Source organism: Pezoporus flaviventris, unplaced genomic scaffold (assembly GCF_033815535.1).
Source record: "Pezoporus flaviventris isolate CSIRO_AGI_PZ_B2104156 unplaced genomic scaffold, CSIRO_AGI_Pfla_v1 ptg000154l, whole genome shotgun sequence".
NCBI classification, from domain to species: Eukaryota; Metazoa; Chordata; class Aves; order Psittaciformes; family Psittacidae; genus Pezoporus; species Pezoporus flaviventris.
Genome location: NW_026892702.1, coordinates 600,197 through 1,156,057, shown reverse-complemented (window position 1 = coordinate 1,156,057; position 555,861 = coordinate 600,197). Strand labels below are relative to the sequence as shown.

Genomic DNA, 555,861 nt, shown 5'->3' with positions numbered 1-555,861 from the left:
CATGGCAACCTGCACTTCAGCGGTGCCAGGGAGAAAATTTGTGTTGCGGGGGGTGATAATTCTGCTTCAGCTCACGTTGGCAGCGCCAGCACCCCAGAAATGGCTGGTGTGAAAATACCTCTGGGATGCTTCCCCTGCAGCGCTCGGCCCGCTGTCCTCATGTGCTTGCTGGTGGCACCAGTCCCACAGTGTCAAAGCCACATTCTGTGCTAGCTAAGGCCCTTGGGTCCCTTTGTTTGGATCTGGGGGGCAGCGGGTTCTGGCTGCCTCTCCCCTCTGGCCCTGGAATGGGAGAGACATGGTACGGGAGTGGACCTCAACCCCATTCAGCCATGGAGCAGGACTGTCCTCCAGAGGTTGGCCACTAGCTGTCGTGCCTCCATTCCCTTTGGGAAGGCTAATGGTAACCCAAGAGCAGATAGATAAAGAGAAACCAAAGAAATCTCCTCAGCAGACAAATCTTAGGGTCATATCCAGGAGTTACCTGGTGAATGCAGTGGAGGAAAATGGCTGGTTGCCCTGTGAGCTACTGTCTGCAGGAGCAGTGGCTCTGTGTGGAGGGACAATGTGAAGCCAAGGAACCAGCCTGAGCATCTGCTTAACATCTCTGCCCAAGAGTTGCGTTGGCCAAGGGGGGTTTCTCCAGCACTTTGAGTGAACACAGACCCCAGCAGCATTTATACCACAAGCAGCTCTGGCTCCCCAGCCAGGCCAGGTTGTTCAGAGATGCTGCACAACTGGGACTATTTGCTCTGGAGGACAAATCCTGAAGACCCTGTTCTACGCCAGTCCGGTGTCATTATGTCTGGTGACACTGTGTCAAGTGTGATTCTGGCTCCCAGGGCAAGAGAGGCACTCATCCTGGGAATGGGCAGTGAGGGTGGGAAGGACGGAGTATACTCCATTACAAGTGGAAACTCAGCCCCAGGCAAGCTCTGCCCCCCTGCACCCTAAACCCCTTCCGGGGTGGGAGCCAGACCCCAGACCTGTGTGTCCCTCCAAAACTCGTCAGCAGGATCCCATGGATCAGTCAGTGTGTTCCAGGAGTCTCTGCCTCAGCGCCGGGGTTAGGAGGTGGTGAGGGGGGTAGTGGTGGTGGGAAGGTCGGAGGGGAGAGGTGGTGGGAGTTGAGAGGGGTAAAATGGGGTAGAGGGTATGGTGGTTGATGGTGCTGGGGGCTGGTGGTGTGTGTGTGGTGATGGTGGCGGCGGAGGTGGGGGGTGGTGATGGGGGGGCTGTGGGGAGGGTACGGTTGGTGATAGCGTGGGGGGGGCGATGGTGTGGGGAAGGTGGTGGTGACGGGGGGTGGTGGCGATGTGGGGGTGTTGGGGGTTGGTGGGGAGCGGTAGTGGTGGAGGGGGGGTTGATGGTGATGGGGGGTGATGTGGGGTGGGGGGGGGGTGTGATGGGGGGGTGAGGGGAGCGGGGGAGGTCCCAGGTTCCTCCAGGCTCCGCCGGAGCCGGGGCGGGCGCTGCGGCAGAGGGGCCGGGGGCGGGCGGGGCGGGGCGGGCGCAGAGCGCGGGCGGTTCAGCACCACGGAGAGCGCCCGGCGGAGCCGCGCCGAGCCGGGCCGGGCCGGGCCGGGCCGGGCCCCGCGGCCGCGCTGAGCCGGGCGGGGGGCACCTGAGCCGGGGGGCGCTGGCGAGAGGGGCCCGGTAGGTCCGGGCCGGCCGTGGATGAGCACCATGCGGCTGCTGCTGCTCGCTCTGCTCTTCTCGTCCTCCTTCGCCCGCGCAGGCTGCGACCCCAAGATCGTCAACATCGGCGCGGTGCTGAGCACCAAGAAGCACGAGCAGATCTTCCGCGAGGCGGTGAACCAGGCCAACAAGCGGCACGGCACATGGAAGCTCCAGCTCAACGCCACCTCGGTCACGCACAAGCCCAACGCCATCCAGATGGCCCTTTCCGTCTGCGAGGACCTCATCTCCAGCCAGGTACCCCGGGACGGCGACACCCCCCTCCACCACCGCCGCCGCCGCCGGGCACCCCCGCCCCATCCCCGGAGCAGAAGCGACCCCTGTTCCCCCCCCCGCCCCGGGTTCCTCCCCTTGGCTCCGAGCGGGCAGAGCCGCGGTAAGCGGGGTCCTGCCCCGGGGTGCCGCTGCCCGCATTGCAGCCTTTATGTAAGCGCGGCAGGGCTGCACCTCCCGCAAAGGCACCCGCACACACCCCGGGGGGCACAGGGGCACTTACATACACGCCACGGGCACACATAGGCTCAAACATGCCTCCTCGGGGCACACATGGACACTTACACACACCCCGGGGTACACACGGGCTCTCGCAGCCAGAGCACGCATGCAGAAAGCAACAACATGCATGCATACATGCACAGCAGACATGCATGATGCACACAGGGCTGTATGTGCCTGTGTATGTGCTCATGCACACATGAGCATCCGCAGACTGCGGGCATGGGGACCTCCACACGTGCACACACATACATGTCACTGTCAGAATGGCCGTGGGCTGCTCTGCATGTACATGCACATGCCATGTGCACACATGCATTGTGCGTCTACACTCATCCCAGTGTGCAAACACCCTGGTGCACACAGACTATGGCACATGCAGACATGCATCCGTGCGCACACATGAGCACACACTTCACCAGGTACACACACACAGGCACACAAACACACCCCACTGTGTGCACACACATGTACATGCACACACATGTACCTGCACACCCCCCCCGGGACACATACTCAAATGACTGTGCATCATGGCTGCACACCGCCATCACACACAGCAGCACACAAAGCATGAATTTGGCACACCAGTACACCCAGTGCCACACACATGAGACACAGGCACACAGACACAGCATGCACACACACGCAGGGAGCTGTGGGCACACACATGATGCATGCTGTGCCTGCATGCCTGCGCACACAAGCACAGCACTCTCCTCCCTCCTGCCTGCATGGGCCATGCTCAGCACCCACAAAGGAGCAATCCGAACCTGCAGTGGTGCTGTGTGCTCTGTGTGCTCTGTGTCCTCTGGGCGCCCTATGGCCTGTCCCCTCTATCCTCCCTGTGTAAGCCCAGCCAACCAACCCCATTCCCCCCACCCGGGGCCATCAGGTGGGCAAACAGGCAGGTACAATCCCCACACACGCATCAAACACACCCATGCACATGCAAAAGGTGTGCATGGATCCATTGCATCGGTACAAACGCAGATTGCATGAACACCCGTGCCACCGAGACACACGCACACCAACATGCACATACGAATACATATATGCACCCAGGCACACACAGCCAGGGAGGGGAACAGAGCCGGAGGGGCATGTTCACAGCTCAGCTTCCCAATATGGGGATGGAGGATGGCTGGAGGTGTCCCTGGGGATGGTGGCAGAGTCAGGCAGGATGCGCAGGGCAGGCTGTAAGAGATACCCACTGCCCAGTGGGGAGCCGGGGGGGAGGCAGCAGGCTCAATCCAGTCCCTTGCTGAGCTGAGGCCCCATTGAAGCCATCAGGCTGATGGGTGCCTGTGTCCATGCCCCCACTAAGCCGTGGCCCCCTGGAAAACCCCATGGAGCCCAGGCTGGTGCAGGATTACAAGCGCTGGCACATCCCTGCATGAGCAGTGGATGCGGGAGGCAGCTAATGCAGGGCACAGAGGGGTCTGTGGGTGCTGGGGGTCAGGGTACTGGGGGTGGCCACTCTGTCCCAAACCCAAGGGCTTCTTCCAGCCACCCTCATCCTCACCCACTGGTGCTCTGCCCAAGCAGGAGCTGTGAGGCAGAGGAGGGGCTGGAGCCTGCACATGCAAAATGGCTCCTGTCACCCACTGCTGCGCCCTGAGCTTGCTCCCACCCAACACCAGGCAGAGTCTTCCCCTTCCCACTCTGTCATCAAGTCCCCTGCCCCTGTCCTTCCAAGCCATCCCTCCAGCCAGGGCACAGAGCACATCCTGCGGCTCAGGCAGACGCTTGGAGGAGGAAGGAATGTTATTTCCTCCCAGACATCAAAGTCCTTGCACTGATTCACCCTAGCTGGAGACCTGTCACCAGCTGGGGACATTCCTTGTGCTGTGAAAGGGCATCAGTGTAACAAAGGAGCCCCTGGGGGTTACCCAGCTCTTTCCTCTCCATTTGACACAAAATAGGATCCTGCTAGGGACCAAAAACCCAGCCCTGTAACAACAGCGAGATCTTGCCCAGATCCTCCTCTCCCATTTGGGTATAACCCAGATCCCATCATGCAGTGTGCTGAGGGCAGATCCCGGCTCCTGCCCCCTCCCCGGCTTCCTCCTGTCTCCTTGTGCCAAGGGCCAGATGGCTGCTCTGCTCCACGGCTCCGCCGGCTCCTGCTCCCAGTCCCAGCTGACCACTTTGTTTGTAATAGTCCTCAGAGGGGAATTACAACCGAGTATTAAATGTGTGGTTAAAGAAATCGCATTACACAGTGTGACTGTAAGGGAAATGCTTCCCTTTAATCTGTAATCCAGGGAAGTTATTAGTTTAGCGAGCGGAGTGGCATTTCCATTAAGATAGAGCCCTGAGCAGACCCATCACCTCCACAGGCCATGGCACTGCACCCCTTGCTCCCCAGATCCTTCCTGACTTCACTGTTCCCGATCATTTGGATTCCATTATCGTGTTAACATGGGGCTGTTTAATGCTGCAGAAAAGGGAAAAATAAGAATAAAAATCACACTTGATGGCCAATGTGCTCCTGTGAAATAATGTTTGTGTCGTGTATCCTGTCCTGCAGGTCTATGCAATATTAGTTAGTCACCCTCCTGCTCCCAACGATCACCTAACACCAACACCCGTATCATACACAGCTGGCTTCTACAGGATCCCTGTCATTGGTCTGACAACACGCATGTCTATATATTCTGATAAGGTAACTGATGCATGTTTCTAGTCTAGTACCTCATACGTGTGGTGTAAACCAAGAGTGCCCATCAAGAGGGTCAATGATGTCTACGCTATGCCTATCTCTATGTCTGTCCATCCCTCCTCTCCAGTTAAACCTCCAGTTCCCTCCCTTCCTCTCGCATTCCCTGATCCACCATTTTTTCACAGCTGGCAGTGCTGACCTACATAGTGCTGGATGATTCCTGCAGCAATGCTCTGCCAGGGTTCGCTGCTCGCCAGCCACGGCAGACGCATGAACCAGCTCCTGCTCTGCAGGGACAGCTGGGGGTCCTGGGTGCTCCCCAGTGCAAGGGGGGATTGCAGAAGGGTCCTGGTGGAGCCTATGCACCAGGCAGGAGCCCTGTGGGGCTTGAAGGCTGTTTGGTTGCGTTTATTTCTCTGGGTTTATGTGACAGTGGTAAGGGAGATTATAGAATTGACTCACAAGTTATCCCGAGGCTTTACATGACATTCAGTCTGGCCAGCACTCAAGAAAGATGTTCACATTCCAGCATCTCAAACCTGTGGAAACATGGAGGCTGTCTGGATGGATGAGGTCCTGCCATGAGCAGGGGCTGGGGCAATGAGGTGCTGCACTGGCCAGACCTTCCACGCCAGGCACTCAGCTCAGAACCCATCCTGCAAACACACTCTGTGATCAGTAGAAGCAGAAGGAGGAGCTGAGCAGAGCCAGGCTGTCCACGTGCCACTGCAGCCTCGGTGGAGGTGCTGCCCCAGGTGCACGAGCTCAGTGGGTGAGATCAGGCTTGTTCTGAAGCATGAATCGGCCTTTGCTTGGAAAATGTGACTGTTCACAAATGCAAATGTTCAGTGCAAAAATAGTCCCTCCGCCTACATGCTGAATGAAGTCAAATTTGAGGAGGGAGGGACAGAGGCTCCCAGAGATGCACCAGCTTGGCTGGAGCAGCAGCAGGTCTTGGCATCTCCCATGCTATAAAACCATGGCAGCAGCAAAAGCAATGGTGGCTGGCAGGGCTGGGGACCTGCATACCCTGGCAGCATCCCACCAGGCACTGGTGGAAGGAAAGGGATGGAAATGGAGCTGGCAGACAAAGGGAGAGGGCAGGCAGCGGGTGAGAAATGGCAGGAGGAGTTTGGTTCATGCTGCTATGGGGAAGGGATAGGTCTGATAGCAATGTCACTGAGAGGGACCTTGTCACAGCACATGTGATGGCAGGGAGAGAGGACCCTGCACAGTTCAGTGTCAGCTCTGCAGGGCCGTGCTTATGAAGTAAACAGCAGCCTTTCCCACAGCATGACCTTGTGCTGGATTTGTGTGTTCCCCTGAGGGCTGGGAGCTCCCCTGCCAGACTCACCTTCAGCTCTTCTTTTCCTATTTAAAACATGTTTTCCACAAAACTGGCTCATAAACCCTCCTGGCTCACTTCAGAGCTGGAGGAGTGACCCACTGCGGCAGTGGTGACCCACAGCAGTGCCAGGGAGATGCTCCTCACTGAGTATTTGGGGATGTTGTGCTGTGGGGTGCACTCACCAGGCAGGTCCCACCCTTCTGAGCTCTCCTGCCTGGCTGGCCTCGTGCTAAACCCCTTTACCACCAAGGCAGACAGGGGCTTGAGGACTTTGCCCCATCTCCTGCCTCCTCTCCCTCTCTGCAGAGACCTCAAAGGGACTAGATGGGTAGAGGAGGAAGGATGCTGAAGAGTAGGCTGTTGGGAGCTGGAGGGGACAGTGAAGGCGGGAGTAGAGCAGAGGGCAGCAGAGCAAAGGGGCTGAAGTCATGGGTCAGGCTCTGCACACCCCATGCAGGACAGGCTGGTGCAGTGCAGGGACCTTCAGTTGGCTCCCTTTTCAGCTCCCACTGATCAGCTTTTTTTTTAATTCAGGAAATGATATCTTTCAGCTTAGTTTCTATGGAAACGTCTGTACGATCACGTTGTGTGTTTGCCCCGGATTGGTTTTAAACACATCAGCCAATTTTAGCTAAATTTCACAGAGGGTTGAAGTCTCAGAGTTAATTATGGTCCCCTCAATGCTATGCTGCCAGGGAGAGGAAGAGCCTGGGCCTCAGCACACACAGGTTTGCCCAGTACCTTCTGATGCTCTCAGAGCATCTCCAGTCAAGCACAGTGGTCCATGAGCTGTAGCCAGTCTTTCAACAAAGATATCTGAGAGAAGCAAGTTTTATTGTACCCAGTATTCAAAGAACTATTTGTCCTAGAAATGGTATTGCAGATATCAGACTGGCCACTCTGGCTTGGCAGCCTCTGTTTGGCCTCATTATGTACCTGCATCTTACGAAATCGTTACCTGTTTCCTCACATCGTTCAGCACAGTCCTGCCTGTATAGTGAGGGAGTCTGAAATCCTGGTCACCTCTGAGTGAGGAGAGCAGGGAATTGCAGGACAGGAGAGGGGGAGTCTCATGGTAAAGGCAGCAGTGGTTCCCTCACTGTGGTTCCACCACTATGGAGAGCCCTTCATGGACTGAGCATTGCAAAAATAACAATCATAAAATCCCAGCCTGGTTTGTGTTGGAAGGGACCTTAAAGCTCCTCCAGCTCCAACCCCTGCCACGGGCAGGGACACCTTCCACTAGAGCAGCTTGCTCCAAGCCCCTGTGTCCAACCTGCCCTTGAACACTGCCAGGGATGGGGCAGCCACAGCTTCTCTGGGCAAATGCTCTGCCCTTGAATGGACAGGCTGGACTATTGCTTTAGTGCTTCTGTTCCCCATGTGTCATTGGGGGTATTTATATCTCATTTGCATCTCAGCCAAAAAAAATGAGGTGACGTGGACATCTTGACAATATGAGAAATACGAAATGATACTGAAAGCCTTAGAGAAAAGCTGGTGGGGAAATGCACAGCTCAAGAGGAGGTCTGGTGCTGTTCATCACCACCATGTGGTACCACACCTACGTGATGGGAATGAAGGGACATGCTGATGCCCCGTGGTGCTGAGCCCCCATCAGAGAGGCAGAGGCAGCCCAAGGGTGACTCCTAACAGGCCTTCTCTGCTGCTGAAAGAGATGGAATATAGAGTTCAGTTATTCCACACTTGGAAAGCCATTTCAATGTCCAGCACCCAGTCCTGGGAGTTGAAATGAGGTTTGTATCTTTCTCTCTCCAGTCTGGTCCTGGGGGTGGCTTTTCCCTCTGGTTCCTTGTTTCCATATAACCACTCCATGCCTTCAAGAGGTTACTGCTCACTGAGAGGGACATTTTTCTTTATTACTGGTCTCACTGGCCACCAATACTCAGTGGGAACAGTGTTAGTCAGCATGGGAAGCTCCACCAAACTGGGGAGAAGAGTGATTCTCTTCCACCAAGTTCAGGGTCAGGACTTCACTGGCACCTGGGGAAGTGCCTGGAGAGGCTGGTTATCATAACACAGAGATGTTTGCCTTGGGAATGGGTTTACAGCCATCAGCAGGGGTGGCTTGCAGGCATCAGAGCAGATGAGGGGCTGTGTGTGCTGAAGCCTCTGCTGGGTCCCACTCATCCCAGTGGAGGAGAGCTCTTCACAGGCTCTCAGGGTTCCAGCCAGGAGGAGGACAGACCAGCTCCACCACTCTACAGGGCTGTTGCTGTGATGTGGAGCCATTCCCCACAGGCTGGCTGCTCCTCTACTCCATGCCCTGCAGGGAAAGGTGCACACAGAGCATCACGCCTGAGCCCCTCATACATCTGCCCCCACTGAAATCCTTCCCAGCACAGTCTGAGCTATTGCAGAGTTACCTCAGCTCCCTCCCACGTCCATAGCTATCATGCAGTGGGCTGGCTGCTTTCTGATGGGGCTCAGCCACACGTGTGCTGGCAGATGGGCTGAACAGAGCAGGGGATGGTGCAGCCCAGGCTCCTTCCATGGAGACACTGGCCAAGGCTGCTTCTTCATACCCAGATGATGACTTTTGCTGAATTATCTGGAGTTTTATATATTGGTATCTCTGTCAATCTCCTTGAAGCTGCCCAGACAGCAGTTTTGGAGTGCATTACTAGAACCAAGGCCCTCAGTGCCACGGGTTAGTGATGGACTTGGCAGTGCTGGAGTAAAGGTTGGACTTGATGATCTTAAAGGTCTTTTCCAACCTGGTTGATTTTGTGATTCTAAGGGGGACTGACCAGATGATTTCCATAGGTAATAAGCCAAAAGCACATTTTTTTTTCTCAAACCTGTAAGAAAAATTACCAGCCATGGACCATGAGCTGTAATAAGCCCTAAGGAGACAGAGGTAAAGAAGATAGCAATCCTTTCACTCATGGTCCTTATGTGGGCACACATACACTGCCTGGTGTCCCCACAGCCTGCACACTCCCTCTACATACACACAAACTCCATCAATAGGCACCCACATGTGCACCCTGCCCCAGGTATGGCACGGCCATGTGCAGCCATTCAAGCACCCAAGCACATTCCCTGCATGGGCAAGTGCTCACGCATGCTTTCTGCATATAAGTGCTCATGTTTATGCACACATAGAGTCCTTGCTGTCACATGTGCATACGTACACATACGCATAATCTGTTCAAACTTAGCTCCTCTTAATAGCTACTCATATCAACCAAGTCAGCACCACTAATAACACACAGCTCACGAGTCCTGACCCAGCACATGTACACAGTCTCACAACTACACTCACCCCAGCGCATTTAGGCTCCAGCCCCATGGGTTTCTGCTGAGTTGATTCCACTTCGAAGCCTGGATTTGATCCCAGGATGTATTTACTTACTGTTTGCTGAAGTAGAGTTCAGTGAGGAAGCACAGGGCTGAGCACTCAGGTTTGGGTGGATATAGGAAAATACTGTGGAAAGCTGCTCACGTCCCAGCCCTCCTGGCAGGCAGCAGCCACAAAGAGGAAAGCAAAGGATGTGAATCTGCAAAACATCTTACCAGGGAGCTGTTGATTTGAAGGGAGGAGCATTCTGAATGTGTGCCTGATGTGAGAGGAGCAGGCTACCATCCATGGCAGCTCAGAGGTAGAGCACTTGTAGCAGTACCAGCAGGGGTGGTGCTGATGGGTGGTGTTTGTTAAAAATTAGGTCTTTAAAAGCAGTTATTTGCCTAAAAATGATCTAACTATGATGCATAAATCATTGCATCCTCATGCTCTGCAGTACAGCCGCTGTGTCCATGCACTGCAGGGCCAGGAAAGCTCTGGGCTAGGTTTCAGAGGCTTTCACTGTGTATGCTGCGAGAGGGGAAATCAGATCCCACAAAATCTGGGTCCCAGCTGCCCCTGCGCATCACAAGTTGGACTTTCTAACCTTTGGGGGACTCTGCTTTCATATTTCTGGCAGTCTTTGGGCCCTGCAGAGAAGTTCAGCAGCCCCATGTGTTTCAAAAGGAGGGTTCAGGAAGCGAGTGCTCACCATGACGTCCACGCTTGGTGCTTGGTATTAGTTATTCTTCATTATCCTGTTTAAAAACCACAAGCCTGTAACCCAGGAACTGGGACACCATCATAGCAAGTCCATGACCCTTTTGACTCTGCCTCAGAAAGGAAATTTTCCTGAACTGTTAAATCAAGTGGCTCTCCAACAACTTTGTAATACAATTCATTCACCTGAATCCAGTGGGATGTAGTTACAACACTTAAGAAAGCCATGACCAGATTAAACAGCATTTTTTGCAAGCTAATTGGGAAACTAAAAAATAATCCGATGCGAGATTGAAATGCCAAAGATGTTTTCATTTCAAAAAGAGATTGAAATAATTTTCAGTTAGAATTTTGATTTTTTGCCTTTATTTTTCAGGGGTGGTTTTTTTTTTAATTATTATTAGCCACTCTGTTCTTTTTTAATACCTTTTCTCTCTTCTGATCTTGTGTGCCCCTGGCCTGGGCTGTGGAGCTGGGCTGGAAACATGCTGACATCTCTGCTGGATCCAAAGAGAGCTTGAGCCCTGTGCTGGTGTGGAGACCATGGCTGTCCTTCCACTGTTTGTCCCCGTGGGGCTTCCTCCCAATCTTGATTAGTGCTGGGCTTGTGGGGTGAGCTGCATTCTTCCTGCTCTTTGCGTAACTGGGAATGTTTGTATCAGTGATATGAAACTGCAGCTCTGAGACGCCTGTTACGGCTCTCCTGATTGTTTCCTCCTTCCATCAAACATCCACAGTTCCTCCAGTCTCTTCAGTGATCAGTGCCCTGGTATTTCTGCTGCTGGCCCCATCAATTCTTTGTTTTGGGCCCAGGCAGAGACCGTGATAGGGGTTTGTGTTATTTTCTATACATTGCGTGGTTTGGTTTGACTTTATCACTGTGTTTAGAGTGAGGAAAAGGCGTTGTTTGGCCTTCGTCTTCCTCCTACATGTGTCCATGGTAAACATACTGCTTTTTCTCTTCCAGCATGAATTACTTTAACCTATTGAGGACATTTCTGACCCATGCTGGGTCCAGTTTCTGGATGAGCAGGTCTGGAGAAGCCCTGTTTGGTCTAGAAAACCATCTCAGCCTTATAAAAAGAACTATTTTGGTGCTTTCCTTTTTGTCCTTTGCTGTTCAGATTCCTGTGTCCTTCCAGCATGTAGCAGGTCTGTCAAGCAGGGCACATGCCGAGCACAAGCGCATTCATTTTCTAATATTTGACTCTAGGGCCTTTTGGAAACACTGCATTTTTTGAAACCTCTCTGTCAGCTACAGCTTTTGGTCCAATTGCTCCCCTAAGAGTGCTGTACTCAATTAGGCTGGCATTGCTATTGCTCTGTCATCCAACCATAAAGATGTCTTTACCCAAATCAGATAGGTTAGTCAGGGCATGAGTCCAGAGCTGTCTCCTCCTGTGTGCCACTGCAGTACAGGCTGACCTAGAAACAGCCAAACAGCCCAATACAAAACTGCTTTTCTGAGCTTCTCTCAGAGAACTGGATGAGCTTTGAGGTCTCTTCCAACACAAACCATTCTATGATTCTATGATTCTGTGAATTCATGCTCTTTCTGATGTCCATTGCTCAGTAACATTTTCAAACAGTCTAAGAGGAAAGGCTATATTTGCACTGAATGTTGCTGACAGTTTGGTGCTGGACAGGCTTTTCTTCATTTACAGACCACAGAGCAAAAACCCCTCTTTCGCCATGCACTGGATTAACCAGAGAGGTGCAAACTCATAACCAGGTTTTGCTTTTCAGCCAGGAGAAAGGAGTGCAGGTCCCAGAGGGTACCTCAAGGTGGGCAGCCCAGAAGTCTACCCAAAATTCCTGCTCAGCCTCTTTGGCCTTGCGATCCCAGCCCTGCCCCTGCAAACCCGTCCATTCCCTGAGACACAACCCAACCAGTCTGTTGAGCTCTTGTTCTTCCTTGCAGAGCATCCACCTCTCCTTTTTGCGCACGGTCCCACCATACTCTCACCAGGCCAACGTCTGGTTTGAGATGATGAGAGTCTTCAACTGGAACCACGTCATTCTGATAGTCAGTGACGACCACGAAGGTCGTGCTGCACAGAAGAAGCTGGAGACGCTCTTGGAGGAGAGAGAGTCCAAGGTCAGTTCCTGAACATTGTCTTGTAGCTTTGTTTAAGCAACAACAACAAAACTAGAAGTCTCGGGCTGTTGTATGTATGTAGATTTCTGTATGTAAAACACCTTTTCTTTCCATTGTAACATGGCTAACATGCTTAAAGCATCAACAGTGTCTGACTAGTACCTGACAGAACTTTGTACTTTATTCATTTCACTTGCTTTGCCATGGTCAAAATCTCCTACATGTAAATCGACTACAAAATGAAGGGAAGGATAACCTGGAGCTCTGCAAATGCCTCGCCCAAGATTCCCACCTAAGGAGAGGACCAGTCGCTCAGCTTAGGGAAGCACCTGCCCCATTAAAGCCACCCAGGGGCCAGGCAGGCCCAGCAGTACCAAACCAACCCCGAAAAGCAGCTTCTGAATTGGCAAACCGGAGCTCACCTTAGTGGCTTAGGAGGGACCAGGGCGCACGGAGGTGTAATGCACCCTCTCTATAAAGCTGTCGGCTCTGCGGGCTGAGGCCCCTGTTCCCATCTCCATTGAAGCTCATGCCAACCGCTGCTTTCCCGACACCCCATGCTGGTACAAGAGGGCTGTGGCTGGCGGGAGCAGCTTTATCGAGGAGGTGCACTGCACCTGCACTCAGGGCCATGCAGGGCACAGGGAGGGAGGCAGGGGAGGTCCCCGAGCCTGGTAGAAATTCAGGAGGACAACCATAGACCTGCTGCCATTGAGTAGAAGGATCAAGCAAGCATTCAAGACAAGCAGGGAAGGAGAACACAAGGAGCAGTTCATCTGTGGTGCTTCAAAGGCAGGCACCTGCCCAGAAGACAAAGGTGAAGTCCCAGCACAGGGTGAGGTCCCCTTCCTATGGGCAGAGTCTGAGCCCATCTCCAAGCCTCCGGCAGCAGGGAGTCTTGCACCATCTCCACCATTACACTATTCCTGGCTGTTCCCTCCGTGGATTACAGGCAGGGACCATAACCTGCTCTTCTCCAGCCCCACCAGGAGATACTGGACATGTGATGTGGCTGTATATGCTTCTTGTGTTTGGAGTTGGCAGTGGAACTGACAGACCAGAGAGAGCAGCATGCCACTGCCCTTCATCACCTCTCATCAAGCACTGGAGGAACAATGGATTCAGGAGTGCTGGCACAAGTCACACTGACCAACAGGCTTTTGGTTTTGGTGGTCGTTCAAAAGAAGCTTCATCCTTGCAGCACCCTGGGCCATCGTGAGACACTGGTGTGCCACCAGCTGCAGTGGGATCCTCCTGCTTCCAAAGGCAGCTTCCCACTGAGTGGCAGAGGGACACTATTTCTCACCAAAGCCCAGTGTTCCTCACCCAGACAGAGCTGTGAAAAGGTTGTTCCCATTGACAGTCATCCCTGTCCTTGCAGATTTTGATTTCCATGTTCTGTTTTCCTGCAGCTCCTGTGCATCCCTTTCAGCATCCCTGCTCCCTCTCATGCCTCCACTCCCTGCTTGCTCCACACAGCACTCTCAGGCACAGGGTGCCTTTCTTCTTCTGCCTGCCCATCCTACAGGAAACCATTTGAGATCTAGGGCTTGAAAGATGGGGGATGAAGGGTCTGTCCTCTGACCTGCCCCACATTTGCCTTGCTTCTGTAACATGTCTGGGTGTCTCCTGGCAGCCACTGGGCTACTGCAATTGCCCTGGCCATCCTCCAGCCTGGGGCATGTGCTATGTGGTGGCAGGTCACCTTGTCTTCCCTTCATGTAGTGCCACCACATCTTGTTTCTTTTTCCTTTGAGGAGCTTGCTCTGGTCAAACTCACTGGTCTGACTGGTCTTGAAGGTGTTTGATACCTGTTGGGGCTTTCCTGCCTTCCTCAGTCTCTTCTGCTGTCTAATTGCTCCTCTGGTCGTTGCTGTGCTGACTTTCTTCATGCCATGAAGTGGTGCCCTGGACCCCTCCCCAGCCTCCACAGGGGCAGCCGGGGCCTCAGGGCAGGAGCAGTCAGGAGACCTGCTCTCCATCTCTTCAAGGCTCTGATCACAGTCCCTGAGCACCTGGGGGATCTGCCATGGGTCAGGGGCTCACCTGCAGTAACTCTCCATCTGGAGCCACTGCTTCATCCCAATACAAGTCTGCTCATGCATCTGGGCAGGCCACCACGCACCAAGCTCAGGCTCAGGAGAGAGTTCCAGATGCTGTGACAATGAGAGTGTTTCCAAGTCAGAGGTGGCAGGTCCCTGGTGTGCTGGCTCTTCTCTGGGACACTGATGCTCATGAAAGCAGTCAGTTTTTGAGTGAGTGCTGGAGAACGTGGTGTAAAGTGAATTTTTAACTTGTGGGTCCCTGTGTGAAACATGGGCTGAGGAACTGGGAAGGGCTGCAGGAAAGAGAGGAGGCATTACTGGTGTAGTTCTGGCAAGAAGGCTAGTGACAGGCAGAGGTGATCAGGTGCCATCAGCTCCAGCCTTGCAGCACCCAAGACTTTGCTTCACTTTGCTGACCAGCTTGGGTCGAGGTGCAGGCACATCAAGGTGATTCATAGCTGGAGGCTGCAAGATGGATTGACCAAGTTTCTGGGTAAATCGATGGCCCCTGAGGAAAAGTAACCAGTATCTCATCGCTGCAGAATATTCACTGTGCCCTGCTGCAGCTCCACTCTCCTTGGAGGCAGTTGTTACTCCAGGGCTCACTGTGATCTGAGCAGACTCTCAGAAGCCACTGCAGAAATCCTCACTGGATGTCATCAGAATTGAAGGCAGACCTGGGCTCCAAGCAGATTTTGCCTCCTCAGATGCTCTTCCTTGCAAGGACCCAACTCGGAGCAATAAAAACCCTGTCAAGCTGTGTCAAGGAGAAGAAAGGAAAGATCACACGGCTGCACAGAAAGGAGAGCTGGCAAAATGTCCTGCCAAAGACTGGTCCGAGTGCTCAGGAAGAGGCAAGCAATTTAGTTTGGAAAGCAATTTGCAGACATAAAACCTGGCTGCCTAAGGAGCAACCTGGGAACATGAACCCTTGCATTATGGGGGTGCAAAGGGTCAGGTTCCTGGAAGCGATCAGTTCTCATTGCCATAAGATGCTGTGAAATGGAAATCAGAATAGAGCCATGTCCTGTACATCATACACAGATCAGGGCTGCCCAGCTGGGGTGAGATGAGGCCAAGAAGAGGTCAGACTATGTCCCACCAAAACCTGCCAAGCACTATCCTTCAGGCACAATCAGGTTGGTGTTATTGTCATGGTCACAGGAAGATCCACAGAGCACTTGCATGCTGCTGCAGGGTCAGTGCTCCTGAGGGCAGAGGCTGTTGACCCTCAGCATGCTGCCTGGAGGAGAGGAAACCTCCAGAAGTAGGTTTCGTGCTCCTGGCTCCTTTGGGGCCAAGGAGCAGAAGTGGCTCAGGCAGGAGACAAGGGGAAGAGCAGGGTCCCTGCTCCAGTCCATTTTCTGCAGGGGCAGTGCACACTGAGCCACCCACCCCTAGTCCAGGTATGATGCTCCAGCCAGCAGCACGGAGACCACCAAGTAGTGACCCCCACTATGCAGGGCCAGGTTATGGGCACTGTGGTCTCCAGTAGCTGCCGCAGAACCACGAGGTGCCCTTGACCAGCCATTGCACCAGGTAAAAGCTGCAATGTCATCCCATGATCACCATTGCTTCATATCGCCACGCTTTGAGCCAACATGGGACGTAGACAGCTTTGTCTTTCTCTTTTGGATGGCAACAGAGCTCCAAAAAGCTGCTCCCTCCTTGCAGGGGGTGAGAAGTTCAGCTGAGACACTTCACTTGCTGTGAACTCTCTTAGGGTGATTGTAATGATAAGACCGATGGTAGTGATGCTAATACTCTTAATTGTAACAGTTTGCCTTTATCCAGCACTTTCCGTACACAACATTTTGTCCTTTACTTCCACAGTAATTCCATGGAACCCCCCCACCACTTAGGCCCTTAGAGATGCGTAGATTGTTTCTGAGCTTAAGATAAAAATGTCTTGCTGAAGAATTCCCCAGTCCCACAAGGGAAATGCAACCGCATCGCAACCGCTGTGACACTCAGGCTTGCTCTAACCGGTACGGCTTTGCACCGTGACGCTCCCGTGAGAGCTGAGGCACTCTCTCCTGATAGTGGTTTTTGCGAGCTCCAGCGTTATAGAGACCCTTTAGCAAACAGTGGAGGAGGAGGTGGATGTTGGATTGCTTTACTACACGTCATTTTCAACTGTTTATAATATTCTTCTGTGTCTACATATTTTCTCTGTGCACATTATTCATCAGAGTAAAAAAAGGAACTATGAAAACCTCGACCAACTTTCCTATGACAACAAGCGAGGACCCAAGGTATATATGCATGGAAATGCACGCCGCCCACCAACCTAACTAGCAAATGACAAATAGCCACAGCCACCAGAAAAATAAAATAAAAGAAAAATAAAAGAGAAAGAGAAAAAAAAAAAGAAAAGAAAAGAAAGCAAAATAAAAATAAAAAAGATCCGTGACTATGTTTCTTGGTAGCACGTTTTTATGTTGAGATAGCTTGGTTTGGACTTGAGAATGGAAACGTAGCCAGCTGACCCTGGAAGGATTTATTTTTGAAACATGCATGTGAACCAGTAATTAACTTGCAAGTTTTTCTTTTGAATTTTTTTTTTTGGAAAGTTGAATCAACCCCCTTTCCTCCCCAAAGGAAACGGTTCCTTCGTGTAAGTTGCTCACTTCTACTCCCAAAGGTTAACCCTGTGCAATATGGTTTTTTTTTTGTGTCATTTCCCATGTTTTTGAAAAACAACACTCGTTTGAGTTTTCAATTGCATTTCAAAGCCTTTTTCTCTTTCCTGTACAATGCACGCCTCTTTTTGGGTCTTGATTGACTTCAGTTTGCATGCACAGTGCAAAAAAAAATGAAACCAAAACCAAAAAGTCAAAACCTTAAAAGAGAAAGAAAGGAAGGAAAGAAAGAAAAGAAAGAAAAGAAAAGGAAAAAAAAAATAGCTATAACCAACCTTATAGATCAGACTTTTGTGCAGTTTAATGAATTCTCTTGACCCTTTTCTAGATAGCATGGCTCTCACAAGCAGTCCTGGGGCTCCCGCACTAACCAGCTTTGCTCACACCAATCACAGGCTGAGAAAGTGCTTCAGTTTGACCCAGGAACCAAAAATGTGACATCGCTGCTGCTGGAGGCAAAGGAGCTGGAGGCTCGAGTCATCATCCTCTCTGCCAGGTAAGGCAGAGCCACCCCTACCCCTCCCTGCTCTGATGTCCTCACTCTCCCCTTTGCAACGCTGCCCGGCGCTGCAGGCAGTGCAGATGTGACTTGTCATCCTCGAGGAGAGAGTGAAAGAAACCCTACAGAAAGCCCTGTGTCGCAGGTGGGTGCTGGATGCTGCTGGCCAGGGAGGTTGCAATCATGAGCATGGTGGAGATGTCTGGGCTGTTCTGCAAAGTGCTGGCAGTCATAAAGGCAGCAGTAGTTACTGGTCATCCTGATGCACCTTTGAAGGGGAGTCTTATTGACCCTGTGCCTGTAGGTGGTGAACAATAAGGAATGGGCCAGACTTGCAGATGCCCAGCAGTGCTGGGTGCTGTGGGATTAGATGAAGTGGAGAGAAAGATTCCCATTGCATCAAGGAATCAGCCATTGCCCAAGAGAAGCGGTTATCAAAGGAGGCTGCCTGGAGGGGATGTGTTTTCCCTGGCACTGCCACCCCATTAGGGTGAATACAGGAGCAAAGGGGCCATCCAGCACCTGAAGCCACATTGCCATTCCCTTCTCGTTGCAGTGAGGATGATGCGGCCATGGTGTACAGATCAGCAGCCATGCTCAATATGACGGGCTCCGGCTACGTGTGGCTGGTGGGGGAACGGGAGATATCAGGCAATGCCCTGCGTTACGCCCCTGACGGTAGGCACCGGCCAGAGGAGCCTGTCCCACTGCCAGCCGGGCCAGGACGAGTGGCACAGCCCTCCCGGGGACCCCTTGGGCTGGGGAACGCGATGCCATGGTGGTCCCAAGTGAGGGGAGGGTCCCACACATTGCTGTCTGCTCCCCTTGCCCACAGCAGTCCAGCATCCTTGGCCACGCTGCCATGCTCGAAACCCAGCTCACTGACCATCCCCTGGGGGAAAGGCTTGGGCACAATGGGGATGGAGCACAGCCTGTCCATGTAGCTGTCCCAGTCCCCCTCCGGCAGGCATCCCAGCACTGCTACAGGTACTTCCCCTGCCTAAAGCTCAGGAAACTGCCCAGCTACATCCAAGGGGTCCTCACCCCATAACCATGTGCTTGCTAGTCTCTAAGCCCTGTGCATGAGAGTAACGCTGGAGCTGCCAGTGCACCCCTGGGTACTGACCTGCCTCCTCCCCTCTACTTGCGTCAGGAGTGATCGGTTTGCAGCTCATCAATGGGAAGAACGAGTCAGCCCACATCAGTGATGCTGTCGCAGTGGTGGCCCAGGCTGTGCATGACTTGTTTGAGAAGGAGAACATCACAGACCCACCGCGGGGCTGCGTAGGCAACACCAACATCTGGAAGACGGGACCCCTTTTCAAGAGGTATTTGAGAAGGGGTCCTGCTGAAGGGAGCAGAGGACCTGCTGGGGGAGAGCTGGAAAAGGTGGGAGCATGTGGAAAAGATGCAGGAGGGCAACATGGAAGCCTTGTTCAGCGTATACGTCACTAAAGCTTTGGGGCGTGTGGCACAGGACTGCTTGGACTCTACTGCATGATTTGATAAGGCTACATCTCTCCTTGGAAAACCAGGACATGGGCTGAAGCATTGGCCCCACTTTGTTCACGCATCATCCTGGTGCCTGGCACCAGTTTGATCCATGGCAAACCCATCCTCTCCTGGGCAACGCTAGGGAGCTGGGATCAGTGTGGGCAAAGACAGCTCTAGAAGGAAGAGATCTGGGGGCCAGCATCTCCTCCAGGCTGGATCTCAATCCTGTAGGCAGAAGAGGGGAGAATGGGGGTTGCTGCAACATCAGGGTAGGGGGATATTGCTGAGACTGGAGCTCAGTGCTGCAGACACGTTTCTTGCTGATCATTCCAGGGCTGAGGCACAGGTCAGCGTGCTGCAAAGCAAAATATGGGTGCAAGAGATCTTCATGCATGGGACAGGCTGCTCTCTGCTGTGGCAAACAGTGATGCTGTGGTTTTGGGTGATGGGTTCTCAGCAGATCAGAGCATGCGTGTGCTGGATCCTGCTGCCGTGGGCAGTGTGATCAGCAGAGGCTGCATGTGCTTCCCAGAGCCCAGTCCTTGTTCTGTGTGGGGTTTCATGCTGCATCACTGCAGGTGCTGGAGTCACAACAACCTCTTCTTCAGGCTGGGTCTGGGTAAAGCAGCAGTTGCTTTTGCAGCATGGCTCCTATGTGAAGGACTGCAACCAGGGTGTTGCTGTTGGCAGTGGGCCCTCATGCCAGGGGTTGCTGACAGCAGACATCATCGTGGTGTCTGTGGGATGCCCTTTCTGTAAGTCTGGGTTCTGTTGAGCATGGGACCTGCAAAGCCTGAAGATTATTTGAGCAGCTTTTTTGGCATTCGTTGCAGCAACACAATCTTTGGCATGAGTTGTTCAAACCTGTTCTCTGTGGTGCACTGCAAGTGGCTTGGGTAATTCTGTGTGTTCACTATTGTCTTTCCAGGGTTTAGGGACTGGTTCTCCCCTTGGTGGGCTGTGTGCATACCTGGGGCACTACCCAGGCTGAGATGGACTGGTGCCAGACAGAAGTAACAGGAGGGGTGTCATGGGCACAGCTCCCAAGGGACTCCCAGGGGAAGGTGTCCGTGGGTACTGTGGGACAGATCATTCCTTAATGGAATGGGACTGATCTGGTGGAAAACAAGGGGCAGTGACAACAGGTATGTTAGAGCAACATTCAGGAAACTGACTTCATCCACCAGGAGGGAATGGCCACGGGTCTATGAACAGACCATAGGTAGCCCTGACTGGACTCCTATAGAGTAGTGGGCATATGGCAGGCAACTGAAAGACAGCATTTACCTTTCTGATGCCTTCTTAGGTGCCCACACCGGAATTTCTAGCTTGCCCCCACTGTGATTCTCTCCATAGGGTGTTGATGTCCTCCAAGTACTCGGAGGGTGTCACTGGCCGGGTGGAGTTCAATGAGGATGGGGACAGAAAGTTTGCCAACTACAGCATCATGAACCTGCAGAATCGGAAACTGGTCCAAGTTGGGATTTACAATGGCAGCCATGTACGTACAGGCCTGGGCAGGTTGGGTAGGAGGGGTGTGCGCGCTGGGCATCTACCTATGGCCTCACATCTATCTCCTTCCTCTGGGACTGATCACAGGTCTTGACCAATGACAGGAAGATTATCTGGCCAGGGGGAGAAACAGAGAAACCTCAAGGCTATCAGATGTCAACCAAGTTGAAGGTAACAGCAAGGGGCAGTAGGTGTGGAAGGTCTCCTCAGCTCTCTGCATGCAGGACTGTGAGTTTATCTGCCTCCCAGTTCCACTGCCTCTGAAGCTATCAGTGGCATTTGCAAACCCAGGGCATCTACTGTACTGGAGAGGATGTAGCAGAACTCATACAGTGGAGACCTCATAGCAGCCTTCCAGTATCTGAAGGGGGCCTACCAGGATGCCAGAGAGTGACTCTTCATCACGAGCTGTTGCCATAGGACAAGGGATGATGGGTTTAAACTTAAACAGGGGAAGTTCAGGTTAGATATAAGGATGAAATTCTTTACTGTGAGGGTGGTGAGGCACAGGCACAGGGTGCCTGTGCTGAATGCCCCGTCCCTGCTGTTGTTCAAGGCCAGGCTGGACAGAGCCTTGAGCGACATGGTCTAATATGAGGTGTTTCTGCCCATGGCAGGGGGTTGGAACTGGATGATCTTCAGTTCCTTTCCAACCCAAACCATTATATGATTCTATGATTCTAACTTGTAGAAGGTACTGGAGGGCGTCCAGATCTACAGCACAGCTGCCAGCTGGACACAAACGAGATAGGGTGGATTTCAATTGGAAAGAGACAGCTGGGAAGAGGATATGAGAGAGAACAGCAGTGAAGGGATGGAAGGATCAGGTGTTCACCATTCCTCATGTCTTGGGAGCCTGAGAGCACCTGACACAGGTTTGCAGGAAATACAAGAATGGGCTCCTTTGGCTAAGGCACAGTTCAGTTCTGGAGCCACTGCTACTCGACAGTGCAGAGGCACAAGGAAACAGGTTCCAAAGATGATTAAACAAACCAGTGGAGAGTGGGAGGGCTGGTGGCTGCAGGGTTGGGTCAGGAAATCCCTGAAGAGCTGATGGCCAGAAGCTGAAGGTCACACAGGGAGGAAGGAGGTCTCTCCACTCTGGCTTTGCTCCTCATGCCTTTCCCTTCAGTGTAGCTTCTTCAGTGACTGGACCCTGGGCAGGCTGGTCTTACCAGTATGACCATTTATTTGTCCTGCTGTCCAGCATGGGAAATCACACATTCCCACTGGCAAGGAGCCCTTATTCCTGCAAAGGTGGAGCAGATATGTTGGGATGCTGCTTTACTGAAAAGGTCCAGGGCAGGACTGGAATATCTGCATCAGCTTGAGGCAGTGTGACAGTGTCTAGAGCACCATTCAGGGCACTAATCCTGGCTATATGGTGGCTTTCATCTGTCCCCATTAAGGAGAGGGGTGTGAAAGGCCTTGAGGCCGAGGTGAAAGTGCCACACGAGTTGGATGCTGATATGGCTGTTACTGATCCTGGTTGCAGCAAAAGCAAATGTTTCCCATGCCAAAGCCAGGTCCTGCTGCTGGGCCACATGGTTTCATATGCTGAGATGGCAGCTGAGGAGGGCACCATCGCATTTTTGGCCATGCTTGCATAGAGAGGGCAGCTCAGCTCCCCACCCACGGAAGCATTGCTCTGGAGGAGAACAGAGACAAGCAGGTGTTGTGCTTCACCTTGCAGATCGTGACGATCCACCAAGAGCCCTTTGTGTATGTGAAGCCCACACAAGCAGATGGGACATGCAGGGAGGAATTCACCATCAATGGAGATCCTGTGAAAAAGGTTTTTTGCACTGGACCCAATGAGACCATCCCAGGTAACTCAGTCTGGTGTGAGCACAGTGGCTTTCCCAGCCCACCCAGATGATGAAGGCTCCTCTCCCAAAACAGGGTCCCAGGGAGGGTGTTCAATCACACAAGAGGCCCAGAGGATGATGAGGAGAAAGGTGACAACGCATTCAGCCCCCAAACACCCTGTCAGCTCGGTCCCACAGTAGTGCTGCACAGTGACTGGGCACTGGGACCAGGTTTTTGACCCCAACAGATGACTTTCCCATCCTCTCTCTCCTGGGTGGACTCCAGGGCTGGTTTTGGGTATTACATCCCATGTTTCCGTTCATGCTCCAATTCTCTTTGGCTTGACCTCAAGCAGAAGAGAGAACCCAGAGGCACATTAGCACTTAATGCATGGGCACTACCACCACCAGTTTCAAACCATTTTGTTATGGCAAGTCTGTTTCAGGGTTAGGAGCAAGCACCTGGTGGGAGTGGGAGCTTCTTAGCAATGCCAGACTTGCCCAAGTCCACGTGCACTGCTGTGCCCCATCACTCCCCTGAGTACAGCTTCTCCCCAGCCCTGAGCTGTTTCTTGCGCTGGGTTGAACCAAATGTGTTCATGCCAGCACAGCCTCCATGCACCAAGCCCCTCTGACCCCTGCAGTGGGTCAGTGGCACCAGCTCTCAGACCACCTCACTGGGACACAGCAAAGGAATGAGAACCCGTTGCCCTAGCTTGACAGCACCCATAGGCGATGGAGGGAGTGGGAGATGGTGATCAAGGCAAATGGCCCTACCCGCACAATGTGATTACATCTTGTAAGAAACCAGAGCCATAAAGGTGGCTGCTCTTGATGGGACAGCCATGGGTCCCTGGCAAAGGGACCTGCCTCCACTCATCACCCCCATTCTCTCCTGCCTACAGGCCGCCCCACAGTGGCACTGTGCTGCTACGGGTTCTGCATCGACTTGCTCATCCGGCTGGCAGGGGTGATGAACTTCACCTACGAGGTTCACCTGGTGGCTGATGGTAAATTTGGTACCCAAGAGCGGGTGAGTTTGCACAGCCTGTGAGATATCTTTGCCTGTATTGTGTGTATTGGAACACCCCCAGTCCCTTCTCCAGAGGAAGGGTGGGAGGGGAGTGCAGTGCCATGAGTTTTGGGGTCCTGGCTATGGGGGGCAGGTGCCAGGGCATTGGGATGATCCTGTGTTGGCTCCCTGGCAGGTTAACAACAGCAACAAGAAGGAGTGGAACGGGATGATGGGTGAGCTGCTGAGTGGACAAGCAGACATGATTGTGGCTCCCCTCACCATCAACAACGAGCGAGCGCAGTACATTGAGTTCTCCAAGCCCTTCAAGTACCAGGGCCTCACCATTCTTGTGAAGAAGGTATGGGCTGGGATGAGACATTTTGTAGAACAGGGGAGGTGCCCCTTGCTCCTCAGCTTGCGGACATGTGCATGCCGCACCATGTCCTTGCTCACCCACTGCAGCCCCCTGCCCACCCCAGGGCATGGCTTCTAATCCCACCCTTTGCTGTGGGATTCCAGCCTCAGCTTTCCCATGTGGCAGAGCAAGAGGAGCTCAGAGCAGGGCAGGGCCCTCTGGAGTGCAGTCGGGTGGGCTGGATGCAGGCACGATGGGTGCCAGCGCTGCTCACCTCTCTCCTCTGTGCTAGGAAATCCCCCGCAGCACCTTGGACTCGTTCATGCAGCCTTTCCAGAGCACGCTGTGGCTGCTGGTGGGGCTCTCCGTGCACGTGGTGGCAGTGATGTTGTACCTCTTAGACCGATTCAGGTGAGCGTGCTTTGGGTCTCCCAAGGGCTGGAGGGGACAAGAGGGGATGCTCCTGGGAACCGTCCCTGGTCCCTGCAGTGTCTTGCTCAGGCACAGCCCTGCAGCCCTTCGAGAGGCTTTCAGAGGAGCTCAACACTGGGCTGAGGCTCCTTGCTTCTCTGGCTGCTTCTAAGTTGAGAGATATGTGGGGTACCTGCCACTTGGATAAGTGGAAACATGCCTGTCAGACCAGGTGCCATGCTGGTGTCCAGCCAAGGGCAATGTCAGCTCCTGGCCTCTGAGTTTGTCCCCTTCCTTGGCCCCGAGACAGCTCCTCTGAAGGGCAGGGAGCCTGTCCCCACCTCAGCCCTGTGCCTGGAAGCTTCTGTGGTCCATGTCACAGTGGGAGAGGCTTGAGCTGGTCAGGATCAGATGATCTTTCTGGCCTGGAGAGCAGTGTGATGGGACAAGCACCAGCATGAGCCGGGCAGAGCTGCATGCAGAGGGCACATGCAAGGCTGTTTAGGGCATAAGCACATTCTGTAGAGATGAGTGGTGTAAGGCAGCATCAGGACATTTATGGCACAGTGGATTGCCCTGGGGAACAGAATAAGGGATATGAGAAGTGGTTCTTGTTTTCCAGCCCATTTGGCCGGTTCAAAGTGAACAGCGAGGAGGAGGAGGAAGATGCCCTGACCCTGTCCTCGGCCATGTGGTTCTCCTGGGGAGTCCTGCTGAACTCTGGCATTGGAGAAGGTGCATCTCCGCATGCAGTGGGACTGCTCTGTCCTGCGGCCCCATCCCTGAGCTGAGGGAACAAGTTCCCTTCCACTGACTCCCTTTGTGGTAGGGCTGATGCCCTGAAGGGACCTCATCCCCTGAGCCTTCCCTGGAGCAGGCTGGCAGGAGATTTGGTGATGGGGGTTGTCATGCCTGTGGCACTTGTGCAGACTATCACTGATGGGAAATGGGTCTTTCTTGGGCTGCTTCTCCTACCCAGGATTACGCATACATCAGGGTGAGGCACATCATGCTCTGGAAGGAGCTGGGTTCCTTGGTTTGGGCAGCGCAGAAGCTCCTTGCAGAGCTGTCAGCAGCGAGAGGGTGCACATCTGTAGCTGCCATTGATTTCATGTGGGGCGGACGTAGCTTTGGTGGCCAAGTCAAGCCCTTGTTGTGCCAATCTCATCTCCTCTCTCCCTCCAGGTGCTCCCCGGAGTTTCTCTGCCCGTATTCTTGGCATGGTGTGGGCTGGCTTTGCTATGATCATTGTGGCTTCATACACTGCCAACCTGGCAGCCTTCCTGGTGTTAGACAGGCCTGAGGAGAGAATTACGGGCATTAACGATCCCCGGGTAATGACCCCTCTTTTGCTTTCTGAACCCAGGACACCCCCGCTGCCCACCTCTGAGCAGAGATGCCTCCAGTGGGTACCTCGTGACTCATATACTGTGGTCTGCAGTCCACAGAGACCTCCTTTAATGTGGCTGTGGGTCTGTGCCAGGGGATTGAGCCCTGGGAGTCTCTGCCTGGGGCTGATGTTGGTGGGTCTGAGACCCTGTGCTGGGTGGAAATGAACAGACATGGGGAGGCATCAGCAGGAAAATAATTGTCCAGGAACAGCACATACCCAACTGAGCTGCCTGCCAGTTCCTGGAGAGCCTGCACTAACCAACGAGGAAACGATTCATTATAGATGAGTTATAGCTAATGAAACTGTCCCAGCGGTGCAGTCAATACTCTCAGCAGATACCAGAATGCCTCAAACCCATTTCCTGCTCTGGCAAGGGTACAGCCGCAACTTACCAGCGCAGGCACACAGGAATATGCCCCACAGCAGTGCTGACCCACAGCATCCCACACCCTATTGTGCACTGCCAGCCCTATGGCATCCATAGGCCTCCTGCATCCTCAGTGCCACAAGGTCCCTGTGCCATGGCATCCCTTGCCCCACCACTGTGGTCCCAGAGCATTCACTGCCCCATGGCATCCACTGCCCAATGGCATCCACTGCTCCATGGCATCTTCAGCTCCACTGAGATCAAGATCTTCTCTGGGAAACAGGTCCCCAAAGGAGATAGGAAATTAGGAAGCATGGTTTTGGGGTGGGGCAGTTTGGTTGATGAAGGACAGAAGAAACAGGAGCCCTTTCTCTGCCTTTCAGCTGCGCAACCCCTCTGATAAGTTCATCTACGCCACGGTGAAGCAGAGCTCGGTGGACATCTACTTCCGACGGCAGGTGGAGCTGAGCACCATGTACCGGCACATGGAGAAGCACAACTACGAGAGCGCTGCCGAGGCCATCCAGGCAGTGAGGGACAAGTGAGTGGGGCCAGCATTTTGCCTGGCCATGCTGGCAAGAGCTCCAGGGAGCTGCGGTTCTGTGGGATGAGGAGGGCTGATGCAAACCTGGAGGAAGCTGTAGCCAAAGCATGGCTTGACAGGACCGGAACAGTTGGTGCTGGGTGGGATCTTCCTAGTTCTAGTGCGTACCATGTCTCTGGATGGAGAGCACAAGGTCTCTGTGAGGAAAGGCACAGTCAGAGACCTGTCCTTGCCCATGGCCTACCTTTCTGGCCTCTCTGCTTGCTTCTGTGCAAGGCTGGGTGACTTTGGGTCCCATGTGAACCCCTCACACTCCTCCTCCAAAATGTTGCCAACCCTTTTGCCTCCCAGCACAGATGCTGCTGCAGGAGGGTGATGCTAATCCGAGTTTAAGTTAGGGTTGGGAGCACCCTCACTGCTCCCACAGTGGCTGCAGGCACAACCTTACCTGCCTGTCCTCTCTCTGCCCAGCAAGCTCCACGCCTTCATCTGGGACTCGGCGGTGCTGGAGTTTGAGGCCTCCCAGAAGTGTGACCTGGTGACAACGGGGGAGCTTTTCTTCCGCTCCGGCTTCGGGATCGGGATGCGCAAGGACAGCCCATGGAAGCAGAACGTCTCCCTGGCCATCCTCAAGTCTGTACCCAGCTCTTGGCATGGGGCTTGCCCCGCATGCTGCATGTGTTAGCATGCAAGTAGCCTTGTGTCAGGCACTGGCACTCCTCCCCAAACCCTCTGCAGGGACACGGGCTCTGGTGGCTGCCCTGTCCCTCCTGGTGAAGGGAATGTGCCTGAGCAACCAGGGTGGGCACCCACACCCCAGCTCTGCTCGCAGGGCTGAGGAAGGGAGCGGAGCAGAACAGAGCAGGGCAGGCAGCAGGAGCTATGCTAGACCACAGGCAAAGCTGGCAAAGAGCATCCCTGAGGCCACCCAGCACCAGGTTCTTGTGAGCAGTGGCAGGGTACTGCCACTTCTCCACTGGTCTCTGCGAGCTCAGCCTGGCACTGCACTGCCCTGGCTTGATGTTCCAGGGGTTTTCTTCCAATTCTGACAATTCCTCTTAGGCAGAGATACATCAGGGCCCCTGCTGAGTCCACCTAAGGCTTTATACCAGCATTAGCTTGCAGTGTGGGGTACCGCAAGTCGATCTGATATTACAGATAAAATGGGATTTTGTTGTATTAGTTCAGAAATGCCACACTCACTGCAGCCAGAGGAATGTGGTGATGGAGTAACGGGCAGCTGGGAAGCAGCAAGTGGAGGGAGATTAGTTTTAAGGAGAGACAAGGGTCAGGAGCCACCATGGTCCTGCCTGAGGTGTGGAGATGAAAGGCCTCAGAGAGAGGATAGGGAGAAAGAAGACACAAGCAGGAGCCGGGGTAACATAAGCACCCATGGGACTCTGTCTGTAGGGTGGTCTTACTATGGGGATGGGTAGCAGCGAGACAGAAGGGACTTAGGACAACAATGTGAGCAGCTTGGAGGGGCAGCAGGAGGCCTTGGTGTCCTGCTGGGAGAGGATGGGGAAGCCCAAGGGGTGCATGCAGTCAAGAGGGCAGGGGGATGTGCCAGGGACAAGAGGGAGGAAGGCACAGGGAGACCTGTGGTGGGATGTGCGCTCTGTGCCCACCTCCATCCAGCACCTGTCCAAGCAGGAATGGGCACTGCAGGGATGTGGTTTGCTTCCCCCCAGGTGACACCAAGTTGCTAGGGAGTCCCAGCCCTCACCATGCACAGGAGGGAGCTGCCAGGCAGAAGTTTTGCCCTGATCTAGGGGTGCCGGTGATGACCAGTCAGGACTGGGGTGCTGTCTGAGCTCCCAAGTGGCTCTGGGAAGGGGGGAACATGCAGGAGGGCACTGGGAGACATAGCTCATGTCACCTCCCTGCAGCCTCTCTCCAGGCACTGCTTACAGCAGTCAGCTCCATCCCTCTCCTTGCGAACCGAGCTTGCATGAGGCTCTTTTTGACAGCAGCCAGCCAGTTCTCCATCTCTCAAACAAGGGGCAGTGGCACCAGGCAGCTCTGGGTGCTCCCGTGCTTGTGGAGAGTGGCTGCATGCAGGGCAAAATGCAAACACATAAAGTGCAGGCAGCCACTGAAGATAGGCCACACGTTGTCTCTGTGCAAAAGTTCTACCTGCACACGTGTGTGCACACACATGCAGTCAGCCGTGCATGCACACACACCATCAGTTCGTGTGTTCGTAGGCTGCAGACAAGAGCAGATGGAGCTCTTGAAAGCTCTAGGATGGAGCATGTGCTCCAGCTGCCTGTGGCTGGTCCCAATGACTCCTGCCTGTCTCTTTGTGCTTCCAGGTCCCACGAGAACGGCTTCATGGAGGATTTGGACAAGACTTGGGTGAGGTATCAGGAGTGTGACTCCCGTAGCAATGCCCCAGCAACACTCACCTTTGAAAATATGGCAGGTTTGTTCTGCAAACCTCTTTCTTCTTCTTCGCTGGGTAGCCTGCTTTCGCTCAAGACATTCTCCTCTCCGGGGCTCTCCTCTCAGGCCAAAGCTCTGCTTCTTCTGGGTTTGTGCTTTCCTAGAGCTGGGAGGCTGCTGTTGGGCTCCAATCCCACCTTACCTGAAGCAGCTCTGCAAAGCTTTCCCCACCTTCCCTGGGGCGGCTTTCTCATCGGTGGGGCTGTCCTGCTTTGACCATTGCCCACCTCCCTCCGCTCTGGCCAAACTGCGCTGTCACAGTGAGATCAGAGCTGTCACCAAGGCAGAGAGAGGGGAGCAGCACCTCGGGGGAGGCGAGAGCAGGCAAGGAGGCAGCGAGGATCCTGCTGCAGGAGGGAGGTGGTGGTGAGGGGAAGCCCCCAGCCCCATGGAGTGTGTCCTGGCTGGGCCCGGGCAGTGGGCAGGGGGCAGGAGGAGGATAATGAATACAGAAGGGTTTTTTCTGGGTCCCCTTTTGCAGAGACTGAGAATTACTCCAGACTTGCTCTCCCTTTGCTCTAAAAATGGTCCTTTACCCAGCCAACCTAGTGATGGCCCTTCACCCAGCCAACATGGTAATGGCCCTTCACCCAGCCAATGTAGTGATGTGAGATGAGAGGTGTCTGATGAAACCCCATCCTCACCAGCACCACGGGCCAGGGCAGAAGCACTGAGAGAGGGAGCACTTTGCTGCATCTCCTAAGACACACCTCTAAAATTGTGACCCCTGTGGGCTGCAACTGGCCCAGGGCAGCACAGAGGGTGCAAAGCTCCCCAAAGAAATCAGTATGAGCACCAGAGGTGGGTTTCTGGTCCAAACAACCCTATAGCCCCAGAGGATGGTGTCTGCCCTCAGAATCTCTGCAGCACAGCCCATGCCCTGTGCCTGACCAAGAGGCACTTGCATGGACATCCAGCACCCCATCACCCTTCTGCCCATCACCCTGGTCGCCAGCCTACACAGCACCAGCCCTGCTCTGCTGGGTTCCCCACCCCAGCCCCTCCAGGACTGCAGAGGGATGGCAGGGGGCCAGGGAGGGGACACTGGGTTGGAGAATGCTCCTGTTGCTGAGCGTGGTGCAGAGGAAATGAAGCGGCGTGTTGCAATTGCCATTGCCCCCTGTAACTTTACTGCTTATTTCAGGTGTGTTTATGCTGGTGGCTGGAGGTATTGTTGCCGGGATATTTTTAATATTCATAGAAATAGCTTACAAAAGGCATAAGGACGCACGGAGGAAGCAGATGCAGCTGGCGTTTGCGGCCGTTAATGTGTGGAGGAAAAACCTGCAGGTAGGACAAACCGTTTTTAGAGCAAATCTCCAACAGGTGCGTTTTCCATTCCTTCACCAAACCAGTGAATGCAGAGCTGTGGATTAGCATGGGGCCCTCCCTCCCTTACCCCAACTCCAGCTGGGCCTTACTGGGCACTCAGTAAGCTCTAGGGTGGGGCCCCTGCCTTGTCCCTGAGAGATGTCCTTGGATGATGCCAAGCTACAACCAGGACAGAGACCTGACCCGAATGCCCCAATGGTGCTTGGGATGGGGACTTTGTGCTGCTGGGGACCACGTGCCAGATCCATGACAAGTCTTGGCCAAGCAATCAGTGATGGCGTGGCTGCCCTTGCAGCTCTGCCCTGCTGCCTGGCTTCGGCCATGCTCACCAGCACACAGGAGGGTTAATCCACTGTCTCTAAGCATCCCTGCCCAGTGCTCGGGTGGAGAAATGCTCCAGGGATTGTTTCCATCACCTCTCCCCCACCCAGCCCGCTCCCCAGGGATGTGGCAGCCCTTGTCATACCTGGGACCAGCTCCTAAAAGAGGTGGTGCGTGCTCTTGTCATTTGGAGACAAAGACGTCTCCCCACACGGGAGCCAGCGATGCCGGTGCCTGTCAGCACCAAGGCTCCCCACAGCCCCTTTCATGGGGCCATTGTTCTCCCTGGCTTCTCCTATCCCCAGAATACCTCCATGCGCGGGAGGGACAGTGATTCCTGGCAGTGACACTGAGCCATGGGCATGGCCATGGGCCACCAGCCTCACGCTTCCCTTGGTTTCGGGGCTGAGCCCCATGGTGCCCCCAAACCCCAGTTTAGGGCATCTGGAGGCTCTCTCTGGATCACCTGAGCTGCTCTTCTTCCTTGGGGCAGTAAACTGGCATTCAAAGAGCAAGAGATCCTTTGGGTGACTAAAGGAGACTGCTGTGCACAGCAAAGCCAGTGAATGAAAGAGAGAGAAGGGGGGTCAGGGACCCCAAAACAAGCCCGGAGCGGTGTCCCTGTGGGAGCAGCGCTGGCTGGGGCATGCGGGTGGGCTTCCCGGGTGGAGGAGACCTGCTGAGAGCAGCGAGGGGAAGCATGAGGCCGGGCTGCTGTATCCTGAGAGCTCGCTGGGTTCAGTTCACTGATGAGAGTCTCGGAAAAAGCCGTTTCTCTATATTTTTTTTTCCTTTTTTTTTTATTGTTTCTTTTTTTCCTTTGCTTCCAAAAAGCAGCAGCAGCAGCACCGAGGGGGTTAAGGCTGCTGGGACAGAGCACACTAGTCGCACTGCCATTTTTCACTTGCCAACCTTCTAGAAAATACTGCACTGGGTCCTTGGGCAGAGTCTGTGGGACTGTGAGCAAAGCATGCTGCCCTGTGGGGGTAAACAGCCTCATGGTAAAGAGCCGTTTGACATTGTAAGACTTTTCCACAGGAGGAAACGTCAGAGCACTAGTATCTGGTACATTGCTAGAAGGTAGGCAAGTGGAAAGATTTATTTGTTAAAAACAAACAAACAAAAATAATGGTTTTTTTTGGGATCACAGTTTTGCCATGGCTATTTCCTGAGATGCCATGGAAGAAAAAAAGGCATTTCATTCCATTCATCTTGCTTTCCTTTTCCGTTTGTGCATGTCCGCAAAAGAGAGAACTGAGAAGGAGGAGCAAATGTATCCCCGAGCATGCTCTACGCACCAGCGGGATACATTTTGGTTACCCCCGTGCGGTAGCAGAGCCAGACCTGGTCACTCCGTCCCCCGTCGGAAAGGTCACACTCATTGGCACGAAAGCAATTGGGGAGGAAGCGTCCTCAGCGCCCGCGGCCGAGCGCGGCCGGTCCCCGCGGTTCGCTGCCCCCGCGCCATGGCGGCTGGTGCTCCCAGCCTGCGCCCACCAGGTCCGACTTGCTAACACCAACGCCTACAGTTTTCAGTTCTGTTTCTCTTTGAGTTCATCCCGACCCCGACGACATCATAGCGCTAACGCTTTGCCTCCTCCCTTTCTTTTCCTTTAACCTTTCGGTTCCTTTTAGTTTTGTTGTTTTCTTCCAGTTTTTTTTGGTGGTTTCTTATTTTTTCTTCTTTTTTTTTTAAATTTTTTTCTTTTTCAACTTGTTTTACTTTGAACAAAACCAAAACCAAACCAACCAAACACCAACAACCACGTTCGGCTTTGCACAAATGCCTCATTCAAATTTTTTGAATACCTTTTTTTTTTACAGAATATCCATACAATGACTTCTCTTTCAATGCAGTCCTCTCTCTATCTTTGTGGCACTACGATTCAGCCTCACAAAAGGCCATGAGCAGTTATGACATATATGTTTTTGTAGCGGTAGGTGCAGCATCTCACCTCTCGGTCTAGCCAGGTGGAAGCGAGGGGCAGGGTGCCAGGCAGAGCATTCCCAGGAAGCAAGGTCAGGCAACCAGGAGAGCAGAGATACTCCCCAGAGGAGTTCCCAGTACTCCATACGCGAGGCCAGCCCTGTTAGCTGTAGCATTGTGGTGGCCGTGCTGTAGGCATGGGTCACGGAGGCCCTTGGAGGACTGGGCGTGACAGGACACCTCCAGTAGCTTTCCCAGCTAAATGAAGGACATGACACGGGGCAGTATTCAAATAGATTTAGCGTTTCCAACAACACACTAGAGATCTAATCACTTATACATATTCATTTTAGGATAGAAAAAGTGGTAGAGCAGAACCTGACCCTAAAAAGAAAGCCACTTTTAGGTCCATCACCTCCACCCTGGCCTCCAGCTTCAAGAGACGTAGGTCCTCCAAGGATACGGTAAGAGGAAGAAGAACAATTCTGCCCTCTCTCTTTCTCTCTCTTTCTCTCTTCTGCCATCCCATCGACTGCCACACACCCATCCCGAAGCTGCCAGTGTACATGCATAGCTCATGTTCGTCACCAGTCAGTCAGTGAGTCAGTGAGTCAGTCATCCCGTGTACCTGAAAGGATGCTGGGATCCTGGAGGGCAGGCAGGAGGTGGCTTGGAGTCCTGTGATGAGTTGGGAGATGCAACCGAGTTTTTGTTTTGTTTTCTTGTTTTCTTTTTGCCTGGATGATTTCTGATGTTCCTCTCTGTGCTTCGCTCACCTGAACCGGTGCTGACCTCTTGAAACCGATGACATTTTCTTTTCAATTTTTTTTTTCTTTTTCCCTTTCTCCTATTCCTGAGTGTTCCTGTACCTGTTTGTCATTGTATGCCTAAAAACAATCACTCCGATTTAATTTGGGCACCGTGTCACCTCACCAAGACCCATGCGTGTCACATTCTCTACATGTGATTTTTGTTTGTGACGATTAGCTTTCGGGATGTAGTCCTCGGCACAGGAGCGACAGCTGCCTCTGGTTATGGTCAGCAGTAACGCAGCTCTAGAAAAGAGACACAAAGGCTTGAAAGAGGAGGTTGTTAAAGACCCAATCTTGGTTCAAACTTGTGCTTTTCCGCCTCAGAGTAAAACTGCTCTCATGTAACCAGAGAAAATTTCCAAACTGCTGCCTCTAAAGCCAGCTGTTTCCATATGTGCAAACGTGTCCGCTCGTGCTGGAGCTTCGGGCACTTCAGCGTCAGGTTGGGCTGTTGGTCTGTCGGACTGAGCCGGTGTCCCTCTGCATGTTGCCGTCTGTTGTATGACACTGCACTGTGGCTACTCTGTTGTCTCGTGTGGCAGCGGCCACTGCGTCTTGCTGCCCGACCTCCCGGCGCGACGGGCTTGACGGAACCTCCTCCCCGGGGCGACCGGCGGGTTTCTGCCCGGGGTTGCTCAGAGCAGGGTCCCCGCCAGGCTGCGGGGGCAGGGGGGACGGTGGCAGCGTGGGGATGTGGACCCCGCAGCGGGATGGCCCGTCCCTGGCCGCAGGCTCGCGGCGCCTCGGGGAGCAGCATGCGGTATCGCAGCGGGTCTCGGGGCCACGGCGCTGTGCACGGAACGGAGGTGGCTGCCTTTGACACCAAGGCAGGCTGCAGCCCAAGGAGCTTGTGGAGCACCCATGGGACACAGCCCTGGGACAGCTGAGCCCTCGGCTGGGCTCGGCTGCCACCGCCTCACACAAAGTGCTCCTTTCACTGTCACCTCAAAGCCTGGCAGGCATGCGGGGGGGGGGGGGGGGTCCCACACTCTCCCCACTCACCCCACAGGGAAGAACTAGATGATCTTAAGGTCTTTTCCAAGCCTAACCGTTCAGTGATACCAACGGGCATCCCTGTCATCTTCTGTGCTGCCTTCATGCTCCCTAGGTGGCACCTGTCCCAGTGATGCCCCCATGGCTGGTGTTCCCCATCTCCACTGCTGCAGCCCAAGCAGCTCTGCAGGAAGGTTACAGGTTGTGTCTTGGTGTCCGGAGACCCAGCCGGGGGAGAGGAGACAGAGATGGGCGGGTGGTGCAGGGGGGACAGGGTGGAAAGAGTGTGGAAGATGGACAGAAAAAAGGGGAGAAACAATTCCAGAAAAGTTTGCTGGGGGAACCTCGGCATGTCCTGAGTAGACCCATCATGTTTTGTTGTGTCTGAACAACTCCAAGGTTAGGAAACCATCTCCTGGAAGAGCAGGAGCATCAGGGTGCAGTAGGCACCTGAGGGGACTGGTACCCGTGTTGGAGAGGGGGAGAGCCCAGGAGCAATGGGGCAGCCGGTGTGAGGCACCCCTGGTACCTGTCATGCTCCCTCTTTGGGAAGCATCCTGGGCCTGATTCTACTCCCTGGTGTATCACACACTTTACACCACATCACTCCACAGTGTTCTCTGCCCTAGGGTGGGAGCACCCCAGTGCCCTGGGCTGACCAGCACCAGAGGTCCCATGGAGATGTGGAACCATACACTCCCTTTCCCTCACCCAGTGGGGACTAGCACAGTGTGGGGCTCCCCACGTTTTTGGTCCTGGCCATGCTCTTCTTGGCATGTTGCTCACAGGAGGCTTTTGGAGCGAGTTGGCCCCACTCATCCCAGAAGATGGCCCCTGCTTTGGGGGCAGCTCCTGCTGCCAAGGAGCCTGCCGCAATCTTCTGCCTGCCAGGAGGTGACATGGCCAGGGTCCCAGGACATAATCCCCAGGAAACCAGGCTAGTTGGGTCAAGAACAGCCTAGCAGAGCCAAGATCCAAACCAACGTGGCCGAGATGGAAACTAGCAGGTCCAAGATCTGGCTATTGAAGGAGGTCTATGGTGGAGCGAGCTTTGTGGTGATGTTGGGCAGACCAAGAGCTGGTTGCTCTGCAGGTTGAGCAGCCAGCGGGAGGGTGCTGCCACCAGCTCATGTCATGGCCTGCCATTTGGTGCCCTCCGCTTCCATACAGCAGCCCTGGCTCAGAGATCCCAGTGCCCTCCTGCTGTGGAAGGCCCCATGAGTACATAGCATGCTGGGACACGTTGCCTGGGGTCCTTGTAAAGATGAGAAAGCAGCGAGGCGCTCTGATTCATGATGCTCTGCAGAGCCACGGGCCCACACCAGGTCTCAGATGGGCTTGAGAGCCGATGGGGCTGGAAGGCCAGGCTGACCCCAGCCCCATGGGCTCTCCTGGCTAGCGAGCGAAAGACGCAAACCTGGTGGCCTTGCTTCTTTCCTTTTCGTTGTCGGGAGTTTTAAAAATGGATTCTGCTCTGCAGCCCTGCAGAATGGTCCCTCAGGAGTGCCAGAGAGACAGGCTGGCACCATGGAGCCAAGACAGCCCTGGGAAGCTACCACCCCACTCTGAACGTCCTAGCGCCCACCATCACCCGAGCTGCACAGCCTCTCCGCGGCACATCATCCCCACCGCCCCAGGAGGAGATGCATGTGTTCCCCATAGGCAGCTCCTGCAACTCGAATAGCACTCGCAGAGCTGACGTACTGCCATCCATCGCAGCCACCCACGATACTGCAACCCCACAGAAGCCATGTGAGACGCATAAACCACACAGACACCTTCCGAGCCGGCACATTTCGTACAGACACGTTACCGAGGTGCACAGGTCCCATTAGCCCCACCACTGCAGCCATCACCAGCGCCCGCAGAGCCACATGCCAGCCTGCGGGTGTCCCCCCCCAGGGCACAGCATGACACACGTCCCACGCCACCGCCAAGCGAGGGCCCGGTGCTGCCATGGGGATGGTGCCAGAGCTGGTCGAGAACCGAGGGGGTTCATGGAAACAAAGGTCACCTTTTCAGTGAAGGATCAGCCATCCCAAAGCCAAACGCTTCTTGGCTGAAAACCAACCTAGTTTTGGGCCTAAAAGAACCAAAAGTAGGTCAAAGACAACTAATTTATTCTTTTTTTTTTTTAGAAGAAAGTTGATGTTTTCTACAGCAAGATTGCATTTAGCTGGAATTCTAATTTTTAATTGAAAAAAAAAAGCAAACAACTCCAAACTCCAAAATTCTTCCAGAAAATCTTCCACCAGCCAGGGACTACCATATAAGCCCAGATTAGGTTGAAGTCATTTTTAAAGACATATTAAGTTCTTGTCTATATTTTCTTCCTGGTTGTCATTTAAAGTTTTTGGTGCCTTCACTTCACTTCCATACCTTAACATGTTTGAGTCTCTTCTACGGTTAATATTGATTAATTTCTTCGCTTTATAATGTTTGGTTTGGGGATAATTGCACCATCCCTGTAACATAATTTACCCTAAATTACTAATATGTGCTTCTAGCATTAGTTCTACTTTAACATGGTTTTGATATGGCAGTTTTCTTGCTTTTTTTTCATTTTCTTTTCCTTTCTATTTTTATTTTTAGTTTTTATTATTAAAAATTGCATGCATGAACTCTACACAAGAAAAAAAAAAGTAAATGAGAATGTTACCCTGTGATAACTCTGTGATTGGAGGAGATATGCTTTCAAATCAAAAGCCATGCTCTTGTATATTAATTTTTCTGGCCAGATTCCCCACTTGGCTTGGTTATTTTAGCGTTTCCCACCCCCAGAGCTGTGCAGAGAGGCCAGAACGCCCCAACCTGCCCTGCTACACCTCCGAGCACTGCAGTCACACGTACAGCGCACCGAGGCACACGCACACCCGCATGCACACACCGCTCCCCCCTGCTTGCATCAGGCAGGGTACTGAACAAAGGAGCTTTCTTCAGCCTGTTCCTTTTTGTACCTCGAGTTCCTCCTTCTTCTCCGGCAGTGAGTCACCAGCCTCTCCCCTTTCCCAGTCGCCTCTCCTCCCTGCGGGAATCGAGCCCCGTCCTGCGAGCACATGCCTCCGGCCATTTTGCCATGGAAAAAGAGATTGCATTTAGCTGGAATCCTTGTTTTTCACAAGGTGGGGGCAGCCACGCCCATTTTTGGGGTGAAAGGGTCGTTTTTTGGTGGCTGACAAATAACCCCAAAAAGCTCCCTCAGGGCAGCAGAGCGATTTCAGGTTCTCCTCGGCCGTTCTCCGTGCCAACTGGTGACGGCCAAGGTGTTGCCCCTTAGCAAGGCAAAGCCACAGCAAGGAACATCTCAGAAGCTCTGTTTTAATATTAGCTAGTGCCGTCAACGATAGAATGATCCTGTGAGATGCTCCCTGGTTGTCCCCAGCACATGAACTGGAGAGATAGGAGCGTGCTGGCTCACACTCCTGCCCCAGCATCTCCCCACCAAGGTGTTCTGGTGAAGCACAAAACCGGGCAGAGCAGGGCAGCCCCAAGGACCCCACGCAACACCTATGGGGACCCAGAGCTCCCGTGGCAGGAGTCAAGGTGCAGAGCCACACAGGGTAGCCACAGAGCCAGAGCCACCAGCAGCACCGTAGGGGCCACAGCCACCGCTGACCATCGCAAGATGGGTGAAAACCCATCACCGAGGAGCCCACGGGGCCCAGCAGAACGGCAGCTCTCCTGAGTAGTGTGGTAGCAGATGTCACTGGAGAGGGTCTACACTGCAGCACTGGAGACCCACTGAGACCCTTTTCCTGTCCTGACACCCACTGAGGTCCCCAGACAGCAGCATAAGGTGCTCAGTGCCATCCGCTCTCACAGCAGGGCTGGACAGGGCTTCTTCCAGTTCAGGGTTTGGAGAGTGGAGCAGGGAGAGGAAGGGAGTATGGAAGGAGGAAGGGAGAAAGTAACTACCCAGTTGTAAAGCCCTGCCTGGAGAAGAAGGACTTCTCTTTCTCTTGCCCATTGAAGGGTGTTGCTGCTCTCATTCTTTGCTTGCTGGTGGGACTGCAGCTGGGGACATTTCTCCCAGGGGGTATTTGCCAACCCCCCCACCCACAAAGAGCGCAGAACCCCAGATCCAAGCCACATCCCCAACACAGGCTCTATTGTCACATTAGCAATCAACACCACAGTTTGTCAAGAGTCACCCACACCACACATCTCACCTGTGTGAAAGGACAGTCAAAGCAGAGGCACTCGAGCAAGGAGGTGAAACGGCCTGGCCTCAAAGCACAGCTTGATCTGGCACCAGAATGATGCCGAACCCCAGCCAGACCCTCCAAACACAGGTTCAGCCATGGGCTGGGCTGGTGAGTCACAGGCTTTGTCTTGAAGCTCTCCCAGCGCAGCGAGGGGCTCGCTCAGCAGAGACGCGCTGCCACTGTGGGAGCTGCGCCGCGCTCCTGGGCGTCCTCCCTGCCCGGCCATGGGGTGCTTGGAGAGTGTCTGCAACGACCTCTGCACAAGCTTGGATTGCACTGGGAAGGGGACCTCAGCAGGCAGTGGGGTTTGGGCCGTTTCATCGCCCCCAGGAGATATCCCGTAGGGACACATGGGATGTAAGTAGAGGTTGCGGCAAGTGCCAGAACTGCCTAACACTTCTTTCTCCTTGTCTGTGTCTTTGTGTGTTGCAGCAATATCACCCCACCGACATCACCGGCCAGCTCAACCTCTCCGACCCCTCAGTCAGCACTGTGGTGTGACCTTCTCCCCGAGGGCCATCAGTCCTTGCCCCAACACAGTAGGAAGGCACAGCCAGGACTGCCTTTCAAAAGGGACGCTGATGGGTTCTTCTGGGTGAGATGGGAGGAAAGCATCCTTCATCCATACACAGTGACTTCATTGTATATCTCCCACCCTTCCTAGGCCTGCTGCCATGCTCGTGCCCCAGAACGCACGGCAGAACCAGGACATGGTTTGGACTTCACTTTTCAGAGATAATCGCTTCCAACCAGTGTTGTTGATAATCAGTATTGCCACTGACCAGTTATGAGCAAGGGGAAAGGCGCCTGGTGCCTGCTCTGCCATGGTAGTAGGGAAGAGTTGGTGCCAACTACAAACATGTGCTCCACTTTGCAGGCTTCATGAAGGCTGCCCAGCACACACACATGGGCCCTCAGACGTGTGCTCCATGTCTCCAACCACCCTGGAGGGCTCCAGACCGACATGCTCGTGATCCAGACCAGGGGAGCAGCAGGTTGGGCGTGTGTTCCTGCTGTGCTGAGTGACCCCCCGCTGCAGCAGGGGCTGGAAGATGCATGCTGTGCTCCTCACCGGGGATGAACCCCCTGCTCCTCCCTTCCATCGGCCCATGGCTATGACTTGGCTCCTGTATGTGGTCTGTTTGCAAGCAAGAGTGATCCCAGCCCTGCAGCCCAAGCTCGTGTGCTAAACACAGTACTCTGGAGCTTGTAACATGCTGTCAGCCAAGGTTCTGGCTCCCCAGCCTTCCTGCACAGAAGACATCCCCAGGACCTGGCCATGGCCTTCATGTAGCTCTCACACTGTGGCTCTCCCTGCCATGAACATCTCCTCAGGGATCAGCCCTGGATGGTTGCAGTGACCTTCAGCCAAGCTCCACACTGCCTCAGCACCAGCAATGCAAGGAGAGATGTTGCTGGCCGGTCGTGGCTCGCAGTGTCGGTCACCACAGCAGTCACTGGCAGCTTCCCTGCCACACTTGCCTGCAGCTCAAGCTTGCCAGCAGCCCTGAAGCCCCAGCTCGTGTGGCTGCATCTGCCTGAACCTGGAGATGTGGAAGCCAGATCCCAGTTCAGAGGAGAACCAAACAAGACCAGCTGACGCTGTTCCCCCCCACACCTTCCTCCCCTCAAGCATTGTGCCCATGTGCCAGCATCCCTGAGCACCCTCTCTGTGGGCTCTGTGAGTGGGTCCGGACATACCAGCGTAGCAGAAGCATCTGGCACCAGCCAGGCTGGTGATGAGCAGCTACAGCATGTGCATGGGCAGCACCGCATCCTGCCTCCTGCAAAGGAGGAAAACCCACCTGCAGCACGGTACCAAGCCCCAGTGGCATGAACTGCCTTCTCCTGGTGCCAGCCGAGCCGACGGGGCTCCCCCGAGGGCAGGCAGGATTTTCAGATGGCAGCTGAGGTCTGTGAGCATCGTCCCACTCACTGCAGTGGCTCCATCAAGTTCATCTCGCTCCAGCTGAGCCATTGGACCCATTCTACTTTCTACGTTAATGTAACATTAATACCAAGTTTTTGCAAGAGCTCAGTAAAGTCTAGACCGGATCATGATGCTGTTTATTCCAGTGCCATGTCCCTCTTTCCGTGTCTGTCTTGTGGCAAAGCTGGCAGGGGGCCCTGTGCTGAATCAGAGCCTCACCCAGTGCTGCCGCAGGGTTTGAAAACAGCAAAAGGTGGATGGATGGGGAGGGATGAAGCCAGCAGGGAGAAAGGCCAGGGGCTGCAGAGAAGCCAGGAGGGAAGGGACATCACCATTCCCAGATGCCAGGCTGATGAACAGCCTGTTGCAGGGAGGGACAGGCCTTGTGGGGGACGAGGACACTGAAGCCCCCTGGCTCTTACCCACCTCCATCAAGGGGAAAACAGTGGCAATCCCCTGCCACTGTTGTGATCCCCAGCTCCTCCCCATGTGCTGAGACCACCAGCCCAACCATGAAGGACAATAAGCCCTAGCTCCAAATCAGAAGCCAAGACCTCCTGAGGAAGGATGAGTGCTGTCACTAGAGAGGATCTGAGGGAGCTGGGATTGCTCCTGGGAAAGGCTCTGTGCAAGGGGCTGGTCCTGGCAGAGGTCCTGCAGCCATCCCAGAGGAGATGCTGCTTTCACCAGCTCCCCAGAGCCCTCACAGGCTGAGCCAAGCGGGACTCAAGAAGTGTGGCAGCACGTTGGGATGGTTTCTCTCTTGCAAATAGAAATGGGAGCTAGCCACAGATGAGGTGACATTTGGTTTATTCATTACATGATTTATTTAACCCCTGGCAAGAGCTCACCAAAGCATTCATTGACCCCCACCACATCCCTGGCAGCTCTTGCATGGGCAAGAGATGGAGCAAACAGGGGAAGCCGGTGGCCACAGTCATCTCATTGTGGCTCTTACTGCCTCGCAATGGGTAAGGACTCATGCCAGAAAGGGCTGTTGCTCCTCCCTGAGAGATGCTTTTGTCACCCCAGCTTGTGAGTTCCTGTGGAGCCCTCACTAAGCATTTCCATGCAATGCCATGGAGAAGAGTTTCCACCGGGAAAGACAAGAGGCAGCAGGGCAGGGAGACACAGGGGCAACCCCAGTCCCTTTTGTGGGTGGTGGGATGTGAGGCAGCAGCAAACTCTGTGAACCCACATTTTTGTCCCCACTCCCATCACTGAGATGACCTGGACCCTGGCCTTGGATGAGCTTTAGTCCATGGGAAAAGCTATTGGGGAGGAACCACTGCGCAGCTTCATCCATCTTTTTGCAACCCCTTTGCCAAACCACATCAGTGGGAGCTCAAGTGTTTGTCCAACCTTCACCCCAAACCTCAGCCTCACCCTGGATCTTGGTGGCTGGCTGAGCCTTCTCAAGGAAAGACTCCCTCAAAGGAAGCATTTTGCAACCTGCCCTGTCCCTGGACAGCACATGGGGGGGGGCCTGGGGGCTTTCTGACAGTCCCATGGAGGCTCTGGAGAGCCCCGAAACACACAGATCTTCAAGTGCACCAAAAGGCACACAGAGAGCTCTGGGGCACACCAAGAGGTAAACCAGTGCCTGTCAGGGCACAGGAAGCCAATTGGAGAGCATTCGAATGCACAAAAAGTCAAGCCAAGTGGTCTTGGCAAGCAAAGGCACACCGAGGCTGATGGCACTGAGGGGCATATGGGGAGTGTTGGGGGCACCAGAAGGCCCAATGAGGGTTTTGAGGCAAACCAAAAGGCACACAGAGGCTCCTGACCTGCAAGGAAAGGTAAATGGAAACGCCACCCAGAGGGGTATGGTGTGTCCTGAGATGCACACAGGGGTTCCTGGCATGTACCAAAAGGCACAGGGAGGCATATGGTGCATCCTGAAATGCACACTGAGGTCCCTGGGCAGTGGAAGGGCAAGGACAGGGTGAGCTGGAGAAGGATCCCCTGTACCCACCCCTGGTCTGAGGGTGGCCTTCCAAAATACTGCGAGCATCCTCACTCAGAGCTGGAGGCTGCTCCCCCAGCAGTGGGGCAGAGGGAGCTCAGCATTATTGGGGGGGACCCCTCAGATGCAGGATTTCCTGGAGACGTGGGGCTCCTTGCGCAGGTTGTGGTAAACCACCACGACGGAGCCTGTGAAGGTGCAGAAGAAGATACTGGCCATGAAAGAGAACGGTCCAATGATCATGAAGGTGATGTAGTGCTGGGCAGACAGTGAGATCTCCTGACATTGCCTGAAGGACTCGTTCCCAAAGGCCATGATCGGATACTTGTTCAGCTGCTCCGGGACTCTGCAGAGGAGCAAGCTCTTCTCTGGAAGAGAAAATCAGTGTCGATGGGCACACTGGGCCACTGGGCCAAGGCAGGTGTCATGGAGAGAGGGGATGGCAGGTTTTTATGGGACCAGGGCAGGAGGACAGGGGTTAGGTTGATAAGGATTGCCCAGGGTGGGATACGAAGGAGAGCAGTGAAGGTTCAAGGCTTATCTATGTCCTATGCAGTGGGGAGTGGGATGAGATGGGGAGGTGGGAACAGTGCTGGAAGGGGGCCTGGAAAATAGTTTTGGAGCAGGTGGTAGATGGGGCAGGGAGGGTGCAGGCCTGGTTTCAAGAGGATACATGTGGGGAGCAGTGAGCACCCAGCGTGGAGGGGCCACAGAAGATCCCAGCCAGCACAGCTGACAGGCACGCATCCAAGCTGGAAGCAAGCAAGAACAGTGGCAGCAGAAAGAGAGATCTTGCTGGCAGAGGTGACTGATCAACGTTCATTGAGGAAGAAATGCAGGATCAGCCCCAAGTTCATGAAAGCACTGGGGAAGGGGCTGAAGGCACTGAGTCCTAGCTGCATCAGCAGTGGTGCCCATTGCAAGCACACCTTGCCCTCAGTGTGATGGGGCTGGTGCCATTGCTGGGGACAGCGCCGGGTTCATGTCACTGGGACATTGTCCAGCCCTCTTCTCCAGGCACAAGGACAGGCACAAGGTGGGCACCAGGTACCAGACCCAGGGGTGCAGACACCCAAGCAGACACAGGAGCTGCCATGGCCTGAGGGTGGGATCTGGGGAACCTCCCCATACCCCCATGGACACTCACCACTGCAAGCCCACAGCCACTGGCACCAGGGTGCTGGGTGCAGCCTCAGCCCTGATGGGGTGACCAGAGAGCATGGAGCGGGTGGGGGGCTTAGGGTCATGGTCCTCGAGCACTCACCTCGCACTTTGTCCCTGTTGTGGCTGAGCCAGCGCCAGAGGGGCAGGATACTGCAGCTGCAGCCCCAGGGGTTGTCCTGCAGGAAGAGGGCTTGGAGCTGGGGCAGCGCTTGCAGCACCCCAGGCTCCAGCTGCCTCAGCCTGTTTCCACCCAGGTTCAGCTTGGTGAGGCTGGTGAGGGGCAAGAAGGTTTCGGGGCTCAGCATGGTCAAGTAGTTGTCACTTAGATCCAGCTCCTGCAGTGCTCCGAGCCCCACCAGCGCCTGGCTGTGGATGAGCCCCAGATGGTTGTGGGGCAGGCTGAGCACCCGCAGCCCCGGCAGCGGCGGGAAGGAGCGCGGCCCCAGCACGGTGATGAAGTTGTAGCCGAGCCACAGGGTGCTGGTGTTGGTGGCCAGGCTCGGGGGCACCTCGCGGAGCCCGTGCTCGCTGCAGTCCACGTTCCCCACGGAGCAGCGGCAGGCGGCGGGGCAGCACGGCGAGGGCAGCGGGCGCAGCAGCAGCAGGCAGGCCAGCACCGCTCCGCGGCCCCACCAGCACCCCATGGCTGAGCACCGAGCGACGGGAGCTCCAGAACCGGGGCTCCCCCACGGCCAGGATCCTTGGTGCCCGTCCAGCCACTCAGCGCTCCCAGAGGTGCGGGCTGGAGGTGCCGGGCAGTGCTGGGAGCAGGTGGATGAGCAGCCCCGGAGCCGCTGCGCTCCCGGGAGCGGTGGATGAGCAGCTCCGGAGCCGCTGCACTCCCGGGAGCGGTGGATGAGCAGCTCCGGAGCCGCTGCACTCCCGGGAGCGGTGGATGAGCAGCTCCGGAGCCGCTGCGCTCCCAGCCCCGGTTTTGCCTCGGGGTGGAGCTGAACTTTTCTCAGCAAATATTTCCGCTGTGATGCTGCCCTGGCAAGGTGCTGGGCCGAGCCCTCGTTCCTCCCTCTGCCAGGCACCGCTCCAGCCAGGTAAGCATCCAGCTCACCATGGCCCGGGATTAACTGCTTGTGTGTGCTGCAGGCTGGAAAGAAGCAAACAAAACCAAACCCATCTCTTGGCCTTCATTCTCCCCATGGGTGTGCTGCCTCATCATAGGATCGGAGAATTGTTTGGGTTAGAAGGGAACTTACAGTTCATCCGGTTTCAACTCCCTGCCACAGGCAGGGACACCTTCCACACCCCACCATCAGCAATGTCCCAGGTTACTCCAAGCCCCTGTGTCCAACCTGGCCTTGAACACTGCCAGGGATGGGGCAGCCACAGCTTCTCTGGGCACCCTGTGCCAGCGCCTCAGCACCCTCACAGGGAAGAACTTCATTAGCCATGTACAGACGGGTGTATGGACCCAGGACCCCCATAACTAGCTAGGGTGGGATAAAGCTTAAGTTGTACCATCATCAGATGTAACCCCATCTTGTGTGCTGGCTCACCATGGCCAGAGGTCCTCAGTGGGGAGTGCTGCTGGCAGCCATGGGCCACCCCACTGAGCCCAGCCCTTGACCAGTCTCTGTTTGCCCTTGGCAGGAGAGCACAAGCCATGCCAGAAAGAGGAGGGTTGGTATGGGGGTCCCACGGGCAACCCTCCTCCTCCCCAGCAGGACCACACGTCTGGGTGCACACTGGGAACACCCAGGAGCCCCCATGTTAGAAGCTGTGAGAAAGGTGAACCCACTGGGCTGCAGCCACCCAAAACTTGTTTACCCTGGCCCTGGCATGGCAGCACCAGCTCGAGAGGGCTCAAAGTCTGCCCCCACCCTGTTTATACCCGCTCCGGTTTCAAGCTGCTGAAGCCCCACAGCAGAAGGGAGAGGAGAGGAGAGGAGAGGAGAGGAGAGGAGAGGAGAGGAGAGGAGAGGAGAGGAGAGGAGAGGAGAGGAGAGGAGAGGAGAGGAGAGGAGAGGAGAGGAGAGGAGAGGAGAGGAGAGGAGAGGAGAGGAGAGGAGAGGAGAGGAGAGGAGAGGAGTCACCTCTTGGTGTCCCTGGCAGAACCTGGTGGACACCCGGGACACAACCAGGAGCACCTCATCCCACTGGCAGCCCAAAGAGGGGACACCATCCTCTACACACACCATGGCAGTTCCTGTCCTGTTTAACACCCTCGTGCTGGGTCATCATGGCCAAAGGGCTGGGAGGGCAGCAAGGCAGTGCACAGGGTGTTCCCAAATCTGGGCCAGAAGCAGCAGGCAGGAGGTTTATTAATAGCATCCAGAGGAGCTTTGGGTTGTTTATCTATCCTGCAGCAAACTCGGTTTTACTGCATTAATCCCCATCTGGAAGTAATTCAGAGGAATCCTACAGCCCAGCCCAGCCCTGGAGCAGGGCACAGACCTGCAGCCACGCGGACCTGCAACACCAGCTCGTCCTATAGCTGTGGGCTATATGGGGACAGGAATTTTTAGGGATCCCTGTCCCCAAATGCTCTTCCTCCCCAGGGGATGCACTGCCTGTGGCCACCTAGGATCAGGAGGGAAGGGCAAAATTCATTGTGGGGGGAAAAAAAAAAACAACAAACACTATTAAATAAAGAGTATTCACGCTCAGAGGCCCCAGGAGCTGCAAACCCACCCCAGCCCCTCACTGTCACCCTGCTGCACACTCCATGGCACATGGCAAGATGTCCCCAGTGTCCTCCATGCAGGGACACCAGCAAGTGCAGGGCTGGTGCTGTTTGTGCAATGCAGGCATTGGCTGCAGCAGCTGCAGGCTGGTGACACTTTGGGGTCCTGCCCCCGGCAGTGACGCTGTCCCTTCACACTTGATGCCAGTGCTCATCAGTGCCCCATCCTCTGGACCCAGCACCTGCAGGGAGAGCCCAGCTCCCTGTCCCCAGCCAGGGCTGCACCCACTGGTGCCCTGCTCCCCACCGGGGTTTAGGGTTCCACAGGGAATGGCGCAGCCTGGCCCCCAGGCGGCTCCAGGGGAGGCTGCTCCAAGCACCCACTCTGCAGGGACAGCCCAGGTGCCCTGCGCTGACTGATGGAGGAGGCTCAACACCAGCCCTGCTCTGGTCAAGGGGTGTAAATCAGGGTGCCAAGACTGTTCCCACAGTGAAGTGATGCAGGGGAATCACTTGATGAAGGGAACCCTTCCCACACTGCTCCCAACCTCCACCATTGAGTATCTGGGGAGAAATGGAGATAGAGGGCAAGATGCTAAGACTCTGTGTTAGCTCTCCTCCTGTCCTTAAAGGCTTTCGTTTATTGCATGTTTCCATGTGATCAAAGACCCGAGGCAGGTTCGAACCACATCACACATCTGCTGTCCCACCGGACACCTCGGGCTGGGACATCCCTGGTGTTCCTGCACCCATGGCTGGAGCTGCCCAGGTTGGGCTCTGCTGGGAACAGCTCAGCTCGGACTCCTTATGGCAGGTGACACCAAGTGGTAGAACTGTGCATGGGTGCTGGACACGGGGTGAGGGCTGTGCTGGGTATGGGTGCTGTGCATGGGGTGGGTGTTGTGCACTTGTGGGTGCTGCGCATGAGTGGGTGCTGCACACGTGTGGGTGCTGTGCAGGGGATGCTGCACAGGGTATGGGTGCTGGACTCCTCTGGCTGCAGCCCTAGCACCCAGTGCAGGGGACAGTCAAACACCAGGACAGCCCAGGGGACACAGGATCGCTGCGACTGCAGGGAGCACAGCCTGGGGTCCCCTGCTGAGCCCCAAGGGGCACCCATGGTACCTGGTGCTGGACAAGCTGAGAAAGTTGGGGCTGTTCAGCCTGGGGAAGAGAAGCTGCGTGGAGATCTCATAGCAGCCTTCCAGTATCTGAAGGGGCCTATAGGGATGCTGGGGAGGGACTCTTCATTAGGGACTGTAGCGACAGGACAAGGGGTAACGGGTTAAAACTTAAACAGGGAAAGTTTAGATTGGATATAAGGAAGAAGTTCTTTACTATAAGGTTGGTGAGGCACTGGAATGGGTTGCCCAGGGAAGTTGTGAATGCTCCATCCCTGGTGGTGTTCAAGGCCAGGCTGGACAGAGCCTTGGCTGACATGGTTTAGTGTGAGGTGTCCCTGCCCATGGCAGGGGAGTTGGAATTTGATGATCTTAAGGTCCTTTCCAACCCTAACTATTCTGTGATTCTGTGATTCTGTATTGGAAGAGCTCATAAACCACATGGAAAATAGATGCAGGAAATGGGCTCTGTGGAAGGACCACAAGAGCTGCCCAGGTAGTGCCAAGCCCTGCCCAAGAACTGGTTTGGTATCACCCTGGTGGACCCCAGTTCTCCACATCTGGCCTCTCTTAAACACACACCCAGATGTCTGGGGTCTTGTCCTTGCACCCACTGTTTGGGGTCAGGCAGAGAAAGTCTTGCTGGCAGCAAAGGCATGGCCTGGAGAAACGGCAAAGGGGCTGGAGCAGAGGGTTTGCTTGGCTGTGAGGCAGAGAGGTGGGAGAGGGGCAGGGGGGAAATCCAAACCTGGCTTGTGCCACAGAGCACAAGAACAAGCAGGAGCTCCTGCGGGCTCTGCTCTGCATTACTGGGGCAGAGTAGGTGGTGGACACATAAATCTGAAGAGCTGGAGCAACGTGTTGTGGTCTCCTGACAACACTGTCATCCTCGATTTCAACTGTCCAGCTACCCCAATGCTCAAATTACTCATGCAAGTGGCCAACAGAGCAAACACAGGATAGCGATCAGCTGGGCAGGTCGCTGCTCCGCATCCCAACCCCAACATTGCAGGGCTTGCCCCAGGATTACCAGAAAATATGACCAAGACATGCAGGCCAGCAGGGCCAATGGAGTGTGGTTTAATGGGTGTGAAGCTTTGAGGGTGTTGAACATGGCCCCAGAGTATCACTGTGTCACCTCCCATGTCCCCAGGGATGCTTGGTGGAGATGTCCCTGTTGAAGAGCTACATGCATAGAGAAGCCATGGATGAGCAAGGCCCTGGCCAGGGACCAGGGGCCGTCTGTGATGGCTGGGTCAGGCTTCTGAGTTGCCAGAGGAGCAGGTGAGCAGGACGAGAGGGTGAAGGCATCCTCATCATCCACCCTGCTGCACCCCAAATCCCAGCAGGACGGACACTGGCAGGATGGGCAGTGAGCCCTAAGCAAGCTGAAGCCCTTCCCAGGCTGCTCCTGTCCACACATGGCCAAGAGGGTCCCCAGCAATGGTCCCAGACTGCACTCAGCAGCTCCCTGCTCATGCTCAGCTCTCGAAGGCGGCCGTCACCCCACAGCATGAGCACGGCCGGCAGCAGCCCCGCCGGGGAAACAGCGCCGGAGGCACCGCGTCTTGGCACAGCCCCGCTGGCTGCTGCGTCACCACCTTCTCCTTGCACGAGCCCTTGGTGGCCGGGTCGGGATGGGACCTGCCGGGCACCTGGGGATGCTCCTTGTCGGCCTTGACGGCGAGGAAGGTGGCGAGGTCGAGGTCGAGCATGGCAACGCCGCCACGTGGTGTGGGCGTGTTTTGGCGGCACTGCGGGCAGGGGATCCAGCGCTGCTCGTTGGCCACAGCGTCCAGGCGCTTCAGGCAGGCCTGGCAGAAGGTATGGCCGCAGTAGAGCCGGCGCGGCAGCCGCACGCCCAGGTCATAGGAGGAGTAGCAGATGATGCACTCGACACGCTGGCTGCCCCGGCTTGGGGTGCGCGAGGGGACCCTGACACACGGCCCCGCGTCCTCTGCCCATGGGCTGCCACTGGCATCAGACATGCTGGGGACGGGAGGGTGAGAGGAGCTGTCAGCCTCACGGCCAAGGAGGAGTCCCATGGGATGTGCAGCCGATATGGGAGAGATGGGGACCGACCCCATGTGTTGGGCTATCAGGGGCATCAGGCTCCTTCCCCCCCATCCCTGCCTGCTGCCTGCATGGCCCATGGCTAGCTCTACTTGGAAGAGCAGGACCCAGTTCTAGGCTCCTCTACAAGAAAGATAACCAGCTATGGGGAAAGGTCACAAGGATGCTCAAGGGTCTGGAGCATTTCTCCGAGATTGCTCGGCCTGGTTAGTCTGGAGAAGAGCAGCCTGAGGGCAGATCCCATCCATGCAGATCAGTATCTCAAATGTGGGTGCCAGCAGGATGGTGCCAGACTCTTTCCAGTGGTGCCCAGTGACAGGACGAGGAGCAATGGCCATAAACTAACACGCAAGTGTCACCTCAACATGAGGAAGAAGTTCTTTCTGCTGAGGGCATCAGAGCCCTGGCACAGGCTGCCCAAGGGGGATTGTGGAGTCTCCCTCTCTGGAGACATCCCAAACCCACCATGGACATGTTCCTGTGTGACCTGCTCTGGGTGGCCCTGCCCCAGCAGTGGATTGGACTGGATGATCTCCAGAGGTCCCTTCCAACCCCAACAATTCTGGAATTCTGTGTCCTTGCCACTGCATGTAGGGATGTAGGGATCCCCTACATGTAGTTCCCTGCATCCATGGGGGATGCATTACCCTTGTGCCATGCTGCATCCCTGGCTGAGAGCTCTGCCAGCTCTGCCATTCCACAGGGAATAAGGGCTGGACAGACCTCAACAGCCTGCTTAGGTGAATGTGGGGCAGGAGTGGGTTTGACCGTGGACAAGAGAGCAGCATCCGGAGGACCAGGCAGTGCCACAGCCCTGTTCCTTACCAGCCCCAGGCCATGCCAGGTGACCATGGTATCACTGTCAACATTATGGGATGGGCATGCCAGAGGATCTGAGGGGTCCAGGCTCATCTCAGGTGGGGTCTGGTAACCACCACCATGTTTGAAAACCTCTCCCAGAGGCTACCAAGACCCCACTCCCTCTCTACTGAGTGACCTCAAGCATTTTGGTGTCCATGGGTGCACCCCTCCACCCAATTCCCCCATTCTTACCTGTCCTGAGATGCTCCCCCAGGGCCTCAGGGGAGGTGGCAGAAGAGCTGCGTTGTTCTGGGGGGCTGTGGCAGTCCCATGGAGAGCACTGGGAGCCCAAGACACCAGCAGCAACCAGTCAGGTCCGGGCGGCTGCTGGTGGCTGTGGCAGTGGGAAGGGGCTCACCTTTCAGGGACAGGCATGCTATCGGATCTGGGAGATTGGGTTACAAGCATCCGGATAGCACAGCCTCGGAAATCCAAGTCCCAGGAAGGGTCATTAACCACCCGTCTCTGCTTCATAAGCAGAAGGAACGGTCCCCATGAGGCCAAGAAGCTCTGGGCTGCACCATGAGAGGAGAGGGCTTGGACATCTCTGTACCTGGGCAGCAGCATTGCAGTCTCCCACATCCTCGGCTACCCACCATGAACAAGAACATCTGGGCAGATGCTGGCCAGCAGAGACACCCCATCCCCTGCTCATCCATCCCCAGGTGATACGGGCTGTGGTGGGGCGGGAGGCACAGAGAGACCCCAGGGTGCAGGGGCTGGGGCTGGCACAGGGACAAGGCTCCAGCGTGGTCCAGGCAGGTAGCACCCACGTGTGGGGTGATGCTCCTCATCCAGTGCCTGGGGGTGATGCATCCGTGACCTGCCCTTGGTCCGGCAGCAGCGCTGCAGACTCACCACTGAACAGGGGATGGTTTCAAACGTGGAATGTGGCAGGGGAACAGATCCTGGAGGAGAAAAGCACATCCTGGAGCCAGGGCAGGACTGCCAGATACCCGGCAGCATTTCTGCATGGGAGCAGGAGAGGGCAGCAGCTCCCGCTGCAGGCAACAGTGCAGGCAGGGACACAGGCAGTGCTCTCCTGCATTGCCTGCTTACCAAACATCACCCCAGCTCTCGGGTCATGCTTCCAGCACTCCTCAGCAGCAAGAACTGGGGGGGTTGGAAACTGAGACCCTCATGGAGTCACTGGACTCTGCAGAAAAACTTCACCCCTTGGGGCTGGTGTTTGGGAGCAAAAGCAGAGCCGGAACACAGCAGCACAGTGGGCACAGTGGCCATGTCCTGAGACAGGATCCTGATCCATCCCGTCACAGGTTTCCCCAGGCAGTGCACATGGGGTACATGGTCCCCTGTGTCCCCAGGCGTGGCGAGAGTACCCGATGGCAGGGCTTTGCCTTCCCCTTACCACATTGGCAGCAGGCAAGGGATGTGGCTGTGTCAGGAACCCCAGCCATGGCCTAACTCAGTGGCCAAGGTGAGGCAAAGGCCATGTGTCCTGGTCAGGTCAGGACCCAGCTTTGCTCTGGCATTTCTGGGTACTACCAGGATGGCAGCACTCTGGGTGCCAGCGCTGGAGCCTGTATGAGCAGCATGCTCCTTCCAGGGCCATGTGCTCAATGATGTGCAAGGCAACTGGGTGCCTGGAGATGTCCAGGCATGTCCCAAAGCTGGCAAGAGTCACTCTCCCACCCAAAGCACGCTCATTGCTCATCTGCCACAGGGCGAGCTATGGAGGAGGTGTCAGCCCCTTTGGGCAGTGGGAGCCTATATGGGTGAATGAGCTTGGCTCCCTGCACAATGGAGCCAACAGAGCCCCTGGCACTGCCTTGGAGGCCTCTCCTTGCAGAAATGAGCACACACTCACACAGGCTCCCTGCCTGTCCTCCTACCCCCCTGCAGCCCCTGCCCAGCCCCTGCCCACCTCGTGTCCCCCTCCCATATGCACCAGAGCTGTGTCCTATTGAGCCGCCCTCTTCTGCCTGTTGCATGCAAGCCACGGTGTGGGGCTGTGCACCCCGGCTCACCCGCCCTGCACCCTTGGTGGCATGGGCTGTGCAGCACGAAGGGTGACACCGGGGGCTCGCTGCCTGGAACCAGCCCTCAGCGCCCGCTGCGCTCCTGAACGCGGGTACGGGGGAGGCGTCTCTGCAAGCGGCAGTGACACACAGGGGTGGGAAACGTGTTTTCCTGCTCCCAGGACTCATCCCGAGAGCTGCAGGGACCTTGGGCACAGCGGGACAGGGAGCGGCACCCGCAGGGCAGGGCAAAGGTCTGCTCGAGATGAGCCAGCGCCACGCATCAGCTCCCGTGCTCCACACACGGGAGGTGGCAAGGCTCTATCACAGCCCTGCGCACCCCTGAGCGCCCAGCAGAGATGCAACACACCCCGGAGCACCCATGGGACCCTGCCCATGTCACCCAGAGCCCCGCCAAGGTCTGCAGCAGCAGCATCCTGTGCCCTCCCCTGCTCACACCCCCCCCCCCCACCCCCCAGCCTTCCTGCTTCTCTGGTTTAATCATTGCCCAGTGTCTGCCCAGCCTCTCCCACCTTGTTTGCCATCGCCCCGGGGCTAGGCAGAGCGAAGGGCAGCAGTGACACAGCACCACAGGCAGATGCTGTACCCTGCCAGCTCCGTGCCCGCACCCCTTGTCCCCCCGGGGCTCTGCTGAAGGCACCGCACCCCCTTCGGGGACACTTCTTCCCAAACCGTGTTATCCCGGGGTTTATCAGACGCCGGGGCACGGAGCAGCCTCTGCGGGTGCTGGTTTGAACCAAGCCAAGGTGGTGACACCAAACCCTGCCCAGCCGCGCCGCGGGTGGGCTCCATGGCACGGCAGGGCCGGCGTCGGGGCCACCAAAGCAAACACGGGGTGGATCTTCCTGTCCCTGCGCCAGCGCTGCTCCAGGCAGGGCGAACAAGAGCGCTCCTTGTGCAGGGCAAGGCGTGGGCAAACTGTCAGGGCTCAGCCAGCGGCACCCGCGCCCAGAGGCTCATAGGGGTGGGGGGATTTCAAGGGTGCTGGGGTCCCAGGGAGTCACAGCCAGCCCGGGCAATACCACAACTCCTCCCTTCCCCAGCCAGGAACCTACCCCTTCCCCAGCCCTCCCCAAACCCAGACTCCTTCTTTCCAGAAGACAGGACAGCATCCAGCTTGGCAAGGGCAGGCTGAGCTCCAGCCAGCGTCCCTGGGCAGGCAGGCACTGGCTGTACTGGAAACGCCAGGGAGAGGGGAGCGTTGGGCTCTGGCTGATTGCTGAAGAGATTGTGCCACTGCTGCTGCCCCACGTCAGCACTGCAACAGTTAAACCTGGTTTTGAAGGGAAAGGAGAGGGCTGCGTGCCTCCTGCACTGCCCTGACACAACCCCGGGATAAGCAAGACGGAGCATGGGAATCCCGGAAAACCCAGGGCATAGGAGGGAAGAGGCACAAGCCTTGGCAGGGGAGAAGATGGCTGTGATTTTATTTGCAGCACCCTGAAGTCATCACTCTTTCCAAGCCCTTGCAGACCAGGCAGCTCCTGCAGCAGCTTCCAAGCCAACACAAGGGCCAGCTTGTTCCAGGTCGGTGGCACCAGCCCCAGCCCAAAACCCAGCCTGGAGCCCCACCAGCAGCAATGCAAGAGCCCAGGAGGATCCTCACCCACCATCCTCCATGCCCAGGGAGTCACAGAAGGCTAATGATAGGGGTCTGCATCCCAAATAGGGTGTCCCAGTGCTCTCCCCACTGGACCAGCCCCAACGCAGTGTGGAGCTCAGGCCGGGATGTGCACAGGTCAAGGGGCTGTGTGCAGCACCCCACATGCAAGAGGAACCAAAAGGGGCCAGGGGTCTCCTGGCACTGGGATGTTAACACCCACAGCCATGCTGTGCCATGGGGCACTGCCCAGCACCCTGCCACACTTTGTCTGTCCTTCCCATCTCCTTCCCTCTGTCCCATGGCCAGTGTGGCAGGGGGGGAGAAGTACACAGAGGAGCTAGGCACAGGGGCTGCCCCATCCCCACAGTGCTGTGGGTGGGGGGACCCCTCAGTTCTGGGGATGTGGGTCCCAGTCCTGGCTGGAGACATGTCCCTGGCTTCCCTCCAGGAGGATGACCATGACAGTGCCCTCCTTTGCCACAAGCACAGGGCTGCCATTACCCAAAACCACCCTCTGGCAAGCCAACAGTGCCTGCACTGTCCCCAGAGCCAGAGATTCTCCAGCAAGGGCAGAGGGGCAGGGTCAGTGCATGGGCTCACAGGCTCAAAGTGCTGCACCAACCCCATTGCAGGCTCTTCTTGGTGGCATCTGAATGGGCACACACCATCCTTAAGGATCCTGGGCTTCAGTGGGGCAGGGGGGACCTGCCCTTCTACCCCACGCCCCACACTGGGCTCTCTGCACCTGGCAAGTGCCCATCACTGGTGTATCTGGCTGCAGAGCTCGTGGTGGAAAACAACAGCAGAGTCCAGCCAGTGCCCACTCCCGGGTGCCGGCTCTGCTGGGTGCCGTGTCCCCATCCCATGGTCAGCACGTCCCACGAGGGCCCTTAAGAGATGACACAGCAGCACTTTCTACAGCGGGAGCAGCGCTTGCAGCACCCGCATCCCCCACTGGCCTCCAGCTCCTGGCTTTTGGGTGACTTGTCCAGGGTGACAGTGTAGAAAGAGTTGGACAATTCCCTGTTGGGCATCCTCAGGCTGGCATAGGGGTTGTAGGGACGGGACCAGGACTTCTCTGTGGAAATGGCTGGGCTGTTCCAGCTGCCAGCGGGATCCTCCTTCTCCTCCTTGTAGGTGGGCACAGCTGCAGGGTTGGCGATGACAATGGGCTCATCCTTCAGGTAGCGAGTGATAAAGCTTTGCTGGAACTGTTCCCGTGGGATGTTGACGCTGGCATAGGGGTTCTCCAGGCTGACGCCACGATCCATGTCCCTGCTTACTGTCAGCACATGGGGCCTGGCTGGCATTGCCCAACTCCTGGTGAGACAGAGACCCCCAATAACCCAGTGTGCAGGGGGGTGTCAGAGCTGGGATTGTTCTCAGTCGAGGGGAAGGGACCTCCAGCAGACTCCACAGTTTGGGAGCAGGGTGCAGAGCTGTGGTCCCCGCTCGCTGCCAGCCCAGGGGACTCCACAGGCAACCCCGATGCTTGCGGCCCTGATGGCAGAGTCAGGAGGGGAGGCAAGGGAAGGGTGACACAAGGGCAGGGAGACATGGGGTGGGCAGGTTGCTGGGGGGCAGAGCTGAGGCTGGGTGGAAGACCGGGTGCAGACAGGACAGCGGAGTGGGAGCCTCTGGAGGGGTCAGGCTCAGAGGTGGGGGCAGCACTGGGGAGAGGAGTGGGGAGAACGGGAGCGCAGGGGGAAGAGAGGCAGAGGCGGGGGAAGGAGGAGACTTGACCGCGGTATGGAGAGGGGCAAGCGCCGGGGCAGGGACTGGGGTAGGAGCGGGAGCGAAGGGGACCCGGGCTGGGGCAGGGGCCGGTCCGGAGGAACGGGGCAGGCACCGCGCTGGGCACTCACCGACCGCGGCTCCGGCCGCTCCGGGGCCGCTTCTGCCGCCGGCAGCGCTTCCTCCTGCACGGACCGCCCCGCCCGGCACCGCCCCGCCCGGCACCGACCGCCCGGCACGGCCCCGGCGGCCAGCACCCGCCTCCATACCCGGCACCTACCTCCGGACCCAGCACACACCGACCCCGGCACGCACCGACCCTGGCACGCACCTATCGATCCGGCACGCACCGACCCTGGCACGCACCTATCGATCCGGCACGCACCGACCCCGGCACACTCCGCCAGACCCCTGTCTGCACTGGACACTGGCACCAGGAGGGGGCACAAGGAACTGATCACCGATATCAGGCGTGGGGCACTGGACAGAAGCAGGGGGCACTGGACAGGGGGCACTGGGCAATGGGAACTGGTCAAAGGCACTGGACACGAGGCAAGACAATCAGTACTGAGCACCGTGCCCAAGCACCAGCACTGTTGCTTTGGGGCCCAGATCCTGGCACAGTCCCACTGTCAGGAAGTCAGTGTCCCTGTCCCCACCACCAGCTGCCAGGGCAGGGAACTCCCAGACTTGGTGCCCGTTTATCCATGATGTGGGAGAAAAGGGTCGAAGCTCCCTGAGGCTGACACAGGGCTGCTGAGCTCTGAGGAGGAAAGGGGGATGTTGGTGTAACCTTCAGCACACATCATCAGCCTTTGGAGGCAACCCTGGCCGTGTTCGAGGCCAGGTTGGACACAGGGGCTTGGAGCAAGCTGCTCTAGTGGAAGGTGTCCCTGCCCGTGGCAGGGGTTGGAGCTGGAGGAGCTTTAAAGTATCTTCCGATACAAAGAAGTCTGGGATTCTGTTATTCTATGACACCTTGTCTTTAGGCAACAGGCAGGTGTCCACCTTGGCCTGGTAGGGACATTGTAGGTCCCTACAGAGAATGTAGTTGCTCCTGTTCCTGTTCCTTGCCAGGGAACCTGGGTTAATCCAGTCCCCATTCTGAGGCCCTTGCTGAGGCACTGCTTCCAGGGATGTCACTGCTGTGCCCATGGCCAGGGGAAAGAAGCTGCTAGGGACACTGTTGGCCCAAGGACAAGTTGGCCATCAGGAAACTGAGGCTGGAAAGGAAAAGATGCCCAGATCTGGCCAAGGAGAGCAGCAGAGGAGGCTGGAAAGGCTTTCCCAAGACAAGACTGCAACCAGCCCTGCAGAGCTGGCACCGGAGCTGGCGAGGAATGGCATTATCCAAAAGGTGCCTGGAGATGGGAGCTGCTTCAGTGGGATGCCAGGGAAGGACATCACCTGGGATGGAGACACCTCAGATTAAAGCTGACACCCTGCTAGAGGAGGTTGTACTGGGTCCACAGCCCCAGGCAGCAGCACGTGGATATCCCTACCCCAGAAAGCTCAGCAATGCCAATGGGTGAGCTTCATTCAGAGCCCCTTTGGGGGAGGAATGATTCTGAGGACACAGGGTGCTATTGCAGGGTCTGGGGGTGCCCCAAAGGGCCGGATATGCAGCCTCACCGTGAGCAGAGCTGCATGAGGCTGTGCCTGGATACCTGCAACAACAAACCAAATGAGCAAGTCCTGAGGTGCTGGGAGGAAGAGGAATCACTGCTAGAGAGTGACACAAGGACATCCCTGTGCAGGCAGGGACAGGCTGTGAATGGGCAGGGCTGGCATTGCAGCTGGGAGGATGCTGGGAGGATGAACAAGGGGAGGGTGCTGCACATAGGTCAGGGCAATCCCAAACACAAATGTAGGCTGGGCAGGGACTGGAGCAGCCCTCCAGTCTGGAGAAGAAGGGCTCCACTGGAGAAGGACTTGGTGGTGCTGGGTGAGGAGAAGCCCATCCTCAGTGTGTGCTTGAGCCCACAACCCCCCCATGTGCTGGGCTGCACCCCCAAAGTGTGAGCAGCAGCTCAGGGAGGGCATTCTGCCCCTTTGCTGTGCTCTGGGGAGACCCCCCCCTGCAGTCCTGATCCTGCTCTGGGGCAGCAGCACAAGAGGGACGTGGAGCTGTTGGAGAGAGGCCAGAGGAGGCCATGGAGATGCTGCGAGGGCTGGAGCAGCTCTGCTCTGGAGCCAGGCTGAGAGAGCTGGGCTGGGGCAGCCTGGAGAAGAGAAGGCTCCTGAAGGGGAGACCTGAGAGCAGCTCCAGTGCCTGAAGGGGCTGCAGGAAAGCTGGAGAGGGGCTTGGGACAAGGGATGTAGGGACAGGCCAAGGGGAATGGCTTTAACCTGAGATGAGCTCTTAGGCAGAAGCTCTTCCCTGGGAGGGTGCTGAGGCGCTGGCACAGGGTGCCCAGAGAAGCTGTGGCTGCCCCATCCCTGGCAGTGTTCAAGGCCAGGTTGGACACAGGGGCTTGGAGCAAGCTGCTCCAGTGGAAGGTGTCCCTGCCCGTGGCAGGGGGTTGGAACTGGAAAAGCTTTAAGCTCCCTTCCAACCCAAACCATTCCAGGATTCTATGAACTACAGCAATCGCATGAATGCCTCAACTCCTTGGTACTTCACAAAGCCTTTTTTAAGGCTTTATATTGTTAGAAAAATAACAAACCAGAAAGCCACGGGCATGTCCCGCCACTGGGCACCCTTCCCCCAGACAGCACACGTGTGCACCAGGGGCGGTGTGGAGTTCCCCAGCCCCAGGAGTCTCCCAGTCACCAGGACACAAAAACCTCATGGAGACATCGTTGTTTGTTGAATATTCCCCCTTGGCTCCGGGGAGCTGCAGTGCCGCGCAGCAGGCACACGAGGGTGTTGATGCTCTTCCCAGCCCAGCAGCAACGCTGCAGAGCCGGGTTTCCTGGAGGGAAAGGTCTTACCGTCAGCGGGGGAGCCGCTCGGTGAGAGCCCTCTTCTGCTGGGACTGAAAACTTGTGTGACAAGGAGAGCTCGTAGGTGGTCGGTGTGCGAGCAGGGAACGGGATGAGTTGGGCCAGTGCAGTAATTGGAAGCCAAATCCCAAATTCAGGCTGCATGAAAGAAAGCCAGATGGGTGGAATGATTTCAACTGGGACACCACAAGGGTCCCTCCGTGAGCCCCTCTGCTGTGTGAAGTCTTCTCAGAGGCATTTGCCTTAATTCCTGGCTGCCTCCTGACTAAAAAGCAGAGGAAGGGGGATGACTGGGCGGCCCAGGGAGAGGAAGGCATTACTGGGGTGAGCACTGGCAAGTGGAACCCTATGGGGTTGGTGCCACCAGGCCCAAGGACTCAGTTGGGCGCCCAGTGAGCAGGCATGAGGGTGACACGGAGGGGACTGATGGTTCATCGCTGAGGGGTGATGTAGGGAGCACAGAGCAGGGATGGGGGATCTGGGGGCTCATGGCAGCTGTAGGAGCTCATGCTCTGAGCCCATCAGCAGCACATCCTCATTTCCAGTGCCCCAGCATGGTACAAAAGTCAGCTCATGCTCCCAGGGCTAGGCTGGCGGCTTGTGCTCAGCATGCCATCCCCAGCATCCTGTACAGCACACGGGCACAGCCCAGTGTGGGCAATGAGACCTGGCCAGCCTCACAGCCATGTCCCATTGCAAAGGTCCTATTTGCAGCCCTGCACTGCTGGTCTCTGGTAGTCTGCCTGTGGCATGCAATGGGGTGCCCCAAAGTATGGTGGCAGCTTTCAAAGCCAAAATGGAGCCTTGGCGTGACCAGCACAAGCTGCTTGATGAGAGGGATTGCCTGCAGTGCCAGGATGTGTCCCATCTTTTGGGTAAGCACATGGGCTGCAGACACCAGGGGGGCCCTGGGCCATGCACCCATCCTGCAGCAGGCCCAATCCTGCCCTCGACACCAGCACCTGTGGTTCAGGTCTGTACCAAGAGGCAGCACAGGCCTATCTATAACCCCCTCGAGGCTCTGGTGCTCACCCTGTACCTGCCTGCCTGGCTCAGCCGTGTGCTGCGGCAGGGTGAGGATGCTGCAGAGATGGATCTATAATGCCTGGTGTGTTTGGGCTCCTCCAAGCCTACACTGCATGTCACCCCTACATAAAATCATAGAATTCCAGACTCATTTGGGTTGAAGGGACCTCAAAGCTCCTCCAGCTCCAACCCCTGCCACGGGCAGGGACACCTTCCACTAGAGCAGCTTGCTCCAAGCCCCTGCGTCCAACCTGGCCTTGAACACTGCCAGGGATGGGGCAGCCACAGCTTCTCTGGGCACCCTGTGCCAGCGCCTCAGCACCCTCACAGGGAAGAGCTTCTGCCTAAGATCCAACCTAAATCTCTCTTGTTAGTTTAAATCCATCACCCCTTGTCCTATCGCTATATTCCCTGATAAAGAGCCCCTCTCCAGCATCCTTGTAGCCCCCCTTCAGACACTGGGAGCTGCTCTGATGTCTCCACGCAGCTTCTCCAGGCTGAACAACCCCAACGTTCTCAGCCTGTCTCCATACAGGAGGTGCTCCAGGCCCTGATCATCCTCGTGGCCTCCTCTGGACTTGCTCCAACAGCTCCATGTCCTTCTTACGCTGAGGACACACGGAGGATGCTCAAGTTGTGGCTGCAGAGCCCAACGCCCTGGCAGGGGATGCCGCATTCCTCAAGGATAACGGGTCCGGTACCCAACCCGGTGTCCGGGCTGGCACTGCTGATCCGCATGGCAGGAGCTGCTGGCTCCTGGCTCCTGGCCCGCTGCCTGCGCCCCTGCAGGCCAGCGCCGGCCGCAGGAACCAGCGCTGGAGCCTGTTTCCTTATCGCGCTCCGGCACTCACCCTCCGCGCGGCTCTCCCGCGGCTCCCGGGCCCGGGTCACGCCGGGGCTTGGCAGCGGCGCGGGGGAAGCGCATTGTGGCTGCCCACTGCGGCCCTGCGGGAGGAGAAAGCAAGGATTTCCTGGCCTGGAGCGGGTCCTTCCCGTCCCCTCCCAGCAGCGGAGCGGGGCGGCGCTGAGAGTGGGCTGCTCCCGACGGGCTCTGCGCTGGGAGCCGGTGGCTGCCCTGGTACAGAGCCGCTGTGAACGTGCAGGCAAGGAGAGAGCCGGGGCTCTCTGACTGACACCGTCCCCCTCCGACAAAATTCCCCCCTCCCCAGCTCTGTCCTACCCACAAGCAGAATCCCTGCGAGGGTAGAGCGCAGAGCTCCGTCCCCATGTCCTTTTGTCCCTTCCACACCCCCAGTGCTTGTGCCTCTCACCTGTAACGTGCCACAGGGATGGGGATGGTGCAGGGTGGCCTCGTGCCATTGCGCTTTAGGAAGAACAATTCACCCGTTGCCAACCTGAGCCCAGCAGCCATAGCACATCAGTGCTGTGGGATTTGTGTCCAGTGAGCCATAAGCTGCAGCTCCCTGCTCAGAGCCAGGCAGCAGCAAACAGCCCAGGATGTCTCCGAAGGCTAAACACATGCAGAAACCTGGAAAATCATAGGATCACAGACTGGTTTGGGTTGGAAGGGACCTTCAAAGCTCATCGAGTCCAACCGCTTGAGGTGAGGAGAGACATCTTCAACTAGATCAGGTTGCTCAGAACCACATTCAAAATGGGCTATAAGAGCCCCAGTGCATGGGCACAGCCACGGCCACAGTTTTCTCTCTGCAAATGCCACGTCTCCTTCCTGTAAATGAAGCTGGTCTGAGGTGAAGGCAGCTGCTGGCACTCACCTCTCAGTGGCCTCCTGCAGGCACCGCTTTTGCTTTCGCTGCAAATCGTCACCCTGGTTGATGCTGCAGTTTCTGCTGTGTTGCAGCGACATGGGGACCTGCACGGTGACTACACCTGCAGATGGGGTTTTGGGGACAAAGGGCCAATTTCCTGCTATTTTTCCATGACCCAAAGTTTCCAGCCCTGGGATGCCCCCAGCACTCTCCAGGCATGTCACCCCTCTCCAGGCATGGACCATCCCCAGCATTTGCCATCCTCCCCATGGACGGACCGGGGTTGGCACCATCCTGCCCCAGTGAAGGCTTTGCCATGGCCATGCAGGGATGCTCCCCTGCTGACCCTGCCCAGCGCCCCGCTCCCAGCTAAGCCCTTGGCTCCAGCTCTCTCCCAGCAGAGGCCTGGTTTCTGTCCTGCCGTCTGCTTGTCCTTTCACTGCAAACAGTCCCCGTTTGTTTGGCTCTTGCTGCCGGCTGGAGCTGGGGCCGCGTGCCTGGCCTGCGGGTGCACAACGGCTCCTTGTTCACCGCCCCTCTCCTGCTCACCCCTTGCCTGCTTTAGCAATTATCCCAATTAGCCGTGGCCTCTCCTTGCTCCCCGGCTGCTCTGCGCACCCGCATCCCTCCTGCTCTGTGCTGGTGGGCACCGCCAGGCCAGTGGGACGTGGGCCCAGGGGTGATGGGTGACGGCTTCCCAGGTTATGCAAAACTGAGGTGTTTGGGCTCCACGCTGGATCCCAGGGCTCTCCTCAAACCTCCCTGAGGCTAGAGCAGGATGAGGAGGCTGTGCCTGAACTGCTGGTCAGCTCCAGAGGTGCCAGCCCTGTGCCACTGGCATCTGCCACTGCTCCTTCAGATCACCCTGGTGGGTGCTGCCCGTGCTGCCCCAGCCACAAAGGGTGCCCTCCCTCCTACTCCCTCCCTGGGAGCATGGGTGCCCCCAGCCGGCTTCCTGCAAGCCATGGCCCACGTGCGACCACAGCCATCACCCTCCCACAGCCCCCAGCTCGTGTGGTTGAAGTTTCCATCCACTGACGTGGGCTGGAGCTGATGTGCAGCCCTGCGGAGGGGCTTCAGCAGCGCTCCCCAGCAGGGACGTGTTGTGGGGACACCTTCCCCAGTGCCCTCCTGAGCCCCTGGGGAGCTGCTGGGTCCTGGAGCATTCCCGACAGCAGAGCCCAGCAGGAGGAATGAAGTCATTTGTTCCTGCACCCTGGCAGTGGCTTCTGCATCCCCCCAGACCTGAAATCCAGGGCAGGTAGAGCCCCATATCCTCTCCCTATACCATGGCCCTGAGCCGTGGCCAGCCTCAGCATGGTCACTACAGCATAGTGTCAGCATGGGCAGACAGCTCCTGCCTGCTCTCTGCCATCAGCCCCGCACCGCAGCACGGAGGGGACACAGCACCCCAGCAGGGTCACACCAGGCAGGGCACTGGGGCTGCCACTCCCGGGGTGGCCCCAAGCACCCATCTCTTGCTGACAGCAGCCCCAGGCTCCCGGGGTTTGATCTTTCCCACTGGAGCAGCCTGTCTGCTCCAATCTGTGTCTGTGGTGCTGCCAAGGGATGCGAGCACCAGGCTCACGCAGCCTGGCACGCAGCAGCCCCGGGCAGGCAGCCCCTGTGCTGGTGAGGAGCTTCTGCTGGCCCCAGCACGCGGGTGTGGGTCAGGGTCCTGCATAAAGCTAGGGCCTGGGTGAGCTCTGGAAAGTGGGGGCTCCCCAGAGACCCCTTCTCCTTTGCTGAGGGGACAGCTTACATTGAGCTTGCTCCCAAAACCGCACCTTCTTCCCCATCCATAGGTCCACAGCGGCTCCAGAGCACCGTGGAGGACTGCAAAGGTGCTCTGCACCCTACACAGCTTCCTGTCACTCCCAAACCCGCATGTGGCCCCAGCAGACAGGGACGGGGCTCACAGAAGTACAAATCTCTCTGGTTACCCCTGTCCTGCCCTTGTGACAAAGCACAGTCCCCAGTGGCATCCCAACAGCATTCCCAGCAGTCTGGGCATGCCGCATACCCTTCCAGGCTGGAATGCCTGTTTCCATTCCATGGAAAGACGTCACCCCATGCTACACCATGGATGGAGCTAGCTCCAGTGTGACCACTTGCCTCCCCACAGCCTGCATGGGAGCACTGGGATGCAGCACCCCCTTGATCCCTTTTGGTGCTCCTCCAGCCACTGGGCAGGGTCTTCTCTATGGAGGAAAAGGATGGTCCACGAGTTCCTTGTGTAGCATCCCAGGACAGCTCCTACTGCTAAATATATTGGCCAGGCCCTTGACTGACCAGGAGTCAGGGAGAGGAAAGGGGAAATGAAAGCCCCAAGGCCAGATGGCGCTGTCAGCCCCAGGAAACCTCCCCAGCAGCATGTGCAGCACCCTGAGAGATGCAGCCCCCTCCCATGGACCCTCTGCCCAGGGCTCTGCAGGGCTCCCAGCTTCCACCCAAAGTGATGCCAGGCAGTTCAGCAGCTCCTGTGCTTCCCTGTGCCTCCCCCCTGCAGCCGCCCATCCCCATGGCCACAGGCTGCTGCTCTTCCCCCAGCTGAAGCTCTCCCCACCACATGCACAGAGCAGGAGATGTCTCAGGTCCTCGTGCTCAAACCACACCAAAGGAGCCCCAGCAAGTGCGGAAGCTGCTGAGCTGCAGGAAACTGATGCTGAGCAGGAGCAGGAGCTCCACTGGGGGCAGCTCCCAGCCATCACCCACACAGCTCCCTGAAGGGTTACAGACATGAAGGGAAACCAAAACCCTGGGGTCAGCACTCAAATGCATAGAATCATGGAGTGGTTTCAGTTGGAAGTGATCTCAAAACTCCTCCATCTCCAACCCCTGCCACGGGCAGGGACACCTTCCACTAGAGCAGCTTGCTCCAAGCCCCTGTGTCCAACCTGGCCTTGAACACTGCCAGGGATGGGGCAGCCACAGCTTCTCTGGGCACCCTGTGCCAGCGCCTCAGCACCCTCACAGGGAAGAGCTTCTGCCTAAGAGCTCAGCTCAGTCTCCCCTCGGGCAGGTTAAAGCCATTCCCCTTGGCCTGTCCCTACAGGCCCTTGTCCCAAGCCCCTCTCCAGCTTTCCTGCAGCCCCTTCAGGCACTGGAGCTGCTCTCAGGTCTCCCCTTCAGGAGCCTTCTCTTCTCCAGGCTGCCCCAGCCCAGCTCTCTCAGCCTGGCTCCAGAGCAGAGCTGCTCCAGCCCTCGCAGCATCTCCATGGCCTCCTCTGGCCTCGCTCCAACAGCTCCACGTCCCTCTTGTGCTGTTGCCCCAGAGCAGGATCAGGACTGCAGGGGGGTCTCACAACTCTTCTGGTTAACTTCAAATAACAGACCTAGGTACACCGCCACAGTGCTCTAGATAGGAGCATTGGTTGCCCAAGCTGAGCGGAAGGGTTGGCAGGAGACCCATGGAGACTTGCAGACTGCTCGGAGCAGGGATGGGAGAGCACACTGTGCCCCTAGGTCCTGCTGGGAGCCGTGGGACAGCCGCTGTGGGACAGCAGGATCCCACCACCCGTGATGAGGCCGTGCTCAGCGGCCTGAAAAAGCTGAAATTCTGCTGCAAAACCAAACCTGTGCTTCCGAGCTGCTGCCCTAGCCAAGTCAGCACCCGGGGCAGAGCAGCAGCTTGGGCACCTCTGCCCCCTGTCCTGTGCTGGCCGGTGTCTCAAAGGGCCATGCAGCCAATGCGCCTCCTCCTCCTCCCTGACCCAGTTTGTGCCTTGCTGCTGCATCCAGGCCAGAGCAGCGCCAGGTTCCAAGCGCCGGCAGTGCCCGGCTCTGACAGGGAACCAGCAAAGAACACGCTAAATGTCATCACGATTACGTCTGCCCCAGCCCAGCCAGCACCAGAGCTGCTCCTCCAGCCCTGCGCCCACCCAGCCTGGAGGAGAAGGGCTGTGAAGAGAGGCCATGTGCCAGCTCCGGTGCATGCTCTGGTTTCTACTGAGCCTCACATCCCTCGGGCTCTGTCAGACCCAGCATCAGCTGGGTGGGAAGGGGGAAGGTTTCTGCAGAGCTGCCATTTCGATATCTGGGCCACCCTGTCCCGTTTTGCTTGGGCACAAGGTGTTCTCTAAAGGACATGGGTGTTCCTTGCACCTTCGCACCCCCGAAATGTGGCTCTGGATCTTTGTGGTCGCCCTCTGCCTGAGGCAGCAGCCACCAGGGAGCTCCAGCTCTCCCCATCAACCCCTGGTAGTATGGCAGGACCAGGAGGGAGTTTCTAGTGGGACTGGTGTTGTGGGGTCAGCAGCAAGACGTGAAGCCCTCCTTGCCTTGGGAGTCCCTGGGGCTGTGCATACATGGGGCAGGGGGAGAGGCAGCTCCTAGGTGAAGAAAGGGTCTCTGAGCAGAGTGGGGGACCCCACCTGCTCTGCAGGGACTGTAGCTGGTCCCACTCCCATAGGGCAGTCCAGCCCCCAGCTCAAAGCATGGCCAGTCTATTGCTCTGGACCTCATGCAGGGCACCTCTAAGGCTGGAGATCCCACAACCTCTCTGAGCCCCCATCCAGTCTTTGGCCTTCAAAGTGAAAATGCATTTCCCTATGTAACTATAGAGAAAAATAGCTGGAATTTCCCATGTCCCAGCTTGTGGCTATTGATCCTCATCCTTTCTCTCCTCCCATAACTATGGAGACCAATACATTTTCCATGAATGTTCTCTTCTGACAGCTGAGCAACCTGAGGTCTGCAGGCAGGGAGATGGTGGGGAGGGGAATGAAGGTCACCACATTCCAGGAGAGGAGATGCTCTCTCTGTCCCTGCTGCCTTGATCTCCCCCAGCCTATGTACATCCCTCCTCCTCCTCCTTGTCCTCCTGCCCTCGGGGCAGCACCAGTAAGGTGGGCACCCACTTCACACCAAGGGCTCCCTGCAGTGGCCATAGTATTAATCACTAAACTGAGTGAATAAGAATATACTCCTTGGGATGTGTTTAGGCTCTTGGAACATCCATAACCTTCAAGCTGGGCAGACCACTGTGCATTAGGACTGTCATGCCATGGAGCATAACTCCCATAGTCTCAAGGTTTGTATGTGACAGCACATGGAAGAGCCACAGGCTTTAGACACTTTTGAAGATCTTCTGAGCATCATTTTTCTCATGGAGGAGTCTCTGTAGAGGGCTTTGAGCCTAGAAACGACCACATCCAAACCATCAGTGTACTGGGACTTGACTGCAGGAGCATCAATGGTCAGGTCCTGACCACCACCAACCCACACACTTCTGATTCAAACAGCAACCAGAGGAACCAGCTCTGCAGCAGCTGGTTGCATCCTTAAGCAACCAGCTGGCAACTGATTCTGCTGGTTTCTTGGCAGACTGTTAAAGAGCATCCTTCCTGCAAAGTGGTGTTTGCATTGCCTGGGTGAGCTGCACATCGCTGGAGCTGCAGGCAGCTCCTGCAATGGGTTTGGTGGAACTGCTTGGAGATAAGAGGTGTGAGAACTGCCCTGCTTTTCTCTCTTGCTGGTGTCTGCACTGGGCTCTTGTGCGGGGTGATGCCACCTCAGCCAGGCCTGGAGGGTCTTAGCTTTGGGAGGGTGGCACTTGGGATCCCTCCTCCTGGTGCTTCAGGGAGGAGGGACAATCTCCAGGGGATGGAGCATGGAACAATGGAGCACTGAGGATGAAGAGGCTTGATGTGGAGCATGGGTGCCACATCCCCATCTCTGCAGGGCTGGGTCACCCTGGGGTGTCACAGGAGCCAGGGCTTGGCTGCTATGGTCCTGCTGTTGAAGCTGCTCTGTGAAAAGCTGAAGATGAGCTCATATTTTTGGTGGGTGAGTTCTCTGTGTGGAGTGATTCACCAGCACAAAACATGAGCGTGGCAAGAACCAGGCTGGATTGTGGAAAGAGCTGGTGATGTGTGCAGGACCCGGTCAAACGAATTATGCAATGGGAGCAGCAAGCAGTACTAAGGAGCGTTGTGAGTCACTGCAAAAGCACCCAGGTACTGCTGCCAGAAGCACGGACAGCAGAGTGCGATGCCAGTTGTGTTGAAGCACCAAGAGAGGAAGGAAACATCCTGTGAGAATGGGTCCTGCTCCACAGGCGTTATAAATCCAGAAGGGCAGTAAAGGCCTGAGTGTGCTCAATGACTGAACTGATGATGGCTGATGCAGATGATGAGGGAGAAATGTAGGGTCAAGTTATCTCCTGGCATCACCAATCATCTAAGCGGAGTTGCAGCAGAGACTGGCCATAGGTGTTACAGAATCACAGAATCACAGAGTGGTTTGGGTTGGAAGGGACCTTAAAGCTCCTCCAGCTCCAACCCCTGCCACGGGCAGGGACCCCTTCCACTAGAGCAGCTTGCTCCAAGCCCCTGTGTCCAACCTGGCCTTGAACACTGCCAGGGATGGGGCAGCCACAGCTTCTCTGGGCACCCTGTGCCAGCGCCTCAGCACCCTCACAGGGAAGAGCTTCTGCCTAAGAGCTCATCTCAGTCTCCCCTCGGGCAGGTTAAAGCCATTCCCCTTGGCCTGTCCCTACATCCCTTGTCCCAAGCCCCTCTCCAGCTTTCCTGCAGCCCCTTCAGGCACTGGAGCTGCTCTCAGGTCTCCCCTTCAGGAGCCTTCTCTTCTCCAGGCTGCCCCAGCCCAGCTCTCTCAGCCTGGCTCCAGAGCAGAGCTGCTCCAGCCCTCGCAGCATCTCCATGGCCTCCTCTGGGCTCACTCCAACAGCTCCATGTCCCCTCTTGTGCTGCTGCCCCAGAGCTGGATCAGGGCTTCAGGGGAGCTTCATCCATGCTAAAAAATCTCACCAGATGCCTGGCCTAAAAGAGATGACCAAACCCAGAAGGAACCATCCTTGGGCTGGACTGAACCTGGAATGTTGCTGCCCCCCAGGGACCTTGCAGCTTCACCCACCAGCTGCCTCCGCCTGGAAATCCACCCTCCCTGTTGACAAGATTAGCAGTTGTATTTTTAATCTTCCAGTTCCTCTTACTGGATTAGGGATTTGGAAACGACTTTGCCTCTAGTCCCTCTAAGTGTAATTCTTTGATCTGCTCACCTGCCAAAAGCAGTGTGAGGCTGCTGCTGTCTGGCACCCTAACAGTGTCAACCAGGGATTCCCTTAATCCTGCCCATCCTCCCTGGGTCAGGTTTTGCTTACTTCCCTGCTAATGCTCCTGAGTGCGGATAGGAAAAACCAATACATTATACTTGAACTCACAGAGCAAAGGAAATTGCAGGAAGTGAGTGAGCAAAGGCCATTTTGTGTTATTAATTCAGAGGCATCCCCGTGCTGACCCAGCTGCCCGGTGTCTTTGTGCTGCTGTGCCCTGAGTTAGTCAACAGCTCAATTTAAAAGTAATCATAAATTATATCAGGCACCTTTTCTGCTGAACAAGAGTGTCTGTGCCCAGACACTGGGGATCTTCATGGTGCCCCAATGGCTCTGTTCAGCTCTACTTCGTGTGCTCAATGGTGACATAGGGCATTCCCCATCCCAGCACAGCAGCATTTCTCAGCTTCTCCTCCACCTACCCAGGTACGTGTGCAGCATCTGCAGCCCAAGCCAAGGCCTGGAACTCCTTTTTTCCTAGAGGTTTTATTAGGCTTTATGGGGTCCTTGAAGTCAAGTGCCAATGGTTAAGTCTTGTGCAAGGGAACCTTGGCCCCAAGTTTTCATCCCAGTGTGTGAGTGCTCAAGAAGATTTGAGGAGCGAGTGCAGAGGAGGCCATGGAGATGCTGTGAGGGCTGGAGCAGCTCTGCTCTGGAGCCAGGCTGAGAGAGCTGGGCTGGGGCAGCCTGGACAAGAGAAGGCTCCTGAAGGGGAGACCTTAGAGCAGCTCCAGTGCCTGAAGGGGCTGCAGGAAAGCTGGAGAGGGGCTTGGGACAAGGGCCTGTAGGGACAGGCCAAGGGGAATGGCTTTAACCTGCCAGAGGGGAGACTGAGCTGAGCTCTTAGGCAGAAGCTCTTCCCTGTGAGGGCGCTGAGGCGCTGGCACAGGGTGCCCAGAGAAGCTGTGGCTGCCCCATCCCTGGCAGTGTTCAAGGCCAGGTTGGACACAGGGGCTTGGAGCAAGCTGCTCTAGTGGAAGGTGTCCCTGCCTGTGGCAGGGGGTTGGAACTGGAAAAGCTTTAAGGTCCCTTCCAACCCAAACCATTCCATGATTCTATGACTTTATGAAGTACAGACCACAAGTCACCCTCCTAGGGTACGATGTGGGGTGTCCTAGCCTTTATGCTTATGTCTGCCAGTGACAACACCCAGGAAGCCCACAGCAATATAGGATGCTCTCCTGTCTACTCTCCAGGAACCTGAGAGCACTGCTGGGACCCAGCGGTGTTGTGACCCCACACACACACCATGCTGAGACCACCACATCCCCAGGGACCTGTAAGACCCTGTGCCCAGCTCCGCCTCCCTGGAGCTCAGCAGGGATTGGGATGCTTGGTCAGGTTTTGACCTCAGTATAGGGGGAGCCCCTCTGCTCCGCTTCCACAGGAGTGGCTGTGGGTCAGGCTCAGGCCCAGACATGGGTTTAGGGGTCCCTTGGGGTATGGGGGATTCGGCATCAAGAAAAAGTGGTGCGGGGGGGGGGGGGAAGAGAGGGGCATCCCTCGTGTTGCAGCCTTTCCCCAGCCCCAAAAGCTTTGGGGGGTGCTGGTGGGGGCCCCTTTCCCCCATGCCCCCTGGTGCTGACCCCCAGCCGCTGCCACCGGAGCAGCGTCGCCCATCGCCCCCCGCTCCCAGCCCGCACCGCGGAGCCATTTCCAGCGGCGGCTGCTGAGTCACTGCGGGCCCCGCGGACCCCGCGCGGGGCCCGGCCGGGGGTGCGGGGGGGAGCGGCGGGGAGCGGAGCGGGGCGGGGGTGCGGGGCGGGGTGCGGGGCGGCGGGCCCGGCGCTGCTGAGCGAGGGAAATGTGAGCCGGCTGCACCACTGCGGCGGCACTGCGGGAGCCGGCGGCAGCGGAGCGGGAGCGCGCAGGCAGCGCCCGCGCCCGCGAGCCCCGGGGACAGCGGGGACGGAGCCCGCCCGCCCGGCGGCACCTGCCGGAGGGGAAAGCGGGGTCCGCAAGCTGCAGCCCCCCCCCCCCCCTCCCCGTGCCCGGACGGCAGCGGTGTTGCATCAGCCCCGAGCGGAGCGGCGGCTCCGCGGCCGGAGGAGGCGGCGGGAGCCGGGGAAGGGAGAGCGGAGCCCGGGCCGGGCGGGAGGTGCCTCCCCGGCGCTACCTGCCGCCTCCCCCGCCGCTCCCGCAGCGCGTCCGCGCGGAGCATCCGGAGCCGGCGGGAGCCCGGCGCCGCCAGCGCTGCCTTTGTGCCCCGTACCGGACTCCCCCGGGCTGCCGGGGAAGCTGCTGGAGGAGGCTGCCGGGCCGTGGGAAGCAGCGGCGGTGGAGACCCGTGGGCATCCTCGGGGAGCAGCGCCTGCATCCCTCTGCCTTTCAGATAACCTTTAGCTGCCTGGGCCTCTGAACCTCTGCCGGGGACGGAGCGCGGGTCTGGAGGCTCAACGGAGGGCACGGCGGCCCCGGGACCCCCCGTCCGAAGCACGGCGGGGCAATGCAGGTAACGACTGGCAGCCACCGGTGCTTTTGGCCGAGGCTGCCCCGGGGGGCATCACCCTGCGGGCGCGCAGGCGCGGGCGTGAGGCCGTGTGCGGGAGTGCGGGACTGCACATGTGTGCACATGTGTGTGCACCGCTGGGCCGAGCGTGGGGCTGCGGGGTGCTGCGTCGTTTGGGCTGCTGGGAAGGGCCGCGTCCCCGCAGGGGTGATGGGGATGCGGGGTACGCTGTGGGGCTGCACCGGGGCTGTGCACGAAGGGGTGTGACGGTGCGAGTGTGGAAGCGCAGCGGTTGTGCGCAGGGATCACCGTGCCCATCGTCGGTGCGCTGCGGGTGAGTGTCTGCGTGAGACCTGCGGGCAGAGAGCGGGGCGCGGGGGGGAGGGTTTTGAGCTGCTCGTGGGGCGCGGGATGTGGGGTGCAAGGTGTGGGGGACGCAGGTCGCGAGGCCTCCCTCCACAGGGATGCTTGCGGGACGCGAGCGCTGCCAGGGCATGGCCCCCTGGGACACCCGCGCTGGGGTCGGGCAGGGATCCAGCCCCCCATGGTGCTCAGACATCCAGGGTTGACTCCCCCATGGCCTCTTGCCATCCCCAAGGGCTGCTGCTGCAAACAGATGGCCCCCTCGGGCCCCCTCCGTCAGGCCTGGCAGGGCTCTGCGGGAGCAGGCATCCCTCTAACAGGATTTGTGGCGTGATGGAGGAGAGCGAGCGCCTTCGCCCTTCTCGGAGGAGAGACAGGCTGTCGCCAGGGCTGCTGAGGCAGAAAATGGCCACGGGCTGGCTGCCTGCCCCCATTTCCTGCCCCCAAACGTGGCCTGTCCTCTCCAGCAGCCCCGGGACAAGGGCAGGGACCTGGGACGAGGGAGAGGAAGCTGGAGGGAGGGATAATAGCAGGGACAGATCAGGAGCAAGCGATGGAGGTAAAAATAGATCCACTGAGCAGAGGAGGGGCTAAACGTGAGAGAAAACCCTGAGCAGAGGCAGGTCTGGGGGGGAGCCTCCCCCGGAGGGGCCCTGCGTGCCAGTGGGGTGCAGGGTGGCAATCCTCCCAGCCCCAGGGCAGAGGGGGGACCCGGGACCCTGCACTCGGGGCCTCTGAGGAGATGCCTGGGGGGAAATTCCTGCCTGCTCCCACTTCCGCCAGCCCAAACATGCGGGCGGATGGACAGGACCTGCAGGGAGCAATTGCCAAATTGCCGGGATGCAGGCGGGCACGCATCCCGAGGGAGCACTGGCAGCCGGCAGATCCCTGAAGAGCCTTGGATCCAACCCCCTCTCCCTTTCATTTCCAGCAAGCAGGAAGCTGAGCTGGGCCCAGAGGTGCCAGGGGCGGACGGGACGAGGCAGCAGCGCAGGTGAGCTGCCCCCCAGCGTGGGATGCTCCCAGAGCCCCTGCCCCACGGGACCTGCAGCTGAGGGCAAGCAGGAGAGCCGGGAAGTCAGAGCAAAGGAATTTGCAAACACATTCTTCAGCACCAGGAGGATCCCACAGCACGTAAACAGGAATTAAAGGCCCAGTAGGGGCGGGGGCGAGGTGGGGGCTGCCTCCAGTTCCTGCAGGACCCCCCCCGATTCACCTGCCCTGAGCAGCGCCTGGTGCCACAGACCCAAACTTAGTGTTCCCAACTGCAGCTGATCCAGCGTGGGAAGCGTCAGTGGAGGCAAAGCGGGGGCTGCTGTGACGGCCAATGTCACATTAACATCCCGGCGAGGCGCTGTGGGGAGCTGATGCTTTGATCGCCTGCCCAAGAGCATCCTCCAGGGCAGGCAGGATGCTGCTGTGAGCCCTGCCTGCCCCTGCCCGCCCCGGCCTCACACCCTCAGGGCTGGCCGGAGAAGAGGGGTGCAGGGCCCGCCGGCACTGCCCCTCATCCCCAGGATGTTCTCCCGCACCAGTGGCTGCTCCCTGTGCTCCTGCTCTGCAGCCAGACCGAGATTGAAAGCTCCTCAGGCTGCCGGCATGTTTTAGCCTCATGCAGGCATCCCTCAGAGACCCCAGAGCAGTGGACAGTAATGTGAAAACGATACTCATGTCGTGTCTGAAAGGGCAACAGGTCATCATTAAGATGGAGGCAATGAAAATCATCCACCCAGAGAAGTTTTCGGAGCTGCAGGCCTCGCAGCCGCGCTACGCGCCCGCCCCGCGCCGGGAGCCGCCCCTCGTGGCCAAGCGCGCGTGGCCCTCCGAGTCCGAGATCATCGTCAACCAGGCGTGCGGGGACATCCCCGCCTTGGATGCCACCCCCGGCCCCCTGCCGCTGCCCCGGACTCCCCCCCTGCCGCGGCGAGAGCGCGGGTACCAGAGCCAGCGGAAGGGCAGCTCCGAGGTCTGCTACCACCGGCAGCCGCCGTCGGACGAGGTGATCGTCAACCAGTACGTGCTGCACCCCTCGACGCCCTGCGAGCCCCTCGAGTGCCCCACCTGCGGCCACATGTACAACTTCACCAACAAGCGGCCCCGCATCCTGTCCTGCCTGCACTCGGTGTGCGAGGAGTGCCTGCAGATCCTCTACGAGTCCTGCCCCAAGTACAAGTTCATCTCTTGCCCCACCTGCAAGCGGGAGACCGTCCTCTTCACCGACTACGGGCTGGCGGCGCTGGCCGTCAACACCAGTATCCTCAACAGACTGCCGGCCGAGGCTCTGGCCGCCAACCCCGTCCAGTGGAGCAGCGACACCGACCGCAGCTGCTACCAGACCTTCCGCCAGTACTGCGGGGCTGCCTGTACCTGCCACATCCGAAACCCGCTGTCTTCCTGCACCATCATGTGAGCCCCGCGCCCCTGCCCGCACCACCGGGTGGGAGAGGACAGCACAGTGCCGCGGCCGGGCCCCAGCCCCTTCTTTACTGATGGCACAGCCCAGCGGATGCTCTGATGCTCACCATAGCTGAGGATGTGGGACCGGCATCCTTGCCAGCATTGGTGGGGGGCAATGGGGATGCTGGGACCTGCCAGCAGCCCCCCACACCCCAGTGGTGCCCGGGGAGAGGGACACTGGGATGGGGAGCACATCTACCAGTGCATCCAGGGGCTCCATTTCCCCTGGTCCTGTGACAAGTGTCCCCGCTGTGCATCGAGCATCTCACTGTGCTCCTTCCCCAGCCACCTTCTCCCTCTTCTCTCCCTGTGGCTCCTGAGAGTGGACGCTGGGTCCCAGCCAGAGCAACACCCTCCCCATTGCCCCATACAAGGAGGTGCACGGTGCCACGCTGGGTCACCTGCGCAGCACAGGAGGTGAGGACAGGTCCCCGCTGTGTTGTGTCCCCCCCCACCCTATAAGTTATTTGCCAAAGCTTTCATCTCAGCGGCCAAGCCGCCGCGCACCCGAGTTGTTGTAGCCACGCCAAGCGCCGCACCGGCCCCTCGGTTGCCAGCAGACACGCGGCCCGTTTCCTCCACAGGCCCTTGAGGAAAGCTCCACTTTATCCTCGTTTTGGAGGATTCTTGTTTTTTTCCCCATCCGTCCCCGGCTGCCCCATCCCAGGCCACTGCACACTCACAAAGGCATTGAGCCGTGGCTGTTCTCTGCTCCTCTGCACTGATGCCCCATGGGATGGCCCAGGGGGGTGGCTCAGGGTCTTGTTCCCCAGGTTGCTGGCTCCAGCGAGGGGATTTGGCTGGGCGGGGGGGGGCAGAGATCTGGCTCCTGCCCATGGTCCCTTCCCTGGAGCAGCACCTCTGCTCTGTCCCCTGTGCAGAGGGGCTGGCAGGGCGGCAGGCCCCTGGGCACAGTCTTGCTTCCTCCAGGCACCTGGAGGCGCAGGTTTGCTGCCAACAAAGCAAAAAAGAATTAAAGAAAAAGCCATAATTCACGGGTGCTCCTGCGGGGCCGAGCACCGCGACCCGGCACCAGGGGCACCGGGGCTGGGCGAGCCAGAGGGGCCCTGCAGAGCCCCCACAGCATCAGCTCCCAGCACTGGCCAAAGCCCAGCATCCGCCCAGGGAGCGGGGCTGAACTCACCCCCCCTGCCCACCCCAAGGGACAGGGCAATGCTGCCGGTGCAGCCCCAGGTACCACTCGCTGCCGGTGCAGAACAGGGCCGATCCCAATTCCGTGTTGCTCTGCCAATGCCTCCCGCTGCTGGTTGTGATGATGATCATGTTTTATACCCGGCCTTGATCTAACCCCATCAGTCTCCCCAATAAAGATTATATTGCAACGAATGGTGAGCAGCGTCTCGAGGCACGTGGCTGTGGGCAGGAGAAGGGCTGCACAACGCTTGGTCTATGTGGTGAGCTGGGGGAGAGATCATAGAACCACAGAGCAGTTTGTGTTGGAAGGGACCTTAAAGCTCCTCCAGCTCCAACCCCTGCCACGGGCAGGGACACCTTCCACTAGAGCAGCTTGCTCCAAGCCCCTGTGTCCAACCTGGCCTTGAACACTGCCAGGGATGGGGCAGCCACAGCTTCTCTGGGCACCCTGTGCCAGCGCCTCAGCACCCTCCCAGGGAAGAGCTTCTGCCTAAGAGCTCATCTCAGTCTCCCTTCGGGCAGGTTCAAGCCATTCCCCTTGTCTGTTCCTACGGGCCCAGAGGATATCGTGTGGAGATACCCAGAGCAAGTGCTTTCTGCTGGACTGACGCTTTCTTCTCCCACTTGGCTCTCGGCTCTGGTGCGATTGTGTCCCCTTCTTGCCCAGTCCCTGGTCCCCTTGCATGTGGCTGGGCACCATGGGGTACCTTGCCCACTCTGTCAAGCAGACCCCAACCACACCAAGGGCTCTTAAATGCCCATTGATGTCCCGTTCCCCCACAAGTGATGAGGGGGGGATGATTTGCCATTCTGTCACCCACTGGTGAAGCGAGCCTGGTAGGGACACAAGCAGCGCTGTCACTCCAGCCCCAGCGGCACACAGGGACCACCCCGGAGCCTGGCATGCACTCGGCATCACTGGCACATGCATCAGGGGGAGCACCCACTGCCTGCACTGAATGGCCCCCAGTGGCTCCCACTGGGAGAGGAAGACACAGAAACAGCCAGGAGGATGCTCTGGGTGCACCATGGGGTGTGAGCTGTGCGCGCAGGCTGGCATGTGCACACGTGTGTACATGCGTGTGCACTGCGGAGGGGGGGTGTGTGTGCACACTGAGGTTTCAGTGCAGGCACAGCCCCACCACCCGGTGCTCACCCCGAATTCCTTTCCTCTGGAGCAGCTGCTGTCCATGCCCTCTGCTATGGGCCACTGTGGAGCAGCACTGGTGCTTCCTGGCTCATGGCTGAGCCCCAAGGGGCAGCCCCATCCCTGGGGTGCTGGTGGCTGAGGACCCTTTGTCCTCGAGTGCTGGTTCCCCCCCAGGGGGGATTTTATGTCTGGAAAACAAACCCACATCCCAGTCCAAGGGTGCTGAATTGCAGCATCAATAATGCAGCCAGTGCCATCCCTGGTCCTGAGCACACTGTGGCCATGACCTGGCTCCTCATGTCTGCACCCACATCCTCCATGGATGTGGGGGGCACGCACAGAGCATGGGGCTCCTGATGTTCACAGCTTCCCCATAGTGAGCCCCATGACGCGGCTGCTGGGGCAGCCCCAGTCCAGGATGTGAATTGCCATCACCCTGAAGGCTCATCCTGACTCCAGGATGAGCACCTCCATCTGTGGGGACCTAAAGACACTGCAGCAATGGGTCAGCCATTCCCTGCCCTCAAAGCAGGAATTTACTCACCCTTTTTATTACATAAGATGAAGGGTACAGTGTGTCCTTCCCCCCCCCCCCCCCCCCCCCCCCCCCCCGGTACCTCTTGGGCACAGAGTAAATTTAAAAGTGCTAATTTGATTTTGAGTTGCAATTAAGGAAAAAAATGGGGCCTTTCAGGAGTCAGTGCTGAGTGACAGCCCATTTCTCCAGCCCTATTAACCTCAAATGAGCACCTGCTGGCAGAGGGGCCTGGGTGTGCTGGGGGAGACAGGGACGGGACACGGTGCCAGCACTCACATCGTGGCTGCAGGTGAACTGAAAGTCTGTCAAAGTCACTCCGGCATCACAAGCCCTGAAACACTCCCATGGCCGCTGCAGGAGCAGGTTTGGCCACATGTGAGCTCCCAGATGTTCCCAGATGAGCTGGTTGCAAAATCTGATCACAGACGCGCAGAACCCCAGCCTGGTTTGTGTTGGAAGGGACCTTAAAGCTCATCCAGTTCCAACCCCTGCCACGAGCAGGGACACCTCCCCCTAGAGCAGCTTGCTCCAAGCCCCTGTGTCCAACCTGTCCTTGGACGCTGCCAGGCTGGGATGAAGCTCTGGGCTCTCCCAGTATCCAGGCAGGTCCATGATGGGAGAGGGGATCTGGGGGGTGAAATGGCTCCTGGAAATGAGTCTTCCCAAACACCCTCATTTTAGACGTGGGAAGTGCCAGGAAGGGGCAGGTCTCTGCTGGTTTGGGGTCTGCTTTTGGCACATGTGCAGGGATGATGTTTCCCAGCCGCTCTTCCCCAGACCAGCTCCCAAGGCCGGTCCCCAGGCTTCCAGCCCCACCAGTCCCCATTCTGCCCCTCCAGCCCGCGGGAGGCTGCACAACAGCACCTGCTGGTGCAGAGAGTGGGGATGCTTGGCCCCATCACCAGGCTGTGCTGAGCTGTGGTCGAGCACCAGGTCTGTGCCCTCCTTGGGGACAGGCAGCCTCGAAACCTCAGCCAGGGCAGTCACGCACTCGGAACAGCCGTTTGAGCAGAGAGGAAGCTGCTGCAACGGCCTCTGCCAGCTCCAGCCTTTCACAATGAGGTGCAATCCCACGGTGAGAAGATGATGGAGCACGGCACGGAGCCCGAGAGGCTGCAGGTCCCAAGGGCAACGCCGGCCCCACGGCTGGGGAGGGACTGCAGAGTGCACCAGCAACCGCTGGGCTCACTCCCAGCTCCATGTTCCAGGCTGGATGCTGGTACAGAAATTGCTCCCAGTGCCCCACCACTTCCATGTCATCCCTCTGCACTCCCTCTCATGGGTGCAGGATAAGGACAGCGCTGGTGTGGCCCCAGCATGGGGGTCGAGGGGGAGATGCTGCTGTTTGGGGTACGAATGCCTCTGACCAGAGCTGGATGGAAGCCTGACACCACATACCCTGACCCCCAACTCTTGCCTACCCAAGTGGCTGAAACCGGGCACACTCAGTGCATGCCAGGGGCTGGCTCTACTGCTGCCAGCTGGGCAGAGCTGGTCACCCGGGCTGCAGGCACAGGACACAGGGCTCCAGCACAGCCCCAAAGAGCCCTGAATAGGCAGGTCCCTGTGGGGATGGGGACCGATGTCACCGGTCTGGGGACACCACATCACCCTCCTATGCCAGCACCTGGGAGATGTGATGAAGCATTTGGGATGCAATGTCACATCAGGGGCTTGTGTGGGGTGTCAGGGGAGGGCTGCGAGGGCCACTGGGGCAGATGGGATGGTTTTGGGGGGCTGTGCTGGAGTCTGTGTTGGTGGGGAGAGGGCTCCACACTGAAATGGAGCAACTGAGGTGCAGCAAAGGAGAGCTGGGGGGACTGGTGAGGAGGTGGATGAGGGCTGCACAGAGGTGCATGTGGTGAGGCTGGGGTGCAGGAACTGCAGGAGGGTGATGGGGGCTGCAGCAGGGTGTGCACAGCGTGCATATGGCTGCTGGGGGAGGTTGTGGTGCTCAGTGGGGGTATAAGGGGACTGTGAGGGACCAGAAGGTGCATGTGTGGGGCTCTGGGGATGCTGTGCCAGGGGACGTGCCCTGCAGTCAGAGACCTGCTGCAGTCTTCTGTGGCTCTGGGCATCTGCTGTGGGCTGCAGCTCTCGGTGCTGGTGCTGCTCTTAGTGCTGGTGCTGCTCATGGTGCCAGTGCCACTCATAATGCTGATGCTTCTCGCTGCTATCTCTGCACATTAAATATACCCAAGTCCTTGCTAGCAGACACAACCCAGCCTGTTGTGCACGCAGGAAGCTGTGGCAGCACCCCTGGGCTCTGCATCACCAATGGGGTTGGTCCCACACTACAGCCTCCCAGGGACCCCATCCCCAGGGTATTTGGGTGTCCTTCTCCAGCTTCCAGCCCCAAGAGGAGCCGGCAGCCACGGCGCAAAGGGCTCATCATGCTCCATCGTGTCCCTGTGGGCACAGCTCTGGCCTGGTTTGCCCAAACGCCCACAATACCCCCATGCAATGTAGAGCAGGACACAGGCCAGGCCTCCTGTGTGGTGGCAGACCCCCCCCCCTCGCCCCGGATGCCTGAGCCCCCCCAGCCCCGTCGAGCTGAAAATGCCCCTGGCCAGGGCGGAGCTGGGGCTTCTCCTGATGGAGCTGCTCCACTTGGTATAAATAAATGCTCCTCAGTGCCACGGGGGTGGGGGGGACCCTGCCTGCAGCCACCTCCCAGCATGGCCTGTTTTGGGGTGCCCTGCTCCTACCTGCGGCACCTCGGCTCCTGCTGCAGCAGCACATGGCAGAGCTGATGCTACGAGTGCCCCGGCAAAGCCCACGGCCCACACCTCTGCCCCCATGGGCACAAGGGCTCCCGCAGGGCTGTGCGGGCAGGGGAGCAGTTGCTGGCTCCCCACCTTTGCTGGAGGAAGGGGAAGGGAAAGGGGAAGCAGAAGGGGGACAGGGGGTACCCCATGGTCCCCCCCAGCCGCAGCCCTGGGGAGGTGCCCGCAGCATGTTTCCGGGGGAGAAGGGCAAAGCCAGGACATGCAGCTGGTTGCACAACCCTGGCACAGCCAGGCAGGAGGGCAGGGCACAGAGGAGCCAGGCACAGGGAAGGGGGACAGCACAGGGGGGCGATTTGGCACAGGATCTGTGTGGGGCTTTGCAGGGCACCAAGGCGGGGGGCTGGTGGTGATAAATGAGCAGCACAGGCCAGGCTGCGAAGATGAGCATCAGCAGTGCAGGGACTGACCCCTCCATGGCATCTTGGGGCTCTGACATCTCCCTGCTACCCACCACCAGCCCAAAGGTGGCAGAAAGCCAGGAGCCGCCCCTGTTCCCATCCCCCCAGGGTATAACTGCCCCCAACAAGTATCTGCCAGGCCTGTGCTCCGCAGTGTGTAGTGGAACAAGGGTGCAGAGGAGATGCACCATGGCCTGCGCATCACCTGGCTGGGACACTGCCCCAGCTGCAAGCAAGCAGCAGAGCCCACGTCCTGCTCACCTCTGTGATACTCCTGCCTCCCAGCAGCCATAGTGCCCACTGGAGCTGGCTGCCAGCACCGAGCTGTGTTTGCTCTCTTATCGCCAGGAAGAGCAAAGCATGAGCACGGGCTGGCACCACTCAGCAGGCTGGGAGGTGCAGGGGTGGGGGCAGCACCTTCTCACAGGGTGGCTGGAGACCACGGGCTGTCCCCATCCCCTCCTTGTGTCACCATGGGGCCCCAAAGGGACATGCTCAACATGGACCAAGCACTGAACTCAGCTGGGCACAGCCATGACACAAATGCCACTTGTATTTCCAGTCCATGCTGGGGAAGCCCAGTCCATCTGTCCCAACACAGGCAGTGCAGCCCCTGGCACAGCCCCCATGGGGGACAGCCCTGCTCTGCCCGCAGAGCCCCTCTGGTTCCCAGCCCATGCCAAGTATGTGCCCTCCTGCTCCATCCGCCCCTTCACTGCTGCAGTGTTGTGTCACCTGGTGCGTGGTGGGACGCAGGCAATGGCCAGCTCCAGGATCACCTCCCTTGGCTGCCCACTCCACCTCCTCTGCTGCCTCAACCGCCCTGGGCTCACTGGCAGCGCAGGGTATCCCGGGCATCCAGGTTCACAGGCGTGCTCCCACCCTGGCATCCTCACCCCAGGGGCGAAGCGGGAGCAGTGCTCCTCTTCTCCCCTTGCATGGCCCATGGAGGCTTATTTGTCGAGGATGAGGAAGAGCAGCACCATCAGGAGGACGGGGAGGAAGATGAGGAGCAGGCTGAGCATCTCTGCCACCAGCAGCAACCCCAGCAGCAGGAGGTAGCAGCAGCGGCAGCGGCGCTCGAGCCGCGCCAGCGCACGGATGAGGCAGGCTGGGTAGCGGATGCAGGGCAGGCACCCAAACATGCGGCTGGTGTGGAAGCGCACGTGGAAGCGATGCTCCAGGGCGCCGGCGAGGCCCGGGCGCCGCGGTGGCAGGGCAGGGGGCCGAGGGCTGACCAGGGTCCCCGGGGAGCCGGGCTGGGCGTGCAGCAGGAGCAGCTCCTCCTGCAGCTTGCAGATCTCCCACTCCAGCATGGGCGTCTTCTGGCGGCAGATGGGGCAGCGCACGCGGCCGAACTCGGCGCTGGCAGCTGTGTCCATGATGGCGCGCAGGCAGGCGCGGCACAGCCCGTGGTTGCAGTTGAGCAGCGCCGGTTTGTGCCGCTGCTCGTCGTAGGGCTCTGTGCAGATGGGGCACTCATCCTCACCACCCGCCGGCAAGTGGCACGGCTCCACTGCCACCGCCTCATCGCTCAGTGTCTGCTTTTCCTCAATGGAGAGGCTCAGGATGGAGCTGGAGGCACCTTCCAGACTGGGGGAACCCCTCCACGATGCTGGGCTCTCCCCATGCGGCAGGATGGGGCTGGCAGCAGCAGGAGGGTCATGCCCCGCAGGCAGGGTGGCAGCGTGGGCAGGCGGCTCAACGTGCCTGGGCAGGAGAGGCTCCATTGCATCCTGCACCGGCGGCGGGTTCCAGAGTCCCCAGGCAGCGGTGGGAGCCTCTCCGCAGAGCTGGGGTAGGTCCTGGGGACCCCCCAAGCCCTCAGTCTCACTTTGCTGCCCAGCACAGCATTCCCCTGCTGCCTGCACCGGCTGTGGGCCAGGCTCTGCTCCCTCGCCTGCTGCTGGCTCCATGGGGGCAGCCATAAGGCAGGCACCCCCTTACCGACACCCGCTGGGTCCCCTATGGGCTGGGTGCAGGCTGTGGGTGCTGCTCCAGGGCAGGACGCGGCCTTCAGCACCGGTGCCAAGAGGGCTCAAGGGTAGCAGCATCTGCACCGAGTCCCGCCGTTCCTCCGGCACGATTTGGGGCTCCCTCCCAGACCGACAGGTCAGGACCCCCCAGAGCAGCGTGTGCCCCCATCACCCTCACCGACAGGCCACCCCGAGAGCTGAGGTGATCGTGAGCATCCAAAAGTCACTTCCTCCTCCTCCTCTTCCTCTTCCTGCCCAGCGCCGATGCAGAACTGACCCGCCACAGTCTGGAGGAGAAGGCAACGAGCTGGTGCTGCCGCGGTGCCAGCTCAGGGCGCAGGAGCTGCCCTGGGCCAGGCAGGGCTGGGGCTGGCTCCTGGCTCTGACCAGTCTGGTTTGTCAGCTTCTGGAAGCGGCTCAAATGCAGGCAGCCCGGGGCAGGCGGCCATGCCCTCGCCAATCAGCTCCCGCCGCAGCCGGGGAGGAGCTGGGCCCACGGCCGCCTCTCCTCCTCACCCAGCACAAATGGAGTCACCTCTGTGGCCACTGCCCCCCATACCACTGCCCGTGGGCACTGCCCCAGCCAGCCCCCCAGCTCCCATCCCGGCCAGCCCCCAGCTCCCATCCCGGCCAGCCCCCAGCTCCCATCCCAGCCAGGCCCCAGCTCCCATCCCGGCCAGCCCCCAGCTCCCATCCCGGCCAGCCCCCCAGCTCCCATCCCAGCCAGGCCCCAGCTCCCATCCCAGCCAGCCCCCAGCTCCCATCCCGGCCAGCCCCCCAGCTCCCATCCCGGCCAGCCCCCAGCTCCCATCCCAGCCAGCCCCCCAGCTCCCATCCCAGCCAGCCCCCAGCTCCCATCCCGGCCAGCCCCCAGCTCCCATCCCGGCCAGCCCCCAGCTCCCATCCCGGCCAGCCCCCAGCTCCCATCCCAGCCAGCCCCCCAGCTCCCATGCCAGCCAGCCCCCCAGCTCCCATCCCGGCCAGCCCCCCAGCTCCCATCCCGGCCAGCCCCCAGCTCCCATCCCGGCCAGCCCCCCAGCTCCCATCCCAGCCAGCCCCCAGCTCCCATCCCGGCCAGCCCCCCAGCTCCCATCCCAGCCAGCCCCCAGCTCCCATCCCGGCCAGCCCCCAGCTCCCATCCCGGCCAGCCCCCAGCTCCCATCCCAGCCAGCCCCCAGCTCCCATCCCAGCCAGCACCCCAGCTCCCATCCCAGCCAGCCCCCAGCTCCCATCCCGGCCAGCCCCCAGCTCCCATCCCAGCCAGCCCCCAGCTCCCATCCCAGCCAGCACCCCAGCATGGGCCCTGTGCTTCCCCAGTCCAGCTCCCCAGCTCCAATCCCAGTCACTCAGCTCGTCCCTGCCCTGGGCCACCTTGCCTTGCTGAGCCCCATTGAGCAGCTTGCAGGGCTTGGAAGGAAGGATGTAGCTTGGACAGCATCCCATGCTAGTGGACAGTGTCACCAGCATAATGACTGCCATGCAGCATCTCTGTGCTGGCCCTGGGCCATGGGGACACACAGCCCAGCCCAAGCCTGCAAGCGCAGCAGCTCCTCACAGCCGAGCTCTCCTTGGTGAGGAGACCCAAAAATCACCCTGCTTCCGCTCCCCGCAGTGCTCATTGCTCAGCTCCCGCAATGCCCCCGGGCACCGCTCGCCATCACCCCAGATCCAGTGTGTGGGATGGTGGCTGGGTCACAGGCGTGGTGTGGCATCACTGTCCCTTCCTGTCCCAGCCTCATCCAGGACTGTCCCGAGCTGATTCATGCCCTAGGCCCTAATTGCTATTTACACAGTGGCACCAAGTTCACTGAACTGGGGTAGAAAGGTGGTGGCACTGGCCCCACTGGGGCAGTAGCACAGTCATCATGGAGCACAGCCCAAGGTTGCCAGGGAACAGGCTGGAAGCAGCTCCAGGATGAGCCAGAGGATGGGCTCAGCAGAGCAGGTGCCCAGGGAATGGGATAACTCAATGGGAACTGGCATTTGGGAAGCTCAGACCTTGGCATCGAGCAAGCTCAGGAAGATGAACAGAGGGATGGAAGCTTCCTCCTGCACCCATCCCCGCTGGCGGGGATGCAGACAGGGGGAACAGGTCTGTCAAGGCAGCCTCCTGCAGCAAGTGCTGCTGCCGCTGACTAATGCCAGGGTGGAGAGGCTCCATGCAACAGCTCACTTCCTCCAGGTCCCACCACCACCACCAGCCAACACCAACACTGAGCTGTAGCGATGCCGGCAGGTGCTGCTCACCTGCTCAACATGGGGACCCTGGGAGCTGGAGCATGTGGATGGGATGGCAGCTTAGTCCCATAAGGAGCCAGCCAGCAGCATTCCACCAGATCCCTCGCCTCCACTCCTGCATGGGGAGCCAGGCTTCATCCCACCAAACTCACACCCAGCAGTCGGGCTCCCCTTGCTCACAGTGGCCCTGCTGCCATTAGGGGGGCCTGGCTGGATAAATCCACTCCCTCTGCTACACCCCTGTCCTGGTTGCCATAATCTCATCTCAAGGATGATGCTGGAGGTGGATCCTTTTGCTGGCTCCTTTATTCAGGCACAGTTCATGGGAAGGGGGAGGCCGGGAGCCAGGCTTATGACCATGTTTCAGACTGGAAGCGCTGGGACCGTTCCAGGGCTGCTAAATACTCCTCTGCTTCAGAGGGTGACAGGCCACCTTCCAGCTGCAGCACCGACTGCAGGGCTTCTGCCACCGCCGCTGGCATCTGCTTGGCATTCCTGGAGGAGAGAGGAGGTGGTGCAATGGAGGGCAAGAAGGAAAGCTAGGGCATATCAGCAGCCCCAGTGCCCTGGCAAAGCAAGGCAGCATCATCTCCTCCAGCTGAACCCACCACCCCAGCACACAGCAACAGGGGGGAACCTGCCTCACCCTGCAAGACAGGCTGCCTGGCACTGAATAAATGACAGGCTTTGAGAAGCAGCTCCTGCATTCCCTAGTGAGCAGCACCATCATCCACACAGGACTTCTCAGTGGTGGCATTTGCAAGCACAGACATGGCAAAGGAGCCTTAGCTGGGGCCCCATGTTGCTCCATTTCCTATCACGCTCATTAGAGGGACATGAGGAATATGCACGAGGTGTAATTTATCAGTGGGAGAACAGGAAACTGTCCTTTCATCTCGGGAAACAGTGTGGAACGTGTCTGATCCTGAGCTGGCGAGACAACTGCTGTGAAGGAGCAGCCGCGTCCATCATCTGCCACCTCCTTGCAAGACATCTGCAGTGATTGTTCTGATATTTGCAACCAAAGCCAATTCAAACCTCCAAATAAAGAGAAATGGTGAAGAAAATGTGAGCTCCTGTGTAGAAGATACCCAAACAGGATCCAGCCCTTCCAAGCACAATTAGTTCTCATGGGAAATCAGATATTCAGAATTTTTCCTGGAGAGAGTTTCATTTGATGAACTGACTGTGCGAGAAAAAAACAGCTAATAAAACATCTCCCAGGCTGCTCCAATTGGCACAAGCAGCTGGTAACGTCCTTGCTGTGCCCCAGGAACAAGGCAGGGCTCTGACTTGCGTTTGAAGCTGATTAACATCCCAAAATACACAGAAAGGAGGTCTTCTTTTTTTGGAAGTCGCATTGTTTCTGAGTCAGGCACCAATATGCAAGTCCAAGATCATGGAGCCGGGCTTGGGATGCAAAACATGTCAAATAGCTGGTTTTTGCAGGAAAAAAAATAAGGGAGATTTGCAACCTTTTTCCCCCTGGGCACAATCATAGACAAGATCCAGCCCTGGCTCCCCAGAGTCTGCCCCAGGCAGCAAAACCACTGTGCTGCATGGGCCAGGGCCAGGGCCAGTGCTCAGGGACACGCAGCCCAGGACCCACTTTCCCATCTTCTCCTGGTGAGGCTGAAACTCAATACTATTTTTAGGTGAACAAGAGGCCATTTTGAGGCCAGGGCACCTGCACCTTCCTGCTTGGCATCCCACTGGAAAATCAGAGTCTGGGGGGTGACGGAAGGGCACTGTGATCCCAGGTATCCATCAGTGTGGTGTGGGCTGGTCAGGACGGGTGGGGAAGTGCCCACTGGGAACAGCACAGTTGGCATTTGTACAAGGAGGGTGAGGCTCTCAGGTCATAGAATCCCAGACTGGTTTGGGTTGGCAGGGGCCTTGAAGCTCACCCAGTTCCAACCCCTGCCACGGGCAGGGACCCCTTCCACTAGAGCAGCTTGTTCCAAGCCCCTGTGTCCAACCTGCCCTTGAACACTGCCAGGGATGGGGCAGCCACAGCTTCTCTGGGCACCCTGTGCCAGTCTCACCCGCCTGCTTGGGGCTGAGGCTACCCCATGCTGTGGACAAAGATGGGTCTCAGAGCAACCCTGATGTCCAAAACACCACCCTCATGGCCACTACCAATCTCTGCAATGGGGAGATCTGTGCAAGCCCTGCTCTTTCCAAGACACTTATCCTTTTTTGGCTGTCCCCAGGGTGTCTCCATCAGCGCCAGAAAGTAGCAAAGAACGCAGGAAGAAAAAACCAGCTGCCCTATAGTCTCAGCATTTGGGCTGTGGAAGGAGACACAACCCCAAGTCCCAAGTGCAGCTTGATGGAGGAAACGGAACCCAAACCCCAGCTCCATGGGAAGGAATGGCTGGTTTGGGGTAAGGGCCCCAGGAAGCCCTGTGGAGCAGCGAGGCACAGCAGAGCAGGGGCAGCGGCCTGGCCTTAGCTTCCTGGGCAGTAACCAAGAACCTCCCTCTCCCAGGAATGCACTGAGGCCAGTCCCACCCCACGAGGCACCAGGGAAGTTCCTGCTCTTGTGGAGGACAGGCAGGGAAGAGCCTCCTGCAATTGCTGCTCATGTCGACAGCAAGGCCCAGGGTTGCTCAGCGCTTCCCAGGTCATGGGGTGCACGACAAACACCATCCCCAGCCTCTCACCTGCTCAAGGAGCCCAAAGCATTTCACAACCCTCACCCCGGGCAGCAGGGAGCAGCGTCCTCCCTGCAGCCACACAGGCAGCAACAAGGGCAGGCAGGTTAAGGGCTTTGCCCAGGAAAAGAGCCAACGAGCAAGGAACGGAGCTGTAGATGCTCTGCCTCCAAAGGCCACACATTTTGGCCAACAGTCCAAGGTTTCCAACCAGCCCAAGCCTGGTGAATGATTGTGCTGTCAGAGGAGGCAGGCTGCACTGCAACATGACACAAGGCCAGCTGCAGCAGCTTTACCGTGGCTGTGGCTCTGCCCCTCCTCATCAGAGCACGGGGTAAGTGAGAAACGGCTCCCTAACCCCAGGGCTTGTGGAGCAGGACACGCAGAGAGGAAGAGGCTGGTCCCTCTGCAGCAGGCACTGCAGCCCTACAGACCTGCCGAGAATGACTCTGGGGAGGTGGGAAGCAGCCACATGAACCCCTGCTCCCTTGATCCCTGCAGAGCCCTCGCACTCACCCAGCCAGGTAGACATGAGCATTCCTGCTGCTCAGCAGCTCCCACACCAGCCTGCGGTTCTCCAGGATGCGGTGCTGGACATAAACCTTCTCCTCCTGCAGGGAAACACAGTGCTGAGCCCACCAGCCCTGCCAGCAGCCTCAGCTCCAGCTCCAGCCCCATCACGCCTGCCTGACCCTGGGGACTGTTCCAAGGGGCTGTTTGCAGGAGCTTGGGGCAGCACAGACTGGGAGGAGCAGTTGGATGAACTGTCACACAGGGAAGGGGATCCCCACTCCTAATCTCAGCGCACTGGGATGGGGTGCTGGGAGATGGGTGCAGCAGCAGGAGCTTCAGTGGGGAACGTGCCCCGAGTAGCACCCCCAAATCCTCCGGCTGCTCCTGCCTGCTCCAGCTCTGGTGAAGAGCCCAGGGCCATGAACTGGGGAGTCCCCACCAGGACTCCTTTCCTGCCCTCACCTCTCCTATCTACGCACCCCCTTACCAAGGCTGCTGCAGGGCAGAGACCCTTCCCCACACCCTTGGCTGCTGCTCCTGGAGACTGGAACCAGCTTGAAAGGACAGAAAGCTTGGAGGGGTGGCCTTGGTCCCACTCCCTGCCCTGCGCTGTGCTTAAGGACTGGGCTTGGGGACTTCTGGCACAGCCCAGCCCAGCTGAGGAGAGTTCCCACAGGGTTAATCCACAAGACTTCATGCATCCAAGCAACTGCCTACAGCCCTGGCTCCCGCCCAAGAGAACACCATTGCCAACGTGCCTGAGTTCACTGCTGGCTCCTCCATGACAAAGGTGACACTGTGATGGAGGCCAGGCCCTCAGCCGCGTGTCCCATCACACGGGGCTCTGCACAGCCCTGGTGCAGCCACCACCCCACCTCCTCCTCCCAGCCCATCCAGGCCCAAAGGCAATGAGGCTCCTGCTGCCCCCGAGGCTGCCTGTGTGCTGCACAGGAGGTGTGCGTGGGAACAGCCCGGCTGGCACAGGAGCCGGTCACTGCAGCGTCAGCAGGTCCCACACAGCTCTGCTGCACTCAGGTCACCCCCGGGCACAGCCCCGCTCGGCACTGGTGCTGCAGGGGGTAAAGAGCCCATCCCAAAGACCAGCCCTGCCAGCAGCCAGCTCCAGCACCAGCACCATCAGGCAGAAGGGCTGATGGAGGCTCTGCCAGTGAGGCTGGGCTCCCAGGGGGTCACTTCAGGAGCTGCAGCTCCCAGATACCAGAGCACCCACTGACAAACCCAGGTCTCACTAAACCCCGGGGCATCCTGCTGGGAATGAGCCACATTAGACTGGGATCAGTCCGCACGTGGGGAGATGTGATGTGACAGGACGTCACTGCAGAGGGGACTTTATGGAGAGGAGGGGAATCCTGCTCAGCCATGGAGCATCCCAGCTCCTGCCAGCCTTACTGAAAGCAAAGGTTTTGACAAGTTCATGGCTGTGGTATCACAATCTCAGACTGGTTTGGGTTGGAAGGGACCTTGAAGTTCATTCATCTCCAACCCCTGCCATTGGCAGGGACACCTTCCACCAAGCCCCTGTGTCCAACCTGCCCTTGAACACTGCCAGGGATGGGGCAGCCACAGCTTCTCTGGGCACCCTGTGCCAGCGCCTCAGCACCCTCACAGGGAAGAGCTTCTGCCTAAGATCCAACCTAAATCTCCCTTGTTAGTTTAAATCCATCACCCTTTGTCCTATTGCTATATTCCCTGATGAAGACTCCCTCTCCAGCATCCTTGTAGCCCCCTTCAGACACTGGAAGCTGCTCTGATGTCTCCACGCAGCTTCTCTTCTCCAGGCTGAACAACCCCAATGTTCTCAGCCTGTCTCCATACAGGAGGTGCTCCAGGCCCTGATCATCCTCGTGGCCTCCTCTGGACTTGCTCCAACAGCTCCATGTCCTTCTGTTGAGGACACCAGAACTGCACACAGTGCTGGAAGTGAGGTCTCATGAGAGCAGAGCAGAGGGGCAGGATCATCTCCCTGAGCTGCTGCTCACTCTCTGGGGGTGCAGCCCAGCACAGGGGGGGTTCTCGGCTCAAGCGCACACTGAAGCTGGGTCATAGGGAGCTTCTCCTCACCCAGCACCCCAAGTTCTTCTCCTCAGGCTGCTCTGAATCACTTCTCTGCCCAACCTGTATCTGTGCCTGGGACTGCCCCAACCATTGTACCTGTGGCTCTACGTATCACCCACCTCCCTGTGCGGCACTACAAGCGCTCAGTGGCAGAAGACTCATGACAAACGGAGCAGGCAGAGGAGGCTGGGAGGCACACTCCAATGTGAGTCCTGTCCCTCCAGAGGCTGTGAGGGCAGGAGGAGCTCTGGGGCTGCTCTCCAGGGAGCAGCAGGTCCCTGCTTCACGGTGTGAGCCACCAGACAGAAGGCATGCTGGTCACCCAACAAACCTCTGCAGTGCTGCTCCGGGTCATCAAAGACTTGGAGAGCCTTCAAAGAAGCATTCAACTCGTGCCCTGCAAGTGACTGGATAAAAGGTGCTGGCTTCATGTCAATGCATGCACACAGCCAGAAGAAAAGGACTGGTGCAGCTGAGCTACCTGGAAATACCCATTCTCACTGCCCCTTTTTATCAGATGTCTGTTTCAAAGGCAGGCTGAACTGTCAGTGCCATCAAGGGCACTGAGGCAGGGCAAGGCAGTGAAAATACCAGACACTGCCTGGGAAATATGGGAGCAAAGTGAGGGGCTGAGCTGCGGGAGTGCTTGTACCTCCAGGAGCTGTCTCCTCATGGCTGGGGCTCGGGGAGAGCTGGCACAAAGGCCACTGATCAGAGGGACACGGTGGGGAGGGTGGCACTCAACCAAGAAAGGCGCCTGGTGACACGTGAGAGGCTGGGAGCCCTTCCTCCCTCACGTGGTCCAGCCAAACAAAGCTGCTCACCCTTATCTGCTCCGGTGCTTGCTGGCCCTGTCCCAGCCAGCTTTCCATGTCCCAGCTGGGCAGTGGCACTGCAGTGCTGGGGAGATCCCAGCCAGCACCGAGGTGACCACTGTGCCACGCCACCAGGCTCTCCTCAGGCCATGCCAACAGGTACAGGGGCAGAAACACTGGCAGAGTCCCATCAGTGCTGCCTGACGTGCTTCTTTATCCACCCTCATCCTCTAGGAACTAACCTGGTCCCTGGAGAAGGCCGTGAAGAGTGTCAGGAAGCCCTTTGCCACCAGCTCTTCCCACTCTGCCTGGCAGTAGAAGTCCTTGGATTTCTGGCGGCAGCCAAAGAACAAGCAGTTCCCTGCAGGGAGCAAACCAGAGGGGCTGTGCTGGGGACTGAGCACCCTGAGTGCTGGGCACTGCTCCTGTGGCTCTCGTCTCTCTGCTGAGCTTAGCTCACAGCCCTGGTCTGGAAGAGCCAGGAGCCACATCAGAATGAAGCCAAGTGACCTGCGGCAACCAAAGGCCCCCAGGTGCTGGTAAAGCAGGAAATGGGGAGCAGGTAGGGTGAGCTCTCCAGGGCTGCATGTTCCCCTCCAGCAGCCTCCTGCCGAGACCCACAGCTCAGCTGGGGGAATGAGGATGGGACAAGGGCAGAAGCACAACCCCATGTGCAGCAGATGAGCTCAGTAACCTGTCCCTACTCACAGAGAGCCAAGAAAGAGCCTCTGCAGAGCCCTATCCCAACCCAAGGACAGCAGCACAGTCTGTGGGTACCCACACAGGCTGCACGCAGCAGGCTTTGGTCCTCACCTGCCCCAGAGCCCAGCCTGCTCCTAAACACAGCAAAGCCTGGGCCTGTCCAAGCCCTCAGGAGCACCCAGAGCCAGGGCTACCCCTCACCTCTCCATCCCTGCGCCACCCGCTCCTGTATCGCTGCTCGGAAAGGTGCCACCCCTGTTCCAGGGCCGATCATGATGACGGGAGTGTCAGGGTCAGATGGGAACTTCAGGCCCCCCTTCTTCACCCAAAGAGGCACCCGGACATCACCTGCAAAGCAAACAGACCAAGTGGCATCACCCCTTCCCCACCACCCTCCAAAGATCCTGGTGGCTCCTGGCTTAGCACCACCCCAGCACCAAGCACGCCGGTGCCATGGAGACATGAGGTGTGTGTGAAAAGCACTTCAGATGCCTCAGCCCTGTCTCTGCAAGCACCTGAATGAACCCCAAAGCAAAGCTAGAGCCCCACAGTACATGTGCTGTGGGACAGCCTTCTCCTCACACAGGGATGACAGCAGTGGAGGTGAGCAGAGATCTCAGCCTGGCTGTCGAGTCAGGAATGGCCAAACCTGCCTCTGCTGGGAGCCAGAGAGGTGAAGATCCTCATCTAGCTTCTCTGAGAAGACTCAGTCTTGCCCTGGAGTCACACAAAGTAGTTCTCTACCATCCTGCAGCAGGGAGACCCCATGAGCTTGTTATGTTTGCCTGGGGACCAGGCTGGAGGGGTTTTGTGGTTGAAGCAGATGAGCAGCATACACAGGCTTTGCAGGCCAGGATGGATGTGCTCAAAGGAAGGACCATCCATCTCAGCGCTGGTGCTGTGGGGCTGGAGGTGTCCAGCAGTCAGAGCACTACTAGCTCCAGGACACCAGAAGCAGCCCACTGTGGGACAGCAGGGCACTGAGAGCAGGACGGTAGAACAGCTGGGACACAACCAGGAGTTCATGGTGCTCAGGGCAAGCTGGAAGAGCATGCAAGGCTCTGAAGAGGACGGGAGCAGCGAGGAAGGGCTGTCAGTGTGAGTTCAGCCCATCCTGCCAAGCCAGCATGCTCCAGCTGCCCATAGCGGTGGTGCTCCACCACATGGCCACCACCACACAGCTCCACCACGGTCCCATGGGAGCAGCACTGGGTGCTACGCAAGCACATAAAGGTTCTCATAGAGTCCAAGCAATTACCTTGCTCTGGGTTGAGAGAAGCCAGCCAGGTAGAGCAGAGGCCACGGCGGGGTTTGCTGAGCCACGTCTTGTACCGCACCACTGCCATGAGGATCTGGATCCGGTCAGGATGAGCCTGTGCCCAGACAGGAGTCAGGAGAAACAAGAACCCACCCAGTACAGGTCTGCAGGAAGAGTCCTGTGCCTCCATCAAGGACAAAGCCTGTGCCCAGCTCCTGCCAGCGCACCTGCTACCCTTGTCCCAGCCTGAAACAGCCACTTGGACAAAGAATGGAGCACAGCCTGGCCCAAAACCCTCTGGGGATCTTCCCAGGGAAGCAGCGCTGTGGGAATGCACAGGACCCAGGACAGCTCTGCACAGCTGGCAACAGCAAGAGGCACTGTCCAACCCAAGAGGCACCCATGGAGGACAAATGCCAGCTGTCATGGGCTGACATGTGCAAGCCACCCAGGGCAGGTCCCACTGCCACCTCCCGGCTGCAGCAGGAAGCAGCAGTCCCCTTCCATGACCACACCACCTAGGATGCTCCCAGCCTAAGCGCCACCACATCCACTGCTCCCTGTGACAAGGACACCAGACCTCTGCTGTGCACTGGGACAGGCTCAGCACTTGTGGGGCCCTGAGGTTTACATCCAGCATGTCAGGGTGCCGCACGCTTACAGCAGAGCAGGGGTTTGGGTGGGCTGCAGGTGCTCAGAAGGCCTGGGAGTACAGCCTGAACATCCACAGTGTGCACAGCACCAGTGGTGAGCCCTGGCCCTGTCAGACCCTCGGCTCAGAACCTGACTGAGGCCAACAGGGGCTGAGATCTTACCAGCATGGAGGAGGCGATGGAGAAGGCGCGAGGTCTGATGTGCGGGATGAGGTCCAGCAGGTATTCGGGGGGAATGGCACATGTGGTGTGAGGGAAATCCCACATGACCTGCAAACCAAGGCTGGTGAAACCCGGGACACCCCAGAGGCAGTCTGCCTGCTTCTCAGGGGGATAGAGGCTGTCCCACGCTGCCCCTGACTGAAGCCATCATCTCGGCTAACCCTGAGCACCAACCCTGTCCCACCACCCTCCTCTCACCCCCAGGCTGCAGCACAGGGTCCACCACAGAGCCCAGGCAGCTTTGGAGCAGGTCTTAATCCACCAGTGAAGTAGATTAAATTCCCCAGCCAAGAAATAATGGCTGATCCTCTGCCTGGTGCTTTCTCCATGGCACAGCCCTCACAGAGTGGCTCTGCCATGCGTCTTGCGCAGCCTCACCTCCAGCGTGGTCCTGCGGGGCCGGTTGCAGTAGCTGTACAGCTCCTCCTGGCCCTGGGCAGAGCTGAACTCCTGCAGCTTCTCCCTCTCCAGCTCGTTGGTAGAGAAGCAGGACAGGAGCTGGAAGAAGGAGCGCCGTGGCACGCAGGAGATGTCCAGGTAGTGTGTGACCAGGTGCCGGATGGAACAGGGCTGTGGCAGCAGGGCAGGGAGGGCTGTCCCTGCAGGGAAGGCAGCAGGAGTCGCTCAGCAGGGCGCTGAACGCAGAGCACTGCCTGCCTGCTGCCCCTGCAGCTCTGCAGCTCCACAGGTACCCACACAAGGGCAGCTCTGCTGCCTGCAGGCACCCAGTTGCTGCATGAGCATGCCAGAGGAGCCAACTTTAGTTACTGCCACCACTGCTTCCCCCGTGGGCTCCCACTCCCTCCTGCTCTTCCCAGCTTGCTTTTCAAGCCCACAGGTTTGCAAAAGAGAAAGCCACTGGTAAGCTGTCCTTTATACAAGTGTTTTAGGATGATGCCTTATCCATATGGGTCCCACCTTGCCTGTACACAGTGCAGTGGAAATAACCAGCAGTGTGGTATGTGTCAGGCCTGTCCTTGCCTCCTGCTTCTCTCCCAAGTGTGTGAGGAGCGGCCTGAATTTAGAATCATAGGATCCCAGCCTGGTTGGGTTGGAAGGGACCTCAAAGCTCCTCCAGCTCCAACCCCTGCCACAGGCAGGGACACCTTCCACTAGAGCAGCTTGCTCCAAGCCCCTGTGTCCAACCTGGCCTTGAACACTGCCAGGGATGGGGCAGCCACAGCTTCTCTGGGCACCCTGTGCCAGCGCCTCACCAATTTCTCTTGGGTTTGCCTGCCAGGCCAAAAACCCAGCAGTGAGCACTTGGTCACTGGGCAGAATGGGGAGACCTGCGTGCCCCAGGCAAGGAAGCACAGGCTTCCTGGTTCAGGGTGGGGAGGCTGCAGGATCCTCCACAGGGTCTTCCACAGCAGGACACTGCTGGAGTCCTTCCAGGAGTGACACTAACATGAGATCCCTAATGTGGGATCCAGAGGCGCTCAGAGCTGGGAGGGAAGGAGAACACCTAAACCGTGAGACAGGCACAAGTCCTGTGTCCATCAGCCACTCTCAGCTCCCTGTAACCAGGGCTAAAGCAAAGGGAAAGTAGAGCTCCAGGCTGGGGCAGGGCTCAGAGCTGCCTGGTCCCCAGGAAGGAGAGGAGCAGTGGGCAGCACCTACCAGGCTCTGTGGGCTTGAGCACAAAGTGTCTGTCCGGATCCAGGCGCAGGAGCTGGCAGAACTGCTCCACATCTTCAGGGCAGTTCTGGGGCTGCACCATCACCACGTCCCCAGCACTGTACCTAAGGGTGCAGCGGAATCAGCTGAGTGCAGCCATGGGGCAGGCCACGGACACAGCACCATCATCCAGCACCCACACCGGGGCAGAGGCCACAGCTCAGCCAAACCCTCAGCATCACCAATGTTGTGCTCTCTAACCAGACAAGGCAAAGAGCTGGTCCCTGGGCAGGACACTGCCATACACCCCTGACTGCCATGTAGGGGGACAGTGCAGCCAGGACCACAGCCACAGTGCTGCAGCTTCAGATCTTAGGGAAAAGGGGAGTGGACGAGGAAAGCAACGGGGCACCCCATCCCACCCAGCAAAGCTGGGGAGTCAGGAAAATGCTTACGTGATCCCTGAGCCCGTGACGTCAAACTCAATGAGCCGGACATCCTGGAAGTGGGATTGTGCCGTGAGCCGCTGGTTGGACACCACCGGAGCAGCGAAGGGACAGAACTCGGAGGGAGCAGCTCTGGGTGCTGTGGGCTGGAGCAGGACCCCACTGGGCTGTGGGGAGTCCTCAGCCACGTAGTGTAGGGTGTACTTTGGGGGCAGGCTGTGGAGAGGAAAGCAATGCAGTGTGGTTACCTCCATGCCACAGCGCCTCTGCTGCTGTAGTGCTAGAGGCTGGAGGTAGGGAGAGGCCTGAACTCTGCCCACCATACCCACCACCCATCATCCCTGTCTCCTGGAGCTGGCTTGGGGCAAGGGAACACAATGCAGACTGCCAGGAGAAGGAGACCCCAAAGGCTTCAGAGCAGGCAGAGAGGGAGGTGGGGCATACACACTCAGCAGGGCGGCCTAGGCAGAGGCATATCAGGACAGCCAAATGGACAGAACCCTGCTGGGACAGCACACCCAGGGGACAGGGGGACACCCCATCCAGTGAGAGATGGGCCACCCATGACCAAAGTCCAAGGGATACTTGGGACCCCAAAAGCTGCCTGGGGAGGCTTCCTGGTCAGAGCTTATCTCCACCCAAGGAAAGAGCCAAGGAAGCAGAGCATCTCACCCCAGGCAGCTTCAGCAGCCCCTGCCTTCCCCTGTACTCACCGTACATCGGGGCTGATGATCTCAAGGCCAGGAGGGAGAGGATACAACACGAGGATCTTGTCCCATAAGGCCACAAGCCATGGATCAATCACTGCATCTGGCCTGCAGGTGGGAAAGTCAGGCTGCAGCAGTGCAGCAGCATCCCTTCAGGCTCAAGTGCTGCTACACCTGCACCCAGACACCACTGAGCCACCCCTGGGCAACCACCTCTGCTCTGCTTCCAGCACACAGTCACTCCATGCCGTTCCCTCCCAGCTTCAGGTCTGGAAACATCTCAGCCACTCTGAGCAATCACTCACTTTCTGCGGACCAACCACTGATGCCTGAAGAGAACCACCAACCCCCTGCACACAGGTGGTGGCAGTCACCAACTCCTGGGGCACACCCAGCCTCTGCCCCATGCAAGGAGAGCAGCAGCACAGCTCAGGCTGCTGCAATGCAGCAAGTACAGCTGTGTAAACACCCCCCCCACACACACACACACACACCCCACCCCCTCCCCCGACCTGAACAGGACTGGGGCAGAGCCAGGAAATGTTTGCACATGCTGGGGGACATGGACACCCTGGGGAAGGAAGTGACCCAGGTCCTGGCACAGGAGAGCAGAGAGCAGCATGTTCACAGAGAGCAGCAGGAGGCTGCTGCCATGTCTGGGGCACAGAAGCAGACCCATGGTGGGAGCAGCATGATGCTGTCCCCAGGGATGGGGTGAAGCATACACAGTTCTGCCAATGAGAAACCAAGGTGCACCCCAGGACTCCCTCCCCTGCACCCCTACACTGGGCTCTTACCCCAAGTCATGCTGGTCATCTCCCAAGGCCACTGGCAGCAGAGGGCTGCCACCAAGCTGCAGCACCCGCTTGTGGAGCTTCTTTGCAATGAAGTTAAACCTGAGGAGAGAATAAGCCCAGCTGCAGAGATCCAGCAAGCAGGACCTGACCCCAGCCCTGCCCAGCTTGGGCCTCCATCCTGGGGCAGATCAGGGAGCCATAGAATCTCAGACTGGTTTGACTTGAAGGGACCTTAAAGCTCATCCAGTCTCAACCACCTGCCACGGGCAGGGACACCTTCCACTAGAGCAGCTTGCTCCAAGCCCCTGTGTCCAACCTGGCCTTGAACACTGCCAGGGATGGGGCAGCCACAGCTTCTCTGGGCACCCTGTGCCAGCGCCTCAGCACCCTCACAGGGAAGAGCTTCTGCCTAAGAGCTCAGCTCAGTCTCCCCTCTGGCAGGCTAAAGCTGGATGCTGGCTGCCACTTGCCGGGCCACTCAGGCGGTTCCCAGCTCCCAGGAGGGACTCAGGGAGGTGCAGCTTCCCTTCAGGACAGCTGTGTCCCAGACAAACACCTCCTTCCCTCTCGCCCCTCACTGCCCATGGAGCTCTGGCACACTCCCATCTGTCCCACTACAGCTCTTTTGGGCACATGGGAACAATCTCTTGGGAGAGAACCGGGACCAATGGCAATGGGTCTGGCTGCCACCTAAAACTCTTGTGTTTCATATCTCCCCTTGGCTTGTTCCACCCAAATTCCTGTGACACAGGCTGTCCTGCAGTGCAGACACAGAACAGAATCGCTGTACTGAATGACTGAAAAATGATGCGTGCCACACTGCAGCAAAGCATTGCTTGAAGAGCTCAGGAGGAAAGAAACAGGCAGGAGCCCAATTCCTGGGAATCGGGAGGCTCATGGGCTCATTTTGAAGGGAATTTCAGTCTGTGTGAGCTGCTGCTCTAGAACCAGGCTCCGTCTCCCCCCTCACCCCCTTCGCTCTGCAGTGACCTTGGTCCCGCTGCAGCCAGAGCTGAGGAGCGGACCCGGAGCCTCGGCGCCGCTTACTTGGGGTAAGAGGAGTCGCCGAGGCCCAGCACGGCGTAGTCCAGCCGGCAGAGGGCACCAGAGGGCAGGTTCTTCCGGAACAGGAACCGCCAGAACAGCTGCAGGGACACGGGGCGGTCACGGGGCTGCCGGGAGCCTCCCCCTGCCTCCTGCCGCAGAGCAGCGCGGGGAGCGGGGCTTCCTGCACAGGTGAGCCCCGAGAGCAGGCACCGCGCTGTGAGCTCTGCACAGCTGCAGCTCCTGCCCTGGTGCAGCCCCTCCAGCTGCTGAAACCTCCCCAGCTCCCTGCCCGCGTCCCATCAGTGACACCAGATGTGGCGGTGCTGCTCCAAAGCTCCCCCCGCCAACAGTAACCACTGCTCAAGCTGCCTCCAGAGATAAAGCCAATCACTGGGGCAGGAATGTAAAAGCAACATGGAGAGGAGCACCTCCTACCTTCATGTTGTCAGGGGGGTCACCCTGGCCAGTGGTTGCACACACAAATACCACCAAGAGCTCATTGATGAGGTTGGCCTGTGGGCACAACATGGAAAGGCACATTCAGGTCAGCAGCCTACAAATACATGTCACAGAATCAAAGAATAGTTAGGGTTGGAAAGGACCTTGAGATCATCCAGTTCCAACCCCCCATGCCATGGGCAGGGACACCTCACACTAAACCATGGCACCCAAGGCTCTGTCCAACCTGGCCTTGAACACCGCCAGGGATGGAGCATTCACAACTTCCCTGGGCAACCCATTCCAGTGCCTCACCACCCTCACAAGGAAAGAATTTCCTCCTTATATCCAATCTAAACTTCCCCTGTTTTTTAACCCGTTACCCCTTGTCCTGTCACTACAGTCCCTAATGAAGAGTCCCTCCCCAGCATCCCTATAGGCCCCCTTCAGATACTGGACGCTGCTCTGAGGTCTCCCTGCAGCCTTCTCTTCTCCAGCCCAAGCTGCTCACATCACACTGACTTCACGGACAGACCAGGCTCGGAATAAAACCCCCAGCCCGCCATGGCACCACCTCCTCTACAGGCACCGCAGCAGCAGCAGCTCCTCAGTGCTGCTCGCCTTGCAGGGTACAGCTGCGTGCAGTCCAACACAGACACGGGGCAGCGCTCCGTTCCCCCACCCTTTCAAGCCGAGTTAAACACCACAAAGCCAGGGTCTGCGAGGATGCCCGAGTGCCACAAAATGGGGTTTCTAGGAGACGGGAGCACACCCTTGCATCACCACTCACCACATCATAGCTGTCCAGAGCCTCCACCGTGCACTGGAGGTGCCGCCGCTTGGCTTCTCTGCCGATCCTCTCGGCTGTGTCTTGAGCCGTCCCGGTCTGGCTGCCAAAGAGAACAAGGAGCTTCCGTGCTGCCATCTGCAAGGGTGTTACAAAGGAGGGGGCTGACACCCACATTCAGGCTTCTCTGGGACGGAGACGGGGGCCGGGGGGCTCGGGGCCGGGGCAAAGCCCCGGCCCCGAGCCCCCGGCCCCCGCCTCCGTCCCAGGCCTCCAGCGCCGCCATACTCACCACACGCCATCCCCGCGCCGCCGCTCCTGCTTACGCTATCACCCCGCGACAGTGCGGGCGTCACCAGGCAGCGCCGCAGCCGGGGCCCGGCGGCTCCGGTGCCGGTGCCGGTGCCGCGGTGTGAGGCGGGACCATGCTGTTCTCGCTGCGGGAGCTGGTGCAGTGGTTGGGCTTTGCCACCTTCGAGATCTTCCTGCACGGGCTGGCGGTGCTGGCTTTCTCCGTGCTGCTCGTGCTGAAGGTGGACGGCGCGGCCGCGGCGCTCTCCTGGTGGGTGGTGTTCGTGCCGTTCTTCGCCGCTGATGGGCTCAGCACCTACTTCACCACCATCGTGACGGTGCGGCTGTTCCAGGACGGCGAGAAGCGCCTGGCCGTGCTGCGGCTCTTCTGGATCCTCACCATCCTCAGCCTCAAGTTCGTCTTCGAGATGCTGCTGTGCCAGAAGCTGGTGGAGCACACGCGGGAGCTCTGGTACGGGCTCATCATGTCGCCCGTCTTCATCCTGCTCCAACTGCTCATGATCCGAGCCTGCCGGGTGAACTGACGCCGCGGGCACAGGTCTGCCTCCCCGCGGTTCGCGGAGTGTGTCTGTGCACAGGGCAGCAGGGTACACAGGGCTGGCGCTGTGTGCTGGCGCTGTGGGCTGCCACTGAGCTCGCTGCAGGGCCGTACAGTGCCGTGGTTCTTCCAGAGACCCTTCCGTGCCACATCCTCGTTTCAGTTCACTCAGCTCCAGGTGTTGCTGCGCATCCTGCCCTGCACTGTTTGGCAGTCGTTTTATTTTAAAATAAAAACGCATGGAAGGATTAGTTCTATTTTTTTTTTTTCCTTAGAAGGCATTTGTATTTAAAATTCCTGCCTGGAGAAGGGGGATTATCTGGGGGTTGGTTGCTGTGGGTGTCCTCGGACACCCCTGCAGCTGCCTCACCTACACTGCCTGAGGCCACACTGACTTCAGCTTTTGGTTGACAAGAAGCTCCACATGATCCAGCTTCAGTGTGCACTTGAGCCCAGAACCCCCCCTGTGCTGGGCTGCGCCCTCAGAGCATGAGCAGCAGCTCAGAGAGAGGACCCTGCCCCTCTGCTGTGCTCTGGGGAGACCCCCCTGCAGTCCTGATCCAGCTCTGGGGCAGCAGCACAAGAGGGACGTGGAGCTGTTGGAGAGAGTCCAGAGGAGGCCATGGAGATGCTGCGAGGGCTGGAGCAGCTCTGCTCTGGAGCCAGGCTGAGAGAGCTGGGCTGGGGCAGCCTGGAGAAGAGAAGGCTCCTGAAGGGGAGACCTGAGAGCAGCTCCAGTGCCTGAAGGGGCTGCAGGAAACCTGGAGAGGGGCTTGGGACAAGGGATGTAGGGACAGGCCAAGGGGAATGGCTTTAACCTGCCAGAGGGGAGACTGAGATGAGCTCTTAGGCAGAAGCTCTTCCCTGGGAGGGTGCTGAGGTGCTGGCACAGGGTGCCCAGAGAAGCTGTGGCTGCCCCATCCCTGGCAGTGCTCAAGGCCAGGTTGGACACAGGGGCTTGGAGCAAGCTGCTCTAGTGGAAGGTGTCCCTGCCTGTGGCAGGGGTTGGAGCTGGAGGAGCTTTAAGGTCCCTTCCAACACAAACCAGGCTGGGATTCCATGATTCACCAGCACAGCTGATTTGTTTCTGTCTTTTGCTTCCCTGAGCTGTTTCATGCCTTCAGTGCTCTGCAGGGTGTTACATGGCCATGCTCTGAGCCAGAGAGAACTGATGTGTGTATTTTCAAACAAAAAAGTGGGGTTTTTTTCTTTATTTCAGATCCATTCCCTGAGTACTGAGATGGGATGCTGGGGTCGAGGCAGAGGATCAGGAGGGTGCATGCCTGATGTTGATCGTGAAGGGGGGGGGTGTCACTGTGAACCCCAGTGTTGGTGTGAAACACTGTCCCCAGGCCCTGGGAAGTGTCAGTGAGTCAGTGTTCCTCAGGGAGGTGTGGCTCAGTGGGTTCAATACCAACAGCAGGTCAGACCTCTGCGTCACTTGGGCTCAGCTCCCACCACGAGGGTGCTGAGGGTGTGAGATATCAGGGGTTGCTCTGGAGCCAGGCCCAGGGACTGGTCGCCTTCTGACGCAGTTTTACCTTTGGACTCTGTTGATGATGTCTCTGACAAAGCACCTCATGGGAGCCAGGACTTCCCTTCCAGGCTCTGCTGCTCCCTGGCCCATCCCTGTCTCTGCCCCATCCACTCAGCTCCTCTTGATACCACCCTTACTGCTTCGTGCGGAGAGGATCTGGAGCTGCAGAACTGCCCTACAAGCAGCTCTCCAGTTCAGAGCTGTTTAGCAGAGGCCTGAGGAGCACCAGGAACATGTCTGTGGGTCTGATCTCCACGTGAGGTGCTCTGAGGACAATGAACAAGCGGCTGCTTCTTTCCTCTCTAGAAAGTGAATGGGAACTGTGAGGAAGTTTCCTGCTGGTGACAATGATTGTCCCTTTGCACTGCTGCTGGCTCGTCCTGGCTGTCACAGGACAGCAGCAGGACAACCAGCTGCCTGCTCCAGCAGGACCCATGAGCTGACATCCATTTGGGCCACTCTGAGCTTAGCCCCTGGTGATAGAATCACAGGATGATTTGAGTTGGAAGGGACCTTCAAAGCTCATCCAGTTCCAACCCCCTGCAATGAGCAGGGACATCTTCTGCTAGAGCAGGTTGCCCAGAACCACATCCAGCCTGGCCTGGGATGTCTCCAGGAATGGGGCATCCACCACCTCTCTGGGCGACCTGTGCCAGTGTTTCACCACCCTCATTGTAAAGAATTTCTTCCTCACATCCAGCCTGAATCTCCCTTTTAGTTTAAATCCATCACCCCTTGTCCTGTCACAACAGGCCCTGCAGAAAAGTCTCTCCCCATCTTTTATAGGCACATGTTAAGATGTGCACTGTGACCTGCTTCCCACCAGCCTCTGTTCAGGTGGCACCTGGCTCAATCCCTGGCTCCTTGTCCCCAGTGACTCTCAATGCCCATCCTAGGCTGGCGCCGAGGTCCTGTGCTGTAAGTATGGGCCGGGAGCACCCATTCTGCTCCACCGTGGCAGACCCTGAGGTGGTGCCAGGCCTTGAGCACTGGCACCTGCCTCACAGGACCTCCTCTGCTCCTGTTTCAGCTTGTGATGTGGTTTTCCCAGGCTCAGTGTCACCAAGGTGCAGCTGTAATGTTCTGGATGTTCCTCTGGTCTGTCCACTTGGAACCAGCCATCTGCTGACATGGGCCAAGCTACAGCAAAGCAAGGACGCATCACCTGGGAGGAGCACAGCTTCTGCTCCTTGTCCACTTCCACCTCACTCCAGTGTGAGCCCAGCCCCGCTCTCGGTGTCCTGGTGCTGTGGTTGTGCCCACAACGTGCCTGGTAGCTCCCAGTGCACAGGCCATGGATGCTGCAGTCACTGTTGTGGGTCTGGGAAGGGAGGTCTCGGGTAAGGGGCAGTGGGGCTGAGGGCAAGGCTGGGGTGGTGCGGGGGGGGCAACCAGCACCTGCTGATGGGTGTGAAGAACCAGAACCACGGCGGGTGGTTGGTGATGGTGGAGAGGAGAGGAGCAGGAAAAGCAGCAAAGCCTCTGAGTCAGGAGGGGACACTCATGGAGTTGCCCTGGGGACTGCTCCGTGCCTTTGGACTCTCCCACAGCTCCCAAACCACCAGAGAGGGGCAAACCCAGGAAAACACAGATCAAACAGATGAGCACATGCTTCAGCCTCGCTTGGCACGGAGCGGGGCCCAGGACCAGCAGCCCCAACCTCGCAAGCAGAGTGTCACCAGGTGTGGGGTGTGACAAAGGGACAGGGCCACGTCCACCCGCTTGCAAGTGGCTTTTCCAGCATTCTGGAGCTGTCCTGGGGAAGAGCCAGTGGCCAGCGGGTCCCAGCTCTGCTCCTCTGAGGTCAGGTGAGCTCCCAGGGGGTTGGGGACGCAGGGGGACACGTTGCTGAACTGTGGCACTTGGGGGGCTGCCGTGGGGGGCTGCCTGGCCAGGGTGGTGGGGGTTTCTTGGCAGTCGGCACCAGCCATATCCTACCCTGGGACTTGCTCCTCATGCAAAGGAGTCACCTGCTGGGCCCAGGGCATCCAGGTCCTGCAGCAAAACATCTGTGTCCCCAGCCCCTGCAGCCGGTGACCGGGGAGATGTGGCCACACAAAACTCCTGCTGGGAGCATCCTCAGTGAAATCCTGTGGGCACAGCTTGAGGGGATCAACCCTGACCCTGTCCTCTGCCTGGTGCGGGCCACGTGCTCCCCAGTGTTCCCTGGCATGGGGAGGGAGGCTGCTCAAGCCTTGGGCCAACAGACTCTGTTACACAGTGGAATACACCTGGGCCAACAGACTCTGGATTAGGCTCTGGCAAAGGTAAACATCTCACCTCTGGGTCTGTTTTTGTTGCTGCCTTTCCCACACCCAACTGCAGCTCTGTGTGAGGGGAGAGCCCTGGCTCGCTCCCAGCCCAGAGGCTGCCCTGCAGACACGCTGGGGAGAGGCACGGAAGGAAGCCAGGGTGGTGGAATGTCTGCCAGAGGGTTGTGGAGTCGAGAGCAAGGCACCAAGGTCAGAAAGGATCGGTGGGGTTTATCATTTGTGGAAGATGAAGGGAGAACACGTAGGTGTCAGGACTGGGAATTAAATGACATCCTGGGTAGTGGCTGACCTCAGTGACCCCAGAATTTGATCAGCATTAGCTTTGTTGGCTTTTACAGCATCCTTGGGGTGGAGCAGAGATGCGGTGACCACCAGGACTTCATCAGCAGTTGAAAGCACAGGTGCAGTTTGAGTCACCACCCTTGGAAAAATGTGAAGTGTGGAGCAAGTGCTGAAAGCCCAGAGGAAAGCAGCCAGGGTGGTGGGGGAACAAAGAGGAAAGGCCGAAGGAAGGGAGGCTGCAGCAAAGGTGAATTCCCCAGAACAGCTTCTCAGAAGCTTTGCTGAGACTTTAGAGTTAGATGTTAAGAGTGGCACAGCATCCAACAGCCTTCACCTCATGGGGCCTCCACCATGGCCTTCCATCCCAGCACATCCACATGGAGCCCATCGCCACAGTGCTGGGCAGCACATCCCGCTCCCAGCAGGGAGCTGGTGCCTGTTCCCGGTGCCTGCCCCTGCAGGGCTCAGCCAGCTCCACTGTCAGTACTGAAATACTGATACTTCCATTGATATCATTAATCCCAGGATCTCATGAGGATTGCAGCATTGTGCTGAGCCCCACTGAGTGCTGTGGGAGATGGAACCAGCGCCAGCACCTGCTCTGTGGTAGCTGTGCACAGGGAAGGGAACGCACCGGGGCGTCCATGGCCAGAACAGGGGCTGGCTCCAGGCACATGTCCCTGACCCAGATCACCCAGAGCTGAGATGTGGCACCAAGTCCCAGGCAGGGGCAATTAGGGCATGTTTAATAATGGTGCATGCTAAGAAAGGCAGGAGGGAGGAGGAAGGGGCTGGTGTGCTATTTGCCAGCTGGGACAGCAGGTGTGGGGATCCCAAAGGCACCTTTAAATGGCCCCAGTTCCACCAGTCTTGCTGGAATGGAAGGGCAGGATAAAGCTGGTCCCTGCTGGGACCAGTCACAGCAAGACCCGGAGTGGGTCTGGAAGGGGAACAGAGGCCAGGAGTGAGGGATGGAGCTCACCCAGAGACAAGGGACCTGCATAGAGCACGCCCACCCCTCCCACTGCCAGAGCTGGGGTGACCTCGTGGTGCAGAAATTGAATGGTGGGGAAATGAGAGACTCTCTTTTGGTGCTGAGTCAGGGTGTTCCCTCCTCAGGAGGCACAGGGAAGATGGTAGCAATGGAGGTGATCTCATTTCACAAACACCAGCATCTCAGTGACTGGCAGTAATGGCTTGGGCTCAAACCCTGCTGAGTGTCCACACCAGCCTGGCAACTTCCTTCTTGGTCTCAGAGAGTCACTTCAAGGGCCACAGACAAAAGCAGATCAAACAGGTGTGTGTGTGTGTACTCTACCACTTCTCCACAGTGGATTTGTCCACCTGCAGTGAGAAGAATGAGGCTCTGGTACAGGGTGCCCAGAGAAGCTGTGGCTGCCCCATCCTTGGCAGTGTTCAAGGCCAGGTTGGACACAGGGGCTTGGAGCAAGCTGCTCTAGTGGAAGGTGTCCCTGCCTGTGGCAGGGGTTGGAGCTGGAGGAGCTTTAAGGTCCCTTCCAACCCAAACCAGGCTGTGATGCAGGTCCTTTTCAGTTATGAGCAAATAGCACAGGTAGCTCTCACCAGAGCATGTCCTTGAAGGCAAACAGGGCTGGGGCTCCTGAGCACTGAGGACCTGGGAGAGCCACGTCAGAGTGGGTGCTCCTGTGCGCCAGGCACCCAATGGCCCTTCCAGGTCCTGCCATACCCCGTACCTTGTTCACCCCGTCACCCTGAGCTCCAGCCTGTGTTTTACCAGACAGACACCTGTTTGGGTGGGACTAGCTGAAGAACAGTGATGGCCATGCTGTATGTGACCCAGGGCCAGGCTGTTGTCACCTCGCTAGGGCCCAGCCGGGGCAGGGGCTGCACTTGGGGCAGGCACCGGCAAGGGGGGAAACAGCCTCATCCCTGCTGGAATGCCAGGGGGAAGGAGAAGGAGCCGGTGCTCAGCCCCTTCAGCAGGAGGATGGAAATCTAAGGCAATTATCTAATGAGCTCATCAAGGGGTCTCTGTGGAACCCCCCGGGGGAGCAGGCACAGGAGGAGCTGTGTGTGATGCAGCGTGCTAGGGATGCAGCGTGCTAGGGATGCAGCTTTGGGAAGAGGTTCTCAGAGAGCCCTTCCCCTGCTCTCATTGGGCTCATGGGCTCTGCCCCCCCCCAGCATGCCCTGCCTCCTCCCAGCACTGTCCTTCTAAAGCTTTTCCAGGGAGGATTTTGTCCACAAATTAAGCCATTACCTGTGACTTGGCTCAGGAATATCTGATGTAAATGAAGAAGCCCTAAATGTCATTGGATTTTCTTGCTGAACCATTTACCTCTCCGAGCAAAGCTCCTGGCTCCCACCGCTGTGTTTGCCTTTGTCCACAGCCCATTGGGGCCCATAGGACAGCACAGAAATAAGGGCCCTAGAAAATGGGGTGCTGGGAATGGGGGTTCCTGGTCCCCCTTGGCCAGGGCAGCTCGGGGCCTGCAGCCTCCGCTGGGTTTCAGGCAGGAGGAGGAGAGCTACAGCAGGCGGAGGAGCTCCTGGAGCCCAGCCCCAGCGGTGCCAAGTGCCCTGTGCCTGGGCACCCCCCATCCCGCAGCTCTGCCCGAGCCCTGCCAGGCTTTGGGCACCCAGGCAGGCTGTTTGCTCAAGGACAGTGCTGGTGATGCTGGTTCTCCTGCTTCTGCCTCCCCAGAGGAAGGTGGGCGCTCAGGACCCCAGGAGGTGGCAGAAGGGCAGCATGAGACATGTCTGCTGGCCACACTCATGGCTGTGAAGTCTATGGCTGCTGGGCACATCTCATGTGAACAGGAACTGGTGCAGCACAGGCACTGCCTTCACAGCGAGCGAACACCCCGGCTGTGGACGCCCGTGTTCTGCTCAGGGCTGTCTACAGGCACCATCCCCAGCTTGGTACCGACCTCCAGCCCTCAGGGGCTGTGCCCATCTCAGCAGCAGGGCTGAGTCTGGACCTGCCATCCTGTTGAGGAGTGCTCAAGGCCAGGTTGGACACAGGGGCTTGGAGCAAGCTGCTCTAGTGGAAGGTGTCCCTGGCCGTGGCAGGGGTTGGAGCTGGATGAGCTTTAAGGACTCTTCCAACCCAAACCATCCCATCATTCCATTATTCTATGAAGATGCGTGGCTGAGGGCTCTCGGCAGCTCCAGAGCACTGGGGCTGCTCCACAGCATCCTTGGAGTGAACACAGCTCCTCGAGGGACCACATCACTGAGGCAGGGCCACAGACTGTGGGTGGGACCATGCGTGCCTCGGTGGCACCCGTCCCCACCTGCCTGAGCGCATTGTGCTACCCGCAACACTCATGAGGGGCCCATTGCCCTCAGGAGCTGTAGTGGTGGACCAGAACCATTGCAAAGCTTGTGTTGGGTGCCTGGCCCCAGGGGCACCCCAGCCCCTCCTGGGACAAGCCCCAGGCTGGATTCAGACCATTCCATCCTCCCCTTCTTTTGGCAGCCCAGGAGAGCCTGCCCCGCACCGTGGCATGGTGTCAGCTGAGTCCCAGCCAGCTCTGTCCTTCCCTGCCCTTGTGCTCACACGGACCAGGGCTGCTCCTGGCAGGGCTTGCCCCATGCTGGTGGCAGCAGGGTTGCCAAAGGGCTGAGCTTGGCTAAGAGACCCGGACCCCAAGGGACAGGGACAGAAGCAGCAGGTCAGGCAGCCCCGCAGGCCGGGTGCTTGTGGATGGAGTCCTAGCTCCCTCCTGGGAAATCATTACCTGTCCTGCCCAGAGGCAGTTAAGATGTTATCACATAACCTCTGAACTATTTGCTAGGGAAGGATCAGGACAAGTAAACCAGAGAGTTGCTCAGCCTGGGTTTGGAGGCAGGAGCCAGAGGGTTTGGTTGGCTCAGGGTGCACACAGTCACCACGCAGTGCCATGTGTCGTGGGGGGGACTGGGGCTGATGAGTGCCTGTCCTGCATGGGGATGAGTCCCCCTGGCTCAGGACATCTCTGGACCAGCCACTGTGCAGCCAGAGACCTGGGAAGGTAGTGGACTCTCATTCAGCCCCTTCCCTTGAAGCCACGTGAGTCCAAAGGTGAAGTGTTGTGTGGAGGTGGGGATACAGGAGCAGGGGCATCTCTGGGCTCCAGGCATGCACCCCGCCAGCAGGGCACAACACAAGCACCCAGCTTGGTACAGGCTGCAGACTGACGGGACATGGGGCAGCACCCAGGGAGCGCTGCCCCCCGAATTCACAGCGTGGTGCTTCCTGTGCACACAGGGGGCCTCAGAATCCACCATCCCTCCGGGCGCAGGGAAAGGTGCTCCAGGAAGGTCACATGCAGTGGGGGTCACACGTTTCCCATTTGGCTGAGCTGAGATCAGGCAGCTGGGAACTGAATCCTTCCATCGAGATCACCCTTGTGATAGCCCTGCAGGCTCTCATCAGGGAGCTGAACCAGCAGCTTCCCTGGGGCCCCCAGAGAGCAGGTCCCGTGTCCAGCAGCCCTGCCCAGCCCGGCTGAGGTCCTGGGGCTGGGGCTGGGCCGTGATTCCCAACCTGCACCATGAGCCCCCAGCGCATGCCCGGAGCGACGGGAGGCTGTGGGCAGAGCTGGGGGCTGCAGGGACCTGAGCCCTCCCCATCCCTCGGCTCTCCTCAGTGTCCCCGTGTCTGCAGGGATCCCCAGCCAGGAGCAGCCTGGGGCTGAGTCGCACATGGGGAAGGTGAGCAAGGTCCCAGCTGGGCCATGACAGTGTCTTGGCAATGCCCTGGCAAAGCTCAGCGAGAGCTGCTGAGACCCCCGGCAGGGGCATCCTCCTCCTCTGATGGGATTTTCCTTCTAATTGCTTCCTACTTTGTAATAAAACTTAGCAAGGCACCTACCACTGTGTGTGTATTTTCAGGGCACTGGATACCGGAAATATCACTGTTACCTCCCATAGACCTCGTAGAGACCATAATGGAAATAATTACGACTGTGGATAGGAAGAGAACAGAAAGGGGTGCGTGTAAAGGCACAAAGAAGCAGCGAGACAAGGGTTAACAGGAGAGGTGTGTGCTAACTGCTGCAGGGCTCCTGTGTGTGATTTCATTTAAATAAGGAGGAGGAACTAATTGGCAGAAGATGTGTCAAGATGCCAAACCGAGCTGTAAATACACCTGTGAGACAAATGAGAACTCATAGTCAGGAGTCTTGACTGAGGCTGATGAGGTCTGGGACAAAGTAACAGGGAAGAGACTTTCCAGCAGTGTCCGCTTCCCAAGGACACCAAGGCAAGACCAGGGTGGGTTTGCTGCCGGCAGTAGAGGAGCCCAGAGCCACAGCAAGGACTCAAAGCCAGCTCAGAGGGATCCCAGTGTCTGGGGGCTCCTGGAGCAGGGTCTGGCAGTGCTGCAGGTGAGCTGACCCTAGGTGCACCTTTCAGGTAAAATCACCTCTCCTGCTACAGCACCTTGTGCTGAGAGGGTTGGGGTTTCCTGTGGTCCCCTCTGTCTGGGGCACTGCTTCATTCCCTCCTCCTGGCCCTCATCCTTCCAGGTAGCGGTGAGCTGAGCAGGAGCGGGTGCAGGACCTGGGGGACCGTGGCATCCCATCACGGCTGCGCCAGGCTGCTGGGCAGCCAACCCCTCATCTTCCATCCCCCCTGGTTCATCCTAGTTTTGCTTCTCCCAGGGAAAGGTCTGATCATCCACCGGGATCTCCGAGTTGCACAGCTCGATATAGGCTCAGCCTGGGGGCAGCTTTCTGAGCTGCTCTCCTTGCAGCTCCCGCTGACAGCTGGTGTTCTCAGCTGGCCATGTCCAACCACCTCTCTCCTGTGTTTGGGTTTGCAGGAGCCCTCACCACAATGTTCACGAGCAAGAAACACTTCACCAGTGCCATTGTTGGGGCACTGGTCGCGCTCTCCCTTATTGCCCTTGTTCTCAGCCTGGTGAGCATTGAAGATGTCACCCTGCCACCCACTGCCAAGGTGAGCCCAAAAGGTCCCTGAACATCACTGCAGAGACCAGTCCCCTTGGGCAGGTGCTCAGAGACCTTACCTACATTGTCTTTGGTTTGGAGGTGAAGGGTTGGTAGTAGCTGGGTGGGTGTTTTCTTCCCATCTCAAGATGCAAAGTAAATACAGCCTGGACACCTCCAAGTCAGAGGGGGAAGCCTGCTCTGAAACTGGCCACCATGCTATGTGCTGGACATGTTTTGAGGGGATTACCTTGAGACAGATGTGTAGGGCAAAGCCCTGTCCTGCTCCCTCTGCCCTCCCATGGCACAACACCTCCTGATGACACTTGTACCTGCCAGCTCCCACCAGCCTGCCCTGACCCACAGTACAAGCATCCCCTGCAGCTTAGCATCCCTCCCTGGCTGCTGGAAGAGGCTTGGCACAGTTTTAGGGTGAGGTGGAGGGCTTTATGTGGGAGAGGTGTGCAGTTGGGTGCTCCTGGGCTGGGGCTGCTGTGGTGCTGCCTGTCCCTGCCCAGGCTGGGTGCAGCCGTATGGGCAGCAGAGAGCACTGGGGACGGGGGGGTTGCTGGCCCCAAGGTGGGGCTGGTGTAGGCACAAAGGGCTTGTAACCAAGAAAGAAAATAAATAAGGCATGAGGAAACAGCTCAGAAAAGTCAGTGTGAGCTCACGGTGCTGCACAGGCCTCGGGAGAGGGGAATTTCTCCATTGCTGTGAGAAATGCCCATGCCAAGGCCAGGTGCTGTCACAGCTCAGCCCTGCCACGCTGCAGATAGCTGAGCCTCAGAGAGTTGAGTTTGGGGCATCTTCTGGCCTCACCACCCTGGCAGGGTCATGGTGAGGCTGGGGACAGGCTGCTGCTCCTCCCACCAATGTGATGTCTGCGTTTTCCCTTCCAGTATGGGATGGTGTTTGATGCAGGCTCATCCCACACCTCTCTGTTTGTCTACGAGTGGGATTCAGACAAGGAGAACGACACCGGTGTGGTCAGCCAGACCTTGTCCTGTGATGTCCATGGTCAGTATCCCCCTGCCATGGGCTCTGTGCTGCCCTGCGTGTTGGTGTGGTGGGTGGGATGACCTGGCCCTTCCTCTTGCTGACTGGCCCATGCTGGGCAGCTCTGTCCATCGAGCTGGCACTGCTGGCACAGGGGGGAGCCCTGGCTGCAGGCAGAGTGGTCCCTGACTCCCCACTGGCTTCACATGTGGTCAGAGAGCCCTCAGGACCATGCAGTGCCACTTGATGGAACTGATGGACCTTGGTGTTCTGGGTTTCCATTCCCGCACCTTGGACTGCCCAAGCTGCTGTCCTGGCTGGGGAAGGTCTCGCCTCTACAGCTGGAGACACTGCTGAAAGCATGGGAGAGGTGGGGAAGCCACAGGAGGGAAATGGGTCAGTCAGGTCCTGGGGGACCAGGGCACCCTGCAGAAGCAACCCTTTGTTGCTGACAGATCTCAGTGCCCTGTGCCCTCTTTCTCCCGCATCCCTGTCCCCAGCCGTTTCCATCAGCCTGTCCCAGCCTGACTCTCTTCCAGGACAAGGCATATCAAGCTATGCCAATGATCCCCCGAAAGCTGGTGATTCCATAAGGGAGTGTCTGGATAAAGCCCTGAAGGTTGTTCCTGCTGCAAAACAGAGGGAAGTCCCAGCTTATCTTGGAGCAACAGCAGGAATGAGGCTACTGAGGTATCGCTGGTGGAGCTGGGCTGGGTCAGCCTGGAGAAGAGAAAGATCCTGAAGGGGAGACCTGAGAGCAGCTCCAGTGCCTGAAGGGGCTGCAGGAAAGCTGGAGAGGGGCTTGGGACAAGGGATGTAGGGACAGGCCAAGGGGAATGGCTTTAACCTGCCAGAGGGGAGACTGAGATGAGCTCTTAGGCAGAAGCTCTTCCCCGTGAGGGTGCTGAGGCGCTGGCACAGGGTGCCCAGAGAAGCTGTGGCTGCCCCATCCCTGGCAGTGTTCAAGGCCAGGTTGGACACAGGGGCTTGGAGCAAGCTGCTCTAGTGGAAGGTGTCCCTGCCCGTGGCAGGGGTTGGAACTGGGTGAGGTTTAAGGTCCCTTCCAGCCCAAACTATTCTATGGTTCTATGATCTGCCCAGATGGATGGTGCTGGTGGGGAAGTTGGGCAGATGTAGGAGGCAGTAAGATGCTGCAGTACCTCCCATTACCTTTCACCAGCCCATATTAGCTTTCCTCAAATGTCAGCCTTCATTTCACGGTGCTTGGTTTCATGGTTGCAGATATGCTACATTATTTGTGTCCTGGCAATGAGAGCCCTTCCCTGGGAAGGAGCCAGTCATAGCCTGAAGGTTCCTCGCTTCAGAGAGTGAGCACATGCCAGCAGCCCCACACATCTCCCCCACTCAGAGGTCTGAAGCCAGGCCCAGCTCAGCAACCAGCCCTTTGGAGTAGTCAGTGGGGGGATGTTCAAACCTGGGCTTTGCAGCACAAGCTCTTCCCTCCTCCAGCACTATGAAGGTGCTTAGGTAGGGGAAGGTGGCTTCACAGACTAGACCAAGCCGCGCTGGAGGGAAGAGATTGATGTTGCTCCTGGATTAGTGATGCCTCACGTAGACAGCTGGGATGCTCGAGCAGCTTTGACAAGTCAATGTGGCAGGAAACATTTCATATAAGCTGCCCGTTGCAGAAAACTGGAGTATGTGGAACTGGGGAAAAAGACTGGTTCCTGGTGCTTCCTTTGTAGTACTGGTGCAGGTGGGTACGTGTCCTGACCTCTGGGCCCTTTCTAGGGAGCAGAACAGCTCAGCAGCAGAGCAAGTCCTGGCTGAAGTCACTAAAACCATGCAAGAGTACCCAGTGGCTTTCAAAGGGGCTCGAATCCTTACAGGAGAGGAGGAGGGGGCTTATGGCTGGATCACCACCAACTACCTGCTGGGCTCCTTCACTAAGGTGGGAGAAGGCTCAAACCCCACCGCACCTTTGCTGATTTTTGGGTTTTCTGATTTTTAAGCTCGCTTTGCACAAAGGTCAGCGGCTGCTGGGAATGATCACGGGGAAGCAGCCAGTCTGTGGAGGGAGGAATCAGGAATGGGGCTGTCTGCTAAGAGCTAAGGGCACATCTCCACACGGTGTGGACACAGGGTCTCCTGGGACAGTGATGTCGGCACTGCAGCCTGGTTGGGACCGTTGGCTCCTGCTGGGCTCTGTCCCACTGCCCTGGGAAGGGCTCTCTCCATGTGGCACTGCGAGACCTGATCCAAAGCTCTCTCATGCCACTCTCTGCCCATCACTGCTGCAGCCGGGAGCTCCTGTGCAGGCTGCTGGAGGGATTCTCCAAGCCAGGTCCCCACCAGCACTTTGAAATGGGGATGGAGCCATATGAGCCCACAGCTCAGGGGCACATCTTGACCCTCAGAGAGCTGAAAGTCTGCTTTTCCTGGCTCTGACAAATGGCTGGGCAGGGGAGGCCTCCCTTAGGGAAAGAATTGAGTTGAATACCCATTGAATTTAGTAACAAAACCCTATTGGCTTCAATGGGATGAGAATTGTGCTCAGGGCAAGTAAGACCAGCGGTGTGCTTCTCTTCCTCTCCTGTCTCCCTTTGGCAGTACTCACCCAAAGCACACACGTGGGTTCATCCAGAGGCAGCCAACATTTTTGGGGCACTGGATCTTGGAGGAGCATCCACCCAAATCAGCTTTATACCCGAAGGTTCAGTGGTGAACTGGAAGGAAGGCTCCAAGTTCACACTGTACGGGTATGACTACAGCATCTACACACACAGCTACCTCTGCTATGGCCAGAACGAGATGCTGAAGCGACTGGCGAAGGAACTGATTGCGGTGAGAGGGGAACTGGGGGGGAATTGGACTCTGGTCTCATGATGCCAGCAACAGGCTTGTTAATAAAGAACAGGCAAAGCTCTTCCAGAGACGCATCAGCAGGGAGTGAGAGTAGGTACAGACTCCTGTGGGAGCACAGGGAGGCAGACATGGAGGGGAGCATGGGAAGTGTCAGAAGGGGCAGCTCAGGAGAGACCTTCTGGCTGTACACAGCTGCCTCACACAGGGCGTACAAAAGGCAGGAGCAGGCTCTTCTCAGAGGAGAAAACTAAAAGGGCAAGAGGCAGTGGGCACAAGCTGGAACATTTGGGTTTCCAGCCTATGTCCTATGAAGCCAGGCTGAGAGAGCTGGGCTGGCTCAGCCTGGAGAAGAGAAGGCTCCTGAAGGGGAGACCTGAGAGCAGCTCCAGTGCCTAAAGGGGCTGCAGGAAAGCTGGAGAGGGGCTTGGGACAAGGGCCTGTAGGGACAGGCCAAGGGGAATGGCTTTAACCTGCCAGAGGGGAGACTGAGATGAGCTCTTAGGCAGAAGCTCTTCCCCGTGAGGGTGCTGAGGCGCTGGCACAGGGTGCCCAGAGAAGCTGTGGCTGCCCCATCCCTGGCAGTGTTCAAGGCCAGGTTGGACACAGGGGCTTGGAGCAAGCTGCTCTAGTGGAAGGTGTCCCTGCCCATGGCAGGGGTTGGAACTGGGTGAGTTTTAAGGTCCCTTCTAACACAAACCAGGCTGGGATCCTGTGATTCTATGACTCAAATACAGGGGAAATGTTTTTCCCAGTGGGAATGGTGCTGGTGGAGCACTGGGGGGCTCCTGTGCCTGAGCTGCAGTCAGCAGGGGTTGGAGGAGGCTGCAGCCTGCGGTTTTGCCGTTCCCAGGAGTCATCCCCCAGTGCCCGAGTCCATCACCCCTGCTACCCAACAGACTACAATGAAACCGTGTCGCTGTCTTCCTTCCGCACCAGCCCCTGCACGAACCAGAGCGACCCACGCCTGGGCCCTGGCGACAGGAACGTCACCCTGGAGGGCAGGGGCGATGCCAGCGGGTGCCTGGCTGCCGTCAAGAAGCTCTTCAACTTCTCCGCGTGTGGCCAGAGCCAGGACTGCAGCTTCGATGGCATCTACCAGCCGCCGGTCAGAGGGCAGTTCATTGTAAGGCGAATCCTGTCCTCCCACCTCCATGGCAGAGCATGTGCTGTGGTGTCCCTGCGTGCCCCGTGGCATTGCCACCTCCCCACGGCAGAATGGGGGCAAACATCCCCCAAGTTATCCCTGCCCCAGGGCACACCAGGGATTGCTGCTGCCTCATTTTCCAGCCAGGTCTCCGAATGGGACCATGTTAACGAAACCGGTGAGAAGCCACATCCCAGGTTTTCAGTAATAAAGCCCAGCTTAGCCAGCAGCCTTCAGGCAAGGCACTGGATGTGCTGCTGTAGCCAGCAGGCCCCTACACCCTGGCCCATCACCTCTGCTGAGACATGGACAGTGATGCCCTGGGGCTATACCAGGGTAGGACAAACTGCAGCTGCCTGGTGTTGGTCTCCACTGTAGCTCAATGATGTTTCTGCCTCTTGCCTTTCAGGCCTTCTCTGCCTTCTACTATAACTTCAAGTTCCTCAACCTGACCAAGGGGCAGACGCTGGCCGCTGTCAGGGAGACCATTGAACGTTTCTGCACGAGAAGCTGGGAAGACGTATGTTCCTCATGGTGGGAGGCAGTGTGGAAGCTTCACAAGCAAAGGGGCCCTGGGGTGGGGGAAGAGGAGCAGGGATCCTTCCATGGCAAAGGACCCTGGTTGCCGAGCTGTGCCTGACACAGCGCAGCCATCCCTGAGCAATGTGTGAGAGCCAGGGCTGTCCTGCACTCACCTTGGGGACCTTCCTCGTTCATCATTATATGAGCAAGGAACTTTAGTTGGGAAAGGGGCAGCCAAGGCAGGTGAAGTCAGCAGAATCTCCCCTCCAGCACAGGAGCTGGGGATGGAGGTGGGTCCACAGCACTGGAGGATGGTGAGGGGAGACCCAGTTGCTGGCACCACTCTGGAGGCAATTCAAATGAGGATGGATAAGGCTAAGAGCTGTGCTAAGATCACCATGGGGCAGAGAGGAGGAGCCCCTTCACAAGGAGGCTGAGATGGGAGAACGTGGGGCAGGAGGAGCGCTGGAATGTCTCTGTTCCCGTGTAGGGTATAAATCTTCAAAGGAGCTGCCCTATGTGGAACAGGTCCCAAATACCTGCCTGGTCCAGAGTCTTTTTCCAGATGCTGGTGACTGCAGTGCCATTGTCCCTCCCACAGCCCTCGTCAGGGCATTGTCCCTGCACAAAAACTGCCTGCGAGTAACCTTCCCCCTCCAAACATCTCCCCACCCCAGCTCTCCGCCAGCTACCCTGAAGAGAAACCTCAGCGCCTGCCTAAGTACTGCACCAATGCCAACTACATCCTCACCCTCCTCCTCGATGCCTACAAGTTCAATGAGACCAGCTGGAGCAACATCATCTTCCAGATGAAGGTAGGCAGCAAATGCAGCCTGTGGGCAGGAGCAGAGGAGGAAAAGAGCCAGCTTCCCATGCCGGGTGATGCGAGAGCTACGCTCCAGGAAGCCACTCTCTGGGCTGCGGCCGGTGCTGCTGCTGTGGCTTTCCTGCAGGGTAACTCGTGTCCCCTCTCCCTGGGCAGGCGGGGAGCGCCGACGTGGGCTGGACGCTGGGGTACATGCTCAACCTCACCAACATGATCCCGGCCGAGGCCCCGGTGTGGGTGAAGGGGCACGTTCCTTCCTTGTGGGCTGCAGCCATCACCTTCATCATCCTCACCCTTGTCCTGGGACTCACTGCCCTGCTCCTGCTCCTGTGGGTGTAGGAGCCTGGGCACGTTTCCGAGCCCGGTAGGTGTGCATCCACTGATGGTGGAAAGCCATCAGTGCTGGGTCCTCCTTCCTTCTGCCCCCGGAGCTGGCAGCCTGGGGCTGGTTCAGTGATGCTGAGCATTCGACAGCACCGAAGAACTGGGGTAGTGTCCTATGGGACTGGCCACCCCATGCAGATAGGCACTATGCGAGGTTTCCATTGGAGCTCTGCCTACACACCACAGGAACCCCGGCTGTGCCCATCTGCCTCCTTATGTCGCTATGCCTGTTACAGGTGTGGCCTCCATCCCACCAGCTGGCCCGTGGGGCCATGGAGAACCAGCCTGGCCACGGACGAGCTCCCCAAGTGCCAGACTGATAATGCACTGCTGCAAGCACTTGTGACTGGGTGCTTGGTGCAATGCTGGGTCTGGTTATGGTCACCAACAGCCCAGCAGGTGCCTGTGAGGGGCATGAAATGCTCTGCAGTACCACATCTGGCTCTCCTGAGGGTGAATCGCGTGGACTTACCTGATGGTATTGGAGACAGAAGCAAAATTGAGCATCCAAAGTCAGAAACATGGTCTATGCCTCCCCAAGGGTCTGTCTTGTCCCATCACATCTTCCCTTTCTTCTGGGATAAAGGGATCTATGTTTCTGAATGTCTGCCTGGAGAAAAACACTGTCCCACCATCTGGGTAGTGGGACATTCATGTGTCCCATCACCTGCAAACACTGTCCCACCATCAGGCTGGACACCATGGGGTCAGGCTCCTAGTCCTGCCCTGACCCTGCCCACGGGGCTGAGCTGGATCCTGCCCACAACTGCCCCCCTGCCTTTGCCTTGGGGTCTGCTTGTTTTTTGTCTGCCTGCAGGTGATTCAGTGGTTCTGTGCCTCTCAGCAGTGAGGAGCTGACTGTTGGTGCCTCAGGCATCCAAATAAATCGTGTGAAAGGCAGTGATGGGGAAATGCTGTTGCTTTGCTCCTGCACAGTCATGACTTTGTGGTTTCCATCTCGCAGGTCAGGGTTGGTGATGACAACAGGGACTCAGGGGACAGTCACCGTTGCTCAGTTCTGCCGCAGATGCCCCTGAAGCCCCTGCAGTATCTGCCAGATGCTGAAGAGAAGCCAGCAGGGCACCAGGACAGGCATTTTCCTGCTGAGAGCCGGGGTGTCTCACCTCACCCAGCCCCTGGCTGCCGGTGGGACTCCCCAGAACTGTAAGGGAGCCCTAACCCATCGTGGCAGCATTCCCAAATCACCTGTGTGCTTGGTCCCTGCTGGTGCCAGGGGTTGGAACCAGATGATCTTGAAGCCCTTTCCAACCCAAACCATTCTGTGACTCTATGAAAGGGAGGGTGAGATGTCTGTGGGGCACAGACATGGGCTGCAGCTGGACTGGAGAGGAACCTCGTGCAGGAAAGCAGGGGGCTGCTGCCATCCCCCACCTCCCAGGGCTTCCCAGTCATGGGGAGAACCCAAGACCCATCTCCCCTGCATAGCCCCAGTGCTGCTGCCCCTCTGCCTGATGCTGGCAATGCAATGGCCAATGCAGCCCCTTGGCCTGGGATGGCCAGGTCATGTCTGCCCCACATGGGGTATCTGCTGCAGGCTGTAACCAGCCCCATGATGATTCCATTGCTGACAGTCACCCCTTCTCCCTGACCTGCCACCTCCAGCCACCCCACATCGCTGCAGTCCCCATGCCGCCAGCGCTGAGCCCCTGCCCCACGTGGCCATGCCCTCCCTCCTAGAGCATCTCCAGCCAGCAGCAAGGGGAAGGGAAAACCAGACAGCGCAGATACAGGGCAGAGATTTTAAAGCCTGTGCCAGTTCCAGCTCACCAGGCCAGGACGCAGGTACCCACGTTACCAGTTCGCAGCTCCTGGGCACCGGGGGGGTTCCCTGCTCTGCAGCTCCTCACACAAGTGCAGCAGCAGGACCAAGTGTTTGGGCTGCCCCTGGGCCGGCACTGCTAGAGACTGACATAACCGGAGGAGCTTTTCTGGCAGCACGTGAGTGCGAGCAGGCAGAAGGTGAGGACGAGCATGGTGGCCAACAGAACCGTGGCTGCTATCCAATTGCTTCTCTGGAGCCCTACGACCCTCTGGGGAATCTCCGAGGGAATCATGTTGGTGAGGTTGAGCATGTAGCCCAGAGTCCAGCCCACGTCTACACCAGTGACCTGTGCAGACAGACAAGGAAGAGGGATGGGAAAGGCTGCAAAGACAGAGTAGCCAAGGCAAAGGTAGGTGAGAAGGCCACCCCTGGGCATGGGCAACGGGCTGTGCTGCCCTGTCACCCGCTGCTCCTGTGCTGCAGCGCAGGGTGGGCATGAGCCCTTTCATGGCGTGGGCTGGGAGCTGGGAGCTGCCGGGCACATCCCTACCTGCCGGGCGAAGTGGATGTTCAGCCACGTCGTGTGGTTGAATCCGAAGCCCTGCAGGAGCAGGGTGAGCGCGTAGGTGCTCGCTGCACAAGCATCACGGAGCTGGATCCTGCTCATGCTGGGGAACTCCTGCTGCACCTGCAGGGGTGGAGCAGTGCTTGGAGCACCCACACTGCCAGGAAAGCCCCACAGTGCAGCCCGGAGCAAAGACCCGGCACGGCTGGGCCTGGGGAGCCGCGAGGCTGCTCTCCTGTCCCTCCTGGCCAGGGATCCTTGTGCTCCTCCCTGCTCTCTCCAGAGGATGCGCTCTGGATGAGCCCCAAGCTGCGCAGTGTCCAGGCACAGCAAGGGCAGGGGCTGCCATCCCCTGGGCAGGGTCTCACCTTCTCCCAGGTGCTGGTGCAGAACTGCCCGATGGTGGCATTGACCAAGCTCAGGGGCTGCCCTCCCGTCAGGTTCAGGAAGTGAAGGCTGTGGTAAAGCCCTGAGAAGGCCTGTGGGTGGTTAAAACCCAGGGTGTCAAGTTAGCAAAGCACCCAGGGCTCTGCCACAGCACCAGCCCTGGGCAGGCATCCCTGAGGCCACCCTCAGCCTGTCAAACCCACTGGGACTGCTCCCCACACCGAAAGAGATGGGTGCTGTGACAGCAGGGATGTGGGTCTGCCTGGTGAGGACCCTGCACATCTCCATGCATCAGGCACATCCAGCATCCCATTGCTCCTACAGCAGTTTTCCCGGGTCATGGCCAGCTTCTGGTGTCCCAAAACCCCACAACTCCCCCCAGAAACAGGGACGGAGGCTCCTTACAAAGAACTGTCCCCGCACGGGCGGCTGATAGACCCCGTTGAACCCACACGTGCTGTTGGCCCCACAGCTGAGGTTGAAGAGCTGCTGCACGGCGGCGCTGCACGCTGCTGGCTCCCCTGTCCCCATCACCCTGAGGAGCTGCGCGGCGCTGGGGCTGCTCGGAGCACGCACACAGGGGCTGTCGTAAAGCTCTGCCGTGGTGATGTTCTCCTGGTACCCCCTGGGGTAGCAGGGGTGTGAGAGCTGAGCAGCTGACGGGCTGGCCTGGAGAGAGCAGCAGCGTTAGCATCACCCTGGCCCTGAGGATGGAGATGGAAAGGAGAGAAGCAGCCCACAGAGAGCGCCTGTTCCCACAGCAGGACACCAGCATGCTGGCCCCACCACCCATGGGGTGCAGGTACAGAACTGGGGACAAACATGGCACAACCACACTGGTCAGGGGGCAGCTGCATGCTCAAGGCCTTGGGGGCGTGCACTCTGTGCTGAGCATGGACCCATTTTGTCCCCTCTCTCCTTTGTAGGATCAGCAGACCTCTGCTTGGGTGTTCACCTCCATCTCAGTACAGTCCTGTTCTTGGATGTTGGGACCCCCCCAGGGACTGCCTCCTGCCATGGTGACACTGTTGTATCCATCATCCTCACTGGGCTTGCACCAGCCCAGCAGCCATGACACCCAGTGGGTGCTGCCCACCAAGCTCCATAGATCAGGGTTCAGGCTGCAGGAGAGGAGCACAAGGCTGGGGTCAGTTACCTGGTGTAAGGAAGCCATCAGCATCTTCAGGGCTTGCTTTTGCCCGTAGCAGAGGTAGCTGTGGGTGTAGATGGAGTAGTTGGCCCCGTACAGCCTGAGGAGGGCTCCTGTGCTGCTGTCTTCTATGGGGGTCCCAGGAAGGAACGTGATCTGGGTTGAAGCCCCACCGAGGTCCAAAGCTCCAACCACATCCTCTGCAGGCGGGTGGGTCCATGTGCCTGTGAGGGAGCACTGCCCCGCACCGGGAGTCACGCACCGGGACCCGGCACGGGGGTACCAGCTTCCTGCACAGCCTGCAGAGGGGACAGCCCCCGAGCCCGCTGCCTGCCCGCACCTTGACGAGCGTCTCCAGCAGGAAGTTGACGCTGATCCAGCCGAAGGAGCCCTCCTCGTTCCCCGTCAGGACCTGAGCTCCGCGGAACTCCACCGGGTACTCGCCAATGGTCTTGGCCACCTCGGCAAAGACCTGCTGGGCCTTGGTGCTGTTCTGCTCCCTGCCCGGGGAAGGAGATGGACACCGCGAGTGGAGGAGGCGATGGCCGCGCAGCTCCAGCGCGGGGCTGACAGCGAGCGCCTGCGGCTGCTGCCAAGGAGCAGAGACGGGGCAAAGCCAGCAGATCCCTCCTGTGCTGCGCTGGGAGTGCCCCTAAAAATGCTGCCTGTGGGCTCGGCCTGAGAACACAGGAAGGGTCATGGCAAGTCTGGCAAAGGAGGTGCTGGCAGAGGAGGCCATGGAGATGCTGCGAGGGCTGGAGCAGCTCTGCTCTGGAGCCAGGCTGAGAGAGCTGGGCTGGGTCTGCCTCGAGAAGAGAAGGCTCCTGAAGGTGAGACCTTAGAGCAGCTCCAGTGCCTAAAGGGGCTGCAGGAAAGCTGGAGAGGGGCTTGGGACAAGGGCCTGGAGGGACAAGGGCTGTGGGGTTTCCCCATGGGCACAGTGAGCGGCTCTCTTGGACACCCCATAGGCCACAGATGTGGATGCTCTGCCCATCCCCGTGGGCTCCGGGACAGCTCCCCTGCTGCCCGCAGCCCCTTGTGCCCCCAGCCCCATCCTAGCCCCTGCCCAGGCTCCGGTGCAGGAGACGTGGTGGGAAGGGTGGAGGTGCCGGCTCCGCGCTGTGCTGTACCTCAGCAGCCGCATGCCCGCTGTGGCCCCCAGGTAGGTGGGGGTCTCCCGCTGCTGCTCTGCCGGGATGATCTCCATGGCCTTGTCCAGGCAGGGCTTCAGGCTGGCTCCGGCCCCGGCGGGGTCGTCTGCGTAGCTGGAGATGCCGGGTCCTGCAGGAGAGCCCCGTGTGATGGAGCCAGGTCAGTGACACACAGGAGGGATGGAACAGCAGGTACATGCACACCCCTTCACCAGGCCCAGGCTGCTCCCTGGAGCAACTTGGCAGATGTTCTGGTCACAGCCCCAAACTCTGTTGTGTTTGATGCCATAGAGATAGGAAAATGAACACCGCCGACCCAGGGGGGCGTTAGGAACCACGTATGGAAAAACAGCAGAACTGCAGTCACGTTTAGGGACTTCTGCAGAGCTTTTAGGAGGTCCCATGGGTATATATAGGGATAAGACAAGGGTGATTTAAGCTAACAGAGGGGAGACTGAGATGAGCTCTTAGGCAGAAGCTCTTCCCTGTGAGGGTGCTGAGGCGCTGGCACAGGGTGCCCAGAGAAGCTGTGGCTGCCCCATCCCTGGCAGTGTTCAAGGGCAGGTTGGACACAGGGGCTTGGAGCAAGCTGCTCTAGCGGAAGGGGTCCCTGCCCGTGGCAGGGGTTGGAACTGGGTGAGTTTTAAGGTCTCTTCCAACCCAAACCACTCTGTGATTCCAGCTTACGGAAGAAGCTGTGAAGAGTTGTGTGGGAAGAAGATCCAAGGAAGCAGTTATACGAGAGAGGAGCAACCTCTGCCCATCCGGCATCCCAGGCTGTGAGTTGATGCAACCATGTGCAAGGCAGAACTTGGCTCCAGGAACCCACCTTTGCATCCCGCAGTTACTGTGGCACCCTGAGGTGCAGACCGTCCCCTCAACACTTTTCTTTGGTGCTCCCACCAGGCCACCTCCCTTTTTCCCAGCACAGGCTGAAAGACTGAGCTCACCCGTGATGCTGTGAGTCTGGGACAGTGATCCAGGAGCGTGGGACAGAGGGACAGCACATCCCGGCACTCACCGGCTGCAGTGCAGGCCTCCACCTGGGACACGATGCCGGTGCCGTTCTCCTTGTCCGCAGGCCACCGGTAGATGTAGAGAGCCGTGTGCGTGGAGCCGGCGTCAAACACCAGCCCGTACTGGGGGCAGAGGGGGACACGGGTCACAGCACGCTCGGGCTGAACCGAGTCCCTCGGGGGGTTCTGAGGCTGCTGCTCTTTGCTCTCTATGTGCGCACATGAGCAGCACAGGTCTGCGTGCCCAACCTCCCTCCAGCTCCGAGCGCCCTGATTTTGCCAAAGGAGCTGCAGCTCAGGAAGGAAAGACGTGCAGGTCAGCAGGGTGATCTGCAGGGCAGGAAGGCAGCCAGGCACCCGTCCCAGAGCTGCTCCCACCCCTGTGGGAACAGAAACTCTCACAAGCCCTGACTGCTTTTAACAATCAGGCAGCAGAAAGCGACAGGAGAGATGAAACCCCACCAGGTGACCAGGGTGGCTGAGAAGAGGAAAGGAAGTGTTTGGGGTGCGGATGGAGCAGCTCTTCTCCCATCCTTAGCAAGGAGCCGGGACCATGCCTGAGGGGGTGATTGATGTACCTCCATCAGGTGAAGCCCTGGTAGGGGTGGCTGGGGGAAGATTTGCAGGCGGGGCGGAGGGCAGAGCTGGTGGAGGGGCGAGAGGTGGGAAGGAGCCGGAGGTTCCACCGGGCACCTACTTTGCTCCTGGCAGGAAGGGCAGCGTCCTTCGCCGGGGTCAGGAGCAGGAGGAAGGCGGCCACCGCCAGCGCCCCCAGCGCAGCCACCGAGCCGCAGCCCAGCGCCCTGAGCGCGGGGCTCTGCATCCCGCAGCCGGGACGGCCTCTGCCAGGGCAGCCCCAGCCCCTCCCTGCTCCCCTGGTGCCAGCGGCGCCCCGGGACACGGCGGGAGCGGGACCGCGACCCTGCCCCGGGGTCCTCAGCGGAGCAACGCCGGGGGCAGCGGCTGAGCGCGGGAGGAGCTGCCCGGGCCCAAGGGGGAACGGCCGGGTCCCGGCGCTGCCTGCACTGCCTGCGCTGCCTGCCCCTGCCTTCCCCTGCCTTCCCCTGCCTTCCCCTGCCTGCGCTGCCTGTACCCGGCCCGGGGCAATGCAAAGCGAAAGTGCGGCCTGAACCGACGCCGCGTGTCCGGGTTCCCTCCCGGGACGGCCCGCGGCAAGGGCGGGGCAACCCCGCGGCCTGCCCGCACCGCTTCCTGCACCCTGCCTCTACCTCTGCCCGCACCCCTGCCTGTTCCGCTGCCTGTGCCCTGCCTGCACCACCCCAGGGTGATGGGACGCTGACAACGGGGACTCATCCCTGGTCATGGGGATGGGTCTCTGGCTGTGGGGCACCCTGGCCATGGGGATGGTTCCTCACCTGCCGGGTCACTGTCTTGGGCCGCTGTCCCTGCCTGCACTGGGGCAGCACTAGGTGACAGCAGGGTGTGGGTGACCAACTGGGTCCATGCTCCATGGGGCTGTGTGCTTCTGCAGCAGGTCTGGGGCAGGGATGGCTGAGGGTCTCTCTGACCTAAGCCGCTGCCTTCACCCCAGGGCCAGGCCACCCACAGGCTCCCCGAGGGGCAGGGATGCAGGCTCAGCTCAGCCTGAGCTTCCCAGGGAGCTGCCCCACAGCATGGCCGGCACCCCATGGGTGGACGTGTCCAGCAGGCAAGTGGTTAACACCGGACGCAATTCCCATTCCACCCTGGCTCTCCAGCCCTGCTGCCTCCTGGACAAGGCTCTCCTGGGCAGGTTGCTGGTCCCAAGCCAAGGGGAGGGCCGTAGCGGGGACCGGGGCAGCCTTTGTCCCAGGAGCGGGCTCCACACTCCAAGTACACGGTGACACGGGAGGGCGGCGGAGCCGGGAGCAGCCAGGGTGAGCCTGGGCAGGGAAGGGGCTTGGGGGGCCCTAGATGGAGCTTGGCTCGGAGGGGGTGGTGGGTCAGCACTGGAGCCCGTGCTGGAGACAGACATGCTCAGTGGGCTGCAGGTGCAGGAAGCAGCAGGCTGGGGGGCACGGGGGTTACATGGACAGGGCATGGAGGGCACTGCTGTGCCCCAGCACTGGTGGGAGAGATAGGAGGCAGGGACCGCTCTGCCTGGCATGGATGCTCACAGCGCTCACCCACACCCTCGTTCTTACACTCTAAAGAGCCCCTTTGACTTACACATCCCACATGCACAGGGTGGGAGCTCAGCCCCGTTGTCCCGAGCACCGGCAGCGCCTCCGAGCCTGCCCTCCTGCGCCAGGGGCGCTGCAGGTGGGGGATGTCCCGCGGTGCTTTCGGAGCACTTGTGGTGCCAGCTCACACGGACAAGGGCAGGCACAGCCCAGGCTGGGCACAGCTGGGAACCTTCCCCACGGGCACTGCTCCCTGTGGGCTGTGCAGCCCCTTCTGCAGCTCTGGAGGCATCACCATCACCTCCCGTCCCTGCAGCATGTGGATTCAGCACCGGCCAGCCCCGAGGTGCCACAGAAAGCCTGGGCAGATGGATCAGCTTCTCACATGCTTCTTGCCTTGTTTTCCACCACTTGGGCTCCCTCCCCATGGCCTGCTGCCCTCCCCGGCTCTGTACTGCCTTTGGATGCTGGCTCCTGCCCAGTCCAGATGGAGTTTAGTCCCTATCAGAGCAGGTGGAGCCCATTTCCCACCTGCTCCCATGTGCAGGATGTGCAATTTATCTCCATTTCACATCATTCCGTTGCACAGTGCCTGGGACAGGGTTTTCCAGGATGTGGGCTGGGCTGGGCTTTATTGTGTTACCCGGAGCAGGGAAATCCCATCCCCATGACACAGCTGTATCTAGGCAAACTCTAGGCTGATAGGACTGGAGACATGGCAATATAGGGATTCATCAGCTGCTTCCATATGTTCTCTTCTGGCCATAGCCACCACACAGGGCAGGGCTCCCTGATAAGGGTTTCCTGTCGTCCTGTGTCCCCATGACGTGGGCCAGAAGAACAGATCCATCATTACACATCTCATGTCATGCAGGGTATCGGTCACCCTTGTTCGTCACTGGAGATGCTGACACTGAACCAGGAATCAGCGTCTCCTCTGACCTTGCCAAAGGTCACCTCTGGTTCCAGCCACTGACCTGCCAAAAGGGCAAGGGAATTTCTCTGTGGTTCTATGAACTCACAGGAGAATTGTGCAGCCAAGGGACAGCCCCCAGGTGCCACCCCAGAGCTCCGGGTGGTTCAACCGCCTCTCTAGGCTGTGTCCAGGCTCTCGGGACATCCACTGCTCAGCCCAAGGCTGTGGAGGAAGCCAGCCCATGGTGGCATGGGGCAGGGTGCTGAGGAAAGCACATCTGGACCAGCTGGGGTGCTGCTGTGTGCTGAGGCCATTGCAGAGAACCAGATCCTTTGGCTTTGCTTCTCTGCTGCAATTTCTTCCCAATGCCTTAGGCTGACCCTGCTGGGAGCTGAGCTCCAGCCAGACAAGCAGGAGGTGCAGAACCCCCTCCCATCTCTAGGGCTCCTCTGCACCCACTGGCTGGGCTGCCCGTGTGATGCTGTCACTGTTGGTATCCCAGCTTGGCTGCAGGGCTGTGTGTGACCCAGTCCGCAGGAGCCTCCCGCCTCTGCCCTTCTGCCTGCCCTTGGTGCTGCAGGAGAGGCTTGGGGGTCACCTGCAGGCAAGGGCATGTCCCTGTGTGTATGCTTACCTGCTGTGGCATCACCCGGAGCAGAGGTGAGGAAGACGGGGCTCTAGATGCTGTTCCCCTGCCTGGAGCAGAGAGGACCGGGAGCAGGGACAGTCTGGGCCTGTTGGGCAACAGATGTTGCCTGCTGGTCCCAGATCTTGTGGGACGGGTTCTGTGAGGATGCAGGGGATGACGAAGGGATGTGGCTCTGCATCCAGGAGGGGATGGCCACAGTGGGAAGCTGCCAGGGCAGGGTCCTGCTCCTAATGCTTCCCCCAGCCTTGCAGTTGGAGCAGGGCAGAGGGATGGGGACTGTGTGCAGAGAGGAGCCCAAAGGGCTGCAGCTGAGGCAGTAAAGCCAGGCTGCAAATTCCACAGGGAGGGAGTGCTCAGCAGAGCAGGGTGTCCCTGCCTGAGACTGCCAAAAGAGCAGCCATGCCCTAGAGAATGGCTTCAGGCCTTGCTAGGGAACGGGAAAGTCCCATATCCATATGTGGGATTTGCATTTCCCATAACCATATATGAGATTTGTATTTTAAAACTGGCTTTGCAAGTGCAGAGGTGGGAGCATGTTGTTGGGGCTGTTCTTGCAGGTTGGAGGAGGAATGGACCACAAAGCCAAGGTCCTTGCAGGTCTCCTGGCAGCCACTTGTGTCTTCAGCTTCATTGCCCTCATTCTGAGCATCGTGAATGTGAAGGATGTGATTCTGCCTCCCAGCACCAAGGTAGGGTCCTTGGGAGGAGCTGCCTGCTCTCACGTGGGTGCTGGCTGCCCCCTGGTAGAGGATTTTCCCTGGGTTTCAGGCAGGCTTGAGCCCAGAAAGCTCCGAGGGCTGGAGCAGCTCTGCTCTGGAGCCAGGCTGACAGAGCTGGGCTGGGGCAGCCTGGAGAAGAGAAGGCTCCTGAAGGGGAGACCTGAGAGCAGCTCCAGTGCCTCAAGGGGCTGCAGGAAACCTGGAAAGGGGCTTGGGACAAGGGCCTGGAGGGACAGGCCAAGGGGAATGGCTTTAACCTGCCAGAGGGGAGACTGAGATGAGCTCTTAGGCAGAAGCTCTTCCCTGTGAGGGTGCTGAGGCGCTGGCACAGGGTGCCCAGAGAAGCTGTGGCTGCCCCATCCCTGGCAGTGTTCAAGGCCAGGTTGGACACAGGGGCTTGGAGCAAGCTGCTCTAGTGGAAGGTGTCCCTGCCCGTGGCAGGGGTTGGGGTTGGATGAGCTTTGAGGTCCCTTCCAGCACAAACCAGGCTGGGAGTCTATGGGGACAAGCTCCTGCACAGGCTGCCCTGTGTCTGGCAGAGTTCTGTCACTGCCTGACCCTAGAGCACATTCAGCCTCTTCACTGGAGCTCAAAGGGCTTGTGGTGGATCCTTGTCCTCAGCACAGTGAGTGCAGTACCACAGGGCTCTCCCTCTTCTGGTGCCACTCTTGACCATCTGAGGTTCCCCTGCTCCAGGAGCTCTGCTGGCGGCACCCCCTGACAGTCCCTGTCCCCTCTGCCCCCAGTACGGGCTGGTGTTTGACGCCGGCTCCACGCACACGGCTCTCTACATCTACCGGTGGCCTGCGGACAAGGAGAACGGCACCGGCATCGTGTCCCAGGTGGAGGCCTGCACTGCAGCCGGTGAGTGCCGGGATGTGCTGTCCCTCTCCCTGCCCCTGCTCCGCGCAGGGACCCTTCAGCAGGGCGCCTGCCCTGCAGCACCAGGCGGGGTTGGCTGGTTCGTGCTGGGTGAGGTGAATGGTGAATACCCCAAGGGCAGTTATTCATCTACTGGGTATTTAGAAATACCCAAAGGCCCATCTATTCCTCTTGCAAAGGTGCTCTCAGACTGGTATTTCTGGAGGGAAGGACCAGGCTCCCGAGGGAGGTAGGGTCAGCTAAATGGTACATGGAGCTGTGCTGGCACTGGCAAAAGCCACCAGGCAAGGGCAGAGGTGCCAGGGCAGGGGCTGGGAGGGCTCCGAGCTCACCTTAACCTCACACCCAGGCAGGTCAGTTACTGGTTAACTGAGGGGGTCCGTCAGAGAGCAAAGTGTAATGGAGATGGGCTAATAGCACTAATGGTGTGCAGAGCTGGGGGAAGGTAAATAGTGGTATTGACACCCCAGAGCCTGTCCCTGCTCTCCACAGGACCACGCTGGGTGTTCAGATCTGCTGCCAGCTTCCAAAAATAGGAACTCAAACAAGCTGTGAGAGGGTACCTCTGCATGTGCATACACTCCACACACAGCAGGACAAGGGAGAGCCTGCCCCTTCCCAAAGAAATAGGGAAGTGCTGTGTTTGCTGAACGAGTCCTGCAGGAATGCCAGGCTGTGTCAGGCAGTTCCACCTACCTGCATTAAACAAGAGCTCGGCATCACAAGGCACACTGCTGCCCTTCCACTGTGTGCGGAGCAGGAGCTGCCTGTGGCTGTGGCACACGTGCTGCCTCCAGGCAGGTCGGCTCTGAGCACTGCCCAGCCAGGACACCCATGCAAGGGCATGAAGAGACTGGGACTGCAGGGACAAACCCCTGGGGGCTTCATGCATTGACAGTCCTGCACTATCCCATCCCTCCTGTGTGTCACTGACCTGGCTCCATCACACGGGGCTCTCCTGCAGGACCCGGCATCTCCAGCTACGCAGACGACCCCGCCGGGGCCGGAGCCAGCCTGAAGCCCTGCCTGGACAAGGCCATGGAGATCATCCCGGCAGAGCAGCAGCGGGAGACCCCCACCTACCTGGGGGCCACAGCGGGCATGCGGCTGCTGAGGTACAGCACAGCGCGGAGCCGGCACCTCCACCCTTCCCACCACGTCTCCTGCACCGGAGCCTGGGCAGGGGCTGGGATGGGGCTGGGGGCACAAGGGGCTGCGGGCAGCAGGGGAGCTGTCCCGGAGCCCATGGGGATGGGCAGAGCATCCACATCTGTGGCCTATGGGGTGTCCAAGAGAGACGCTCACTGTGGCCATGGGGAAACCCCACAGCCCTTGTCCCTCCAGGCCCTTGTCCCAAGCCCCTCTCCAGCTTTCCTGCAGCCCCTTCAGGCACTGGAGCTGCTCTAAGGTCTCACCTTCAGGAGCCTTCTCTTCTCCAGGCTGACCCAGCCCAGCTCTCTCAGCCTGGCTCCAGAGCAGAGCTGCTCCAGCCCTCGCAGCATCTCCATGGCCTCCTCTGCCAGCACCTCCTTTGCCAGACTTGCCATGACCCTTCCTGTGTTCTCAGGCCGAGCCCACAGGCAGCATTTTTAGGGGCACTCCCAGCGCAGCACAGGAGGGATCTGCTGGCTTTGCCCCGTCTCTGCTCCTTGGCAGCAGCCGCAGGCGCTCGCTGTCAGCCCCGTGCTGGAGCTGTGCGGCCATCGCCTCCTCCACTCGCGGTGTCCATCTCCTTCCCCGGGCAGGGAGCAGAACAGCACCAAGGCCCAGCAGGTCTTTGCCGAGGTGGCCAAGACCATTGGCGAGTACCCGGTGGAGTTCCGCGGAGCTCAGGTCCTGACGGGGAACGAGGAGGGCTCCTTCGGCTGGATCAGCGTCAACTTCCTGCTGGAGACGCTCGTCAAGGTGCGGGCAGGCAGCGGGCTCGGGGTGAGCAGTGACATCCCTGTGTGCGCCCCAGCCAGGTTTCTGTATTCCCAGACACGAGGAATACGTAGGTGCAGGGTGCTTGTCACAGGTACATGTAGCCTGTGCTTGTGAGCTGCATGTGATTAACGCAATCAAGGGTCTCTGTGTCCCTTTGCCTGGCCCTGTGCTCTCTACCTACACATGGATCAGGTTTGGTATCGCAGGGATACAGTAGCTCCAGACCCCAGATCAAAGCGTTACTCTTTACCTCCTCAAAGTCTCTGTATTCCAGCTGATGTGCAGCAACCAAGGGAACAGACCTCAGCCACTGCTACACAGACATCTCTGTGGGTTGAGGAGGGTGTAGGCAGGAAGGGCTTAAACAGGGAGACAGGACATGGAAGGTCCCTCAGGGACTTCTGAGCCCACAAAGCATGGAGGAAAGGGACAGGGACCGTGACTGCAGCTCAGACTAACACTTGCTGTCTTGTCGGGCCAGTATTCCTTTGCAGAGAAATGGGAACATCCGCAGGATGCTGAGGTTCTCGGAGCTCTGGACCTTGGAGGTGCCTCAACACAAATAACCTTCCAGCCTGGAGTCACCATTGAGGACAAGAACACCTCTGTCTTCTTCAGGCTGTATGGCACCAACTATTCGCTCTACACCCACAGCTACCTCTGCTATGGGCAGACACAGGCCTTGAAGAGGCTGCTGGCAGCTCTCCACCAGGTACCGCAGGCTGGAGCTGGTGGCCAGGAGCTGCTCAAGCACTTCCCTTTGCCATCAACGTCTTCCAGAAATTTTGGGCATTCCAGTTGAAAAAGTGTTAAGGAATTGGGAATTCAAAAACCTTGGAGAAGCTTAGATTTTCTCTGCTGAACCAAAACGCTCTCTCATTTGGATGGGAAGTGGTGGTGGTTCCCTGCCAGGTTCCTTCTCCCCAGATGTTGACATGTAATAGCACCTTCCATCATTTCCCAAGCCCAGCTGGACCCTCAAGCTCTTTCCTGTCCCTGTTCACTCGCCCTTCCTTAGTTTCTGCCCCCAGAGAAGATTCCCAGCATACACAGCTCCACCACTGGCCCGTGTCCTCCTGCCTCACCTCAGACAGAGCACACAGCCCAGTGCAGCGGGAGGCAGAGATGCTCAAGGAGCACGCAGGTGGGATGTACCTTTGGTCCTTCCTGTGCTAGGACCAGTGTGGGGACAGAGTGAATATCAGAGCAGCTGATATTCATCCCAATCCCATGGGATGCACAGGCTGGTAGGGGCATCACCACCCAGAACAGCTCAGTGGGGCCGACAAAATCATGCAAAGGATGGCTCCTATTTCTCAAATCATCCTAGGGTCTAGATTCTGCTCCAAAAAAGCAGGATCCAGTCCCTGTCTAAGTACAGCATGGGCTGTGGGTCAGACCTCACTGGCACCCCACACCAAGCCCCACTAATGGCTCGCACTCTCTCCAGGCCAGCCCGTCCGCTGCTCAGCTCTCACACCCCTGCTACCCCAGGGGGTACCAGGAGAACATCACCACGGCAGAGCTCTACGACAGCCCCTGTGTGCGTGCCCCGAGCAGCCCCAGCGCCGCGCAGCTCCTCAGGGTGATGGGGACAGGGGAGCCAGCAGCGTGCAGCACCGCCGTGCAGCAGCTCTTCAACCTCAGCTGTGGGGCCAACAGCACGTGTGGGTTCAACGGGGTCTATCAGCCGCCCGTGCGGGGACAGTTCTTTGTAAGGAGCCTCCGTCCCTGGGGCTGTGGTCGGGGAATAGGGCTGGGTGGGATTCTCCTCTGCCACTGGCTGTGGGGAGAGAGGCAACTCCAGGGCTGATCCCATCTGCAACCTCTTCTGTGCTGGGAGGTGGCTTCTGCTTTGTGCGATGCCCCAGCCCCCCCCAAGGGAAAATCCTGTCCCAGGGAGTGAATCTGAGCTGGCTCAGAGTGTGAGCAGCAGCACCAGGGCTTCTCAACCCGCTCCAAGGTTTCTGGTAGAATCAAGGGGGTGCTGGATGCAGAATCCTGGGAATTATGTGGGACTCTGTCCCCAAGCAAGAGGGGACCCTGGGTCTTTTTGGGGGGTGAGGAAGGAGGTGTAGTTCTTACCACCTCCCTGTATCCCCCAGGCCTTTGCTGGATTCTACTACACCTTCCATTTCCTGAACCTGACCAGCCAGCAGTCTCTAAAGGACGTCAACTCCACAGTCCAGGCCTTCTGCAAGAAGGACTGGGCAGAGGTGAGAGCCCTGAGGGGCAGAAAGGAGCCCTGTGCTTGTCATGTCCCAACTCTCATCCCAAGAAGGCAATGTCCTCCTGTCCCGTGGGCTAGGCAGGGCTCCCGAGCATCTCATTCCCTGTTGCACTGTGTCCTCTGATGGCCCCACAGCTGGTGGAGACCTTCCCGCAGCAGAAGGGGTATCTACACAAGTACTGCTCCACGGCCATTTACATCTTGACACTGCTGCTTGATGGCTACAAGTTCAGTGAGCACACGTGGAGCAGCATCCACTTCAGGCAGCAGGTAAGGACCCTGTGGGCTCTGCATCCTTGACCTGGCCCCAGCACATGTCCAGGAGCAGCATCCCTGGAGTCCCCTGCACCAGAAATGTTTCCCCTTCGCATCCTGCTGCCCAGTGACCCCAGCCCAGCTTCACTCTTCCTTCCCTGTCCCAAACCTCTGACACCAGCTTGTTCTCTCCCACTCTGGTGTGAACATAACAAGCTGATTTTAAGTGCATTGGAGAAGTGCACAGGAGGATCTGGCTACATTGGTGTCTGATGTGAGGCAGGATTGACTTGAGCATCAGAGAGCTGATGGGGGCCCCAGGACCCATTTGAACCAGAACAGGACCAAATTTGAAGGATAATGGGGGAGGAGGAAAGCTCAGATCCAAAATCATGGTCACAGCGGCAGATCTGGACCAGAGCACCCATTATCAGAATCCCAGACTAGTCTGGGTTGGAAGGGATCTTTAAGCTCATCCAGTTCCAACCCTGCCATGGGCAGGGACACCTTCCACTAGAGCAGCTTGCTCCAAGCCCGTGTCCAACCTGGCCTTGTTCATCCACATTCATCTGCCCTTCAGCCTTTGGGAAGGGGGGAAAGGAAAGCTCTCTGTGTATTTGGGGCTGCTAAGATCAGGTTCACCACAGCCAGGTCCCTGTGTGAAATCACAGCTGGGGCAGCTCATGGGAGAGCTCCTTGGACCAAAGCTGGGAGAAGTACTTTTGAATGACCTCTGCTCCCTCACCTCAGGCAGCAAACACGGACATCGGGTGGACGCTGGGCTTCATGCTGAACCTCACCAACATGATCCCCACGGAGGCTCTGGGACACATCAAGGGCCAGCAGCCCAGTCTGTGGGCAGGTGCTGTCTCCTGCATCATGCTGGCCATCGTGGCAGGCCTGGTGGCCGGCTTCCTCCAGTGTTTCTGCAAAAGCAAGTAGCTCCCAGCCTCCTGACCAGAGACATCCTGCCTACCAACCTGGGAGGGATGTGCTGCAAAAGAAGGTGGGAGAAGAATGAGGGCATTAGACCCATCTCCATTGCTCAGGAGGTCTAATTGGGCCATCTCTATGAAGATGCTGAAGATGACAAAGGTGTCTTGAGCTCTCTGAGTACCTCCAAGAGGAAGACCAATCTGGCTGATAAAAGCTGACAGACTTGGCAGCTGGATGAAGCCAGATCAACCCAAACTAGAAATAAAACCCATTTTGTTTTTCACATAGGAAAGTCCCCGACCAGCCTCGCATGGCTTCCTGCTGGGCTGCAATCCCAACAGCCACAGGAGGCAACTGGTGATGGAGAGCAGTGGTGGCCACCTAAGCTCTGAGGAGAGACCTTACCTGTATCTTGCCCTGTGAAAGACTGCTGTAGTATGTGACAGTATCTACCCAAAGACACTGTCAGGTGTCTTTAAAACTATTTACTGCCATAGCAGCAGAAAAATGCAAGTGGAGGTTGACTGAAGAGCTGCCAACTGTGGCTCAGGGTTTATTGGATATTCCAGTTACACAGCTCAGCTCTCTCAGACACCAAATCCCTAACGGGTTCCAGCTCCAGGCGATTAAGTGGTTCATCCAGCTCAGAAGAGCCCAGCACAGCTCGGGGCAGGAATCGGATGGTCACGTCATTCCTCCCAGCTCCAGCTCAGCACCCCCCTGCCCAGCCCCTCCAAAGGGCTGCTCTGAGCAGGGGTGCTCCCCAGCCACCTCTCCTCTGCACTGTAAGATCTCTTCTGCCCATGCAGCATGAAGGAACGTCCAGGCAGGATTTAAGGGCTGGAGGAAAGTATCAAAAGCATCTGGACTGAGGAATGGTCAGAGCCCTTTGGCTCTGGCAGATCTGCAGGGTATTTGCTGTGGAAGATGATACATGGTGGTCCTAACCCAAGCTGTTATCCCATTCACCCCACTGGAAACAGGTTAGAAAAGCCATTTGAAAGAGCAGCATTTCTGTGTGGTGGAGATAAGGACATGTGAGCCAAGGGCCTGGGGACCAGGGCTCTGCCTCCTGCTCACAGTCTTTGGCTTCACTAGGGTGAGGCTCAGCCCTCCAGCCTGAACTTGAGCAACATGGAGAGGGGGTAAAGACCTCCATCCACAGGAACCTCTTCCCACCTGGAAGGTCTGAGCCAGCGGCGCTTGGACATTTTCCATAACCAAACATCAGATCCCTCTCCCTTCTCTCTGCCCTGCACAGGCACATCTTTGGCAGTGTAAGCACAGAAGTAAAAATGCCAGGTCTGGGAACAGGCTGTAGAAGATGCTGTTGGACTGCTAGAGCTGACCTCATGGGATCTGTGAGTGAGGGACATCTCCTGTCCAGGTTCAGCAGAACTCCTGGCTGTGGCTGAATAAACTGGGACTGGGGCCTCCCACCCCTGGGAGACAGTGCAGTCGGGCAGTAAAAGGCTCCTATTTGCTATAGGAAGGCAGCACCACAACTGGTCTGGGTTGCAAAGCATTTGGGGAAGATGCCAGTCTTGCCATTGCAGTGTCCTTCCAGCCAGTCCTCATTCACTGGGAAAACATAAAGGAGCAGCATAAGCCCTGAGGCAGCACTGGAGAGGCATCTACTCCCCAGGCACCTGCAGCAGACTCAAAGCCTGCTCCAGCACAAGCCTGCAGACAGGACTGCAGAGCTACCTTCAGAGAGAACATCCAGCACATCTCCCTTGCTGAAGTCCAGGTCCCCTGGTCCCTGTGCAGGGTAGGAGTGCTGAGCCAGCATCCGGTAGAGGATGGGTCTGCCCGAGTGGGACTCTGAGTCCTACAGGAGAGTCAGCATGAAGGTTGCAAGGCAAAGCAGAGATGTGAGCCCAGCACAGCAGAGGAGGTGGTCACAGCCCACGTACCTGGCAACACAGCACCAGCCTGCCATCCGTCAGCTGCTGCCACATCCTCCCTAGATCCTCCTCTCCCGAAACTGCTCCCAGTTCCTTGCCATCCAAATTCTTGTAGCTGCAAGAGTTCATTAACATGGCTCAAATCTCACTTAAAGCCTAGCTCTGAGGCCAGCCTAGTCCTCTACCATCTTCAGTCTTTGAAGTCCCCCTTGTAAGCCAGCTTTAACCTTTGCACATGGATGTGGGGCCTACCTACATGTTCAGTGGGCAGAAAGGGAGACACCCTCAGCTCCTCACACATTTACTTGAGGGGAAGATCCTAAACTCTCCTGACTACACTGTGTGTCCCCAGGGGTATCACATCAGGGAACTGTCACCTCAGGACCAATGCACACTTACACCTGACTCCCAAATTGCTCTGCATTGATCCTAGTGTATCTCAAAGGCTGAGCTGAGCAATGGAGAAAATCCAATGTACAGCACCTGCATCTGCACAGAGTTCATGTTTCCCTGTTTCCTGACCATGGCAGTGCCCTGGGAAAGATCCTTCAGGCTTCCAAAGTCCATGAGCATATGATTTTCTCCTAACCACAAGCCACGGTAAGGTTGGCCCTGAAAGGAAGGCTGTGTGCTCAGCCTTCGCTGAATCTCTGCTGGTGTTTTGATCACAACACCCCAATTAAATGTTCCCAGGAGACTAGACAGAGTTGAATGCCTGTGTCTTAGAGTTACAGAATGGTTTGGGTTGGAAGGGACCTTAAAACTCATCCAGTTCCAACCCCTGCCACGGGCAGGGACACCTTCCACTAGAGCAGCTTGCTCCAAGCCCCTGTGTCCAACCTGCCCTTGAGCACTGCCAGGATGGGGCAGCCACAGCTTCTCTGGGAACCCTGTGCCAGTGCTTCAGCACCCTCACAGGGAAGAACTTCTGCCTTATACTCAACCTAAATCTCCCACTTCAGTTTAAACCCATTCCCCTTGGTCTGTCCCTACAGGCCCTTGTCCAAAGTCCCTCTCCAGCATCCCTGTAGCCCCCTCTGAGACACTGGAAGCTGCTCTGAGGTCTCCACACAGTTTCCCTTCTCCAGGGTGAACAGCCCCAGTGTTCTCAGCCTATCTTCATACGGCCCTTATACCCTTAGGGGGGTGGCTGCTGCACCCTGTCACCCACCTGAGCCTCCCTCGCTGCGCCTGCTGCCCCAGGCACTCCCGCAGCAGTGCCCGCAGGTCCTGCAGCGCCGGAGCTGTGCCTGCCCTCAGCATCATTGTGCACTCGCAGCACACCCGCAGCACCATGGGCCTGGCATTGCCGGGGGGAGCGTCCCCACAGGTCACTGGGATCTGCTGAGAGAGGTGGCATCGTGCACAGGGGGGTTACTCAGACTATGTCACCTCTCCTATCAACAGAGGCGACATCGACACAACCCCTCATCTCAGTGCTACCATGTAATGGTAGTGTAGCATCAGAGGGGCAGCTATGGATCCAAAGCTTGGGATCAACTGTTCCTCCCATGACCCAGGAAGCCTGTTTCTGGGTCTCATCACACAGGTACCTCCCAACCTCAAGTCCAGCTGAGCAGGGCTCCAATTCCTCTAGCCAGCTGGAGAGGTGCAGCCAGTTCCCATGTTGTGCTGCCTCCTGTCTGAAGCTGAACAAAAAACTGCTCCAAAAGCCCTGCAAAGAGGGTGGCAGAGACAAAGCCAGCAGACCTCATCTGCAGCTGGCACTGCCAGAGGTGCTGTCCCCAAGTGGATACAGGAGCAATTCCAGCACCATCATACACTGTGGTTGGTAATGACATGGAAGTGCATTAGAGAACAACATCCCAGAACACAAATAAATGAATTGTGGTACCCAGACTCTCAGGAGCAGAAAATTCTGCACAGGAGAAGGGAGAGAGGGCCAGCAGGTAGTTCAAAGACAACTCTCTTCCAAAATAGGCTGTGAAGTGTGTGCCTGAGGATGTTGCTGTGTCTGAGGCTCTTGGCTCCTTGGGGGGTGCCACAATGGCACTGCCCTGCTAAGCCTCAACCTTGGGCAGTCTGACAAAGTTGTATGGTCACAAACTTGGAAGTGGTGGAGGAATGAACCCATGGGAGCCTCTCTTTGGAACGGGAAAATGGGCAGAGGAAGAGGGTTTTTTTCAGGTGATTTTGGGCCAGCTCAGGAATTTTGGAGGATTTGGTCAGGAATCTGGCATTTTTCACAGCCTTGACCTCTTGAGGCTGTGCCAGCTTGTGGAACACCTTACCTTGGAGTCCATTTGAGCACCAGCACCATTTACAGGGGCATTTTCTCCCCCAGCAGATTCTGAAGAACAAAACAAGAGCAGAGGAACAGCACCCACAGTCAGCAGACTCCGCACCTCTTCTGCAACCCCCAGCACACAGGCAGACAGGGCTGCAGTGGGCAACCAGCCTCTCCATGCCCCCCAAAGCAGGGGTGGGCACAGCTCCAAGTCACACCCACTGAGGTCCCTGGCCTGGGGACTACCTGGCTTCTGCTTCATGTGGAGTCGGCTGGGAGGCACCTGGGCAGGAGGGAGAGGAATCCCATCGTTGATCTTCTGCAACAGAAAATCAGAAGAGTGAGCAGAAGGCACTGGAGACTGGTCGAGGCTGTTGTCCATGACAGAGGCTGCAGCCAGTTATAAATGTATGGGTGTAATCCCAGAGAGAGCTCCAGGGAGACCAGTTTATTAACTGGCTGGATGAGGTGGAGCACTCAGAATGGTCTCTGCAGCTCCTGTGGGTAGCAGGGGTGATGAGAGGCTTAGTGGGGCACTTCCTTGGCCTCTTGCTCCTTGCTGGGTTGGTGCTGGAGCAGAGGGAGGCTGCTCACACTGTGCTGAGGGTTCTCCTCACCATCTGCCAGCTCACCTGGGAACTTGGGCTGGTTCACAGTGAGACAGCCATGGAGCAAATGCCCAAGCATGGGCTATGACCAAAGATTCATCTGGGAGTGAAACTGTGAATCACAGCAACATCACAACAACTGTGAGCTTCCAAAAATCCCTAACGGGTCTGAGTTGCACCTTTCTGCACTGGTTTCAGATGGAAAATTATTTGGATCATGTGTGGACATGTCTGTGGTGGAGATGAGATGAAAACTTTCCCAAGTCAAAGGTGAAGGTTAGGGCTTAGTGCATGGCCCTAAGGCAAAAAGCAGTATCTCTAAGATGTTACTGCTCCACTGAAAGAGATTAACCTGCTCTCTGCTGCTGAACCAGAATGTGTGAGCCCTCCTCACCTGCTTCTGTGCTACACTGACTGGCTGCACAGACCATGGGAGCAGGCTGGATAAACAGAAGCCTTAAGCCCTCAAACTCATCCAGTGGCACAAGAAGTTACAGTGGTCAGGAGAGCCATGGCAGCTGCTCATCTTTGTGTGCCCCATCAGCCCATGGTGGATAAGAGCTAACGACACCTAGATCAGCTGGTGGTACAAGCCACTGTGGCTTTTAACTCTTCTGCTGTTCCTGTTCAAGAGCACTTGGTCTTCAAGTCAAGGTGTCTCAGTACTTCATACTCTGTGTCTCTTACACAGTTGTCCTGTCCTGTGATAATCTTACACAGAAGTGTCCCAGATGTACCTCTTGGTCCCTCCCTCGCCCCTGCTTGCAAGGCTGTCAGCTCACCCATTTATCCATCTTTGAGGCAGGCTCCAGGAGAGAGCTGGGAATGCGCAGCTTCTGCAGGACACAAAGCAGAGCAGGGTGAGACAGGAGCTGCTGCTGTGGCAGGCTCAGCTCCAGCCCACCCAGACCCACTTTCTCTAAGTCCCACTCTGCACTGCTTCTGCCCTTGCAAACCACCCCTGCCTGCAGCAACTCAAATGCGCCCACGGGGGGGCAGAGTCTCATACAGTAATCCATAGGGTTCGTGTTCTGATATTGCTGACAAAATCCCATGGTTCTTTTGCATGTTTTTCTGCTGAAAGCAGTGCTGCTGCTGGAGTGGCTGGGATGTAACAGCCCAAACACCCTGCCCCTGAAATGGATGCTTGGGCAGAGAGTAGCAAGGATACTGAGGGATACCAGTGCAGCAGCATCTCTGTGTCTTCTGCCACTCACTGCTCTAGAGCTCCCAATTTCAACTGATCATTGTAATTATGCTTTTTGTTTCCCCAGTGTCTATTATTTTACTTTTTTTTTTTTACTTTGAATTTCACTCGACACTTCACTGAGCTTCAACCAGCACATTCAAACAGGTCTGTAACTGTTCACTGCCAGCTCCAGCTGCTTTAGGCTATGCCAGTCATTTGACTGTAGTGGAACATGGTCACCTTAAGGAGCACTACATCCCCATCTCTATTACTACATCCCTTAGGGATATGCTAAATGCTTAGGTCACAGGAGATTCTCTGTGGGGACGTCCTTTCTCTAAAAAGAAAGAAATAAAATCCTGTTCATTTATGCCTATTCTTTATTTTCATATTTTAACCTGTCATCAGCCCTCAGGCACTGCCTCTTGCCCAAGCAGCTCCCTGGGGTTTTAGTGAAGAGTCTTGTGAAGAATCTTCTGACTTTTTTTGCAAATATAGGCAGATAATACTGGTTCAAGCTAATCCACTGGTTCTTCCGAAGCATTTCAGTAGACATGTGAGAAATGGCTTCTGTCAGCAAAAGATTTTCCGTGATGTCATATTTGTCTGTTCCTGTTCAATCTTTGCACTATCGTTCCCTGGTCTACAGAAAGATGTCAGGTTTGCTCAATTCCTTAGGTCTTCTCTAGAGCCCTTTATAAAACCTGTCTGCACAGCTGAAATCCTTCCAGAGCCTTCCCAAAGTTAATGTAACAGAGGCACTACACACCAGATAAGGACCAGCTGCTTTCCTCAGCCCTGGAAGAACTCTCAGGTGACAAATACTGCTCTAAATGGTGGTCCCTGGTGAGGTCTGTTATCCTACAGAATCCCACAGTAGGATTTTGTATGGTGGAAAGCACAACTGCCCCCAGAAATGCCCATGTGGAGCTATAGAGGTGAATGGCAGAAGATAGTGGGAGCCCAGTGTCAGAGAAATCTACAGTTAGCAGCTGGTCTGTGGAAGTGAGCTCCTGAACTCATTCTCTGCAGAGCTACAGGGTGCCCTTGGAATGTGCTCAGAGGGTTGCAGCAAGCTCCTGTCCAGGCCTCTGTGGTCTCTGCTGGTGGGGATGGGCTGGAAAGCCCACCCACTGTCCTTACCTGTCCATCATGTATGGCTGTAGCCCAGCCATCCCCTCCTCTTGTCAGCACAAAGACCAAGCTGCTGGCTCTCACTGCCAGCTTCTCTGAGTCCTTTGGGTAGTAATGGGACAATACCCGGTAGTAGCCTGACTCACTTTCTCTGGAAAGAGAGAATGAGAGCACCTTTACTAACCCTGGAGGTCTGGTGCTGAATGCTTTGGTCCAGAACACTGCACTGATCCAAATTGTCCCATGCCAAATATTTCACTTGTTGGGAAATGATGATTTCCATTGCTACTCTTTGTTCCAACTGGGAACAAAAGCAGCCTGGAAAACACAGATTTCCCAAATGCAGCTGCTCCATTTTCATTGCACTGATAAATGCTCTCCAGATCAAAGCAATTATTAAACTCAGCATGAAGTGCTGCTGGTACAACATCACCACAACAAATAGTTTCATGCTATTGCAACCAAGGCTGATTTTGGCTCAGCAGGGCTGGAAGGGAATATCTGGAAGCCTTGTTCTGGGCACTAGGATGTGGCAGCTGAGCATCCTCTGCCACAGACCTGGGCAGGTCCTACAATCTCTCTCTGCTTCCATTCCCTGGCCATGGCATGATCCAGGCCTGTTTCACAAGACTATTGAGTCAACTCCTGCAAACTACCCTGAGATTCCTGCATGAGGGATGCCAACTGCACTGCAGTGTCTTTGGCACCCACAAAAGCCTTTGCATGTTTGTCATTCTCTACACCCTCGTTGAGAAGTGGGTGTAGATCCCACAGGCTCTTCAAAGATATCGGAGAACAAAATGTGACCTTCTGAACAGAAATAGTGAGAGAAGAGTTAGACCAAGATGGAACCAAACACTTACAGCAGAGCATCAGCACCAGGTTCATAAAAGCCCTGTTTCTGTGGGAGAAACAACAGCATATATTTATAACAATACCTTACACAGGAACAGTACCACCTTCTTTTCTGTCCCTCTGAATACCACACTGAGGTGTTTTGTCTTTGATTTTAACCACTGCTGCTCTACACCTTACCAGGATATTCCTTTTATTTCTCCCCCTTCCTCTTTATCCCATAAGGAGATGAATAACAAAATATCTTTCCTTCCCTTGGTTCTAAGGAGCTTGTATTACAGTGCAAGGCAGCCATGCTTATGCTGACAAACCCAGTGATGTACTGGGCAAGCACGTGTTGAGTACAGCAGTCTCCATTGCTGTTTTGACATGGCAAAGAGACAAAAATGCATCTTCAAAGGGTTGGAGACTCACATCACTGAGTCCCTTCCAGCCAATGCTGAAGCCCACCTGGCTTTGAATGGCTCCATGGAGCCAGTCTGATACTGCACCGTTTCTTTCCTTCACCAGCATGTTCTTACCCTGACGGTGTTAGGATCTGAGGCCCTACCTGGAGCTCCATTCCTCTTTTCACAGCTTTGTCCTGCTCACCTGAGGCCTGAGAGGCTCGAAGCCAATGTACTCATCATTGGGAATGATGGATGAGATCACCTGTTGGAGGACAAAGCAATAACTGAATCCAGGTTGGATGACTCAAACTTCGTGCCAGGCTATCTACTCGGACTGATTTCCTTCTGACATCCTATGGTCAGGCATAAAGTAGAGCCATGCACATAGTGGAAAAAGCAGACCTGGATTCCCAGAACAGCTTTAACCATTCTTGTCCCTGGTTTTTCAGCCTTTCCAAAGCTTCTTTAAAAGTATGTGAGTGAATTACTTTCCCTTCCCTTTATTCCCATTGGAGCTCTCTGGCCTGTGGCGCTTCTGCTGCCTGCACTGGTCCCAGAAGGGATCAGAGAAATTCTTTGCTGACTTGCATTAAGGGATGTGACAAAGCATTCGTCTCCCAGGTGCCTGCCTGTCCCACTGGCAATGCAGCAGTGCATAGGAGCATGCTGGAAGAACATGTTCCTCTTGAAAATCTTGTCAGCACAAAGATGGTCACAGGGCTCCCTAAGGACCTGCTTAGCTTTTTCAGAGTTTCAGGTGACCAAGACTGGGAAGGGGTTTTAGCACAAAGGGCAGTTTTGACAGAAGAGGTGGCAATTTTACAGATTCCAGCCTCTGTGTCCCAGATGCCTTGACCCTGACAGTCCTGCTCTGGGTTCTCCATCAGCACAGTGAGCAGTGGAGCAAACAACAGTAATGCTCTCTGGAGAGGTCAGAAAGTGAGATCTTAAGCTGCTTGTTAATCTTAGTGATCACATGCCTGTTACCTTGGGTTTACCCAGGAAGTCTTTTGAATCCAGCTGTTCAACTTCCTTCTTTCGTGGTCTGAAAAATTCCCCCAGAGGAACCTGCATGGGCTCTAAAAATAGCCGGTTCTAGGGCAGGGAAAGCAGAGAATGGAAAAGCCACCAGTGAATGTTAAATGAAACATAACAGCAGTGAAAAGCAAGTAGAGCTTCCTTATGTGGGTAAGATCAGCTCCAGGAAGACATTGGGGCAAAAATTACATCTGTGAACTTGAGAAAGGTCACTCAGGTTTAATGAGCATGTGTAAACTCAGCAGCCATTACCCAGTGGTGAGTCAAAGATGGACTCTGTTGGCATGGGACAGGTGGGAAGGGAGCGCAGTGGAGTCAGGTTTCTTAAAGAAATCTTCTAAGAAGTTTTTCTATTTGATTTCAGATGTTGTTATTTTCTCCCCTGTTCAAAGACTGAGTAGCAAGCTAACAGCAAATATAAATGATATACTAATGTAAAGCACAAACATGATGCTAGAAGACATGATCAGATCTTAGAAAGGATACAAGTAACATAAGGAAGTATGGAGAAAGTAAAATAATGAACTCTCCAGGAAGTGTGTATCAGACACTTGCAAGTTGCTCCTGGTCACCTAAGAGCTGACTAGGGACTAGAAAGCAAAACCCCCAACCTGAGAGGCTATACCATAATTCTTCACTATGGTGTTGCTGTGCTATGAAGCACCTGGGGCTGATAGAGTACTTGATTAGCTGAAGCACTAGTTTGGCTGAGCATCACAACCAAATTTTGACTATGTTACCAGGTGACCAAGCAGACAAGAAAACCCAAAATACAATTAGCACATTCTTACCTCCTGTGTCTTAACTTCAACCCAATGCACATACCCAGGAGCTCACAGAGGGGCTCTTACCTGCACCTGCTGAAAGGCCAGGTCCAGGATTGCTGTTCTTCCTTCAGGTCTCCACACAACAGCCTTGTCCAGGGTGACTCTGGCCTCCTGCCACCGCTGCAGCTGGCACTGGGCTGCTGCAGTGCTGTACAGGACCTGGAAAGGGCAAGGAGAGAACAGAACTGAGGGCTGAGATCCAGCACCACCCATCACAACCAGCAGAACTCAGCCAAGCAAGAGGGTCCAGGCACTGGAACATCACAGATACAGCAGCAGCCATCTACTGCCTACTGGTTGCACAGCTGAACAAAACCTCCATATTTAGAGTGGAAAGACAGAAAAGCTGTACCTCTGCACCTCCAGGCTACCTGCTGGAGCTGCCAGCTCCATTCAAGCCAAGGAGAAGCATGGGGAACACCAGATGAAGACTCTGGTACCACAAGAGCTTTAATCTTTATGCAGCTGAAAGGCCAGGAAGAGTCTTGTGTTTCTTCCCACATGCAACTAGGTAATACTTTACTGTGCAGAGTAATTCTGACTCCCTTTCACTGCAAAATAACTTGACTGAAACTATTTCACATTGTGGTGGGCTGTGAATGTGCAGATTGTCAGCTGTAGCTTGTTACCCTTTAGCAGCATGTAAGTATGTTGAGTGGTGAAGTGGCAAAGTGTGGGAGTAGCACAGACTGGGTGTTGGGAAGCCTTGATCCATATGCTAATTAAGAGTGGGAGATCTCTTCTTGTCACTGCCCAACAGTCAGTGTATGGAAAAGCTGCTGGCCCACAAGGCAGAAGTGTGGCCTTGCTGATCTGCTGTCAGATAGCTTGTTATATTACATGACAGGATTATCAGCCTGTCAATTGCTGTGTGGTTCCTGGGTGCAAGCAGTGCTTGGGACAGAGATGCAACTAATAGGATGCTTTACCATTGCTCCTTTATTATGACAGTAGCAAATGGCAGTTTGGGGGTGGTGGGGAAAGGTAATTCTGAACATCTACAGAACTGCAGGGATGCTGCCTCTTGGAGAGGCAAGGCAGCAGCTCTCAGCTCAGAAGTGGTACAGCCTTGCAAGAGGCAAATAGTTTAGGATTTTCCAACCACACAGCACATTTCCCTATGAGGATCAGCTGCAGCACCTGAGAGGCCAAGCATGGGGAAAGCTGATGGTGCAGTTCTGCAGGAGGATTGGCTGTGTGCTTTGGAAATGAGCTGCAGGTAGATGTAAGAGTGAGATTCAGTTGACTCAGAATGCAGATCCCAAGTCTGGAGTGTCAGCCCAGTGAGAGCACATATGCTGGCAATGCCCACTGCATGTGGAGTGAGGGACTGCATGCTCATAGCAGGAAAGGCACCAGCCTCCTCGGGATGGCCTGGGGCACTCCTGCAGCCCTGAACCTTCCAAAGGGACTAAGTTTCTAAGTGTGTGTGAGCTCAGAGGAGGCAGTGCTGTGGTGCTGAAACTGTTAAAGCTGGTGAGGTTTGGGTAATAGCACAGATGCCAAGGATGGCTTCTTCGTGCCAGGTGTAAGGTGCGCGAAAGTTGACTTGACTGGAGGGGTTTCTGGGCACGCTTGACTTGAGTTATGCAATAACTCCTCAACCCGGCGGAAGTAAAGACTTAAATACTTTCCTGCATCTGCCTTTTGGTCTCTGTGTGCAGACTGAGGGGAGAAAACAAAGTGAACCCTCAGAGTACAGTTTCTAGAAGTCTTTTACAGTCCAAATATTACAAATATTCACAGTCAATTCAGACTTACATGGGTTCTAAACAGGCAAGTTGACTCCATGTCACAGTGTAAGAGCTGCAGAACGAAGTTACAGAAGCAAAACCCAGCGTACAGCCCAGTTTGTGAGTTTAGACACAGAGGAAAAGTGAAGACCAGTTGCTACAGCTGGAAAAACAGGCTTTCATGCACAAGTTTCTTACAGTACTCCTTATGGACCAATTCGGTTCCCATCTGTCTACACTTCAGCCTATTTCAGCTTTCAAAGCTGAGGAGTTCACAAAACTTACGTAGATATTTACATGCACGTATGTCTAAATATTATATGCATACATAGATAAGCCAAAAAACCCAACCCAATACACAAACTTGTATGCATCTGCTCTGAAGAGCTTTACTTTTCAATTGTACAATTTACTGAACTCTTCAGAGGTGAGATTGGTTTATGAGTTTTATGATTAAGTTCTGTTTTTACTGTTCTAATGCACTGTCCTGAAAAGCTCCTGGGTTACTAATGCCTACTAATCCCCACCAGCACAGCGGAAGGGCTGCTCTGACAGGCTGACTCTTACCTCCCATGCATAGAGGATGTGCCTCAGCCCCAGCTGCTTGTAATCAATGAAAGGATTTTTTCTTAGGTGGCTGAAAGCCATATGATAATCACAGAGAGCTTCTTCATACCTGCAGTGTGGAGATGACAGAAGAACATGAGACTAGAAAAACTGAATACTGTTTAAGAAGTTTGCCTGTGCAATCCTCATGAGGTTCAACAAGACCAAGTACCAGGTCCTGTCTCTGGGTTGAGGCAATCTCAAACACAAACACAGGCTGGGGAGAAAGGGGATGGAGCAGCCTGAGGGGAAAGACTTGGGGGTGTTGGGTGAGGAGAAGCTCCCCATGACCTGGCTTCAGTGTGTGCTTGATCCCAAAACCTCCCTGTGCTGGGCTGCACGCACAGAGCGTGAGCACCAGCTCAGGGAGGGGATCCTGCCCCTTTGCTGTGCTCTGGGGAGACCCCCCCCCCGCAGTCCTGATCCAGCTCTGGGGCAGCAGCACAAGAGGGACGTGGAGCTGTTGGAGTGAGGCCAGAGGAGGCCACGGAGGTGCTGCGAGGGCTGGAGCAGCTCTGCTCTGGAGCCAGGCTGAGAGAGCTGGGCTGGGGCAGCCTGGAGAAGAGAAGGCTCCTGAAGGGGAGACCTTAGAGCAGCTCCAGTGCCTGAAGGGGCTGCAGGAAAGCTGGAGAGGGGCTTGGGACAAGGGAAGTAGGGACAGGCCAAGGGGAATGGCTTTAACCTGCCAGAGGGGAGACTGAGATGATCTCTTAGGCAGAAACTCTTCCCTGGGAGGGTGCTGAGGTGCTAGCACAGGGTGCCCGGAGGAGCAGAGTGGAGCAGCTTGGACCACCCCTGACCACAGCTCTGTTGCAGAGGTACAGAGCTTGTAGCTGCTTGAGAGGCAGCTGTGGGTGCAGAACTGCTCAGTTTAACTCCCTCCCAGAAATAAAGGTAGTCATTTTGTCAAAATTAAGGTCTGGAAAATACGGGGAAAATAACAGGAAAGAGAATAACTGAACATGAAGGTAAGAGGGATCTGCAAAATCCTCCACCCACCTGTCTGAGCAGGATGTCACTGTGATTTAACTGTGCAAACAATGAGTAATCAATCCCATGACATTAGTGGAGCAATCCCAACATTAAATCAAGGAGCCTGAGATTAGGCCCACAAAATCTGCTCTTAGCAGAGCGTGGGAGTTGGGCACTTTGGTGCAACTAGGTGTGTAGGGAGGTCAGACTCAGGGGTCCCATGTGGACATACACCAAGCAGCATAATTACGTATTTTCATTCCCAAAGAAATCTGAAGGACAATGCGAATCCTGGCAGGCCCCCCGCAGCTCCCCCAACCCTCCCCCAGGAGCAGCTTCTTTCTCTCAGTGTATGGAACAGTAATGTCATGTATTAGCCACCCTTGGGGCTGGGAGTTGTGCAGCTCCTGTCTTCTCAGCTTTATCAGAGACAAGACTTGCTGACTTCTGACACGGTTTACAAGGTCAAACTGGACCTTAAGAACTCTTTAAGATTGCTGGAAGAAGTGAATTTTAGAATCACAGAATAAAGTCTGACTAAAAGGAGAAAACTGAAGACTGAAGCAGACACGGGCCTCACCTTCCCAGCTGCAGATGGACAAACCCTCTCTGAAAATAGCCAACAGCTAGAGAGCTGTCCTTGGCAATGGTGTCATTGAACGCCTAAGGAGAAAAACAGACACATCATAGAATCTCAGACTGGTTTGAGTGGGAAGGGACCTTAAAACTCATCCAGTTCCAACCCCCTGCCACAGGCAGGGACACCTTCCACTTGTCCTTGTCCAAAGCCCCTCTCCAGGTTTCCTGCAGCCCCTTTAGGCACTGGAGCTGCTCTCAGGTCTCCCCTTCAGGAGCCTTCTCTTCTCCAGGCTGACCCAGCCCAGCTCTCTCAGCCTGGCTCCAGAGCAGAGCTGCTCCAGCTCTCGAAGCATCTCCGTGGCCTCCTCTGTACTCACTCCAACAGCTCCACGTCCCTCTTGTGTTGTTGCCCCAGAGGATCACAAGGATCCGTTTGGCTCTCTCCTGCTGATGTCTGGGTATGTGCATCCAGGCAGCCACATCCAAGCTGTTCTTGTTCTGGGTGTAGCAGCCATCCCTGTGCTTGTGACCAACTCCCCAGAACTGACAAGCTCAGGGCTGTGATCTGGACAGGAGGCAGCTCCAAGTTCAGGTCTTGGCTCTCTATAAGCTGAGCTTCAGGTTTTTATTCTTCCTTGTTAAAATGGACTGGACTTAAATGAGCTACGCTTGCAATCCAGCATCTTTAATGGGAAAACTGTGTTGTGGGGAGCAGACTTTGCCCTGACAGTGGGAGCAGCAGGACTAGCCAGGCTTTGGAAGGCTGTTTCAAGCAGGCTACGGTGATAAGTATGTGAAAAGACGCAAAGGAGAAAACTGAAGGGCTTCACACAATGCACCTCTAAGTCCATATTTCTGGTCCAGTTTCACAGCTAAGTACAGGCAAGTATTAGCAAAGTTGGCAGCAGCTCATGGCTGATGGTTCTAAGTAACACTGCACTGGGAAAACAGTCTTAATGCCTTTGAGAGAGCTAGGAGGTGTGCTCCTTCACTTACCATTTCAAGGAGATGGTATGGAGGAAATAAATCAAGCCTGAAACTCCAGACTTTCCTGAAACTGCCTAGAAAGGGATAGCATTGCAGGGATGAAAATACATTGCAGGAGGTCAGGGAGGGACTGCACATTATGGTGCTGGCTTCTCCTGTAACTCAAAACACATTTAACAGTCTGCTTTACTGTGTTATAAAAGACCTTGTCCTTGCCCATGGAAGGGGGATTAGAACTTGATGATCTTTAGGTCCTTTCCAACCCTAACTATTCTATGATTCTAAAACAACAATCAACCGTTGTCCTACATGTAAGTACAGCTTAGATTCTTCCCAGTCAGTGCCCATTCATCGCTAAAGAGTCTCTCTGAGCACCACTGTGGTGCACTCGCTGCTGTCCCTTGCAGCTAGAACCCTGCCCAGGCCCTATGGCTCTGCCCCAGGACTTCCAGCACAGCCTGAGCTCTTCTATATGCATTAAGAAATGGCTTATGTGCCTCCCTTCATCAGGCAGCTGAGACACAGACAGACAGATGTGCAAACGTGCCAGGGGCTGTAAGAAAAAGGCTTCCCCTCAGGGCCCTTGCCCACCCCAGCACAGGCTCCTGCTCTCCCTTGCCAAGGGCAGCAGTTCTCCAGCAGAGTGGTTTCTTTTTGGCAGCCTCGACTGCTTGTGCAGGACTGTCTGAGGACACAGGTGGCTGCAGGGCCCTCACTCTTTGTCCATCACCTCCCACTTTCCTGCTATTAGTGGGATGTGCAGGTCACCAGCATCAGAAGGACGTGGAGCTGTTGGAGCAAGTGCAGAGGAGGCCATGGAGCTACTGCGAGGGCTGGAGCAGCTCTGCTCTGGAGCCAGGCTGAGAGAGCTGGGCTGGGGCAGCCTGGAGAAGAGAAGGCTCCTGAAGGGGAGACCTGAGAGCAGCTCCAGTGCCTAAAGGGGCTGCAGGAAAGCTGGAGAGGGGCTTGGGACAAGGGCCTGTAGGGACAGGCCAAGGGGAATGGCTTTAACCTGCCCGAGGGGAGACTGAGATGAGCTCTTAGGCAGAAGCTCTTCCCTGGGAGGGTGCTGAGGCGCTGGCACAGGGTGCCCAGAGAAGCTGTGGCTGCCCCATCCCTGGCAGTGTTCAAGGCCAGGTTGGACACAGGGGCTTGGAGCAAGCTGCTCTAGTGGAAGGTGTCCCTGCCCATGGCAGGGGCTGGAGCTGGGTGAGCTTTGAGGTCCCTTCCAACCCAAAGCAGGCTGTGACGGGTTTTAGCTCCTGTCTCAACAGCAGTCTCTCAGTGATGCACTCCGGCAGCAGCGCCCCCATCCCGGCCCCTCAGGCCCCGGCTCCCGCCGCTCACCCTGAGTGCCGCCTCGGGCCGCCCCGCCAGCAGGTGCACGCAGCCCATGTTGAAACAGATCCTGGCCGGCGGTCCCGGGATACCGGCGAAGATGTCGAGGGCCGTGTCCCAGTCCCCGCCGTCGGCCGCCAGCACTCCCTGGTGCCAGCGCCTCACCAGCTCCCGGTAGGCCATGGCCGGCGGCAGCTCCCGCGTCCGTGGCTCGGCTTCACCTGCAGGGCGGGGAAGGGCGGGGCAGGAAGCTCTCCTGTCCCGGTCCGCCCTCCCCTTCCCCGTCCAGCCCCGCGGGGAGCACCGGGGCGCGGACCCCGAAGTGTCCGGGGGCAGAGGGGATGCCGGCGGCTACAGCTGGGGGGAAAACCGCGGGGGTTCTTGTCACGGCCCTATTAGTGTGCGCATTGTACACAGTAATTACGGTAGCGCGGCCGCTCTCGGGTATTTAAGGTAATGCCGCCCGCCCGCCCGCCACGCTGCAACGGGCGACACCGCCCCCTACCGGCGCGTCCACGAGTGCCCCCAGAAAAGAAGCCCGATGGGGGCGTGGGGCTACACATGAAAGGTTCCGTAGCTGGTTCCCTTTGCCGCACGCAGCGGGGAGGCGGGAGCGACAGGGAAGGTTCTGAGCGGCGCACTCGGGTGTTCTCCTCGCCGCTTCCGGGCCGGAGCCAGGTGAGTGGCAGGAGGCGGCGGCTGCGCGCGGCCGTTCCGCGGGTACGCGCCCCGCAGCCGGGACGGAGCCACGGAGCGGCTCGGGGGCTCCGCGCGGGGCGGGAGCGGGGGCTCCGGGCGCCTCGGGGGGGGGGGTGGCGGTGGCTATGGCGGTGGCGGTGGGGCAGGGCTTGGGGGTCTGCGTGGGCCTCGGCCGGGGCTGCCTGAAGTAAAGCGCGGGCCGGGGCTGCCTGAAGTAAAGCGCGGGCCGGGGACACCGGCTGCTCCCCCCCGCTCCCTGGGACAGGGGAGGCGCGGAGGGGAGCGTAGCCATAAACCCATGTGAGGGGAGCTCCCAGTCAGGAGCCGCGGCAGCCTGGCAGCCCTGGAGAGCTACCGCGCTGACTACGGGGGTAATAGGAGCGAATAATTACAAGCTATCAACGGAAGCCAAAGGCATTTGTGGCGGTCGCCTTACTGGCAGCTCAGAAGTGTGATTTCAGATTGCCTTGTCCTAAACTGGTTTTGCTCTTGTCACCGACTTTAAATGTTTCGGAAGATGGGGGAGAAAGCCAGAGGGATTGGAAGTACCTCGAGCATTGTCCACACCTATGGAAGGGTTAAAAGTGTTTTAAGAAAGTTTGTTACGTGATGTCAGTAGGCGGAACAAAAAAATAACGAGTATGTAGAGCTTTGTACATAATTCTGTGCTATAAATATGGTGAATGTGGAGATTAAAGGTGATACAACATAGGCTTGAAGGAAGAGGTGTTCACCCTGTCTCGGTGTTCCTGAAAGCGGATTTCATGATGTGATGAACTCAACTGATGGTGTCGCTGGTATCACACACTTGAAGCTCTCTGAGGAATCTGACTAATGTGATCTGCCCTAATGGAACAGAGGTGGTGGCTTGGGGCAGAAGCACAGAACTGAACAATGGCCTTAGGAACAAGCCCTGTGCCTTGATTGTTAATTGGAAGACATAAACAAGTTGGTTGTTTCTGTGCAGCTCTTCCATGTACCAGTTCTTTGTTCCAACACTAATACTGACTTCACTTATCCAAAAGAAGGTTTGTAACCTTCACAGTTAAGGTTTACTGATACTGACAAGATGTGACTGCTGTAGCCTGCTCTGACCTTCCCGGGCAGATGGAGAAGGATCTTAATGTAATGAAAAAGGCTGTGTGAGGTTTAGAAACCAGGACAGGTTCCTACCTCAGACACAGAGGTGGTAGAGAGCGACACGCAGGGCTCAGTTACACAGTGATGCAATTTGAACTTTGCTGTTGTGGGAGAAACTGATTCCATTATTGGGTATTTTTGCTTTTTGGAAAGAGAATCATGGTGGGGTGATGATGTGTGTGCACGTGGTGGGGTTACAGTGGGCTGCTGGCACAGAGTCTGCAGTTCCAGGAGTTCTCAAATAAGAGATGGAAATACTGAAGAGTTCAGAGAAGGCCATAGAAATGTTCTGGTCCTGGAAAACAAGCCATGAAATGGACTTACTGAACTCAGTGTATTCAGGCCCATCCAAGACGAGAGGGTTCAGGAGTGACTCAGCCACTCTGGAAGTCCATGCCTATGGAAGAGTGATCCTGTAACTGAAAGTCAAAGCTACACAAATTCTTTTAAATATGACATAATTTCCTGGCACTGGGGGGGGGGGGGGGGGGGGGGGTAATTCCAGGAATGGTTCATGGGAGAGGGGAAAGGCTTGTTGTGATTTGGAGCTCTTCAGCTGGAATGATAACGAATTTGAAGATGGGCTTAAACCTGAGACGTTGGGCAGTTTGCTGGTATGAGGTGCCTGTGTGGTTTGGGGGAGATGGTGAGATTATCAGTGAGTCACCTTCTGGGCTCTACTTCTTGGCTGCAGAAATAGCAGGAGTTTTTTAATGTTGCTTCAAGGGCTGTAGTTATATGTTAAGATAAGATGAAATCTTTATGCTTTTGGATGACCTTCTGCTTCAAGGGGATTTCCACATGCTGTTCTTCCAGAGCACAGTTAGGTTAAGGGAGTGTTTGTTGAAATCATCACTTTGGCCACAGAGAGCAGACACCAAGTTGTGCTGTGCTAGTTCAGGGAATCTCCTCCCTCATCTACTGTGTCGTCCCCAGCTGTCTCCAGAGTGATCCAGATTTGATGTAGGAAGGGATTTGTTAAGGCGTACAAGTTTTTCACCCTCAGCAAAGGCAAGGTTTCCATGCTAGGACTTTCTGCCTACACTGTTTTTATCTCTTCACATTCCTGTAAAGGACCTTGGGGATCTGTTTGTCTCAATGAATTGTTTCAACAGGACGAGAGTGCTTTCAAGGTGTTAGGTTTTATAAAAGGGTGTGGGATGATGGGGTCTGCTCCAGGCTTTGTTGACTCCCTCTGAAATGATGACTTTTAAGAAATCAATTAATAAATCTCCCTGTTCCTCTGTGAATGTGAAACTGTCTTACGGAGCTCTGTGTGTTCTGGTATGTGCCAGGGGCTTGGTGCATCCCTGGTTTTATATGGAGAACAGGAACCTGCCCATGGCTGTGTGTCAGCTTTTTGGCTCAAGCATCCTTATTAGCCATGCCTTCTGTTTCCATGTTTTTCCTCACTGTAAGTGCAAACAATAGGGCAGGAATAATCAAATTTCAGCATGTGGAATAGAACCAGGAAAATGCACGTTCTGGGATGTGAGCAATCCATCAGAAAACCTCTGCTGCAGGTTTTTAAGGCAGTAATGCTGTTAATAGTGACACTCACCTGCACGAAGTTTTGGTGATCCTCACCATCTGGCAGTTGCAGCAAACTTCTCAGCTCTCTGTGTTGGGGGAGTTGAATATGCTGCTTGCATAAAACCACATCAGACAAATGTGTGGTGCATGAAGCACATGCAGAATCCCAGACTAGTTTATGTTGGAAGGGACCTTAAAGCTCCTCCAGCTCCAACCCCTGCCATGGGCAGGGGCACCTTCCACTAGAGCAGCTTGCTCCAAGCCCCTGTGTCCAACCTGGCCTTGAACACTGCCTGGGATGGGGCAGCCACAGCTTCTCTGGGCACCCTGTGCCAGCGCCTCAGCACCCTCACAGGGAAGAGCTTCTGCCTAAGAGCTCATCTCAGTCTCCCCTCTGGCAGGTTAAAGCCATTCCCCTTGGCCTGGCCCTACAGGCCCTTGTCCAAAGTCCCTCTGCAGGTTTCCTGTAGCCCCTTTAAGCATGGGAGCTGCTCTAAGGTCTCCCCTTCAGGAGCCTTCTCTTCTCCAAGTAAACAAATAGTTGGCCAGAGATGTTTCATTGGCATTAGGAGTGTTCTCCTGAACCAGGTTTTAATATTTTGATTTAAAAGTGAATTATTGAGTTTGTGTCCTTCTAAATAAAAGTTCTTTTTTTCATAGCACTCTGCAGATGCTCAGTGCCACAACAGCTCCTCCAGCAGCTCCTTTGTAATCCCGTGCATTGAGGAAAAGGGTGGCCATGGGGGAACTTTGTAGTGTGAAAGGAGCAGAATGTCAGTGACAGGAAGAGGAGTTAGGCTGTGCTGAACATCATGCTATTTCACATGTTCATCTTTGAGTTAATGTGTAATATACTAATGCAGTGTAGGGAGAGCTATGGGAGACATCAGTGGGAAAGGCTGAAAATTCTTGTGGGAAAAATGAAAGGGGGGGGGATGAGGGAGGGCTGGAGCAAAACTCCAGTTAGATTTTGATCAAAAGAGAAGTCTGGGAAGCTGTTTTCCCAGAGGATAGAAGTCTTGTTTCTTCTGTGGATCCATGTGGAGGTTTGGTGTTGCAGCGGGACCAAATGGCAGTAACTTGGGCCTGGATGGTGAGAGCCTCGTCCAGACCTTTGAGGTCAGGAGTGGGATGTCCTTTCCCAGCTGTGCCAGCCACCTGCTGGATGATTTGGGGCAAATGATGTTATATGGTCTGCAGCTAAAAATCAAGCAAGCAAACCCTGTATGTAATGAGCAGCTTAGTTTGTCTCAGCTTTGCCACTCGCTCAGGATGATGCTCTGGACATAGTTCTTGGTGTTGGCCCTATGTTGGGATAGACCTGTTTGAGGGTTGAGGCAACTGTTATTGCCAAAGACATTTCCATAGAAGAAAACCCAAAATCATGTGTTACTAATTCTCATAGAATAACCCTCTGTGCTATCTTTTGCCGTGTTAAGTCTAAATGTGTGGCTTCCATCATTTTGGGCAATTTTTTTTCTGATTGAGATAATGCTGTTTTTCCTTAATTTATGGCAAGTTGTACCCATACAGTGCAATTTATTCTTTGCCGTTGTTCATCTTGCCTTCAAAAAGCAGAATACTTTACAAAGTATTGGAAAGTATACAAAGTATAGCTGTGCATGTAAATTGTGTGGTTCAGTTACTACTTTCACAGGGTTTTTTTCTCTTACATCTCTGTTCTGTGCTGAAACTTTCTGCTGTGTGGTTCAAAAGGCACTTTATGGTCGTTTTTGATTGTCGCACAATTTCATTGAGCCTTGCGTGGGTTACATGTGCATGGAATAAAAGTCTGTTTCACTGCCCATCCACTGCTGATCTTTGTAATGTCCAGCTCTGCCTGAAGGAGTTATTCCTTATTCCTCAAGGAATAAGCTGTTATGTCAGGAGAGGAGTTGGCTGGAGCGCAGCAGTGCTGTGAGAGGGGGTTGAGAGAGCACAGGGAGCACTGCTTAGAAATACTATTCCATGTGGGTTTTCTTAGTTTATACAATACTATAAATGTATGGAAAATATTCCTGGGGGACTACAGTCTCCCACTGTTACAAAATTGAATGGAAATGGCTTTTTGAGAAGGGGAGTGCAGTTTTGCTTTACAGGATAAATAGCTGCTGTTTCGGTCTGTGCAAAGCAGGTTCTTCCGGGCCATGTGGTTAAAAGCGTTATTGTTCGGGCTTTGTTTTGGAAGCAGTGGTTGCCACTGGGTCATTCGGGATGGACAGGAGTGGAGGTTTCCTGCTGATGGTGTGTTTGTTACAGTGGATAACCTGCCTGGATGAGGATGATGGTTCTTTGAATGTTTTGTAACATCACTATGGGGTTCTTGTAGGTCTTTTGTGACTCTCGGCCACATGATCTTAACGTTACATTAGAGATGTTCTGCACGATGTAAAAATGCTGGCACGTGTGTAAGGCTCTGTTCAAGAAAACATTTGATACTTTCCAGTCTCTGTCTTCCCAAGACAGTGCTGGAGTTTGGATCATGGAGCTTCGGTGGGGTGTTGGCAAGTGCAAAGAGCTCCGTGTGTTCACAGCCCCGTTTGCTTCCTTGCAGCTCTGCAGTGGCAGCGGAACTCCCTGGCAGCACTCGGCAGGTCACACCTTCACCGTGCTCCTCCAGGGGTGAGTTTGCTGGTCCCTGGACCCAAGTCTGCTCAAAGGCATTTGTCAGACCCCCCCCGTTCTGGGGTGGGGGCAGTGCAGCTCCAGGAATTCCTGCCCCTTTCTAGTCACTGGCTTGCCTGAGCTTAGAGAGGTATCATTTCCCATTTTGATTATTTTGACAATTTCTTTCACCCTATCATAGAATCCCAGGCTGGTTTGGGTTGGAAGGGACCTTAAAGGTTGTCTGCTTCCAACCCCCTGCCACGGGCACAGACACCTTCCACTAGATGGGTGTTTGGGGGACAACTGGGCAGGGCGCCTTGGTGAGGAGGTGGTGGGAGGTGGTGGGCAGCAGTTCCACAGGCTGCTGGGGCTGTTCCGATCCCACTCGGTGCCCTCCTGGCATATTTACAGGTAGATATTTCCATGGAAAAGTCCTACTTTGACAGTTTGACATTGAGATTAGTAAAATTAATTTCTGTTTTGAAGATTGGGCTCAGCTTTTCTGTGTGAAATTTGCTTCTGGAAGTAATACAAATACCTTTTGTTTGCAGTACGCTTTATTAGTTGGTGGAGGTATGTGAAAGGGAACTTGACAATAAACCAAATACCAGTCATAGAAATTTAAGCAAATGCAGTTTCATCACTGTAGTTTGTGTGACTACTCTGATGAAGACATCCTTTCAAATAACCAGTATTTTATGGTGAGGCAGTGTGTTAGGGAGCAGATTTATGAGGATTCCATTTTGATTTGCAAGCTTCATTCATGATATTTGTTTCTGTTAAGTTTGATTTAACTACATCCTCTGTTGAGAAGTCACCCTGCAATTCCTTACAAGATAAACTGAGTTCCACACAGTCTGTCTCAAAACACTGTGCTGGGTTAGCTGCCTCGGGTTCTCATCTGATTCAGTATCCTTTCTTCTTGGAATGGGAGCGCTGTGGATTTCCCCATTTTTAGTACTGCTGCCTGCTGAGGTATTTACCAATGAGGGCTTGTAGGGAAATGTAAAAGTTCCGTGCAGCAGCAGTCACCAGATCGTGTCTATCATCTGGTTTGCCCTTTAGTTCAGATGGAAACAAAGCTTAGTGTTTAATGAGAAGTTTCTGGAAAGCCCCACGTTGGGTTTTTCTGGGTTCCCTGCCTGTGTTGTGAAATCCAGCTCAGCCTCGTTAGAGGGCACTCTGGAATCACACATGGGAGCTGCTGTCAGCAGCATTCCCACGTACTCTGCAGGGGAAAGTCCTGATGCCAAGGTAACTTCCAGAGTAGAAAGTGTGGAGTGAAAACCCCAGAGCAGAGAGTGTGAAGCCTGAGATAGATTAACCTATATAGAATCACAGACTGCTTTGTCGGAATGGACCTTAAAGCTCATCCAGTTCCAGCCCCCTGCCATGGGCTTTCCTGTTGCCCACTTCGGTATCTTGTGATGCAAGGCAAGATAGTTTGTTGCAGGCTGATTTAGTGCATGGGCCTTTACCCCATGAGCTGCCTTGATGCTGAATGTATATCCATTTTGGAACTTTTTTTTGTATTACCATCATCTTGAAAGTGAACCCTTTAGAAACAATCATTTGTTTCAGAAGCTCTTGGGGTTTAATACCAGCCTTTACATCGGTCCCTTCTGTGCCTCTGATGAATAGCTTATTATTTCTTTCACTTCTGTTCTGTAGTAAAGAGCATAATGATTTTACTGTAGTGATAGGACAAGGGGTAACGGGTTAAAACATAAACAGGGGAAGTTTAGATTGGATATAAGGAAGAAGTTCTTCACTGTAAGGGTAGTGAGGCACTGGAATGGGTTGCCCAGGGAAGTTGTGAATGCTCCGTCCCTGCAGTGTTCAAGGCCACACTGGACAGACCCTTGGGTGCCATGGCTTAGTGTGAGGTGTCCCTGCCCATGGAGGGGGGGGTGGAACTGGGTGAGCTTAAGGTCCTTTCCAACCCTAACTATTCTGTGATTCTATGATTTTTACCTTGGGAGAATTAATATTTGTAAATGTGCTTTGAAATCTGAAGTGGTTTAGAATGTTTAAGAAATATGATTAGAATACTGAAGAAAGCAGGAGTCAGGGAAGTCAAACCTAAGACCATGATTATTGCTCCCTTTGGTGAAGCTTTGGTGCTGCTTCTGTTCTGGCAAGATTATAGAGCCAGATCATTTACATGACTTTTGACTTTTCTTGATTCTTTTAGGCTTCACCAAGGAGAAGCCTTCTTTATATGCAGGAGTCAGATTGTCTGTAAACATAAACACAATCTAAACATTGTCCAAAACATGCCATGTTTTGCTTTAAAACAAAGCATACCAGACCAGTGGCACTTGAAACGCTTTTCTGAGTAATTAGCACTGAATCACACCCACACTGGGCAGGCTTGGCAAAACCATAGTTCAGGTTTCCTGTGCTGGAACCATGCCTACATAGCATAAACCTCAGCTTTAATGTGTTGCTTTACTTAGCCTCTAAATTCCCACTTCTGCATTGGCATTACTGCTAGTAGCTGGGTTATAAAATCATAGAATGGGTTGAAAGGGACCTTAAAGCTCATCCAGTTCCAACCCCTGCCACAGGCAGGGACACTTTCCACTAGAGCAGCTTGCTCCAAGCCCCTGTGTCCAACCTGGCCTTGAACACTGCCAGGGATGGGGCAGCCACAGCTTCTCTGGGCACCCTGTGCCAGCGCCTCAGCACCCTCCCAGGGAAGAGCTTCTGCCTAAGAGCTCAGCTCAGTCTCCCCTTGGGCAGGTTAAAGCCATTCCCCTTGGCCTGTCCCTACAGGCCCTTGTCCCAAGCCCCTTTCCAGGTTTCCTGCAGCCCCTTCAGGCACTGGAGCTGCTCTCAGGTCTCCCCTTCAGGAGCCTTCTCTTCTCCAGGCTGCCCCAGCCCAGCTCTCTCAGCCTGGCTCCAGAGCAGAGCTGCTCCAGCCCTCGCAGCATCTCCATGGCCTCCTCTGGCCTCTCTCCAACAGCTCCACGTCCCTCTTGTGCTGCTGCCCCAGAGCTGGATCAGGGCTGCAGGGGGGGTCTCCCCAGAGCACAGCAGAGGGGCAGGATCCCCTCCCTGAGCTGCTGCTCACGCCCTGGGGGTGCAGCCCAGCACATGGTTTCGTGTAGCCACTGTTTGGTGGTGCTCATGTGCATTTCCCCTTTGAGAGAAGCCGGTTTGTATGGGGATGTGATTTGAATGAGGTCGCACAACAGGACCTTAAGAGCTGTGAGCATAAACCAGTTGTATGCCTGCCTGGCCATCTCCTTACTGGGACATGTTCCTTCCAGCTGGGACTGTCTTTCTGGCCAGGGCTTTGGCTTTACTCAGAGGTGACAGCTTTGTTGCTTGTGGCTTGAAGGCAGCAGACATTGAGAACCGGAGATTTTCAAAGCCAGCTGGCCGTACTTTGCTTGGTATCTTAAAGAACGACGTAGTGCTTCCATGAACTCTAATGGCCGTGAGCCTCACCTCTCTGCAAATAAAGCAGAATAATAAGAAAAAGTACTTGTCAGGCTATCTTTTTCCTCTCCTACTTTTTAATCTCCTCTAGCACCTTCCCTTTCGGTCCCTCTGCTATGGCTCCTTGTTAGCTTTTTGGCTAGCGTGGTTGCCTGGAGTGAGGAAGTAAAGTGGAGATGTTCCTTCTCCAGTGTTCTTTGGTGTCTGTCTTATTTGGAGGGCACATGAAGAGGCAGCAGAAGCTGAGCGAAGACCCAGTGCCGTGTGGGTGGCTGCAGGGCTGTGGAGGGACTCCTGTGGGCTGCAAGGCAGTGGATTGGCCCAAGGTGAATGGTTCTTTTAATAAGGTGTTGGTAGGTTTTGCACACCTGCCTTTGGGTAAGATGCAGGCAGAGTAACCTGTATATGTCTCATCTCCCCCCACCTCTTGTGGAAGGGTCCAACAGCAGCTTTCTGGGGTATCTGTGGGGCTGGGGGTTGTATTTTAATGATGTTGAAGAGCTCAGCTCTTGCGATTTCTGTAAATGGTATTAGGAATGACATGCTGAATGACAGAGGCTTCAGCCAAAGTCCTCTACCCCTCTGTTACACTCCAGACCATACGTTGATGCCCTCACATGCATTTTACAGCACATTTTGGGTGTTTTTACGCACAGTTTGGGTGTTCTAAAAAGTGACAGTAATGAAGGAGCCAGTGACACTCACAGAACGTGCTGAAGAGCAGCTCCAGCGTGCTTGTATGAAACATTGCTTCTAGTGATGAGAAGCATCTCCTACTAGTATCTTCTCACAGAACATTACTGTGGAACCGAAAGTGTATTTTTTATGATGATTGTATTTTGGTCTTTGTCATCCTTTGAAGACAAGCTGGAGCTGCATGATGGCATGTTTGTGGGGGCTAGCCAGGGCCATCTTCATAGCACAGTGTATTAAAGGTAATGAGTAGATGCTGGTGTCATTTTTGCATTAGCTCTGGAATCGGTTCCAGGTACCATCTGATTTCTATTTAAAAATGGCAGTTGCAGTTCTTGGACCCATCTATAGTTACCATCAGTGCTGTACTTCATGTTCTGCCAAGGCCTCCTTATTTTTCACTGTGCATCAGCAGGGGCTTCTCTTCTTGGGATGTGGAGATCAAACGCATGTTTCTGGGCAGTGCTGTGAGGATGAGGTGTGACTGGAGTTCCCTGAGCATCTCTAGACTGACACAATGATGTGGCAGGTTATTGCGTGGGTCTCAGAAGACATTGTGTGACAAATTCCTGTCTGATAGAGGTAGGTAGTGATAACTGGAGAGTGTTTCCTGCTTAAACAAGATGCTGTGAGGGCTGGAGCAGCTCTGCTCTGGAGCCAGGCTGAGAGAGCTGGGCTGGGGCAGCCTGGAGAAGAGAAGGCTCCTGAAGGGGAGACCTTAGAGCAGCTCCAGTGCCTAAAGGGGCTGCAGGAAAGCTGGAGAGGGGCTTGGGACAAGGGCCTGTAGGGACAGGCCAAGGGGAATGGCTTTAACCTGCCCGAGGGGAGACTGAGATGAGCTCTTAGGCAGAAGCTCTTCCCTGGGAGGGTGCTGAGGCGCTGGCACAGGGTGCCCAGAGAAGCTGTGGCTGCCCCATCCCTGGCAGTGTTCAAGGCCAGGTTGGACACAGGGGCTTGGAGCAAGCTGCTCTAGTGGAAGGTGTCCCTGCCTGTGGCAGGGGGTTGGAGCTGGATGAGCTTTAAGGTCCCTTCCAACGCAAACCAGGCTGGGATTCTGTGAAAAAGCAACAACTAAAATAGCAGAGGAGAAGTAGCAAATGTTTATAAAAACACAGGAGAAAATCCTTGTGGGGAAAGCACACATTTAGGCCAGTCTTCTCCCTGTTTCCAGCAGGAGCAGCTCAGTGCAGAGCCCTGTGGTACTGCCTTGCTGAAGGTTTAAGCACCAAAAAGTAAATATTTTTCAGTAAAGCAAATGCAAAGCTTTGGGGATGTTCTTAAAACACAAAAGAAAACCAAAAAGAACAAAACTGAAGAAACACTTTTGTGTACAATGTCCAGGCCAGTTTTTAAATGCTCCTGTTCCATGCCTAAATAAGTGATTGTTTTAGCAAAAGCGAAATCCTTCCTATTGATTTATTGCACCAATTTAGATATAAGCCCTCTGTGCAGGATTGTCAATTTAATAGAACAGCCTTCCTTCTCCTTTCAGATTTAATCCGCATGTTGTTGTATCAACAGAGCCTTTGTCTCTGCTCAGTTATGAGTTATCCTTTCTTAACTTAAAAAAGAAGTGCAAACACATGGTTTTTACCAGCCCTGTGACAAAGCAGGACAGGATGACACAGGGAGAGGTGAGCTTCAAAGAGGGACTCTGATTTGTAGGTAACTTCAAAGTGGTGCTGCAAAGGGAAGAGTGAAAAGTGAGTGGCCCTGTCCCTGCTCCTGCTGCAGTGGCTGTGGGAGCCCGGCAGTGGCAGGAGGAGGCAGCCTTATCTTTAGCCAGGATTTCCTATTTTGCTTCCCCAGCTTGTGCAGCGATGCTAAACATGTTCCTTTCCGTTAACTCTCATTTCCTTCCTTTTTTTTTCCAAGGGAGACTTATCCAGAGGTGTATGTAATTCACATTTCCTTCCTTCCTGCCTCCCTCCCCTGCAGAGAAGGATTTCTTTCTTGGACCCCTCCTGTTTTCCAAATGGAGTGGAATTACTCTCAGGAAGCTCATGAATTTGGTATTATTTCTATACTTGGTTTTGTGAGAAAACATTTATTTGGGTGTCAATGCTTGAGGGTTCAGAAGTGCATGTTAGACCTGCTCAATAAAGCAGTTCTCTGCATTCTTTGATTTTTAACTTTTACTTGGACCTTATCACGCAACTGACTCCTGTAGCACCGTCAGTTAGTTCTAAAGGTTCAGTTCCTGCACTTGATGGGCTGGATGCAGCCAAAGACAGAACAGTCACAGTATCTGTGTCTTTGTTAGCCTGGTTTCCAGCTTGTGTCAGACTCCTGCAGTCATCGCTGCCAGAGGGGAGACTGAGATGAGCTCTTAGGCAGAAGCTCTTCCCTGTGAGGGTGCTGAGGCGCTGGCACAGGGTGCCCAGAGAAGCTGTGGCTGCCCCATCCCTGGCAGTGCTCAAGGCCAGGTTGGACACAGGGGCTTGGAGCAAGCTGCTCTAGTGAAAGGTGTCCCTGCCCGTGGCAGGGGTTGGAGCTGGGTGAGCTTTAAGGTCCCTTCCAACCCAAACCTGTCTGGGATTCTATGATCCTATGTCCACAGTCTCCCTCAATTCTCTTTCAGATGTCAGCACAGCAGGTCCCACCTCAAGTGGTGTGATTTTAAAAGCAGCTAGTAATAATGTGTCTTCAAGCAGAGGGAATTAGTCTATGATTTAAAAAATGTGGCATGATGCTATTCTACTTCTCAAAGTTATAGAAAAGAGTAAGAAAAGATCCACCTTGAGGCTTCAGTAGTCAGTGATGGGAAAAAGAAGGCTGTATCCTCGCTGCCTGAAGCAGGCAGCAGCCTTGCAGAGACTAGCTCAGGGGAAGGAGTGCTGTTGCTGTATCGGGCAGATCCCTCAGTCCACCAGTCACACACACACGGTCCTCATCAGCGTGTGTGCAGACAGTGGGCACTGGCAGCATCGTTTTGTAGGATTAAAGTGGTCTGGCTTTGTTGAGGGCCAGGTGAGCCAGGCAGTGGTTACCAGCTAAAAGCAGCGGCTCTTCATGTTTAAGGCACTTTAGATACTATCACATTCTCTGGATGTTAACTCTGCATGTTCTTTGCACAAGAAAAAATCCATCCCTTTGAAGGTGGCTGTGGAATGCAGACCTATGGGAGTCAGGGGTTCTGTTTGTTTTCCTGCAGACTGGCCTTTTGTCTGGGGAGGGCTGAGCATACCTTTCCAACAAGATAAAACATAGATCTTGGGAGGGTTATGCTTTCCCAGCTCTCTCAGACAGTCTCCTGTCCTCATGTCTGCATTCTACCAAGTCAGTTCTCCAAATGGACTTGTTTGGACTCAGTTCTCCAAGCCTTGGTACTAGTGGGTATTTAGATGAGGTTTGTTCCCTTTTCACTTGATCACTGTTCTTAATGGCAGCCAGCCATTCTCCCTGCTCCTCACAACAGCTTAGGACTTGAACCTTTCCAGAGTGGTGGTAAAGGAAAGGGGTATTCACTCACCTAGCAAGAGCAATTTCTTCATCTGTGGATTTTGCAGGGCATAATACTTGGTTGTGCTTTCATCTAAAATATTCTTGAGCAACCTCATCCGACTTTGAAGTTGGCCATCCTTTGAGCAGCCCAAGGACTGGAAAACCTCCAGAGGTCCCTCCCAAACTGACTTACTCTGTGATTCTGTTTTCTGGTAGAGTTCTGGCAAAGATGCTTCGTTTATATCTCCCTTCATGCTCAACAGCTTTCATCATGTTCCCATCATAAGCAGTTCTTTAAGCTGAAGTGATGTGTAAACATCAGGAACAGTTTCTACACTGTAACATGAGTTTCCTTGTTCATAGTTGAGACTGGTTTTTTATGCTGCTGTATTCAGACGATACAAAAAATCAGTTTTATTTCTTACTATTTATTATGAGATAATAACTTCTTTTCTTTTTTGTCCTTAGGGACATTTTACCGTGGATACAAAGGATAATTTTCTAAAAATTAATGGGTCTCGTTCTTGGGTCAGCTTTGTGCCTTTGTGCTCTTTGCTGGAAGCTGCAGGAGGAGGAAAGAGTAAGAGAGAAAAGGCTTGTTTGGGATGTATGATCCTATATCCTCACTGCCTTTTGAGTGAACATTGCATTTTTGAGCTAAACGCTGAAGGACACTGGTTTAAGGATATTGGTACCTATTATCCAAATGCTTCAGCTCATATTCCATGTGGTACAGTATTGTGCTTAACATTTAAGCAGTTGCTTCAGTTTCTTTGAATAGTAAGAGACTTAGTAACGTGTCTCACTAACTCAGACACTGTGCTTGACAAGGGAATGCTGACAGCTTGTTGGCTTGCCTGGATTTATGATTTTCTTTTGAGGGCAGAACAGGCTGGTGGGGCAATTAGATGGAGTTACATCTACCAAATGCGTAATTCATCTCATATGTACTCCAAACTGAAGCTGCCTAATCCTGCAGCTCATGCTTGCTGTATGTTCAGACCTTAGCCTCTCTGTTTAGATTGCCAACGTGGTGCCAATTAGTGGGACTGTGATGTGGACACTAAGGAACATAACTCACTTCACATGGGTTACCAAACAGCTAGCAGATGTTAGCTAATGGTTCTTGGCTACTACCAGCCTGACTTGGATTTCAACCCAGAGGTGAAAGAATTTCTCTCTCTCCCATTACCATTTCCCTTGGGCCATATTGTCCTGAGTATCGAGAGTCCCTTCCTCTTACTCTGGAAGATGATGTGGACATTTCTCCTCCCCCTTAAACCTGTTCTCACGGTGTCTTGTGTGTTTCTTTATCTCGCAGTATTTGCTGTTCTCCTGGTAGGCTTTGTTGTAAATGGAAATGTAAACACTCAAACTGACACCTGAGATTCTTACCGGGAGAAGTCCGTGCAGAGCGTGTGCTGTGCTTCATGAACTGTACCTGCAGCTACACCGAGACACGAGGGAAAGTCTCTGCTAGGATTACTGATACTACTTTGAATAACAAAGGCCATAAGAAGTGGTGGGTCTGGCTTGCCTGGGGTCCTGCTAGTCTTTGTTCTCCTTACTGGATGTTGCACTCTCAAACCCTGTAAAAAGTGTAACTGCAAGGTAGTTTTTCTTCTAGGGATGAGTCAATGGTGAACAACTCACCGGTAGGACCTGCGGCTTCTCTGCTGTGATTTAGAGCAGGAGGCAGTAGTTGTTACTGGAGACAATTTAAAATATGGTATGAAATACAGTGTGATAACTGGAAAACGTTAATCAATTCCACTTTATTTTCTGTGCTCTTTCAGTTGATAGGTGTGATATGGGGCTCTTTGTGTAACCTTGGCAGCTTCAGGAACAGAGGTAGGATAAGGGAGGGCCCAGCTGAATGAACAATAGCATTTAAGTATTTACTGCTGCCTAAATCCCATTTCATAACTCCCTGTATTGTCATCTGACACGTTGAACCCATGTGTGCAATATGAGGGCTGGTGCTCTTTGTTCTCCCTCCTGTAACTTTGTCTTTCCTTCTGTGGGGATTGAGCCTTTGACCTAAAACTGTGACACCATGTCCAGCATTCCATTTTTCAGCAATTTCTTTACCTTGCTCATGTTAGACTTTGGTGAAAGGCAGTTTTATCAGCATGGCCGGTGTTTGAAAAACAAAATCATACTTGATGAGAAGTTCTCAGTTATAGCTTATTTTCTTACCAACGTGCTATTTTGAGGTGTCAAATGTGATCAGCATCAACGTGACAACCAACAGGAAGAGTTGGGTGAGGGTTAAATAACTGCCAGAGTTATTTCTCAGTGAGCAATGAAAATAAATGACATGCAAGGTCCTGTCATTTGTTGCCTTTCTTCGAGGTTCTGAAGCAAGTGTTGAATTCAGTGATGCATTTGATGCTGAACTTCCAAAAAGAGCAGCTATTTTTACTTTGTTGAGATGGGCAGAGCTGTTTCTGTCCTGGGGATTCATTTGTCTTGATGTTTATGTATTTAGTAAGGACAGTGCAACTGAAGTAATGCAAACAGTTATTCTGTACTTTATGATGAATAATAACTAAATAGTAATAACCTTTCTTGAAGAGTAATTAATAATTTTCACAGTTTCTGTAAAATGAACAGGGAAAACTCATAATAAGCTGAGAAATAAGCTGAACTGTCACTTCATGAGTGGCAGGTTATCAAGTGTCAGGTTTTAGACGATAGGAAACAAAATTCAACAGAAGTTGGCAACTACATTTTCTCTTCTCTTTCTCAAAGTTGTTCAGTGCAGCAGATGTAGCCTTTCACCAGAGATTTCACTGTCTCTTCCTCTCTGGGCTTCCATGTAGCTCTGTAGGATAAACTGATCTTTGGGTTTTTTTTGCCTTTTAAGAGACTTAAGAAGTGCCAGTGATCAGGTCTGTTCTCATGTGTATTTTAGTATATAGGTCCAATGCCACCCCAATTATAATAAACATGGAAAAATCTCAAAGTACATTGTCGTGTTCAGATAAGATTCTCAAATATATACAAGTTAACCCCAAAATCATGACACCAGAAGATTTCCCTCCTTCCCCTGGGGTTGGTGGCTTCATTGGTAGAGGTTTTGTTTCTTGTCTGTAGCAACAAGTAGAAACTACGCTTGCTGGTTCTTTTTCCCTGTCATACATGTGCCTTTTTGTTGGCAAATAATAACAAAAGAACTTGAGAAGTCCAGAAGAAGCTAAAGTGCTTGATGCAAGAATTCATTGGATCATTGTTCAAGCAGCACTTCCCAGCTCTTCTTGAACATAGCTGGGCTGTTTTACCACTAAAACTTACCCACCATGTGCCCTTGGTCATTTGAAAGTCACATCGTGTAACAGGTTCCCCCTTTGGCTAGCACTGACATAACAGGAAGAAAGAAGGAAATCGGGCTGAATGTGGATGAATTTCTAGACAGACACTGAAATCTTGAGAAATAAGGTGGGTGATGACGTGGGGAGTTTGGGTTTTATGTGAGGCTGTTGAGGGCTATAAAGAAAGTTGATGGAAGGAAAAGATCAATTGGAACACCCTTCTACTGAGTTACAGGTTCCTTAAAAATCCCTGAGTGGTTCAGACCCCCAGGGGAATAGTGCTGTCCCTTAAAGCTAGATGTCAAATCAGGAAAATAACTGCATTATTAACAGAATCCTTAAAATTAGAGAATCTCAACTTGTAGATATGAAAAGTATAGACTAATACAGAGTGTGTAGCTTTAAAGTAGGAAACCAAATGGGAGAAAGCTGGCACCGCAGTCCTCTTAAGCACCAGCAGTGCCACCTTTGGGAAACATCTGGTTAGGGATTCAGGGGGAGGAAGATACTTTTGACTTTCTCCTGGAAAATGTGCAGAACTTTGTACAAAGTTTTACTGCCAACGGTCCTCTGTGAGTGTGAACACAAAGCACTGACAGCAGTCCAAGGCAAAACCTGCACTGAAGCTAGCCTTGGTTTCCAAAGGGAAGGTACCTCAGAATGGGGAAGCGTGTTGAAACTGACAGGAGCAGCGAGAGGGTGAAATGTTTGTAGGTAGTGTGAAGATTATTTAAAGGCACTACGCTGCAGAGCAAGTGCCCCAGTCCCATCAAAAGCCAGTTGAGTAGAAAGTTATGATGTGAAACAGCAGGGAAGAAGGGCTGTAGAGTCAGAGGCATCCTTCCAAAAGCTGAAGTCATGAACAAGTGAGAAAGACAGAAAAGAACAAACACTTTGAAATGCCAAAAACTTAGAGGAACAGCTTTCAGAAGGTATAAAAAGTAACAGATCTTTTCCAGATATGTTGGGAACAAGGAGCTTGTCTAAACGTTTGCAAAAAGCCTTGAAGACAGGAGTGTGAAAGAATCACTTGCAGAAGGTGGAGCAGAAAGAAACAAATGAGTTTCAGAGGCATCTACGTTCCTCGTGGTTTTGTTACCAGGTCCCATCTCAAACCCAGCTGTTAATGGAAGGATTTAAGAACACAGTGTCAGTAACTGGCTGCAGGGAACAGGATGTTAGAGCCCAGGAGGGATTCAAGGGAGAAACTGTTGAATTGCTAACATTTGTGTGTGACCTTTCAATGGAAACCTCCTCAGCCCTATTGGAGAATAGATGGGGCCGATATGATGCCAACTTGCAGACGAGTTCCAGGGAGCTTGGGGGCCAGCAGACAGAAATCTGGCTTTGTATTGTGCAGCCTTGTCAAAAGAGTAATATAGATTAGAATTCTTTGGCACATGATTTTATATGAATGTGGAGGAGTCAGCATGGCTTTTGTAAAAGGAAGTTGCACTTGACAAATCTTTAAGGTCTTGAAAGGCTCAGCACACAGCTGGGTGAGGGTGTTCCAGTGTGGATGGTATCCTAGGGTTGCCAGAAAGCAACTGTCGTGGTCCTCTGCTGCAGCTTCTTAAAGCAACTGGTGATTAAGGGAGTGGAGCATCTCCCTTATGAGGAAAGACTGAGGGAGCTGGGTCTCTATAGTTTGGAGGAGACTGAGGGGTGACCTTATTGGTGTATATAAATATATAAAGGGGGAGTGTCACGAGGATGGAGCCAGGCTCTACTCCGTGGCAAACAGTGATAGGACAAGGGGTAATGGGTACAAACTGGAACACAAGAGGTTCCACTTAAACTTGAGAAGAAACTTCTCGGTGAGGGTGACGGAGCACTGGAACAGGCTGCCCAGGGAGGTTGTGGAGTCTCCTTCCCTGGAGACATTCAAAACCCGCCTGGACACATTCCTGTGTAACATTATCTAGGTGTTCCTGCTCCGGCAGGGGGATTGGACTAGATGATCTTTCGAGGTCCCTTCCAATCTCTAGCATACTGTGATACTGTGATTTTTCTGGGGATAAAGAATGGTATTTAGTAAACCAGAGACTGGTTAAAAAGTGGGACGGAGAGGATTCTCCCCCTCTGCTGTGCTCTGGGGAGACCCCCCCTGCAGCCCTCATCCAGCTCTGGGGCAGCAGCACAAGAGGGACATGGAGCTGTTGGAGTGAGGCCAGAGGAGGCCATGGAGATGCTGCAAGGGCTGGAGCAGCTCTGCCCTGGAGCCAGGCTGAGAGAGCTGGGCTGGGGCAGCCTGGAGAAGAGAAGGCTCCTGAAGGGGAGACCTGAGAGCAGCTCCAGTGCCTGAAGGGGCTGCAGGAAAGCTGGAGAGGGGCTTGGGACAAGGGATGTAGGGCCAGGCCAAGGGGAATGGCTTTAACCTGCCCGAGGGGAGACTGAGATGAGCTCTTAGGCAGAAGCTCTTCCCTGTGAGGGTGCTGAGGCGCTGGCACAGGGTGCCCAGAGAAGCTGTGGCTGCCCCATCCCTGGCAGTGTTCAAGGCCAGGCTGGACACAGGGGCTTGGAGCAAGCTGCTCTAGTGGAAGGTGTCCCTGCCCGTGGCAGGGGTTGGAGCTGGATGAGCTTTAAGGTCCTTTCCAACCAAAACCATTCTATGGCTCTATGATTCTATGGAAATGTATAGCAGTAATCATTGTTATAGTGGATGGTTGCTACCATTAGAACAACACAGGAGTCTTATAGAGACCTGAGCAGCTTAACACTCATACAGATGATCCCAGGAAGACAATGGACAGAGAAGTAACAAAGCCCGAGTGATTTAGAAGTACTTTGCCAAAGTCTACCCTTAAACTGCTGAAGTACCCTATGGTACTGTGTGATTGGAGAATAAACAAGCAGGTTAAACTTGGTGTCAGTAACTGTAGAGTAACTTGTGAGGAAGCTCTGGCTAAATGCCTCCCCCAGTAACTGGTTGTGGAACAGCTTGGAAATTAAGAATGTCTGGGCCCGAAGACAAGATGCCTGAGTTGGACAGGTGATAAGCAATTGTTCCCTGTTTCTCTTTCATTCCGTACATGAGGTAGGTACATCAGATGGGAAGTAGGAAAGTTCAGACTAGCCTCAAAGCAGTACTTCTTTGCCTGATGAATACAGTGTGGCTGCTGTTGCAGCAAGACTCTGGTGCTGAGAGTTTGTATGGAAGTGATTGGATATATTCTTGGGAGAAAGATCTACAAAGTCTCTTTCATACCAATACAGAAGCTCTGGCATATGGAAATCTTAAGCTACAAGTTGTTGTAGGCTCGGGCAATGTGTTTGGGAATATTGCTGCCCAGTTCTCTTCCTTAGGTGCTGGTCACTGCCCACAGTCCAATACACAACAGTGGCTGGGTGAGAATGTGATCTTACTTGGTACGCCTCATCTTTGGTGCCATCCTCTCTTTCTTTGTTTTGCTATTTCTGTACTTCTGTACTGCCTGTTCCAGCTACTCCTGCTAGAAAATAAATGGAGTATGTTTTTTTATGAAAACACCCTTTTTTTTTTTTTTTTGTATGTCTTTCTGTGTGTAGTACATTGAGTAGTCATGTGTGTGACTTAAGTTCATTCTGTTTGTCTACAGGCTTCTTGGACAGAAAATGGAGCTGCTGCTTAAGCATTTCCATATGTGTTCAGCCATATTGTTCAGCTGTATTCTTCACCTAATGTAACTTGTAAAAATAAGCATCTTTAAAGTGTTGTTTTTATGTGTTGGTAAAGAGTTGATGTAGCTAGAAATGTTCCAGACCAGCGTTTATCCCTGCTGGGGATTGGAAGGAGGCTGCGTCAGGGCCTGCTAGTCTTTAAGCAACCTACAGCTTCATCTCTATGAACTTGATGGCCAATTAATTGATCCCTCCAGGAGACTTAGCTGAATACAGTGCTCCTGCCATCTGAACCCAGCAGAGTACTTGAATGTCAGCAAGTTTTCCATCTATAAGAGTTTGTTAAAGTGGAGAGAACAATCTGAGCCCTGCCAAGTACATGCGGGGCTTCGGCAGCCCTGCTGGCCTCAGACCCAACATGTTGTCACTTTTGGTTTTATTTAGGGCAGATTTGCAAAGCTGGTGTGTTGATAGAGACATAAGGGAGTGTGTGATATATCCCATCTGGGTGAACTCAATTTTCTATATGCTGTCTTGCACAGATGGTGTGCTTTTGGTATGCTTTCATTACTTCACACTTGAAGCTGAAGCAGCCCAAGTTGGAGGAGATGAGCTGTATTAATCTAGTCACTTGTAAACTTGAGATGACTTGTTGGTGAAGGGGTAGGTGGCAGGAAAGAGTAGTCACTTCTGTCTCTTGAATCAGCCCATATCATTTCCCACAGAGCAGGTAAAACTCTGTTTCCCCTTTTGATTCCACCTGTGGAGTTGAATCATTTATCCCTATAGGAAGAAATGAATGGGAGTCTAACATGGAGAATGTTGTCTTCTTGTCTTCTGAGAAGATAGTTATATGGGAATAAAACTTGTGGCAGTTGCTCCAATTTTGTCTGCTTTCCACTAACCAGCTTTTCTGTCACCAGTGGATGTGAATGAAATAGAACCCAGTACTGAGATGCCGTATATAGCCTATATGTGCAAGAAGAAATTAGGGAGAAGAAATCAGAAGAAATGGAGTGTGACTCTTTACAAGGGCCTGCAGGGACAGGCCAAGGGGAATGGCTTTAACCTGCCTGAGGGGAGACTGAGATGAGCTCTTAGGCAGAAGCTCTTCCCTGTGAGGGTGCTGAGGCGCTGGCACAGGGTGCCCAGAGAAGCTGTGGCTGCCCCATCCCTGGCAGTGTTCAAGGCCAGGTTGGACACAGGGGCTTGGAGCAAGCTGCTCTAGTGGAAGGTGTCCCTGCCCGTGGCAGGGGTTGGAGCTGGATGAGCTTTAAGGTCCCTTCCAACACAAACCACTCCATGATTCTATGAAATTAGTTCCATAATCCTGCACGGTGTGGGCAGAAACTTGTGATTCTAGGAGCTTGTTGATCACTCCTGGCTAAAACTGGTCACCATCTCCTTAATGTGGCTGTGAGAAGTTCAGAAAGCAGGATTGAGGCAAGGCCTTGTAATGCTGAGGCTTTGGGATGCTCTACAAGTATACCATGGGTTTTGGCGATGCATGGTCATCCTGTGGCTGTGTGTCAAGAACATATGTGGGAGTTCAGGTTGAATTCACAGAGGTGGAACCTGAAGACAATCATCAAAATGAGAGCTTGGGTGAGAATTCAGGTTGGTTTTGGAGCTTATCATTTTTAGCACTTCATTTGATGGAAGCTGCACAAAGTGCTTGATAGAAACACATATGCCATCAGTGAGGGCATCTGTGTGGCTTGGAGGAGTCTCCTCAAAGGAACTGTTACTAAAAGCACACTTTATTAGTAATGGGGTGAGAACACTGGCCAATGAGGCAAAGCTGTAGTGCCAGGTTCTGCAGATTTGCTGGTGCTGCTTGCGTGCAGAAGAGAGGAGGTGGGTAACGTGTGATGTGCCATCCCTTGGCTGAGGTTGACCTTCAGCTGGAAACTGAGACTCTGTTAGTCAGGAACCCAAGAGAGCAGGGCTGCAGAAGGAGCAAGGATTTAGCTTCACTGCCCAGCCCCGTGTCCTGCCTTTGTGCAAACGGTAGGAGTGCAGCTGTATGTGTGATAGCTGCTGGGGACGGGAGCCACCTTCCAGCGTTGTTCCATGGTCAGTAGCTGATCAGGTGTTTTGGCCTGAGCTGCAGAGCTTAGGTGAAGGAAATCTCCTCTTGTGTAGTATCCTGTGACAGTGATAGCTGTGGCTTCAAAAGAGATTCCAGGGGGGTTTCTTGTGGTTTTGTGATTTTATTTTTTCCCCCTTCTTATGTAACTTCTGTTTGCTCAAAGATGTGAATCGTCTTCTAGAAGTACTACCACAGGAATCCTTTTATCTTGTCTGCAGTGTTTAAGTCATAAACATCTCTTAGATACACCCCAAGAAAATAGCAGAAATTGAAAACTACTCTGGGAAGAAATCATTGCTTTTGGTGAGCTTAACAAGTCTTGGTCTTTACCAGATACAGGGATTTGAAGGCTGGAAATGATGATTAGAATGATAGTTTCTGCGTGTGTAACATGCTCTACGACTGTTTGCATTTCAACGTCTTTTAAAAGGAATCTAGTCTTTGTGTTCTTCCTTTACTGTTTATAGGACTACTTTTGAAAGTCAGGATCTTGCAGAACCCCAGCATCCCTGTGGAAGTGTTTCCTGGGATCTCTGCCCAGCCGTGTGTCTATTGCAGATTTCTGGTATCATTTTAGAGTCCTTATTGAACTACTTTCTTTGGAGTTTTCCCCCAGACCTCTTTGATTTGGCAGGAACAGTTTGCTGTTCATCCCTGTCCTCCCATATGCTGACAGCCGCTCCCAGCTTGATGTGTTTTGTAAAGTTAATAGTCAACTCTTGGTTTCCAAGCTTGACTCCAGTAGTAGCTGTGAGTGATGGGCAATGTCAGCAATCCCCGCTGACTCTGCTTCCATGCCAGCTTGTGGCATTGTTACTGTCTGCCCCTCTTTCTTCCCTGTTCCAGTGCTTGTCCATAGCCTTATTTGCAGTTTTCCATTACTGTCATTGGAAGGAAAGCTCTTGAGGTTGCAGGATTCCTTACAGAGCATTGGCAAATGAGGGGTTTCCTGGGGCTCTCGGCTTGGCCTGATTTGTGGAGGTTTTAATGCGAGAGGCAAAACCACATCCGGGTATGAAAAACATCCTCATGGCAAAACTGGAGGAAATGCTGCTGAAGGAATTTTCTCATGTAATTCAGTCTGCAATTTCCATCAAGGAAACAGCCACCTAGATAAAGTTGTGTAAAATTACAGGCAGTTTCAAATCAGAGGCGTGTTACAGTGCTATGGTTGGGGTTTATAATGATTTATGGCTTTCTAGAATTGAAAATAACTTGGAATCAAGTAGTTGTGTGCCTGGATTACATTCACAGTTTTCATTATTAGCCTTCTGCTGTTTGCTTTGTGTGTGTGGTGTGTTGTTTGGGTACTTTATGTCTCTTTGGGGTCCTATTTTAAATTACACCCTTCTCTGGGTGATGCAGGCCGGGAGAACCGCAGTGCTTATGGGCTACTCTGATGTAGTTCTGAAACCTGTTTCTCTTTCCGTTGTCTGGAGTGAGAGCAGACACTGGTTTTGGCTCTGTGTTTTTGGTGAGGTGAGGAACTCAGCCTGACCAGGGGCTGGCTGCAGAAATGTGCTGCAGCTCTGTACCCTGCAGAGCCAGTCCCACTGGGATGTGTAATCAGCAGAGAGGCTTCTAGAGCATGAGTCAGATGATCCTAAAATGAATAATATCCTAGAAGTGTGTGTCTTGACAGCAGAAATAGCTGTAGGAGAGACAACTGTCAAACGAGGTGACACACAACCTGCAGCTAGATTTATGGAAATAGGAGAGGACTAAAGGAGGAAGGAAGGTAACATTCCCTGCCAGAATAGGAGCCTGGCTAAACCCAAATAAATCTATTCAGATGTTGCTCTTGAAAGCAATTTCACATTGAATACCCTGGAGCAAAACTCTTGAGAGTGCTTTAGCCTTTTCCTGTTTGTTTTTGTATTGGTTTCCATTTCCTACATCATGTTACAGCACTTGTCAATGAGCTGCTGGGGTTTATGGACAAGCCAAACTCTGCCGTATGTCTGAAGAGATTTGGCAGAACCCCTCAGCAGAACGGTGTGCAAAGCAAAATATGCTCATTTTCCTTCTGCCATCTCCCATCTGTGCTCACACGAAACCCCAGAGGGACTGGGATGTAATCCTGTGCAGCAGGAGCTCGGCAGGATCCCTGGTGGCTTTACTGCCCTGAAGAAGGGGTGGAAGACTGTGGAGTGCAACAGGAGCCTGGAAATGTGGTGACTGCAGTCTGTTTCAGCTGATTGTGCATTAGCTTTCAGCCAAAATGTAGTGAAACTCTTCAATAATTACATAAAGCGGGTCTGTTTAAGTGAGCTCAGTGTGATTTTTGAGCTGAAGGACACATCCTTCCGTGGTCACCAGTGAATGTGTCTTTGTGCCTTTCGTGAACAGAGCGTACCCACCTGGTAAGCGTGATGGATGAAATTCTCTGGGTTAAAGAAGCTGAGATCTGAAGGATGTTTTCTGAAGGGTTTTGAGCTCATCCTTGCTGTATAGGTGTACACTGGTGTACTTGGGTGCTCATAAAGCTTAATTTATACTTACTGGTCCTCTTATTGCCAGAAACAAGCTGGCAGGTATCTGAGTGCCACTGAACCTGTAAAGGGAAACTATGTAATTCCTGTGGAAGATGGATGATCTTCTACTTCCTATTAGCCCATCCTGATTGTTCACTTTACCAGGAAATGTCTGTGTCATTCATAAAATGAAGTCTTAGATTCATGGAATCCCAGCCTGGTTTGGATTGGAAGGGACCTCAAAACTCATCCAGTTCCAACCCCTGCCACGGGCAGGGACCCCTTCCACTGGAGCAGCTTGCTCCAAGCCCCTGTGTCCAACCTGGCCTTGAACACTGCCAGGGATGGGGCAGCCACAGCTTCTCTGGGCACCCTGTGCCAGCGCCTCAGCACCCTCCCAGGGAAGAGCTTCTGCCTAAGAGCTCATCTCAGTCTCCCCTCTGGCAGGTTAAAGCCATTCCCCTTGGCCTGTCCCTGCAGGCCCTTGTCAAAAATATGGGGAATTCATAAATATTTTAAAATGTAAAGGAATACAAAGAATAAAAAAGTGAGAGTACTTTGGAGTTCCTCTTTCCTTGATCTCTGAATGATCAGACAACTGCTGCATGTCTTCCTAAGCCTTCCCCCATGTGTTCTGCTATAACAGTGCAGAGCAACACCAAACCTCAATCATTCCCTTCCTTAATTTAACTATTGTGGTATAGAGTAAATGCAGGATAGAAATAAGGTGGCTTCTTCAGAAGTGCTTTGCTGGGCCTTTAAGAAGCCTGTTAGGAACAGCAGGGCATGGCAATTGTATAAGGGTTTGTGTGACTTTCCTTTGCTGCTCAGTGACAGTTACATGGGCGATGCTTAGAAGCTGCTGGGTCTGTTTAATACAGTCCAGTTTTCCCAGTCTGCTAAAATGGAGACCAGAATCCTCCTTTCTTCACTCTGTGTTGCAGACAAAGTACGTCCTTGGCATGAGGCCTGTCTGTAATCTCTTCTTCGCACAGCCTTGGGAATGTTCCTGCTGGCGCTCAGCACCCCTGGGCACAGGACGCGGATGTAACGCAGCTTTGCCGCCCTTATTGGAAGCCAACCTGCTCATTGCCTGGGCTGCCCCACAGCGGTCCCTGGAGAGCCCTCCACCAAGTGGCTGTGGGAGGTTAAAAGGATATGGTTCCTGAAGGCCTTTCCAGGCACATGCTCTCATTGTTCTTGTAATTGGAAAGGATTTAAATGACAATCCATGCTGGTAGCACACTCACAGCTCTCCTATTCATTTGATATTTATTACCTCCTTTGGAAACAGCAGCATTGCGTTTAGAGGAATGTACAGTGTTGTGTTTCTCCATACTTGAGACCGAGGACTCCTTTTCCATCGTTTCGGGTGCTCGTTAAAAACAGCAATAAAAAGGTACAGAGGGGCTCAGCAGATTTATTGAACTGAAGCCTTGCTCTTTTCTGCCTTTGAGCAGATGACCAGGAGAAGCTGTGGTAGGTGGCACAAGAAATGACTGTGGCTCTACTGCCTTACTGATAAAGGAATTGGTCCCATGTCTCAGTAACTACTGCTGAAATGAATGTAAAGGAGAGCGATGTCTGAACTCTCTTACAGCCTCCACCAGAACTCAGCTTTCATCTCTCAAGTTCTTTGGAGAAGCTGGTAAATGGAGGGAGCCTCATGACTGGGGTACTGGGAATGCATGTGCTTACTAGGGTTTTTGAGAGTGATGCATGTTCAAGTTCTGCTTCATCACAGATGGGGATTCAGTTGTAATACTTGTGTCCTGTGATATTTCTGGCAGCGTAAGAACAAAGCAAATTGCAGTAGTTTGTCAGCTGATGTAACAGGCAAAAGAAAATGCAGGAAACTTCCCTAAAGCCTTATATTCATAGAATCTCATCTTTCAGCATTCCTGAAATATCTGTTGATCACAACTTTGTTCCTCTGACAAATGGATCACGTTTAGAGACCTGCACATTACCCACATTCAATTCTGTACTTGGTTCTTTGTTCTCCGCTGCTTTCCAGCCATTGTGACAGTTCAGTGGGATGGTGTTGGGGTTTGGTACTGAGGATCCCATCTGCTGCAGACTTTGTGTAGTTGATCATTAGTGAAATAAAGGACAGGAGTAGGGAGGGATTGTGAATCTCTTCTAATACTGGAGCTGTGGAGCTTCAAAACAACAGTGGAAAGGTTTAGATATAACAGAAGGAGGATGCTTTTCCTTGCAAGGTAGGTGAGTTATGGAAAGCTTAGGTGCAGGGTGGTACCTGCTATGGGTGCTGAAGCCCTGGTGAATTCAAGAACAAATGAGTGGGGAAAAAACCCAAGATGTTTACAGTCACAACCTCTGCCTCAGGTCCCCTGTTCAGCAGAGTTCCAGAACCTGGAAATGTGTCAGGGAAGTATCATGTCACACCAGCTCCATTTCTGATAATATTCCCTGCCATCTGCTGATGTCCACCTCTGGAGGTGGGTCATTGGCTCAGTGCTCCTTCAGTCCAGTTGTGCTCCAGCTGTGCTGGAAAGCAGCAAAGGCACTAACCAAAGTGTCAAATATTCAGTATTTGTTGCAGGTTTATGTGAACCCTTGGCCTAAAGAAGAGGGCCTCGTTATACACAGTACCAGTGTAAAGCTCTCCTGGAGTGCTGACAGCAACTTGGGGTAAACATGAGGTTTATATATTTAATTTATAGGTATTTATAAATGGCTTTAACCTGCCCGAGGGGAGACTGAGATGAGCTCTTAGGCAGAAGCTCTTCCCTGTGAGGGTGCTGAGGCGCTGGCACAGGGTGCCCAGAGAAGCTGTGGCTGCCCCATCCCTGGCAGTGTTCAAGGCCAGGTTGGACACAGGGGCTTGGAGCAAGCTGCTCTAGTGGAAGGTGTCCCTGCCATGGCAGGGGTTGGAGCTGGAGGAGCTTTAAGGTCCCTTCAACTCAAACCAGTCTGGGATCCTGTCTTGAGTCCTGTTTTAACACGATAGCTATGCGCTGCTGCTGTGTCCTCATGGCCACCTCAGTTGGGTCCATAACTTTCTGTGGTGCTCCACTGAGGTGCCAATAAATTCACTATATAAAGGTGCCCCATGGGGGGAGCAATTCATTCTTATAGGAGGGAAAGGATGTTTTAATTGGGTAGTGTGTGTTTACACTGAGCTAGTCCCTGATTAAGCAGTTTATCCATTTGGTAAGCTCCTGTTTATTTGGATGTTGTGGCCAACCCCTATTAGTCAACTGGTGAAAGCGAAGCTCTGGCTTTTGGGTTTTCCCACAGCTGCATCTGAAACAGCTGCTCTGATTTGGAAGTGCAGTTGGTAGGTACACAGAGACCTGATCCCATTCTCATAGGTGCCAGAATTGTTTCTCTGCTTGTTTCAGTTGTGGGAGCCCTCCACACTGAGGCCCTTCTCGTGTGCCGCTGTGAACTGGAGTGAACTGGAAAGGATGAGGCAGATACAGAGAAGCAGTTTGGCCAACCAGCCATATTCACTGTTCCCATTGCTGCCATCTGTGCTTGGGAAAGAGTCTCTTCTCTCCATCTGTGTCTTCAAATATTCTGTTCCTCTGCCTTTTCTTTCTTTTAATCAAGTTCAGACCTCTTGTTTTCCCCAAAAGCTTTATTCTGTGTCTCAGTTTTCTCCTCCGCAGTATCCCTGGTGAATTCTGCCTTACAAAATCTGTGGACATAAATTGACCCATCATTAATACAAAAATAAAATAACAATGAAGAGACACTCCCAGATCCTTTCCAGTCTTTGGTGTGGTCTGTCTTAAGACCGTACCCATGCTAGTGAGGGACTTGGGGCTTGTATAGGGCAGTACTTAATGGTAACACCACAGATCCAGTGGTGAGGTCATGGTCTTCTCTTCACAGAAATCGGATCTGGAAATTGTCTTGCTAACACGTTTAATCCATTTCCTTGCCATTGTCTGATTCTTTCCTGCAGTACATTTGTTGGTGGTATGCCCAGTCTCTCATAAAATAACCACGCAAAAGCGCTTCCACTCTTTCCCTGAGGAAAATTCCCTATATTGATTCTCACTCATCAAGAATTCTCTTTGTTTGCAGATACTCAGCCTACCTTTTGCTATTGCTTAATCTGGTCACTGCCATGCCTGCCTGTTGGTGTAGCACTTGGTATTGCATGAAAACCCCTTTAATCCCAAAGCTTGCACCTTTCAGATCGGGCCTCCCACTGCCTTGACTGTGCTGGAACATTCCCTCCACCTTTGTCTCCTAATACTGTGGTCAAGCGTTCCCCAGTCCCAGTAGTGTTGATTCAAGTACATTGTGCAGCAGTTACTTTCCTGGTAAGACACCAAGATCTGTGTGAGCAGCAGGTCAGGGGAGGTGATCCTGCCCCTCTGCTCTGGTGAGAACCCATCTGGAGTACTGTGTCCAGCTCTGGAGTCCTCAGGGTAGGAAAGACATGGAGCTGTTGGAGAGGATCCATAGGAGAGCCACAGAAATGATCAGATGGATGGAGCACCTCTGCTGTGAGGAACAGCTGAGAGAGGTGGGGTTGTTCAGCCTGGAGAAAAGATTCCAGAGAGACCTTTCAGTACTTAGAAAGGGCCTATAAGAAAAATGGGGAGAGCAGGGCCTGTTGTGACAGGATGAGGGGTGATGGATTTAAACTAAAGAGGAGATTCAGGCTGGATGTGAGGAAGAAATTCTTTACAATGAGGGTGGTGAAACACTGGCACAGGTTGCCCAGAGAGGTGATGGATGCCCCATCCCTGGAGACGTTCCAGGCCAGGCTGGATGCAGTTCTGAGCAAGGTGATCTAGTGGAAGATGTCCCTGCTCAGTGCAGGGGGTTGGACTAGAGGAGCTTTGAAGGTCCCTTCAACCCAAACTGTTCTGAGATTCGATGATTTCAGAAGGTGCATTATCACATTGGACTGTTTATTGCAACAGAGAGCTGAGATTTGCTTCTTGAACGTTATGTGTGTGCAGAGCAGAGCACACACTTCCCCAAAGCCCGTGTTCATCCCATGCTCTGGATGCCGTTGCACACCGGGGTGCTCTTGGTTATCCATTTATTTAAGGCTATTATTCTGTAGTACATTTAGTTTCCTTTTTTTCTCAGACTTCCTATATTTTTCATTCATAAGCCTGAGGTTACACAGGGTTTCTCTGTTCCTGTGGACTTCTGCCAGCACATTGGAATAAGGATAATCTGCACAAGTTTTTAACATATTTACCAGTTGTTTGAGGTGTGGAAGAAACATGGAGCCAAGTAAGAGCATGTTTCTAAAGGACTCTACATAAATAGGAATTGTGATGTTTTGGAGAGTGATACTGTGCTTTTTACCTGAATTTTGCAGTTCTATTGAAAATCAGTTCCTTAAAAAACACTTATTTTTCATTAACCTTAGTACTTTAAGAAAAATAATCATAAATGTATTGAAACTATTCACAAACACAGAGAATTCAGCTGTTATTACTAGTTCTGGTTTTCTCAGCATCCAATCTCTAACATAAAATCTCTTGTTAATACAAGTAAAACTTGTGAAAGTAAATGTCATGTCACAAACTCAGTATTAAAGTGTTCTAGGTTAAAAAATACGTATTAGTTTTAAAGCTCACCTCTGTGTTGCACTGACATCTAAAAGTAGATTGTGGGGGGAATCTGGAGGAGGTGAATGTGTACCTTATGTGTGTGTCTTCATTAGAGGGTTTCAGTCCACAGGTGTGGGCAGAAGCAACCCCCAAATGCTTCCAAAGACAGAACATCCCACCTTTGTTTTTAGCATATGTGTTAAAGTAATCCTGCTTTCAGCAAGAGGAATGGAGCTGTCTGAGCCTTGAAACACGGGGCCATGTTTAGCTGCCTTCACAACACTTCTTCCACTTTGCTGACAAGGTTAAATAGTGAAACATTTTTTCCCTTTCAGTTTATTTTTACTGGTCTATTTTGTTTCTGTTTTATAAGTTAATATTTCTTAAGAAGTTCCAGTGGTTGGCTGAGATTATCTGCATGAGCTATGTGGCAGACGTGAGCTGAATCCAACACAAAAGGGACGTGGAGCTGTTGGAGCGAGTGCAGAGGAGGCCATGGAGATGCTGCGAGGGCTGGAGCAGCTCTGCTCTGGAGCCAGGCTGAGAGAGCTGGGCTGGGGCAGCCTGGAGAAGAGAAGGCTCCTGAAGGGGAGACCTGAGAGCAGCTCCAGTGCCTGAAGGGGCTGCAGGAAAGCTGGAGAGGGGCTTGGGACAAGGGCCTGTAGGGACAGGCCAAGGGGAATGGCTTTAACCTGCCAGAGGGGAGACTGAGATGAGCTCTTAGGCAGAAGCTCTTCCCTGTGAGGGTGCTGAGGCGCTGGCACAGGGTGCTCAGAGAAGCTGTGGCTGCCCCATCCCTGGCAGTGTTCAAGGCCAGGTTGGACACAGGGGCTTGGAGCAAGCTGCTCTAGTGGAAGGTGTCCCTGCCCGTGGCAGGGGTTGGAGCTGGAGGAGCTTTGAGGTCCTTTCTAACACAAACCAGGCTGGGATTCCATGATGCTTCTATGAAATTAAATTCACTACTCTGTGAAGCTAAAATTTTGCCCATGTAAAAGGTCTTGAAAGAAATCGTAAGCAAGAGGATTCAGTCCCTGCCTTCACGGGAGCAGTGTGTGATGGGGGATGCTCATCACTGGGAACTCTTGTTCAGCAGGGAGGAAAAGGCCGGCACTTATCACAAGTTAATGAAGTTAACCCCCTTCTCCCTCCTGGTAGTCACCTTGCCTGAGCTGGTATAGAGGAAGGGTGTGATGCCTTGTTCCATCTAGGTCTGTACTCATACGTATGTTTGCTCAGTGAAAATACGTATTTTTGGAAGGCAGTAAAAGCCTGTCATGTAAGTGACTTTGAAACTCCCAATTTGAAAGGAGTGATGCAACAGTCCTTAACATGTCTGTGCCAGACTTCCAAGAGCTCCCAGCAGCCAGCAAGGACCATTGTTCTCAATGGGAGGTGCTGACACCAAATGCTTTGGAAGATCTGGCTCTAGCATGTGTGTCCTGCTGCACGCCCTCAACACAACAGTGAAGGAAGGTTCCCATTTTGCAGGTGGGAAATGGACTTGAGGTTCTTTCCCCAAGTCAGTGAACTGAGGGTTTCAGTTACAGAAACAACTGTGGGTTTCAATGGCACAGTCATTAAAATATTGCTTAAAAACAATGAACCCTGATGACTGTGGTTCTGATTGCAGGCAGATTAACTATACTGCTGATACCATAAGAACTTAATTTGCACCATTTGCTTTGAGTGCAGCTGAGTGTGTAAATACAGCAGTTTGTAGTAAACTAACGTATTGCTTTTCTTCAGCATGACCTGTGGCAGGAGCTGGACCTGCCCCTTACTCACAAGCACTGGGATTGTCTGTCTCAGATACTGGTGGAACAAGGAACTTTTCCCTCCTTCAAGGCCACAGGAGTCTCCCACTAGTCTACACACAGAAGGAACTAAATCTTGTGAAGGGTAGGTTAGGAGGATGCCTGCCTTTGCTTCTGCTTGGCTATGAGAGAATGGAGGAATTAAAAGGATGGATGCTCTCCAGTCAAAATGCGCCTGAAAATGATTGAAGAAATTCTTTAGAATGAGGGTGGTAAAACACTGGCACAACTTGTTCAGAGAGGTGGTGGAGACATTCCAGGCCAGGCTGGACCTGGTTCTGGGCAACCTGATCTAGTGAAAGATGTCCCTTCTTATTGCAGGGGGTTCGACTACAAGGCCTTTGAAGGTCCCTTCCAACCCACACTGTTGTGTGATTCTATAGTTGTCATTTTGTTGCTGTGGGTTGGTTCAGGTAGCCGTGGCATCACCACAGCTGCAGGTGACATGCAAACCAGACAAAGGTTTTTTACCTTTGCCTCTTCTTTTAGCAGTCATTCCAGCTATTGTAGATTCCTACTGGCAGAACTGTGCTGAAACTTGGTAAATGCCATCAATACCTTTTAAAAACCTCTTCCTTAATGCCAAGATAATGTTATTTACTGCACAGTTTCCAGTCTTACGCATGTAGGACACATTTCATTTACTATATACTTACTCTGTGAAACAAGTGACAGTTGAAGCTGTTTACAGCAGCGTGATTCCGAGCCAGGGCTGGAATTCATAGAATTCATAGAATAGTAGAATCCCAGCCTGGTTTGGGTTGAAGGGACCTCAAAGCTCCTCCAGCTCCAACCCCTGCCACGGCCAGGGACACCTTCCACTGGAGCAGCTTGCTCCAAGCCCCTGTGTCCAACCTGGCCTTGAACACTGCCAGGGATGGGGCAGCCACAGCTTCTCTGGGCACCCTGTGCCAGCGCCTCAGCACCCTCACGGGGAAGAGCTTGAAAGGATTTTTAAGAACTTTTGTTCCAAGATTTACATGAGAATTGTGAGTTGTTAAGGACAAAGAGGACGATGCAGAGTTAACAGATGAAGTTGTGCTAAGCAGAGTTCAGTGACATTGCACAGTTTCTGTCATACTCCGAAGCATGGTTTTGTAAATGTTTTTTCTGGAGGTATCAGTTTTTACTCCCTGGGCACAGTGATGATCCAGCGTCGGTCTTTTGGAAAGGCATCAGAAGTGAGATTCCTCCCGAGTCTGAAAGTAGTTTTTAATAATGATCCTGGAGCAAAGTCCTGAAAGAGAAAAAAAAAGGCGGCCAGTTGCAGTATTCCTGGAGGCTGGAAAAAGGAGTTTTTAGTAACAGCCTGTGAGCGAGATCCAGAAAAGGCTGTTCTTGGCTGACACATTCATGTTAACCAAAGGGCTTTCAAAGAATGCTCTGGGAAGTCATTTCAGGATACGTAAAAGTCATAGCCTGGAAGGGGTCTGCATGCGTGTGGGTTTTAGCAGGGGCAGAAATCCTGCTTTCTCCGAGCTGCTGCTGCGGAGGAGAACATTGTGTTCTCTTTAGAAGGGGGCACTTAGCGTGCTGCGGTGCCAGGTGAGCCTGCTCTGCGGCTGCACATCCATGTGCTGCTGCTGTTGGGCTTGCTTTTCATGTTTTGAATTAAACTGAGGTCTACCCCTTACATCAGTGTTTGTGCAGTCGTGTTGTTACAGTCAGTGTACATCGGCAGCACAAAAAGCACACTGGACCTGAAGCGCAGCGTCACACCTTCTTGCAGCCTCCTTTCCTTTGGAGTAAGTGTGTTTGGTCTAAAACCTCCTCCATGTCTCCAACAGGGGAGGGATTATTGACAAGTCACTTCTCAGCTCTGCTATTTGAAACATGCACGGTGAGATCTGGCAGGAGGCGGGTGACAAACTCCTTCCTCAGCCCCTGCCACACGCGTGGCAATAGCTGCTGTGACATGAGTGTTCTGCTCCCTTCTTGTTCTTCTCCCCCTGTTCAGGTCAAGTTGGATGTAAATTAGGGAAGGGAATGTGTGTGCAAACCCATGCTCTGTACTTGCTGACGAGGGCGGCAATCTGGAAACTCAAACTGCATCAAGATGATTCCTTGGAAATTCTTCTCTACTTAGGTTTTTAAACAATCTTTAAAGCTTTCAAATACAGAGTCTGTCTTTAATTTAGGAAAACAAGTCTGGCCTTTGGCTTTAATGCTTTTTTTTAGGTTGCCAGTTTAACTTTTCAGTTGATAATTGACTATTTCCTCCTTCTAATTACCATGAAAATCCCCTCTATATTTGGATTATCTCAGCACCTTCACTTCATACTTTAATTTCTTCATTTAGCCTATGCATCTATTAATCCCAAGAACCCATATGGTGTGCTGAGGAGGAGGAAGAGGAGGAGTGCAACACAACATCCTGTTGACTAGTGGTATGGTAACCTTATTTTATCGTGAAATGGACACCAAAAACTGGACAGAGATGCATTTATTTACCTTTGGGTGTTCATATGAGTGGGATTGAATTCTGACTTATAAACAAACAGATCTCTAACAACCCAAGGAATAGCAGCCTCCCAGTACCTGAAGGGGGCCAACAAGGATGCTGGAGAGGGGCTCTTCATTAGGAACTGTAGGGACAGGACAAGGGGGAATGGGTTCAAACTTAAAAAAGGGGAGACTGAGATGAGCTCTTAGGCAGAAGCTCTTCCCTGTGAGGGTGCTGAGGCGCTGGCACAGGGTGCCCAGAGAAGCTGTGGCTGCCCCATCCCTGGCAGTGTTCAAGGCCAGGATGGACACAGGGGCTTGGAGCAAGCTGCTCTAGTGGAAGGGGTCCCTGCCTGTGGCAGAGGTTGGAGCTGGATGAGCTTTAAGGTCCCTTCAACACAAACCAGGCTGGGATTGTGTGATTCTATTTTGCTGATAGGACAGGCCTATTTTCCACAGGTGGTTGTTGTCCCCCCCTAGTTATAACATGGTAGTAACTTGTTATTCTTGGCCAAAAGAAGTACTGTTACTCATTACTGTGATTTTTCTTTCCATTTATTACTGTGATTTTTCTATCCATTTATAATGATGAAAAACAATAGCTGGTTTTGTGCTGGTTTCCAGACTGATCAAAGCAGTAACATCTTTTCGCTGCCAAAACATTTGTATTTGGAATTGAGAACAAATCTAAATGTTTCTTTAAGCTTTTAGGATTTTTTTCATTTGAAGTAATGGAGGAGTAGGTGTGATGCTGCCTGGTGCTGCAGGGAGCTGAGGCGAGTTGTCCGATCATAGAAGCATCCAATAAGTTGGGGTTGGAAGGGACCTTAGAGAGTGTCAGTATGTGAAGTACAGCACATAAATAATCTTTTAAGGGATTGGAGAAATGACCTAAAAAGAGAAAGAGTTCAGTTCTGGTACAAGCAAGGCTCTGCAGTGATTTCAGGCTGGGAGATGAGTGAGAAGCCCATAGTTGTATAGGCTTATGGAATGGTTTGGGTTGGAAGCGACTGTCCAGACCATCCAGTTGCATTTCAGGAAAGCTGTGGCTGCTGCTTTGAGAGCAAGAGCTGAACAATTTGGAGATCCAGAAAATGAGCTATGAGACAAGACAAGGAAGAAGAATGAATCGGTCTGCACAAGGGAGGGTGCAATAGCACGTGATAGCTGTGCAAAAGCTAAAAGAGGAGTAAGCTGTTGTTCCTGTCCACTTTAAACCAGTACAGTGAAAGACTGGAACCAAGTCCCTTGGTGAGCTGTCAAGTGTCACTGTTGGAAAGGTTTTCAGACTGGATTTAGACAAGATTCTGTTGAGAATGGAGGAGTTGATTCTGCCTTAAGGCAAAAAGGAAAGACTAGAGGAGCTCTCAAGGGTCCTTCCAGCTCTGCTCTCATTCCCTCGTATAGCTTAATGTTGTCTTGCCGTTCACTCCTGTCATCACTAGTGCACCAGAGCAGCATCGCCAGGCAAACTGAGTGACATTTTGTATATTCAGTAAATGCTCATTGCCAAGAGTTATCCAACCTTTTCCAGCGTGAAAAAAGTAAAGAAGCTAGAGCAAACAAACATATCTGTATTCCATTTGAAATTGGGTCAAACTTGCATTCATCAGAATCTGCAAGTGTAGAGGATGTGGAAAGGAGGGTATTGTCCACCCAACCATCTGGAGGAGAATGTAAAAGGTCCCTGGAGATGTTGCATTGTGCAATCACTATCATGACTTACCTTCAAGAGCTCCAGATAGAAAACATGTGGAGGGTGAAAGGCAACATGTAAACAGTAAGCATGAAGGAAATACTAGCTGGCCTGGGTGCAGCACGATGCTCTGCTGTGAGATCCGAACAGTGCGATTGCGTTCTCCCAACAGGAAGCTGGAGGAGTGTTTCTCCAGTGCCTGTCTTTCCAAACCCTGGAAGCTGAGCATTATCAGCTAATTGTTGGCCTGGGCTGATAACCAGGCGACCTTTGTCCTCCAGCTGCAGTGTTGCCATTCCTAGGACAGTCGCTAAGAACCACAAAGGATGTGTGGTTTGTGTTCCCTCCACAGTCCTACTTCATGAGCAACCAGCGTGAGCTCCTGCCCACTCTCCTGTTTGCTCCCATAGGAGCACATCTGAATCATTGGTTTGGTCTCTCTTGAAGCCTGAAAGAGACAACCAATACTTCAGCACCAAGAAAGGGAGTCTGTCCACCATTTGAGCCTCATCGAAGCCAGATGTGTCATTAGGAAGTCAACAAAGACAGCAATAATAGATGCCCAAGTGATGAAGTTGGCCCTGCCATGTGAGAAATAGGAGCTTCTGACTGATTTTTCAAAGGTCAGGAAGATAATAGCTTTCTGTTGCGTAGGAACTCAGAAGGGTGAGACTAGAATTGTTAGTCTTTGGCTGTCTTGCCCCGAAAGCAGCTTCTGACAGCAGCATTCTTCATCCAGTACAAGTCTGTTCATTGCTGCTCAGAGTGAGTTTTGTGGGTTGCTGTGCAGTGGTGATGAAAGCTGTACTGACAGCTCAGGAGTGCAGTGGTTCTAAAATGTATGTTGTATCAACACTGCTTCACATTGATGCCTTTGTGCCGTGTTCAGCATGAATCTGGTGGTCCTGCTCCATCCCTGTCAGCCTTTTTCCTCTCCTGTCCTATGTCTTGAATTCAGGGCCATAGACTCATGGAGTCATAGAATGGTTTGGGTTGGAAGGGACCTTAAAGCTCACCCAGCTCCAACCCCTGCCACGGGCAGGGATCCCTTCCACTAGAGCAGCTTGCTCCAAGCCCCTGTGTCCAACCTGGCCTTGAACACTGCCAGGGATGGGGCAGCCACAGCTTCTCTGGGCACCCTGTGCCAGCGCCTCAGCACCCTCACAGGGAAGAGCTTCTGCGTAATACCGAACCTAAGTAACGATAAATCTCCCAAGAGTAGGTTACTCCCGCACCCTGGCTCAGTGTGATAGCATGGCCAGGGTTTGGAATAGATGGTCTTAAGCTTCTTTCCAACCCAAACCAGTCTCTGGTTCTGTGATTCAGCCTGCCATGGGGGAAGTCGGTGCAGTTTTCTCCAACATCTCCTATCTTTAAACCCGCAGTTTCCCTCTTTGTCTTGCCTGGCTTGAGTTTCACCACCTTCCCTTCACTGCCCAGCTCACCTGCCTGCAGATCTGTTGGCCTTTGCGTTATCAGAGTTGGACAGAATGGGGATGAGCTGCCAGGTGTGATGTGTGTGTGGATACCACTGCATCCTGCCCATCCGGTAACCCCACATGGTTCATATGAGGAGTCATCAGTGAGGACCATAAAAAGGTAACATGATAGAGGCAGGAGGGGACCTTTGGAGACTGCCCTTGCCTTGTCTTCTCAAGGCTGGACCAACTTCAGTCACACCAGGGTTCTCAGGGCTTTGTTCCCCCTTGGGTCTGTGAGTGTTGGAGGCAGCACAGGCTCTCCAGGCACCTGCTCCAATGTTTGGCTACTCCTGTGGATTCTATTTCCCTTAATATCTAATGAGGATTTCCCTGCATGGAACTTGAATGTGTTGCTCTTCATCTTTGACCCGGCTCTGCCTGGAGCATACTCTGGGAAGAGAAGCAGGGGAGATTTCCAAGCATAAAAAACAGAGAAAAGCAGCCTTGTCCATTCCATGTTCTCACTTCACTTGGATCCTCCAAGTGCTGGTGCCAGGGTTTGTAGCGGTGCCAGCAAAGTTTGGTTTGCATCCACCAGCAGCAGGAGAACATTTATGAGGAAAACCATTCTAATTTCCTTATTTTGTTCCGGTCTGTAGCTCACCAACAAAGCTGAAGGAATTGCAGGGAGCTGGAGGCTGATTACAGGCGAGTGATGATGAGCGGACTGGACCCCTGAAACTTTATTGTTCTCTGCTGACTGGGTTGGTTTGTTACATACAGCAAACCTTGTGGTAAAAGCCAAGGGCTGGAGTTAGGGAATGAAACCACCTGACACCTCTGGGTTTGATCTGTATTGGAGTGGGGAAGAGAATGTGTGTGCTTCAGCCTCCTGTTTTTGATACCTGCCCCTCAGGTGGGGTTTCCCTGTTGCAAGACATTCTGTGGTGACGCTGCTTCCTCTGGAGTGCCTCAGTGTTGGATGCACAGCGCAGGAGCAGATGAGGCCTCACGTTCAGACAGGCTGGGTTTTACACCAGAGCAGCAGCACAGGGAGGAGCTGCCTGTGTTGTGCATGAGTGTGTCTCACGGAGTCCAGGATGCTTCTGAGAGTAACTGCCCTCGTCCTCCCAGCATTGCATCTGACACTGATGCGCACAGGGCAAATCCTGACAGTATCATTGATGGCACAGCTGCATTACAGGTTTAACACTGGTGCTTCTCGTATGGGTGGGGACAGGATGAAGCGGCCCTGAGGAGAAGGACTTGGGGGTGCTGGGTGAGGAGCAGCTCCCCATGACTCAGCTTCAGTGAGCGCTTGAGCCCAGACCCCCCCTGTGCTGGGCTGCACCCCCAGAGCGTGAGCAGCAGCTCAGGGAGGGGATCCTGCCCCTCTGCTGTACTCTGGGGAGACCCCCCCTTGCAGCCCTGATCCAGCTCTGGGGCAGCAGCACAAGAGGAATATGGAGCTGTTGGAGCGAGTGCAGAGGAGGCCACGGAGATGCTGCGAGGGCTGGAGCAGCTCTGCCCTGGAGCCAGGCTGAGAGAGCTGGGCTGGGGCAGCCTGGAGAAGAGAAGGCTCCTGAAGGGGAGACCTGAGAGCAGCTCCAGTGCCTGAAGGGGCTGCAGGAAAGCTGGAGAGGGGCTTGGGACAAGGGATGTAGGGACAGGCCAAGGGGAATGGCTTTAACCTGCCCGAGGGGAGACTGAGATGAGCTCTTAGGCAGAAGCTCTTCCCTGTGAGGGTGCTGAGGCGCTGGCACAGGGTGCCCAGAGAAGCTGTGGCTGCCCCATCCCTGGCAGTGTTCAAGGCCAGGTTGGACACAGGGGCTTGGAGCAAGCTGCTCTAGTGGAAGGTGTCCCTGCCCGTGGCAGGGGTTGGAGCTGGAGGAGCTTTAAGGTCCCTTCAATCCAATTCTGTGAAATGGGAATTCCTTCCTTACAGCTGGATGAAAATCTCTGCTAAGTTCTCCCTGAAGCCACGTGGTCAAGTCCCTTTCTCAGAAATGGGAAATTACATTAGTCCTGTTAGTAGAGGAGTTACCTTTGATTTCATGTGGTGGGTCTGACAGAGGAGAGGTGTAGAAAACCCTCAGTGCCGTGTGTTAGCAGTTGTCTGCATCTGTAGCCACGCAGTGCACGCTGCCAGGCGGTCATCAGGTAGTTGCTGTTGTTTCTGGCTCACACAGCTCCCAGCTTGGCTGCGTGTGCACAGGGAGCAGAGGGAGCCCTTTGGAGGGAGTGGGGACTCCTGCAGCAGAAGCAACTGATTAGTACCAGCTTGCAAGAGCTCGCAAAGGCGTTTGGAGTGGTGGAGGAGTAAGGACTAAACCAAGAGACAGGAATGAATTGCAGATGTGCAATGTAGATTTTAAACTGGGAATCCTAAAACCACTTGCCTAAGCTGAACCACATTAAGGGCTTGAGAAACACCAGGTCCATGGGAATCCTGTGCTGCTTGGCATTAGGTCCACAAGCCTCTGTTTTTCGGGCTAGACACCACATTTTCAGCTAGAGACTGTTTGGGTTCCAAGCAGATTGTTTTAATTTAGTTTTAAGCTAAATAAAAAACCTGGCACCAGGAGGATATTTGGCTTTTGTTCCCTCACCAGCTGCTTTTGTTCTCGGAAACTCATTTTAGCTCATGGTGTGTTTCTTCAATTTGTAGCTTATGAATTGCAGGAGCAGATGATCTGCTGCTGAGCGCACCCTCTGCATGGAGCTGCGCATCGAGCCCTGTGTGAGCGCAGGCACTTTGTCATTCATTCCTCGAAAGAAGGTGGTTTGGGTGAAGGTTGCTGGGCAGGATCTTGGGAGAGAGAAGTCAGATGCTGTCAGGAAATCTCTCCCAAGAAGGCTTAAATGAGCTCCTTCCATATCCTGAAGGTCTGGCTCGGCTGGCACGGTGGGCAGTGCCTGAGCACATTGCCACGTGCAGAGCAAAGGCTGTGAAAGGTCTGTCCATGGAGCTCATCCCGCTTCCTGCACCCTGTCACCCTGCCTTCTTGCAGCAGTTTAAATGGTGCCCCAAGTGCAGGGAGTGCTGCTGGGAGCTGCAGGTAGTGTCATCCTTCAGGGAGTCTGCTGTGCTGCTGCAGGAATAGGGGAGACTGAGCTGAGCTCTTAGGCAGAAGCTCTTCCCTGTGAGGGTGCTGAGGCGCTGGCACAGGGTGCCCAGAGAAGCTGTGGCTGCCCCATCCCTGGCAGTGTTCAAGGCCAGGTTGGACACAGGGGCTTGGAGCAAGCTGCTCTAGTGGAAGGTGTCCCTGGCCGTGGCAGGGGTTGGAGCTGCATCAGCCTTAAGGTCCCTTCCAACCCAAACCAGTCTGGGATTCTTTCTGCCCTGGGAGGTTGGCCCAGCCCCGCTAACCCAGCTCTGGCTGCAGAGCTGCTGTCCTCGCTGCCTGCAGTGCTCACACCCTGGGCGGTCTCCGGCCACCCCCAACCTTCCTCCTCCTCCGGTCCTCGGAGTTCTGGCATTTCCTTTGATCTCCTGCTGCTCAGCCTTGGCAGAGTGAGTGCATCGCTGGGGTGGGGGCCAAGCCCTCCCCCCCCCCCTCCGCTCCAAACCCAACGCTCTGCTTGCGGATCTGCTGAGATGCTTCTTATCTGAGCCATTGTTTTACCTTTCCTGCTTGTTCCCTTAACAACCACTTTTGATCCGGCTCCATAGCGACGGAGCGGCCGCGCTCCCACCTCGGAGGCATGCCCCATCCGTAGGGAAAACAATGCCCTTATCTCCGGTTAGTGCTAACGGCGGCGGTGTTATTGTTCATCCGTCTGGTGTGAGCGTGAGGCAGGGAAAGACCGTGTTGGGGTCTCTAACGCCCAGCTTGTCAGCCCGGGGCCCTTCCAATTCCTTTTGCTTCACAGTCTCTTCTCTTTGATCTCAGCCCCGTGTATTTTCTCTGCAGCTTTGATTTGTTGAAGTGTGTTATCATGTGCCTAATGATCAGCACAGTGCGAGTGCTCATGTGCGCAAGCTTGTTCACAGATGGGTTTCAGTCTCGGGACTGGTGTGTGGATGAGGAGCCAGAGGTTGTGGCTTGACTCTAGCAGGGATCAAGCTGGGGTTTCATTCTGAACATTCCTTTTTAAAGCTGTTACTTCTGCACAACTAATTTATGACCCGGTAGGAGAAAACCATGATTTAGATTTCAGATGCAAGTAGCCTGAGATGGGGAAGTGCTGGAGTTAGGGATGCCTGCAAAACACTAACCTACCACAACGTGGGTGTCAATTACAACAGTCTTTAATTACATGACCACATACCAGCTTTTTTTTATTCCAAAGAATAAAGTTTGGAGATGGATGTGCTGTGCAGTGTGTAGTTGTGGGAGCTCCTGTCTGTCAGCTCTGCCTCGCTTGTTGCTCTAGGGTGTAGTGAGCAGGGTGTTGCAGGAGAAAGGGAAGATAATGCGTTCCTACAGACCCTTGACTTCTGATCTCCTCCATAGAGGTCTCACACAGAGGCAGCTGTGTTGAAGCTGAGCACACGCAGAGCAGTTGTGCAGAGTTTCAGTTCAATTGTCTCTGGAAGGGAAAGGTGATGGGATTGATGGAACGGGGAAGAGGAAAGGGTAATGTTGGGGGAGTGGGAAGGATGAAGGAGAGCTGTGATGTGGGAATCCTCTGTTGGGAACAGAGTCAGGAAAGGAATTTATAACCTGTGGAACATGATCAGTGGATAGAGGAGGAGATTTAAATGGCACAGAATCACTCCTGCTGCTGTATTACCAACAACGGGCTCATCTGCTAGTCTCTCTTTTCCCACCATCCTGGGTGGGATAGCTTAATAGAAGACACTTGATGACAAACTTAGAGCACAACAGCTATAACAGTACTGCTTGTGGGGTCACGCTGAGGGCTTTAGAAAGGGAAAAAATAACCCCCAAGTTCCTGAGACCTCATAGTGGTGGAAACATGTTGTTTCCATGTTTCAGTACCCCACCTGAAAAGCAGAGATAGCATTACCTGGTACACTTGCTTCCTCATGTGGTGGCTTCTGCTCTCAGTGCTGTTGTGTGGTTTAGTGCATCACCCTCTTTTGGAGGTGGCGATGCTGGGGTGGATGTGTTTGTAGAATTGTAGATGTTGTTCGTCTGATCTCATTCCTCACAGAAAACTCCAGATGAATATACCGGCTGTATTTCCTGAGAAATTATCCTACTTTATATAGACACACATATATATATTATCCTAATGGTGGTCCCAACGCCATCCCTATTCCTTTACCTTCAAGGTGGAGCACTGGAAGCTAGCTCACTGCTGGTGGGAAGAGCCCTAAGCTGGGCAATAGCTAAGCCATAGATTTGTTCAGTCTGGAGCTTCCTCTTTTGTGTAGGCTGGGAGGTGGAAGAGCTCCGGAGCAGCTCTTTTTAGCTAAAGGGGGGGCTCTAAATCAGGATGGTTTAGTCCCATGTTCCTGAGCTCTCCCAGGAGAACCCAGAGCTGGTTCCTGAGGTAGGAAGATGCTGAATGTTGGTGCTGGTTGTCCCACTCATGGGTTGAGTTTTTTTGAATGCTTCTGTCTCACCTCCGATACCACTTCTGGAATTACAGTTAGCATCACGCTGTAATTACCGTGCCACATATAAGTTGGTATTTCTCACACTGTAGTTTATGTCATGTTTCTCCATTGCTTTAAATGAAATACTTTTATAACAGCAAGAAAGCCAGACCCCACAGGTGAAAGCTTTGGAGAGAATTACATGGTTTGAGGATCTTTGCCCATGCGTTTAGTTGGGATGCTTCTAAATTTCCATCATCTGGTGCTGGCTCCATGGTGCGCTGGATTCCTGGGGCACTGTAGCTGCTTTACATGATGTAAAAACCTCTATAAATGCAACAGCAAAGAACATGAAGGTTTTTCAGGGATAATGTAGTTTTAAGACAGGAACTCCAACAGAATGGTTGGTTTAAACCTCTTAAAACTGTTGCAAAAACCCGTGATTTCCCCATTTGTATGAAGTTTTTGAACTGTGTTGGATTTGGGGATGTGTAATTGTCTAGCAGCGTAAGAATATGTATAATTCCCAAATACTTTAGCATATTACCTCTTCAGCAAGTCTGTTATACTCCATCCTCCTTTGTCCCACAAAATCCCTTTGCTCCATAGAGAATCCCACAACACCAAACGGGGGGAGACTTGTTTTTTATGAAGAGCAGCTTGTTGTAACCTTTTAAGTTCACATTCTCCTCTGTCCAGAACATGTTCTTGCTGAGGCTTGGCCAGTTGGGAAAAACTGATGAGCAATTTACTTTTAATTTTTGTCTTCTGAAGCCTGATTACTGTTTTAATTATCCATTGTTATTGTTTGTGACCTTCCACTGGAATTGTTCAGCCTGAGTTTAGAAAGATTCCTGCTTTTATGTGAAGAGGGTGTGACTGGGAGGAAATGTTTGTTCAGTTGGGTGGAACAACTTATCTTGCTTGGGCTTTCTTTGTGGGACATTCATCTTCAGCTGAATGCTGCAGGAGCACTTATTGGGTTGTTTATCGCCTCCAAAGAGGGAAGGGTATTTCAGAACCACAGAACCACAGACTGATTTGGGTTGGAAGGGACCTTCAAAGCTCCTCTAATCCAACACACACCCCCACCCCCCCCCCCCCATTGAGCAGGGACATCTTCAACCAGATCAGGTTGCCCAGAACCACATCCAGCCTGGCCTGGAATGTCTTCAGGGATGGGGCATCCACCACCTCTCTGGGCAACCTGTGCCAGTGTTCCACCACCCTCATTGTAAAGAATTTCTTCCTCATGTCCAGCCTGAATCTCCCTTTTTTAGTTTAAAACCATCACCCCTTGTCCTGCTGCAGATTTTAGATTGGGAGGATTGAGTTGTCTGTTCCCTTAAACGTCCAGGTGATCTGGGGTACGGGGTGAAATGCTGGAAGGACACAGAGATGCCATTAGTATGCAGCTTCTAGCACATATTAAAGAAAGAGTTCGGAGGGAAGGGACTGGGCAACCTTAAGCTTCAGAGACAATTTGGGTTGTGCAGTGTAGCCATGAGGCAGTAACTGCATGGCCTCTAATGACTAAAGTATTAAAATGGTCCCTGTAAGTCGCAGTCAGTGTGTTTCTGGTTTGTATCTTGAGGAGTTAAATTCCTGTGCGGTGGAGTCAGGGGTTTGATGTAATGTTGGGAAGCAAACGCTGCCAATTTGGGTCCCTGACTTTAGCAATCGGCGGCCCCTGCGTTATCCATAACAAACGCACAGCTCCAGTGCTTTATGTTTAGAGAACTGATTTCCTAATTGAAATGCTATTTAAAAGCTCGGGGTTAGTGTTTCAGTTCTCAGTGACCCTGTTGTATTGAGGGCTTGAGTTTCAGATCAGAGACTTTCTACATGTAACCCAGTACGTGTTCAGAGTCCTGCACTATCTGAACTATACTGGATGTGAAAGGCAGCAATGAAAACCACCCTTGGCTGCCTATGGATGATGTGAGGTCTGCTGGAGATTAGGAAATGTGGAATATATGGCTGAGGAACAATTATTCTGTTTAACCATCATGCTGAAGACCTGTGTGTTATTAATAATATTACTTTTAAAATGGTCGCTTAGTCTAATGCTAGTGTTTAGTGGATACACTTTTAAAAGTAGCTAATAGAGGAGGTTGGATTTCCAGCTTTTTTGGTAGGGAAAATAAAGATTTCAGGGCAATTACTCAGTGTACAGATGATGTTCATTGCTTGTGTTGTAGTGACCTGTAAAAAAATACTTGAACAAAACAACTTGGATAGCAGCAGTGAAACTGTAAACTGCAGGAAACCAGTGTATGTGTCTAGACCATGCCTATTGGAGAGCAGGTTTATGTTCCAGCTTCTTGAAAGCATCACCTCTTGTTTTAATCAGTAGCTTGTTGAAAATAAACTGCACCTCCTGGGGGGACAGCAAGTGAATAATGTCCCACTTTGCATTTGCATCTCATTAATTTTGCAGTTATGAGGTATAAATCAAAAATCTAAGCAAAACCAGCAGCTCCCCCAGCCCAGCGCTGGTTGCATTCCGTTAATGCATGTCTGGCTCCTTATACTTTATGTCAGGCTGTGACTGGAATCCAGCGGGGTACCAGGAGGCTCTTCGGCTTGGTCTGGTTAGTGCAGACAGCATTAGAAAAACTGAACCCTTAACGTGTGTGTGAAGGTGATTTCTGAGTCACGTGGATGGGAAGAGTTGGGAATTCTGCTCCCGGTGTGTTCTCGGGGGCTGCACACATAGAGCTCCAATGAGCAGGTTTCACTTGGCCTGAGGAAGATGCATTTTTAGGGACTTTCTGCCATGATTGTGCAAAACATGTGTCTGGGTTTTTAAACAAAGTAATAATAAAAAAAAGCTTAATTGAAACTTTTTGCCTTGGATGTGTGTTGCAAGGCAGCGATTTCCATTTCAGTGAAATATGGCCATTGTGAAACACAGAGGTCTCAACATGGGCATGAAAACGAAGGACACTTAAACTGGATGTCTTTCACGCACGGTTTTTGCAAGCTGATGTTAAACCAGGTAGTCACAAAAGCGATGGTTCGTGGCTTTAGCAGCTGATAAATCCCACAGAGGTCAAGACAGGGAGGTGGACTTAATTCTGCATAGTAACTTCACTGGTCTTGGGGGGGGGGGGGGGAAATCTCCTGCTGTAATGGAAAGATGGGGTTTATTTCTGAAGCTGACTGTGGCACTGTGATCTCCAGTCATAAACAAGCTTCTCTTCATACTGTCCCACCATTGCAGCTCTCAGTGTGCGTTTGTTCTTGGATGAATGGACTTTGCTGTTGCAGAGGTGCACATCCCAGAGGAGAGCAGTAGACTGCAGTCTGGGGTCCATCGGCACAATCTCAGTTTGAGTACAGTAATAAAAATTAGGTGACACAGACAAATCGTTACTGTTATGATCATAGATTCAGAGGAAGCCTTGCTCAATGTCATTATTAGCCAGTGTATAATGCTGTGCTGGCTGAGGAGTGGGAACAGTGCAACAGTCAGGATGCCATGGGAGCCAGGGCCGTAAATCCTGTTCAGTTGCACACTGCTTCCATTGGGAACCTGAGAGGCTCTGTGCTGCCTTCCTGGGAGTGAGGAAATGGTGGCTTCAGGGCATGGAAAGAGTCTGGCCAGGCTGTTGCAGTGCCAGATGTGAGGTGACCCCATGCCAGAGCACAGTCATAGAATCCCAGCCTGGTTTGTGTTGGAAGGGACCTTAAAGCTCATCCAGTTCCAACCCCTGCCACGGGCAGGGACACCTTCCACTAGAGCAGCTTGCTCCAAGCCCCTGTGTCCAACCTGGCCTGCTCTGGGTTCAGGGAACTCTGGGACTGGGTGCAGGAGTTCTTGTGCCCACAAACCGGCTTGGGTGCCAGGAAGCCCTTACATGGGTGGGCACAGCTGTGAGGTCCAGAATGGGTCTGACTCTGCAGAGCTGCCCTCCTGCATCTGCTTCCGTCACCTTGCATGGGCAAGACCCCTTCCAAAATTCCAAATCCAGGCTTGGGCTGCACTCTCAGACAGGTAAAACATAACCCACATGGAGAAAAATAAGTTGAGGAGGAAGCTGATGGTATCATGATGGGATAAGGAGCTCTGCGGTCCCCAGCATAAGAACGACATGGAGCTGCTGGAGCGAGGCCAGAGGAGGCCATGGAGATGCTGCGAGGGTTGGAGCAGCTCTGCTCTGGAGCCAGGCTGAGAGAGCTGGGCTGGGGCAGCCTGGAGAAGAGAAGGCTCCTGAAGGGGAGACCTGAGAGCAGCTCCAGTGCCTGAAGGGGCTGCAGGAAAGCTGGAGAGGGGCTTGGGACAAGGGCCTGTAGGGACAGGCCAAGGGGAATGGCTTTAACCTGCCAGAGGGGAGACTGAGATGAGCTCTTAGGCAGAAGCTCTTCCCTGTGAGGGTGCTGAGGCGCTGGCACAGGGTGCCCAGAGAAGCTGTGGCTGCCCCATCCCTGGCAGTGTTCAAGGCCAGGTTGGACACAGGGGCTTGGAGCAAGCTGCTCTAGTGGAAGGTGTCCCTGCCCGTGGCAAGGGTGGAACTGGAGGAGCTTTGAGGTCCCTTCAACACAAACCATTCTATGGTTCTATGAAGCAGGTGAAAGCATTCTGTTTTGAGTGATGCCTTAACTCTGGTCTACTTGTCTGTAAGTACTTGTCTTGTGTTTAGTGAGAAAAGGCCAGTTTGTTGGTGTCTGTTTGTTTAGATGAACCTCAGCCCCACGAGGCTGCTCTTACCTGAGGAACCCTTTCATACTATGGCTTTCAGGACAGAGCTGGACTCGTTTGCTTGTTGTGGTTGTGTCTGCCTGAGCACATGGCTTTGATTGTAAATATATTCATAATGTATACAGCAGTGCAAGGAGAGGAAAATGTCTCTGATTGAACCTAATTCTGTGGCAACTCAATTCCTCCTTTAGCATTACAGCAAGCAGACACCTGCTTCATGTATCTGGTACCCGGTGAGTGTCACTTTTAAAAGTGGCACTTTGTGTCATACAGCAAATGAACTCGCTGGGCCCAAACAGCTTTAATAGCTGCGATTGGAGGGTGCAAGCAAGTCTGTTCAAACTCTGCTCTCATTCAACACGAACTTTGATTTCCTGCCAGCCTGCAGATGTAGGTCAGGAAGAGCAGGTACGTGTTCCCGCAGCGCCGTTCGCTGTGCTGTGACTTGCAGCGCTGTTCTGCTTCTTGGGGTTTTATTCTTTTGAAAAAGATTTCATTGATTTCCAAATCTTTCACTTTGGGCAGGCACAACCAGAGCCGTGCGCTGCTTCCACAAGTGCTTCGTTCTTCCCACAAGCTGTTTGTGCAAGCTGGAATGCTGTTACTTGCAGAGCAAGAGAAAGCCAGCGCAAGGCTGACACTTTGGGATGTGTGACATCCCAGTGCAGAGGCTTTCCTCTGCAGTGCCCTGCAGGGCTGCATGGCCGCAGGAACTTGCCTCCTCCAGGAACAGATGGAAAGCTGCTGTTTCCATGGATATTGTTTAAAACTTGGCTGCAGTGGGAGGTGGGGAGGGAACACCAGGGGAGGGGAGAAACAAAAAAGGAAGCCAGCAAGAAAAGCCTTAAGGCCGATATTGCTGGAGGGTTTGTCACAGAGCTGGAAAACTTTGCAGGTTTGCTGGGATAACATCATTTTGGCTTTGATGTATCCCATTTGGGATGTCTTCTTTAACGCTTGCTGAGTTTAACTTGGGTTGAGGTGAGGAACTTGTTCAGGTTTGAGCGTTGCTCTGTAAAGTCTGTCTTGGTGGCAGGCTAAAACTAGAGAAGACTTGACTGTGTTTTTTACTTGCTGTGCTCTAGTGAGGTGCAAGAAGAAAGAGACTTCGTATTGTACCTGCTGTGCAGTACCTCCTCAGTGCTGGGCTGTGGAGTGGAGCTGCTCAGAAGATAAGAGTTGTCCTACTCATGCTAAGCCTTTTGTCCTCCGCCATTCTCTGGTACTGTCAGGTCCTGCCTGGTTAGCAAAGATTTTGGTGATCTGGCATTTCTGCCAGCACAGTCGGTGATGGTTTAGTCTGCAGGGGACCTTGAGCTTACTTTTGATGGGCACTGAAGGATTTTCAGAGTAGGGTATTATTCAGCCTTCCTTTCCCACTGCCCCATCCTCCTCCTTGACCTTTCATACAGAAATACCCCATTTCCTCCACAGTCAAACCAGCAGCTATGTGTGAATCTCCCCATAGCAAAGGAAACCGTGGTCATCACTGGCTAAGGTCAGTGAAGTGAAGCCACTGCCTCTGAAGCACCCAGGAGGAGAGGAGCTGCCTGTCCCTGCCTGCAGCCCTAGGCACAGGAAGTGAGGGCTCCCCCAGCCCTTACCTCCTGGGAACCACAGCTCTGCAAGATCTGCCTATTTCAGAGGTGGTTCAGTTTGAACAGGCTGAGAGAGCTGGGCTGGGGCAGCCTGGAGAAGAGAAGGCTCCTGAAGGGGAGACCTGAGAGCAGCTCCAGTGCCTAAAGGGGCTGCAGGAAAGCTGGAGAGGGGCTTGGGACAAGGGCCTGTAGGGACAGGCCAAGGGGAATGGCTTGAACCTGCCCAAGGGGAGACTGAGATGAGCTCTTAGGCAGAAGCTCTTCCCTTTGAGGGTGCTGAGGTGCTGGCCCAGGGTGCCCAGAGAAGCTGTGGCTGCCCCATCCCTGGCAGTGTTCAAGGCCAGGTTGCACACAGGGGCTTGGAGCAAGCTGCTCTAGTGGAAGGTGTCCCTGCCCGTGGCAGGGGTTGGAGCTGCGTAAGTTTTTAGGTCCCTTCCTGTACAAACCAGGCTGGGATTCAATGGTTTTGGCCTCAGGCTGCTGCATTTGAATTTGCACATGCTGGGTGGTCTGGATAGAAGATAAATCTAGATTGCTGCTGGTGGCATGAGGAGGAAAACGGGAACTGCCAGGAAGGAGAGCTGTGACAGGTAATGGCGTTTGTCATGACTGTCTCTGGGGCAGTGGGGCCGTGCAGGTCTGTGTGGTGAAGTGTGCTGAGGGGGATTCCCCCCCCATCAGGCATACAGAAAGGGCACATGAGGGAAAACCTTCAGGTTCTGAACCTACAGAAAGCCTGTCCTTGTTTCACAGGAGAGCACAGTTGTCCTCTACTTCCTGCTAAGTGTGGCATGTCCGCACCCTGCGTTACCCTGAAGTGAGCTGGTCCCTTGGGGCTGGAGGTCACCTCTGAAGTGTGACTGTGTGAGTTTTCAGTGGCTGATTCCCAGCTTTTGCTGCGTTCACTGTGCAGATGTAAGAGCAAACCTGATGCCATCTGACCAAAGCTTTATCTTCTGCACGCCCTTTCTTTGGTGCTGAAGTCAAAAGAGGGCATGGAAACGCTTTCATTGTAGCATCTTCGGCCGTTTGTAGGTCAGGAGAGTTTTAATTGTCAATTCTCTCCAGGAATTGCTTCTTTTTCCCTCTTAATTGTTTGCTCAGCCCCTCAGAGGCCTGGGGAGCCCTTAATGGCTCGGTATCAGGTTGATTGTTGGTGTATCTGAGGCATTATTGTTTTAAGCTTGGCTTCGGATGCTGCGTGCAGGGAAGAATGACAGCTGAGCGGAGGCTTCCCGGTGAGCAGGCAGCGCATCCCCCAGCTGGTTGGGAGAATGGAGGGAGAGCAAAAGGAGAAAGGCAGATTATCCCATTATGTTTACAGGGCATCGGTCACCCAGACAATGCGTGTCCTCTTTGACAAGAGGATTGTTTAATTAGTTAAGGGTTTGATAAAGAGATGACTGGACACGCAGTGCTCTGAAGGCATCTGCTTTTTAGTACAGCGGGCATGTCTGCCATGCCAGTGCCGTGCTTCTCGCTTTCCTGGGGAGCACTGGAGGTCTCCAGAGCTCTGGTCCAAGTCTCAGGGCTGGTTATTTGGAGTTTCTGTTATCTGAGAAATCAAATTACAGTTTAGCTGCCTGTGAAGTAGTTCTGATCACTCAGAAGGAGTAAGGCAAGGTATGCTGTGCTCGAAAAGGTGTATTTTTGCTGTGTGTGTTCTGGTATCATCACTCCTCTTACCTTTATAGCTTTTTCCCTTGCTCCTGTTTGTCTTAGTTTTAATCTTTGACAAGCGTTGCCAGATTCAGTTCCCTTCCACAGAGGCTGAACTAAACCAGAATGAGAATCTGTGTGAAGAGGTTATTAGTGATGCAAAGGTAAGTGGGTGTGAAACAGGACAATTCACAATGCTTGTTGGCTGTAAGTCCAGTATTACACTGGCTTCATCTTGCTTTGGAATTTGACCTTAAAATCCATTTTGAAATACAGAAATAATGACTAGAGAGGGCATTTAAGTAATATTTTGAACTGTTGGTGTTAGCATCAATTCTGATCTATACATCTGCTCAAAAGCAAGGAGTATAGGGAGATAAAATCAATATTCAGTTCAGTGTTGGGTCTCAGTCATGCAATAATACACCTTTAGCATCCTGCTGGTTTTAAATTGGCATCTGCCTTTGTAAACTAATACTGATAAATAATTACACATGGTACATTCTGTGCAAGAAGAAATAATGTTGGAGCAGATGCAGCTTATTTTCATGGAATCTACCTGAGCTTGGTCTGTTGCTGTATTGTACTAAACCAACACTTACTCTTTTAGTGTCTAGTGTAGCTTCTAAGATGTGAGCCTCCTGGTATGTTTTTTTCATGGAGGCTTTTCATTGTAGTGTTTTGTGACCACAGAACAAACACTTCCAATCTGTCAGGGTGTGTCATTAGACATTGATCACAGCCAGAGATGGTCTGTAGCAAGCATCTGAAATCCCCAGGGGGACTGTGCATCAGGATTAACTGTCCAGCGTTGGGGACAAACTGCCACTGTGTCTTCCAGTTATCGATCTTGCTTTTGCAAGCTTCCTTTTTGTTTGCTGAGTGTGACAAAGTGGGAAGGCTGTGCCGTGTGTCAGCGTCCTTCCTCATCCGGGCAGGGCAGACAATGCAGCCAGCATCCCAGGAGGTGGGGGAATGGTGCTAAAGCTGCACGTGCTGGTTTAAGCCTAGCTCAGGAATAACTCCCTCTCAGGTACTGGTGTTTACTGGCTCAGTGCTCCTTTCTTAAAATGGCTGGGCTGTGGGTTTGCCCAGCCCTCAAGAAAATGAGCTGGTACTGCCTTTCTTAGGATGAGTATAAATGTACAGTTGGAATCACAGGATGGTTTGGGTTGGAAGTGACCTTGAAGATCATGCAGTTCCAGCCCCACAGCCCGGTGCTTCAGGGATCTTACCTGGACACAGGCACTGTGCCTCTTGGGGCCTTCTGCTGCTTATTCTCCTTTTCCCACCAGCGCGGGGCTTGATGCCATGTGCCACAGGGGACTCACAGAAGGACAGTGAAGCCTTTACAACTGACCCCCACTGCCTGTGGGTCTCATGGAAGTTTATGGAGCCCCATGTTAGGGCCCCACTTGCTGAATTTCTGCTCTAGCTTCCTAGGGGAATGCACCATGTTCTGAAAGATGCTCTTCCTCCCAGTAAATGGCAAGCAGCCTTCAGTCACGTTGATGAGCAGCTTTCCTCCTCCTGCTGTGCCCGTGTGGTGTCCCTGGTTCAGGTCACTGTTGGCTCAGGCTGTTTCTGTCTTCCTGTTTTCCACAAACTTGGGCTGAAGGAGGTGGCAAAAATACCTTGAAAGAAATTCAGGTCGAGTATCTCATCATCAGCACAGGATGCCGCTTCGTGCTTTCATAGCAGCAAAGATCAAGTTTCTCATCAGTAGGAGCTGTGCCAGCTCCACCACCCTCAGCTCTGACAAAGGGCATTGTTTGAGCATTTGAAGTGATTAATACTTTTCAGGAGGTTGCAATTTTCCATTTTCAGCATGTCTGCTCTGATTTCCTTTGTGTGTCCTGGAAGGCTTTAGTTGAAGCTGAGCGGCATGCTTGTGCAGCCAGGCTTACCTGTGTGGAACGCTGGACTTCTTCCTAAAGTGCAGTGTCCATCCAGCCCTATTAGAGAACATTAGTGGCCTCCTTAGCCACCAAATAAGGTTTTCCTTAACCACCATTAGGCTGTGAGAAATTTACTCTCCAAAGTAACAACTTTCCTGCATCCTATTTCCATCCTTACCCTGGTAGGAGTCCTTGAAGAGGGGCTGCCACAGCCACAGGTAGACCCAGCTGTAAGAAACCAGACTGTGCTTCCTCAGGGGATGCAGTCAGTTCATCACTGAATCCACAGGTACCTCAAACAAGACGAGGAACACATGAGATGGCCACAGGCAGCAGTGTTGGCACCCTTCTTGTTAAGCAAGACCCTTTCTTAAGCCTGTGTTCTGTGATCTCTCCCTGTGGGAGAGCTGTGTTTAGGGCTTTCTGCCTTGCTGTGTGCTGCACTTATTACATGGAAACTAGACACAAGAGACACTGCTCTGCTGCCCAGGTTCAGAGTTGTGAGCAGTGAGAATTCATGTGCATTTCTAGCTCCCTGTAGCACTTTGACAGCAGCACTGAAAGCTGGAGCGAGCTGTGTTAGTGCCTGGCTTGTCTGGTTTGGATTCCAGTGTTTCTGTGGCACTGACGGCAGCAGCAGAGCTCTCTGTGTCTGTCCTCCTTTACCTGCTGTAAAACCTGACCTCGAAGTCCAGACATTGGTATCTTCAGGGAGGCTGAGAAGTCTGCTGCTGAGAAAGGGAGTGAGGGGACTTTTTTTCGGAGCTAATGAACCTTTCTTGAGATCATGCAGGAAAAACAGAGCCAGGATAAATAGTTAAATCATGTCAGTGCCTGGCCCCCCAGGGTGGAGGGGCACTGAGGCAGGGACTGGAGGAAGGGGTGATATTTAAGACCATTCTTACCAACTTTTAAGACAGTTTTAAAAACTTCTAAGAAACTGTGTGGCCAATGGAACAGATGGGATGCAAACAGTGGGGAGGCAGCAGAGAGCCCTTCTTCTGTGGCTGTCACCCAGAGCACCCGACAGTTCTGTTCTTATGTGTCTGCTGGACAATGCACAGTGCTGTTCTGTGCAGCATGCAGCTTCTTTGGGGTTTAAGAAGGAACCTAAGGAGCTGATCTGGAGAGGGGCTTTGGACAAGGGCCTATAGGGGCAGGACAAGGGGGAATGGCTTGAACCTGCCCGAGGGGAGACTGAGATGAGCTCTTAGGCAGAAGCTCTTCCCTGTGAGGGTGCTGAGGCGCTGGCACAGGGTGCCCAGAGAAGCTGTGGCTGCCCCATCCCTGGCAGTGTTCAAGGCCAGGTTGGACACAGGGGCTTGGAGCAAGCTGCTCTAGCGGAAGGTGTCCCTGCCTGTGGCAGGGGTTGGAGCTGGATGAGCTTTAAGGTCCCTTCAACACAAACCAGGCTGGGATTGTATGCAGAGAGTGCAGGCATCTGCACACTCATGGAGTGGAGAACAGCGCAGGGGGAGATCTCTCTCCAGTGGTTACTTTGATCAAGTGTGGACCTGCATGTACGTAATGCTTTTGGAGAGGTACTTCATGGCATTGTGGCAATGCAGTGCAGATGCTCACTATCTTGATGTAGCTAACTTGTGAACAAGTGAATTAGACTGGATCATCCCAGAGCAGACATGGTGTTTCATGTTAAAATGAAAAGGAAAGAATCCCAATCTTTCCAGTGGTTGCCCACAGCTTTGTTGTTTCACTTTGAATTCACTGCCAGTTGTTCAGATGCCAGATCATTTGGCAGACATAAATCAGATATTCCTGCCCATGCCTAAAGGAGGATAATATGTTGGTTCTAACATTTGTATTATTTTATGGGTCGATTCATCATTACTTAAAGTCTTTCAGAAGGTGGTTAAAACTATGCATAAACTGTAGTAGTTTCTGTAAAATTAGACCAGGATTATTGCAACTATAACTGCAACTAATAAATCATACTGAGAAAAACACATGCCTTTCAGGTTAATAATTCTGCCTATGGATGTGTAACAGACCAAAAACTGGCTCTTGCAGCATTCCCCCAACTTCTTCTGAAGATAATGGCAGAGACTTCTGTGGCTATTGACATCTCCTCATCTGAGGAGGTAGTTTCACAGTGACTGTGCATGTCGCTGCTCAAAACACTCTGAAAATCAATAAATCAATCTGAGCCTTTGAATGCAAGTACTCTGTTCCATTGACAGAGTCTGACCCATGTGCTGGGTGGTGATGCAGGAGGAGGCTGGAAGGTGAAGCCCTTGCTTGTTTATCATAATCACAACCAAAGGGCAGTGGGAAGGTTGCTGAAGACACATCTTCCAGTCACATGGAAAATCCTGGCTCTCCAGCCGGGAGGTTCAGGACTGGTTTCTCTGTGCCAGCCTTCCAGAGTGCTGTGAGGAGAACAGAACCCCAGCTTCAGACCTCTCCTTGGTTTTTACAATATTGCCTCCCGCAAACTTGACTTCAAACTGATGTCCCATGTGAAAGCTATTTATGCCACCAAAGATGACCTTGTCAATCCCATTAATGGCTTAATCACTGCATTCAAAGCCTGCTTTCTGAGGAAGATCTTCTGTAAGCTTATTCAGAAGGTAAATGGTGAGGAAGAACTCTCCCCAAAGGAGTTTTGGAAGCAATTTATTATCAGGCATGGTGTAGATAACACTGATGTGGGTTGGGAAGAGATCAAAATTCATTGCACAGTGTGTGCTGAACAGTGTGAACTCGACTTCTTTCTGACTTTGTGGGATCTGACATTATCCAGCAGAAAGGTGTTTCTCGTGCTGTGGGTACAAGTGTGAGGAAGCGTATAAGAAAAATGTGGTGGAGTTACTGGCTTCATGCTCTAAAAGCTTGATTTTGACAGGCAGCTTTAATTGACCTTGATGTCATCTGGTGATGATAGTGAAAGAAACAGAGAGAAAACTTACATTGAAGGGCTGCTATGGAGCTGTCAGTCCCTTAGGTGCAAATGGGTGAGATTGTTCAGGATAAAGATCTTCTCATAAAGTAGGCAGAGCAAGATCCAGTGCCTTGTAATGTTTGATCTTATATTAGGAAGAGATCTATTTGTCAAAATCTCTGCCCAGTAATTGGTCACCCCTTAGTTTATATTTCAAGCAGTAGTCAGGCTCTTTAGCCAGAGCAAAGCCAGTGACTCCTCCAGCTTTTAAGTCATTACCAGACGTTGGTAGTTGGTCTCTGCTTGCAGCAGCACCTGCCTCTCCATCCTCCATGTCATCCAGCATTCCTGTTTCCTCACTGCCTTCTGTTGCATGATTTGACGAACAGGATATTCTCTGAAGGAGGTAGGGCTCATGGGCAATGGTGGGTGTCAGTCTCTTCTTCCATTTAACAAGTGATAGGACAAGAGGAAATGGCCTAGTGTTGCTCTAGGGAAGGTTGAGATTGGATATTAGGAAAAAACGTCTTCACCAAAAGGGTGGTCAGGCATTGGAACAGGCTGCCCAGGGAAGTGCACTGTCCCTGGAAGGATTTAAAAGACTTATAGATGGCTTAGTAATGGCCTTGGGAGTGTTGTCTTAACAGTTGGACTCATGATCTTAAAGGTCTTTTGCCACCTAAATGATTCTATGTGGGTAAAAGACAAAAGAAATGAGAAACAAAACTTACTAAAACAAGTTACTTCTTGTTGACGACGTGTATCAGATTTCAGGTGAGGAGAAACTGTGCAGGAAATCTAGGTCAAACCTGATAAGATAACCTGGAAATTTAAATGCCAATAGCTTGTGGAACTTCTGAACTCTGAAATTGTGTATGAGCTGTAATACGCACCTTTGGGAGCAGCGCTGGAGCTCACCTCTAAAGGTGAGTGTTGCCTGAAACCTGTGCAAGCTGCAGGGCTGCTGGCTCTGCTCCGTGTGTGTGCAGTAACTCTGGCCCACGATGAAAGATGAGGAGCTGCAGACAGTTGGGATCTGACAGATTTGCTAACAACAGAGATAACAGAGGAAATGTTGCTTTGAGAAGAAATCCTTGGATTATTGGGCTTTGATTCTAGTAGCATTTATACTTGGAGTGAAAGTAATCAAGGAGGAATCAACACAGCTGAGTTTCAGCTCCTTCGAGTGACTAGGAGTGGAGATTAGCAAGGGAGACAGATCAAGATGGAGAATATGTACTGGATTGCTAAAATTACTCATCTATCCTGTAAAAGCTTTTTGTTCAGTGCTGTGTCTGTAGCCAGAGCTATTCAGGCAGAGCCTCAGGAGAAGGAAAGCTTCAATACTTTAAAGAGGAAAAAAAAGGGTGGTTTTGTCAAAGACAAACGTCCCTCCATCCCTCTTCCTGTAAATGCCATGATGATCTAGTCGAAGATGTCCCTGCTCATTGTAGTGGGATTGGACTTGGATGAGCTTTGAAGGTCCCTTCCAACCCAAATGAGTGTATGATTCTGTGATTCTTAAAGCTGTGTCTGTTTTGTCTGTGAGTTTGCTTGGTCAGGAAATGGTGTTTTTACTGCACTTCTACCAGCACAACTGTACTTCCAAAGCTTTGTAGTGCAGATGTGGCTGAAGAGAGTCTTGGTGATCCCTGAGGAGCAACCCCCAAAGTGAAGATTTGGGCAGGAGGTGAGAGTTCAGATCGTGTTTCTACATGTGTTGCTGATCTGTGTGTAAGTGCTCTGACTCATGTCTGCTGGCCAAACAGCTGCAGTAATTTAGGAGATGCCTGTCCCCCCCTGTTTATTAGTGCTGCAGGAGGAATCTGATCTATGTGTCCTTGTATCTCTAGCTCAGAACCCAGCAGTTTGGCAGATACTTCACATGAACATGCCAGAATAGAGAGCCAAAGCATCGGGCATGCTGAGCTCCAGCCAGCTGTGGAACAAGGTGGGGCAAACAGCTGGTGAGGGCCACGTCTTCAGCTGCCACAGCTGCGTTTGCCTGCTGGAAGGATCTGACTCTGGAGGATGCTCAATGCACTTAAAGCAAAAACAATGAATGGGTTTATGCAAGATAATAAAGCTTCCTCAGCAGGCCAGAAGGATGTTCAAACACCCTCTGTCACAGAGCACTGGACAGACGTTGTTAGCGCCGAGTTCACTGCTTAACCCTGGTGCCTAAACTTGATATGAAAAAGCTGGGAAGTAGTCAAAGTGCCTGAGAAGTCAAAATGAAACAGGCCAGGCTCTGTTTTGGGAAGTCATGAAGTCACATATTGAATCCCCAGTGATGGTGTGCTCACAGTGGTAACACAGGGCTGTCCTAGGGCTGGAAACGAGAAAGCAAAGGAGCTTCTTTTTACATTTGAGGGAGAGCTCAAGAGGTCCTGAACTGTCAGCATTTGCATTAACTATGCTGTATCTCCTAGTGAGAAGGATTTACTATTGTGTTACTATTACAATCATCTTCATTATTTAGATCCCTGGATTTTTCATATTTTTTTTTTTAACATTAGAGTGGTTTTCAGTAGTGGCCACAATTTGGAGCTGCATTTGTGAAACTGCTTTTCTGTTTGCTGAGAGCTTTTTTTTTGCACTTTGGTTCTGGTTGAAATTCTGCACCGCATATTTCCAAATCTTCCTTAGTTTGTTTATTTTTTTCCTTTAAGGTGCTGTTCTGGAGGTGGGATGATCCTTTGGGATTCTCCCTAGTGACATGGAGATCCTTTGGTAGACAAAGTACAGCCTGCATGTGTTTGAACCAGCATTTAGAAAGTAGCAGTGTACGTCTGTACAGTCTGTAAGCTGTCTCTGGGCTTACTCAGCGCATGCTGACTGTCGAGCAGGACTTGTTCCTCTGGCCTGTCCTTCACACAAGCACAGTGAAAACGAGAAGCAGAAGAATGCAGACAATAACAGGGCTGGAAATCAATCTCTAAAGTTAACACATCTCAGAAGATGAGGCTTCTGGTTTGCTGCTGCCTGTACACAGAATAATCTCTGTTCTTGTGTTCATTATTCCACAGGACTCTTCCAGTGCAGCGCAGCAGGGTCAGGATGTGTCCTGAAGTGGTTCAGTTAAGCAAACCTCTTTGTGTCTGGCATCTGCAGTGGTCGGAGTGTCACTGCTTGCAGGCAGACATCTCCGTGTAGCTTTAGGTGAGACACTGTGGGTCGGCCATGCCGCAGGATTGGTGCTGGGTACATGACAAAGGTGTGTGTGATCACATCTTCTCTTCGTCGGTGCCCAGTGCACTGGTGGCACAAACCCCTGTGCCAGGCACCGCAGCTGCTCCTTCTCTGCCCAGGGATCCTCCTGCCCAGCTTGGGGATGTGGCAGGGCCATGGTGCTGCCGATACCGTGTGACGTGGGGTGTGGAGACTGCTGAGGGAATCACAGAACCCCGGGCTGGGTTGGGTTGGAAGGGACCTTAAAGCCCCTCGAGCTCCAACCCCTGCCACGGGCAGGGACACCTTCCACTAGAGCAGCTTGCTCCAAGCCCCTGTGTCCAACCTGGCCTTGAACACTGCCAGGGATGGGGCAGCCACAGCTTCTCTGGGCACCCTGTGCCAGCGCCTCAGCACCCTCACAGGGAAGAATCCTGCATCAGAAGCGTGGGGCTGGAAGGGTTCAGATGGTTCCCTTGCAGGGACAATACCCTCAGATATCCCTGGCCGGGGACAGGAACATTCTGCTTTGGGTTATGCTCCAAGTTAGTGTTGGAATTGCGGTCACCCCCCGCTTCTGGAAAGAAGGGAGAGGACAGATGCTGCGTGCGAGGTGCTGAGGCATGTTCGGGCTGGGAAAGGCTGGTAAATAACGAGGGTTTAGGTAACGAGCAGGCTGGCTTCCCTCAGGCGGTGCGCGCCGCGAGCCCAGAGGCAAAGGGCCGCTGTGGGTACTGCAATTTCACAGAGGTACCTCATGGGAGCAGGAATGCGCAGTGCTGATGTGTCCTTCAGGGCAAGGGGAGCTCGGAAGGCCCGGAACCGCTCCGGGCTCACGCCGGGCCTGCAGGGCCGGGCCGGGCCGGCCGCGGTCGTCAGCAGAGGGTGCCAGAGACCGGGAGCCGCGCGCAGCGAGTGTGGAGCCAGCGGCGCCCGTGGGGCCGGGGAGCAGGGAGGGACCCAGCGCCTGCAGGGAGAGGGACTTGGGGCTGCGGGAGCGAGTGCAGAGGAGGCCATGGAGATGCTGCGAGGGCTGGAGCAGCTCTGCTCTGGAGCCAGGCTGAGAGAGCTGGGCTGGGGCAGCCTGGAGAAGAGAAGGCTCCTGAAGGGGAGACCTGAGAGCAGCTCCAGTGCCTGAAGGGGCTGCAGGAAAGCTGGAGAGGGGCTTGGGACAAGGGATGTAGGGACAGGCCAAGGGGAATGGCTTTAACCTGCCAGAGGGGAGACTGAGATGAGCTCTTAGGCAGAAGCTCTTCCCTGTGCTGAGGCGCTGGCACAGGGTGCCCAGAGAAGCTGTGGCTGCCCCATCCCTGGCAGTGTTCAAGGCCAGGTTGGACACAGGAGCAAGCTGCTCTAGTGGAAGGTGTCCCTGCCCGTGGCAGGGGTTGGAACTGGAGGAGCTTTAAGGTCCCTTCCAACACAAACCATTCTATTAACCCACAAAGCGTTGACCTGAGTTTCAGCAGTGACTTTGGTTGTACAGGTTATTTCCAGGTTGAGTTTTCAGAAGAGAATGAAGGTGACTGATGTGTGAGAAGAGCAAAATGAGCAGGAACAGCTTGGTTTGCAGAGTGTTACGCCTCTTGTTGCTGGACTTCACACACGCTTGAAGAAGGTGGGGGAATGAGAAACGGCAGCAATCAACAGCCAAGGTCCCACGCTCGGTTATGCGGCAGGGGATCGTATCTGTGCATGCTGTCAGCCTGCACGAGCTTCTGGGTGTGGGAGTGGAGATTTGCAGGTGATGAGGGATGTGGTTCTGGGAGCCTTCACAAGACGCTCAGAGCCAGCGGTGTGATGACAGAGGCAGCGGCTGCCAGGATTTATTTTCTCTTGGTGCAATGAGCCTCTTCTTAGATGCTCTGTTGCAATTAGCTTCCAGGAACCCTGATAGCCGAGTGCCTCCCCAGCAGCTCTGGAGGTTGGAGGGGTACTTACGAATTATGTAAAGTATTTCTTTTGTGCTAGTTATCCATGACTTCAGACCTACAAGAAAAAAGGGCAAATATATTTAGATGCCCCGGTAGGCAAGTGCCCCGTGTTGTGTGCTGTTTGTCACAGGCAAGTGCCCTGTGTTGTGTGCTGTTTGTCACAGGCAAGTGCCCTGTGTTGTGTGCTGTTTGGCAGAGGCAAGTGCCCTGTGTTGTGTGCTGTTTGGCACAGGCAAGTGCCCTGTGTTGTGGGCTGTTTGACTCCTGCATGCCTTGAGAGTCGCGGTGTCCCTCCAGCAGGGCAGAAACCACTGAGGCATCACATTTAAAGGTCTTCGTGGGCTTTCCAATACTGAAGTTCCAGCTGTGAATGATGTTTCCTTTTCCCCTCCTTTGGAAAGGAGGACCCATCTCAGCTAAGGGAGGTCTGTTAGATTTTCCATGCTCATCCTCTGGAAGACCCTCCTCGCTCTACCGCTGTGAATGGAATGGGGTAGTGTGTCACTGCATTAAGTTCAGTCAGATGCTGCTGGTAAACTGTTTACCCTGGCTGGAAGGGAAGCGCTGACCCAGCCTTTGAAGCTGCTGTGTTTAGAATGGAGGGTCAGCCCTACTGTCAGGAGTAAAACACACAGAAATTAGCTGCTGGCCTGTGATTTGCACAGTCAGCTCTGTGTAGTGAGAGGCTGGGCGTGAACTTCTTGGTTTCAGATAGTGCTGCACATGGTTGGTACCTGCACGCAGCAGTTGTTTTACTCTTGGTATCCTGTTAATGACAACATTGTGCGGGGCCTTCTGCATGTGTGCAGGAAGACACGTTCTCTGGTGTACAGGGCTTTCTTTGTGGGCGCAGGTTTTATTTATGCCCTGGTGCCACAACAATTTGCTTATTGATGTTAGAACTTGGACAGGAACTTCCAATAAAAACACATTCTTGTCAAGCTGGCAGGTTTCACTGTGCTGAGGGGAAGAGCCTTGAGAGTCCAGCAGACTTTGATAGGCATCTGTTGATATTCTGTTAGCTGCTTTCAAGTTTTAGTGTCAGAACTAGTTAGGTGGAGGGAGCAGAGCATGCTAGAGCTGTGTAGCTCTGCTGATTTCTGCTGTCTGTGTTCTGGGTTAAGCCTTCACCAGCTACAATGAATCTTGTTATGATAAAAATGGAATCCCAGCCTGGTTTGTGTTGGAAGGGGCCTTAAAAGCTCCTCCAGCTCCAACCCCCTGCCACAGGCAGGGACACCTTCCACTAGAGCAGCTTGCTCTAAGCCCCTGTGTCCAACCTGGCCTTGAACACTGCCAGGGATGGGGCAGCCACAGCTTCTCTGGGCACCCTGTGCCAGCACCTCAGCACCCTCACAGAGAAGAGCTTCTGCCTAAGAGCTCATCTCAATCTCCCCTCTTCCACCTTAAATAATTTAATAGTATGAAATTATTAAATTACTCCTCAGAATGATAAAACCCAATAATGGAATTAAAATTCCGTTAAACTGAAGCAGAGAAAGTGGGATCTCCCTCTTAGAATGAGCACAACTAACATGTATCCATGCAGAAGGTGGGTTTTATCTGCAGTCCCTTGTCCTGGCCTGTTCCCGGTAGCACATTCAAGCGTTGGCAGGTTCTGGGCTGCTCTGTCCTGTCGGGAGCTCCTCAGCCACCCAGCCCTGCCGTGTGGCGGTGCTGGGCAGGTCAGGGGTGACCTGGGGCTCTTTGCACTGTTGCTGGCACTGTTGCTGGCACTGCTGCTGGCACTGCTTTTTTCCTGTGTCCTTATCACAGAGAAGTGAGGTTTCTATTTCTAGATAGCTGAAGATTTATGCGATAAAGGAAAGACTGAGAAAATAGGTGGAACTGCCATTTGCATTTCAGCCTGTGGTACAAAGAGGCCTCTTCATCACTTTTCCCAACTTTGAAATAACATAGGCTACTGAGATTGCTTGTAAATAGTCCTGGTATGTAGGTAACATGTGACCTGCTGAAGTCTGAGATGCTGTGATTCCAGCATGGAGCAGAGATTTTGGGTGGTGTAACTTAGCTGGTGTGCTATGAAGAATGAAGTGTTGGGTTTGTGGCTGATGGGAGCCTAAAAGCCAAATCTGTCCCCAGGGCTGCTGAGCTGGGTTTAAGTGTGGAATCCCAAGCCTGTAAAAGGCAATGAAAAGACACCCCTGGTTTTCAGACCATGTTTTGTTAGCACTTCTAGGACTACAGCTCCTTCACCCCTACTCCTGATTCATTTTTTTCACTGCAGAGGGATCCATTAATGCTGGATATCTCTTGCTGCATGTGCCTGTGTGTTCTGTAACAGTAAAGCAAGAAAAGGCAGGTTGGAAAAAACATGAGCTAGCTCAAAGACCGCAGTAGGGAAAAGCCTACACAGAAACATTGCTTCCTGCAAGTTGTCATCTTGTTTCTAAAGCCTGAAGTTGCTCTCACTTCACGCTTTCAGCCAAGCGGAAGAGAAACCTGCTCTTTTGTTTTGGTGATGTTATCTGAGGAGAGAGGAGAGGTTTTTTAACACAGTCTCTTCACCCAGATGCTGGGCTTTAAGGAAAGCACCAGCTATGGCAGGGCTTGAGATAACAGCACAGGAGCTGACCCCACACGGGGTTAACAACCTGTCAGGAGAGAGTTTTACTGCTTTTCTCAGCATGGTTCCACAGCTCTTCAGGAGCCTCTTGTTCGCTCCAGCCCCATCACTTGATGGCCCTGCTTGAGCTGAAATTGCTCAAAAGGAAACTGATGGCCTCCAGTTCCCTGTCTGGTGGTGGCCGTGGGCTCAGCTGTTCCTGAGGAAGCGGGACTGTGAACTGTCTCATGTGAAGAAGTCTCCCCTCTTCACCTGAATGGTACTTCACCTTTGGGCAGGCCTGAACTGCAGGCAGGGGAGGTGTCAGACACTTACCAGTCACTCGTCCTTTTTGCTTCAGACCATGGGCATTCAGGATGACTGCATGTAATCACTGACCCACACACTGGTTTGGGTCGGAAGGGACCTTAAAGCTCCTCCAGCTCCAACCCCTGCCACGGGCAGGAAAACCTTCCACTAGAGCAGCTTGCTCCAAGCCCCTGTGTCCAACCTGGCCTTGAACACTGCCAGGGATGGGGCAGCCACAGCTTCTCTGGGCACCCTGTGCCAGCGCCTCAGCACCCTCACAGGGAAGAGCTTCTGCCTAAGAGCTCATCTCAGCCTCCCCTTGGGCAGGTTAAAGCCATTCCCCTTGGCCTGTCCCTACAGCAGAACACTCCTGTATGGCCCTAGCCCCATATCAAGAGCTCAGCAGTGCCCACACCTGCCCTGGAATAAAATAGAAGTTGATGGAAGAGCAGTTGGGCAGCTCCTTGCAGAAGCCTTTTTCTTTAGCTGTTCTGTGCAGGGTTTCTGTATAGGGAGTGCTTTGAACAGCAAAAAGCAGCTCTAACAGCAGTTACCTTCTCATGTGCCATTATCCAGCACTGTGAGCTGATCACAACATCCTGCAGGACTGGGAGATGGGGAGTTATATTCTCCCTCTGAACACACTTGATTTAGACCTCAGTGGGGCTGACCTAACGGGAACAAAACACAAGCTTGATCCTGACTACAGAAATAGCAGGCAAGGAATAAGAGAATAGCTTTTTTTAGGGAAGAACAATTGGATTACATGTAGTATTAATTCCTGAATTAGTCTTGTCTGATGTAAAAAAGCAAGGCTCCAGGGGCCTTTGGTAATGTCAAGGTTGGAAGAACCCTTGAGGAGAAATTCTGACTTCTTTTTGCTGTTCAAAAGAATGGAAGTAGTGCCTTGAAGTGTCTTCTGGCAAGAAACTTTCTCTTTACTGAGTTGTTAGATGTAGCTGGTGCCAGTGATGTGAAAAACTACAAACTGGTGCAGAACAAAACTGAGGTGGGTGTTCTGCAGACAGCAGTTATTCTGGTGGGGTGGAGATTGAGGAGCAGTCTGGGGATGACAGGATGGTTTATCTGAAAAACTCAGGCATTACTCATGGGTAGTAAAGTTTGGCTCTCTTCAAGTGTGTACATACCAAATGTCAGGATGTGAAGGTACAGTCTGCAGGCGTTAAGCTGAAAGAGACTGAGCTGAGCTCTTAGGCAGAAGCTCTTCCCTGTGAGGGTGCTGAGGCGCTGGCACAGGGTGCCCAGAGAAGCTGTGGCTGCCCCATCCCTGGCAGTGTTCAAGGCCAGGTTGGACACAGGGGCTTGGAGCAAGCTGCTCTAGTGGAAGGTGTCCCTGCCCGTGGCAGGGCTTGGAGCTGGATGAGCTTTAAGGTCCCTTCCAACACAAACCAGGCTGGGATTCTGGAATTCTATGAAACATATTACAGACTAGCAGAGCAGTTGAGGTTGGAGGGGACCTCTGGAGATCACCCACTTCAATCCCATGCTCAGAGCAGGTTGCTCAGGACTGTGTCCAGTCAGGATGGAGGCTATACAGCCTCCCTGGGCAGTTCCCGTGTTTGGGCACTTGTACAGTAAAAAAGACCCCAACAAAACAGAGCCCCCAGAGTAAACAAGAAACCGTTTTTTCCCTTGATGTTTAAATCTGATTTTCTCCATTTCATGCCCATTGCCTCTTGTCCTGTCCCTGGGCACCACTGAGGAGTGTCTGGCTCTTTCAGACTCTCGTATCTGTGTAGATACATTGAGATAAATGCAAAATCTGTAGGCAATTAAATAACACAGAGATAATGAGGAGATAATAGATTCAAAATACCAGCTTCAAAGCAGTGACATTTGTTCTTGTTTGATACTGGTGCTTTGCCTGACATTTCCTGATGTGTTTCTCAATATACTGTGGGACAGCAAAGCCAATATGTTCAGCTGTGGAGTAAAGCAGTGATAGTGGGTAGGATTCAGCTGGTTGGACATAGATGCCTTCATCTGAAGTGGCCACTGAGAGTCTCTGGACAGCCACCAGAGAGAAACGGGTTACTTCATAGATGTCTTCTTCAGGTGTCCATCTTCAGCTGAGCTCCCTGGAGATGCCTCTGTATCTCCATTGATCAGAAGGGGAGCCCAGATGATCAGATGAGATGCAGGCATCTTCATATGATAGATGGATCCTGCACAGAGTGCCCGTGGAAGGAGTTTGCATCTCCAGAACAGCACTGATACTTCCTGAGTTTGCTGTGGGAGGTGTTTCTGGCATGATTGGGGTTCAATCCTGGAGTTTAATGTACAAACAGAGGAGATGGCCATGGGGAACAGAAGCTTACGGCTGTTCATGCGGGTGCATTGTGGGATGGCTGCTCTCAGACAAGGCTCCTCTGGAGAGAATTCTGCTTTCTGTGAGGCTGGTGTGTCTGGCAGAGCCTGCGGGGCCCTGCCTGTGTCTGTGGGATGGAGCTGGCCCTCGGCTGTCCCACGGTCTCCTCATGCACCAGGGGCTGAGCACGTCTTCCTTGAACTACCTGATGTACCTTGTTAAAAGCTTCTTTAGATAACACAAGAGTGAGCCCTGGGTGTTGTGATGGAGAGTTCGGTTCCCTGCCTCTTCCGGAGTCAGTCCTGCTGGGGTTCCTATACAGTGGTATTTAAAGGAGTCTCATCAGAGTTCTGGGAATGTGCCCAGGCCATGTTTGTGGCCGTTACTGTGGTGGGATCTCGTGGGACGCAACCTAGAAAGCCACTGCTTGTGAGGAGGGAAATTCTTCTCCTTTGCCCAGCTGCTGAGCAGGGCCAAATTCTGCAGAGTCCTGGACCTTGAACTTGCCATTTCCTTTGCCTTTCCTTTTTTTTTTGTTATTGGCTAAAGACCTCAAAGCAAGAGAAGTGCCTTTGCTGGTACAACGTGGTGTAGTCAGTTCTGACCCACTAGATCATGTCCTACAGCTGCTTGCATTTAGCAGCTTGGTGAGATGCTAACAAAGGTGACCTTCATAGTGCCTGGTAAGAGTATAACCCTTTTAAATCCCCCCTGAGTGACATACACCTAGTGCTGACTGTGGGATTCACGTTCTCAAAGTTACCTATCATCTGTTGAAGAGCAGGAGGCTACTATTCTGTCCTGGTTCTGTGTCATGTCCTGCTCGATGGTGCCCTACTTACACTGCTGCCAAGAACAAAACCCAATATACTGATGAATACCTCCGGCCTGTTGTACAGTGACTTAAATCACTTGTTGTTATTGCTGCTCCATTTGTATTTTTCTAAGCATTTGTGTTCCACCAGCACACTCAGTGAGTACTCTCGAGGGGGAATTTCCTTCCTGATAAACAATTCTGCAATGTGATTCAGCAGGAAGGATGTGGTGGTTGAGGCACTGAACTGGGATTTGGGAGACATGGGTTCTGTTCCCAACTCTACCACAGTCAAGATGTGATGAGTGGAAGGACAAGCAAACAAAGAGGAGGAGCTGTTTACGGCAAAAACATACTTCCCCGTGGACTGTTTGTCCACTTTGGAGGTTAGATGGGGCTGGGGTTTTGTTTGGTTAATCAAGTAAATAGGGTTAGATACTCCTGTTTGTGCAGTTGAAATCTGAAAGCTCATCTCAACCTCCTCCAGGAATGCAAATGTTGCTTTAACTACATGTTGGTTTAACTTACGTGAGATTGCAGATGCCACTTCTCAGTATTTCTTCATTGACAACTCACCAATTCACCACTCAGTTTTCTGATCTTCAGGTGATGTACTCTGACTTCTACACTAAGCTCCATACGCACAGACTGTACTCTTGCTTAGATTCAGTGGCAACAGACCACACACAAGGTATTTCCTTTGTCACACAGGGTGAAGTTCTACAGTTTGAGAGTAACACTGCATTGGTTTTTCTTTTCAGAAGCAAGAGCTTGAGCTCCCATCTCTGAGCTGTAGACATCCTGATTTGGCGTTGCCTTTGGGAGGATGAATCAGGACAGTGACTCAAGTGATGAGACCACTGGTGAGTTTTCTGCTTGTCCAAGTGTTTGCTTATCTTCTCCTGTTGGTTCGCCATGATTTATTTTCCATTGATTTTACTTGATGCTACTGGAGGAGAATGCTGAATCAGAAGTAGAGCAAAACATGGGAATTCAATGCCAAATGGCATGCCATGAAGTTTACTGGATCTCTGAGGTTTCCTGGTCCACATCAGCATTCTTAAAATTGTATTCCAGGTTGAAAATGTTTACAGCAGTTGTTTTTATAACTTCTCACCAGTTCAGAAGAGCACAAAGAATCCCAGACTGGTTTGGGTTTCAGGGACCTTAAAGTTCATCCAGCTCCAACCCCCTGCCACGGGCAGGGACACCTTCCACTAGAGCAGCTTGCTCCAAGCCCCTGTGTCCAACCTGGCCTTGAGCACTGCCAGGGATGGGGCAGCCACAGCTTCTCTGGGCACCCTGTGCCAGCACCTCAGCACCCTCACAGGGAAGAGCTTCTTCATGATTTTATTACTGTGTGTTACACAGCTCATTCACCTTTTATCCATAGTTTAGTTTTCACATTATTTGCTTTCGTAGCTGCTTTATCCATGAAATGAGACCTGTGGGAGGTGCACACACACTATCTCCGTGTATTCCCTATGAAGTCTCAGTGTCAGGGTCCTTGACGGAGAGGTTGAATGGACAGGAATTTGTTACTTATTCTGGCTCAGTCCTGCCATAGGTCTCCTCTCCTTTTCCATCCCCATCTTTGGTTACTGGAATCCAGCATCATTCAGTGCTTCTGGCAGTGTCTGCAGGGGAGCAGGGCCTGGGGGACGCAGCCTCCTGGGCTCCTGCTCAGCTTGTGCTTTTTTGGATGTGTAAAGGGGCATTTTCAGTTCTGACGTGAGGGCTATTTTTTGACAGTTTCCATTGTTCCCACTCTTTGTTCATGGGTGAGGTCTTTTTGTCTGATGCCTTTTTCAGAAGCAGAGGCTGCTGTGAGCTGCCTGCTCACAGGTTTGGGGATTCTTCTTTTGTTGTCAAGAGGCTTGAGAATTTCTTCCTTTTTCAGACTCGCTTGGGCAAACTCATCCAGGCAGTATCTGCCTGTGGGGATTGCTGGGATATTCCCTTTCTGGGATTGCTAGGATATTCCCTTGCTGGGATAGCAAGGGAAATGATTGTCATAGCCACCACCCTTGTGCCATGCTTTGCTGTCACGGTCCCTGTGGCTGTAGGCAGAGCAAGTTGATGAGCTTATGGATCTGGACACCACGCAACACTGCAGAACTTGTCAATGTCCCTGGGTTTAAATCTGGGAGTTCAGGAATGTGGAAACTGTAGGAAGATTCCTGTGGTAGCATGGATATCTATTCTGGAATAATCTGTCTGTGCTGTATTGCTGTATTGCAGGTGATGAATACACTCAGGATATCACACAGATTCATGAACAAAAGGACCTAGAGGCATTCGATGAAAGCGTCTCTAACACAAACCATCCTGGGTGCTCCTGAGGAATGTGTGGATCACATGGTCAGAATGTTCACAGACTGCTCATTGCAGTCTTATCTTTTGGAAGGGTAATAAGTGTTATGGTTTGAGTTTAGATCCACTCTCTAACAGGCACAGGCATGAAGCTGTCCAGAGGGACACGTTTCCAATGTCCTATTCACATAGATTTTGCACCTTCTATTGAATGCTTAGTGCTGGTTCCTCTTGGAGTCAAGATACTGGGTTAGGCAGGTGAGATCCACTGATACATATCTAGGCTGACGATAGGGATCTTCACATTCAGACCTCCATTTGTCCAGCTTCCAGCATCAGCCTTCTGTAGCCGCCTATTAAGTTCTACATTGTGGGTTCATGTCATTATCTAAGCCTTGCTGCGACTGTGGCTATACTTAGAGAGGAAGGATGTTATAATCTGTGAAAGATTAAAATATTTTGACTGTAACCCAGCTGGAAGGGCAGCACTTTTCTCAGGGCAAGGCACAGCCAAGGCTTTCCCATTTCTGTCCTCCTCTTGTATACAGGAAGGAAGTGCTGGCAAAGGCCCCCTGAGCTTCCTGTCGACTTTGGAGTTTCCAGACACAACCTTCTCCACCATCCATCACCCAGCCCAGCCAAACAATCCCAGTAGCACCAGGGATAAAACACACATCTCCCATAAACACTGTGAGCAAAGCACCAGTGTCTGGGCAGCAGTTTGAGCTGGGATCTGTGTGGGACAGCAGGCTGGGGATTCCTTCCCTTCCCTGTAGAACCAAGTGTCTCAGTAATGAGAATTCCCCTTTACAAAGGAATATAAAAGTGAAAAAGAAGGAAAAGGCCTGATGTTTAGTAAAGCAGCTGCTACACTGACAGGTTGTGGAGGCTGAAACTGAGGACCTGATGGGTGATGTTTTGTGGTTCAGAGCACCCCGGGGTGATGTGCCTGGCCAAAGGGGAAGGAAGGAACTGTTGTCTGCTGTGATGGAGACAGAGGTTTCTGTCAAGTCTTCAGGGTAGGGCGGTGGTGAAGCAAACACTATCTGTGCTGCCTTAAAGGAGGAAATAAATAAGGTGGAGGCCTCAGCTATACATGAATCACCTTTGCTGAATATGATTCTGTGGCTCTCTCCAAGAAGAGGCTCCAAACCGAACCGTGACCTTTTTCTTGCATCATGTTTACATGCTGCATTACAGTATTTAGGTAATGTTTTCAGACCTGTTGGCTCTGTGACCTCTTTTTGACCATTCCTCAAAACAGCTATTTGGTTTCAGTATGGTTTTAGTATTCTTGCCAGCTTTGAGCTCTGCGTTTCACATGGTTCTGAAAGCAAAAGCCTGCAAAGATTGGCTGTTTACATGATGAGTAATTATGGAATCCTAGAATCCCAGAATCCCAGACTGGTTTGGGTTGGAAGGACCTTAAAGCTCATCCAGTTCCACCCCCCCTGCCCTGGGCAGGGACACCTTCCACTAGAGCAGCTTGCTCCAAGCGCCGTCCAACCTGTTACTGAAATACCTCTCAAGATCACTGTGTAATCCTATTGTACAACTGGATATGACAGTGTATCAAGAGTCTTACGTGACACAGAAACAACTTTTCAATATCTGAGGCTCAGCGGTCCTAATGCATCCAGCCTTATGTGTAAGGCTGAGCACAGAGATTAGTCTTGCTGGGTGTGAGCATCCACACAGACAGAGCTCTCTCTGCGTTACCATGTTCTCAGCATTCTCCAGCAGGTGTTTTGGAAGCCATCCTATTGTTCTTTGGCCTGAGCTACGCCAAAGCTGCCTCCTAGTAGGCTGTGTTCAACAGTAAGAGGGCTAGTTTGTACTTGGGCATGGAAGGAGGGGAATGGAAAGACTGTCAACCACCAAGGCAATTGTTCCTGTCCTGGGCTCAAAGTAATGCTGCTCTTGTTCAACTGTATTTGTTTTGAGCCCCCATCTCAGCTAAGCACAGCAGCTTGTACATCCGTGTGGAGTTCAAACACCTCCAAGACTGACCTGTTTGGGTCATTTGGGGTAAAATTCAAGTGGGAGTTCAGCTTAATGGTAAGTGGAAAATGTAGACTGACATTTCAGCAGTTGCTAAATCGAGTCAGACAGGAATGGTGTGGGGTTGCATATTCCTAAATTCACTGACACTGCAGGATTCCATCAGCCTTTCCTCTGACTTCTCTCTGCAGAAGGCTGCTGTCAGTAATTCCTGCAGCATGCCCAGTGGACTCGGAGTCAAACCAGTATTTACTTAAGGCCTACGTTTTGGCAAAGTCGGGATGAAACTGGAATAGGAGCATAAGCTCTAGGATTAAAGAACGAGATGTTGTTTTAATGATAAGGTTTTTAGGGAAGAGCTGTGCAAGTAATTGGTGAAGACTTTCCAGAATCAAATTGTGTACTGCTGAGATGTGGCCACTCAGGCCCCATGTGCATAGTGCCCGATGTGGTGGTTGTGTTTGTAACACATCCTTCAGTGCAGTGTATACTTTATATGCTTATGCTTTTATCATGTACAAACCAGTGTGTAACTCTTAACAACCTTGAGAACCAAAAGAATCCCCAGCTTTGTGCTGGCTACCTGCGGGAGCACCTTGCCTGCCCAGCCAGATGTGCCTGTCTGTGGTTATTTCATTCCTCCCCCTCTGGTTCACATTTTTATTGTCCTTTGTCTGAGCTTGTAAGAGGCATGGGGTGGGGAGTAAGCTCCTTAAATGCCTTTACAATACTCTGTGGGACAGAAGTGAGTCCTCATTTGAAGTCTTTATGGAATGCAGTATTACAGAGTCTTCGTTTAAAATCTGAAACATTTCTGAAATGCTAACAGTTATATTTGAATCTACCAGAAATGCACATGAATAACAGCAACTGAAACAGAAAAGAAGGTAAAAGTTCCTGGGGATGGAAAGGATCATGAGGAGCAGTAATAGCTGCTTGTTTACGAAAACAGTGGCAAACCTAAAACTAACCCATCAGGGTGATGCCTTAGAGCTGGGAAAACCCAGGTTTCCCACTGGTCAGGGCTGAATGTAGATGCAGCCCATTGAAGCTGTCAACTTTAAAAGAAGAAAAGCAAAACTGAGCAACCTACTTTCAGGCTGTGCTGTACAGCCGGGGTTCCCAGGCAGCTTGTGGCATGTGGCAGTCTCAGTTCTCTGTTTTGTGAAGGCGTGAATCTTCTGCAGTGTGAAGCTGCTTCACTGCACATGGGAAGGTGCTCCCACTGACAGCCTGCAGCATCACTTCATTGCCCTCTAGAAGATTAATTTATTGTTTCTTTGCTTGTCCTGGCCATCCTGTTTGGAGGGAGAAGACATCACCCAGGCAGCGGGTGCAATTCTGCTTATTTCCTACATGCACTGATCTCTTATTTATCATAGGATCATAAAACTCCAGACTGGTTTGTGTTGGAAGGGACCTTGAAGCTCATTCAATTCCAACCCCCTGCCATGGGCAGGGACACCTTCACAGCCTGTGCCTGGGAGGACTGGTAGTTCTCAAAGAAGTGGAAGCAGGCTGGGACTCGTGAGCCCCTTCTGATGTGTTTGGGGCTGTCTTGGCCCATGGCTCAAGGGAAGTCAAGTCCTCAGGTTTGCCAAAGCCTCTGAGAAGTCAAAGAAATAGGTTGTAATAGCCAAATGCTGTTTGCCCAGGGATAGGGCACAGAAACACGTGCCTTATCAGAAACACGGTGTGACTGAAGAGTTCTGTTTAGGTTGGACATGTGGTCATAGCACATAAACTGATAGCAGAGGAGTTTTCCATGGTTTGCCTGCAGGTCTCTACATTCCTCTTTGCAAAAAGGATGGAGTATGAGAGCTGTTTCCTCCCACTCTGGTGCTTTCATATAAACCTAGTGAAGACAAGGGTCACGTTAAATCCAAGAGCCCCAAACAACCTTCATCAGCTCTAGCAAACTTGGAGGAAAAACGTCCTGGGAAACCAAACAGGCGCTAGTTTTGAGAAAGCCTGGAGGTGAAACTGTGTCCTACAGCCCAGGACCACGGTGCTGCCTCTTGGTGCAGCATCTTGAGATGAAACTCACCCTCTGTCATCGCTTTACCCCGGAGCTGAACATACTGGTTTTGCTGTCCCGCAGTATGTCAAGAAACACATCAAAAAGTGTCAGGCAAAGCAGAGGGTTCTCCTGTGCATCCTTCTTTCCCTGGCTCCACAGACCTTGCTCCCGAGGCACGTGCCCTCTTCTCCAGCTAGACAAGAACCCGCAGGGTACTGTGTGCTCTGCAGGAGCAGAGGGGTTGCCTGCAGCACGTAGCCACGCATCTTCTCACCCAAGGTGTCTGCCCCTAAACAAAAGGGTTTGGGAGTAAACCCAACCTCCATTTGTGTGTGGGGAGGGAGGAACGGCACTGCCACTGCAGGGATTCGTTTGTGTTTCAGTGGGAACTGTGAGGCAATAGCAAGGTCCTGCTCAGGGTCTGGAGCAGGGATTGCTGTATGTGATTGTGCCTTCTTTTAAATTAAACTATTTTGCAAGCACTTCCTTCCTGCATTTCTCAGAAGGAGGGAGGGGGGTGTGCAAAGAATGTTTAACTGCCTTTGACGGAGGAGGAAAACTGAAGAAAACAAGAGATGCAATCCTAACTACTGACCTTTTACTTGAGCTTGGTTATGTTTTTCAGCAGCAGAGCCTCCAGGGAGTAACAGCATCCTCCTTGCTATTGTGCTGCCTGCCCAAAAAGGGGGCTAAAGTTCAGCTTTTATGATGTTCTCACTCTGGGCTTGTGGGAAAAAGGCCACATTCCCTTTCTTAGGTCATACGAGTGCAAGAGATGACAGAGTCCTCCAGTCTAACCCCAGGGCATTAGGCCAGTTCAGAATGAGCCTGGGATAGACAGCTTGGTAAATCTGCAGCAGCTTTTGCTCCTTATGGAGGTTCCCAGCAGGTGGGAGGGTAATTTAGAGTGTTAAATTACAAGGCAGTGAATTATTTCATGTTGGTGTGTTATTGCTCCATAAGAGCACATGGGTTGCCATTAACTCGTAATGGAGTCTTGCACTTTATTGTCAAGTGCTCCTTTTCCACTTTGGTCAACAGTTACTGGAAGTGAGTGTTAACCACTAAGACAACAGCAAGAGGCAAATAAGCACAAACCAAACCTCCAGACTCCTCCCCAACAAATCAGAGGTTTTAGGGAACCCTCCAGTTTTGAGGACTGAGATTATTGCAGTGGATGTCAGATTGTGCTCTGTGCCCATCAGCTTGCTTGTTCCCTGTACCGAGGGACTAGAAGCCACCGGTGCCTTTGCTCACTGGTTCAGCTCAGGCTCCCATCTTTGGTGCCATGCTCAGCACCACAGCCGCAGGCTGATGGTCACCAGTTCCCTTATTAGCATCCCATGTCTCTATCCACTGAGGTTTCCTTTAGCCTTGTTGTTGAAGCGTTGTTCGGTAGATACTGAGCTGGTATTTTAATGGTGTGCTCCAGGCTCTGGAGAGATGGTTGTGCTTCCTGAAATGTGGAGCAGTCTGGGAGCAGAGGAGGAGGTTCTGCCTGGAAAGGTGCCTATCTGAAGGGTAGATGGTGTTTTAAAGTTATATGCACTGGTTTAAAGTTACTGTAAGTTATATTGTTTAAAAAATGAATCTGGGTGATGATGGTGTCCATCTGTGCATTTTCATCCTGTCTGCAGTGCTTGCAACTCCTGCTCAGGTGCTGCAACATCTTACCCGGGCCATATTGTGCTGCAGCAACATGGAGATCCTGTCGTGTGGCTGATGCATGAGCTTTACCTTAATTTGGAGCCTTGACTTTCGTGTGCTGGGTCATATAAAACTCAACAGTGTACCTGCCTACCCTGCAGTTCATTGACAATATCTGTATCTCTATCCATTGTGTAATTAATAACGTGTATCTCGATGTTATAATGAGAGGTGTGTGCTGTACCAGAACAGAGCAGATCAAGTGCTGACTGATCTGTCAGCTTAATTGCAGATGGAAGGGGAAGATCCGGCTCCCTGACCTTCTCCCTCTTGCCCTCATAACCAGTTCTGTGTACATGAGGCATCCGCTTTGCTCCAGTGCTGGTACTGGTATCTTGGACCCTTCACTGAGCTGGTTCAGTTCACTGGCCCAGCAACAGCTGATCTGTGTTTTGGCCAGGTTAGATTGCTGCCAACAGCTGGGGTAGGACAGGCTTGTGAGAGGTCTGCTGGGGACCAGAGCCCGTGTGAGCTGAGGCAGGGCAGGGGTGCTCTGCGTTGCAGCAGGGGTGAGCTGTGGTGTGCAGGTGTTGGCTGTTGCCCCCTTGCTAATGTGTTCACCTTCATAGGTACCACACACCTCTGACGTGGTGGAACATGCAACTGCAGTGAAGTGAAGCCAGCCTGTCACTATGGTTACTTTTGTAAAACCCCAGCCTGGTTTGTGTTGGAAGGGACCTTAAAGCTCATCCAGCTCCAACCCCTGCCACGGGCAGGGACACCTTCCACTAGAGCAGCTTGCTCCAAGCCCCTGTGTCCAACCTGGCCTTGAACACTGCCAGGGATGGGGCAGCCACAGCTTCTCTGGGCACCCTGTGCCAGCACCTCAGCACCCTCACAGGGAAGAGCTTCTGCCTAAGAGCTCATCTCAGTCTCCCCTCGGGCAGGTTAAAGCCATTCCCCTTGGCCTGGCCCTTTGTCCAAAGCTCCTCTCCAGGTTTCTTGTAGGCAAGAAATTTTTTGCCTTTTCACACCGAGCTTTTGCAGTGGATGTTTTCAAATTGTGCTTTTTCAGTGCCTGACCTTCAGGTTTGGTAACTACAAGTATCTGGTTACCTGTGGTGTGCAGGCAGGTGCCTGGGTTGGGAAGGAGAGAAATTAGGTCCCTGGAGTTGGTGAGCTCTGGCATTTCTGGTTAGCACAGTGAGTGGCAGAGTACAAATGAATGCTGGAAAACAGGCATGAAGCTGAGGGAGCTTTGGCAGGAGGTTTGCTGCAGACAAGAGTTGGACCCGTGATGTGGAGCTGGTGGGCAGTGGCATTCAGGGAGCCCAGGAGTGGGTCTGGTCAAGGCAGGATCATGGTTCTTTCAGCCACTTCGAGAATTGTTTAATATTAATCTGTCTTTCTGGCTTGCAAGTGTTCATTTTCACATACACAAGAAGATGCCTGTGGCAGCCTGACGTGCGGTGGTCTAGGCAGAGGTGCTGGGTGTTCAGCTTAGTGCTGGGTGGGGTTGTTCAGTCTGGGGAAGAGAAGGCTCAGGGGGGACCTGATGGCTCCCTACAAGTGCCTGACAGGAGGATGGAGCCAGGAGGGGCTGGGCTCTGCTCCCAAGGAACAAGGGATGGGACAAGAGGAAACAGCCTCAAGCTGCCCCAGGGCAGGTTTAGATGGAGCTGAGGAACAATTCCTGCCCCAGAGGGTGCTGAGGCATTGGAACAGGCTGCCCAGGGCAGGGCTGCAGTCACCGTCCCTGCGAGTGTTCACACCCCGTGGAGACGAGGCCTCAGTGCCATGGGGCAGTGGTGGCCTTGGCAGTGCTGGGGAGCAGTCACATTGGATCATCTTAAAGGCCTTTTCCAACCTGGTTGATTCTGTGATTCTGTTCTGTGTTGGCTCTTGCCCAGCTGCCCGCTCTCCACCACCAGCTCAGGAGTGAGTGACATTGGTGGCTGTGGAAGAGCCACCGTCCCTCTTGACTTGCAGGGAGGGAGCAAGGGAGGCCTTTGACAGAACTGTAGGCTTTGGCTTTCCAGATCATTCATTTAACCTGCTTTAATTTTGCCTAAACAAAGGAGGTGTCTCTTTTCATTTCCTTCTGGATGCTCTTTGTCCACAGCTACACAGGTGCTGGGGGGGAGAAAGGTCTTTCCTAAATTGTAGGTTTTATCTTGGGGCAAAAGAAATCCAGATTTATGGTCAGCTCTCCCTCCCCAGGGCTCTGCCTCTTGAAAATCTTCTGGAAAGCTGTTTTCAGCTTCTACTTCAAGAAGCCCGTAGAAAGCTCTCAGTACTTCAGCATAACAAAAGTTCACACAGTTCAGAGCTTTCATGATTACAGAGAAACTTTGCTTGGGATTTTCAGAATGTCCTAGACACAATTGAAGGAATTTCTCTGAGAGGAGACTGCAGGCTGGGGACTCTCCAGCAGATGTAGTCACTCAAGGAAAACTTTATTTGGCTTGGCTGGGTCCTGCTGTCATTCCATGCTCTTTCATCCTGCCACCAGCCTTTGTCTCTCAGCCTGTTGAATGACCTCTCTGTCTGTCTTTGTCCTTCCTTCTTTCTACCTGCCCTGCATTCCCTTGCAGGCCAAATGAGGCAGCGTTAACCTGGCTACTGCCAAGACAAGCAGCGAGTTGGGATGAAGGAGGGGGCCTTTGGCTGTCATGAGACTTCAGTCACTCACTTCCTAGAATTAAAGGCTGCGAGTGGATCTGTCAGCCAGCCAAGGCAGAGACAATGATTGGGGTTCCATTTTGTTCCTTTGATACTGACTGGAATGTGTGCACCAAATGGGAAGACAAGATTTGCATCAAAGTTCTGCTGGAATACTTTGGGTAAACCCCTTTGCTTCCCAGTGCCTGGGTGTGGAAGAAGTGCAGCATCTTCCTGTGAGGCACAGCCTGAGGTGTAGCTCTTTGAGGAAATCAACCTCTGCTCGATGTAGAGAAGGGAAAATACAGACTTGGAGGCTGTTGTCTTTGTGCTGTTGGCAGCTCTTTGTGACAGCACTTTGTCCAGCACTGCTGCTCTGGGGCATGGCTTGGTAGCATTATTGACTTGCAACAAAGTGCTGAAGTGGTCACAGTAAGGGCTGTGAAAGGATTCCATTTGGGAGATCAGTATGTCCTTGGCTGCATGAAAGTCTGATAGAAAGATTTCGAAGGTCTTTCTTTCAAATGCCTTTGGTGGAGAAGGGCAACCACTTGGAAAGGCTTTTACAGAACTGCAGCTCACAGACTCCTGCAGAGCACTGGATTGTTTAGGTAGCTTTGTGTCAAACTTGGTGATGTGTTTGCATTGCCAAGGAAGCCAGAACAGACTTCCTGATGGGTTTGCTTTGGTGCTCCCAGAGCTCCAAAGGCAGCGCCTTCACTTCTGAACCTGCTCTGAACTAATGGCTCATGAAGTCTGTGGTAGCTTCTGGACAGGTTATGCTCTAGATGGCAGAAATAATTGTTGAAGGTAAATATTGCATTCAGTCAATTCAGGATGGAGCTGTTGTGACAGTGCGTTGGCACTTGGATCTTTCAGTCCCTAGCAACTGCATGGTGCTCCACTTCCCTCTACTTCCCACTGCTCACTTGTTTAAACTGCTACTGAGTCCTCATATTTAGTATCCTTCACTTCAATATCTTATTGTACTCATTTTCTATTGAAGACTTTTTACATCCTCTATTACATCATTATTCTAACCAAGTGCTCCCATAGGTCTGCGGTGGCCAACGTACTCCAAACCAAAGTAGTGTTGATACCAGGTCATCAGTGTCAGGCCGTGTGTCCAGCAGTGTACAGTGTACAGTTGTGAATGACTGGAGCATTGTGGTGTGTGGTGTGGTTCTTCATGGGATACGATGACATGCAAAAGGCCTTAATGAATATTCTATTTTAAATTGCATGCACATTTTAAATAGGCAAAGTGATGAACAAAGAAAGGCATGAAAGATAGTTCAACTTCTGTGTTCCAGAGATAACAGCTAATTCTTAGACACCCCAAGGCAAAATATTTAGCAGTATTGATCCTCCTGTGGGGCTGGAGACTGAGGAGACTTTTAAGTCCTGAAGCAATGTTGTGCTTTTTGGACATGAGCTGGTTTTCATCTTTAAACTGCAGTGTGCTGCTGTGTTGATTAGTGGAGAGCTGTGATTGCAGCACCATCCTCTGCTCAATGGTTTGGGCATGTTGTCACTGGTGAAGTTGTGATGAGGTTCCCCCCCAGGCCCTGATGCTAAGCTGATTACTCAGGTGGAGTGAAAAGCCTAAGAAGTGCCTGTGAAATGGTGCTTATTGCCACAAACCACTTTATAATCTAGCCTGGCTTCCTTGGTCCATTGCAGCACCCCAATTCTCTGTAGCCCACCCCATCAGCCATCCCTGAGCTGACCAGGGGCTGGGGAGGCAGCAGGATATTGCACGCTAAGCTGTTTCTCTCCATTTTGATTCAGCGGTGTAACTCAGTATCTCACACTAAAAAGACTTTCCATTGGTATTCATGGCTCATATAACAGCTCCTCAACAGTTTCCTTCGGGAAAAGGAAAGGATCTTTCCATGCATAATTTAATCACATTCAGCACTGCAGCACTTGGGTTTCTTTTTCCACAGAAAATCTATAACATCTTGTTAGTTAAACCTTCGACTTTCAGAAATGCCCTGAGCTTGCTTATCTTGCTCATTCAGATAAACACCTCTCAGCATCCTGTTTTTCTTATGTCATATGAACAGGAAGAGAGCGATTGTTTGAGATGTGCGTCAGTCATCATTGTAACCAAGCAGCCCCGTTACCCTCCCCATTGCCATAGAAACCATCAAATCTGTTCAGCCACGAGGGGGGAGCTGACAGGTAGCCTTTCTTTTCTACGTGCCCTCCCAAGAGCTCATGTGTAGGACCTCTCAAAGATGAGTTTTTATTTTCACTGAGAGGGTGCACCTCTAAATTCTGCAAGTGAATAGGCATTACTCATTGATCTGCGGTAGTAGTGAGATCTTTTATTCAGCCTTGTATCTCGTACTGGAAACCCTGAAAAATTCCAAAGCAAACTCCAGTCCATGGACGCACCGTATGCAGTACCAGGCAGGGTTTTGCCTGTGTGTAACATCTGTAACATGCCCTAGAGCAGACTGGGGTGAGCCAGCTGGCTTATGGAAATACATTTGGCTATTCTGCAGTCACTTGAAGGTGACCTGCAGCGCTGTGTGCATGGAGGGAGCTGATTCAGTGTTTGGGGCACATTTGGGATTAATTGGAACTGTTCCTGACACTTCAGGGTGGGATTTTCCACAGCAGCACTGGGAGCAGAGATACGAATGAAGAACATGTTATTTGAAGATCCTTGCTTTCTCTGGCAACACTGAGTATTGGTGCTGGAGACAGAGCTTTAGCATAACGCTGAGGTGTAATTAGCTGTAGGAAGAAGAAGGAATTTTACCACTATTTTCTTCAACATAAGCAAAGTAGCAGTTGCACTCTGCCTGTGGAGAGCTTCATTCAGCCTGGGCAAATGGCTCACCTCCACCTTGGTTACTTGGGTCTTTTAATTACATTATATATAACATGCAAATCAGTTTGGTTCAATATACTGCCCATCAAGAGCATGGATCCAAGGTGCTCCTCTCTGCCCTTTCAGTTGCTTGCAGCCTGTCCTACCATGCAGGCAGAGGAGGAGGAGGAGGGAGGAGAAGAGAAGGAGGAGTGTGTGAATGTGGCAATAGTGTCAAGTCTTCCCTCAGCCTGAGGGACAGAAGGGAAGCTGGCCTGGCAGCGGGGATCATTGGGTACCTGTGCCTTGGAGGAATGGCCAAGGGAAGAGGAGTGGGGGGAAGCAGCAGACTGCATGTGGTGACTTCCAGGGCACGGTGCTGTGTGATGCAGGGAACTGTCATTCAGCATTTGTGAGCCAAGGTGAAGTACTACTGGTGGTAGGTTAGTGTGTGCTCCTTTCATCCCCCTCTGATGCTCAGACTGAAGATATGGAAGTAAACAGAATGGAGGTAATTCCTGCAATCTACATGTACAGAAATGGACAGGGATGAAACCTGCAGAGGCAGGAAAGCTGGAGAGGGACTTTGAACAAGGGCCTGTAGGGACAGGCCAAGGAGAATGGCTTTAACCTGCCAGAGGGGAGACTGAGATGAGCTCTTAGGCAGAAGCTCTTCCCTGTGAGGGTGCTGAGGCGCTGGCACAGGGTGCCCAGAGAAGCTGTGGCTGCCCCATCCCTGGCAGTGTTCAAGGCCAGGTTGGACACAGGGGCTTGGAGCAAGCTGCTCTAGTGGAAGGTGTCCCTGCCCATGGCAGGGGTTGGAACTGGGTGAGCTTTAACGTCGCTTCCAACCCAAACCAGTCTGGGGTTCTAGGATTGTATGATCTTGGTGCTTACTAACCTTTGATATTGAGGTCACAACATGTCTTAACAGATGAGGAAACCAGTATCAGTGTTGCCAATTACTTGCAAAAGGTTTAAGACTGTTCCATTTTTAGGCTTTTATTGATTTGTATTTCAATGGCTGCCTACAAAGCAACTTCTTAATGTTATGTTTAGAATTGCTACTCATGCAAAACTAGGTGCACTTCTCCTTGACAAGCTAGGGTGTATGGGAAGTGTCCTAAAATGACTTCTGCTTGGTTGGGATGGTGGGTGACCCAAAACCATGTTCAGACTGACGCTGTGAGATGCTTGGCCACTGTGGGATGGGACCATGGGGATGGGATGTTTCTGCTCCCTGGGAGCAGGGTCATCTCAGGCTGTGTGAGGATGTTCCCAAAGCCACGGAACTTCGTGGTTAGGTCTCATTGTTATTTCTTTAGTTGTTCCTGGGTCTGAAAGGCTTTTCCTGCTCATGTTGCTGCACCCTGTGGTGCTGCTCAGGTGTCTGCATGCACCAGCTGGGAGAGGGGAGTGTGAGTGTCCAGTGGTGGGGAGAGGAAGGCCCTTGGTCCCAGTACCAGGGCAGGGGCCACTGAGCTGGCCCAGTCTGATGGCAGTTGTGTGCTCAGCAGCTCTCCTTTCCCTTCATTGACTGAAAGCACTAAGAAAATAAGAGGCAAATGGGATTGGCTGCCCTGCTCAGACAAACCAGCCTTTGCTTTTAATGAGAGCGCTTTTTGTTTGATCTGTGTTTTTTGGGGGGGGAAATGATGAATTTTAGCCATTATGAAAACAAAAGCCATGGTTATTTGTCCGGATTGTTTTATAAGAAGCATATGTGTGCTTTATTATTCTTTTGCTTCAAGTGTGGGGATTGTTTTCAGTTGGGAGGTTGCCTTAGAAGAATGTGAACTTGTGACTCACTGAGAAATGGAGCATGTATTAGCAAAATTGTGAGGTTTCCTATTATGTTTTCATAACTGGAATGTCTCAGAATGAAGGGATCTCTTTTGCCCTCAGTTAAAGAATGGCTTTTACTGCCATTGAGACAGACCGGATTCTTTTCTAGAAATACTTGTATTGCTTTCAGTACACTTTTACTCTACCCACCATTGTCCATTTCCCTTTCTCCTCTCCAGCATGGCAGTTCCTCTCTCCCAGTGTTCTGCCTGTGCAGCTCATTCTCAGCCATGTCCCTATTTGGTTTCTACATCTTGACTTTTCAGTAACAATGCAGTCAGCAATAGAGACCAAGGTATGGCTTAACATGGTGAGCTCAGGAAGGGGTGGCCTCAGCTAATGGTATCTGAGGAATTCCAGCTTTTCTCTACAACAATCAAATGAGAAACATGAAATCAACATTGAATGCAGAGCTGAATGCTTTGTGATAAGCTTTTGCAAGGATATTAGAGAAAATACAATTAGTAGAGCTAACCCTGTGACATGGTACTGCATGCTGTCACATTAATGCAGCAGATGAAACCCAGAGACTACAATTCAGGAACTGCTGGCCCATACCTTGCTGTCCTGTATTCAAGCTACATAATTGAATTAGATGTTTCTATTAAATCAGGTCTGCCTGAAAAATGGCAAAGAACCACCAGAAGATGAGCTTCTAGATACTTGTTGGAGAGAGTCCAGAGGAGGCCATGGAGATGCTGCGAGGGCTGGAGCAGCTCTGCTCTGGAGCCAGGCTGAGAGAGCTGGGCTGGGGCAGCCTGGACAAGAGAAGGCTCCTGAAGGGGAGACCTGAGAGCAGCTCCAGTGCCTAAAGGGGCTGCAGGAAAGCTGGAGAGGGGCTTGGGACAAGGGCCTGTAGGGACAGGCCAAGGGGAATGGCTTTAACCTGCCCGAGGGGAGACTGAGATGAGCTCTTAGGCAGAAGCTCTTCCCTGTGAGGGTGCTGAGGCGCTGGCACAGGGTGCCCAGAGAAGCTGTGGCTGCCCCATCCCTGGCAGTGTTCAAGGCCAGGTTGGACACAGGGGCTTGGAGCAAGCTGCTCTAGTGGAAGGTGTCCCTGCCCGTGGCAGGGGTTGGGACTGGGTGAGTTTTAAGGTCCCTTCCAACCCAAATCAGTCTGGGATTCCATGATACTGATCTCCCCCCTAAAGTGAAGCAAAATATTTCCTGCTGATTGGAACAACTGTCTCATTTGAACTCCAGTGAAGCTTTCCTGCTGCTTTTGATACAGGGGGAGAACTGGGATAGGGAGAATTGTTTTGTATTGACCTGAATTTTCCATCTGGCCTATGAACCAAAACATAAACTGGTTCCACAGTTCCAAGTGCTCTCTGGACTACCTCATGGCTGTGCATTAGGGGATGTGAGCACATTCATTCCAGTAACAATTCCAGTCATGGGTACATCATCTCCTGTGCAGAGGCTGAAGGAGAAACCCAGGGCGCAAAGGTCTCCTCTCCGCTGGCAAGCAGGAGTAGATGACTTTCATGTAAGAGCATCACAGGGCTGGGAGAAATGTACCACAGCAGTGAGAGCTGGTCAGCAACTGGAGATACAAGGAACCATTCCTGCTAAATGAGGGTTCTGGCTGCTGACAATGAGCTGATGTTCATAATCAAGTGAGGAGCTCGCTGTGTTTGGGGCCCTTTTTTTTCCCTCATGGCCGATGCAGAATCCTCCACTGACCGTGTTAGAGCAAAAGGTGAATCTCAATGCGTGACTGCAGAACTGGAGGATAAGTGAGAGATGCTTCTCCTTTGGGGAACTGAGATCCACAGACCGCCCCAAAGGCTCATCTTTAATGTTAAATTACAGGGGAGGTGTGTGGTGTGTGGAGTTTCTAAGCCTGTGGTAACTGCTTGTGGTTACTTCCCTTTGGAAGCCTTCTGAAGCCTTCTGTGTGGTGGGGTTCAAAGCTCAGTCGATGAGAAAGCTGTAGCTAAAGCTGGAAGCCGAGCTGAAGGCTGGAGGGAGCCACACATACCTTCTAGAGCAGGACCCTCTCCATCTTGCTGCTTCACTTCCTTATTTGAATTCAGCTAAACCCACAGAGTTATACATTTTCAAAGCATATTTGTCTTCTGTGGGAGAGGCAGTTAAGGACCTGGGAGCTGGGATGGTGAGTTTTGGAGCTCTGGAAATGGCGCTAAAGCTTCTGAAATGGTTTTGTGACATCTGAGCCTCCTGTATGTTTTGCAGTGGAGGATTCAGTGGTGGGATGTAATTAACATTTAAATGGATCAGGCTCTTACAGAGCATTCCTCTGGCTGGCTGCAGACACTGCTACCTGGGACTTCCCCTGCCAGCAGAGAGCGCGGGAGCTCTTTGTTCTTAGTGGGTGTCTCATTGCTGCAGTTGGTGGGGATGGGGATGAATCACTGATGGTTTAATCCTTAGTCACAAGAGTTCTTGGAAACGAGCTGTTATCATTCCTGGAAATATCTGTTGTTCCTAAGGCACAGACTCTGCCATGGGAAAACGTTAGTGAGCCTTTGAACCCCCTGGTGCAGGTGCATCTGAAATCACAGAATCACAGACTCACAGACTGGTTTGGGTTGGAAGGGAGCTCAAAGCTCATCCAGTTCCAAGCCCCTCTCCAAGTTTCTTATAGGCCCCTTTAGGTATTGGAAGACTGTTGTAAGGTCTCCCCAAACACTCTCATGAGTGAACATCCTCCCTGTCCCAATGTGGTGCTGGTTTACATTTAAAAGTAGTGTTCAGGATGGAGAAGGATGCATCGGGAACTAATCCTGCCCGTGGTATTACTGGAATGTGAGCGATATCCCTGAAAATCATCAGTCTCCCTTAAGACACCCGTAGGCAGTTTAACTGATGATGAGAATGTATCCAAGAGCCATAGAGTGCCTTGGTTCACGTGACCTCGCAGAGCTGGTCAGAAGATGGTGTGGACAGTCATTAGGTGATGGGTGCTCAGGGCGCACAGGTCCACGCTCACTTCCCAGCCTGAGGAACATGTGCTGGGCACTAATGTGGGGAGAAACTCTAGGGGCATGGGATGGACTCAGACCTCACTGAAGCAGCACGTGCTGTGGGGCATGGGGGTGTGGGGGGGATGCAGGACAAGCCCAGCAGTTCCCAGAGTTTCTTGCCTTGGTACAGACCTCCTCAGCATGCTTCCTCAGGAGCTGGGAGCTGTGCCCTCTTGGCTGCTTGCTAAGTTGTTTGGGTTTAGGATTCTTTGTGGGGAAAACTACATTTTCATTTTCCTCTTCTTTCCACTCCCAGTTATAACTATTTGGTGCAGTGCCATGTCCATTAGGCACAATCCTTTGTGGCTTTTATATGCAGAGCGAATTGGATGAGGGCGAGGAAGAGCTGACCCTGGCTTTGCAGAGGAGGGTGGCTGAGCCCTGCTCCATTGTCGGTGCAGATACAAAGCAGCAGAGGTTGCGTTTCCTTGCAGGTAAAGTAGGAAACATGATCCTTGGCACTGTTTGCAAAAATACAGGCAAATTACAGCAATGCCATTAAATGTCATTTAGAGCACGTGTTCTCAATAAGAGCTGGAGAATGGATCGGTACAAGGGGGATGGAGCAGCAATAGCCACAAACCCACTTCTCAGGGTAGCCTATCTATCGAGTTCTGACCTGCTGAAATAAAGCTGCATCCCACCCCTGTACTGCAGCTGATGATGCATAATAACCCTTTGTTCTTCCCTCCCTCTGCAACTGAGGAAGAAAGTTAACATTGGCCTTGCTGCCAGGTGATGTTTTACCTGCATAAAGCTGAGATGGCCACACAGTTACTTCAGAAGATACAGTAATAAGCAAGAAGTTGCCCAAAGTTCCCAGTTCACAGAATCCCAGAGTGATTTGAGTTGAGGTTTAAGCATCTCTTGAAGGTGAGTCTTCAGAGCACTACAGAGATGTGGCAGGACCAAACCCTTTTTGGGCATAAGCCTAACTGATTTTAAAAGAAGTATTCAATCTATATCATATCTGTTTTCATTGGGGACCATTAATTCTCATCTGCATGACATCTTTACCCACTCCATGGCTCTGCAGTGTGTTCAGTGTCTCTCCCCATACCATGGGATAAATCCAAGTAGGAACAAATGACAGAAAAGGCCTCTACAAAGCCAAGGGAGAGTGGCAGGGCCATGCCCCGCTGGCCATACCCACATAGTCACATACACAGGCTTCTCCTTAAGGCTTTCTACTTAGTTTAAAATAATGCAGCACTTTTGTTTCTTTATTGTCTCTACTTCCTCTGTGTTTAATTGCAGCCCAGGATTTTACAATGTGTATTGCACAATACCTGCATGGTCTGAAATGGGGTTTGTGTCTTTTAAATGTCATTTCGCATTGTAAGGAGAAATTCCATATGGAATCATTTTCTTTAGCTTAAAAGTCCTCAAGATTAGGAGGTTTATTTCTGTTACATGTGCTCCTTACGAGGCGCAGCACAGAAACGTGGAAGGTGGAAAAATCACTGAGTTTCTCTAGAGGAATTTTGTATCTTTTTAATTAAACCAGCTTTGTTCATAGAGGTTCAAAATGTGTCACTAGAAAATGCAGCCATTTGCTTTCTGCATTCACTTGGGGTGAACTTGGCACCTTGCTGAAAAAACCTTAGACAAGGTAGGTTTTGGTAAGAGACTTGAACTGATTCTTGCCCAACTCAGTATTGGTTGTCATTGACATTACACAGCGTTGGGTGAACCCATCCTGCTGCCAAAACAGGAGTTGGCTGAATGACTGCTCCCCCCTCAGTGTGTCCATTGCATATATAAGAATATGTTTTAGTTTTTTAGATACAGCTGGGCTACCTGCACTCATGGTGGCACTGACACATCCAGAGCCTTTCTTTGCCTTTCAGAAAACCACCTCAAAGGCTTGCTGGGGCTCCCAGGAGTTTTCACACAGGGCAGGTTTCAGGGGTTTACTAGGAGAGAATGTGCACAAAACAGCTGGTAAGAGTAAAGATTCACTGATTGTTTCCTGGGTGAGTTAGATTTGTTATGTATTCCATTAAAAATTAATTACAATCTTATTAATTTGCAAGGCAGAGGTATAAGCTTCTGCCAAAGGGAGACCTGACATTTAGCATTTTGTTCTTAACCTTTTCCATCCATGAATTTCATCCGTAATGAACTGGTTGGTGGATGTGATCCTGCATTTTGGTCCCGTTAGACCCCCTCCTTTTGAGGGGTTCCTGGGTTTTCTGCATTCTGCATCTTTTCATCAGTGACTGTCATTTTTGCAGCGTCATGGGGCATTCACTGGTGTTTGACACAGAGTGACAAAGTGGTGAGAGATGTTCCTCATTGGTAAATAACTCCTCTGGGTTGGATGCCTCACTTTCCCCTTGCAAGACACACAGGGAGTCTCAGTTAGAAAGTGGGTTTCTCTTGCTAGGGGGGCTCAGCAGAACCAGTGAATAATGCAACAGGAGTTTGCAAGAAGGCAGCAGCAAATGCGCTGCTGTAGCTCAGCAGCCCGCGGGCACCGCTTTTGTTGTGATCACAGCAGGTTTCCAGTGATGTGTGCACAAAGGAGGAGCAGAGAATGAACAGAAAGTAGTTGATGGCTTTCCTCAAAGGCACTTTGCTAACTCAAAAATATAAGCCTTGTGGTTTATATGGTTTTGAAATGTAACCGCAGATATTGAGAACTGGAAAACACTTGATGTACCATCTCCTCCAGTTTTGGTGCCTGATGCAGGGTGGGGAAATGGGTCTTCAGAATGAAAAATGTCCAAAGGAAATAAGTTCATGTTAAAATTTTTAAACCAGGAGCATATTGTTTGGAGAAACTGTCAGATGAAGAATCGTTGGATCCCAGACTGGTTTGTGTTGAAGGGACCTCAGAGCTCATCCAGCTCCAACTCCTGCCACGGGCAGGGACACCTTCCACTAGAGCAGCTTGCTCCAAGCCCCTGTGTCCAACCTGGCCTTGAACACTGCCAGGGATGGGGCAGCCACAGTTTCTCTGGGCACCCTGTGCCAGCGCCTCAGCACCCTCACAGGGAAGAGCTTCTGCCTAAGAGCTCATCTCAGTCTCCTCTCGGCAGATTAAAGCCATTCCCCTTGCCTAGTCCCTACAGGCCCTTGTCCAATGCCCTTATCTAAGTCTTTCCCCAAGAAGTCTGCATCATTTGTGTCTTGATGGAGTGGGTGCAGATGGGCGTTTCTGAGAGCTCCTCCAAAGTGCTATAGCCTTGTTTTTGTCAAGCTTTGTGAGGTGTTTTGAGCTGTGAAGGATCAGCGTCAGACTAAGCACTTTCTCTTCCACTTGACCCAGGGACTGAATGGGATTAGCTGCCTGAGCCTAGGCTTGGCCTCTCCAGCATGGTAGACCTGGCCACCCTTGGCTGCTGTCAGATGGGAGCAGTCAGAGCTGGTGCTTTCCTACTTGCTCTGCTGCTTTTTATGCAGTTTTACATGGCCCCATCCTAGTTCTGTTTGCTTTGCTCACTGAATGGCCCTTACTCACAGCTGGGCACCTCCTCAGTGTGCAGGAGTCTCTAGAAGTGGAGATTTTGGGTGTTCCTGGGGTGACACATGAAGGTGTTTTTCTGGCCTCCATGACCTAGCCTTGCATTTACAGCCACTGTTCTGTCGTTGATTTAATACGTGTAACTTAGCAATCGCCACTTCTTGCTCCTACAGTGTCAGGAGGTTGCTCCAGAATGTTCCTGTTCTTGTCCTCTGAGTTGAGCCCAGATGCTTTGTGTTTTCTTGTCATGTATTTCTTCCTCTTTCCCTTTTGTGTTGGCTGATCATCTGCTCTCCATATTTGTTCTGGAAGGCTTATGAAACTCCATGGTTTCATGGTCCAGTCCTTTTTCTTTGTATACCCTGGCATTACTTTTGTGCTGCTTCTCTGGTTCCTTCTCAGGTGTTGGATGAGCAGGAATTTGGTATTCCTGCTGGAACGTAGCAGCGCTGTTACTGCTTCATTATCTATGCCAAGACACTCGTTTTTCACTCTTTAAGGGTCCAGGAGAGCCATGATGAGGTCCTGGAGGAGAAAGATGGTTTGTTCATTTCTTTCAGGAGCCAAAATGATGTGCACCTTCACACTGATGTCTGCTGTCCTAGTTGGAGGGTAGCTAGATACAATAGCCCAAGATCCAACGTGAACTGCGGTGTCTTTCCACTCTGGTGGGACAGGGCTGAAGCATAATGTTGCTTTGTTGTCTCATATATGTTTGGCTCTAGGAGTGACTGATTCTTATTTTAGCCTCTGACTGCCCTTCACCTTTAGGTACCTACAAGGCTTTACCAGGTAAGGAGGTAACAGGGTGCCCAGAGAAGCTGTGGCTGCCCCATCCCTGGCAGTGTTCAAGGCCAGGTTGGACACAGGGGCTTGGAGGAAGCTGCTCTAGTGGAAGGTGCCCCTGCCCGTGGCAGGGGTTGGAGCTGGAGGAGCTTTAAGGTCCTTTCCAACCCAAACCAGTCTGGGATTCTATGATTCTATGATACAGCACTGTTCTGACACCAGAGTACTGCAGTTAGGATTTCAGTGATTTCTCTCCTGTTCAGTCCCAGTTCTGGAGCACTGAGTGGGAGTTGCCTCTTTCTTATGCATGGAGAACACAGAGAGCATCTGGTCTCTGAACAGAGAGCAAAACCTTTGACAGATCATGCCAGAAGATGGGTGGTTGCCGTCCCCACGGTCGACCTTCTCTTGCTGCAGGGCTCTGCAGCACCCTGAGATGTGGTGTGGACATAACTACCCAGTGAGTGTGTTCCCTTCCAGGGCTGGGGAGGGCGAAGGTGGTTTTCTCCTGACCCATGCTTGCCCTGTGGCATGCTGGCAACATGCTGAGTCCTTTCAGATTGGCTTGAGAGATGGTTGCCATGCATCTATGTATTGAAAAACCTGAGATCACATTTCTGTGACAGGGAGGTGAGGTAGGAAAAAGTCACATAAGAAAAGGGCATGGTTTTTTGCTTGAGGTTTAGAAAGCTTTTTAACAAGTTGAATTATTGGCTGGATCTGGAGCAAACCACTGCTTTCCTAACTGCTCTCATTTCCTGTATCATTCCAGCTTGGTCACTGCATTAATTACAGCTCAGATTTACAGTGTATTTGGTTACACACTGGGCTGCAGGCTACTTTTTTTCCTGTGTGTGTATAAATTTCTTTGGGAGCCAGGCCAAGAGGAGGGGGGATGCGTGTGTGTGTGTATATATATATACATATATGTGCATGTGCACACACACATGGGCTGAATTTAATGTTTAGTCACTAACTTTGTGGAGAGATCTGGATTTTCTGCTGTTTTGTTGTAAAAAGAGACTTTTCCAAGGAGCTGCAGTAGCGAGAACAGGCAGTGTTTGGAGAGTTCAGGATTTCAGAACAACCAGAGAAGAGAGAAAATAGTATCTTCTGAATTGTAAATGTGGCACTTTTAATTTGGCTGCTGTCTCCCAGAGGTTCTGGGTAAGGGGAGCACTGTTGTACTCTTGGCTCGACCAGCAATCAGCTTGCTACTGAAACTAGTTCATAAACTCAGTGCTTCAGAGCGGGGTTGGATGAGGTGGAGCTTTTCTCAGTTGAAGTAGCTTTTTGTGACCTGAAATATGAAGTGAGAGGGGAGACTAAGCAAGAAATCTACCACTTGGAAATGAGCTATTTAGGAACCATAGAATGCAGAAGGTGATTGAAAGGGTGTTTCCATTTCAGTTGAATGTTTTTCTTTGGCTTTATAAAAATATAAGAGGAGGTGCTCACTGAATGCACGGGGGGTGTTTCTGGAGAACTCATTCATACTTCTGAATTCATTCTTCACATTTAAACTGTTGATGCAGTAGAAGATTTTTCATTCAGAACACTCTGAGTCATGGTTTCGTAAGTAAATGATTGGGAAATAAATAGAAACAGATATCAAAAGTCTTACTGCTTTTAAAATGAAATATCCCAAAATATTTGGTTCAGAAATAGTGGTATGACGAATAATACTGGTATGAATTAGAACTAGATCATAGAATCATTGAATCCAAGACTGGTGGGTTGAAGGGACCTTAAGGCTTATCCACTTCCAGCCCCCTGCCACGGGCAGGGACACCTTCCACTAGAGCAGCTTCCTCCAAGCCCCTGTGTCCAACCTGGCCTTGAACACTGCCAGGGATGGGGCAGCCACAGCTTCTCTGGGCACCCTGTGCCAGCGCCTCAGCACCCTCACAGGGAAGAGCTTCTGCCTAAGAGCTCATCTCAGTCTCCCCTCGGGCAGGTTAAAGCCATTCCCCTTGGCCTGTCCCTACAGGCAAGAGAAAACTTCCAAATCACATCCTTTTGAAATAATTGATCGCTGTTTTTCAGCCTTGCCACTAATCCCAGCAGCATTTCATGTTTCCCCTTCCTCAGACCGCATCTGACCCAGGCTGCTCCCAGCCCCCTGGCTGGCCCGGCTGCGCTCACACACACGCTGCCAAGCACCTAGAGCCCGAGCTTCCCAAATTCACCCACTTGCATCTTCCATCCACAGCTTGTGATGAGGTTAAACACTTCAGAGCCATTTCATTACAAATTAGTGTGTTGATAATCCTTTCCAACCTGTGCAAGGTGCTTCCTCTTCAAGGACCGTTTTGGTTTGATATTAACAGAGGAAGGAATGTGTTGGATGCAGCACAGTTGTTGTACATGCACCAGTACAGCTTTTCAGTATTGGAGCCCATGCGGGTGTTTAGTTAAAGTTGATGTCTGTTATTTTGTGAGGGTTTCAGAGCGAGGATTTTAGCACTTTAATCCTGAGTGACAGTTGGAAGGGTGGTGGTTTCAAACACAGTGGCATGGAGTAGCTGATTTCTCCTGGGTGAAACAATGCCCCAGTGTGTCTGGGCTGCCTGTACAGAGCCAATAAATCTGTTTTGTTTTGTTTTTCTCCCCCCTTTCTCCCTCCCTCCCTCCCTCCCTCCCTCCCTCCCTCCCTCCCTCCTCCAGGCCGGGACCCACTGCTATTGCTGAAAGCCCTTCAACTCCTCTGGACAAAGAAAGAGATGGAGAAGGTAAGGCTGAGCTGGCCCTTCACGCTGCAGTTAATAACTGCATGCAGAGCATGTCCAGACGCAGAACGCTTAGGTCAGACCTGCAATTCTTCATGATCGCTTTCAGTTCCAGCACACAGGGGAAGAGCCTTTGCATTTGCAGCAACAAGTGAAAAGAAAAGGTAGCTCTGTGTGATGTGAAGCAGCTCAGGGGCTCATAGAAAAGAGCTGAAGTTTACGGAGCTGCCTTACAGAGCAGGGGAGAAAAAAAATCAAAGTTGCTTTTGTTTTCTTTTAAACACTTTTTTTGACCATTAAATGGAGGATCTTTGGGGGAGGGGAGGAATATTTCTAGTTGCTGAAAAAATTAGGGTTGAAGTCCATAGAAAAGTGCTCTTTGCCAAGTAGAATGAAATCAAAGCCTTCAGTCAAAGTATTTTTATTGTTTTCTCTGATTCGGTTTGGGTTTGCCATTTACAGTGGTGAATGCAATTTGCACTCCCTAAAATCAGTGCTGTCTTTTGATAGAGCACCCTGTGAGCTCTACTGGCAATTTCTCATAGGGAGTAAAATTTACTTAATCTGAATTGGGAGCTTGAAAACTAACAAAAGCAGTGGATCTGTCAGCTCAGTGGTGAGTTTCCCATGTTTAATCCTGCATTGTTCAGGCAGGTTCTGAGCAGAGATGGTTTCCTAGAAGACCGCAGACCTGCAGCTCACCACAGAGCTGTGTGAAATGTGTCTTGTGTGGCTGAGTACCTCAGAGTATGTGCTCCATCCTAGGTGTCTGGAGCGTTTAGTCATTCTCCTTGTCTGCCACACTTAGACTTTACATTACTGATAGCCTGGCTCCCAGCTGGAATGATTGAACAACTGGAAACACAGTGCGAGAGGTGCCTTTCTGAATGGTCCATCACAGACATAGGCTTGAGCTCAGCAACTCTGAAGCCTTGAGCTTTCTGTCAAGTTATATTAGAGTTGGAGGAAAAAAATATTGTTAGGCCTTGGGGGCAGTTTATGCCACAGAACAGCAGTGGGAAAGAGGAATCATCACAATCTCTGCACTGCAATCCCCAGGATGTGTGTGGATTGTGAAGGAAAATACTCTGAAAAAGACAGAGCCTCCCACTGAGGTGTCCTTGGGCAGGAGCACCACAGCTTCCCTGTGGAAAAGCTTGAGGAACCCCATGAGTAACACTCACATGTTTGGTTTGTTTTGGGAATGGTTATCATAGAATCATAGAATAGTTAGGGTTGGAAAGGACCTTATGATCATCCAGTTCCAACCCCCCTGCCATGGGCAGGGACACCTCACACTAAACCATGGCACCCAAGGCTTCGTCCAACCTGGTCTTGAGCACTGCCAGGGGTGGAGCATTCACAACCTCCCTGGGCAACCCATTCCAGTGCCTCACCACCCTAACAGGAAAGAATTTCCTCCTTATATCCAATCTAAACTTCCCCTGTTTAAGTTTTAACCCGTTACCCCTTGTCCTGTCACTACAGTCCCTAATGAAGAGTCCCTCCCCAGCATCCCTATAGGCCCCTTCAGATACTGGAAAGTCGCTGTGAGGTCTCCATGCAGCCTTCTCTTCTCCAGGCTGAACAGCCCCAACTTTCTCAGCCTGTCTTCATACAGGAGGTGCTCCAGTCCCCTGATCATCCTCGTGGCCTCCTCTGGCCTTGTTCCAACAGTTCCATGTCCTTTTTGTGTTGAGGACGCCAGAGCTGCACACAATGCTCCAGGTGAGGTCTCACAAGAGCAGAGCAGAGGGGCAGGATCACCTCCTTCGCCCTGCTGGTCACGCTCCTTTTGATGCAGCCCAGGATATGGTTGCTTTCTGGGCTGTGAGCGCACACTGAAGCCAGCTCATGTTCATTTTCTCATCGACCAACACCCCCAAGTCCTTCCCCGCAGGGCTGCTCTGAATCTCTTCTCTGCCCAACCTGTAGCTGTGCCTGGGATTGCTCCCACCCAGGTGTAGGACCTTGCACTTGGCATGGTCAAACTCCATGAGGTTGGCATCAGCCCACCTCACAAGCGTGTCGAGGTCCCTCTGGATGGCATTCCTTCCCTCCAGGGTATCAACCGAACCACACAGCTCGGTGTCATCGGCAAACTTGCTGAGGGCGCGCTCAATCCCACTGTCCATGTCAGCGACAGTGGGACATGTGGGTTTGCAGAGCACAGGGGCTGCAGCTCCCCAGTGTCTGGCCCCCTCGGCCTTCCCTTTAGGGCACGGCCAGGAGCGTGTATCTGAGCCTGGAGGATGTGTTTCTGAGCCACAGGCAAAGTCTTTTTATACAAGAGGGGGGCTGTGGTGGAGCCAGGCGGTGGCACAGCAACAGCTGCCCACAGCGTGGGGACCACAGCACGAACGTCCCCACTGTTACTGACACTGAGATGGGCTCGTCCATGCTCAGGTCATCACCGCCCTTCAGACAAGCCCTACACCTGCAGCAAGCATAAACCTTGTTGAGAGGCAGCTGGTGCCCTGCCCTTTGAGCTGCTGCTTACCTCATGGAATCATGGAATGGTTTGGGTTGGAAGGGACCTTAACGCTCATCCAGTGCCAACCCTCTGCCACAGGCAGGGACACCTTCCACTAGAGCAGCTTGCTCCAAGCCCATCCAGCCTGGCCTTGAACACTTCCAACTGTCTGGTTCAAATAGAGGGAAGTTGCCTTAAGCACACCTCAGTCTGCTGCACTGCCACTGAAAGGGCAGGGAGCTTCTCTGCCTTGGCTGGATGCGAATGGAAGTCAGTGCTGTCTATCCACTAGTGTCAGTCAGCCAGCCCACTGGCCTCAGATCGGTGACCACGAGCAGAAGGAGCACATCTGACCTCAGTTCTGGAACATGGCTATGAGAAGTGGTCATTTCTTCCATAGGAAGGACAGGTTTGGAATAACCAAGAAGCATCAACAGACTGCCCTGTTCTGTGTCCCTAGAAATAAGGGACCAGAACTGAATGAAGAACTATGTAGTTTGGGCATCAGCAAATTTTCCTATTCCCATGATCTGTCAGGCTGTAAAAATCCCCCAAGGAGCGTTCCCTGCCATGGGAATCAATTGAAATGGAAATGGCAATTACATGTTTGAGAGGAATCCTTCTCTGGCAGACGCAGGCAGGCAGCACAGCACTCTTTCCTCACTCATTTAAGTGTCTCATTCCTCTTTTACTTTGCTTCCATCCCCCCACCCCCCGCCCCAAACTGTCCAGACCATAGCTGAAGCCTTCAGATTGCTTGGAAGTGTTGAAGAAGGCTTTTCCCTGCTTGACAAAGTCTAGCTGGTATGAAGTCAAGGCTCGGTGTAGATAACAGCAGTCAGTGCTCCTGGCAGTTGTGTAAGTGCTGGCTCGCTCGTGCTCTCGCAGGAGCTGGTGTCTGCTAGAGCCCATCCTGCCAAAGCCTGGACTCGAGCCCAAGGAGGAGCTGAGCAGTGTGGTGAAAGCTCTTGTTCAGTCTAAATGTGCTGAAGTGGGGCTTGAGGTGAGGGGGGAGAGAAGGGAAGCTATTTAGAAACAGTGCTATTTAGTTGGTGAGTTGCTCTGTTTTCCCTTGGCTGTTGTGTTGGATATTTGTGGTTGAATAAGAGCTTGCCTTTCCCTTCTGCTGAATCTTGCAGTGAAGTTGGAGCCCTGTGTTTAACATCACAAATTCTTGCCACAGGGAAAAATACTTACAGGGAGAAATGTGTTATCTGAAGTCCCATCTCTGTTAGTCATCAGCTTTTTCATACTGCTTTTGATAATCTAGTGAGAAAGAAACAGTGTCTGTTGTAAATGATGGGGTTTGTGGTTTTTCCAGACATGAAGGACACTATGGAAAAGAGCTGCCTTCCAGTAAATAATGTCCATGAATAAAATAGAACAAATTCATTGGCAAATTTTCTGTAGGTTTTCTTTTGTTTTCCATGTTCTCTAAAAGTTGTTTCCATTGGAAGCTGCGACTGGGGCCGTGCACAGTAAATTACAAGTGCTGGCGGGAACGAGCATCTTTGGGATTTCGCTTTTTAGCCAGAAAAGAAAGAGAGCAGCTGCTCGTAGTGATTTCTTGTTTTCTGTCTCTGCTTTTGCCTCGCTCCACGCCAGTACATGTACCATGCAGTGAAAGGTGCTGTGTGGGGACTGGAGGATGCCACTTCTTCACCCTGCCAACCCCCCGAGCTCCCTGGAAACTACTTCTAATGTAAACATTATCAAGATATTGCTCAGTACTGCTAATTTATCACTTCTACCAGATGGGTAGTAAGTAGCCTATTAACATTCACAAAGCGAGTGGCCAATTCCTTCACATTTCTAAACACATCACCCCGGGATTCCTAAGATTTATGGCCTGGAGTTTTCCCATGTTCCGAGCCGCTGTGTACGGCCTTTAGACTCCTGGAGGAGGACAGTGCCTGGCATGCAGGGGCATGGGGCAGGCAGCAGAAAGTACCCTGCTCAGGTAGGTTTGGAGGGCAAGAGCAGGATTTGCAGGATGGCAGAGTTCAAACTCTGCTGTTTCAGAGAATCATTTCTTTCTTTTTAGTCTTGTGTGTAAAATCCAACTATTTCAATACTCACCAGTATTCCTGTTCTGGTGAGGAGTGTTACTGCATCGTGGCTGAAGTGGGTGTAAGGTCAAATATGAAAGTTTGTGGTACAAAAGTGAGACGGAGGGGTTTGTGTGCTTTATTACTTGTAGGTCTGTTAGAAGATGAGCAGGTTTTGAGCTGGGTTATCTACCTTCAGTACTGCCATTTTCCCAGTAACACCCCTTTCTCCAGCTCCCTTCTTTTCTCCCCCTCCCCCAAATTCCAAGCCCCTTTGTCTGCCCCATGGAACAACTTCTCTGTCTTTATGGGATAATTAGTGTGGACAATTGCTGCTTTTCCCATTGGGTTTGAGGTGCAGTGAGCCATGAAGGAATCTGTAATGACATGAAAAGTCACTGGAGGCGCGGATGGTGGCTGAATAGCAACAGTTACCTCTCTGAATAGATTAAATTAAAAAAAATAAAGCTTTGTGTTGGGCTGGGGGAAGGGAGGATTCACTAATCTCTTTGTACATGACAATGCGGGTTTGTATCTCAGCAGCTCAAGGAAGAAGCCAGGCGGGGCTTCGCAGGACTGCAGGACCCATTGGCAGGACTCCTGGACATGCTGGAGGGCAGCCGTGATTGGAAGGGGAAGGGGCATTCCCTCGGGTATTGCATCACCACGGAGCTGCAACTTTGGATAAAAGAGCATCCTGCTGCTCAACAGGTTAGAAAAAGAGAGAGCAAGAGAGCCAGGAGAAAGGGGAGGACAATTGATTTTCGTATCCCTCAAGTGTCCCCTGTTTCACTTTATTCCATAGTCTGATGTCTACAGTCCATACATCCACGTGTCCATACATCCATCTCGTACATCCTGGTGTCTCATACAGCCACGGTGTGAGGAGGTGTGAAATTCATACTGAGATGTTATCTGTTGTATGCTGGCCTGAAAACAAAATAGTATTAGAAGCTGTTTCCCCTTCCAAGCTGGGATTTCCATCTTTTCAGATCAAACCACTTTGATCAAGCCTTGGTCTCTCAGCCTTTGCAGGGCTGGAGGCTTTCCCACTGGAACTCATCCCTGCTGTCAGGATAAAACCAACTGCAGTAACCCACTCTGTATGTTCTTCCAGTTCTGCAAATAGAAGCCAGTTACTGTCGGATTGCTTAACTCCTGCCATATGCTGGGGATCTTTTATCATGTGGAATGCAGAAAATGGAGCAGTAATGGCTTTTCAGCAGCTGAATGATTAGCTTTGTAACATTGTGTCATCAGATTGTACCTCCCAATGTTTACGATTGCTTATGCCTTCATGTATTGTGTCCTACTGAGATTTTCCCTTTTTTGCGTGCTTCTGGCTCTGAACTGCAAAGATACTTCTATATTTGTGTTGTTTCAGTTCCCATTTTTCCAAATGGCTCCTTTTAGATGCTGACTCTGCCCTTGAAAGTATCTGCCGAGTGAAGTGCCGCTGGCACTGCGATTCCTGTGTCCTAAGAGAATGGTCATGTGGGCACACAAGGATTAATACTTGTATCCGTGCATCTTTTGATGATGCTTTGCTTTTCCTGCCCTTCTTGCTCCCAGGAGCAAGCCTGGCAATGAAAATTGAATTCCTGTGCCTGATAGGTGAGATCTCCCTTGAGGGGAGGTGTTGGATTCAAACATTTTCTGCTGGGAACAAGAGGGGAGGGTTTCTGCAGAGCCGTGTTAGTAAAGGAGGCATTTTTCCAGGTTCATATTTTACTTTTGCACAAGGCCATGTGCCTTGTCCAGAATTATCCTGCACACATTTCATGTTTTTAAATTGGATGCTGTGAAAAAAATGTGGATCATATTGTTCTGATTTCTGCTTGCAGACTCCATGGGGAAATTGGAGAATCCCTTCCCAAGGAATTGGCTTATTCCCCTGTTTAAACAATCTGCATTTTCAACTGCCGTTGAATTGTAGCCATCTCTACTAAACCTGTCTTTGATTTGCTTTTATTATTATCATCTTTTTCAGTCTGGCATCGAGCTGAAGAAGCTGCAGGCCCGTGTGCTGGGAATACTAGCCCAGTGCCCAGCTAATCTTCTTGACCCTTTGATTAGCATTTACCAGCTCCATACAGCAGACCGGAACTGTTTGCTTGGACATGTCAGTCATCTTTATCACAAGGGCGATTACAAAGAGGTGGGTCATGTCTTTCAAACACATTTACCTTCCCAGCTCCCCAGTTCTCTGTTAATGTCTGTGTCCTTCTTTTTTGGATGCATTTCAATGTGAATTCCGTTCCATGGCAGCAGCTGCACGCTGTGAATGGTGCAGCTCAGCCTGGTCTTCCATGGACAGGAGCAGGCTGTGTTCAACCTCAGTTTTACTAACGGCTGAGTACAGAATACCAGTGAATCCTTCCCCCAGCCCGTTTTTGACCTTTGAAAGTAATAGGTGAATAGGGTTTCATTTGGAGAATTCAAGGGGATGGTAGTGTTCTCTTGTTTTCCTTTTCCTTGGCATGAAGAAAAAAGGGAATTTAGTAGTTGGTGGCAGACCTGCTGTGCTACCTGCAGCCTGCCTGCAGCAAGGAGGGGTTGGGAAATCTCTGTTCCCACAGGATTACCCTAACCAGAGTGGTCCCAGTTTGAGGAGTTTTGAAGCCTCTCTACCATTGACGCTTATATTCACAACATGTTAGTACTCATGGATTTGAATTTGGGTGGCTGACACTAGCAGGAGTTCACCCAACCATGAATTTGATATGTTTTACCCTGTGGTTTAGAGTACTTGTAGAGTACTTGCATCACCTCTGGCATCACTGGGATATCTTGGAAGCCTTGCAGGTGTTTCCATGAGTAAGCTACAATGCTGTTAATGCCTGGGTTTTTCTTAAGGCAAAAGGCATATGTTTGTTCTTCTCAGAGGAAGATGGTTCATTGTTGTGGTGCAGAGCAGCTTGATCTTGCTTAGCAAAAGAAGCAATTCAATAGCATTTCAAAATGTCCCTCAGTGAAGCTGAATTCCTAAGGGAAGCTGTGGAATTTCTTTCTTGTTAATTTCTTTGAATAATGAAACAAGGATGTCTCGTATGTGATTAGAAGTTTACAGGTAGCTGCTTGAAACTTAATCTTTTACTCAATGAGGTTTTGAATGTGCTTGAAAATCCTGACAGAAACACATTGACTGTACTTGTGTGATCTTTAAGTTCATGGCTCAAAGATACGTGTTGTTTTCATTAGAAATGCAGTTCTTTCTAGATCTGGTTTTGGGCAGCTCTGAATTATTTGTATGTGTAGAATTGTTTTTCTCTTCTTTCTTCCACAGAAAAGCTCATTTACTGCTCATTCCCAGTGTGAAGAACAGGAAACCTCAACTGTTGCCTACCCTCAGCCATAACTTTCTTCTGCTTTTGTTTTGTTGCCAGAAGGATGAATAGAATTATCTTCAAGAATAACAGGAAATCTTTTACTGCGCTTGGGGACTGATCTTACCTAATTTCACAGCAACTACCCCAAAAACCCTGGAAGTAAGGCTTGGAGCACTTGCAGTGGGCTGTGGCGTGTCTGTTCGGGCCGCTGTTTCCCATCTTTTAGATGGGGCAGTAAGGCAGATTCACATGTAGGAATTTTGGCTCTTCTGTCTCTCACCTGAAAGGACAGAAATCCTTATAAGTCCTTGCTGTCAGTATTTAATTCCTTGCTCTAATTACAATAAGACACTAGTCATCTATGCCAGAGCACGTTATTCCCTTCACTGCTTTGATGTATTTCCTACTGTGGTGTGCAAACCACAGAGTTCCCAGCTCTGCCCCGTAGGTTAAGGCTCCTTTCCCTCACGGAGGTTTTTCAGGAAGAGCTCTTCAGAAAATGAGATCTCAGAGATCCCTGGGAGTGTTCATGGTGGTCAGTTGTTCCTGAAGCACATCTGTGCCCTGTTCTGGTAGAGCTGGTCAAAGGCTGAGCTGGTTTATGAGTCAGGGCTGCCCCATCCCTAGCAGGGTTCAAGGTCAGGTTGGACACAGGGGCTTGGAGCAAGCTGCTCTAGTGGAAGGTGTCCCTGCCCGGGGCAGGGGTTGGAGCTGGAGGAGCTTTAAGGTCTCTTCTAACACAAACCAGTCTGGAATTCTGGGATTCTGCTCGCAGTGGCCGGGGGTTTGCTGTGAGCTGCTGGAGTGCCACAGGACGGGGCAGGGCACTGCTCTTTGGTGGAAGATGGTGCAGGTGGAGGTAGCTTCTTTCTGACTTCGCAGTGTAACTAAAACAGTAGCTGTGGTGAGGAGGCACCTGATGGGAGCACTGGCCAGCGGATGGCACTGGTGCTCCCATGCTGCGGGAAACCAAGTTGGTGCAGTAACAGTTAAAGAAAAAAGCAGGGATGTGTAAGTGGGATTTTGAGGTGTCTGGCCCATGAAGGCGTTTGGGGGTTTTATCCATTTCTTTGTGAATGCTGTTTGCAGCTGTAGGAGCATCATGGCAGCTCCTGGCCTTGAGGGGCTCCCGGCTCTGCTCTTAATGGCCCACGTGGCATGAAGACACCAAAGGGTTTTCCGTTCCCGCTCGGGTGGTTCCAGGTGAACTGTGGCACTTTGCCCCCTGCCCTGCAGCCCCTAGGCCAGGCCGTGGGTGCACCCTGCCCTCCACCCCGGCTGTCCCGGCCAGCCCGCTCTGTGGGGCAGGCGATGGCTGCTGGTGGGGCCGGGACAATGCGGGGATTCAGCAGACCGGGGGTAATGCAGCGCGAGCGAGTCTGAGAGAGGCCCTGAATAGGCCAGGCTGTGCTTGAGAAGAATGAGGGGTAGGCAGAAGGCAAGCTAGTGTTTCATGGTCATCTTATGTTACACTTCAGCCTTTCAAAGAGTGTCTGGGGCTGGTTGAATGAACCTCTCTTGCGCTGCGAATGCGGGAGCCTAAAGACAAAGGGAACTCTTGTCACTGGCAGGCCCCTTTCGGGAATAAAAGCCATTGTCACATGAACAGGGGCAGTCTGGCAGGCTGTGCATGCTTCAGTGCCCCATGATATCGCTGCGTCTCAGCAGAAATCACATTCAGGGCCCTGTCAGCTTTGATTAGCGGGGTCTCATGACTTAATGTGCTGCGATATTTCATGTCTAAGGGTGGCGGCTGTCTTTCTGTGGGATGAATGCCCTCTATTGTCCATGGAGTTATTTTATTTACATTTTTTTAAACAGCTTATAAAGGTAAAAAGATAGCTGTGCTTAAAGAGCAACATCAAATTCCTGTGCTGCTGGAGCAGGAGCGAGCGCCGCTCGGGTCAGAGACAGCGAGGCTTGTTTCACAGTCAGCATCAAAGTTCTCATCTTGTTTAACAGCTTTATAGTAAGTTCAGAACAGGTGGCAGCGGAGCTGGGTTTAGGAAGGAAACAATAAATAATCTTTTTAGCCTCTGACAACCAGGAATATTCCTGGGCCTGGGACCTCCCACCCCAACCTCTCTGTGTCGTGACGAGCAGCATTTTCCTCCGCTTCACCAGTTTGGTTCTTAAACAAGAATCTTGGGCTGAGCTTTCAGTGGGATGGGGAGTATTTAATTTTTACTGTAGTTTTTGCTTGTTGTCCATCCAGGTTGCCTGGATTTCAAAAGCAGAGGTTCCTTTTCCCACTAATGCTTCATCCCTTCATTTCTACAAACAATGCAGGTTGATTCTCTGTGTTAAATTCAGTTAGTGTCTGCTCTTTCAACTAAGATAATGTGGATTACCTATTAAAATTTAGTTGTTAAAATTCATCATAAAGTAAGTTATGTACCCAGAGAAGAAGCTCTGTAGACGCAGAATACAAAGGGTTTATCAGCAATAAATACAGAAGTAATTTGATAATTCAGTAAAAAGGATGCTTGACCAAAGAGTTAAAGGAACATAAAGATGCAAGGAGTAGAAATGCATAATCCAATCACCAGCGTGACCTTGGGTTTTCAGTGTGGTGATGTTTTAAACGCCGATTTAGAGATGTTGTTGTTTGTGGTGCTGCTTCATACATGGTGCTTGAGTGCACATGGGGCATTTCTGCAAGGCTGCCGATACAAATCAGTGTTCAGGTTCACTGAGCACATGAATACACATTCAGATTTTGGCTTTCCTCATTCTGACTTTTTTGAGCTGTTCTCAGGCCAGGGAAAATAGGTCTGATGTTCCTTCTTTCCCCATTCACCACCTTATTTACAGAGGCTTGTTCAACTCTTACTGTATTTGTGTGTGCATTTGAATTTCCTTGTTTCTTTCATATTAAACATAATAATGGGTAAGAAACCCAAAGAAAACATTACAGGGGATGTTTCTTATGTAAAGATGATGAGGCCAGTCTCAGTCCTTTCTTTCCTATTAACTATCTGCTGCTAAAGGACAGCTTTAGGGGCACGTTGCCTGCTCCAGAACAGAGGTAGCCAACCTGTGGCTATGGACCACTCTGTTGCCTGCTCCCAGACACTGTGTCTGCTGGAGCCAACTTGGCTATGGGCATCTGTTTGGTGAAGTGGTTGGGGAGGAGCTTGGAGAATCATAGTTCTGCTCTCGGGCCAGCATTTCTGGGCTCTTGTCAAGCAGGGGGCTCTTGGAGAAGAGGCGTGAGTGTGCAGAAAATGTAAAGCCATACAGAGGCTGGATCTGGAGGATCTGGTGAAGGCAGGTGGCCTGTGGGCAGAGGAAACTTGGGCAGTGCTCTAGAGGATGCACTGACCAGTTAAAGCGGATTTAAAACTACTTTGAATGACCTGAGGAAGGCAAATCATGGAAGTGTTTGTTTCAGTTCACTTTCCCTTCACCTGTGCACACGCAGCTTCCAACCTGGGCTTTTACTTCTCTCCCTCTCCCTGAAATTCCTTAGATAGGAGTAACCTGTGACTGCTTCATTTTGATCGTCTCCTTAAAAAAATACGTTCTCTTGAAAGTGGACCTGGGAAATGTCATAGTTCTCATTTCTGAAGCTCTTCCTGAAGACAGCTGTGTATATCCTATGCTCTTTAAGCAGGAAGTAATTAAACATCTAACCTGATGTCATACACTGTGCAGTGATGCATTCTGAGAGTCTGAGCAAAGCTGATTAGCCACAAGGTTGAAGTGAGTGATTCCAAAACACAGAACAGATGTTCCCGATGATTAATCCATGCGTGCCTTTTACTCAGTTATTTCTACCATTATTCTGTATCTGGGCTTTGATCACTGTGATTTTCTTCGAGCTGACGTTGAATCCACCTCTGCAAAATCTTGTTCTCTTGTTTGGTCTCTTCTATGGGTTTCAGAAATTCCTTCACCATTGGTTCAGAAATACTACACTAAATCAGGCACAGGCATATTTACCTTTGTGTTGTCCCAACTTGCTTGCAGCAGAGCTAAGTAATGCAGGAGTCATCAGAAACCATTTGTGTCTGTCCTGCATCATCACTCCAAGCAGTACTACCAGCAAAAGGTTATTCCTCCCATGCTAACCCCACCGTGGGAAAATTGCCTAAATTGTCAGTGTAGACACCACCCAAGTGCACATGCCCTTGCAGATAAGATCTTGTGTGGCTTCCTGCCCTTCGTTCTGTATATGGAAAGAATAGTCATTTTTAGATGAGACAGAGCCAGCTGCATTCAAAACAAGCAGAGAGGCTCAGGTATTGGTGCAGGGTGCCCTGGGCTGGTGTGTTCACTGCAGAGCACTCCCCGTTTCCCATACTCTCTGTTTCGCAAGCAGATGACTGGAAGAGTGGTCGGGTGCTCATGGCTTGGCCTGAACCTGTCAAGTTTGGGTAATTTCCTGCATCCTATGGTCAGTGCACCCACACGCACTTTAGATATGATTTATTGTATTATTGCCCAGCTTTGAATTCTTCCCCATCCTCATCCAAACTTCCTGTGCGTTATCATAGGTGTTTATCTTTGGAAAACAAAATTATAACAAAATCACAGGATCCCAGCCTGGTTTGTGTTGGAAGGGACCTTAAAGCTCCTCCAGCTCCAACCTCTGTCACGGGCAGGGACTCCTTCCACTAGAGCAGCTTGCTCCAAGCCCCTGCGTCCAACCTGGCCTTGAACACTGCCAGGGATGGGGCAGCCACAGCTTCTCTGGGCACCCTGTGCCAGCGCCTCAGCACCCTCCCAGGGAAGAGCTTCTGCCTAAGAGCTCATCTAAAATTAAATGTCCAAATACCTTTTTCACTTTTACCATAATTAAATCAAAGAATGACCCAGAGCTCCTCCAGGGTGAGAAGACTCAGGAACTTTGATGGGATGTGAATCAGGCAATGGGTCATCACCTTTTGTCCTGTATAAGCAGTGGCTTTATCACGTACCTGTCCCATATATGCTTGCAGGATGCAAGGCAAGAGAGGGACCAGCCTTTCCCATATTTCTGTTATGATCTGTGGCAGGAGGGTTAGGCACTTTCCTGTGTAGCAATAGTGCTAATGCTTGCTGTTATTAGATTACAGGCTGGAAACTATGTATGAAATGTATTTTTGTGAAAAGGCTACTTGCACCACCATTCAAGACTGTAACATGTTCTCTTTGTAGCTGAGGGAGAGTGATAAGCCCCAATAAGCTGACAATATCTTAGTGTTCACCGAAGTTTTTCCATGCTCCTGCTCCATAACAGGGGTTTTTGCTCTGACTGATCAGCTGGTAGAGTCAGGGAGGTTTCTCCTGTGTAGGATTTTTGTGGCCTGGCTTAATCCAACCTGAGTCTGAGGACCTGTAGTTGAATGAATGTGATTAGGTAGGGACAGGCCAAGGGGAATGGCTTGAACCTGCCCGAGGGGAGACTGAGATGAGCTCTTAGGCAGAAGCTCTTCCCTGTGAGGGTGCTGAGGCGCTGGCACAGGGTGCCCAGAGAAGCTGTGGCTGCCCCATCCCTGGCAGTGTTCAAGGCCAGGTTGGACACAGGGGCTTGGAGCAAGCTGCTCTAGTGGAAGGTGTCCCTGCCCGTGGCAGGGGTTGGAGCTGGAGGAGCTTTAAGGTCCCTTCCAACCCAAACCAGGCTGGGGTTCTGTGTGATTCTGTGATTCCATGATGCTGCTTTCCAGCACAGCTTGGAGAGCACAGCACTGCATATGGGGAAATGCAGGTTTCTTGGCTGGGGAGGGGGATTCTCAGCGATCAGTTCCAGCACGCTGTCTGCCTAAGTCAAGTGTTTGTTTTCTAACTCCAAAATGAGTCTGCGAATGAGGTGTTGCTTTTCTGGAGATCTTATCATCTCTAAACAGACTGTTAAAAATAGGGTCGTTTTACACAAAACTTGTTTGTGGAGTGAAACAATTCAAAACATGATAATAACAAAACAAAGTCTTAAAATAGCTCTAAGTCCAGACCACAGGCACAGCTGCCAAGCACTTTCATCTTTATTACAGTTACTCATATCTCTTCTCTTATTATTCCTATTGTAAACCCGCTGATTTTATCACAGTTGTCCTCCGCCACCAGCCCATGTAACTGCACCCTGTGATCCAGCCTGGGTGCTCTGTCCTGGGACCCAGGTCATGCATGACCTTCCATGGTTAGCTTTGTGCATGGACGAGTCTGCTGCCCCACTGCAGACGGTGTTCCCATTTCCACACACTTTCTCTGCTGCTTCGTCACCTGCTTTAGCTGGGTGGTGTTAAAATGATGCTGAACCAGCTTGCATGATGTGCTTGAAGTTCTCCTGCCGCACAGCAGTAGTGGTTTGAGCTGTGTCTGCCACAGCTGGGGCTGAAGGTGATGTCTCTCCACCCTTTGGCTAAATGAGTATTTGTTTCTCTACACCCTTTGGTTCAGGGTAGAAAATGCATCCAGTAAAGGAGGAAGACCTGACCTCAGACAGCGCGTGTTCATCTGATGAAGTCACCTCTACAGTTAATAGCGATGGAGATCAACCTGTGTCATTTAGATAACAGTTCTGCAATTAGGTTAATCTGAATGTGCATGTGAACCTTAAGAAGCTATTAGGGAAACCATTGTATGCTTGCATCTAAAAGTAACACGTTACTTGGTTAATACAAGGTATTATCTAGTTAATACTTGGTTTATACAAGGTACCAGTGAGATCCAGTGGTGAAATAAGGTTTTGAGAGTTGCAAGTCTTATCTCAGTTGCAAACTGAGATAGCTGGGAGAAAAAGAAAACCAGCTGCCAAAGCGAGGGAGACCCAAACCCCTTCTTCAGGGCCAAAACAGAAGTAGCAGCCTTCAACTTGTCTACGTGTTGAGAATAATTACACAGCTGGAACTTTGTGGTGTTAATCTGGTATTCTGAGAGAAAAGTAATCTGAGACTTGTGGAGCAGAGTGGCATATTGGTCTCTAATCAAGTGGAATCATAAAATGGTTTGGGTTTCAGGGACCTTAAAGTTCATCCAGCTCCAACCCCTGCCACGGGCAGGGACACCTTCCACTAGAGCAGCTTGCTCCAAGCCCCTGTGTCCAACCTGGCCTTGAACACTGCCAGGGATGGGGCAGCCACAGCTTCTCTGGGCACCCTGTGCCAGGCCTCAGCACCCTCCCAGGGAAAAGCTTCTGCCTCATATCTAATGTGAATGATCCTTTTTCAGTTATAAACTTTGGAGTAGGAGAGGGAGATTTGGTTGAAGATTTAGCCAGGCTGAGGAATGATAATGTGATAATGTGCCTTTCTCGTCAGTCTCTGGTTTGCAGCACACAGTCACTGCATTAACATTAGCTTCTGCTTTTGTCACTTAAAGCTCATCCGCTGATTCCTCTTTTGGAATGTCGGTGATGCAGTGTTCGTTTTGTGTTAAAAACGCCCCCAACCCCCACAGACCAACCCAAAACAAGCAGGGACAAAAGCATATCTCTGTTCTTTCTGAACAGTAAGATTGAAAACCCATCTGCTGCTCTGTGTGTGTCTGCTTTGGTACAGTCAGTCTTTGAGGCAGCAGATGAAGTGCCCACAGGAATTCCCCAGAAGGTGGTGGAAGCCAGGGCTTCCTCTGTGAGCAGGGCTCCATGAGCTGTGGGGATTGGGCTGTGGTGCAGAATGTGGTATTCCAGCAGCCAGTTAACTTGAGGGGTCATCTCAGTGCTAGGAGAGATGGCTGGGGATGTGTCTCAAGGGGTGCTGTGACTCCCACTTAGCTTGCTTTTCTGGTTGATTAGCTCTATGAGGTTTTCACCCAGGTGAAGTGTAATGCTGAGGTGTGTGTTTGCCGGGGGGAATGCGCATTTTTTACTGTATTAGGTTTGTTTACTCATTCTGTAACCAGCACAGATCCAAAATGCACTTATTTTGACAAATCCTTCGTTTCCACGATCTTTCTCTCCAAGCAGAATCAATCTCTCAGAAAGGAGAGCAGAGAAGGCTGATGAGGATGAGAGCTTTTCCTCTAAGCCCTCATGTGAATAAACCTGGGTTTGTGCCCTCAGCTGATGATGGGCTCTGCATGGGCTAGAGATGTGTTTTCAAACACTGTTTACAACCATTTGGGAAAATACAGCCTTACTGTGCAAAGTGATTAGAAGGACTCTTCATGTCAAACATTCTTCATAGCTCAGCTCACTCACATTTACATCAGTACTAACACGTAATGTGCTAGAAGGCTCCTTGCTCTTACTACTCTATTGACAGGAACAATACACTCTATTAAAGAACACTGTTGTAAGCTTATTCTGTACCTCAGGTCCTGGTATTCTCATACACTCCAGAAAGGAGACGCTATTAACTGCTTACAATCTTACTTAGTTTACCTGCCTCCCCAGCAGTGCACAGTTAGATCTTCATGCATTTTTGTAATCACCGGCCTGGGACAGGAGAGACAGTGGCTGAACCAGTTCTTCTTGCTGTCAGAGTTCCTGCAGTTCACTGCAGCAGTTTCCTCATCTGCAGAAGATCCTGGTTGGGGGTTCCTTTGTGACCGTGGCAGGTCTTGGCTTATCAGAGATTTGTAGATACCACAAAAGGGAAAATGCCATTCTTCCCATCTTTCTGACTGATGAACCCTGGCACTTCCAAGGGGGTGGAGTCAAAGACCTCTTGATTTCAGGGTCTTTTAAATCTTGAATTGCTTGCACAAAATGCAACTATTTCATGGCATTCAGAAGGCAGAGCAAGGTGGATAATGTTCATTAAGAAAGTGGTGCTGGGTCAGCTGTGGTTTCAAATGATAGTGATGGAAAATACCCTCTAAGCTGATTCTGTCCCAGCTTTCTCACTCTTTCTTGCCAGACAACTTAATCTTTAATTCTTGCTCCAGGGTATGCTGCTGCTCGGAATATGCAGCTCTGCCAGGAGTGTTCTTGTTTCTAAGAGGTATGCATGTAGCTAAATGTTTATATGATTTATACTTGAAAATCTAACCGGAATCATTCACACGTTAAACATTTGTATAATAGTGTATACTTAACTTTGGATGGACTAATGCCCATTTATCCACTGTGGTGGTGTTCTCCTAAACATACAACTTTTTCCTTGTATTTTCTAGGCAGCCATACTGAGTATTAAGCTAAAATTGCAGCCAGATCAAGATGTGGAGAAGGTGAGTCATACCCTCTGCAAGCTTCTCTGTCATCAGATCCACCTTTTGTTAAGCAGAAGATCCATCATGACCCTCCAAGTTGTGCTGCCTCTCACTTGAGGCTTTACTTTGTTCCCAAGAAGCAACTGCTGCAGTGCCGATGGACCCTTTTCATCTAGGGAGAAGTGACACAGTGTGTTTTCGTAGTTCCCATTGCACCCTACCAGAGTGCTTCTCATGCTGCAGCCACTGTTCTAAAATATTCATAGAATCCCAGACTGATTTGGGTTGAAGGGACCTTAAAGCTCACCCAGCCCCAACCCCCTGCCATGGGCAGGGACACCTTCCACTAGAGCAGCTTGCTCCAAGCCCCATCCAACCTGGCCTTGAGCACTGCCAGGGATGGTTATCACTGATGGAATTTAGTGCTTTTGCTGTCTGGAAGCTTTCCTAATGTTTCTGTTGAAAATGTCCCATCACTCTCTCAGGCAGTGCTGGTTGTTGAGCAGGGGGGGTGTGACCTGCTCACCATGTCTGAGCAGCAGGGAACAGGGCAGCCCCCAGCCAGGTTTCAGTCTGTAGTGTCATGGACCTCTTCTTCATGGCCTTCTGTATGCTGCAGCTCTCACTCTGTGGAACATGGTGATCAAAGGCAGGGCACAGGCTTTAAATGTGATTTCTTTTCTTAGATGTGCACGCCGCTACTGCTCCAAGATAAAGCTAACTTGGTGGAAGATTATGTGGAAGAATATCCTGAGCTCCAGAGCAAGCTCTTGCACATCCTGGACACGTGGTGTGAACCCCATTTTAACATCAAAGACATCACAAGGTAGAAACATTTGTTGATTTTCTAAACATCTGGGGCCAAGTTGCTGTCAGAGGAGAGTATCTTCTATCTAAGATAATTCCTCAGCACAGTGGAGTGCAATATATTTACTCTTCAGCTGAGAAAGAGTAAATTCTGGTGCCTGTGCCACAGAGCCCGTGAGACAGAGGTGTCATTCCTAGTGACAGATGCTCAGCTCCTGCCAGGAGAGATGAGTGCAAGATGAAACCTGGGCAGTAGTTCTTAGCAATACAGCAATATCAAAGCTTTCTCCAGCAGGCTGTAGCAATCACACTCTCGTGCTTTGCTGCAGACAAGGGCAAGTTTCAGTATCGGTTGTACAGGTTTTGCAGGAAGATAATACTGTGATGAAGTGGCAGAAAAACAAGAGCTGCAAGTGGTTAACCTCCCTGCGCTCATGAAAGTTGTGTGTGTCTTAGTTTATAAACTGCCTCTCACTAGAATAGCTCCTGTCAGTCACAGACCCAACAGCAGAGTCAAGCTCACAGTGCAGATGCAATAGCTGCAGTCTTGCTTCTGAAAAAAGACAAGAGGGAGTTGGGAGTTGCTTGCTTTCTCTTTCTTTAAAATAAGCCTCTGGACCTGCTTCAGTCACTGGCTGGGCAATGTGTGTGGTTGTATTGTTGGCTTTTGGCTGTAATTTAGGAAAAGTTGGGGACTGTTCATACCAGCGCATAGCAAACCCAAATGCCTCTGCTGCTAAATCTCTGCTATTTGGGAAGCAAAAAAGTTCAGGAGATTCCAGAGATGTTTCTTTCAGATTTCATTTATTTGCTTACAGACAGTACCAAGGCCTGTGCAGGTACAAGCCGGAGAAATTTAACCGCAAAGTGCTAAGCAAGCTGGTCTTCAGGCTCCTAGAGCGGTTTAACGTTGATCCAGGTATGCGATATTGCAACACATTGTGGACTTATCTCACCAGCAGAGAACAGATGAGGTCAATTTGTCTTCTTCCATGTTCAGCAAGAAATCTCTGCTGCAATTCATCACGGGGAGTTTCAGGGTTTAATTAATGATATTGAAAAACAAAGCTGGTAAGTTATGGGAATTATCACTTTGGACTGTCAAAGAATGAAGTGCTTGTGACTAATAGACTGCTTCTGCCATGATGGGAAATAAATCTTGACCTCAGAAAGGCTCTACGTAAACACATGATGGTCAGCTTTGAGTTATGACTCCATTCCACTCACATAAGAGGCAAGTCATCATTCGTCTGGGGATCTGTTTTCTTGAGTTATGGGTCTGTCAGCTGGGAAGAGATAACCCTTGGGAAGCAGGAGCCTCACAGCCCTTTGTATTCTTTGCATAAACTAGGGTTGGTGGAAGGGAATTTGAAGGCTCTTCCAGCCTTCTGAGAGTGGTAACACATTTTACATCAGTGACTAGATCTGCTTCACTAGTAGTTACATAATGAAATCTACTTTGGTTTGCTTTGGTTGGTTGTTAACAGGGACTGTTGATCTTTTCCCTCTCTTTGGGACCTTCCTTCCGACACCTTTAGGTGCACTGTTAGGTTTTACCCTGCAAAGCTTTCCATCAGCACCTCAAGATCTGCAATTTTCTTTTCTTGGACTGAAAGGAGTTTTCTAACCACAAATTGTGGGCTTATTACACCTGGCAGCAGCACTCTGTTGCATCTTAATCTTCACATCTTCAGACTGGCATTCAAAACTTAGTAAGATAATTCTTACAAACCCCCATTGGAGGCTAAGTAAATATAATTAAATTAGCACATTGGTGTAAAAGCTGAGACATATGAGGGTGATTTATTTAAAATCTAAAACCTTCCCAGGAGTTCACTTGTCTTCAGAAGTTTTCCTGCTCTACAAGGTTGGTCGTTCAGTAGGCTCTATTGTCTGCTATGATCTGTAAAGAGAATTGAGTTGTTCCCCTTTCCTTGTGACAGGTGCACCAAGGGTATGGTATGAGCTGTAGAGGTGAAATGATGGAACTGTTCACGTGCAAAATCCTGAGAAACTAGGAGAGAAAAGTTCTAGGAGAGGAGCATGTAGGTGCTCATCCCAGGTGTTCTCTGTGGATGCAGTGTCCTCAGCCTGGTGATGGTGTTGCAGACGGTGCTGCTAATAATAGCCAAATCTTGTTGGTCCTCCACAACACATTCACTGGTGGTAATGACAGCACATTCCTTGACGTAGATGCAGATCCCATTCCTTCCTACACATCAGAGAGTGACTTATCCCGTGCAAACTGCAGTGTCTACAGCGCAGGATAAGTCACTTGCTAGATAGGGCTGTCCGCCTCTGCTGATGTGAGAGGGGATGCGGGCTTCTGTTTAGACAAGATGCCAGATTTAGGGCAGCTAAAACCAGTGCTGACTGACTCTCATACTTCATAGATGAAAGTAGGTGTTTATTTTTTACATAATATCAGATGTAATTCAGAGCAGAGCTTCTCATTTCACCAAACTGTGGCTATTTTATTCTCCTTTGAAGTGTTTTGGAAAGGGATGCATGCCTACAGAGGAATTTCTGCTGTAGTGCTGATCCTGCTTGAACTGAACTGGGAAATGGTGACAGCTGGAATAACATGGCTTTCCTTTCTTCCAGCCGCTGTGCTTTCCCTTCTTCTGGGTGTTCTTTCTCCATTCTTTAGTGGAAGTAAATCTGACTGCAAGGAAAGAGCCTACAGAAAGGAAGCAGGTTAGGTGAACCATACAGATGAAGCCCCCATTTCTCTGGTTCTCAGTAGCTCCACCAAAAGCTGGCAGAGAGGTAAAACTGACCCTTTGTTACCTAACCTGATTGTGGGCTTGTTTGATGCTTCAGTCTTCTGCTGCTTTCTATCTCCTCTTCACCCATGACTCCACTTGCTGATAGAGGCTGAGAGCAGCAGCACAAGAGGGAAGTGGCTTTCAGTGAGAAAGGCAGGAGGAGGATAGGGTTTCTTGATATGAGAAGGCAAACTTGTAGGTGACTCAGTTCTTGCAGTTCCGAATCTACTTTCATATTTCACTGCCCGAGCTCACTCTTACTGCTCACAGTAGGTTTCACTGTCTTCTAAGCAAAATATAGGTGGTGATCACCCATTAAGATTTGAAACACCCCTTGGAACTGCCAGTTTTACGTTTTGGAGCCCCCTGGGAGTTGGTCCAATATAAACAGGATCTGGAACCCCAGGGGCAATAAAAAAAAAGGATCACCTTAGATCAGTTCCACCTCTTCGTTTTTGGAACCATATTCCAGCATTCCTATTAACACACCTGGTAAGGGGAAGATTTTCTGCCAGTTCCCAAAGGTGCCCCAGTAGATTGTGTGTGAATTCCATTTAACTGGCTTTAGTGGGGAAGGAAGAAGTTGGGCAGAAATGGCATGTGGTTGAGGAAACTGGGTTTTATAGAGTCTTTTCTCACCCGTGGGACAGCATGCTCTGCTGTAATGAGCCTGTAGCTTCTGCAGGCTAATTACTTACTACTCTTTGGAGACCCTGTGAGCCTGACTTAGATTTACAAATTCAAGTGTCAGTCAGAACAGTTCTCAGAGGTGATGGGACAGACCCTGCAAGGGGTTGAGGCTGTTTTCTGCTGCTTTGCACAGCTGGCGTAGCACAGAGGGTTCAGTGGCAGTTCCCACTGAAAATTCGTTGGGTATGAGGTAGAAGTGATGCCACTCTGAAAAGTACAACTGTCCTCAGAAACTGGGCCTTAGTGCCTGTGTGGCAGTAACGCAGATAGTAGCAGTGTTAACAGAAGAGAGATGGTAGCTGAATGCACAGGGAGCAGCTGTCCTGTAGCAGTGTAGTAAATCATCTGAGCACCTCCAGGTTTGAATGTGATGCTGATGTTTTTACCATACTCTTTAAACCGGGTTCTTTTTAGCATAAATTAAGAGAAGTGTTTCTCTTCATCTGACCACCAGGTTATCCTTTTCATTTAATCTTTCGTTTCCATCTGGTGTGAACCTTCGTCACTAAGCCCCAGTTCTGGTCGGCCAGATGAAGTGTTCCCAGTGCCTCAGCGCTGGGGCAGCAGAGGGCAGACGAGGGCTGCTCAGCAGCCTGTGCATCTCTCCTCAGGTGCGGCACCGCTGTCCTCAGGTCCTGGAGAGCTGCGGACACAACCCAGGGCAGTCACCAGGAAGAGCTCCAGCAGGACTGTTGGAGTCCACACTGGGCACTTTCAAAAGATGCTCTGTTAGAGAGCCAGGAATGACTGTTAGAGCTCCACGGGGATGATTTTGGAAGGGGGAAGTTTCAAATATTTTTGCCCTTTTCCTCGCAGCAGAAGGTTATTCCTTCCCTTTACATTTGTTTTACAAGGGTTGTTTCCCTCTACTTCCATGGTGATTTTCCTTCAGAGTGTTTTAGCTCTCCTGTTACATACTGGCACAGCTCCACACAGCACTGTGACTGAAAAGAACCTCTAGGCTTGGACATCAGGAGATAGGAGCCAGCCATTCATGAGGGTGCAGTGGCCGCAGAGTCAAGCTGAAGGGAGAGGGGATTGAACATCCCAGGATCCTTTCCAGGGCTATTACCTTCTCAGATACATTTTTGTCTACTGAAGATGATCTGTGTTAGACCAAGACAAGCAGGCCAGCAGCTCCAATCTTTGAGTTGGAAAAGCTGGCCCTGTCCTTGTAGTTCTGAGCATGAATTCATCATACCCAGGCACGTGCGTGTCTAAAGACCACACCAGAGCATTTTCTCCTTTAGGCATAGATCAAACCCTTGTGCTGTGCTCTCTGCTCTTCCTCCAGTCACTTGGGCAGGTAGCTCAGGGGCTGGGGGGTACTCTGGGGCCTCTGCTGTTTCATCTGCCTTTCTGAGGACTGCTGACCCTGATCTGTAGTGGCACAGAGCATTTGATGAGAGGCACCAGTGCATCTTTGAAGTGGTTTTCTTGAGTCCTGCCCTACCCTCCACTAATTCACACGTGGGGCCTAAGCTCATAATACACGAGAGACTAATGCCCAGCTTGCTTCTCAGGGGATTCCCTGCAGTCCTTAATCCTTAGCAATACCAGGGTAAAAGCCTCTTGTGTTTCAGGTACCCCGGTTTTGTTAAGAAAAGGCTCCTTTACTTTGTCCCCAGACAAGGTGTGCTTTGTCTGGCATATTCTGTTCTGCCAGGGTGAAGGAGTCTCATTGTGAATGGAAGTCAAGCTCTCAGGGCAGTATAAAGAGAGGATTGGGTCCACATCCCAGCTCAGGAGGCATCGTGTATCACCTGGGAGTGGTAGCCACACACCACACCTAAAAACGCATTGCGCCATGTCCCCAGTAGGCACATCTCACCCATGTTACGAGTGTGAGATAAGTATGTATTGTGGGTTTCATACCCTGTGTGACAGATGGATTTCAGTTTGACTTCCTCTGTGTTGCTGATGGCCATTGACTCTGTGCTAACGGCCGAGAGCAGGCTGGGATTTTTGCTTCTGAGTCAGTCCCAGATGTGAAGTGTGGTTCAGATGAAGCACTGTTGTGGTGCAGCTGTCAGGTTAAGAGTTAACATATGCCCAAAGAGGTGCTGTTATAGTGTTATACCTTTTGTATTCCACTAGTGCTCCACAACCCAGTCATGGTCCCAAAACCCCATTGTGCAAACACTGAGTAGAAGCATGGTCCCTGTTCCGGAGAGCTTAGAATGTTGTCTTTTGCACCAACATTGGTTTTGTCGCAGGAGACCTGAGTTCAGACTCCTGTTCACTCAGCTAAATGAGTTGCTCTGTCCCGAAGCAGATTTCTGGATTGGATTTCTGCAGATGTAAGGTGTAGATAGATGGTCAGAGAAAAGGTCTGGCAAAGGCTCAGCAGCCCCATCTGTGTCACCCTCCTGCCCCAAAGCCAAAGGAGCTCCTTCTGCTACTGCTGATATGCAGGGAGGATAGAATCATAGAATAGTTAGGGTGGAAAGGACCTTGAGATCATCCAGTTCCACCCCCGTGTCATGGGCAGGGACACCTCACACTAAACCATGGCACCCAAGACTCTGTCCAACCTGGCCTTGCGCACTGCCAGGGGTGGAGCATTCACAACTTCCTTAGGCAACCCATTCCAGTGCCTCACCACCCTTATAGTAAAAACTTCCTCCTTATATCCAGTATAAACTTCCCCTGTTTAAATTTAAACCCATTCCTTCTTGTCTTGTTGCTACAGTCCCTAATGAACATGGAACCTATTGATAAAGACCTCTAAGGTGGAAGGTTTGCCATCTCTTGTGCCACCTATGCCAGTTCTCCTCTAGCGTTGCCATTTCACTTCTGTTGTGTTTTCTTTGTTTGGGTTTTTTTCCTCCAAGAGGCTGGATGAAATCTTTTGCCTTTATGACTTTGACAGATGCACCTCATGTTTTACTTTGGCTGTACCAATTTTGTGTTTGTCCTGTTCTTTTGTATGCGTGTGTTCCACTTTCCATGTTCTTTTAACTTCTTTCTTGGGACTGAGATCAGTAGAAGTTTCTGATTTAGGAGTTAGGTCCGTTGCTTCACTTCCAGTGCTTCCATTGCCAGCCCTTCTTAACTCCTTTCCCCTTAGAAAGTATTTTCACATGAAATCTTACCTGCCAGTTCCTTGAGTTTATTGAAGTCCATCTTGTTGGTTTTATTTTGCTGTTCTGCCTTAGCTCTTTGAACTCCTCATTTCGTTGTCTCTAGCCAAGTGACCTTTTCATCCTCACACTTTTGATTAGTCCCTCTGTGCTTTTTGTAATCAAATATAGAAAACTGAATTAAAACTCAGTTATTTTGCTCCATCAGAATAGAAAATGCTGCTTGTGGCTCCAAAACTATTCCAGTCCATCCATGTTGCTCTGTCCTGCTTCCCTCACAGATACCTGTGCATTAAAACTCCTCAGTTCTGCCAAGTCCTGAGCTTTGGTTATTTCCTCTAAGCTCAATGGATCTCCTGGGTGACCCAGAGCAGCCATGCTCTGCTCCTTTCTGAAGTGCTTTGAAATCTCAAAGTCAGGAGGTGATATCATTAACTCTTACGTTGATCTCACCTTCTTCAAAGAGTGTTGCTTTCCATGAGCTGCCGATCGTTCCTTTGGGTCTTGGGATAACATCTAGAGGAAAGATCGCTATTTACTGGGGTAATGTCCAGTGAGATAATTACAATAATTTCCTCACATCTTTGGAGGGTGAGGATAAGTTGTCACACTGTGGAAGATAAGCTTATAAGTAACAGCTTCAAACATTTCTATTTGAGGTGGAAATGGTCAAGTTATGGCGTGATGCTGCTGTAACCAGTGGGACATCAGTTCCTGTCCCTCTAGATTCAGGGGCTGGCATTCTCTCAGGTTTTATTCTTTGGGCATGGCCATATGTGTGGGGCAGGGGGAGTGCAAAGCTCTGAGGTCCTTTGACTTGGTAACATCGGTTTCTCCTGGTGTATGTTGATTCAAGGGAGGCTTTTCCTTTCACTTTACTGGTTTCTGTTGCCATTTCCAATTCCTGGTCCTGCTCCTTCTGACTACCAGTGAGATGGGTTTAGCCACTGAAACCCCAGCTAAGGGTTTGGTTAAACCTTTCCTTGTACATGCATACCAGCATCCAGCAAGAACTGACAGATATGTATGCTAATCCTGGTTAATGTATTTTATCTTCTGCGTTATCTCTCTTTGTGCTGGATTTCAAAACAAGGAGCTATGTGAAGACCTTGTTTTTTGCAGTTATAATGAGGCCTAGCTAATGAAGATGACAGTAATAAAAATACTAACAACAACTGTTGCTTGCTAGCTCAGCAAAACAATAGTGACCTCCCTCCATGTATGGAGATGGAGTCTCTCTCATGGATATGTATTTTATCAGATAAACTTTAGCCACAAGTTTACATCCTGAGGAACATGCTCAAGAATGCTTCAATGAGTTAACAGCACAGGTTCCAATTAAATCAGAAGAACACAGCCTCTAGAGACTGGAGGTGGTGCCTTTATGAGGATACCACCTAATTAAAGGTGTGAAGTCATTGGGAAGTGTATTGAACCAGCAAGTGCATCTTATCATTGCAAGGTGGTAGAACCAGAGATATCAGAACCAAGGATTAGCATTGCTAATCATGGGTGAGAGTGTAAATAACAGTTTCTTTAGCTAAGCTGACAGTGTGTGTGTCTGTCCATCATTGTTCCAAGCGTGATGGCATCCTGCCTTCTACATACTGAGTTTGAAACTGGGGAAGGAAAAATGGCATGTCTAGACAGTTAAACTTCAAGGAATTTCAGCTGTGTTGTGTACTTAAATGTCTTTCTCCTTCTTCCAGCTCTCTGCCCTAATGTCGTAAATCAGCGGCACTTGAGAACTCTGAAATACCTCTTTTACAAGAGATTCGTTGAGGTACGTTTCCCCATTGTGTGCCGTGGCTGTGAATGAGGCTTTTTGTTTCTTTTGCATTTCTAATAACATAATTGATCTGATTGGAATGTATTGATAGTATACGAGCAAGTTTTCATTGTGATGATTATTGTACAGAAATGCAATGGATCTGCCATTGGGCCTGTTTATTCTGAGTGAATAGTTTGCGTGTCCATTCATATTCTAATGACTGGGTGTCAGGACTGCTCAGACTTGGGTGCTAGTTTGCCTCGGCATCCTCAGCAGTGTTCTGAGACCCATCTAGGTAGGTCAGGATATCTCTCCAGAGACGTATTTTCTCTCAGCTGTCTCAAATAAGCAGGAGCGTACTGGCTAGAGAGGTTTTGGGGGGTTGTGTGTTGGGTTTTTTAACACTAGGGTTTAGGCAGTTCACATTGCTGGGTTCTTCGTAGGCACTTTGCTTTGGTACTTGTGGCTTGGCTGTGATAGGTATGGCCCAAACTTGCCACAGAAGCTCTTTTGTGCTGACAGCCATGTTACTGCTGAGCAAAATGGTGGTGCTTTCCACTCCTGTTGTCCAGCCTCCAAATTCTCTTTCCAGATGTGCTGGTACTTGTCCTGGCACTGGGGGCTTGTAGAAATAAGAAGATGCCTTTAGTTCCTTCTGAGGAGCAGGTTTCCAGGAGGCAGCTCGGAGGCTGACTCTCTGCAGAATTACTTCACTATGGTTTCTCCTCCCCTCTCAGGAGTGTACTGAGCCAAGTCACTGCCCTTTGGATGCTCTTGGGCACACTGTGCTGGGGAGCACATTTCTCTTCTTGTTAGCAAGGCAGTTTTGATGCTTCTCTTGAGAATCTGGCATTCATCCTTATCCTGTGCCTGGAAGCAGGTTGTACCAGCTGAGAGTAAGGTTTTGTTCTGCCTCTTCTGGAAAAAAAACAGCTTGCACATGTTGTATCCAGGTGTAGCAATAGGACTGCGAAGGACAAGGACCACAAGAGAGCAAATATCATAGCAAAATGTTTCCATTTCTTGAATTTTGCATTATCAAGCTGTATTGGCCAAACATGAGGTGGTGCTTCACCTGCAGGTGTAGATACAAGAAGCTTTTTTAACAGTTTTAACAGAGCCCAACAGGTTGTTCAGATGTTCCTACAGAACAACTGATCTGATCTTCAGAGAGCCAGTTTTCAGGAAATGAGAAACCTCCTCCAAAAGTGCCTGTTCTTGTGCCCAAAGAGGATTCATTTGATGTCCAGAGGAAGGCAGACCCATGTGTTTTTTCTGATACCCACCCCCCAGTTCTTTGAAGGTGAAGATGGGTTTGAGTGGTGGTGACCTGATGACACCATTCTGACACAGCCAGTTCTGCTTCCAAGACCTCCTGATCCATCAGTGAAGGCTCTGATCTGCCTTTGCTGCCTGTCAGATCCCTGACAGAAGAGCTGGGGAGGATTGAGCCTTCCAGCATCCTGCATCTCAAAGCCTTAATGTTGGATTACATCATTCTAGAGAGCTTGGTCATCTGCAGTAAAAGAGCAAAGAGCATTTATCCAGGTGTATTTGTTTAGCAGAGTGGACTGGATTCTTGATCTGGTGTTCTGCTCTCTTTGGCCTTCCACTTCCTTTGTTTTGGAGTATTTGCTTGATTTCAAGTATCCAAGCTGGCTGGTTGCTTCCATTAAGGTACATTTGGCAGCTGTTTCTGGATACGGTCCCTTCTTCTGAGAGCTCTTTGGTGTTCTCTGTTTACCATTCTCAGCTGGTTAAATGCCTCCTTTATATCACTAGTATTTAAATTACATGCTTGTATATCTCAAAGATGTTTACTTTGAGGCCTTTACTCCCTGTTTGCTCTTGTACCTTTCCATGAAGTGGCACTACTGATCCTTGTTACCACTGCCAGAAGTGGGGGGGAGGCTCAGGTCTGGCTGGCCAGTCAGTCTCATGCAGCCCATGTTCTTGGCAGAGTGGAGAGAAGGTCCCATCCTGGTTTCTCCTGAAGGTTGGCTCTGAGCTGCACTGGAATGGGGATTTTAGCTTATGGGGTTCCTTTCTCAGACCTCATGATTCCAGTGGATTTTTCATGACTGGGCTGTTGAGAAAAGTATTCTGAAGGCTCAGCCTTGCAGGTGATCCCTGAGATCACTGCCATTACTGGAGCCTGTGGGGACAGCTCTGCTGGGGCAGCTGTTGAGTTGAGCAGTCCATGGACATACTGCAAATCCAAGGTAAAGGCAGCAGCAGTGATCCACATGTTCCCCCAGACCGTGGCCTGTTTCAGCTTCGCTCAGTGCTGTCTCTGTCATTCCAAGGGCACCATGTGAGCCTTGAGGCACTCAGAAACACCGCTGTGCTTTGCAGGGGGTTGTTAAGGTGGTCGGTGTCCTGGAAATGAGCCCAGCTCCAGGTGATAATGAGATTTCAGGCTACTGCAGAGGGAAGTCCTGCCACTGCCTGTGTCCTTGGGTTGCGGATGAGGGGGTTTGTCCATGTGCTGTAGTGTAGCAATTGTCTGGATTACTTCATCTAAGCTGGTTTTGTGCCATGCCCCGGCTGGTGACATCTGAGAAGCAGAGATTTCCCGTGTGCTCCAGAACACATTCCTCAAGCACAGTTGATGGCAGTGTGGAAGATGTGTGTGAAATTTCAGCTTGCTTTATGCAGCATTCTTCTTTTGTTTCGAAGACAGCTCTGAAATAATTTTGTCTTTTCAGAAAACCATGACTCAGGAGAACTGGACAGACCACGTCCAGGTGAGTAGGGATTTCCCGCTCCATGTCCTCAAGGTTGTTTTCTTGGAGGTGTGATTTTAAGATGCTCAGAATATCCAGCTCTGGTTATTGTAGTCCTGCTGTTACAATTTTACTATTGCATACAGCAGACTCGTACATGCAGGGGAGGGCAAGGAAGAACACTGATGTTTTAATTCCTGATACTCTAATTTTGCTGGAGCGTTTAGATAAGATTATCAAGTACATTCCTTTACTTGCCTGCACTTATTTGTAAGTGAACACTGGTAGTTACGTTACTTACAAGGAAAGGGGAAAAGAGAGTTCACTTCAGGCTGTTAACAAGGAGTGTGAGTAAATTAGGACAAATCTTAGATTCCCTTTGCATGCCCCACTCTGATCACTTGTGGCAGCTTTATTGGGTGACTGTAGGATGCTGTGACTTCTACCTCTTGTGCTGTAGGACACAAGTAATTTTACTAACACAGGAAGAAGGGTAGCAGTGTATTATTTTTTCTTGGTGTATAAACAGGAGAGTTCAGACAGCCATGGTTTGGCCTGATACTGCAAAATATTTCAGTGATAATGAAATGTGAAGAAATTACAGGGTAACAGGGCATTAGTGATGATTTATGTGTTCATGATATCCCTATGGAATTGCAACCTCATGGGGAGTGTTTGCTCCTTTTCTGTAACTTCTCTCACTTGGAATTCTGCAGCCAGTAAGGATTTCTCACCATTGACTGGAATCTGCCTTTGAAAAACCATTGAAATGGTCAGTGTAGACCTTAGAGTGGTAGCAAGCCAGGCTGATGACTGACAATCTCATGCACTTGAGATCTTGGCATTGTCTGTGCACACCAAATGACTGAATTGTAAACACAAAATCACTGTACAATCAGAGACCAGTTTGTGTTAAAGGGACCTTAAAGCCCCTCCAGCTCCAAGCCCTGCCACTGGCAGGGACCCCTTCCACTAGAGCAGCTTGCTCCAAGCCCCTGTGTCCAACCTGGCCTTGAACACTGCCAGGGATGGGGCAGCCACAGCTTCTCTGGGCACCCTGTGCCAGTGCCTCAGCACCCTCCCAGGGAAGAGCTTCTGCCTAAGAGCTCATCTCAGTCTCCCCTCTGGCAGCTTAAAGCCATTCCCCTTGGCCTGTCCCTGCAGGCCCTTGTCCCAAGCCCCTCTCCAGCTTTCCTGCAGCCCTTTCAGGCACTGGAGCTGCTCTCAGGTCTCCCCTTCAGGAGCCTTCTCTTCTCCAGGCTGACCCAGCCCAGCTCTCTCAGCCTGTCCTCATGAGATATTTCTTCTCTCTTTTATGGGTCAGAAGCAAAAAGAACAGTTCAAAAGGTGTGAGGATGTGTTTTTTAAGACAGAGACCATTGATCCAATGCCCAGCAGCATGGCATGTTAAACCTGCTGTGTGTTTTCAGTGGTGAATATGCCACTGTGATGATAAACTACACTGTGTGTAGTTTATCATACCCATGTGAGAGGTCAGGCTTTGTGCGAAAAGTCTCGCCTCTTGATCTAGGTGATCTTGTCCACTGAAAGAACTTTCCAGGTTTCCTTTTCCTTTTTACCCTCACAAGTTTAAAGGTTATTATAGGATCTGGTCCCTTGCAGGATCAAGACTTGAGATGAGATTAGCCATAAAACTGTAGCCAGTATCTTCCTCACAACTTCTGGATGTACTTCAGTGTCTGCAGTGAAGGGTTTGATGGTGGATGATAGGAGCACCCTCCCAGTTTCAGGTACATGGCTGCAGATCATGTCAGTCACTTGTGGAGACAGGAGGCTTAGGAATAGATGCTCTCTGAAAAACGCTTGTTTGGTGCTTGCTGTGAGAGCCCCCTAGAGAGCCACAAAGAGCTCAGCTCCATGCTGGTCTCTGACAGAAGCTTCTCTTTGCTTTCCCGAACTATTCCAAACTTTGTATTTTCTGTGTACTGCCAACTAATCTATTTTTTACAACTATGTAATTATCACACGAGGGGTGCTGAAACTTGCCTCTTATCAGTCCTGCCTCTCAGTGCTATCAGAAATTACTGTCTTTGGCATCACTTCAAAGTGATTGGAATCTCTACCTGTGCATCTGGAGGAAACTGAAGTAATCTCATGTGCAGGTTGGCTTCTGCTGCACCAAACAAAGGACAAGATACAAAGCAGGAGCCTCTGAGCAAGTTCTGGTTTTCAGGACAAAAACTAAGTTTGCCCAGGACTTTATTGTGCTTGAAAGCTGTGGGTTTACGCGAGGGAAAGGTTTAACTTCCCACGCAGAGCTTCATCAATGACCTGACATGTTTTGACAAAACAAATCCATTAGACTCCTTATGGAGCTGGAGGGAGTTGTGTGTCCATTTGAATGTTTAGTTCAGGCTCACAGACAGTTTGTGTCTGCTGAGTTCTGCCTGGAGATGCAGTATTAAAGACGTTGTGCGGGGTAGGAGGCAGAAGATGGGATGCAGGAAACCAAAACTCCCCAAAGACTCCACAATGGCAGACTCCCAGTCAGAATTTGTGGATAGTTTTTTCAGTTTCGATCCCAGAATCCCAGCCTGGTTTGTGTTGGGAGGGACCCCAAAGCTCCTCCAGCTCCAACCCCTGCTGGGCAGGGACACCTTCCACTAGAGCAGCTTGCTCCAAGCCCCTGTGTCCAACCTGGCCTTGAACACTGCCAGGGATGGGGCAGCCACAGCTTCTCTGGGCACCCTGTGCCAGTGCCTCAGCACCCTCACAGGGAAGAGCTTCTGCCTCATATCTAAAATGTCCAAAGGGGTTGAAAACCTTCATGGGTTTAAAGCCCATTTTTCTTCATTTGTGCTGCAGCTGTCACAAAAGACTTCAGTGATATAGATGCCACAGCCCTGGTGAACGTGGTGTCCCGCCATGTTCAGTGGTGCTGGCCATGGCACGTTCCATGTGGCTGCCAATAGACATTCCTGGGTTGGGATTTCTTTTTGCTCACCCTGAGCAGTACAAGTACAGAATTTTCCCCTTCCTGCCTGTGGGAGGAATCAAAGGTGTGATCCTGAGTGCTCCTACAAGAGGCAAAGCTCAATAGTTAATTGTGGGGCCAACAGAACCTGTTTCCAGCCCTGTAGCAAACTGGTTTTGCCCCTTTGCCACTGCCTGTGCTGCTGCTGCGCTGTCCGGGCTGTGGCTGCAGAGGAGGCAGGAGGGGAAGCAAAGGCACCTGAATGTCTTCATACCCTGGGGAAACTGCCCTCATCACAAGTGCCTGTTGGCAGCCTGCTGAGCCTGGGGGAGAGCTCCCCTTTGTATCCTCTGCTCCAAGCAGAGATGCCTGGAGGGGAGAGGGAAGGGAAGGGCGCTCCTCTTGCCCAGTGCCAGCTGCACTGCTGTTCATTAGCTTGCCTAACTGCTCCCAAGCTGCCTGGAAACCCGCAGGACAGTGCCTGTCTTCACAAGCAGAGGGGAAGGTGTGGAGGGTATTGATGGTAGATAGGCAGGAAAAAAAGAGGCAAAGCATGAGCCAATTGTCTGCTGTGCTGTGTGCCCTTCTGCTTCCATCTTGGCATGCTTCATGTTGTTCCTAGCTTCAATCAGGTGCATAGAGATGAGTGAACTGGGTAGAGCACGCACAGAGCAGGAGATACATGGCTCTGGTCAGATGCATTCAGGAAGGGTTGTCCTGCCAGCGACTGCAGAGAGCACTTGGCCAGCAGCAGGAGGGGCTCATTGAATGCTGATGTTTCCCTGGAATGTTCCCTGATTCTGCGGGACAGAATCACTTTGAGACTGAGAAGCATGGAAGGCATTTTTCAATCATCTGCCAAGTGCTCAGAAAGTGATCACACAGAACAGTAACGTCTTGGATGAGCACAGTAGGAAAGCAACTCTGACTGCAAATGTCACCTCTGCCAGTGCTTTAGGTATTGGATAGTATCTGAGATACTTGCATGAGGTTGGCAATGTGACGTGGGACCTTCCAAGGAGCACTTCCTTCTCGGGTGGCAGCTGCTCCTTTCCAACACCAACAGTTCTATGATTCCGTGGTGCCTGAGGACAGCTCAGCACCATACACGTGTGTTTTGGTGATTCCGGTTTAACAGAGGGCTTGGGAATAGGAGGGCTTGGTATACTTTGCTGTACTGCGTTTAATGTGCAGTGTTCTCACTGGTGTTTTGGAGGTGATCTTGCAGTTGTGCCCTTTTAGGCTCAGCTTGGTTGATTAAGGTTATTGGTTGATGAAGGCCAGGTTGGACAAAGGGGCTTGGAGCAAGCTGCTCTAGTGGAAGGTGTCCCTGCCCATGGCAGGGGTTGGAGCTGGAGGAGCTTTAAGGTCTCTTCAACCCAAACCATTCCATGGTTGCGTGGTTAGTGCCAGAGGTCTGGTCCATTCCCCGTGGGCACTGTGCCCGTCCATGCGAGGAGAGCAGTGCCTGCGAAGCTCTGAGGTCCTGATGCCACACACAGGAGACAGTCTCAGCTTGGTGAAGAAAGGTTGGAGTAGTTGTATAGGGGGAATAACAGAATATTATGGGTATTTCTGAACAGTTACAGCCCAGAAGGCAAACACTTGTTCAATGATTTTAACATCCAGGGTATTTTTGCAGGGAATAGTTTGACTGAAGCAGAGCTAGCCAGAACAGTTTAAAATGTTACCTCAGGGCACTTTGGTCCATGTCTTTATTTGGACTTCCTGCTGTGGAATTCCTTTTCCTGTGGAGCTGAACAGGGTAATGGTGCACAGCTTCCCTTGGGGCAATCACTAGAATCAGTGTTGGGAGGGTTAAAACCAATGAGTTGATTTAGGACTGTCAGTGTCCTAATCAGCTGCTTTGCAACATGCCTGAGACAGCGAGGTGGTGAAGTGGTGCTTCCACTTTTACTGACCTTGAGCCAAAAGGCCTTCTGTTGCTAAATCAAACCTTCTGTGCTGGTGTTTGCACGGGAAAACCCTTTATTCCTCAAATGCGGAAATCTTAACTCGTCCCACAATTGCTGAGAAAAAGGGCTGTTGCTTGAAAAGATGGTAGCTGGGTTTGGGCCTCCTCGTGAGCAGCCCTCTGCCAGGTGATGGTTGGAAACACCCTGCCTGCGCACAGAGAGAAGGGTCCTGGGGTACAACACCTGGAGAAGTGGCTCTTGCTCTTCTTCAGGCCCCTGTTTTGGAGCTCTCTGCTCTGGTCTTGCATGAGAAGGCAGGAGCTGAGCCCTGGAGCCAGCTGTTCAGCACGCTCAGCGCTGGGAGAGGCAGCAGCAGTTAATCTCTTCTCCTCCTCCAGCCGTGACAGTGAGATAACGGACTTATTTTAAGATTCTGACCATGAAAATCAAGCACTGTGCCAGCTCCTGCGCTGGGTGACGCGGGGGGAGATGCTGGTAGCACATAGCAAGTGTACAACTCCAGCTCCACTCACATTCTAGGGTTGTTATGCTACTTCACAGATAATATTCAGCTAATAGTCAGAAATCTGCCCAAACAGAAGGCATAAAAGCAAAATGCCCTCCTTTATGTGTAACACATTGGAAAAGCTTTGACAATTCCTGGTCCTTAATAGGTTTAAATTATCTTACACTGCAGCAAGGAGTTGTTGTCATCGTATTTATTTAACCAATGAGTTTCTGGCTGCCAAAATTCCCAAGATCCTGTTTGTACAGGACCAGTTTGACCTCAGTGAAAATGGAACCACCTCTGGAATCAAATGCAATAGTTGTTGTGCTCAAGGAGGTAATTTTTAAGAGGAATTCAGAGGGCAGAATGCAATTATTGTTTATGGTGTTTGTGGCCAGAACACCTGGCCAGTTAATCCTGCTCTGGGGAGTCTGTAATAAGGACAAGAGGTTAAATAGGCCACTTTGCAGCTATCCACATGGAGCGTCCTTCCCAGGGACTCCCCACTTTAGGCAAACCTTTAAATTGCCTCAGGATTGTTTTGAGTACAGCCACATCCCTGTAGCGCGAGGAACTTGGTGTCTGTAGGGAATGAAGCAATGTGTGCAATGCAAATGGGAATGATATTCAGGAGGTGATTAATAAATGACATGTCTTTGGGGAGAAGTCTGCATGTCAATTATCTCTCTCTCTGTGTTTGAGTGAACTGTTTAGTCAGGGATATAATGGATTTCATCACTCAGACGTCAAATCTCAACTGGCTGTTTTCCTGGAAGGTAGAAACCAAACCTAGTTTAACCAGGCGTTGTGCGAGTCCCTTGCTAGTATTTATGGTCTCCTTTTTAGCAGGAAATTACAACCAGCGGGTGATTGATTTTGTTCCTTCTGGCCCTTAAAGTCTCAGGAAGGAATCATCAGCTGAAATAAATGTTCATGTTTCTACTGGTGTTGCTGCAACAGGGTGCCTGAGCTGAGGAGCAGTCCCACTGGAGCCAGGTAGCTCTGAGTACGGGTGTGTGGATAAACGTGCCAGAGCTGCTCCCAGCCTCTCTTTGCCTACAGTTTGCCTGTGAAGGTATCTGCAAAAGAATTGCATTTGTCTCTCCACAGCTTTAAGCAGCTTCCGAACAGCTGCTGTTTAAAAAAGAGAAGTTTTTATTTGGTATTTTTTTCCCCCTTTTGCAAAATAGATGGAATTTAGACCTGGACCAGTGACAGGTTCCAGATCTGGTGTCTGTCTTGTGAAGCCAGGATTGCAGGAGTTGCTTTCTATTAGTTGAGAACTGGCAGCTTTTCTTTCCCCAGTGTCCACTCATTGCTCCCATTGCTCCTTTCATTCCTCTTCCTGCATTTTGTCCTGTGTTCAGGGACTGACCAGCAGCCCAGTGCTGGTGGGAGTGTTTTGGCAATGCTGCTGCTTTTGCCCTGTGCCTTTTTCTTTAGATTTACTGTTCTTGTTGGAGGTCTCTGAGAAGAACATACAGACACAATGTGATGTAAAAGTATATTGTACCTAAGGGAATATTAAACCATGGAAAACAGGACAATAAAAGTAGCAGCAAAGTATAGATTTCCTTCTATATTGCAGTTCAGTTTGTAAATGGTGTCAAATATTTACTGATAGCTGAAATAAGAGCAGAGTTGCAAAGCAAAAGGCCTCACTGATAGGGCTGATGCAGAAAACAGGCACATCTGTGACTGGCTCAGGAAAAGCATAACGTAATTCTTCAGTTACGTTCTGCCTCCTGGATAGAGCAGTAAAACATGCATCTGTACTAATGAAGTTAGCACTGTTGGGCTAAAAGAAATGGGAACTTCTCATTTAACAAACCCCCAGCTGTTGGGGGAAAAATACATGGGAAAAGGCAATCATGCAGTGTGCTCCATGCCTGACTATCTAAAGAAGAGTCTATCAAGGATGAGCTATACAGTTAAATGTAAATGTGCCTCCTGCTTGGCTTAGAGAGGATTATTTTCTGTAAGACCTGGTGTGCCTGATGTTAATTATGGTAGTTGTAGTTGTAACAAATCCAGCCATGTCTAGATACATGAGTTGTGGTTGAGCACAAATATACTAGTGAATTCTGGTAGAATTTACAGTGGGTACAAAGAAGCCAAGAAGAATTGCTGCTGGTTTCCATCCTGCCTACCACATTGTCAAAAACATCTTAAAAAGTCAGCCAGAAAATTGTCCTGAACTGATGGAAGATGGGTTTGCTCAAGAACTTTGGAAAATCAGCTCCCCCTAAGTCGGGATCTACGGGGCCAAGTTCTGGGGATTCAGCAGAAGCTTACAGGAGTTGCGTGTTTGCATTCTGCTTCACTGAGGCAGTGAAAGCACAGGACTTCAGTTTTAAAAGCTATGGCCAAATAGCCTTTATGTGCCTATATTAAGTTCTGGAGAGTGAAGAGAGGAAACTGTAAGAGAACACACTGGGGAGGAAAAAAGCTCCTTTAAATGGTGTTGGTGTGTTAGAGATGCTTTCTGACCCTAACCCTGTGCAGCCAGGCAGGGCTAGGTTAGTGCTAAGCAGTGTAATTACATTTCTGTCACTAGCAGGCATTCATTCGACAGCACAACTTCATCAGAAAGAGATTTGGTATGGTATAAAAAAGAGGCTAATTGGCTTATGGCTGCAGGTTAAGAGGTCAGTATTAGATTAAAGAGTTAAGAGCATCAGCAAGCTGTTAGACTCCACTGATGTGCCCTGGTGGTGTGTTTAATTTGGCCAAATGGGAGAAGCATCTTAGGAGTAGGAGGCAATGTGTGAAGAAACGTCATCCAGAACCTTATAGGAACGTGGAGTATGTACAAGGTCCTTAAGAGCTACATCAGGAGTCTAGTATAGTCACCTCATAGCAGCCTTCCAGTATCTGAAGGGGGCCTATAGGGATGCTGGGGAGGCACTCTTCGTTAGGGACTGTAGTGATAGGACAAGGGGTAACGGGTTAAAACATAAACAGGGGAAGTTTAGATTGGATCTAAGGAGGAAATTCTTTCCTGTTAGGGTGGTGAGGCACTGGAATGGGTTGCCCAGGGAGGTTGTGAATGCTCCATCCCTGGCAGTGTTCAAGGCCAGGTTGGACGAAGCCTTGGGTGCCATGGTTTAGTGTGAGGTGTCCCTGCCCATGGCAGGGGGGTTGGAACTGGATGATCTTAAGGTCCTTTCCAACCCTAACTATTCTATGATTCTATGATTTCCAGGATACCTGTTACTGACTCCAAACTGCATCAGCTATAGGATTGGATATCACGAAGGAAAAACTGGGACAGATTCACTTAAAAACAAATCCTCATGTTTCTTTTACTCCAAGACACAGGGAGTCCTACCCAGAGCACTGACCTCGGCCTCTGCAGCAGAAACAGGGAAAGGCCAAGAAGAGGATGGGACATGGAGCTTGCCTGCTTCCTGTTGTTAGCAGGAGAGGAGAAAAACCAGGGTTCTGCACATATTCTGTTTGCAAGTGGGAGACAACTCTTGTTTGCAGCTCTGTGGCATGAGACACCATGATACTCATGCCCTGTGATAGTTTCTGCATCCTTGGGGATGTGCAGATGCAAGGGGCTACGTTTGCCCAGTTGTACTGAAGTCTTAAGCCTTGCACATATTCCCAGGTCCACTCTCGTGTTCTTATCCAGGCAGCAGTAAAACTATCTGGTCATTCAAGAATCATCCCAGATTATTTAAAACCCCTGTAATCAATCAGTACCTGTCTGAGTGCTTCCATGGATAAATACTGGATTCTAAAGGCCTGTGCAAATCAGCTGCCTTGCACAAAGATAGTCGGGCTATTTGCAATTGATAGTTTGGCTGTCTTACACTTTTAGACAAGATTAGTTCACCAGTTCCCTGCCAAGAGGAGAACCACATAAACAGAGGATTGTTTAGGATGAAAAAAGTGCCTCTTGATGGAGAAGTCATGTAAGTGGGAAGAAACAGGAAGCTAATCTTCCCTTGTTCGTGCTGAAAGAATGCATATCTCTGAGGAATGTTGTAATTATGGATTTAGGAAATCAGTCCAATTTGCCAGGGTGTGAATTGCAGAGTTCATTCAGTCAACCCTCTCAAGCATTTCTCCTTCAGAACAAAAAACACCAGGAGTTTAAATGTACCAAAAGAGATTAAAGGAGAGAAAAATCTACTGCCAAGCTTTGCTTTTGGTAAAGATCCTGGGAAGATACTTTATTCTTGCTTTGGCTGTGAGCCAGTGAGGTTTGTGCTTGGTAAAAGAGAAGTAAGTGGTAACCCATGTTTTTCCTGTGGGCATCTATTTTTTGTAGACTAATGATGGGAAGAGTTCATGCTCCTGGGCGAGGATTTCCATTGTCAGGATTTTTGTTTTTTCGCTTTGAAGACTTTCCTAAGGAGAAAAAATGTCCCCTGCTGGGAATGCCACATTAGCATGTACTTAGGGAGAAAAGAACCTAAACCCAAGTTCCTCAGCATTCTGAAGCAGACCTGAGCTGGAACAGATCCATAAGCAGAGTGGAGCCAGGGAGAGTGTGAGGTGTGGACACAAGGCACAGTGAGGCTCAGGAATATGAATGACATGGCCCATGGTGAGCATCAGTGGAAAGTTCCAGCATGGCCTGGAGAAGGGCTTCCAATGGCAGGTCAGAGCTCGCAGAAACCTGCCTAGAAGAGAAGCAGCAGCAGAGACCTAGCAAGTCTGATGAATAGAATCGTAGAATCCCAGACTGGGCTGAGTTGGAAGGGACCTTAAAGCCCCTCCAGCTCCAAACCCTGCCACGGGCAGGGACACCTTCCACTAGAGCAGCTTGCTCCAAGCCCCTGTGTCCAACCTGGCCTTGAGCACTGCCAGGGATGGGGCAGCCACAGCTTCTCTGGGCACCCTGTGCCAGCGCCTCAGCACCCTCCCAGGGAAGAGCTTCTGCCTAAGAGCTCATCTCAGTCTCCCCTCGGGCAGGTTAAAGCCATTCCCCTTGGCCTGTCCCTAACAGGCCCTTGGCCAAAGCCCCTCTCCAGGTTTCTTGTAGGGCAGTGAAACTCAAGGCTGGGTTAAAAAGAAAGCAAAGAAGTTAGCTTGCTGCTTCTGTTCTTTGGCAATAAGCACAGGAGGTTTTTTACTTAATTCCACTTTGGGCTTACAGGCCTTTTAATTAAGGTAGTGATAGAGGTGAGAACCTGGAGTTCTTTGATGACTAGTCTTTCATGCAGATATTTCCATAAGAAAATGCAGATTTGAGAGGAATTGACGTGCATCAGGAATCAGTGAGGGCAGAGTAATGATGCATCCTGGTCTAGGAGGACCCCTGTAGAAAGGTGTTAAAATAATATGGAGCCAGCACCAAGTAATAGGAGATTCCTGCTTTACTGCTTGGCCTCATAACTTGGAACTTGACCTGAGCAGGGAGCATGTAAGCAGGGAGAGAACAAGAAAGAGGTTTCTGAGGCTCTTCTTCCATCTGCAGATCCTTCCTCCTGCAGGCTGCATCGGCCATGGGGAGCTGACGCAGGCTGGACCTGAGCAGTAAATCCTCCTGCCCTGCTGCGGAGTCAGTGTGCTGGAATCCCACAGCACTTTGGAAAGGAATATAGAGCTTATGAATTCTCACCATGAATTCTCACTGGGTATGGGAACATGGAATTCAGTGCCTGGTTGAGTTAATTGCTGTACTGGTTTAGCTCGTTAGGGTGAGTATTCGAGCTATCCACAACAAATGGGAAGGTGGTGTGGTGGCTCCAGCCCATGTCCATCCCTACAGACATGTAACCTGTCGAGTTCACAGCAGCACTGGAGACTCAGTGTCGTGGTTTCATTCTTGCAGGCTCTTCCTCTTCACACATGGGCAGCTCCCAGGGTCCCATAGTGAACAGCACTGTAGTTCCCTGGTCTTGTCCCCACACTGCTGTCAGGCTCTGTCCCCACGCGGCTGGCGCTGCGGTCCCTGGCTGTGTATTTGTAGCTGGAGTGGAGATCCTGCAGACAGACCCTGTGGTATGATTGAAGACCCCTGGAGAGGCGCAGTGAACCTCAGCAGCAGTGCCCGTCACCTCATGTGCAGGGAGCCCTCGCTTTCTTAAGCTGGAGAGCACTCTTTGCCATTTACCACAGGGACACTTCGTTCATGTGTGTGTGTGACATAATGACAAAAGGCGGGTAGATAAATGCTACTTCAGAATACATTGGGAAGATAAGGGTTGCCAGTTTGTCTTCAATGCACTGTGTTATTGGACTTAGACAAAGCATCTACTGTGATAAGTAACATACTACTTTGTGCTCTGAAAGGGTTTGGCCAATTTCCCCATCCTCATTCATCTTCAGTCTTGCCAAGTGCTGGAATGCTCCCAGGAAATATCTCCAGCCTGCCATCGTGGGACCGAGAGGTGTGAGAAATCTGGAAGCATGTCAAAACTGTGTGGCTTATGTATGCAGAACAAGTCCTTGGTCCTTTGCTGATCCCTGGGATGAATAATATTCAACAGCTCTGGGGCCAGGGTTAGGTTGGAATTCAGAAGACGCCTCTGCAGCGATTGTGAGAAAGGGATTCCAGGGAGAAACACAGACCCTCAGGACAGGCTTCACACTGACGGGAAGGAAAAAGAAATATCTTAGAAAGCAAGTAGGGTAAAGTGCCCCTAGTCTGTTTGTTAAGGAGCTATATTTTTGTTGTCATGGATGGCATGCAGTTAATTTCTCTCTCCAGACAAAGGTTATTGTAATTGGGTTCGCCTGACTCCGTAGCTCATTAAAGACGTACACATATGACATTCCCTGGACAAGCAGTGGAGAGGAGAACAAGTATTGCAGGTGAAGGCACCCTGATTTTGTGTATCAGCGTTCCTGGAGTGGTTACAGGATGTAGTTGAGGAAAATGAGTTAATTGTGGGTTAAAATAAAAAGGGAAGTTCTGATCTTCCCACTGGGAAAGTCCCCAAAGGATCAGGCTACACCTACGCTGCTAAACACAACCATGGACTCCATCTGTGACCCTGAGGACAGGTGGCAGTGGCTGACGGGTACCATCACCCCCAGTGAGGAGCGGAGGGATGAGGGGATCCCCTCACTAATGCCATTCTCAGGCCCAGCAGCTCTGCCACATCAGACAGTAAGAGCTGAATTTTTCAGGGCAGTTTTTAAGCGGCACCCACGTGGGTGGGTGAGGTTGTTCAGTGCCAGTGCTGAGCTTTGCCATCTTCCAGGTGTATTGTGGGGTCCGCTGTACTAAATCCCCCGTGTCCTGAAGCATCTGGGACGTTGTGTGCCTGGCGTTTCACCTGGGCGGTTAGGAGCAGTGTTGCAGAGTATCACACCTTCTCCATCAGACCTCAGTTTAGGTCCAGGCTTGTGCCTTCTCCAGCCAAGAAACGTTGACATCAGGTCATGGTCAGCCACTGAAGTGAGATCTGGTAGTCATAGAATCACAGAACAGTTTGGGTTGAAGGGACCTTCAGAGCTCTTTAGTCCACCCCCTGCAATGAGCAGGGACATCTTCAACTACATCAGGTTGCTCAGAACCGCATCCAGCCTCGCCTGGAATGTCTCCAGGGATGGGGCATCCACCACCTCTCTGGGCAACCTGTGCCAGTGTTCCACCACCCTCATTGTAAAGAATTTCTTCCTCACACCAAGCCTTAATCTCCCTCTTTTAAACCCATCACCCCTCATCTTATTGCAACAGGCCCTGCTAAAAAGTCTCTCCCCAACTTTCTTGTAAGCCCCTTTTAAGTACTGAAAGGCCACAGTAAGGTCTCCCTGGAGTTTCCTTTTCTCCAGGCTGAACAACCCCAACTCTCTCAGCTGTTCCTCATAGCAGAGGTGCTCCATCCATCTGATCATTTCTGTGGCTCTCCTATGGACCCTCTCCAACAGCTCCATGTCTTTCCTGTCCTGAGGCCTTCAGAGCTGGACATGGTAATGATCATACCAGATCCACTGAAGTCAAATGCAGGAAGCGTCATGTGCTGTGAGGTGGAGCCCTTGCCAGCAGACAGTGGCTCTCTGTGTCGGGGGAAGGTTGTATGAAGGATGTCCAATGCTGTGTTTAGGAAAATGGCTCAGCCTGCTTTGGAAGCAGAGTTTGTTCTGTCTCTGCTGTACACCTTCTCTCATCTATAGCAGTATGAGCAGGTTGTGGAGACATGATGACTTCATCTGGTGAAGATGAATTACTTCCCTTGGGGGGTGCCTGACAGAAGTTTGGAAAGACTCCCACTGCAGGAAGTGTGTTTGGATCTCTGTGTAGCATTGTTGAGCACGATCAGGACCATCCTGTATTCTGGTAGATGAGATCTTGGGTGTTCTTTGCCCGGGAGGTGCTTGGAACTTGAAAGCAGCAGTCACTGCAAGAAGCCGCCTGTCTGTGTGGGGACAAGTTTGGTGCTGAGCAGCGCACTTCACTTGAAGGAGCACATGGAGGTCTCTTTGCTCTCCTGCTCAAAGTAGGGCCAACTTAGTCAGACAAGGTGTTGCAGGGCCCTGCCTGTTTCCGCAGCCCCTCTGGAGCCAATGCAGTGTTTAGCCACTCTCAAAGTCACCTTTCTTCTCTTTTAGACCTGGCTGGTATTTCTGGAAGGATCTGACTCCATATTCTCTATGTTCCCCCATGATAAAATTGAAGAGAGTGATTTTAATCCCCCATATGCCCCAACTTAGCCTTCCCTAGGCTGACCCAGCCCAGCTCTCTCAGCCTGGCTCCAGAGCAGAGCTGCTCCAGCCCTTAGGGCCCTTGGCCATCTTCATAGCCTCCTCTGGACTTGTTTGAGCAGTTCCATGTCCCTCTTGTGTTTGGGGCCCCAGCACCTCTTTTCAGCATCTCTTTTACACTGAGGTACCAAGCCTAGGCCCCATATCCTGGTGTGGTCTCCCAAGTGCAGAAGAGAGGGGAGTCATCACTCCCCTCACGCTGCTGGTGGAGCACAGCTGGATGTGCAGTTGGCTGGGCAATGTTTAACACACAAGACATACATTTCTTGTCTTCTCCCTGCCCTTTGGTAGCGGTGCCTGGACTTCTGAATGAGAAATTGTGTTGGTGAGATTGAGTGAATACAGAGAAAAACCAGAGCCAGATGCCTCTTATTACACAATATTGTCCTGGCCACTCGTCACAAGCTCATGGCTTCATTCAGGTTGCCCAGGAACAAAAAGCTCCTTGTGAGGAGCCCCAGTACAGTAACAAGCTGGCTTTAAGAGCTGCCTTTGCCTTGATTGGTTCAAGTGATATTGTAAGTTAGACTCCTCTGAATTGCCTTTTGGAAGAGCTGATTGCATCTGGAGACTGGGAAGCTGAGTCTCCTGATTCACAAAGCTGAAGCTAGGTAGTGTGAACATGCCCTAGGAAGCCACATTGCCAAAGCTTTGTTGGGAGAGAAGAAAGACCACTTCCCTGCCATTGATGTGGTAATGGCCTCCAGAACACTGAAGTGTGGCTCTGTCGGTGACGCACTGATTGCTATCTGAAAGTCAGTCTTCTGGGATATGAATGGAGCCTATTTTGTTCTTCAGTTCATAAATTAGTGCATCTGAGCAGGCAGTGCCTGTGAGAGCAGCTCCAGTGATGAGCAGGCACGGCTTTCTCATGCTTCTCTTTATGCATTGGCTGTGGGTGAGTGGCTTTCACAAGAAACCCTTGTGAAGTTGGCTAAAATTGGCGTCTCTTATCCAAGTGCTGCCCATGTAGGATATCGACAAGTCAGGATCCCCCTTCTGGCATGGAACAGGCTATGACCCTGGTCTGAGCTGGCGCAAAGAGTCCCAGCTCTGATCTCATGCACAAAGGACTTCCCTTCAATGACATACTAATGGTGATGTGCTACTGCAGCATCTCTCCATGGAGTGCAAATGATGTGAACATCAAAACAGAAATCTCAAGCACAAATAACATAAAGTAGCGATGAAATTGGAGGTTGGAACTGGATGATCTAAAGGTCCTTTCTGTCCCAAATCATTCTATAATTCTATGAAATCCAGGAGTCTTTAAACAGAGGTGTCACCACAGTGAGTTTAAAAATGCTGTTAGTGTCCTCCAGTGCTTACAGTGGTTTTGTCCTTCCAAAGGCCAGGTTCCTTTCCCCTTTGAAAGTTGCTGGCTCTGAAGTATTCTGCTTGACATTTTCTCAGCGCTAACAGGATTTTTTTGTTGTTGTTGATTCTGGAAGCACTTGAAAACAGGGGAAATTGGCCAAGACATTCAAAACTTAAATGAAAACCTGACTCTGCAAATAGCCAGTGTCACTGGTGTGAATAACTTCACTCTCTGGTAAAGGTTATTGAGGGAAAGCAGAGAGTTGTATCCATATCCAGCTTAACACATACAGGTAGAAGTAATCTCGGGTGGCTTTCAAAGGAGATACTGGCTATTGGATATATATATCCAAAATGATTGATAACAATGGTGGGATTGCTGATGCTGTGGGTTAAGATCAGGACATTCCTCAGCTCGCCCTGCACTGGTTGTTGTGAGCTTTGTGAAGCATTTGGCTGGGGAGGAACAGGATTTACGGGTAGGTAATCTGCAGCTTTCATTTGGGGAAGCTTTAATCATGGCTCATTGTTGATGTCAGGAGTTTTTGTGTGCACCTATGGATTAAAGAACATTCAGAGAGGGACGTAAGCAAGCCTCACATTAAATATCATCTTTTCCTGCTCAGAGCTGTCGCTGGTGGGATCAGAACAACTCTGCTGGTTTCCCCTTGAAAAGTGTCCATTTACTGACAACAAAACCCATGAAATGTCATCCCCAGTGAAACATTTCTCTCTGCATCTGTGCCCACATCTTCCGGGGCCAGAGTTTCCACATTCCTGCTGCTTGCAGAGCTGTTGCGGTGGAAGCCTTTTCCCTTTAGAGCAGTGTTGGGGTTTTTGTCAGTAAAAACCAAACAGAGCTATTTTCCATTTCAGAACGCAAGATGGAATATCTCTGGAGAGGGTGACCTTCTGTCCAGAGCTGGATTTGTAGCTGAAAGAATAAATCTGTTATCATTAAAATTAAAAAGAGAAAAAAATAGCAGTCTGCACCTCATTGTTGCCAGGACTGAGCTGCGAGGATGAGATTTATGAAGCATTTACTCAGGGTGAACTGAAGAGAGATCCAACCCAAAGAGTTTGTGTTCTAGAAAAAAGGCAGAGAGACAATAGGATGGACACGGGGGAAGCTACAAGAGGGAATTGCTCTGGGGTGTTAATAAGAAAATATGTTCTTTTGGGGAAGGACTCTGAGAAGTGGCTTGGCAGGCGCAGCAGGAGTGGTTCAAAGCCCCTTCATGTGTTAGGTGCTTGGCTGAGTTCAGCTGCGTGAGGCAGAAATGATAGAGATGCACATGTATGAGCACTGGCATGGCCAGGAGGAGAGATTCAGGAGGAAATGCTTTGTTACCATGAGAGCTTGTCCTGCCCTGCTCTCCCCCTTCCCTCCATTCCCTCTCCTGCTTCTCTCCCCACAGTTGAGCCTCTGCTTAACTGCTGGACCCCCGTCCCGCTGACACCAGCTCCTTGCTGAGCCACCGGCTTCTTAGGAGCAGCAGTAACAGTATTCCCCCCCCCCCCCCCCCATATCCCTGAGAAGAAATGTGGTTTGGCATTTGGCATAGGCACAGGGGTGCAGATTCACGCTGAGGCTGCAGTTTTTAGGACCAAGCTGGCTTCTCCTTGCACTCCCAGGGATGCTGGATTTCACCATGGCTTTTCTTCCAAGCCTCTACCCCCTCCGGAGTCTCTCTGGGGTGGGTCATTCCTTTTGTGCTTTCTTTTTTCCTTCCCTTTCCCCTGGGGGCCATCAGCAGGTTTGTTTCCCGATCCCTGTGCAGGGTGTCTGCTTTGAAGACAGCTTCTCACCTACTGGTTACTGAAGGAATGTGAGGAATGAGGCCCCGTGGCCCCAGCCTCCCACCCAGCCCGCCTGTGTTTGTACACGCAGGGAGGAAGAGGAAGGTGCCTGGGGTCCCTGGGAGCAGCCTCTGCCCTGCAAGCACTGCATGGTGGCAGTGAAGGAGGGAGAGGGGGCAGGGGCATATGTGGAGGGTGGGGATGGACTTTCAGTGCATATCTGAGCATTTTACCACACTGAAAAATGCTCGGTGGTGCCTGCAGCAATACAGTCATATCGTTACATATCCATCCACATCCTGATCCCCATGCGGCTTCAACTTGTTTTGGCAATTAAGCGTTCTTGGCGATACGGACTTCCAAGGTAGATCCATGTGTAAATCACTCTGGTGAGAGGAGTGAATTGCTCAGCTGGCTGAGGGGCTCTGGGACAAGCACAAACACAGGCTGGGGGAGACTGGATGCACTTCAGTGTGCCCTTGAGCCCCGAGCCCTTCATGTGTGCTGGGCTGCACCCCCAGAGTGTGAGCAGCAGCTCAGGGAGGGGATCCTGCCCCTCTGCTGTGCTCTGGGGAGACCCCCCCTGCAGCCCTGATCCAGCTCTGGGGCAGCAGCACAAGAGGGACGTGGAGCTGTTGGAGCGAGTGCAGAGGAGGCCATGGAGATGCTGCGAGGGCTGGAGCAGCTCTGCTCTGGAGCCAGGCTGAGAGAGCTGGGCTGGGGCAGCCTGGAGAAGAGAAGGCTCCTGAAGGGGAGACCTGAGAGCAGCTCCAGTGCCTGAAGGGGCTGCAGGAAAGCTGGAGAGGGGCTTGGGACAAGGGATGTAGGGACAGGCCAAGGGGAATGGCTTTAACCTGCCCGAGGGGAGACTGAGATGAGCTCTTAGGCAGAAGCTCTTCCCTGTGAGGGTGCTGAGGCGCTGGCACAGGGTGCCCAGAGAAGCTGTGGCTGCCCCATCCCTGGCAGTGTTCAAGGCCAGGTTGGACACAGGGGCTTGGAGCAAGCTGCTCTAGTGGAAGGTGTCCCTGCCCGTGGCAGGGGTTGGAGCTGGATCAGCTTTAAGGTCCCTTCCAATCCAAACCAGGCTGGGATTGTATGAATTGCCTGCATAATGAGCCCAAAACCCTTTACTGTCTGGTTAGTCACTGGTTCTGATTTTGCTTAATATAATTAGCATCTGAGCAAATAAAATGCTAATCATCGGTCACATGGAATAGTATTGCTTTGCCCTTGCTTCTCTGTGCCACACCTGCAAAGTGGTGTTCCTGAGCAAATAGCTGTGCTGACAAGGGGTCCCAGGTACCCTGATGAGCTCTCAGTTAAAGTTTCTGCTATTCCTCTCTTGACAGATAAGTACAGCACTAACTGGGTTTGTACAACGCCACCCCTGCAGTGGGGGGATTCTTGTTCCTTCCTGCACTAGCCCAGGACCCCTGGGCAAGCTTTCTTCTTGGGGGTTGAAACACCCATCGTGGAAATTGCTCTGACAGTCTTCCTTCTCCCTTGCTTCCCCTTTCAGAGCACAGTTGGAGAGAATCGATGGCTTCAAGGACACCTGATACAGCTGCTCACCAGTTACTGTGATCTGAGCACAGCAGCAAGATGTGCCCAACGCTGCAATTTGCCCAGGGAGATGCTGCCTTGCAGAGTGGCTGATGAGCTTCAAAAGCTTCAGATCCAAGAGAGGTAAATACTCTGTTTCGTGCCTTTTCCATGTGGACCGCTTGTTTGGACTGCATGTTTGCTTGAAGTAACCTGCCATAATGTTTCCTTGGGGAGATGATTTTGCAGAATCTTCCTCCATTTACTCAGATCACATCTGAGCCACGTGCATGCTGCGTTTGCTTCTCATCAGCCTGGAAATGGCTGTGAAGGTACGTTTTAAACTCACTCCTGAGTACTTAGCTGTATGAGATTGCTATGTGCTGTAGGGGGGTCTTCAGATATCCTCTGCCAGATCAACAGTGCAAATGATGTGTGTAGTACCTGAGTATCCGTCTATTCTACTGAGCTGATTACGCGTCTGTCATAGCTTTCTATACTCTCTGATCCCCACTGTACTGTGATCTGTTTTAATGCCTTTTAGGAGACTTATAACCAAGGAAATCATTTTGAAGTTCCTTAGATTTTTCTAATGCACTTATTTTCTCCCTCCTTTGACAGCTCAGAAGCCATTTTTCATCCCAGTCTGTAATTTTTGTTTCATCCAAAGCTTTTAGAAGTAATGGGAATTTTTGACATGTGGGGTCAGATCCCCAAAGAGTTGCATTAATTGAATTTGGGGTAGTAACAGACTCACTGGCACAAAGCTGCCAAGTGAACTTAAGAAGCCCTTAGCCCCCTGATTAGCCTCTGTCCCCTTTTCTTCCTCTATTGCAACCCCAATAACTCAGTGCCATGGCTCCTCTCCTGCCCTGGGACCCCCATGTTGTGTGCAGCGCATCAGCCTGCAGTAGCTGCAGTTCCTTCCCTGATGGGAGCTTCGTCCTGGGGCATGACCTGAAGCAACAGTACAAAGGTAGAGGTATAAAAGGGGATTGGAAACTCCTTATATTGAGAAGGGTTCTTACAACTCCTTGATTTCAAGTGCACAGAACTATGCAAACAGCCCCAGTCAGGGATTTCTGTGAACCTGCTGGTATAGGAGGAGCAGAGGGGAAGGATGGAGGGAAGAGGGTGGCCAGGTTCCATGCTGTGCGGAGACAAAGCTGTACGAAATTGGAAGGAGACTGCAAGTGTAGGAAGGCACATACAAGCCACCTAAAGTGCTGGGAGCGGTGTCTGATACCCCCAGCACACCAGAGCTGGAGAAGTAGCAGGGCTTTGTAGTTTTGGTTCTGGGTCTTCTGTGCTGTGTCTCTTTGAGAAAACAGCCAAGATTTCCATGGACCAATATCCCAGGCAGTTGCTCAGCTCTGCTACAGGGAGGAAGCAAAGCCGTGTGTGAAAAAAGGTCTCAATGGAAGCGATTTGCTGAGCCCCAGTAATTCACATTTACACTCACGTGAGTGGTGGTGTATCTCCATGCTTTGGTGACTCTGTCCATGAGGTGTTTAAGCAGATTGTTCAGATAGCCACATTTGGCACCCTTTTTTAACCTTTTATTTTCCCTTCAGAAAGGCCTGCACATCTGCAGGCTGCTGAAGCCTCGGGGAGCTGCAGAGCTTGCAGATGGTGCCACATGAGGGTCATAGGATAGTTATGGTTAGAAAGGGCCTTAAGATCATGCAGTTCCAACCCCCCTGCCATGGGCAGGGACACCTCACACTAAACCATGGCACCCAAGGCTCTGTCCAACCTGGCCTTGAACACTGCCAGGGATGGGGCAGCCACAGCTTCTCTGGGCACCCTGTGCCAGCGCCTCAGCACCCTCCCAGGGAAGAGCTTCTGCCTAAGAGCTCATCTCAGTCTCCACTTTTTCAGACTTGGCACCATTGCTGAGATCTCTCTTTCACCCTCACTGGTGGAATGTGTTGGGACTTTTTTAGCCTGGATATTGGCATTTCAAGTTCAGAAGCCAGGTGAGATTAGGGGAAAGTTTGTGGGAAATCCTTGACCACTCCCATGAGGTAACTATTTACTACTCTGTGCAAGCTGATAGCCCGTATCTTTAGCATCCTGCAAACATAGCCCTTGAAACCTGTAATACAAGGGAGTAACTTCCTATGTGGAGCTGAACTTCTCAATGTATATGGTTGAAATCTGAACCTGATTTACACTTGGCTGTGTGTCCAGGAGCAGTTGATGAAGACACCATCCATTGCCTGTTTGGGGAGGAATAAAGCCAGCAGGCAGATGGTGGTCAGGGCTCCCTGGGCAACAAGTTGGACGCTTTAAGCCCTGTGCTCTTGGTGTGAGAGCAGAAAGTGTTCCTCTTGCCATATCTGTTGCATGAGTTGCATGCCCATGCCCATGTCCATGACCATGCTCATCTCCTGCCTCAGGTAGTCTGGGGCTTTCCCCTGTTCCTGCAGAACGTGCAGTTGAATAAGATGATTTGGACGCTTCCTTTACTTTATGTTCTTAGTGCAAAACTTTCCTACTTGTGTCATATGCCAGAATTACAAACTCCAGCCAGCAGTTAGGACCTGTCACTGGCTGCCTGCTTAACACCAATGTCTCACTAGGGGACAAGGAGACCATTTTAAGATGACCAAGGCTGAGACTGAGTAGGTTACCTCCTCTAACAGGTTCACATCAGGTTTGCTGCCTTCAAAATCACAGCAAATTTCCTTCTTCTGGAAGAGCTGCAAAAACTGCATCTTTCATAAGTAGAAATTGTAATTTTTAAGCATAAATTTGACTGATCTGGATTACACAGAAGGTGGATGAGACAACAGTGTATTATTATTGTTTAATGCTGATGATTCTGGGAGGGTCTCACAGATGGCCTTGAAGAGTTTGTGTGCTGAGCTTCATGGATCTGATCTTTCCATAATGTAGATCTGCACTGGTTTGTGTTCAAGCCCCGTGTAACCTCAGGAAATGTGACACAGATGTAATCACACTCGAAACACCATCTGGAAAGCCCACTGCTGCAGATAGATGGACATGGCTTTCTTGGAGCACAGGAAACTCTTGTGTGTCTAGGACGTGCTTCTGCTTTGCTCTGGTGCGCTGCTGGTGCTGCCCTCTTCCTCCCTCCTAAAGCTGCACCAACCACCAGCTGGTAACCACAAGGGTTTTGCACGAGGGGTAATCCCTCAAAACATGAAGGGCTGGTTAGCAGGAGTGTGATTTAGCCACAGACTGTACATCTAGAAGGATAAAAACCGTCACATCATCCCTGTGCCTTGGGAATCCTGTGTTGTGTGGGTGGATTGGAGGCATGCGGACGGGGATGTGCTCTGCTGCTCACGAGGAGCTGTGCTGGATGGGTAAATCCCTTTTACTCATCCCGTCCTACACCTGCTGTAATAGCTGTTGCCAAGTCAGCAGAGCCATGGAACCCAGTCACACTGCCAGCCTTATCTGTTGAGCTAACAAAGCAGCAGGTTCCCAGAGAGGATGTTCACATTGCAGAGAACAAGGTGGTACCAGCATATAAATGACATCAGCTCTGCCACTGCTCACACCACGTGTGGCTCCTGATCTCTGCAGGTGAGGATATTGCTGGAGACCCGAGGCTGCACCCCTTCATTAAATACCTTACACAAATATTGACTTCCCCATGCACACAAACCCCCAGGAAAGAGTGTTTGTACAGTGGAAGCTGCTGTGCTACAGAATTAGTCACACAGGCCCCTAAACAGAAGGTTAGTAAACAGTTCCTCAACTAATAAACTGTTTCAAATCTTTATGGGAAAGAGACTATCCAGGAATCTGTGACATGTCCAAAATAGCTGGATATTTGTCATTCATTTCTTCCTGTGATTGCATCATGTGGCTGAGGCACCCCAGCAGTGTGCTGACCTCCCAGCTCCAGGTCCCCTGCAAGAGACTCTGCCCCACTCTGGAAAGAAAACGTGCTGTGTAAGATCCTGCCATAGGAAGTCAGTTAGCTCGTGTCTGCGTCTCCCAGCATTCCTGGGGTATCCATCACAGATACTGGGTTTCTCTGCATGGTGCCATCTGAAAGCTAAGTGCAGGGTGCAGCACAGGCTCACTCTGGGGCTGCCTTCCTCTAAATGTAGGTGGGTTTGAAACTGTTTCTGAGCTTTTCTCATTTCATCCCTGTGCAATGCAGGACAAATGTTCTTGTGCAGCCTTTGTGGACATTTCACAGGGAAGGGGATGGAGGAGATGCCGGATGGCATCAGGGAGATCGTGAAGCCTTCCCAGTCTGTTGCACTGTGAAACGATGAGGCAGATTCACTCATTCCTAGCTGGCAGTGACCTTGGTGTGGAGCAGTGTGAGAGACTTATGGAGGCAGTTTGTGCTGTGGGGAAGTGTGAAGCTCCCATTTGGACAGAGCACTGATCAGACCTGACTTTGTTCTGTTACATTGTGGGAGCCAGCAGACTTCCATGTTAACCTCTATGGCAAAAAGCAGTAAATCTAGAATGTGTTACCTTTGGATGTGGAAAGAGCTGCCCAACTTTGTCATCCATTGAGTCAGTTCTGGGAAGCAGAGCTGAGCACTGAAGACAGGGCTGGGGACTTGGGCTCCAGCAAGTATCTGGGGCTGGGGGCTCTCTGCAGTGGGCACAGTGCATGTGTGTGGTGAGATCTTGGGTTCAGAGCCATTGTGTGACAGGAACTGAGAGAGAGGATGAAAGAGACCGAGGTTGCAGGGGAAGTGAGGAAAGAGAGGGTGAGAGAGTTGAGTGCCATGGGGAAATGGAGGGCTAGGGGAGGAAATAAGGAGCTTAAGACTTCTGATGTTCCTCCAATCCAGGATTTCCTCTCATTACATGGCCTAAAGCTGTTGCATCTGATTCTGTGCAGAGTTGAAGAAGCCACAAAAGCAGATAATTATGAAGAGAGTAAGAAGAAGGATTATTACCAACTTCCTATTCCACGGGCAAATATTCACTTCCTGCAGACATGGGAAGAGATGCTGCAGTGCTGGGAAAAGGTGCTGCAGGTGAGTGTTACTCTGGTATTTACTTTGCAGGGTCAAGGAGCAGAAACTCCACAGCAGGCTGGGACACAGGGTTGGATGTGGGCCACTGGCATGAAATGTCTCCCTCCTCAAGTCAAGAACAGCTGCTTCCCTTAGGCTTGTCCAATTTGGGCAACACATTGGGAATTGTTGTGCCAGGAAAGGTCCCTGCAGGGGTAACTTGGAAAGTTATGGCAGTGCTATGGAAGTTACTTGTCTCTGTAGAAGTCTGCACCCTAGCAAAGAGCTGCAGTTGTTGGAAAGGAGCGGCTCATGTTCTGGACAAGGATTATCCAGGCTGCTTTCAAACTTAAACAAGGGATGTTTAGGTTGGCTATGAGGAAGACATTCTTCCCTGGGAGGGTGCTGAGGCGCTGGCACAGGGTGCCCAGAGAAGCTGTGGCTGCCCCATCCCTGGCAGTGTTCAAGGCCAGGTTGGACACAGGGGCTTGGAGCAAGCTGCTCTAGTGGAAGGGGTCCCTGCCTGTGGTGGAGGGTTGGAGCTGGATGAGCTTTAAGGTCCTTTCCAACACAAAGGAGTCTGGGATTCTAAGTGTACAGTCCCTACGTGAAGAAGGCTTTTGTCTGTGTTGCAGCCCGCCCAGGTTGTTGGCATTGACATGGAGTGCAGGCCTACTTTCGGCATGGTTGGGAAGCCCCGTGTCTCCCTCCTTCAGATCGCTCTGAAGGATGAGGTGTTCCTGCTTGACCTGCCCCGGCTCTTCCAGCAAGCTGAGGTGGATGGTGAGACGGAGAAGCTTCCCCATTTCATCCAAAAGCTCTTTTCAGATGCATCCATCACTAAACTAGGTAATGTGCTTCTCTTCCCCCCACTTCAGGTCTTAATATCCAGCTTATTTTATACAATTCCTAGATCCTCTTGGATTTGTCATTCTCTAAATTCTCTTATCATGGAACCAGCTTTTGTAACCCTGGGTATTCAAATACTGCCATGCCAGAAAGCAGGGGATTGATAGAAATGTCTTCCCATTTCAGGTCAGACCCCAGATTTCTGATGTAATAGAATCCCCCCTCAGCCTTGGGATAGTCTTAGTTCTACACTTAAACCCCGACTTGCACCTAACCTCCAGTGGTCTAAGGATGTCTGCCATCCAGAGCTTTCTGGATTTGCTGGCCCTGTCCCAAAGCTGCTGTGCTGGACACCAGAGCTCTCCAGTTTACCATACCTGGCTTTAGAGCCTGTTTGGAGGCTTTTGGCAGGAGTTGTTAAATCGGGAGTTCAAGGGCAAATTCCAAACTGCCTTTCACTGACACAGCAGATTGCAAGTAAGTTGACCTTAAACTCCACATTCTTCGTCCACCTCTTCTGTCCCAGTCTTCATCTGCAAGTTCTCTTAGGAGCAGGAGCGTCAGGAGCCTCCCTTGCTCCCTGTCTGGACAGTCTTTTCACCAGTTCATACAGATATTGTCAGCATTGTGGCTCTGAACGAGAAAAAGCTTCCGTGCATCAGCCCCACGATCTGGGTTTTCTGACCTGTGTGATTTGGGCTTTTCTTTCCTCCAGGTTATGGGATGTCTGGAGACCTTAGCAACCTTGCAGCCACGTGGTCTGCTTTGAAAGACACAGATAAGAAAGCCCAGGGAGTGGTGGACCTACTCACAGTGGACAAACGAGTAAGGATGAACACATGAAGATATGGAGAGCTGTGTCTGCTGCATTTGCTTGTAGATAACTGTCATGAATTCACAGCATTGCGTTTTTGTATCCTGTGTTGGCAGGGACATGCCTAATGAGAAAACAGACCTTTTCCACTGTGATGTTGAGGGTAGTGTGATTCTGTAAAAAGACAAGCATTTAGTTTTCAGCTAAAAAGTTAGAGCTTGATATGCTCATAACTGTTTCATAGCCTTTGTAAAAGCTCGGAAAGAGCAATTGAAATGGAGACATAGCTCCATTCAGGTAGGGGATGGTGGCTGAGCCCAAGTCGTAAACAGCAAATTCCTGTAGGCATTCTGGTATCCAAGAGCATGCAGTATTGGAGCAGATGTTTTGGAGTTAATGCTCGGAGGAGGGCTGCTGGTAAATTCAGCACAGGGATTTCTGCTCTGGGGTTGCACACAGTCTGTAACAGTCTGCATAAATATGAAGTTCAACCATTTTCGTGGGTGAAATGTACAGAGTGTGCTGAAGGCTGTGGGTTGGGGCGAATCCAGATCTTTGGGACTGATAGTTTAACCTGGGAAGTGCTGCAGGGTCTGAGGTACCTGCCAACAGCCACTGGCTCAGTTTAATCTGATACATGGCCGCCACAGAAGGGCAGTTGCCCGCTGTGTCACAGGAATGCCTTTTCTCACTGGAACTAGGAGGACAAAGGTGCTGAACTACTGCTGCTATTCTCTTAGTGAATCGGTGCCCAACGGCCTCCAGCGCTGCTGAGCACCCTGCAGACCTCTGACAAGTCCCAGCCACAGCTCCACTCTGCTGTGGTTGCTCTGATGCAGTGCTCTACAACAGTGCACTTCTTTTCCCTTCCTTGGCTATGAAACTGATTTCTTTCCAGCATGTGTTTGTTAAACAAATAACCAGACGCCGTATATATCTAATGCCATCCCAGCCCTTGTCTGAGACAAGGGATTCAATATGCCAGGCAAGAGATAAAGATGATAGGGTTGCTGCATGGCCCCACCCACTGGAACAGGAGATGTTGTAGAAGTTGGTTTCTAACCAGGTGGTTTCTGTTTTTTCCTTCCCATCAGCTGCAGAAGCGCTCCATTGACTGGAAGAAGGGTGGCCAGGAGGTCGATGTCCTGTCCCTGGGGCAGAGCAATGAGGGGAGAGGAGTCAAGCAGCCAGAGAAAGGACTCAGCCTCTTGGTGCAATATGTGCTGGGGAAACCGCTAGATAAAACAGAGCAACTTTCTAACTGGGAGAAACGGCCTCTCCGGGAGGAGCAGATCCTCTATGCAGGTCTGGTCACTGAGCGTGGCAAGGTGCTGCAGATTGCCTGTTACAGGCTGGGTTGTTCTCTGTCACCGGGAAAATTGTTCAGTAGCAAATGAAGAAAGTGGCTTTGCAGATTAGCTCCTGCTCAGAGAAGCCAGCACGTGTTACGCTTGTCCTTTGCGGACATGGCTTTGGTGGTTGATGTTTAAACTGTCCAGTGATTCATTATTTCCCTTATAAAAGAATTCCTGTGCTTTGCAGATTTTGTCTGATGAAACATCACCTCAGTGGAAACTCCTCTCAGTAACTGAAAGGAAGAAAGTCCACTTCCTTCTGCCTCATTACACAGCCTTTCTGGGGAACAAGTGCTGTGTTCATTTGTCACAGTGAAGTGCTTGTTAGAGCAGTTAAAAATGGGTAGACATGGTGTCAGAAACTGCAGCACAGCCTTCGTACTGTGGAGGGACCAGTGGAGTTTATTGCTGATTACCCCAGGGCCACAAGGCTGGGTCTCAGTCTTTTCCTGAGGCATCAAAGGACAGTCTAGTGGAGTGAACCAGCCCTGTGTTCAGTTCAGCTGTCCTTGAAGCTGACACAGTTCCCACAAAAGTTAATCACCAGGACTCGTCAAACTGGCTTGGAGACTTAGACAGTTCCCGTTGCAAGGAACAGGAGCCGCATGGCAGCGCGTGTGGGCAGGGGATTGCAAACAGCTCGGTTATTACTTTGTCAGATATTGCATCTAAGGGGAAGTTACCTTCCCAGAGCTGGGATGCGGTAATAAACCGTGGGCAAGCCGCTGCTCAGGAACAATGGAGAGTAAAATGGCTTGGCTGAAGCTGTCTGAGGTGGTTGGAACAGGCACACTACAGTTTACATTGCCTTAGAGCCAGAGACAGCAGTGCCTTTTTGGGCTCCTCCACCTTGACTCTGTGGTGGTGTTAGGCTGTGATGCTCACTACATCAGTGAAGGAGTGCAGAGGATGACATTAGTTAAGTTGGAGCTTCACAGGTGGTTTGTGCTGCATGTACAAAGGTGAGGGGTGCTCCTTGCATCAGGAAAGATGCTGAGGTTCACATTCTTTATCTTCAGCTTCAGATGCCTACTGTTTGCTGGAGATCTATGAGAAACTCTGTAAGGATCCAGAGAGCTTTGGGCTGAGCTCAGACCTGACAGAGAGTCTGGTGGGAAAGGAGATCATAAAACCCAAGGCAAAGAAGCAGCTGAATAAACAAGAGGCACTGTCACCTTCTGGACAGGTTTGTAAACATCTTCAAAGAGCTGCATGTTGCTCAAGACCCCTGCAAATCATATGTTGCCTTGTCTCTCAGTCATGCCATTAGCTATGCATGGCATGCCTGTTTGCTGTCTGTTCTCAGGACTATTGCAGCAAAGCTCTTCCTTACCCCTCCCTGCACTGCCAAGATGTGCTTTCTCCTCTGCGTGCCTTGGTTCAGCTCTCCTGCAATTTCAGGGTCATTTGTCTTCTCAAAAGCTCAGTGCAGGTCTGTGTGGCAGAGTCCAGCTAACCTTGCTGGTAGAAATGTTCCTTCTATGTTTCCCCAGTGGTGTGGGTTTGAATTCTGTTCAAGTGCTGCATTCCTTACTTTTGTTTTTAACTGAGCTACACCTTGGTTTTCCTTTGGGAATGCCTCCTTTATTGTGCCTGCAAAGTTAAAACCAAGCTCCATCAAAAAAGCCTTTCTGTTGATGGCTTGTCTGTGTCTCCCCGCTCACCACCATGTACTCCATGCCTGGCTTCCCCTGCAATGTGTTTTGTGGCAGAGCTTTAAAACTCCACAGGTCATAACTTGGAGCTGGGTGACTGTTTAAATATCTTGGAATGTGACTGGTCCCTGTAGGGTTTTACTTTTAAAATGGTCCCATCTGGTTGCTTATGCATCTATGAAAACATCAGCAGAAAACCAGTGTAATTTATTACCTGAGAAGACTCTCTATGGCTGTGTATCCTTCTGGATAGTCCCAAATGCATGTTTAGCTCCTGAAGTCAATGGCACCTTCCATGGTTGGACTGAGAGGCTGTTGATTATAGCCACCTTTTCAGGGTCCTCCTTATCAAGTGTGTGTAAATGGACAGTATGCCATTAGTCTTAGGCAGTAAAACACAAAGCTGCCCGGTAGTTTGCTAAGTGCTCTGTTCATGGGAATGTTGTATGTTACAACAAATCTGACTGGCTGCTGCAGAGATGGGAAAAGTAAGTACTTCAGGCTTGAATTACCTTGTGAACTCACAGGTCATCTCTGTTCTGTACAGTCAGATTCACTAAGCAGGAGGTAACTGGTAAAACCTGGACTGGGACTCAAAGAGGCAGGTCCTTCTGACTCTGCATCCTGCACAGCTCCAAGCTCTTTCCCAGTGTTCCCTGCTCCACTGTCTGAAGTGAGGCTAATGACGCTTTTCTCCTTTATAAGCTTTTTGCTCTCTGCTGGCATGAAACATGAGAAAAAAAAAGCTACCTGGGCCATTGCTGGTCATTGAGTAAACATGCACTGACAGCCAGCTGCTGCTCCCTCCCATCTGCTACAACACAAGCAGCAGCACAGGGTTAGTGTCTTCCAGCTACCTTGGCATGGAATGGTCAGCTTGATCCCTTGTCACAGCACTCTGATGTCTCAGCTGCATCCACCAAGGTCCTTGCAGAAGTCTACCCAGTGCTGCAGAGCTTTGGATGTGCCAGCTTCTGGGAGGTGCAGCAGCACATTGGTAGAGCTCCTGCAGAGCCCATCTGCAATGCTGCAGGAACTCTCTGTTTTGAAAGACACAGTAGCCCTGCATAGATGGTGGCTGTGTCCTTCAGTCATTGCAGCTGATTCAAGTTCCTGGAGGCAAAAGCTGAACATTGGAGGTTCCTTAATGACTTCCCTTCTCCATGAATTTAGCTATTGTACTTCTGGGAGCCTCCCATCGACATATCCCACTGCAGGAACTCTCCCAGCAGCAGCCATTGGAAATAAAATAAACAGAATTCAGGCACTGCCCGTTTTTAATCTTCCGAAGGTAACAAAGCTGACGTGGTTGCTTTGTCTACCTGTTTGTCTGCCAGATCCCCTCCCCAGATCGTAACTTTGGCACATGCACATTAGTTGCAGTCTAATTCTATAGGGGAATAGGAGTCTTGAAGATGTGTTTCTGTGCACTGATGAAAATGAATGGCTGCGTAGGGCATAGAAGGCCAGGTTGGGATTTCTCCACTGGAAGGCTGCAGATCCTCGGGCTGTGTGGCTGGTGAATGAGGAGCGATTTCAGAATGCGCCCCATCATATGCTGCCTCCTGCCCAAGTGGTAGGTGAGCCGTGTAGAAGGGACATGAAGGAGGAAGGGGGAGTTTTGTAGATAGAGCATGGGGGGAAATTGTAATACAGGTGGAAGGGGGCAGTTGGATTTGCCATGGCAGGTGACTGTAGGGAAGCAACACACAAATGTATGGAAGGCAGCCTTCTGTTGTGTTCCTTATGAATCTCTGCCTTACTGTAGCAATGCCGAGGATCCAGAACGGAGACCCTGCATCGCCCTGCTCCCATCTCTCCAAAGGAGTTCAGTGTGGTCTGTGATAACATGCTGCAAGGCCTCGGGCGCTATCTTCGCTGCCTTGGTGTGGACGTCCGGATGCTGGAGAATGGCGATGACCATAGGAAGGCTGCTGAGGTTAGTCATGTCCATAGGGTATGTTTATAACTCCCACATGCACTCCCTGAAGAAGGCCTGCTGCTCACTGTGTAACGGCACTGGTTACTCACCCAAGCCCAACAGGCAGCGGGGTGGCAGGACATGCCAGCACATTCCTCCTGTGCCATGTTGAGACCAGGTCCTCTGGCTCAGTCCAAGAAGCTGTGCCACATGGCAGCTAGTGTTATCTAGTCCCTGCAGCAGTCTGGGGCCTTGGTTCTCCATTTCCAGGAGAGAGGAAGTGAGCAGAGAGTGCCGCAATCTCAAACCTTACTTGTTTCTGTTTCTCTGGGAGTTTGTGGCTGCCCCATCCCTGGCAGTGTTCAAGGCCAGGTTGGACACAGGGGCTTGGAGCAAGCTGCTCTAGTGGAAGGTGTCCCTGCCCATGGCAGGGGCTGAAGCTGGATGAGCTTTAAGGTCCCTGCCAACCCAAACCAGTCTCTGACTCTATGAAATGGCCGTATAACCTCCTAGCTGGCTACCAACTTGTGAGATGATTCAAAGCTGATCAGCCGCAACTTGCAATGAAGTATCTGGGAAGCGAGAAGTCTCTAACATATATGGGGACAATGAACATTGATCTGGACTCACGTAGCAGCTTTGACCCCCTGCCTTTTGGGGGAGAGGCACATGCTGCTTCATTTCAGACATATTTCTACTGTGCCAGAACTGGAGATATCCAGCCCACACAGTGTGTTGCTGTCAAATGCGCACAGATCACCTGTGCACCCTGGTGCACAGGATGTTTCCTCTTCAGATGTCTGCTTGGCCTGGATCCTGGGCAGGCTCTGACTTCTGCAGAAATAATTAATATCTCATCTCTGCCAGACTTGCACAAGTCATTTAAACAAACTCGTTCCCAGTGCCTGCCCCCAGAGCCCCAGCTCCGCTTCTCATCCTGATACCTTATCGTGCCACGGACAGGATGTTTTGCATTGCTTTCTCTATGGTGACCGGACAAACATCCTTTCACTATCAAAAGCCTTTGGAGTGTTACTGTATTGCAGAGCCTTTGATCTCTGCTTGGACAATCAAAGATAAAAATAGACCCCTCCCACCCTGCTTTGTATCTGTCTCATTCTGATTTAGTAGGAGTTGAATGTTGACCACCCTGTGCCCAAAGGCTTGTAAATGTTATTGCAAAGGCCAGGAGAAAGGTTTGGATCCTTGTCACTGAATACAAGAGAGATGGTTTGGGTGTTCTCTCACCAGTCTCAAACTAGTGTCACCAGGAACACGTAGTTGTGTACAGTGTCCATTCAAAGTCATTTCACTCAGATGACATGTCAGTCATGTTACACATCTCCGTGTGCCAAGAACTCCTGAATCGCCTGGCATTTGCTTCTTCTTGTTCTCACTCCTGTTGCTTCTTAAAGTGACTTCAAGTGTTGGTAAGCAGGTGGGTCTTGTCCTGCACCAAACTTAAAAGCCTGAGACATGTGCAGGCTGTGCTGGGGCAGCTATGGGTTTGTTTGGTGTTTTCCTATAGACCCTTGGGGAGGGCTTAGGGTAGTGGCCAGGCTGGCCCAGGCCTGGCTCCCTGCTGTGGGGCATGAAGGGAGGCCTCTCTTGAATCCTGCACTCTGTGCATCCTGCTGGTCCTCACCAGGGGCTTCTGACTCCATCCCAAAGTAAAGAATGTCTCCATCTGGTAAAGAATGTGGAGATTTGATCTCCTTTGCAGCATCCTTCAGTGTGTGCAGGTGCCATCACTGAGGTAAACCACCCTTTGCATTTGCACTTGTCCATACAAACGACTTGTTATTTCCAATTAATACTTTTCTTACAAGGCCCTGTAGGGCCAGGCCAAGGGGAATGGCTTTAACCTGCCTGAGGGGAGACTGAGATGAGCTCTTAGTCAGAAGCTCTTCCCTGTGAGGGTACTGAGCCCCTGGCACAGTGCTCTGCCCTTGTGTTTCCAGCCACATCTTCCAGCTTATCTTCCGCACACTCTTCTTTGTAGTGATTTTTATACCTATCTTTTGGGCTCTTCTAGATGGGTAATTGGAAGGAGGTAGGAAAGTTTCAGTGGGTGGTGGTCTTTTCTCTGCAGGTTTGCAGAATGAGGTAGAGCAGAGGGATGCTTCTCATGCTAACTTTAAAGGGTCGTACACCAGCCTGAGGTGACTACAATAGATCTTGCAATGTTGTACTTCAGGAGTAGAGCAGAAGCTTCTAAGAAATTTTTGGTAGTCTTCTGGGGCACTTGTTTGTAAGAGTTGAGTTGTGGGTTAATTTGTTTTATTTTTTTAATGGACTGTGCTCTTGGTCTTCAAAATCATCTTCATGCCTAAGAATTATTTGCACACTAAGGCAAACCTGGTGTCTTTTGAAGTGTGATAATAACCAAAAGGCTGGTAGAACTGGCTTCCTGCAGCTCCCATGGTGTAGAAGGTTCCCTTGCAAGATTATACCAATGCCCCCAAAGCTCCAGGTGACCCACAGGTTGGAGAGGAGAGCCAGGTTTGGATGGTTCTCAGGAGCAATGGGCACCTGGATCTAAATTGCCTTGAACTGGTTTGGAGCCACGAGAAACAAAGGGGACTTCTAATACTGCAGTGAACAGAGCTTCATGTAGTGGGGGAATCTGATCTCTGATCTTGTCTCAGTTTTGAATGTATTTTTCCATGGTTTTGTTGTAAACACCATTCTTCAGGTTTGCCAGTCCTTTTACCTCCCTTTCAGCCTGTGAATTCACAGAGGACAGACGAAGAACTCTTCTGCCTTTAAGATCAAGACTTTGCTTTTGATGTTTGGTCAGCAAGAGGATATCCTTCATTGGAGACCTTGATACAAATGGAATTTACATTAAGAAACAAAACTGGGCTGATGGTTTTGGTGTGGTGCTTAAGGACACATTAGGAAATCATGCAATAACTTTGTACAATTGATGGGTTTTGGGAATGCTGAAAAGAAGTCTGGGGTACCAGTAGTACAGCAAGTGCACTGCAGGGCTGTTTGGAGTGTGTTTAGTTATTAAGCTCTTGGTTTGCTCTCTGTTTTTAAAGAGCCTGAGATAACAGGTAGATGCTCCAGGGTTGGATTGAGGTTTGTGGTCCATTTCTCTGGTTGATCCTCATCTGAGTGCTTTTCCAAAAGCAAATGCTTTCTGTCTGCTCCCTTTCTGTGTGAACTGGGACCTTGCTGGCCTGGGCTCAGGGTCACTGCACTACCTCTGCCACTGCAAGTGGGGACACAGCTTTTCCTGCACTGCTGCCCTGCAAAGGAAGCAGTTTGCCTCTTCGAGGACATGTGGCATTGCCCAACAGGAGCTATACATGGGCTTGGGCAAACTTGGGCTGCTGTTTCATGAAGGCTTCACTGACCTTCAGTCAGGATCCTTCAGGGTATCATGAATCATTCTGCTGCTGGTGCTGGTTTTGAAACATCGGGTCCCTCTCTGCCCTCTCTCATCAGTCGTTGTCCTTCCAGGTCTCTCTTGTAGTAATTCATTGGAGTTCATTCATCTCTGCAAGATGAAAGTTGGCTGAACAGACAGGCATGTTAAGGGCTAAGTAATAATACCAAGCTATTAGGGAGTGCTTTCTATCCAGAAGGTCTAAGCCTTTTCCAGAGGAAGTTATTATCTTTGTAATAGTTTGTGAAACTGAGGCCAATGCCCTCTCTGCAGCACTTGGCATGGAGCACAAGGCCCTGACACCCATCCCAACGCGCTACTTAGGGCGTTCTTGGCCTTTTACTTGCATCTCAGAGCACAGATCTCCTGGCTGGGCCCAGCACTGCCTCCCACTGCTTCTGTCAGAAAAAAAAGAAGGAATCGTACCCTTTTCTCCAGCACGTATCCTCCGTGGTTTCAGTCAGATGTGTGCTATCACATGGCTGCTCTGGCTCTGCAGGCTTCTCCCAGTCGTTGTTCCAGAGGCAGAAAAACACGCTGGAAGAGTTATTGCTTTTCTCCTTTTTATTTGATGTTCTTTGCCTGTCTCTGCAGAGCCATTTAGATAAGGGGATTTATCAAGCTTGAACTAATTAACCCTGGATGCAGGAAGTCAGAATGGAGTGTTCCAGCTGTGAAATCCTCAGACTTACCCTGAGGCACACATGGGTCTGGAGGAATTTCACATCTCTTTTCCCTTGTCAGCAAGTCACTGTGCTGAACTTTTGCTGGTGCCTTACTGGACTTAATGTGTCATGAGGGTGGTTTGTTGGCAGGGTGTTCAGTAACCCAGACTGTGTGTAGGAGGATTCATGCTGCACAGGGTGTCTCTGCTGCCACTTCAGGGTTCCTGGGCTTGGAGACTTTTTCCTTTATGGAGGGTGAGGGTTCATTTTGAGAGAAATCCAGTAATTTTGCCTGTAGGAAGATGCTTTAGAAGTTGTTGCCAATCACTTTCTCAGTGCAGAACTGGCAGCCAAAGAGTGACTTCACCAAAAAGGGAGGGAAGCAGCTACCTGAAAGGTCAACCTAGGAAACAAGTTGTAGAATCAATCAGGTTGGAAAAGACCTTTAAGATCATCAAGTCCAACCGTTCCCTCAGGACTGCCTGGCACAGGGAGTTTGTGCTTTGGAGCCTTCTCCCCTTGTTTCATGTTGCCATAGATCCAGTGGCTCCCCATGACCCGGTTTAAGAACCTTGGTTTGTTTTCCCAGTGTTCTCTGGCTGAGCTGGTGGTGTCAGACTGTCTGGGAAATGGAGCAGGACTCTGCTCCCAGATGTGTCCTCCTGCCAGGGTTAAAGAACGATCCAGAGAGAGCATCTGAAATTCTGATCCACAAGAGAGACCTCCGTGACACACATCTGGAAACAGTGAAACATCCCAGGGCTTCCAACAGAATCCAAGCCAGAGAAGAGAAATAACCTCGTGCCTACCTTGAGGTGCCAATCTCTTGTCAGCACGAGCAGAGCTGAAGTACTGGTTCACATGGGAATCCTTCTATCACTATGGCCATGAAACTATTTCCCTCCTGGAGGAGGGGGTGAAGGGTGGGAGGGGGGATGTCATTCCATCATGCGAAGATCAGTCACACTTTCAACCTTGTGAAGAACTGCACTTCCAGATTTAGTATCTGCTTTTGGCACCAAACCATTTGAAAGTGTCTCTACTCCACTGCGAAGGTCAGAAGTGTGGGTGATGAGTCCCCTGATAATCCAGCACAGACTTTTCCCTTGAAGGCCAAGACCTCTGATAAAAGGGCAGGATTGCAAGTCAGGAGGTGAGAAACTGATGGAGATGTTCCTAGCAGCCTGAAAAGGGTGCCTCATTTCTGCATGTCTGCGTGGGGCTGCTGGAAGAGTAACACCATCTTATCTTTAAGGAGTGGAGTGAGCATCACTCTCTTAATGTCTGAGAAGTTTGTAGGCACATTTAATGGTACTTTTTTTTTTTCTGGAATAACCTGGGGTTAGGTTAGTTTTGTCTTTTTCTCCTGTGCATTGCTGTGTGAGCAGAGCTGCTTTTTGGTTTGTGAACCACACTGGGGAAATAGAAATAGTCTGGGTTAAGGGGCGAAAAAAGGGATAGAAAAGATTTTGATAGGATTATTTCAGGGTGGATCAGTTCCCTGGGCCATCTGCAGTGCAGATGCACAAGTAGCTTGTTCCAGCACAAGGCAGGTATTGGCAAGGAGGAGACATGTAGTGAGTGATACCTTGAGCTCCTATTGCTGTCAAGAGCATGTTGTTGAACCAGACCCAGATACTCTTGGCCTGGTGTGTGCATCGAGAATGACTCGGTATCACCAGTTCATGTTCTTCTGCTTTGAAAGGAAAGCTTGAATCCAGTGGAACTTCAGCCCACATTCATTATTTGTTTTATTACTGTTTTTTCCAGATTGCCCGACAGGAAGGAAGAGTCATTTTAACCTCTGGACTCCCATATCAGACTGTAAGTGTTTCGAGCTTCTGGCATTTTTCTGGCATTGTATCATTGCATGGTCTGGGATGGGCGGTGTAGAGAAGAGGAAAAGTCAGATGTGAGTGTGACAGCTGGTTTGGCTTTTTCATGTTTTCTGTACTAAAAAATACATTAAGGGTCTTGAGAGGTTTGATGTTCCGAATGGCCAAAGCTCGGGGGGGAATATTTCTTGTGCTCAGTCTTGCCTCAGTGGGGAGAGTGGTTGCCCTCCACTGGGGCAGGGGTGGAAATCATGCCAAGCAATCCAGAACAAAGTGTTTCTGTTTGGCCTCACTGGCAGGTGAAAGGCAGCTCAATTCCCATGCTTTTTATCACAGAGATTCTTGTTTGCTGACTGGCTCCGCACTGACATAGTTTCAGTACTTAAAGACGTTTCTTCAGGCTTGGAAGGGAGGGAATGGAAGCACCAGGCATGGATCCGGATGGAAGCTGGAGAGGGTTTGTGTTCCTGTAAATACAAAAAAAGCCCCAAAGCAAAACCCACCCTTTCCCTCAGCAATAGATGTTCAGAGCCCTTCATGAGACACAGTTCAGACCCGACTGCTGGTGGGAGTATGTGGAACCCGTCAAGTCAGTGGTTGCAACATGATGATGCCTGCTGCAGCTCCTTTGCTCTTTCACTACCCAGAAATTCACTTGGAAGAGAGCAACTCTTCTGGGTTACACACGAGGTGTATCCCAGCTACTCAAGTAGCTTGTTGGAGTGTTTGTAGAATATAGGTTGCTAATTTCTTACATAATACCTGAGCATCAAAAACTCCCCCCATGGTGAGACACTGTGAGGCAAGTGCAGCCCTGCCATGCTACAGGTTCCTTAGCCAGGCTCGTTCCTTGAGCCTACAGTTGATGTAATAGGTAATTCAGCACCCAGCATAATCTTACTTGGCAAAGCCTTAACTTCAAAATACTGCATAGGGATTGCAGAAGGAAAACAACTGTTTCCCAGGGTACGATGCTTTCCTGGGGAATGTCTGCTTCCCTTTCTTCCTTTGCCTTTGTATGCCCTATGCAAGGACTGAATGGCTCTGTGGCTTCCTTTACTTGAGTGTAGCTGATCCCACCTCTCTGAGAGTGCTCATTCTGTTCATAAAGATGTGTCTGAAACTTCCCAATGCTTGTTCCCAAACACAAACTTCTCTGCTAAATGTGAAGCAAACATTGAGAAACTGCACATCAGTGGCTGCAAATTCATCAGTCATCAGTGAACTCCTGGTTGAAGTGGTAAAGCTGTCACTGGACATCATGTCCCTCAGGCCAGTCCAGAGGAGGCCACAGAGATGCTCCGGGGTTTGGAGCAGCTCTGCTCTGGAGCCAGGCTGAGAGAGCAGGGCTGGGGCAGCCTGGAGAAGAGAAGGCTCCTGAAGGGGAGACCTGAGAGCAGCTCCAGTGCCTGAAGGGGCTGCAGGAAAGCTGGAGAGGGGCTTGGGACAAGGGATGTAGGGACAGGCCAAGGGGAATGGCTTTAACCTGCCAGAGGGGAGACTGAGATGAGCCCTTAGGCAGAAGCTCTTCCCTGTGAGGGTGCTGAGGCACTGGCACAGGGTGCCCAGAGAAGCTGTGGCTGCCCCATCCCTGGCAGTGTTCAAGGCCAGGTTGGACACAGGGGCTTGGAGCAAGCTGCTCTAGTGGAAGGGGTCCCTGCCCGTGGCAGGGGTTGGAACTGGATGAGCTTTAAGATCCCTTCCAGCCCAAACCATTCCATGATTCTACGATTACGCTTTTGCACACTGTGTGTGATCTGGCCAAGTTCCATGTGAAAGCTGTGTTTAAATTCAGTTTCCTCTTGCTACCCCTGTCAGCACCACACCACCACATCATAACTTGAAGGGGACTTGGGCAATCATGTTTCATATATATATAAAATACAGCAGTGCTTCGGTAGTCTCGGAGCTATTGCAGCAGTGGCTTAGTGTTATATTGCCAGTTGTGCTTGTTAGATCAACATTTAGACTGTAAACACATCCTAACTTTAATTATTTGTAATTAAAACCAAACCAATTGTCTTATAACCACCCCCCCTCCCCAGATCTCCATGTCTGGAGTGCATCATTTATTGTCTTTTTTGGTTTTGCCTTCTCTCTTGAAGCTGCAGTCCCAGGTAGCAGAAGGAAGGTGTTTCTCAGTGAACAGCTCAGAAAAGGCAAAAGAACAGGCCCTGCGGGTTCTGAAGCACTTCAATGTTCAAGTATCCCTCTCGGATATCTTCAGCCGCTGCCAGGTAGGACAAGGCTTGTTTGAGTTAAAGTTCATGCTTGTTCCATTCCTCAGCTTTTTGGGTCTTGCACTCAGTGTCTTCCACTTGGTTCCCAAGATTTCTGCTTGAACTTTGGCAACATCTTGCATTACTGTGAGGAGTTCTGGGTGTTCTGGTGCCCCTCGGGAGCGGGGATGGGTATGTCAGGAGAGCAGAGGCACTCTGCTACGAGCTTCGCTGCTTTTCTGATTTTTGGTACTTGGCATGTGTTTTGGCAGAGTATCGTGGTCCTAGTCTCTTTGTTGCTGTGTTCCCTGTCTAGGACACATGCTGTTTTAATTATAAAGCATGTTTAATTATGGCCCTGTGATTCTGATAACACTTAATTACTTTAATAGGAGGATTTGGTTTTAGGACTGTAATTTTTTTGCAGAAGCTGCTAGGTTCATTCATGTCCATGCTGGTCGATGGCTCCAGATCGTGTTTGGCACTGGGTATCTCTGCATTGTTGTTAAGGAGAAATTTTAATAGCGTTAGCTCAAATCTCCATCTCGTCCAGTTTCACTCCTGTGTTTGTTACAGTAACACGCTGAAACTTATCCTTTCCAAAACTGTAATAGAGCCCAACTTGCAGCTTCAACATCTCTCATCTTATCAGTGCTTAAAGAGAGAAAAAGAAGAAACTGCAAATCTGGCTGGAAAAGGAGCTTTCTCTTAGGAATAAACAAGCGAGCTGAGCACTTGAGGGAAGCCTGGCTCAGTGCCTTGTGGTCGAGCTCACGGGGTCTTCTGGCCTGGTGGAACTGCACAAGTGGTGTAGGAATAGCAATGACTCCAGAGCAGACGCTCCACAGAGCATTTTCTAGACCTCTGTTCATATCTGGTGTCAGTCCTTGAAACTCCATCTGTAATTTATAGAGAGCATGAGAGTTGTCCACCTGTGTGGGGTGTCTGTAAGAGGAGGATGGTGTAGCACCATGCAGATTAGATCGGTGTATAGCGGGTTGGTCTTCCTTCAGGATAAATGTGTATATTCAGAGATAAGATACTCTGTTCAGTCTTGTAGCTTTATTGTGCCAAGAACAGATTGCAGTTGTTAGAAAGTGGCACGCTGGCTTCTTTGCTATTTTAAAGAAACCTTTAAGAAACGTCATGGATTCTCCGGGTCCCTGAGATCCTATAAAATAGCAGTGTCCTTCCTGATGGGTGCTGAAATACCACAGGAATCAGCACACACAGAAAAACATGCTGCAGAAAACTGCGTGATACCTGTAAGAAATGCAGATGACTGCAACACACGATAGAAAAGTGACCTCTTGCCCATGATCTGGAGCATGGAACTGTTTAACTGTATGGCTTTTTAGTCCATGCTGTCTTATTTTACAATATAAATAGAGTAATGAGTCTGGCTAGGAATATATACGAAGTGTTCCCTTACTTCCAGAAGAAATGCCTTCCCTGTAAATTGTGGTGGTGGAACAGCTGCGTGTTTTATACCATTAGCCATGGGAAGATACTACTATTTGTCAAACAGCTCTGGGTTCTGAATCCTGTATTTACCTACATTTGGTCTGTGGCATTTTGAACTGGTTTTGTCCAGATGTCCCCTACAGACTGTGCGAGTTTCACATTGCTGTTGCTCTCAAGGACAGTCCAAGCTCTCGAGCTGTGTGTGGTGCCCGGTGCTGTAGCTCCTGTTGTGTCTGTGTAGGGAGCAGTGGGCAGCAGGGTGCAAAAGATCTCAGTGCAAAACTGCAGAGGATTGACTGCCCTCGTCAAAACTGGCCAATTTCTGCTTTCAAGAGGGTGCTCTGGGGCCACTGTGGCCATCAGAGGCCTCAGCACTTCTTTTGTAAGCTCTCCCTGAAACATTGTCTGTAAACCCGGCTGGGAGCTGCTCCAGCCCCGCATCATCCTCATGGCCTCCTCTGGACTTGCTGCAGCAGCTCCATGTCTTCTGATGCTGAGGACACCGGCTCAGCAGAAGGAGGCCGGGTGATAGTGATCCATAACCTGGGCCATTCCCTCCTTCCTCACCCCTATGGAGCTCGGCCGGTGTCTGACCCTGGGGCCCAGCAGCCAGGGACAGCGCTGCGGTGCTCACCAGGCGCTGGGCTGGGTTATCGGCGCGATCATCCCTTGTAGATAAGGGTTTTCTGTGTGTCACAGGAAGCAATGTGGCATCCTGCCTGACTCTCTCTGTCTCGTGGAGCAAGGGCTTGTTTTGTCTCTTGGGCTTCTACTCTGTAAATGATTTGAGTGAATATGTCAGCAAATATTGTTGCTGTAACAATTAATGCGTGTAGCGCAGAGCACATGGTAAAAATAGGTCCCAATACAATGTTGTACCCAAGATTGCTGTTAAATGTTTCCTCTGTCAGGTTCCTCAGCAGGGATGAACAGTCTCTCGATTGCTGATATAAAGAATGGCCTTGCTTTGTAACCCTGCCAAAATACTGCCTTTGTCTGTTAAAACAATGGCAAATACCAGTTATTTCTGTCTGACTCAGAGCATCAAGTGCACGGAGAGCTTCACCCGGGGCTTCTCAGCATTTCTGCTCTCAGAAATAGGCTTTGACGTGGTCGCTTGGTTAAAGGCCCCAGCAGTGGAGGCTGCTGCTGGCTGTGGCCTGCCAAGTGTGATCTTCTCTTTGCATGTGTCTCTCAAGTGCTGCGTTTAAGACTGGTGGCCATGGAGAAGTTACCGGTGCACAGAAGCTTTAGCTGGGTCTGGTGTTGCCTTCAGTGAGGAACATGTTAGAGGGGCTGAGTGAAAATAAGGTGAATTCTGTCTTTTGGTGACATGCAAGAGACCCCCCACCAAGAAGTGCTACATTTCATAGCCTTAAAATATTTGAAATGAACCCATTGCCTCTATTTGAAATGCAAATGTCTTTTGTCTGTCTCCTCTGCATGCATTTGAATGTCTAGTATACAGCTTTTCTTTCTTCTTTTCAGATATCCAAAAGTAGCTCCTTCAGAAAGAGGTGATGTGAAATACATGCTGGAGGGTGTCCTTACATGATAAATTCAGCACTTTGGTCCTTTACACTAGTCAGGAAGAGCTTTGTGGAGCTGTCAGGAGCTGCTGTAGGCAGCCCTAGGGCAGCCAGCAAAGTGGCTGGAATGAAAGATCAGTGATCTTTCAGCTGTTGGAAACTTGGAGGAAGTTCTGACACAGAACTTGCATTTAAGAAAGAACAAACCCCAGACCTGCTGAAAATGACCTACTGTATGGTATGTTGACAGTTACAGACACTGACATCCGATATCGGGGTTATTTTGTAGAGGGTTTGAAACTTAGGCTCCTCTCACAGGTCTGTCCATCTGAGCAGGAGCTTCTCTCCCAGCACTCTTGGTGCTGCTGCCACTCTTGCTCAGATGTGGTGTCTGAGAATGGGGCATGTTTGATGCCTGGGTATGGCCTGGTAGTGCAGGAGGAAGACTGGAGCTCCAGTCCAGTGTTGTAAGGAAACTCGAAATTAGGAACGCCATGGAGATGCTGCGAGGGCTGGAGCAGCTCTGCTCTGGAGCCAGGCTGAGAGAGCTGGGCTGGGGCAGCCTGGAGAAGAGAAGGCTCCTGAAGGGGAGACCTGAGAGCAGCTCCAGTGCCTGAAGGGGCTCCAGGAAAGCTGGAGAGGGGCTTGGGACAAGGGATGTAGGGACAGGCCAAGGGGAATGGCTTTAACCTGCCCGAGGGGAGACTGAGATGAGCTCTTAGGCAGAAGCTCTTCCCTGTGAGGGTGCTGAGGCGCTGGCACAGGGTGCCCAGAGAAGCTGTGGCTGCCCCATCCCTGGCAGTGTTCAAGGCCAGGTTGGACACAGGGGCTTGGAGCAAGCTGCTCTAGTGGAAGGTGTCCCTGCCTGTGGCAGGGGTTGGAGCTGGATGAGCTTTAAGGTCCCTTCCAACCCAAACCAGTCTGGAATTCTATGCTGATTCTGTTTTGGCAGATATTACCTGAGTGACTGGCTTGGCTTTTTCCATCTGGCTTTTCCATGCAAGCACGGTCCATCTGAAGCCCATGTGACAGCACCACTGACCTGTCGCTGTGAGCGATGCCTCTCTGGACTGCTTTTTCTCGGGCAGCCCAAGGTACCCAGGACGTTTTCCTTCCCTTGGCTGGGGTCTGCTGTCTGGCCCAGCCGACTGCTTGTCACTGGGAAAACACTGAAGATAAGCTCAGGCAAGGGGCTGGCAGGGCTCAGCTGTGAGAAATGCTGCTCTGAGCGGCACAGGCAGGGTGAAGTTAGGCTTTGAGTACTGATAAACTGAGGAGATAAACAGTGCAAGTTGTTAGCTTTAAATCTGTGCATCACAAGTGTTAGTCCTGACGGGCTGAAGGGAAAGCCGTGTGTTCAGTGTTGTACAGGATGGCTGAGAAATTGCCCCTCTTCTAGAAGAACCTTGTCATTAAAGGTTGGGAACTCTGCAGTAGAATCCTTGCTGGTCTGGGGCTCTGCAGACAGCCTTGGAGCGTGCCTGCCTTCCACAAAGCTGGCTTGTGCTTTACTTGAAAGTGTAACTGCTGCTCAGCTCAGTTTTGAGCCCAGAGCTTTGCTCTTTGGCAGGGAGGCAGCAGGCTGGGAGACCTGGATCCCGCGGTGGGGCCATGCCACCTTCTTGCCTCCCTTTGGGCCTCTCCTTCCTTTCCCACCCTCTGTTTGACTTGACCCTTTAACCTTTCTGCTGTCTGGGGCAGGGACCCTGTTTGAACAATACCTAATGCAATGGGAGGCTGATCCCAGGTGAGGTTTCAAGGCTTTCCTGCAAGGAAGAATGCAGTTATATCCCCTGCAAAAATAAATGTGCAGGGAGGAAAGAACCATCCCAGACTCCAGCTGCAGTTTCTGCAGCTGAACAGCTCTGCATTTATTATGGGATTATCTCCAAATTCAAACAGGTTGTCTCTTCCACTTCACTGAATGCTCTGATCCTAAATAAGCAAATTACATCACCTATTCTGATGTCCTGTTTAACTTATGACCTCAGCCTGAGCGCCGCAGGATGTGAGAGATAGCTGCTTTATTTCATTGTCTGGAGATCTGGTATCTCTCCCCCCCTTCCCTGCTCTCTCAGTTTCAAAGGCCCAGCCTTTGCGAAAGGTGTTACCATGGGATTAGGAGGAGGGGGAGGAACAGAGGAAACCACCTTTGCTTTTTACACGAGGCGAGGTGCAGAAGTGTTCTAACAGTTGCTGCAAATGTTGCTGGGTTTGTGGTTGAGGTACCAAATTTCATCGCTGCAAAGCTCATCATGTGCAAGCCGAGTTACGCAGAGGGAGCCCAGTATGGAGCAATCCATTTAGCAGGGACAAAGCAAAAGGCCTTATGATTAGATGAAAAACCCTCTGCTTGGGGCACTTTGCAAGAACCTTTGAAGCCAGCCTGGGAACTCAGGCAATATTAGTCGATAATTAGTAATATAGATCCCTCGAGCTGTCATTTAGATTGAAAATGTGCATGTCTCTCATGAGCCTCTGTCACACCAATCTGATCAGCAGGCTTTTTTGTTCCTTTTATGTGGGTTGCTCTATCGGTCCAGATGATGATGAGAACTGCCAGACATCATCTTTCTCACTAACTTGTGAGCTGAGCAGCTATCTCCCTGCTCTCGCATGGCATGGAACTGGGACTGGGGCAGTTTTGTTTTGTGGTCACCTTTCCTGGCCTGAGCAACAGTCGTTTTATTCTTTTAAATGTCCTTCCCCACGCACAGTGGAAAACCAGTAGAATGTAAAGGCTGCGTATTTCAGGCCCAGCAGACAGCGAGGGGTTTGTCTCAGGAGTCACTTAGGACAAAGAGGATCTGCCACTGAAATGGGGCTGAGGTGATCATCAAAGAGTTTCTAAAATGTCAGTTCTTGAAGCCTGTGGCTCATTTTGAGATGCCTTCCACTGACGTAACATCTTGTCCCTATTTGCTTCCTCTCAGCCTTGAAATCTCTTTGGAAAGGGCTGTGTCACCGTCTAAATGAAGAATTAAGAAGGGTCATGTGCGCTGGATTTTGTCGACTTTGGAATGCTGCGAGGGAGAATACAGTTTTGAAACCTTCTGTGGTTTAATAAAAAGTTCATCCATAGGATGCAATTTGTCAGTGCCTACAGGTCAGGAAAACCTGTGATTAAGAGCATGTGTGGTTTCCCCAGATGTGTGAGTTAGCTGCTTACTCCTCACCAGCCCTTCACCCGAACGGGAAACTCAGCCCAGTGCCTGCCCACTCCGTAGGCTGTGATTTCTTGCTTCAGAGTGTGATTGTTCAACACAAAGGGTAAGGCCCTCTTAATCTTTTTGTTTATCCTGGGCTTGGCAATTTAGATGTAATCTGCAACTTGTGCTGCCAGACTCTGGCCAGGAAGCACAGCTGGTATTATTCTGCCTCTACAGACATTGTTGAGGGAGGGAATTGACCTCAAAAGGTGCTTGTCCCGGGACTGTCTGAATGTGAGCATTGAGTCGTGAATGCACCTAGCCCCTGCGCAGCAGCCGTTCATTCAGAGATGCAGCTCTCTTCAGTTGAGTGCCTCTACACCGGGGTCATTAAACAGCATCAGGGTTTGTGATAATTTGTCGTGGCAAATTGCACTCCTTTCGAGTCTCCAGTTGAGATTTGGATTTGCTGATCTCTGAGGCTCTATAAACCACAGTGAGAGCTGACTGTGAGTGGTCGCTGTTACGTGCAGGAACACAGGGGCACTGTAAAGCAGTGGGACTCCTCCCAGTTCCCAGATCCCAGTGTGAGCTGAGCGAGCCCCAGCTCATGGGTACAGGGCAGGAGGGTGGGCAGCACACTGACCATCCCGGCTCTGCCTCACAACACACGAGTGCAGGCAGCACCAATCCTGTCAGATTCTCAGCACCCCACTGCTGCCCAGGCAGAGCTCAGAGCCACCCAAAGAAAGGGCTCGCCTGGGCCTAATTCTCAGCAGCGAGCCTGGACAGTGCTGCCTGGTTCCCACAGACTGTACACTTCCCTGCCAAGATTTCAGTATCTTCAGAAATTCAGTGGAGCATGAAGGTCACAGCAAGGGAAGAATGACAGCCTGAGAGCTTTTTTTCCCCCTTTCACCAGCTCGGAGCAGACTGTTGTCTCTCTCCAGCATGTTGACTGTTTTCATAAGGTTAGCGTGAAGTTTATGTTTTACACAGACCAGTGGAAGTCAGATATGGGAATGCAGCCCATCAGCTGTGTTTCTTCAAGGAAGACGGTCTCATGTTGCAGACTTTCTTTCTCAGTGTCTGAGGAAGCTTGATTTTCACTGAAGTTTCCTTTACAGATCTTTGTCTTTAGGTTCATTTTGTGGACATGTGTGAGAGACTGGACCCGAGCTTTTGGTCGCTCTGTGTATTCCCTTATTGTCACTTGCAAAGCCATGGGCGGTTGTTAAACGTGGAGGTGGGGGAAGCTGTTCATTTTGCACGGTGTTATGTGTTACACTGCTCAAAATGGTGATGCCAAATCAGCCATTAGAGGTCAAACCTCAGCTGACAGCAAATGTTTTTCTTTTGAGGAAGTCATCCCTATTCCTGGGAACCAGTTTTGTTCCCCTGTGCTAAGTGCAAGAAAGGTATGAATGTGTGTTTTTTCCTGGAGGGCAACACGAGCTGGAAAAATGCTGGTTTTAGCCAGTGGAAACAGCACAAGCAAACAACGATTGGCAGGGAAAACAGCACTTGTATTTAGACTAGCATAGAAAAGAAGACACAATGTAGTGCAGAGTAAATGTCCTTTCATACAGTTCTGTGCAAGGCTTTTTCTTCCTCTCGTGGGTTTGGCCAGATTGTGCATTGGTCAGCAGTGATGTTGGTGCACTGGGAGAAAGTAATGAAAGGTCAGTGGGTGACAGTGATGGAGTGACTGTAAGGAAAGGACAGAACTCTCTGGAGAAGGCAGTGACACAGCTATAACTCCCCTGTGTCCCGAAGAAACTGTCCCTATGTTTTCTCTCAAATGTCATGAGAAACCAAGAAATTTGTAGCCAGTTTAAGTTCTGTTGGTCTCCAGTCCCCTGTGCCTCCTGAGGGCAGGGTTCAGTGGATTGACTGTGTCAAAAAGTCAAAATTCCCATGTTTTATGCGCTGTGGAGTTTCTTCTCCTTTTTGACATTGGTGCCCTCATAATGCTCTTCGTTTGTATGCCATGGTAAGGATGGGATGTCCAACTCCTTCTGCTTGAATGGCTGTGTATTTATACTGGGGGGTTCCCAGAATGATAATCCTACATATAAACCAGCATTGTTATCACTGTGTCTCTTTATTTGAGAGACCTTCTACATTTGAAGTTAAATAATGGCGTGTCGAAGCTCCTGTTTTCGCCATGGAGTGACCAGCTTCATTAGGGCTTCAGCTGAAGTGAATTGATAGGAACCATCCAGAAGACCTCCATGCTTTTATTTTCACTTCCCATCTCAAGATGATTGAACGGTGTCAGACAGGAGCCTCCTAACAGTTTGCTGTGGCCATCTTGCAGCACAGGGAGTATCACAGCAATGTTTTCCCTACTGCTGTTGAGAATCCGGCACAAAACCATTGTCCTGTTGTTGCAAATGCAGCTAAATCCTAGTTCATGGGGAAGGGACAGTTTTGCAGTCATCCAAGATGTGCAGGGTTTACCCGGGCAGCTGTAATTCCAGCTGCAGACCTTTGTTCCCTCAGAAGAATGTGTGATCTTTAGGCAGTTTTCGAAGCTTTTGTTTGAGTCAGCATTATTCACTGAGCTACACAAACGTGGCTTCGTCCTAGAGTTTGCCAGATCTGTAATTGCTCAATAGCGTTTATCTGAAGACCTTTAGGCATTAAACTGTGTAGCTTCCTATTGGCATAAAATGAACTGTATCTGTTATTCATTGCATTATTAATTGTGCGAGATGACACCCTGTGCCAAAATGCTATTTAGATGAGCTCTTAGGCAGAAGCTCTTCCCTGTGAGGGTGCTGAGGCGCTGGCACAGGGTGCCCAGAGAAGCTGTGGCTGCCCCATCCCTGGCAGTGTTCAAGGCCAGGTTGGACACAGGGGCTTGGAGCAAGCTGCTCTAGTGGAAGGTGTCCCTGCCCGTGGCAGGGGTTGGAGCTGGATGAACTTTAAGGGCCTTTCTAAACCAAACCAGTCCTGCATGATTCCATGTTGAGACTGATCTGGCTGAAATGGGAGTTCCAGCTTGCAGCTGGATCAGTGTTTTGTAGGAGGAACTGCAGAAGCAGGTTACATCTCAGGTGCACCGATGGCATGGACCGCTTCACCTCTGGCAGCATGATCCTGGGGCATGGCAGTGGGCAGGGAGGTCCTGCACAGGTATGGGCAGACCCCTCACCTCCTCAGCTGCTGGGGTTTTAATTTCCCAGTCTCATTGCATGGACTTGAAGATGGGGAGATCACTGAGCAGGGTCCTGCAGGAGGAAATGAGCTGGTGGTTGGAGAGAGGGAAGTTGGTGACAGAGGAGTCAGAGGAGGAACACAGTTCCCTGCAAACAAGGTCATGTGAATGGCTGTTTGGTGACAGGCTGGAGTGATTGATTTGCAAGGATAATAGGTCACTGGGGAGTTAGCCTGAAAGCTGAAGCCTCTCAAAATGTGTGGGACACTATGAAAAAGAAAGTTAAAAGGACATCAAGTAAAGCCCGACAGCTTCTTGCACACCAGCAGCTCCGGCTGCTGTGCTGCCCTGTGCTTGGTTTTGCACACTCGTTTCTGACAATATAACTGAGTTGGGCACTAAAATGTTGTTTGTGCTTCCATCAGTGCAGACACCAGCCTGTGCTGAAGGATTGAGCCTCTGCTCCCAGGATAATCCCATCCCACAGCAGGGACCAGCCCTCCCTCGCCCTGACAAGCCTTCGCTCGAGCTGTCTCCTGCAGTTGGGCTGTTCCTCCCGGGAGCGGGGCCTTCCTGGGATCAGCAGCATTTGGTGGCATTACTGGAGGGCTCAGATTACCCCAGTGAAAATAATCGGTTATGCAAAGTTACGCTGTTTAGGTTGGGTTTCTTCTGTGTGGCCAGCGAGGTGTGAAAGTCAATCTGCTCCGCACAGCCTGCGGGCACTCTCTCTGTGCTGACTGGATAGGATAGCTTTAGGGTTTGCCTGTTTGGGGGAGAAGTGTTCAAAGGAACACAAACCACAGGTGGTTATGGTGGGATGGGGCTCCTGAGCTGCATGGTTGCTCAGGAAGAGATAGAATCAGAGTCATCCCTGGCAGTGTTCAAGGCCAGGTTGGATGGGGCTTGAAGCAACCTGCTCTAGTGGAAGGTGACCCTGCCCGTGGCAGGGGGTTGGAACTGGGTGAACCTTAGGGTCCCTTCAACCCAAACCAGTCTGTGATTAGTTAATTCTCATGGATAGGAGAAGGACTTGCTGTAGCAGGAGTGTTTCATAGAAACCAGCTTATGCTTTCTTTGTAATTTTCCTTTTCTCCCTGGTGAAACCACAGATTTGGAGTTTCAGTGCAAAGTCCCTGTGAATCAACAGCCCCTTCCTGACCCTTCCTGCCTACCAGCCACGGTCATTCTTGCACAAAGACACAGGCTTGCTCCTGATTTGAGCTGGTGGGGAGGCTGAGGGTGGCCAACATGCCCGGGCTGTAACCCTGAACTAACCTGGCACTGGCACTGGACTGTGTCTGCAGCAGGCACCGTGCTGCCATCACAGCAGTGGCACGTAGTAGCTGTTGTAACGGGCTTGCTGGATGCTTATTGATCTTTATAAGCACTGGAGGATCCCGAGATAATGAGCATGAGGGATGGTCCAAGAGCTGCTGCCTTGGCCAAGTAATGTGATCCCGATGTGATGAGAACAGCACAGAAAAGCAGCCCATGCATCTTTAAATTGGTGTCTGTGCTGTCGCTGATCTGTGACTTACTGCAGTAACATTCATATTCAGCTGCAGTGCCAAAAACAATACTCAGCTGCTTTCTTACTTCTTAATGAAAAATACCTCTTTAGGGTTTCTTTGAAGTCCCCACCCCTCAAAATCCCCACTATATTGTCATCATTGTTACTGTTAACAGCCCCTGCCAGTATCGGGAGCCTTTCCTGACAGATAGCTCTGCAGGGGCTTTGTCCAAGGCTTCAATTCAGCCCTATACTATAGCCAGTTTTAAATGGCTAATGACGGGCCTCCCAGGGGAGCTCTGCCAAACTCTCAAAGACCTCCCAGGTTTAGAAGTGGCAGGGTGTCCTTTTCCTGGGGCCAGCCGCAGGAGGAATGCACACACTCAGATTCTCCTACCTAAGCTGCATCAGCCTAGTTATTTTTTCAGTTGCAAAGACTCATCCATGCGTATGGAGCCGGTTGCTTGGCAGGAGAGAGATAGCCGTGTCGGTAAAGGACACGGAATAAATAGAGGAAAAAGGGTAGGTGGAAAGTATTCCCACTAGTTTGAGGCGTTAATGCATTTCAGTGTGAAAAATAACCTTTTTGAAAGTGAAAGAAAAATTGTGAAGGCTTTGAAAAATTAAGGCAGGTTCTATCTGTATCAGAGGTAGGACAATTTCATTGCTTCTGGATGTGTAGTGGTGTTACAGTGGTATTTATGGGTTACAAGTAAGAACGTGAATGATGTCTAAATGAGCTGGGCTCTACATGCCATTTGCAGAGGAGAGGCAGAAAAACACTTGAGGATCACTGAGGGTCTGCTGGAAACGGGGCTGGGGCACTCATGCCATGAGAGCTTTCAGTCGGTGCAGGCAGATGCTGCTGCCAGATGAAGCCTCTCCTCTCACCTCTCCCCTGCGCCAGTGCCTCCCGAAGCCCCCCCTTGTGCTTGTTGAACTGCGGGGTGGCTGGAGCAGGGAACTGATCCTGCTGGAAATGGACCTGTCAAAAGCAGATGGTTAATTTTAACCCAGCTCAGTTCCTCACTCTGGCTCGCTCTGCAGCTGCCCAGATGTGCATCCACGCGGGAGGGGGCTGTGTCAGCATGGGCTTATGCTGGCCAAAGCCCTGTGAGCCCACAGCTGGAATTGCTCAGGCTAGAGCTTGGACAGCCCTTGGCTGCTCAGTTAAGCCAAATGAAGAGAGTTTGGCTTGTGCCACATGGTGTGCCAGGGACAGGCTCACCAGGGAGGGGTGCTGGCTCAGGAGGTGAACCCTCAGCCTGTCTCAGCCCTACTCTGTTAATATCCATTCATTTTGGACCCTTCCAGCAGCTCAAAAGCTGTTTTGGTTCAAATTTGCTCCTCAGCTTTATAAACGAGGCACACAGTCAGGTAAGCCCTTACTCATCCCCATCAGCTTGTAACTGACGTGCACCTTGCTGTGGGTTTGCATCGTGGCTGAGCACAGCTCACAGCTGCCAAGGGCCTTTCTCCATTTATTCATAGTGAAAAGGGCTCTTCTCAGTGGTTAGCAAATGAATTTCCCATGGAATAGCTAAGAACTGGTTCATTGCTTGTGCTTGTGCTACCAAATGCAACTAAATCTTTCCTCCTGCTGAAGGGATCAAACTTCATACATTCTCTTCTGGATTAAAATCACTTACTCATTGAGGGGAAAACTGCCATCTCAGAGCGCTGCTGTGCCTTTAACTGGGCCACTGTTGTACAGAGGAGTTGAAGCTTCATTTAGCCTGAATGAAAAACTTGATGCATGTTGCTGAAGAGAGGAAACTGGTGGTGGATGATTTACTTGGAATGCCCTACAGCAATGAGGTTATAAATGAAGAGGGGAAACACCAAGAGCACTGATATCTGAACCAGAGGAAGTGCATGAAGCCTCGAAGTGACCTTATGTAAATTCCTAATGATGAGACTTAATTGAACTCAATTTTTCCAGGGGTTGTAAAGATCAAAATAGCAACAGCCTTGAGATGCAAAGGTCTCCTGATGGTGCATATGAATGTATGGCTGCATGCAGCCAAAAACTGCCCCAGGTTGGTGTCACCCCTGTCTTGCTCTGGGAGCTGCAGTGCCCAGGACCCAACCAAGGCACCAGAGCTGCTCAAAACCCCAAAGCAATGGCTGGTGTCCTAGCCCTGCCTTTCACCCATGTGTCGAAGCTGCTTCTGCTTCAGTGCTTGTTTTAAGCAGTGTGTTCTGCACTGAGTCCCAGGAAGCCGTGCGTGTCCCGGGATGCAAACGGCGTACGGCTGGGAGAGCCGCTGGCGAAAGGAGCTCGTGTCCTGGCTCCCGGGGTGGGTACCCCATTGCACAGACACAGAAATCCCAGTGAGGAGAAACAGAGCAGCTCTCAAGGGGTCACAGGCTGTGCCCTTTGCACTGAGGTTGGTTCCCAGCATGAAATAACATGGGCATGTTCAGTGTGACGCTGTCGGAAACTGATACGGAGACTATCAAGACCGAATTCCTGTGCTGTTCCTAGAGCTTGAGGCTTTTCCCCCTTTCAGCTCTAGGTTTCATTCTTCACTTTCCTGTTAATGCATTAGTGGTAACGCAGAGTTATTGATCTGGGGAGAAAAATCAAGTAGTCACTGCTGTGAAAAATACAGATTCTGGTACCTAAATTAGCCAGGCTGGTGTTGCCCAAGGACTTGCAGTTAGGTACCCGTGTGCACTGAGTGTCCAGGAAACACCAGCTGCCAAAGGCTTCCGAGTTTCATTCAAAATACCAGATTAATTGATTTATTAAAATTCATAAACAGCAGTAGAGAGCAGGAGGCTCTGACCTGGTGAGAAACTGCGGATGTGGCTGCTAATGAAGATGAAAAGCCTCCCCTGCCCCGAGCAATCCAAACACAGTCTTACATATGAGTCTGCTGGCCCAAGAGCAGCTGTTTGTCTTGTCAGTAATCTGAAGCCGGAGCAGTACCCTGAGAAGCCGAGGGGACAGTGACTGTGTGGATGTAGCAGAGGTCACTTGTGCTGCTGCCTGAGCCCAGCAGCTTCCCGTGGCGGAGGTGACCTGGGTGCCACCATGGCTTCATGGCCGTGCTCCCACGGGCACAGCCCAGCTTCCCGGCTCCATCCGACCCAAAATGAGCAAGAAACTCAATGTCTTCCCTTCAGAGAGAAGCTGGAAAAATCTTCTCTGTATTTAAAGTTCCCATGGCTGCAGTTTGGATTTGGCACGCAGTTGGCCATGGGGTTATCTGAGGTCATGTACTCAAATACTTGTAGATAAAACAAGGGCCTGTTTGGATTGGAAATCTCCAGAGGGCTTTTCCTTTGCGCGCGGGTAATGATATTGCAAGAGGACATGAGCCAAAATAAAGATTCGGCTCTGTATGCAGTAGCTCAGTAAAATAAAATGAGCAATGGAAAAAAAGGAAGGGAAAAAAAAGGGGTGAAAAAAGTCTGTTTTCATTGCGTTATTTTCTGAACTTGCTGTTGGGGTGGAGGAATTGGAGCCAAGGAGAGGGAGTCCTGCAGCGAGGCGCCATCCAGGACGGGGCTCTTCCAGGAAACTCCCTGGAAGCTGCCGCGTTTGGGCTCTGCTTTACCTGCCCGTGGACCCTGGGCGCCACTGCCAGGCAGGTCCCTGCAGCAAGAGCCAGCAAGCGTGGGATGCAGGGATGCTGCCGGAGGCTGCCCCGACCACCCTCATCCCGGCTCCTCTGCTGAGGAGGTTTGTTTCCAAGAATCCCTATCAGCTGTAAAGAGGGAGAAGTTAATGGTTTTGGAAGTTAAAGAGGGAATAAGATTCCATCGGGCTCTTTCACAGGCTTTTATGGGAAACTATTTACTCACTGCTTAATGGAGGACTGCACAGCAGAGCACATTTGGACAAGAAATGTGATTCGGTACTTTTCCAAGCTGCCATTAGAGAAGTGTGTGCTTGTAACAACAGCTCTCTTCTTTGCTCGCTGCCTGCTGCAACAATCTTAATGTCTTCACAGCCTCTTCTAATGAAAACAATTGAAATATAAAAGCAAAATGACAGCATTGGGAAGAAAACGAGGCCTTTGGGAGCTTTCTGTCTTCCTGTGGTGCACTTGGATGCTGTGGTGATCGATGCTACTGTAAAAGCATCACCCAACAGGTAGTGAGAAAGTAAAGATGAGACAGGAATGAGGAGGGAAAGCTGATGGGAATGGTGCTCACCAGTTCACAGTGTGCTGCAGCTCAGGGCACCAGAGAGACGGAAATGGGACTTGGCTCTTTGTGCCCTGAGGTCCTGCCTGTGTGCCTGATCAAAGCACACATGGGCTGTGGTGGGGTGGCTGGTAGTGGCTTTGCTGGCCTGGAAGCCGCTGTGTCTTGGGGAGCAGCTTCACATCTTGCCCAGCCTCCACAGCTCCTGCTCTCCCCTCCCACAGAGCGGTGAAATACGAGGAGTCCCCTTGCCCCATCCCTGGCAGTGTTCAAGGCCAGGTTGGACACAGGGGCTTGGAGCAAGCTGCTCTAGTGGAAGGTGTCCCTGCCCGTGGCAGGGGTTGGAGCTGGATGAGCTTTAAGGTCCCTTCCAACACAGTGTGCGATGATTCTATACCCTCACTTGCAATCCCTGTGGAGCGTGGCTGGGCAAGTCCTGCTGAGCTGCCACATGTCAGATGTGTGTCTCAGGTGGTGTGGTGATGGGTGGCATGTTGGTGGTGCCACATCCAGACTGGCAGCAGGATCAGGCCATTTGAGAGCAGACCATGTCCCACACCATGCAGGGTCACCCGGGCACTGCTTGGACCTGTTGCAGGTCTGTTAGGGCTTCACAGTATCACAGTATCACAGTATCACAGTATGCTAGAGATTGGAAGGGACCTCGAAAGATCATCTAGTCCAATCCCCCTGCCAGAGCAGGAACACCTAGATAATGGTACACAGGAATGCGTCCAGGCGGGTTTTGAATGTCTCCAGGGAAGGAGACTCCACAACCTCCCTGGGCAGCTTGTTCCAGTGTTCTGTCACCCTCACTGAGAAGAAGTTTCTTCTCAAGTTTAAGTGGAACCTCTTGTGTTCCAGTTTGTACCCATTACCCCTTGTCCTATCATTGTTTGCCACGGAGTAGAGCCTGGCTCCATCCTCGTGACACTCCCCCTTTATATATTTATAGACACCAATAAGGTCACCCCTCAGTCTCCTCTTCTCCAAACTATAGAGACCCAGCTCCCTCAGTCTTTCCTCATAAGGGAGATGCTCCACTCCCTTAATCACCTTAGTTGCCCTGTGCTGGACTCTCTCCAGCAGCTCCCTGTCCTTCTTGAACTGAGGGGCCCAGAACTGGACACAGCTTCCCCCTGAGAACAAGGAACATGCACCCTAACTAACTACTAACAGATTGCAGTTCTGTGTAGGAATTACCTGGTAACAGCTTGCAGGTTTGTTATGCTTGTTTGTTGTGCTGGGTTTGAGACTGCTTGCTGAGGCACTCCAGACATGGGTGTTTTGTTGGTGGATGTAGATATGAGGAGCCCAGCTCCCACCAAGTTTAGGGGTATTTATATATCCCTCTCCTCTGGGCTGCTGAAAAGAATTAAACCTCAGTGAACAAATCTTTATCTTCACTGGAGTTCACCCAAGGTGCTCATTGGAGACTTTGGAGTTTGAAAGATTGAATTCATTGATTTACTTCTGTCCCCTGTCTGAAGTTTCCATCTTCACAATTCAGTTTCTGCTGGTATACGTTTCAAATGTATATTCACATTCTTTCTGTGAAGCCAGTTTGTTAGTAGGGAAGGAGTCATAAAAAGGTCACATATTCATCAGGATTCATTTTTAGAAAGGGAACAAGGCTGCATGCATGTCTCCTTGGAGCCTTGGCCCTGCTTTTCTCCTTATAGGGAGTATTTAATAATGGTAACACGGTGGTTTTTCAGCTTATGGAGACATGCAACGATGTTCCCAAAACCCCTTGGTTGCAGTCAGTGTCACTGAGGGATTTTCTTCCTCTCTGCATCCCGTGTTTCTATGTTGTACATGTTAATACAAACTTTCTGCATCTTGTAGACGTGGTGTTTGTCAGTGGGCTTACAGAGTGCTTTTAGTACTTACAACAAATTGCTAATCAAATACTTTAGGTCTATAGTTTTTATTCCATCAAAAGCACTTTTGAGCTACTGGGTTGAACATGTGTGGTTGTTCTGGGAAAAAAACAGGAAGTCCTTAGTGACCAGTGGAAGGAAAAACAGGCGGGTTTGGCAGTTGTATAGACCTTGTATAGACTTGTGCAGACCCTGTCTGATGACATACAGACCTGTGAAAAAGGATGTTTTCTTCTTAGAAGGCCTGACTGCAAATCTTTGGTGCCTGTTAAAGAGGAGCGGTGGTGTGGACTTGGCAGTCCTGGGGTAACAGTTGGACTTGATGATTTTAAAGGTCTTTTTCAACCCAGTTGATTAAGCAGGGATTAACTATGTCCCCCTGTGGCATTCTTGATAGCCCCTTTCAGACACTGGAAGCTGCTCTGAGGTCTCCACGCAGCTGCTCTTCTCCAGGCTGAATATACCCAGTTTTCTTAGTCTTCACATGGGAGGTGCTCTAAACCTCATCTGGGTTTAGCAGGGCTGGTCTGGCTCAGAAGAAACTCAGGACTTGACAGAAGTGCCCAGGACCTGGTTTGCAGTGCAGTGGCACATCCAGGAGGACGAAGGAGATGTTTGTCACCTGAAGGGTCTGTGTGATTTGAGCAAACAGACACCTGTCGGTTTTATGACAGTGATATTTCACCCCGAGGTAGAGCAAAATGAATCAGAAACACTTTGGCACAACTGGTTTATAGCGATCGTCACATTGGTGCGAGAGGAGGTTTGTCATCCTGGCACCTCGGAGCTAATCTGCTGAGACATTCAACTGCCTTTAAATCCCCGCTAGAGAATTTTCCCGTTTCGGGCCCTGGGTCACTTGTGCTGATTTGGCTTCTCTCTTCCAGCCATTTACATTTTTCGTTCAGCACAAACACTTATCCTGTCTAATAACGAGAACGCTCCTGTGCTTGGGTTTGGGGGGGTGGTGAAAGTAGTTCAAGTCTGAGGAGAGGCAGCTGTTCTCCTTGGCTCACCAGCGTGGTTCAGGCATTTGTTGAGCCTACAGAGGAAACACATTCTTAAAGGCTGTGTCAGGAAAGCAGCTCCGAAGGCAGGAAAGCCGTGTGAATTTGCAGTGTTCCTCTAAGACCTGTAAGTTGTTACAGCACTGTGGGTGCTGCAGCTCGATCGCGGTGTTTGTTAGTGGAGTCCTCACGGGATTCACACTGCAGCACATTTAGCAGATTTTAATCTAGCAGCAGAGAGTTCAATCAGAAGTTGCTGTGTGAGAAGGTAGGCTTGGGACATGTGGTCATTAGTGTGTAGAGACGTTCTTCTGACGCGAGTTCAGGCCCTGTGGGTGCGAGTGTAAACTGGCCAAGAAATGAGCTTTTGTCAGCCCAGTGCAATTAAGGCTGTCCTAAAATAATTTAACGTTAAATGCATGAAGCAAGCCTCAGATCCTGCCCTGTTCTGTGTGTCCCAGGGTTGGAAGAACAGGGAAACAGTTGTGCCTGAGCTGCTCAATGCTGGTGAGCTTGAAGGCTCTGGAGAAGTCATTTACCAGTGAGATCAGAAGGATGCTTTATTTGTGGCAGAACATGAAAGTGCCAAGACCTTCTGGAAGAGAACAGTGGTACGTGAGAGAAACTATAAAGTCCATGAGAGGTCTTGCACAAGCAAAATGCAAAGCAGGCACCAGAACAGAAGTGACAGAGATGAAGCAGGCACTGGTGACCCACCCTCTCCCTGAAGTGTCCTGGTCCTCAGGGTAGATGGACAGGAAGAGAAATGAGGGATTTCTGTAGAGCAGGAGGTGGTGGGACTGAGCATGGACAACTGAACGGTCTTTGCAGATTCCCCCCTCTGTGCCAGCAGTCCTTCAAGCCCAGGTAACCTTTTTCCAAGGTGCACTTCCCACGAGCAGGAGAGCTCTGAAAAGGAGATTATTTGTGTGTTGCTTGTCCAAGCGACAGTGATTAAAGGTTTCTCAAGCAGGTTTGTTCCCTCGTTAGAGATTTGAGCCACTGCTTTGAAGTTCCATCTCTGGCTGGAAACTCACCCAAACCTTTGAGCCAAGAGCACTTTTCCCCATGAACTATTGGATAGGATATCAGTGCTTCTGAACCTACCTCTAATTTGCGTGCAGCTTCGGCTTTGTGACTCGTCTCTCTGGGCAGAAGACAGACAGCTAGTGACAAACTGGGATTACTGAGTGAGGGGAAAGTCCACATTGCCCTGGCAATACACCTGGGGACCTCAGAATCCTGCCTTGAGATAAAATCTCCGGTTTGGGAGATGGAAGTATTCTGGATCTCTCCCGTTTCCTCTCTGTAAATGTAGAAACTTTTCAGCCTCCTCTGTACTAGTGATGGATTGCTTGGAAATACACAGCATAATCCTTTGTCTTTTTGGAACCAGGGAATGTCTTAAATACACCTCTGAAGGGCAGCCTCTCAAAGGCGTTTAGCCTTGCCCAGGCTTGGCAGCGCGAGGTTGGGATGAAGATGCAGATGTGAAGGTGAAGCTCCGCTGCATGCACGCGGTCAGGCCAAAGCTGGCGGGACAGCTCTGCGTGTGCTTGCTCTGGTGGGGTTTCTCTGTGTGCTTGGAACTGTTGTGTGAGTTCCTGCTGCTTCTTCCCTGGAAAATGCATTCCGAAGGAACCCAGGAGAAACGATTGGCCACAGACAAGGTCCGCTCTGCTCCATGCACCAGCAGCCACGGGAAGGACCTGCTGGTGGTGGCTGTGGGCCATGCAGTCGAGTGCATGCCTGGACTGTCCATTTCCCTCCTCAGTACCGGAGGACATTAACACTGCTCATGTGTGACCCTGAAAAACTGTGCCCTGGTTGCTGATGTGGTACTGGAGCCTAGCCTCTGGCAGACTGGGATGGATACTGGAAAGCTGCATCTTGCTTGCAGGGCTGCTTGGTGAAAGCATTTCAGTGTAGGAAAGTCATCTCTCCCCCACCCCCAGTCACAAGCATCTTTGTGTAGCCCTTCCCCGGCGCTGTTTTCCCATGGCAAGCAGTGCCTAGTTCAGAAAGCATCAGCCCCGAACCCTTTGATCTTTTCTTTCTCAAGAGAAAAAAGATTAAAAAGAGACAAGAAGTTAAGGATTTGTGAGGGGGAACGGAACATGAATGGCAAATTCTGCAGCGGAGGTCACCTCCCCCCCTTTCTTCCTGTGTGACCAGGAGGAGGGAAGGGTGCGGAGCGGGTCTGAGGGGGATCCCGGGAGGAGGGGAGTAAATTGGGGGCAGAGAAGTGGGGGTGGAGTGGTGGAGCCCTTCAAAAGGAACAATGCTTGCAAGCTCCTGCATTGTTAGGCAGCCCTTTACAGAGAGAGCCATGAATACAGGTTATAAATTCTTTGGCCATTGAGAGAGCTCTCCAAACCTGACTCCATCCTGCACTAAACCAGGCCTGAGCCCTATCAGTTGCATAGCAATGAATTCATTTACATCTGGATAGTTAATCTCCAATTCACTTGACAGTTTATCTCACCCTTGGAAGAGCCAGCGGTGCCTGCTCTATTGTGTTGAAGCCAGTCTATGATCATCAGCTTGGCTAGCACCTCTTTTTTGTGTGCAGCAGAGATAAGAAGGGTGAGTGTTGATATCTGGCTTATGAAACACGCAGTTATTACCCCAAGCTGCTTCATTCATTTCCCTTGACATCCTCCCCATCTTCATCCTTTGCCTCTTCAAGGTGGAAGTGCCGCCTCCCTCCCTCTGTTGCCGTTGCAGTAGAGCTGAAGTGCTGCTTTTGTAACACCAGAGGCAGCAGATAAATACACACAATCCGCAGCTCTGCTGTTTGTTCTCATTTACCAAGGTCTTCTAATTCTGCACTGAATTTTCTCTCTGCTTATCCCCAAAGAGGAAGCGCTGCTCTTGTCCCAGCCTGGCTCCGCAGAGCATCCTGCAAGGACAGTGCCCTGCAGCTGTGCTGGGGAGGGTGGGTGTGCTGTGAGAAGCCATCCTGGGCTTCTAGGGGTGCTGCATCCTAGTACCGTGAGGATGGGATGGGAGAGGCACAGAATCATTGAGTCAGAGACTGGTTTGGGCTGGAAGGGACCTTAAAGCTCCTCCAGCTCCAACCCCTGCCACAGGCAGGGACACCTTCCACTAGAGCAGCTTGCTCCAAGCCCCTGTGTCCAACCTGGCCTTGAACACTGCCAGGGATGGGGCAGCCACAGCTTCTCTGGGCACCCTGTGCCAGCGCCTCAACACCCTCACAGGGAAGAGCTTTGCCTAATATTATTCATCCAAAACCCCAACAAGAGGAGACAAGCCAACCTGTGGGCCAAGGCCTTTGGAGTTGCACTGATTCAGTCCATTGTGACTGCGGAAATAATTACAGTCATGCACATCCAAGTGGGCAGTGATGTGGCGAGAGAACTCATTGCTTTGTGGGCATGTAGAGGTGAGAACACGGCCTGGTTTGGCAGATGGACTTTGTTTGTGTTAGAGAAGTGGATCAGGAAAGGAGACCTGGGGGGTCAGAGGGCAAAGTTAAGCGTGAGAATTCCTTGATTTATTCATATTTTTAAGTCTCCAACTTTAATTTCCTGCAGTCAGTATTTGTATGTATTTGATGTGGTTTAGACATGATGGATAGAAGGGCCACTCTAATTAAAATACCCTCTTCTTTTATCTAGAGAGGCTGCAAATCTTTAACCAGGCCTTTTGTTTCCTCTAACACACAGCACACTTAGTTCTGCTCTGGTCACGAGAATTATGTCTGAAAGGTTCAGTGTGGTTAACACTGAACAGTGAAAAATAGTGAGGTAAAGTGAAATATGATGTGAGCTTAAAAACTCATCATAAGTGGAGGCTAGGAAGTGACTTTGGCTTTTCCTTTAAGTACTAAAGAACCTTTCATTTGTCTGCAACAAGGAAAATCAGAAATGTTCCTTTTTCCAGTGAAGCTCCAACTCTTCAAAACCTGGTGGCAGCCCCATATCTGCTGGTCTGCTCCTGCTCCTCTCCCCCTCTCACCAATCCTTGGGGGGACCTCCAAAATGAAGGTCACTGAACCATCTTCAGTGGAGAGTGGCTTCAGCCCCTGTGAGCGGTGTGTCTCCAGCGGGAGTGTGACTGTATTTGTGACCTCTGACTGAAACTGGTTTAATACTGGAGGATGTCACCATTTAATACTAGAGGATGTCACCATCACTGCTGATCTTCCATCAGCATGAAACTCCAGTCTGGGCTGGAGTCTGTCTGGATAGACAGTGCTGGCTGGCCGTATCTTGAGTCCCTTTTGCTTCCTTTCCCCATTGTTCTTAAGAAGCTGGTGGGTAGGCAGCAACCCAGTGACTTCCATCAGCCTGCAGTGTCTGCTGGGTGTGAGACACTGTGTGGTTGACATTTAGGAGCACTGCTGGTAGCACCGTAATACTGGTGTGGTTAGTGCAGTGCAGGCATAGGGCAAAAGACAGGTGCCTACCCCACAGAACTGATGCCCACACCAGCCCAGGGCAAAAAAAAACCTACAGCCACTGGATAGTCAGCTCACAGGTATCCAGAAAAAGGGAATTTTGGTGGAGGTTTGGGAAAGTGCAGTGTAGTCTTAGAAAGCCTCAAGGACTGCTGGAGGAGCTGGATACCCATGGGGAGATGTCAGGTAACCTGGGAACCCACTGGCACTGCAGAGGGTGATGAACAGCATCTCCCGTGCTTGGTGTTGGTTATGGGAGTACAGCTGTAGCTCAGTCAAGGTTGAGTAACTTTTATCCCATCCCTATCCCAATCCACAGGTCCCTCCTGCCCAGGCTTCTGCTCCTAAGGGGCTGAAGGCATTAGGGAAGGAAGACCTCCATGGGAAGGAGGTTGGGGAATTTGGGATGGGGGAGTGAGAAGGTGTCCCATGGCATCACCACTGTGTGGGACAGGCAGGATGGGGAAGAGGCAGGGATGTGAGGCTGAAAGGGGGATGTGTGGGGATGGGGCAGCTCCGTGAGCTTGTTCGGATGTGCTTCAGCCTCATGGTGTCCTGTTTCGTGGGCAGTGATGAAGCTGTACTCTCACTCATGTCTGTCTGTATCGCAGCCTGGAACATGGCCTCTCTGCCCCTGGAGCTGCGAGCCCTCTCAGGGTTTCTGAGCACCTCTGGAGGAGACCATGTGCCTCACAGGGTGGTGTTCTCTGGGCTGGGATTTCAGGGACCCTCTTGGTTGCAGCAGTTCTCTGCAGCTCAGAAATGGTCCAGCCATAGGAGCCCTTTCTCAGGCTGTGTCTGGGTCTGAGGGACTGGTGTCCCATGGGGAGCGTGTGGTGTTCACCAGCCTGGAGGTGGCTGTGTTCCTGTGTGGATGAGTGTCTCCTTTGTCTTTGCAGCACGAGGACATGCATTTCTATTGTTTAATAACATTTTTATTTACCAGTACAGTTTCTGAACTCCATTTATGCCTCAGTGGTTCTTTTCTCAGGCTGCAGTTTGTTTCTAGCATCAGTTTGCAGTGGTCTGACCATGGCACACAATAAGCTGCTGTCTGTGGGACTGCAGCAAACTGGTGTGTTCAAAGGAGGGAGCTTACACACATCACCAGGGTGGCTCCTCATCCTCAGGAGGAACGTCGTTTCCATTTGAGTGCCAGGGTAGTTGGAAGCATCAAGGCAGGAGGAGGTTTGTCTAATAGGACACAAAATGGAACTTGCCTTTTTACAGTGCATTTTAATTTTCTTTTCAAAAGACCATTTTGCCCCAGCTTGGCCCATTTCCCATTCTTTGCTTTACCCAGCCCTCCAGTGCAGTGGTTCTCCTGCTGCTGGAAATCCTGGTTGTGTTTACTCTCCTGACTCACCAGTGGAGTTGGCAGAATCATTGAAAGGTTCAAGCTGTTGCTGTTAGCAGCTATTGGCATTTCTTTTTCCTGCTTCATGTGAGATCAGCCGTTTTATCTCAAGGTGGGAAGAGTTTGGGAATGGGCAGCTGCTGGGAATGACACACTGAGAAATAATGTGGTTCATCACTGGAACACCTCAGGTACCAGCATGGTGCATCCTCCATGGTGCCTCCTCTGACCCTTGGGGTCGACAGCCCAAGGTTTAAAGTCATTTTGGTGTGTGACAGCAGAACAAGGAGCTAGTCAAGCAAAATTATGTTATTAACCCTAAATTCTATAGGGAGATTCAGTGTTTGGTAGATAAATTAATGGACATGAAAAAGCAACATCTTGTTTCATGGAACAAAAAAGACTTTATCCAGCAGGATTTAGATGTAGTTATATTTTTTAATGTGTCTTTTTTGTGCTGAAGTGGAAGAGTGAGGAACCATCTCTTCTCACTGGATTAATCCTGCTCTGCCTTCACAACTCCTCACCTGAGTGTTTAAACACCTTTTTATTATTCCTTGATGTAGGAGCAAATTGCTGTTCCTTGTGTTAGTGTCTGGTGACCCACGGCCAGCTCTCCACATGAAAGATGTCTCGTATCTTCTTTATCTGCTCTGTGGTTTTTGTTTTTTAAACAGCCCAACATGATTTTATTTTATTGTACTGCTGAGGATGCGTTTAAATAAAAATAAATTATCATAAATAACATCAATCTAAATATTATGGTTAAGATTTAAGCTCAGAATTGGGATGATCAAAGCTGCGTTTTCCATAGAAGCCCCTTTCCACCTCCGTTGATTCAGTGTGTGAAGTGGGATGCGGGGCACATCAGGCACACGGGATGCGGATGGGATGGGGACGCTGCACTTGGCACATTTGGAATTTCAGTCACAACGTCTCACGCTGCTGCTTGTGTCCAAGTCCCTTGCATTTATTTATGCTTTAACTAAGGAACCAGTCCTTTTATTTCTCTGCTGAAGCAGAGCTCGCAGCAGGCTTGGTGAGTGGCGGGGTCAGTTCTTGCCGTGGGCAGCAGAGCTGTCACCGTTTGTGGATGGCATTTCCTTGTGCGAGCCCAGGAGTCAGTGTCTCGCCTGGGACTCTCCACAGCGAGTCCAAAGGTTCGGGTCGTGGTAGCTTTATAAGTGGGTTCAGAATTTCCACTTGCACCCAGGATGCATCTGGAAGATGTCTTGCTTACCTGACGGTCATCACATGTTCCTGCAGAAAACCAGCCCCTGGGGCTGTGTGACATGCTCGTGCTCGGGTGGGTGTTTGTCGGTGTCTGGGTATGGGAATTGCTCCTGAGCTGACTCCTGGAAAACCCTGGGGCGTGCAGGATTGTGCTTCTGCTGGCTTCCAGGGCAGAAGTCCTCCCTTCTGCCACCTCCCTCGCAGAGACAGCAACTTGCTGTGAATATCTGTTATCTTCCATGACGAAAGCCAGATGAATAATTGCCGCTACTTATACCATTGAACTTTCCTACAGAAATTCTCCACTGGGTTAAGAACAAGCATGACAAATCTCAACCCAAAGGAATGGAGGCGGGGAGTGGTAACTTATAAGCCATGAAAAACAAAAGCTCTAAATGGAAAATGGCTTCACACCATAACACTTGGCACTCACCCTTCCACGCTCCAACCTACGTGGTCGGTGCAGCCAAGAGAAAATGGGGAGCGAGGTTTTGCCTTCAGCAATTACAGTAATTACCCTGCACTGGTGCCAGATGCAGCCTGCTGCGCTGCCTGCGTGATGGCCCCTTCGGGGGCCGGACCACTAGAAACCAGCATCTTTCAGCTGTGGGCAGAGGGCACCCGGCCCCGGGTGATCTGCAGATGGGAATTAACCCCTTGGGTGGTTTTGGGTGCACAAGCTGAGGCTGGTGAAGGGCAGTGCTTTGCTCAACAGGCTTCAGGGCCCACCAGGACTCAGAACAGCTCTCAGCGGCTCTTTGGTGTCTCTCTGAGGTGTGGGAGGCTCCTGCCTGTGTGCAGAGAGCTGTGGACATGAGAGCAGAGCTGCTGCAGGCACTGCAGGTGCTGACGGAGCCCTTCCCTCTCATGGAGCCTCCTGGGGTTCCCCTGCGCAGGCTGAGTGGTGGCTGGGTCTGCCTGGGGGTGGCCGTGGAAGGAGATCAGAGGTGTGGTGAGCCCTGCTCCCACCCAGCCACTGCTGCGTGCTGCCCTGGCCCTTGGCCCTGCCTCCATGGCACAAAGTGCCACAGTCTCAGTGTCCTTGCTGGTGGTGGTAGCGTGGTACAATGGTGCCCATGGTGGTAGCGTGGTACAATGGTGCCCATGGCGGTAGCGTGGTACAATGGTGCCCATGGCGGTAGCGTGGTACAATGGTGCCCATGGTGGTAGCGTGGTACAATGATGCCTGTGGTGGTAGCATGGTACAATGGTGCCCGTGGTGGTAGCATGGTACAATGGTGGCCATAGTGGTAGCGTGGTACAATGGTGCCCATGGTGGTAGCGTGGTACAATGGTGCCCATGGTGGTGGCATGGTACAATGGTGCCCATGGTGGTAGCATGGTACAATGGTGGCCATAGTGGTAGCGTGGTACAATGGTGCCCATGGTGGTAGCGTGGTACAATGGTGCCCATGGTGGTGGCATGGTACAATGGTGCCCATGGTGGTAGCATGGTACAATGGTGCCCATGGTGGTGGTGTGGTACAATGGTGCCCATGGTGGTAGCATGGTACAATGGTGCCCATGGTGGTGGCATGGTACAATGGTGCCCATGGTGGTAGCGTGGTACAATGGTGCCCATGGTGGTAGCGTGGTACAATGGTGCCCATGGTGGTGGCATGGTACAATGGTGCCCATGGTGGTAGCATGGTACAATGGTGCCCATGGTGATAGCATGGTACAATGGTGCCCATGGTGGTAACATTGTGCAATTTTCCCACAAAGGCCCCAGTTCACCCTGACCTCCCTGTGAGACCATTATTTCTGTGTATTTCTCCATAGAGCTCAAGGGGTCACAATTCCAGAGGGTGGCAGAGGAGCTCCTGGCCCTGCATCAAGAGGGAGGTGCCACTGAGGTGATAAGGACATGTCCTTCAGTCACCACACCGTGGCCAAAATGCTGGATGAGGGACAGGAGCACTGCAGGAGGTGGTTGGGGTTGGGAGGACTCCCCTGATGCAGGCTGGAAGAGTTAATGAGAGGGGATGCTGGGCATGGGGTTACTTTGTGGGTTGTCAGCTCTGAGCAGTACCTGCGACCTGCTCCCCAGGTGCCAAACGTGGGGCCAGAGGCACTATTTAAACCTTGGGGGACTATATAGAAAAAAAGTGTTTTCTTCTTGAGCTAACACAAAAAACAAAGAGCTGCTTCAGCGCTCGCCTCCTCTTTTGGGCTGGATGGGATCCTGCGTTTTTTAAAAGAAAACAAAGCATATTTCAAATACAGGCTTTCTTTTAGGCTTTTTTTTCCCCTTCCAGTTGCTTTCTGTTTGCTGACAGAGGTTTGGGAGCCCTGGGGAAGGTACATCTGCCAATGATGATCTCGGCTCTTTGTGAAGGGGGAGCTCAGCTCCCCTCACTGCTGCTCCTTCCCAACCAAGGGTTGCTGAGCGATGGAGTCCTGGTGCTGCTTCCCCCCAAGATGACAGTGTCAGGGGGCCAGCATAGGGAAAAATGGCTTTAGGTTGGATGTCCAAGCCCTAATCTGCTGTCCCAAAATCCTGTCTCCTATGGCAGCTCCAGATGCTCTGGGCAGTCGTGATGCTGTGTTCAGTCAAAGACTAAGACAACCGCTTTGCCCTTATTGTGCACAGGCTTTAAGAAGAGCCTTTCAGATTTATTCTGTGATTTCTGGGACAGTCAAAGATGCTTCATTATCCTCTCAGACCTCCTTCTCCTTTGAACTTTCCTTCAAATGTTTGGTAAGAACATTCCAGTTCTTATCCAGTTCCATTCCAGGCAGCTCCTATAAACTAATACAGGACAGGGCTAATAGGGCTAATAGGATGGATGGGGCTTGGAGCAGCTTGGTCTAGTGGAAGATGTCCCTGCCTGTGGCAGGGGATTGGAACTGGGTGAGCTTTAAGGCCCCTTCCAACCCAGACCACTCTGGGATTCTATGAATCACAGTCTTGGACACCCACCTTTGCATGCTTGTGACTGCTTGGCTGGAAGACCCAACTTTTACTCCTGGAGAAACTGAGGCAGTGAAATGATCCATCTTATGGCCTGTGGGAATGTCGGTGGCAAAGCCCCAGATTCTAGAGATAGACCTCCAGGACACAGTGGCTGCAGAAGGGATGTGTTAGAGCTCTGTCGTGGTGTTAGCTTGACATTAACTGCTAGGCAAGAAGCTTGACAACTGGCAGAAGCCAGACCCTTTGCAGTGCCCCCCTGGGCCACGTCAGGGCAAGATAAATCTGGAGTGATTAGTGTTTTAAATGTGAACTCGCGGCAAATAAATGAGCTGCCTCCATGCGATAATCGGCTGTTTGGGAAGCGAGTGCAGAGCAAAGACACGGCTGGAAGCCATCAAAACCATCCTGTCCCATGGAGTCCCCTGGGCTGAGCTTGTGTTTACAATATCAGACAGGAAAATATCAATGGATATTTTCTGATCATTGCTTCTAGCCAGGCAGCAGCAGCACTGGGGCCTATCTGTGCAGGGCTGGGGTGTCTTTGCTGCCTGCGGAGGTTCGGCCTCCTCAACATCCCTTTCTTGCTGTTTTCAATCATCTCACTCCAGCTGTGTGCTGACCTTGGAGAGAGCCCAAACATCCCATGAAGAGTTTGCCCCTGTGCTACAGGACCATCAGCAAGGAGGACAAGCTTCTGCCAGGAGGTGAACTCCACGTCAGCCCTCATCCCTTCCCTTGGCTGCCTTGGTGTGCCAGAGAAGCACAGCTGGAAAAGATGCAGGTCCTAGACTGGTTTGGGTTAGAAGGGATCTTAAAGTTCATCCAGTTCCAGCCCCCTGCCACAGGCAGGGACAGCTTCCACCAGACCAGGTTCTCACACTAAATGAAGCTGCTGACAGTATTTCTTGCTGTGATTTAGAAGCACTGCTGGGTTTATCCACCAATTATCTGAACAAGTTCCCTTAAATCATCCTGACATTTAGTCACTGGTGATAGGCCAGACTAAGAACAACCTTTCAGGGGATGGTCATAAATATTTGATCGCAGTTCACCACACTGTTCCTTTCCACCAATCTTTGCCTCTCTCCCTCCTTTCCTGTGCTCTTCTCATCCATAGAGATCCCTTTGTACCTTTTCTGCTGAAAGTCAGTGCTGGATAATTGGCCAATTTCCCTCACGCTGGCACTTCTGTGGATCCATTGTGCTGGGGCTCATCTCCTCGCTGTGTGTCAAGGCTGTCTCCGCTGGTGCAGAGTGGTGGCAAGACCCAGCCGCGGCTGCAGGTCAGCTCTTGAAAAGCACCGTGCAAAAGGCAGAGCTCCTGCAGCAGGAAACGTGGGATCCACTGAGGGATGATGAGACCAGAGCTCGAGGGGAGCATTAGAGAAAACTCGAGGTGATTGGGATCAGATTGCTGGGTCCAGCTTTGGGTAACCATGGAAAAAATGCAAATTGAGCTGGAAGCCCAGTCTCCCAATTGTGTGTGTGTAAAATCTCCTGGCATCCCCCATCTCCTCGCTGGAAAGCTGGTATTTTTAGATTTACAACAGATTATTTTTTGATCCTGAAGGCCTCAAAACTCTTCTGACATGAGCCTGAGCTATTCTGCTGTCTTAAAAAATGAAATCTTAAATGAGAACTGAAACTTACTGAGCTATACTTCAATTACAGTATAGCAGAGGACTTTAACATGTGCGTGGAAAGAAGCCTGGAGGAAGGGGAACAAACCTGGACATGGATCAGAAACTGGAGCTTTGCAGAGGCACTACAGTGGTTCCCCCTCTCTGGAGCTGTACCCTGGAGAAATCAGCTTTGTAAGCAAAGCCATCACTGTCCAGCTGTGAAACCCAGCTGAAATGTAAACTCCTCTAAAGCGTTCACGGGTGGTTTGCATCTGTATCTGTGTGCCATTAGCTGGAATTGCGCAACGGCAGCCGGCACCGTAGCCAGCTCTTCCCTCCTCACCTTGACCCATGGATTCACTCCTTCCCGCCGTGTTTTGTCTTTGACTTGAGCCCATCGTCCTCTGTGTGGGTTCAGCAGCAGGCGCAGCGGGGGCGAGCTCCGAGTCTCCAGGCAGCAGCAGGACAGGAAGGGTGAAGGGTGTTTGTGATCCCTGTAGGCGGTCATCAAGCAGACACCAGTGAGACAGCTCACCTGGGGCTGGGGACGATGAGCTCGGGACTGGAGGTGATGGTGAGCCCAGGCTGTCTGTAATAGGATTTTCCTGATGATTTGCTCCCCCTGTCATGTTGGTTCAAATTCCTCACAAGCCATGCTTTTCACAGTCTGGATTTTCTCTCATGAATTTCTCAAGGGGCTATCTGGAGGGGAAACTATTTCTCACCATAACAAACAACCAAAGCCTTCATCGTTAAAACATAAAGCACTAGCATGGCCCTACAATGGACGCCTTTGTCAAGTCACATCTGTTTAGATCACCAGAAGTTATAAGCCCTTACTTTTGAAAGTAACTTTCTTTTATCAAAATAAGAGAGAGGGCTGCAGAGCACCCCCAAAAAAGCTGAGCCATGTGACAGTAGCACACAGAAAAATCAAATTGCCTCTATACACAGATACTGGGCTTAGGCTTTTCCAGCTGAAGGTTCTGACGGCTCCATAGCACAGGTTGTAAAAACAGTGTGAAAAACCCAGTCTGGCCTGCTGGACAGAAAGCCTCTCATTGCAGAGCTAATACAGATCACCTTAGGGTTAGCCCCAACGTTTAAAAGCTGGTTCACAGAAGCTGCCTGCCAGAAATGGCCAAATTGCAGAGCAACGGAATTCCCTGGGGAATGATGTAAAATACTGCATGAGCTGTAGTTGAGCATTTGAAGCAAGTAACCTGCAGACATTGGTGCCCAAGCAGTAGAAGTGCCAGTGCACCCCGAGGAAGCTCGAGGTGCCGCTGTCCTGCGCTAGGCTGATGGACAGGCACACGGAGGTCTCACAGGCAGCGTGTGCTGGTGCTGCCCAGGAGCCCACCACCTGAGGTCCTGCTCTCACTCAGTGCCTTCTCCGGTGCTTCTCTTTCCCTTTTCCTACACCAGCCACCTTTCTGCAGGTGAAGGACACCACCATGAAAGAGGCACCGGCACATCCCATCTCCATCCTTGGCTCGAGCCTCTCTTTTGGAAAGAGGCCACCTTCCTCTGAAACAAGGGCAGGTTTTTTCAAGGCAGCGAGCCTTAGGACAGTGGGTGTAAGTCAGCTCTCACTGGGTCGAAAGCTTACCTGGGTGCTTTGGAAAATCCAAAATATTTGGGCTGAGTTCATCAGGTTTGAGTTCCAGTAGGTCTCTGAAGCAGGGCTGTGGGGAAGGCCCAAGAGACACCAAGGTCTGGGGGGTGCAGATGAGCTCATTGTGAACTGTAAGGGTCTGAGCTCTTAAGAGAGAAGTATTTTGTCCTGTTCTCTGCCTGAGGTCACACAAGTGCTGCAGCTGGACAGAGTGGGGCCAGGAACAGGTCTGCTGGTGTCTGCTGAGCTGCTCGAGACACAAACTGTGCTCATCCTGTTTCTCCAACATCCCTTAAACCGTCTTCGCTGCATCACCACAGAAAGTTTCACTGGTGGTGACCGAACCATCCCCAGCCTTCTGTAGAATCACAACACTGGTTTGGGTTGAAGGGACCTTAAAGCTCATCCAGTTCCAACCCCCTGCCACGGGCAGGGACACCATGAATGCTCTCTGGACTGCACAGTCATGCCAAATATGCAACTGTCTGGGTAGAGGTGTACAAACAAGGTGTGCCTGATTCCTGCATGTAGTTACCGTAGCAAGTGCAAACACGCACCAGGAATTCGAACACACGCAGGAACAGACATCCAGATTAGCAAAGAATTTCTGAGCACAGAGACCTGGTTTGAGCAACAAGTCATGGCATCTGCACATGTAAATGATGGGTGCCACTGCACATGGGTTTTGAAACTCTATTTCTAAGGAATACAGGTATTTCTATGTATTAGACCACAAACTTTATCTGAGTTCCCTTTTTTAACCATAGTGATGAGATCACTGGAAAAAGAGTTCCCACTGCCCATCACCCTTCCTCATTTTGAATGCCCATGTGTCAAACATCACACAGTGCTTGGCTCAGAGCTTGGATACCTACGGAAAACAAGATCCAGAGATGGAGATGACAGAGTAAGAGAACTGACAGCCTGTGGACCCATCTTTTAGATGCCAACCATAAAGAGACAGTAAAAACACAAACTGGCCCGTGAGTTCCAGAAACCTCCAGCTTTAAGGGACGGAGGACATCAATCTGGAAAGGACAGTTCTTCCTCTTCACATCACCCACACGCTTGCCACTGTTAGCAGCAGCAGCAGGATAAAGCCTCAGATGCTGAGGCTCTGTAGAGCTGTCAATAGCCTCTGTTCTATCCTGTGGGGCTCTAACCTATTTTTGGGTCACTGCATTTCAGACCTTATTGGTACGTGCATCATACCTCCTGCTCTTCCCTTACAGAGGGAAATAAAAGGACCGCTGGGGGCTACCAGAACCTGAGCACTTGCTGGTAGCCCGCCCTGAGCTCTGGCTACAAACTCATCTGTCGCAGAAAGCATCAGCCTTACCACTTTCAGATGCAGTTTAAAGTCACACCAGCCCCATCACAAGGGCAGTCTGAGGCCATGGAGAGCCTGGTCTCTGCTGTGTGCTTCCCATTATCTGCTGGTTGAGTTCCTGGGTGATTGCATTCAGCATCATAGAATCATAGAATGATTTGGATTTGAAAGGACCTTAAGATCATGTAGTTCCACCCCCTACCTCCTATGCACAGACAACAGTCAGTGTTGTCCGTGCTCCTCTTCTATAGCAGGAGTCACATTTTCAGTTATTACTGTGCTCTTCTGAAGAGGAAATGCTGTTGTCATTTTTGTAGCTTCTAAAGAGTCATATTTTTCAACAGCCCTTTTAGTAACCTACCGTGGAAAATGGTGTTTAATGAGCGGGTTCTCACTGCCACAGGCAGCTGAAGCCATGGAAAAAAGACAAACTACATTGAGCTGCTTTAAGCATGCAAAAAAGGATTTAAACATAAAGAAGTGGAGCACAAATTATTTGTCCCTTTGCAGGGCTACGTGCAACACAAACAAGTTCACTGCATTGGTTTACCGCATCAGTCACCAAAGAGCTGTGTCAGCAGGAACGTGGGAGCAGCGTGTGCTAGGCTGGGTGGAAGAACACCCTCAGCTGACAAAGAAAGGGGATGAGGAGTGACATGGACTTGGGCCTTCACAAGCAGAGTACCCTCAGGGGCAAAGCCAGTAGTTTCTTCATCATTCCCTTTTTCCTTGTCACTTTACTCATGTAGAAGCAGCCTGGGGATGTTGAATATCACCCTGCTGTAATGCTGAATAGCTAAACTGCATTACAGTTTAAATGTAAAGTACTGATGAATGCATCTGGGTTTATATTTTCTTGTCATTTTTTGCAGGTATTTATGGATCTTATACTATCTTTTAAGTCCCTCTCCACTTCCAGTGCAAACTCTGGCACTGTGATAAGTGCTGCTGTTCCCCCATGTGCTGCACTGACACGAGTTAATAGCATGTTCTGTTGCTAGGACAAGGGGGAATGGCTTTAACCTGCCAGAGGGGAGACTGAGATGAGCCCTTAGGCAGAAGCTCTTCCCTGTGAGGGTGCTGAGGCGCTGGCACAGGGTGCCCAGAGAAGCTGTGGCTGCCCCATCCCTGGCAGTGCTCAAGGCCAGGTTGGACACAGGGGCTTGGAGCAAGCTGCTCTAGTGGAAGGTGTCCCTGCCCGTGGCAGGGGTTGGAGCTGGAGGAGCTTTAAGGTCCCTTCCAACCCAAACCAGTGTGTGGTTCTGTGATGATTCTATGTTGACTGAAGCATGGAAAGCATCTCTCCTGCACACATGGCCAGGGTGGCAGATGGGAGCAGGGTCATGTTTTGGGGATTGTCTTTCTCCTTTTGCTCCTGAAGTACCATACAGCGCTCTCTACCATAACTGCCAAGCATGGAAAAATCTCCATAGGGCTGACAAGCCCACAGCATAAAACAGTGCTGAGGACCAGTTGGCACTAGCAGAACCACTGGGGACAGGAGCTGCTCTTACCCAGAATTGTCCTGTCCCTACAGGCCCTTGTCCCAAGCCCCTCTCCAGCTTTCCTGCAGCCCCTTCAGGCACTGGAGCTGCTCTCAGGTCTCCCCTTCAGGAGCCTTCTCTTCTCCAGGCTGCCCCAGCCCAGCTCTCTCAGCCTGGCTCCAGAGCAGAGCTGCTTCAGCCCTCGCAGCATCTCCATGGCCTCCTCTGGACTCGCTCTAATATATGTCAGTTAGAAACCTGTGTCATCCCAAGGCAGAGAAGCTGTTAGCCTCAGCCAGCCACAGAGCATGCAGAGCTGTTACAGTGAGACATGCAACACCTTTGGAGGCACTTTGGCTCTGCTCTGCCCTGGCACTCTCCGCACCAGCAGCCAGGCTGGGAAGAAAAAAATCCTATTTTATTCTTCTTATCCCCATCAGAAGTCGTAACAAAAGTAATCTTGTCTCAGAAGCAGTAGCCAATTTTCTGCCTGTTTACATCTCATGTTGGAGACTGGGTAACGTGGAGAGATGAGGGCAGTGAAGAGAGTTGTAAACAGTCTGAACCTGGAGAGCGTTGCAGAGGGCAGCCCTGGTTGTTGTTCTTCGTGTCAGTGTAATTTGTGTGCGGTTTCGTTTAGTTTACAAAGGCAGTGCAGCCACTGGATCCGCTGGAGAAGCTAATTGGAAAATGCCTTACTCACCGGCTGGCCTCAGGGTTTAACTCTAAGCTTAAATCACGTATAGCTCCAGCCAAGGGCCGAGGGCTGGGCTTTGAGCCTGGGGGTGATCGGGGCCGTGTCCTTAGGCAGGAGCAGAACTCTGGTCCTGGTGCCCTGGCCAGCTCCTGGGACCCGTAGCCCCTCCTGGCAGCACCGTGCAGGGGAGCTGCCACGGCTATGAAGTAATAGTTTGGTTCTCAGGCGATTTTTGAAGCCAGAAATGCGAGTTTAACCAAGGCTGCAGCGTTTTCCCACACCTTGCGTGTGACAGGACCTTGCCCCGTCACAGGGCTCTGTCCCTGAGACTTCAATATTGTCAAAGTTTCACTTCCCTCATGGTTTTTATTCCTTCTTTCCCTGAGGCCGCAGAGTTGGTTCTTTTTGCTGCCCCACAGCAGTCCCTGCTACGGCTTCGTCCCAAAAATTACTTTCTGTTGTCCATACCCATGGCAGGGCTTAGAACTGGAGGAGCTTTAAGGTCCCTTCCAACCCAGACCAGGCTGGGATTCTGGGATTCTCACCAATTTCAAACTGTTTTTCCAGGCAGGTAGTGCCCTGGGGAGTCTCTCTAGGTGTTTTCACACCGGCTGTTCTGTATCTTGAAACACAGAATGAACTCTTGGCATAGAAAAAGGAGCTTTACAGGTTGCTTTATACATAATTTACACCTGAATGTAGTTAAGATCAACAATTAAAAACAATGAAATGTACAGGGTGCCCAGAGAAGCTGTGGCTGCCCCATCCCTGGCAGTGTTCAAGGCCAGGTTGGACACAGGGGCTTGGAGCAAGCTGCTCTAGTGGAAGGTGTCCCTGGCCGTGGCAGGGCTTTAAGGTCCCTTCCAACACAAACCAGGCTGCGATTCCATAGTGATTCAGTGATACAGCAGTTCACACCTTTATAATGAAATGGTTAAACAAAACCAAACCCCAGCTGGTGCATGCAGCCCAGCCACAGCTCTCAGGTAGATTGTACCTTGTCCTCTTCAAGATTGTCCCCTGTTGCTGCATAAAGGGGGGAGCTGCTCAGCAGAGGTGCACAGAAATGGGCTGTATAGAAAATGCTTTGGTTACATATATAAACCCCAAAGTATGCAGGGAAGTAAGTGCTGGTTCTCTGATCTGCTTCAATTACAGCCAGTCTAGGGGTTGCTGTGACACTAGTTATTAGAAATGCTCTGTGAGTTAAAGTTGATGCTATTCCTTTAATTCTAACGTACTATTAGAATGTTAATTAAAAAAGCATACCAAAATGAAATGCTCCTTGGAGAACCAAGAACCTGTCATTTGCATGAAAACCCGGGATTAGAAACTGCTTCTTCTACTTTTGCTGCCAAATATGCAAAGTCAATTGCACAATTTCAGGGATGCAGTTGAGCCGCTTTGTGTTTTTCTTTCTCCAACTGAGAAGAAACATTTTCTTCCGTCTGAGAGAAAGTCATTTGTTTTTCTTGCTGTGTAACACCTATGGGCTCTCATCATTAATCCAGTTACTTTTTCAGCATTCCTTATCTCACTTTATCACAGCACTGTGATTTTTCTCAGACAAGGAGTGTTTGTTTGCTTTGTTTTCTACAATTTCTCTGTTATTTTTCCAAATAACAGAAAGTCAAGTTTAGCAAGAAAAGCAGTGACCCAGCTGAGAGCTGCACTGACTCTTATTCCCATCCTGACCCAGCTGAGAGCTGTACTGACTCTTATTCCCATCCCTGCTCCAGAGAACGTTCGTAGCCACTAGGAGTGTTTGCGTCCAGACTTTTCCTTAGTTGTCAAACACCCAAATCGTTTTACCCGAGCTTCATCCATGGATTGTACAATCAGTTATTGCTTTGTGACAGATCTTGGGATGTTTTCTTATTTTCTTAGTGCTTTGCTTTAAATGGCAAGATTATCAAATGCTGGATGATGTTTCAGCAGTGCTGTGGTACACCCAGGAGTAAGGGAAACCGACCTCAGGAAATCCTTACATTCATGTGCCTATAACTGTTACTGGAAAAGGTTTTCTGAGTAGTCTGTGGGAGAGGCAGATGAGACATAACTGGTCTCCACTGTAGGACAGGAGGTTGGCATTAGAAGATGGGGAGTATTTACACTATCATAGGAAGCTTTAAAATATTTTTAGAACTTTTAAAATCTCATGGGCTTTTGCTGTCTTATATGTTAATTAATAGATATCATAATATATCGTATGATAAAATATATCAGACTGGATAGGGTGTTCGGTCTTGGTCCCTTTAGAAGCAAATTGCGCTAATAGCTCAGTGCTCACCACAAGTGTCCGAGCCTTGTTTCACAGCACAGCTCTTCCAGCTTGTAGCCATCCCAGCAGGGTGTCCCACCCCAGCAACACCTCAGCCGTGTGAAGGTGTAAAACATTTACCTGCTTTACCCATGCTGATGATGTCCTCAGTGTGTTTGTCCCGAAAAGGCTTTAACAAGAAAAAGAGGAAAACCATTTGGAATCCTTCAAGAGCTGAGGTTACAAAGGAACCTCTGAGGGTTCCTGGGGTTGACACAGGGTTGGTATTAGTTTGATCTGAATACAGTTGGGAGTGCTTACACGAAACGTTATCTCTTAGGGCTTACCTCAGGGTCTTCTGAAGTCAGCACAGAGGCTCCCTTTCGCATCAAGTGACAGCCTTAGGATCCTTGTGGTGGCCCAGCCTTTGAATACCTAACCATTAGGCAGAGGGTGTAAGGTCCTGGAAGAGACTCTGATGTCTCCTGAATGACTCCCACTGGTCCTGAGGCACACGGGGATGTGAGTGACTTGTTGCAGGTCCCCATGTCTCTCCTCTGTGGCCCATGCAGTGCTGTGAGATGTTCAGGTACGAGGGACATTCACCCTGGTGAGGTGAGAAGTTCCAGGGGCCTGAACCTGCCCTGAAATCAGTTCATTTCTTACTCATTTCAGAAAACAAAGGACTTGTGAGTCCACCACACCTCTGGGGGCTTTGCTGAGGCTCAGTGCCCAAGTGTCATTTCACAGTGAGGGTTTTCCTGCTGCTAGACTTCTGCTGCACTGCTCGAGCACGAGCTCAGCCAGCAGGACTTCAGCCCAGAAGCTGAAAGTATTAGGCTGTTACCATAACATGGACTTACTTGCTCTTGAAATGTGTTTATAGACAAGAATCTGGGAGTTTCCAGGGAATCCACAAAGAAAATGGCAGGGCAGCATCTGTGACACGCCATGAAGTGAGACCACAGCAGTGGAAAGCAGCTGGGTTGAACTTTCTAAGACTCCTTTCTCCTTGCAAAGAAAATGAGGGGTTAAGGAAGCTGTACTATTCTTGCAGGCAGTGTTCAGCCCCCACCACAGATGTTGGGATGTTAAAAGGCAATCCAGAGCAGAATGATTAAAGTCATCTTGCACAGATGTCTCTGGAGTTTTTTAAGACCAAAGAGTTTTGCAGGGAAAAGTTCTTTTCAGGGCAAAAAATCAAGATTTTTGTTCAAAGTCGGAACAGACAAAAAGCAAAACTCTTTGATTCATCAGTGTTCTCTGTGTGTTCTGGCCTTTGCTGCCCATGTCCCAATGGCAGATTTGCATTATCTTCCTACAGCCAAGAATCCCAGAAGGGAGGGCTGCAATATGCATCGACAGATGAAGGCTTTAGCTGTAGCCCTTCCTAATCTGAAACTGTTGGGAATAGGCAAAATCTTAATGTGTTTCTATGTCTAGACACTGGACCAGAGAAGTGTTAGAACCATGGAATCATAGAATCACAGCGCGGTTTGAGTTGGAAGGGACCCTAAAGCTCATCCAGTTTCAGGATGGACACCTTGGACATGTCCAGCCTGACCTTGAACACTGCCAGGGATGGGGCAGCCACAGCTTCTCTGGGCACCCTGTGCCAGCGCCTCAGCACCCTCACAGGGAAGAGCTTCTGCCTAAGAGCTCATCTCAGTCTCCCCTCTGGCAGGTTAAAGCCATTCCCCTTGGCCTGTCCCTACAGGCCCTTGTCCCAAGCCCCTCTCCAGCTTTCCTGCAGCCCCTTCAGGCACTGGAGCTGCTCTCAGGTCTCCCCTTCAGGAGCCTTCTCTTCTCCAGGCTGCCCCAGCCCAGCTCTCTCAGCCTGGCTCCAGAGCAGAGCTGCTCCAGCCCTCGCAGCATCTCCATGGCCTCCTCTGGACTCTCTCCAACAAGTATCTAGAAGCTCGTCTTCTGGTGGTTCTTTGCCATCTTTCAGACAGACCTGATTTAATAGAAACATCTAATTCAATTATGTAGCTTGCATATAGGATAGCCTCCTCTGGACTCACTCTAGCAGGTCCACATCCCTCTTTGTTGGGGGTCCCAGAGTTGAACACAAACCTATTTCCACCAAAACTGGTGCCAAAACCTCTTCTTGTCTGATGCAGGATGGGAATTATTCCTCACTCCTCAAACACAAGTGGATCTGGCAAGGGCAGAGGCAGCCTGGTACCTCATGGGCACAAAAGAGGTGTCACATCCCTGTCCTTCCAGATGCTGTGCTTGAAAGCCTGCTCTTATTTGCAGCCAAATTCGCCATCTCAGCCTTGTGTTAGTCTGAGGACATTCAGTGGGTAGAGAAGAAATCCTGTACTGCAAGACAGTGGCTGATGCTCTTGGGCTTTGGTGCTTGTAATGATGCTTCTGGTGTCCAGAGCGCTGCTGCAGCCGTCTCGCACGTGATCGCCCTGTAAAGCTGATGTCGAGCTCCTGACAGGCTCCTAATCCATCCTGACGTGCACACAGATGCTCAGCTGAGTGTCATTTCCTGTTCTGAGGAGCCCAGATTGTTCCTGACTGGCCCTTGGGTTTGAGCAGTCGGGTTGATTTTTCTCTCGTTTATTCCCTTTGCCTGAGGGAGCTGTGCTTCAGCCCCTCTGTAAATCTCCTTCTCATGCAGCACATGAAAGGTGCTCAGCAGGGGCAAGGGCTGTATTTAGGAGCTGAGCTCCTGCTGCGTTTCGTGATGCTGCAGCACAGGGGTTGCTCTGGGTGTATGACAGCTCCATGCCCTGGTGAGATGCACAAAGCTCCTTCCATGAGCACGTGCTCGGCGTGGTGCCGGTGGAAGCCCAGGGAGAAGTTCCATGCAGAAGGGCTCCAGCTCCTCACTGTTGAACCCAGGCAAGGTTTGGGCTGAGTGAAGAGCAAGGTGCAGCTCCTTCTCGGGTTGCTCACTCCTGCTTTCACAGCCTTGGCTTGCCAAGAGCAAACCTCCACTGGGAGCCCCGGCTGTGGGGTGGGCAGAGCAGGGCCGCGGGAGCAGATGCTCTGGGACAGCTCTGCCTGCTCGTGTTTCAGTAGGGAATGCTCCATTTGGAGTCCTTGCTGAAGCAATTTGAGGTTAATTAGCAACTTCTGGCTTTGCTGTCTTGCTGCTTTGTTTATCTTATGTCTGAGCGAGTTCTCTTCTCTTCCTGTTGTTGTCCCTTCTTCCTGAGCGGAGGGGGGGGACCACGCAGACACTGTCCTGCTGTGCTCAGGGACCTGCCAGCTCCTGCTGTCACCTTCTCCCTGCTCCCAGAGGTGCCAGCTGGTCCTTGCCTGCTCCTCTTACCCATCCAACCCTTTAATTTTGCTCCTGCATAACACAGGCCCATTGCAATACAAGGAGAAGGCTCAGGGGGAACCTGATCACTGCCTACAAGTGCCTGACAGGAGGATGGAGCCAGGAGGGGCTGGGCTCTGCTCCCAAGGAACAAGGGATGGGACAAGAGGAAACGGCCTCAAGCTGCACCAGGGCAGGTTTAGATGGAGCTGAGGAACAATTCCTGCCCCAGAGGGTGCTCAGGCATTGGAACAGGCTGCCCAGGGCAGGGCTGCAGTCACCGTCCCTGCAAGTGTTCACGCAGCGTGGAGACGAGGCCTCAGTGCCATGGGGCAGTGGTGGCCTTGGCAGTGCTGGGGTAAGGGTTGGACTGGATGAGCTTAAAGGGCTTTTCCAACCCAGCTGATTCAGTGGTTCTGTGCTGGAGCCAGAAGCCCATTGCTGGGAGCAGCATCAGGAGGAGCAGGCACGGAGAGCCGCAGCCAGCCCCTCGTGCTGGGCTCCGGGGGCCCTCGCTGCAGCCTGTGGGTGAGTGCTGGAGCACAGAGGAGACATCTGAGCTGCCTTGGCTGCTGCTCGGAGCCCAGCTGCTAGTGCCGATGGAAGCCATCCAAATACCAGCACATGGGCTGCAGCTAAGCCCCGGGGTCACCGCTGCTCTGCAGCAGCAGCCACCAGCCATAAATATAGGCCACTGTGTTACTAATGCACCCACCATAAATGTCGTATGTAACCTCATAAACTTGGAGTAGCTGTAATCTTATAAAGCCTGTGGCCTTTGCTGGACTGGCACTTGAGGCAAGGGGCCTGGAAGAGCCAGCCATCTGTGGTGGTAATGAGTTTCTCATCCTTTCAGAAAGGGAATAGTCCCTCGGTGGCCTTCCCCGTGAGGTCTCATGTGCTGAAGGCTGCTTGGGATTTTCCTGACTTGTATGTCAGTGAGGATCTAGTGGTGCAGCAGGGAGAACCCGGAGTGAAACTGCTGGATACAGCCCTTGACTTCATCCATCAAACGGCTGCCATGGCCAGACAAGGGAAACAACAGATACTGAGCAAGGAAAGATCATCTGTGAGCAGAGAACATGCAGTCTACAAACGAACCCCAGATCCATGCAACCCCAGGGGTGCTTCTGAACACTGCTGTTTATTTCAGGTTGAATTAAGCTTTTCCCTCCCGCTGTGAGAGCAAGTGCCTGGAGGGGGAAGGTGCCACCAAAGACTTGCCGGACGCTGTCTTTGCAGGGGCTGTTTAACACCTTCATTTCTCTTTGAGCTCTTCACAGAGGACTTGACCTCTCCTTCCTAATTCCCAATTCATCACCATGGGATAACCCAATCCCTACACTGATGGTCATTGCAGGAAGACCTCCACCAGACCCAGCTCCCTCTGTCTCACAGGAGACCCTGCCTCCCTGTCTTTCCCTTATCCTGGAAATCCTTCCTGCTCTCCTCCTGCTTGTCCACATGGGCAGATGGCTTCTGTTGCAGCTGTCGGGCTGCAGCTGCGTTGCTGAGCATTGAGGGAGCTGGACGGTAGCTCTCCTGCATCCCCCTCGCCCAGCCTTGCCCCCATGATGGAGCTGGCTGCCAGGATAGGTCAGACCCTCCTCTCCTTCACCCAGCTCTACCTGCACTAGGGAGTTGGGCAGCTCAAGCAATGGGCAAGGTGCAAAACACAACCTTTATTGCTCGGTGGGTGAAGTCTTCACCCCAGCCTTCAGCTTTAAGCTTTGAGTGATTCTGATGGCCTCTTTCAGTCTCTTGCTCTCATGCTGCTCAGTAGCGACCACATCAATACAGGAGCATGGCCCCTGTGGGAAAACTTGCTGTTCCTGCTGGCTCTTGGAGCACGTGCCCAGGGATTGCCTTCCCCAGGGCCTAAAATGCAGTTGGGGTAATGACTGCAAGAAGAAGGTAACAAGGGAAGAGCAGTGCCAGTGGAAAGGACCCTTCCTTCATGCAGGGACTGGGCAAAAAGCAATTGTGGAAATACTCGAGAGATGTGCATGGACGTGCGTGTCCCAGTATGAGATGGGTTGTTCCTGTAGCCAGTCATCTGGTCACCCAGAAGAGGAGGCGTCTGCCTGGAAATCTCATTTTCACACTCCCACTGTCTGGGTTTTCAATTCAAATACTGCCCCAAACGTCCATCTGCTTTCCCTTCCAGTTTTTGGCTGTTACTTCTTGCCTTCCCCCACCTCACCCGCTCATTTGAGGTATTTTTCTGGTCTGTGGTACTCAGCCAGAATACTTGGGGTTCCTCGGTTCCTGAAATGCCTCCTGCGCCCTGGGCTGCTCTGCCAGCACCAGTCCCACACACATGGTCCTGCCAGCCCAGGCCGCTGCCTGCTGTGGTACAAGGTCCCAGTGGTACAGGTCCCTCTGCCAGGATGAAGCCAGGGTTTGAGCCTGTTGGTCGTTACCAAACCACTTTTCTCAGAAATCCAGATCATAAGAAACATGTGCAAATGCTTCCAGCTTCCCAGCCTCCGACTGTCCCCCGTTAACCTCAGGCTTCCAGGAGCAGGCAGTGCCCGTCGCTGCCCACCCTGCCTTGTCTGGGCTCCCCTGAGAGCTGGGGCCTCTCCTCTGCGGGAAGGGGCACGGAGCAGCGTTTGGGGTGTGCTGGGTGAGCAGGTGAGGACACCAGGGCTTGTTCCCCTCGCTGCCAGCTTGGCTCTCGGAAGCTGTGCTCTGAGCACTGTGTCGAATGTCCTCCGGTTTCAGTGGGATCTCACTGCTGCTTGTGGTGGTTCACATGGTGCAGCTCAGCTCCTGCCAGAGCCTTTGTGTCCTGCAGGGACGAGCCAGCTCCAAACAGTACGTGGGGCTGATATCATTGCAACCGATCTTGGCCCCGTGCATGGGAGAAACGAGTCTTGGCAGGGAACTTTCGCTCCTCTCTTTCCCTCCCGCCTGCTGCCCCCTCCCGAGGGCTGCCTGTGCTGGGTGGCTCCTGGGGCTGGTGGAGACTCCTCTGTCTGTGGGACAAGCCCCTGGCCACCACTACAACCTGTTTGCCCTGATCACTGTGGGCAGAGCTCTCCCAAGCCCCAGACCCATCCGTTGTCTCTCCAGAGATGCCTGAGCCTATGCCCAAGCCAGGGCAGAAGTCTGGGCTCTTTTGGGGGGAAGGAACTGGAGGTGGCTGCAGCAGGATGTTGCCTCCTGCATCTGGGCTCTGTCTTTTTGGGCCTCAGGATGTGTGACCAGCTTCACACAGCATCTCCTGTGCCCTGGCTGTGCTGACCTTTCTGCCTGCAGCCAGGAGGGGAGATTGGAGGAGGTGACGGAGGAAGGCTTGTTCCAGCTTCCTTCCTCCTCCTGTCTTTGTGGGTAGCAGGTTTGCACTGTGAGCTGTTAGTGGTCTCCGTCCCGTGGAGTTTTGGCTCTCAGGAGGCACTGGGGAGGTAAGTCTCACCTCCTTAAGGAGGTTTTCTCTGCTGGAGCCTCCCCAGGCAAAGGGATCAGAGGTGCATCAGGCTGTGACTACGTGGTGAGGGAAGTTGGGCTGTGGGTGTAGAACTGGCCCCAACCCAGCAGGGTGGTGGGATGGAGCAGGGTTACAGAAAGGGCTCCAGACCACCTCCACTGGCCAGTGCCTCTGAGAGCAATGATCAGATTACTCAGAGGGAAACTGGTCTCTTGAGGACTGAGCCTGTGTTAACCCTTAGAGGTGACTGAATGAAACCTGAGGCTCCTTACTGCAGCTCATGAGCTGGTCGTGCTGTCTCTAGTTGCTCTTCCCCTCTTCCAAATCAGTAGTAGAGGAGACTATGAGCCTTTCCGTAGTCCCACTCGCCTGCCAAGTGTAGAAATCTTCCAGTGCTTTCCCAGCTGCACCCTCAGACCATTAGCAGGAATAAAAGATCTGGTAGGAGACCAGAGCCCTGCCCACGCTGCCACCACTGGGGCTGCAGGCAGGTGGGAACATCCTCTGGGACAGCCCAGGCAGCAAGGACATGTGGGGTCAGGATCTGAGTTTGGAGGTGACACATTTGCAGCTGGTTCTGATCGCGATGGGAAAAGTCATGCCTGGGAAAATCCCTGTTAATTGGTGGAAATCCAGATCAAGAATGGGAATGCAAACATGCTCAGATCAGCCATTCTTCTCCTGGACATTCAGGCATTGACAGAGTAGGAAAACCAGGCTATGGGGGGCGATGTGTAAATCTTCCAGGCTTCTTGTGCAAGACAGGATTCATAGCCAGGCTGAGCCCACCACCGTGGCACTGGGGTAGGACCCACAGATGAAACAAGATCCTCGATGTCTGCCTGCAAGTAAAACCTGCCTTTGCCTGGTGTGCACCACGTCAGCTCTGCAGTCACCGTGTGTGGACCCCATGGGAGCTGCAGGACGTGTGAGCCGCTCGCTGCAAGCTTTGCCTGGGTGCCAGTGCTTCCGACCACAGGTACAGGGTTTAACCACCCCGGGTTGTTTCCGTTCCCATGCTGCTGTCGTCGCTCTCTTGGAGCAGGGCGCAAGGCCCGGTGCTGTGATTTGCAAAACCCCAATGACTCGACATGTCGATCTTGGTGGGAGGGTGACTGCCCCATGCAGAGGTGTGGGGAAAAGAAACAGCAAAGCTGAGAGGAGCAAATGCGGGCGGGCTCCTGGGACACCAAGCCCTCACCCTGGGGCTTCCTCCAGCAACTGTTACCTATGATTAAGAGTCCGTATCAATCTCGATGTCATGAAAGTCACCCAGACCGTGAAATCCCCATGTTGGGTGTGGAAATACGGCATTTGATGCATTTTTGTTTGAAATGCATTAAATCTGTGTTAGAGGGGCCGTGGGGAGTGTTTGGGCCTCGCTGGCCAGGAGGAACAGTGCCATCCTACTGCCTTGTGAAGCAGGCGTGTGGATCCAGCAGTTCCTAACAGCTCATCCATGACAAACTACAGGAATCACAGAGATGTTTGCCACAGTTGGCCTGTGAAATCAGCCTCCTCTCTAGGAATGAGAAGCCTCCGTAGCTGTGATCCAGGGCTGCCCGGCTGGCTGTGGCTTCCCTGCCAGCAAGCAGCTCCCAGGGCAGGAGGTGGGCAGGGCTGCAGGGTGTGCAAGAGGAACAGGAAAGCAGGGTGAAAACAAGAGGCTGTGGTAGTTGGACACCCCGCTCCATTAACGCAGCACTTGCGTGCACGGTGGGAAGGGGGTTTAAGCACCCGTGGCCGTTCATTCACAGGCTTCGTGCAGCTCGGGCTGTAAAGCCACTCTTTGGTGAGGCTCTGCTGGCAAGTACAATGTGTTTTAGCAGCCAGATTGCCCTGGGGATGTCCCCGACCGTTCCAGCCGTCCCTTGGGAGCCCTGCTTGCACCTGCAGCCGGAGGGGAAGCGGTGCAGCCGCGCCAGAGTTGCTGCTTGTTGCTGCTGCAGGGCTCAGGGTCTGCCCTGGCTTTCCTACAGCTCACCCGCTTCCAGCTAGGATTTAACACACATGTTGACGGAGAACCCTCCAGAGCGCGCTTTCCCTTCCCTGCTGCAACATGTCCCAAACTCAGCTCTCCCTTTGGCAGTTATGGAGCAAAGGTGGGGGGTTTTGTCCAAAAAAGGGGCACGATGGAGAGGCCAGAAGCGGATCTCTCCCTGAGCACAGGGGCCTGGCAGCATTTGTTTGCGCGAGGTAGAGTTCTCACGCTCTAAATATACAATCTGTGATAAGGGAAGGGAAAAAGCCCAGCATGGAAATATTCCTTCTGTAAGAGAAATAATTTGCTGCTGCTAAAAATATATGTTCATATTATTCCTGCCTTGGTCTCTAGCTTGATGGGAGAGAGTGCACGCAGGCTGCCCTCAGGGGACTCGGCTCCGCGGCACAGACCCCGGGCGCTCAGAGGCCGTGTGTCCGCTGGGGCCTCAGGGACTGCAGGGGAGGGAAGGGGTTTCTCTCCCTCACCCTGGTTTATCATCCCCATCTCTTTCTCAGGGCAGTAAAACTGTGATACGGGGTTACCCTGAAGGTCATAGGAAGTAACCTTTAAGCAGGTGCTGACAGTGGGAAAGGAAAGTGATCCGCGGCGTTCCCAGAGCAGCTGGGAGCCCGTTCCCAGCCCCGGCTGCACGGGGAAGCAGGAACAGCTTTGTTCAAGGGGGACGCATGTTCGGATCGGTGGGATATGTGTAATCCCTTCCTGTCTCATCTGCAAGCATCCCGGGCCTGGTGCTTCCTTCCCTGATTGCTGCTCTAGGGACCTGGGGTCCCCATTCACAAGCATTTCCGTGCCCGCGGGCGATCGGAGCCCAGCCAAGGAATGGGACAGCTCCAGGTTCCGCAGGCACAGCCCTTGGGCAGGGAGACAGAGCCTGCCCCAGAGCCCTGCCTGCTCCCCCCAGAGCCCTGCCTGCCCCAGAGCCCTGCCTGTCCTGCCTGCCTGAGCCCTGCCTGCCCCAGAGCCCTGCTTGCCCTGCCTCCACGCTGCTGTGCCAAATGGGAAGCAAACAGTGTTTGATGCTGCCATGGCCTGAGCGGTTCGACCCTGGCACAGCTGCCTGGAAGCCCATTGGGAACATCTCTGTAAAGCCATTTCTGTGAAAAACGGGTTAAATATTTGGCATTTTCTTTGTCTCTGGAGCATGGGGGATGGATACAGCATCTGCTCAGAAGCAGGTTGTATCTCCTGTCTTGAGCATATAGTCAAGGAGCTGGCCTGGCAGAAGGTGGCCTGGGGGCTGTGAAGCTGTCAGTAATCAGACCTTAGACCCCAGCAGACCTTGCTGTAGTTTTTATAAATCATATATTGCATTTTCAATTGTCAAAGAACTCCTGCCCCTTAGGGGACCCTATATCTGTCCTCAGAGCATCCCCTGACCATTATTTCTGAAGTTGTATTGCTTTCCAGATAGGTGCCCATGATGGGAGATGGCAACAGCAAAGTTTCAGTTCAGGATCCGGCAGCCAGACCACTTGGCAGGGAAACATCACTGTGAAACCTGGAAGGTGCCTGTTTTTAGTACACCCTCATTCAGACACCCATTTTGAAGCTGAAACTACCCTTACAAATCATGCGTGTTCATAGGCACGACCATAACCAAGGTAATGAGAAAGCCCTTTGCAAGCTGTGTCCTGGTCACTGATGGGTTTGAGGTGTTGCTTGCTTTGTGGGCAGCATCCATGGCTCATGCTGGTTTGGGCTACAAACCTTGCCCAGTCTGTGCTCCATCTGCCGTGGTGGGTTTTGGAAGGCTCTTGCAAAGCCTGGAGGAGAACTGAAGGGGTTTCTGCTCTAGATTTGAGGTAACACTGATGTTGGTGGACGTGGCAGCTGAGAGCTGAGTGCTGGTGGTGCAGAGCACGTTGCACACTGGCATGTCTGCACTCCCCACCATCACCCTGTTGTTTGGGTGGTGGGGAGGGACGTGGTGCATGGGCAGGAAGCAGGTTTTGCCAGAGCTTGTAGAGGATGCCCATGAGGTGCGGGTTGGATGTTGTAACCGCTATGGTTGGAGCTACAGCAGCAGCACGTGTTTGAACTTAGGTGAAGGGCTGGGAGACCTGGAAAACACCAACCCCAAAGCAGAGTCGGTGTCGAGCTGTTCCCACTGCTCCCCGTGTGGACTCCAGGGGACGGATATGGGACTCGCTGGGCCTGTTTGTGCAGTGCTGGGTGAGTCAGAGCCGCGTATCACCCTCCACAGGGAGCTGCAGGTTTCCTTCTGGCCTCCGCCCCGACAGGGCATTCACTCCCCACGGCTGCCCCACGTCCATGCTGGCAGCAGGTCAGGAATGCGTGTGCAGGGCGGGGAACGGCCACGGAGAGGAAGGGAAAAGCTGCCTCCTTGTTCTTCCTGCTTCGGCCCCTCTCCCGTTGCAAACACTGGGAAAGGCAGGGCTCGGCCCCGCTCAAGGTTACGTCCTTCTGCTGCCTGGCCCTGGGCCAGCGAGCGTGAGAGCGAGCTAGACACAATAACAAGTATGTCAAACACAGGAGCACTTCCTCGCAGAGCGGGCCAGTGGGCAGGCAGCACTGGGATGGAATAACAGAAGAGGCACAGCAGCAGAGCTAAAGCATGTCAAGGCTACTCAATAGTTTTCTCACCAGCTATTACTCCAAAGAAGGAGCCTTCTACCTCTGCACAGCTGGGTTTTGGTGTCTGCCCCATTGGTAATATTGCTGCTCACTGCTATGGGTGAATCTGGGTGATTTCGCGGAGCCAGGGCACAGCCTGCTTTAAGCCAAGGAGACAAAAGGGGGTGGCTGGGGCTTCTACTCAGCCCTTGATTTAGGCAACCAAATGCTGGTAATGGCCCGTTGAGGATGCTCCCATCCTCAGCCTCAGGAGGGATTTGTCTTTGGATGCACTGGTTCTGGTCTCAAGAGAGTCCAGCAGAGGCCATGGAGATGCTGCGAGGGCTGGAGCAGCTCTGCTCTGGAGCCAGGCTGAGAGAGCTGGGCTGGAGCAGCCTGGAGAAGAGAAGGCTCCTGAAGGGGAGACCTGAGAGCAGCTCCAGTGCCTGAAGGGGCTGCAGGAAAGCTGGAGAGGGGCTTGGGACAAGGGCCTGTAGGGACAGGCCAAGGGGAATGGCTTGAACCTGCCAGAGGGGAGACTGAGATGAGCTCTTAGGCAGAAGCTCTTCCCTGTGAGGGTGCTGAGGCGCTGGCACAGGGTGCCCAGAGAAGCTGTGGCTGCCCCATCCCTGGCAGTGTTCAAGGCCAGGTTGGACACAGGGGCTTGGAGCAAGCTGCTCTAGTGGAAGGTGTCCCTGCCCGTGGCAGGGGTTGGAGCTGGAGGAGCTTTCCAACACAACATTTCCAACCTTTCCTTTCCAACAGAAACCATTCTATGAATCTGTGATTTTTGTCTTTGCTACTTGCTTTCCTGCCTCATCTCCCCTGCTAAGTGGAGACAGGGTCATGGTGGTGATGCCCTCAGACATGGCAGTGCCATGCAGTGCCACAGAGAACACGAGGGCCTGGGAGCTTCTTAGCCGGGGAATGGGGGCTGTGATGCATCCAGGCTGAGGGGGGAAGCTGTGCCAGAGCCAGGCCTCATCGTCTGAGCCTCATGGTGCTGCTGAGGGTTATACCCTGGGGGGAAGGTCCTGGCAGGGCTGGCGTGGGTGCCAGCAGCCATGCCTGGTGGGCCGATGTGCCGGACAGCCCAGGCAGGCAGCACGTGCCTTGAGAGGCTGAGACATGGCCCATCAGTCCATGGTCAGTGTCTGGTGAGCCACCTCGACCAGCAGAGCAATCCCGTCCCATTTGCTCTTTGAAAGCATTTTCAGTGGGTCAGACAATGATGCTGGGGAGGTCAGTCTGGCCACACCATTGGCCAAACCCCTGGGAGCTGTGGCTTCCACCGGTGTACCACCATTGCATGTGTTTCCCACCATCACGCTGCTGTGCAGGAAATGCTGCAGCTGGTGCTGGATGGTGGATTCCTCACCCTCATCCAGGTTTGAACCTGCAGCTGCAGCCATGTGCACTTGGCACATCCATCCTTCCGTCTGTGAGCAACTTGGTGCCTCTTGGCCATGGTTCAAGCTGCTGCAGCACCATCCTGTTGTGGAGCAGCCCCAGGTATGACAACTGGGACTGCAGTAGCAGAATCCTAGCGATGCGTGGGGTGGGCTGCCCTGCCAGGAGCCCCGGCCCATGGGCTCCTTGCTGGGAGCCAGGTAGAGCAGGGTTAATGCCACTGAAGTGTCCCAGTGCAGCGGCCTTTTTATCTGCTCCGATCCAGCGCATTTCCTGGTGGAGTGGCTTGTGTCCGGTCGTTAAGGCTGCTTGGCAGCGGAGCAGAGAGGAAGGCTGGAAGTAAACACAGGCGCTCTTGGATCAGTAGCTGGGAAAAGCAGTGAGAAGCTGTATGGGATTGCCGTCTCCCAACCCTCCTCGTTTCCTTGCCTTGCAGACAAACGGCTTCCTGCCAGGGACAGCACACACAGCGAGGCAGGGCAGCGGCACTGTCCCAGCCCAAGACACAGCAGAGCACAGCTCAGCTGCCAGCCCTCCCTGCAGCAGACGCACTGCCCCTCGGGGGTATCCAGCCCCTCACATCCATCAGGGACTGGAAACAGTTTCACAGCATCATAGAATAGGTTCAAAGAACAATTTGGGTTGGAAGGGACCTTCAAAGCTCCAAATTGCTTCAAAGCAATGAACAGAGACACCTTCCACTAGATCAAGTCCACATCCAGCCTGGCCTGGAATGTCTCCAGGGATGGGGCATCCGCCCCTTCTCTGGGCAACCTGTGCCAGTGTTTCACCACCCTCATTGTAAAGAATTTCTTCCTCACATCCAGTCTGAATCTCCCTCTTTTAGTTTAAACCCATCACCCCTTGTCCTGTGGTCATGCTACTGTGGGCTCACCGCTGATCACCTCACCTCTTCAAGCTCATCCTCTTTGCAAATAGGCTGAGAAAGTTGGGGCTGTTCAGCCTGGAGAAGAGAAGCTGTGTGGAGACCTCAGAGCAGCCTTCCAGTATCTGAAGGGGTCTATAGGGATACTGGGGATGGACTCTTCATTAGGGACTGTAGTGACAGGACAAGGGGTAACGGGTTAAAACTTAAACAGGGGAAGTTTAGGTTGGATCTAAGGAGGAAATTCTTTCCTGTTAGGGTGGTGAGGCACTGGAATGGGTTGCCCAGGGAGGTTGTGAATGCTCCATCCCTGGCAGTGTTCAAGACCAGGTTGGACCAGGCCTTAGGTGATATGTTTTAGTGTGAGGTGTCCCTGCCCATGGCAGGGGGGTTGGAACTGGATGATCTTAAGGTCCTTTCCAACCCTAACTATTCTATGATTCTATGATTCCAATGAAAAACAGTACTTTCTTCTCCTTGGGTTTGATTGATTGTGAATGTACAAACTCCAAGGTTGACAGGGGAGCAAAGTTTTTCTTCCAGTTACAAGACAGTAATAGAAATGTCCAACATCACATAAGGGATGGGAGGTTGCTTGAGGCCACAGTGCTGAGTATTCCCTGCCAGGAGGGTTTCCCAAAGAACAAAACCGTTCGCCTGTTTCTGCTGTTCATTATCTTGTGTGCTTAAAAAAGGGAGGGAAAGAGAATAATAAAGATAGAAGGTTGGAGGCTTTTCTGGATGTCTTTGTTTAGGTGATGTATATAGTGTTCAGCTACAGAAATAAATGATCCATCCCATGGAACACTGCTCTGTTCTTCACTCCAGGCTGTGCAAAGAAAGCAGCCCCCAGGCTTCAACAGAAACACCCTCGTGGAGGCATGGAATAAAAAGGAGCCTATTTCCTCAGCCTGAGCTTCCTACTGCAGAGTCAATAACCTCAACAAGCACCAGGCTGGAGGGTACTGGGCTCCCAGTGGCAGCGTTTCCCATGTCACAGGCTTGTTGTGGAGCCTGTGTTGCAGTGGATGGGAATCGATAATGACTTCACTGGTCTGCAATGCCATGGCTGCAGGCGTGTGAACCGCAGCCTTCATCCTGGCGGTGAGCTCGCCTCCATTCCCACCGGGGCCTCATCTGCATTTCATGTCTCGGTGCAGAAGGGCACTTGGCCGATTGCATGTTCCCACTGTCTCAGCTCTTCTCAGCTCTTTATAAGCCATGGACTTCCCTGGATTTTCAGCTGAGCTGCTGCTTTCCCTTTCCTCTCGTGCCATGCTGGGTTCAGCCACCCACTAGATGGTTGATGAACAACTAAGTCGCATTTTGTGTGAATGTGCCGGCAGCCTGGAGATGAAGGTGCTGTGCTCACCTGAGCTTTTGTAGGGCACTGCAGGTACCACATCCCGATGGATGCTGATGCTGCCACTGGTGTCACACAGAGACTCAGGCTGCTGAAAATCCATGTCCCACGTGGGTGATGTGCTGGCTGCTGAGCTGAGCACTCTCTCTGCTGTTATCACTCAGAGCAGGGATGGGCTCAGTTTTGCTGTCCTGCAGAATTCCAACAAGGCCATGTCAGGCTGACACCCCCATGGCATGTAAATTTGGGCTTTGTGGGGGGTGTGTGCAGCACAACCAGGAAGGGGGTGGATTCCTCATCATGTGAAGTTTTTGAACCAAGATGTGTCTTGCTCCATCACGCTTTACCAGCTGGGTGCTGGGACTTCTTGCCCTGCTCTGACCTCTGTCAAACAGGATCCGTTCAGCTTGTTACTGATCCCCAGTTCTTCAGTCAGGCTGGGGGATGTCCAAGAAGCCTTTGCTCAAACACACAAACCAAGACACTGGTATAAAAGCCTGAGGTTTCTCTGTTTATTTAGAAGGAGTGAAAGGCTCTGCTCCTCCAACAGATCTGCAGTGCTGTGTTGCTGAGTTTCCCTTCAGCTTGGCAGGAGTGTTTGGAGGAACCAGTCTGACCCCTGATGTGTCCATGTGTCTCCCAGGCACGAGGTGCTGGAGCTGAGGGAGCAGCATCCCCTTCAGACTAAAAGCAGAGGAAAATTCAGGCTTTTCCCCGTGGTTCTGCCCCAGTTCTGGTGTCAGGGATTACAGCCGTGCCCTCTGGGTTCCCAGCAGCCCACCCGTATCCAAGCCCGAGCCTCGCTCGAGTGTGTTTCTTGCTTCCAACCACTCCCACTTCTTCCTCCGAGGCCCGTGGAGTCCCAGCCGAGTGGATGTTCACAGGAGACCTTGCCAGGCTCCTGGATCAAAATAAAATATTTGGAGACTTAGGTTTTTCATGAGCGCGTTCCCTGGATCCGTTCGCAGGAGGAGCCGGGTCCCCGCACCGAGCAGCCTCCTCCTTGTTGCAACACGCACACGCTTGCCCTCAGGTTTGCATGTCTGAATCCTTACTCACTCCTTGGTGAGGCACAAGCACGGTGCGGGCCCTGGGGGAGCCGTGTGCCGGTGTGCAGCTACGTGTTTGGGTGAAGGGAGGGTGTTTTGCTTCCTTTGATGGGAAAATAAACGGCAAAACCTCTTTCAGAGCCTGCGCTCGGTTCCTGCCTTGCGCGGGTTCCTGTCTCTGCGCATCAGTGCTGGAATATCCTCCTGGCTGGAAAAGAGTTCTAGACAGGAGCAGTGAAGGGAGCTTGAAGCCAGGGGAATCTGCAGCACTTAAAGCCTCCTCACTCCTAACCCTGTGCATGGGAGCTGGGGCTGGGGGAGCTCCAAGACAACACAGCTGTGAATGAGCAGTGTTAGCCAGTGCCCCACTTAGGGACTGGGCTTGCTTTCTCACTGAGTGCTGTGAACCAGCTTGGCGTGCAGCAGCCGCCGCTGGTGTGGCTCTAACACCAGCCCTTGGAGGCTCTCAAGCTGCTTTCTTCCCACTTTTAATGAGCTCTCTCCATGCCCTTGAAAGACAACCAATTTCCTGCATCTGCTGGTGGAGCTAGGGAAACTGAGGCACATGGAGGTAAAGTGGTGGCTCTGTGCCCTGTAAGGTGCCAGTGGTACTTTGTGTCTCTTGGCTGCCCTTAGCTGTTAGACTCAAGTTATTTAGTCAGCGTGTGACCTTCACCACTTCGTATAAACATCACCATGACTATCATATGTCACAACGTTATATACTCCGGTTATTCCCTGAACTTGTGTCTGACTGCTCCTGAGGAATCTGATTCTGTTTTTCTACCCGACATGGACATAGCCCAAGGGCCCTGGGACTTTGTGAATGGAGGGATTTCGTTGCCTGAAAGATGCACTGTGAGGTTCCAGGGCAATCTGTGGAGTCAAACCAGGAGGAAGTGTCAATAGGGAGCAGCTTCTGTGCAAACTCTCCACATCTCTGCACTGCTTCGGTGGGTTTGCTTGGGTTTTTCCATCCAGGAGCTCTTCCTGGGATCTTGGCATCTTACAGAGGAGGAGGATGTTGCTGTGACTCCTGGTCCCATGAAGCAGGGAGGGTGCATGGCCACCGGCATCCTGCTGATGTTTAACTCTGCTGCTGCTGGGTGTGCAGAAGTTCTGCATTAAACTGACACTGTTTGCCAGGAGCAGCGTTGTGAGAGCTGGAGTCACTCTGGGAAGTGTTTGAGGTTTCTTCCTCTTTTAAGCCAGTGAAGGGAAATGTATGGAGAGAAGGATCTCCCCTGAGCAAGCACAAAGTGGTGGGCAGACAGCTATTAAATGTGGCCATTACATTTTCTTGCTGGAGCATAACCCTCGGATGCAGTTTGACTGTTGCACAGCCATAGTGCCAACGTGAAGAACAGAGGTGCTGCAGAGGCTCTCACGCTGGACCCTGCACTTGTTAGTCTGGATGAGCCCTTCCAGCCTGGGTCCTGTGACTGTGACCGTGAAGCACTGCAGTGGGTCCGGGACACTGCAGGCATGGGCAGTGGCTGAGCACGGCAAGAGGCCAGCAGGCTGAGGGGAGGACAAGGCAGTTTGTCCAGCCAGCGGCTGGCAGGAGCCAGCACAGTGCTGAGAGCAACCAGGGACAGCCCTGGTTGAACAGAAGGAGATGGTCAGAGGGGTTTTTCCTCATGCTACAAGGGCTGTGGCATTGCCCCAGCGTCTTGGGTGCCTGTGGGATCATAGACCCCCCTGCATGAGCAGGGACATCTTTAACTAGATCAGGCTGCCCAGAGCCACATCCATCCTGGCTGTGGATGGATGCAGCCACATCCCGAGTGTCTGCAGGGATGGGGCATCCATCACCTCTCTGGGCAGCCTGTGCCAGTGTTTCACCACCCTCATTGTACAAAATTGCTTCCTCACATCCAGCCTGAATCTCCCTTTTAGTTTAAACCCATCACCCCTCATCCTGTCACAACAGGCCCTGCTGAAAAGTCTCTCCGTCTTTTTTATAGGCTCCTTTGAGGGATGTGTTGCCCGTGATGGGGATGAGCCCTTAGGAAGTGAGATCCCTCCAGTGCTGCCTCTCACTGCCCTGCTCTGGGCTGCAGCGGGGGTTTGGGAACTCTCCTTCAGGCCAACACCTCCTTCACCAGTGCTGCAGCTCCCGAAGGGCCATCAGGAGGTTCCCATTGAGGTGTCCTGCGTGAGCAGAGGCTGCCGTGTGTGGCAGGGGGTGGGAAACCAGCTTTCTGCCTTCGCTGCCTTTGTAAATAGAAGGAAGTAGGAGAGACTTGAAATCTCTGATTATCTTCCAAGGGGACTCCCATCCCCTCCAAGGCATGTCTCAACTTCCCAGCCAAGGCTGGAGCTCTTCCAAGAAGTTCCTTGTCCTCTTTTGAAACACTTTCCTTTGCTCCTCTCCAGTAGAAACCCGAGGTAGCGAGGCCCCGGGTCCTGGTGCACAAGCAGCCCATGGCCAGAGCACACCCTGGGTTACCGGCTCCCGGTTCCCTCGCTGCCGGAGGGAGAGCTGTCCCAGGGAAGGTGCTCCAGGTTACGCAGAGCTGCAGGCGGGGAGCCGTAGCTATCCGGGAGCTGGGGTGTGGGTAGGACCCTCTGGCAAGCCTTTGTTGCTGACCGGGGCACTCTTCCTGCAGCAAGGCGTGCTGCCAAAGAGCGCTTCCTGGGACAAGTGCCTTGGGTTTCCCACCTCCACCTACCTCTTTCCTCCAATTCTGTGGATATCTGTGGGTCTGCACTAGCGGCACTCGGTGCTGTGTGGCTCAGCAGAGCCTCCGCCTGCTTTAGAGAGTGGCTGGAAGCAAAGATCTAAACCTAATAATCATGGAACCACAGAATCACAAACTGGTTTGGGTTGGAAGTGAACCTGTGCTGTTGCTGTTGCAGTAGAGCTGAAGTGCTGCTTTTGTAACACCAGAGGCAGCAGATGAATACACACAATCCGCAGCTCTGCTGTTTGTTCTCATTTACCAAGGTCTTCCAATTCTGCACTGAATTTTCTCTCTGCTTATCCCCAAAGAGGAAGCGCTGCTCTTGTCCCAGCCTGGCTCCGCAGAGCATCCTGCAAGGACAGTGCCCTGCAGCTGTGCTGGGGAGGGTGGGTGTGCTGTGAGAAGCCATCCTGGGCTTCTAGGGGTGCTGCATCCTAGTACCGTGAGGATGGGATGGGAGAGGCACAGAATCATTGAGTCAGAGACTGGTTTGGGCTGGAAGGGACCTTAAAGCTCCTCCAGCTCCAACCCCTGCCACGGGCAGGGACACCTTCCACTAGAGCAGCTTGCTCCTGTGTCCAACCTGGCCTTGAACACTGCCAGGGATGGGGCAGCCACAGCTTCTCTGGGCACCCTGTGCCAGCGCCTCAGCACCCTCACAGGGAAGAGCTTTGCCTAAGAGCTCAGTCTCCCTTCTGGCAGGGTAAAGCCATTGCCCCTCAATAAGGATGATTATCAAGTTCAGTATGATTCCAAGAATCACAAGCAGGAGAGAACAGACCAGTGTTAAAAAGCAATTATTTCCATCTTTTAAAGCAAGCAAGTGTGAAAGTGAGGCAGAATCCAACCTTGTCAAGGTTATTAAAGGAAATAGCAAAAGACGGGTTGCACAGCTCTTGGAAACTGTCCAGCCATATACATACAAGGGGAAGCAGGAAAGAAGTGGGGCTGCTGCGCACCAAGGATGGGATAGAGACTAAAGATTATCTATAAATAGCCCTGGAAGAAAGAAAATGAAAACTTTACCCAGGTTTTTGGTAGCGACAGAGATGCTGGACCAGGGGAGAGAGGGAGGCAGGATGAGGGGTGTCAGTGTCTGGGAATGGGAAATGCCACAACATAGATCTTTGAGCATGTAAACAGGTAGGACCAGCCAGATTCTCTTTCAGTAATGAGAAAGGGCTGGCACAAAGCTGAAGTCATGGAAGAAGGGTTTGTAATAAATCTGTCAAACCACAGGGGTTGGAGTGTTTGGCTGGAGAACAGCAAATAGAGGTCTATTTATTGGAGCAGGGAGAATGTGTTCTTGGCACACAGGAGTCTATTAGTCTGAATCTATTAGTATGAAAAGCTTTAGAATAAACATTAAAATAACAAATAAGAACATGGAAAATGGATGAGATGTGGATTTTCCAAAAGTAAATGATGCCAGAGTAGGTAAAATACCTGATCTTCTCGTCAAGGCAGACAGGGTATAGCTAAAGTTCTCTGGTCTTCAGTAAAGGAGAAATACAAAATCAATTAGAAGAGGAAGGTGCTGGGCTGAGAGGACTGTGCTAGATGGGTTTCTCAAAGCTCAGCCTTGGAAATGATGCTGTTTCACATTTTTCATGGCCTTGGCACAAAACACAGAAATTTCTAATGAAATTTGGTACCTACCCATAATTGGGAATCATCATCAAAAGAAAGAAGGTGGGCGAGATTACGCACAAAGAACTGGCTGCCCTTCAGGAGAGGAAAGCAAGGAGTGAGACGAAATGACAGACAAGGAGGGATGTTCAGCTTGGGTGCGGAGTTGAGGGTCCCCTGGAGCCCGACAAACTCCAGTGATGCAAAAGGCCCCAGTGCATAAGTCAGCCCTTGAGAAGGTGGAAAAGGGCAGAGGGAAGCAGCGCTGCCCATTTCTGTGTGATGCACAGTTGCATTTGGGGCTCATTGTATAATGTAGAAACCAAATGCATGGTACAGAGGTCCTGCTTTTGGGATGTGACGGGATCATCTGCACCCCTAGTGTCCTGGGTGTGTTTGCTCTTGAAGCCTGGGGAGGATTCACTCTTCCATTCCCTGCTTTCCTTTCCATTGTGCAGGATGGGATTTCATGGGATGACCTTACTAACTCACCACTGCTGCCACGGAAGGTCCTGCTCCACCCACCTTCCTTGGTGTGCTCTGCTGAGCTCAAGCACTCGCTGAAGCTCCTCTGAGCAGACTGAAGCCAGTTCAGTGCACTGCAATGGCAGAAAACAAACCTGCCAAAGAAAAGAGTATTTCCATGGTTGCAAGCTGAATGGCTCCTGTGTGATCTGAGGTTGTGCCAGGACCAGTGCAAGGGTATGAGGAGGCACTAAGAAGGGGTTCAGGGAAGGAGGGCTCCTGAGAGATAGTAGTGAGCTTTGAAGCTGATTCCATTGTACCATGAAACTGTACCCTGAGCATCATCACCCAGGGAGTGTCCAAGGCAGGTTCCTGAGCTAGAAGGATCTTTGCTCTGACTTTACGCTGCTGGGGTAACCCCTGTGTGATGAGTGTCCAGCTCTGGTCCCCAGCAGATGAAGTCAGGTGGGATCTGCAGGGAAATCTGTAGGCAGATGGGGGAAGTGAAGATGCTGTTGTAGAGGAGGAGATATGAAATAGTTCAAAGTGGTGGGCTCAGAAGGGGTCTCCCTGCTCTCACTGGCTGCAAGGGGTGATGTGCACATAGGAAGGAGGACAGACGTGAGCCGAGACAGTGCACAGGAAGCAAAGGTGCAAAGTCCCATGAGCGAAGCCAGGCTGGATATTAGAAGGCGGCTCTGAATCCCCCAGAAAGCAGGTTTCCACACCTTGTCCCAGGGTAAAAAAACCCTCCCCTGCTTCCTGCAGGGACTAGAGCACACGGCACTGCAGGAGCAAAGCCCAGCCTTGGTGACACAGAAAGACCCTTCCCATCCCTGTGTTCAGGCTCCTCCTGTGTGTGATCCCCCACAGTCAAGGTCTGCCTCTGCAGAAGACAGGTTTGTGGGTTTCCTTGTGCCTTTGCCAGTTAAGAAAGGGCCAGATGCCTCTGCTCCCATGGCTGCACCCCTCAGTGTGTCCTTCCTTGTGCTCAGGTACATGCATGTGAGCACCAGGGGTTTCTTTCCCATGTCCTGCTACACAGCTACATCCCCTGGCTGTGCTGCACTGCAGATAGTAAGACTCCAGCCTTAACCAAAATCCCTCCTGGCTGCTACTCCTGCAATTTGCCAAAATCCATGTGCACCATTAGCTCTCTGCACCGTTTCCAGAGCTCCAGCCAGATACTGGCACTGGCAGAGTGTGACAAGAAAAAAAAATGAGGGTTTGAGCACGTCCCTTTCTTTTCTCTGATAATCCCATGAGACGGGATTTTGTGTTGCAACACAAAGGATCACCTGAGGCACTGAAATGGTGAGAAAATAAGCCTATTAAAATGTTTGAGCTTACTTAACTCTCCGGCAGCATCAGAGGATGGAACCAGGAGCTTTTAGCCAAGTCTGTGACTCATCTTGTCCTCCCTGGTTGTCACAGCTCAGCTCATTGCTCCCTGCTATTGCCAGGGGAGAGCTGCTCACATGGAGACAGGACTCAGCACAGCCAGGTCGGGTTCCTGGTCAGCATTAGCAGTCACTCAAGCCCAGCACCACAGAGTAAACAAAGCCTAACCCCCTTTATAGCTGGGATGGGAACCCAGCAGGAAATGAAGCTGATGATTCTTCCGCCTGGGCAAAGCTTTTAAAAGAAAAGATTATTTTATGTAAATCAAATGAGCTATCAGCGCTATCTGGATCATCTCCTATCTCAGGTACTGGCATAAAGCCTCCAACCTTCCCTTGTAAAACGCTGGGAAAGTGGCCCATTCATCTCCTGCCACTGTCAAGTGGTTTTTTCAATCTGTTCCTGATTAAGCAGCGTGGTATCAAGGGGATAATTGCTGGTTGGAATTGATCCCAGAAGAAAATCATTCAGTTCTTTCTTATCAGGTCCTTTCTTGCAGGGCGAGATACCCACAAGACTTATCTCTCTCTTCAGTGCCGGCCTCTAATTACTATTTAAACAGCTCATTAGAAAACCGTCATTAACATGTAATAGTTGAAGCTGGAAGTGAACGGAGGCTGATGCTGCGGTAAAGCACTACCCTCCCACGTGCAGGCTGAAGCACCCATTGCTGCTCAGTGGCATGCTGGAGCACCCATCACTGATACACGGAGTGCCAGGCACCCATCACTGATCCAAGGGTTCCAGGGCAACCATCAGTGCCACCTGTGGTGCCGGTGCAGGAGCTGGCTCTCGCCTGCCCCGTGGCTGCACCACGGCACACACCAAACCTGGGCACGTCACTTGTCCTGCTGCCAACCTGCCCAATCTGGTTGCATCACGGCGTGACTCCAGCCCGTGCTGGAAGCCTCCCAGGAGCTGAGCTGCACGCTCAGCTCATGACCAGGCCTCGCACAGGATTTCAGCAGCTGGGAGGCATTGCAAAGTTATGGTTACAGCCTAGAGACAATTTGAGAGCGTGGCAATGCCATTTTAAAGCAAAAAAAAACCAATAAAATGTACATACATGAGAAATGTTTTTACATGAATTTATTTGCTGATGAAATGTTCATGAATGTGAGCCTGGAGCATTCCTTGTGCCTGCAGAGCCCAGTCAGCATTAACACAGATGTCCCCCCTAAACATGCTGCAGCCCTGCCCAGGCTGGCTCTTATTTCTCTAGCTGTAAAATATGTTAGAGAAGGAATGGACGCGCAGGCTCCGCACTTCCCTATGTCCTGGCTCCCTGACAGTTCCAGCCCCAGAGGAGTCACTTTTTGGCATTAATCTTTCACTGGGTTTTTCAGCAGGAAAACCACAAATGTTTAATAAAAATCATTGCACAGAGCATGCCAGGCAGCGCCGGTGCAGCACGTGTCCGTGCCCTTTGGGCTGGCGCCTGGGCGCTGCAGAGTGGGCCCTGCAAATGTTTTCTTGACATTTAGGAAGTTCAGAGAAGTGTTTAGCGTTTCCCTGCCAACTTGACAACCCAGTGTGAAGAAGGGAGATGATGTGCGTGGCTCCCTTCCCTACCCCGCAGCACTGCCACCGTTCCTCACAGTGAAGTGCTGCTGTAGGGTTCCTGAGAAGGGTTTTCAGCTCAGGTTTAGGAAAGGAAAGGAAGAAGCTAGCACTGGTGTGGGGTTAGGGTGCTCCTCCTTTCCTTCTGCTGTTGCCATTTAGGGTGACAAGATAAATCTACCTGTAGTTTGTCCAACCCTGGTGTTGGCTGTTGAACTGCTCATGCAGTGGTCCCCTGCTCTGGGAGCCAGCCTGGCTCAGGGGTTGCTCTCAGGTCCATCTGGTCTCTGGAATGACCTCCAGTCAGGCATCAAAGTGGAAAACCCACATTATACCTGGGGATGGATTCAAAGCCCAAAGCAGAGCCAAGGGTGTTAGCAGATACAGGCACCATGAGCTTTACCAGCTTCTGAGTTCTTGCATCGAAGAAGCCCTCTGTGCTTAGAAAGACACTTGGTTCTTTTGGTTTCGCTTGATCTTGAATCTTGTGGTTACTGGAAAATCTGAAATACACAACTCTCCCAGACACAGCAATGTGACTGCTGCCCTCCCATGACTTCAGCACCCCATGATGTACAGTCCATTGGCAGCTGCAGCAAGTCAGCGTGCAGGGGCTGTGGAGCTGCCTGAATGAGGTGGTTCAAGAAGGATCCGGATGCAAAGATGCAACTAGAGCCATACCAAAGGTCTCATTTGGGAAGTGCTGGGTGGTTTGTGTGGAGCAAGGGTGTTACACTACTGCAAAAATGCCACAAGGCAAAGAGTGGTGGAATTGCATGAGTTGTAGAGATGCATCTGCTGGTCCACCATAGTGACCAACATACCCCGAGCACCTCCATCACAGAACCAACTTGCTAAGGAGTCAAGAGAAGGTTGAGACAGCTCTATGAGTATCAGTTTAAATGCTTCCAGCAGCTTGGTGAGGAATTTACACATTTAGCAGTTTCTGGTCCAGCTTAAATAGAGGGATTCTGTGTTGGGATTCCTTTGAGGCTGTAAGTGAAAAACTGGACGTGACTTGGTACTGAAATGTTGGCCTTGCTTCTCGGCAAGTTCGGTTGGGAATCACGTTGTCTCTGGTTTGGATGCACACATCCCAGCTCACCATTAGCTCCTGTTTCTGTGGCAAAGCAGCCCGGCTGTGCCAAGCAGGGAGGGATGCTGCTGACCCTGCAGCAGGCTCTGCTCAGGCTTGATGGGCTTGGAGCTCACTAAGTGGCAGCTTAGGTGTGTGTCCCTTCCTGCAGCCATGCTTCTAACCACGGTGTGGGTTCATGCTCTGCGTCCTTCAGGTCATCCCTTTTAGGCGCAGTCCAGCAAGTGTTAATGCTGGAGGCTCCTGTGGGGCTGGCAGGTTTGTTAAACTCTCAATTCTGTATATTTTGATTCCTGTCACAGCAGGTGTAAGGCGTCACATCCAGGCATCTTGGTTCTTCTCATTCCCCACTTCTGCCCACTAGTTTTTCATACTCATTCCTTTGTGGTTTCTTCTCTCAGTCTGTTTCAGTGACTCCTGAAAGGCTCGGGCATCATCCATACTGTGGGTTTCTGTATTTGACTGGCAGCGTTGGGATCTGAAAAGGTCAATAGCCATGGTGTTGCACTAGATGTGTATTGAGCAGTGATGTAACCAGATGCAGAAGCTAAAAATGACGTCAAATAATTCAGCCTTAACCTGCCCGAGGGGAGACTGAGATGAGCTCTTAGGCAGAAGCTCTTCCCTGGGAGGGTGCTGAGGCGCTGGCACAGGGTGCCCAGAGAAGCTGTGGCTGCCCCATCCCTGGCAGTGTTCAAGGCCAGGCTGGACACAGGGGCTTGGAGCAAGCTGCTCTAGTGGAAGGTGTCCCTGCCCGTGGCAGGGGTTGGAGCTGGAGGAGCTTTAAGGTCCCTTCCAAACCAAGCCAATCTATGATTCTGTCATTCAATGAATTAATTGAAGAGCCTGTTTCATGAAGGCACATCATCAGAGGGACTCCTTCCTTTCACAGCAAAGGGAGGAGGAGGAGGACCCTGATGGTCCTGGGGAGGTGGGAACATGGTTGCTCATAGGGTGTGAAAACAAACTGCTGAGTGTGACTGGTCCCTGTTGCCTGGAGGTGGGAACTGCTGTAGCTCCTGCTGGGAAAGCTGAGTTGAAGGATCTCCCATGTGTGACATGTGCCTGCCTGAAGATTTTTCCAGGGAAGGACCTTTCCATCCCGTGCCAGTCCCTGAGACCTGGTGCCATTCACCTGAGCTCGGCTACCTGCAGTGCCTGCAGCCCTTAGGGTGGAGGGGGGAGGCAGCTCTGTGGGAAGGAGAGAAGCAGGTAACTGAGACTTCCTAAAGCTGCACAGTCTGCGAGGAGCCTGGAAATCACCTCTGGTGTGGACGCAGCTGTTCATGATTTAAAGTCAGTCAGCTGAGAGTGATGATACAGCAAAAACCAGCCAGGGTTTTCATTAGGTGCTGCCTTTCTCTGGTTTTTAATGGAAGCTCCTCTGCCCAAGCAGGCACTGATATACCAGTCATTCTTCTGACATGTAAACACAAACATCTACCTCCTACTGTGCTCAGATGTTTAGTGGCTGCTGGAGACTGCTGTCCTGGAGGGGAAACACCTCAAAACGTGGCACCTCGGACATCTCCCAAGAGCATGTCTGTGGGGACCCTAGCATGGGAAATGCAGTGTGTGGCTCTGGGTCTGTCAGGTGAAGAATCAGGCCTAAGGTTGGACAATGGGGCGTGCATTGCAGGGGTTGGATTGAGAGGAGGTACCACACTCTGGTGCCCAGGAGGCTCAGGAAGTGTCCATCCAGCGTGGTGGGTGCCAGACCCTCCAGCAGCAGGAGCATCACAGCACTGCCTACGGCAAAGCCAGGGCAACCGCTGGGTGAGAGGCCATGGGGGCGATGGGAACGTTTCCCATCAGATGCATGTTTCACATGAAGCAGAATCCTTGCCCTGACACTGGCCTCCACAGCCTCATTCTGTGAAACTGGTGGGAGGTTTGGTCAAGGAGGATGCCCCCCACTCCCAAACAATGCAGCAAACACAGCACTTTCATAGAGTCATGGACTCACAGACTGGTTTGGGTTGAAGGGACCTTAAAGCTCCTTCAGCTCCAGCCCCCTGCCACGGGCAGGGACACCTTCCCCTAGAGCAGCTTGCTCCAAGCCCCTGTGTCCAACCTGGCCTTGAACACTGCCAGGGATGGGGCAGCCACAGCTTCTATGGGCATCGTGTGCCACTGTCCCACCACTAATATGTGTATAACAGATGCTTATTAATGTATATATTCTATATAACATCTTCTGTTAACAAAAGTCCGTGTGCCCGCAGCAGAGGCAGGGAGCAGCACCTCAGCCCCATGGCTCTTTCTGTCCGGTTGAACTTTTCTCTGTTATTCTTGGGGAAGCTGAGCAGGGGTCAAGCCCAGGCAGGGAAATGAGGTCTGGGGCTATGGAAAACTCAGACCCCAGAGCCACCTCCTATTATATAGATATAAATGGAATGGAAAATTATTTTGAATATAAGTGCACTGCCCTCTGAGAAATGTTCTCACAGAACCGCCTCTGAGAGCGCCTTAACTCTTTATCCGAGTGCAGCGCTGTGCGGCGGGGGGACCTCGGGCAGTGGTGACAGGGCATGCAGCGTGCCGGAGCCAGGGTGTGCCAGGCATGTGTCAGGCATGTGCCAAGAGCACAGGACTAAGTGCCGCTGCCAAACGGTCTGCGCTGCTTTCTAAGGGCAGTTCCTTGTTGCTTCCCTCTCCCTTCACGCCAATGGCAACTGCATCTGTGAGCAAGCCAGATCCACGTCCCCAGGAGAGAAACAGGACCCGGTTCCGGCTTTCTCCACCTCGGCAGGGCTGTGGGAGCAGTGCAGGGACAGCTTGGTGTGCAGACCATCTGTGTCCAAATTGCCCTGAATTTTTAACAGCATCTCAGTGAGGAGCTGGTGCTGGGCTCACACAGCAAGGCACAAGCAGGATGTGCACCAGCTGTCCCCTCTCCGTTCCCAGTCCAACACCAGTCCATTTGCCTCTCTCTGCATGTGAGAGTGAAATGTTCATCCTCACAGACAAAAATAGACACAGAGGAGCACTCCTCTCCCAGGGCATTCGGATGCGCCACGTGCAGGCAGCTGGGAGCAGTGGGATGAGGAGGTGCAGCAGGAGCAGTGGATATCCAGGGGTGTGAGAAACAGGGGAAGGAACAAAACAAATGCAACTTGGCGGTGCCCAGGCATTGGCCTTGCTTCTCCTTTGTCACTCGTTACTGCCAGCCCTGGCACCTCCCTGTCAGTGAAATCTAGAGAGGGACTTTTGACAAGGGCCTGTAGGGACAGGAATAGCTTTAACCTGCCCGAGGGGAGACTGAGCTGAGCTCTTAGGCAGAAGCTCTTCCCTGTGAGGGTGCTGAGGCGCTGGCACAGGGTGCCCAGAGAAGCTGTGGCTGCCCCATCCCTGGCAGTGTTCAAGGCCAGGTTGGACACAGGGGCTTGGAGCAAGCTGCTCTAGTGGAAGGGGTCCCTGCCTGTGGCAGGGGTTGGAGCTGGAGGAGCTTTGAGGTCCCTTCCAACACAAACCAGGCTGGGGTCCTATAATGATTCTATGACAAGGCTTTGCAAGAGAATGAAGTAGCAGGGAGAAGGAAGGTTGTGGGAGGAGGAGGAGGAGGAGGGTGCAGGGAAATGGGAGAGCAGGGCTGCACCCACAGCCACCTCTTTGCTGGTCAGAACTATAACCCCTGCACAGGGCTGCAGGCAGTGAGGGAGGTGAAACAGAAGTCAAGCTCATGCGAACACACACCTAAAGTAAAGCAACTGGGCACATATTTTATTTGCTTGAAACAGCCACTTAAGGACTTCATCAAAGGCAGAAAGCAAAAACCTAATGGGCCATTTGCCCAAAGCCTTGTGGCAAAATGCTGAATCGTAAATTAGCACCCGGGAAGTGACTGGCCTTGTCCATTAAAAATCAATTTGTAAATGCCCAGAAGATACCACTGTGATGCAAACCAGGACTGGTCAAGAGCAAGCCCTGCAAGCCAGCCCCATGTCCATTTTCCTGTCTAAGTAACCCGCTGGATAAGGGGAGGAAACACATGATACGGGACCCAGCTTACAAATAAGCTCAAGCAGATGTGGTTGAAATGTGACTGGTATCTGCTATGCCAGGTATCCGCCTTGTGCAGCATGGTGAGCAGGGGGCACGTTCCAGTGCTTCAGCTGGAGCCACCAAATCTGCCTGGGTATGGTGCACAGAGAACATCCTGGGCTGTGGGTGACCTCTGGTCCTCAGTGCCCAGCGCTGCGTCAGAGCTGGGGGAACATGGTCAGTGCCTGGGAACGATTCTGCTGATACAGGATTAGTCATTGTGGATTTTGGAGCAGAGTTTTTCACTTGCTGCAGATGAGGTTGCATGTCCTGAGATAAGGGGGCTGCTCTGCTCTCGCCTGAGTGTGGAGACACAGCAGCTCTGGCCCTGACACCTTGCACCATCAGGTTTTCTTCACCGTGGTGACCTTATGGGCAAGGGATTGCATTCTTCACCCCGATGCCCAGGGGGGCCGTTGCTCTGTGCAGGTGTAGCTGCAGTGGGGTGCTGTGCTATCTCTCTGGCTCTGCAGCTTGTGCCAGAGAGAGCTGATGTGGTTTTAACCCACGCTCTGCTGCGTTCAAGATGTGACACAGAATGGTAGGGACTGAAGATCCCTGTTTTACGTGGGAACACCAGGCACTGGCCAGGCTTGGCACACTGCAGGCTCTCACCCACATTGCCTGAGGAAAGTAACAGTGTAGTGAGAAAAACATTACGAGTGTGATTCCCATGAGGTTTTAACAGCCTCCTGGTCTGCACAGCTTTATGCTTTGGAATAAAGCCCGACACTAATGCCTGTGTGGAATGCCTGTGCCGGCTGCTCCAGTAGATGCTTCATCATAGAAGGTAAAGAAAGACCATCAGGACAGTGTTGGGATCCCTCTTCCCACATAAGGGACCTGTGGGGCAACCTGCCTGCCATGTCTTCCAACACCTACTTCAGACATTGCAGCAGAAAGCATGAAGTGTGGGCAGGGCAGGCTGGTGGAGGAGCTGGGTAGTGGGAGGCCAGACCACCTTTTCAGTGGTGCCCAGCAACAGGATGAGGAGCAATGGCCATAAACTAACACACAACATGTGTCACCTCAACATGAGGAAGAACTCTCCTTTGAGGGTGGCAGAGCCCTGGCACAGGCTGGCCAGGGGGGTTGTGGAGTCTCCCTCTCTGGAGACATCCCAAACCCACCATGGACACGTTCCTGTGTGACCTGCTCTGGGTGGCACTGCCTTGGCAGGGGGTTGCACTGGCTGATCTCCAGAGGTCCCTGCCAACCTTAATGATGCTTTGATTCTGTGATCACAGGCTGCTGTCCCAGCCTGGTGCCTGGAGCAAGTTAACTTCTCCAGACCCCACTGAGTGCTCTTCCCTCTGCACGGTGCCTTCAGGAGCCCCGCACAGGGCAGATGGTGCTGCAGACCCAGCAGGGCTCAAGGGTGCTGGGCGCTCTCCTTGGGTGCCGCAGCCATGATGCCCGGGCTCACTGCTGGGAGCACGGCTTTTCCCAGGCAGATTACACGTCCATTTCAGCTTCACCCCCCACCCCACCCCCTTCCTCGGTTATTTTGGTGCCTTTCCCCAAGGGAAGCAAAGTCAGCTCAAACACTGTTCCCACCAGAAAGGCAAAGCTCCCCCCCCTCTTTTTCCTTCCTCTTTTGGGTTCAGGGTTATGTGTCCCATGACAAAACAAGCACAGATCCCTGCACAAAGTGCTTTGCCTTTCTCCTTAAAGGGAGAGCCTTTCTCCAGGGCCCCGAGGGCCATCACTCCATCATGCTGAGGAGCCTCTTGGACAGAAGGATGGTGAAGCGGGACTCTATTTGCCTGTGATGAAAGCAGCCCATGCCCAGACTTGGGGGGCAACACTGGTGGGTGGAAATAGGTTTCATAGCCGGGTAATCGCAGAATCATGGAATGGTCTGTGTTCAAATGGACCTTAAAGCTCATCCAGTTCCAACCCCCTGCCATGGGCAGGGACACCTTCCACTAGAGCAGCTTGCTCCAAGCCCCTGTGTCCAACCTGGCCTTGAACACTGCCAAGGATGGGGCAGCCACAGCTTCTCTGGGCACCCTGTGCCAGCCCCTCATCACTCATTTCTTCCTCATATCAAAGCTAAATCCTCCCTATTTAAGTTTGAACCCATTACCCCTTGTCCTATCACTATGGTCACTGATGAAGAGTCCCTTTCTGGGATAAATATCCAAGCAAGATACTTACGAATATGGACTTTTCCCACTGCTTTGGCAAGGCAGATTTCTAGCTTTCCAGTAACTGAGCCATTAAAACCTCCTTCCCAGAGTGCTCACCACTTCCCTGCTACCATATCAGACTAAAGCTAAGTTACTTTTGGTGCATGTGGCTGCTGCATCCTCCTGTCCTGCTTGGAGCTGAGCATTTCACTGTGCAGTGACGTGTGCACGGGACAGGCTGGCACCACACGTTTATCACTGACACCACACCACATCCCTGAGCCTCTGCAGAAGGAACCAAACCAGCCTGGCAGACACTTCTCCTTGTAAATGCTGTTTTCAGGATTCCCTCCCCCCTTGGATTTCTTTTAACAATTTTTAACAAATGGGATCTTAATGCATTCCCCTAAATAGCAAGGCTGGGAATGTGTTTCCCATACAGGTGATACAGGAGTAGTGGGAGCTTGGGGACAGAGGTGTGTTTCCTATGTTTGCAAGTCAGTAATTGTGCATGAGACCTTGCCAGCTTGTTCTTGGGATTCCTCCCTGTGGTGAGGTGTCTGAAACAGGGGAGGGAACAGAAACAGAAATTGAAAAGAATCCCCAAAGGCTCCTGGTGAGAAAGGCAAATGAAAGGTGATTCAGATTGGCAGGTTTTTTCAACAGCATTTTTGTTCAAAGGTGTCGAAATCACACTGTCACTTTGGTTATGGTATTTCCAAGGAATGCAGAACTTGGAAGTAGGGAAGTTATAGAATCAGAATCACAGAATGGTTTGGGTTGGAAAGGACCTTCAAAGCTCATCTACTCCAACCCCCTGTGATGAGCAGGGACACCTTCAACCAGATCAGGTTGATGGGGAGTTGTCGTGGTTTAAACCCAGTCAGGTAATTCGTTCGCTCACTTCCCCCCCTTTTCTTGCCCTCCCCCTGCTCTCGGAGGGACGGAGAGGAGAACCGAAAAGAATGCAACTCCCACGGGTTGAGATAAGAACAGTTTAGTAACTAAGGTATAACACAGATCACTACTGCTACCACCAATGATAATGATGATAAAGGAAATAACAAGGGAAGAGAATACATCATCTCACCACCAGCCGACCGATAACTCGCCCCCCCCAGCCCAACCAAGCTCCGACCGATACCTCCTCCAACCCCGCAGTCCCCCAGCCCTTCCGGCTAACTCCCAGTTACATCCTGGGCATGACGTGCTGTGGTATGGAATACCTCTTTGGTCAGTTTGGGTCAGGTGTCCTGTCTCTGCTTCCTCCTGGCCTCCCCTCCTCCCTGGCAGAGCATGAGGCTCACAAAGTCCTTGGCCAAACCAAAACATCTCTATCAGCTCTGTTCCCAGGCCGAAAGACAAAACACTGCACTGCACCAGCTACCAAGGAGGAGAAACATGACTGCTACTGCTGAACCCAGGACATTATCCACCCCTTATTCCATACCATTCACGTCATGCTCAGATCCCACATTTTCAATATACCATCACTCTCATCTTAGTGCATGGACCAGTAGCTATAAAGCTGCTGCGTCCATCTGGTCCATGATGCCAGGCTCCATCTCTTGTAACAGTCTTTCAGAGCAGGAGAGACTGTGTGCAGTGTTCACACTTGTGAATAACCTGGGCAATAGTGTCCATTGCTAAGTCCACCCCTCGATCATGAGTCCATCTCTATGTTGCATCTCTGCTCTGATGGCCTGAAGTGCCAAGGGCCCACCAGGCTCAAAATAATTCACTGTCCCCTTCAGCAGTTTCTGCAGCTTGTTGCTGGGGACTCCACACAGCTGCCTTCCATCTCCGATGCTTCCAAAGCACTGGAGGGGCCCAGTGGACTAGATACTTGCCCATACTGTCCCACACACCCTGCCACTCATGACTGTCCAGCCTTGGGGAAAATCTCTTGGTCCCCCTGCATCGTCGTCTAACCCCAGACAAGACCCAAACCTGACTCTGCTTAACTTTTGAGATCAGACAAAATGGTTGTGGGTAGAACACAGCCTGTGTGTGTGCCAACATGCTGATCCCCATCACAATCAGCAGGCAGGTCCCAAGGATACCCAAAGGCCATTCAAAACCTTCAGAACTCTCAGTTGATGCTGCTGTACTTGTCACTGGGGCTGCTGTAGCTGCTGTGCCTCCCGGCTCTCCCACCACCGGCTTCTCTTTTCCTGAGTCCAGCTCTTCCTCCTCTGCCTTGCTGGGAAATGCTGCGTGGTCTCCTGCATCCTCCTGGGGCTCGGCGGGCGGCTTCCGGGAAAGGCTCTCGGCCGTCGTAGGGCTGGGCTCGGCCGCGGGGCTGGGCTCGGCCGCGGGGCTCGGCTCCTCCACCGCCTTCTCCCGCTGCTCGGCAGCCGCTTCCTTCTGCTCCTCGACCGCCCCGACCTCCTCCACCGGCAGCCGTCCCCTCATGGCCTCCGGCCCCGCTCCCGCCGCCGCTTGGTGCCCGGGGCCGCTCTCCCGGGCCGCTTCAGCAGCCGCCGGCTCCCGGGGCCGCTCCCCCTCAGTTCCCCGCAGCCTCACGAAGATGGAGAGTAGGGTGAGGGCCAGGACGGTGAAGAGCAGCCGGACGGCCAGGTACAAGTCCACGGCCACGTCCGTCCCGCCCTGCTGCTGGAGCCCACCCGTGTTACAAGCCATTGCCATAAAGCACAGTGAGACAAGAACCTTAGCCCAGGCCCCACACTTGATAAACACTAATACAGCAAATACCGGCTCTAAGTTACAACATTCTGAAGCTGTGAGATCAAGAGAAACAACTCTGAGAGCCAATAAATCGTCATTGTGATGAGTGACTATTAATCTGGTCAGATCTGTCGTTATCTCAACCCTTCGTGCCCCACGTTGGGCGCCAAAAAGAACTGTCCTGGTTTAAACCCAGTCAGGTAATTTGTTCGCTCACTTCCCCCCCTTTTCTTGCCCTCCCCCTGCTCTCGGAGGGATGGAGAGGAGAATCAAAAGAATGCAACTCCCACGGGTTGAGATAAGAACAGTTTAGTAACTAAGGTATAACACAAATCACTACTGCTACCACCAATGATAATGATGATAAAGGAAATAACAAGGGAAGAGAATACATCATCTCACCACCAGCCGACCGATAACTCGCCCCCCCCAGCCCGACCAAGCTCTGACCGATACCTCCTCCAACCCTGCAGTCTCCCAGCCCTTCCGGCTAACTCCCAGTTACCTCCTGGGCATGACGTGCTGTGGTATGGAATACCTCTTTGGTCAGTTTGGGTCAGGTGTCCTGTCTCTGCTTCCTCCTGGCCTCCCCTCCTCCCTGGCAGAGCATGAGGCTCACAAAGTCCTTGGCCAAACCAAAACATCGCTATCAGCTCTGTTCCCAGGCCAAAAGTCAAAACACTGCACTGCACCAGCTACCAAGAAGGAGAAACATGACTGCTACTGCTGAACCCAGGACAGGAGCGTTCATGCCTGGTGGCCAGTTGGGTCTCGGTGGCCTGGTTGCAGCATGGGGGCTGTCCTTGTCCTCTGCAACACCAGTGACCACTGGGGTAGGATTTATTTAAGCCTCAAGGAGCAACTGCTTTGAGTGAGTCAAATCACCCTGTTCCCTTCTGCCAGAGCCAGTGCTGAGCGCAGCTGCCGGCATCTCCAGCGTGGCCAGGTGGGATGGACCCCCAGGTCACTGCTGAGTTTTCACCCATGAGCGTCGGATGACAGAACATCCCTTTTCTACCAAGATTGAGTCTCATGGCCGAGAAAATCTCCCTGCTGAAAATCTCCCCTACTGCTGCCCAGCACAGGAGCCAAGCAGAGATGTGGTCCTGTCTTGTGCTGGCTGTCAGTCTGTTTCCTTTCCTTGCCGTGTCCAAGATGGCATTTCTGCCTTCAGAGGTACCTTCCTGGCTTTTGAGTGATGATTAATGACTTCCAGGTCCCAAAGGTGTGGATGTGGGAGTGAGAATCATGGAGCAGAGGGAATACAGCTCTGGCATAAGGATCTGTGACAGCCTGGCTCATGCATCAGGAATGCCATGATGGAGGGGACGTTCCAAGTGTATTCAGCATGGGAAAATATTTTATCAAAGAAAGTTGGAATAAAAAAATAAAATGAAAATCTAAACATGACCATTTGACACAGTGCCACATGAGGGCTATTTTTAATTTCCTTCCTGATGATTCCACTTGTTTTCATCATCGTCAGCTCTTTGGATGATGGAATTAGTCACCATATATGAGATGAAGTAAATAGAGAGCTCGTGGTTTCCAAGAGCATCATCACAGCTCTCCTAAGGGACATGAGAGCCATGCTGATGCTTGCGGATTTGCTGCCAGCTGTGGGTGACCTGGTGGCACCCAGGACCATGTGCTCAGTTGGGTGTGTTTGGGACGCTAGCACCCAAAGGGACGGTGGCTCTGCTGTGAGGACTCACAGTGTAGGTGTTGGGCACACTTCTGTGTCTTTCTCTGGGGAAGGTGCTTTCTGTGGAGTCAGCAGTGTAAAAGAAAACCCAGGGATTTTCAGGAAGGGGGAAGCAGGCTCCTGCTCTGTCCTCACTGCTCAGTACTGTTACTGATTTCTTCCAGCTCTGCGCTTAATGAGCTAGAGGAGCCCATGCTGATAGCCTGACCCAAGTACTGGCTTGATGTCCCTCCTGGGGACAGGCATGGAGGAGGAGGAGGAAGAGCCGAGAGCCAGGTCTCAGCCTCAGCAAGTGCTAAACTGGATCATCCCAGAACGTGGGGCCCACATTCATGAGCTGTCGTGGGGGCTGGGGGACAGAGTGGTATCCCCAAACCCCCATCTAGCACATGCTTTGAAACCCCAGTTGCATGGTACATTTTCTTTCTGGTTACTTGGTTTGTCAGGGCAATATGAATTCCTTGAGTTCTTACTTGCATGGTACCACCAGTGCTCACTGATCACTTGAGAAGAATCGAGTGGGCTTTGGTTGATGTAGCTGGAAAGTATTCACTGCTATGACTGGAGAAGTCCTCATGTCACTGATGAACCCAGGAGGATCCTGTGCTTATCCATATGACAGCACAGCTCAGTGTCAGAGCACTTCCCATGCTGCAGCCTTCAGCTAATCTGTTTCCTAATCCTTTGAGCTGAGCTCCTGAAGTTAATGGGAGTTATTGGAAAGCATAAGGAGGAGTATGCAGGCTAATAGCCTTAGAGCTGAACTTTAATACCTGTTCATTAAGGAGCAGCATTGTGGTGTTTGGGAATGTTTTTAGGCAAATTTTGAAACTAATATTTTACTTCTTAACCTCTATCTATATTGAATATCTTAGGGGCTGGTTAACAATGATTCTATTTAATTGCAATATGAGATTAAACACTCAGCTGTCCAGCCAGGGCACTGACTCCTGTGCTGGCATTGCTTGTGCCTTGGGTTTTGCTGTAAATCGACACTGAGTCCAAGAAGGGTTAGCAGCAGATGAAATAGCACCAGTCCCCTTCCGTGCCTTTGTGCCTCATTTTACTGTTTTAGTGGCAGATTTGTGATGGGTTTGGGCTGTTGCTGTGTTGTAAGGAGGAGCTTGAGGCAAGGGGGGATGCAGCTGGACCGGGAGAGGGGGTGTCCCTCCCAGCAGAGCAGCATGCCTGGTGCCTGCTCCCAGCCCCTCCAGCCCCACAAGCCCAGTTACTCTGTGACACCATTCAGTTGGCTTTGGCTGATTTAAAAATAAAAACTGGTGCACAAACCCAAGACTCCTTGTGTTTATGAAAGTTGGAGTTTCCCACAGTGGCGGGTGGGAGCCAACGTCCCTTTTTTCCTAAGGTAAGGAGCCTTTCTCACCAGAATTGTTGGGATAACCATGACAGACATTTCCCAATTAGTCATTAATCATGGGCCTGGCTTTCCGACACTTCCTGGGAGCTGATGCTCCCTCTGCACGGTCCCCGCAGCCAGGATGTGCCCCTGGAAGAATGCTGGGGTGATCCATCTGCTGGAGGGCAGCTGTGGCAGGAGCCTCTAAACCAGTGGTGGTTGGTGGAACAGAGCTGCCCCATGGCATGTGTGCCAGGAGGAGACAAGGAGGCAGGAACGGGCTCTCCTCCCCATGAGGAAGGTGTCTGGGAGGGCCAGGCAGTGGTGGATCCTCAAGGACTGGAGGAACACTGGTGGGACCTGGCTCCTGCCGCAGCTCCTTGGCCTGAAGAGAGGGGGAGAAGAGGGAGGCCTTGGGGGGATGTATTGTGTCCTTGAGGCTTCAAGAGCCCAGTGGGTGAGAATGAAATACCCATGTTGGGACTCTGTACCTCTCCCAGGCTCAGTATCACCACCACAGCGAGGAGCATCATGACCCACCTCACTGGATGCCCCAGCTGGTCGTTACCAAAGCTGGACTCGGTGCCCTGTGATGCACCAGGTTTGCTCAGTGACAGCGCCGTGCTCTGACGCACACAGCGTGGTCCAGCCACCACATGTGCTGCACGTGAGGAGCATTTGCCACGCCAGCAGAGGTGATGGGAGGTGACCAGTGTCGTGTCACCGCAGTGTGTGCGCGGCCCCGCGAGCCGGCTCTGCCTGTGGCCTTGCAGCACCGTGGGGTGCTCCAGAGACCCAAGCAGGAGCGAGCAGGAGGCAGAGCGGCCGCCGCAGCCCCGCACCCACAGCAGGAGCCGCCTCTCGCTGCCTTCCTTCCCCCAGACCTGCCCTGGCCTTTGTGAGCGCGAGGCCACGGCAGTGCCGGGACCCGCTCGGCCCCGTTCCCACGCTCGCAATGCCCGGGTCACGGGAGGCACAAAGGAGGTGCCGCCGCCGGGAGCTGGGACGGGGCAGGAGGGGCAGCGGCTCCAGCGCCATGGCCGCAGTTCTTTCTCCCCGAGGATGACCCTCAGTTTTCTCACTGATGATCCCTCCCTTTAGTCCCCTTCTCCTCTCCTCACCCGGGTCAGGGCTTTCTTGCTGTCTCCTTCCCCAGCGGCTCCATCTCCATTGCTGTTGGTAATGGCCAGATGCAAGCCGAGATGTCTCCATCACCTGCACACAGCAGCATCTCGCTGACGGGCTGAAGGGAACTGCAGGAAAGCTGGCTTGTCATACATAAGGTGTAAGGGGAATCATGGCTACACCCAGGTCCTGCCCCCCGATGAATCATGGAATCACAGAATGGTTTGGATTGGAAGGGACCTTCAAAGCCCCTCTAGTTCAGCCCCCTGCAGTGAGCAAGGACATCTTTAACTAGATCGGGTTGCCCAGAACCACATCCAGCCTGGCCTGGAATGTCTCCAGGAGTGGGGCATCCATCACCTCTGGGCGACCTGTGCCAGTGGTATGGGGCTGACTTGAGCAGAGAGCTCCTGCCAGCAGCCTGTGGTATCTGCCATACTTCTGGAGGACCCTGGGGATGTAGCTATAGGTTTATCCTGGTGAGAAACTAAATCCCTTGGAGCAATTTAGGGACTCAGTGGTGCTTCCAGAAGGGCTGCACTGAGGCTGGGGCATTGAGCAGCAGCACAAAGCCCTCTCTGCCGACTTGAATCATGTATTGTTGGGGACCAGTGGGGAAAAACAACCCAAGGCTGTGGCAGAAGTGGCTTGGGATGGGAGATAAGGTCTTCCCCTTTCCCACAAGACCCTGGGTTTCTTATCTGCAGGACTGCATATAAAAACCATGGAGGCAACGAGGCTGATTCTCACAGTGCAGCAAAGACTCATCAGCATCGGTTTTCCCAGAAGCTCCCATGTCCATAGGAGAATGCCCGGGCTTCAGGATGGGCTCCCCTGTGAGAAGTCAGCTCCATGGGGGTTGCTCTCCCCCAGGCAGCATCCCCACCGTGTCCCATAGCTCCTGGCAGCATCTTGTGGAGCACAGTCCCCAGCGCTGCAGGGACCCACGAGCTTCTCGGTCCCTTCCAACCCAAACCAGTCTGGGATGCTGTGACTCTGAATATCAAGAAAGACCAAGCAGAGCCATGCAGGCTGGGCCTGGGCTGGGTCTGGCAGCAGAGGTGGAGCAGGACTGGGACAAACCCTTCTGTTCTGGGAATTTTTAAGCCAGAGGGAATTTCACAGCAGGAGGGAGCAGAGCGGTGGGATGGGGCCGGTTGGGCCAAGCCTGGTCCTCTGCCTCTTAATGAACTGCAGAATCCCACCACAGCCAGGCTTTTAAGTGCAACAATGTCAAAAGCTTTAAGTCATTGTAGAGGCTTTAGAGTGTCCAACCTTTGACTTGTCAAGGAGGAAAAAGATCTTTTTCCGCTGGAATAAGCCCAGATTGGCAGCCTGTGCCCAATTAGCAGCACAAACCACTATGAACACAGCATGTGCAGCTCCGGCCCCAGCTCCTCTCACAGACCCCGTGAACTTAGGGGCTGTTTCCTTCCCAGCCACCCTTCGCTGGCAGGATCTGCACACAGGATGCTCTGTCCTGAGGAAAACGGGCTCTGCTGGAGCCTGGACCGTGCTGGGGGGAAGCGGCAGGTTCTGGGTGCTGAGGGTGGGGACTGTTAGAAAATCCCCTTCCCTGGCTATTATATCACTCAGGCCCTATTGTATGAAAGTGCGTGAACATTGTTCATATATATAGTTCACATGATGCTCTGTAATGGGATGAGGTAGTGGAATTTTCCTGGAGACTGGCAGTGCTCACACTGCAGTCAAACAAACTGAAGGACAGCCCAGCTCTGGAAATGAAGTTTCCTTTCACTGAACAACTGAGGAGGTGAGAAACGGAGGCTGGCTTTGTGGGAGCCTGCCTGCTCGAGCAGCGTGTCACCAGCTGCTCATTCCTCTCCTCGATGAAGGGCTGCAGGAGCCGTGGCACCGCTGCTGCTGCTGTAGCGGTTCCTCTGGGAGCCCTAAACCTCAGGAAAAGGCCACAATTCCCCCCGCAGGTCGCACTGTGGGTCTGCTCAGGGCTGTGGGCTGATGCTGTCAGCTCCCAGAAAGGTCTCTGACCACGAATGAACATCCCCTTCGGGGCCGGGGGCTGGAGCACAGCGTGACCCTGGCCGCCACTGGCTCTTTCTGGCACACAGTGCTCTGGGTTTTACTTTTCCCACAAGCAGATTCCCCCATAACCCCTTCCTGGGCTGTTCGTTACCCTCCTGATAGCTTTGTGCCACCGCATCGTCCAGGGGCTGCTCCCACGCAGGGCAGCGTCTCCCACTCCCCAGCCTTCCCGGGGATGCTCCAGTTGGCTTTTCCCAGACACGTGGCTGCTGCACAGCCTCTTTCCTCTCCATAATGAGCCATGAGCCAACGTCCTGCCAGCCCCGGGGTGCCAGACCCTGCTTCCCCATGGGCTGGTTCTTGCCTGGAGCCCACCCTCCCCATGGAAGCCGGTGCAGAGTCCAGCCCTGTGTGGCTCTTGTCTGAGCCTGCTGGGGCTCATTTCACTGAACTGAGCTTTCAGGCTCCTCTCCCCAAAAGGGACCTGGGTCTGTTATCAATATTGTAGCCAATTTTGGTTTAAAGTATAGATTTTATTAACCTGAGTAAGCGATAGCAGATAAAACAGCGCTGGGTGCGCAGGGGACTCCCCCGCTCCGCCCAAGACGCGCACACGCGGTCCCTGGGAGGCGGTCCTTTATCTTCTCTGGTTCAAGGCCCCGGCCAATCCTGTCGCCCCTCCTCACTCGGATGTTGACGTGGCTCTTCCCCATTGGTTCCCTTTGTTGCAGCGGTCTCATTACCGAGAAGTTTCGGGAAGTTTCGAGAAGCTCCCAGAGGCTTCGAGAAGCGTCCACTGGCAGCCTCCTCACCGCCGCAGCCCCCTCCCCTCAAGCGTTGCAACAAGACACCACTTCGAGCCACCCAGCCCCCTTTTCTCTCTCACAGTCCCGCACAACAACACAACTGAGCCCCCCCCATTACCTACAGAGTACAACAGTTACAGAGTCAAAAGGAGAATTGTTTCACATAACAACAGCCACAGAGAGCCTCTCTCCCCCCAAACCTCTTGATGAACAAACCCCACACATTACAGGTCAGTGCAGCCAGGATGTGGTGCAGGGACCTGGGTGCTCTGCAGAGGGGCTTAAGTGCTGCGGCTGAAGTCCCCCGTTGCTGTGGGGACCTCAGGGAGCTGTGGTCTGGGAGGGGATGCAGGGGCTGTTCTGGCAGTGTGGGGTGCTGGCAGCTGCCTGGGGAAGGGAATCTCTTGGAACAAGCATCTGGAAGGGACATTTTCCTGGCAGGAGCTGGGCACGCTCAGGGAAATGGATGGGAAGGATGTGCTGCTCTCCTGGGGAAGTGCTGCTGCTCCTGCAGAATGCCTGGCCCTGCCTGTGCCACCATTGAATCCCAGCCTGGTTTGGACTGGAAGGGACCTTAAAGCTCATCCAGCTCCAACCCCTGCCACAGGCAGGGACTGCTTCCACTAGAGCAGCTTGCTCCAAGCCCCTGTGTCCAACCTGGCCTTGAGCACTGCCAGGGATGGGGCAGCCACAGCTTCTCTGGGCACCCTGTGCCAGCGCCTCAGCGCCCTCCCAGGGAAGAGCTTCTGCCTAAGAGCTCATCTCAGTCTCCCCTCGGGCAGGTTAAAGCCATTCCCCTTGGCCTGTCCCTACAGGCCCTTGGCCAAAGCCCCTCTCCAGGTTTCTGGACTCACAGACTGTCCTGCAGCTGATTTTTCTCCCCAGATCTTTAAAATTGAGAGGCTGCTGGAGCCCTTTCCTTCACCAGGATGCAGGGAGTTGCTGTCCTGTTACTCCTTCCATGGCTTTGCACTTCCCCATGGCTGCACAGGCATTTTTCAGAGCCCTGCCTTTCACCACCTGCGTATTTCTCCTTTTCTGCTCCTTTTCTGCATGATTTGTCCTTAAAAACAAGGGGGGCCCTCCCAGCCCTTCCCTCCAGCTCCCACAGAGCTCACAGTGCCCAGGGCAGGTGATGCTGGTTGGACCCCGGGAAGCAAGGCAGAACCAGACATTATTAAACACCCTAGAAAGCCATTTCAGTAAGGCCATAAAACAGCAAGGCAGCTAAAAGCAGATAAATCTACTAATTATTTGCTCATTAAAAAGCCCTCCAATAAATTCTTGTAAGGTGATCCCATAAATCCCTCCAACATCATTAAGGCCAGTTGTCTTCAGCTCTTATCTCCCCCCAGGGAAGTCTTTTATGGGTCTACAAACACTGTTTTCAGGATTTGTGCTGCAGATAGAACCGAAGTTTGACGAGCTCATCCAGCAGCAGTGACCCTCCGTTCCCCATAGCAGCAATCAGGGACGGCACATCCTTGCCAGGAGGCAGATGAAGCCACTGGGACTGGTGTGGGACTGTCTGCGCTCATCTCGTGGCTCCAGGAATGTCACCAAGCCAGGGCTGTACAGACACTGCGGCTTGGCCCGAGCTGCTGCAAATGCCTTTTGCTGGCAATGCACGAGGTTTTGAGCGCAAGATGAGCGTCTTTGCAGCCATCAGGCCCCCTGCACTGGGTGCATGCAGGGGTTTGCCCACCAAAGGGCCAGGGATGGGACCTGCCTTGGCCGTGCTTGGGGTGGCCGAAGGAAGTACAGAGGGAAGAGGCCTTTCCATCCAGAGCTTTGGTTTTGCACATGCGGGCATTTCCCCACTGGCAAAATTCCTGGAATCCTTGAAATGCAGGGTTGGTTCCGGAGGTGGTGTGATGTTCTGCACTTCCTGCATCCACGTCCAGCCCTCCTCGGCCCTGTTCCTACTCTCTGCCGTCCCTGGGAGCCCTGGTAGGAACTGGGATGGGGGATGCTGGCACAGTTCCTCAGCTGTGCTCATTGCAGCAAGACGTTATCCTCACTGGGGTCTCCTGGTGACACAGGGACCAGGAGTAACTGGTGGTCCCAAGTTCAGGAGGTCTTTCCTGCTTAACCAAGCCACCCTCCTGCTTTTGGGCATGGGGCTGGGTGGCCCCCCGGTGTCCCAGTGTGCAGGTACCATGGGCTGGGAGCCTGACAAGCGCCAGTCACAGCAGCAGCTCCTGGGGACTCACTGGGGATCAAGCAATTAATTGGTGGCTGCTTTGGCTCAGGGGTTGCTTGGCAAGGATGGTGCAGCCCCAGGCTACCTGGGGGCCCACATGTGGGCCTGGCTGGGCTTGATAAGGACCCTCAGCTGGATCCTTCACCCTGGGATGCTGCAGGAGGGACAAGCATCCTTGTGCTCCAGCACCACGAAATGGAACCACTCTGCTGGTCTCACCCCGCAGGGTACAGAGGAGATGGGGTGGTGCCTTGCAGGGCATGAACCCTGCAGCATCTTGCCACCAGCCCTGGGGCTGTGGACCATTTGGGTGGCTTTCACAGTGAGATTTCCGAAGGGCTTTAATTGTCCCAGCTCACGGCATTGTTACCTGCTTTCAGCTACTGAGCTGGATCCAAAATGTAACAGTCATTGGGTGAAAACATCCTGAGCTTTGGCATCTGGATGCTGTATATGAGATGATCCAAGAAACCTGGAGAGGGGCTTTGGGTAAGGGCCTGTAGGGACAGGCCAAGGGGAATGGCTGTAACCTGCCCGAGGGGAGACTGAGATGAGCTCTTAGGCAGAAGCTCTTCCCTGTGAGGGTGCTGAGGCGCTGGCACAGGGTGCCCAGAGAAGCTGTGGCTGCCCCATCCCTGGCAGTGTTCAAGGCCAGGTTGGACACAGGGGCTTGGAGCAAGCTGCTCTAGTGGAAGGGGTCCCTGCCTGTGGCAAGGGATTGGAACTGGATGACCTTTAAAGTCCCTTCCAACCCAAACCAGTCGGGGGTTCTGTGAAAGCCGGGTTATTTTTGCTCATTCCCTGCTGAAATGTCAGCGATTTTGTCTGATTTTAGTTTTGTCTAAACCCGGCCTCTCCTCAACCACCCGAGGCTCTTCTGTCCCTCTCCAGATGGAGGTTCCCGTGCCGTGGCTCCGTCAGTGGGAGCCCAGCTCCGCGCTGCGGGCACGGGGCCATCAGTGCAGCTTCTGGCCTGGGGCTGCCTCCCCCAGCTCCCCTCGTGTTGCTGCCCTGGGCTCAGGGAGCAGCTCTCCAGGCACGCGTCACCAGTAGCCTGGTGTGAGCTGACAGCAGAGCAGGAGTTCAGATGTGAGCCTGATGCCACCCTGTGTCCCCCGTCCCTGCTCCTGCTGGGGTGGCTGCAGCTGTCTTTTATTGTCAAGTTTTATTGCTCAGATTACAGGCCGTGCGGGGGGGTTCTGACCATCTTTCCCTTACTGAGATGATGCATCACTTGGGTTTATGTGTGTTTTCCTGATGGGTTGTGCTTTCTGCCTGTGAAAAGCCTTGTTTCGTGGAGTCAAGCCAATTCAACCAGTGGCACTGAAGTCCTCTGAAGGTACCTGGCGTCCTTCTCCCAGGCACCCGGGAGTGGAATCACTCTTTCAAAACCAAAAAGAAAAAAACAGTACAGAAAATGTGGGTTTGCATCTCAGCCCATTCGAGGGCTCCAGGCTGGGCTGTGAGGCGGTCCTGGCCCTCCTGCAGGATGCATCTCCATCGAAAACAGCCTTTTCCTAAGGCCTCTTAACCCCACCCCGGGGGATGCAGACACTGTTGTGGGCTCATCAGCCGCAGCCTGACCCGTGTTGCTGCAAAGGTGGGGGGGAGGCGGGAGAGCAGCGAGCCCTCGTCAGCACTGGGTGCAATGGTGGTTGGGTCCAGAGCCTGTCCCGCATCCCCTCACCCCATCCCAGCCAACATCCGGCAATGACAGACTGGCTTTGCCTTGTCCATGTCACGGTGGCAACTTGAGACAAGTTCTGCCCATGTTGGACGTGGGGCTGCTGGGCTCTGCCCCACCGCCGCCGGGGTGACGAGCCCCAGAGCCGCCTTCCCACGGCGAGATGCTGCCTGCCCCAGCCCTGCCCCCTCGGCTTCCCTCTGATGTGGCTGCTGAAGGATGTGGCGACAATAAAAGTGTGAGTACAGAGAGGTGTGAAGGGAGGTGAGGCACTGGGCTTCCTGTTAGCACCAGTGCGACAAGACACGGCTCTTCCCCGCCGCCCGGAGGGAGCTGGTTCCCAGCCCGCTCCCTGCACCACAAGCTCCATTTACAGTTATTTACTAAAACAACAGAGTGTGTGAACTCCCTCTAGGCCAAAAATAACTGCCGCCCCATTAACTCCAGCTGTTTGTTTGTTTTCGGCTGGTTTCTGCCCTTATCCAGGCAGGGAGCCTGCCTGCTGGGGGGCATCCATGGCTGGGGAGAGCTCTGCGCTTGGAGCCCCCTCATCGCTGCTCTGGGAACATTTGGAGCACTGGGTAAAAGGCAGCAGCAACCAGAGGGTGTCTCTGGGCTGGCTGGGTTTTGCCCTATGGTGTGTGATGGGGGGTCCTGGAGGTCCCCTCCCATGGGGAACAGGGCAGCTGGGTCACAGTGAGACATCCCCCAGCCCTCACCCGCTTGTTTTGGGGGACCCGGTGGGATTAAAGGACCATAGCAAAGGCTTGTGCCTGCCTGTGGCTGTGGGTGTTGGGGAATGGGGCCAACAAACGTCCCTGATGGCGCTAAGGAGGGTATTAACTCTGATCTCAAGCAGGGCTGGACAGCCTAAGCTGGGTCTGTTGGGAGGGAATGCTCCTGGAGGGCCAGTAGCCCTCATGCCCTTCCTAGTCCCTCCTTGCTCTGCCTATGGGACGGGGTTTGCTCTAATATCCCAAGATACACTGTAGGGGGAAACCCCCAGAGAGGCATTCATTTCAATTCTTAGTCTTTCAGCCAGGTTTCACAGCTAAGAATGATGGGTTTTACCATCTCTGCCCCAAGAATCCTGGGAAACCCATCTTGGGTTTGAACCAGCTCTAAAATAAGGTGAAAAACTTAAAAATCATCACTGTGAAAAATGCCCCAGCTGGCTGCATGGAGAGAAACTGCTTCAAAGCAAAACCGACACTTCTCCCATAGCTGCCCATGACAGTTTGTGGTCACATCGGGCAGCACAGACCCCATCCCCACTGCTGTCCCTTCTCATTGTTCCATTACCCATCCTCACTGCCCGGTGTGCTTCAGCCCATGTGGGAATGACTCTAGCAAAGTCTTTGGCATTACTCTTGGGTCTTGTCAAGACACTGAGGGTGGAATTTGGGCATCAGAGAGTGCTGCTGCAGCTGTTCACACCACCAGTGTCCACAGCTCTCCCTGGGAGGGGACACCTCGAAGGGAGCACAATGCAGCAGGACTGCAGGACCCACCACCATGAGTGAGCACAAGTGACCCAGCTTGGACAAACCAGGGACTATTGCAGGGCAGTCAAACTACATGTTTGTCACTCCCCAGCCGTGGCCAGGAAGCGCCTTAAATGCCCTGTTCCAAGGTGAAAAGTTGGGTCTGTGACGGAGGAGGGAATGGTTTGTAGGCTGGGTAAAGAGCATGCCATTCCCACACAGGTTGCTGTGTCAGCCACTTCTCCATCACATCCATGAGCTCCTACCTCTGTGTGCTGGTGCATTTGGTTGCTTTGCAGAGCTTGTGGGAGCTCTGTCTGCCTGATGATGATGTTCATAGGGAACCAGGGCTGGGAATTCGGTAAATGGGTATTTAAAATGTCCTTAATGTGCCTCAGCTGAGATGTCCGAGTACAGTCAGCTTTGTAGGGTCCAGTTCTCCACCCCGGGGAAAGGCTTCTCAGTGCTGGGATGTAGGAGTATAAATTCATCAGAATGCTCTTTTGGCTCCTGTGGGGAAGATCTGACCCTGTACAGAAAAATCCCATCCTTGCCCGAGTGCTGTCAGCCTCCTCAAAGTAAAACCGCCCACGATCGCTGGTGCATGTATGTCCATGTGGTACCCTCCCTGTGATAAAGTGGAAAAGTCAATGCAAAACTGATGGAGCTGAAATTATCTGGGGGTTATGGGCTTCTGTAAGTCACAAAATGTGGAGCGAAGCCCTTTCCTTGGCAATAGCAGAAGCTGTTTTAGTTGATTCATTCCGTTAGAGAATGCCCCAGGCTGTGATTGTCATCCAGGACCACTTTATCTCCATTAGTGTGTCCACAGAGCAGGTTAATAGTGCCAGAGCTGGAAACTGGGCTTCAGGCTGTGGGGGGCACAGCAACACAGAGGTTTTCTTCCTGCTCAGGCTCACAAGGAGATTTTGTAGGTTGGGTTGTGCAGAACTTGGGTGTTTCATTTGTTGACCCCCCTGAAATGTTTATAGTCACCAATGTGATTTCTAATTTCAGAAGGGTCTTTCCCGTATTTCTCTCTTCTGACAAAAGCATTTTTCCCACCCAACAAACTTTTTACATGACAGATGAAGGTTGCTCACAGCACATAAGGATTTCTCACCTTATTTTCCAGACAGTCTCCTCTGGTTTGGACTCATTGGGTATCCCCCTCTTCTTCAGTCTGTTTGCAATGAGATGGTCACCCTGTCAATCTGCAGCCTTTTCCAGCCCTCTTTAAGGATCCCCTGATGTGTCACGAAAACTTTGGCATCCCACATCTAGATCACCCTGGAGAAGGAAAGGCTTCAGGGGACCCGACCACAGCCCATACCTGTGAGGGGGTTACAGGGCAGCTGGTCTCCATGCGGACATGGAGGCTGAGCAAGAGGCTGTGGCCATGCATAGGATGGTCACAGAGAGGTTCCCACTGTGGTGCTGGTGAGCACTGGTGAGCTGGCCTTGGTGGAGCCTGGCAGAGGGCAGTGGGGTGGTCCCGATGGGGTTCCACCCCTAGGAACCCCTTAGCTCCCATCCCTTGATGGAGCCTTGGCATCATCAAGCATGGAATGGCTGCCCTGGAGGCACTGGACATGAACCCCAGGGAGCTTTGGGCCTCCTGTACATGGGAGGTGCTGTGCTGGGATGTGGGTCAGCAGGACTGGTACAGGCTGCAGGGGTGCAAACATCACTGGGTACCACTTGCGAAGCACACGGATGCTCAGGTATGAATTGCATTCAAGACCACTGAGCCAGAAGGTTCTCACCAATCACCTTCCCTGGACTCATGTCCTCAGGAGACCTCAGCCCTGGCTTTCAGAGCTGGGCATCACAGCTTCCCAGGACAGCAGCTTTGGCCCCAGTACTCATGATGTCCCCAGGGGCTCCAGTAATGGTATTTTCCTTTCAGACTTTGCAGCGTAGCAGGAGATGTTTATGGCGCTGTCTGGCACGGGAGGCTCCTCACTTCTCCTTTCTCCTCTGGGAAAATGAGAACAAAATAGATGTTTTAAAGACACGAGATTCTCTTTTGCCAGCTCAGGGAAGCAGTTGGTGCTCTGCTTGTTAAAGGTAATGGAGGAATCGACATTTACTGTGTGGGAGAAACCACACGTGGTTTGCTCCCAAGTCCATCGTCTCCAAAGCCTCTGACAGCTTGTACTGAGTGAAAGAGAAACTGGAAAAAGAGCCCAGAAACAAGCTCAACACTGATCCTGTGCCCATGGTGCCTCTGAATGCTGGGCTGACTCTCATTCTGTGGTGGGCCCACCTCAAACCCCCTCCAGGACCATTTCCTATAAGCCTTTGATAGCCTGGAGCTTTGAAGGCTGCTCCTGGAGCATAAATTTCCCCTTTCCTGCCTGATTGTGCATCCCAGCTTCAAAGTGGATGCAGAATGCTTGTGGCTGGAAAAACGTGTAAAAGTAATGTGATATGAATAGTGGGTCTGAAGGCACTGGGGAGCAGGAAACACATGTACTGGGCTTGTGTGAGCTACGTGCACAGGGTCTGTGGCACCCCATAGAAGCCCCTGTGCTCCGTTGTGTCCAGCTGCCCCCCAGAACCCACAGCGGTGGCCGGCAGATGTCAGCACCCTTGTCAGCTCTGCTCGGCAGCATGGTGCCAGCATGGGCCCTCCCTGCAGGGAACCAGCCCCTTGACAGCTCTGCACTTCAGGAAGGTTCATCTCCCCTTCCTGGACGCTTCGAGATGTTGGGTGCTTTACCTGGGCTGTTCACCACGGCAGTGGTTGGAGAGGAGCTTGGTCCCTGATGTTCCTAAATGCTGATGGGGAGAGTTGGCCTTGGCTGGTGTCTCTTGCTCTCCACAGACAAGGAGGAGTCCTGTGGGCAGGATGCAGCTGAACACCAAACTCCTGACCTCTGCTGTGCACAGGGCAGTGGGGAATCAGGGCAGAGCTGAGCTGGGGTGTCAGGCAGGTGAGCACACGTCCCCGTGCTCCCCATGCCCTCTGTCAGGCTGCTTCCATGGGTGCAATGGGGAGAGAAAGGGGAAATTGGTTATTTCTGCCCATGGCATAAACACAGGAGCTGGAGGAGCAGTGGTGCCCACCACGGGACACCAGCACCAGCTCCTGTAGCAAACCTTGCTGCCATGGGAGCCGCAGGGCACATTTTACCATTTGGCTTTTGCTGATGGCAGGGTTTCAGTGCTGCAGCCGTGGTGTGAATTCACACGTGTTCCTGACCGCAGGCTTATGTGTGAATTCACACGTTCCTGACCGCAGGCTCACTCCCACCGGGATAGGCAGCACTGCGGCTCGCTCCACTGCGGCACTAGATTCCAGCCCCCAGCATGTGGGTTGGCACAGCTGATGGAGCAACCCCTGCATTTGGGTGCCACAAGGTATGAGCTCCTGCCATACAGCACTCACTCCTCTTCCCTTTTGTCCCTTCACTGGCCTATGGGACCCTGCTGTCCCGTGCACCAAGGTGGCAAATTCCAAACACCAGGACTTACTCATTTGCTGCCGCAGTCGTAGGGCCCCCAGCCAAGCCCCAGGCACTGCAGCCACTTCAGCTCTTTGTTTCCTTCTTCGCACGTGTTTCTGGACGCTGGTTTTCACATCTCCTGTTTGTTTTGAGTGCCGGGGGTGGGGGGGACTCTGACCGGGACACAGCCCCAGCAGCTCCCTGCCTGGAGCACGCTGCGGCCCCGCCGGCGCAGCACGGGGCAGGGGCTGGGAAAGCGCCTGCGGAGAACGTGTTCGCATTGCGACAGCAAAGCCAGTGCCTGCAGCCCCCACGCGCTTCATGGGGTCATGTGGGCTGTGGCCCCCAGTGCTGGAGCACGGAGCCGAGCAGCTCCCAAGCCCCTGCTCCAGCTCCTGCGGGCAGCTCCTGCAGGACCCACTGTGGTGGTTCAGGGAGGATGGAGCCAGAGGGAGGAATCTGGTGGTCCATCTGCAGGGACTGGGCAGGGAGATGGGAGCAGCTCATCCAGCCAGGACCATGTAAACCTCTCTGGAGGGTTTTATGTTGGTGTGCAGTGTCCTCCCAGCCCACCGTGGCCCCGTGGCTGTGCAGTTCCCTGCCAAGAGGTCAGGGCTGAGCGATAGAAGGGGACCGTCGTCCCGCAGCAAGCCCCAGCTGTGGGTCACAAGATGGTATTGGGCTGGGCTGGGCAGAGACAGGAGTTCTCCAGGGATGGGTTGTGGCGGTGCATTGTGGATGCTGGCAGGAAGCATCCAGCTTGTGCAGAGACTGAGCTGTCCTGAGTGTTCCCATGGGATTTTTGTTGGGCTCTGGCTCTGCACGATGTTCAACCAGGCTGAGCGCTCAGGGGAGCACATCCCACCAGGAAGCCCAGCCAGCCCCCTTCCTTCAGTTTGAAACAACAGACGAGGTTGATGCCAACCTCAGCAGCTCCAGCCCACGGTTTTCCTGCGTCATGGCACCATTGCAGAGTCCTCTGGGGTCCAGCCTAAAACTGAGCGCGCTCCTGGGTGCTCAGGGCTGTCTGGCTTTGCCCTCTGCCTCCGTGGTCACTGCATCAGGCTGGGCACACTGCCCACAGGGGATCTCCTCACATCCATCCGGCTTCAGCCAGCAGCCACCCTGGCTGGCCTCTCCTTGACTATGCTCAGGACCTCCTTCCTTTTCCTTCCCACATCTTCCCCTGCCATTCAGGAGCAGATCCTGTTTGTGGTGGACCCCTCAGGGCAGTTCCTTGTTTCTGGCTCCGGTTTGTCAGATCCTGTCGGGGCTGTTGGGTTTTTGATGGACTTCATCCTTCTGTGTGTTCATTCCTGCTGATGCTTTGCCCCAGGTGCCCCCCAGAGCAGCCCAGTGACACACCGGGGTGAAGGCAGGAGGAGGATGTGGATGCACGTGCAGGAAGGGCAGGGAACCGGGTGCAGCCGCTGCCTGGCAGCACAGCGTGAGCACTGGGTTGTCAGAGATGGGCCCTCACTCCAGTGAGGAGCACAGCGACAGCAGGATGGGGAAGGTAACTTCAGCAGGTTGGAGCTCCCTGCAGGGACCCTGCCTTTCCTCTCCTTCCCACAGACAGCTCAAGGAAAGATGAGGCTTGGATCTGCAGTGATCTGGATTTGCTTGTCCAGCATTTGTCACCAGGTAGATGTCAACAGGTAACTGGGGAAGCAGGGTCCCAACAGCACCTTCGGGGGGTATGGAACTGAGCTGGGGTGTTTCACAGCACATGGGCAAGGCTGGAGCACCCCAGCTGGGCTGAGCAACCTGCACTGTCCTTAGGCACCCAGGCCAGCATCACCATCCATGGTAGTGGTAGCACTCAGGTTGGCATCACCACTCATGCTGACATTAAGCACCTGGACTGGCCTTAAGCATCCAAGCTGGAGTTAGCACCTAGACTGATGTTAAGTAGCTGGACTGCCATTAGCACCCAGTCTGGGCTTAGCACACAGGTTGAAAATAGCACCCTGGCTAGTATTAGCTCCCAGTCTGGTGTAAAATATCTGGACAGGCACCAAGACCCCAGGCTGGCAGGAGCACCCAGGCCAGCATCTCTTGAGTCCAGCACCTTCCCACATCCCCCTGGATTCTAATGTCCCCCCAGCTAGTGCGCTCCCCTGGGGCAAGCCCCCTCACTGCTGGCACACATGGGTGCTGCAGGGTGCAGGATGGATGCAGTCCAGGTGCTGGTACCTGCCAGGCCTGGGCCACCCCCAGCCTGGCCAGGGCATGGGGTGTTCTAGCATGGGAAGGGATTGTAGGGCTGTGGGGTGATGGTGGCCGTGCCACTTCAAGCCCTCTGCAGGTCTCTTCAGGGCTCTGCCAGCTCCCTTTGGGGACAGTGTCAGTGATCTGGGTTAATCCAGAGTGCCTGTCCTGGGTGCCACAGTCCTCAGCTCCTGACCCTGACCAGAAGCGACAGCGCTAACCCCATCAGCATCTCTGGTGCTGCTGCTGTACCCTCAGGCTGAAACAGTTTCTGTCTCCCATAGGATTGGGGGGTTCCATTCACAGCCTAGGGAACAAAACTGCCTGGCAGCCGACAGCCCATACATGGTCAGCTGGGAGCTGCCATCCCAGGCATCCTCTCCACATGGACCGAGTGCTGGAGGAGCCATAGGGTGGCTTTTGGGATGATCTTTCTTAGGGAATGCCGAGGAGCTGTGGCACTGGGGTCTTTCTCATCGTGTCCCTTTTGAGGTGCCTTGGCCTTGCGCTGGCTCTGAGTACCCTGTGAGAGCACCAGCCTGACAGAGAGTTAACTTCCATCGGACCAGTTCAGCCGGGAGCGGTTTTGCCCCTTTGCTTTCTCTCTGCTCTCGCGACACAAAGAGCAAAGCTGCCACTTTGCCCGGAATGACCCCTGTGCTCTGCAAATGTAACCCCTTCCTCAGAGAGACAAAAATCCCATTGCCTTGCACCTCCATCTGTTTAGCGAACAGTTTAACCTAACAAGATTAGCATTCGGGGTCGGCTCTTCTTCTTTTACTTTTTTTCCCTGCTGTTTGCAAAGAAAACAGCATTGGATTGAGGACAAAAGCTCGAAACCCCTCATTTGTAAGTAGCGGAGCCTTTGGAAACTGTTTTGTTCCAGCGTTATCTGGGGAAAGGGCCTGTGAAGCCCCCCTAAAGCAAACAGGAGTCAGCCAAAGGTCTTGGCCCTGGGGACGATGGAGCCCAGCACAGGGCACCTGCACCCAGCTCTGCCTGCTGCAGGGTTGGGGAATTCTATGAGGATATTCCCCCCAAGGGGGTTTGTGGAGAGAGTGGGATGCAGGGAGAGGCTGTGGTGGGATGGCTGGAACAGGAAGGAATGGGGATTCACGTTCCCTGTTCCCCCATAGACATCCTTCATCCATCCCTGGTGGGAGCACAATCACCAGAGGCAATGGATGAAGCTAGGGCAGGAGGAGGGTCATGGAAAGCAACGAGCGTTGAAGTTGAATTTACCTGTGAGGGGACATAAGTGCATACTTGTCCCTTAAAACACCAACCCATCCCACCACCAGCCCCTTCCAGCTGAGCCTCCGGGCCCCCTGCTGCATCCTGGCACTGTCTGTAGGGGTGGTGGCCTAAAGAATCCCCAGGGAATCATCATCAGGGAGGGGGGGAAAGGTAAAGGGTTTGATTTTCATTCTCTGGGACTGTTTTCCCCTCCCTCATCTCCCGCCCACCCCCTCCCTTTTTGCCACATTGTGCTGAGCTTGAATCAGGCCTTCACAAAGGGGATTAGAGGCCGGTTCCTGATAAATAGCAAAGCAGGTTGGAAGCGTGGGAACCAGCCATGGCACAGCACGGAGGGACATTCCTGCTCCGGAGGGCCGGGCGGGAGCAAAAGTCCGGGCTAACCCCAGGTCACCCGGGGGACCCAGCTCCTGAGAAGATTTGTTCGGACACTGGCTTTTGTTGTGCACAGTTCCGTGTCAGCCCAGCGTGTCTCTCGCTGCTATTGATGGGGAAGGAAAGCGCTATTGTCAGGCACTGAGGGCCCCCCCTTTCCCTCCTGCGCCCTCGGGGTGACGTCAAGGCGGTACGTGGGAACCCGACCAGCCAGCCTGGAGCAGGGAGAGTGGTCCCAGCGATGCTCCGTGTTGCAAAGAGATGCTCAAGGGGTGCCCGAGAGCTGAGCATCGCCCGCAGGGCCGGGAGCTCTGCTTCACGCTGTCCTGCTGGGGCTGGGCAGGATGGGTGCTCCAGCACGCAGCTGGGTGGGGTTGTGCGAGGTGTTTGTCTCAGCCCTGGTGCTATCAGTGAAATTTCCCAGAGGCGGGATCACGCCAAAAATTCCTGCTGGGAAACAGCCACCCAGGCCTGCGACTCAGGGTGTCTGCGGTGTCAGCTCCCACCCGCATGGACACCTGCTGATGGGTCAGGCGTCCCCTCATCCTCAGGCTCTTAGTTGCTGACCTGGTTTTAATCTCCACCTGGAGACTCTGGGAGAGGTGGGAGCAGGGGCTGGGGCTGGGGCTGACCAGCCCCTGGGTCCAGCTCTTGCTCTGGTCTCGCTTAGGGCAGGGACACGCGGGAAGCTCCCCTGTGACGCGCTGTGGGTGTGCAGCAAAGCTGCCGGAGCCCTCAGTGAAGCTCAGCTGCTCCGCATCTGGCGCCGAGGCTCACGGCAGCGCCGCAGAGCGTCTGGGGACAGGCGGCGTGCCAGGGACGGAGCCTGCTGGGAAAATCCCTGCATCCCGCCTCCCGCCTTTCGCCCTGCGACCCCACAGCGAGGAGCTGCAGGTGACCTTGACCCCTGCAAGCTGCCTGGGCCGGGCCAGCGCTCTGCACGTTTCATCGGTCAGAAAATGAGCTGAGCACCAAGGCTGGGTCTTGCTCCAGCCCTCGTTCCTCCTCTGGAGCCTGAGTCAGCTGCTGAAGGCTTGTTGGGAGCTGAAGCTCCAGCAGCCTCTCCTCTGGGATCCATGCAGGGACCACTGGGATGGGGATGACTCCAGAGTCCCCCCCAAAGGCTCAAACAAGGTGAACAATCTAAACAGCTGTAGCCACGTGGGATCCACTGGCTTCGTGTCTGAGCAAGGAGGCAAATGGAGGGGGACAACAAATGTATTTGCCTCTGCCAGGGCCTCTGGCTGCGTCCTGTGATATTGGAACGGAAAACAAAAGCTGGGATTACTCCGGAGAACGGGGGCAGCCGGAGTACTGCGGGAAGTACTGCGGGAGTACTGCGGAAGTACAGCCGGAGTACTGCGGGAACACGACTGCTCTGCCGCTGAGGATGCAGGCTGGGAATCCGTGTGGGCAGCTGCAAAAGTATTCCTGGAGGTCACTGGGGAGTCCACGAGCTGAGGGGCAGTGCTGCTCTGCTGGGGCTGAGCAACAGCCAAGGGTTTTCCAAAGAGCCGTGAAGAAAATGGGAATGGTTTCCGAGAAGCCGGATTTTCAGCGCAGGCTGGTCCGGGTCCTTCCCGGTGGGTGGAGGGAGCAAGTCACCACCTGGCCGTGTCCAGAATGCCTTCCTGGCTCCTGCAGGCCTGAGGCCAAGGACCCACCATGCTGTGTCCCACTGCCCCCAGCCTGCTTGTGCCCGAGTACTGAGTCAGCACTTGGCAGCATGGGGTGTTCCTGGTGAGCCTGGGAGCAGGCAGGGATGTGGGGCAAGAGTGAGGATGGAGATGGGGACAGGGATGGGGATGAGGATGATGAGAATGGAGATGAGGATAAGGATGAGAATGGGGATGGGGAGGGGGATGCTGTCCTGCTCTGAGCAGATGGGATGCTTTCAGACATGGAACCCTTGCAGACCTGCTGAGGGAAGCCAGGTGGGCACTGATTGCGATGTGTTGAGCTGCACTTGGAGTTATCCATAGAAAATTAGTTCTGAAAGAGACTTTTTTTGGTTGGTGTAATCATCATCATCCCAGGCTCTCGGGGTCCCAGCCTAGTCCTGCCTGTTGGAATGCAGCTGTTTCCTGTGCTCTCAGCAGCAGCCCTGATGGTCCACCATCCTCCCGGTCAGTTTGTTTGAATAGGTAAAATCCAGATGTCTGGAGTGAAACAGCACCGGATGCTTGGACCGCTCCAGCCCTGAGCTCTCTGTGCTCCAGTGGTGCCCCTGACACGTCTCTGAGCCTTCCATCACCTTTAGGTGACCATGATGGGGCAGGGACTGCTGGAGACGGCACTTGTGGAGGTGCTGCCAGGGACTGGGTTTATTCCTTTATTCCAGTGCCGGGAGAGGACCAAGGGCAATTGTCCCCTTGTCCCAAAACACCACATCCCTCTGGCTGGAGTCTTTAAGGCATTTGTCTGAGACATCTGGGGATCAGAGTCTCCTTCCCATCAGTGGGTGCTGACCCATGTGTCCCTCACACAGCTCTGCCAACCTCGGCGCTGTGCATCCCGGGGAAAAAGAAGTGCTCCAAGTCACTCTATGATCAGCTAGAAATAGTAACTGTGAGGGAAGGCTTGGTGCTGGGATGGCTGGCTTTGGCTTTGGTTTAGGCTTAGGCTTTGGCAGGGGGATTCAGCCTGGGAGTGTCAGCCTGTGTTAAGATGGACTGTCAGGTTTTGCTGGGCTGAGTTTTGTGACTTTCATAGGGTTAGACTCAATTTGGATGGATATAATTAACCTTTCGGTTGCTGCAATCATGCAAAACAATCCAACAGCAAGTGCTAATCGCTTCCTTTTGTCTGATTTCACAGTTAAAGTGGGTTTTACCCAGCTGCCTCTGTGAGATTCCTGGGCATCTCCATGGGAAAAACAAGTGTCCCCATGTGGGAGATATCAGCCAGGAGGGACGGGATAGGTGGTTCTGCTCGGGCATGGACACTTCCCTGGTGAAGGGGTTGCGTCAGACCAGCCAGGGCCATCCTGCCCCATCACTCCGACACCCCCACAGGCAGTTTTGGGCTCGTGCTGCGCACCAGTGGCAGCCCGTGTGCTGGGAGCTTCAGTGGCTCTGTGCCTGCAGCCCTCCCACAGCTCCCTTGCCCCTTGCCTGTGAGCATCACCATTCCCACAGCTCGTCCCTTTGGCTCCTGCAGAAGAGCCGTTTGGTGCTGTGAAAATCCTTTGGTGGTAATTACCAGCTTTTGGGTGCAGTTACATGACAGTAACATGGTTAGTGATGGTGCCGATGTGTCCAGATGCCACGTGCCTGTCCCAGCATTGCCCTCAGACCTGCTGCCAGAGCACCACTGGCCCCAGCACAGGCATCCAAGTGCCAGGAACATCTCCGTGTGTGCTGTGGGATCTGGCCCAGGTCAAGCAGCCACCGCAGCCGCACTGTCCCCGGTGGCACCCTCCCTGCTCCAGGGCAGAGCCAGTGACGTGTGTGAGCCCTGCCTGAGCTGCGGCCGGTGCAGCGCTGCTCTTGGGGTGCACCAGGGGTGGGTGCTGCAGCGATGGCTCAGGGCAGAGCTGTCCCCAGGGACAGAGCTGGGGGCTGCAGCCAACACCAGCCGTGCCAAGGGGCAGCTCCCAGCCCCAGCTCATGTGGGAGTCCCGGAGCCAGGTGCTTCCCATGGGCTTGTTCCTTTCCCTTTCTTAGTTTTTTGTTCTTTTTCCTTCTCTTTTTCTTTTTTTTTCTTTCCATTTTTTTTCATTTTTTCCTTTCCTTTTCCTTTTTTTTTTTATTGCTATTATTTTTTCTTTCTCTTTGTTGTGCCCTTTCCCTTGTACTTTCCGTTCTTTTTCTTTCTGCCTTTCTTGTTTTCACATTACCCAGATGTGCTCCCTTTGCAGTTTATACATCTTGTTTAATGCTGTTCGTAAGAATTCACAGCCCTTCAGCAGAGGTATCACCGTGCCCAGACACCCTGACGTGTTATGATAGTGAAACCTTGTCACCTTTGTACCAGAATCAAAAGATAGAATCATAGAATCAACCAGGTTGGAAAAGCCCTTTAGGCTCATCCAGTCCAACCATTCCCAGCACTGCCAAGGCCACCACTGCCCCATGGCACTGAGGCCTCGTCTCCACGCTGTGTGAACACTTGCAGGGACGGTGACTGCAGCCCTGCCCTGGGCAGCCTGTTCCAATGCCTGAGCACCCTCTGGGGCAGGAATTGTTCCTCAGCTCCTTCTAAACCTGCCCTGGTGCAGCTCGAGATAATCCATAGCTGGAGCCTGAGCTGCAGGGTTGTTTATGGGGTTCTTTGCCAGGATGATGTTGTGCTGGTGGTCAGGCAGAGACGCTGGGTAGTTCCTTCAGAATTTAAGGCTGGGGAACCACGTTGTCATGCCCAAGCGGGAAGGCCGGGGCGGTCGGGACCGATGCCCGCTGGGTGGATGGCTCCAGCACAGTAACAAAGATGAGCTGTTTAAGCCAGCAGGAACGGGAGCAGGCGCAGCCCCGGCCTGGTCTTACCTGCAGGGACAACCCAAAGGAAGCCCGGTCCCTGGGGGCAGCCGCAGGGCTGGGGCCAGGCCGCTCGCCCGCCGTTTGGCCCCGCAGCGCAGGCCGGGTGCCGCTGCCGGCGGCGGGGAAGGGATTCGCACCTCGGGCGGGAGATGAAAGAGCCGCCGGGCCCGGAGATGAAAGAGGCGGCGGGGCCGGGTGCGCGCAGCCCCGGGACTCGGCTTTCTTCGCATGTGTGCCGCGCAGCGGGGCGGCAGCACCCAGGGACCGGCTTTCCCAGGGCCGCGCGCCCGCCCCCCGGGCTGGGGAGCTGGAGCGGCAGCGGAGCATCCATGAGGATGTTGCGGGGAGGAAGGGGGGCTCTGGCGGTGTGCGACAAAGGAGAAGGGCTGCAGGGGACTGAACGTTCATGGAGGCAGCTCTGCTGCTCCCAGCCCTGCACGCAGCTGTGTCGGCTCTTGGGGCTGTCCCTATGCCCAGCATCAGGAGCCGTCGCTCAATGGTGGCACAGCAGTGATGCAGCCCTGGGTGAAGTCTCCATCACTTTGTGCGTGGCGAGGCTGGGACAGGACTTGGTGGCTTGGGGAATGGTTAAGCTCAGTCTCTGGGACTCCTGTCCCCAAACAAGAGCATTCCCATGTCACACCGTGGAGGTGCAGCACACGGTAGCAGCCCGGCATGATTGGTGCCCCGTGCCACGCTGTGCTGCCGTTGCACACAGGGCTCCCTTTAGCTCAGCCTCAGAGTTCTTGGCTACACCAGGACCCCGGCTGCTCTTCAAGGGGTAGTTGTGTGCCGGGCTGGTCTTTCAGTGCCTCCTCTGCCACCTCAGATTCTGTGATTCAGCAGGGCACAGGCAGCACCAAGGCAGGTCTCCTTTTATCATGGGGGGATAGTAATCTCTCTTTAGCCTCTCCTTCCCTGAGACTAAAGCTGGAGCAGCAGGAGGGAACTCAGAGTCACCATGAGCTGAGCAGGTGTCTGCTGGGCTGCTGAGGATGCTCTTCAGAGGTCCCTGTAAACCTCCTGCATTGGTGTGGTTTGTCCCCAGTGGCCCATGCAGAGCAGTGGGAGCAGAGGGCACCCGCTCCTGCCCAGGAAGCCTCAGACTTGGAGGTTTGGACTTTGACTTGCCTCAGACTGTGAGGTTGAGCCTCCAGGACCAAATGGCAAGAGCTTCCCCCCAGAGACCCTAATGAGGTCAATGAAGACTCATTTCTCTTTAGGTACCAATTTCTATGCAAGGGGCTGTTTTCTTGAGGAGCCTCAACCTTGCAGGTACCCATGAAATGGGGCTGAGCAGGGCAAGCTCCCATCTGAGTGCTCCCTGCGGCTCTCACAGGTCACACCAAGCCTGCCTGCCCCGGGCTGCTCAGCAGAGCTCAGAGAGTTTCACCCTCCAGCCCTGGCCCTGTGCATCCCAGAGCTCGGCCAGTCTGCAGGACCTCGTGGCAGGCTGGCGGTGGCCAGGGGCCTCAACCGGCTACAGCCACAAGCAAAGGATGCTGAGCCCCTGACAGGGCAGGTGGGGACCAGCAGGTCTTCAGGGGGACAGTGCTGGACAAGGATGCTGGTGGGGTCCCCTGCTTGGCATTTGCATGACCTGGACTGCAATGTGTTCCTCACTGCATGGATGGAAACAAAAAATGGGGTCAGGGAATCACTTGTTTCAGCTTAAAATGTTGTGGTTTAAGTTTTCACTGTTGGTTCTGAACCAATTTGACATGACCTCTGGTGGGGGAAGCAGAAGATTATAGACTCACAGAATGGGTTGTGTTGGAAAGGACCTCAAAGCTCCTCCAGCTCCAACCCCTGCCCCGGGCAGGGACCCCTTCCACTAGAGCAGCTTGCTCCAAGCCCTTGTGTCCAACCTGGCCTTGAACACTGCCAGGGATGGGACAGCCACAGCTTCTCTGGGCACCCTGTGCCAGGGTCTCTGGAGCCATCCTCTAAAACCCATCTCTCCATTTGTGTCTCCTGGCTGCTCTCCTGGCAGGTCCGGGGCTGGTGCCGGCCCCGGGGACGAGCGCACTTTGTCAGAGGACACGGCACATCTCCCACACTGGACACGAGTGTGAACATGAGGAGCTGCGGGGTAGGACGAGGAGGCTGGGATGGACTGAAGGCAATGGACAAGCCCTCATGGATGCTCCTCTGTCACAGCTGCAGCAAGTTTGGCAGTGCTGTGCCTGCTCTTCCCTGGAGAGCACCAACCTCTGCAGGACCTGTAGGACTCAGTTGGCACTGGGAAGCCCAAGGCCGATGGGCAGGGAGACAAGGGTCCCGGCTCAGCTCTACACCTCTCCTCTGCATCAGCTCTCCCTGCTCCTGCCCCATCCGCCCCGGCTGCTGGGTAAGGATCGCTTTTCACTTTGCACAAACCTTAATGCCCATTTACTTGGCTCAGCTGGGGGCTTGATGAAACCATGGACAAGCAGTGATACCCTTGTACTCATCTCCATGATGAGATATAGCATGAGATATAGAATCATAGAATCAGCTGGGTTGGAAAAGCCCTTTAAGCCCATCAAGTCCAACCCTTACCCCAGCACTGCCAAGGCCACCACTGCCCCATGGCACTGAGGCCTCGTCTCCACGGCTGTGTGAACACTTGCAGGGACGGTGACTGCAGCCCTGCCCTGGGCAGCCTGTTTCAATGCCTGAGCACCCTAGGGAAGAAATGTGTGCAGAGGTGCTGCCATGGTCAGTGCTTCCCCCTCGCTGCCGCCTGCCCCAAGGCACCTGTCTTGGATGATGAACTGAACCTGCTGCCAGGTTTCCCATCCCATCTGCTGGACACTGAAACGAGGTGGTTTTGAACCCAGCCCAAGGCACCAGGACACGGCCTGTGTTTATCATGTTCTGCTCTCCCCATGTTGGCGGAGACCTATGACATTTAGATAACTGATGACCCAGATCTGACTGCGGCACCAGAGAAGACCTTGGAGACCTTCCACCCCTGGAGAGGAGCCGCCCAGCAGAGCAGCCGGTGTGTTGAGGCCACCCCGGGCCACTGCTCACAGCCGTGCCCTGGAGAGGAGCAGCGGGCAGCCCGAACCGCTCACGCTGTACTTCAATTACTTTGCGAAGCAGAGCCCAGCGCGAGGACACCATCTCTGCCCATCCCCTGGCCTGGCTGCAGCAGCTCTGGAAGCCCTCACCGCGTCCTGTGAGAAACAGCTGAGGGAGCTTCCCCCCCCTGCCCCCCCCAGGTGTGTAATGCAAAAGCCACCTCCTCTTTGCAATGGGACCCACTGGGGGAGCTGAGGGTCACCCCATCCCTGCCCCGTGCCAGGGCACTGGGAATGGGCCAGGAGATGGCTGTGGGGCCTGGAAATGTCCCCCAGCTCTTAGGGACAGGCAGGTTGTGGGGTGAGGGGGGAGCCGCCTTCACAGCTGACTGCAGGTGGAGGCAGGCAGGGAAGGAAGCAAGAGAAGGGGGAATGGTCACACATCCCTCCTTCCTCCTGCTTTCCCTGTTAGAAGTATGGAGTTAGAAGCAAGGGTGCAAGGCCACAAGTGAATCTGGAGTTTGTGAGGTCTCGCAGTGGGGTGGGAAGACAAGAGGGTGCAACAGTGTGGGACTCCTCAGGCATTCAGCACCCACTGTGGCCCTGGGCTCTTTTCAAGCCCACTTCCTGAAGATGTCATAGGTCTCCAGCCAAAAATGGGGCAGAGCAGATATTTTTACAGTGAAAAAATACCCCAGGAAAACTCTTTTCATTTCAGGATATCTCCATAGCATCTTTATCACAGCATCAAGCAGCTGCTGTGGGTAGAAACTCAAATTGCCATAGAATAACATAATCCCAGACTGGTTTGTGTTAGAAGGGTCCTTAAAGCTCATCCAGCTCCAACCCCTGCCACGGGCAGGGACACCTTCCACTAGAGCAGCTTACTCCAAGCCCCTGTGTCCAACCTGGCCTTGAATACTGCCAGGGATGGGGCAGCCACAGCTTCTCTGGGCACCCTGTGCCAGCGCCTCAGCACCCTCCCAGGGAAGAGCTTCTGCCTAAGAGCTCATCTCAGTCTCCCCTCGGGCAGGTTAAAGCCATTCCCCTTGGCCTGTCCCTACAGGCCCTTGTCCCAAGCCCCTCTCCAGCTTTCCTGCAGCCCCTTTAGGCACTGGAGCTGCTCTCAGGTCTCCCCTTCAGGAGCCTTCTCTTCTCCAGGCTGCCCCAGCCCAGCTCTCTCAGCCTGACTCCAGAGCAGAGCTGCTCCAGCCCTCGCAGCATCTCCATGGCCTCCTCTGGACTCACTCCAGCAGCTCCACATCCTTCTACAGCCCCACATCCTTCTGTCTGCCATCCCAGACAGGTAACATTTAATTAAGAACCTGAGCAAGAAGCATGTTACCCCAATTGTTCATCTGCTTGGGCAATGACAACGTATGGGTCAGGGAGACAAGGTCCATGGTGTAACACATCCCATCCCTGCTGCTGCCGCGTTTCCCAGGGAGGCCGTTGCTTGCTGTGCTCTAAAATCTGGCCACTCCAGATGCTGACCTGAGGCCTCGGGTGTTGTGCAGGGGGGCAGTTCCTTGGCCCAGTGATGCTTTCCCAGCCTCTCTTCACAGCTTTCAAAGCAGCCTGAAGGGGAGTGGGAGCTTCAGCTGATGCAAATCCCAACCTGCTTTGGTCAGCGTTGTGGGAAGAACCAGCCTGAGCCTTGCAAACAGATTAGGAGGAGCCTGGCAGGAGCTGCAGTGGCTCCAGTGCCTGAAGGGCCTCTGCCAGCCCAGGGACCCCTGGGTCTGATAAGAAAGGGCTCCCTGCAGCAGAAAGCCCAGGGGAGGGAGTCCCCCTTGCAGCCCTCCCCACAGCCCATCCATCCCTCCCAGGCAAAGGGGACGCAGCCATCCAATGCTGCTCCCCTCCAGCAGGCTGTGTGCCTGGCTGGCCCCACACTCACAGAGCCCCATCCTCCCCCTCGGGCCCCAGAGCCCCTGCTAAGTGCTTGTGGGGTTGGGTTTTCCCACTCCTGGGAACCAAGCGTCAGCTTTTGTTGGTGAACAGACCGTAGCTTTCATGTGAAAAGGTTAGTACAGTATGTTAGTTCCTAATGAGGGGATAATAGAGTCTGATTCTCACACCCCGGGGACTGCGAGGTGACAGCAGCACGGGAGAAGGGTATTTAACACCTTTGCCCTGGGAACCTTTTCCCTTCCCAGCCGGAGTCCCCGGCCTTGCCAGGAGCAGGGAGGAGGAGGAGGAGCAGTGCCTTTGTCCCTGCTTCCCTCTCACACCCCAATGCTATCCCATTGGCACACGTGTCCTCACGGGGAGAGCACTGGTGGGAGAGCCTGGGAAACAGTGATGATGTGTTGGGATCTGGTCCCCCATCACCAGCTCATGGTGGACACCGGTGAGGCACTACAGAGTGGCTGTGGGTCACAGGGTCGGGTGAGGTAAGGTCATAGAATCATAGAATCCCAGCCTGGTTTGGGTTAGAAGGGACCTTAAAGCTCCTCCAGCTCCAACCCCTGCCACGGGCAGGGACACCTTCCACTAGAGCAGCTTGCTCCAAGCCCCTGTGTCCAACCTGGCCTTGAACACTGCCAGGGATGGGGCAGCCACAACTCCAACTCCATACCTGGGGTCAGGTGTGCAGGAGGTGGGGTGAGTCCCACTGCTATGTGTGCTGCTGAATTACGGGTGCCCTCAGTCCATGTCCCCGTGGCTGTCACCCCCCAAGGTGTCTATCAGGACTGGGGCTCATGGTGCTACCTGGGGCATCAGTGCACCAGGATTCAGGAGCTGACATGTCCCACAGAGCCTGGGCAGTGCAGCAAACCCGGCTCTGTGCAGGGAGGATTTAAGGTCTCACTGCCCTGCCTTGCTTTTCCTTCCTAAACCCAGCTCCCACCCCATCCTGCTGCAGTGGCTTAGGAGGAAGATGAACCCTGTGTGTTCATGGACCTGGGGACAGCTTGTGGCCCCTCCAATGCTGTTTGCCATCCACCACCACATGCCATCCCATAGGGTACCAGGGACAGGGCAATGTTGCCTCACCAAGGTGAGGTTTCACAGGGGCCATTGCCTGCCCAGTGGCTGGAGCCACTGCTGCTGCTCTCCTAACCACGGGGCCCGTGGATTAACCCCTTGGCTGCTGTACTTGGTGAGGGAGTTCAGTTCATTCCGCCCTTGCAGGGAGCTGGAATGTCCATGGAGCAGGAGAGACCAGTTTTGCCAAATTCCATCCCCACGCATTGCCCGATGACGAGTGTCATTGCCTGGGCTGTCACTGCATCGGAGCCTTTTGGGAGGACACCTTCCCACTGCTTTAGCAACCTGGGAATGGCAGCTTTGTAGTAACCCTTTCCTGGGTGGCCTGTTGTTCTCAGCGCGGTTACACATGGGAAACCACCAACTTGCAAGTCCCCAGAGTGCCGGAGCCACCCGTCCTTGGTTTGCTGCTCCCACCGGATCGTTCTAGTGGAACCAGAGATGCTGCAAAGCAGCAGATGGGCTCCATCGGTGCCAGCAGCTCAGCGCCGCAGTGTCCCTCATGAGTCTGGGTTGGACATCAGAGCATCAGGGATGGGGGGTTTGGGGTATGGTCTGTGCTTGATAGAAACAAGATGCTGAGGAATTCCTGCAGCTGACAGCCAGTCTGTGTTTAATAGCATGGAGCTCTGCCAGCTCCCTACCACCATCCCCATTCTGGGCACCCAGGTGATCTGTGGGATGTCTCCAAGCCAACGGTTCCCTTACTGCTGGCTTAGGCCCCTCCTCATTCCTGCCAGCTCCTGGCTCTGTTGCTCATCTCTTTTGTGCTCTCATTCACACTTTCAAATAGCAGGGCACCAATTCCAGCCTCTCTGGGGTTCCCAACAGGATCACTTCAAGTCTGTGTGCTCTGGTTCCTGAGTCTCACTTTGCGGTGACGGTGGCAATGCCACCCTGTTCTCCCTGGTGGTGCACAGTCCCATGAGCATGCTAGGCGAGTGGCAAATCCCTGCCAGGAGCTCCAAGCTGCTCACAGGGCTGGGCTGTCTTCTGCTCCCAGGAAAAACCAAAGGAAAGCAAAGGGTGGGATTTCCAAAGGAGATGGGCTTTGGGTTGGATCTTTCTGCATCCCAAGGCTGGTCATCTCCCCCGGCCTGCTGAGCTTTGGGCATTGCTGGATCAGTTGGAAGCATGGGAGCATCTCTGCTTCCCCGCAGGAACAGAAAAGGAACCTGAGCCCCAGTACTGCCTGCCCAGGTGTGGAAAAGGCTGTGGGGGGTGAGGTGGGATGGGAAAGTTGGGGAAGCAGTTATTCAGACCACCTGAACTGTCACAGCAAGGTGTGCTGCTGGTCCTTGCCTGTGGGTCAGCGCCGCAAAGCACCCAAAGAGCAAATCAGTTTGCATTTCTGTTGAGTTAGTTTTAACTGTCCAAACCTCTGGAGCAGGGAAGCCAAACCATGGTCCAGGCCTGGGGAGGGGAACCAGCAGCCCCATGGACAGGCTGTGAGAGTGATAATGTTGGGGATGATTTTGCTTTACGGAAATAGCAGCTCTGAGGTCCAGAATTCCAGGTCTGACGATCGAACCTGTGGCTATGCTCTGTGGCTGCTGTAAGGATGAGGTGAAATGTCCATAGGGCTGGAAGAAGCTCTTCCCTGTGAGGGTGCTGAGGCGCTGGCGCAGGGTGCCCAGAGAAGCTGTGGCTGCCCCATCCCTGGCAGTGTTCAAGGCCAGGTTGGACACAGGGGCTTGGAGCAAGCTGCTCTAGTGGAAGGTGTCCCTGGCCGTGGCAGGGGTTGGAGCTGGAGGAGCTTTAAGGTACCTTCAGCCCAAGCCAATCTGGGATTCTGTGATATTCCATGAGTGGGTTGGAGAGGCTCTGACCTTTCCAAAGATGCTGCACGGACACATATAAGCAAGACAGTCATGGTCCTTCACTGACAGCAATTTTGGGGTGGTGAAGGCCACTTTGGGAGCTATTATGGAGCAGCTGCTGCCTGCCTCTCCCAGCCAGACCTGTCCTCTGCAGGAGGGGCTGCAAGTGGACCCAAAGGTGGGGGGGTTGGAGCAGTTGCCCACCGTGGTGCATGGGTTCACATCATCTGTAGGCCCAAGGGGGAGCTTTCTGGGTCAGCTTGTGCGAGGCTGCTTGCACCAGAGGAGCTGTTTCGCAGCCGAGGTAGGCTGAGGTGCAGGCATCGCCCTGCCCGAGTGTGCCGAGATGTTTAATTGGAGTTCAACAGCAGCCTGGGAAAAAGGTGTCTCGTCCTATTTCTGGGCTGCGTTTTGTCGTAGAGCCGCTGGCCCCGCGCGAGCCGAGCCCCGATGCACAATGAGCCCTTTATGTGCCTCTCCCGCGGCTCGCCCCGACCCTGAACTTTCCCATTAGCTGCTGGCGCCGTGCCCTCGCGCCTGTGCCCGCAGGGAGCTGGGGCGCACGGGATGGGGCACGGCAGCGCCATGGCCGTCCCTGTGCTTTTGGGTTGCAGAGGGGACAGGGTGCGGTGTCCAGGGGAGGGCCCATCCCAGCAGCTGCGCGTGGGTGTTTGGATGGGCCCAACATGTGCTGCTCAAAGCAGGCTCCAGCATGGAGCCGTAGGATGCAGTGTGACAGCGGTGCACATGGCAGGGCGCTGGGGTTCAGTGGGATGCCACCCGGGGACACAGTGCTGGCCTGAGGGACCTTCACCCAAGGGATTCTGAAGAGGTTGCCCACATAGATTAAAGGTTCCATTTTTCACACCCCAGTGGGATCCAGAGTTTGGTCCCATCCCTCTGCCCTGCACTGGGAAGATGCTCAGCCCTGCCCGGAGGAGCCAGCGAGGCTGCAGGACAGGATCCTCAGTCCCTGGGCACCCAGGGTGGACCCTGAGGAGTGCAGCCACCATCCCGAGGGAGCTGGGAAGGAATGTGAGGAATGAAGCACACACCTTCCTTCCCAGCTTTGCCTCCATCAGCGTTTCCCACTCATTTCCTCTACAGGTGAAATTATTTTGCCACCATTTGCCTGTTCATCAGTGAAAGAGCAAGACTTGCTTTGGTGGGGCTGGATCACTCCTCTTGCTATCTCTTCCAGCTTTGCCTCCTCCAGTTGGCCACTGAAACAGTAGAAGGCAAATCTCTTGGGCCCAACAAAAGCCTAAAACCCAGCCCCATGTTCATGTGTGTGTTACCCCTTTTCACCTCTCCTGGGTGTGACACGCACATGCGGTGCTCGACAGCTCCTCGTCCCCCTGCTGTGTGAGGTGTGGAGGTGTCGGGGCCCCCAGGAGCACACTTGTCCCACCACAGTGACCTCACAAGTCACCACCACTCTGGGGTTGTGTTATCATGTCTGGGAGGTGTCAGGCTGGGAACAGGGGAATCAGTGCACAAGGTCTCGGAGGTCTCTCCTGTGGCTCTTGCCTGGGCTGCTCCCAGGGGACGTAGGTCCCAGTTATCAGCTCACATGGCCTCTTTCTGAGACATTTATGGAGAAGTCCTGCAAGAGGTGGCATTTTCCCTCAGCATGAGATGCACTTGGTTGTTCTCAAAGGAGACGCTGCTCCTTGTGAGCTCCTCTGAGCTGGAAATGCTGCCAGAGGCCATGGGATGAGCTGCACCACCAAGGACAACCATTGTACCCGATGGTGGGAGCCTTCCAAAGGTCCCTGGCACCAGCCTCGTCCTCACCAAAATCCCTACTTTTTCTACCCTACTTCTACCAAAGCTTCCTCAGTAAGTTTGAGGCCCCTGTGGCAGCATAAGGCCTGTGCACTACAGCCATACGAGTCCAGCTTCAGTCCCTTCAGGGGCTGTGCAGAGAGAAGGATGCTGGCAGGATGAATCCGGGAGGTGGTCCTGAGGGTTAGAATTGCTCCTATTGCCTGTGTTCCCCTCTGTCCTGCTCTGGACATGCAGTACCGTGAGCAGGGGCCACAGAAGAGCTGTGGGGACCTTCTGCTCCTTCAGGCTTGGTGGCAGGGATGAACATCCCAAACTGCCCAGGAGCATTGTGCAGAGGGACCGACGCCGAATTCGGCCCTTCCCATGGTGACATCCCGGCTGAGCGTGTGACCAGCAGCACCATGATCCCCTCCATTGCTGCTCCGTTTGTCAGGGAGCTTCCTTGGCCCTAGTGGCCCTGTGAGATGAGCAGGGTCTGCACAAGAACACCTTTATCCCAGAGGCCTTGGCCTGTGCTTGAGCGAACACAAGCAGGGGTATGGGATGTTTCTGCTCTCTGTGAGGACACGTCTTGACTCAGAGCAGGGAGGAGTCTTGAGCTGCAAGGAGAGCAAAGCCTGGGGAGCCTGGGCTCCTCCATCAGCAGAGGCTGTGAGGAATGAAGGGTGGTTGATGGGCAGGTCTGCTCCTGACCTGGGGCCTCTGGTGATGCGGTGAATGACCACAACTGGAACATCTGGGAGGCTGAGCACTGCCGAGCCCTGTCTGGGCTGGGGCCAAGGACAGAAGCTCTGTCTGGGGGTCTGCAGGGCTCTCAGAGCCCTTCTGCCATGGTGAGGGACAGCCAAAGCTCGTGCATTTTTCCCCTTGCTGATGGAGAGCGGGGCTGCCCAGCCTGGGCTGGGGACCTGTGTGGGGTGGAGATGGCCGTGATGTGGTATGAACCTACAAGAGCACCCACCATCCCAGGGCACGTTTCAGCACTGCTTGAGGGAGGGCAGGATCTGACCCTCTTGGGCTTCAGCCTGTTAGTGCTGGCAAGATGGACTTCCTCCAACCTTCTCTCCAGCAGCCTAGGGGTTGAACAGGGGTTTGAAGGGGCTGGTGTCTTCTCTTGGAGGGGCTTTGGGAGCTGTAGGGCTGCCAGGCAGGATGTGATTGGGTGTTCAGTGCTGGGCATGGCTCCTCTGGGCTGGAGCCAGTAAGTGGGAATGAAAAATCACTGAGACTTTTCCCCTGAGACGGGGAGATCCCTGGGGGACAGCACCAAGACAATGGCATTTGGTGAATAGTGACCTCAGGAGAGGCAAATCCCCCTGACCCCGAGGGATTTCCAAGTGACTGAGAGCATGTCCTGACTTCATCATGACGCCAATGGCAACAACTGCATCTGCAAAGGCAAATACTTGCTCTGTGTCCCCACTGAGAGCCTGTGAGGGGCATCCCCACCAGCAACTGCTTCCCTCTGGGGTGAAATGCATCTGGGGAAGGTGGCCAATGTTGAGATGTGTGGATAAACCCAGCAACGTGCCCATCCTTGAGGGAAGGGGCAGCATCACCCCGAGGGCATCCCAGCTGGTGGCCACTGCCTGAGGATGGAGCCCAGTGGCTTCCCAGCCCTGCCAAGCACCCCAGGAGGGGTGGTGCCAGCAAGGCAGATGTGATGTGAGTAATCCACCTGCGGCTCCAGGTGTACCTGAAACCCACCCCCCCGTGGGGCTGCCGGCAGGGGCTGCCTGTGCCCCTCAGTGCTCTCCCTCCTCATGGGCTGCCCATGCACTGCCCATGAGCCAGCCACTGCCCCCACTGGGATCCCTTAGCTCAGGGCCGCATGCCTCTGACAGCTTCTTCCAGAGCCCTCCTTGGCCAAGCAAGGGTGTGCATAGAACCACAGAACCACGGGATGGTTCGGTTTGGAAGGGACCTTAAAGCCCATCCAGTTCCACCCCCCTGCCGCAGGCAGGGACACCTTCCACTAGAGCAGCTTGCTGCAAGCCCTGTGCAATGGAGCAGGTACCTCTGTGCCACTCAGAATGAAATCACTAACCACAAACATTCTAAGTAAGTTCTTCTTGGCACTGCTTCCCATCCAAGGACCTCGGTTACAGAGGAAACTTCCAAATGGAGCTCATTCTTCCCCCTCAGTTCTAAAGGCCTTGATCTGCTCTCTAGGTTTCCTTTCACTGAGGAAAGTTTGCAACCCTTTTGTACCATGTCAAGGGACGACCTGGCCCTCGTGCCTGGCTCCATCCCTGCATGCTTTGTGCCCAGGCAGTGACAGGTTTTGGAGCTGTCCCATGCTCACAGGGACCATCCCAAGGCGAGAAGCGGTGCCAGGCTCTGTGCAAGGCCAGCATAAATTCCCTGTTCCAGGGACACCCAGGGTGTCCTCAGCCTGCAGCTCAGCCCTGAAGACTTGAGTGGGGAACCTCATCCCTCCTCCAATGCCAACAGTGCTGCCAGGAGCTGCAGCAGGAGCAGCACCCCAACAGCCTGCCAGGGGCAGCATCACCATCTCGGTGGGTTTGGGGTGCCAAACACACCCAGGGTGTGATCCCAAGAGGCAGGATGGAAACCTCCACCAGCAGCAGGAGCCCTGCAGGAGCCCAGCATCGCTCCTTCCCTTCTGCAAAGTGTCAAACCTGCTTCCAACCACTTCCCATCCACATACAGGGATCTGCCACTGCCCCAGCCCTGCAGGGCGCAGCTCTGGGATGGAGCTGGAGCTTCAGACTGTCTTGTATATGGGATGGGGAGTCCTGGGCTGGGGGTGTCTCCACCAAAATGATGCCAAAGGTTTGCTCCTTCTCTCATCACTGCCACTGGGTATGAGAGAAACAGGTATGCTCATGGGCTGGCTGCTGCTCATCGTGGCTTTCTGATGTAGGGCTGAGTGGAAGCACAGGGCACAGGTTTGGGTTTGCTCTTATGGGGCTGCTGTGCTCAACTGCTCTCCCCAGAAGTGAACATTGCAAACCCTTTGATTAGGGAAAGAGAATGGATCAAAAGAACTGGGTGGGGTTTAGCTAAATCCAGGAGGAGAAGGCTGTTAGGAGTGACAACAGGGCTGACAGTGCTGCCCTTTGACAGGTACCTGGGGAACCTGGAGCCCTGTGTGCCACTGCAGAGCCGATGTGGGTGCTGGCAGCCCAGCAGCAGCTTCACAGGCTCACAAGTGTGTCGAGGCAGAGAAATGTGCTGGGCACAGCTTTGTTCTCCCTCTCTTTGCTCCTGGTGTGGGCAGGGGGGTGTTTGAGAGAGCTGCGAACAGTTTGGCTGTGGCAGGTCTAGGGGAGCCTTTCCTGCTCTCCCCTCTCCCCGCAGTGGGGGGTGGCAGGCCAGGTCCAGCTCAGCCTGATGGGAGGCTGTGGCTCACCCCCATGGGGAGCAGGTCTGGGGCAGTTGGATTGATGTGCAGAGCCAGAGCTGGAGGGAATTGCACTCCTCGGGTGCAGGGAAGCCGCAGCTCTCCCTGATGGGCATGACAGTGGCTTTGATTCCTGCAGGGTTGAAGCTTCTGCTTCAAAATGAAAGTATCCAGCCCCCAGCATGTCCTAACACTGCCATGCAACCAAAGGGCCGCATCTAGCACACGTGGCTGTGTCCAGGGCAGGGGACCCGCTGCTGGACCATGCTGAAGCTGGTTTGTGTACCTGGGCTTACCCCATCTTCAACCAACCCATCCTTCTGCCCAAGTGTGCCTGTGGGACATGTTCCTGCAAGGGACAGACATCCCACGGGTGCGATCGGGGTGAGGAGGTGGGTCCATGGGCCCTGCCAATGTCTCATTACCTCTCTGAGTACCGTGCTGCCTCCCTCCCCTGCCACAGCCACACTGCTGGCAGCAGCACCAATTCCAGTGGGCACCTGCCCAGCGTTCCCACCCATGCATGGCCCCGGAGAGCCCGGCTGGCAGCACAGCACATCCCTGCACCCTGTGGGGTGAGCTCAGGCCAGGGATGAGCCCAGCCTGTCAGTGAGCTCAGCCTAAGGACGAGCCACTACCTGGGGGTGAGCTCAGCCTGGATGAGGAGTGATGGTTTTAAACTAAAATTGGGAGATTCAGGCTGGATGTGAGGAAGAAATTTACAGTGAAAGGATGAATGGTGAAACACTGGCACAGATTGCAGAGGTGGCGGATGCCCCATCCCTGGAGACATTCCAGGCCAGGCTGGACGTGGCTCTGAGCAACCTGATGAAGATGTCCCTGCTCAGTGCAGGGTCATCGGACCAGGGCAGCTTTGAAGGTCCCTTCCAACCCAAACCATTCTATGAGGCCCTGCCTGGGGGTGGCCTTAGGCTGGGGATGAGCCCCTCCTGGCGGGGTGGGTTGGGGCCGGGCAGGATTCCCCCTGGGAAAGGGGGCTGCAGGCTCACAGGGGCCGGCTCGTTCCGCAGGCTGGGGGCGCTCGGGGGGAGCCGTCCCTGCCCGTTCCCAGCCCGTTCCCAGCCCGTTCCGCCTCCCCGGAACCGGTTTTTCTGCCCGGGCCGTTGTTGCCGGCGCGGGCAGAGCGCTCCGGGCGCGCGCACGGCTCCTTTCTCACGCTGCCTGTTGGCTGCCGCCTTTGGATCCCCCTTCTCTGCCGCAGTTCCTCCTCTCGCACCGGTTAAAGCCGCGTGGGGAAGGGGGGGGGGGGTGGCTCCCTCCCCCTGCCTTTATCCCCATTCGCACTGGGGGTGCCCACGATGAGGGGACAGGCTCCATGTGGGGAGCTTGCCTGTGGGTACCGAAGTGCAGTCTCGGCCCTGGGCCAGCCCGCAGGCTGCCCCCGCTCCTTGGGCTGCTCAAGACTCCGTGCCTCTGCAGCTATTCGGGTTTAGTAAAAGGTGATGGTTCTGGTGCAGCTGCGTGCTCATGGACACTGGTTCCCACAGAGCATGGTGTGGGTTGGGAGCTACCGGGGGGACTACAGGGGCTCCCACCGAGCGCTGAGCATCCTACCCCCTGTGGCATGGATTTAAGGCCAGGCTTGAGAAGGGACGTGTACCTGGTGTAGATGGCATGGGGAGCATGCGAGGGCTGCTCCGCATCTCCCGGGGTTAGCTGTGATGAAGTGTTCCAGCCCCAGCGTGGCAGGAGGACTGCAGGGAAGCCTGGCCTGCAGTGAGCCATGCCCAGAGGACAAGGCTCCTTCCCTCCTGCCACCCCACACCACGGACCAGGCAGGGTGCGGGTGCGATGTCCCAGTGCCTCAGCAGATGCTGCCCTCCACCCCGAGGTGAAGCACGCCGGCAGGGACGGGCAGGTAGCGCCGATGGTGTCTGGCTCCAGCGGCCCCGGGGGCCCCCGCACTGCCCCACGGGCAGGCCCGGGTACCCAGGCAGACATAGAACCTGAAACATGAGCCCAACTTCCCCGGTCAGCCCTGCCCCTGCCCGCTCACCCCTGTCACTGCCTCCAGCCCTGCCCTGCTCGCACACACCTCTCACTGCTGCTGACTGGAGCCATCGGCCCCCATCACCCTCCCAGGGAGAGAGGAGGCAGCAGGGATGAGGGTGAGGATGCTCGTGGAGCAGATGGCCATGGAGGAGCAGAGTCATGCAGCCACCTGGCCCAGAGTAGCCTCAGCCACTTGTACAGGGTGGAAAACTGCTCGGGGGGGGGGGGGGAATTTGAGAGCTTTTGGGGCATGGCTTCCAGACAGACACAGCTTCAAGGGCTCAATACGGGCAAGCAGAGAGGGTCCCAGGACCTCACCCAGAGGATGAGCAGCTGCCAGGAAGGAGCAGGAATGAGTAGCTTTTGGCTTAATACATAATAATTTCCTAAAGCTTGTCTAGCACTGGGAGTGGAGGATGAAGCCCCCAACATGCTGCATGTTCAGCAGGAAGATGCAGCAATGGGGCTGAGGTTCGCATCCTGCACTGGGGTTTCGTGGGACCTGTGTCTGGCAGGAAACAGCTTCCAGCATGGCCAGCATACTTTCGGGTAACAAAGAGCAGTGCTGTGCCTGACTGTTAATGATCTGAGTGTTGGACTCATCTATAGAAAGAAAAGCTTCAGTCCTTTGCAGTTGCCAGGGCTTTGACTCTAACATTCAGAAAATGCGTCTCTGTGACCCTTTCTTTCCTTTTCTGATGCCAAAATGTGATGCTCCTGAAGGCCTAGCGGGTGCTTGGCAGCCAGATTTCCACCTGCATGTCAGTTTGTGGGTGAGATCCTTTCGGATGAGCTGAAAGGACACGGCCCCTCGCTCTGCTTCCAGTGCTGGGGTGTCTTCAGAGCTCAGGTTGGGTTGTTTCCCCAGCCCTCCGGTTTACCAGCCTCCAGCAGCCTCTGGCCAAGAGCTGAGCTCTCACCACCAGCTTGATGAAGAGGAGCAGCAATGAGCTGCACTGTGGGCAGCAGGGCAAGTTAACCCTTCTCCTGCCATGGCACAGGCTCCATTGAGTTGCTCCAAATCAAACTGGGGCAGGAGTGTGTGCCCTGGAGCTGCATGGTGCAGGTCTGCACACCCAGGAAGGGTTAACGCGCACCCCAGGGATGGATATAAAGCACATTCATGCAGGCAGGAAGGCAGTGCTGGCACAGGGGAGAGGAGGCGTTGGTGGTCAGGCAGGGAGGAGGGTGGGAAGGGACAGCTTTGCCCCTGGCAGCTCCTGGCACCAAGCTCACCCTAAAACGAAGGCTCCAGCGATGCTGCCTATAACCTCATTATAAGGCAGTTATTGCTGGTTTGGCTTTGTTATTAAAGTCGTTGTAAGCCCTGGGAGCCTGTCCTGGAGCAGCACCCCACTGCGCTGGGTGCTGTATAAACAGGGCTTGCAGCTACGGTGAAGGTTGGGTCAAGGGTGCTGGGGCAGCTCCAGGTTTTTGGAGGAGCTCAGCCCCTATCTCAGCAGCTCACAGCCCTGCTGGGAGCAAACACGAGCAAGTGAGACTTGAGCCGGATGAAAGGCAGCTGGAGGAGACGGAGGGATCTGAGGGGGGACGTGAGTGGTGGGGGGGGGGGTGAGCATCGCTGTTTTTCCCCTGGGAAATTCAGCTTTGCATGTGGGTTTAGGTGCAATGTCAGGTGAGATTCTCATCACTGCAAAGGCCTTGAGGTACTGAAAAAGGCTTTCAGTGCAGCTGACATTAGGCGCTGAGTACCCACAGCAGTGACAGCGGGATGGGGTTTGTGGTTAGGGACCTGCAGCCATCTGCACAGCGAAAACCAGAGATCACAGCACCCAGGTCCCATGTCTACCGGATGCTGAGCCTGCTCTGGCAGCCTCCACGTGGTACCCGGTGACGTGCTTGTGCTTTCCCTCCCATCTAGGGCAGGGCAGGGCAGATGGACCTCTGCAACCTAAAACTCACATCCTCGTCTCTCACTTGGAGCACCTACAAACTGGCAGGTGAAAATGGAGATGGGGGGAGCCCCAAAAAGGAAACCAGAGGGAGCTGGGATGCCCTGACAAGGAGACAGTGGGAGCTGGGGTGTCCATAGAGCCTCTGGGGCTCCATCACCTCCCATCTCCCCAGTCTGGTCAGCAGCACAGCTCCGCTAATCTGCCCATTTCAGTGCCCATGGCTGGTGCTCCCAGACAAGCAAGGCCCTTCTAGCTGTCAGGTGAGCCTTTCCCAGAGCTTATGCAAATGATACTAATTAAAGGCATTCTTATCTGTTCGATTTCCCACACCTTTTGCCTCCGAGGGGGATAGAAAACTTCATGTTCTAACTCTGTATTTCATGGCAGTCGGAAGGACTGCCTAAGGAAAGTGTTGGGAAATGCAGCGGGTCACTCCTGGTGAGAAGAGCTGGCTTATGCAAGTGTTGAAACACTTTATTATGCATGAGAAACCTTCCAGAAATGGATGACTAATAGCAAAGCGGGAGCAGAGAAAGCAGTGGGAACGCAGTACCAGGCTGGCATGGGATCCCATGTCATCTTACCAGCTTAGCAGGGTTGGGCTAGGTCAGCACTTGCTCTCAGAGTACCTGGCTGGTGATGAGGGAAGTGATCTTAATGATTCAATAAACAGAGCCCTTCCCTCTTTGTGAACCAAAATGCCCCTGTACGATGCCAGGAACCCACCAGCAGCCCTGTGTTTCCACCAGAGCATGTTACTTAGCTTGATCGGTGTAAAAACACTGGTGCTCATTGTGCAGGCAGGTCTGGAGGGGGGTGCATGGGCTGCACCCCCATGTGGGACCATCACGGCTCATCTCCTGGCACAGCTCTCGCTGTGTTCATTGGCAGATGGGACTGCCCAGGTTTTGGTGGCTGCTCAAGACTGTTGCATGCACCAGGCATTCCCTGGAAGGACCAGGCTAACGCAGCCATGCATCCCATCTGCTGATTGGGTGGGTTTGCTGGTCCCCAAGGACAGAGCAGGAGCAGGAGTGTTGCACCTTTATGCTTCCCAGGTGCTGGTGATAAGGGCAATGAGAAAAGCTGTTGGCATAAAGGGGTTTCCCAGTGAGCTGCTTTCTGAAACGCTTCTGGAGGTGCAGCTGTGCCAGGGCCTGCTCTGCAGCCAGAGTTGGTCCCTGCACTATAGGGTGTGGGGAGCTCTGGTCGCATTGCTGAGGTGCCTGTTCTTTGTGCAAGGACCTTGAAGGCACTGCAGGTCAGAGAGGAAGCGGGCTGGAGGAAGAGGAGTGTCTGAAGGTCAAAGAGTGCAGCAAGGAGGAGCTGGAGACTTGGGAACAGCAAGTGAAAATACACCTGTGGGCAGGTCATGGAACCATGGAATAGTTTGTGTTGAAGGGAACTTACAGCTCAGCCAGTTCCAAGCCCCTGCCACAGGCAGGGACACCTTCCACTAGAGCAGGTTGAGCATGATCAAAGTCCTGGCTTGTGTTTGGAATTTGTTACCCGGTTTTCTTTCGCTGTCCTTCCCACCATCTCCCTCCCTTCTGGGTGCTCTCTGCTTTGGGTGATGAGCAGATCTGCTGGAGGCAGACCTGTCTGCATCTCCTGGACTTGGAGGCTGCACATGGGCAGCCTGTGCTAGGGAGAGAGCTGCTGAGCCTCGGCATCCTGCACGCCTCCTCTGGGGAGGTTTCTCATCTCTAAGTCCCTGAAAGAAACTCTCAGTGCTCAAGGACCATGCTTTCACAACCGAAATGAGAGTTGCAGCCTCCATCCGGAGGAGTGGCCCTTTCACCAGATGATATCCATCTCAGAGAGAAAGAAAGGGAAGAGGGTAGGCGGTGAGTAGGAAAAGAGATATCACTCCAGGTGGCTGTTGAATAGTCCTGTGATACAGCAGCGGAAGACGCCCAAGGAATTGTCCTGACATGAGCTGCCCTGGATTGCCCCAGAGAGTTCACGCTGGGCCCTGTTGTCCTTCACAGCTGATTCCGGTACACTGAGGATTTCCCAAGCCAGAAGCTCGCCAGGCAGAGGGTTGTGTCTCACTGATAAAACCCCTGCCAAGGACATCCCTCAGTGACACTGGAACATGACGTTTGGTGGAAGGAGCCCTGTGTGCCCAGGGACCATTCTGGGGATAGCTCCTCTGGGCAGAGCTCAGCATCACCAAGATGCATTCTGTACTGCTTTGGAGATCTAGCTTTCAGGGGTATCAAAACTCACTCCACTGCTGCCTGAACTGCTCAGATTCTTCCACGTATGTTGGGCACCAGCCTACGGACTTCCAGCTGAGCTCCTGCTGCCATCTTTGGCCAAGCTCACACTGGCTCCTGGTGCCCTTTTTGAGACCCCGTTGCGTGCTGGACTCAAGTTTTCTTTGAGCTGCTTGGCTTCCTGGGTGGAGGCGCAGCAAGGGAGCAGGATGGTGAGATGGCCTCAGAGCTCCGGGCTGAAGCATCCAGTCCCTCGAGTCCCAGGAGGTTCATGCGTCACTGCTGGTGAAATCCCCACCCAGGAGGGCTGGGAGAGGCTGGGATTGTCCTAAACAGCAACAAGCACCAGATGGGCTGCCAGCATTGCAAAAGGATGTTTCACCTGCCCGGTCCTTGGCCCCGCAGACAGGGACAGCCCCAGTGCCAGGCAGTGTGGTGGGGACATGCGCCTTGCACCCTCCTCGTCCTTAGAATGACTGAATCACTGAATCAGCTGGGTTGGAAAAGCCCTTTAAGCTCATCCAGTCCAACCCTTACCCCAGCACTGCCAAGGCCACCACTGCCCCATGGCACTGAGGCCTCGTCTCCACGCTGTGTGAACACTCGCAGGGACGGTGACTGCAGCCCTGCCCTGGGCAGCCTGTTCCAATGCCTGAGCACCCTCTGGGGCAGGAATTGTTCCTCAGCTCCATCTAAACCTGCCCTGGTGCAGCTTGAGGCCGTTTCCTCTTGTCCCATCCCTTGTTCCTTGGGAGCAGAGCCCAGCCCCTCCTGGCTCCATCCTCCTCTCAGGCACTTGTAGGGAGCCATCAGGTCCCCCCTGAGCCTTCTCTTCTCCAGACTAAACCGCCCCCCCCAGGTCCCTCATCCGTTCCTCATCACACTTGTGCTCCTGTTCCAGTGAAGATTAGAGGACACCACCCTCATCCTTGATAAGGACATGGCGAGCAGAGCCCGGGGAGGCAGGGGAGGTGTCACAGCCATCGCCCCCCGCCCAGGCAGCCAGGATTCAGCACCAGCCCCAATGGGCAGCGCAGGGGCATCAGAGCAGGGGCGTTCTCGCCCCGCTTTGCCCTGGCTGTGCCGTGCCAGGGGCACCCGCGCCCGGCCGGGCAGGGGCTGGTTCACACGGGGCGCTGGAAGCCGGGCTGCCGTGGGAAAGTGCGCCCGCCATGGCTCCCGAGCGCCGGGATTGCTTCAGCGGGGGTGCAGCCAAGATCCATTTCACAGAGGGCAGAGCAGATCTCGGCTGGGATTTACCGGTGACTCAGCGTGCGCTGGCACGGGCTGCCCCAGCGTGAGAACGGCGGCGCTGCTCCTCCTCCGGGCTGTGCCCGCGGCCACCCTGCGGCCCGCGGGGCACCGGCCACCGCCTCTGACGGGGGCGCGGGCTGCAGCCCCGGCCCCCTCCCCACCACCTGAGCCCCTTTCCCCCCCATGGCCCCGCACTCACACCAGGCGCTGCCCAGGCAGGACCGCGTGAGCGGAGACTCCCGTCACAGCGTCCCTGGGGCAGCGCTGGGCTGTGGGGCAGAAGCCGCTGCCCCCACCCCGAGCCAGGCACAGGGACCCTGAGATGTTGCGGGGTTGATGTTGTGTAGGGGACGTGTTTGCTATTGGGTCGTAGCCCCTGCTTACAGCAGTGGCAGTGTTCCGAGGAGCCACCGTCTCACTGCCAGGGAGATTTTTGCCCTTACATCCACCCCACTCCATGGGGCCACAACTAATCCTGTCATGATGGATGTGGAGAAGCCAAACCTTCCCAAGGAGCGACAACCCATCCCTTCCCCAGCAGAGAGGCTCCCCGCTTCCCTACCCTTAAAATAACAGCAAGATCCATGCAAAAACTGCTCCACATCCCCAGGTGGTGGCATTCAGATGCAGATGACTGTGGGAGCCGTGTCCCAAGGCTGGAGCTGAGCATGGAGCCTGAGGCCACCACTGGCCCCTGCATGGCAGGCTCAGCTGGGCCCATGGAGGAGGCAGGCTGCCCCGCTCGCTGCGTCTCCTCTGGCTCCTTTTGGCAAGGCATTAGAACAATTAATTGCAGTTTTTTATTACCGCTAATTGGCACTGCTCTGAGTGGCTGATCTGGCTCCTGCGCCTGCCCTGTGCTGTGGGGAAGCTGAGGTGGTGAAGGCCCGGAGGCTGGGAGCTGGTGTGGGGCACAGAGCCTCTCGGCAAGTGTCTGGCAGCCCCAGGGGAGTGGGAAATGCCAGGTTATCCCTGGGCTGCCAGGGCGAGCCTGACCCAGGGGGTGTCCCTAGTTTACAATGGAGATGAAGCTTGGAGAAGCAGAGAAGTTTGCCTGAGGTTGCTCATTGCATCTGAGGGGGAGCCAGAAGCCCCTCCTGCCCAGCGTGCTGGCACCAAACAACCAAGGGGGGGCTGTTGAGGTAGATTTTGGGGTTGTGATGAAGGGGAAATGAGGCTATGTCCACACAGGGTGCATGTCCATGCCTGGCAGGGAGGGCTGTTTGTCCTTTGTATCCCTGCTGCACCCATCCTGGTAACCGCATGGTTTGGGACCTCTCTGGGAGCATCTGATACATCCCGGTAGAGCTGGTGCTGCTGCTGCTGCCCCACATCTCTGCCAGTGCCAGGCTCAAGCCCCTCTTCGTGTGCAGCCCCCTCCCCATCAGCACTATCCTGTGGGAGTGCCTGGCACACATGTCCGGGAGCTGCCCGACACCAGTCCCTGCCTGCTGCAATCCCACCCATTGAGCCACACCAGGGATGTGGATCCCTGCTGGGTGGTGATACCCATGGCTCCAGGTCCAGCCTGTGCAGGCTCAAAGGAACCGTCCCATCCGTCCCAGCCTGCAGCATCAGCACCGGCTCCACCCGTAGCATCAGGGGCTGTCCCACAGCTGCGGGTGACATCAGTCACAAAAGAAGGAGCCCATCCATCTGTCTGCTTCTCTTCTTATGCCTGGATCTGTCTGTGCTCCTCTCCTGTTTTTCTCAGCCATCTTTCAGGATGGATCAGGCACAGCTGAGCTGGTGCAGAGCTGAGAGAAGGGGAGGCAAAGGTGTGCAAAGGAGCCTGTGAGCTCCAGTCCTCATTCCTCCAGGCAGCTGAAGCTTGGAGAGATCAGATCCAATGGTATTGGGTGGCCGCTATGGGTTGCAGTGTCACCATCTCTTGTGCGGGGCTGGCAGTGAACTCCATAGTGGCATAACCTGATGGGATAACTCCCAGGGGCTGATGTGGCTCTCCAGAAATACAGGTTTGCTCAAATAAGAGAATCTTTGTTTCCCTGGGTCTCCCCCAGCTCCAATCCCCAGGTGTCAGGGTTTGAATGTGTTTTGCCCTGCATAGGGCAGGGAGCTCAGTCAACCACTGCAGCCCCCAGGATGAGCGAGGGACAGGCCACGAGCTGGAGCAGCATGTGGTGGTCTGACCCATGTCTGCAGGAGTGAGAGTGCCCTAATGCTTGAGTGCAAATCAAGGATTGCTGCAAAATTCCCTATAAGAAGTGATGCAGCAGCTCCCATGTCACTTGGGTGCTTTCAGGATCACACCTTGTCCATCTCTGTCTGGGCTGGAGCCACGTGGCTTCAGGGACTGCCAGGGATGGGGCAGCCACAGCTTCTCTGGGCACCCTGTGCCAGCGCCTCAGCACCCTCACAGGGAAGAGCTTCTGCCTAAGAGCTCAGCTCAGTCTCCCCTCGGGCAGGTTAAAGCCATTCCCCTTGGCCTGTCCCTACATCCCTTGTCCCAAGCCCCTCTCCAGCTTTCCTGCAGCCCCTTCAGGCACTGGAGCTGCTCTCAGGTCTCCCCTTCAGGAGCCTTCTCTTCTCCAAGCTGACCCAGCCCAGCTCTCTCAGCCTGGCTCCAGAGCAGAGCTTTGGAGCAGCATCTTCAGTTTCTGGCCAAATCATGCTGGGGCTGGGGAGCGTGTGCTGGTTATGTGGCGGCTGCTGGTGGAAACAACTTTCCTGCAGCTCTGCCCTGCAGCAGGGACATGGTGCAAGCTCATTTTCAAACAAATCATCCTCCCCCCGTGCTCCCGCAGGCAGCTGTGTGGGAAGCAGGGGCATCGCTGTACCTGGCTGTGAACCCAGCGCTGCTGCAGCCAGCGCACTGCAAACCAGCAGAGCAGCCGCGGGGCCGCGCTCGGGCCTCTCGGGAGGTGCAAAAACCTCTCTGGTTTCAACAGGGTTTGGAGCGAAGCCCCAGGCAGGGATCTTGTTCGGGTGGGTGAAGTCGTGCACCTCACTCCCTGCCTGCCTTGGGTGCAGCGTGCTGGAAACGCTCTGCAAGCAGAAAACAGCCCCTAAGAGCAAGCAGCTGATGAGAGGTATTACAGCACATCCCAGCATCCAGCTCCAGCCCAAGCAGGGAAAGGAGAGGGAAGCTGTTGGAGCTGGGTGCACGCTGCCCAGCAGATCTGGTGTCTGCTCCTTTTGGGTGCAGCCCATGGCACCCAGCTCGGGTGCTCCTCAGTGGGGTTTGATCTGCTCCTTGAGGGGTCTGCTTCCCCAGAAGGCAGCACCCAGCATGCGCAGATGTTCAGTGACCTCTCTGGGCACATTTTGGCAAACCAAAGATGAGGGAGAAAATGCGACTCGGTGCTTGTGGTGCTGTGGCAGAGCTGGGCTGAGTGGAGCGAGCCAAGACCCCAGCATATCTCGGGGTCTGCAGCCATCCTTCCGAGCGTCTGTGAGACAAGGGAGGACAAATCTTGGTTGATGTTTGTAGGTAACCTCCATTGCTGGTGTTTTCTGGCATCGTATAGGGCTGGGTAGTGAGGACTACCTGGGGTGGACTGCAGCACTGCCAGCCTGGCATGAAGATGTGGCTAAGCAGCATAAAGATGAGAGCCTCTGGAGAGGAGGTTCTTGTGGCTCGTGAACCCTAAAATTTGTGTCTGGTGCCATTCTGCCACCTGTCTTGGTGGGACAGGCCTTGCCCCACGTCCTGCTGAGGTGTGGGGCACCCACACCCCCTGACAGCCTCTGGGGGTGCCTGGTGTGGCAGGAGATGCTCAGAGAGCGCAGATGCCATCACCCTGACCTCCCTTTTCTCTCTTGCAGGTGTGCAACTGCGACAAGTACCTGAAGGTCTCAAGGGAGAAGATGAGGCAGCTGGTGGAGGACAGCAGGCAGGCACCGGGGGCTGGCAGCACAGGTAAGTGCGTGGGTGCCCATGGTGGGAGCGATGCTCTGACCCCAACCTGTCCACTCCCACCTGGGATGCGCTGCCCATGGCGGACTGAGCCATCCCACTCAGACTGGGGTTCTCTCAGAGGGGAGAATGGAGTCTCCTGCCACCACCCTGCTGCACAGAGCTGTTCAAACCCACTTTGTGCCCGGCTGAGCTTGTGCACTCTGAGTGCACCGCCCCCAGCCCGCCACCCCAGCTGCCCCTTACTGCCCTGCAGGTACCGGGTTGTGCGTAGGGTTCGCAGCCCAGGGTGGTTTGGTGAAAGCTCAGCTTGGGCTGTGAGATGCCTCCTGGCTGGTGCTGCGGATGGTGCCTCTCACCTGCACGGTGCCTCCCAAACTAGGTCAGGCTGCAGGAGTGAGTCAGAGCCTCCTGCCTGGCGGGCTCGGGAGGGAGGAGGGCTCTTCCATGCAAAGCCAGGTTGGACACAGGGGCTTGGAGCAAGCTGCTCTAGTGGAAGGTGTCCCTGCCCGTGGCAGGGGTTGAAGCTGGATGAGCTTTAAGGTCCCTTCCAACACAAACCAGGCTTATTCTGTGCCCTGCCCCAAGCTGCACTGACCTGCAGACACCCCTCCCCACCGGGAACTGTAGTTTGCTGGTCAGTGGCACCCACCGCAGGCACAGCAGGAACGTGCCCCTCTCACTGCTCTGCCCCAGCACAGGCTCTGCCCCAGCCCTTGCTGCTTCCAGTGCATCGGTTTCCCCATCTGCTCGACAGGTGAGAGCCATGCGAGAGCGGCTGCGGGTGCTCCTGGCTGGCTGCAGCTTTGCTGGGAACCGCACTGGTGGCTCGGGGCTTGCGGGACGTGGTGGGGTGGCTTTTCCCATGTGCCAGCAGCCTGGGAGCCCAGGAGGCCAGGCCACTCTCCGCAGCAGTTCCTCTGGTGAGGGCACTGCCGTGTGTACCCAGCGACCAGCCGGGCCTGTTCAGCCAGTTCCAGAGTATGGGAAATAGCAATGCTGTGGTTTGTGCTCAGTGTGTGAGCCGTTTCCCCTTCCCCCTTTGGGATGGGGATGATGGACCTGCAGCGTCTCACACAGCACCAGCATCATTGCTGCTCCGTGTGGAGTCTTCAGGGACCAGCTTGCTTTAACTTTACACCATGTCTGCAACACCCCATGTCCCCATCGTGTCATGCAGCCTCTCACTGGGTCCTCCATGTCCTTGGGGGTCTCACAGGGAGGGACCAGTCTGCTGCACCAGCCACATCAGGCACGACCTGGTTGGGGAGCATGGAGCAGTCAGGGACAGAAGATGCTACAACATCCTCAGAGGGCTGATGTTTTGCTGCAATGGATGCATAAAATAGAAACTGTGATTCCTGGGCACCTGATCCAAAGTGAGGACCCCTGGAGACTTGCCGGGGGGGTTCCCTGTGCCCCAGAGCTCTGGCCATCCTGGGGTTTCCATCTCTAGTTAGATCCTGCTGGAGGCTGCAGGGATTGTGAGCATCAGCATGACCTCAACTGGGTTGTCCTCAAAATGTCCCACTGCGGGTCAAATTTTGTGGAAGAGAAACAGGGGAAGGGTGTGATGACAATGATCCTGCAGGACCAGCCTGGGGCTGCTCACGTGCTGACTGCAGAGCCCAGGCCTGTGTGCCGCTCCATTTGGCTCCTGATTTTTATGGCAGGGCTTCCAAGTGATGAAAGGCAAATTATTCATCCTGTAATAGCTCACTCCAACTCACACCTAGGACTTTCCCAGCTCCTAGGGAACGTTTTCCCTGACACAGCCGCATTCTCCCTGCATGAGGGCTTTGATGGAAGTGCAGGAAACAGCTTCAAGCCCAGACAGCTTTGCCCCATGATGCCTGTTTCCCAGTGGGATGCTTTGAGCAGAAGGGATGGGGCAGAGAAAGGCTGGGGGTCACCACGTGGCACAGGCAATAACTTGTAGGAGGCCATTGGCAGTGTGTGGGCTCTTAGATGACCCAGGGGGATGGATGTGTCACAGGTTCTGGCTGGGGGAAGCTTCTTGCTTAGTCAGTGTGGTAAAACCTGCTGGCACAGGGCCTGGTGCTCAGGGGATGCTCTGCCAGCTGGAACTTCGTCCCTGGGAAGGGCAGAGATGTAGCACATTTGATCTCATTGGGATTTGCCAAGCAGAAAAGGCTGATTTAACCACAGCATCACCCCTCGCATCTGAACCGTTTTATGAAGCATAAAAACAACTGGTCCTGCTTTCCTTTTTGGCCACACTGCTCCCCAGGCACGCTGGAGCCTCTGCTCCGTGCTGCAGAGAGGTGGAGGAGCAGGAAGAGCAGCCAAGGGTGCTCAGGGCCCCCAGTGCAGCACCCTGGGGATCTCCAGGCTGGGAGAGCATCCTCCCTGACCAGCCAACAGAGATGGTACTTGAGAGCAGTGGCATGTGCACTACCTGTCTTCTGCTCCAGCATCACATCCCACAGGGGCAGGATAAGCCCCATCAGCCCCGTGGGCAGCTGGAGGAGCAGTGCTGTGGGGCTGGCATGGGGCTGGCAGGGCTCCCCCCACCACCACCAGCCAGAAGTGGCCCAGGGTCTCTTTTGTGGCCCTCAGCTCCACAGGGCAGGCACAGGCAGTGGGAGGAAGAGCTCAATACCACAGTGTGGGGAAGGCTTCACTGCAGCTCCGAGCCAGGGTGACCCCAGAACAGTGGCGGGTCCCTCTGCTACAGCCACTACCCAGGGGCTGAGGGCAGGGACTGGCGGGACCCACTCCTCTTCACCAGGGTGCTGATGGCCTCTGGAAGAGGCCACTGTGTGCCCAGAGCCTGAAGGCTGAATGCAGGGTTGTTTCCTGATGTACAGCGTTTGGTTTGCTGTGAGCATCCTGCTTGTCTCATTGCCATGTGGGAAGGGTGGGTGATGCCTCTGCTGTCCCAGGAACACACACCAGACTCAGCATGTTGGAAAGGCCAAGGCACCCCAGATGTCTCAGGCTGCTCTGCATGCTTCTGCAGGGAAGGGGACAGGTCCCCAAGGGACTCCTCAGCCCCCTTCACCCTCAGACCAGATTTAGGCTCCCTTCCCTCCAGGGTGCAGCAGGGTGATGGGAACATGCTCCTGTCTGTCCTGAGTAGGACATGGGTGGGGAGCGGGAGCTGCAGTGGTAAGATTGGCCAGAAACATGCCCCAGGCTCCACAGGTTGTGCTCTCCCAGCTCCCCTTCTTCAGAAGAGTTTCATTTGCTCATATAAATCCCACTGCAGGGCTGTGGGTATGCAGGGCCCTGCGTGTACCCACTGACGGTGGTGCTGTGCTGAATAAGGAACATTACAAGAGAGACACTGAGGTGCTGGAGCGGGGCCAGAGAAGGGCACTGGAGCTGGTGCAGGGCCTGGAGCCCAAGTGTGATGGGGAACGGCTGAGGGACCTGGGGGGCTCAGTCTGGAGAAGGCTCAGGGGGGACCTGATCGCTGCCTACAAGTGCCTGACAGGAGGATGGAGCCAGGAGGGGCTGGGCTCTGCTCCCAAGGAACAAGGGATGGGACAAGAGGAAACGGCCTCAAGCTGCCCCAGGGCAGGTTTAGATGGAGCTGAGGAACAATTCCTGCCCCAGAGGGTGCTCAGGCATTGGAACAGGCTGCCCAGGGCAGGGCTGCAGTCACCGTCCCTGCGAGTGTTCACACAGCGTGGAGACGAGGCCTCAGTGCCATGGGGCAGTGGTGGCCTTGGCAGTGCTGGGGTAAGGGTTGGACTGGATGAGCTTAAAGGCTTTTCCAGCCTGGCTGATTCAGTGGCTCTATGGGCACTCCAGGAAGAGGTTTGGACTCTCTGGTGCTCCCGTCCAGCGCTGGGTGCTCCCACAGCAGCACAGGAGATGAGAGCCGCTGAAGGTGCCTCTTGCCTTGAGCTCATCCTCCCTCCTCCACCCTGGGAACATCTCAAGATTGTAGCCGGGGCTGCTGCAGCCCCGAGTTGCTCAATCCTGGGTCCTTTGTCCTTTGCTTATCAGTCTTACCGAGGAGGAAAAGATAACCAGGCATCTCCAGCGCCCTGCAATCCAGCGTGGTTCTCAGGCTCGTAACTCCTCTTATCCGGCTCGATCTCTCACCGCGGCCAGGTTTCCCATGCACTTTGTACTCCAGGAATGCTCCCAGGTCTCTCTCAGCCTTTACGAGGCGCTTTCTCCAAAACACCTCCGCCTCAGTTGCCCAACGAGGGCTCCTGGCTGAGGCGGATGGAGCGGCTGCGGCTGCGGGAGGGCTCTCCTTGCACAACCGCTGCCAGGCTGCAGTGCGGCTCCTGCTGCGGAGCTGCGGGGCGAGGAGCAGCGCCAGCCGGGACCGGCCCCTGCCCCAGGCCTGGCTCTGAGCCGGGACCGGAGCTGCAGACCCGTCCCGGGGCAGGGCTCTGTGCGGGAGCTCCCGGCGGCCGCGGGGGGCAGCCACCTTTGTGTTTCCAGCACACAAGGGCAGCACTGGACCCCCCTGCCCCTGTGCTGGGCTGCATCCCCAGAGCGTGAGCAGCAGCTCAGGAAGGGGATCCTGCCCCTCTGCTGCGATCTGGGGAGACCCCCCCTGCAGCTCTGGGGCAGCAGCACAAGAGGGACGTGGAGCTGTTGGAGCGAGGCCAGGGGAGACCATGGAGATGCTGTGAGGGCTGGAGCAGCTCTGCTCTGGAGCCAGGCTGAGAGAGCTGGGCTGGGGCAGCCTGGAGAAGAGAAGGCTCCTGAAGGGGAGAGCTGAGAGCAGCTCCAGTGCCTGAAGGGGCTGCAGGAAAGCTGGAGAGGGGCTTGGGACAAGGGCCTGTAGGGACAGGCCAAGGGGAATGGCTTGAACCTGCCCGAGGGGAGACTGAGATGAGCTCTTAGGCAGAAGCTCTTCCCTGTGAGGGTGCTGAGGCGCTGGCACAGGGTGCCCAGAGAAGCTGTGGCTGCCCCATCCCTGGCAGTGTTCAAGGCCAGGTTGGACACAGGGGCTTGGAGCAAGCTGCTCTAGTGGAAGGTGTCCCTGCCCGTGGCAGGGGTTGGAGCTGGAGGAGCTTTAAGGTCCCTTCCAGGCCCAGCCACTCTGGGATTCCATGAAACTGGGGCTGTGTGTTCTAGGAAAGGGGAATGGACTCAGCTCCAGGGGTTTGCCCTGATCCTTCTCTGTTCTGGCTTCCCAGGCCCTGCTGTGCCTCCCATCCTGCAGTGGGGAGTCCCAGTGCTGTCCCAGTAATTCTGACCCAGGACCTCGTGACTGACAGAATGGGCTGTAGGGACTGCAGGTCACCAGTGCCACCATCACAGTGGCCTTTCAGCATGACCCTACACCACTAAGGGCCTCTCTCTCAGCAGGGGGTGCACATCCCCCTGCCCGCTGCAGGCAGCCTGTGCCCTGTCCCACATCCCTCCCACTGGGCTCAGCCCCCCAGCCTGTGAGCAGGACCTTGCTGTGGGGCACGTGGAACTGGAGCTCCTGTCCCATCCCTGCCTTCCCTGTGGCTTTTGGGACACGTCACTTTGCCCACCACAGCCCCCCTGCTCAGGATTCATGTGGGACCATCATCCGAGCCCGCAGATGCTGCCGTGCCCTAGGGGCACACAGCCCTGCTCCCCGGGGTGAAGGTACCACCAGGAGCTATGCAGTGCCCCAGGGCATGAGATGAGGCTTTGCTGTGGGTCTTCCGCACTGCCTGAGCCTGGGGGCTGAAGCAAGGTGGTCCCCCCTGGGCTGCTGGGGCTCCTGCTGCCCTCCACCTTGCAGAGCATGGGGCCAGCCCAGCTCTGGGGTGCGTGGCAGTGGCTTTGGCATGAAGCAGGGCTGCTGCAGAGGTGGGATCCCACTAACAGGGTGGCCCTGTTCAGCCCAGGGAAGAACCTGATGCAGAAACAAGCAGAACTGGGGACTTGCAGCATCTCCTTTCCCCTGGACATGGCAGCACTCACTGAGACGTGTCCATGGGTGGGAACAGCAGCGGTTTGTGCTGTTCCCACGGGTCAGCAGGGGCTGGAGATGTGAGCAGCAGCACATGTCAGGGCAGGAGGAGGTGGCTCTGCGCTGCGCAGGGCTGCAGCTGCAGCACCAGCACCATCCTTGCTGCCCATGGAGCTCCAGGGCACCAACACGTGTAGGGGCTCAGCGCCTGGGTGCTGAGGGGCTGTGGGGCTCAGCCCCCGCTGGAGCCCTGTCACCCCCAGAGTGACCTGGGCAAGAGGGGGAGAGGTGAGTGAGAGGCAAAAGGGCTTTTTATTTCTGGGATGTTTTCTAATGGGATTATTAGTTCCCAAGAGGTGTTTCGAATCGATTTGGTAAGGAATCGCTTTCATTTCTCCTCCGCAGAGATGCGGTGGGAACCCAGCCTTTGGTGTGAGCCATCACACAGCTCTGAAAGCCACGGACCTGAAACCCTCCTGGCACATGGGGAGGATACGCTTGGCTCCCCGGGCCCCACGCACCCCACACATGCCTTTTGCTCCCTCTCCAGCATAGCTCTGCCGTGCAGCCCTGCAGGAGCTCTGCGGGCTCTGCCTATCTCAAAGGGCAGAAAAAACCCTCCTTCAAAAAATCCCTCCTTTTCTGCGGGAAAACCCCTTTCCTCCTGTGGGAGCTGACCTCCTCCTGGTGCAGGTTTCACCCCATGCCCGGCTGGCACCCTGTGCCTGGCGCCCCATGGCCCCTTCACCACGGCGGCGGCAAGGGGAGCGCAGGCAGCTTCAAAAGCCCTGGAAAGAATTTGGTGGGAGGGGGAGAAGGGGTTTTACAAGCTCCCATTCAGAAATGGTCACTTTGAAGTGATGTAGCATTTTCAACCCTTTGAAGAGCCACAATTAGGTGGGGGCTGGTGCAAGTGAAAGGCAAAACTAGTGGGTGACCATCATGGCCTTTCTCTCCCAGGGCTTTTAAGGGATGAACTTTTCCTCCCTGCCTTTTTCTCATGAGCCCAGGGGGTGGGATTGGAGTCTGGGGGGGAGCTGGAGGTTTCATCATCCCCCTTGCAGGGGGGGTCCACACTTGCCTTCACCCCCAGCAGCAGGGCAGCTAATGGAGCATGTCAGAAAGGAGAGCACATGGGGTGTGTGTGCCCTGGCGCTGATGGGGTTTGGGTGCTGCAGGGTGAGGCCAAGGGATTGTTTAGGTATCCATGAAGGGGAAAGGTGCTGCAGTGGTGCTGGCTGCTGGCAGCATCCTTTCCATTCGGGCTGGATCCAGAAGTGCCACCCAAGGTCGATGTCCCTCCCATCAGGGTCCTGGAGGCAGATGCAGAGGTTCCAGTGCTCAAGAGCAGGCACAATGAATAGAAACAGGGGGAAAGGCAAATTTGTGTCCATATGGTAGATACTGAGGAGAAATGTGCTGGCCCAGGCTATGCAGGTTGTCTGTGGTTCCTGTGCTTGAAGGTGCATCCTGCAGCTTGGCCTCCTCAGCATACCCAGGCTGAGGCCACCCCACAACATCGTGCAGCACAGGGCAGAGGGATCTGCCACCTACTGATGGGCTCTGTCCTGGAGGAAACCCTGGGAACAGGGATTCTCCTTCACATCCTTGCTCCAGCCAGCTCAGGGATGTCCTGAGAGCAGCCCCGGTGCTTTATCTCATGCCAAACTGGGTGAAGATGGGAAAATGAAGTCACTGGTTCCTCTCTGAGAATGGATGCTGTGTCCCAAGGAAATGGAGAGGATGTGGGAAAGGCACATCCATGAGAGGGGCCGTGGGATGCCCAGGGCACAGCAATGGTGAGCTCAGTTCTGGGCCAGTGGCTGGGTCTGAGCTTCGGGCTGCTTGTGTTGTGTCAGCAGACCCCAGCCCTGAGGTTGTGAGCTGGTCCAGGGCTGGTCTGCAAAACACCCTGAGAACACGTGCAGTGACAGGCTTGACCCTGCGTGTGGCTGGGTGTCTGCTGGGAATGAGGGGGCACCACCCCCACCAGACTGGGCTCGTTGTCTCCTCTGGGAAGATGTGGAAGGGCCTGGGGGGCTCGGGGGATCCCCCTGAACCAGAGGCCGGTGTGAGCTGAGCCTCCTGCAGCTCTCCTGGACTGTGGCTCTTTTTGCTCATGCAGTGGTGGGTCCAAGCCCTGCCTGGCAGCCATGGGGTCTGTGCTGGGACACAGTGGCCATTCCAGGGCTGTCCTCATCCCACAGTAATCCCTAGCATACCCCAGCTCCTGCTGGCGTTGGGATGCAGGGAAAAGCCACCTGGGAATAGGGGTGTTCCTGTGTCACAGCTGGCTCCCAGCACAGCTTCGTCTGCACCCCCAGAGGGGCAGGCTGGGTGCCCAGAGGTGCTGCTGGAGCGATGCAGGATACCTTTTGTCTTGATGCCTGGGCAGGCTGAGCCCCCCCCTGCCAAAACTGAGTCATCCATGGCAGTGAGCAGAGCCACCCCCGGCTGCAGCTCCTGATGGATGGGAGGCAGCTCAGCCCTTGGCTTCCACTGCCCGGATGTTGGGAAGCCTGCATGAGCTGCCAGGAATGCCACAGGGCTGGTGGCACTCAGTGATGGCAGTGATGCAACCCAGGACAGGGCCCAGGACACGGGACCCCTCACAGGACATGGCCCCAGGTTGCACCACACTGTGCCCCTTGCTGGGTGTCACACACACCCCTAACGCCAGTGTTCTTGGGCAGGTCTGAGAATTGTGGGTGCCAGGTTGGACAGGGCTTGGAGCAAGCTGCTCTAGTGGAAGGTGTCCCTGCCCATGGCAGGGAGTTGAAACTGGATGAGCTTTTAGGTCCCTTCAACCCAAACCAGTCTGGGATTCCACTATTCTATGAGCACTGCAGACAGCTGTTAATGGCTGTGTGTAATGAAAGCAGCAGTAAGGGCTTCCCTTGCTGTTTGCTTGCCCTGTAAGATAGCCCAGGCTGGGGGGGGACACAGCCCACACTGGAGAGAAGCCTCACCTGACCTGCACAGGGAGGTAAATCCTGTACTGCAGAAGCACTGGTGCAGTTACTGGTGCAGACCCGATGCTGCCCAGGCTCAGAACACAACGGAGGAGCTGCTGGGGACAGGAGGCTGCCCGGGTGCCGTGCTCGGGGCAGGCAGTTAGTGGGTGCTGGTGGCCACCTTCTCCCAGACTCCCAGGATGCTCATCACCGGGATGCATCACAGGGCCTGGACTCCCCGCAGGGATGACAGACACCTCACAGTGGTTCGTGTGGCTGAGGACAGACACCGCTCCTCATGCTACTGCCTGATGGTTTATCTGCTGTCCTCTCTTCCCACAGGCTGCCTGGTGAGCTGTGAGGAGAAGCCCCATCGGGGCTGCGGTGCTGCTGTGTCCTCCCATGGCACAGCCCAGCCCTGCTGCTCCACACACCCCGAGCGGCCGGAGGGCCCAGTGCTGGCAGGGGGCACGGTGCTGCAGGTCGCTGCCATCCCCCCGGGGGTGCTGGACAACGCCAAGCTCACTCACTTCTATTGCTGCACCGGCTGCGGGAAGGTGTTCTGGGAAGGCTCCCATTTTGGACGCGTTGTCTCCCAGTTTCGGGATGTTCTTGTCACCAGCAGGGACAAGCAGACCATCTATGAGCTGAGTTGAGGGAGGACACAGGGGCTCCACAGGGCGATGGACACAGATTTGGGGCCCTGGGTTTGGGGTGCGGGGCTGGAAGGGAAGGGCTCTTGTTTCAGGGTCTGCAGTGGAGGGGACTGTCCCACTTGCACTGATGGTTTGGGACAGCCGAAAGTAAGTGACCTCCATGAGATCAAACCAGAATTGGCTGGAGGACGGAGCCTTTGCTTTAGCTCTGCCTCCTTCCAGGCTGGACATGGCAAGAGGGTGGCAGAGCTCTCCCAAACACCACCCAGGCAGTGCCAACCGCATGGCACCCATCAAGCCCCAGCATCCTTGCCCAGGGGCTCATGCTGGGGTGCTGGGAGCTGTGTTCCTAACAGCAGCAAAGGGCAGAGAGCACCTCCAGTGCCAGCTCACTCCCCGGCCTGTGGGACTTGTCTTATACCACAACTCATCCCCAGCATCCACAGTGACCCTGGTCCAGCTCTCCTGGAAGCTCTCCTGGCATTCACAGCATCACAGAATCAACCAGGTTGGAAAAGCCCTTTAAGCTCACCCAGTCCAACCCTTACCCCAGCACTGCCAAGGCCACCACTGCCCCATGGCACTGAGGCCTCGTCTCCACGGGGTGTGAACACTTGCAGGGATGGTGACTGCAGCCCTGCCCTGGGCAGCCTGTTCCAATGCCTGAGCACCCTCTGGGGCAGGAATTGTTCCTCAGCTCCATCTAAACCTGCCCTGGTGCAGCTTGAGGCCGTTTCCTCTTGTCCCATCCCTTGTTCCTTGGGAGCAGAGCCCAGCCCCTCCTGGCTCCATCCTCCTGTCAGGCAGTTGTAAGCAGTGATCAGGTCCCCCCTGAGCCTTCTCCATCCTCGGAGGCAATGGGTGGGCACAGGGGTTGATGTCCCGAGGGGCTGAGCACTGCTGGGACATTTACCCATAGGCAGCCCGAGGCTCGCGTCCCCTCTCCCCGAGCTCCTGGCTACACAGTGCCTTCCCCCAGGGACATCTCACCCCTCCCAGCTCAGCCCATGGGCAAAAAATCACTTTTTCCACTTTAAACATCCCTATTTCCATAGCTCCTGCCCAGCGTTTACTACAAGTGACCTTATAAGGTGGCCATCCCCATACTGCACCCCAGCGGTCCCTGTTGACCCTGGTGACACTTCCTATGGTCAGTGTGTGCTGTTTTGTCCTGATTTCCATCAGAAGATGGCAGAGGACCCCTGTGCCCACCCTGTGCCTGTTTAAGGGCAGGGATGCTGAGCTTCTCCCCTTCCCATCAGGACACGATGGCTTGTGGGTCTGGTGCTGGCCAGAAGCAACTACAAGGATCTGTGTTTCCAGGGGGGGCTGGAGGGTTATTTTCCCTCCTTCCCTGCCGTTGGCTTGGTAGAGCTTGGAATGAAAGCCTCCTCCATGGCTGAGCATCACCATCAAAGCAGTATCTGTGGGACCAGGGTCATGCACCAGTGAGACCCCCTGCTCCGGCTGTACTGCAGGGCACTGACTATTTTGACACCGGCTGCTGTAGATGTGCCCTAAACCCACTTTTTCACCATCACCTCCGTCCCCATGTCTCTTGGTTGGGTATCACCCTTAGTGGCATCATTTTTCCACATTTTGTTACTCCTCAGTTGTAGACATGGAGGAACTGGTTTATGTCCTGCCTTTCCAGCTGCGCACTCTCTAGGCATTAATTTCTTAATTCCCTCTGTCTAAGGGAATTTCCTCTTCACTTTTACCTCCGAGTTATGTTTCTGGTGCAACAGTTTGGGGCCCAGCAGCGACAGCAGAGGATAAAGTGTGTTCTGCTGCACTGGCATTGTTACAAGGCTTCCCATCAAGTGTCCAGGCTGGGTGGTGGGAGACCTGCAGAAAGGGGCACGTGGGATCCCTGCTGAGGGACCCTCAGCACCCCCCTGGGGCACCCACTGCCCCATGGCCACAGGGTGCTGGGTTTGCCACCCTCAGCCTTGTGCTGTCCTCTGCCTCGGGGGTTTTCCCACTGTCCCTGTGTGTCCAGGTGACCCGTTCAATGCCTGGAAGCAGCGTGCCCTTACAGTCACTCCCCTCTGGTGCCAGTGCCCTCGATGCTCAGCTCCTCCAGTGCATCCTGCCACCTCCTCTATGAATGCTTATGTGCCTTATCACGTCCTTGTGGGCAACCAGACCCTCGCGTCCCTGGAGCAGCACGTGCGGACCCTGACGAGTGTCCCATGAGCAGAAGGAGGACAAGGTCCTGCTTTGCCACAGCCCCTCTACCCTCAGCAGCCCAAACCCCCGGCTCCACACGGACTCGCGCGTGTGTCAGCATCCTGCCGCGCCAGGGCTTGCCTTGGGAAGCAGGGATGCTGCCGGCCCCTGCAGTGAGCGGTGCTTCAGCGAGGAGCCTTTCCGGACCCCGCCTGGGGGAAGCGCCTGAGCGACCCCAACATGATTCACCCGGGAGGTCAGAGCTGCAGCCCTGCGTGTCCCCAGCACCCCCGGGGCACTGCCAGCCTCTGTTCACTGGGGTCTGGGAGCTGTGGTTTCTCTTCACTGCCAGTGCTTCCAGTGCGGAGGGGAACTGGCAGGGGAACAGTGGGGCTCACTAACCCTGTCCCTTGCCCTGGGGACTCCTGGCCACACAGCTGTGGGGAAGAGCCCATTCCTGTGATCCCTGGGGGTGGCAGGATCCCTCCTGGCCACCTCCAGCACTTTATCTCCCTGCCATCCCTGTCAGTCTGTGGGAAGCTCTTGTGCTCACTGCCTGGGCTGCTGGCACTTGTGCTGGGCAGGCTCGCCACACTGGAACCTGCTGTAGGGGGACATAAGCTGAGGACAGACATAAGCAGGTCGTGTTCCATGTGGGCATGGAACAAAACAGTTCCCAAAGGGTCTCATCCAGCTCCTGGGGCCGGGAACAGCAGCTGAGACCCAGCACAGCACCTCTCCCTTTCTGCTGCCTGCAGGCAGGATCTGTGCAGCAGGATCATCTCCAGTCACAGACACACAACATCAAGCTCCACATAGGACTCGCCTTGAGGAGCATCCAGGAAGTAATAAATTGCTCAGTTTTGAATGGTGGATACAGATCAAAGGGAGCCAAACCAGGTTTTTAATCAACCTTCAACAGTGTTCCCCTACCCAGCTACTTAACAAAATACATATTAAAAATCCCACTGTTTGTGCCATACAAATGTTTAACATTTCTTAGGGCAGCATCGAGCCCTCCGTGGGTTTATGGAGCCATTTGATCATGTGGCAGTAGTGTCACAGGGGTGGGTGGGCTGCCCATGCCAAGAGCCCTTTGATCCCCTTAGGTCCCCACGTCACTTCCCCTGCACACAGCTCCTGCCCCTGTATTGCAGGATGCGATCACAGGGGGACCCTGTGATGACACAGCACCAGGAAGCGTTTATTATCCCGCCAGCCTGAATGAGACCTCAATGAGCACCCTGAGGAATCACACGCTGCATCGGATGTGAGGCAGGTTCCTCTCCTCGCCTTGTGTACACCTCACATATCCTCAGAGCTTGATGGGGACAAGGTGTTTGGCACTCAGGCCAGCTTTAGTTTACAAATGAATATATCAACATTGTTCCTCATCAGGCAGGAATGTGCTTCCCTCCTTTCTCCCCCACCTTATCCCCATCCTCTTCCGAGCAAACTTCCTTCCTCCTGTAATCTGGAGCGGAAACCTCATCGCTTATTTGACCGGCTCGGAGGAATCAGCTCGGTTTTCCCTGACGTGACTTTGTGCCTTGAACCAGGGCTGGCCGGTGCTGCAGGCAGCTGCCGGAGCAGGGAGGAGCAGGAGGGCGAGGGCTGTCCCGCTGCCCATCCTGGATGCGGAGCTGCGCTTACAGCCGGATGCTCCGATCGCGCTCCCAGTTGCTCAGCTGCCGGGTTCAAACAAGCTGGTGTGTTCCTGGGCACGGGCCCAGCGCTGCCAAGCCTGAGGCTGGCTGCGAGCTCAGGCCCTTTGCTGCCCCACACAGAAGAGCCGCAGCTCCCACGGGCAGGGGGTCGCTCCTGCTGGCCCCTCGCCGGGGGTGGGAGAGGAGAGAGGTGTCGGTGCCACGTGAGGAGGGAGATTTGCATCAAGAGGATGTTTGCTCCCTGGGAAATAGCCTGGGACCGGAGCCTCCCATCGGCTGCCAATATGTGGGCATGACTCTCAGGCAAATGAGCTTCTACCAGCTCACCAGGCCTGCCTCACCGTGTGCCCCACAGCGGGTATGGCCATGTCACCCCTGAGCACGCTTCGGCCCCAGGGATGTCCCCACTGAGGCAGTCCCCGTGTTGGGTACCCCCATTCCAGCAGCACCACCAAGGAGTGACCGCACAGCACCATCAAACAAGTGGCCCTGGGGACCGCATGTCTCAGGAGATGAGCATTTCCCAGTGCCAAAGCCCTCCACCAACAGGGGATTCAACACAAGCTCATTCTGGTGGCCCAGGGCAAGGTAATTATAGCCAAAGATGAAGAGGTTGGCCCAGGCCACATACCACTAAGGTATCTTCAGTTGACTGCATCATCACCACAAAGTGGGTATTTGGTCCCTCCAAGTACCAGTTTTCCAGCACCAGAAGCCCTACAAACAATTGCCAGGCACATGGAATGATACCAGTGCCGCAGAACATGGGCTCAAGCCAGGGCAGTTTGGTACATGAGTGCTCAGCTGCAGCAGGGACATCAGTCAAGGTGATGGCACAGCCATCACTGTGGCCCAGCAGCACCGGGACACCAGCACAACTGGGGGACTCTGCCTGTGTCACCAGGCAGGAGCTCTCCAGCTCCCACAGTGTCCCAGTTGGTGGCCTCCTGTGCAAACAGAATCTTTCCCATGGACATGGGGATGCCTCCTCCCTGGCAGTGTTCAAGGCCAGGTTGGACACAGGGGCTTGGAGCAAGCTGCTCTAGTGGAAGGTGTCCCTGCCTGTGGCAGGGGTTGGAGCTGGAGGAGTTTTCAGGTCCCTTCCAACCCAAACCAGTCTAGGATTCTATGATTCTCACTATGATAGAGGCTGTGGTTTACGTCAGAAGAGCTGCACCATTTCCAACAGGATAAGGACTGGTGACAGGACACTGGAATGGTCAGAGGCTGAGCTGTGGTGCGACCACCCAACATGCACAGCCCAGGTGCTCCACTGCAGCCCCTGCAGCACCTGGGGTCCTCCAGCCCAGAGGCCAGGCAGGCAGTGATGACCCTGCCTGTGTCTGCCCCAAGGACAATGGCCATGCACAGGGTTATAACCATGTTTGGGTCTCGCTCAGGTTTTAAATCCCATTTGTCACAGGCTGGGAGGGGAGGAACACGCAGACCAGCACCCACGGTGGCACCTGTGGGAAGTGGCAGTCCCCAGCCCACATTCCCATGGTGGCCCCTACAGTGTGGGTGTCCCAGGAGGCTGGAGGATCCTGGAGCCTCCCCTTGTCCCCAGGGCTTCCCTGAACCACCCATGAGAGCTCTGCTCCCTGCAGAGGACGCGGGGACCCCTCACATGTGTCTGCACCACACAAGCACGAGGTTTCTCTTACAAATCCCAGCTTCTGCCCACAGGCCAGGCAGGAGCCCAGCCCACCCAGGGCACTGCCTGGGTGCTCACGGGGTGTGGTGTCCATGGGGAGAGCAGGAGGCTCGTCCCGTTGCTGTGCGTGCCCCTGCTTATGCCCCACTGCAAGCACTGCAGCTCACAGGCAGCGCAGAGGAAGGTTTTCTCCTGAGACACACACACACCCGCAGCCCCTTCCCTGCGGCTCCCTTGCCAGGAGCAGCTCCCTGGGGCAGAGCTCCCCCCTGCAAAAGTGAAGATCTCCACACGGATCCAAGGGCGGATCTGCACAAGGAGCCCTGCTCCCACCCGCACCCCACACGGGCTCCCTTCCCCGCTGCATCCCCAGGCCCGGGCAGGCGGCCTCGGCCAAGCGCCACGTTCCCCCCGGGGGCCCTGGCACCCGCTCTGCCCAGGAGCCGCGGGCAGAGCTCGAGCGGGCCCGGCGGCAGAGGAAACCTCGGCGCTTCCTGCGGGAGCGGCGCGGGCAGGTCGCTCCGCGCGCGCCTCCGCTGGGGCTCAGCGCTGGGAAGAAACGCTCCCGTCTTTCCCACGCTCCCCGACACATCCTAATGAATTAAGTGGGGGCACGCCCCCTCCCGCCTGCCCCGCATCCGTCCCCCCGCTCCGGGCTCCCCAGGAGGAGGCCTCCGGGGGTGGCTGGGCTCTCGCTGCCTCATCCGGAGCGCGGGCAGTGCCCGCTTGGCTTTGCTGGGAGCGGGCGCGACGTGCCCGGCACAACGCGCCCGGCGCAGGGTGGCTGCAGCCCCGCCGCCGCTCCTCCTCCCGGCCGGCGGGGAACTCGGTCTCTCGAGAGGGAGATTTGTGCCGCGGCTGCAGCGTGAGCGCCCGCTCCGGCACTGCAACGCCGGGTCCTGCTCCCGCCTCCCGCCGCCGGAGCTCGCCCGGCCGCGGCTTCCCCTGCGCGCAGAGGGGAGCAGACGAATCACTTGGGGGGGGGGGGGGGACACGGGGGACACGACTCTCCTGGTTTTGGGGGCCCCACCGAGTGAGCACAGGGGGGAGGAAAGGGGCCTCCCGGTGCCCACCGCAGCTCCTCGCCGGCGCTGTGCGGGGACCTGGCGCGGCCGTCACACCGCACCGGCTCCGCTCCTGTTCCGGAGCCGGGACCAAACCGGAGCTGAGATGCAGGATTGCAAAAGGGCCGGTTTAGTTTTTTTTTTTCCTGGGTTGTTTTTTGCTGTTTTCCTCCTCTCTGGCGCCGTTCCCAGGCCGAGTCCTGCCCCCACCTGCCAGCCCTGAACATTTGCATGGCTGGGTCCCTGCCCGGGCTCTTGGCTTTTCTCACCAGTGTCACTGGCAAACGCAGATTTGCTTGCGAGGATGTAACTGGCCGAGCCCCAGACCGGGGAGGTGTGAGCAATTCCCACTCTCCCACGGGTCTCTGAGAGGGATCGACACCTCCCAGGATACAGCCTGTAAATGCATCACATCAGCTGTCCTGGGATATTTAGGAGCGGAAAGGAGAGGGTGAGCCTTGGCACCCAGGCCACTGCAACCACCACACCACCAAGCTCAGGCAGAACTGCCACATGCTGGCACACGATGCCCAGGGAAGCTGTGGCTGCCCCATCCCTGGCAGTGTTCAAGGCCAGGTTGGACACAGGGGCTTGGAGCAAGCTGCTCTAGTGGAAGGTGTCCCTGCCCGCGGCAGGGGTTGGAGCTGGAGGAGCTTTCAGGTCCCTTCCAAACCAAACCAGTCTGACTCTGTGATCCTATGCTGCTTCCCCTTGGCCAGCTTTGCCATGATGGCTTTGCAGGGTGACTGCCATGCCTGCAGCACTCCCCAGCTAAAGGCTGTTCTGTGGCTCTTGGTGCTCTGGGCTGTGCCAGACCCCTGGGCACAACTGTAACTCCCCGTGAGTCACCATGACTCATGGCACGCTCCACCGTTCACCTCATCAGGACAGCAGCGGGCGAGGAGGGCAGGAATTGACACCAGTGTCCCCCAGTGCCAGCACGGCTCAGGTGATGAGGGCAGAGCCACCACCTCCTGCCCAGGCTGAAGCCCTCAGGGGGATGAGACAGGCCAGGGGGAATCTTCCTTGGTCAAACCTGGTTCTTACGTGGAGCCTGAGGCCTGAACTCACCTCTGTGTCCTGTGCCGGGGGGGGTCAATACCTCAGTGACACTGGGATTATGGAATCTGAACCTGGTTTGGGTTGGAAGGAACCTTAAAACTCATGCAGTTCATTCCAACCCCTGCCACGAGCAGGGACACCTTCCACTAGAGCAGCTTGCTCCAAGCCCCTGTGTCCAACCTGGCCTTGAACACTGCCAGGGATGGGGCAGCCACAGCTTCTCTGGGCACCCTGTGCCAGCGCCTCAGCACCCTCTCAGGGAAGAGCTTCTGCCTCATATCCAGGTTAACCTGGGAGAAGCTCCATGCACAGGACACCGGGAAAGGATAGGAAAGCCTCTGTCCATGGCTGCAGCCTGATTCACCCTTTTCCATTAGGATGATGCAGTTTGACATGTTCACATTAGAAAGATGTGATGGAAGCGCTCTGGCAGTGAAGCAAAATGGGGGGAGACATGGAGACCAGTCAGGGATAGATGGGGATGGGATAGGGATTGGGATAGGATGGGTGCTGGGAGGAGGTGGTGATGGGCATGGAAGTAGGATGAACAGGGAGTGGATGGGGATGGACACAGGATGAGGGTGGAGACAGATGGGATGAAGACAGGGAGGTAGGCATGGACATGGGAATGGGTGTGGAGATGGGTATAGGATAGGAATGGAGAAGGGGATAAGGTGAGACATTGGAACAGGCTGCTCAGGGCAATGCTGGAGTCACCATCCCCGGAAGTGTTCACACATCGTGGAGATGAGGCCCCCAGTGCCATGGGTGGTCTTGGCAGTGCTGGGAATGGTTGGACTTGAGTTTAAATGTCTTTTCCAACCTGGCTGATTCTGTGATTCTGGGATAGGATGGGGATGGGACAAACCAGCTGCAGAAATAGACAAGAGAAGCAGACCCTTGTGGGAGGAGAAACTGGAGCTCCTTCACACAGCACCTTACAGCCGGGATCGGGCTGGTCTGACTGCCCCAGCGAAGGAGCAGGACCCAGTGGGGGCCGCTTCCCGTCCTGATGGACACAGGGTTTTTCAAACCACGGAAGACACGACGGGAGGCTCCGAGGCGGTGTCTTTCATCGTCTGAGTCTGAACTGAGCAATTGGCCAATTCCTCCCTTTCCGTCCCCAAACGGACGAGTGGGCGCGTGCAGGTGACAGCAGCTCTGCCCCCACTTTACAACACTCTTATTCCTTTCTTCCCGCACCTCCCGTTCCGCTCCGGCCGGCCAAATGCCGCATCCTCCCCCGCCTTCGCCGTTTGCTCCCCGAGGCCAAACGGGCGCCGCGGACAGCCCTCGGTCATTGGGCTGCTTTTCCCTTCTCTTGGGTCACGGGGACCCAAACCCGCAGCCCCCGCTGGGCCGGCGGGGTCCAGGAGGGGTCCCGGTTGGGGACGGGCTCTGCCCGGTTCCAGCGCAGCGCTGCGGGAGGCGCGGCCTGGGTGTTAGTGCCCCCTGCCTGCGGCCACCGCGCCGAGTCGGGCTGGGGCATGGCCCAGCCGAGCCGAGCCGAGCCGGGCTCCGGCACGAGTCGAGTCGAGCACGGCAGAGCCGAGCCGAAACGGTCCGAGCCGAGCCGAGCCGAGCCGGGCTCCGGCACGAGTCGAGTCGAGCACGGCAGAGCCGAGCCGAAACGGTCCGAGCCGAGCCGAGCCGAGCCGAGCCGAGTTGAGCCGAGCCGAGTTGAGCCGAGCCGAGCCGAGTCGGGCCGGGCCGAGCCGAGCCGAGCCAGGAGCGCCCCCCACCGCCCCCTCCCGCGCGGCTCACGGCGGAGGGCGGGGAGGGGCGTGTCTCCCCTCCCGGCGGTTCCAATGGGGGCGCTGTGCGGCGCCCCGCCCCCTTGCTGACGCCACGACCGTGACATTGTTATGCTAATAAAAGGGCGGGTAAAAGGCGCGGCGCGGGGCCGGCGGCGCCAGCGAGAGCTGTGCGGTGGGACGGGACCGGCGGGGATCGGCGGCGGGGCCCGAGCGCTGTGCGCCGGCACCAGCAAGACCACCACCACCACCACCACCAGCAGCAGCAGCAGCAGCGCCCGCAGCAGCAGCAGCAGCAGCAGCGCCCGCAGCAGCTCCGCCGCAGCCCCACCGCATGCCCGCGCGGGCGGAGGCGGCGCCGTCCCTGCGGGGCGGCGGGCGGGAGGCGGCGGCATGAGCCAGAGCGAGGTGTCCCCGTGCGCGGCGCCGCCGCCGAGCCAGCGCGTGTTCCAGGAGGCGGTGCGGCGCGGGAACACGAAGGAGCTGCAGTCGCTGCTGCAGAACATGACGAACTGCGAGTTCAACGTCAACTCCTTCGGGCCCGAGGGGCAGACGGCTCTGCACCAGTCCGTCATCGACGGCAACCTGGAGCTCGTCAAGCTCCTCGTCAAGTTCGGTGCCGACATTCGCCTGGCCAACCGGGACGGCTGGAGCGCGCTGCACATCGCCGCCTTCGGGGGCCACCAGGACATCGTCCTCTACCTGATCACCAAGGCCAAATACTCCGCCGGTGCCCGGTGATGCCGGGGCCAACCCCCCCCTCCCTCCTCCCCTCACCCGGCCGCCAAAGCTGCTCCCGGCCCCGCGCGGGGTTTATTTGGCGAAGACCCGGGCCCCCCCGCAAAGCGCCGCCGTTCGCCTGCTTCGAAAGTTGTTTCGTTGTTGTTGTTTTCCTTCCAAGGGTTGTTTTCCTACTGTAATACGTTTTGTTTTGTTTTTTTTTTTCTCCTCCATCTACCTCGGCTGCACTCACAGTATTCACGGTTTCAGTTTGACATCTGGGCAGATGCTTTAAGGGCTCCCCCGTCCCCTCCCCGCTAATATTTAATCCTCCCTCCCCGCTCCCCTTGGCCTCATCCCGCCGACCTGAAGTATCTGGCTCAGAAGCGAATTCATTTCAACGCTCCCCAGAACCCCCCTCACTCCCCTGTCCCAGTGCCCGGTTCCCCCTGAGGCCCTGTCATGGGCTGGGGGCTCCCGGCAGCCCTTCCCGGCAAGGAAAAGTGGGAAAACCTTCCTCTTCCAGGAAGCTCCCAGTGTTTTCCCACCACTGATTTTTGTCTCTTCCCCAAGGCGACTCCATTGGAATACGACCGACACGGTTTTCTCGCCCCAACTGCTCTTGTTTTGTTGTATTTTGCGTTGGGTTTTCTCCTCTGGTTCTTTTTTGTTTCGTTTTTTTATGGGTGTCTGAAGAGAATCTGTGTTCTCACCCACCTTGAATCCGTTTAGCACACGTGAGATCCCAGGAAAAGACATTGAATCCTTCTGGTTTTATGAGTAAAGGAGGATTAGCAAATCCTGGACTTGTGTTTTTGTGTTTCTTTTAAAGAAGTGAATAAACTCTGGAGGCAGAGGAGCTGCTTTTGCACAGGAAGGGCCGCGAGCGCTCTCTGCTGCCTGGAGAGATGCCGGAAAACTACTGAAAATAGTTTGGGAATTTTATTATTTTTTTTCTTTTGGTGAAACTTGGATAACACTTCTCAATGCAGAACGACTCCTTTGATGTCTGTAGATTCACCCGTCTTTTATATGATATATATCTCCATATATATATTTATAAAAGAAAGGGAGGAAGAGGAAGCCACCCGAAGTCGCATTCGGAAGTGACTGCACGTATAATCGCAAATGCTGCTTTTTATTGCTATGGCACAAGAACATCCATTTGGAAAATGCGGAAGATTTCCGAAGTCTCCTCTCTCCCGTTGGTCCTTCAGCCCTGTCCATCTGCACTAAAGCCATCCGTCTCACTGTCGCCTCCCCACTTCTCCCTCTCTCGCTCCCTGCATCCCAACCATTCCCATTAAAAAAGGCAAATAGTTACCTGCTGGTTTATTTGGGTTGTGTCTTAACTATTTATCATGTCTGTATATATTTGTGGGTGAAGATTGTGAGCCTGGTTTTGTTGGAAGCTGGTGGTGAGTGTTTCAGAAATACGGTTTGGGAAATATGCCTTCTTCTTGTTGTTGTAGTCTTAAAACTAAAACACTTGAGTCTGCCATGATGATTCCCCATTGCACTGAATATCCCGCTTTGTCTCCAGTGGGTTCACTGCAGCTTGGTTTTGGTTTTTCTCCACTTCAACTCTTTGAGATGATTCTTTTAAAAGCTCCAGATTTCAAGACGCAGAAGAGAAGCAGCCCTGTCGCAAGCGCCTGCTGCCGATGCTGCCATTCCCAAGGAACTGCTTGGCCCAAGTCTTCTCTGTGAGCATGGAAGGGGGTGTCCAGCACCTCCCCTGGTGCTTCTGTGTGACAGTGACGGGGTGGGAACAAGATCTTTTCTAGCAAGGTTTTGTCGTCGTTACCAGATGGTTGCACATTTATATTATTTTTTGTTTTTATTTTGACTAAATGGATTTGCCACAAGGAAATGTCATAACATTTATGACATGGTATTAAAAGTGTATTGTAAAGCCAAGTTCTAGATGGAGTTTTTAAAAAGAAGCCTTGGTTATAAACCCAGTCTAAAGGGAGCTCTGTCCAGTGTTGTAAAGACAACATGATGTAACCCATATTTATATTTTTATAAAATACCTATTGAGACTGTGAATCTCCTGTGTGAATTGCTGGGTGAGTCATTGAAGAAAAGTATTGTTCCTGTCCAGCCTCCTGGAGCTTTGGACACACTGAGATTTGGGGAGTCTGTACGTTGGGGACGGGGGTTTGCTCTGAAATTGTGAGTTGATGTATTTTTACATCCCTGTTGTATTTTACTGAAAAGCTGCTGCCCTTCCTAGTCCCTGGAGTTTCAATTTTCTATGCAACCCCCACCCCCCCCACCCCCCGTCTCTCTTGATCCTGAGAAATAAAAGGGATGCAGATTGATTCAAATTGAAATGAGGGTTCCCCCCCCCCCGGCCCCCCTCGTTGGCTCATCGTGCTGCTGACCCTTCACGCCAAAACGGGGAGTACAAGGAAAAGCAAGGAAAGAGGCAGGTGGGGGAGGCTCCTTCGGGCATGACTGGTGCCTTCCAGCAGTGGTCTTATTATTATTTTTGTAAGAAGAATATATTGCTAATGTCAGTGGAATAAGCAGACATTGAAGCTGATGCACAGATTGCTCCAGAAAGGAGTTTTTCTGTAGATTTTCCTTTAGATGCGAATACCTTTTTTAATTATGTTAATTAATGTTAAGGATTTTTAGGCTTATATTGAAGCTGTATGTGGGTCACTATATGATCATTTCTAACTGGATAAAGTCTGTACAGTACAGCATATTCCTGAGTGTATGATAGAGACGTGTAGCCCCAGAGTGCGAAATTTATAAATAAATTTTTCATTGATCTTTTTATAAAAAAATGAAAAAGGCTTTTCTTGTTTGTTCCTTCCCACGGGGGGGTGATGCTGGGGAGGTTGGGGGGATGGGGGGTTGGGCCTCCCAGGTCCCTGGTTTGGTGCCAAATCACAGAACCCCAGCCTGGTTTGGGTTGGAAGGGACCTCAAAGCTCCTCCAGCTCCAACCCCTGCCACAGGCAGGGACACCTTCCACTAGAGCAGCTTGCTCCAAGCCCCTGTGTCCAACCTGGCCTTGAACACTGCCAGGGATGGGGCAGCCACAGCTTCTCTGGGCACCCTGTGCCAGCGCCTCAGCACCCTCACAGGGAAGAGCTTCTGCCTAAGAGCTCATCTCAGTCTCCCCTCTGGCAGGTTAAAGCCATTCCCCTTGGCCTGGCCCTGCAGGCCCTTGTCAAAAATACTGATGTATCTGAGGTTCCTCTGGGGTTAAATGCATCCCGTGTGATGGTTAGGGTTGATCTGGGGGGCTGGAGTGTGCAGCCTCCTGCCTTTGGGCTGCAGGAAGCTCCCTGAGGCTCTGGGGGATTGTCCTGGTTTACCCCATCCCACAGGCTGGTGGAGGTGTGGTGGCTTGACCAAACCCTAGGCTGGGGCTGTCACAGTGTGTTTGAGATGTTCCTAAAGCACCAGCTTCCCTCAAGGAGTGAGATGGGAGCTCCACAGCTGGTCCTGGGACCTCCCCATGGACCAAGACCGTGGTCATGTTTGAGTCTGCAGCCCCAGCCTTTTTGGCTGAGCACCCCCTGGCCCCCTGCAAACATGCCCAGGCTCCTTGGTTCTAAGCCCTTGGGCTCTGAGGAAGAAGCTGCTTTCAGACTAATGGTGGCTTCAGCCATCTCCTGGAAGAGGCATGGTTTGAGGGTCAGCATGAGCTCTCCATCCCCAAAGGCATCTCCATCCTCTTGTGTGGCTTGGAGCAGGCTGGTGCCCAAAAGTGGTCCGAGCCCTGCACTGCTGGAGGCTTTCCAGGCCAGATCTGGCTGCTCCGGGAAATGGGAAGAGCAGAGGCAGCCCCCAGCCTGTGTTGGCTGATCCCTGCCTGCAGCCAGGGCTTTGAAGGCAGGATGCAGGCAGGGCTCCCACACTGGCAGCAGTGTGAGGTTTGGACATGGGGCTTTCTCTGTATCAATAATTTTGCCACCTCTGGGAATGCTGGAATCCCTGGGAAATTTGTGCCATGCTCGATTTGGCTCTGGGGTGTGGATTCCCGGGGACGCCAAGAGGGGTGTCCCCCATGGCAGTGTGGAGGAAACATGGATTAAAGGCTTTCCTTTCCAGGCTGGCCAGCCTCCATCCCAACGTGCCGAGCCCCATGCCACCTCCTGCCAGCGTGGGAAAGATGGGCACGAGTCACTGCCTGCTTTTAGTAGGGAAAAAACGATGATGCCAAAACCATCCCTCACAAACACTGGGTCCTGAGGGTCCATCACCCAGGGTCCTGCGGTAGCTGCTCACTGTGGGACATGTGTGCATTGGGTTTTGTCCCACTTGAGCATTGGTGATGGCACCAAGGCTCCCACCATCGCAGTGCTGCCGGGTTGTACCTGCAGGTGCAGCCTCCCCCGACCTCTGCCCCAGGCTCAGGATGCTGCAGGAAACATCATCCAGGTGCCTGCTTTGGGGTGCCACGGAGCTGGGCTCAGTTGGGCTCAGCCCGGCAGCCTCTCACCCTTCACTATCCCCGGGCTCCAGCCCCCACCTCAAGGATGGATTTTTTCGAGGCAAAGCTGCATTCCTGCACACAGCCCCTCTCTGCACCGCTGGGGCCTCCGGCAGAACCTCTGCAGGGGACATGGGCTGGGTGGTGAATACAAATCACCCTGTGTCCCCCAGCTCCCACATGCGATGGTCCCAGTGCTGGGTCCCTGCATGGCCCATGGCCACCCCGCTCCGCAGCTCTCCTTGTGCAGAAACCCTGTCCAAGAACTCGAGGAACTCCAAAGACTTGGTTTTTTTCCTTCTTCTTTCTTTCCTTTTCTATTTTTGTTCCAGTAAAACACAACCACTGGCTCCTTTGGTGGTGTAAGCACATTCTTCTGGCATTTTTGCATGTCCCTGGCTGCGCGTTATTGTCCGCCGGCCGCATTACGTAGGTGCTGTTGTTCCAAGAGAAACCAAAGCAAGAATTTGAACTTTCAAGTGCTTCCTGCCATTGTCTTTTGCTTTTGTTTGTGCTACTGACTCCAAACCAGATGGATCGGGCTCCCCTCAGGCCGCGGGGGTGATGGGAAGTCAGTGCAGCCCGGCGAGGTTCGACAGCTTTGTCTTCTCTTCTATTGCCTTTCATCCGTCAAGCCCGGGCAGCGGCACTGAACCGACCAACGCATATGGATGGGGGGGAGGAGGTGGGATTTTATTTGAATTTCAGGGAGCTTAACGCAGTGAGTAATGAATGAGAAAGCGCCGGCGCCGGCGAGCGGGAGGGGACGGGCTGCAATCAAATTGAGGACATTTTAAATAGCTGCTTTGTTGGCGGTTGTGTGACGGTGACAATGCCGCAGGCTGCGGGTGCAACACAGTCACCTTTTCTTACCAAAATGAGGATCACAATCGACCTCTGTGCGGGGCTGGGGAGGAGCCGGGGCGCTCGGCCCGGCTGCGATGGGCGCTTCTCCAGCTGCGGGTTTCACCCGGGCTCGAGGGTGGGCTCCATCCAGCAGGAGACCCCCGGTGCGGGCTGGGGCTGAGGGGTGGCCAAGCAGGCTGCAGCTGGCAGCACCGGGCTCACAGCACATTGGACAGGACAGGACAGCTCATGGTTTCCACCTATTTTGCTTCTGACCCAAAGCCGCTTCAGTGTTTGGTGCTGGGACCTGATGCAAAGGCTCTCAGGCTGGGGCTGGCGCTGGCTGCCCTATTCCTTCAGCAGAGTCATTTGGGGCTCTTCTTGGCAGGCACACAACCTTCACATCCTGCTGTGAGGCTGGGTACAGGATTCCCATGCACTGTCACTCTGCAGACCTCCATGCTCAGCGGGATATGTCCCCCAGGGATGCTCCCAAGCACCAGCACAGGGAATGCAGGCAACTCTCATTTCTATTTGGTGGCAGTGAGCATCCCAGGGAATGACACTGCTCCATCGTGTGGACAGGAGAAACATCATCCTGCTCCTCCAGAAACCCTTCAGCTGCAACGTCCCGCTGCCACCACCAGCATCCATCTCTTCGGTGCCCAGCAAGGGGTGCCCAGGGAGAGGTGACCTCCGGGTCTCACACTGGGTGGGACACGGAGCTGTGTCTGCAATGTAGATTTTGGCTTCTTCACATTAGCAGATTTCTCTTCCTGACCCTACAGCGATATTAAAGCAAGGGCTTGAGTCTGGAGGTGTGGAAAGCTGCTTGGGTGGAGGGATGGAGGGTGGCTGGGGAGGAATGGGGGAATAGAGCATGGCTGAGGAAGGACACAGGGATGGGTAGAACAACGAGCAGAGTTAAAGCTGGGGGGATGACAGGCTCGGGAGTGGCTGGGACAACCGTTTTAACTGGAAACTCCTCATTCAGCCTGAATCCAAGAGCATTCTGTGTCTGGGAACAGTCTCTGAGGCCAGGCCAAGCAGAGCAGCACCTCTGAAGTACCCTTGCGAAGTGGCAGAGCTCCCTGTGTCTGATCCAGCCCAGCATCAACCAGCTTCACCTTTATCCCGGGCAGGATGCACGCAGCAGCAGCAGGGTGGGAGCTGCTGACCCCCCATCGATGCCAGCCCTGCCACAGTCATGGGGGACACGGGGACCCTGGCACAGGGATGCAGCAGAACATCCGCACAGCACAGAGCAGGGCTGAGCCATGCACACCCCTGGCAGGAGAGGACATCAGCCAGGCAACAACTGGAGGCAATGTGTTGGTAGGGCAAAGTGGGGCTGAGCCTTCACCTGGGGCCTGAGCAGCACCCTGGGACTGATGGTTTGAAACACAAGGGCACAATGAGCAGACTTCTGGCTTCTAATGAATTATACAACCAAGGAAAGCCTCTGCCTGGAGCCAGCATCTCTGTGGCCTCCTCTCCACCCCGGCAGTGCAGTGCAGCCTCAGTTCTTGTTTTCTCCAGCTTTAAGCACACTTCTCACCTATGCCAGCAGCAATGTTGTTTAGTACACATGGTGCAACTGCACAGACAGATTCCTTGTGCCCAGGGCTCTGCCAGGTTTTCTTCCTGTTTGCCTGGGGAGCTTTCAGTGTGGTCACCCCTCTGATGTCAGTGTGGTCACCCCTCTGCAGGCTGGGCAGGAATGCTGTGGCAGCTCCTGGGACACCTGATTTCCTTTATGCCTAAAGCAGTGCTTGGGCTGCTGGGGGGCTGTGCTGGAGCGGACAGAGGGGCTGGAGGCAGTGGTTGCTGCTGCCCCAGCCTGCCCATGGAGAGCAGCCCAATGCCTTTGGACACCACCAGCTCACTGGGATCCCTCAGCCTGAGGTCACAACAGGGGGAACCCCATTCTCAGGGACTGGGGTTCCCTGAATCCCAAAGCGGCCGGGCTGTGGGTGCAGGAGGGTGCTGGTGCAGCTCCCACTGCCCTGTGTGTCCCCATGAGCAGGGGGCACAGAGCAGCCCTGGCCTCTCCCCACAGCACCATGCTGATGCCCTGGTCTCCCAGCACAACCCCTGGCCAACGGGTCCTCACATTGCACCCTGCTCACATTCACAGTGCGGTGACAGCTCCGAGCCGCCCCCATCCCCTTTTCCACTCGCTGCTCCCCCTCATTCAAAGCCTCTGTCTTTTTAAGCTATTTTTTTCCCCTCCTATTCATTTCCCGGACGCCTCTGTCCTTTTCTCTTGCCGAGCCCCTCTCCCGAGCAGCTGCTATGCTAATAAGCATGAGGCAGAAAAGGCAGCGAGCCTTTGCAGTGGCTGGGGAGGAGAGAAAGACCCCAGAGCCCTCCAAATGCTAAATAAATCCAAGGCTGGAGCAGCATCCCCGAACAAAGAGGCCTGGCCTCCCCCCCTCCCCTTCCCCTCTTCCCAATTCTACCACCTTTTCACATTCAAATCCATTAAACAGCGAGCAAAAAGACCCTGGGTATTCATAGCATTGCATTAAAGAGAAAGCCCCGTGGTCCCTCTCTATTCCGGCCGGGCGGAGGGAAGGGCTCTCCATCCCCATGGGCTGGGAACCGCCGGGCTCCGGCCCCTCGGCATGGCAGGAGAAGGACAAAAGCCCCCTGGCCACCACACAGGGACATGAGCTGCCTTTCACCCATGTGTCAGCTTTCTTCCCTGCCTGGGACACTCAGGCTCCATTGGGATGGAGCTCCTGGGCAGCTCAGGGTTGGATGGGAACCACATGGGGTGGGAGAGTCTGGGGATGCAACGAGCTGGGGATCCCCCTGTGTCTTCTGCCTATTGATACTGCTCATAGTCTGTTCCTAGAATCCCAGACTGGTTTGTGTTGGAGGGGACCACAAGGCTAATACAGTTCCAGCGTCCTGCCACGGGCAGGGACACCTTCCACTAGAAGTGTATCTGCAGCAGAGCTCCCACCGACACACATAGGAAGGGTTGGGTTTGAAGGGACCTTAAAGCTCACCCAGTTCCTCTTGCAGCAGTGATGGGGCAATGGGGACACACGAACCTGAGTGTGGCAAAGGTCTAGCACAGACAAAACAGAGCTCCTGGTCTTGGTGAAGGGTGAAAAGGGAGAGGGATGGCACAGCCAAGGGCCTGCGACATGTCAGCAGCCCCTGAGCGAGGACTAGCCACCTATGCCTCACTGGGAAGGCTGGTGCTTTCCCAATAGGGCAGGTGCTGGTAACGGGTGTCCCTTGTGCCAAAATTGATCATTTCCCACCCATTTTGCCTATTTGTCCCTAGAGTCAGAGCAGCTTTCTGGTGCAAAGACCTCAGACCCCATCCCCTGGTAGGGGGATGCAGCACTGGAGGTGGATGTATAGGTGGGCTCCATGTCAACTGTTGGGGACTAGTGGGATTCCTGAAGGGCATGGAAGGAGGAACAGATAGGCATTTTATTCTGCTGCCTTCAGGGGTGGAAACGGACACATACTTCCAGGAAGGATTTCATGCTGTCCTTTGGTACAAAGTTCTGCTGAAGTCATTGGCCTCCAGGAGATGGGGCTTTTGGCACCAAATATGGAAAAATGGTTTAAAAGCATGGATTTTAGCATGTGAGGATGGAAGCTGTTTGAGTGATGCCAGAGGGACCATGAAGACTGCAATGTTGACATGCAGTGCTCAGGAGGCAGCAATATTCAAGGCCAGGTTGTACAGAGCCTTGGGTGCCATGGTTTAGTGTGAGGTGTCCCTGCCCATGGCAGGGGGGTTGGAACTGGATGATCTTAAGGTCCTTTCCAACCCTAACTATTCTATGATTCTATGATCACTGGGACCCTGCCTACGCAGCTTGGACAGGGGGATGGGATTCAGCTCTGGCCTCCGGGTGTCCATCCAAGGTGGTGTCTGGGTTCCAGAGCAGGTGGTGGGAGCAGAGGAGGGTTGTCAGGACCTTCCCCTAAGTTCCCTCTGCTTCTTGCATGTCCTGCCTGGCTGTGCCACAGGGCCTGAAGCCATCCCATCCTCTGGCCTGGGCACCTGGAGGCATCTCAGCTGGCACAAGGTCACTGTCTTTATGTGCCTGATCCGTGCCCTCTGGAAGGGGGTCACGGCTGTCCTGACACCTCCATGTGCTCAGCCATATCCCACCCTGCGCTCCTGCAACTGTGTTCATGCAGTCACCAGGGCTGCATCCTGACCCCTGCAGGTGCTGCACAGCTTTGGGGTGCATGAGGGACCAGGCCAGCGGGACATCTAGATCAGAAGATGGGGAGAGGTGGGACAGCCCTCAGGAAACCTGGACTGACACTAACCACTACATGAGACATGGGACACCGGAGCCCAGACTCCTGTTCTTTCAGCGCAGGGCCCCAGGCCTGTGTGTGTTCCTGCATGGGTGCTCCCAGCAGCAGGGGATCCCTGGGGTGCTCACAGCTGATGCTTCAGGGCTGTAGGACTTTGCTGACACACCCAGTCCTTGCTCCCCACTGCAGACCAGAAGCTTCTCAGCCTGGAAACATCTTCAGGACCTTGCTGGGCTCCACCAGGGATGTGTTCCCCTGAGGACACAGCTCTCTGAGGTGAATGTCAGCAGGGACCTGGAGAGGTTTCCAAGAACAAGCTCCCCTGCCCTGCCCTGTGAAGGGAACCAGCTCCAGCCTCAGAGTTCACAGGGAAGGGGAGTGTTTCCATGCCTATCGTGGGGAACTGGTGTGTGCAAACACTAAAGGTTGACCCAGCACGTCGATAACGTAGAGGGGATGGTTCTGCTTCAGCTTTGGTGGCGTGGCCTTGCCTTAGCAAAGCAGGTGTCCCTGGGCAGAGGCCACAGGCCCTGATCCTGCACCACCCTGACCGGGTGACTCGCTTCTACCTGCTCCTCACCCAAGACAAGACATGGAGGGTGCAAGAGATATGGACAGACCCAGAGCTGCCAGCGCTGCACTCCTACTCATGGGTAAGTCCCATGTGTCTCCTCAGGGGTTCGGTCATTGATAAGTGGCCATCACCCACCACTGCCCCTGGGTGCCCCTCATTCCCCGTATGACCGAGCCCATGCTCCACCACCTCACCCTGTGCCAGCCCCATCCAAGGACCACCCTGCCCAGACCTACCTTGGAGCAGCCCAAAGACCAGAGAGTGACAAGTCCTTCATCACAGACAATGGTGCTATGGAGGGAATGGGATCAGTGGGAGGGGTGAACTCCAGCCACCACACCCCATCTGCACCCAGGCTGCGTGCCTGCAGGAGGTGCTGTGGAGAGCACTGAACACCAGGGATTTTGGGGTGTTCTGGGAGAGGGTGTGTTGACAAGCAGTGGGACAGCAAGGCTGTGTCTGGACGTGCCCCAGCCCTTCTCCAGGCATTCAAGGACAGGCCTAACCCTGCTGCAGGCTCCAGTCTTCCTCTGTGCGCTGAGCAGTGCCTTAAGCTCCAACCCTGCAGCATGAGTCCCATTGCTCTGATAGGGAGAGGGCTTTGAATATCTCACATTGCCCCACATCACTCCCAGGCTGGTCCAAGGGATGCCCCAGCTGCCTTCTCACCCCTGTGGGGCTGGCTGGGACACCGCACCCCGGGTTGGGCCTGCTGACCCCAGGGACCTGCGAGCCTATAGGGCTGCTTCCTCCGCAGCGGTGCCCCCGGGGGCATGCAGCGTGGTGGGGCCATCCGGGCAGGTCTACCTGCAGCGGCAGGTGGGGCAGGGTCCGGGGCATCCCTCTATGGGCCGGCCAGGGAGAAAGGTCCCTGCTTAGCAATGCAGGAATGCAGGTCGGGCTGAATGCGGCGGGGCGGGTCTGATCTGGTGCCCCACTAAGCCCCCATTCTTTCCCAGCCGGTGCATCTTGTATTCAGGCTGCCTGCTCCTAAGCAGAGTGTCTTTAATCCTTCCCTTGTCTCCTCCATTCCCTTTCAGGCCTGTGGCCAATGGGAAGGGGATGAGCAGCTCTCTGCAGGAAGGAAATTAAAAGCGAGGAGGAGGGTAGGGAGGAGGAGAGCGCGGCGAGGGGGACTTGGAAGGGGAGACAATCCTGGAGTGGAGATGCCAGTCATCGGGGTCTCAATAGCCCCATTCACCCTGCCCAGCCACACAGAAAATCAGGGTCACCAGGATCCCTGCCCTGCCTGGAGACAACTGTTGCTTTATTCTTTTTAATTGCTGGAAAACGCAGAGAAGTTCACTTGTGTGTGGGGCTGCGGCGGGGCTGCGGTGGGGAGGGGGATGCGGTGGGGCTGCGGCCGCGCTGCGGTGTGAGGCTGTGGTGTGGGGATACGTCGGGGCGGGAGCTGCGGCGAGGACGCGGTGGGGCTGCGGTGGGGCGGGGGCTGCGGTGGGGCTGCGGTGGGGCGGGGAATGCGGTGGGGCTGCGGTGGCAGCGATGTGCTGAGGCCGACTCGCAGGGAGCAGGGACACCACGGGCGGCCGCACATGCGGATGGAGGCTGCGACCCGGGCGGTGCAGGAGCCGTGTGCAGGGCTCGGCCGAGCACGGGTGGACATCGTCCCGAGGCAAGCAGGGGGGGGGATCACCGTGTTCTGGGGCGGAGGGGGCAGCCCCAGGGCCGGTGGCCACCCCGAGCAGGGACTGGTGCAGACACACGTGCGGGTAGGTGGGCAAGAGACCCGGCATCGCTGGGCAGGGAGGTGCCTGGGCTGGTGCTTGTGGCAGCTCGAAGTACACGCACCCACAGAGGGACACATGGACATCCCGACCTAGGGGTGCTGACACCTCCCAGATGGACATCTGGCATGGGGCCAGCAAGTCCTCCATGAGGAGATGCAGGCAGCACCTAGGGTACCGCCAGGCTCTGAAGCAGGGGAGATGCCCAAGCACAGCCAAAGCCTCCAGCAGGTTTCCTGACAGTCCCACAAGTGCTGTGGATGCTCACCCTCAATACAGGCCCAGAGAGTCCCCCTGCGACAGCTGGGATGAGGGAACTCAAGAAGCTCAGGGTGGGAGCAGAGCCCCCAAGGGAAGGAGCAGGGGGGAGGAGTAAGAGGTGAAGAAGGGGGAGGAAGAGGCAGGTTTGTGGAGCACAGAAACCCACTGCAGAGCACAGGCATCTCATGGTGCTCCTTTGGGAATCCAGCCCATGTGCCTGTAGTCTCAGCTCCCTTCCTGGCAGCTCTTGGTTCAAAGCCATAACTGCAGCTACTTAAAACCATAACTTGACCATCCCTGATCAAACACTAACAGAGACCTCCCCCTGCCACAGCCTGGGCAGGCTCAGGTGGGAGCGTGACCACAGCTGGGGACGAAAAGGCATTTGGGAGACAAACCAGGCCCTGGGTGTTCAGAGTGTTTGGAGAAGGACATCAGGGATGGCAATGGTGGGACGGGGGAATGGTTTCAAACTGAAACAGGGGATTTAGGTAAGAAAGAAAGAAGCAGCTCTTTCCTGTGAGGGTGCTGAGGCGCTGGCACAGGGTGCCCACAGAAGCTGTGGCTGCCCCATCCCTGGCAGTGTTCAAGGCCCGGTTGGACACAGGGGTTTGGAGCAAGCTGCTCTAGGGGAAGGTGTCCCTGCCCGTGGCAGGGGTTGGAGCTGGATGAGCTTTAAGTTTCCTTCCAATCCAAACCAGTGTGGGGTTCTGGCATTGCATGAAAACACCAGTTTTTCAGAAGCAGAAAGCACGTCTAGGAGAGGACAGGGAGGCCCAGAGAACATGGCAGCCCTGCTGGAAACAGGAGACTAAAAAGCTAAGAATGAATATGCAGAGCACCCTGGAAAGGATTCTATTGCTGGTTGGAGAACACACAAACCCTCAGAGGCAGAGGCCAGCCAGTGGCTGAGGGGATACCCAGGTGTACTGAGGTACTGAGACCTTCAGGAGGATGGGACCCACAAAGCAGCTCAGTGGACGTGCTGCCCATCAGCGTGTCCAGCACAGATGTTGTTTGCTCATGTTGGAAAGAACTGAGACGTGAAACCACAGAGGCACTAGTTGGTACCTATTGTCAATCAGGCTGCAGCTGTGGGCTGAAATCCTCAGCTATGGAAATGGATGTTGGGAGCCTGTATGGAAGAGTGGGATGGCTGAGCTTGTGGCTGAACACAGCACTGGGGAGAAGCTGTCAGGCTTCTGAAGGAAGGACCTTGTTTCACAAAGGGAGGATCCAGAGGACATCATCTGTCTGGATTGTGAGAAAGCCTCTGGTGAGACACCATGCCAAAGGGTATTAAAGACTTGCTGTGGCAGCAGAAGAAAGGCTTTTCCATGAACTGGAAGGTGGTTGAAGGATAAGAAGCTCTTCAGGACTGCAGTCAATCAGCACGGGTCCCCCAGGGACCAGCCCTGAGACCAGTTTTCCATTTGACATTTTCATCCATCCCCAGAGAAGGAAGTGAACAGGGACGTCTTCAAGTTCACAGATAGCACTGAGCTCTTCTGCATGGCCAAAGGCCTGTTAATGGTGAGGAGTTTCAGAAGGACCCCACAAAACCAAGGGCAAAGAGATAGAGAGTGAGCTTTGGTGCAGAAAATGAAGGTGATGCTTCAAGGGAGCAGCGGTCAGTGCAGGACATCAGCTGGAGCTTAGGACAAGTGAAACTCCAGAGAGCTGTAGCCATCCCTGACTTGGTTGATGGCAGAGAACTGATCATGGGCAGCAGCGGCCAAAAGAGGAATCAAAATATTGTGTGACCGGGAAGGGTGCTGGGAATGAGATGAAAGTGTTCTATAGAACCAGCAACCTTTGGTGAGCCCTCATCTCGGGTGCTGTGTGCTTGAGCTCTTTTATTCATGCCTCAAGAAGGAGATGGAGGAGTTGACTTTTTCTGGAGCTGTTCTGTAATAACCCAGGAGATGAAGCTCCTGCCGTATGAGAGGGACTGGAAAGGCTGAACCTTCCCTGTTTGGAACAGGGAAGACTGAGATATATGACTGAGGCTTGCAAAGTCATGAAGTTGATGCACAAGATGACCATAAAGCTGTGGTACTCCAGCACTCCTGGGAGTAAGGAGCATGTTTAAACGAGACAAAAGAGAAAACTTCTTTCCATGACAGGGTTTGAACATATGAACCTTGCTGCCGTGGGGCAAAAGGAGTTTGATGACAGTGGTAGGTTCAGAAAGGGACCAGACAAGCTTGCAGACAGGTTCATGAAGGAACACTGAAAGGATGAGACATGTCTTCTGTAACCCATAATACAGCTGGTGGGAAGTGGGAGAGGAGAGTCAGGCCCACAAATGTGAAGAGCATCTCCTTTTCCCATTGCTGGACACTGACTCCCGCAGGATCGCTGCTGCCCATCTCCTGCCAGAGCCATCGACAGGAACGTCCCTCCTGAAGCACCCGGAGCCATCTGTCCCGCGTGCTGCTCCCCAGGCATGGGACCCCAGAGCCTTGGGCACAGACCCTGGGGTCCTAGCAGCCTTCCTCCCTGGGGAGCCCTGCAGAGACTCCATCACAGCCATGTGCTATGCCAGCATGGGGGTTCCTCCATCCCTGTCCCCGTGAAAGCAGCTGTTCAGTGATCCTGGCAGAAACACAGCCACAGCCTCGGGGGTGGGGATGGTGGGTGTGTTTTTGGAAGAGAACAAGGAGCTCGGGGGATGCACCACTGCCTTGGCTTTTCCTAGCACAGGCAACGGGCACAGGCTGAGGTTTGGAACCAGTACAGCTGCTCCCCAGCTTTCCCAGTGAGGATGGAAAAGAGAAGCCTCTGCTGAGACCTTATAGCAACTTTCCACAGGCTACAAGAAACCTGGAGAGGGGCTTTGGACAAGGGTCTGTAGAGCCAGGCCAAGAGGAATGGCTTTAACCTGCCAGAGGGGAGATTGAGATGAGCTCTTAGGCAGAAGCTCTTCCCTGGGAGGGTGCTGAGGCGCTGGCACAGGGTGCCCAGAGAAGCTGTGGCTGCCCCATCCCTGGCAGTGTTCAAGGCCAGGTTGGACACAGGGGCTTGGAGCAAGCTGCTCTAGTGGAAGGTGTCCCTGCCCGTGGCAGGGGTTGGAGCTGGATGAACTTTAACGTCCTCCCAACCCAAACCAGTCTGGGATGGTGTCCGTGGGCACAGCCACATGCTGTGTTCATGTGTTCAGAAGAGCACAGCACCAGGTTGGATGTGCCCCGGGCCTGCAGCTTTCCCAGCTGTTGCCCTTTGGAAGGGAGCAGCTCCCGCTGCTCTCTCTTAGCACCAACAGCGGGAGAAGAGGAGCCAAGCAGCAACCGCAGAAGTACACTGATGGCCGGGTCACGATCCTTCTCCTGCCCCTGCCGGGTCCCAGCACAGGACACACGTGCTCCCGGTAAAGCAGGGCCATAGAGGCTGTTCAGTAGAATACCCTGTACTGTTCACGCCTGCCCATCGCTGCCGTTCCCGCTGTCCGTTGCTGCTCGTTCCCACTGCCCATCGCTGCCCCTGCCCTGCCGCTGCGGGACGGGCCCCCCGAGGCACCGCAGGGTCCCGCCGCCCGCCCGCAGCCCGCGAGGTCATTCCTTACCGCCGGCTGCCCCCTAGCGCTGCCGGGGAGCGGTCAGCGGGACCCTGCACGGGAGGGGCCCCAGCGCGGCTTCGCGAAGGAGGTGGTTCCCGAAGGGAGCGCGGGACGGGTTAATGAGCTGGGTTAATTAAAGGGTCATTGCCCAGCCAAGCTGTGGCTGCCCCATCCCTGGCAGCGTTCAAGGCCAGGTTGGACACAGGGGCTTGGAGCAAGCTGCTCTAGTGAAGGTGTCCCTGCCCATGGCAGGGGTTGGAACTGGAGGAGCTTTAAGGTCTCTGCCAGCTCAAACCACCCTGTGATTCTACGTCTCTACTTAACGTCCAGATTTCCTCCATGCTCCCGAGGTCACCCCAGATGTGGCACAAAGACATGTGTGAGAAGATGCTCAGGCTGCCCCCGCCTGGACCACTGCCCCCAGCAGCGCAGCCATCGGTCCAAGGGGCTCGTGGTGGCCAGCAGAGGAGAGGAGGTGAAGGTCTGGCTGTTTCCCCCAGGCATGCCGCGGGCTCTGGCCCTTCTCTGTCAATATTGGGCTGGGGCCTGACCCTGAGCAGAGCTCCTGCCCTTTGCTCTGTTTGCCATCTCCTTCAGGCTGTTTGGTTTCAGTTAATCATCCAGTGAAGGCAAACAGTGTCAGGAAGGAGCAGCGTGCCCCATATCTCCTGCACTGGCCAGGCTCAGAACACTTGGCTCTGGGGTGGGTAACACCCACCCAGCTCATGGGCACTGGCTGCCAGCTATGGACCCCCGGGGCAGTAGGTGCAGAAGGGAGCTCTGCTCCCTGTGAAAACTGGTCAGTATTAGGCAGCCTGGGGTGAGTTCTGGGGACCCCTTGGTCTTCTCCTCTCTGCAGGGTCAGGCTGGTTTGCCGGGGCTGGAGCCACTATCCAGGCTCTTTGCAGGACACTGGGGCAGAACAGAGGAGACAGGCAGGTCCTGGCCCCATGTCTGGGCTATTCTGTGGTGTAGGAGGAGGTGAGGGTGAGGAGCTCAGCCTGGCGCAGTGGAAGGGTGCTCACCATCCCTCCTGCACCCCACGCCAGCTCTCTGCACATCCCACTGCCCCAGGACACATGGCCGGGCCCTGCAGAGCTGCACCTTGCCCTCCTGGCCCCCCGGCCAGCCTGGCCGGCCCCAGTGCCCGCAGTCTGAAGGTCACACTGCCGTGCAGAGCACAGAGTCCAGGACCCCGCCGGCACGCTGAGGCTCAGCGCCACTTTGAAGCCACCGGACACAATGCTTTGGGCTCTCCTTTCCCTCCTCATTGCTGTGGCCAACGGGACCCCCATCGGGGACCAGGATAAGGATATTCAAATACAGGAGAATTTTGAGGCTGAGCGGGTAATGGCAGCTTGTGGTGCCTTTATTCTGGGGGCAGAAGGGAGGGGGGAAAGTTCTATTTTGGTTTCCTCCAGCAAGAAGAGCGATATTCCCTATGCCCACGTTAGGCTGTGCAGGACAGGCATTGGCAGCGTGGCTGGGCGGGGGGTGTCCTTTGGGATGTGCCTACCCCAGCAGACATCCAGGCAGGGCAGCCGGAGCCCAAGCAGCCAGGCCATGTGAATCCCATGGGATGTCAGTGACCTGCCCAGCCTGAGGGGCTGGTGCTGATCCACTTCCCATCTCCTGTGGCAGCTCTGGCCTGGGCACACTGTACCATCATGCCTCTGTTATTCTCTGGGCCATAAATGTTTCAGCTCTGCAGAAAACCAAATGTCCCACCTTGGAGGAGAGGGCTTCCGGTGGAGACGTCCCGTTCTTGTCCCTGCAGATGTACGGGAAGTGGTACGATGTCGCTGTCGGCACGACCTGCAAGTGGATGAAGAACTACAAGGAGAAGTTCAGCATGGGCACGCTGGTGCTGGGCCCTGGCTCCAGCACTGACCAGATCAGCACTGCCAGCACCAGGCTGCGGTAGGGACAGTGCTCGAGCCTCCCCACCCGGGGGTGCTGCATCTCTCAAGGGCTGGGACAGGACACAGGGTTTTCTTGCTCTGGCTGGCACCAGAGCCCTCAGAGGGGCTGGATTGGGCTCAAATACCCAATGCCTTGGGCAGGAGAATTTCGGGGGTCTAGTGCTGGCCTTGGCAGTGCTGGGGTAATGGTTGGACTTGATCTTAAAGGTCTTTTCCAACCTGGTTGATTCTGTTATTGTGTGCTATGGCCTCAGTGTCCCAGATACTATTTTCCCACAATAACCAGCAGAGATGGTCACTCCGAGCAGCTGATTGTGTTCCTGCTCCCTGCAGGCAGGGTGACTGCACACTCGTCTCAGGAGAGTACCAAAAAACCAGCACCCCTGGCAAATACACCTACTACAACCCTAGTAAGTAACTGGGGTAACTCACTGCCACCCTGCGGTGGGGCTGCTGATGGGAGCCAGCACCAGGCACAGCAGGGGAAGGGGCGCAGGACAGGGCTCAGGAGCCACCCCACAGTTTGGGCCATTTCCAGCCAAATTATGGCATGCAGCAGAGGGAAAGAGCCTTTTCCATCACTGTCCCTGCATAGGCACGGGACTATGAGATGTCCCAGCAGATCCCTCCTGGCCCCAAGGCCCTGAGCCAGAGTAGGCTCTCACCAGTCACATTTCTGTAGTACTGATGGTGTCTCGGTTGTCCTCAACCCTTGGTTTCCAACGCCCTTGACTAAGAGGCTGATGAGCCTGGATGGAGTCAGGGTGTATCAGAGGCTGTGTCCCCACAGTTGGCTGTTTTCTCGAATTAGCTGCCTGGTTTCAGCCCCCAGCTCTGGGGCTGTCTTACACTGCCCCATTTCTCCCTAAGGGGCAGGAACGATGTTCCCTGTGTCTCTGTCTCCTGCAGAATGGGATGTGTCTATCCAGTCCTATGTGCTCCGCACCAACTATGAAGAGTACGCTGTCATTCTGATGAAGAAAGAAAGCAGTTTTGGCCCAAGCACAACCCTGAAGCTTTACGGTATGTCTGGTTATGGCACTTGTGGGCAAGCAGGCTCTGAGGTGCACCAGTGCAGCTCAGAAACCACCCCCAAGGGCTCCTCAGGTCTCTTGACCTTGAGGGACCTGGCCATGGCTTTGGAAGTGGTGCCTTGGACCAGATCATCTTTGGCACTGCAGAGGTGGAGTCTTATGGCTCAGCTTAGAGCCACATAACAGAATGAACATCCAAACCAGCCTGTTGTTCGGGGTAAAGGTGCCAACAGCTGCTTGGAAGAAACCCAGACCATGGTTAAGAATAACAGAGAGGTTGGGAAGGGCTGGGAGGCTGGTCTGCAGATCGGTGGAGGGATGGGGGGGCTCCCTGCAGAGCCCCTCCTATGCCAACCCTGCTCACAGCCTGTTCTCTTGCCCAGGGAGGAGTCCAGAGCTGCGGGAGGACCTCATTGAGGCTTTCCAGCAGCTGGCTCTGGAGATGGGCATCCCTGCAGACTCCATCTTCGTCCTGGCCAACAGAGGTAACCCACTGTAAGGCACATGCTCCTGCTGCCTCTCACCCAGGGTACTGTTGCACCGGGCCTGCTCCTTGATGTGCGAGGCTGGGGAGATGAGGGGATGGTCAGGGTGGAGGGAGGAGGGATGAGAGCTTCTGTAGGATGGGGTGGGAAGGAGATAAGGCAATATATCAGTCAGGCTTTCCAGGCAGTGGGATCCTTGCTGGGCTGTCAGTTCAATGCACCTCCAAGGCTGTGCTGGGATGAGGGCACAGGACACCCAGGGACACTCAGCACTGCTGCCCGTGGGTGGGTGCTCCCAGGACCACAGTACCTCCCTGCTCAGCCTGGTTATCTGAAGGTGTCAAAGTGATGCAGGCGGGTTTGGGGATTTTAGGGCGATGCTCCTGTCAGTGGGAGATGGGGAGCAGCAAGAGGGTGAGAACACTGCGGTGGAAATGGGAGGGCCCCTGTGTGTGCACAGCGCAGGACCACGGTGAGGTGAGGTTGTCAGGATCCCCCCCTCATGCTCCTCGTTTTCTCTGTCACCGGGGCCAGGTGAATGCATTCCTCAGGAGACCACAACCACCCCACAGGTGAGTGCTGCAGTGGGACCCCCTGACATGGATCACGGCTGGGACATCCCCTTTGAGCAAGTCCCCCAGAGAGCTGGTGCCTGGGGACCAGGCTCTGTGGGCAGGACATGTTCTTGGAGCAGCTGCTCCACTGCCCACCCGGGACATGCTCTTTCACCCCCAGTGATGGGCTTTGACTGTGAGGATGGTGCACAGGCAGCCGCAGGCTGCAGGCTGGGGGTCGTGGGGCTGGGAGGGCACCAGGGCTCATTCTCAAGCAGAAGGCAACAGCTCTTTCCTACTCTGGTATTTCTCACAGGGTGAAAGATGCTGCATGCAGAACCTCATGTCTTCCTGCTCTTTGCCTGCCTGTGGGTGTCCCAGCCAGGCTGCAGATACGCTCTGAAGGGCTGGGAGGCAGCTCATGCTCCCCTGGTCCTTCAGCTGCCATCACTCAGCACTCCCAGTGTCACAGGGTTAAGTGTAGAAAGATTAGGGGAGACTGAGATGAGCTCTTAGGCAGAAGCTCTTCCCTGGGAGGGTGCTGAGGCGCTGGCACAGGGTGCCCAGAGAAGCTGTGGCTGCCCCATCCCTGGCAGTGTTCAAGGCCAGGCTGGACACAGGGGCTTGGAGCAAGCTGCTCTAGGGGAAGGTGTCCCTGCCCGTGGCAGGGGTTGGAGCTGGATGAACTTTAAGGTCCTTCCAGCCCAAACCATTCTGTGATTTTGGGGGATCATAGATGGGTCTTCCATAGGAGAAGCAACCCATTTGTCTGGAAAGCAGGTAACACACCACTGTGCATCAGCACATGTGAATTACTTGGGCACTTTGGTGTCTATCCACAACACACAACCCTAGCCTGCACTCTGGATGAGCACATGGCTGGAAAAGCCATGAGGTGACTCCAGCATCAGTGACTGGAGCCGTAGTGGGAGCCAGAAGCATCCCACAGCTCTGCCCTGGCATGGCCCATCCCGGGGGTGCAGGGCCAGCGGATCCCACGGGCAGGGGCTGACAGCAGCTCTGTGCTTCCTCCCCATGCAGCGGGCACGGAGAGCAATCCTGCCCCCCGAGGAGGGCTCGGCCGCGGGCCCCCTGCCCCCTTACACCGGCAATAAGGAAGGTACGTGCTGGGGGAGGCGGCTCCGTCGGGAATTCCCGTGTCCCACATCCCGGTTTTCCGGTGCCAGCCCGTGCCGTGCCTCCCGCAGACTCGTGCCGGCTGAGCCGGGACCCCGGGCCCTGCAGCGGGATGCTCTCCCGCTTCTTCTACAACTCCTCCTCCATGGCCTGCGAGATCTTCCTGTACGGCGGCTGCCTGGGCAACGGCAACAACTTCTACTCGGAGAAGGAGTGCCTGCAGGCGTGCCGGAGCGAGGGTGAGGCGGCAGCGCCCGTCCCGCTGCGGGCAGCGCCCGTCCCGCGGGGCCGGGGTACGGGAGGGATGCGAGTGCTCAAGTGTGGGTCCTGGTCCCCTGACCCCCCTGTCCCGCAGCTGCCTGCCGGCTGCCCATCGTCCCCGGCCCCTGCCAGAACCCAGTGACTCGCTGGGCCTTTGACGCGGCTCAGGGCAAGTGCATCACGTTCAGCTACGGCGGCTGCAAAGGCAACGGGAACCAGTTCTACTCGGAGAAGGAGTGCAAAGAGTACTGCGGGGCGCCCCCGCTGGCAGGTACCGCCCCCTGCCTTCACCCTGCCCGCACCCAGCACCTTGCCCGCACCCTGCATCCTGCCGGCCCTGCACTGCACTGGGCTGGGCTGGGGCAGCAGCCCGCAGCTCGGTGCCTGCTCCGGGTGTGCTGAGCCTGCCTGGGGTGGGAACAGGGCTGTCCTGGATCTGGCACAGGTCTTGGGATGGGTCTGTCCTGGGTCTGGATGGGTCTGTCTGTGATGGGTCTGTGACAGCTTTGTGCTGTGCCTGGGGTGGGTCTGTCCTGGGTCAGGGGCTCTGATGAACTGAGGAATATGGTCCTTATAGAATCCCAGACTGGTTTGTGTTGAAGGGACCTGAAAGCGCATCCAGTCCCAACCCCCTGCCACGGGCAGGGACACCTTCCACTAGAGCAGGGTGCTCCAAGCCCTGCCCAGCCTGGCCTTGAATACTTAAATGAATCTACAGGCAGTATCGCAGAGGGGCTGTGTGCACTGCAGACATCCCGAGTCACAACTGAACCTCAGGATGGTCTGGATAAGGGTGGGAATGGCCCTGAGCAGGCTGGGGTGCAGTGGGCAGCAGCGGAGGTGACAAACAGTGTGCAGGCAGGGGATGCCAGTGAGGGAAGTGGCTGAAAGATTTGGGGTGGTGCAGGGACCCTGGCACCAAATAAGGCCCAAACCTGGGTCCCTGCCTGGTTGCACCCTCGTGTGAGCCTCCAGCTCCCATCAGTACTGGGGGTTCTGTGTTGAATCTCCCTGGGACACACTGTTGGCACCGCTCACCCCTTGGGTGAGCAAGCAAGCAGGTTTCTCAGCAGCAGGGCAGGGAGGAGCGAGCTCAGGGGTCTTCAGCCACTGAATGAACTGGATGATGTTAAGGTCCCTTCCAACCCTAACCATTCTGTGGCTCTGTAACCACAGCCTGTTCCCATCAGAGCAGGAGCGCAGGCTTACAGCTACCCACAGATGGGAGATGGGGCCACAGTACCGTGTCTTAGGGCAGACCCATTAATGCCACCACGGCAGGTGATGGGACACAAAGGGACATCCCAGCGCAGCACAGGGGTGCACAGAGGGTCTTGGCCAAGTGGGCAGCAGCTTCCATCGCTGACTGTCCATGGGGCAAGGAGGGGTCTGTGGGTCTGTCCATCACTCTTCACATCTCTCCACTTGCAGAGGATGAGGAGTTTCTGCATCTGTCAAACTGACATGGGTGGAAAACAAGCTCCTGGCACCCAGCACCAGGCCCCACAGGAGACACCTCCAGCAGTAAATGTCTCTAATGTGACCAATGAGCCCAGTGTCTGCCCTCAAGCTGGTGGGGAGGAGGGTGGGGGTCCAGGAGGAATGGGGATGCTGTGGGGTGGGGTGTCCTCTGCTTTGTGGGGCTTCTGGGTGCTCCCTACTGAGTCTCTGCCGCTTCCTCAGGCCGCTGAGGTGCTGGGGGGACAATGGGTGAACAGAGGGACTCAGAGTATCTCCCTGATGCGGTTTAGCCCCCCATATTCCAGGGGATGGTGAAGGGCAGCCGGGAAGGGCCCAGCAAGGAGGGAACAGTGCACGTTCCTCCCTGAAGGGAATAACTGCTGCAGGGTTACTGTGGGACTGTGGACCAAGACACTGGCTGGGGTCCATGGGGAGGGGTGATGATCATAGGGACTGTTACATGGGGATCTCAGAAAGGGGTTACAGGGTGTCCGAGGGTACCCTGAGGGGTTACAGGAGGAAGCTATGGGGTCATGAAGGTCATGAGGGGGAAATGGGGGTGTCCCAGGAGGGGGTTATGGGGGTCTCAAGGGGCTATAGGGGTCCCAGAAGGGGGTTAGAAGTGTTGTGGGGTATCGGGCTGTGTGGCACAGGAGGGGTGAAGGGCTATGGGGCACAGGGGGGTTCGCGGGGGCCCCGGAAGGTCCGGGCTGGATTCGGGCAGGTCCGTGCCCATGCCACGCGCTCAGCGCTCAGCGCTCTGCTGACCCCTGCTGGCCCCTGCCGGCCGCCGTAGCCAGCGCCGCGCGCGCCCTGTTGCCCGGCGGAGAGGCAGAGGAGCCAAGATGGCGGCGGGAGTTCCGCGGCCGGCCCCGAGCCGCGGCGCCCGGCGGGGCTGAGCCGAGCCCCGACCTCACTGCCCCACCGCTCTCCCGGCCCCACCGGTCCCACCGCCCCGCGCCCCGCGCCAGGCCATGCCCGGGTAGCGCCCGCTCCCAGCACACGGCGGGGCCCCGGTTCAGAGCACCCTCCCCTCGCTCCGGGCCGTGCCGAGCCCGGCCGGCCCCTCATGGCAGGCGCAGCCTTGCCCCTGTCCTGAGTGTCCCGAGCCGTGCCCTTCCCGGAGCAGCCCCTTCCCCGCGGCGCTGCGAGAGCGGGACCGCAAAAATGTTCTCGGCCCTGAAGAAGCTGGTGGGGTCGGAGCAGGCTCCGGTCCGGGACAAGAACATCCCCGCGGGGTTGCAGTCCATGAACCAGGCGCTGCAGCGGCGCTTCGCCAAGGGCGTCCAGTACAACAGTGAGTGGGGGCCGCGGGCCGGGGCTGCCGCCGCTGTCCGCCCGGAGCCACGTTTGTAATTGGCGGTTCAGTGCTGCGGGGCCGCGGGGTGGGGGGGGGGACACGGGACATTCGGGTCTGTGTGGGGAGGGGAGGACGGGACATTCGGGTCTGTGTGGGGAGGGGAGGACGGGACTTTCGGGTCTGTGTGGGCAGGGGAGGACGGGACATTCGGGTCTGTGTGGGGAGGGAAGGACGGGACTTTCGGGTCTGTGTGTGTGGGGCCGCTGCGCAAAGGGGTCTGGGCACTGCTGGGCGCCGCTGGCGGCACAGACCGAGCGCCTCGTAAGAGCGAGTTTTGTCCATGAAGCACCAAGAGAGTCACTGTCCGCGGTGGGGGTGACCGGCCCTGCAGCCGGGGGGTGGGTGTAATTGAGCTGTAGTGGTTGTATGATAAGGGTCTGTTGAAACGCTCTGCCGTGCCAGGCTTCAGTGCAAGGTGCTGATGTATGTCTCTATGTGCCCTTGGTACATCGTTTCATTCCATCTTTGCTGCAACTAATACATTTGCTCCTTGGGGAAATTGTTTTCCCTTCAGTGTTGAGGCAGAGGGTTGTGTTTTCCCCTTGGGGCTCAGTAAAGGTTATTTCCAATACAGTGTTTCAGGAGGGCACTGCAAGTATATGAGATACATCCCAGAGTAACAACTGTGAGGCAGTTAATGTCATCCTTGCTGGAAGCAGAGGTGGGAGCAGGAACGCTGGGAGATCACTGGATCCAGACAGGCTGTGGAAGGCCAGGAGATTGGCAGCTGGGAAAGAGACTGATGTGTAAACGTGGCACTGAATGACTCCTGTAAAGGCACACGTGTGGAGGCATAGAGCTGGTCTTGGATCTTAGTCTGAAACAGAACATGAAGAGGACATTAACGCTTCAGGGCCTGGGGCTTTTCCTGTTTTATTTAATATTGTCTCTATCAGCTGTGCTTTTGAGCTGCTGTTCTGAAGCTCTGCTCTCTGGGGAGAGCATTTGGTGCCTTTGTCCATAGCACATCGGTGAGATATGCGAGTAGTGTTCAATTTAAAACATGAGTGTCTCAGCAGTCAGGAATGTGAGCGGAAGCACAGTGGTGCTGTAAGAGACTCGATTCCCAGTGAGAAGCAGGGGATGGAACTGTCGTGCTGTGGAACGCAGACTGCATCGTCACACAGGAGCCTGCCCATCTGCTCAGTAGAGACTTGACCTGTGCAGAGGCTCTGTGCAGCCAGGACACATCCACTGGTGCCTGTTGGGGATCGGGTACCTGACACCAGGCTGTGAATTATGTAGAGGAAGGAGTTGACTCTCCATGTGGTGCAGGCACCCGGATCAGCTGCATCCTGCTGGCACAGCACTCGGCTCCCTGTGGTCCAACCGCATTGGCGGTCCCACATGGACACAGGCCTGCAAGGCCAGAGCTGCCCCAGCCAAGCAGCCAGCTGTGGCTCTGCTGCTTTTGGGATTGTTACCGGAAGTCTTGGGAAAGCCATATGGTTTGTGCTGTGTGTGACCAGGATTTGTGCTCTGTGTGACCAGGATTTGTGCTCTAGCTGCTGCTTTCCTGTCTGCAATAAAACTGCAGCCCACTGTCACTGCCTGAGGGGAAGCTTTCCAGTCTCCATAGTAACTCTTCCCAGTTATAGGATATTTATAGGAAGTACAGGCAGGCTTATGAAAGGGCCTCAAACTCTGTAGCTGTGCCATGGGCAGATGGGTGGGCTCCAGCACGGTGAGGTGGGCTCAGGTGAAGGAATGCCATTACAAGGGCTTTTGCTCAGGAAGCACAGAGCTGCAAATCCTCTGCGTTGCCCATGCTCCTTTCTTAGCAAAGACACGGTGTTCAACAGAGGCAAATGCACCATGTGGTGCATTTGGTGGTGTCTGTTAACACACATGGGTCTGTACAACTCCTCACTTCCCCTGGCACTGCCTGAACCTAAAGCAAAAGGTGCTGTGGTGGCTGGTTCTACAGAAACATTCCTTGCTTTCACAGACCAGTACTGATCATGAATTGAAGCTGCTTCCTTCCCAGGTAGTGTGCTGGAATGCCATGGGTTGCTTGCTGATAAATTGGGCAGCAAACAGCCGGGACATGGGCTGTGTCACCCGGCTCTCTGTGCCTCACTGTGGGGCTCAGAACAGGCTGTCCAGTGCACTTTGTAACCAGACAGCCCTGGTTGGGGTGATTCTGAAGGTTGTGGTGTGCAATTGCACCGAATAGTGTACATCTCTAAGCTGAACCACAGTGATGTGTTCTGACAGTCTCTCACCCACTCTGTAAGTACTCAAGAGGAAGAGTATTGCAGGGCAGGTGGGTTTGGATCTCTAATGATGAGAGCAAAAGGCAGTATTAGTCCTCAGCAGCTGCTGCTTCCTCTGCATGGGACACTGTACTTTAGAGCAAGAGCATTTCCACACTGCATCCCAGAACACACACTCCTTAGTTGTTCTCCTTAGCACCCACACCAAGCTCCTGTGTTTTACACACCGTGGCCCAAATAACACCAGAGGTCCCTGAAGCAGTATGTAAGGTACAGAGAGGAAAATGATGTGGGTCTGTATCACATGTTGTATGTATCCAATGGCTTGGATGTTTATGGGAGATCCTGGTTCCAAGCACTGGTAACCAATCTGCCTCGGTTTTAGTGCTTGGGAAAGCTTAATCTTGGATCAGGTTGGCTGCGTCACTGTTCTGGTCGCTGTGCTGGTCCAGGGAGGTAGCACAGGCCACAGGGATTGACCTCAGTGGAGGGAGGGAGGTGGATCTTGTTCCTTTGTTTGAACAAATTACAAGGCAAATTACAAGAGGAAGAACCAGCACCCACTTACTCAAACATGAAAGTTCATGTAAGGCAAAGAAGGATGAGATGAGCAGTTCTTGCTGGGTTACGCTGGTGAAAGGATTCCCTGGGAGTCACCCCCTGATAATCAGTGACAGGAGCAGAAGACACAGAAGTGCTGAAGGTTCAGATCCATCCATACACCTTCTGCTCTGGGCTTTATTCTTAACAGTGCTTGGGTTTCAGAGGGGACACATGGAAACTCCTTTTGCCTGTGCCAGGGACTCAGTGCATTTTCATTCAGAAAAATCAAAGGAATCTTCCTTTGATTGTTTCACCATCTGTAAGTCGGAATCACACACACCGGGTGGCAGGAACTGCAGGAGATGGTTTGTTGTGTCTGCAGAGATGCGCTGGCACCTGCGAGTGAAGGCACGCTATAAATACTGTGTTCATTTCTGCCTTTCTTATTCTTCTGCTATATTAATAAGCAGCTCTGTAAGAGAATAAACAGCAGCACCTCTCATTGTAGGACAACGGGAGCCCAGGGGAACTGCAGCATAAACCTTCACCAGACAAAACTCCTCCACAGGCTTTGAAGATGTTTTACCTTAAAGTGTCCCTCTTAACCTTTTCTCTGGAATGCTGCAGTAACCCCTGAGTTCCAACAGGAGGCAGCCTTCAGTCTCACATTTCCTTGCCCAAATGATGCTGCACAGCCGAATGCTGATCACCTGAATGCCATTAGATGTCCCCGAGTGGCCCATTTTTTAGAGGATAACGGTACCTATTCAAAAGGCAAGCAGAATTCTGTTAAGTCAGCTTACGCTTCCCATAGCCTTGTGAATGCCACTGGAAACAAGGACAGTATCTAAAAAACAAAAATAAGCACATAATGTAACTGAAAAAGCCCTGTTATCGGAGGAGCAAGCAGACATTAGGCCTGGCTCTGGGAAGTTCGTGATGCTAATTGCTACAGAATTTGTTTTGCTGGCCATGTACAGTTCATATTTTGGACTCTCCCTTTCCTTGGGAGGGTTTGAATGACTTTCTCACTGACTGACCTCCCCTGATTGAGGCACAGGCGCAGGCACATGGTGCTCCAGCAGCTGAGTGGCCTCAGCAGCCAGTGTGAGCCCAGTGGGTGGAAGTGGAACCTTTACCCAAGGCTGCAGTTGGTGAGAGTGCCATCAGTACACCCGCACCTACAACCAGCCAAGGGCTGGCTCCTGTGCTGGTACTGTCCCTCTGACACATGGAGGACCCGCAGAGGTCCAGTATTCCAGTATCTAAAGGGACTACAAGAAACCTGGAGAGGGGCTTGGGACAAGGGTCTGTAGGGGCAGGCCAAGGGGAATGGCTTTAACCTGCCCGAGGGGAGACTGAGATGAGCTCTTAGGCAGAAGCTCCTCCCTGTGAGGGTGCTGAGGCGCTGGCACTGGGTGCCCAGAGAAGCTGTGGCTGCCCCATCCCTGGCAGTGTTCAAGGCCAGGTTGAACAGGATGTGGTTGGTACAGCAGAGTGGGAGTGAGGCCTGGATAGAGGTAGAAAAGGCAGGAGCATGGAAGGATGTCACGAATTAGTGATTTAGATCACTTATAGTATCACTGTCTGTGGTATTAGCACCAGTAGTTTTAATCTGATGTCAAAGTGACTTCACAGTTCATGACAAGGTTCATGCTGTGACTTACTACATGGATGAAAAGTACAAAGGAAAATGGAGTCAGAATCCAGCTAAAATGATCTGCATAAAGACTGGAGGCTCAAACGGTGAGAGAGACCCTGCATTGAGTCAGGGGGTCAGAGTGAACCCCTTTGCTTTCCACTCTTCTGATGGAGTTTAGTGCGTGGAGGTCCAGTCTTAGCCTCAGACTTGGACAGTGGTTTATGTCTAGTGGAATTATCTATACAAGGTTTACCAAATTAATGTTGAGTATGGATTTAATTAGTATTAAATTCAGCGTGTTGTCAGTCAAGGTCTATGGGGGTAAGAGGTCTCTTTGCTTTGGGCAAGGTAGGATCTCTTAGTCTCAGGTAAGGAAGGAGTCTGAAACCTTGAGAGGTTCCCTGCTCAAGGGGATTGTCATGTGTGTGCAGTCCAGGGAGAGCTCAGAATGTACTCATCCAAAGGTCTGTTATTGGTAAAAGATCTCTGTGCCTCGAGGAGTAACCTTGAGAGACATCCCAGGTCCAGGGGAGATGGCCACCACGCAGCCATGCTGCTCACTTTGGCTGTTGTATTTATGGGATAAAGTGTTTGGCTTGTGGTCACATTGCACACGATGTGAAAGGTGTCCAGGAGAATCCTTGTACCCACACTTCCTTTGTTCCTTGGTAAATGAGCGTTGGAAGAGCCACCCACTATTCCTGCATCAATCACATGGTCGGTGCTCACTGTGTCCCTGCTCCTTTGCAGCTTTCCCAGAGGAGTTCTTGGCCTGGCTGTGGCTCAGGCCTTTCCCTCCTTTGCAGCCTGTACCAGACTACTGCTGGTTCCGTGTGAGGCTCCCAGAGGAGCAGAGCCTCAGCTGGCTGAACTCCTGCAGCTTCTCAAGAGTCTGCTGGCTGTTTCCGCTGAGCTGCTCTGAGTAGCTGAATAAACACTAATTTTAATGGCTGAGGCTCATGTTTTTAACAAACCCTGTGTAATATGGGGGGACTAATTACAGCTGAATGATGCTTGCAAGAAGTTTGCATGCTTTGCACAGCGTTCTTCCTTTTGTGTTTAATCAGCTGTGTTTGTCTGCTTGCTCTATTCCCAGTGAAAATTGTCATCCGAGGGGACAGGAACACTGGGAAAACCACACTCTGGCACCGACTGCAGGGAAAGAAATTTATTGAGGAATATATTCCAACTCAGGAGATCCAAGTCACCAGCATCCACTGGAATTACAAAAGTAAGAGGGAAGAGGGTGGAGGGAGATACAGTCATGGGACAGTGCATGGGATAAAAATTCCAGTGCAGCCTTGTTTGCTTCTTTCTTCTGTGTTTGCCTGGGAGATGAAATGGTTTCTCATCACTCATTATTTTAATTGATTATTCACAGTTTCTCAGTCCTGTTTTTAATAACTTTACTCACAAACCATGGAGGTGCTAAAGGATCAGTCTTTGGAAGCTGCACTTCAAGGGAAGTGTTTAACAGGTGATCCAAAGATGGGAAACATTTGTGATGTGCTCGACTTGTTAATGAAACCAGGTTTGTTATGGAAATCTGGCTCTGAGGCTAAGCCCTGCTTTTGTGTTGTGTAGGAGTGTGGGGAATCTTGCTAACTAGTTTTTTACTGATTATAAAGAACATCCTGTAACTGTTAAAGGTGATGTTATAAAAATTAATGTACTAATAACTCTGGGCTGACTTACTGAAGCACAGAAGTATTGTATGAGCCTTTCAAAGTGCTTGTTTGAATCTGAGAGATGAGCTGTGAATTTGTTTTCTTTTCCCCATTGCTCTGGAAGCCCTGGATCTCACCTGGATAAAACCCTGCAGGCACTGGAATAGCACAAGGCTGCACTTCAACAGTGCGCTCAGTCCAGTTTTCACGTTTCTGATCAGAAATGCCACAGCCTTGTGGGGTGAACTGCTGAGTCAGTAGGAACTGCTCTGTGAGACTGATTTTGCTTTAAGGAAAAGATCAGCAGGTTGTTTGTCATTGTCAGATGTTTCCCATCAGCACCACTCTGACCTTTTGTTGAATTGAGTACTCTGTTTTCTCACAGCTGGGAAAAAGCCAACGTGCATTTGGGATCAACACTAAATTGGGTGCTTCATCTAATCCACCAATCACATTTGTATTGCTGGATGGTACTGTGATGCCCAAGTCTTGTGATGAGGATCACGCAGCCTCAGCTGTGGTCACCAGCATCTGCCTCGGGCTGGTGCTCTCTCAACCTCTGTTGGCTTCATAGGCTTCAGTGCAAGGAGGGCAAGCGCTGCTGGTGTGTGCTTACAGGGAGATGGGAGTCAGAGTTCTGGAGACTCTCATGCCCTTCTGAAGACAGACCTGCACATGAGTCAGCTCTCTCTTGATACGTTTCTGCAGAGCTCACTGGTTAGAGTTTAAGCAATGTGTGCATATGGGGATGGACTTTTCTCCAGGTGACATGTTGCTGACCTGGTTCAAATATCTGGAATGCTCTATATGAAATTGTGCCTTTCCTTTGTGCTGCTTTGTCATTGTTTTCATAGCAATAATTTCCAGCAGTGTAGGAAATTCTGTGTTGACCTTCTTAAAACTTGCTTTAAAAAATACCCCATCTAGAAACCACTGTAAGGTGTTTCCTGCTGTGCACACTTCCCATCCGAGTGGGTGATGGACACTTTGGGAAGGTGGCTCAGCTGCAATCACTGATCTGTTGGTTGAGTTAATCCAGAGAGGAGAAATGAAGATTGTTTTTCTTGTGATCACGCTCTCAAGCTACCTTGACTAAACCTGCTGGGTGGTGGGCAACGCAGATTTACAGATGTTAATTTAATTCCTGTCAAATATTGAAGGACTCTTGCATTGCCTGCTATTAAGAGATTTACATTTTATACATGGAAGGTACCTTGTTATATCTTCAGAAATTTTATACTGAGGGGATTAGTACAGACAGAGGAATTCGAGTTATTTCTTCCTACTCAGAATGAAAAAATGACTTTTCTGTGGCAATTGTCTCTGTGATAGAGATGTGTAATTTGTGTGTCTAAGTGAGGAGGTGCCATTCCTCACTTAAGGAATGCTTTGTCAGCTTATGCCAGTCACCAGTATTAGTCTCTGTTTGGCAGTCTCAGAACAGGCCTCAAATAAAAATTGGCAACTACTTTGTTCAAAGACATGGAACGCTTTTGGGATGGATGTGGAGAATGCCCTGCCCTGGGGATGTGTGAACTGAAGTTGATGAAGTGAATGGGCAGTTGCATGAGAGTAACTATCCCTGAGGGCCTGCGAGTGCCTGTGGTGAACACCCGTAAAGCAGAGGTTATTTTTAAATGAGCTTTTCCTGCAGTGGTAGTCTCCTCACTCCTCTCCACTGTTAGCAGCGTCTTCGTGTGCCACTGGCTGCAGAGTGCTTGGCCAAATAGCAACTGAGGACACATCTTTGGAGTGGTTTGATCCATGGTTTATGCGCATCCAAGGTACACAGTAAAAAGGCTGGATTAGCACTCACTGCAGCACCAAAGCTGTTCACATAAACTGCTGCTGCTGTGTATGAGTCACACCAAAGCCAACACAGTAGCACTGAAGTAATTGTCCTCTTGTGTGTTCAGGATAATCGGGAATGAAGCTGGTGATGAACTGGCTACAAGCCAGCAGGAGCCCTGGTGCTGAGGGGGGAAAAAACACACATGGAAAAATGATTTTCCTGGCTCTCATGCTGTCAGTTTCTTTGCGGAATTCTGTGCTTCCCCTTAGATAAAGGGTGCAGGGCAGGTCTTTGTGGGTCAAACACTTCAACCCCTCAGCTGCTGGGGAGCGCTGCTGCTCAGCAGGGCATCACTACTGTTCACAGTACCCAGCAGAAGAACCAGTCTTAACTGAGGGTGCACTTGGTGTTAGGGTGAGGAGGTGGAATGCTCAGGAGGAAAGTCCCAGCGTGAGGTACCGGATCACTCCTAGGACAGCACTGCGTGTCACCTGAGGGCTTCTGAAGTGGAGTTCCAGCTTCCCTGCAGAAGCCCCTTGTTAATGCCCATATGCTGCTTCATGTGGCACTGCCAGAAAGAGCAGTCAGGCTCTGGCCTCTTCTGTGCCCCTGCAGAGTTTGTCCCCTGAGAAAGGAAGACATCTCCTGGCCCTTTGCAGAAAATCCTGCCTGTTGAAGGACACCATAGAATCATAGAATAGTTAGGGTTGGAAAGGACCTTAAGATCATCCAGTTTCACCTCCCCTGCCATGGGCAGGGACACCTCACACTAAATCATCTCACCCAAGGCTCTGTCCAGCCCGGCCTTGAACACTGCCAGGGATGAAGCATTCACAGTTTCCTGGGCAACCCATTCCAGTGCCTCACCACCCTCACAGTAAAGAACTTCCTCCTTATATCCAATCTAAACTTCCCCTGTTTAAGTTTTAACCCGTTACCCCTTGTCCTGTCACTGCAGTCCCTAATGAAGAGTCCCTCCCCAGCATCCCTATAGGTCCCATTCAGATACTGTAAGGCTGCTCTGAGGTCTCCACGCAGCCTTCTCTTCCCCAGGCTGAACAGCCCCAACTTTCTCAGCCTGTCTTCATACAGGAGGTGTTCCAGTCCCCTGATCATCCTCATGGAATTCCTCTGGACTTGTTCCAACAGTTCCATGTCCTTTTTGTGTTGAGGACACCAGAACTGCACACAATGCTCCAGGTGAGGCCTCATGAGAGCAGAGTAGAGGGGCAGGATCACCTCCTTCGACCTGCTGGTCACGCTCCTTTTGATGCAGCCCAGGATATGGTTGCTTTCTGTGCTGTGAGTGCACACTGAAGCCGGCTCATGTTAAGTTTCTCATTGATCAGCACCCCCAAGTCCTTCTCCACAGGGCTGCTCTGAATCTCTTCTCTGCCCAACCTGTAGCTGTGCCTGGGATTGCTCCGGCCCAGGTGTAGGACGTTGCACTTGGCATGGTGCACTTGGCATCAGCCCACCTCACAAGCATGTCAGGGTCCCTCTGGATGGCATTCCTTCCCTCCAGGGTATCAACCGAACCACACAGCTCGGTGTCATCGGCAAACTTGCTGAGGGCGCACTCAATCCCACTGTCCATGTCAGAGACAAAGATGTTGAACAAGACCAGTCCCAGCCCCGATCCCTGAGGGACCCCACTCGTTACTGGTCTCCAGCCGGACACTGAGCCATTGACCACAACTCTTTGTGTGCGGCCATCCAGCCAGTTCTTTATCCCTCGAGTGGTCCATCCATCAAATTGATGTCTCTCCAATTTAGAGACAAGGATGTCGTGTGGGACAGTGTTGAACGCTTTGCACAAGTCCAGGTAGATGCCATCAACTGCTCTACCCCTGCCCATCAGTTCCACAGCCCCATCATAGAAGGCCACCAAATTGGTCAGGCAGGATTTCCCCTTAGTGAAGCCATGCTGGCTGTCACCCAGCACCTTGTTGTTTATCATGTGCCTCAGCATGCCTTCCAGGAGAATCTGCTCCAAGATGTTGCGAGGCACAGAGGTGAGACTGACTGGTCTGTAATTCCCTGGGTCATCCATTTTCCCCTTCTTGAAAATGGGGGTTATATTTCCCTTTTTCCAGTTGTCGGGAACTTCACCTGACTGCCATGATTTCTCAAATATGATGGCCAGTGGCTTAGCAACGTCATTCACCAGCTCCTTCAGGACCCGCGGATGGATTTCATCAGGTCCCATGGGCTTGTGCAAGTTCAGATTCTTAAGATGGTCTCAAAGCAGATCCTCTCCTACAGTGGGCCTAAGGTCTTCATTCTCAAAGTCCCTGTGTCTGCCTTCCAAGACTTGGGTGGTGTGGTCATAGCATTTGCCAGTGAAGCCTGAGGCAAAGACCAGGGATCACTTGGAGGGGCTCTCCATCCCCTTGGCCTTCAGGGACAGCAGCAGCACTGCTGGTCCCAGCTGCGGGGTCTCAGTTTGGGGCACACCTCCCCTTGCTCATCAGTGTCACTGTGCACCATGAATGGACCATGGACTCCAGCAGCCACGTCGCAGGGAGAACACCCTCCAGTGCAGCATGTATGGGTGAGAAGCCAGCTGTGCAGTTGGGTGCCAGGCCAGTGATGATGGGGAGCGGTTGGACTTTAGCCCTGTCTGGCTTAAGGTCTGTAGAAATAGCCAGGGATGGAGCTAACTTAGAGTATAATGGTTTGAGCAGAAGTTAAGAAGCATCAACAGAAGGTGGGAGCGTTGATCTGCTGGAGGGTAGGAAGGCTCCACAGAGGGATCTGAACGGGCTGGATCCATGGGCTGTGGCCAATGGGATGAGGTTCAAGAAGGCAAAGTGCTGGGTCCTGCACTTGGGCCACAACAACCCCCTGCAATGCTCCAGGCTTGGGGAAGAGCAGCTGGAAACTCCTCATGGGGAAGGAGCTGGGGGTGCTGATGGAGCTGAACATGAGCAGCTTGTGCCCAGGCAGCCAGGAAGGCACCAGCATCTTGGCCTGGATCAGCACGAGGGTGGCAGCAGGGCCAGGGCAGTGGTTGTGCCCCTGCGCTGAGCACTGGTGAGGCCGCACATTGAATCCTGGGTTCAGCTCTGGGCCCCTCACTACAGGAGAGACATTGAGGTGCTGGAGCGGGACCAGAGAAGGGCACTGGAGCTGGTGCAGGGCCTGGAGCCCAAGTGTGATGGAGAATGGCTGAGGGACCTGGGGGGTTCAGTCTGGAGAAGGCTCAGGGGGGACCTGATCGCTGCCTACAAGTGCCTGACAGGAGGATGGAGCCAGGAGGGGCTGGGCTCTGCTCCCAAGGAACAAGGGATGGGACAAGAGGAAACGGCCTCAAGCTGCCCCAGGGCAGGTTTAGATGGAGCTGAGGAACAATTCCTGCCCCAGAGGGTGCTCAGGCATTGGAACAGGCTGCCCAGGGCAGGGCTGCAGTCACCGTCCCTGCAAGTGTTCACACAGCGTGGAGACGAGGCCTCAGTGCCATGGGGCAGTGGTGGCCTTGGCAGTGCTGGGAATGGTTGGACTGGATGAGCCTAAAGGTCTTTTCCAGCCTGGTTGATTCAGTGGTTCTATGCAGGTGTAGGGCTGCTGTACGCCTGCTGTTGGTTTTCAAGTCTCACCTGAGCCTGTGATGCACTGGCTGGGGTGAGCCTGGGCACGTTTCCTGTTCATCCCATGCCCACTGCCTGCAGGCAAAGGGAAGGGGAGCAGGAGTTGCTATGATTTGACTGATTTGGCTTCATGCATAAATAAACAGGATCTTTCTCCAGAAGCAGAGGATCAAAGTTTTCCTTTATTCATAATCCTTACAATGTTTTGAAACATTTCAGTTAAGCCAAAGGGAATTCTGCAGAGGGAATGTTTCCTGGCTTGCCAGTGACACTTAGCTGTAGTCTTATGCCATCCTAGGAGATTATTTTCTACTCTGAGACATCATCCTCCTATTCCATTGCTTTATATGCAGAGCTACTCCAAGTACAAGCGTTTGTTCTGTAGCCCACAGCATTTCCAAACAGAAACTGTTTCTTGGAACAGCTTCATGGAGTTTGGGCTTCTTACATGGATTCAGCAGAAACATCTGGCCAAGGCCGCCCACCCCTTGTGCCAGCAGTTAGTCAGGGGGTCAGTACCACAGCACTGGCTCTACGGGGAGAATTTCTGTTGTCTTGCTTTTAGCAACTCAATTATGTGTCGCTGCTTGTAATTTACTGATGCTGCAGCTTGTGAAGAGCCAAAATTGCCGCTAATATCTTCTTTTTCATAACGCACGATGTGAAATGAGCAGGGAAATGGCTTTCTGTAGCTGCAGGACTGTCTGCACCATTTGTCGTGTCTGCAGGAAGATGCTGTTAGTAACTGATCTTCCTTAAATGCGTGTATTCCTCTTTTTTCCAGTTGTACACCTCATTTACAGACCAGGCCTTATGCTTCAACTTACATTTATATCAGTTTTGAAAGCATATGGCAACCTCTCTGCATGAAAAGAATCTAAACAAAGTATTTATAACATGTTTCAAATCTGACATAAACCATGGAGGAAATGTGGCTGGCATTTGTGTGACCAAGTCCTGAAGTCCTTTGGCTGGCATGGTTTGGTGTAGAGAATGGGCCTTCAGCCTTGTGTTTTGATTTCCTTCCAACTCCAGAAATCCTTTTGGTTTCCACTCATCTGCTGCTCTGCTGGTGTTGGCTCTTCCAGAGGCTCTGATGAGCGCTGAGTATGGTCATTAACTGAAACCCCTCCTAACATGTGTGTTCTTGTGCTTTCAGCCACTGACGACATTGTTAAGGTTGAAGTCTGGGATGTCGTTGACAAAGGTAAGATTCTCGCTTCCTTTCTCCTGGGGATTCATCGGTCTTTCGCAATTTTAATTGAAACCTCACATGGAATTCAGGAATAGCTGCTTACCTCCACTGGAGAAAAATGTTTGTACTGATGTTTTCCAAGTGTGGGTGCTACTTCCTGAAAAAGCATGGAAAGGAGTGAGGAGTCTTCTGTGCTAGAGTCTATTATTTGGGACTTGAACTTCAGATCACACCCAGTGTTCAGAAGCAGTCGGTTCATGTGCTCCATGAAATAGGCTGCTGCTTAGTGTGTTCACTGAGCTTTATTAGAAACTTCATCTTGTCTCCTTTATAGTTTTATATATTTAGAGAGCTACTGAGTTCCTGGTTCTGTTTATGAAAGTGCTGTCAAGCTGTTCTTGTATAGGAATGCTCTTGTTAAGTTGGTAAAATGTTATCTGCAGTGAATAATGTATGCAGGAGGGATGGATAAAAGAGAAGCCAATTACTTTCATTTAGGACAGAAAATGCAGTATATGTAATCCAAACCCTTTTCTAAATGCTCAGCCAAGGAGAGCATTGTGATGTAGAAATACATTCTTCATTAGTTTTCAGGTTTTGTCAGAATATAAAGTTCTAGTTTATAAAACTAAAACCCTCAAAACCACATGCGAAGATGCAATGTGGATGCAGTGCAAGCCTGGATTCAGTGGCATCTGTGCCTAGAAGAGGTTGGGCTGCAGATTGAGCCCAACCAATTCATTCTGTGGCCTCAAATGCAGATTTGTGGCTTTTAAGGGTCCTTTTGTACCAGCCAGGTTTCTGGTTTGAGAATGGTCAGGAAGGCAGCTTCACGAGGGAGCATCTCCTGCTGTGCAGGTTGTGCTCCTCATTGAGGTGTTTCTGCCAGTCAAACCTGTTGAGCAGTCACTGAAACCTGAACTCCTGGTTTGGCTGCTGCTGCCTTTCCTGCAGCCTGAGCTGGTGGCACTTTCAGATCTGAGCAAAACATCTGTTTTCTCACTGCCTTGCAACTTTGGGATGAATAGACAGCCAGTGAATTTGGGAACCATGTGTTCCAGCACTGACTTCTGTGAATGGCTTCTCTGAGTACTCATCTTCTCAACTAGACACTTGGCTTTTTTTTTGGCAAAATGATTGGATTTGATATGCGCAGATGTTAATATCGGTTCTTCTGGTGCTGCTTTAGTTGCTGACAGTGGAGCATGTGTGAGAAACCTCAAGAGATTCTCATCTTACCACTTCATGTTCTTTTGAAATAAGCCTCATTCTGTTAAGATCCCTCTTAGGCACCACAGATACGGGGTCTTTTTATGTAATCAAATGTACTCAGTCAGTGCAATGTAAAAACTCAGATCATCCTCACGTAACAAAATCAAATCCTTTCCTGTTGCCATAGCACTGGGGATCCTTGGTAAGTACTACTTTAGGAAAAGATGCCAATTAAGCAGTAAGAGCTTGCTTATATGTAACCTGCATCCGAATGTTATCTCATGACATCTTTGTTCTTCTTTCTGTGTGCTTAGGACAAAAATTCCTCCTGCGTGATGCTTTTGGTGAGAGCAGCACTAATTAAACTGTAGACTCTTAGTGTTGAAATACCGAGTGTTGCTGCAGCACAGTGCTAACAAGACTTGATCCTTTTCTTCCTTGCCTACCAGGTCCTGGCTAATGTGCATATTTAGAGTTAGGCAGAACGCTGCATTTATCAGGCTGGATTTGTAACTGCGTGCTCTGAACATGCATTTCGGCATGTGCTGTTTGCTAGGCTACATTTTTGTTGCCAGTGTTCCTTCATTTGGGGCAAATTGTTCTTGTTAGAGAAAAATGGGAGTCCTCTATTTGGATTAAGATTGAAAAGGTATTGAAAGGCTGGTGTGGGGATACAGCCAGACTGTCTAACACACGTACCCGTAAACTGCAGTTCTCAACTTCAGTCTTGTAAAGCAGCTTTGGCTTTTCCTCTGCCGTGTTGCCATTCCTGAGCGTGTGAACCTGCACTGGAGATTTGGGAAACAAGAAGTTGCATCCTGAAAGACTTGCTGTGTGTGTTTGGGTTGCAGTTGGATATGGATGTGCAGCACGTGCCCCCTGTCCCTGTCAGCTCTGCAGTGTGCTGGGATTTCCCTCCAGGCTGCCTTAGGAAGGCAGCAGGTGGCTCTGGTGGTGCTGCCTGGCTGGTGGCTCACTCAGTGGTGTTTAGGGCATAGGTGTTCCTTTGGAAGTGTGGGGAGATCTGGTAAAGCTGTGAGGTTGGTCGGGGCGGCAGAGGAGGGGGATGGCAGCTGCTCTGCTGCTCCTCTTGCCTTTGCCTTGGCTCTGTGGGGTTTCTGCTGGTTTGATGTGCAGACTCACTGGAGCACAGGCTTCCCTGCAGACTTCCTGCCTCCTGCTGTGTCCTCCTCGGGCCTGCTCACAGAGCTGGGCTCATTTGGGTAATGATGCCATTTGTTAAAATCTTAACAAGTCGAGGTGGCCCCCAGCTACGGATTGTATTGAGTTTTGTGCAGTGTGTTGTAAATACCAACTCCTTTGCTGCCCTTGAAACTAACAGAACACAGGAAGGAGATCTCAGCAAAAGTCACAGCCTGACTCATCTGTCTGGCTTTGCAGCACGTTGTGTAACTACTGCAGGTCCTAAAGCTGTAACAGATCCTGAATGCAGAGGAGCTGCTTGAATGCAGGTGATTCAGGAACAGTTCTGACCCCATCTTGTAACCTGTGCTAGTTTGGTTCCTTATCTTTTCCTATACACCAGCTAAAGGGATCAAATAATTATTTATTTTCTATTGCTCCCAAAATAGCATTAACTGTTTTCCTCCTTGGAGGTTCCTGTCCCTGCCCCTTCTCCCTCCCAGAGGTGAGATGCAAGAAGGAGGAAAGATCAGAATCAATATTTCTGTTCTGTTCAGATGCCCTGAGTTAGATTAATTCTGGGGATGCAAACATTCAAGACCTGGTTTGGTGAATGGTGAGCAGAGGCATCTCCCTCATGCTGTGGACAGCATTTGTTGGCAAGTTGGACTGAATCCTTCTGTCCCGCACCAGAACCGGTGGGACACAGAGGTGCAGAGGCTCTCAGGGACTGGCCACAAACCCAGTCATCTGATGCTCAGTGAGGACTGGTCTGTAGACTGTGGGGCAGTGCTGTGAGGTTGGCTGGTTTCAATGTTGCTGTCATGCCTGTAAATAAGTTGCAGTCATCCTTCTAGGTAGAGAAGCTGAGCAATGGCAGCATGAAGCCCCTTGCTTTCTCACTGAGGCTTTTGGATCACACATCAGTGTGACCTTAAAGAGGAAACCGTGTTCATATAACAATGAATTTGCACAGGCTGAATTGCATCTTTGTGAAAATGCATACATCTTGACTTTATGTAGCTCATTCTGCAGTTTTGGCTCCAAAAATAGACACAGAGCATAAATATGTACACACATGCGCTTTTCAACCCTGATACTGCTTTCTAGATGACCCCCTTTACAGCAGTGCTGAGCAGCATGTAAGAAAGAATATTACTCCTTCCTGTTGATACACATATAAAGCCATAAGCAGGGAGGGGCGTGTGTTCAGTCTCTAGGCACTGGTTGTCACTGTGTCTGGGTTAGAAAGAGACCTTAGTGCTCAGGATGGCAGGACAGTGAGGAATATCTGTAGTTGCTTGGGCTTCTGTTTACACACCTAGAAATTCAGGTCATGCCAAGTGACATTTAGGGGTCACTGTGCTGATGTCTTGGTATTTGGAGAAGCCACACAAATACCACTGACTTGAAATGAATTAGTTTGAAGTGGGAAGAGGCATCCCTGCAATCCCACATCTTCAGTTGTGCTGGGAGAAGTCCAAGCCCATATGTGGATCCTCCAGGAAAACACTGCATGTGAGGGGAAGGATCAGGATTAACATATTTGCTACTTTCAGATGCCAACAGTAATGTGAATGCCCAGGAGTACCCACCAGACACACTGTCAGGAAAAGGCCTGGTATCTCCTGCTGTACCCTCCAGCATTTAAACTTCCATGAATAACTCTGTTCCATAACTGTTCTGCTTGACCTCTTTGCAAAAAGAATGAAGCATTTTATTTCACTTGCAGGGTCTGGCAGAACCAGGAGGTTTACAGCAGCCACCCCATGGCAATCAGCAGGTTGGGTAGTTGGCGGGAGGTATTTTGGTCCCCTGTGTTGCAGTCTTCTCAAGAGTCAGTGGGAGGGGTTTTTGCAGGAGCATCCAAGCTGCCAACACGTCCTGTTGTCAGTGACACAGGGTATTTCTGAAAGTTATGAAAAGGAATTCCAAGTGTCTGCCATTATAATTCAGTTAACTCGTCATTACAGAACAGGAAAATACAGAATGGAGTTAATTCAGGGGAGCAGTTTTTAATTGCTGTCAGTAACATCTGGAAGATGTTTGGTACCTGTGAAACATAACTCCAGATCTGATCTCCAGGTGAAGATGCTGCGAGGGCTGGAGCAGCTCTGCTCTGGAGCCAGGCTGAGAGAGCTGGGCTGGGTCAGCCTGGAGAAGAGAAGGCTCCTGAAAGGGAGACCTTAGAGCAGCTCCAGTGCCTAAAGGGGCTGCAGGAAAGCTGGAGAGGGACTTTGGACAAGGGCCAGTAGGGACAGGCCAAGGAGGAATGGCTTTAACCTGGCAGAGGTGATGACCAGCCCCAACCCTCTGGCCATTCATGCACATGCAGCCTGGCTCTCCTCTACTTCTCCACAGCCCCCTTGCCACAGTTGATTTTGCTGGATTTCCCCTGTATAAGCTCTGTCTGTCTTCTGGCTTTTGTTAAAATTCTCATTGTCTCCTGCCACCCTTTTGTTCTTTTTGGTCACGAGTCAGCCCAAAGCACCTGATGGGCTCTGAGATCCCCTTCACCTGCAAGCCAGTGTTCGTCAGGCCAGTGACATGGCACAGCAGTGTCTCTGGGGAAGACTCTGCATGTTGTTGTGCAGTTCAGTCTGAACAGCCCCACGATCTTTTGCTGCTTCCACATTAATGAAACAAGAAGTGCAACAAAGCAGCTTTCTTTGTGGCCAGGGAGTGCCCCAAACCCTGTGTTCAGTCCTTGTGACTCCATGCTGTAAAGAGCATGGTTTAAGCTACCCCAGACTTTCCTCCTATTCATCTTTGAATTAGTCTAGCTGGGATTCTTCAGCCAGGCATGCCTATCCCAGCCCTCCTCATTTCCCATGCTTGTAGTAGAAGTTAGATCTGCTTTAAGGCCGTGTTCCAAGTTCTGTGGTCCTGCCTGGACCCCTCCCGGAAGTCTCTGCCCAGTGTAATGCTGCTTCTTTCTTTTTCTTTTTTTCCTACAATTCTCTTTAAGGAAAGTGCAAAAAACGAGGCGATGGTTTGAAACTGGAGAATGACCCTCAGGAGGTGAGTGACCCTGAATGCATGTCTGCGCTTGGCAGAAGGCCTCTTGTGGTCCATGGAGAATAAGTTCTATATTTGTTCCTCCTCTAAGGCCAGCCTGCCGAGTGGATGAGGAGCGCTGTGTTCCCTGATGCGCATCATGCTTTTGCCTCTGCATTTCATCCTTGTTCTTGCCCTCACCACAACATTCCTGCTGTTTGCCATTCTGTCCTGTAGGAATGACTGTGCCCCAGAGCTTTAATCGGTAGCTTTGTACCTGTGTGCACATGGTCAGTGGCAGGAAGTCCTTTTGTAACAAACTTCTTGTGAGACCTGACAAAGTCACTTGATGCCTTGTTCTGTGGCAGCTCCTTAAAACTGGGCTCACAATTACCTTTTAGCACTGAAATAAAGAGGAGGAAGGGGCAATAGAAGTGTTGCACTTTGTGGTAACAGCGGCTTCCTACCTGCTTGAGCACTTCCAGAAAAGGGCCACAAGGATGCTCCAAGGGCTGGAGCAGCTCTGCTCTGGAGCCAGGCTGAGAGAGCTGGGCTGGGTCAGCCTGGAGAAGAGAAGGCTCCTGAAGGGAGAGCTTAGAGCAGCTCCAGTACCTAAAGGGGCTGCAGGAAAGCTGGAGAGGGGCTTGGGACAAGGGCCTGTAGGGACAGGCCAAGGGGAATGGCTTTAACCTGCCGGAGGGGAGACTGAGCTGAGCTCTTAGGCAGAAGCTCTTCCCTGTGAGGGTGCTGAGGCACTGGCACAGGGTGCCCAGAGTAGCTGTGGCTGCCCCATCCCTGGCAGTGCTCAAGGCCAGATTGGACACAGGGGCTTGGAGCAAGCTGCTCTGGTGGAAGGAGTCCCTGCCCATGTTAGGGGTAAGGAACTGGAGGAGCTTAAGGTCCCTTTCAACAAAACCAGGCTGGGATTCCATGATCTTACCAGTTCAGTAGCGGTTGCTGTCAGACATGTTTTTTTTTCAGTGACTGGGGAGTGTTTCAGATCCTGTTCTTGTGGGCAATGGAAGCTGTGAAGCATGATGTATCTTGCTTAAATGATGGTAATGTGAAATCCACGGATATAGTGACTGTCACTTCAGAAAGTTTGCCTGTTGAGCACAGTAACTGTGTGTGTAAGCGTGAACCAGGTTATTTACTGCTTCTTTGTCTTTGTTTTTTCTTCAGGCAGAGTCAGAAATGGCTCTGGATGCAGAGTTCCTGGATGTCTATAAAAACTGCAATGGTGTAGTGATGATGTTTGACATCACCAAGCAGTGGTAAGGCACATTCAGTGGCACGTGCCAAGGGATTCTCACTTGTTTAGTGAAAACAAATGACTTCTAGTCTTTGTGATTCCCATACGGGCTCTGGAGCTGATAACCAACCTAATGAGTTGAAGCAAGCTTGTATCCCTTAAAATAATAGCTTTATCTTCTGACATGTTGTTTAGTATACTCCTCTCCTGGGCTTGTTTTATACAAGTGGCCTCCCGTGGTCTGCAGTTTGTGGTGTTGCTCTCTGAGGCTGGATAATCAGGGCTATGGCAGGCTCAGAGTGCACTGGGCATGTCACACCCCTGCTCTGCAGAGCACAACGGGAAGGGGAATGCTTGTGAGAAATTCCCAGGAAGCCTGGTATCAGTGAGGATGATTCAGAGGCCCTGGGCTGCATTACTGCACAGGAATAATGAACTGTGTGCATTGCACATCTGCTGAGGAGGGTGAGGGACATATGGAAGCCCAAGTGGAAAGAGGAGGTGGTGAGAGTTCCTGCTGTATATTTAAGCCTGTGTTTCCCAGGTGTGGTATGGGTCAGTGAGCCTCCTGGAGGGAGCAGCTGGAGGGAAGGTGTCTTTTGCAGCTGCTGACCCACACTGCTTTGTAGGTCTGAGGGCAGTGCTGCTGTAGGAGATGGGAGGGTGCTGGTGGAAGTGGATTATTGAACTTGTCAGGTTGTTTCTGGAGATAGAAAGAATGATAAACCAAATAAACAGAGAAAGAATGACGAAACGTGTTTACAGTTCATGTGTGTCTCTGGGGGGGGAGCGAAGGAGCCACAGGCTTAGGAGGACTTTTGGAAAGAATGGTCTATTTGGGTTTTTCCCCTGTGTTTGATGCATGAAATTGCTCAGAGAATGATGCTTCCCACTCACCTGCCTTTCCTCTCTTCTATGGTGAAGGACATTCAATTATATTCTGAGGGAGCTTCCTAAAGTGCCGACCCACGTTCCAGTGTGTGTGCTTGGGAATTACCGAGACATGGGGGAGCACCGGGTCATCCTGCCTGGCGATGTGCGGGACCTCATCGACAACTTGCACAGGTGAGAGGCTCCATGGCCACCAGGCACCAGCACCATCAGTGTCCGTGTTGCTGGTAGAGCCACATCACCTGCATCCTCTGACCTGTGCCAAGTTTTTGTGCTGTCATAGCTCTGAGTGTCTCATGCAGCAGGTTCAGTTTACATGATGGGCTCTTTGATCTCTCCTGGGCAGTTTTAGCTGTGTTCCTGGAAGCAGCACCTTTCAGATGTGCTTATCCCAGGGAGTCATATTTTTTCTGGATAATCTTTCTCTTGTAAAAGAATCCTTCCCCTGTAGAACAACTTTGCTCTATTCCAAATAATTCTGCTACAAGAGAGCCAACAAGTGCAACCGTCTTCCTTGCGCCTCCTCTGAGAGCATCCCCACAGAACATTACTGGGCACAGCCAAGTCCTATACCTGCTTGGCCAGCCAGGCAGAGATGCCGGGTGCTTTGTTATTTAGTGTCAAATACTATGTGTTGGTCAGGAGCCAATAGATTGTACTTTTTTTTCTGTGGATTTATGTTTTTAAGGCTTTTTTTATTTTTTCATTTTCCTTGTCTCTCACTTGTTTATCCCTATGTCAGGCACACAGACATGGCTTGAACTATAGTGCAGTTATTTCTTTACAAGTTCATCTCTATATGTGACTTATGTGGGTCTGTTTGCAAAACCTTCTCTGGGAAATGAACAGCTTGTACAGTGGGAAACCCCGAGTCTAGTAAACCAGTGGCCCAGTGTCCTGACATGGTATTTCTTTGTCTGGCAGCCACATGACACTGCAACACAGCAGCACCCTTCAGCAGGAAAGAAGTGTGAATTTTCTCAGAATGGCCTCCTAGCCTACATTGGAGATTGAGGGCTTGGCTTGTAAATGAGGATTGCTCATGGTATGGGCTGGAGCAGCTCTGCTCTGGAGCCAGGCTGAGAGAGCTGGGCTGGGTCAGCCTGGAGAAGAGAAGGCTCCTGAAGGGGAGACCTTAGAGCAGCTCCAGTGCCTAAAGGGGCTGCAGGAAAGCTGGAGAGGGGCTTGGGACAAGGGCCTGTAGGGACAGGCCAAGGGAAATGGCTTTAACCTGCCAGAGGGGAGACTGAGATGAGCTCTTAGGCAGAAGCTCTTCCCTGTGAGGATGCTGAGGCGCTGGCACAGGGTGCCCAGAGAAGCTGTGGCTGCCCCATCCCTGACAGTGTTCAAGGCCAGATTGGACACAGGGGCTTGGAGCAAGCTGCTCTAGTGGAAGGGGTCCCTGCCCATGTTAGGGGATTGGAACTGGATGAACTTTAAGGTTCCTTCAACTCAAACCAGTCTGGGATTCTATGTAATTGAGGAAGAGCTTCTTCTGTATGTCTGCAGTTCCTGTCCTCTACAGTTTTCTTCTCTCTACCTCTTTTGTTGAGACAGGCCTCCTGGCTCCTCATATTTTCGCTATGCTGAGTCTTCCATGAAGAACAGCTTCGGCCTCAAGTACCTGCACAAGTTCTTCAACATCCCCTTCTTGCAGCTGCAGGTAAGACTGAGGGCATACTTGATGTGCCGAGTGGTTGGGATGTATTTCATTCTCTCTTTCTCTAAGGTGGGAATTTGGGGTTTCATTTGCTGTTAAGGGATCCTGAGTTGATTTTTAGTTTTGTAAGTGTTGTTACAACAAAATTATGTCAGTATGTTGATGCCTGTGACTTAAATATGTCCCTGCTTGTGAGAGCACTCTGCTGGGTTCACAAATGCTCACCTCTGGAGAAAGGCTCCGAGGTGATAACACTGGCAAGAGAATTGCTTCAGATGGTGGAGCTGCCAAGTTTGTTAAACTTTGTATTTAAGTTCTGCTCAGTTAAAACTTGGATGAGTTTGGTCATGAACTGAACAGTTCAGGGACAGCTGCTGAAGAGCTTTGCCCTACCTATGACTGATCTGCCGGCTACCTGGGCACAGATCCAGCTTGCATGTTCCCTTCCTAACTGAGGCTGTTTGGCCTGACTGAGTGGAAGGGAGTGGCCTGGCTGAGTGGGCATGGAAGGGTGGGATTCTCAGTTGTGGTGCTTTAGAAGAGGATCTTTGGGGTGACCATAGGGAGGTCTTTTGGAATCAACAGAATATGCTTTTTGGGATGCGTATAATGACGTATCTTTGTTTTCTCTTGGATGCAAAAAGCAGGCAGTTGATCTTGATTATCTTTCACCAGAAAGTGGAATCTCTGTGTATTTTTATACAAATAATCCCCACTGGAATGCTGGGTCAGAGGAAGGTGGCATCTGTTAGTGAATGTCACCGCGTCCTCAGGCTGCAGGGCAGAAAGCACCAGGGTAAGAAAACTGAATGTATAAAAACCCAGTAGAAGAAGTTGAACAATAAATGTTAGAGGAGAATGTTGTAGAGATCTGAGATTCAAACCCAACTTGCTGCTCAGTGCGGTAGATGGAAGCCTACCAGCGTGGTGTTGGCTACATGTTTGGTTTTATAATTTGGCTCCTATGGTAAAGGGATGTCTTGTGGAAATCATGCAGAATAATTAGTTCCCAGGTTACTTTTGTCAGTTTTATAGATCTCTCCTATTTTTCTCAGTTAGATGTTGGTAAAAGATCGAAGCATGAGCACAGCCTTCCTGCCAGGGTTGTTTCTGAAAGCTGCTCATGATGGTACTGTTCAGAGTCAGTATATGCAGTGATTTCCGTAGCCATCGGAATAAGCAGGAAATACCAAAGCATTTGTAATATCAGGTTTGCTTGGAAGCAGCTTTAGGATGTGAGTTTTCAGGGACCTTTCATTTTGGTGTGCTGTGTAGAAGTCAACATGATCTATTGATCTGAGTCTGAAAGCAATTAGGACACTGAGGTAAGGGAGTTGTCCGAAAGCCACAGAACTTCTTGGGCAAGTCTTGGTCTTTAGGGAAGTAGGAAGAATAAATCTGCTATAACCTTTAGTTGATTGGAGATTCCATTGTTGGTTTCTTGGGAGAGGGAGAGGGAATGGGGTAACCAGTTCTTCACCTTAGTGAGCTTGAGTGCCACTGGGCATAGTCCAGAAGGTGCAGGTGCCGCAGCCTGCAACATCCTGTGATTAAATAATTCAGCACAACAGAAACAAGCCTAAAAAGACTTCTCATTACAGTTTAGTTCCCAAAATGTGCAAGGGGAGATTTGGACGGGCATATGTAGACAGTGCTGGTAAATGTATGCTCCATTCTCCAAACCTCGACACAGAAGGTGGCAGTTGAGTTGTCCTGTGCCTGTTACTCCAGGAGGGAGTGATCAGATCATGGCTGCCTGGCTTTTCCTTTAAACCAGCAATGCCAAAACTAATTTCTGCAGTTCTGTGCTCATGCAGGGATTGCAGGCAGGTGCTTTATGTGCTGTCTGATAAAATCACAGCCCGGGGTTCAACATGGGGATGGTTTGTTTCCCTTCCCTCTGGTGTGCAGGAGATCCCTGCCCTTGCCGTTCTGTGCTGAGGCAGGTGACGCTGCAAACTGGGAGGCTTTGGGCTGCTTCATCCTGATTTTGGGGCTTTACTTGATGTCAGACCTCAGCTGGAATGTGCTTTTCCAGAGCCACTTGTCCTTGTGCCACAGGTTTGTTTGGAGAGCTTCGTGCTGCTGCTTGGTGGTTCAGGGTGTTTTGCTGCTCAGGAAGCCCTGCCTTGGAGTGCTGCTGGCCTCAGCATGTTCATATCTGTAGGGAAATTGCAGCTAGGCTTCGTTCCTAAAGGTTCTACTTATTCCTTCAGAGGGACCTGCCAGTACCAGGCTCCAGAAAGGAGTCATTTCCTGGTACTTTGGAACAAAGAGGGTTGAAGGAAAGGAATGCTGTCGGGTATTAAATGCACACAAAATCATGGAATGGTTTGTGTTGGAAGGGACCTTAAAGCTCCTCCAGCTCCAACCCCTGCCACGGGCAGGGACCCCTTCCACTAGAGCAGCTTGCTCCAAGCCCCTGTGTCCAACCTGGCCTTGAACACTGCCAGGGATGGGGCAGCCACAGCTTCTCTGGGCACCCTGTGCCAGCGCCTCAGCACCCTCACAGGGAAGAGCTTCTGCCTAAGAGCTCATCTCAGTCTCCCCTCTGGCAGGTTAAAGCCATTCCTCTTGTCCTGTCCCTACAGGCCCTTGTCCCAAGCCCCTCTCCAGCTTTCCTGGAGCCCCTTTAGGCACTGGAGCGGCTCTAAGGTCTCCCCTTAAGGAAAGCTGAACCAGACCAGTTCTCATATGATTTAATCAGTCTCAGTCAACCACTGAGGTTTCTCTGTGTTCCTTGGCCTGCCCTCCCAGAGCTCCCAAGGGGAAGAGTTGTTTCACTGTGTGTGAGATTCCAGGCTATCCTTTTGCGGGGTTGGTGCTGTGTGTTGGTTTGAAGTTGCACATTACAGTGTTCAGCTTACATTCATGCATCTTTCATGCAGAAAGCAGTGGCTGAAATTCATACCCCAGCACAGAGCATGTTCCCTCCCACAGCCCAGGCTCTACAGTTAGGCATCAGTTCCTTGCCAGGGGAAGCTTGTCACACCTGGGCACACAGTTGAGCTGTAGGTGTTGCTGGTGGCCCACATACTGGGCAAACGGGATCAGGTCAGCCAGGCCTTGGGCTGCTGTGCTGGAAGGAGACAGTCCTGCATACGACTGGCACTGCCTTTTCCCTGAAGCACTTGGAAGTGGCATCCAGCCAATGCACGAGGCTGTGGTACATCATTTATTCCCTTCTTTTGGGTCATTGCTAAAAATAAGCTGTTTCTTTAATATTTGAATACCAGCCTGGTAGAAGAGAATTTATTTTTTAAAATGGACTAAAGTGGACTTGAAAAATCCATCACTAGTGATGAAGGTTTACAAGTGGCATTGCAATGAAAGCGTCTCCTGAGTCAATCTGAGTTCTTCATTTACTGTCATCTGTGAAAACTGACATAAATACAACTCTGGGATATGTCTTAATGGCAAAGTATGAGGAAAGGAAACCACTTGTTTAATAATAGACTTTATCTGAGTGCCAGGGTCAGCACTGGAGAGCAGTGTCCTTCTGTCTCTGTTTATTCAGCTGATTTGCTCACATTTATCTCACTCTTCATAGGAAACTAAGGACAAAGAAGCAGAAAACTTGCTCTTTTTTGTCTCATTTCTGCTTACAATGAGTACATGAAAGGATTAAATCTGTTACTTCAAGAATCCTTAATTTCTCCAATCTTGAATTCTAACATCTAGAATTTAAATTCCAAAGTCTAGAATTTGAATTCTAAGATCCTTATTAGCACTTTGTTTAGTGGAGGAAGTTTAAATGGATACAGCATGTTTTGCTGAGATGTACTTGTCTGTCTACCACAATAAAGGGAACTTGAGTTAACTGATGACTTCATAATTCTTTGTATACATGGTAATCAAGTCAGGCTTCCATCTGCATAGAGCTTATGAATATGGCAAATAAAAATGACCCAGCAAAGGAAGTATGGATCACTCTAAGCTGTTAACCTAATGGCAAAGGTAAAAATGAAGAATCTAAATGCCTTGGAAATAGTAAATTAGCTTAAGTGGTGATAGAAGCTTTTACATTTCAAGAAAGATTGCATCTTCCAGTAAATGAGAATTTTTAAAGATTATGAACTGCTGTGAATCACCTGGTCTTACAGCACAAAACAGAAATGACTTAAGCCTTGCTTGTTGATTTCAGCGGTGGGAGAATTTGCTAAGCATCAGCCTGCTCCATGCAAGGCCCAGGCTGTGCCCTGGCTGCACAGACACTGCTGTGTGGTGCTTTGTAGAAGGCAGATGAGTGACTTGCTCTTTAAATTTGTGCACTTTCTTGATAGCTTCAAAGTTGTTGTGTCTAGGAAAGTACAGGTTACGCAGGCTGAGAAAACTCAGGCTGTTCAACCTCGGTAAGAGAAGCTGACTGGAGACCTCAGAGAAGCTTCAGTGTCTGAAGGATGCCAGAGAGGGATTGTTCGTCTGGGATTGTAGGGGTAGGACAAGGCTTTAACCTGCCAGAGGGGAGACTGAGATGAGCTCTTAGGCAGAAGCTCTTCCCTGTGAGGGTGCTGAGGCGCTGGCACAGGGTGCCCAGAGAAGCTGTGGCTGCCCCATCCCTGGCAGTGTTCAAGGCCAGGTTGGACACAGGGGCTTGGAGCAAGCTGCTCTAGTGGAAGGGGTCCTTGCCCATGGCAGGGGTTGGAGCTGGATGAGCTTTAAGGTCGCTTCCAACCCAAACCACTCTGCAATTCTATATTGCCAATAGTATCTGCACATAGAGACCGAACACCGCTGCTTTATACAAATGTTTGTATTCCCACAGGGGGGTTATTCTGTAAGTTGTGTAGTAGATCCCCTGTGCGCTTTTTACTTCCAACAGGATCGTTCTGCAGTGAGCATTTGTGTTGTCAAACATGGAATTAGAGATTCACTATGGTTATTGACGCTCATCTTCGAAGGATTTGTCATAGAAAGGTTAAATGTATCTTGAGGATGATGTAGTTATAAAAGGCAGAATTTTGGTAGTTTGGAGAAAACCTGCGGGTTCTCTTCTGTTTGCTCCCATCTGGGTCATGGTGCAGCCCCTGCTGTAGCTGTGCAGTGCTGTGACTCATGACAGCACAAACTGTCCCTTTTTCTGTGCCATCAAGCATGTGGGCCATGGGAGAGGGAGGATTGGTGTTTCCAGGCGCTGAATACTGGGACTTGTGACTCCAGAATTCAGGGTGTGAGCTGCCCTGCGTGCCCCTGCTCGGAGCCTCCCTGCGAGCCAGCAGTGCCCAGTGTGGGGCAGCCATGGGAAGGGGCAGGATTTGTACCATGAAGTGGAGCTGTGGCTTGTCCAGTTCCTGTTCCTGCAGAAAGCGAGGCTGCACCAGCCGCACAGCTCAGGGCCATGGGTGCTGGATGCACCACAAGGAGCCCCTGGGTCTGGCCGTGCCCCTGCACATGCAGCAGGGTGCAAAGGGTTATTGATCTCTTCCTGTTGCCATCCAGGCTTTCAGAGCATCCCATGACCATTTGCAATTGATTTTGAGCCTTTTGAGCCAGCACTTCCCCTCAGCTAAGGTTTTTGCTTGGGTTCGGTGAAATGTGGGAAGGTAAGGACTGAATGAGGACACCCTGGTTTTCATTAGTGAAGCCTTTCACTTGACTGCCATCTGAAATGGACTGAAGTGTCTGTCCCCATCTGTGGGGCAGCAACTGAAGGCAGAGGGGCAGTGACTTCTAAAATGTTACTGAGCTGGTAGGTTGTGCTCACTCATCCACCCTGACAGCGAAAATTCCTGTGAGGTTTTCATCAGCTGGGTCCTGCTTGCTCTTTAGCACAGGGAAGAAGAAAAGTTCAGAAGGAATGGGTTACACAACTGTCCTCCAAATGCAACTGGCAATGCGGTGTCTGAACATCACACATTGTTAACTTATGGTTGGCTGCAGCTCGTGGAACAAGGTACTTTCTTCCACAGAGACTTTCTGGATACTTTTGCTGCTGCTTCTGCTTCCCTTTGTGCTTCTGTGTTGAACACCATGAGAAGAGGAACCAAAGTTCCTGTTTAATGCATTGCTGTGGGTAGAGTGGTGACACGAGATCTCATTGTGCCCTCAGTGCACAGGGATCTGTTACAAGTGACCTGTCCTGCTCAGCCCCAGCTTGTTTTCCTTTCTTCAGAGGGAGACGTTGCTGCGGCAGCTGGAGACCAATCAGCTGGATATCGATGCAACGCTGGAGGAGCTGTCGGTGCAGCAAGAGACAGAAGATCAGAACTACGAACTGTATGTCATTGAGCCATCTTCTCTGGTTTGTTGGGGTCCAGGTGTCCCCTGAATGTTGGGCAGCCCCAGCCATGGCATGTGGCCAGGCTGAAGGGTCCAGTGGGTGACATTTAGGGGCTTTTGTGGTTGGGGGTCTTGTAAAATGTTACTTTGAAATGGCTTTGCCTGACATCATGTGTGCACATGGGGATCTGTTGAAAGGGTCTGGTTCCTGCTGGCATATGATCTAGGGAGGGCAATGGAGGTGGAGCTGAGCACATCTGGAGGCAGCACATGCAGAAGGGATTGTGGGTAAGTGTGTTACAGCCTCTGGGGCTGAAAGGGGATATTTTCCATCTCTCTACTGCTTAGCACACAGTTTGGTTCTTCCTCTTCTGGCTATTGCATTCCAGTGTATTGTGTGTCTTGGGATAAGCAGAAAGTAATGGCAACAACATCATTGTCTTTAGTTCCCTTTGAATACTTCTGGACACCTCTGTGCATTTCTGGTTTGAAACAGTGACCAGCTCCTGCTGCCTAGGGTTTGTTCAAACCCAGTCTGTTTGCTGCTGGAGGTGAATATTTGCCATTTTGAGCCCTGCAAAGCCAGTACATCTGTAGCATCACGAGCAGGAATCTTCAGATCTGTGTGTTGTTGACAGATGTGTTCCATGAATTCCCATTGCAAGGTCTTTATTGTAGTGATGTGCAAGCCAGAGAAGTCAACCCCAGAATGAATGGAAAAAGCTCCTTTACAGGCAGCTTTATTTGGAAGTTGGGAGTCGATGGTTATGGAATATTCATGCACAGCCATTTTCACAAAGCATTTTTCAGACCAAGTTTCAGGTTTTATAACTGTAGTCAGTTGTTTTCCTTTGAGAGCACTGAAATACCAGATATTCCCACAGAGCAGTACCATTTCCAGAGGGTTCACCTCATTCATTCCCTTAGGGACTGGTTAGTCTCCTGCCTCCAGCAGTTCTCTTGATGTCCCTACTCGAAGGACTGGATTGTGTGGGCTGTGCTGTCAGATTGATTTCTAGTTTATACTGCATCAGCAATGGGAAAATACTTAAAAGAACCAGGAGTTAGCAGAAATTCACAAGGTCTCACTACTTACCTTTCACCCTTGACCAGCTTTAGCATTTGCTGGGCCCTTACATGTGCCACTTCAGGTCATGAATCCAGCAGAAAACTGTCTTCTGCAGGCACTGAGGGCTGCACAGGGAGGCTGCTGCAGCACCTCCTCCAAGGTAATTCCTGCTCTCCTGCCATAAAATCAGGCTGTGGAGCAGGGCAAGGTGACAGTGCCAGCACATCTCTGTTACTTCATTCATCCCTGTGCGTGTCTGGTCTCTGCTCTGTCACACTGATGCTAAACTGGGATCAGTGGGAACAGAGAGAACAAGCGCTCATCCTGCTGCGGCTGTACAGAGGACCAACAGCAGCACTCCCAAATGTGGATCCCAGAGAAGACACGAGGTGGCATGCAACGCTGCCTCATCGATGATGTAAGTCAGCCCCTGGCTGGGCTTTGCCTCTCTAAGAAGGCACGTTTAGATGCTTCCAGCTCTTTCTGTGTATAGTCTCCTTTCCTCATGCCACCCCTCTGGCTCTAGTACTTGCCCTGTGGTTCCTCAGATGTTACATACTCAATGTGAAACCTCATTTCAGCCCTTTCTTGAGTTCCTGAATTCTTACGAACCGAAGAGGTTTGTAAGAACAGGTTCAGGCTGTTTTTTTTTTTTACTCTCCTCTGAATTTATACTTCATGTGCTCATTTTTTCCATCTGTAGTTGTCCCCAGCTTATCTTCTGGCACAGGGAAGACTTTTTTATGTCCAGCATGCCTGTTCCCTCACTGCGTGGTGCACATGGAGGAACAGCTTTCGGGGAACTGTGGAAGCTCTTCCTGCATATTCGTGGTCTTTTCAGGAATCAGCTACTGGTGGAAACATTTGCAGAGGGCAATAGAAGCAGGTTTCATGTATGGTTTTCATGAGCTTTTCTGTTTGGCTGCATTTTTTCTAGTATTACTCTTCTATTAATATCAAAAGACATTTAATTTCAAGGGTGAAGTCATCAACTCTCTTCGAATATAACTCTGCTCCCCCCCCCTCAAATGAATATGTTAGTCAAAAGGAATACTGAAGTTATTCCTTGTGAGAAATCCTATCTTCTTTCGCACTTAGTGTTGAGAAGCTTCAGGAAGTTGTCTCCTGTGAACCTCTGTGACTGCGATTTGTAACGCATGAGCTCCAACTTCTTCACAGGAGTGAACTTCTTCACATAAGGAATGAGTTTTCAGATTGTTTACTCCATGTGTTTAAGAGCGCTTGAGAAAACTGTCAGTCAGGCTTTGTAAAACTATATCCAAAGCATGTGGGATGAACTTCATCTGAAAAGCATCTGAATGAACTTCACATTATCTGAGCATGATCCAGGCTACAACTTCTGCAGAGGCAGACCTGTCCCAGGTTTGCCATGTGATGGAAGTCCTTCTGCCTGCTTTCCATACGGCTGTCACCTGCAACACCAGGTCACCCTGGATAGCCAAGTGCTACTGTCCGGCAAAGAAAAGACCTTTAAGATCATCGAGTCCAAATGTTAAACCAGCCAAGGCCGCCTCTAAGCCATGTCCCTGAGTATCACATCTGAATGTTTATTCAGTCCCTTCTGGAATGATGACTCCACCATGTCCCTGGGCAGCCTTTTCCAGTGCTTGACAACCCTCTTGGTGAAGACATTTCTCCTAATACCCAATCTAATCCTCCCCTGGTATAACTGGAGGCCATTTCCTCTCGTTGTATGGATAATGGACCAGTGACTACAGAAAGGCATTTGTGCTCTCCTAATGAAGAGTCTTCTTTTGGGTGACACACTCTCTGCATTAGGCAGCTCTGTTCACTGCACAGCCATTGGGTGGTAGTGGGGGTTTATTTGCTGTTTGTTTCTTCTGCATTGAGCACAGATTGTAATATTGGGAAGACAGAAAGAAGGAGAAAGTTCTTCCCTGTGAGGGTGCTGAGGCGCTGGCACAGGGTGCCCAGAGAAGCTGAGGCTGCCCCATCCCTGGCAGTGTTCAAAGCCAGGTTGGACACAGGGGCTTGGAGCAAGCTGCTCTAGTGGAAGGTGCCCCTGCCCACAGACAGGGTTGAGCTTTAAGGTCCCTTCCAACCCAGACCAGTCTGGGATTCTAAGACCATGGTGCTGAGTAACCTCAGCACTATCTGGCAGGAGAACCTGCTGCTAGAGCTGTTCTCTTGTATCTTCAGCTCTGTTGAAGTACACGTGGAATCACAGCAGCTAAAGGCTGAATGGCCAGTTAAGAAAGCAAAGCCACTTTGGTTTCCCTTCCCCCTGCCCCACCTCTATCATGTCTGCTTGCTGTAAATCACTGTTGCCATCAGTTCAGGAGCCAGTGTGTACTCAATGGACTCCAGGTCATGTTTTTGTGTGTGGCAGCATTAACTATTAATTGTAACTAAGCCTGTCATCATTGCTATTGCTAGAGAGTGGGAGAACATGGAGTGTGTCCAGTGTGTTGTGCACGTGGGAAAGTCCTGCTGCATCAATTTTGGGTCAAGTGGAAAACCTGAGGAGCTCTTGGGGAGGAACTGTGCTCTGCAGGGCCTGGGCACCAGGATTCAACCCCACTTGGCAACTGATTTCACATTCAGGGACCTGGCCTTAGGGGGAATGAGGTTCAGTACCTTTAATGAGCCCAAACCAAACATGTGGCAATGTATAACCTTCAATAACCCCAGTTAAAGGGATGTCACACAGCCTATTAGTCTTCATTTTCACAGTTAATGAAATAGCCCAAAGCCCTCCTTGCCACCTGAAAGACACTGGAAAAATCGATCACAGCACGTTAGAACCAGGAGCCAAAATGCTTCAGGCTGCTCCCGTCTTCAGTGGTAAATGAGTATGAACACTGGTAGGAGCTGTGAGGCTGACAAGTCCTTGTGTGGCTGTTGTGTTTGCTTTGGGAGCAGTGGCACTGACCTCAGGCCCTGATGAGGTTCTGCTCCCGCAGAGCATGTTCATCTTTAATATTGCATAAAGTCTCCTCTTGCGAGAGCTCCATCAGGCAGTGTGAGCACATGGGCTTGTTACTCTGTCTGAAATGGAACGACTGGAGGGTAACAAGGGGCCACGTAGGTAAGCACAAACAACCCATTTGCACTTGGGTGGCACATCTGCTGTCTGTATCCCAATGGAACAAGTGTACTCAGGTCATAGTATGTGACACCCATCTTGTGCTTGTAATAGGACCCAGTCTACTGCCCCAAGTGTGTACATGAAGCTGTTTCACAGTAAGATTGAGTCCTTTTGTGAAGGATGACAAAAAAGCTAAAATAAGGAGCGCAGTGGCCAGATTGTACAGCATATGAGATAAAGCAGGCACATGGTAGGTTTGGTCTGCTGTGTTCCCAAAACAGCCCCGCGTGTGCCTCTGAAGACTGTGTGTAAAGCCAGAGAAAGCTTTCATGCATTATGTAGTATTATCCGAGTGTGGAGGATGCTCAGACACCTCCACCCTGAAAATTACTGAGAGCTGCTGGCAGCACTCATGGATGCTGTTTTTCCACTCACCTCTTTCATGGCAGAAGATCTGAATATGAGCTCAGCAGAGTTGAATGATGCAGCCCATGTAAAACCTGGAGCACATCATTCTGAGTTCCCCAGTGTCATGGCACACAGCACACAGGTTGGCCCACGTGTCTGGCTGGAGATGGGGAAGGTGACACAAAGCACACGTGCCACAGCTCTCTGTGGTGCTTTGCTGGGGTAGGAGCCCATCTTGTGGTGTCCCAAATAACCATTGTATCTTCCTACTAAAAATAACTTGCTGTCTCTTGTTCTTGTGCCCTTCACATAAAGTAGGTGAGCAAGGCTCAGGCACACAGGTGCAGAAGCAGCCTGCATGTGTGTTGCCTCCAGACTAGCTGACCTCTTTATACTACAGTTACGGAGCATTTTTGTCCCTCCATCTCTTAAAATTCCTGTGTTTCTGCAGGAGGAACAGGTGGTAGTCACAGCCTCCTTCCCTCTGGAGCTGGCTGCTTGCCTAGAACAAAGCAGGTTGTTTCCAAAATGGGCAGCTTTGGTAATGCAGAGTACAGTAAATCTTCACGTACCCTGATATTGTAAAGAATGTCCTGTGCTTTGTTAGGTCCAGCTTTAAGTACTCTTTGAGCTACATATTTGGTATCCTAAAATGACTGTATGCATACTCTGTGTATACTTCATACAGGATCCTTAGTCTTCAGCAGACAATTGTCTTCCCCTGCCCGAGTCACCCGCTTGCCATGTTGGTGGGATCCAGTGTCCTGATCAGACTCAGAGGCTGTTTGGTTCTGTTTTCATGTAGTGTTGGTGTCTTAGGTGCTTACACAGACAGCTGGGGAGCTCAGCTCAGCCAGAAGAGTGAGCAGCCCTGGCATCAGCATCTTGGATGCTGGATGCAGCAGTGACCAAACTTTCAGGTCTTACAGCCGGGGTTGCTGCTGCTATAATCAGGAACAAGGGTGAATGCAGATGCACTGGCAGGGAATCCCATGTCTTCACAGCTGGGAGGCAGGAGTCTTTAACCCTGAGTAGGGCCTGGGAGGAGAAGGAATGAGTGCCACAAAGCAGAGCTGTCCAGCCCTCCTGCCTTTGACTCACCGGGATCAGAGCCCAGAGGGGAGGGTTGACAAGACTGAGCACCCAGTGCTTCTGGCATGGAGCTGCAAGCCACACACTCTGCAGGTGAGTGTGGTGAATGGCTCTTCAGGCCACAGCAATTCTGTGGGCAAAGAGCATTCCTTTTGGACAACATCTGAGTGGCAGGAACACTTGGCTTATCCTTCCCTCATCCCAGACGCCCTGTGTGCTCTCCCTGGAGGGATGCTGAGCTGCCTGTGGTGACCCTTCCTCAGGAGACGAGCAATGTGCAGCTGCTCGGCCCTGCAGCACCATGGCAGAGATGTATTGGAAACACACAGTTATATTCTGGTGGTGTGGATGACGTATTGTGCACCTCCCAAACAAACCTGTTGCAGTCTCCACATGGCTCAGTGCCAGAATTAAAGTCCTTTCTGTTTTCTCTTTGGTGTATGACAAATCCATGCATCATTTTAGTGGAATGTTGTTGCACAGCTCACCCCAGCTACCTGTTCCCTGGGAGGAAGGATGCTGGAATGGATGCTCTAATCTCAGCTCTGCCAGGAGCTTGTTTTCTTAGAGCCAGTCTGCTGCATGGGATGAGCAGGTACGCCTTGCCCCAGTCCTGGTGGAAGCATCAGTGAGGCTACCATAGCGGGCACTGGTGCAGGTGCCTTGGCAGTGGTGTGACAGCCAGGCCTCCTTGCTGCTCCTCCCAGGCATCACTGTGATTACAGCCTTTAGTCCTGTCTTGAGTGGTGAGTGAGGAGAGTCCTGGCCGTTCTCATGTTGTGAACCTGGAGTGGGAGCCCTTGTTTCCTCGCCCTTAAGCAGACGAGTTTCCTTTGTACTGTTGAGTTTCTTCCTATTTCTCTTATTCAGGATCATCCAGTTCTTCCTATATCTTGTCCCTGCTCTCCTCTTTGCTAATGTTGCCTCCCATCTTCATGAGCAATTCCCTGGTCTCTGCTGCTTCACTTGAGGTACATTTCAAGGCCAGTCCTTGAGGAACTCTACCAAGGATTTCTCTCCTGGCTAATACTGCTTTTTAATGCTGCCCTTTATCTCTACTTCAGCCAGTTCCTTAGTCAAGAACTGTTGGGTTTCCAGCTCAAGTAGCAGCTTCCTGGGGATGTTGTTCTCCAGGGCTCCAGACACTGCTGGTCACAAAGTGTATTAGTTTGTTCTTTAAAAGTATATCAGGTTGCTCCTTAAAATAGGAAATGATATCTCAAAGGGGGTTAGAGTCTTTTAGCCCCTGCTGTTTGCTTCTGCTCTGTAGTCATTCCAGTGAAGGTGTCTGGCTCAAGGTCATATTCTATATGGGAGAGGAGCCTTTATTTTAACATCCTCCTTGCCTGGAGCATGGCTGACTCTCTCTTGCAGAAACAGTTGAACCCAGAGCCTCTGTGCACCAGGTCATTGGGCTTAATGAGATAAGGGGTGAGACCATGACCCCTTTTATACATGGTGCTTCACTTTGGGTGTCCTCTTTACATCTCTCAGATGTGCGGCATGTGGCAGATCTCATTTCGAAACCACTTCACGGTAAGAGCCTGTCTTTCTGTTGGTGTTTCTTTGCATACAGCTTATGAAAAGACCTCTCTCCGAGAGGGCTGCAGGAGGAGGCTGCAGAAAGGATAGAGCATTTCACCCTGTCTGCTGGTGTAGGCTTTAATGCTCTTCTAGGCAGCAATCCAGCCAGGACCACAATGGCTTCAGAGCTTCTGTTGCTTGGCTCTGCTGCCTCCCACACAGAGTGGGAGTGCATGCAGGGAGTCAGCCTGTGTGTCTGCAAATGCAAGAAGGATCATTGCAGTCAGTCCTCTGTGAGCCCTCTGCATAGCTCTTTTCTTTTGACGTTCAAGGATTCTCCTCTCAACCCCGTTCTTGGCTGAAAGAAGAGGTTTTTATAGCGTTTGAGTTTTCTTTAACACTCTTCTCTTCTGCACAGTCTAAAAATGTGCCATTACTGTAGCGCTGCCTCCCTTGGAGACATATGTCCAAGAACTGGTTTAAGGTTGTGTTTCAAGCTCTGGCATGTTGCTATAGTCTGTCTATCCAGGGAGTTCCCAGTAGCGTTGCAAATACAGGTTTCATCCTGCAGTACAACACAGGTTGGGATTCTCCACACCTTGATGCAAATGGAGTGACTTTAGCTCATGTGAGTGAACCAGGTTTACTGTGGCCTGGGGAGTCGCAGCATCACTGACAGCAGACCCACACCCTCCAAGCTCAGCACATGGCTCAAGCAGCCCAGCGTCATGCTGAGGGCTCTGTTGAGCATGTTTTCTCCTTTCCTTATGTTCTCAATTTATCTTCCCTGCAGCTTCCTTGAAATGATGGAAGCCCGAAGTCAAGGACACACGTCACCACTAACAACCAACGGGCAAAGCCCCTCCTCTGGCTCCCAGTCACCCATCGTACCTCCGAGCTCCACATCAACAGCCAGCTCCAGCCCGGGCACCCCACAGCCGCAGCCACTTCCCACAAGCTCCACCATCTCTCCTGAACCCCCCCCATCCTTTTCACCAGTGCCTGCGCCTGAGGCCCTGCAGCCACATGCACCTCCTGCAGCCGCAGTCCCCCCAGCACCTCCGGCTGCTGCCCCACCACCCAAGCGCAGCATCATTTCCCGTCTGTTTGGGACGTCTCCTGCGCCAGACCCCTCTCCTCCCCAGCCAGGTAGGTTGCTGGATGCAGGGTCTAAGCCAGAGTGTCACCCCTGGGCTTTTCTGTGCTTGGATGGGGACTATGTCCAGCCAGCTGGGTGGCTTCAGGAGGAAGGCACTGAGCATGCAGAAAACACTAATAAAATAATTGTCAGCTTCTTGCCAGCCTCTTTAATCATAGAATCATATCATAGGATCCCAGACTGGTTTGTGTTGGAAGGGACCTTAAAGCTCATCCAGTTCCAACCCCTGCCACGGGCAGGGACCCCGTCCACTAGAGCAGCTTGCTCCAAGCCCCTGTGTCCAACCTGGCCTTGAACACTGCCAGGGATGGGGCAGCCACAGCTTCTCTGGGCACCCTGTGCCAGCGCCTCAGCACCCTCACAGGGAAGAGCTTCTGCCTAAGAGCTCATCTCAGTCTCCCCTCTGGCAGGTTAAAGCCATTCCCCCTTGGCCTGTCCCTACAGGCCCTTGGCCAAAGCCCATCACTTGAATAGCGTTAGAGGAGCTATTTGTAGCTCAGTCTTCACAAAAGTGTGGCAACCCAAAGGGGCTCCTGTGTGTTAATGCAGAGCAACAGAGTGCTGGTTTTAAAGGTTATTCAGCCAGAAGTGATCATGTCAGTGCAGGCTCTGCAGCAGTTCTCCTCCAGGGGAATCTGCTCCTTTAGAGATGGTCTGAGGAGGAGGTCACCCGCCTCAGCTTCTCCCTTAGTGCCAACACACAATGGAGCAGAGGAGCACAGTATTCAGCCTGAGCCCTGCTGGATGAAGTTGCAGGGCAGAAGCATTGAGGGGGGTTGTAATTTTACTGATCCAGACTTCAATTTGCCTGTCACATTGACTTTGTTGGCAGAGCTAACTGGAGCTGCAGAGCTGGAACTGCCTAAAGATCAGTAGCGTGACATGGTTTGAATCCCCCTTTGGAAATACCTTCCCTCTCAAACTGTCAATTCCTAGAGCTCACAGCACTCTCCAGACACCCACAGCATGAAAGGAGGAGGTGCTGGAACACGATTTGCAGCTTCACATGTTGAAATCCTCAGGTTTAGATCTGCATACAACAGTCTGCAGCCATGAACCTGCTAGCAGATACGACACAGTGCACCCAGAGGTTATGGCTCTTCCTACCCAGAAATATACAGGAGCAAGTCCCTTGTCAATAAAACCCCCTTTCATATTGGTATAGAGAAATCAGAAAAGTGTCTCCTGCCAGTATTGCAGTCGTTGGGGTTTGCTGCTTTTTTAAAATCTCACTTAGCTGAAGAATTGCTTTAGACTGGTGACTGCAGCCCCACTATCTCAAGGGTGCTTTTTAGCAGGGTTGCAAAACGCAGGAAAAGCTGATCTGTCAGTGGTAGTGGGTTTATGTAGCGTGCCAAGGGTCTGCACCTCTGCAAAACATACCCTGCAGAACTCCCTGCATAGCCAGGGAGTAGCTAATGGGAAATCACTTGAACAATCACTGTCACAAAGTACTACTTGGTTTTTATGGCAGCTGCTGTTTAAGCTTTGCCTTGAAGTGTTGCAGGAATAATTCTTTTGGCTGTGTTTTAGCTCACACCAACGCTGCTCTGTGGCATTAGTAATAGTGTTATTGATATGCAAAAGTGATCTGAAAGCTATGCTAGTAGAACAAAATCTAGAAAAAGATACACAGCTTCACCCAAAGGAACAGAGCTGGATGTGAAGTGCGGCATGGACAGGAGAAACTGCAAACTGAAAAGGTTCATGGCTTCACGCTTCTTGGTTCTGCTCCTTTCATGAGTTTTTATCCTGATACCTTGAATATAAGTAAAAGTGTCTCTACAAATAAGCTATATTAAAGCATGTCTGTTTGCAGTAGCTCTTGAGCTTTTGGTTACACAGTTTTTGGTTTGCATTTAAAAACACCATGCGAAGGATTCTGACTGTGACGGTTCCAGTTGAAGAAGCAGGAGGTAAGTGGGTGAACTGAACAGTCTGGGAAAGGCAACCGAATCCTGAAGGGGCAGCACACAGGAGCACTGCACACAGCATTGCTGTGAGAGGCTGCATTGGACGGGGCTTGGAGCAACCTGCTCTAGTAGAAGTTGTCTCTGTCCATGGAAGGGGTTGGAAGTGAATGACCTTCATGGTCCCTTCCAACCCAAACCAGGCTGGGGTTCCATGCAAGCCTGTTGGTGGCATAGGCAGTTGCAGCATTCCCTACAGAGCAGTCAGCTGCACTGATAGCCTTTGGAGGCCCGTGCGTCAGCCAGGTGCATTTGAAACCACAGTGGCCATGTGTGGTCTCTTGAGTGCCTTCCTGCAAGATCAGACTGGTTTGAGTATCCTGTTCACATCCTTCCTCTTCCCTTGCTGTGTAGCCAAGGTCCTGCTCTGTAGCTGCTGCCACCCTGCGCAGGATAGATCTGTAAAAAGCAAATTTGTCTTGCTTGTGGTGAGCCGTGTGGTTTACAAGTGTTGTTGCCAATGCAGACCCTGCTGCTGCCACTCCTCCTCCCCACCCTGAAGCACCTGCAAAGGTACAGAGCGTGGAAGACTTTGTTCCTGATGACAGCCTGGACCACAGCTTTCTAGAAGATCCAGCCCCACAGAAGGACAGAGGGAAACCGCAGGCTAAACACCGTGTCGATAGTGAAAGGTAAGGAAAGGGGAAGGAGGGAGGTTGAGACAGGGACGTACCCGGATGTGCACTCTGAGGAGTCAGGCCGGGGTAACCTGTTGTAACTGTTCAGAAAGGGTTGCAGAGCAAATAACTGCCCCTAAAGCCTTTCTGGCTGTGGTGTAGTCAGTCATAGAGTTCCCTGTCTCCCATTTCATGACACGCACTGCTCCTTGGGAATGAGGAACAGCAGTAAGAGCTAGTTATCACCTTCCTGGGTTTGCTGTCTTGCTTTCATGTTCAGTGTTAAACCACTGGGATGTTCTGGGTCAGGAAGGGATTTGCCTTCTGGAACACAGTGCAAGGATATTATGCTTTTGCTTAATGAATACTTCCCAGTGCAGAGGCCCAGTGCATGGCCAAGCTCCTTCCTGGCCTGGTACTGCCATTCCTGAGACTTTATAAAGGGGTTTGTGTTTGTTAGAGGACACCTGGGGGGCACACAGTGGGATTCCAGAAGGAAGGATAGAGAGGGTCGTGCTCCCTTGGGAGTGTCACTCCCTGCTTGCCCGCAGCCTTCAGAAAAGTCCTAGAGAGAGCCTTCCCTTTTTTTATGTCCATTTCTAATGTTCCTTCCCGGCATTTTCTCTCTAAACTGGAGACGTGGATTTGATGGATGGACTATTTGGTGGATAAGGAATTGGTTGGATGGTTGCATCCAGAGAGTAGTGGTCAGTGGCTCAGTGTCTGTAGCAGATCTATGCTGACTGGTGTCTCTCAGGGCTCTGTGTTTGCACCAGTACTGTTTAATATCCATCCATGACATGGGCAGTGGGATCCAGCACCCTCAGTAAGTTTGCAGATGACACAAAGCTGCGTGGTGCCGTTGAAATGGCTGAGGGACAGGGTAACATCCAGAGGGACTTGGACAAGCTGGAGAAGTGGGCCCATGTTAATGCCATGAGGTTCAGTGAGGCCACAGGCAAGGTCCTGGACACAGGTCAGGGCAACCCCCAGTATCACAGAATCATAGAATAGGGGGATGGATGGATTGAGCGTGCTTGTGAAGAAAAAGATTTGGGGGTGTTGGGTGAGGAGAAGCTCCCTGTGACCCAGCCTCAGTGTGCGCTTGAGCCCAGAAACCCCCTGTGCTGGGCTGCACCCCCAGAGAGTGAGCAGCAGCTGAGGGAGGGGATCCTGCCCCTCTGCTGCAATCTGGGGAGACCCCCCCTTGCAGTCCTGATCCAGCTCTGAGGCAGCAGCACAAGAGGGACGTGGAGCTGTTGGAGCGAGGCCAGAGGAGGCCATGGAGATGCTGCGAGGGCTGGAGCAGCTCTGCCCTGGAGCCAGGCTGAGAGAGCTGGGCTGGGTCAGCCTGGAGAAGAGAAGGCTCCTGAAGGGGAGACCTGAGAGCAGCTCCAGTGCCTGAAAGGGCTGCAGGAAAGCTGGAGAGGGGCTTGGGACAAGGGCCTGTAGGGACAGGCCAAGGGGAATGGCTTTAACCTGCCCAAGGGGAGACTGGGATGAGCTCTTAGGCAGAAGCTCTTCCCTGGGAGGGTGCTGAGGTGCTGGCACAGGGTGCCCAGAGAAGCTGTGGCTGCCCCATCCCTGGCAGTGTTCAAGGCCAGGTTGGACACAGGGGCTTGGAGCAAGCTGCTCTAGTGGAAGGTGTCCCTGGCCATGGCAGGGGTTGGAGCTGGAGGAGCTTTAAGGCCCCTTCAGCCCAAGCCAGTCTGGGATTCCATCTCTTTAGAGCTCTGCTCTAAGCCGGATTTTTTTTCTTTCGTTTGTTTTGTGGGTTTTTTTTTTTACCTTTTCTTGGCTTTGATTTTTTTAAAAAAAAAAAAAAAACAACTGGCACTTTAAAGGTGACTTAAGTGTCCCACAGGATCTGCATCCCTCAGCTCAGAATGGAGCTTGCCTCATGCCTCTTGTCATCACAGTGATGGCACTGCAATTGCCAGTTTGCTTCTGGCAATTGCAGCCCCATGATGTCCAGGAGCAATGTAAGAGTTCTGTAAGCACCACCAGCTTCTACTGCAGGGAGTGTGTTGTTGTAGTTGCAACAAAATCTGCTGCTGCTGACATTTATCTTTGATTTAAAGAATACAGAAGTGGCTGTGAAGCCGCCCAAATCCAATGGAGGCTTTACTGGGTTTAAAAATGAAATAACTGGAAACCTGAGAACATACTGGAGAGTTGTGTTCATGTCTCCTGATTGCTTTTAAGCAGATACCTCAGTGTTCAGCTCACTCAGCTTGCCAGCAGTTCTTGTGGGTGTGCTGTAACCATGTGTATGCTCCAGATGGCTCCAAGTGCCATTGAAGGTGTGGCAGAAGAATGGGCTGTTTTGAGAAGTTGTGAGGTTATTTCTCTTACCCAAGTAAGAGGAATTGCCTTGCTGTCTGTAAGCAAGAGCCTTGCAGTTAGCTCATGTGCGAGTGCCTTAGTGCTCTGTGCATTGCACTTGTGCAGCAGAGACCAGTTACAGTCACAGAATCACAGCCAGGTTGAGGTTGGAAAGCTCTGGAGTCATCCTGCTCAGCCAGGGCCACCCAGGACCATTTCAGATGGCTTTTCAATATCTCCATGGATGGAGAATCCACAGCCTCACTGGGAACCTGTGCCAGTGCTAAGTCACCCTCACGGTGGAAAAAGTGTTTCCTGATTTTCATAGGGACCTCCTGTGTTTCAGTTTGTGCTCCTTGACTCGTCCCATCATTGGGCAGCACTGAAAGGAGCCTGGCTCCTTCTTCCTGCACCCTCCTTCAGGTATTTAAATATATTTGTAAGGTCCCCCTCAAGCCTTCTCTTCTCTGGGCTAGGCAGTTGCAGCTCTCACGTTTGAGAGCCTTTCCTCATGCGAGAGCTGCTCCAGTCACTTCATAATCTTCATGGCCCTCTATTGGGCTCTCTCCAGTCCAGGTCCATGTCTCTTGTACTGAGGAGCACCCAGAACTGAACACAGCACTCCAGGTGTGGCTGGGCAGAGGGCAGGGATCACCTCTCTCGACCTGGGGTGATACTGTGCCTAATGCAGCCCAGGAGACTCTTGGCCTTCACTGCAGCAGTGGCACCTTGCTGACTTATGTTCAACTTGATGGCCACCAGGACACCCAGCCCCTCTTCTGCCAAGCTGCTTTCCAGCAGAGTTCCCCTCAGCATGTCTTGGTGCATGGGGTTCTTCCTCCCCAGGTGCAGGACTTTCAACCTCCTGGCTGAACTGCTGGAGGTTCCTGTAGCCCATTTCTCCACCCTGGCAAGGTCCCTCTGGTGGCACCATGACCCTCTGGTGTACCAGTCACTGCTCCTAGTTTGGAGTCATCTGCAGAGGGTATACACTGCCCTATCATCCAGATCATTAATGAAGATGCTAAACACGACTGGGCCCTTGTTCATCCCTGCTGCACACTGCGAGTTACTGGCCTCCAGCTAGACTTTGTGTCACTGATCACCATACTCTGGGCTCTGTCATTCAACCAGTTTCCAGACACTATGGTGTCACCTTTACCTGTCCTCTCTTTAATCCTGTCCCACACGCTCCCAGTTCCCTCGGACATCCCCAGGCAGAGCTCCGTGCATTGCACTCACTGGTCATTGACATAGAGGGTGACTCCTTGGGGAGAGGAGTGGGTCTTGTCCTGTTGGAAGCAGGGTGTTCTGCTTTGTGACTGAGCTGCTGCTCATGTCAGGCCTGGGCTTGCTTCCATGTGCAACTTGTTTCTGAGCTTTGGAAAGAGGTTTGGAAGTCTGGGATTTCTCATCCATCTTGTTGACATTGGAGGTTTGTTCACAGTGATGCCTGGTGAACTTCTCCCATTCCCTGCTCCGTAACATCTCTAAACAATGGAGCAGGAGTTGACATGGAGCAGTAATGTTACAAAAAAAGCACTTCTTTGTTTCTCAAGCATGCTGTCAGTGAGGGAATGTGCTCCTGCCTGTGGGACAAGGCTGCTCTTGCCCAAAGATCAGGCAGCTGCTGAGACTTTCAGCATTTACTGACATCTCTTGGAGCTGCTATAACTAAATCCCAGCACAGATCTACAGAGATGGATGGAGTCCTGGGTTTTGTTTAATGGTGTGTTATGGTTCTCTAGCTTGCAATAAAGACAGCTCCCAAATCAGTTCCTTCACCAGCTCATTAGGAAGGCAGTTCCAGCTGCTGGTTTGCTGTTCAGGAACCTAATTTGCTGCTCTTCACTTTGATCCCCTGAGCCAGTGGGTATGTGACTGCACTGGAGGAGCTAATCTGGCACCAGGGTCTCCCCTCTTCCCCGCTGCTGAGTTAGGCTGGCTGAGGTCCATGGGTGGGCTGTAGATGTCTGCAAGCAAGGTTGTGCTTACAGGATTCTTCATCTGTCTTCTCAGCATCACTAGATGTTTATCTTAGCCATGGATAAGTCCTTACCTCTGAAGGGCTTTGAGCTGGCTCTTTGCTTTAATGGCATCTGGGTTTGTTTTGACAATCACTCTATTGGTACCTTGCTGCACTAGACCAAGAGAGAGAAGCTGAGGACACCGGTTCACAACAGGACACCTCCATCTCCTAGAATACAGCCAGGCAGCTCATCCTGCAGTGTGTGATTGCCTCACTTTATCTGCTGCTTTAGGGTTTGGGTTTTTCCTCGTTCTCTAGCCCCAAAACCTGATGTGCCCAGAGGATCCTGCTGGCTCTGTGGCCACACGGCAGGGCTGGTGGAACACAGTCCGTTCAGGTTTGGGACCATGCACTTGTGTTGCAGCAGGGTTTGTTCATCACCAGCATGAAGGAGACCCCAGCATGCTCTTGATCAGTAGCTCAGCCACAGGCCTTGGCAAGCTCAGGCATTTTTGGTGGGTACCTGCACCTGCAAACGTGTTGTTTTAACACTAACACAGGCTTGGCACCACAAAAGGCATTGGAGAGAGTGGTGCAGTGTGGTTGGGTTTGCGTGCTCTGGATTCCTTCCAGCTGGAGCCTTAGGACCACAGCCTGGTACTAACTCTGCATTGTTCATAGTGCAGCAGTGGTTTTTCTGAGGGGTGCTCACTCCGTGGCTTTGCTCTGAAGCTGTCACTCCACCCTTTGTGTGTGAGTTGGAGATGGAGGCAGTGCATTCCCTGCAAGGGGAGGTGATCCGCTTTGTGCGGGTGTGTGAACACACACGGACATCCTGTTCAGACTGGGAATGCTTTACAGGCTGGAGATCTCACATGGTGTGTGGTAGGACAGTGGCAGCAATCTCTGAAGAGTCCCAGTGCTTAATGGAGCACTGCATTGTTAGAGAAATGCAGTGTCACCGGTTCAGAATAACATCCTGCCATTTTTAGGACACAATCCATTTTACTTTCCAGCATATTTCCAGAGGAACCCTACCAGTGTTCTGCAGACCACAGAAGTCACTCACTTGTCATTCCTCCAGCCTTGGCTGCTGCTTTGGGCACCAGTTTCTTTCCTCCTTTGTGTGGGACAGGCTGTGTGCCTCCTCTCTGGTGGCTCAGAATGAGAGCAGCAGTGTTTTATGAAGGGGCTCTTCAGCAGCCTGCTCTGCTTGGCTGGGAGCTGTGCTGGGAGCAGGGGGAGCCACACCAAAAGCAGAAGGAGAGAGAGGGTGTTAGCCCTGATCCAAGCACTGACCCAAACAAGCATTGGTTGTAATCCCTTTCAATGTGCTGTGCTGGTTGTCGTGTGGTGTCCCAGATGTCACAAATGACAACATTACCTGGTGGCAGATGTATTAATTCTTTAACCCATAAACCAGTAACTGGCCATAAGAAGAACCAGGCTGAGTAATAACAATCATCTGGACTGTGTTCAGGCCTCAGCACTTCTCATCCCATCAGCACATCATCCTCCACTGCCTCTTCCAGTGCTGACTATGTGCTAGTGACTGGGAGCAGCACCTTCATCCAGATTAAGGATTTTAGGTTTTGATGATTCATTTGATGCCTCTAAAATGGGATGTGGTCCAAGCTATCATCTCGGTTTTTGGTCTCTGTGTACAAATGAAGCTGTGTTTGTACAATCCAAATGAAGTCATTAAAAGGACAGTGACTCTTCTGCGGCTTGTCAGAAGGAGCTGGGTATCTGCTGCACATAAAGCAAGTAGAACGAGGAAAGGCTCATCTGCTGAGGCTGGGGAAAACATCTGTATTCCTGACATGAGCAAATCCTTCTGAAAGTATTAAAGTTGCTGAGTCCTGAGGACATTGAGGCAAGAATCCTCAGCTAATTTCAGCTGCAAAGCTCTTTATCAGTCTGCCTCTGAGCACGTAACCGTGTTGCATGCAGGGAGCCTGACAGACTCCCAGCTCTGAAAGTGTGTCCTTAGGTGAATTTAATTTGGGGAATGTCAAAGCCTGGTTGTGGTGGCAGGTACCTGCCTGCTTCAGGGAGCACAAGAGACACAGAAATAAACCCAGCAATCTAACAGCTGTAAGTGAATTCCCCAGCAGTGGCAGTGTCTGATCAGGTTTAATTACAGGCTGTGGGCTTTAAGGCAGGCAGCTCCCGTGGTTTGATCGATCCTTGCATGTTGGACCGGAGATCTTCCAGCAGAGCTGGAGCAATGGGCAGCTCTGAAGCTCAGCTTTTCCAGCCACTCTTTGACACATCCAATCGTGGCCCATTTTGTAGAGGGTTTGTGCCACGGCTGCAGCTCATGCAGATCAGGTCTGAAGGGGCCAGTGGCTGGGTGGTGCAGTGTCACTGCCCTGGGATGAGGGATGTGGACGTGCAGTTGGCTGGAAAAGCCAGGCAAGCGGCAGTCTGCTTTCCAGGGGAGGTCCGTCTGTCCCAGCACATCCTGGGGTGCTCTGTCTGATCCTTGCCTATTCTGCAGTGATGGAGAGGCCCCTGGGGGGAATCCCATGGTGGCAGGCTTCCAAGATGACCTGGATCTGGATGACAAGATCCCCAGCAGACCCATTCTGGCAGCAGAACGGGTGCCGAGCAAGAACGTCACCCTCTCCAGTGAGGAAGAGGAAGAAGAGGTGAAGGACTCTAAGGTCATTCCCACACCTAATGAAGACACCAATGCAGAGCAGGAAAAAAAAAGGTACAAAGCACAGGCTGAAGCATGGGGTTGTGCTGGCAAAGGGGCCTCTCCTCAATCCTGCCACTGGCTTCTGGGCATCCTTTGGGGAGTCTTGGTGTGTGTGCCTTCAGCTGTAAACTGGGCTGTGTTTTCTTTAGCTGGGCCTGTTCTGTGCTGTGTTTTCTGCACCACACCTAGGCAGCATGCCCTTGAGCACTGTGCTCCTGTCACTGGAACATTTCTGCTTGGGAATGGCCCAGCCTTTTCCTCCAGTTTGAACAGAGGCTGGAACTGAGCACCTCAATATCTGTTCATAGCTGAGTGAGGAGGACAGAGGTGAAGGAAGTCATTCACCACACCCTGTGCAGGAGAATGATGAACTGGATCATGTTCTCCACATACCACATCCTGTATGTGATAGGCATGGGCCAGCTGGTGCAGACACCTCTGCATCAGCATCCACAGGGGCTTGAGGGCTATTTTCAGCCTGAGTGGTATGTGTTTGACCAGCCACCCCCCTAGGATGAACTACCTCTGCTGTGGAGATGCAGCCCTGAGGCAGGCTCAGTTACTAATTAGTCACTGTGGTTTGCTTCACAGAATGGGGGTGGACAGGCTCTGACAACTTGTTTCCTTCTTCTCAGGTCTTCCAGAAATCCTCTGAAACCACAGAGTGAAGCCGTTTTGACCAAAGCAATGGACCCAAAGCCTCCTGACTCTTTACCTCCACGTTCTGGGTCTGAAAGAAACAGCAGCAGCAGGGTCCACACCAGCCTGCCAGCTGCTGCTGCTGCAGCCCCAGCAGCAGTCCAGGCCCCAAAGACCACTTCCCAAAGCAAAGGACACGCTCTCAAGCAGAAAGTGGTCAAAGAGGAAAAGCCTGAAGAGTCTGACAGTGATCAAGAGGGACCAATAGCTACTCAGATGCTCTCATTTGTTATGGATGACCCGGACTTCGAAAGTGAGGATTCTGACAGCCAGAAGAAGAAAATGGTAAATAACATGCATGAATTGCTGTGTGCTGCTGTCAAGCTGAGCTTGAAGTGTTGAGGCATCTCATGAGCAGAGCTTTCATCTGCTCACCCATCTCTCAGAGGCGCTCACAGCACCTCAGGTGCTAAGCAACCTGTAGAGATTGTTTTAAGCACGAACCCACTAATGCTGTGACTGTTGAAACCACACGGCAACAAGGTTTGTGCTTACGGCTTTTAGTATGCTGTTTATTCTCAGTAGGGCCAAAGTGGTGTCAGTCCAGCAGTGTGCAAGGTATAAAATACAAAGCTCTAATAGGTTCTCACCCAAGGTTTAACATGTAGAAGTATGTATGTGCCAGAGGGTGAGCTCCCTACAGCAATCAAAAGGCTGTAACAAGAATTGTTTGGCAAAGCTGCTTCCTGAAGTAGGAAAATCTAGGAAGGAGTTTCCAGTGTAGCCAGGTTGGCTGTAATGTCTCTGTGACGTTCAGCATGTGGACAGCTGCTCAAAGGCATGGTGCAGCAGGAGTCCCCTCTGCACCCATTGGGTGTTATAGATGGAGAAAACACAAGTATCTTCTCTGGGCTGATAGGAGCCTGCTGCCTCTGTGGCTGGAAATATCCCTGCTTTCAGTGATCTGTACTCACAGACAGCAAAGCAATCCCTAGAAACTGTTAGCCATGATTTGAGATGGGACTCCTGGTGTCTGGGGTGTTCAGGAGTGTTGGATGTGTTTGCATCATTCCAGAGTCCTGCAGAAAGGATGGTTGTCCCAGTTTTTTCGCCCTTGCCTATGTGTCGTGCTGTTTATTAAGTAGTTTTCCATTCATTTTGCATTTCCAGTACCTACTTCTCTTGGCACTTTAATGTGAAAGCAAAAGTATTTGGAACAAGTTTACTTCTCTTCACATGCAGTGATGAAAACAGGATCTGTGAGGGAGCTTTGCCATTGCAGCAGTGCAGGGAGATGCCCCACAGCCTGAATGCTTGACACCTACAAGGCTTACTGGTCAAGCAGAGCAGTAAAACACCACCATCAGCAGGGAGGAAGGAGCATTGCTCAGACCAGCAGCAGAGCAAGGCCGTGTTTGGGCAGTATGGAGGATAGAGAGAAAGGGTGGTTAGTGAATTCTGGAGAGGATCAGTTGGCAGGAATCACCAGATCGTTAAACTCCATTTCCATCCCCATCATGCCGAGACAGAGGATTTTTGGGTGATAGCCAGTCTCTGCAGCATCCTATTTATTTAGCCCACAGTGAAGAGGCAAATGTGCCCTGGAAGCACATTCCCTTTTGACTCGATGAGGGGAGATACTCTGCAAACACACCACGTCCTTGGCCCTACTGGAGGTTTCTTCTCATTCAGGAGACCCCACAGAGCTACACAGCAACAAGGTTTTGTCTGTTAGGTCTGGAGGCGAGTTCTCAGCCCATTAGATTTGATTTGAGGTGCCTCTCCAGGGCAGTTAGAGGCTGCTGCTGTCATGCTAACAGAGTTGAAGGTCTCATTTAATGCCTTTACGTCAGGAATTAGATTTTGGTAGCAGGAATGTTACATTGCCAGAGCACACTGCCAGTACGAGTGCTACTGAGGCGTTTTACCAAGGCAAGAAATAGATAGAGCTTATGAGATCAGGAGCATCGATTTCCAGGCAGTAACAGCTCAGTTCAGCTGCCATTTCCTTCCCTCCTCCCTGCCTGCTGACATCTGATGTCTTGTGTGCAAAACGCTGAGAGATTTGGGTTGAAAACCTGTGGGTGTTGTCTGCCTCTTCTTGTCTCCAGGATGAATTCCCAGTCCGGGAAGATCTCTCTGAACTATCGGATGATGATACCTCGTTGGCAAAGCCACCCCAGGCTGTGAAAGCAACAGTCCACTCCTTTAAACTGAAAAATGACTCAGATCTCTTTGGTTTGGGTTTGGAAGAAGCTGGTCCCAAGGAGAGCAGTGAGGAAGGTAAAGGTCACCCCTTATTTCCACTCTCCCTGGTTTTGCTTGTCAGGCTTCTGTTTTATCCAGAATGGTTCCAAGGGTGTAAGAAAATCAATTTGCACTAAATAAAATAGCCTGTAGGGTCATGCAGTTCCTCGTGTGAGTCTCTAATGGGGTTTAACACAGCATAAATACCTTTATATAAGTTTTTCCCCATGGGGAGCAGGGGAACTTGGCTTATCCATAGCAACCACCATGGACTATTTTGGTCCCAGCTGGAAGCAGAGCACATCCTTCACAAGCTGCTTCTGCATAAGGCTTCCTGCTTTACACTGCCTGCCTGGGAAGTGGTGCTCAGCACCACAGTGTCCACCCCCTCAAAGATTTGGATCAACTTCAGGAAGATGCTCTGATACTCCTTGCCAATTTGCTCTTCCATTTTTGGGAAGGGCGAGGTGGGATTTTGATCACAACCTGATCACAAGCATTCCTCAGACTTTCCTGCCCTCCCCATCCCCTGAGGGTACAACTCATACTCACAGAAATACTTTCGGCTGTCTTGGCATTACTGCAAAGCAGCTTCCTATAGATCTGCCCCTGATGTCACCACAGAAGATGGGAAGTTAAAGACTTAAGTGGGGAACAAAGCTGTAAGCAGCACCAGAGAGAGACCTTTTTGAGTAACTATTCCAAAAGTATAAGCAAGGTGCCACAGGCTGTGGTGGCTTTATCAGCTTGAGCTTTGACTTACTGAACAGTGCAGCTTGAAATAGCTGGAAGTGCGTCTGCAGAGGTCCAGATCAATAACTGAACTTCAGTTTAGCATCTTTAATAATTCAGTGTGGGTTCTTTCTATCTCCTCTTTCTCAAATAATTGCATCAGCGAGCTGGGGCTTTACCAGCAGTTAGACTTCCCCAGGGCTGACTTGTATTTACAGATCAACTGAGTAAAAAAGTGTGTAGGTAAGACTGACAGATGACAGGATAATACCGCATGTGAAATGTGGTGCAGTTATAAAGCCTCCTATGTATCAGCCAAGTAAATACTCTCCTGATCAAGGGGGGTTTGTGCAAAGGCAGTGGACAGTCAGCAGTCAAAGCAGCAGCCAGGTCATCACTCACAGCAACCTGAGAAATGTTTTGACAGTGATGAACACTGAGGTTCATTTAATACTGTGAAGGCAGCCACCCTGTAGAGGAGGGCTGCAGCACTGACACTTTGGCCTCGTGCTGATAAAATTTCCATACACAGTGACTGCTGGCCTGTCACAGCCCTCCCACTGCTGATGCTGTGGCCTGAGTGGTTCTTCCATCACTAGCTGAACTCCCGGAAGCACAAACCAACCCTAATCATCCCAGGATTCTGTGAGTCTCAGGAATTGGGACAGGGCAGAATTGCTTCTCTTCTGGTTCAGTTGATTAAAACCAATATTGTTTGGTTTTTTTTTGTTTGAACAGATAAACAAAAGGAGAAAAAGAAGAAGAAAAAGAAAAGCAAAGAGGTACTGTTGGATTCCTCAGAGCTGATCTGCCATATTATCTACTGCTAAGGAGGGGGGTGGCCTTCCACAGTGCACTCTGTGCCTGGTGGACTTCTTTCTGTTCTCCCATCCTACAACCAGACCTGTGCCTCCCAGGCTCTAAAAACAAGCTTTTAGAAGAGCTGAATTTTGAGCAGGGAGCGTGTGACTTTGTACAATACAGGGTTAAACAGAGCCACGCATCTCGGCTGGGCTGAGTCCATTGGGAGCACCGTGGCTTTCTCCAAGCAGAGGGGTGTCTCAGAGGCAGCAAGGGGAGTCTGCAGGAGGCTTTGTCTTTGGCATTTCTGCCTGTCCAATACTGTGGTATTGTCGGGCACGAACAGCCTGACAGACCACTACTATGTATAAACCAGATGGTCTTTGCTCTGTTCTGTCCAAACTCGCAGAAGGGTCTTCTGGAATGAACTCCAAGCCAGCCCTGGTAGTAGATGCTTCACCCTAAGTCAGGTTCCCATCAGAGCCAAGTTCCAGGGTGAGGTATGCTGGTTACTGGCATGCTCAGAGGATTTGCTAATGAAAATGCTCTCCTTTTGCAGGAGGAAGAGAAATCTGCAAAAAAGAAGAGCAAACACAAGAAAAGCAAAGAGAAGGAGGAGAGCAAAGAGGAGAAGAAGAAAAAGAAAAAGAAGAGCAAGGAGAAAAGCAGCGAGATAGATGAACTTGAGGCTTTCCTGGGAGGAGGAGGAGCCAGCATGAGCAAGCCTGGAGGAGGTGGGGACTATGAGGAGCTGTAGGTGGCTGCTGCGTGGCAGACTCCCAGTCATGCTGTCTCCATCTTTCCATAGGAGTCACACCAGGACGGGTGCAGATCTGTGAAGCTTTGGCTGTTTGCCCAATATTCTCTGAAACCAGAGTTGGCAAAACAAAAGCTTCACATCTGCGGGCGCTGTTCTGGTGCGTTCCTTACACAAAGCAAATCCAGCTGAGATGTACTTGAGTAAGGGGATGGTTCAGGGCCCAGCTCCCAGGCCCGCTTCCAGGCTGTTGTTTTTCTCCTTCCAGAGATGCCCTGTGGGAAGCTGGCAGGTGTGGGAGGAGAAGGGGACCTGCTGCCTGCTCTGCCCCAGCTATATTCTACTCCTGCACACCTGAAATTCCTGTCTTGTTAAGAGGAGTGCAACAAAACATGCCGCATGAATGCATCGCGCTCGCCTGTCTCAAGTCTTTAACTTTCTGTCCTTCCTATTTTTGTAATGAGAAAGGTGGTGTTGGCCATTGCTCCACTCAACAGTTGCTGAGCTTTAAATGGAGCAGATCATGCTACGGTGGTGCACACAGCAGCCGCAGGGCCAGAGCGAGAGAGAGTGAGTGTGATTTTTGGAGTCCATTGATCGGGACCTTTCTGCACAGCAGCTTAATCAGCACTCACTCATGCTGCTGTTGGCATTCATGAAGCCCCTTTGATTTCCGTGGCCCCAGTGTCTCAGACACTACACGTAAGCTGCTATGCAGTTTGGGAAAACAATGCAAAGTGCAAAGCTAACCTGAAAAAGAGAGAGAAGAATCAGTGCTTTTCTGCATTTCCCACCCTTGGATTTACGTACAGTAGAATCCCCTCCCTTCAGTACCTCTCAGGGACATGACTCTCGTGAAAATGAAGATATCCAGAGCTTCAGAACTGTCTCCAGGGAGGTGTTAGCATGGCAAGGCATATGCTTCTCAGGCATCTTACAGTGTTGCTGTAAAACCCTGGCTGCCTCTATGCTGAGGGACAAGCACTGCAGCTCAGCCAGTATCTGTCCTGGGCCAGCGCCTGTCCATCCTACAGCCGCGTGCCCTGGGCCCAGCCTCCAGCCACCAACGTGCTACCTTCCCCTGCAAGTGGAGAGCATCCTCCAAGCCCCTGCCTGTGGGAAGCCATAGTCTCTGCTTTGAACCCAAACCAGTGGGTTGGTACCCACGGCTCAGGAGCCGTGGGAGCCGTTGGATGGGCTCTGCAGGCCCTTCACACTCGCCTGTGTCCCAGTGAGCTGCCCCTGTCTTTGATGGAGCTTGTGATTTCTTTGCACCCCTTTTGGTCTGGTTCCGGTGTCCCTTTCACAGCTCAGGTGGTGAAGCTCCCCCCAGGTACTGTGCATTCCATGACTCTGTTGCTTGCAGGTTGATTTGAGGTTTGGTTTTGTTCCCACCATCACCTTTTTGTTGTAAAATGTCAGCCATGGAATTCAAACTGGGTTTTCCTTCTACATCCCTGTAAAGCAAGGTGTCCGTTAGATCCATGATCCATTCCAGAGCTGTCTTGACCAGCAGACAGTTCACTGCTCCATTATTCTTTTTCCTTCCCCCCCAGCCTCCAAAACGCACTTGTAACTCTTTCCCTATAAAACAAACTGGGTTTTTTGCTGCATGAGCAGTGTATCATTCAGGTCTGTTTGCCAGGAGCATTTGCCTCCTTCTGTGAGCATTACATTTCACATGACGCTGTAGGGAAATTGCATGGGACAGTTCAAATTTTGCACGTCTGGGGACATAAAAGGGGATTGGGATGTGACTGGGTTGCATAAGGTCAGGCAGGAGCTGGAGCCTCAGCTGGCTGCATTCCTGAGAGCACTTCTGTTATGTGAACGTTTTGGGTCATGTTCCATTTTGCATCAAAAAAGCCTGGTACAGTCCATCCTGACTATAAAGCTCTGTTGTACAACTGCCTCTGACATCTTCTTCTCCACCACAAGCCTGTCTGCCTGGGTGCAGGAGCTGCTGGTCTCCAGGACTCATGCACACAAGGGCACCCCACTCCTGCCCTGCTCTCACGTTCTTACACTTCATGGAATGGGGCACTCAATTAAAAATGGTTAAAACAGCCCAAAAGGTGAACATAAAACCCATGAGTTCTTTCCCCAGACTCCTGTGAGCTGTTGCCTCACACAGAGGAAGAGAGGGAGCTCAGCTCTGCTTCCGTGTGCGTGCAGCTCTTGGCGAGAAGGCTCTGAGCCCCCTGGAAGCACCGACGTGGGCATTGGTTTGTCTTTCACCTGGGCCAGATTTGAGCGCCACGGGAGCCTTTACACTCCTTGTAGCTCCTGTTCCTTGTCAGCCCAAGGAGCCGCGAGGAAAACAAGAGATGAGTCACTGTGTTCAAAATACTCCTCTGAAAGAGAAAAGCAGATGCAGGAGCTCTCTTCACTTGCACTGGAGCCCCAGGAGGGTGCTGCCATGTTTTGGCTTCAGCAGTAAGGCCAGAGCAGTCCCACCCTGGAAGTGAAGCGGGAGCATGCAAGGGAATAGCAGGAAAAAAAGTGCATTTTAGGCTTGGATTTCTCCCTTTTTCAGGAACGCTGAATGCAGCTGGGACTGCAGCATGAGGTGTAATCCCATGCCAGCAAGCAGAAGTGAGGGGGGAAAGAAACAGACTGAGCTCGGCTCTCCCATGCCCAGTCTTTGAATAAGCTAAATATAAAAAGCACGTGTGTGCCTGTTGTTATGGGGAAGCTTCTGCAGGATCACATGGATCTAAATAGTTCCTGTGAGCATCTCTAGAGGTACCAGCGTGGAAGCTTTGGGGTTTATCAGTCATCCAAAGAAAAGAACTTGAGGGCTGAGGAGCTGCGGGTTCTCGTGGTGAACCCAGAGCTGATGTTGGACCAGGTTGTGCTTGGTTTAGAGCAGCAGGAGGGAGAAGTGCAGGCTTATCTGCAGTGTGGAGAGCCCCATCCTTGAGGCTGCTGCTCTTCTGCCTCCACGCCAGACCCACGGGCCCCTCAGCCACAGTGCGGTTGCATCTTGGCTTCCACCGTGCCAGCTTGAAGGTGGAGCGTTCATGATCAGTCATTGAGGTACCTCCGAGGTCCGCAGCTGGGATTGCTCGGGAATTGCTGCAGGGGGAGCAGCCTCCATGCGCTCAGGCATCAGGCTGGGCTGGCAGCCATCGGGGAGGAGAAGGGACCCGTCTGCAGGACACTGTCTGCTTTGGGGACACCGTGTGTAGCGTCCCAGTGGGAAAAGCAGAGGCTGTGCTGCTGGTTGGAGACATGACTGGAGCTGTGCGAGCAGGGTTTGAGCAGGGAGGGTTCCCCGCGCTGGGATCCGGCGTCACACTGAGCAGCTCCTGTCTCTTGGCAACTCGGTGTGTGACTTGCTGCGGCTGCTGCAACGAGACGTGGGTGAAGGCACCCTCCGGAGCAGAGGGATGCTCCGATATGCACTGGCATGCAGCCCAGCATTTAGCAGGACACGGAATGACTGCAGGACTTGGAACCTCGAGTGCTCTTGGACAAACACGTGGCAGAGGCAAAGCTGGGGCAGGCAGAGCTGACGGGAGGGCAGTGAGCAGGCAGGGAGTGGCTGGGGCAAGGGGGCTGATGGCTCTTCTGCCTGCCGCTGCCTGCAGCTTCCCCTTCCTGCTGCATGGAGAGGCCGTTAGCACGTCGTGTCCTTCTGGGGTGCCCCGGAGATTGAAACAAGTGATGCTGGGGAATTCCCGCAGTACCATGGGCTCAGGGACCGCCTGCTGTAACCAAGCAACAGCCTCAATCATGGCATAATATAATTAATCCGGTGATGGCTCAGTCTGCTGCTTAACGATAGCAGGGCTTGAGCCTCCTTGACTTGTGGGTTTGCGTCCAAAACAAGCCTTCAGTGCCTCAGGGATACCAGACGTGTCCCTGGCCCTAGGACAGCTCACAGGGAGCATCCAGCCTTCAGCCACACCGCAGGGGAGCTGCTGAGCAGAGGGAAATGATCCCCTGGCACCATCAGGCAGTGGCTGTAGCCGGCGGGTCCCGCAGGCTTGGGCAGACCTTGGTCGGGTGCGATGCGGTGTCGTTGGCTCAAGCTGCAGCTTCGGGCATGGAGCAGCCTTTGGGAACCCAGAGCACACTGGTGGCTTAGAGCAGGAGGTTCCCTGTGCGTGCTTGGGCTCTGCTAGGGCTGTATGTGGGATACTGCCTGTGGGCACGTCAGCTTCTGAGCCCACTAAAACCAGTGATCTCCAAATAGGTGGCAGCAAGGAGGGAAGCGGTGTGGCTGTCCGTCACTGCAGAGCTGAGATGAGGGGAGGAGGATGCTGTGTCCTGCAGTGCCAGCCATTGACTGCTCTGGGAGAGCAAGTCTTGGCCTGGGGGAGCTCTGCTTGTGCTGAGGTCCCTGAGCAGGCTGGGAAGAGGCTTTTCCCGGAGCTGGGACGAGAAACCCTCCTTGTGCTATTGGCAGGCAGCGGCTCCAAGCAGGGGTGCACAGTGGTGGCCTCGAGCTCTGCCCGTGCTGCAGTCATGGCCCAGCGTGAGGAGGTTGGTTCATGCGTCACTGCGGGTGCCAGTGGCTCCAGGGTACGGGGCTGCTGGCGAGTGGCATCACTTGGGAGGCTGCCCAGTGCTGGTGCTGCCCGGGTACAGCTCCATCACACACCAGGGCTGCGTCACGCTGGCCAGGCAGCACCAGATCCCTCCCACCACTACCATGGGGGGTGAGGGCACCCCAAACAGGATGTCTGCCTCTGGCACTGCTGTGGGGCAGGAGATGGATGCCCTATGTTTAAGCTCAAGACTCGTTGCCTTTGGGGACTGACCCCTCATTCCCAACGAGGCAGAAGGGGATGTGGGTCTACAGCTCTTTACAGGCAGGGACACTAAAGCCAGCAGGAGCTTTACACACTTCACACTCACCCTCCTGCTGCCAAAGGCATCAGGAGCTGCGGGCAAGATCCAGCTCCCTCCGGAGCCCTGAGGCGGGCAGCAGGGCCTGGTTCTCCTTCTTCAGGGCTGGCGGAAGGGAGGTGATGCCAGGGAAGGGTGAGAGAAGCTGAAAGGAGGGGAGAGACCCCTGACACAGCCAGCTCAGGGCAGCAGGAGCATCGCCCCAGCCAGGAGCTGCCCACCTGGGACAGCAGCACCCAGGAGATGATGAGCTGGGGCCAAAGGGAAGGGATCGAACATTAATCCCTGCTGTAAATTCAGCAGCGGGGGAGGAAGTGGGGCAACATTCTGGTGCTGTCCATGGCACACGCAGGTCCCTGGATGGGCTCTCCCCCAGGCCTCCCAATGTCTGAAGATGTGAGCCTCTGTGTCCCCCCAGGGCTGAGATCTGTCATGTTCTGGGGCTGCCCAAGTGCTCAGCATCATCACCAATCCCCAGTGAGCCTCACCGTGACCAGTGGGCACGGTGTTCCTCTGCGCCTCAGTTTCCCCTTGGCCAGGGCATGGCAGAGCTGAGTCTGTGACCTGCAGCCACAGGCATGGACTGGCCCAGAGCTGCCCAGCAGGCAGAGCCACATGAACACCTTCAGCCCCCAGTGCAGCACAGTGGGGCCTCTCCCAGCCACGATCAGCAGGGAGCAGGAGCGTAGTGCTGGTGGGGAAACTGAGTCACGGCAACAGAGGGCCTGTCGCAGCTCTGCTCCCTGCTGGGCTTGGGGGGCCCAGCTCCGACCAGGCAAGAATCTCACACAAGCAGGGGGGGGGGTGTCCCCCATTCCAGTCGTTCCCCAGCTCTTTTCCCTGACGGAGCCATGGGGGGCACGAGGCCGAACACCCAGCACGGGGCAGGAGCGGGCACGGCGCTGACCTTTCACTTGCAGGACTGTGGGAACGAGCCCAGCTCGTGTCGTCCCTCGGACTGCCCGTGTCCTCCCCGCAGGACAGGGCCCAGCAGCTCGGCCAGGGACAAGCCTGGACCTGCACAGCCATGGCAGGGGCCCAGCACAGGGGTAGGGACAGCCCTGTCCCTCCCGCAGAGCGCTGCCACCGCATGGGGCTGTGAGGGGGGGTCCTTCCAGCTGGGGGCTGACCCCCTGCAGCAGCAGGCACGAGGCTGGGGACAGCCCCCACTGCACCCAAGGGCCACCCTGGGGCTGTCCCCTCCTGAGTGCCCCAGTCTGGGTGCCTGGGGTGCCACAGCCGCAGCAGCCACGTGCCCCAGAGCCCCCTTTGCCCACTCCCGGTGAGCCCCACATGACCTCTATCCTCCTCCTCTGTCATCTCCTTTCCTCCAGGCTGCCCCTGGCTCGAGGAGGAGGAGGCACCCACAACCCCAGTGACAGCAGCACATGCCATGGCTCCAGTACCTCCAGTGGCGAGAAGACATGCTCATGGTCCAGTTGGATCTCTCAGCACTTCCCAGCCTAAAATAGCAGTCTCCCAGTGGGGACAGCAGATGGTTCCAGCATCCCCTGCCACAGGGCTTGGGGAACATGGTCCAGCCCCTTGTCCGAGGCCCTTTGGCCACTCCAAAGCATGGAGCTGGAGCTCTGGGTCGGTGACCTCAATCCGTGCAGGTGCCACTCAGGGCCACATCTGCAAGGTCAAAGGGTGGCATCAAAGGGGACGTCCTCAGGGAAGGCAGGTGGCAGCAGCATTCTCCATGCCGGGACTCCGTTGCGCGCCCATAGGATTTGGGCTCCTGCATAGCCCGTGTGGTGGCACTGCGGGGGGTGCTGAGCCCCGGCATCCCCGGGCAGGGCTCTGGGCTGGCATCAGTGACCGCGTCAGGAGCTCGCCCGGCTCTGCTCCGGCGCGGGGCCGGCAGCCGGTGGGAGCAGATGGAGCTGCGGGCGGGGGCCGCGGGGGGCACCGGGCAGGGAGCCGGAGCCCTGCGTCCCGCAGGGAGGAAAATGGGAAGTGGAGGCGGGGAGGAGCCGGGCCTGGCTGAGCGAGGCCACAGCTCCCCCGGGAGCTGCTCCTCCCGACCCTGCTCCCCCCGGCAGTAGCTGTGTCCCCTCATCTGTGCAGTGAGCTCGGCCGGTGCCCTGCTGCGGATCACAGGACACGCGGGGGCCAAATGCACCATCCCGGGCTGCATTCCTGCAGGAGCCATGGCAACACCAGTGTGCGGCAGCACCCGGCTCAGCTGCGCGCGGACCACGGGAGGATGCTCCCGGAGCCACAGCGCGGGGGGAACGGGTCTTGGCTATGGAGGATTTTGAACTCAAGCAAATCCCGGTAGGCACCGGCCGCGCAGGGACTGGCGGAGAGGGCAGAGCTCAGCATTGGGCTCGGAGCAGGTCCCCAGTGCCGAGGCTCCTTCCCGGGGCACCCACCGGGGCCGGGGCCCTCGGCTGCACCAGCGGTGCCTCGGGGGCTCGGGGAGGCGGGAGATAGGGAAACTGAGGCAGAGCTCGGGGGCTGGAGCCGCTGCGCGCCGAGAGCTGCCGGACGCCGCCTTCGCTCGCCTCGGCGCGTTGCCGGCTCATCACTGAGCATCTCCCGGCCGCGGGCAGGGGCAGCCCCGGCGCCTCCGGGAAATGAGGCCGCGCCACAGAGGAGCTTATCGGGGATTTCACCGGCCACGATGGGCCAAGGTCAGGCGGGGACGGGCCCAGGGGCTGCCGGCACCGGGGATCTGCCGGCGTGAGGGCAGGAGCCTGCGAGGGCACAGCACAATGAGGATGGGGATGGGGATGCAATAGGATGGGATGGGGTGGGATGGGATGGTGACGAGGATGAGGATGGGGATGGGGATGGGGATCGGGATAGGGATGAGGATGGGGATGAGGGCCACTGCCGAGCGGAGCCAGAGCTGGGCCCGATGTATGGGCCCGGGGCCGGGGGCGGTGCCGGTGGGTGGCTCCGGTCCCGGTCCCGGCCCCGGCCAGTAACTCCGCCTGCCGTATTTATGGGAAAACAAGCGGCGGCGGAGCCGAGCGGCCGCGGCAGAGCGTCGTGCCGTGCCGTGCCGTGCCGTGCCGTGCCGTACCGTACCGTGCCGTGCCGTGCCGTGCCGTACCGTACCGTGCCGTGCCGTACTGTGCCGTGCCGTGCCCTACCGGACCGGGCCGTGCGGGATCGGGCGGAGCCGGGCCATGGCCACCGAGGCAGCGGCAGTCCGAGCCTAGCGCTGTGGTGGTGTAGAGGATGCGGCGGGGGGGCCGCTGGGGCGGCGGGCGCGGAGCAGGTAAGGGGGGGCCCGAACAGGGGGCTGGGGCCTGTCGTACTCTCTGGGGACCCTGGCAAGTCCCCCTCCCCCACCCCTCCGGACCATCGCATCGCATCCCATCCCCCTATGCTCTCTCTCCTCGAGTCCCCATCTCACTCCCCCCTTTTCACATCCCAGTCCCATCCTCCTGAGACCCTCCGGGGTCATCCCCTCGGCTGCCAGTGCTCCTCCGATCCCTCCCCCCCCCCCCCCCCCCCCCCCAGTTCACGCCGCACATCCCTGTCCCCATCCCATCCTGCTGTGCCCTTCCCATCCCTCGGTTCTTCCGGGGCCATCCCCATCCCTCTCCCCGGCCGAGTCACCCAACGCATCGCACCCCATCCCCGTGTTCCCCGTCCTCATCCCTGTCCCCATCCTCATCCCCATCCCCATCCTCACCCTCTTCTCCATCCCGCCGCAGTGCCCGGGCCAGGCCATCTCCCCCTGCAGCGTTCGGCGCGGCCCAGCGGGCCCGGTGCCTCCCGATGCCGGTGCGCAGCGGGGGCGGAGGGAATCCCGCGGCCACCGCCCTGGGGTCCGCGGTTCGCGGCAGTACCCGGGACAGCCCCGCTCCCCCCGCCCCCCCCCCCCCTCGGCCTGGGCACTGCGACCCCCTCCGGGGTCCCCCATTGCCCCCCCGGCAGCGCCCGTTGCCAAGCTTCTCCGGGAGGGGGCCGGGGCTGGCTGGGGTAGGGGCTTCTCTTGTGCCCTGGGGGTGCTGCACCCCCTCGCTGGTGCCAGCACCGGGAGCACGCTCCTGCCATGGGGGTGCCGCTCCCCGCGGCAGGATGAGCCCCCCCCGGGGGTGGCCAGGGCTGGCGGTGCTGGGGCTGTGCAGTGTGTGTGCAGGAGTCCATGGGGAGCTCAGGGATGGAGGGGCACAGGGAAGTGTGAAGCAGCCATGAGATGCACGGCTGTGGCGATGCTGTAGGGGCACAGAGCACTCTGTGTGCTGGGGGGTGCCCTGGTGGGGGCACAGAGGGGGAAGCTTCTATTTCCCAATGCACCAGGCAAGGGCCAGGGGCCGGGTGTTCCCTGGCTCTGGGCAGTGCCAGGTGTGGGCAGGGCCCGGGGAGCGGCGACAGTCGGTACCCTCCCAAGCCTGTGTGCAGTGGGGTCAGGGCTGGCAGTGCCCATGGCAGTGCACCCATGGCAGTGCACTTGGTCATACTCCCAGCATCGTCTGCAGGAGCATGGTGCTCACAGTGCACATACAATGCTGCCCTGGCGCTGTTTTGGACCGGTGTGCTGAGGCCATGCTGCTGGCACAGGCAGGCCAGGAGCTCGGTGCAGTGCAGTGTGTGCCGGCAGCGTGCTGGGGCTGCCTGCGGGCTGATGCAGTGGCAGCGTGCTTGGTGCACTGCATGTGTAGGTAATGTGCTGGCAGTGCAGCTGCTGCAGTGCGCCCAGGCAGCGCTCTGCTATGTGCTCAGTGGGATGTGCAGGCAGCGTGTGGGCAGGTGGTGCCGAGCAGTGCACTGGCAGCAGGAGGGCAGCATGCACAGAGCAGTGCCCCGGCAGTGGTCAGTGCATGCAGCAGTGCCCTGGCGGTGTGCTCGGCGCGGGGCAGGCAGCAGGCAGAGCGCTCAGCATGGGCGCAGGGCGGGCAGCGGGAGGTTGGTGCTGCAGTGCCTGGGCAGCGGTGAGAGCACTGGAGGGCACTGCACAGAGCGCACGTGCCACGTGCCGGCACTGACCCAGTTCCCAGCAGCCTCGCGCAGGCCCCTCCGGCTCCTGGCCCAGAGCAGGGTGAGGGAGCTGGGCAGGGAGCGAGGGCAGCCCCCGCTGCGGGGGGGAGGCACCGGGCTCTGTGCTGGTGCCAGGTCAAGCTGTGGGGTGGTCCCTGTGGGCATCCCGCTGGGCAGAGGTGTTCGTGTGGGGCTCTGCGAGAAGCAGCCTGTGGTGGGGACATGGGCAGGGTGCTGTGTCCCATGGGGCCGTCCTCAGGGGTGTCTGCGAGCTCGGAAAGTGCTGCCAGCCCTTGTCAGCATCCCCAGGGTGAGCCAGCACGGAGACCCTGGGCAGCAGGGCTGGAGCCTGTGAGGGCAGCAGGGCTGGGGGGGGGAAGCAGGGAGAGCAGGGAAGGATGTGTAACCCTCTCCCTGCAGAGGTGGCACCGGGGTGGGGGGGTGGAGGGGCCACCACAAAAGGGCAGAGGGTGCTTCTTTGGGTGCTTTGCTACCGCTGCAGTGCCACATTGCCCAGGGTCTCCCCCCCCCCCCTCCAGTCCCCCACAGCTCCCCATGCACCCACACTCCATATGCACCCACCCCCCCATGCATCCACACTCCCCTCGCACCCACACTCTCCATGCACCCACACCCTCCTTGCACCCACACTCCCCTCACACCCACACTCTCCATGCACCCACCCCCTCCACACATCCACACTCCCCTCGCACCCACACTCTCCATGCACCCACACCCTCCTCACACCCACACTCCCCTCACACCCACACTCTCCATGCACCTACACCCCCCTCGCACCCACACTCCCCACGCAGAGCAGGAATGACTGGGAGAAACCATAGCAACCTGTGGGCTCTGCAGGCACAGGGTGTGCAGGGAAGGGGGGGGACAGCGATGTGCCACTGCCCATGGGATGCAGTGCCCATGTCCCTTGGGGTGCGCACAGTGGCCTCAGGGGCTACAGCTCCGTGTGGCTCAGCAGTGCTGCAGCTGCAGGGGTGTCTCAGAGTGCTCCATAGCCCGCACACACCCCCACACCCCCACCATGGCCAGGGCTGCCCTAGGACCCTCACAAGCCTCTTTGATTTTGCAGAGCTGGGATGGAGCCACTGCAGAGCCCTCGGCCAGGTCAACCCACGCTCCCCCTCCCTGCTGCCGCCAGACCAGGTAGGATCCTGGGTTGTGGTTCCCTGCCACCAGCCACCCTGACACCATGGGGATGGGCTTCCCAATGCCACCATCAGCATGGCTGCAGCATGGGTGCTGCCTGCCTGGATCCAGCCCAGCTCTCAAGCACTGTAATGCAGCCAGTCTGATGCTGAACCACCACTATGGGAACAAACCTTTCCTCCCAGCCTCAGAGGCACTGGGATCCCCATCTCCTCCTGGCATCAAGATCTCCCCAGCCTACCCCATGGACACACACCCCAACCTCACTGGCCTCACCTCAGCTCCAGTATCTGGCCCCTGTTTGGTGGTGAGACAGGGCTTTAGCCAGGTAGTGAGGGGCAACCCAAGCTGCCCCCCATCTCTGCATAGTCCATACTGCTGCTCACCGAATAAAGTCTCTTCCTTTTCTCCCAGAAACACCTTTCTGTGGTCCTCTGCTGCTGTTCAAAGCCAAACGCCTTTTGCTGGCCTTTGCTGTGCACCTTTAGTGCCTTGTGGAGCGGCTGGTGCCCACCTTGGCCAAACCCTCACAGGATGTAATAACCATTCAAACTGGCCGGGTGTCCCTGCTGTGGGCAAAGCCAGTGGCACATCCACTTGGTGCCAGTGGCTTGGGGGGAGCTTGTGCTCATGTCCCCCCTGGTCACACAGCAGGGTCACACGTGGTGGGGGCCCTGCCCACCCTGGCAGCATTGCGCAGGAGCAGGTGGGTGCGTGGTGCTGGTGCTCGGTGGGTGCTAGACCCCACATCTCACAGGAGCTGCAGCTGCCATCCCACCTCTCCAGCCCTGGACACGTCACGGCCACAGGATGCAAGAGAAGACAAAGCTGGTGGGCACAGAGCCAGTGCAGCCCCTCACAGCAGGGTTACTGCAGAGAGACCCTGGTCTGTGATGCTCAGAGCTGTGGGGAGCAATGAAAGAGTCGCTGCTGGCACGTGGGGTTGGGACATCCGACACAGCACCCCTCTATTGAGCCCTGGTGCCACCCATTGCTGGAACTGATGAGCCCCCAGGGAGTGATGTGGCTGCAAGCAGTGGGACTGAAGACATCTGCTATAAGAGAGCACAGAGCCAGGCTGAGAGAGCTGGGCTGGGTCAGCTGGAGAAGGCTCCTTAAAAGGAGGCCTTAGAGCAGCTCCAGTACCTAAAGGGGCCACAAGAAACCTGGAGAGGGGCTTGGGACAAGGGCCTGTAGGGACAGGCCAAGGGGAATGGCTTTAACCTGCCAGAGGGGAGACTGAGATGAGCTCTTAGGCAGAAGCTCTTCCCTGTGAGGGTGCTGAGGTGCTGGCACAGGGTGCCCAGAGAAGCTGTGGCTGCCCCATCCCTGGCAGTGCTCAAGGCCAGGTTGGACACAGGGGCTTGGAGCAAGCTGCTCTAGTGGAAGGTGTCCCTGCCCGTGGCAGGGGTTGGAGCTGGATGAACTTTATGATCCCTTCCAACAGAAACCAGGCTGGGATTCTGTGACTGTTGGCACCCTGCAGGAGTGTTTGTGGGCCATGGTGGGCACAGCCTCTTGCACCCCTGGAGCCCCAGAGCTCTTGTGAGCTTCACAGCCACCACAGTGGGTGCTCATGGCACCCATCCCGGAGTGGTGCTCCCTGCATTGCTGGTGTTCGATACGGCATGTGCTGAGATATGGGGACACATGGTGACAGGGTGGGGAGTCAGGCATGTGCTTCCCATTTGCTGTGGAAACCCCTGGTGCTGCCATCTCCTGTCATGCTGCACAAGGGTCCCCATGTCCTGCACCCCAGTAACAGGGCACAGCACTTGGTGGCCTCCTCTCCTGCAGTGAGCTGGCACACCGCCCTGCTGCCTGCATTGCCCGGAGCACTCATGGGTGCTCTGCCATCCCCTCTGTTATTTGCACCCCAAATGGAGGTGCAAATTGGATTGGAGTCTTTTTCCAGGTTTTTCCCCCATTTGGGATATGACTATTGACAGCAGCAGCAGAGGCTGGGATGTCTCCGATCCCTCATTTCTGAGGATGTGGCCAAACCTCCCCCTCAAGCCAGGAGCTGTGGGGATATATCCAGTGCTGTCAAGGCTTCCGAGGTCCCCGCTGGGATTCAGGCACCTCGTCTGTTCTCTTGCAGGGCCGGCTTCCTTCCTCTGAGGCCATCTGAAGGGGAGCTGGCAGGAGAATAGTCGCTTTTAAGATGACACGAACAGACCCACCTGACATCCTCGTGTCTACTGTGTACCAAGACATAAAGGTGGCCACCGCAGCCCCCAGGGATTCCACTGTCTGCCAGCCCCTGGCACAATGTGATGCCTCCATGTCCTCGTCCCTGCCCCGCGAGCCGCAGCCCTTCAACAAGCGCCACTGCAGGAGCTTTGACTTCGACGAGTCGCTGGAGGAGCAGCTGGGCACCCCTGCGGCCATGGAGCACCCGTGCCCGCACCCCGGCACCCCCGAGCCCACGCCAGGGCCACCGGGCAGGCGGGTGCCCCCGAAGCCGGACCCTTACGCCTGCAGAGCCCCGGCACCGAGAAGCGAGCCAAAGCGCCGTGCCCGCTCCAAGAGCGCGCCGCGGGTCAAGACCACCTTCACCCCGGTGCCCATCGCGGTCTCGGCGTCGCCGCCGCCGGCCCGGCGCGGGCGCGAGGTGCTGCGGGTGGCACGGGAGCCCTCCCGGCCCGAGCCCTCGCCGCGCCGCGAGAGCCAGGCTCCGCTGCGGGCCATGGCCAACGAGGTGCACCCCATCAAGCTGCAGCCGCAGCGCAGCAGCGTCAGCCGCATCTCCCCGCTCTGCCTGGGCAGCAACTGCTTCGAGGAGGGGCCGGGCGGCAAGGCGGGGGCCAGCCCCCACGTCAAGTGCCGGGTGGACATCAAGCCGGACGAGGCGGTGCTGGTGCACGCAGCACGCAGCCTGCGGGCAGCGCAGGGCCGGCAGGACCCGCCGCGCTGGCCCCGCGCTCCTGCCCGCAGCCTGGCGGTGCCGGGAGGCCGGCAGACATCCGCGTCCCGCACGCCCACCCCCAGCGACTCCTACAGCGGGGACCCCCCGTTCCTGCCCTATCCCGGAGAGTACTACGAGGCAGACCCCCGGGCACTGGCGTACCAGACAGTGCCGGTGCCGGCCTCGCGGGAGTTCAGGGAATACCCCGACAGGGGCTGCATGACCTTCTCGGCTCCTGGCGTCCCCGCCAAGTTCTTCTATGCGGAGGAGCCGGCGCGATGCCCCAGCCCCGCCATGCCTCTGCGCAGCTCCGGCTACGCCAGCTACCCCTACCCCGGCCGCCACGCTGCTCCCCAGCACTTCTACACCGAGGACCCGGCCAAAGCCGCCGTCCACACGGTGCCACCCCGGACGTTGTATGTGGAGGAGCCTCGGGGCTACCCGGTGCAGGAGGCGCCCGCCCGCTCCTTCTACGGAGATGAGCCCCGCTTTTACCCCCCTCGCGGCACCCCGGTCAAAACCCTCTATGCTGAGGACGCCCGGACGTACCCAGCCCTGGGCTCCTCGGCTCGGGTCTTCTATGCCGAGGACTACGGGAAATACCGGGAGCGGGAGATGATGTCGCGGACGTGCCCCCCGCCCCGCAGCGCGCAGCCCTTGCACTTCAGTGACTGGTACGGCTCCAAGCGGGCTGCGCTTCCCTATCAGACCCTGCAAGTGTCGCGCTTCACCCCCCAGCCAGCAGGGCACGAGGCTATGGTCTCCTCCTGGCACGCCAGCTATGGAGTAACCCCCGCACGGCTGGGCCGGGAGACCCAGCACTACTCTAAGTCCTGGGATAACATCCTGGCGCCGGCGGTGCACAGGGAGGAGGTCCTGCAGCGCGGGCGCAGCTACGAGAACCTGCTCGCCCGGGAGCAGCACCGTGCCTTATCCCCCGAGGAGCGCCGCCAGCCGGTGGTCATCAACCTGTCGAGCTCGCCCAAGCGCTACGCCGCCCTGTCCCTCTCGGAGAGCTCCATCCTTGAGAGGGTGCATGCCGATGGTGGCCGCGGACCCCCAGGCCGCTCCTGGTACGTCACACCGGAGATCACCATCACCGACAACGACATCCGCGCCGACGGGATGGGCAGGAGCGAGAGGCGCTCGGCTAGTTGGGACATGCTGGACGGGGGGCGGGAGCACGGGCCCTACGCTGCGCCCAGTGCCCCGCAGCCCGTCTCCAGGGAGAGTAGCTCCGGGCGCCAGCGCAGCCTGGAGCAGCTGGACGAGCTCATCACTGACCTCGTCATCGACTACAAGCCGACATCGGGCCACCGGGCCGGGGACAGGGACAGCCTTGCTGAGCAGCTCAAACAGCTTTTGGGCACCAGTGCCACAGGGCCCCCACGGCGAGGCGAGGGCAGAAGGGGTCCTCCTGGCACATCCGAGGCACCCCGGCCCACAAAGGAGCAGCCGGGCCCCAGCTCCCGCACCAGTGCCCCACGCCCCTCGCCTGCCCCAGTGCCTGCCGGCACCTTCGAGAAGTCCCCGGACAACTGCTCGCCTGACCTGAGCGCAGAGGAGGATGACATGATGATGTGCTCCAACGCCAAGTGCCGGCGGACAGAGACCATGTTCAACGCCTGCCTCTACTTCAAGTCGTGCCACAGCTGCTACACCTACTACTGCTCCCGGCACTGCCGCCGCGAGGACTGGGACACGCACAAGGAGAGCTGTGTCTATGGGCGGGTGGGCAGCGTCTGCCGCCATGTCCTGCAGTTCTGCCGTGAGAACACCGAGGTGCACAAGGCCTTCTCACGCATCGCCAAGGTGGGCTACCTCTCCCGTGGCCGCGGTGTCCTCTTCCTGGGCTTCCCCAATGCCGGCTCGGCGGAGAACTTCCTGCAGTTCGGGCTGGAGAGTCTGCTGATGTCCCCCACCTACCTGTCCCTGCGGGAGCTGGACAGCTACTCGGACAACCTGGGGGAGTATGCCCGGGAGCTGCGGGAGACGGGCAACCAGTACGACCCCGACGAATGTTTCCTCCTGAATGTAACTGTGGCCGTCACCCAAAAAGTGCCGGAGAAGCCATCGCCAAAGATGCAGGTGCCGACGGTCAGGAAATACGCCAAGGTGGCCTTAGCCTCCTCCAGCCCAGAGAAGAAGATCCTGAAGAAGGAGCGGGACATGGAGACGTTGATCCTGACGCCTCCCCCTGGCACGGCAGATATCGACAAGGAGGGCGAGGAGGGCCGCAAGGCACGGGAGGTCTGCTTCATCAACATCCAGCGCGAGCTGCGCATCCGCGGCGTCTTCCTGCGCCACGAGTTCCCCGCTGTCTACGAGCAGCTCTGCGACTTTGTGGAGAGCAACAAGCGCTTCACCCCCACCACCATCTACCCCATCGACAAGAGGACAGGCAAACAGTTCATGTGCATGATCATGGCAGCCTCCGAGCCCCGCACACTCGACTGGGTGGCCAGCCCCAACCTCCTGGATGACATCATGTAAACATGGGGTGGGGACCCCTCCAGCTCACCCCCCCCCCCCCGGCTCACACCCCTTTGTAGATAGGTGTTGCCCTGTCAGCACGGTGGGACAGGGACCCTCTCAGATGTGGCAGGGAGGGGAGGAGGAGGCTGTGACAGGCTGCGGGCAGCCGGCATTGGGGGGGGGGGGGGGGGGGGGCTGCAGGTGGGGGTGCTGTAGGGCACAGGAGCATTGGCCAAGGTTTGCCATGGGGCACAGGTCCCAGCCAGCCCCTTGGCACGACCCCACAGAGCCCTCTCGGCGTGAGTGATGCTTGCTCAGAGAGAGGGCACCCCCAGGACCGCCAGCCTCTGCCCACTGGCCAGCCTGGCTGCCTGCACAAGCAGAGCCCTTGTGCCTGCCTGCACCCAGCGCCCCGGGACCCACCGCAGCCGTCCTGGGGCCGTGCAGAGCCTGGGGTGCTGCTGGCAGCCCCGCAGGGATGCACCGGTGCGGTCTGCGGTCGGAGCGAGTGCCACAGGGTCCCTGCTCCCTCGAGTCTGCGTCCTGAGCACGACACTGCGTGATCGTCGGATACAGCGGGGACCTCGCGCGGGAGCTGTAACGCACCCGCGGATGCCCCCGGGAACCCGTAAGGCAGGGCGGGGGCTGCGGCGAGTCCCGGCTGTACCCATGGCTGCGTGTGGAGCCGGGCAGGTGAAGGCTCCGCATGGGGGGGGGGGTGTGGATCTGACTGCGGCCGAGGGCCTTCGCGCTGCCCCAGGGAGGTGCCGGGGCACCGGCGCAGGGCAGAGCCTGTCGAAGGCACGGCCCGGCTCTTGGCCGCCCGGCCGGGGCTGCCCCATGGCCCTGCCCAGCCCCGCCCCTCGCACCGCCCCACGGCCGGGCCCCGCGCCCGCCGGAGAATCCCCCCCGGTTCCGCCCCGGTACCCGCGGCAGGCAAGGCCCCGCCCCGCCGGTGGGCGGGCACCCGTGGGCGGTGCCGGGCGCTGGTTGGCAGCGGCGGCGGAAGGGGCGGGTCGCGGGGCGGGGCGGGCGCGATGGCGGCGGCGCTCTCCGGGGTCCGGGATGTGGAGATCGACGGTGACGGCGTGTTCAAGTACGTGCTGGTGCGCGTGCGCGCGCCCGGCGCACCGGGGAAGGACGTCGTGCGCGGGCACGGCTGGGCCGAGTACCACGGTGAGGGGCGCGCGCACCCGCGGTACCGGGGCTGCCCCGCGGCTCCTCCTGGGGCTCGGGCGATGTGTGCCCCCCGCCCCGGCCGTGCCCGGCACCACCGGTCCCTCTCCCCGCAGCCGACATCTACGAGCGAACGGCGGCGGAGCTGGCGCGGCAGGGCCTGGAATGCGAGTGCCTGGGGGGCGGCCGGCTCGCCCACCGCCCCCAGGAGAGGAAGATCCACGTCTACGGATACTCGGTGGTAAGCGGGACCGGGGTGCGGGGGGGGGGGGGGGGGGTACGGGACAGGTCTCACACCCCCGTGGGCGCGGCCGCTTCCTCCCGATGCCGCGCGGGTTCCCGCTCGGGGATGCGCACATCGCGTCTCCATGGCAGCCGGAGCGTGTCGGTGATGCCGGTGCCTGTGTTCCCAGCTCCAGGGTGGCACCACCCGCTGTCCGGCAGCCGCGGCCGGGCTGAGCTGCCCGTGGCCTGAACCGCTGCTGCAGAGGGGTGGGAGCCCACCGGTGGTTCACGGGCTCAGCGGCGTCTGTCGCTGCTGGGGCCGCTGCCGGCGCTTCTGGTTGCCGTGAGCGCCCCCGCGGGTGGTGTTACTGGCACTACCTGGGGCCCCTCTCTCTGCCAGGGCTTCGGGCGAGCCGACCACTCCGTGACTACGGAGAAGCTGAAGGCCGAGTACCCAGACTACGACATCACCTGGGCAGATGAAGGCTACTGACTGCTGTGGCCGGGCTGCAGCAGGGGCACCAGCCTGGAGCTGGTGCAGCCAGACCCGGTGTTGGGGTGGTGGCAGCAGGTTCCCAGTGTTGTGGGCTCTCCTGGTTTTCCTTTCTGTTGAACTCGCCTGTTCTCTACTGTCACCGGACTTCCCATGTGCCGGTGGGTGCTCCCACCTCCCCAGCACGGCAGAGCTTCGGTGAAGCTGGTGGGTGCCCTGCCCCGACGTCCCCGGTGGCGACGGGGTTTGTCCCACATGTGTATGTGAGAATTAAACACACTGGGCAGCACAGCGCAGCGCCCATGGCTTGGTCTGCTCTTTTTCCTGGTCTGGGATGTAGCCCCTTCTAACAGGAGTGACTTCCCAGATTTCCAGCCACTAAGGGGGGCCTGACCCTGGAGCTGTCAGGGTCTGGGTTGGGGACAGCTGAGGGGATGTTAGGATTAGCCTTGGGAAGGGGGAGGAGGAGGTGATGGGTTCCCAGTGCCTGATGGAGGGGAGGGCAAGGTTACCACCCTTTTCCCCTGTTGGGAGAGAGCTGAGCTACCCTGGAGCGTGGTTGGGAGACCATGCTCATTCACACCCCATCAGGTGGTCACACCTTGAGGTAGAGCATCTTCCTTGACTGCAGCCCTCTGGACAGCCAGGATTAGCTCCTGTCCCTCATTGTTGCCCAGGGAGACTGCTTGTACTCCCAGCGAGAAGGGGGGGGGGACTGGGAAAAGCTGCTGGAGCCTTCAGTGCCAGGAGAGGTTGAGGGAGATGTGCTGGTCAGGCTGCCAGGTGGATCACTTGATCACCATCCCATACGAGGTTGGGACTGGAGGAACCTTAACCCCCTGGTCCCAGCCCCGTGTCACTTGTCAGATTACGATCCTTTGTGCTTCTGGCTCCTGCCTGGCTGCTCTGCCTTCTGCTGCCTCCCTGTCTTCCCCATCAGGGATGTGGGCTACTTAGGAGATGGTTCCTCTGTGCCCAAAGCCATGCAGGGTCAGCACACCTTGCTGAGGCTCAGCCCCAGTGCCCAGTGTCCTGCCCCAAACTCAAAAGGAGATCATGAGGATTAAGGGTGAGCTTCATGGGCTGGGCTGGAGTGTGGGATCGCTGCCCAGCTGGTGGCTTAGGGCTGGAGCTCAGTCTCCTGTGAAGGATGGTGCCCGCCAGCCTTGCAAGCTGTCCTGCTCTAGACAAACAGCTCTGCTGTGCCTAGGTTTGACCTCCTGCAAGGTGTTGACCATCTTCTCCATGCTGGGGTGAATGCCACACAGCAGTCATGAGTGCACTCAACACTGGTGGCTGTTAGGTGGCGGCTGAGTGCCCTGCACTGATTGCACAGAGGCAACTCTGGAGATGTCCAGTCCATCCTTTACCCCAGCAGAGCCAGCTCCTCTCTGCACCCTCCTGTCAGGTCTTTATACACAAGGGTGACATTCCCGTGCCTTCTCCAGTTTGAGCAGCTTCAGCTCTCTCAGCCTGACCTCATGGGAAGCTCAGTCCCTTTACTGTCATCACAGTCTGCTCCAGTCCAATGGGGCCCAGTCTCTGTCCTGGGGGTCCACAACATCCCCTTGTGTCTCCTCAGTGCAGGAGGGAGGGATCAGACCTGCTGGAGATGCTCCAGGAGGCCGGTGGCTGCTTGCTTAAGGTCAGCTTAGTACCCATCAGGGCTCCGGGCAGCTGGGGGAAGGGCAGGGCTCCTGCCTGCAGGCACTGCCAGCACCGAGACACGGGGCTTGGAGGGTGCAGGTACCGACCCTGCTCGCTCTGAGGGAAGGGCTGAACCCTGTGCTTTACTGCACGTGATGCAATCACCTGCAATCTGCTGTCCAAGGCCGTCGACAGGAGGGGAGAAACCTCCACACACAGCTTCAGCCGCAGGGGCCCAGCCTCAGGCACAGGGGCTGCAGAAGCAGTGGCAGGAGGCTCTGCTGGGGCTGGGGAAGAGGGCAATGGCTGGAATGATGCTGCTGAGAGCCTGGGGAAGGGGCACTGCCCTGGAAGGGTCTGCCAGGCTGCTCTGGCTGGAGCAGGCAGGCTGAGCCCCCCCTCCCTGCCATCGGCAGGGCTGGAGTGTGTTAAGGCAGCTCAGCTGGGTGCTGGGTCAGCCTGTGGAACACCATGGGATGTGTCCTGCCTGTCCCTGCCTTCCCTCCCAGCCTGTCCCAGACCTTCAGACCCTGAGTTTTGTTCTGAATTCAAAGCTTCAACATTTTTAAGGCTAACTCCCTCCAGTCCTGAGTATCCCTGCCTGCTGCAGCTCACCATTGCCTGACTGCGTCATGACTCGTTTATACCTTTCCTGCCTTGGGGTTGCTCCTTGCACTCCATTCCCCCCACCCTTTAGCACAACTGTCATCCCTGACCACCCCGTGCCTTTCACCCAGAGGTTCTCCCTCTGCTCCTTGTGCTCAGAGACTATCATGTTTTTCTTTCCTGTGGATGAACAGGACACAGCCCAGCAGCTGGCACATCATGGCCCCAGGCCCCTGGCAGAGGTGCCAGCTTCTCCCTGAGCTGGCAGCATCAGTGACTTGGTGGGAAGAAGTGGCCTTTTCCCTCTCTGAGCCAGTGTGTGCCAGCCAACCCCGTCCTGGTCAGAGCAGTACCCAGCATCTTGTCCTGGTTGGAAAAAAGGGGGGCTAAAGAACAATGGTTCAATAAGGTCTCCTAGGGCTGGATGCAGAGCTGCCCATTCACCATCTGTGATGCTGTGGTGGTGCCGGGCAGCAGGACCACGGGTGACCTGTCCCAGCCCGGCCATAAACCCTGCTGTGGGGCTGGGAAGCAGATAACAGTGGGGCTGAAGTCCAGGGGAGCAGATTCCAGCCCTGGGCTCCCAGCATGGCCTCCCCCACCAGCCCCGTGCCTCTCCCAGCTCTGTTTCACCGTCGCCGTGGCCCAGAGATGTCGGGGCAGAAGGTGCTCACCCTCCTGCTGCTGCTGGGTGAGCTCTGCTGCCGCGGGGGTGCTGCTGTGGGAGGGAAGGGGCTACGGCACTGCTGCTCTGCTTCCTTCTCCCCAGCGCGGTCTCCTATGGGGATCGCTGCTGCCCCAGCTCTGGGGGGTTGTGCTGTTGGGGGGCGCCGGGACAGATGCAGCCCAGCAAAACCCTCCTCTGGGCTCCACTGGCAGCCCGGGGGTTCTCAGGGCAGTGGCCGGGCCGGGAATCACCGGTGGCTTTGGGCATCGCAGAAAGTGCCCAGATTTCCTGTTCTTCCCGAAACAGAATATGCCGGGATACGGGGTGGGATATGCCGGGCTGGAGGGTCAGCGGCGCCCGGGGTGTGCGGGAGCAGGGCTGGCAGTGGGATACGGCAGAGCAGATGTGGAGCTGTGGGGCGCTGGTGGGTTCCTGTCCAATGGAGCCACTGGGAGCTCAGCGTTCCCCAGCACGGTCCCAGGCTGGGAGCCCCGTGTCCCCTGCAGGGCCCGTGTGCTGGCACCGCTGCTGCCTCTGTCTGCCCTGTGCAGTGCCGTTGTCTCTCCCACAGCCGGCTTCGTGCCCCCCGGCGGCTCCAGCAGTGCCCGCAGCTGCGGCAGCGCGGCCGAGGAGCTCTGCAACTTCATCTGCGACTGCGGCAACTGCTCCGACGAGAACCAGTGCGGTGGGTGCCCCCCCCAGCCCCTGCCCCGCTCCGGGAGATGGAGCGGGGGCGCTGTGGGTGCAGGACCGCGGGGTGGATGCAGGTCCATGGGGTGGATGCAGGTCCATGGGGTGGGTGCAGGTCCATGGGGTGGATTCAGGTCCATGGGGTGGGTGCAGGTCCATGGGGTGGGTGCAGGACCCAAGATGGCCCCAGCGCTGCCCTGAAGCCCCATCTGCCTGCCCCAGGGTACCTGCATGGCTCAGCGGTGCTGGGCACCTCCTTTACCTGTGACTTCGAGGACGGCGCCTGTGGCTGGCAGGATGTGAGCACCTCAGCGTACAGATGGGTGCGGAACCACGCCAGCCTGGCCGTGTGGGGCACGGGGCCTCACTCGGATCACACCCTGGGCACCGACCTGGGTAAGCGGGAGCTGCTTGGGTGCTGAGCGGGCTCCAGGCACTCACAGCACCACACCACAGGGCCATGGGTGTCCTGAAGCCAGGGGTGTCGGGACACCCATCCCTGTAGGGTGCAGGGGTTGCAGTAGACCCATGGTGGGCAGGAGCAGCGCCAGCCACGGCTCCGGTGCCATCCCATGGGGCTACAGCCGCTGCTCTGCACTCTGCCGTCCCCAGGGTGGTTCATGTTGACTGTGTCCCCCCCGGCAAAGACCACAGCCACTGCCTGGCTCAGGTCACCCGTGATGCGGGAAGCAGCCGTCACGTGCGAGATCAGGGCCTGGTACCACATCTCAGGCAACGGTGAGGGCTCCTTGGTGGACACAGCCAGGTCTCAGTGCACCAGGCACAGGGAAGCTATGATGGGGGCAGTGGGGAGGGATGGGGCTATCTGCCCCCATGGCAGGGACAGAGCCCCCAGCACCTCGAGATGGGTCCTTGCCTTCCTGCTCATCTCTATGCTCCACAGGCAGAGCTGACAGGATGTAGGGGTCCCAGATATGGTCCCCAGAGCTGGCAGGGCTGTTTGTCCCCAGGGGTACCCCAGGATGCCCATAACCACATCCTGGGCATCCCCACAGTGCTCGACCAGACAGAGCGGCCGGTGCTGCGCCTGGCCATGGCACACGGGGACGAGGTGGTGGAGCTGTGGCAGAGCCCAGGGCATGGAGGCGAGGGCTGGCACCAGCTGATTGCGTACCCAGGCCGAGTGACGGGGGAGTTCCAGGTGAGACAGGGCAGTGTCTGGCCCTGGGGGCTGGGCTGGCGGAGCCGGGTGATGCCCTGGCAGCTGAGGACACCTGGGCAGCTCAGGCTGATGCTCTGCTTGTGCCATCCCCATCCTCCCATCGGCAGCTCATCTTCTCCCTGACACAACCACCCATGTGTGGGGCAGAGCTGGCACTTGATGACATCATCTTCAGGAACTGTGGCTTGCAGGGTGAGTCCCACATCTGCTGGGATGAGACGTGAGCTGGGAATTGGTTTGGTCTTTGGTTTGGGTGCTCCTCTGTGTCTCGGGGCTACCTTGTCCAGGCCAGGGCAAGGGCTGGGCAGCAAAGTCTGTTCCTCAAGTAACCCCAGGGAGGAATATGGGGGAGCCCAAGATGTGCAGGGGTCCCTGTGGGTCCAGCCACCTGCTGACAGTGTCCCACCGCCCCAGAACTGGGGCAGCAGGTCTGTGGGGCGGAGGAGAGCCGCTGCAGCCGTGGCTCCTGCGTGGCACAGCACCGCTTCTGCGATGGCACTGATGACTGCGGGGATGGCTCGGATGAGGATCCAACGCAATGCAGTGAGCATGGCTGGCCCCAGAGAGGGGTCCTGCCCACCGCCCCCCCCAGCCACACAGATGGGCTGTGGGTCTGCGCTGATGGGGCAAAGCTGGGCGGTGGGGCTGTCAGGGTCACCCCAGCTCTGCCCTGTGGCTGTGCAGGGCACCCCAAGAGCTTTCTGGAAGGGTGGCATAAGCCCGGCCCATTGCAGGGACCCCCCTGTTGTGGGGAAGGCTGGGACCCTACCCCTGGGTCACTGCTCCCTCTCCCTGCCCACAGCATCCTTTGAGCTCTGCTCCTTCGAGCAGAACCTCTGCAGTTGGGAGGCAGAGGCCGGGCAGTCGGTGTGGGAGAGGAACATGAGCCTGAACCTGGGCACTGCGCATGGCTTCCCCAGCCGGGACCACAGCAGTAACAGCAGGGCAGGTACCTGTGCACCAGCACCCCAGGGGAGCCCCACCTCGGATCCATGGGGCATCACTGGCACATTCCTGGGCCCAGCTTAAGGCTGTGCCAGGAAAAGAGCATCTTGCATGCCCATGGTGCCACCAGCCCCTTCCCGGCATCTCCTGCAGGGTTTTTCCTCCACGTCGGCAGCGCTGGTGGCACAGCACGGCTCAGCAGTGCCACTCTCCAGGCCACCAACTCCTGCTCTGTGAGTCACCCCTGGAACTCCACACTGCAGCACATGGGGCTGGGCTGCGGTTGACCCTTTCCTTGTGATGGATGGAGAGATTTGGGGGTTGTTTGGAGGGACAGCAGGATTTGGGGGTGGTTTGGTGGCATCTCTGGTGCCTTTTGCCAGCTCCGAGCTCCTCCAGCCCCACCTTTGAGAGTATCCCCTGGCTGCGCTGCAGGTGCAGTAGGCTGCTCCTACCCTGGGGTGCTGGGGTTTGCTCATCCCCTCCCTATCCCCAGCTCGTGCTATACTGTCACCTCCATGGCTCAGCCACCGGCAGCCTCAGCATCTCCTACGTGACCAACTTCACCAAGCACCTGGTGAGGGAGAGGACAGGGGACCTGGGCAGCCTCTGGGTCCGGGAGAGAGTGGATTTCAACGTGATGGGCAGCTTCAAGGTGGGCAGGTGCCTGTTCAGTGGGGTGCACAGACACCCCCAGTACACACCTATAGGACCAGGGTTGAACTGGGAACTGGGCACCAGAGCTGAGCCTCGGTTTGCCACCCTTGTGTCCTTGTGCTCACATGTCCAAACCCCCTACCAGCCCCCCCAGCCCAGGGACCACCCCACTGGAGGGGGCGTCTGCATCCTTCCCATGTTACCCCATGCCTTCATGCTTCCTGTCTGCTGTCCCCTATGGCTACACACACAACCCAACCCTCTCCCAGATGGCCCTAGAGGGCACCCCGATGGCACCCTAACAGTACCCCTGGGCAAACACAGGCCATGGTGATGTGCGTGGGCAGCACCATGTTCCCAGGCCCACCGCAGCCCTGCCAGCCCTTTCAGCCTCAGCATCACCCTACTGAGCCCATTCTTGGAGGAAGCACAGTTGGCCAGTCACATGAGTGGGGTCCCCCCTGTCCCACAGCTCCCCTCTGTCACCCTGTACTCAGTGCCATCTCCAAGCCCCTCCATGCAGTGTCAGTCCCTATGGTGACGGTGGTGGCGTGGTACTTCTCTGCAGGTGCTGATCGAGGGGGTGGCTGGCAGCTCAGGGACCGTGGCTATTGATGACCTGATCCTGTCCCCGGGCTGTGTGCAGGAGCCAGGTGAGCCTGAGGGTCTCCCGTCCCGCTCTGGCACAGGCCATGTCCCTGAGTGCCTTGTGCCCACGGCACCATCCCTACGGGACAGACGGCAGGGTCTGCGGTGGCAATCGCTTGTCACAGGTCCCACAGCTTGGTGCCCTTGTCCTGCGGCTCTGACGCCCCCTCTCCCGTGCCAAGTCCTCCTGCCCGCCCCGTCTCCAGCAGGGCAGGGGTGGGGAATGGGGAGCCCGGCGGGGCGGCGCTGCCGCTGCTCTCACCGCTGCTCCCATCCCGGGGGGTTTCTCCACCAGAGCAGCCCTCGACCGCGCTGCCGAGCCTGGGGGGAGCCGGTCCGTGCGGGGCCGCGGAGCTGGCGTGTGGCAGTGGCGAGTGCATCGCGGCGGAGCTGGGCTGCGACTTCGCGGCGACCTGCGCCGACGGCTCGGACGAGGCGCGCTGCGGTGAGCGGCGGCCCCGGGGCACTGCGCGATGCGGGCGCTGTGCGGGGCTGAGCCTGGGCTCTTGCAGGGGCAACCACCTTCGAGGCGGGGCCCGGGGGCTGGCACGACGTCAGCGTGGGGCGGCTGCGCTGGGGGCTGCAGAGCGTCACCGAGCCCCAGCCCGCCGGCACCGCGCTCGCAGGTGAGGCTGCTCCTCCACTGAGATGGAGCTCTGGACCCCAGGGTGCAGGGCCCCCCCGCTCCCACCCTGCACGGGTGGAGGTGATGGTGGGCAGGGTGCGTGGTGGGTGCTGCCGGCGGTGTCCCAGCCTCTCAGGGTGTTTCCATCCCCAGGGGCTTTCCTGGCCGTCCAGACAGGAGAAGGACAAATGGTGGCTGCTGCCAAGGCCCGCACGCCTCTGCTGGGCCCCTCTGGCCCTGCCTGTGCCATAGAGATGAGCTACCACATCCACAGCAGCCCACAAGGTAACCCCCTGCCTGCCCTGGGGGGCCCGGCCTGCACCGTTCCTGCTCCCTGCCCTCACGGCACCAGGCAGATCCCCCTGCCCCTTCCTGACTTGGCTGCTGCTCAGCCCTGCTCTGCCCCATCACACAGCCCTGGAGCCATGGTGTCCCAGTCCCCCATGTCGGTGGGCTGCAGGCTGCTGGGGCTATGGGGGGCTCTGGTGGGGGTGCGGCTGGTGCCCACAGACTCAGCGTTACCTCTCATGCCAGGCTTCCTCGCTGTCAGCGTCGCGGATCACACCACTGGCACCTCCCATGTGGCCTGGCACACTGAGGGACAGGGCGGCACAGCCGAGGGACACATCCATGTCCTGCTGGGAGAGAGGAGCCGACCCTTCCAGGTGCTCCCGGAGCTCAGGGACCAGCGCGGTCGGCTGCAGCAGGGCAGTGCCAGGCACCCGGGGCTCATTGCCGCTGTCACACTGCCCCCAGGTTGAGCTGCTGGCACTGGTGGATCTGCAGGACTCGGCAAGCGCTGCCGTGGATAACGTGACATTCGTGCAGTGCCACCCTGACATGGTGCCACCAGCGGCCACGGGTATGGCCATGGGCAAGTTGGCAGGGAGGGCAGCTGAAGGCAGGAGGGGACACCCAGCCCATGGGGGCTGCCTGGTACTGTAACCCTGCCCTCAACCTAGGGACAGCATCACTGTGCAGAAGCTCTGGGGTAGGGCTGAACACATCCTGTTCCTAGACACCTGCATGGGGTGAATCTGGGGAGGGGGCAGGCAGGCAGAAGGAAGGGGACACTGGGAGGACCTGTTTGCTTTTGGGGTGCCCTGTCCCTGCTCCCTCATCTCTCTCTGGCTAGAGCTGTCCTGCAACTTTGAGAAGGACATGTGTGGCTGGTACCAGGATCAGTCCAGTGACTTCAAGTGGGTCCGTGGCACAGGGCAGGGACAGGGCTCCGATCATACCACAGGCTCAGGTAAGGGCTGGCTCCTTTCCCAGGGGCCCCAGGCAGCCCAGGGCACCCACAGCCTCCTGTCCCCAGTGCTGGGATGTGCCCGTGGGGTGAGACCAACCAGGGGCAGCCTGAGGACACCCGAATCCAGGTTGAGGGCACAGGTGATGCTGGTGCAGCTCTGAGCACCCGTGTCCATGTCCACTCCACCCTGGCTGTCCCGGACACTCAGGCTACTTCCTGGTCGCGGACCCCTCTGCGCTGTGGAGCCGTGGGCAGCGGGCGCAGCTCATCACCTACCTGCAGGAGCCCGCTGCCACCACGCGCTGCCTGTCCTTCTGGTACCGCCTGGCTGGCGCGCAGATCGGTATGCAGCCTCCTCCCCGGGGACAGCCGGGTCCCTGCAGGCTCAGGATGGCGGCTCCATTCTCTCCTTGTCACAGGCACCCTGAACCTCAAGCTGCGGCTGGAGGGAGCAGAGGAGACAGTGCTCTGGACCCAGCTGGGCACCCAGGGCAGTGTCTGGCACCAGGGACGGGCCACACTGCCTGCTACGGGCCAGCATCGGTACTGGGTGAGCACTGGGCACCCCCATGCAGCTGGGTTCTGGTAGGGTGCAGTCCATCTGATGGGGCTGTGTTGGGGCCAGTCCATCTGACGGGGCTGTGTTGGGGTCAGTCCATCTGACGGGGCTGTGTTGGGGTCAGTCCATCTGACGGGGCTGTGTTGGGGTCAGTCCACCTGATGGGGCTGTGTTGGGGTCAGTCCATCTGATGGGGCTGTGTTGGGTCAGTCCATCTGATGGGGCTGTGTTGGGTCAGTCCACCTGATGGGGCTGTGTTGGGGTCAGTCCATCTGACGGGGCTGTGTTGGGGTCAGTCCATCTGATGGGGCTGTGTTGGGGTCAGTCCATCTGATGAGGCTGTCTTGATGCAGGTGGCATTTGAGGCCCTGCGGGATGGGTTCCTTGGGGACATGGCGCTGGATGACCTGACCCTGACGGAGGGAGCCTGCGGGGCCGAGCTCTCCTGCTCCTTCGAGGCAGATGCCTGTGGGCTGGTGGGCAGCGGGCAGCAGGGGTGGCTGCGGCAGAGCAACAGCACCGGCATCACTGCCGGGCCCCCGGCCGACCACACCACAGGCACTGCAGCAGGTACTGGCACCACGACTTCCTGGGGAGCCCTGCTGCCTGCCCTGAGCACCCTGCCTGCCCTGAGCGCCCTGCCTGCCCTGAGCACCCTGCCTGCCCTGAGCACCCTGCCTGCCCTGAGCGCCCTGCCTGCCCTCCCTGCCTGCCCTGAGCACCCTTGCCTGCTCTGAGCACCCTGCCAGCCCTAAGCACCCTGCCAGCCCTGAGTGCCCTGCCTGCCCTGAGCACCCTGCCTGCCCTTAGCGCCCTGCCTGCCCTCCCTTGCCTGCTCTGAGCGCACTGCCTGCCCTTGTCTCTGCCTGCCCTGTGCCTTTCCTACCCTGCTTATCTGCCTCGTGTCCTTCCTGCCCCGGATGTGCAGAGGGAATTAGTGGGCTCCTCAGTACAAGACAGAGAAGAAGCTATTGCAGAGGGTCCAGCAGAGACCAACAAGGATGATCAGGGGTTTGGAGCATCTCTCTGATGAGAAGACTGTGGGAGCTGGGCCTCCTTAGTCTGGAGAAGAGCAGACTGAGAGGGGATCCCATCAATGCAGATCAGTATTTCAAAGATGGGTGCCAGCAGGATGGTGCCACTCTTTCCGGTGGTGCCCAGTGACAGGATGAGGAGCGATGACCATAAACTAACACACAACATGTGTCACCTCAACATGAGGAAGAACTCTCCTTTGAGGGTGGCAGAGCCCTGGCACAGGCTGGCCAGGGGGGTTGTGGAGTCTCCCTCTCTGGAGACATCCCAAACCCACCATGGACACGTTCCTGTGTGACCTGCCCTGGGTGGCCCTGCCCTGGCAGGGGGTTGCACTGGCTGATCTGCATAGGGACCCTAATGATGCTGGGATTCTGGATGGGGCTCCCCAGGCCAGGGGAGATCCCCATCCCCAGTGGTCCCTGGGGCCAGTTGGAGGGTCACAGCTGGGGGGCTTCTCTCCCACAGGCCATTACCTGGTGGTGAGCACGGGCAGGGACTCCCTGCCCACAGGGCACACAGCTGCCCTCACCTCCCAGCCCTATCAGCCCTCGGCGCCTGCCCAGTGCCTGGCCTTCTGGTACCAGCTGAGCACCAGCACTCCAGGTGAGCACCAGGACCCTGGGGGCACCTCAGGATGGGGGGGTCCCACACAGATCCTGCCTCATGGTGGGTGCCCTGGTGCAGGCTCCCTCAGGGTGTTTGTGGAGCAGAGCGGGGTGCGGAGGAGGGTGCTGGCGGTGAGCAGTGCAGAAGGGGATACCTGGCACCGCGGCCATGCCACTGTGGAGGCAGATGGGGACTGGCAGGTGAGATGGGGCAGGGCACTGGGCACCTGCGGCAGGGAGGGGGACAGGGGACACGTGGCAGCCCTCTGCCCCCCTGCACCCCTGCCCACCTGCAGGTGATGTTCGAGGCGGTGGGAGCTGGGGGTGACCATGGGTACATTGCTCTGGATGACCTGCACGTGTCGGACGGAGCCTGCCCAGAGCCAGGTGAGAGGGGCATGGGGCACCCATGGGGGCACGCAGCCATGGGGATGGGTCTTGGGTTTCCCCCCCTGGCTGCTGTCTCCCTCCATGCAGTGGGTGCATCACAGTCCCCCCTTCCCTCCCAGCATCCTGTGACTTCGAGCAGGACATGTGTGGCTGGAGCAGCCCCGCGAACCCCCACCTGCACAGCTTTGCCTGGGGCTGGAAGAGTGGGGTCCCCCTCACCAAGTACCCTGGCCCCGAGCAGGATCACACCCTGGGCACAAGGAATGGTAGGAGACACGCTTCCTCCGGGGGCACGCTGCTATGGCTGGAGTGAGGAAGAGGAGCTGGGGATGGATGGGGTCACCCCTGAATGTCCCCCCAGTATGTCAAGGGGGTCTGGCTCCAGAGCATCCATGTCCCTCTTTGCTCCCTTCAGTACCAAGCACAGCATGGAGTGGGGCTGGGGGGTGCAAACCTCTGGGCATTGTCCTGAGCACTTTGAGGGGGACACGTGGTGGGGCTGTAGCACTGGGGGACGCCCTGCGCTCTGTCCCTGCCATCCAGGTCACTACGTGCACTTCGACACCAGTGTGCTGGGCCCGGGGGGCACCACTGCCCTGCTGGAGAGCCAGTATCTGTCTGCTGCTGCCGACTCCTGCCTGCGGTTCTGGTACCACATGGACATCCCAGAGCACCTCTGTAAGCACAGGCAGGAGCCGCTGCCTCTGGGGAGGATGTCCTGAGCCCAGATGAGAGCAGGGGGCTTGGCCAGGGACTGCAAACACTGTCCCATCCATGGGACCAGTCTGAGAACACTGGGGCTGTTCAGCCTGGAGAGGAGAAGCTGCGTGGAGACCTCAGAGCAGCTTCCTCAGAGCAGTATCTGAAGAGGGCTACAAGGATGCTGAAGAGGGACTCTTCATCAGGGACTGTAGTGATAGGACAAGGGCTGATGGGTTCAAACTGAAATAGGGGAGACGGAGATGAGCTCTTAGGCAGAAGCTCTTCCCTGTGAGGGTGCTGAGGCGCTGGCACAGGGTGCCCAGAGAAGCTGTGGCTGCCCCATCCCTGGCAGTGTTCAAGGCCAGGCTGGACACAGGGGCTTGGAGCAAGCTGCTCTAGTGGAAGGTGTCCCTGCCCATGGCAGGGGGTTGGAACTGGAGGAGCTTTAAGGTCCCTTCAACCCAAACCATTCCATGATTTGATGACCATGGACACTCTGGTTCAGCTCTGGTCGACCTGTGGGGATGCCCATTCCCACCGGGTACTGCCAACCCAGTGGAAGATGCCACAGTGTGGGAAGCCCAGCGGCTCTCGGAGGCTGTGGATTGATGCAGGGACCCCTGTTCCCTTCGCTGCAGCCTGCGGGGAGCTGCGGGTGGTGCTGCAGAGCGCGGCGGGGCAGCGCACGCTGTGGAGTGCAGCAGGGCACCGGGGCCGGGGCTGGCAGAGCAGTGCGGTGCCGGTGCGGAGCCCCAGCGCCTTCCAGGTGAGGGGGGACGCCCGGGATGCAGGGTGCCGTGTGCGGTGCAGGGTGCCATATGGAGTGCAGGGTGCCATATGGGGTGCAGGGTGGTGTGTGCGGTGCAGGGTGCCATATGGGGTGCAGGGTGCTGTGTGCGGTGCAGGGTGCCATATGGGGTGCAGGGCGCTGTGTGCGGCGCAGGGTGCCATATGGGGTGCAGGGTGGTGTGTGTGGTGCAGGGTATCATATGGGGTGCAGGGTGCTGTGTGCGGTGCAGGGTGCTGTGTGCGGTGCAGGGTGCCATATGGGGTGCAGGGCGCTGTGTGTGGTGCAGGGTGCCATATGGGGTGCAGGGTGGTGTGTGCGGTGCAGGGTGCCATATGGGGTGCAGGGCGCTGTGTGCGGTGCAGGGTGCTGTGTGCGGTGCAGGGTGCCATATGGGGTGCAGGGTGCTGTGTGCGGTGCAGGGTAGCAGAGGGGGTGCAGGGTGTCGTATGTGGTGCAGGGTGCTGCGGGGGGTGCCGTATAGGGTGTATGTGCCCCCTCCCCATGCAGCAGCCCCCCCAGGCTCCACCTTCTCCCGCAGATCATCTTTGAGGTGACCACACGGAGGTGGCCGATGGAGGGGACGGTGGCACTGGATGACATCGCTTACAGCGCCGGGGCAAGCTGCCATTCCAGCCCGGAGCTGCCAGGGCAAGGTGTGGGGATGACTGTGGCTGTGAAGGTGCACCCGGCGCTGCTCGGGGCGCTGCGCTCTGGCTGGGGCAGGAGCCAGCTCTCCCGGCAGCATCTCCTCCCCTTGCAGAGCGCTCCCCCGGCAGCTTTGTGGCAGAGGCGGTGGTCGGTGTCCTCTTGGCCATCATCATCGTGGCGCTGGCGGCTGCCGGGGGCTGGTGCTGGGTGAAGCGGCGCGGGCTGCCGAGCGCGCCGCCGGCGGAGGGCAGCTCCCCCCAGGGCTTCGACAACATCACCTTCCGAGACGTGAGCGCTGGGGGGGATTTCCCGCTTGTCCCAACCTCGCCAAAAGCTCCCCTGGTGCCGCTCCCCCTCCCCGAGCCTGCGCTCAGCCCGCACGGCGGGGGTGCAAAGGGCTCTGCCTTGTCTGCTCGCGGCAGAGGAGAGACCGGAGCTCCGGGGCTGAGCCAGAAGCGGTGCTGCCGCCGCCAGGCAGCTGCTGCAGGAAGAGCTGAGGCTGCGCTTCGTGCCCGGGCCCTGCAGGGAGCAGGTCCTACAGGCATGGCTCATCCTCTTCAAGCCAGCAGCTCAGACCCTGAGAGCAGCTTGAGCTGCAGTTTGATTTGGTGCTATGTAGTCCACAGCAGAGCCACCAGCCCCAGGACGGACCCCACAACAAGCTTGGAGACCCCCTGGGGTGGGGTGGGGGGGTTGGTTCCTCTGCTGGGGCCACGGGGGCTGGCAAGCAGGTTCTCTTGCAGCCTGGAGGAAGTCCTTGCATTTCTAATGAGCTGGTTGTAAACTGATTCCCTTCTCCTTTCTCGACAGGACAAGGTCATTATAGCTCCCATGCCAAAAGAAGGGGATGACAATTGAAATCATGAGCCAGCAGCAGTCGTTGCCTACTGCAGAGCATCCTTCCCACAGCACCTCACACTCCAGCAGCCGCCTCCAGCTTTCAGCATCCTGCAGCAGGTGCTGGCTGTGGGTGCCCACCCCGGGGTGCCAGCCCCATGCAGGGACCTGCCGCTGCCTCCACACCTCCAAAACATTGTCTTTTGTAACAGGAACTTTCTGTGCCAAGACGTGGTGATGTGCCCATGCTTTGGTGGGTGCTGCCACCAGGAGCTCCTTGCAGGGGCCACCCTTAGATGAGCCATAGAAGGACAAAGTGCACAGCCCCAGCCAGGCCAGGGCTGTGCAGATCGGGGGGGCTGCCTGGGGAACAAGTCCCTTCCCACACCCAAGAGCTCCCAGGGCAGCGAGCTACTTCTGCTGGTGTTGGAAGTTTAGGGAGGGTGGCCAAGGGGGGCAGGGAGCAACACCAGGGCACCACACAGCATACCCGAGGGCAGCCCTGACCCTCCTTGTGGGTGCTCACCTCTCACCCAGGCTCCTGCATGCAGGACTCCTTTCTT

At 53.6% G+C, this 555,861-nt stretch overlaps 18 protein-coding genes across 48 annotated transcripts; 12 read left to right on the top strand and 6 right to left on the bottom strand.

The window, feature by feature from the left end:
• Nucleotides 1-1,543: 1,543 nt before the first annotated feature.
• GRIN1 (glutamate ionotropic receptor NMDA type subunit 1) lies at nucleotides 1,544-40,521 on the top strand. Of its 16 annotated transcripts, none has more exons than XR_009747763.1 (23): nucleotides 1,544-1,935; nucleotides 4,727-4,861; nucleotides 12,155-12,331; nucleotides 16,569-16,631; nucleotides 17,414-17,514; nucleotides 18,074-18,195; nucleotides 18,671-18,845; nucleotides 20,368-20,512; nucleotides 20,611-20,694; nucleotides 22,217-22,352; nucleotides 23,237-23,364; nucleotides 23,540-23,704; nucleotides 23,994-24,112; nucleotides 24,735-24,847; nucleotides 25,298-25,446; nucleotides 26,256-26,413; nucleotides 26,888-27,049; nucleotides 28,732-28,841; nucleotides 30,006-30,151; nucleotides 31,763-32,014; nucleotides 32,795-32,905; nucleotides 35,727-36,344; nucleotides 38,884-40,521. XR_009747763.1 is itself a non-coding variant. In XM_061479763.1 (22 exons), exons 1-22 carry the CDS (start codon nucleotides 1,678-1,680, stop codon nucleotides 38,950-38,952), a joined length of 3,078 nt encoding a protein of 1,025 aa, XP_061335747.1. In that variant the 5' UTR covers nucleotides 1,544-1,677; the 3' UTR covers nucleotides 38,953-40,521. The 16 variants fall into 16 exon arrangements, 9 of the variants coding, with proteins under 9 accessions (XP_061335747.1, XP_061335749.1, XP_061335748.1 ...); XR_009747762.1 differs by having other exon boundaries at nucleotides 35,727-38,559; XR_009747765.1 differs by lacking the exon at nucleotides 32,795-32,905 and having other exon boundaries at nucleotides 35,727-38,559.
• A 669-nt stretch (nucleotides 40,522-41,190) lies between these two features.
• On the bottom strand, nucleotides 41,191-44,442 carry LRRC26 (leucine rich repeat containing 26). Its single transcript, XM_061479649.1, has 2 exons — nucleotides 43,612-44,442; nucleotides 41,191-42,715 (listed from the first exon to the last, which is right to left on the bottom strand). The coding sequence occupies exons 1-2, from the start codon at nucleotides 44,153-44,155 to the stop codon at nucleotides 42,468-42,470; spliced, it is 792 nt and encodes a 263-aa protein (XP_061335633.1). The 5' UTR covers nucleotides 44,156-44,442; the 3' UTR covers nucleotides 41,191-42,467.
• Nucleotides 44,443-48,438: 3,996 nt separating this feature from the next.
• RNF224 (ring finger protein 224) lies at nucleotides 48,439-49,258 on the bottom strand. The gene has a single exon (XM_061479582.1). The coding sequence runs from the start codon at nucleotides 49,256-49,258 to the stop codon at nucleotides 48,752-48,754; it is 507 nt and encodes a 168-aa protein (XP_061335566.1). The 3' UTR covers nucleotides 48,439-48,751.
• A 20,842-nt stretch (nucleotides 49,259-70,100) lies between these two features.
• Nucleotides 70,101-74,934, top strand: RNF208 (ring finger protein 208). Of its 2 annotated transcripts, none has more exons than XM_061479632.1 (2): nucleotides 70,101-70,770; nucleotides 72,062-74,934. In XM_061479632.1, the coding sequence occupies exon 2, from the start codon at nucleotides 72,743-72,745 to the stop codon at nucleotides 73,538-73,540; it is 798 nt and encodes a 265-aa protein (XP_061335616.1). In that variant the 5' UTR covers nucleotides 70,101-70,770; nucleotides 72,062-72,742; the 3' UTR covers nucleotides 73,541-74,934. The 2 variants fall into 2 exon arrangements, with proteins under 2 accessions (XP_061335616.1, XP_061335617.1); XM_061479633.1 differs by lacking the exon at nucleotides 70,101-70,770 and adding an exon at nucleotides 70,857-71,101.
• Nucleotides 74,935-80,150: 5,216 nt separating this feature from the next.
• Nucleotides 80,151-82,221, bottom strand: LOC133283123 (uncharacterized). Its single transcript, XM_061479619.1, has one exon. The coding sequence runs from the start codon at nucleotides 81,543-81,545 to the stop codon at nucleotides 80,571-80,573; it is 975 nt and encodes a 324-aa protein (XP_061335603.1). The 5' UTR covers nucleotides 81,546-82,221; the 3' UTR covers nucleotides 80,151-80,570.
• A 1,898-nt stretch (nucleotides 82,222-84,119) lies between these two features.
• Nucleotides 84,120-98,915, bottom strand: NDOR1 (NADPH dependent diflavin oxidoreductase 1). Of its 3 annotated transcripts, XM_061479606.1 has the most exons (15): nucleotides 98,859-98,915; nucleotides 98,570-98,704; nucleotides 97,777-97,854; nucleotides 97,342-97,439; nucleotides 96,295-96,393; nucleotides 95,504-95,605; nucleotides 94,800-95,006; nucleotides 94,348-94,469; nucleotides 93,106-93,326; nucleotides 92,668-92,775; nucleotides 91,853-91,967; nucleotides 90,796-90,942; nucleotides 90,135-90,253; nucleotides 87,005-87,099; nucleotides 84,120-84,326 (listed from the first exon to the last, which is right to left on the bottom strand). In XM_061479606.1, the coding sequence occupies exons 2-15, from the start codon at nucleotides 98,702-98,704 to the stop codon at nucleotides 84,182-84,184; spliced, it is 1,791 nt and encodes a 596-aa protein (XP_061335590.1). In that variant the 5' UTR covers nucleotides 98,859-98,915; the 3' UTR covers nucleotides 84,120-84,181. The 3 variants fall into 3 exon arrangements, with proteins under 3 accessions (XP_061335590.1, XP_061335591.1, XP_061335589.1); XM_061479607.1 differs by lacking the exons at nucleotides 84,120-84,326; nucleotides 98,859-98,915 and adding an exon at nucleotides 84,333-84,869 and having other exon boundaries at nucleotides 98,570-98,727; XM_061479605.1 differs by lacking the exons at nucleotides 84,120-84,326; nucleotides 98,859-98,915 and adding an exon at nucleotides 84,881-85,267 and having other exon boundaries at nucleotides 98,570-98,727.
• Nucleotides 98,916-98,990: 75 nt separating this feature from the next.
• TMEM203 (transmembrane protein 203) lies at nucleotides 98,991-99,426 on the top strand. The gene has a single exon (XM_061479585.1). The coding sequence runs from the start codon at nucleotides 98,992-98,994 to the stop codon at nucleotides 99,400-99,402; it is 411 nt and encodes a 136-aa protein (XP_061335569.1). The 5' UTR covers nucleotide 98,991; the 3' UTR covers nucleotides 99,403-99,426.
• A 9,882-nt stretch (nucleotides 99,427-109,308) lies between these two features.
• On the top strand, nucleotides 109,309-116,111 carry LOC133283107 (ectonucleoside triphosphate diphosphohydrolase 8-like). 2 transcript variants are annotated; one of them, XM_061479589.1, is made up of 9 exons: nucleotides 109,309-109,436; nucleotides 110,326-110,443; nucleotides 110,962-111,112; nucleotides 112,175-112,334; nucleotides 112,994-113,227; nucleotides 114,099-114,371; nucleotides 114,802-114,912; nucleotides 115,592-115,729; nucleotides 115,897-116,111. In XM_061479589.1, the coding sequence occupies exons 1-9, from the start codon at nucleotides 109,314-109,316 to the stop codon at nucleotides 116,077-116,079; spliced, it is 1,491 nt and encodes a 496-aa protein (XP_061335573.1). In that variant the 5' UTR covers nucleotides 109,309-109,313; the 3' UTR covers nucleotides 116,080-116,111. The 2 variants fall into 2 exon arrangements, with proteins under 2 accessions (XP_061335573.1, XP_061335572.1); XM_061479588.1 differs by having other exon boundaries at nucleotides 115,592-116,081.
• Nucleotides 116,112-117,870: 1,759 nt separating this feature from the next.
• On the bottom strand, nucleotides 117,871-275,695 carry LOC133283116 (ectonucleoside triphosphate diphosphohydrolase 8-like). The gene is made up of 10 exons (XM_061479611.1): nucleotides 275,691-275,695; nucleotides 122,874-123,210; nucleotides 122,182-122,299; nucleotides 121,140-121,290; nucleotides 120,350-120,509; nucleotides 120,016-120,246; nucleotides 119,265-119,528; nucleotides 118,841-118,951; nucleotides 118,458-118,595; nucleotides 117,871-118,253 (listed from the first exon to the last, which is right to left on the bottom strand). The coding sequence occupies exons 2-10, from the start codon at nucleotides 122,997-122,999 to the stop codon at nucleotides 118,044-118,046; spliced, it is 1,509 nt and encodes a 502-aa protein (XP_061335595.1). The 5' UTR covers nucleotides 123,000-123,210; nucleotides 275,691-275,695; the 3' UTR covers nucleotides 117,871-118,043.
• On the top strand, nucleotides 123,863-138,102 carry ENTPD8 (ectonucleoside triphosphate diphosphohydrolase 8). Of its 5 annotated transcripts, none has more exons than XM_061479612.1 (10): nucleotides 123,863-124,053; nucleotides 126,422-126,553; nucleotides 127,330-127,447; nucleotides 128,430-128,580; nucleotides 129,211-129,370; nucleotides 129,873-130,103; nucleotides 130,842-131,105; nucleotides 131,497-131,607; nucleotides 131,757-131,891; nucleotides 132,627-133,095. In XM_061479612.1, the coding sequence occupies exons 2-10, from the start codon at nucleotides 126,434-126,436 to the stop codon at nucleotides 132,816-132,818; spliced, it is 1,482 nt and encodes a 493-aa protein (XP_061335596.1). In that variant the 5' UTR covers nucleotides 123,863-124,053; nucleotides 126,422-126,433; the 3' UTR covers nucleotides 132,819-133,095. The 5 variants fall into 5 exon arrangements, 3 of the variants coding, with proteins under 3 accessions (XP_061335596.1, XP_061335597.1, XP_061335598.1); XM_061479613.1 differs by lacking the exon at nucleotides 132,627-133,095 and adding an exon at nucleotides 137,774-138,102 and having other exon boundaries at nucleotides 123,871-124,053; XR_009747757.1 differs by lacking the exon at nucleotides 132,627-133,095 and adding an exon at nucleotides 137,774-137,791 and having other exon boundaries at nucleotides 123,872-124,053; nucleotides 130,842-131,133.
• NOXA1 (NADPH oxidase activator 1) lies at nucleotides 133,338-149,611 on the bottom strand. Of its 2 annotated transcripts, none has more exons than XM_061479609.1 (15): nucleotides 149,232-149,611; nucleotides 146,899-146,981; nucleotides 145,308-145,416; nucleotides 143,032-143,166; nucleotides 142,130-142,237; nucleotides 141,345-141,404; nucleotides 140,762-140,799; nucleotides 139,908-140,049; nucleotides 138,358-138,411; nucleotides 137,214-137,286; nucleotides 136,972-137,030; nucleotides 135,891-136,063; nucleotides 134,729-134,834; nucleotides 134,520-134,643; nucleotides 133,338-134,393 (listed from the first exon to the last, which is right to left on the bottom strand). In XM_061479609.1, the coding sequence occupies exons 1-15, from the start codon at nucleotides 149,403-149,405 to the stop codon at nucleotides 134,296-134,298; spliced, it is 1,536 nt and encodes a 511-aa protein (XP_061335593.1). In that variant the 5' UTR covers nucleotides 149,406-149,611; the 3' UTR covers nucleotides 133,338-134,295. The 2 variants fall into 2 exon arrangements, with proteins under 2 accessions (XP_061335593.1, XP_061335594.1); XM_061479610.1 differs by having other exon boundaries at nucleotides 135,891-136,060.
• On the top strand, nucleotides 149,712-438,343 carry EXD3 (exonuclease 3'-5' domain containing 3). Its single transcript, XM_061479599.1, is given in 22 exon segments — nucleotides 149,712-149,900; nucleotides 217,343-217,394; nucleotides 217,397-217,444; nucleotides 241,805-241,869; nucleotides 246,928-247,098; nucleotides 248,378-248,545; nucleotides 258,756-258,809; nucleotides 259,478-259,617; nucleotides 260,417-260,517; nucleotides 267,849-267,922; nucleotides 270,619-270,657; nucleotides 289,302-289,468; nucleotides 294,171-294,309; nucleotides 294,924-295,137; nucleotides 295,853-295,962; nucleotides 297,046-297,256; nucleotides 298,326-298,492; nucleotides 300,730-300,900; nucleotides 306,715-306,768; nucleotides 308,885-309,016; nucleotides 427,823-427,916; nucleotides 437,094-438,343. Coding segments are annotated over 22 exon segments (2,802 nt in total). The 5' UTR covers nucleotides 149,712-149,783; the 3' UTR covers nucleotides 437,408-438,343.
• An 8,722-nt stretch (nucleotides 438,344-447,065) lies between these two features.
• Nucleotides 447,066-450,309, top strand: NRARP (NOTCH regulated ankyrin repeat protein). The gene has a single exon (XM_061479587.1). The coding sequence runs from the start codon at nucleotides 447,174-447,176 to the stop codon at nucleotides 447,519-447,521; it is 348 nt and encodes a 115-aa protein (XP_061335571.1). The 5' UTR covers nucleotides 447,066-447,173; the 3' UTR covers nucleotides 447,522-450,309.
• A 14,072-nt stretch (nucleotides 450,310-464,381) lies between these two features.
• Nucleotides 464,382-470,181, top strand: AMBP (alpha-1-microglobulin/bikunin precursor). Its single transcript, XM_061479616.1, has 10 exons — nucleotides 464,382-464,592; nucleotides 465,023-465,165; nucleotides 465,501-465,577; nucleotides 466,077-466,190; nucleotides 466,585-466,686; nucleotides 467,221-467,258; nucleotides 468,282-468,360; nucleotides 468,449-468,616; nucleotides 468,733-468,909; nucleotides 470,070-470,181. Exons 1-10 carry the CDS (start codon nucleotides 464,488-464,490, stop codon nucleotides 470,099-470,101), a joined length of 1,035 nt encoding a protein of 344 aa, XP_061335600.1. The 5' UTR covers nucleotides 464,382-464,487; the 3' UTR covers nucleotides 470,102-470,181.
• An 855-nt stretch (nucleotides 470,182-471,036) lies between these two features.
• RABL6 (RAB, member RAS oncogene family like 6) lies at nucleotides 471,037-524,471 on the top strand. 4 transcript variants are annotated; one of them, XM_061479600.1, is made up of 16 exons: nucleotides 471,038-471,396; nucleotides 476,957-477,091; nucleotides 484,069-484,116; nucleotides 489,428-489,480; nucleotides 490,639-490,730; nucleotides 491,633-491,773; nucleotides 493,157-493,262; nucleotides 499,372-499,475; nucleotides 507,435-507,790; nucleotides 510,237-510,402; nucleotides 517,185-517,400; nucleotides 518,024-518,372; nucleotides 520,139-520,310; nucleotides 521,745-521,788; nucleotides 522,367-522,541; nucleotides 522,833-524,471. In XM_061479600.1, the coding sequence occupies exons 1-16, from the start codon at nucleotides 471,267-471,269 to the stop codon at nucleotides 522,937-522,939; spliced, it is 2,394 nt and encodes a 797-aa protein (XP_061335584.1). In that variant the 5' UTR covers nucleotides 471,038-471,266; the 3' UTR covers nucleotides 522,940-524,471. The 4 variants fall into 4 exon arrangements, with proteins under 4 accessions (XP_061335587.1, XP_061335584.1, XP_061335586.1 ...); XM_061479603.1 differs by lacking the exon at nucleotides 476,957-477,091 and having other exon boundaries at nucleotides 471,037-471,396; XM_061479602.1 differs by having other exon boundaries at nucleotides 522,367-524,471.
• A 4,961-nt stretch (nucleotides 524,472-529,432) lies between these two features.
• AJM1 (apical junction component 1 homolog) lies at nucleotides 529,433-539,058 on the top strand. 4 transcript variants are annotated; one of them, XM_061479645.1, is made up of 3 exons: nucleotides 529,433-529,701; nucleotides 533,456-533,529; nucleotides 535,634-539,058. In XM_061479645.1, exon 3 carries the CDS (start codon nucleotides 535,697-535,699, stop codon nucleotides 538,931-538,933), a length of 3,237 nt encoding a protein of 1,078 aa, XP_061335629.1. In that variant the 5' UTR covers nucleotides 529,433-529,701; nucleotides 533,456-533,529; nucleotides 535,634-535,696; the 3' UTR covers nucleotides 538,934-539,058. The 4 variants fall into 4 exon arrangements, with proteins under 4 accessions (XP_061335629.1, XP_061335630.1, XP_061335628.1 ...); XM_061479646.1 differs by lacking the exon at nucleotides 529,433-529,701 and adding an exon at nucleotides 529,789-530,060; XM_061479644.1 differs by lacking the exon at nucleotides 529,433-529,701 and adding an exon at nucleotides 530,233-530,653.
• Nucleotides 539,059-539,922: 864 nt separating this feature from the next.
• On the top strand, nucleotides 539,923-541,100 carry PHPT1 (phosphohistidine phosphatase 1). The gene is made up of 3 exons (XM_061479579.1): nucleotides 539,923-540,091; nucleotides 540,208-540,332; nucleotides 540,717-541,100. The coding sequence occupies exons 1-3, from the start codon at nucleotides 539,953-539,955 to the stop codon at nucleotides 540,807-540,809; spliced, it is 357 nt and encodes a 118-aa protein (XP_061335563.1). The 5' UTR covers nucleotides 539,923-539,952; the 3' UTR covers nucleotides 540,810-541,100.
• Nucleotides 541,101-543,580: 2,480 nt separating this feature from the next.
• MAMDC4 (MAM domain containing 4) lies at nucleotides 543,581-555,528 on the top strand. The gene is made up of 29 exons (XM_061479590.1): nucleotides 543,581-543,753; nucleotides 544,301-544,414; nucleotides 544,642-544,815; nucleotides 545,032-545,157; nucleotides 545,436-545,581; nucleotides 545,710-545,794; nucleotides 546,017-546,145; nucleotides 546,405-546,551; nucleotides 546,701-546,780; nucleotides 547,044-547,202; nucleotides 547,773-547,857; nucleotides 548,148-548,297; nucleotides 548,365-548,478; nucleotides 548,631-548,762; nucleotides 549,012-549,142; nucleotides 549,234-549,339; nucleotides 549,613-549,729; nucleotides 549,938-550,072; nucleotides 550,149-550,279; nucleotides 550,642-550,858; nucleotides 551,792-551,929; nucleotides 552,011-552,132; nucleotides 552,228-552,318; nucleotides 552,441-552,587; nucleotides 552,865-552,999; nucleotides 553,662-553,789; nucleotides 554,352-554,466; nucleotides 554,574-554,749; nucleotides 555,272-555,528. The coding sequence occupies exons 1-29, from the start codon at nucleotides 543,651-543,653 to the stop codon at nucleotides 555,317-555,319; spliced, it is 3,681 nt and encodes a 1,226-aa protein (XP_061335574.1). The 5' UTR covers nucleotides 543,581-543,650; the 3' UTR covers nucleotides 555,320-555,528.
• Nucleotides 555,529-555,861: the final 333 nt, after the last annotated feature.

What these genes read in the sequence shown, in the direction of transcription:
- GRIN1 (XM_061479763.1), top strand. Translation starts at nt 1,678, where the DNA reads ATGAGCACCATGCGGCTGCTGCTGCTCGCTCTGCTCTTCTCGTCCTCC. An exon ending in CGGGCATTAACGATCCCCGG is followed by an intron (nt 25,447 to 26,255) that starts GTAATGACCCCT and finishes TCTGCCTTTCAG; the next exon opens with CTGCGCAACCCCTCTGATAA. An exon ending in TCCCAGCCTGCGCCCACCAG is followed by an intron (nt 32,015 to 32,794) that starts GTCCGACTTGCT and finishes TATTCATTTTAG; the next exon opens with GATAGAAAAAGTGGTAGAGC.
- LRRC26 (XM_061479649.1), bottom strand. Translation starts at nt 44,155, where the DNA reads ATGGGGTGCTGGTGGGGCCGCGGAGCGGTGCTGGCCTGCCTGCTGCTG. An exon ending in CAACAGGGACAAAGTGCGAG is followed by an intron (nt 42,716 to 43,611) that starts GTGAGTGCTCGA and finishes TTTCTCTTCCAG; the next exon opens with AGAAGAGCTTGCTCCTCTGC.
- RNF224 (XM_061479582.1), bottom strand. Translation starts at nt 49,258, where the DNA reads ATGTCTGATGCCAGTGGCAGCCCATGGGCAGAGGACGCGGGGCCGTGT.
- RNF208 (XM_061479632.1), top strand. Translation starts at nt 72,743, where the DNA reads ATGCAGGCATCCCTCAGAGACCCCAGAGCAGTGGACAGTAATGTGAAA.
- LOC133283123 (XM_061479619.1), bottom strand. Translation starts at nt 81,545, where the DNA reads ATGGCTGCCCCCATGGAGCCAGCAGCAGGCGAGGGAGCAGAGCCTGGC.
- NDOR1 (XM_061479606.1), bottom strand. Translation starts at nt 98,704, where the DNA reads ATGGCAGCACGGAAGCTCCTTGTTCTCTTTGGCAGCCAGACCGGGACG. An exon ending in CCCGCAGGACCACGCTGGAG is followed by an intron (nt 92,776 to 93,105) that starts GTGAGGCTGCGC and finishes CTTGGTTTGCAG; the next exon opens with GTCATGTGGGATTTCCCTCA. An exon ending in TTCTCTCAACCCAGAGCAAG is followed by an intron (nt 90,943 to 91,852) that starts GTAATTGCTTGG and finishes TTTGCTTTGCAG; the next exon opens with GTGATGTCCGGGTGCCTCTT.
- TMEM203 (XM_061479585.1), top strand. Translation starts at nt 98,992, where the DNA reads ATGCTGTTCTCGCTGCGGGAGCTGGTGCAGTGGTTGGGCTTTGCCACC.
- LOC133283107 (XM_061479588.1), top strand. Translation starts at nt 109,314, where the DNA reads ATGTTCACGAGCAAGAAACACTTCACCAGTGCCATTGTTGGGGCACTG. An exon ending in TGGCGAAGGAACTGATTGCG is followed by an intron (nt 113,228 to 114,098) that starts GTGAGAGGGGAA and finishes TGCCGTTCCCAG; the next exon opens with GAGTCATCCCCCAGTGCCCG. An exon ending in CGGTCAGAGGGCAGTTCATT is followed by an intron (nt 114,372 to 114,801) that starts GTAAGGCGAATC and finishes CTTGCCTTTCAG; the next exon opens with GCCTTCTCTGCCTTCTACTA.
- LOC133283116 (XM_061479611.1), bottom strand. Translation starts at nt 122,999, where the DNA reads ATGCAGAGCCCCGCGCTCAGGGCGCTGGGCTGCGGCTCGGTGGCTGCG. An exon ending in GGAGGCCTGCACTGCAGCCG is followed by an intron (nt 121,291 to 122,181) that starts GTGAGTGCCGGG and finishes GCTCTCCTGCAG; the next exon opens with GACCCGGCATCTCCAGCTAC. An exon ending in GCGGGCATGCGGCTGCTGAG is followed by an intron (nt 120,510 to 121,139) that starts GTACAGCACAGC and finishes TTCCCCGGGCAG; the next exon opens with GGAGCAGAACAGCACCAAGG.
- ENTPD8 (XM_061479612.1), top strand. Translation starts at nt 126,434, where the DNA reads ATGGACCACAAAGCCAAGGTCCTTGCAGGTCTCCTGGCAGCCACTTGT. An exon ending in GGAGGCCTGCACTGCAGCCG is followed by an intron (nt 127,448 to 128,429) that starts GTGAGTGCCGGG and finishes GCTCTCCTGCAG; the next exon opens with GACCCGGCATCTCCAGCTAC. An exon ending in GCATCCACTTCAGGCAGCAG is followed by an intron (nt 131,892 to 132,626) that starts GTAAGGACCCTG and finishes CCCTCACCTCAG; the next exon opens with GCAGCAAACACGGACATCGG.
- NOXA1 (XM_061479609.1), bottom strand. Translation starts at nt 149,405, where the DNA reads ATGGCCTACCGGGAGCTGGTGAGGCGCTGGCACCAGGGAGTGCTGGCG. An exon ending in TCGAGCCTCTCAGGCCTCAG is followed by an intron (nt 140,800 to 141,344) that starts GTGAGCAGGACA and finishes TTTCTCCCACAG; the next exon opens with AAACAGGGCTTTTATGAACC. An exon ending in GCTGGATGTTCTCTCTGAAG is followed by an intron (nt 134,394 to 134,519) that starts GTAGCTCTGCAG and finishes ATGTTTTCCCAG; the next exon opens with TGAATGAGGACTGGCTGGAA.
- NRARP (XM_061479587.1), top strand. Translation starts at nt 447,174, where the DNA reads ATGAGCCAGAGCGAGGTGTCCCCGTGCGCGGCGCCGCCGCCGAGCCAG.
- AMBP (XM_061479616.1), top strand. Translation starts at nt 464,488, where the DNA reads ATGCTTTGGGCTCTCCTTTCCCTCCTCATTGCTGTGGCCAACGGGACC. An exon ending in ACTGCCAGCACCAGGCTGCG is followed by an intron (nt 465,166 to 465,500) that starts GTAGGGACAGTG and finishes TGCTCCCTGCAG; the next exon opens with GCAGGGTGACTGCACACTCG. An exon ending in CGGGGCGCCCCCGCTGGCAG is followed by an intron (nt 468,910 to 470,069) that starts GTACCGCCCCCT and finishes CTCCACTTGCAG; the next exon opens with AGGATGAGGAGTTTCTGCAT.
- RABL6 (XM_061479600.1), top strand. Translation starts at nt 471,267, where the DNA reads ATGTTCTCGGCCCTGAAGAAGCTGGTGGGGTCGGAGCAGGCTCCGGTC. An exon ending in CAAGGGCGTCCAGTACAACA is followed by an intron (nt 471,397 to 476,956) that starts GTGAGTGGGGGC and finishes CTCTATTCCCAG; the next exon opens with TGAAAATTGTCATCCGAGGG. An exon ending in TGGAGAATGACCCTCAGGAG is followed by an intron (nt 489,481 to 490,638) that starts GTGAGTGACCCT and finishes TTTTTTCTTCAG; the next exon opens with GCAGAGTCAGAAATGGCTCT.
- AJM1 (XM_061479645.1), top strand. Translation starts at nt 535,697, where the DNA reads ATGACACGAACAGACCCACCTGACATCCTCGTGTCTACTGTGTACCAA.
- PHPT1 (XM_061479579.1), top strand. Translation starts at nt 539,953, where the DNA reads ATGGCGGCGGCGCTCTCCGGGGTCCGGGATGTGGAGATCGACGGTGAC. An exon ending in CGGCTGGGCCGAGTACCACG is followed by an intron (nt 540,092 to 540,207) that starts GTGAGGGGCGCG and finishes CTCTCCCCGCAG; the next exon opens with CCGACATCTACGAGCGAACG. An exon ending in ACGTCTACGGATACTCGGTG is followed by an intron (nt 540,333 to 540,716) that starts GTAAGCGGGACC and finishes TCTCTCTGCCAG; the next exon opens with GGCTTCGGGCGAGCCGACCA.
- MAMDC4 (XM_061479590.1), top strand. Translation starts at nt 543,651, where the DNA reads ATGGCCTCCCCCACCAGCCCCGTGCCTCTCCCAGCTCTGTTTCACCGT. An exon ending in CAGGAACTGTGGCTTGCAGG is followed by an intron (nt 545,795 to 546,016) that starts GTGAGTCCCACA and finishes CCACCGCCCCAG; the next exon opens with AACTGGGGCAGCAGGTCTGT. An exon ending in ACAACATCACCTTCCGAGAC is followed by an intron (nt 554,750 to 555,271) that starts GTGAGCGCTGGG and finishes CTTTCTCGACAG; the next exon opens with GACAAGGTCATTATAGCTCC.